Source organism: Sorex fumeus, unplaced genomic scaffold (genome assembly GCF_029834395.1).
Source record: "Sorex fumeus unplaced genomic scaffold, SorFum_2.1 ptg000128l, whole genome shotgun sequence".
Taxonomy (NCBI): domain Eukaryota; kingdom Metazoa; phylum Chordata; class Mammalia; order Eulipotyphla; family Soricidae; genus Sorex; species Sorex fumeus.
In genome coordinates, this window is record NW_026606185.1 from 9,195,955 (window position 1) to 9,772,670 (window position 576,716).

The window sequence follows — 576,716 nt, forward strand, 5'->3', positions numbered from 1 at the left end:
CCAAGACTCCTGCTTGGGGAGTAGAGAGTACTATAGAAATGTAAAATGGGATTTACACACAGGTCAAGTAAAGTGGTAAGGGCTGATCACCCAAGAGAATCTTCAATTCTCCCTTATTAACCTGTGTTGCCTTGGGGTCTTCATGTCCCTTTAATCTTGCTTCTAAATATGCTGCACAATCTTCCCGATTTCTATTTCCATTTCCATGGGCCTTAATAAGTCTACAGTTTGATGCTTAAGATCTATGTCATCCTGGAAATGTGCTGAATATTTATGAGAATATATTTATGAATGTGTTCATAAATTTTCAGAGCAAGTCTGAGGGATAATGCTATTTTAGAATCTGATTTTATCTGATAGTATCTTCATAGGAAACCTTACATGAAACAAAGAAGCCTTCAGAGCTTGAGGGAGATGCTTAATATCATAGAGGCGACAGTAAAGTAAGATTTAGCCTGAAATTCCTAAATCCATCTAAAGAAAATCACATAAGTAGTTTTAGAACTACCATTTTCTATTTATTATATTATTTATATATTTGTATACACACACATATATAGTTGTGGTGCCACACCTCATGGTACTCAGGGGACACTTGAGTGCCTTGCTTAGAGGTGGCCCCCTAGAGTTGCTCAGATTATCCTGTGGTGCAAGAGATATAGTTCTAGTGCCCTGTATGCAAATTATGAGCACTATACGTTTGTAATGTCTCCCCACCTCTTTCATTTATTTACAGGTCTGGATGGACAAAGGATCAAGTTTTAGAGCTATGGAGAATTACAGACCCTGATCTAAAAGTCACCACACTGGGCTGGGAGAGACTCAGCTATATATATATATGTCGCTCAGTTTTATTTTTCTAAACTGATTTTGATATGTTTAGATATTCACTTTTTTTGCATGTGAAGGTTACCAAGCCAAGGAATTCTCCTGCTGTTTACTTCCATATATGATCTAAAACTCCCACTTAGGGGAGGTGTCACCAAGAGACTCAAAATTGATAAATCATTTTTAAGTTCAGACAAACCTTTATCCTGATATAAATTAATAGAGAAATTTTACTTCAAGTTAGCCTCAGTCTGCCTTCCTATAAAATGTAAATAGTAAAATCTATGGCACTTATAAAATCTAGCTAAAATATGTGTTAAGCAGCTTCAAAATAATATGAATTATTAGTGTATTACTCTTACTATAAGAAACAATCTGGAAAAACAAATCCCTGAGAACTAAGATAGTTTATGTTTTCAAAATGCTTTTGTAACATGGGCAACATTCATCGGAGTTTGCGAGGCCAGGGTCAAGTGAAAGCATGGTGGGGGGGGCTGGGAAGGTTTGCTTGTCACACTAGGACTGAGGCTTGAACATTTGAGCATTTGAGACTTGGACCTTCAAATGACACTTTAAAATTTTTATTTTAGGTACCGGAGCTTAAAAACTGTTATTACTAGGGTCTTATACATAAGATATTTCAGCACCAAATGCTCCACCCAAGTGTCTGCTCTTCTTCACATTGTCCCAGAGCCCCTCTCCTCTTTCCCTTCCCTGGGGTAAGTTTCTTACTCAGGACCAGTTTTCCTGTTCTTCATGTCTATTGCTTTTTGCTTTGGGGCATTTTTTATTTCCCCACAATGATTCTAAATATTTTTTTGTATGAGAGGGATTATTCTGTGTCTGCCCTTCTAAGTTCACCCAACATAATACTTCCCAGGTCCGTTCACATAGCAGCAACTTTTATGATTTCTTTTATTTACCTTATAGTCAAATAGCATTCCATTTTGTCTACATGTCATAGTTTTTTATCCAGTCATCTGTTCTTGGGCACTTGGATTGCTCCCAGATTTTGGCTATTGTAAAGAATGCCACAAATGAAGGTAGGTGTGCAAATGTCTTAAAATAAATTTAAGCATAATTTATTTGTAGCCTGGAATCTGTAATTTCAGTAACAATAGAGTTGATTTCAGACTGTAAAAATGTCATTTGCCAACCACTCAGCACCACTAAAATGACCTTACTTGTGACAAGCAAATATCAAATAAAAAAGAAGTAGAAATTGTTTTCAACAGAGTGTATCTGCACAGGGAGCACTCTGTCATAAATATTCTCAATGGCCATTGTAGAATGTCATCAAGTTTGAATACACAAATTTATGACTAATATGTCAGAAAATAATGAAACTGTAAGTCAAAGTCCCTCAGGTAGAATTATTGGATTTTTTGACGTCCTTACAATGAAAGCATAGTCAGTGATTGTGGTAACACAAAGGTTCACCTGAAATCCATTGTAGAATATTTTACCTCAAAGAGTTATATTTACTTCTGCCTTCTACATTTACAAATACCATTAACTGGATATATTCAAAATAAATTTTTAGAAGTCAGGCATTTGATGAATAAATTGACATGTGACCACTAGGTTTACATTCATTACTTTCCATTCATGAAAATTCAGGTTTTCAAAACCTAAAGTTGCTTTCTCTAGCATACAAATAATTCAAATTCATATTTTTTACTCACCATTATAGGGGCTGGAGCGATAACACAGTGGTAGGGCGTTTGCCTTGCACGCAGCCAACATGGCCGACCCGAGTTCAATTCCTCCGCCCCTCTCAGAGAGCCCGGCAAACCACTGAGAGTATCTCACCCCCACGGCAGAGCCTGGCAAGCTCCCCGTGACGTATTGGATATGCCAGACACAGTAACAACAAAGTCTCCAGTGGAGACGTTACTGGGCCCGCACGAGCAAATCGATGAACAACGGGAGGGAAAAAAAATAGGTAAATGCAAACTCTATCACCAAGTAGATTCAGAAGTACTGATGAAGGACAAGTGTTTCTGATATGGATACTTAGAAGGAATATTGATCTTCAAAAAACCAAAATATTTCAAAATTTAAATCTCCCTTGAATGCCTAAGCTAAAGAAGAAGGGTGAAATTTTAATCTATTGTACAAATCAGAAATGCCTCTTTCTAGGAAGCTAAATGTCCAAGGACAAAGGAGCAAATGACACAGGAATGCAGGACAATTGAAGTGAATCCTTCCATATTTGAAATAATAGCTGTTTGCTATTTAATGCAGAAATGAAAATGAAAGACCCAAAAGAATGTCTGAGCTTTTTTGTCCCTTGAGTTTAATCCAATCACCTTGCTCAAATAGATTGACTGACTTTTAGAAAATGACCAAATGGATCTCAAATTAGACTGAAAATGGGTATGACAGGAACTCCACACTTTCTAGAAAAATAGTCCCTGAAGCCTCAGGAGTCATTTATCTACCAGAATTTACTGATTTTTTTATGCAAAAGTTAGGAATGGAGTGTTTAGTCCTTGGTTAGCTTCTAGTCCTTTTAGAAATTAATGAATTAGTTAGGTTTAATTGATTCCCTTATTGAGTATCTGAAGATGAGAGAAAAGAACAGCCCACTGACATCTAAGGGTCTCACACATTTTTAAATTTTGCCAAGAAAGAAATATTAGAATATATTTTCCTAATTGCTAAAATTACTGTAATTCACAGAATAATCTGAAACAGCTGGCCATCTGTATAAGAGACAATTTCACATCATCACATAAAATATATGCATGTCAGGGTGCCTACATTTAGAATTCACATTTAGAAAAAATGATATTAATAATAGATTAATACCAAAGTGTGAACTGGAGCCTTCCTTTGCCATTTTATATCTTTAACAGCATGAAATTTTCACAACATTTTATATATAGTAAATCAGTAAAGTAGATTTCAGACTCTGTATATAAAAATATCTACTTCTGGGCTACAGAGATAATTCAATGGCCTGAAGCACATGCTTTGCATAAAGAAGTTTTGGATTCAGTACCGAACACCACATGGTCACCCGAAAATGACCAGGAGAGATGTACAACCACTAAGCCTGGATTAGATAACCTCCAGTCACACCAACTGTATCACTAAAACAGAAACAACAAGACAAATAAAAATACTTATCACTATAAAAAATGGTTAATAATTCTTCCCAATACTTTTATGTTAGGGCATAAGTAATCTAAAAATCTTGAATCAAAAAGGTTTTGAACCTGTGCTCCTGCACCTCCAAAGATCTTCAAATTCTTTCATACCTATAAGAGAGTTAAAGAGAACTTGAACAGCAATCATGGAAAGAAGCTGAGTCAATTAAACAATGAAAATTTTATTTCTGGTGTTCTGTAGCTGTTAGTTGGGTGTTTTAAAAAGGATATTTGAACAAATCATTGTACACTCAACAAAGAGTTGCTCATAATGACATCAGTCAAACGTAGTAATAAGTGCACTAGAGGGGCTAAAACAATACTACAGTGAGAAGGGCATTTGTCTTGCATGGGACCAACCAAGATTTGAATCCCAGAATTCCATATGGCCCCCCAAACACTTGGAGTGTAGATCCAGGCATAAGCCCTGAACCTTCCTGGATGTGGCCAAAAAAACAAGAAAGTAAAGAGAGAAAGGTAAAAAGAGAAAAGAAAAATTAGAGAGGGAGAGAAGAAAGGGAGGGAGAGGGAGCCAAGAAAGGGAGGAAAGGAAGGAAGAAAGGAAGGAAGGAGGGGAGGGAGGGAGGAAGGAGGAAGGAAGAACCTGCTGAGTTCCAGGATTTGTTCCTGAGTCTCTGGGATCATGGCTCTTAAGTAGCTTGATCAGGAGCCAGAAAGGCAGTTTGTGGGTGGCAACTCAGGATCTCGTTGGGATGGGGAGAAAAGCTGGCTCCACCCCCATTCCATGAGGCCCCATGTGTCTCGTCACTGAGGTCCTAAACCTGACTGTCCAATGGCCTCTGGAGGATTGCCATCCTCCAGAGGCCATTGGACATCCTCCAGAGCCACCTAAGGGGAGCAGGCGGAGGGACAGCACACTTTCATCCCTGGGGCGGCCCAGCAACAGTAACCTACTGCAGGGACTGGACGCATTTCTGCCAAAAGCCACCAGGTTCTGAGATTTGTCTCTGAGTCTCTAAGTCTTTGGGATCATGGCCATTAAGCAGCTTGATCAGGAGCCAGAGAGGCAGTTTGTGGGTGGCGACTCGGGGTCTCATTGGAATGGGGAAGAAAAGGCTGGCTCCACCCCCATCCCATGAGGCTCAAAATGTCCTGTCACTGTGGGCCCAAACCTTACTGTCCAATCGCCTCTGGAAGATGGTGGCCACCGAGCCACATAGAGGGAGCAGGCGGAGGGACAGCACCCTTTCACCCCTCGGGCCACCTGGTGACAGTAACCTACTGCAGGAACCTGACACATTTCTGCCAAAAGCCGCTGGGTTTCGAGATTTGTTTCTGAGTCTCTGGTATCATGGCCATTAAATAGCTTGAGCAGGAGCCAGAGAGGCCTTTTGTGGGCGGCAACTCGGGGTCTCATTGGGACTGGATGGAAAGGGCCGGCTCCACCCCCATCCCATGAGGCCCCACGTGTCTCATCACTGTGGACCCAAACCTGACTGTCCAGTGGCCTCTGGAGGATTATGGCCACCAAGCCACCAGGGGGAACAGGCCAAGGCACTAAACCTGTTCCCATGTGGGGTGGCCCGGCACCGGTAACCTACTGCAGGGTCCGAACGCATTTCTGCCAAAAGCTGTTAGGTTTCAAGATTTGTTTCTGAGTCTCTGGTATCATGACCCACAAATGGCCTTTCTGGCTCCTGTCCATTAAGCAGTTCAATCAGGAACCAGAGAAGCCATACCTCCAATTATATAGCTGAGCCGGAGGTGGTTTGTGGTATTTCCCACATACCTAACTTTTGGCTGTTTACTTTCTTGGTAAGCTTTGCCTCAAGTTTTTGGGGTCTGGCCAAAGGCATAGCAGAAATTTTTGGGTATCTGCATCATCTGCTGATGCACTTGCCTCACACGTACAGATTGACCTGCTGGCGGCACCACACCCCTTCAGTATTTCATAATGCAGTATTAGTTCTGTCTGGCTAGAGTGACACAGTAGAAATGCAACTGAAAATATTCCTTATAAAGATGAAAAATGAATGTGCAGATTGAGAACTATATTCCAAAGGTCTCAGAACAGACTGCAGAGGCAGGAAAGGAAGATCCAGAGCTGTCAGTAATAGTGACATAGAATTAAATTATGTCCAGAGTGAAAATATTTTCAGTGTGATCATGATTTTACTGGGATAAGAATAAGATCATGCATATGATTGCAAGTTACAGAGAATTCAAACCCAGAAGCACCAACACAATCACCTCCTCCCTTTAGAAAATATCATCCACATCCTGATTTAGGCCTGTGACTTTCTACATATTCTGTCAACTGAAGAACAAGGGACGAGGATTGTTTAATTCAAATTTCTCAGGTACAAGTCTTATTGTAGGGCTACAGTGACTGTGTTTAAATGACTCTATTAATTAGCAAAGAATTAAATTTATATTGCAAACACTAATCTACTGAAATATTCACTCCTGTCTTCTGGGACCTTTGTCCTGCAGCAACAAAATGAGGCTACATAGCCATAAATAATGCGGCATCCAACTTAATTGTAATGAGAACTAAATAGAGCCATTATTCCTTGTGATTTCCTGTCACCATTTTATGTTTATGATTTTTAGATCTGGGCTATTCTAATGTGTGTTTGCTTTGTTTTTTTTTCTGCAGTTATCAAATGACATTGGGAGAGAGGAAGGGACCACACCTGTCTGTGCTCAAGGATTACTCCTGGTTCTGTGCTCAGGGATCATTCCTTTTACAGTTTTAGATCAACTCTTGTGTGTCTTTTCTGGGATATCTATTTTGTTTTATAGATCTGTCTATACTTTTGCTAAAACCATTCTCTTTTTCTTTATAATAGCTTATAGTAAATATTGAAGTGGATCTTCTAACATTACTTTTCTATAATAGCATGTTATCTCATTTTCTTCTCCTTACAAACTATTGTCAATAACATAAAGTACTATCTGGGATTTTGATTGTGATTATACTGAAATCTGTAGATAAAATTGGCAAAATTTAATATGTTCACACTATCTAATCCTGATATATACATCTTTATATTCATGAAAATTGATTATTTTTCTTTAGATTTTTGATAGCTACTGAGTATATTTCGCCCACACAGCAAGCTAGCTGTGATGTATTCAAAATGCCAAACACAGAAACAACAAGTCTCACAATAAAGACATTACTGGGCCCGCTCAAGCAAATCAATGAACAACAGGAGGACAGTGGACAGAAGGTTTTTGATACAATGATAGTCTTCTTTGATACTTCTACTCAGTTTTGTGGTTTTCCTCATACATATATTAATGCATACTTAATAGATTTGTACATATCTCTTTTACTAGCTTACTAATGTAAATTGATTTACATATATATTATAGTTTAGGTAATATGGTTACAATTGAGTTAAAGTTCACAATTTTGGTATACAAAGTCACTGCACACAACTATCACCAAGTGCCCTCATGATCTTCCATCCAGCACTGTAATTTGGCTACTCCGATCTGATCTTCATCCTTCCCCATGTACCCCTCCACACACTGTTTATAAATAAGTCATGAAACCCATGGTAAAAAGTTTTTAATTATTTAAAACTGTCTATTTTCCTGTTTGCCCATCTATATTCCACAGATGATTGGAATCATCTGATACTTGTTCTCATCCTTCTATCATATTTTGCTTAACCTTATGCCCTTCAATTCTATCCATATTGCAACAGTTTTATTACTTTATCTTTCCTTTCAACTGAATAATTTTGTATATAAAAAATCAAACTTCTTTATCCTTTCATATATTGCTGGGTGTTTGTGTTGTTTTCCTATTCTGGCTCTTATATAAGTTGTACGATGAACGGGGGTATGCATATATATTTTCAAATGAATGTGTTTTTGGAGGAGATCCATATCAAAAAGTAAATTTCTGGGTTATATGGCAGATTTATACAAAAATTAAGGAGGAATTTGTTAGTATATGCATATATATGCATATATATATGAAAGCCCAAGTAGATATATTTTTTTCTTTAATCATTAAAGAGAACCAGAAAAACAGAACAACTTACCACAAAATCTTAGATACTACATTACAAATAGCTTCTCAAGGGCTGGGGAAATGTCTTAAAGGGATGCAGCATGTGCTTTGCATAGTGGGACCCCAGTTCTGAGCTTCAGCTGAGAAAATTTTTGCTCTTCTGACAATCCTTTATAGTTTCTTTTAATGAAATAGGAAAGGTATCATCTCCTTAGTGTCCCCATCTTTACAGGTTCCTTGGGATATATTTAGTATCATGCATTCACTACTCTGCTTACCTGATTTTCAGGTGAGGCCACTCCCACTCGGTGCTTCAGAAGAGAAGTTTGGGATGCCACAGAGCAGGTGACAGTAACCTAACAGGAAGCGCTACCACCCTTCAGTTTCAGCCCATCTCTGTCTTATTGGGAAGTGCCTGGGGAGGGAGATTAGTGCTGATTATGTGTGCACAGGAGTCTTATCAGGAGGTAACCATCAAGCTGCACCTTGGCATGCAAATTTGTCCCAAGTACCAGATCTCCAAAGCAGATCTGACCTTTGCACTTTGCTTGGCAAAATAACTTCTATTTTATAACCCTAACTTAGTTTAATTACTTCCCACAAATTGTTGCAAAGGGCCCCTACCTATCTACCTACCAGCATTTCTGTCTTTCAGATGTACTTTCTAATCTCTTTATCTAAATATAATTAGGCAATGATTATTAATATGCCTCAAGATTTTCATTCAAATATGTTTCATATATATGCATAATATTTTATAACACGTGTTATCTTTTTAAAATATTTTCTTGCTAATAATCCTAACAGGAGATACTTAAATAAACCAGAAGATTATTGGGAAGGAACCAACATAAAGTGCCCCTTCACTGACTTTCAGAATCTACCATAAAATAACAGGTGTCAATGCAGAAATTAGGGTCAGCCAAACTGCGATTGGACCATTGTTATGAATAAGAACACAAAAATAGACGAAAAGGAGAGAATTCTTTGCCACTGAACCTAAACTGAGAGAGTGTTATTAACTGGCATTTCAAGAGCTTGTTCAATAAGGACACTTAGTATAAAATCCTCGTGATGTTGCCCCTAACCTATGCCCTGATTTCATACCTGGTAGGAGCAGTGAGCCTGACAGCTAATGAATATGGATGGTGGTTTGAATATCAATTCTGCTTCCTGGGAAAGCACTTTATCAAGTGCCCATCACCAATCAGATCCTAAAAGAAATGCAGAGGGAAAATAGAGAGCTATTCTCCTGGCAGGGAGGGCATCTCCTAAAGGGCACACTAGCAGCTCCTAGACTTCTGTGGGGAAAATTTGCTGTTGATTGCCCTCAAGTTAAGGAGCCAGCTCGTGTGCACAAACAAGCCTCCAGAACTCTTGGAAGAGTATCCTCACTCATGCTCTGGCCCAGGGTCGTACCCATAAGGCACCTCTGTCCTATCCTGGAAGATTCAATGGATAACAGACAAGGTCAATGATAAAATAAATTAAAATAACCATTTTCTCTCCATTTATCTTTAAATGGGCTGGAGCGATAGCACAGCGGGTAGGGCGTCTGCCTTGCACGCAGCCAACATGGCGGACCCGAGTTCGAGTCCTCCGTCCCTCTCGGAGAGCCCGGCAAGCTACCGAGAGTATCTCGCCCGCTCGGCAGAGCCTGGCAAGCTCCCCGTGACGTATTCGATATGCCAAACACAGTAACAACGAAGTCTCCAATGGAGACGTTACTGGGCCCGCTCGAGCAAATCGATCATCAACGGGAGGGCCTATCTTTAAATGAGTGTTTTTGGATTTTCATGAATCGCTATATTGCAGCACATTTAATTTTTTGTACTTTTGAGCTGAAACTTTTTTCTACTTTGCACTCTATTAAGTATCCTTTGTTTTCATATTCTATTAGTCATCCCTTCCAGGGGGGTGTAGTGCCCAAACTGCAATCTGTTACAAATGCGATTTTTCTGGCTTTATCGCAGAACATTGGATGCCAGTAATCAGTTCCCTAATGGAACTCTGGGAGTTTCAGAGGTACTGCTAGGTGAGAACAGCAAATGCAGGGAAAAACTTTTTCACCCCTTTCCTTCAGGGTAGCTATGTTATCACAGATCTGCAGGTTCTTGCACTTGTACTGCATAAGCACAGAATCAACACCCATAAAAAATGCACTGGGAAGGTCTCCCTAGTGGTTCTCAGGTGTCATAGGGGCCACTCACAGTATGATTCTTGTCTAACTGGGCTATGGTATGTGGATATGACACTGCGTGGGGCCAGTGGTCCCAGTGACCCGCATCATAACACCTGTTGGAGAGATCGGGGCTCAGGAGAGTGGAGAGCATCTCCAGCCATGTCTGCCAAAGCTTAAGGTCATGGACTTCTGAGACTTGGAGTTCGTCAGGCATATGTTGGGCATGTGCCTTAATACCTGACTAACTTTCCATCCCAATAAGTACACTTTATAACTTGAAAATGCTCTAATGTTTCATATGCAATTACTATCTCCTTCTTTTGATCTTCAATCGGCAAACTTATTACTAGCTTTTATGTTTTATTTTCATGAATGTGGTTTTCTTATTCCATTACCCAGTTGAAAAATTTCTTCATTCATTCAACTTCTTCATTCAACAGAGAGCATATTTTACTCAAATCTGTGTTGACCAGATTCTTTGGAGCACAAAGCAAGAATATTGAAAAACATTACCAAAGTGAATTCAAATTTACTTCAATTGCTTCCATAGCTATATTAAGTATAATTTAATTTGAATGAGAAAAACATTCTACATAATTTTACTTTTGCAAAATCAGTAGAGATCGCATAAGAAAGGAAGCTATACAAATATTTTTTAATTATAATCGTCTACCCAGGTCTGGAGCGATAGCACAGTGGTAGGGCATTTGCCTTACACGCGGCTGACCTGACCAACCTGGGTTCAATTCTTTCGCCCCTCTTGGAGAGCCCGGCAAGCTACTGAGAGTATCTTGCTCTCACGTCAAAGCCTGGCAAGCTACCCGTGAAGTATTCAATATGCCAGTAACAACACAGTAACAACACAGTGACAACAAGTCTCACAATGGAGACGTTACTGGGCCCACTCAAGCAAATCAATGAACAAAGGGAGGACATTGACAGTGACCCAGGATCTGGAAACAATCTGAGTGCCCCCAAACAGACAAGTGGATAAAAGAAACAGTGGCACATCAATACAATGGAATGCTATGCAGCTGTTAGAAACAATGAAGTCATGAAATTTGTCTATAAATGGATGGACATGGAGAGTATCATGCTGAGCGAAATGAGTCAGAAGGAGAGGGACAGACATGGAATGACTCCATTCATCTGTGATATATATATACATATATTTATATAATTAATATCCAGGGAAAACAGGGGCTAGGAGTACTGGTCAATTGTTGGAATCAGCCACAAGTGTGTGGGGAGCAGAAAGTAGATAAGTTATAGAAGGAAACAGTAAGACAATAATAATAGAAATTTTCACATTGGAAAAGAATTGAGTAGTAAAAGTAGGTAAAGGGATATTCATGATAACCTTTAAGTATCTGTACTGCAAACCAAAATGCCCTAAAGGAACAGGGAGAGAGAGAGAGAGAGAGAGAGAGAGAGAGAGAGAGAGAGAGAGAGAGAAGAAAAGTCCCTGACTTAGAGGCAGGTTGGGGGCTGGGGTCCTGGGGGGCTGATCGTTGCTGGAAAATATACACTGGTGGAGGGATGGGTGTTGGAACACTGTATGACTAAAACCTAATCATGAACACTTTGTAAAGATCTATCTCATAGTGATTCAATTAAGAAAAAACTTTAAAATATTACCAAAAACAATAATTGTAAATAGAAATATTTAAATACTTTATTTCATTGTTTTGTGTTTATACCTGGCAAGATATTTATTGGTCCCCTTTCTATTTCTGGCAAATCAGAGAATTTTTCTGAAATATACAATATGTAAAGACTTGGATGACAACTCAGAATATATCTGGAAGACTGGAGAGAGTCTTAAGAGACATTCCAGGAGGGAAGCATATTTTTCTAGAAGACTGTCCTCCTGTTGTTCATTGATTTGCTCGAGCAGGCCCAGCAACATCTCCATTTTCTTTTTTTTGAGACTTGTTTTTACTGTGTTTGGCATATTGAATACGTCACGGGTAGCTTGCCAGGCTCTGCCCTGCAGGCGAGATACTCTCGGTAGCTTGCTGGGCACTCGGAGAGGGGAGGAGGAATCGAACCCGGCTAGGCCAGGTGGGCTGCGCACAAGGCAAACTATGATTAAAAAAAAAGAGAGATATAAAAAGAGAAAAGAGTATCTTCAGGATAATACAAGTGGCTGAGAGTAGTTGAAGTGTCAGTTTTGAGGCAAAAATGATGAAATAAGAGATTAAATACAGATCAGGAAAAGATTTCTATGTCATTCCTCCAAAGTGTGGTTTTCATATTAGGTTCATTCATAGAAAGTTTGTTACAATTGAGCCCTGTGGTGCTCAGGGGGTCATATGTGGTGCTGAGACTTCTAACCAATATCATCACTATGCAAGGCAAAGTTCTTTAACTCTTATACTGTCTCTCGAGTCCCTTATTTCACAAACAAATAGTATTCAGGGAAACTATTTGGACTGGAGCTTTTAATGATGCAAGGATAAACTTTTCTCTTACAAATATTTCCTTAGTCAAAGTGCCTTCAATTGCTACAATATATTTAGATGCAGTATTTAATGATTTTCATATTTTGAGCAAATGAATGGCTTTCCTGTTTTTTTTAGAGGCACAGTTTTATTTATTTATTTATTTATTTATTTTGCTTTTTGGGTCACACCTGGCGATGCACAGGGCTTACTCCTGGCTCTGCATTCAGGAATCACCCCTGGCGGTGCTCAGGGGACCATATGGAATGCAGGGAATCGAATCCGGGTTGGCCGTGTGCAAGGCAAATGCCCTACCCGCTGTGCTATCTCTCCAGCCCTGGCTTTCCTGTTTTAACACCACCAAAATCATAATTAATATAGGGTTCTGACATTAAGGCAAAAGAACAAGGCCATTCAATATAAAGTAATGTGTGATTAGTGGCTAACCTTTATATCATAATATTTATTTGTGTTTCTTACAGAGTTATCTCCTATTTTTAGGTGTAGCTGTCACCTATACAAGAGGCATTGCTGAAGATATCATGTATATCATTTGACCTCCTTTCAGCACTCAGTTCTTGTCCAGAGTGATCATTTTCAACTATCATTGTAACAGTGGTCTTTTCTACCACCTTAGTTTTTAGCCATACTCTTTTGTCCTCTGAACCAACCCTTCCTAGATAAACAGCATTGAAGTCCAATATCTTCTCTAGTATATACATTGCTACACCTGCTATGGACTGAAGCTATAGCACAGCGGGTAGGGAGTTTGCCTTGCGCACAGCCAACATGGCCGACCCGAGTTCAATTCCTCTGTCCCTCTCTGAGAGCCTGGCAAGCTACCGAGAGTATCTCGCCCGCACGGCAAAGCCTGGCAAGCTACCCATGATGTATTCGATATGCCAAACACAGTAACAAGAAGTCTCAAAATGGAGACATTACTGGGCCTGCTCAAGCAAATCAATAAACAACCGGAGGACAGTGACAGTGACACCTGCTATTATGTCTTCTGCCAGCTATTTTTTCCCAGAATGATCTTTTAACCAATTTCCTGACTCATGTTGGAAAAAAAGTCCCTACCAGAAAATGACATGTACTCTTCTAAAAAGTTCTTAAGTGAAGTGAGTCCCTTAACAAGTTTTGTATTTCTCATAGTGTTCACTGCTGGCCATGGAGTAGAACAAATGGTATTAGGAAGTGGATACAAAAATAAAAGAATCTGTGAGTTGTAGTAGGAAAGAGGTGCTTAGGGAGAGGAAGTAACAAAATTCTGTTATTGTCAATTGATATAAAGTATATGTTAAAAAGAGAAGAGATAACAGATCAAAGATATGAATGGAAGGAAATGGGCTAGGGAGACTGCTTAGGCAAAGGAGACTCTCCTGCAGATCAGAAGGGGATGAAATTTAAAAAAAAAAAGTGAAATGTATAATGAGCCTCTTACTCATCAGTGTAAAGGAGCCAGAATTTTCTGCAAATCAGACATGATCTGACATCACGCTTTTAGGTCACTTTGTCCTGTACAGAAGGAAGGTCTGAAGGAAAAGACTATCAGAAGGCCAGTCAGTAACTGTAAGGAGCTTTTGGCACTAGTCGAGATAGAAAGATAAGATATTCGACCTTTGAAATCCAGAAGTTACCTCTTCTTGACTCAGCCTTTCTAGGAAAAACAGAGTTTAAATACAAAGAGCCAACTATGAGGGCCCAGTTGGAAAGGTGAGAATGGGAATATAGAAACTATGTGAGAAGTTGAAACTATGGACAATATGGGCTCCTTTGAGTAAAACAATGTGAGATTGAGAAAAAAAATGATGCAAAGAGGCAGTGGAGACTGAGGAGAGTTCAGAACTGGCTGGTCAACCTAGAAAACTGAACTTTCCCAACATTGAACAGATATCTGGAACAGAAAAACCTACACAGAACCCTGAGCTCAGAACAGAAGGAAAACTCATGGAGTTGAAAGAAAAAAACGAGCCTGCTGAGAAGATGTAAAAGACCAAGAAAAAATCCTCTGAATAAGAGTTTGACAATATAACATGTGAATAAACAAGAGAAGAGTGCATTTAATAGGGTTGGAATACAAAAAAAAATCTGTAGAAACTGAGGGAATTTTAAAAGATAGGAACATTTATCTTGTTCTATGTTCTCATGGAAATCAGATGTGTGTAATGCAGGAATAATGGAAAAGACAGTGAGAGATTACTATTTTCTGTGACAAAAGGTTTTGGGACAGAGCATAAGTGGAGCATCAGTACAGAAGTTAGGAAGAAACTATGAGATCACTGTTAGCAAGGGCAAAAAGGCTTGAGGCATATAAGGAGCCCTCACAGTCCAGAACAAGAGCATCTTTTCCTACTTATTTATTTCCTCAGTGTAATTAAGGGCAAAAGCATAGGTATGGAGGACATGATGGAGGTTTGACAAGACACATGAAGCAATCTCTGAAATTGGACAGTAAATTGTAGAGGAAGTAAATGATCGTGGAAGCAGTGCCAGATTTACAAACAGAAACATTTTTAAGAGACGAAACAAGCACATGTGATAATATAGTGTTGGACACATTTCTAAAGACACAGAAAGCAACAGGAAAAAATCTTAAGTACAAAATGTTAGAATCTGTGGCTGTTAACATAAACTTTGGTGCATTTTAAATAAGTATACAGAGAAAAGAGGAGGAAGTATTGTAAGAACAGCAGATATTTGAGACATCAAAAGACAATATAATTGTCTATGTCTTAATAATTATGCATCCATTCTGCATTCTTTTTCAGATGTTTTGCAATAGAAAAAAACAAGTAAGGCATTATTACATTATGGCTATAACTTTTAAAGAAAATTGTAACCCAGAGGTAGCCAAGCATTTTAAAACATACTTGTCTTTTACATGAAAGAAAAGCATTCCAATTTATGCTAGCCTTTCAAGAAAAGACGCACTTGGTTAAAAGGATAATTCAATTGCCAAACAAAAATAACTTAAGATTTTCAGAATACCATTTCAACTCCTGTTACAGTTCATAATATTAAGCTTGCAAAAATGTGCTGTGCCTTTCCTCCCAAGAGTTTAGAACTTTTTCACACATAGGCTAATTTATCAGGAAATAAGGCAGGGCAGATACTTCAAGTCTGTTCTGCAGATGGTAAAGACATAATGCAAAAGGCTGGTTTATTCAGGGGCACATAACTCCACAGCAACAAGGCTTCAACTAGACATATATGTCTGCAATAATGGATTTCAAAAGAAAAACACACAAAACGAAATGGTTCCTTGGTTGGAACCAATCTTTCACTCACTCTTTATTTATTTGCTTACTTTTATATTTTTGTCAGAGATCAAACCCAGAGCCTCATAGCTGTGAGGCTAGTGCTCCGTTGCTGAGCCTATCCCAAGAACTCTTTCACCAGCTCTTTAAAATATTTATTTCTATTTTTTTCTATGAATTATTTGTATCTATCAGGTGATTTTTCTATCATGCATAATTCTCATGCATATTTCAGAATTTCCTTTAAGTGATATTGTACATCACAAAAAAAATGATTCATTGTGATATGACATATTGGAAAAAGTTAGGTCACCAATTTAAAAATCAATTATTCTCCGTTGTGTAATCTCCAGGCAGCTAGGGAAAGTACTGGCATGGCTCTCTTTCTTGCCATTCACATTCAGTGGACTCGGGCTGCTCCCCCACCCGGGGCAGCCCATGCCATGGGTGGATGAAGGAGGAAATGAAGGCCAAGTTGGTTGGTGATCAGTTGCCATTTATTCCATTCTCCCCATGTACCTGTTCCAGTCTCACTAAGCTCCCCATTCCAGTCTCACACTGCCCCTCATTCCCATCTCCTCCTCTCTTTCCCGTTCATCTCTCTGTACCCCATCTCACAGTGGTCTAAAGTTCTTTTAAACAGCACCAACAATATTTTTATTGACACACCAAGAGTACAATATTCCTTCTTTTGTTTTAATTGAATTTCCATAAATTACAAAGTTATAAAGATATTTATAATTGAGTTTCAGGTGTATATTGTGCCAAGACCATCCCTTCACTTATGCCATTACCACTCATACTTTACTTGATCACTTGATCACTTGACTTCCCGTTAATCGTTGATTTGCTCCAGCGAGCGCCAGTAACGTCTCCATTTGTCCCTGTCACGTGCTAGTGTAGCCCAATGGCGTCTGTTCGCTCTAGGAACATGAAGAGCCTCAAACCGATCGTTCATGATCTTGATGAAGAAGTCTGACCATCTGGTAGGTGGGCGGCCACGCGGTCTTTTGACATCCCATGGAATCCAGTCTGTAATGGCTCTAGTCCAGCAGTCGTCTGTAAATCTCATTACGTGACCAACCTATCTGATTTTTGACACATTGGCAAACAAGACAGCGTCCCTGATTCTTGATCGTCGATGGAGGTTGGAACTCCAGATTCTTTCTCTCATTTGAGTGAAACGTGATATTCCAAGCATAGCTCTTTCAATTGCTCTTTGGGAGACCCGAATAGCATTCTCATCCTGCTTGCGTAGGGCCCAGGTCTCTGAGGCATATGTTAATGCAGGAAGAACAGTGGAATCAAAGAGATGTGCCCAGAGCCAGAGGTTCTTCTTTCTTAGCTATTTCTTCGAAGCTCTTGAAGGCATTCCAAGCCACTCTCTTCCTCCTGCGCAGCCCGGGTGCCAGGTCATTTTTCATGTTGACTTCTCGACCAAGGTACACATAGCTGTTGCATTCGGAGATGGTCGTTCTGTTGAGAGTGAATGGGGCGTCAGGAACGAAGATGTTTCTCATAAACATTGTCTTCATAAGATTCAGCTGTAGTCCGACTTTTCCATACTCACGGTCGAAGTTGGCCAGCATTTGTGCTGCTTTGCTGATGTTTGGTATTATTAAAACAATGTCATCAGCAAAGCAGAGGTCGTGTAGTTGCCGACAATCTATCTTCATTCCCATTCCTTCCCATTCCAGTCATCGCATGAAGTTCTCGAGGGTGGCACTGAAGAGTTTCGGTGAAATGGTATCACCCTGCCGAACCCCTCTCTTGATATCAATGATTACTTCTTTGTAGAATGGTGAGATCCTGGTAGTGAATCTGTAATACAGCTCACAGAGGATCTTGATGTATTGAGCTTGAATGCCCTGATTGGCTAGGGCTTCAATGACCACTTCCGTCTCAACAGAATAAAAGACCTCTTTAAATCAATGAACGTTAGGCAGAGCCTGGCAAGCTATCTCTTGTGTATTTGATATGCCAAAACCAGTAATTACAATGGGTCTCATACTTTACATCATTCCAATATATACCCACCACCAGAGACTTGCTTCCCTCAAACAGAACCCCAAGATCCCCTTATACCCTTCCACTCATCTAAGCTCAGAGGACTTTGGCCATTTCTTCTTTTTAATTGAATCACCATGAAATGTACCATTACAAGGCTGTTCATGATCGGGTTTCAGTCATACAATGTTCCAACATCCATCCTCCACCAGAGTCCATTTCTTTCCCATGACCAATTTTCAACTTTTCTCTCGTACCATACCACACCCACTCCCAGTCTATCTCTATGGCAAGCACTTTCCTTCTCTCTCTCTCTCCTTTTGGGTATCACAGTTCACAACTCAGATACTGAGATGTTATCATGTTTGTTCCTTTACCTACTTTTAGCACACAGTTCTTTTCCAGAGTGGTAATTTTCACCGATCTTTGTCATGGTGGTTCCTTGTCATCTCAACCAACTTTAGCCCAAGCTCTGAAAGCAGGCTTCCAATGCAGACCAATCTCATTTTTGGCCATTTTTTGTTTCCTTACTATATTGTTGGTTTTTGTTTCTGTGTGTGTGTGTGTGTGTGTGTGTGTGTGTGTGTGTTTTATCTCACATATGGGAAAGGCTCCTTTTCTCTTCTCTTCTCTTTTTTTACTATGGAGGCTAAAGTTCATTTTAAACCCAGGCTGTTTTTTAATTCTTGAACCCAGCTGTAGAAAGCAAATCACGTCACAATGCTTTTTCAGCATGTCTGATTTGGGGGGGGGGGGGTAAACTCTAAATAATAGTGGTGAATCTTTTATTGAAACAATGAATCTAATCAAAGCAGATAGAATGTTAACTAGAATTCATCTGCCCCACAGGGACTGGGAGGGGTGGGGGTTGGGGTTTTATTGGGGTTCTTCATGGTAAAAAAAAAAGTATTGGTAAAGGGAAATGTGTTTGATATTTGCATGACTGAGACCTAAACCTGAAAGCTTTGTAACCTTTCCCAAGGTGATTCAATAAATAAAAAAAAAATAAATAAATAAATAAAAACAAAAAATAAATAAATAAATAAACCCAGGCTGTTTGATAGGTTCAGAATTTCCCTTGGCAAATCCAGTCATGGGCCTCCAGGTTTCCTCTTCCTATCACTACAGGTATACTTTCCCCCACAATGACCTGGCCTGCCTTTTACCAAGGGAGAAAGAGAAGGAAAAGATGCATGAAGAAAAAGGATTACCACTGAGCATAATGGAGAAGATACCTGAACATCCTTCTTTTAGGATCCAAGTTCCAAGACAGCTCATGTCAGCTATCTCACAAGCTGATCACTACAAGCCTTTATTCCCTATTCAACTTTCAGGTGACTTCATGTGACTACTGAAGACATTTGAAGTATTTGATGATGATTACATGTTATTTCTCCCGGAGTTTCCTTACAGTATGCTTTGAGTTAGAGCAACCTGATTATTTCTCCTTTCTTTGTAAGTCTCATAAGTTCTGCCTAGAAAATCCTATATAAGTTGACAATTTTTCTGATAGGAGATTTGACTGTCTGTTTACTTTTGAGAGCCATAAACTTGATTCATTTTGTGTATTAATTAACTAATGAATTAAAATGTGAGAAAAGAGGAATAAAAATAAATACCACTTGAAGTGACTGCTGTATAACCATTTGATCCAGGAGTACATAGGCCTGAGGGATTCTCCAATGAATATCTCATATGAACATTGAACATTTTGAAACCTCCTGGATATGTCTGTAAATTTTTTATCTATGTATGTGTACATTTCTCCAAAATATAAACTTTAATAAATGCCAGAAATTCAATTACAGACATTGTAGTATATATTTTATGTATGACACAATAAAGGGTGACCATGACTTTAAGGTGACTTAACTTAAAGGTGAGAAAGCTGAAGGAGAAAGTTGTCACTTCAAAGCTGTGTGCCCTCGTGCTCTTAAACAGATCCTCACTTTCAAAAGTGTCCAAGACTCCTGACTGCCATCATATGTTTGTGGGAAAATGCAATCAATAACCACTGGGAGTGTCTTCTCATACATAACTGGCTATTATCTACTATAGTAGAGTTTCCTGTGGGAATAAAATGAAACCATGTGTCCGAATCCTGGCTCGGCTGTGGGACATGGCTCATTTGTCACCTTTTGTGCTCCTGTTGCAGCCTTCCTGGACTTGAGTCCTCCCCACTGTGTACCCCAGGTCACTGAGCTTTGCACCTTCCAGTGCAATCACATTCTAACACTGGAATTCCCTTTACTTGGTTTCCATTTGATATATTTTCTCTTAATTCTCATTCATTCTCCAACTACACTCCACAGCAGTCAGGTACTAATAATATCTTACCCCTCATTGCCTGGCTCTGTGTCTGATTTGCTCACCAGAGACCCAAAGCAAGACACTGGCATTGTAATCAAGCCCGATTGCAGTGCTCTAATTTGAAACATGGTATGATAAACCTCAGAGCTCCTGAACCCTGGTATCAGTAGTACTTTTTACCTAGGTGAGGAAGTCTTATGAAGACAGAATGATTTGCAAACTAGATTGTGAGGATGAAAACATTCATGGTAGAAAGACTCTTAAGTTCCATTTATACACTATTTTCCCAAAACCTTGTAGAGACTTCACTTTCTCTAAAATCCTGGGTCATAAACCTCTACATATACATTGGTTAAAACACAAATTCTAAGGCTCATATAGAGCAACCAAACCAGAAACTTTAGCGTGAAGACCCAGAAAATCTTCATTTTTCACAACTTCCCTGTGTGATTCTGTTTGAGGGACGCATAACATTCAGGTTAAGATTTACTATATCTCTTTTTTTAAGGTTTTCTGGATCATCCCATTCCTCTTCACACTCAGGAAAATTTATTTCTACAGAAGCACCAGCCACTTTTTTTGGAAGGGAGATGAGGGATGAGTTTCAGTCATACCTAGCAATACTCAGGACTTAGGACTTCCTATAAACTATACTTTTCTACGGTCCATGATTATAAAATATTTTTATACCAAATTTGTATCCATTTATAGTTATTATTAATGTTTTGCCTCATGCACCTTCCCAATATCTCAGTGCTCACATATACATGACTTGGAGAGGGTCACAGGAAGTTTCTGGACCATTTAGCTTACTTTGGGGCCTAAGATTGTAGTGAAGAGCCAGTGGAGGGTGATTATTCCCACTGCATAATTATCTGCTCTTATTCAAATAAATTAACTTCTTTGTTCTGCTTATTTTTCAGGTGTTTTGAGTATTATGTGTTAAGGTTTGCAAAAAGGGAACTATTATCTTGTCTCTTCCTAAGTTCTACCAAGCAATTAGAGATAACTTCCCCTCTCCTTCTAGCTGCATTTCCAGGTAGGGTCAATGCATGGATCTTGAATAGCAAAATTCATAACTCATTCTATCCCTAGAGAAACTGCCATTCCCCAGCACACCTCTATCCTTGCCTCAGGGCAAGAATTGGTACCCCCCTCTTCTGTCAGAGGGCACAGTGTCCACATCATACAAAGATAAACACAAGCGCTGCTCTGTTCTCTCCAAAATGGCTGTTCACTAATGTTACAAAGGAAAGCTCCATCCTACCTCTCAAAGTGCCTTTAGCACTCTGCATGAGACCAAAGCATCACAAAAGATTCAGTATTTCAACCTGCTTTATATGCATTGTCTAGAAATAACAGACACAGTTTTATGTTCATATATTACATCAATGCTTTTACATTTCATTTTACTTCTAGACAGATTGGACACAGCTTACAATGATTTTCTCAATAAAAAGATATAATAGGGGAAAAATGGTAGGGAAAAACTTAAAAGAAAATGGATGCAGTGGAATAGCCCCACAGTTCAAGTCTTGACTTAATAGCCCCACTGCAAGACCTATGACTCTGATGGGTTAAAAATATTTGCTACAGTGGTAGGGTGTTTGCCTTGCATGAAGCCAGCCTGGCCGAGCAGGGTTCATATCCTCCACTTCTCTCGAAGAGCCTGGCAAGCTACCGAGAGTATCTTGCCCACACGCCCACACTGCAAAGACTGGCAAGCTCCCCATGAGATGATAGATAGATAGATAGATAGATAGATAGATAGATAGATAGATAGATAGATAGATAGAGATAGATAAATATATTCAGTATGTCAAACACAGTAACAATAAGTCTCAAAATAGAAACGTTACTGGGCCCGCTTGAGGAAACCGATGAACAACGGGAGGACAGTGACAGTGATTCATATTTCAACAAATATCTAAGACTCATCCTTGGTGTGAGATAGGAGACATCTATTGCAAGAGTCTAGTGTTCGTTGGAAAAAATACACGTGTTCACACTCAGATCCCAGACCTTGTCTTCTTCAAGCTCTCTGAAAAGGATAGTGAAAAATAATGCGTTAATGTTTTGTAAATATATAGTATATATTTATGACATATATTTGTATTCATTTTCTTACCTGAAAATGTTAAAAATGAGGTAATAAAATAAGTGAGTTTTCTTTTCTGTTATATTCATAATTCTTACATGATTTTTAAGCTAATTGGCTTTAGCCTAGAAATGTGTATCTTTCACAAAAAGACCCACATTTTTTTGTGTTAAATGTTAATGCATATCTACTAATATCGTTCATACTCAAAGTCTAGACAACAAATGTTTTTGGATTAAAGTGTCAGTGTGCTTTCTTGCCAGTTAGTTCCCTCTTTTCCTTTCTGTGGGATAATTCAACATAAGATTTGCAAAGGATCTATAATATCAATACAAGTAATGTGTTTTCAGCACAGGTTTGCAGAAAATAGATAAGTCATTAAGGAATTCTCTAAGGATTATTATATGCCACTTTGAATGATTGTCTTAATTTTCAATGTTTACATATATTAATTTTTGTCCTCTGAATTTAGTAGTTCTACTAAGGAGGTAGGTCTGAAATTAGAGAGTCAGAAAAACCCCCAAATGTATTTTCTATCACACTTACCTCATGTAAACAAAATGCTAATCTTTTTTAAAGTTAGTCAGATCAAGGTCTCCATGTAAAGAAACACAATGATGGAAGCTACCCCCACTTTCACACTGATTTTGCCAGAGCATATTTCTTAGTCAGAATTTCAATCTTTGTAGTTTGGGAAAGGAAACTTTTGTTTAACAAGAGATTAAATACTCCAAGTGAAACTTTTTCAAGATATAATCATTATATTTTGAGTTTGAGAGAAAGTTCAGGATTTCTGTGGTCCAGCAGTGACACCCAGTGGCTTCAAGCATTTTTTTGGCTGAAGAAAATTCTCTTTTACTCCTGTTAGAAATGGAATCATATGAAAAACTGTTACAAATCTGGTGCTGGGAAAACTCCATGAAAACCAAGTTAACAAATCCAAGAGATACAGTGGTGTGGAAAGAAATAGAAACTTTGACTTGATAGCTCACACCTTGGTTAACATCATTTGGTGATTCAGAAAAACAACTTAGTGCTAAAAAAAAAAAAGACCAATTCCACACCAATGATCACAACAAGGTCTAGAGAATACAGGTTAATCAAAATGATGGCTGTGCTTTGGGTATAGGTCAGAAAAGTTACTAATCAAATATCAGAGATAATCAAGGAAAAGAAAAGTAATAGACCAATCATGCTACCTTATTCCGTGACTTTGTAGCCAGGACACACAGGCTCTTGTCCAACCATTTCTCTCGTCATGATATCAAAACATATGTGATACTTTTGAGCAAATCTGAGGAAGCAGTTGAGGAAAAAGTAAGATCATGCTTTTGATTTTTCTTTTGATCAAAGTTATCTCATACATATGAGAAAGAAAAAAGTAATATAAAAAAGTAATGAAAATAATGAAACCAAAGACAAACTAATCACTCAAAAAGTATGGATATTAAATTGGGTTTTCTGCATACATACTCTGTTATATGGTTTCAACCCTAGAAATCTTATGCTCAGAACAGAAGTTGGGCCAAAACACTTTGGACTCTGAAAAGCCAAATTTCCTAATCCAAGTACTCAACTAAACAGAACTGACTGAGATACAAGAGAGTATAAAATAAGAACATCAGTTATACCTCAGAGCATAGCTTTCATAATGGAGAAGCATAGAAGTACAATGAGTTTAAGGATTGAAGAGTACAGAAGGCTCTCTGAGCACCAACCAGCAGTCTAATCACTCAAACAAGAATTTTAGAGACTCTATGATGAAGAGTTTAAAGAGCTCAAAGAGGGGCTGGAGCAATAGCACAGCGGGTAGTGCGTTTGCCTTGCACACAACAGACCTGAGTTCGATTCCCAGCATCCCATATGGTTCCCTGAGCACCGGCCAGAAGTAATTCCTGAGTGCAGAGCCAGGAATAACCCCTGTGCATTGCCGAGTGTGACCCAAAAAGCAAAAATAAAATAAAATAATAGATTTCAAAGAAATTATTGTTCAATAAAGCACAAGAAAATATGAGAGGAAAATGAGAAAACTGTCATCTGAAATTTAAAAAGCATGTTAGGTGAAATAAAACATTACTCAAAGGAATGTCTCAGCAGCAGAGTGATAGACACGAGAATGAATCCGTGTCTTCTAATGATAAAATGTAGAAAACCTTGATACAAAACCCAAAAGACAGAAAAATACCTGAAGAGAAAAGAACAGTATACCAGAGAATTATGGTTCAGGAGGAGCAATGTAAGAATCACAGTCATGTAGAAGGAACTGAGCTGGGACACAGGCCGGCAGCCAGGTCAGCAGTCAGCGGGACAATGGGGCAGACATTTGAGCTGTGGGGGACTATTTGCCTCTAACAGGCACTCCCACCCTAACCTGGAACTGGTCTCAAAAAGCACTCTACTTCACTTCACAGCCACACATTTCTTCACATTTCTTCTGTGACTCAACCTACCTACACATAGGAAGACATTCTAACTTAGGCTCCTAACCACACAAAAACACACAGGAAACAACCACAAACTGCCAAGGTCACAATGGTAAAGCAATGCAGAAACCCACCAAGCATAGTGAGAGAAGAAGCTAGCTCAGGTGATCCAATGAGTAATAATGAGCTATATAATCTCTCTGATAAAGAATTTAGAATGAAATCGTTAACGTTAGATAAGGAGTTCAGGAAAAAATGGAATACACCGCCAATGAAATGCAGGAACATATGAGAGCAGAAATGAGGAAAATGCAACCGAAAATACAAGCAGCAATGACAGATGTGAAAACCTGGTAGGCGAAATAAAAAACTCACATGAAGGTCTCAGCTAAAGGGTAACAATGATGAGGACAGAATCATAGAGCTCCAAGATAAGGTGCAGAGAATTTCAGAATGCATCAGAGATGGAAAAGACCCTCAAAATAAACCAGCAGATGACAAGAGAGTAGTAGAGTAGAGTAGAGACTCACTGGAGTAGTAGAGGAGCAAGAAGAAACCCTGTCAAAGCTATCATAGCTGAGAAATTCTCAGAAATGAAGAGTGCATGCACCCAAATCCAGGAGGCCCAAAGGTACCAGGTAAAAAAAATTCAAATAAAAAACCCCAAGACACATCCTAATCAGAATGATGAAAATCATAGATGGAGATAGAATATTGAAAGCAGCAAAATCAAAGAAAATAATTACTTATGAAGGAGAATCCCCAAGATTTACAGAAGATGAAACCCTTCAGGTTCAAAGGTAGTGGTGAAATATAGTGAACAAACTCAACGAAATGAACACTTTACATGAACACATAACCCAACCAGACTCTTGTTCAGATTGAAAAGAACTCGGGGACTCCATACACATAAAACCTTTGCTAACATTGCTAAAAGAAGAACTCAATGGGCTGCTTTAAGATAAGGTGAGCTTCACAAATACATCAAACACCTACATAAAGATGGCACAAATCTACATCACAATAATCTCTCTCAAAGTCAATGAGGAGAGGCAGAGTGGTCAGAAGAATTAGAAAATTAAACCCAACATTCTGTTGCCAGAAAGAAACATATCTGAACAATAAAAGTAAACATGGGCTCAAAATCAAAGACTGGAAAACAATTCTCCAAGCAAACAATTCCCTCAAAAGCTGTGGTCGCCATATTAGTATCAGACAGCACAGACTTCAGACTGAAGAAGGTTATGAGACAATGCAGGTAATTTCTTAAGAATCAAGGAATCTGTACATCAGGAAGAACTCACACTCCTAAATGTATATGCACCTAATGAGACACCAGCAAAACATTTGAAACAATTCCTAATAGATTGGAAGAAAGACATTGATAGCAACACGATAGTAATTAGAGACTTCAAAACCACTTTGTCACCTCTCCATAGACCAAACGGAATAAAGCTCAGCAAGGTAATACTTTATCTGAGGGAAGAAATGGAAGAGGGGATTAATCGATATAGTGGCACTACTCAAAAGACTATAAATGAGTTTTCATATTACTATGCAATTCCACTTCTTGGCGTCTACACCAAGGACCCAAACACACTGAATAGGAAATGTACTTGCACTTCTATGTTTTCTGCAGCAATATTCACTCTTCACAATATCCAAGATCTGGAGCCAATAAGGGAAAATTTTAGGAAAATAATAAGGAAAAAATTTAGGTAAAAATAAGATGAGAGTATTTTCTTTTTCCAACATTAAATTATACAGTAAAGGTATAGTAATTAAAACAGTTTGGTACTATAATAGAGAGAGAATCTCAGATGAATGGAACACATTTGGGAACATAACATAACAATTGAGAAATTAACACAAAGGGATAATAGCCAAGATACATAAAAGTATGAGTAACATCATTAAAAATAATTGTAATTCAAAAATAATGGAAAGTAAGAAAAGTTGAAGCCTTGCCTCCCACCCCAGGTCTGTGAACATCTTGGGCCCGCCATCAATGTGCCCACACCCTTGGACCCGGATGCCACCCTCTCCTGCCGCCTGAACCGGCATCTTGCATGCAGGCACATGCCATTCACCAATGCCTCTGCCTTGCCCTCCCTAGGTCTGTGACCCTCCCCCCACTTATAACACTGCAGGGGCGTGGCCTCCATAGCAGGGGACGTGGCCTCTGTGGTAGTGGGCATGGCCTCGACCCAAGATATTTTCCCCATTCCCAGCAATCTGGAGTCATATCTCAATCCTCATTTCCTAAGTCTGTGAGGAACATCCTAGCTATCTCAAGCATCATAGGCCAATAGGCTACTAGTCTATTCCAACTGCACCAAAACACTAGTGAATACAAAAAGCTGTACAAGCCCGAAATAAAAGATCACATCCTCTGAAATCTTCAGTAGATGCTCTACATACATTACAGAGGAACACCTGAGAGGAAGTATATATTCTAGGAAGGGGGAAAAAGGGGGGAGCAGCAACCACCATTGATTGAGCTCATCCAGGTTCCTTTCTCGCTACAAGAGGGAACAGTGATAGTGAACTGTAAAGTCATATCTGCATACAACCACAACAACATGAAGAAACAGTGCAAATCCTCACCATGAGGAAAGGACGATGAAGAGTCTAGAGGCCTCAATAGGTATTACCCACAAACATGAGCTCTCCAACAAAGAATTCAGAGATGAAATGCTGAAGATGTTCAATGTACTCAAAGAAACAGTGAAACAGACATCCAGTAAATTAAAGGAGGGCATGAAAGAAACAATGGAATGGACAGCCAAGAAAATACAGGAAAAAATGAGAACAGAAATTGGAAAGCTATGCACAGAAGTGTCACAAATAAAGGATTCGTAGATGAAATAAAAAAAACTCAGTAGGTGCCCTCAACAGTAGAATGGCAACAGCCGAAGACAGAATCAGTGAGCTTGAGAAAGAGCTTGAGGAAGCTTACAGGCAACAACATATAATGGGAAAAGACCTCAAAATAACTCTAGGGCAAATCAGAGACCTAGGGGATGATTTCAAGAGGAACAACATTAGAATCATTGGAATACCAGAAGGACAGGGAGGAAACCCCAATGAAAAAGCCGCAGTCAAAGACATCATTGCTGATAAGTTCCCAGAGCTGGAGAATGCAGGCATTCAGATTCAAGGAGCCCAAAGGGTGCCATCTAAAAGAGATCCTAATAAGTCTCCTAGATATATCATAGTTAGACTGAGGTCATGGATAGAGACACAATCCTGCAAGCAGCAAGGTCAAAAAAGGAAATCACATACAAAGGAGCACTCCTTAGATTTACAGCAGACCTATCAGAGGAAACCCTCCAAGACCGAAGACAATGGTGGGTCATAGTTAAAAAATAAATAAATAAAAAGAAAAACCTCAATGAAATGAAGACTTCAACAAGAATACTTCACCAAGAATACTTCACCCGGCTAAACTCTCACTCAAACTCAAAGGAGCAATGCACTATTTTGTGAATAAACAACATCTCAGAAACTTCATAGATTCAAAACCAAACCTAAAAGAAGGTTAAAGTGGGGGCTGGAGCAATATCACAGTGAGTAGGGTGTTTGCCTTGCACGTGGCCGACCCGGGTTCGATTCCCAGCATCCCATATGGTCCCCCAAGCACCACCAGGAGTGATTTCTAAGTGCAGAGCCAGGAGTAACCCCTGAGCATCGGCTGTGTTAACCAAAAAGCAAAAAAAAAAGAAAGCTAAAGGGCCTACTGTTAGGCAAGAAAAATCCCTACAAGCACAACAAACCCTTACAGAAAAATAGCACAAAACGCCATGACTATAGTCTCTCTTTCTCAACATCAATGGTCTAAATTCACCAATTAAGAAACACAGGGTGGCAAAATGGATTCAGAAGCTGAACTCAATATTCTGCTACTTATAAGAAACTCATCTGAATAGTCAAAGCAAACACAGACTCAAAATCAAAGGATGGAAAACAGTCCTGCAAGAAAACACGATCATGACACAATCATCCTGTTGTTCGTCAATTGCCTTGAGCAGGCACCAGTAACGTCTCCTTCGTCCTAGCCCTGAGACTCTAAAAAGTGCAACATTCAAGGCTCTTTCAGGGTTAAGAGAATGAGACCCATCATTGTTACTGGTATTTGGCATATTGGGTACACCATAGGGAGTTTGCCAGTCTCTGCGTGTGGGCAGGTTACATTTGGTGGCCTGCCAGGTTTTCAAAAGCAAGAATGAGATAGTAAAGCATTTGTGGCCACGCCCGTCCAGGAGCTGGGTTTTATAGTCTCTGGGTCTTGGCCGTTGATGGAATTACATGGCGCTGGGGGGCAGTTGGTGGGTGTGACCCCCGCCTAATGGAAGATGGAGGATCTGGGTGGAGGATGCTCAGCCCCAATCCAAGCAAGGCTAGGAGATCTCAGCCCCAGGATCCGCATGCCTTTGTTCCTCTGCCAGTACCTTCATGCATGTTGGGAATGGTCTCAGCATGGTTGTGGCTGGTTCTGGAGGTCTTTAGCTGCCGGGCCCTGGTTGAGGACAGTCAGGCATGGGGTAGAAGACTCTGCTTTGTTCTCTTCCGGGAGCTTGGTGTGATAATCTCTGGATCCTGGCCATTGTTGGGTTTACATGGCAGTTGGTGGGTGTAACTGTCTAGCTACTGGAAGGTCCAGTCCCAAACATGCAGGCTTGGACATCTCAGCCCCGGGTCCCGCACACCTGGGTTCCTCTGCCAGTTCCTTTATGCGTGAGGCTCATCCAAGCGTGTGGAGAGTGGTCTCAGCATGACTTTGGCTGGGTCCCAGAAGTCTTCAGCTGTCGGGTCCTGGTAAGTCTCAGTGGGGCAGTTTTCCATGTTGAGATCTCAGATTTTAACAGTTAAATAATCTCTGGTCATGATATACCTCCCACTGTGGCTGAACTTCACATCCGAAATCGAAGAGATAATTTCAGAGAAAAACAACCTGTTGCTTGGATCTTCCGGCTTTTCAAAAACTTGGAGAGTAGCTTTGAGGACTGATCTTTCCAGTCAAGTACTGCCAGAGTGTTTGGACCAGGACAGGCTGGACAACTGCAGTGATGCATAAGTGGGGGTGTGTGAAATGAGAGCCCCCAACTCCCAACCGTGGGAGCAAGAAAAAAACTCCCTCATAAAAGCTGGGGTGGCCCTCTAGTATCCTGACAACATAGATTTTAGGTTGAAAAAGATCAGAATGGATGGCAAGGGCCATTTTTTTTATTAATCAAGGGCTATGTACAGCAGGAAGAAATCATATTCCTAAACGTATAAGCACCCAATGAGGGACCAGCTAAATACTTACATCAGCTGCTAACAGACTTTAAGGAGGACATTGTTAGCAACACAATAGTAGTTGGAGACTTCAACTTTGCCTTATCACCTCTGGAGAGATCAAGAAGATTAAAACTCAGCAAGGAAATAATGACTTTGCAGGAGAAACTAGAAGAGAGAGGGCTAATGGATCTACACAGGAATTTACACCCCACCTTCCAAAATGAATACACATTCTATTCCAGTGCACATGGAACATTTTCCAGAATAGACCACGTGCTGAGCCACAAAACATACCTCAACAGAATCAGGAAGATAGACATAGTATCAACTCTCTTTTCAGGCCACAATTCACTGAAGAGAGAAGTTAATGAAGCACAACTGCAGAAAACCAAATCAAACACCTGGAAATTAAACATCTCAATGTTGAACAACAAGTAGATCATGAGGCAAATCAAGAGAGAAATCAAAAGATACCTGGAAACAAATGAGAACAAAGAAATGAGCTACCTGAACCTGTGGGAAGCAGCTAAACCATGTTAAGGGGAAAATTTATAGTGCTCCAAGTATTTCTCCGGAATGAAGAAAGGGCCACATAAATAACTTGACTTCACAGCTCAAGATTTTAGAAAAGGACCGATAAAAGGAACCCAAACCAGGCAGAAGGAAAGAGATAAAAAAAAAAACTTAGAGCAGAAATTAATGACATGGAGATGCATGCTGAAAGTAGAATATAGACCGAACATAATTGTCACCCAATGACTTTTTTGCAAACAACAGCACCCAAAAGAAGAGAGAGAACAAAAGGGAGTGCCCTGCCACAGAGGCAGGGTGGGATGGGGAGATGGGGGGTGGGAGGGATACTGGGATTGGTGAGGGTGGAGAATGGGCACTGGTGGAGGGATAGGTACTTGATCATTGTATAACTGAAACCCAAGCACAAAAATTTGTAACTCTACAACTGTACCTCATGGTGTTTCACTAATAAAAAAAAGGAAATTAATGACATTAAAAGAAATTCAATGACGATTATAACAATCCAAAAGATCAATGCAACCAAAAGCTGGTACTTCAAGAAAACAAGCAAGATTGATAAACCACTAGCAAGACTCACAAAGAAAGAGAGAGAAAGAAACCTTATAAACCAAATCAAAAATGAAAAGGGGACATCACAACAAAAACCAAAGAGATTCAAAAGATGATCAGAGACTACTTTGAAAAACTGTATGCCACGAAACAAGAGAACTTAGAAATGGATTAATTCCTGGATTCCTATAGCATCTCCCAAGGCTGAATCAAGAAGATCTGGAATACCTGAATAGACCTATTAACAGCAAGGAAATTGAAACTGAAATCAAAAGTCTTCCCAAAAACAAAAGCCCAGGTTCAGATGGATTCACTAGAGAATTTTTCCAAACATTTAAAGAGGAACTATTATCAGTTCTTATAAAACTTTTCCAGGAAATTAAAGAAACAGAAACTCGCCTAAACAAATTCTATGAGGCTCGTATCTCCCTAATACTAAAAGGAAACAAAGATACCACAAGAAAAGAAACCTAAGGGTCAATATCCATGATGAACACAGATGCTAAAATTCTCAACAAAATACTAGCAAATAGAATTCAACAACTCATCAAAACGATCATACACAATGACCAAGTGGGATTCATCGCAGGGATGCAAGAATAATTTAATATTCGGAAATCAATCAACATAAACCTTCATGTCAACAAAAGAAAATATAAAACCCATATGATCATATCTATAGATGCAGAGAAAGCATTTGACAAGATCCAGCACCCGTTTATAATGAAAACTTCTGCCCAAATGGGAACTAAAGGGACTTTCTTCAATATAGTCAAAGCCATCTACCACAAGCCTATGGCAAGCATCATTCTTGATGGGGAAAAACTAAGAGCCTTCCCTCTAAGATCAGTGATGAGAGAAGGATGTCACTCTCACCACTTCTGTTCAATATAGTACTGGAAGTACTTGCAATAGCGATTAGTCAAGAAAAACTATTAAGGGCATTCAGATATAAAAGAAAGAAATCAAGCTCTCACTATTGCAGATGATATGATTCTATATTTAGAGAACCATAAAGCCTCTACTAAGACACTCCTAGAAACAATAGATTTGTATAGTAAAGTTGCAGGCTATAAAAACAATATCCAAAAGTCCATGGCTTTCCTATACGCAAATAATGAGAGAGAAGAAAGTGACATGAAAAAAGCAATTCTGTTCAAAATCATGCCTCAGAAAATCAGGTACCTCAGAATCAGTTTAACTAATGAGATAAAGGACATGTCCAAAGAAAACTATAAAACGCTACTTCATGAAATAAAAGAGTAGATGAGGAAATGGAAAGATAGCCCCTGCTCATGGATTGGGAGAAATAACAGTGTCAAAATGCCAATATTCCTGAAAGCATTGTACAGATTCAACGTGATCCCTATAAGGATACCCATGAAATTATTCAAAGATATGATCGTCTGTACTTTCAATGCACGTACGCTAGCATCAGATGCATCCATCGAGGACCTGATGGTACAAGCGTGAATGATCAAGTACGACATCATTGGTCTGACCGAGACAAGAAGACACGAATCTCACCATGCCGTTTTCGACACTGGAGAAGAATTGTTCCTCGGAACATGCGATAAAAGAGGTGTTGGAGGCGTCGGTGTCCTTGTCAACACAAACTTGGCCAAGAGCATTGATTCATTCGAATGCCTAACAACCCGAATCGGACGTTTACATTTGAATAGATGTGGCTCACTGCCTGCAGTTTCTATCTTTGTTGTCTACGCACCAACATCTCATTATGATGAAAGAGAAATCGAGAAGTTCTACATGGAGCTAGAGAAGTTCTATAAAGAAGACCACACCTTCTACAAGATCATTGTGGGTGATTTTAATGCCAAGATAGGACCGAGAAGATCAGCTGAAGAACTTCACATCGGAACCCATGGCCTAGAATGGAACGAACAGGGTGAGAGACTGTCTGAGTTCATCATGTCGACCAAGACCATTCATGGTAACTCACAGTTCCAGAAGGCAGAATCTAAACGATGGACATGGGAGTCTCCCGGTGGACGATTCCACAACGAAATAGACCACATCATATTCAATCGACGGTTTTGCCTGACTGATGTTGCTGTTGTCCCAAAATTTCGAACGGGATCGGACCACCGTCTCCTTCGTGCAAAATTCTACTTCACAGAGCGGGGAGAAAGGGCTGCAAAGTTCAAAAAGAGAACTCCCAGAACGACCACCAACTGGGAACTCTTTGGTACTATTGCGGCAACATGGGAAGATGCCATTGTTGACAACATTGACGAGGAATAGATCGACTGGTTCAGCACCTCCATGAATGTGCGAGGAACGCCAAGAGAGAGATAGCCACAAAAAGTCGCCTATCTTCGAAAACTCTTGAGCTAATTCGCCAGCGTGGTTTGGCGCATGCCTCAGGCAACCGCAAGCTAACGTCCGAGCTCGCAAAGCAGTGCAGAGATGCGATCAAGGAAGACCTCAAAGAGAGAAGAGCAGAAGTACTGGTAGATGCGGCAGAAGCCGGGAAAAGTATTCGTAACGCCCGCCTGTCCTTCGCCAACTATAAGACCAAGATGACTGCCCTCCGACGTCCTGATGGATCCATCAAATCCTCCAGAACGGCAATGGAGAAGATTATCCATGACTTCTACTCAAATCTCTTCGATAGCCATGTCCACTTGCCGACATACCAAATTCCACAGGATGGGTATGTCGTTCCCAACGTTCTCCCTTCCGAAATCCGACATGCCATTTCGTCAGTAAAGAAGCAAACAGCACCCGGCCCAGACAAGGTCAGACCTGAACACCTGAAGAACCTGCCGTCAGTACTCATCAATACACTGGCTCGGCTCTTCACTTGCTACCTGTCTGAATGCAAGGTTCCATCTCAATGGAAAACCAGCAGGACCGTACTACTGTTCAAGAAGGGAGACATCCATGACATTGGCAACTATAGCCCGATCTGCCTATTGTCTGTCATCTACAAGTTGTTCACTCGAGTCATCCTGAATAGGATTGGCAGAACACTAGATGAAGGACAACCATGTGAGCAAGCAGGGTTCCGCAAAGGATTCAGCACCATCGACCATATCCACACGATAACCAAGCTCATTGAGGTTTCTCGGGAGTTCAAGATGCCGCTCTGCTTAACGTTCATTGATTTAAAGAAGGCCTTTGATTCTGTTGAGACGGAAGCGGTCATTGAAGCCCTAGCCAATCAGGGCATTCAAGCCCAATACATCAGGATCCTCCGTGAGCTGTATTGCGGATTCACTACCAGTATCTCACCATTCTACAAAGACGTGATCGTTGATGTCAAGAGAGGGGTGCGGCAGGGTGATACCATTTCACCAAAACTCTTCAGTGCCACCCTCGAGAACATCATGCGAAGATTGGAATGGGAAGGAATGGGAGTGAAGATAGATGGTCGGCAACTACACCACCTCCGCTTTGCTGATGACATTGTTTTAATAACACCAAACATCAGCCAAGCGGCACAAACGCTGGCCGACTTTGACCGTGAGTGTGGAAAGGTAGGACTACAGCTGAATCTTACGAAGACAATGTTTATGAGAAACAGCCTTGTTCCTGACGCCCTATTCGCTCTCAATGGAACGACCATCTCCGAATGCAACAGCTATGTGTACCTAGGTCGAGAGGTCAACATGGCAAATGACCTGGCACCCGAGCTGCGCAGGAGGAAGAGAGCGGCTTGGAACGCCTTCAAGAACGTCGAAGAAATAGCTAAGAGGACGAAGAACCTCCGGCTCCGGGCACATCTCTTTGATTCCACTGTTCTTCCTGCATTAACATATGCCTCAGAGACCTGGGCCCTACGCAAACAAGATGAGAACGCCATTCAGGTCTCCCAAAGAAGAATAGAAAGAGCTATGCTTGGAATATCACGTTTCACTCAAATGAGAGAACGAATCCGGAGTTCTGACATCCGTCGACGATCAAGGATCAGGGACGCTGTCTCATTTGCCAAGGTGTCGAAAATCAGATGGGCTGGTCACGTAATGAGATTTAAAGACGACCGTTGGACTAGAGCTGTTACTGATTGGATTCCACGGGATGTCAAGAGACCGCGTGGCCGCCCACCTACCAGATGGTCAGACTTCTTTGTCAAGATCATGAACAATCGGTTTGAGGCCCTCCATGTTCCCGGAGCGAAGAGATGCCATTGGGCTACACTAGCACGCGACAGGGACAAATGGAGACGTTACTGGCGCCCACTCGAGCAAATCGACGACTAACGGGAAGTTAAGTGATTAAGTGATGAATCAAATACTCCTGAATTTCATTTGGAATAATAAGCCCACACGAATAGTTAAAGCAATCCTTAGGGAAAAGAAGATCTGAGGCATCACCTTCCCCAACTTCAAACTCTACTACAAAGCAGTAGTAATTAAAACAGCATGATACTGGAACAAAAGCAGAACCTTAGACCAATGGAACAGGGTTGAATAACCTGACACACACCCTCAATTATATGATCATCTAATCTTTGATAAAGTTTAAATGTGAAGTGGAGCAAGGAAACCCTCTTTAACAAATGGTGCTGGCAAATATGTATAACTACATCTAAAAAATGGGCACAGATCTCTGTCTAACACCATTTACAAAAATCAGATCAAAATGGATTAAAGAACTCAACATCAGAGTCCATAAAATACATTGAAGACAAGGTTGGCAAAACCCTTCACAACATTGAAGCTAAAGGTATCTTCAAAGATGATGCACCACTGGCCAAGCAAGTGGAAAAAGAAATAAACAAATCAGACTATCTTAAACTAAGAAGCTTCTGCATCTCAAAATAAAGTGACCAATCTACAAAGACAGTCCACAGAACAGGAAAGGATTTTATCCAATACTCTTTGGATACGGGATTGATATCAAGGATATACAAGGCACTGGTTGAATATAAAAAAAACTATGCACGCAGAAGTTTGTGTGTTTGCGGGCTCTCTGGACGGCTCTATTTCACCACCCACGTTTGGTGCCCTAGAGCCGAACTATCAACATATCAATACTAGCTATTTTTGTATGGACACAGTAAGAGATAACATTGAGACTTGTAGGGCAGCTCTCCTGGGAACATCTTGCCACAGACTTAGACTACAGTTCTCAGGCCAGATTAATCATTCCTAGCCCTAGCAGGGTCTGAATCTAGTTATTACTTTTTGGATCATGACAGCATTTGTCCATGACCAAGCTCTTATAGTTAAGGATTATGGCGCTTCGGCCAGGCCCATCTCCATACCAGGGTAGCACATAGCTTATGGCTTTCCCTGGTTCCATCCAGTCCCTCATCAGGAACCTGCTTTTAGGGGCGCTAGGAAGTAAAGGCAGCTGAGGCTTACATGAGAGAACAGATGCCCAGGAGGAAAATATCCTTGAGAGTCACATTGCAAAAGCATGTCTTCTTGCGTCCATACAAAAAGGATATTGCTCTGAATAAACAATGCAAAGGACTTAGGGAGAAGAGAAAAACAATATTTACAAGTCAACAGAGCACAAATAAAGAAGCTACAAATAAACACAGAGGAATGGGAACACTGTGATGGGAGCAATCCAATAAAGCTAAACTACCTGAGGCTATGCAGGAAGGAAAGAACAGTATTATCCTACAGTTGAACTCTACCCCCTGGCGCCGTGTAATCCCATCAGCGGCCAAGACTCAGAGACTATAAAATCCAGATCCCGGACGAGAACAGTGCAGTCTCTGCCCCCGCGCCTGGGTGTTCCTTCCCGGAGTCCCCTGGAGGGGAGCGGGTTGAGCTTTCCTCCCTGCCCCGACCAGGGCTACGGCAGCCGAAGACCTCCAGGACCAGCCACCACCATGCTGAGACCACTCTCTGCACACATGAAGGTACTGGCAGAGGGACAAAGCCACGCGGGTTCCGGGGCCGAGACCTCCAAGCCTACTCGAATTGGAGTCGAGCATCTTCCACCCAGATCCTCCAAATTCCAGTAGGCGGGGGTCACACCCACCACCTGGCCCCCTGGCGCCGTGTAATCCCATCAGCGGCCAAGACTCAGAGACTATAAAATCCAGATCCTGGAACCGCGCGGCCGCATTCGCGGCCGCGCGACATCTTAACAGAACTTTTTTATGACATCTTATTGTCTTATTCCTACTTTGGACAAACTTGCAGGCTATCGAATGTAGCCTGCCCACAGGGCAGAGTCTGGCAAACTCCCCGTGGCGTACCAAATATGCCAAATACCAGTAACAATGATGGGTCTCATTCTCCTAAATAGCCTTGAATATAATCTCAGGGCTAGGATGAAAGAGACGTTACTGGGGCCTGCTCGAGGCAATCGACGAATAACAGGATGATGAAATGAAAAAAAAAATGAATGAACTCTACAAAAAGAAGACATCCAAATCTATCAGAAAATGGGGCAATGAAATGAACAGAAACTTTCTCAAAGAAGATATCTGAGTGGCCAAAAGGCATATGACTCTTCATCACTATCATCAGAGAGATGCAGATCAAAACAACACCACAAAGACTGACCCACATCGAAAAGAACAAAAGCAACCAGTGTTGCTGTGAATGTGGGGAGAAAGGGACTCTCCTTCACTCCTGGTGGGAATGCTGACTTGTTCAGCCCTTTTGAAAAACAGTATGGACTATTCTCAAAAAATTAAAAATTGAGCTCCCATTTGACTAGCAATACCACTTCTGGGAATTTATCCTGGAGAGGTATAAAAGTATAGTAAAAAATGACATCTGCACTTGTATGTTCATTGAAGCACTGTTTACAGTAGCCAAAATCTGGAAAAAAAATTGGCGTGTTCAAGAGCAGATGACTGGTTAAAGAAACTCTGGTATATCTACACAATGGAATACTGTGCAGCTGTTAGAAAAGATGAAGTCATGAAATTTACATATAAGTGGATCAACATGGAAAGTATCATGTTAAGTGAAATGAGTCAGAAAGAGAGGGACAGACATAGAAAGATTGCACTCATCTGGGGAATATAAAGTAACAGAATGGGAGACTAACACTCAAGAATAATATAGACAAGGACCAGGAGGTTTACTCCACAGCTTGGAAGCCAGCCTCACGTGCTAGGGGAAAATGCAGCTCAAATAGAGAAGGGAACACCAAGTACAGGGTGTTTGGAGGAACCATGGGATTTGGATATGTGTTCTGAATGTAGACTATAAATCGAATACAAAGGCCACTCAATACCTCTATTGCAAACTACAACACCCAAAAGGAAAGAGAGAACAAAAGGGAATGCCTTGCCACAGAGGCAGGGTGGGGAGGGGTGGATGGGGTGGGGGTAGTAGGAGATACACTGGCATCATTGGTGGTGAAGAATGGGCACTGGTGGAGGGATGGGTACTCAATCATTGTATGACTGAAACACAAGTACAAAAGCTTGTAAGTATGTAACTGTACTTCACGGTGATTCACTAATAAAAAAGAAAGGAAGAAGGAAAGAAAGAAGGAAGGAAAGAAAGGAAGGAAGGAAGGAAGGAAGGAAGGAAGGAAGGAAGGAAGAAAGGAAGGAAGGAATTAAAAAAAACAAAGAAGGGTAACTACCTCTAGCTCTGAAGGGGGAAAAGTTGGAAGGGATTGTTTCAGTTTCCACCTGGCAGACAAAGAACCAATATTTGGTTAAAAATAGACAACAATGAATTAAAATATCACTGTAAAAAAAAGTTGAAAATCTTTCAGCATGAGCACTTACGTATACACCATCTACAATAAACAATTTTCTATACTTTATTATTTACCTGGGCTGGAACAATAGCACAGCGAGTAAAGTGTTTGCCTTGCACGCGGCCGAAATGGCTGACCCAGGTTTGATATCTCCATCTCTCTCGGAGAGCCAGGCAAGCTACCAAGAGTGTCTCGCCCGCACAGCAAAGCCTGACAAGCTCTCTGTGAAGTATTCAATATGCCAAAAACAGTAACAACAAGTTTCACAATTTGTTGTGAGACGTTACTGGTGCCCACTCAAGTGAATCGATAAACAACAGGAGGACAGAGCTACAGTGCTACTTATCTAGTCATCTACTCTTTCTCTGACCATTTATCAATCCATCTTACTATTTTGCATGCAGTTAAAGTTGTAGAGTGATATCAACACCTTATCAGATGGGTATTGGGTGATTATCCTTTCCCATTCTGTAAACTGTCTTTGTATTCTGGTGACTGTATCTTTTTTTTAATTAATTTATTTATTTTGAATACTCATCCCTCCACCAGTGACCATTTCCCACCACCACGGATCCCAGTATCCCTCCCACCCCCCACTCCACCCCCCCCCAACTCACCCTGCCTCTGTGGCAGGGCATTCCCTTTTGTTCTCTCTCTCCTATTGGGTGTTGTGGTTTGTAAAAGAGTTAAGCCTGATTTTCAGGGAGAAACGTTGGATAATTTACTTTCCATTGATCACTTTGTATATAAGGAGTTGTTGCGCGGCTGCTTACGGATGATTTACTTTCCATGGTTCCCACATGCCCGAGCTATGCTTGTAGAGGCTCATGGTCACCAGGGTTCCATCTGGAGAAGGCAGGATGCGGCACCTACCCCATCTGGGACTTCCCGGTGATCTCGGCTCTGTTTGGGACCTGGTGCATTTTCCAGGAGCTGTGGAGCCACCCAGCGGCCTTTCTTCTCTGTTGCTGTGTGCCGTAAAGATGGCGCTGGGGGGCGGGTTGTGGGCGTGATTTCCGGAATCAGAGGTTACCTGGGAGCTGGGGCAGTCCCGGCAGTATGGAGTAAAAGTCCTGGTTCCCGCATGCCCGAGCTACGCTTGTAGAGGCTCATGGTTCCATCTGGAGAAGGCGGGATATGGCACCTACCCCATCTGTGACTTCCCAGTGATCTCAGCTCTGTTTGGGACCTGGAGCATTATCTGGGAGCTGTGGAGCCACCCAGCAGCCTTTCTTCTCTGTTGCTGTGTGTCGTGACTGTCTCTTTTGAGGTGCAGAAGCTTCTCAGTTTAAAGTAGTCCCGTTTGTTTATCTCTGTTTCCATTTGCTTGGCCAATGGTGTGTCACCGTTAAAGATATCTTGAGCTTCAAAGTCGTGGAGGGTTTTGCTGTTATTGTCTTCAATGTACCCAATGGATTCTGGTCTGATGTTGGGGTCTTTAATCCATTTTGATCTGACTTTTGTACATGGTGTTATGTAGAGGTCTGAGCCCATTTTTGCTACATGTAGCTGTCCAGTTTTACCAGCATCATTTTTTTCTTATATTTATTTATTGAATCACTGTGGGAAAATTTTCAAAGATTTCAGGTTTAAGTCTCGGTCATACAATGATCAAACACCTTTTCCTTCACCAGTAATCATTTTCACCACCAAGAACTCCAATATACCCCTTCTGACCCCTCCCAATGCCTGTGAGGCAGATGATTTCTACTTAATTTTTCTCTACATTGATTACATTCATTATTTTGACAAAAGATGCACCATTATTGTTTAGAATTTCCCTCCCAACAATCAGAATTGCTGAAAAGACATTGTGAAATACTTTGTTTTCTATAGCTGGTTATGAGAATCATATAATGATTTTGGATTTCTGCAAAGAGCCAGATAATTACGAGATTGGTTTCTGTGTGTCTCGTGTTATGGCTGTGCTGGAGAGCTGCTTGTGGGGGGCAACTCATGACCTCAGTAGGGCATAAAGGACAAGCCAGTACCGCCCCCCTTCCCATGAGACTGCAGTTGCCCCATCACCACCGGCTCATACCTGGCTTTCCTTAAGCTCTGAGGCAGCGGCCACCTTGCTGCCAGTGGGGAAAAAGGCAGAAGGGAGCAATACCCTTTCCCTCCCGAGGAGGCATGGTGCTGTAGTGTAATGCATGGTCAATTTACTTTTCTGCCACAAGTTGTCAGGCTCTGGATTAAGTCCTTTTGCCTTTGGAGCCATGGCCATGCAAGAGAGCTGCTCGTGGGGGGCAACTCGTGACCTCAGTAGGCGTGAAGGACGAATCGGTACTGCCCCCATTCCCATGAGACTGCAGTTGCCCTGTCTCCAACGACTCATACCTGGCTTTCCAATAAGCTCTGAGGTGGCGGCCACCCTTCTGCCAGGGTGCGGGGGAAGGCATAAGGGAGCAACACCCTTTACCCCGGGAAGGCATGGTGCTATAGTTTAATGCATGGTCCATTCACTTTTCTGCCACAAGATGTCTGGCTCTTCACCAAATAAAGGTTGTTTGGAGGATCCTCTCAGGAGGGGAGGAGGGGAGATGCATGTTGAAAGTAGACTATGGACTGAACATGTTTGCCACTCAGTGCCTCTTTTGCAGACCACAACACCCAAAAGGAGAGAGAGAACAAAAGGGAATGTTCTGCCACAGAGGCAGGGGGGGATGGGGGGATAGGGGGATGGGGTGGGGGGATATTATCCATGGTGGTGGAAAATGGGCACTGGTGGAGGGATGGGTATTTGATCATTGTATAATTGAAACCGAAGCACACAAAAATTGTAAATCTACAACTGTACCTCATGGTGTTTCACTAATAAAAAAAGAGATGTCTGGCTCTGGATTAAGTCCTTTTGCCCCTGGAGCCATGGCCATGGCAGAGAACCACTTGTGGGGGGCAACTTGTGACCTCGGGAGGGCGTGAAGAATGAGCCAGTACCTCCCCCTTCCCATGAGACTGCAGTTGCCCCGTCTCTGCCAACTCATATCTGTCTTTCCTATAAGCTCTGAGGTGGCAGCCACCTTGTATGTGGTCCAGATGCATTTGTGCCAAAAGCCGTTGGGTTTCAAGATTTGTTTCTGAGTCTCTGGGATCATGGCCGTTAATCAGCTTAATCAGGAGCCAGAGAGGTTATTTGTAGGGGGCAACTCAGGGTCTCGTTGGGATGGGAAGAAAAATGCTGGTTCCACCTCCATCTGGTGAGGCCCTGTGTCTCGTCACTGCAGGCCCAAACCTGACTGTCCAGTGGCCTCTGGAGGATGGCAGTCATCGTGCCGCCAGGAAGAACAGGCCAAGGCACGAAACCTATTCCCACCTGGAGTGGCCCAGTGACAGTAACCTACTGCAGGAACAGGTCTCATTTCTGCCAAAAGCCTTTGGGTTCCGAGATTTGTTTCTGAGTCTTTGGAATCATGGCCATTAAGCACTTTTATCAGGAACCAGAGAGGCCATGCCTCCAATTATATAGCTGAGCCAGAGGTGGTTTGTGGGTGTGTCTCCCACATACCTAACTTTTGGCTGTTTACTTTCTTGGTAAACTTTGCCCCAAGCTTTTAGGGTCTTGCCAAAGTCACAGCAGCAATTTTGGGGTATCTGGAAGTCTGAAGGGGCAATCAGGCTGCTGATGCACTCACCTCACAGGTACAGATTGACCTGCTGGCGGCACCATACCCCCACCAGCACCATTTGTTAAAGAGGATTTCCTTACTTTACTTCACATTTCTTGCTACCTTGTCAAATATTAGATGATCATATATTTTAGAGTGTGTGTCAAAATATTCAATCCTGTTCCATTGGTCTATGGCTTTGCATTTGTTCCAGTACAGTTTCTACGAAGCAAATATCACACTGATACCAAAAGCAAACAGAGATAACACAAAGAAAGAGAACTACAGGCCGATATCTCTGATGAACACAGATGCAAAGATCCTCAACAAACTACTAGCAAATAGAATCCAACTACTCATCAAAAAGATCATACACCATGACCAAGTAGGATTCATCCCAGGGATGCAAGGATGGTTTAACATTCGGAAATCAATCAACATAATCCATCATATCAACAAAAGAAAAGATAAAAAGCATATGATCATATCAATAGATGCGGAGAAAGCATTTGACAAGATCCAGCACCCCTTTATGATGAAAACCCTAGCCAAAATGGGTATAGAGGGGACTTTCCTCAACATAGTTAAAGCCATCTACCACAAGCCTACAGCAAGCATCATCCTCAATGGGGAAAAACTGAGAGCCTTCCCTCTAAGATCAGGGACAAGACAAGGATGCCTACTCTCTCCACTGCTGTTCAATATAGTACTGGATGTACTTGCAATAGCAGTTAGACAAGAAAAAGATATTAAGGGCATTCAGATAGGAAAGGAAGAAATCAAGCTCTCACTATTCGCAGATGATATGATACTATACTTAGAGAACCCAATAACCTCCACCAAAAAACTCCTAGAAACAATAGACTTGTATAGTAAAGTTGCAGGCTATAAAATCAATACCCAAAAGTCCATGGCTTTCCTATACGCAAACAGTGAGAGAGAGGAAAACTACATGAAAAAATCAATCCCGTTCACAATTGTGCCCCAGAAAATAAAGTACCTAGGAATCAGCTTAACTAAGGAAGTAAAGGACCTGTACAAAGAAAACTACAAAACGCTACTTCAGGAAATAAAAGAGGACATGAGGAAATGGAAAGATATCCCCTGCTCATGGGTCAGGAGACTTAACATTGTCCAAATGGCAATACTACTGAAAGCATTGTATAAATTCAATGCAATACCTATAAGGATACCCATGACATTCTTCAAAGAAATGGAGAAAACACTCCTGAAATTTATATGGAACAATAAGCCCCCACAAATAGCTAAAGTAATTCTTGGGAAAAAGAAAATGGGAGGAATCAACCTCCCTAACTTCAAACTTTACTACAAAGCGGTAATAATCAAAACAGCATGGTACTGGAACAAAGGCAGAACTGCAGACCAATGGAACAGAGTGGAATTCACTGACATCTCCCCTCAATCATATGATCATCTAATCTTTGACAAAGGTGCAAGAAATGTGAAATGGAGTAAGGAAAGCCTCTTTAACAAATTATGCTGGCATCACTGGACGGCTACATGCAAAAAAAAATGGGCTCAAAACTCTGCCTAACACCATTTACAAAGGTAAGATCAAAATGGATTAAAGACCTCAACATCAGACCAGAAACCATAAGGTACATTGAAGACAAAGTTGGCAAAACCCTCCATGACATTGAGGCTAATGGTATTTTCAAAGTTGCCACGCCACTGGCCTAGCAAGTGAAAACAGAGATAGATAAATGGGACTATCTTAAACTAAGAAACTTCTGCACCTCCAAAGAAACAGTGACCAAAATACAAAGACAGTCTACAGAATGGGAAAGAATATTCGCCGAATACACATCTGACAAGGGGTTGATATCAAGGATATACAAAATACTGGTTGAACTCCACAAGAAGAAAACATCCAACCCCATCAAAAAATGGGGCAATGAAATGAACAGAAACTTTCTCAAAGAAGAAATCCGAATGGCAAAAAAGCACATGAGAAAATGCTCTACATCATTAATCATCAGGGAGATGCAGATCAAAACAACAATGAGATACCATCTCACACCACAGAGACTGGTCCACATTCAAAAGAACAAAAGCAACCATTGCTGGCGCGGATGTGGCGAGAAAGGGACACTCCTTCACTGTTGGTGGGAATGCCGACTGGTTCAGCCCTTTTGGAAAACAGTATGGACGTTTCTCAAAAAATTAGAAATTGAGCTCCCATTTGACCCAGCGATACCACTCCTGGGAATATATCCCAGAGAGGCAAAAATGTGTAGTCGAAGTGACATCTGCACTTGTTTGTTCATTGCAGCACTCTTTACAGTAGCCAGAAACTGGAAGAAACCTGAGTGCCCAAGAACAGATGACTGGTTAAAGAAACTTTGGTACATCTACACAATGGAGTACTATGTAGCTGTTAGAAAAGATGAAGTCGTGAAATTTACATACAAGTGGTACAATATGGAAAGTATCATGCTAAGCGAAATGAGTCAGAAAGAGAGGGATAGACATAGAAAGATTGCATTCATCTGGGGGATATAAAATAACAAAACATGAGATTAATACCCAAGAATAGCTGAGATCAACACCAGGAGGATTACTGCATAGCTTAGAGGCCAGCCGGGCATTCTAGAGGAAAGGGCAGCTCAGATAGAGATAATAATAATAAGGCCCTCCCGTTGATCGTCGATTTGCTCGAGCGGGCCCAGTAAGGTCTCCATTGGAGACTTTGTTGTTACTGTGTCTGGCATATCGAATACTCTCGGTAGCTTGCCGGGCTCTCCGAAAGGAGCACCAAATGGAGGATGTTTGGAGGACCCTCCCACGAGGGGAGATGCTGGTTGAAAGTAGACTGGACTGAACATGTTTGCCACTCAATGCCTCTTTTGCTGATCACAACACCCAAAAGGAGAGAACAAAAAGGAATGCCCTGCCACAGTGGCAGGGGGGGATGGAGAGAATGGGGGGGGGGGGATATTATCCATGGTGGTGGAAAATGGGCACTGGTGGAGGGATGGGTATTTGATCATGGTGTGACCGAAATCCAAGCACAAAAATTTGTATACCTACAACTGTACCACATGGTGTTTCACTAATGAAAAATAAATTCAAAAAAATTCAACCCTGTTCCATTGGTCTATGGCTCTGCCTTTGTTCCAGTACAATGTTTAATTATCACCTGTTTTGATTATTACCGCTTTGTAACAGAGGTTGAGTTTGGGTAAGGTGATGCCTCCCATCTTCTTTTCCCTAATAATAGCTTTAGCTATTCATAGATGTTTGTTGTTACCTATGAAATTGAGGACTGTTTGATCCATTTCTTTGAAGAATTTCATAGGTATCCTTATAGAGATCGCATTGAATTTGTATAATGCTTTCAGTAGTATAGGCATTTTGAAAATGTTAATTCTCCCAATCCATGAGCAGGGGATATCTCTCCATTTCCTCGTATCCTCTTTTATTTCGTGTAGTAGTGTTTTATAGTTTTCTTTGTACAGGTCCGTTATCTCCTTAGATAAGCTGATTCCAAAGTATTAGATTTTCTGAGGCATAATTGGAAACAAGATTGCTTTTTTCATGTCGCTTTCTTCTCTCTCAGTAATTGTGAATAAGAAAGTCATGGACTTTTGGTTATTGATTTTATAGCCTGCCACTTTATTGTATCAAGGATTTACAAGTCACTGGTTGAACTCCACAAGAAGAAAACATTCAACCCCATCAGAAAATGGGGTGATGAAATGAACAGAATCTTTCTGAAAGAAGAAATCAGAATGGCTAAATAGCACATGAAAAAATGCTCTTCATCACTAATCATCAGGGAGATGCAGATCAAAACAACAATGAGATATCATCTCACACCAGAGACTGGCCCACATCCAAAAGAACAAAAGCAACCGGTGTTGGCGCAGAGGTGGCGAGAAAGGGACCCTCCTTCACTTCTGGTGGGAATGCCGACTGGTTCAGCCCTTGGGAAAACAGTATGGACGATTCTCAAAAAATTAGAAATTGAGCTCCCATTTGATCAGCAATACCACTCCTGGAAATGTATACCAGAGAGGCAAAAAAAGTACAGTCAAAATGACATCTGCACTTGTGTGTTCATTGCTGCACTGTTCACAATAGCTAGAATCTGGAAAATACCCGAGTGCCCGAGAACACATGACTGGTTATAGAAACTTTGGTACATCTACACAATGGAATACTATGCAGTTGTTAGAGAAGGTGAAGTCATGACATTTACATACAAGTGGTTCTACATGGAGATATGCTAAGTGAAATGAGTCAGAAAGGGAGGGACAGGCATAGAAATATTGCACTCATTTCTGGAATATAAAGTTACAGAATGGGAGTCTAACACCCAAAAGTAGTAGAGATAAGTGACAGAAGGATCACTCCACAGCTTAAAAGCAGGCCTCACATGCTTGGAGAAAGGGCAGCTCAGATAGAGAAGGGACCACCAAGTAAATGGTGCCAGGAGGACCTGCTCGGGATGGGAGATGCAGCACAATATCCTCCATATCTAATCATGCAAGGTGCATCATTTCATCATTTCTTATAGCAGATTAGCTTTCTATTGTGAGGATGTATGTATGTATGTACATAATATATTCTTTGTCCAGTAATATTTTCTTGGACATTTTAGTTGTTTCCAGATTTAGATTACTGTAATGAAAGTAGGAGTGAAAATACTTTTTCTCAATAGAATTTTTGGGCTTGCTTTTGGGGAAGAAATCAAGAGCAGAATGTCTGGGTTGAATGGAAGGTCAAGGACTAGTTTTTTGAGAGTGTTTATACTGTTTACCAAAGAGATTTCACCATTTGATATTCCCACCAACAGTTCACGAAGGTTCCCTTTTCCCTGCATCCACACCACGTGCACCTAAGATGTGCTGTATCAATAGAGTGAAGAACAGATCTATGACCACAACCTAGAAAGCCTGTTTTTTTTGCGTTGTCTTCTTTCTAATATTAATTTTTTATTTAGGCACCAAGATTTACTCAGTTACTTATCGTTGAGTTTTAGGGTTCCAGCACCAATCCCACTATCATTGTTAACATCCTTCCACCAGTGACCTCAGGTTTCCTCCCTCCCCACCTCAATCCTCCAGCCTGCCTCATCGACAAGGACATGCTCTGCTCATATTGTTATTGATGGCATTTTAGATATATAGTTATATCACTTCTCTACACCCCCGATGTAACCCAAGGCCCTTGTTCCTTGGCCTCCTTACTTCCCATCTACCTCTTCTTACTCCCCACTTGATAATTTTTCTTCTCTGTCTTCCCCACTGTACTCTGGTCACCTCTCACACCAGCAGAGTATTTTAGGGATACGTAATATTTATTTATAATATAGATAATAGAATTCACAATGGGGTTGGAGTGATAGCATAGCGGTAGGTTGTTTGCCTGGTGCACAGCTGTAGCTGTCCCGGCCGACCAGGTTCAATTACTCCGCCCCTCTCGGAGAGCCCGGCAAGCTACCGAGAGTATCTTGCCTGCACAGCAAATCCTGGCAAGCTACCCATGATATATTCAATAAGCCAAACACAGTAACAACAAGTCTCACAATGGAGACGTTACTGGGCTGGTTCGAGCAAATTGATGAATAACAGGAGGACCATGATCATGAATTCACAATACTGTTAATTGTCATTTTCAGCATGTTTTTTATGGAAGACCATTTCTCATGTTCTTTGTTCCCAGTGTCGTTTGGTGTTCACTACTCTACCATTATGCTTCTTTATATCTTGCATATGAGGTAGATCATTTACTAGGGCTTATTTGACCTTTGCCACCACATCTCCTAATGGTAAAATGTATTTCTTTAATATTGTGTCTCTCCATAGCAACTCTTTCTCAAATCACACAAACTTGTCAACATCTTTTTATCCTAAAGTGGGAAATGTCTATTTGGGATCATATCTGTCTCTCCAGTTTCTGTTTTACATTCATTATCTAACTGGATAATTTCCTGGAAAGTCACCTTTACAAAGAAAGTGGTTACTTCTGTTTGCTCACACCCCAGCCTTGCTGTCTGACTGCTTCAGTCCCATGAAAACCCTATAACCCTTTCAAGGGTCATCAAGGGTCCTAATGCTCTATACAGTCTCTGACCTTTGAACCTCTAGTCATACTGGACAATGGCTACTGCCCGTCTCTGAAACAGATGAAGTTTTTACAGTTTATCCATTCTTGGTCCTTTTTCCTCTTTCCTTTTCCAAAGTTCACCGGTGTGAACTTTGATTTTACCCCTAAATTTCATGTTGTGAATCCATCAGGTTTGGTTGACCTTAACAAATTACTAAAATTCTCAGCTTCACTTCTGAACTAGGAAATGTAATGGAACAATCATAAAATTTTAAGTTTAAAAGTAAGTTAAATGCATAGCAAAGGGCATGTATTAAAATAAGCTAATATTCTATTCAGCCATTTTATTTTTACTTACATGTCCACAGTTCTAACATGTGATCCTTCAGTGAATGTCTGTGGGTGCACATAGAATCAATATTTGGCACCATGACCAATTTCTGATATGATTGGAAGGGTAGCAAAATGTAGAGTACAGAATACCACCTGACAAGTCAAATTTCTCACCAGGCAAACTACTTTCTGCCTGCCTTTCTGGCTCCTGATCAAGATCCTTAACAGCCATGATCCCAGAGACTCAGTAACAAATCTCAGAACCCAGCAGGTTTTGGTAGAAATGCATCCAGATTTAATTGTTAAAATTTCAGAATTTCAAAATTGTGCGGCCTCTACTGCAGCCACGTGACATCATATGTTGTTCTTAACCAGGAATAGAAACAAATTGTCTACTCTTGACTTTCAGCAGATCTGAGTGTTGGAGTAAAATCCCAAATAATAATGGTGAGTCTAGTGTCGAAATATTGAATGTAATCAAAGTAGAGAGAGAGTAATGTGGAATACTGCCCTACAGGTAGGGGGAGGGTATGAGATGGGGCTATACTGGGGTTTTGGGAAGTGGAGAATGGGCACTGGTGAAGGTACGGGTGTTTCATTATATGACCGAGACTTTAATCCCAAAGCTTTGTAGCTGCTCTCCTGGTGATTCAATAAATAAAATTATAAAAAATGAAGAAAATAAAAAGTAAGGTGGAGTACATGCCCAATTCAATAAGCTAATCAGTGGCTGAATAAATAGCAGTATTCCTACATAAAATAAAAGAATGATCTTGGCCAATAGACGTATGGCAGGGTGGGGGGCTGGGGTCTGTTGGAGCTACTGGGTTCATTGGTAGTGGAGACTGGGCACTGGTGGGGGGATGGGTAATTGATCATTGTATAATTTAAACCCAAACATAAAAGTTTGTTAGTCTAAACTGTACCTGATGGTGTCTCACTAATTTAAAAAAATGATCTTGGCCAGTTCAGGGCACCATGTGGCATGCTAGAGGTTGAACCCGGGTCCTCTGCATGCAAGACAAGTACCTTAACTGCTCTACTATCTCTTTGGCCCTTCACTTGATAATTTTTAAGTTGTTTTCATTGACACAGAGTATATACCTCTGGTTTTAAACTAGTGTGTTATGTTGACATTTGGTTCTAGCTCAGAATACTTTCTTCGAGCTAAGACAGTACCACATTTTCAGATTATGACTACAGATTGTTCTTACAAGCTAATTCTACAGATAAGTGACTCATTACAAGATCCAGATTTCTTGTTTATCAGATTTTAACTCTTGATGTTATCAAATGCTTTGAAACAAAAAAAAGTGTTTTATTTCCAAGGAATGTTAATACCGTTCTTTGAAGGAAATGTTGGCAATCTAAAAATACTTTTAATTTTGGGGGCTGGAGCGATAGCACAGCGGGTAGGGCATTTGCCTTGCATGTAGCTGACCCAGGTTTGATTCCCAGCATCCCATATGGTCTCCTGAGTACTGTCAGGAGTAATTCCTAAGAGCAGAGCCAGGAGTAACTTATGTGCATTGCCAGGTGTGACCTAAAAAGCAAAATAAATAAGTAAAATAAAAATACTTTCATTTTTTATTGTTGTATTGAAAGTACTGGCACCGTGCTCATTATGGTACCAATCATGTTTTCCCTTTCAGTAATAAACTTTAGAAAAATATATATGTTGAAGATTACGTGAAATAGGTAAGGACTACATATGTAAGTTTTCCCACAAACACTTTATTTAGACACTGGTTTACTAAGTTGTTCATGATGATTTGTTAGAGGCACTCAATATTCCAACACCAATCCCATCCCACCACTTCTGTCACCTTCCCTCATCATTATCTCCAAATTTCCCAGCCACCCCTGGGCCTGCTATTGTGCCTCTCTAGCAAGCCCACAACAATTTATTTAATATTGCTTGTTAACAAGAGTAGCTAATTTATTGGTAATTGGTAAGTGATCAAAAAATATTCCTTAGAAAAAGAACTAATGGAAATTGATTCTCACCACGAAGACATTAAGTGTTTGTATGACGGATTACTAAAATATTGTTACAAGCCTTCTGTGTTAATGTTTTTTAAATTTTATGTTTTTATATTTAATGTTCTAATTATATCTGGCACACAGGGATTACTTCTGGCTCTATGCTCAGAAATATCTCATAGTAAGGCTCAGTGGACTATACACAGTGCCAGATATTAAGCTAAGTCAAATAAAGCAATTGCTTTAGTTTCTATTCTATCTCTCCAACTCCTCAATGAGTTTTTTAGGAAACCAGATTGAGAAAATTGAGGTAGAATTCAGTGTTGTTTCTTTAAATGCTAAAATTTATGTACATTTTTAAGGAATTCGTTTAGTGATTGATTTTTCTCTTAGTACAAGAAATAGACATGGAGGAGTCAAAATAATTTCCAATAGGTCTTTTAGTAGATCTCATTGAAGAAATGGGAAAAAGGTGACAGAATCTTGAAACCATACCCTTACTTTCTTGTGTTTGGTCCCCAATGGTGCTCAGACTACCATGAAGTACCAGAGATTTAACCCAGGGTCTCTACATGCCAAACAAGTACTCTGACCATTCAAACTATTTCCCCAGGCATTCTTCAAAGTGTGTAATGTTTTCATGTGTAGCATTTAAGACTTTTATCAATTTTGAGTTAACCAATGTGCATGATAAGAGATAGTCATCCAATTTCAATCTTGTGTATGTAATATCCTTTTTTCCTTGTGCCATTTTTAAAAAAGGTTTCTTTCTCTATTTTATGCTTTCAGCTCCTTTGTAATAAATTGAAAGTAAATTCGAGGGTGTATATCTGCTCCCTCAATTTTATTATATCCATTTAAGAAAGCACTTTTATTTCAATACCACTTTTTTATTATGAGTTCTATATGGAATATTCAAGTCAGGGAATGTAATACATTGTATCTCATTTTCTTCAGAATTGCTTTGGATACCAAGGGATGGAGATTTCATATAAACATTAGTAGAATTTATTCCCTGTTCTTGAAAAATGCCATTGGAACTTTGATATAAATTGCATTTATTTGTTAAATTCTTTGATGAGGACCATCATTTTTGAAATATTGATTCTTCCAATCAATGTTTGTGATATATTTTTTATTTCCTTGTGTGTTCATCAATAACTTTAAGTATCTATTTTTAGTTTATTATGTGTAACTTTTTCACATTCTTAGTTGACTTGAGTCCTAGTTACTTTAATTATTTTATCTTACTATTATTGTAGTTTAGACAACATGCTTCCATGTACATTAATAATTATGGTTTAGATTACTTACTTGTATGTGGTATTTAGAATAATCGAATGAGGGGAGGCAGTGTTTTATAGGGAATGTGCTCTCATCAATCTTGTCACAGAGTACAAGGAGGAGAAGTAAGGAAAGAGTGGAGGGAAAGGGGAGAAGAAACAGATGAGATGCAGCAGGGGGCAAGTCAGTGGCGTCTGGTACAAAGTTAGGATTAGCAAACGATAAAGCCGAATATCCAAACCACAGAGCCAACAACACTGAAATCAAAGACCTAAATTTTAAAAAACAAATTGGGAAAAGTGCCTGTCAAGAGAGAAGATTGGGGGTTGATATGGGTATAAGAGGGAACCTGGGAACGTAGGTGGAGGAAAACTGACATTGGTGGTGGGATCAAGTACTTCAACGTCTAAAACCCAAGTATAAATGGTTTTCCAAATCAGAGTGCTCTAATTTTAAAAAATGGGAAAAATTAAAAATATAGGAAGACGGCCAAAAAAGAGCCATTTTCCAAAGAAAAAAATTCAAAGAGAAAAAAATTTCTCTTTGGAAAAAAAATTTCCAAAGAGAAAGTGCAGGGTTCGATTCACACATTGGGTGCCTTAGACTATGGAGTGCTCCCTGCGCTGGCTTGTCTGACACCAGCACCTATTCTCTGACAGAGGTCAAGGTGGAGCCACTTAAAGAAACTGGGCCCATGTGTCTACATAATACACAAACACACATTCGTTTGGACAGATTTTATTTCTTTGCCTGGCACTTCCTTACAGCTAGCCTTGTTCTTTTTAGAGATAACTATCATGAATGCAGGTACTCATTTGCTATTTGCCTGAATGTTAGAAAATTACCATATGACTGTTTAAAAATGCTCTTTCACTTTTTTATTTATTTATTATTATTTGGGGGGAATCACCATGATGTACTGTCACATACTTACAAACTTTCATGTTTGCATTTCAATCATACAATGATCGGGTACCCATCCCTCCACCAGTGCTCATTCTCCACAACCAATGATCCCAGTATCCCTCCCAACCCCCTCCTGCCCCATCCCCCTCACCCCACCTCGTCTCTGTTGAGGGGAATTCCTTTGTGTTCTCTCTCTCCTTTTGGGTGTTGTGGTTTGCAGTAGAGGTATTGAGTGGCCATTGTGTTGGGCCTCTAGTCTGTTTTCAGCAGCTCCTATCCCGATCAGGTCCTCCCAGGACCCTTTACTTGGTGTTCCCTTCTCTATATGAGATGCCTTTTCCCCCAGCATGTGAGGCCAGCTTCCAAGTGGTAGGGCAAACCTCCTGGTCCTTATCTCTTACTATTCTTGGGTGTTAGTCTCCTCTTCTGTTACTTTATATTACACAGATGATTGCAATCTTTCCAGGTCTGTGCCTCTCTTTATGACTCATTTCACTTAACATGATACTTTCCATGTTGATCACTTACATGCAAATTTCATGACTTCATCTTTTCTAACAGCTACATAGTATTCCATTGTGTAGATGTACCAAAGTTTCTTTAACCAGTCATCTGTTTTAGGGCACTCCATTTTTTCCCAGATTTTGGCTATCGTAAACAGTGCAGCAATGAACATACACGTGCAGATTTCATTTCTACTATAACTTTTTGTTTCACTTTAAACCCAAGTCCTTGTCAGATGGGTGGGTAAAGACATAGTGTGCATGTGTGTTTGTGTGTGTGCACGCACATGCACACTTGTGCACACATGCCACACAGCTATAAGAAAAGGTGAAACCTTGCAGCAACATGAATGAAATTAAAAGGTGGCATACTAAATGAATTAATTCAGAAGACAAACAGATGATCTCATTAATGTGTGGTATGTAAAAGAGCTAAGTATGAGAACAATCTCCAACGAAAACAAGTGCTTAGACTGACAGTAGAACTGAAATCACCAATGGGAGGAAGTAGGCTAAAAGTGTAGAGATTCAAGAGACTGTAATAAAAATAATTTGCATTTGGTGGTTAGTGTGGTATAGTGAAATATTCCACCCTGAGACAGAATTGTCAGTGTAAATATGGTATGCAACATACCTAGAAGAGGAAGAAATCAGAAAATTTTGTATTTCATAGTAAAATGTTCCCTTGTACAGACACTGCACACCTTACCAACTACCACATGTTGTTATTCCCGTAAGCTAACTTTTCTATATGGATGCAAGAAATTTAGCATGTCAACATCAATCACTTCCTTTTTCCATTTTTGATCACTTCCCATCCTTGATTATGTTTCTTTTGCAAATAGAGTTCACAAAATCCAGACATATAGTATGTTTTCGCCAACAAAAGTAATGAGCAACAAATACTGGACACTAAATGGTGAAATCAATAAAGCCTAAAACGAATTTGAGCCAGGTGAAATGACCAATAACAGATAGATAACCTCCACCTTTATTACACATCTAAGACATGTACATTAGAAACGTCTCACGTTTATACCATTCTTATGGCACAAGTCAGTGGGCCTGAAAGTCAGGTTATCTGGATTCATCAGTTTAGGTCAAACTTACTTGGGTGTAGCCAGATGGCAAAATTGGGTAAGGGAAGAGATAAATAAAACATAAATGAAGGGCACTGGATAATAGCTCTCACTAAGCGAAGAGGGAACAGCAAGTGAAGAGAGAGGGGAGAGCTGCTGGGGTTGGGAACCCCTGTTTCTGGGGCTGTTGTCACCCACAGAATAAACCACATGAGCTGTTATATTAATTATGAAACATAGAAAACATCTGGGAGTCTGTGTGCTCATCTTCACATATTCCACAGAACTTAGAAGTTAGACAGTATTGTAACACCATGATGGTTTACAGTTGTCATTGCAGCCCAGGGAAGCAGCTGAGACTGATTAGATCAGAGGGCACTTTGACTCCTAGAAATCATCATCCCCAACACTTCCTCCTGCTTTCAACTTCACTTTACTTCTTATTAACTCTATTTCTGTTCCTGGATAACATAGAAATTTGCATATAAATAGCACTACTTTTTTAAAGTATGTCCACACTCTGATTCTCTGTTTTTTTGACTTTAGGATACATCCTATCAGGGTCTGGAGCTACTCCTGTCTCAGTGCTCAGCAGGGACTCCTAGCAAAATTCATGGAACCTCATGTATTATCTCTCCAGCCCCTTTAGTGTCTAGTCTAGCTTTAACAAACAGTTTTTCTTATTAGAAAGAATGCTGTAATGTGTTGCTCCACTATAGGGCCAATAAATCAAGAGACAGTGTAGGACAGAGAAAGAACTTCATCGTCAATGGTCTGGAGATTGCAAGATGGCAGATATATCCTCAAAGTAAACATATTGCATAAATTGTCATAAGTAGTTTTCTGAAAGACAGAGACAGAGAATCACAATGTCAATGCTGATTTTTATTTTTACTTTTAGGGGGTGGGGGTTATTTTTGAGCCACACTCATGGGGCTCGGGGTTCATTCCCAAGTGCTATGTTTAAGGGTCACTTCTGGTCATACTGTCTCTCCCCAATCTTGTTTAGTTCATTTTAATAATCTGTTTTCTGTAAATTATTTATCTGATTCACTTTTGAATTCTTTCTGAAATAAAATCTGAACAACTGTTTTCAGGCTAAAAGCTCTCTTACTTAAAAAATATGCACTGTCTTGAACATCAATAATACCACAATTGCAAAAGTCCATTCATTTCCTCTCCACAATATATTGAGACAGATGATAAGTAGAGAAGGACTTTCATAAATAATGGATGGACAGGCTGGAATTATACTACATCAGGTTTTAATTTCCCAGCACCTTATATGGTTTGCCCAAACGCCATGCCTGGTCTTCCCCTCCCAGGTTGTACCCTCCACACACATCATGTACTCATAGGGGGCATGGCCTCTGTAGAAGCGGGCATGGCCTCTGTGGAAGTGGGCATGGTCTCTGCAGAAGTGGGCATGCCCTAATATTGGGCCACAGGTAAATTACTCATACACAGCAACCTCGTGTAACATCTCAGTCTCCATACCACCACACCAACATGAAGAAACAACGCAAATCCCCACCACGAGGAGAGGATGATGAAAAGAGCCCAGAAGCCTCATTAGGTGTTACTCACTTAAGGGAGCTCTCTGTGAAAGAATTCAGATATAAACTAATGAAGATGTTCAATGAACTCAATGAAACAGTTAGACAGATATCCAGTAAATTAAAGGAGGATATAAAAGAAACAATCAAGGAAATACAGGAAGAAATGAGAGCAAAAATTGGAAAGCTACGTACAGAAATGTCACAAGTAAATGATTTGGTAGATAAAATAAAAATCTCAGTTGTGCCCTCAGTAGTAGAATAGCTACAGCTGAAGGCAGAATCAGTGAGCTGGAAGATCAGCTGCAGGAAACCTACAGGAAACAACGAACAATGTATAGAGACCTCAAAATAGATCTAGAGCGAATCAGAGTTGTAGGGGATGATTCCAAAAGGAACAACATTAGAATTATTGGTGTACCAGAAGATCAGGGAAACAGTCCCAATGAAAAAGCCACGGTAAAACAAATCATTTCTGAAAAGTTCCCAGAGCTGGACAATGAGCTTGTAATCTCCCAGAGCCATTGAGATTCAAGAAGCCCGAAGGGTGCCAACTAAAAGAGACCCTAACGAAAGCAATCCAAGACATATCATAGTTAGAATGATGGATGCTTCAAATAGAGACACAATACTGTAAGCAGCAAGCTCAAAGAAGGAAATCACATACAAAGGAGCACCCCTTATATTCACAGCAGACCTATCAGATGAAACCCTTCAACCCCAAAGGCAATGGTGGGATATAGTGTAAAAACTCACTGAAATGAATTCTTCACCAAGAATACATTATTTGGCTAAACTCTCATTCAAACTGGAAGGAATGGTACACTATTTTCTGAAAAAACAACAGCTCAGGAACTTCACAGACTCAAAACCAAACCTAAAAGAAGGGCTAAAGGGGCTAATGTAAGAGAAGAAAAACCCCTACAAGCACAACAAATTCTTACAGAAAGATGACACAAATCAAGGGAGAAATAAAAAGATACTGGAAACAATAAGAATGAAGACATGAGTTACCAAAACCTATGGGACTCAGCTAAATCCGTGTTAAGGGGAAAATTTTGCAAGTATTTCTCAGGAAAGAAGAAAGGGCCCACATGCACAACTTGATTTCAAAGCTCAAGATCCTAGAAAAGGAACCCAAACCAGGCAGAAGGAAAGAGATCATAAAACTTAGAGCAGAACTTCAGGAAAAAAAGAGAACATGAGGAAATGGAAAAATATCCCCTGTTCATGGATCGGGAGAATTAACATTGTCAAAATGGCAATACTTCCCAAAGCACTGTACAAATTCAATGCAATCCCTATTACGATTCCCATGACATTCTTCAAAGAAATGGAGCAAACACTCCTGAAATTTATATGGAACAATAAGCCACCACGAATAGCTAAAGCAATTCTGGGAAAAAAGAAAATGGGAGGAATCAACCTCACTAACTTCAAACTCTACTACAAAGCAGTAATAATTAAAACAGCATGGTACTAGAACAAAGGCAGAGCTGCAGACCAATGGAACAGGGTCGAATATACTGACATCTCCCCCTATGCATACGATCATCTAATCTTCGATAAGGGGGCAAGAAATATGAAGTGGAGCAAGGAAAGCCTCTTTAACAAATTGTGCTGACAAAAATGGAGAGCTACATGTAAAAAAATAGGCTCAGATCTGTCCCTAACATCAAGTAAAAAAGTAAGATCAAAATGGATTAAAGACCTCAACATAAGACCAGAATCCATAAGGTACATTGAAGACAAAGTTGGCAAAACTTTCTATTACATTGAAGCTAACGGTATCTTCAAAGATGTCATGCCACTGGCCAAGCAAGTGAAAACAGAGATAGACAAATGGGACTATCTTAAAGTAAGAAGCTTCTGCACCTCAGAAGAAATAGTGACCAAAACACAAAGACAGTCTACAGAATGGGAAAGGATATCTGCCAAATACAAGGGTTTGATATCAAGGATATACAAAATACTGGTTGAACTCCACAAGAAGAAAACATCCAACCCCATCAAAAAATGGGGCAACGAAAGTTTCTTTGAACTTTCTCAAAAAAGAAATCCAAATGGCTAAAAGGCACATGAGAAAATGCTCTACATCATTAATCATCAGGGAGAAGCAGATCAAAACAACAATGAGATATCATTTCATACCACAGAGACTGGCCCACATCCAAAAGACCAAAAGCAACTCGTGTTGGCACGGATGTGTCGAGAGAGGGACTCTCCTTCACTGCTGGTGGGAATGCCGACTGGTTCAGCCCTTTTGGAAAACAGGATGGACGATCCTCAAAAAATTAGAAATTGAGCTCCCATTTGACCCAGAAATACCACTCCTAGGAATATATCCTAGAGAGGCAAAAAAGTATAGTCGAAGTGACATCTGCACTTGTTTGTTCATTGCAGCACTGTTTACAATAGCCTGAATCTGAAAAAAACCTGAGTGCCCGAGAACAGATGACTGGTTATAGAAACTTTGGTACTTCTACACAATGGAGTACTATGCAGCTGTTAGATAAGATGAAGTCATGAATTTCATATACAAATGGGACTACATGGAAAGTATCATGCTAAGCGAAATGAGTCAGAAAGAAAGGGACAAACATAGAAAGATTGCATTCATCTGGGGAACATAAAGTAACAAAATAGGAGACTAACACACAAGAATAGTCAAGATAAGTACCAGGAGGATTACTCCATGGCTTTGATGCCAGCCACACACGCTAGGAGAAAAGGCAGCTCAAATAGAGAAGGGAGCACCAAATAAAGGGTGTTGGGAGGTTCCTCTCAGGATGGGAGATGCGTGATGAGAGTAGACTGTAGACCGAACATGATTGCCACTCAATGTCTCTTTTGCAAACCACAGCACTCAAAAGGAGATAACAAAAGAGAATGCCCTGCCACAGAGGTAGGGTGGGATGGGGGGGATGAGGGTGGGAGGGATAGTGGGATTGGTGGTGGTGGAGAATGGGCACTGGTGGAGGAATGGGTATTTGATCATTGTATAACTGAAACCCAAGCACAGAAATTTGTAAGTGTACAACTGTACCTCATGGTGTTTCACTAATAAAAATTTAAGGGAAAAAAACACCTATAAAAAGAAAAAAAAGCAGAAATTGACGACATGGAAATCCAAAAAACAATCCAAAAGATCAATGAAACCAAGAGCTGGTTCTTCGAGAAAATAAACAAGATAGATTAACCACTAGCAAGACTCACAAAGAAAGAGAGAAAACACTAGTAAACTGGATCAGAAATGAGAAGGGGGATATCACAACAGAAATCAAAGAAATTCAAAAGAACATCAGAAACTACTTTGAAGGTCTGTATGCCACAAAAAAGAGAACCTAAAATAAATGGATAAATTCCTGGATTCCTATAATCTCCCAAGGCTGAATCAAGAAGATATAGAGTACCTGAATAGTTCTATTAACATCAAGGAAATTGAAAATGAAATCAAAAGTCGTCCCAAAAACAAAAGCCCAGGTCCATATGGATTCACTAGAGAATTTTTCCAAACGTTTAAAGAGGAACTATTGCCAGTTCTTGTCAAGCTTTCCCAGGAAATTGAAGAAACAAAAACTCTCCCAAACAGTTTCTATGAAGCTCATATCTCTATAATACCAAAAGGAAACAAAGACACCACAAAAGAAGAAAACTACAAACCTTGATGAACATGGATGGGAAGATTCTCAACAAAATACTGGCAAATAGAATTCCACAACTCATCAAAAAGATCATACACCATGACCAAGTGGGATTCATCCTGGGGATTCAAGGATGGTTTAACATTTGGAAATCAATCAACATAATCCATCATATCAACAAAAGAAAAGATAAAAACCATATGATCATATCAATAGATGCAGAGAAAGCATTTGACAAGATCCAGCACCATTTATGATTAAAATCCTCGCCAAAATGGATAAAGAAGGGACTTTCCTCAATATACGTAAAGCCATTTACCACAAACCTATGGCAAGCATCATCCTTAGTGGGAAAAAACTAAGAGCTTTCCCTCTAAGATCAGGGATGAGACAATGAGGCCCACTCTCTCCACTGCTGTTCAATCTAGTACTGGAAGTACTTGCAATAGAGGTTAGGCAAGAAAAAGATATTAAAGACACTCAGGTAGGAAATGAAGAAATCAAGCTCTCACTATTCGCAGATGTTAATGATACTATACTTAGAGAACCCTAAATCCTCTACCAAGAATCTACTAGAAACAATGGACTTGTATAGTAAAGTTGCAGACTATAAAATCAATATCCAAAAGTCCATGCCTTTCCTATACTCAAATAATGAGAGAGAAGAAAGTGACATGGAAAAAAACAATCTCATTCACAATTGTGCCCCAGAAAATCAAGTACCTAGGAATCAGCTTAACTAAGGACGTAAAAGACCTTAGTTAAAAGAAAAACTTAAAGGAAACGTAAAAGAAAACTACAAAACGCTACTTCAGGAAATAAAAGAGTACATGAGCAAATGGAAAGATATACCCTGCTCAAGGATTGGGAGAATTAACATTGTCAAAATGGCAATACTCCCCAAAGCATTGTACAAATTCAATGCGATCCCTATATGACATTCTCAAAGAAATGGAGCAAACATTCCTGAAATTCGTATGGAACAATAAGCCACCACGAATAGCTAAAGCAATTCTTGGGGAGAAAAAATGGGAGGAATCAACCTCCCAAACCTCAAACTCTACTACAAAGCAGTAATAATTAAAACAGCATGGTCCTGGAACAAAGGCAGAGCCGCAGACCAATGGAACAGAGTTAAATATACTGACATCTTCCCCCCAAATATATGATCATCTAATCTTTGATAAGGGAGCAAAAAAAAGTGAAGTGGAGCAAGGAAATCCTCTTTAACAAATTGTGCTGGCAAAACTGGACAGCTACATGCAAATAAATGGGCTTAGATCTCTACCTAAAACCATGTTTAAAAGTAAGATCAGGGGCTGGAGAGATAGCACAGTGGGTAGGGCATTTGCCTTGCATACAGCCGACCCAGGTTTGATTCCCAGCATCGCATATGATCCCCTCAGCACTGCCAGGAGTGATTCCTGAGTGCAGAGCCAGGAGTAACCCCTGTGATTGCCGGGTGTGATCCAGAAAGCAAAAAAAAAAAAAATGTAAGATCAAAATGGATTCAAGACCTCAACATCAGACCAGAATCTATAAGGTACATTGAAGACAAGGTTGGCAAACCCCTCCACAACATTGAAGCAAACGGTATCTTCAAAGATGGCACACCACTGGCCAAGCAAGTAAAAACGGAGATAGACAAATAGACTATCTTAAACTAAAAAGCTTCTGCACCTCAAAAGAAACAGTGACCAAAATACAAAGACAGTCTACGGAATGGGAAAGGATATTTACCCAATATCCCACCTGACAAGGGGTTTATATCAATGATATACAAAGCACTGGTTGAACTCCACAAGAAAACATCCAACCCCATTCAAAAATGGGGTGATGAAATGAACAGAAACTTTCTCAAAGAAGAAATCCCTGTGGCAAAAAGGCACATGAGAAAATTCTCTACCTCACTAATCATCAGGGAGTTGCAGATCAAAGCAACAATGAGATATCATCTCACACTACAGAGACTGACCCACATCCAAAAGAACAAAAGCAACCGGTGTTGGTCGAAAGGGACCCTTCTTCACTGCTGGTGGGAATGCCGAATGGTTCAGCCCTTTTGGAAAACAGTATGGAAGGTTCTCAAAAATAGAAATTGAGCTCCCATTTGACCCATCAATCAATACCACTCCTGGGAATATATCATGAAGAAGCAAAAAAAAGTAGAGTCGAAATGACATTTGCACTTCTATGTTCATTGCTGCACTGTTCACAATAGCCAAAATTTAGAAAAATCCCGCGTGCCCGAGAACAGATGACTGGTTGAAGAAACTTTGGTATATCTATACAATGGAATACTATGCAGCTATTAGAAAAGATGAAGTCATGAAATTTGCATACAAGTGTTTCTACATGGAAAGTATCATGCTAAGTGAAATGGGCCAGAAAGAGAAGGACAGACATAGAAAGACTGCACTCATCTGGGGAACATAAAGTAACATAATGGGAGTCAAACACCCAAGAATAGTTGAGATAAGTATCAAGAGGTCTGCTCCACGGCTTGGAAACAAGCAGCACATGCTGGTGGGAAAGGCAACTCAGATATAGAAGGGAATACCAAGTAAAGGATGTCTGGAGGACTCACTCAGGATGAGAGATGAGTGCTGAAAGTAGACTATAGACCGAACACGATGGCCACTCAATACCTCTATTGCAAACTACAAGACCGTGAAGGAAAGAGTGAGCAAAAGAAAATGCCCTGCCACAGAGGCGGGGTGGGGTTGGTAGGGTGTGGGGATAGAGGGGTACTAGGATCATTGGTGGTAGAGAATGGGTACTGGTGGAGAGATGGGTACTCGATCATTGTATAACTGAAACCCAAGCACGAAAGTTTGTAAGTCTACAACTGTACCTCATGGTGATTCACTAAAAAAAAAAAAATAATTAATTATTTTTTAAAAAGAAATATTTCTGGTTAAGGGTTGGCCTTTCCTTTTGCTTTTGTTGTTGATTTGGTTCAGTTTGGTTTGGTGTCTGGGGAACACATCCAGCAATGCTTAGGGATTACTTCTGGCTCTGCACTCAGAGGTCAGGGATCACACCTGAAAGACTTGAAAGACCAAGTAGAGTGCCAGGGATAGAACCCAGGTCTGCCATGGGCAAGAATAGTGCCTTACCTACCAGACTCTCTCTCCACCCCCAAAGGTTGACCTTTGTGTTCCTCCTTGCAGAAAGTATTTCATTGGTGAGTGTGTGTGTGTGTGCGTGTGTGTGTGCACACGCGCGCGTTTGTGTGTTTATTTGGGGGCCACACATGGCTGTGCTCGGGGTTTATTCCCTCCTTTTTTGTTCTGGAAAGGTCAAAATTTTATTTTCTTTAAGAGCTCACAGGATCTGAACCCTGACTACAGTTCTTTGGTGCTTCTTAAGTCTATTATACATTTCTGACTTCCAAAACTTAAAATAGTAAAGAGAAATAAACAAAAAACATAAATCATATTATTTAAACCACCGGATGTATGATCAGATTAAAATTTGACTAAAACAAATATCAAAAGAGAAGGATTTTCAACTTATTACTCAAGCAACAAAAATACTCTTGAAATTTGACTTTCAATTCTAGATTGCAGTGCATATTTGAGTTCTTGTTTCAATTGGAGAATGAGGATAATGGTATAGTTATTTTTAGAAGGAAGTTTGTATACATAAAAAAGATAATATTCTACTTCTGATATCTACACCTGGTTGAAAATCTAATCCTCATCTAATCCTACTTGAATTTAATGAGGATGTTAAAGCTCTGCGCATACTGCATAGACTCAAAATTGATATTTTGATATGAAAATATGCCTGACATCGTAGTTGCTCTTTTAAAAGATGAAGCTGATTGTAAAGTCTAGATTTTATACCAGACCAATATCTTTAAGAAAAAATTCATATATAAGTCCAATAAATACCTCATTACAATAAAAACAAAATTAATGATAGAAATTGTACTTCTTCTTGGAATAACTTGGAGATTGCATCTTCCTAAGAATTCATTTATTTACATTATTTATCTCATAGTGCTCTTAATATATTTTATTTTTACCTTTTTGGGTTTTGTCATCACACCTGAAAATGCTCAAGGCTTACTCGTGGCTCTGCTCTCAGGGATCACTGTTGTCAGTGCTTGGAGACCCATATAGGTTGCTGGAGATCAGACCCTGGTTAAGCTCTTGCAAGGCAAGTGCCCTACTGCTGTACTGTATTTCCAACTCAAAAAATCATTTTTGTTGTTATCTAAGTAAGTTTTGCTCCTTTTATCTTTGGTCTATATTTCTTCTGTGTTTGTTGTTTTTTTAATTTTTATTTTTTTAGTTGAGTCACCATGAGATACATAGTTACAAAACTGTTCATGATCAGGCTTCCTATCTGGAGTGATCATTTCCAACTATTTTTGTCAAAATGGTTCTTCTCGACCCCAATTGCTTTCTCCTCCGGCACTTGAGGCAGGCTTCCAACCATAGATCAGGGCTTATTTCTAGCTCTGCTCTTAGGAAATCATTTCTGAAGGTGTTTGAGGGAGTCCATTTGGTGCCTGAATACAGAACTCAGGTTGGTCAAGTGAAAGACCGTTTCCCTACCTCCTAGACCATTTCCCAGCCCTGTATAGGCTTATTCTTTACCTTCTCTGCCAGAGGAGCTTGGTACTTTTCATTTTGAATCTAGCTCTTAATCCCTTTGGGGTTGATTTAGTGCATTAAACGTGTTTTTAAAGACAAAGACACCACAATAAATTTTAAAAAATTAAAGGAAAAATGCTTTGTTACTTTAAATGCTAAAGATAAGCTTTTTCCCTTTTGTGATTTGCAGGTATCACAAGTCTATGTATCTGAATAAGGATGAGAGGAGTAAAGAAGCAGCTAATCACAGCTAGTCATTCTCTGTGTGTGTTTCCCTGTCCCTCTGTTCCTGCACTCTCTCTCTCGCTCTCTCTCTCTTTCACTCACTTTCTCTCTGATCTTGCTTTCACACAGCAATCCTTAATTCTGATTCTAAATGTAAAATTTTCTTTCCTACATATGGCAGTGCATTTTTTGTCAACAATCATATTATCAAATAAGTTTAATTGCATGTTTTACAGTTCAGTTACTGCTTAACTAAAACTAGAAAACTATTCACTATTTATTGCTCATCTACCAATCTACCAATTATTAACATGCCATATGATACTCGAGAATGGACACCCACCAACGCTCCCCATGCAAATTCCACTTCCCAGAGACATACTTTTCTTCAAGAAGTTTCTTGCTGAAGATGCTAGTGGACTTCCCTTTACCTCATCTGGAGGCCCTCTAAGCTGGACAAGTGCTTCCCTGGAAAAGCTTCACTTCCTTCTTGTATTGCAGGAGTCGGCCCTTCAGAAACCCCACAGGCTGTAGACTGCCATGGCGACCACTAGATGGCGGAGTTTCTCTCCACTCAGTCAGCTTTCTAAGTCCTGAGCAGTGACTCCCAAGCAACTGCTCAATTTCCCAGGGTTCTCCACAGTCCCCCGCATCTCCGTGGAGGCCCTGATGAAACGCACTGTCTTATACAGAGCTCTGCTCTAGGCAGAGCAGTACCTGCCAGCTCCCTGCGAGCTAACAACACACAGTCTCAGCAGGACCCAGCGGTGGCGTTGCTGAGCCCTGCAACTTCCCCCAAGTGGAAGCACAGGAAATGATTAACCCTCCCATAAGGAAACCCTCCAAACCTGTCATATTATTGTCCCCAGTTGGCAGAGGAGGAACTTCCAGCAAGGGCTGCGGCCCTGGCCTGCTACATAGAATGCATTGTCAAGGGCCCCCTGTGAGAATGCAGGTAAGTGTCAGCAGCCCCGCCCAGCCCCTTCTGCGGGTGGGACTCTGCCAGGAAAGCAGCTAAACCCAGGAGCAGCAAGTGTGGGGGCAGTGTGGTGTGCGTGTGCCTCAGCTGCTGTTGCAGATCCCACTCCAGAAGACTCCTGCCCACCTGTCGCGGTGGTGCCTTTTTTTCTGCGCCTTTCACACCAGGATTCTTCATTCCTCAGGGGAAAAATCCCCTATGCAGCTTAGCCCGCAATGGCTGGAATGCACTGAACTGCCAACCCTGTATCTTCACAGCATCCCTGACCCTCCTCAACCCACGTCCACCTATTCTGCCCCCCACCCCCGGCAATGTATTCTGGGACACCTGTGGGACGGCCTGTGCTGCATAACTAGTGGGACTGGCCAGGCCCTGGCCCCTGTGTTCCTCTTCACCCACGGAGGAACTGCTTCACACTCCTATCACCAAGCCTGTCACCACTGATCAGAATATGACACTGGCATTTTGGCACTAGACATAGTTCTTCCACCCCCCAAGAGAAGGCTGTACTTTCATGATCTGAAATCATTCACTAGAATTACCTCTTAGCTAACAATCACCTAATTATAAAAATAGCCCCATTCTTCCCCTGGTGGTGTGCTAATGAAGTAGCCCTGGCTGTCTCTGGTTAGTGTGCCCTGTTGGATTAGCTTACAAATGACTGACCACACCTGAGAGTCGATTTTCACTCTACCCACCACCTTCATTCAGGTTCATTCCTGGAACTGGTTTTGGCATCTCCTGTCTGTTATGTTTCAATTTCCCACCTCTGCAACCCCATGCTCAGAGAAGGCCACTAATCAGGCCACTGACCAGAACAAAGAGTCTCAGGAAGTCAAATAAGTAGAAAAAGCAAAAAGTAGGTGGGTTTTATAAGAGAAGTAACTATAAATGCATGCCATTCTAATGATTTATGCTTTACAGCACCTTGTGGAATGATCCCTTTATCACTGTCATCGGGAGATGATGGGAAAGTGTGAGGAGGACCTCGTGTCAAATAGCCTGTCCTGTGGCTTACCATTGGTGACTGTTGGTAGTGGTAGTTGTGGTGTTATGGAGGTGATGATAATCATGGTGTGGATAAGATAGTCAGTCATAAATGTTACTCTTTAAATTATTTCACCTTCACAAAATCTCAGTTTTTGAACTGCTCCCTCACCCACAAATAAGTGTCCTAGAGAAATACCTTTCAGTCTTTTTATACTTATGGACTGATGAAAATGGGAGAAATATTTCACAGACCACAAGGCAGAGATAAAACCATTGTTTATAATTATTTTATGTCTTTTGGTTTGATTGCTTGTGTGGCAGGCACACCCCTACCAGTGCTCTGGGCTTATTCCAGCTCCATACTCAAGACTCTCTTTTTACTTAGAGGACCATGCAGTGTTGGGAATCAAATTGGTGGTCTGACCTACACAAGCTGAGCACCTTAATGACTGTACTAACTGGAACTGTTGCATTTGCGTTGGTTTGATTAGGGGGACACACCTGGCTTAGAAGCTCAGGGGTCACTCCTGAGTGATCAAGGGACCTTATGCAATGCCAGGAATGAAACGAGTTAACAGCATGCAAGGCAGTACCTTAATGCCTATTCTCTCTCTCTCTCTCTCTCTCTCTCTCTCTCTCTCTCTCTCTCTCTCTCTCTCTTTCTCACTCTCTCTTTCTCTCTCTTTCTCTCTCTCCTCCACTCCCTCTCCCCCGCCCTCTCTCTCTGGCCTTATTTGCTTTTATATCTAATATTATAAAATTGCCCAAAGTAGGAATGAGATACTTTGGACAAACTGGCAGGCTACCGAATGTAACCTGCCCACTCGGCAGAGTCTGGCAAACTCCCCGTGGCGTACCCAATATGCCAAATACCAGTAACAATGATGGGTCTCATTCTCCTAAAGAGCCTTGAATATAGCCCTTTCTTAAAAATCTCAGGGCTAGGATGAAGGAGACGTTACTGGGGCCTGCTCGAGGCAATCGACGAATAACAGGATGGTCGTGATTCGTGATTATAAAATTAATTTTTTATCCATGCAATACCTAATGTGTTAAGCAGCAACAATTTTTCATGGAGTTGCATAATAACACTGATCCTCAACTCAGTGATTGAAAAAAGATTTCTTTATGTAGAAACTTGTGAATTCTGTCAGGATCCCAATCAGATGTGGAGAGGGACAGAATTATAGAAGCTGTCATTGCTTGGAAAAAAGATGTTATGGGTAGAAGATGTTATAACTAGTTACATCTGGTATTGCAGTTAGTGAAGCATGATCTTGGGGTGTAGGTCTCTAATCATGTTATCATGATAGATCATGAAGACTTAGATGCTTCTCAAGTGCCCAGCAGATATGTACCACTTGACATTTTGCCCATGACAGGTGTGTTATAGATGAGTCAGCAGGATTTCAAAAGCTCCATTAACAGCCTTGAAGATTAGAGATTCACTGAAGTCAGATATGGAGTTAAGAAGAGTTTTCTGTGCTGTAATCTGTTAAGCAGGCCTGAGCTTTGCCATTTCTGGGTATACCCATCAGTCTCTCCAGTAACCCAAGTTCCCAGATGAGTGAGAAAATACAGCTGAAACAAGGACAGTCACAGCATCACTTTCACACTTTTGTCCTTGTTTGATCTACAAAACCTTATTTCTTCTGGAAAAACAGACAAGAGTAGGTGTTCGTATTTTCAGCAAGCCATTTTTTCAAATTTCTTGTGTTTATTATCAGTTTTATTAAATCACCATGAGATACACACTAGCAAAATTCAACAACCCAACCATGAGATGAAAATAAGGTGCATATTTGGCAGAAGAAACCTTGTCCCACAAAGTGCAGCCTTACTCTCAGACAGACATGTTAGTTGTCTGGAGTTCACAGTTAATGCTGTAAATCCCCAGAAAGTTATAATCAGAGATGAGTGGTTCCTGCAGAGTAAAGGCAGGGAATATTGCGATATGACAGGGGAGATTGGGCAAACTCTTGCTGACAGAGGAATGAAGCAAGGGTGACACCTCAGAACATTCAGGGCCTTGGGACAGTATCAAAATCCAGGTCCCCCTCTACACCTGACCTGAATTAGAATACAAATGAGGTTTCTATTTAATCTGAGGCCAGTTTTAGCAGAAGTCCTGTAGTGCACACTCAGCATGCTGCCGAAAAAAGCCAGGCAGTTCTTTGCTGTCCACCATCAACCCTCCTGGGATTGCTCTTAAATATCCTGCCACAGCATAGAAGATCAGGTGCCCACAGCCACCACTGTGCTTTGCTATAGAGTGGACAGGAGTGAACATAACATTTAAGTCTGTCAGTAACTCCCTAGCTGGGAGAGCAGGGCTGTAAGCAAAGGTCACTGCCTTTGTTGATCTCTCTTCTTTCTCGACTCTTTCCCTCACTCTCCACCATTCTCTCGTGAGAATGAACAGATTCAACAAGTCAGATATAGGGGCTGAAGAGATAGCATAGCAGATAAGGTGTTTGCTTTGCACGTGGTCAACCTGGGTTTGATTCCCAGCATCCCGTATTGTCCCCCAAGCACCGCCAGGAGTAATTTCTGAGTGTAGAGCCAGGAGTAACCCATTTGCATTGCCGGGCATAACCCAAAAAGCAAAATTTTTTAAAAAAAGAAAAGCAAATTTAAAAAGTCAGATATAATTTGAATATATAAGGGCTGGAGCGATAGCACAGCGGTAGGGCATTTGCCTTACAAGCGGCCAACATGGTTGACCTGAGTTCGATTCCTCCACCCCTCTCGGAGAGCCCGGCAAGCTACCGAGAGTATTCGATATGCCAGACACAGTAACAACAAAGTCTCCAATGGAGACGTTACTGGGCCCGCTCGAGCAAATCGACGATCAACGGGAGGGCCTTTACCTTTACCTTTACCTATAATTTGAACAGACAAAAAAAGAGCTAGAAAAGGAAAAATAAAAACAAAGAAGACAAAAGTCTCTTAACCTATAAAAGATCTAAAGTTATACAATCAGAAAATAGTTCAACCCATCAAAAATAGTAATGGTGGCACCCAATGACGTTCAGTGCCAGGAAATAGGTGCCTTACACCAGTTAGAGCTATGGTCAGGGCTAATTCCCTCAGAGGCATCCAAGTGATAGAATAGTGTTTCTATTCTTTGTTATATATATATGTATATATATATAACAGTCATATTTTATATATAACATGTTATATATAATATTCATTTAAACTTTGAATTTCTCTCTTTTTTATATTCCTATATTTTATACTACTTTCAAATTCAACTAATTATCAAAAAGTAGCATTTTTAAAAGTTAATATCAAGATTTTAAACTTCTTGGCACTGGCTTTGGATTTATGACAATAATTCTGATACAATAATTAAAGGTGTCTCAAAAAAAGGAAATGTGTATGCATTTGCTTTCCCCAACTTTTATATGGTGTGGTGTACATATTATAAAACTTATAACTTGCATGTGCCACACTATGAGTTCAGCTTGATACATTCTACATTCTAAGAAGTTAATGGTGTGTGTGTGTGTGTGTGTGTTCACAAAAGTATTGAACCCAAGGAGTCATTAAGTAATGTCATGTCTTATTACAGCAAAAATGAGTTTATTCCTGAGCTCAAGAATTCTTGAAATTTCATTAAAAATACAAATACAAAACTCCAGATGCTTATGAAGTTATATTTATTGAACAGCTCTGAGAAGGTAATTTTAGCATAAGAGAGATAGTGCAAAAGGCTAACATGCTTGCTTTGCACCCGGGTGACTGAATTCTATCTCTGTACCTTATGATGGTCCTTAAGCACCAACACTAGTGACTCATGAGCAAAGAAGAAGGAAGAGTCAGAAGAGGAGGAGGAAGAGGAAAAGGAGGAATCCTTCAATATTCTATGTCCTGGTATCAAACTGGTCCCATGCTGGTTCTACACTGATTTCCATGCCTACATATAAGACCCTTGAACTTCATGCTGGTATCTCTCTGGTTCTCTCTCTCTCTCTCTCTCTCTCTCTCTCTCTCTCTCTCTCTTTCTCTCTCTCTCACACACACACAAACACACACACACACACACACACACACACACACTGATTTATACTATACTCTATGTGGGGGCTGCACAAAGTGGTATGGAGACACATGTCCCAGTGCACTCTGTGTCTTTCCCTCTGCACAAGCCTAGGTGAGGTGGCAAGGAGAGGCATCCTTCAGTGCAGGGAAAATCAATTAGGTAGGAAAGAAATAAAGATCAGCCAAAATCAAAAGAAATAAGTCAAATTATCACTATCTGCAGATACTATAAAAATATTCTTAGAGACACAGCAGTGAAGAAAAGCAACCTTTCATGCAAAGTGAGCAATAGAAAGTAAATGATCTAGCGTCTGTCCCTGGAAGGCAGGTTTGAATGGTGGTGAGAAAATTTGAGCAAAATATAATGCCCACCTGAATTGCATCTGGACTGTGCATTAAACTAAGGCGCTATGCTTCCCTGGGAGGGGAAAGGTGTTTGTCTCTCCGCCTTTCTCCACTGGTGGCAGTGGCATGGTGGCCACCATCTTTTAGAGCCTAATGGACAGCCAGGTATGAGAGTGCATTGACAAGGCACGTGGTGCCTCATGGGATGGGGGGTGGAACCGGCCCTGCTCCCCACCCTGACAAGGCCCCATGTTGCCACCCACAAATGCCTCCTCCGGCTCCTGAATGACCATGATCCCAGAAGCACACAAACCAATCTCAGAACCCAGTGACTTTGGGTAGTAATCGCTCTAGAATTATTACTAAAATATCAGAAATCCAAAATTACGTGGCCACAATAGCGGCTGCGTGACATCATATGCTCTTCATAATCAGCAATAGAAAACAAATTATCTAATAATATCTTTTTTGGCAGGTCTGAATGTTAGGGAAAATTCCAAATAATAATGTTGGGTCTTTTGTCATAATATTAAATGTGATCAATGTAGAAAGAGAGAGTAAAGTGGAAATCTGCCACTCAGGCAAATAGAGGGGTGGGAGGGGGTTATAGTGGGGTTCTTGGTGGTGCAAAATGTGCACTGGTGAAGGCATGGGTGTTTGATCATTGTATGACCGACCGGGACTTAAACTGAAAGGGTTTGTGACTGTTCTCATGGTGATTCAATAAATAAAAATTTAAAAAATAATAATATTCTTAGAAACTCCTAGATATGCTCAATGGAATACTATGCAGCTGAAAAGAAAGATGAAACATGCAATTTATTGCAGCATTGTTGAAACTGGAAGATACTATGTTGAGTGAAGTAAGCCAAAAGAAGAAAGACAAATACAGGATGATATCACTTATCTTTGAAAAATAGAACACTCGATGAGGAAATGGATTGTAGTTAAATCCTAGATGACTCGACCAAGTGTTTAGAGAGGAGATGGAAAGAAAGGTGAAAAAAATCAAAGAGGGGAAGAAGAAAATGAGACAGGCTGGGTGAACACTCATTAGAGCTTCAGTTACACCAGTAATTTGTATGAGGGGCTATTGCCATATATCCAAAACATAGATTCAACAGAACTAAAAACATGAGACCTAAGCAGCAACCTTTGGAACTTTGTAATGTGCCTGTCAAGTTGACAGGCAGGGGAGGTGAGGAGGTTGGGATGGGAGAGAATCTGGGAAAGGTGGTGGAAGAAACCGACACTGGTGAATGGATTGGTGTTGAATTATGGTCTGCCTAAAACTTCACTATCAGAAAGCTTATAAATTATGACTCTTTAATAAAATTTCTTAACAAGAAAACCTTTTCCATTACAAAATAAATAGTAATGAGCATATGAGTGTAAATCTGCAAAAGGTTAAAATTCAAGAAACATAAAGTAATCTAAAACTTAATGATAACAAATCACATAAAAAAATGTAAGAATAAATAGAAACTTGTCCAAAGAGTTTATACAGATGGCAGATAAGTTTACTAAAAAAGTTTTATATCACTTATCATCAGTAAAATGCTTATCATAACAATTATTTACACTAGAAGAATACCCTGTGTTGACTTAGATAAGGGGGAAAGGGAACCTTATCCACTACTGGTGGGAATGTCAACAGGTTCAAGATTTTTGAAAAGCAATATGAACACTTCTCAACAAACTAGAAATTGAGCTTTCATATGACCCAGTAATTTCACTTCTTGGTCCCTGTCCCAAGTTCTTTAAATTTAAATTCAGGAAATACACTTTAGAGCGTATAAAAGCTGAAGCTATACTATAACAGATAGAGTGCTTGCCTTGCATGTGGCCAATCTAAGTTTGAACCTTGGCACTCCATAATGACCTATCAAACCCACAAGCAATGATCCTTGAGCACAGAGTCAGGAAAAAGCCCTGAATATCTATCTATCTATGGGTGTGGCCCCAAAACAACAACAATAACAATGAAAGCTGTTTATACTCATATGATCATTGCAGCACTGCTCGGAATAGACAAAATCTGAAAACAACCCAAGTGTCCAGGATCAAGTGATTAATAAAGAAACTGTGATATGTATACACAATGGAATAGTACTCGATCAAAGAAAAGATGAAATCATGCAGCATTTTGCTGCTACATAGATGGACTCAAAGTGTGTAATACTGAGTGAAGTTAGTCATAAAGAGACTATGACTAATACAAATACTGCACTGTAGCTCTGTCCTTCCATTGTTCATCGATTTGCTTGAGCATAACATCTCCATTCTGAGACTTGTTATTACTGTTTTTGACATATGGAATATGCCACAGGGAGTTTACCAGGTTCTGCAACCTGTTCTGCAGGCAGGATACTCTCAGTAGCTTGCCGGGCTCTCTGAGAGGGACAGAGGAATTGAACCCGGGTCGGCCACATGCAAGGCAAATGCCCTACCCGCTGTGCTTTCACTCTAGCCCATAAAGAGAGGTACAGATACAAAATGATCTCTTTCTCATATGTAGGCTATAAAGAAACATGGTAAGGAACAATAAATGACCAAAGGTAATAAAAACTTTCTTGTCTTCTGCAGGAAGCTTACCACAGTGGAGAGATGGGGGCAGTGGGGAGTAGGTAGAGATGGGAATGCAGAGGGGAGACACAGTACAATGGTGAAGGCAAGCAGACACTCGGGTGTAGGGTGTAGTATTGGAATGTTTATTCAGGAAATCCTACAATTAACAGTATCGTAAATCACAGTTTCTTTCATAAAACAATATTTAAAATTAAAGAAGGAAAAATTGAATATTTCATTGAAAAAAGGAATAGGTGTGCAGATAGACACTGTTAAGATACTTAAGAGGTTCAAGATAACTTTATTTATATTATACATCACTTTTCTGTGCAGAAGTAAGCAGTGATATCTATAATACAATTAAATATCGGGAGAAAGCTTTGAGCTTCGTAAATATTTGCATCAAGCTTCTCAAGTATTTGCCATTTCTAGAAGGAAATATAAAATAGTTTTTTTTCCTATTTATCAATTTTTAAAGGGGAGTTTAAAACAAGGCCAATGAAGTGATGAGGACCTAGGAATTTCAACTCAGCAAATTTTCCAGCTGAGCTCTGGGGTTTCTGTCATTGTAGAAGCTTAGATGAATAGAACAGTGGCTTAGAACCACTGCTTTCCAAGGTTATGCTCACAAGTTCAATATAAATAAAATGTTAATTCATTATAATGTATGTATAAAATCCCATAAGAAGGTAGGAGTAAACAAACCATCAATTAATGTACCCTTTCTTAATGTAATACAGAACAACTATTAGATCCATGAGTGAGTGTCATGCTCAGTGCTAAGTGCTTAGAAGTTTTTCATGCATTTAATTTACTTTTAATAGTTTTTGTTGAAAAAATAGAGAGATAAGGGTAGAGAAAGAGAAAAAGACATATTTAGAAGAAAATACAGGACTCTGAATAAGAGAGGGGAAAGCCTGTCTTACCTTTTAAAGAAGTTCCTTCATTGCTTCTTGCAAGACTGATTTCAAGACTGAACGTCCTAAGATTTTCCCTATTTCTGAAGCTCTGTGTCACTCGTTCAAATCTGAATGATAAAGTAGCTAGATAGAGCATCTTGGTGATGTTTATCTCATTGAGTCTTTGCACTATTTCCTTTAATTCTCTTCTGGCTTAAAAAGTCTCATTTGATTAAGCAACTGTGCATCTTATGGGCTTTCTTTTGTATACAAGTTTATTTTTTATCTTGCTGATTTTAATATTATGCTTTTGTCTTTGGGTTTTGTCCATTTGAGTTCTATGAGTCCTGGAGTTTTCATATTTGAGTCTATTTTCTCTGGTCCTGGAGTTTTCATATTTGAGTCTATTTTCTCTGGTACCCTTCGCATATTTTGGATTTCAATACCTATGTTCCTCAACTCTGGGAAATTCTAATCTATGATTTCTTTAACTATTGTTTCTTCATCCAAATTGCCTTTCAGTTATTCGGGGACTCTGAGGATAAGCTTCAAACATTCTCCAATGGTGTCAAAAAGGTCATTGAGGATTTGTTTACTAAGCTTATTTATGCTGGTTAAGCCTTTTGTGTTTTATAGTCTCACTCATCAAACTTGGTGGGCTTTCTATTCCATTGTGTTTGCTGTGTGTCTGCTGTGCTAGGTGAATCCTTGTAGTTAGCCATGTGCCATCAACCACCACAACTCTGAGGAAATAAACTGGGAATTTCTCTTTTTCTCTCCTTCCTGTCTTCATCCAGTGACAGTAAGTGTAACTGTGAGCAGTGTGAAATTTGATGAGGCACTATTGTGTGACTGCAGTTGTGTATGCACTCACACACCTCCCAAGATACGGGTCCAGCCCCATTGAAACAGTGAAGATTTGGCATGGAGGCTGCAGGGGACTTGCTGGAAGGGACAGTAATTCTCCCCCAGTTCCAACAGGCCTTGGAGTTGTCAGCCCAGAGATGGACCCACCAGGAGGAGTGAATCAGAGAGCAGAGTTCCAGGAGATGTGGAGCTGGGTCTGTGGAAATTCCCCTATTTATTTTTAATGCTCATATCTCTGTGGAGAAATTGAGGTCCAAATAAATATACTTTTCAATTTTATGAATCTTATACATTTTGGAAAATTTATAAACTAAACTTGGGCTGGAGCGATAGCAAAGTAGGTAGAGTGCCTTGCACATGGCTGATCTGGGTTAGATTTCTCTGTCCCCTTAGAGAATCCGTCAAGCTACCGAGAGTATCCCGCCTGCATAGCAGAGCCTGCAATCTCCCTGTGGCATATTTGATATGCCAAAAATAGTAACAACAAGTCTCACAATGAAGACAATACTGGTGCCCGCTGGGCTGGAGCGATAGCACAGCGGGTAGGACATTTGCCTTGCATGCGGCCAACATGGCCAACCCAAGTTCAATTCCTCTGCCCCTCTCAGAGAGCCTGGCAAGCTACTGAGAGTATTCTGCCTGCAGGGCAAAGCCTGACAAGCTCCCCATGACGTATTTGATATGCCAAAAACAGTAACAATTGTCACAATGGAGACGTTACTGGGCCCACTCGAGAACATCGATGAACAATGGGAGGACAGTGACAGTGACAGTGACTGGTGCCCGCTAGAGCAAATAGATGAACAAAAGGACGACAGTGCGACAGTGCTACAGTGCTATAAACTAAGTTTAAATTCTGTTAGGAAATCCTGGGGAGATGCCACTAATTGGCAACATCAAAATAAACAATAGTAAACTGATAGGACTATAGGTGTCTAATAAAGGCTATCTTTGTAAAACTTCTCCAACTTGAGGAACTTGTCCTGCAGGTAACTTGTAGAAGACTTCCAAGTTGATAGTTTCAGGCTGTTACAGGAAACAGTTATTTAATATAGTAGAGGTAGAACAAAATCTAAACTAAGATTTTCTGTATGCTGTCACTTGGAGAAACTGTCCACCCAGTAAGCTGTGTAATGCTTCTTAATATACTCAGCTTTTACAGTACCATATAAAAAATCACTGCTAAATTTTACTTTCAGGTACCCGAGTCCAGAACTGTTAAAGATACAGAAAGCACAGCTGTGTAATATAAGGACACTGCTTAGGAGTCTAAGGACATCGCTTTTAAGTAGCAGGGAAGTATGTTTAGCAAATAGGTCTTATCTCACCAATGTCACACCGAGAAGCATGAGCACCCCGATGGCTAGAGGTGCAGGAAATGGGTGACATCAGAATCTGATTTTTAAAAAATGATCAGGCCTGTCTATAAGAGCAGTGGGAGCAAGAGCATCATCCCTGATACACACTTGTAGCACAAAGATAACTACACTAGAAAATTTGATTCAAATGAAGTTGCAGAACGATGACTGAGGAGATAGACAATCATGTGATACTGTGACCATCAGGTCATCTAAGTTCAGGATCTATCTTTAGGCTTCAAATGAAAATTTGTGTATATGTAAATCCAAGCTGACTTAAGGGAAATGATTCCCGTTAACCAAATTTACAAGAGCCAGATGTAGAAAAAAAATAATAGGTTCTTAAATGATAATGAGAAGTATCAATAGCCAAACAAAAAAATATATGTTGGGGCTAGAGGCATAATACAGAGAGTAGGGCACTGACTTACATGGAGCCAACCCAGATTTAATTCCCAGCCTGAACACTGCCAGGAGTAATCCCTGAGTGCAGAACCAGGATTAACCCCTATGCATTGCTGGGTTATGGCCCAAAAACCAGAAAAAGAAAAATAGAAAAGATGTTAGTCAAACCCAATAGGAAATGGCTTTGCTTTTGTTGGGAAAGCTACATAGAAACAAATAATAACCAGGAAAATGAAATCTGAAGCAGTGCATCAGCCTAAAGGCAAAACCCCTAAATTGCTGCATCCTAAGAGCATCATTTCTCCTAGAGATCCTGAGCCTGTCTACACAGAACTACACAAAGCCAGGGAAGTTTCACCAGTCTTAACTTGGCAGCCTTCTCTAGATGGTCTGAAGTGTACATGTGCTCCTCTAGCAATGTTGTGTGTGCAGGTGCTAATGGGTTCCAATTCTAGTATATTCAGATATGGCAACTCTCTAGGGAAATGTATAGAGACTCAAAACTTCTCCATTCTGTGTTAATTTTTGTTTTGTTTTGAGCTGTACCTTTGATGATTGGTGACTTTATTTGCTGAACTAGAAAGTACTTATGTATTCCTTAAAGTAGCATTACACTATAAACTACTGATAATTCCTTAGTCTGACATTGTGTGACCTCAGGCAAGACAACACACCTTTTTTGGACAAAAGCTGTAGAATATATAACATTTTAGTAAGAAGAAAGTGCCAGGGATAGAATCCAATGTCATATATTCAAGTCTTTACCTCTTCATCCCTAATCCCAATAATGATTTCTTTTTCTTTTGAGGTCATACCCAGCAATTCACAGGGGTTACTCCTATCTCTACACTCAGGAATCACTCTAGCGGTGCTTAGGGGACCATATGGAATGCTGGGAATCAAACCCGAGTTGGCCCCATGCAAGGCAAATGCCCTACCCACTGTGCTATCGCTCCAACCCCAAGAATGATTTCTTGAGCTTATTTCCAACCTGAAGTGAATTTTTCAGGGGAAAAAATAAGCCTAAAACTGGACCGTTCATACACTATAAATCCAATATTGAAATCATGACAAATATTCTTTTAAGGGAAATTACTGTGTTTTTCTATCAGACTCCCCTTACTCACACACCAGAAAATAAAGTTATACAACACAGTGTTTCTTGGCAACTTAAAGTCTACAAAATTGGTCAGGATGTGACTTAGTGGAAAAGTACATGCTTTGCATTCATGAGACCAGGGTTCAATTCTCAACACCACATACACAAAATTTTTTGCCACTTCATAGGCAATATATTCATTAATATTTATCTTCTCCTTATAAAAGAAGGGCATAAAGGACATCCTCAGAAACTTGAAGGAATGTTAAGGAGCACTTAAACTTAAAAGGTTTACATGACATGTCATAATTTTTCAATCTTGACCATTACAAGGTCTGTGCGCAGCCAGGTTAATTAGTGGGAGGAAAGAGCAGTGCTCTGGAAATCAAATTATGCTGGGGATGAATCCCAAGGCCTTTACCTGTGTTCTACCACTGAAGCACACTCTCATTAGTCCTATTTGCCTTTTCACAATTTAAGAATGATTGCAGCAAACTTCTTTACATACATGCTGCTTTAAATCAATATCAGTGCTGTGTACAGAAAGTAATACTCAACACAGAACAACAGAATATACAGCTTAGCATATACTGCATGTGAGAGCCAGGCTGAGGCCGCTCTAGAGAAAGAATAATTCATGGAATGAGGAATTACTGCACAAGACCCTCTGTAGCTGGGAGGACAAGAATGCCAAGGAAAAACCTGACACCAGGGATCCCATACTCTCTTCCTCATGGATTGAAACTCAACTCCAGCCTTTACGGCACACACACTGTTCTACACTTCCTTATTTGGAAGGTGTTATCATAGCTCAGACCTGATACCTAAGCAGCCCTGCCCCTCGACAGACTGTATCCTGTGTCATGGGAACATCAGATCCAGAAAAGAACACTTGGACTGTGTGTGCTCAGTATTCCACAAGGCTTCACATCTGATGAAGGTCCAGGGTAAACATTTACTATTCAAGGAATCTTTAACAGGAAGTGCCACTTAGCTCTGTAACTGAATCGAGGAGTGTGGATGTGGATTTTCTTGTCTTTTTCTTCTTAAAAGCACTGTAAAGAAATTAGTGAATTAATAACTACTTCTATTCAATAAAATCTATTCAACTTTTCTCTTGGAAATGGGCCTAAATTTCAAATGAATTTTTTTTAAAAATGGAGTTTGCTTACTATATCTTAGGTCACTGAGGTCAGAGATCATATGCCCTGCTATCTTCTCCAGTTCTCTTCCACCAAAAAGTGAAGATAATAATTTTCACTTTTTTTCCCATTCATGATTGCCTGTATAAAAAAATACTAAGCTACATAGTGTGTAATATAGCATCCTCCAGAAATATACATTTCCTTTACACTACATTTGGAAAGAATATGTCGCCAGACTACCTCTTTCTAATAAATAATATCTTCTTAAGTAACAAGAGTGATTGGTGATTGCACAGATAAAATAGTGCGGTCTGAGATGGGAGGATCATAATGCCAATCTGTGTAGACCATAGCAAGAAAGAGCGGAAGTGAGTTGTTATTTGTATAAAACTTTCTCCTTTTTATCTTTAGTTTTCAAAGTAAAATTTTGCTTATTCTTTTGGTTTTTAGTATCTTCAAAAGTACTTTACTCACTTCATAAGAATAATAAGTCTACATTTAACATTATTAATAGGTTCTCAGAAATTGCAACTTTAACCCAAATTATAAAGAAACAAAGTCTTCAAGTTTACTCAGAAATGTTTTGATGAGAAAAAAAGAATCCTGGATTATGTTAGGGAAAGCTTTATAACAAATTGATAATTTTCTTTGTTTCATATAAAGGAAATCAGAGAATTCTGGTATGCTAATCAAGTCTTTTTTACTTTATTTCTCAAATTATGTTGTCATCTAGTCTTTGAACAGATTGGCAAGCTATATAAAGAAATTCACAATATTGGCAGTTTGGTACTCTATAGCCCAAAGACCTATTTTTTCACTAGTCTTTTTTTTTTTGGTAGATGGGAACTGACCTGCAGGAACTGACCCAGGGGAACTTCGGTGAATGATAGCCACCTTCCTTGAGTTTTGCCATATGGCATCGTTTTAAGATTAATGGCTAAAGAAAATTATTAAGTTATGTATTCTGTTTTATTATCTGAATGTTTACAACTGCAATCAGATTTCTAATTTGTAGCAGTACCCTATATAAATAATTGAATAAATGAACTTCCAAACAATGAAAGGATAGATGAATGAATTGATTGTACCCATTTCCTTCTTGATCAAAAAACTTGGAAATGTCTCTAGAATATATTCAGTACCTTAGTTTCATCACTGAATACAAAGGTTGAATCTTAGTTCACATTTTGAGTATTTTTAAATTAACTGTCTAATTTTTTAAAAATACAACTTCATACTACATATTTCAAAAAGTATGGTAAATTTTAAATTAAAAACTACAGCTCTTTCTTGTTCTGTGTTATATTCTGTTCCACAACTGAATAATCATCTAGAGCAGAGGGACCAGGTCTTCCAAATTGCAGCAGTGGAGGAACTTTGTTTGCTTTCACCAACTTCTCTAGATGAGACCATGTAGTTAAGTGAATTTTTCACATTTCTTCAGTACTGGAGATAAATGAAACAATAAAAGAAGGGAGGAAGTAAAAGTTGACAACCTTACTGAAGGAAATGCAAAATAGATAGACACTTTCAATCTAATGAGAGTTAACATTTTGACACCATCTAAATAAACAGAAACTTTAGATATCTCTTTTTCTTGTGAAACAGAAAAAAGGAGTATGGGGGGTCAGATAACCTTCCCTCCCCAAAGTATCCACTTGACTTCTCTGGTTGGAGTCCTCCCCCTGCTCCAGAGTGCTCTTCCCCCTTGAGAGCCCTCTTATCCTGTGATTTCACAAAACATCCTTACCAGCTTGAAGATTACTGAATGCACTGGACCATCTGAACCAGTCAGATGGCAGGGCACCTGAAAACAAAAGGCTTTGTAGATGAACAGTTGGCACCATCTGCGAAATACTCCCCAGCTGTAGTCCGCATTCTCTCTCCTCTCTATAGAAAGAAAGGAGAAAGTGAGGACTCAGATGGTTATCAAGCAATGGAGCAGTATCTTTCTCAGCAAATTGGAAAACAATGTCTCCAGAGTCAGAGATCAGGATATAGCAGCATCACAAAACCTTTCACAATCGCTGTGGGACATCATTAAAATATTTCTTATTCATCTAGTTTATTCAGGATCGTTAACAGCTTACTTTTTTCCCTGCAGTCAGGAAAATTGGTGTTTAGCATTGCACCATTATATGCCATCTGGTTTTATGATGACAGCTGATTAAAAACTCTGACATTGAGCATTGATTGCTCTTCAGTGAAAGAAGAGACACTCACTGCTGCTTTGGCTATTTTGTCAGAATTTGAGAAAATATTTACATTTTATCTGGTCCACTGGTTAATGACTTTTCTTTTGAACAGATCCTTTCTGAATTCATATGTTTTGTTGCAGTCAGAGAGCAGTGGAGAGAGGGGTAGAGGACTGGTAATTAATTTTTCAAGAAATGATAAAGATAAAATGCCTGAGAATCACATCCCCTTGAGATGCAAATGCTGAGCTATCTAGAGATAAAATAACACTCCACTCAGGTGCAGACACTGAGGCACCAGTCAGAGATAGGTGTACCCCTCAGGTTAGTCACGAGGATGTGATAAGAATATGACAATAACAGCAAGAATCCAAAGCTTTCCTCTTTGACAATGCCCTAGCAACAGACTCTTACCTTGGCAGGGGTGGTTGTTACAAGTCTCAAAATAAAATAACTTTGAAAAGGAATGTGAGGCTCATTCTCCACTCTGGAAATTCACCCAGATCTCAACTTAAGATGTGTATGATTTACCTTTTTCCCTCTAGAGAAGTTTATATTGTCTCTTGCAGATGTTTCTGTGTGTGTGTGTGTGTGTGTGTGTGTGTGTGTGTGTGTATGTATGTATGTAAATTCCTCTTTTAAAAAACACTGTTTTCCTTCACTGTTTTGTCACCTGAAATTCCTTTCTGAGAGTAAAGTTGACATTCCTGGAAACTCTGGGCAGAGGTTAAAATTCACCTTCCTTCTCTCCAAAAAGCAGTTCCTAGCTTCAGCCTGAGTCCTCTGTGCTCCAGACCTTGATTGGTCAGGGTCATTTTCTGTGCAGAGACCAAATGAACTTCAGGTCAGCTTGACAGCTGTGTCATGAGACTAGAGAGATGCAAGTGTCCCTTGTACCCTATAGGTACTCTTAGGCGATTTTTCCAGCCCTGACCAAGCAACAGCAGAATACAAAAAAAAAGAATTTTATTGTATTAGAATTTTATTGGAATGGGACTGTTGTAGGCAGAGAGCTAAGAGTCCCTGATAATGTATATTAAGAAAAACATTGCCTGGAACCTAAACCAGCCCCAAAGTGTGAAGGCCCTTGGGGAAAATGGTCCATCTCAGGAGCCTGGAAAACCAATTAGATGAAGAATTTCAGGCCCACAGCATAGCTGGACCCTTTGGAGGAGGTCTCCATTGCTAAAACAAAAGTCATACAAATGTCACAAGAAAACTATCAGTCGCTCCAAGCTCACACTTTTAGTCACCACCCCAGAAAAGGACTTTGTGTGTATGGGGGTGGGGATGGCGTTAAGGGGAGGGTCATGGTCATGGTCCTCCCTTTGTTCATCAATTTGCTCTAGTGGGCCCAGTAACATTTCCATCATGAGACTAATTGTTACTGTGTTTGGCATACCGAATACATCACGGGTAGCTTGCCAGGCTCTGCCGTGGGGGCGAGATACTCTTGGTAGCTTGTTGACCTCTCCGAGAGGGGCGGAGGAATCGAACTTGGGTCGGCCATGTTGACCACTGGTAAGGCAAACGCCCTACTGCTGTGCTATTGCTCCAGCCCAAGGGGAGGGAAGTTTGGGAAAACTATATAAAACTATATAAAAACTATATAAGTTAACTTGGTCTTGCCAAAGACTCTTGCCTTTATGGTCACTGCCTAAAACCTGGATTTTCTTATTCTGAAGTAAAAATATGCAAATGTCCTTATTCTGGGAAAATAGTTCACGCAACCCTGCTGAGGATATGTTCTTGCACTTCTTTTCACCATGGAGAAACACGTTTGTCTCTCTTTATCTTCTTCTCCCTTTGTTTTCTGAGAAACCTTGTACTTCACTATTGTTTGCTCCTGAAATTCTTTCCTGTGAGGGAAATTGTTGGACCTCTAAAGCCTGGATAAGAATTCAGGACTGATGTCCATTCCCATTCCACAGCTACCCAAGAAATCATCCCTCACCAGGCAGAGTAAGTAGAACACAGGTGTGGTTTGATGACCACCCTCAATGACTGGTGAGACATCAGATCTGCACAAGGATGGTAAGGTGGTCAGAGCACACACTCACCTGTTGTAGATTTCCTGGGGACTTCCCAGAGTGACGAAGAGGGAAGTGGTAGACACCTTTCTGGAGGCTGTCTGCTCTTCCCCTCCCACTTTCCATCAGTCACTGAGGAACCCTACTCCTTGTGGGAGTCATGTTCCAACAAAACTACTGACAACCAAACTACTTAAATTGAACAGATTATTCACCAGCAAGGGCAGACAATAGCTTCAAAGAGAGGGAGTAGGGAATGTGGTTTTATGCACAATAGAGATAGAGTGATATTAGGGCTTACACATATGTTAGGAGTTTTTCAGAGGAAGAAGAGTGAGCAGACACAGTGGAACATATAAAGACCTTACATCACATCTACAGAAAAATGGCAGAAGCACTTCATTGGGGACTGGGGGTCGGGTTTAGTGTGGCAATGAAGGTAAAGGAGACTAGAGTTGAAATAAGCCCTATGGTGCTGCCTCTACTAGCCTGTACTGGCTGGCCAGGGGTCTGCAATTCTGATTAATGCTAAGATGTTCTTGAAATTCAGCTTTGGTCCAGTCAGTGTCAAGTGCAATGGTAACAGGCTGTCACACCCTCCAAATTTAAGTCTCCGTCAATCTGTTTTAGTTTCCCCTAACCCCACAGAATCCCTCTACATTTTCAGGGTGAATAAGAAGAGAATTTGCAAAAACAGTGTTAACACTGTTTCAACACACCATATTCAGAGAACTGCCAAATAATTAAAATTAAATAAAACAGACACAACGACTTAGGATATAATTGTACTATCAAACATGGAAGACATTTTCCCAGTGATATAGCTGTTGGCAGCTTCTGTTTTTCTTCCCCCTACCCCCACTCCCCTCGTTCTGGGGTAAAGGAGAATTAAAGCAAACTATCCTAAAGACTGCAGTCGGGGGTGTGTGACAGTCACTCCCAGGGAGAAGACACCTTGTTACATTATTTTTGACTGACTGGGCAAAGACAGAACCCTAGGAATACTTGGTACTGATAAAAGGCCTGGATCCCTTGCCCAACAGCACTGGCCAGCGGACACCACAGCTGAGTCTTTTTTGGTCTTCACTCATCTCCTTTACCCCCATGACTTTTCCCATTATTCTCTACGCATGACATATATATTTAAATGTGAATATATATGTATATATATTCGCTAAGTTGTGCATGCTCAACATTGTCCCTATGAATATACATAAATTTCTGATGTCACACTATCTCTACATGGCGTAAAACCTCACCACTACCTCCATTATTAGAAGAAGCGAGTTCTCCAGCCTATGTTGGTAGGCTGGTGGGCATCCTTCCCAAGATATGTGTTTTCAAAAATATTACCCCCTGATAGTTCAGGGGCAAAGCTTTTGCTCTCCAAGTGAACCAATGAACAGAAACAGTTTGAATTTCTGTTGTTTGGCTTTTGGTTTTCATTTTGGGCTCCACCAAACAGTGCTCAGGGCTTACTCAGGGATCACTTTGGGCATGACTGGGGGGAATTGGGTATAGGCAGTGCTAGGAATCAAACCGGGGGCAGCAGCATACAAGGCAAGCATGTTGCCTGCTGTCTTTTCTCTCAGGCCTCACAGATCGGAGATTTTATCCTCAGCACTCCATGCACTGTCAGGCATGGTCTCTGTGTCCTCCAGCACCACCAGAATTGAATAGCTACACATTGATTAGCCTAACTGAGTATCTCAGGAAGTGGCCCCAAGGTCTATTTCTGAGCACTGTTTGGAAGCCCCTTCTCAAAAATATTTTGTATTTAAAAATCCCTGAATTAGTTTTGATAGTTTTCTGCTAACTCATAAACTAATAAGTGATTTATTAACCATAAGCAAAGAAGAAAGGATAATTTTTTTTCATATATAAACCAAGTTCAATTAAAAAAAATACAGTGATCCCCAACCTAAATTCACACTTTATGGACACATTGTGAAATGGATTTTTATTAATGGGTATATATTTGACTCACTGTTTAGTTTGCAAAGGTAATGTAATAATAAGTATAAAGATTGCAGTGGAACTCTTGCCTCTCTTCCATCATCTAACCCAAGACTTATAAAATATAACTCCAATCAATATCACTTATATTTCACTTGTACTTTGTTCATTAGTCAGTTTATAACACACGCTTACCTGTTAGAATTTACTTTATCTAACCTTAGTGAATTAATCCACTATTTTTTTTTCTTTCTTGCCTTTGTTAATTATTTTCCACAGTAAGAGAAAATCATGCTCTCTCCTCCAGTAGAATTTGTTACATAACCCTTCTCAAATGGACAGCCTAGTTTTTGATCCTTCCAGACTAACCTTAGGAGGCATTATTTCTTCAGTCAAGTCACTGTAGCTTTACCCTGCCTTCCTCCATTCAACTCAGTCATTTCTCCAATCTCTCAGCTCTAAAGAACAATCACACTGGGATAGTACTATAAACTTGGCTTGCTCTCAGGGGCTATTTTTACCTTTTGTTCTCATTAACTTGACAAACTGCTGACAAACAGGAATAGTTTCTACTTTCTTTTTAGTTCTCTTTCCATTGAAATATGGTCTATGCAGGTTGCTGAATCATGAAAGCCACAATCTGCAAGCTCAAGTTAAATGATAATCCTTTATTCTAGAACACTATTTACCAACCAGTTCAGTATCAGCTGCACATGCGTGAAGCATGCTTTCCATTCCATCTCACCCAGGTCATTTATAGAGATGTTAAAGAATACTGAGTTAATGCCCAACCACTGAGGAGCACCTGTTCTATGTCCCTAGATAACACTGATACCTTGATAGTACACACCTGTGGCATTGGAATGCTTACAATGCAGTTTTCCCCTAGCAACCCAATATGTGGATCCAGTAATAGTTGCTTATTCAGGTGTTTTGTAAGTGAAACACAAGCAAAATGGTAATATAGGCCAATATTAAATAAAATGTTAAATAATTTGCATTTAAAAAGGTTAGTAAAAATCATTAAAGTGCCTTCCATCTAAGAGAAAATGAGATAACTGTTCATTGCATAAGTATACAGTCTTTATAGTCTATTTATTAACAAGCTCTAATGCTTATTAACAAGTCATTTGTAACATGCACATTATGATTAACCTTCAAGGACACTGGAACTGAGGTTTTACACTAACAAACTTCCCTTTTCAATTATTTTTCCTTCTTTAATATTCCACACATTGAGCATATGTTCTACCACTTGAGCCACACCCCCAGCCCTTGTACAGTGATTTAATATTCATCTTATATCTATAAATGAGGCTAAACCTTTATTTCATGAAAAGGTCTAAAGATTTTAAGTAATTGATTTTTTAAAAAAATCACTGTGATGTAGTAGTTTAAAAAATTCTAGAAATCTGTGATTCTTGCTCAAAATTATTTAATTTAGTTATAAACTAAAAAATCAAAAAAATATGACTTGAAGATCTTTTCCCCAAAAACTAATAATATTTAAAGAGGTTAAGATGACATATAACAATCAATCTCTACTCAAGATTGGATCCTAAATAGACAAAGGACAACAAAGGACAACTAGTGACTCTCAACTGAAGTCTATTGTTTAGTTAACACATTTGTCCAATATCAGTTTCCTGGTTTTCAGAATGGTATTAATGTTACATAACATACTTACAAGAACTACTTGTATTAATTTTGCAAGTTATCTGTAAGTTTAAAACTACTTGAAAGTGCTTCCAAATGCTACTTTAAATATACAAATACCTTCCTGCATTTTTAGTATCTCTTATACACCACTGTCCCTCCTCGTGGTTGTGTGTGTGTGTGTGTGTGTGTGGTGTGTGTGTGTGTGTGTGTGTGTGTGTGCGTGAGTGAGTATGAGGTATTCCCACCTATACTCTTGGCAGTTTTCAGGGATCACTCCTGGATGTGCTCTGGGGACCATATGAAGTAATGGAGACCAAATTCAGTTAGGCCACATGCAAGTGCCATGCCCACTGTACTATCACACCCCACCCCCAATTGTGTTCTTGAAGTATTCTTTATGCTTCTGTCCTTTTAAACACATGTATTTGAGAGAGCTTTGCTGATTGCTGAGCCAGCTTTGCCCAGTGGCAGGTGCTATCTGGGCAGGGAAGCTGCAATGGAGTTGTACGGAGATGAGGATGATGGAGACAGAGTGGCAGTGAGGACCACTCTTTCAATGAAGCTTTAGAAGGCAAGCAGAGAATAATAGCAGAGTCCTTAAGTAGGGTCAAGGACATGGTATCACAAGAGATAATTTAAATGAATGTCAATTCCCATATATCAGTGTGATTTCTGTTACAAGTAATCTATAAAGAGAAAATTTAGTGATAGAGGAAAAATGTTGAACATTGCAGAAGGGATATTTGGAAGGTTGGTGCCCTGCTTAATAGGATGATAGATGTATTCATAGGTACAAATATAAGGTCTACTGAGGAACATGAAAAATGCAGTTCCAATAATTTATGATTCTTATCAAAGTATGAACAAGATGGTTAGTGAAGATAGAGAAATGGAGAAATCAAAGGAGGTTTAAAAGTCTCCTGGAGGCTGACCAAAGTATTTCTTCTCCCAAATGTCAGTCTTAAGGGCTGTATTGATGGATTTGGTCCTAAATGTAAAGGGACACATTCCCTCTGGTGTGGATTTCCTGTTATTGATAAGACACATGGTTAGGGCGTTGGAGGTACGTAGCACAGGCAGGGTGAGTAAGAGAGGGGTGGAGCAGAGCTGGGTAAATTCTGTGTCTCAGAATCAACTAGAAAACCAAGTGGGTTACTCTTTTCCAGGGAAAATGGAAGGGTCCTCCTTTCATAGTGACTTTCTACACATTTCCTTCTACCCCCTAACTCCTGCCTAGCAATACACATCAGATGGCGCATCCTGCCTCAATAGGTTTCATCAGAGGGACATTAGGTAACAATCACAAGGCAGAACTTCCAGATTCCTATATGAGGGGTATGTATTTCATTGTGAAGCAGAATCTACTCCCAGAAACTGTAGAGACAACTGCCCTTTCCTCACCCCCTTGTCCCCCCGCCAAGCTGGAGAAGGCCTCAGTAAGCAGCTCTGAGCACTTGGTCTTGTGATGCATTGGCTCCAGGTTGGCGCTGTGTTTTCCTTTTAACTCAGTTATGATTCTGCACTTGGTTTCCCACCTTTTTCCTCTCACCCTGACCAGAGAGTCTTGGGGAATTAGCTCTATCATCCCTGCTCCTTAAATCAAATGCTCAGCTAATCACTTGATATCCTAACTCTGTTTTCTAAAAGATTAAAGGACTTTGCTCTTGTTCCTTTGAGAAAGCAGCGTCCAGTTCTAAGGGTGCTACAAGATGCCCCCACCCTGCTGTCTTCACACCCCTTCCAATTGCAGTCAGGGTTGGTTTGCCTTATTGCCTTATTTTCTTTTTTTTAATTAATTAATTAACTTATTGCTTTTTGGGTCACACCTGGTGATGTACAGAGGCTAGGAATGGCTCATGCACTCAGGAATTACTCCTAGTGATGCTCAGGATACTATATGGGATGCTGGCAATCGAACCCGGGTTGGCCATGTGCAAGGCAAATGCCCTACCCATTGTACTATCACTCCAGCCCGGGTTTGCCTTATTTTCAAGGAGATCAGATATCTGACTATTTTTGTGTATACTTTCCTATAATATAAGAAAAGTGCTTTTAGATTAATCTAAAAATACAATGTGCTGGCTCCACTATTTGTAAGCATGTTGGTTGGGTGTGATCATTAAGAGATTATATATAACAGGTGCCTGAGATGATTTGTAGTGAGATCGTTAAGAGATTATACAAAACAGGTGCCTGAGATGAGTTGTGGTCTCGAAGCCTAAGCAACCACTTGATTCCTAAGAGTACATTTTTGCTTTCCAACAATGAGATTTATCATCTTCATCTTGGTCACCCCAGTTACTGCACTCCAGACACATCCTTGACCTTTGTGGCGCATTTGTGTCAAACAGTGGAGAAGATGTAGAAAGAAGTTTTGTCAGTCTAGCATTTGAGCACACTGGTCAGATAACACAGACGTGGAAGTAATATGGGACCATGGACACATTAGTAACTTCTGAAAGTTGAGGCAGAGTTCCAGAGGTTAAGGACATAGAACAGAGAATTTCAGACACCCTCTCAGGCTATCTTATGAGTTAGAGTTAAAACACGTTCTAGGTGGATTTGTCTTCACAGGGGCCATCAGAGTTGCACAAGATATTTATATGGGCAGAGATTTTCTCTCTCTGGCAAAGAATCGACCTAGATAACCCCAAATTCATATATATTGTTATACTTACATTCTGAGTGGCTCTCCCATTTCTTCTTAGTATGGGTGGGAAGAGGTTTCTGCTTCTGTTCTTCCTCCAAATCAGCACATCAAGGTTGACTCTAGAGCCAAGAGTAAGGACTGCCCATGAGTTTGGTGCCACAATGATCCAAGTGTCATATTCAAATTGTACCATTTTCTCAGATTCTTAGCTATTGTGCACTAGAGCCCCTAGGAGGAACCATCTTTAAACCAAAGATAGAAAATACCTAGAGGTAGAAACAAGAGGTCTAGCTAAAGAAAAATCACTCATGCCCATCACCACCCCATCAATAAACTTTCTGTTTCCAAGTTCTCCTCATTAAAATGTTTCCTGAGTCCCATGAAAGTCCCTCGATACTGTAGAAGGGAGCTCCTTATAACTATAAGCTTTAATCTTGAAGGTTAGTTATACACTAGCACAGAGAGTACTCAGGATAGAGAGTCCTCAGCTAACTGACTGAGTATAACAGCTAGCACCCTAAGGTTGTATTTTGAAAAACAACTCGATAGGAAACTTCACAGTATCTCTGACCATGTATAAAATGGGCGAAATCACTTCTTTAATTTAATAAATATTTCTATGTTTAAATGACATTTTTAAAAAACTTATTTCAAAGTCCTATTGATTTTTGATATGTTATAAAAACCTGGCCAAGAAATAGGTTGGCACCTGAGAAGTATGGTGGAGGCAACCTGGGTTTATTCTGCATGCAGACTTGACCTGGCTCTTGTCACACATGGTCAAGCCTCTAACACAGTTCGCTAAGAGCTTTATAGAACAGATATAGGCTACATCATTTCTAGGGAAACAGGTATCTAACATAAACTATGGTTGCTAACAAATACACAGTTGGCATCATCAATTATAAATGCAATTTGTTTTAACTTCCATATAGATATCTACTAATTATTTCTGTGGCCCCACTTTTGTACCTGCTCAAGCAATCTGACTGCTCTTTCTTTCCTGTTCTTTCTTTTTGTAACTTTGTGATTTATGACCTATTCATCTTTGCCCAGATCCTAGAATGGGTCACTCAGAGATCCTGCCCCTAGTTTTATTCTTCCTCTAATTTTTCCACTGCAGCTAGACTTTAAAAATAAATGTTTATATTATCCTGTTTTCTAAAACCTTGTTCAAACTACTACTACTACTGATAATTCTTCTTGTCAAGTAAATGAGATTTTTCACTTACACAATCATGGCACATCATGTCTATGAATAAAGACAATTTTATCTTGTCACTTTCAACTGTGTAGTTTTTATTTCTTGCTATTACATTGGAATAACTATAATTTCCATGTACCATTGAACAGTGATTGCTAAAGCAAACACCCTTGCTTTATTCATAAGATAGAGGAAAAAGTGTTCATTTCTTCACAATCAGAAGAGAGGCTTCCTATTGACTTTCACATCAATGTTCTTAACCAAGTAAAGTCTGTTTCTCTCTATTCCTGACTTGTACTATTTTAAATCAGAATTAGAAGCTTTAGCTCCACCATGTGCCTTTTCTGCATTGAAGTTTGTCTTAATGTTTCATTTCTTAATGCATTAATATGGTTAATTGCAATGGTTGGTTTCAAAATATTAAATAAACTTTTGGTTCCTAAGACAAATTTGTGTTTTCATTACAATATATTTTATCTTTTATTGAATTTTGATTGCTTGTGAGTTATTTTCTGTAGGTTTCTATTATATATTTCCTTGTAATACCTTTCTATGACTTTGGTCTCAGTGCAATACTGACTTCATTCAATGACTTGGGTGATAGTTCTTTCTCTTCAGTTTTCCAGAAGAGTTTTTGTAGGATGGGTATTATTTCTTCCTTAGTTGTCATGTGAAGTTTACTGGTGAAACCATATGAGCCTGGAATATCTCTTTTTACTTTTTAAGTGGGGGAGGGTTTGGGCCACACTCATAGATATATGTTCAGGTGTGATTCCTTGTTCTGTGCTTAACAGTGACCACTGACAGTGCTCAAAAAGTGATTTGTATGTGTTTCTGGGAATTTGAACAGGGCATAAAGCAGAATGCCAGACAAGCAACTTAACACCTGTCCTATCTCTGACTACAATACCCAGACTTTGTTTTGGAAAGTTCTTGGCTAAAAATTCAATATTATTAACAAATATTTGAAATTTTAAGCTATTTTCTCCTGATGTCTTTGACTATATTTTATGAAACTTGTCTAAGTTGTCAATTCTATTAAGGTCAAGTTGTTGCTAATTTTTATTTTTCAATCTCAATATCTATAGAATCTGTAATGAAGTGACCATGCTCAATCTTGACATTGATCATTTATCCTTTTCTCCCTAATAGTAATACTTGTCAATTTTACTGATCTCAAATAACCTGAATTTCGTATTAGAGATTTTTCCTTATAGTTTTTCCTTTTCAGTTTTATTAGCTAAAGCTCTGATCTCTATTATTTTTCCTTGCAATGTTTGGTTTCATTTTCCCACCCTTTTTTGGTTTTTATAGTGGAAGAAACTGTTTACTGCTTGGAGACTTGGCTTTTTTCCAGACAGGCCTTCGCTATCACATCTCACAGTTAATGTTCAATAAAATTTTTCAGAAATAAATGTTTTCATTATTATTCACTTCAAAATATTTCTTAATTTCCTGTTTGACTTCTTAAGTTGATCCCTGACTTATTCTGATGCTATGAAATTTAATTTGCACATTTACTAACTTTTCACACACTGACTTCCTCATTGATCTCTAATTTTACTGTGTTCAAGGAGTGTACTTTCCAATTTGAATACTTTTATATCATTTAAGACTATCGAATGACCTAGAATGTTTCCTTATTTTGACAAATATCTAATGTCACTTGGGAAAAAAACATACATCCCACTATGTTTGGACTTCCATGTTCTCCTGGTGGTAATTGGAAGAATGATACTGCGGAGCCAGTGTATCACAGCCTGATGGTGCCTTCAGGTTTCCTGATACCCCAAAATTGCCACTGTGCTTTTGGCCAGACCCCAAACACTTGGGACCAAGTTTAACAAAAACTTTACAGGCCATATGCACAAAGCACCTCTGGTTCAGCTATACAAGCTCATTTACCAGCCTTATTTCAGAGACCAATAGATAAATCTCGAAAAAGATTAAAAGCCACAGTTAATCTCGGACCCACACATGGCTAAACAGACTTGGATGAATTGGAGGTGGAAGGGTTGGCCTGAAGGTCCTCCCAAGCAGAGCCTCCAGCAGCCACTTATTTCCACAAACCAAACTCAATGCCATACCCCTGGCCTGACTCCACTGTCTCAGGACAAACCTCACCAAGATATAATCTGCTGACAATTCTGGTATGTGAGTTTTGTGATGGAAATCTCCAGGCTTTCTCAGAGTTAGGATGGGCTACCTTTCCCTCTTCCCAATACACATGGAAGCACTGGCAGTCATCCCAACAAACCAATTCCAGCGCCACCCTGTAAGCTTTACTACCAGCCTTGCTTCAGAGACCCCTAAATAAATCTTGAAAGAGATCAAAATCTGCAGTTAAGCTCAGACCCATACATTGCTGAATAGACCAGAATAAATTGGAGGGGGTGGGTTGGCTTGTGCCCACCCAAGCAGAATCCCCAGCAGCCATTTGCTTCCACAATCCAAAATTGTCACCATACCCCAAGCCTGACTCTGTCTCAGGATCCATCCTGAGACATTATTTTGGAGTTCCATCTTCTCCTGGTTCTGATTATATCTCACCAAGATATAATCTGCTGAAAATTTTGTAATGTGGATCTTTGCTCACCAACATCCCTTGCCCAGAAACACAGAGGCAAGTCCCGGAAGATACCACAGTGCCGAAGATTTCTCTGGGCCCCATACCAAGCCAATTTCACTGGGGCATCCCAGATGGAGGAGGTACAGTCTCCCTGCCTACTCCAGATAGAATCATGGTGACCAAGAGCTTCCACAAGCAAGGCCCAGGTTCAGAACTAAATCTCCAGGCCGCATTGTGGCAGAGGACGCAGACTGTCCCTCTCAGGTCCCCACCCACCCAGAAGACTGACTGTCACACCCACAATTTGCCTCCAGACGCCATCTTAGCACACAAACAGGCCCAGAGACTCCCAATTGAATCCCAAAATGGATTAGTGCCATACAGAGATGTCTCTGGAATGCAATCATTTACAACCTAGAAATTTACAATTTATATTTACAATGTAAATTTGCATTTATATTTACAATTGCAGCTGTGTGAGCTCTCGTGATATTCAAAATGAGCAATGGAAAATAAATTATCTAGCGTCTGTCCTTGGCAGGTAGGCCTGAATGGTGGTGGGAAAATTTGAGCAAAGCATAATGCCCAAAATTAGAGAGTATTCTGGAAATTTCTGTCATAAGGGCAGGGTGAGGACTGGGATGTGTGTGTATTTGTGTGTGTGTGGTGGGGGGGACGATACTTGGGACATCAGTGGTGGAAAATGTGCACTGGTGAAGGGATGGGCGTTCCATCATTGTTTGGCTGAATCTCAAACATGGAAGCTTTGTAACTCTATCTCACAGTGATAAAAAAACAAAAAAGTAATGTGGTGTTCATGCCCAATTCAATCAGCTTAATCAATGGCTGAACAAATAGCAGTATTCCTACATTATTTAAAGAAAAAAATTTTAAAAATTTTAAGAAAAAAAGAATGATAAATCTCAAAGAAAGAAATATTTGTCTTGTGGAGTTCATGCAAAATTCAATCAGCCTAATCAGTGGCTGAATAAATAGCAGTACTCCTACATAAAAAAAAAAAAAGAAATATTTGTCTTTATCATTCCCCTCACCTAGCTTGCAAATTAAGAAAAGTCTCTATACTTTATTTGCCCTGCAAATATCTTCAGTATGGTCCACACTGTACTGTAAATATCTGAATAATTTCAATAGTTAAACATAAGAAAGAATTCCCTGACAAAATTCCAGTTAATAATAAGCCTGAAGGATGAGACTGACAGAATTCTGTGTAAAGTATGCAATCCCTAAACAGTAGAAGGGTAACATGGAGATTTACAGAAGGGCTTCAGTCTTATCATAATGTCTGGAATTGACCTTTTTTCAGGAGGTGGGGTAGGGTCATTGTGGAATCATAAAGGAGAATTATGTTGGTTGGTAACTTGAAGTGGGACCTTGTCAAATTTTCCTGAAGCACTATGACAGGAGTTAGAGAGGCTGTCAGAGGCTGCACCGCTGTCCACGAGAATTAGGAAGCATGGATGCCTTCGTCCCTGATCTAAAAATTAGGAAACAGAGATCCTTTGTGACAAAGACAGCTGGTTGTGTTCAGTGGCTATAGACATGTCCCACCAATTACCTCTTTGGCATTCGACAGGATGACAGGATTGTTAGGTTAAACTAGATTGATTCAAATGGCCTTTGGATTTTCCCCTAGGCTTTAAAAACATGGTCTCTCTCTTTATTCTCAAGTAAAGGTAAAGGTAAAGGTAAAGGCCCTCCCGTTGTTCGTCGATTTGCTCGAGCGGGCCCAGTAACGTCTCCATTGGAGACTTTGTTGTTACTGTGTTTGGCATGTCGAATACATCACGGGTAGCTTGCCAGGCTCTGCCGTGCCGGCGAGATACTCTCGGTAGCTTGCCGGGCTCTCCGAGAGGGGCGGAGGAATCGAACTAGGGTCGGCCATGTTGGCTGCGTGCAAGGCAAACGCCCTACCGCTGTGCTATCGCTCTAGCCCTATTCTCAAGTAAAGAGGTCAAATAAACAGAACAATAAGGAATAGACTAAAATGATAATTCAATGGGCGTAGGTGCATACTTTGCATGCAGGAGACCCAGATTCATCTCCTTCGCCAGTACTGCACAGTCCCCTAAGAACTGCTGAACTCCATGAACACAAAGCTGGGAATAGTCCCTGAGTAGATGGAAAATAATTATGGACCACCTCTCATAAAAGTATCCAGAATCAATCTGGAAGAAACTGTTTAGCGGTTTAGAATTTTCCCAGTTACTTTTTATATTTTTATTTTTATTTAATAACTCAATAAACTTGAGTATCTCTAACCATGTAGTCTGAGATGACAAGTATTTGCATTTGTATTTTGGTGGTGACACCAAAGTCTCACAGTCACCATAGTCATTGGCATATACAGACCCTTCATTTTACTCTTAGTCACTAAGAGCCTAGAAAGTGATTTCTCCGTTCAGGAAATGATGGTCTTCAATTACTTCTAGAACTCAAAATGTGGTCTATGGAACTCTTCTTCTAATCTCTTAATTAAAATAAAATAAAATGTGGTAATAAAAATAAATTTTATAAACTTCCAAAGAAAAATTATATTATGGAAAGAAGTAATCCACCTTTTACTCTTTTCTTAATTATAGTCTGTGCATCACACATACATATATCCAACAAATATAGGAGACATATGCATATGCATATATATACAAACATATCCACACATGAACACATAAATACACATGCATACATAAAAATTCACTGCCAATATCTAAGCTGATGCAGAGTACTCAGCACTTTATTGGCAAGTAGATAAGTCATGGTATCCCTTTTTTGAAACATACACTGACTTGCATACTTGGTAAGTTAGGTAACTTATATAAGTTAGTAACTTACTTGGTTAGTTATGTCTCAGCCAGCCACTAAACATCAAGTACTAATGTTTCTGCTTCTGTACCTTTCATCCAAAAGAAATGCAAGCTACTAATAGCTCTTGGAGTTTCCCCCAGGATATTCTCAGAGGCACAGACACCTGCATACTTGCAGCAACCTGCCCCTTGCTACAGTTTTCTGTTCCTCTTGCTCTGTTACCATGTCTAGTTCTTGGTGCTGACAGTTATCCTGCTGTTGGCACCTCATTTCAAAGTTGTATCATCGAAGAGTGTGCTTTGAATCTGATGTTTCTTGAACATGCCGGTTCCACCAGAGTCCCCAAAGGTCTGGTCCTAGTCATAGACCACACAACAGATTGCACTGTAGCACTGTCCTCACGTTGTTCATCGATTTGGTCGAGCGGGCATCAATAATGTCTCCATTGTGAGACTTGTTACAGCTTTTTGGCATATTGAATACGCCACGGGGAGCTTGCCAGGCTCTGCTGTGCAGGCAGGATACTCTTAGTAGCTTGCCAGGCTCTCCGAAAGGGATGGAGGAAACAAACCCGGGTCAGCCATGTGCAAGGAAAACGCACTACCTGCTGTGCTATAGCTCCAGCCCAACACAACAGATTACAAGGGTCAGAATTGCCATCCAACACAATTTCTTGTCCTTCTTGTTATTTTTGCTTCTACTCCAAGAATCAACTTCTTCTAGAATGTTTCTTAGTAACTTATATGCGACTTAACCCTTGTCAGCTTTGGTACATCCACATGCTCTTATTCTTGAAGGCAAACAGTTTATACAGAGCCTGGCACCCTCTAAACACATATATTTAGAAGGCAAGAATACAAAACCTAACCCCTTTTTTCATGCTGATTATGGGTCATTGGCTTACACACACACTCACACAATTACTTTGAAAATGATGTTGTAGATGCCACAGGTCACTAATGTTCAAACCCACTAATTAAAAAATTATAAAAGGAATTGTGGTCATTGAATTGGATGACTACCTTTTTTTAACTATGCTGGACAAGATTTTTTAAATGCAGGGCAAGTAGTATGAAAGGGATCAAAGAGTGAGTGCTGCTAATTTCATATTTGGTTTTTAGAATAAAGTCAGAATTGAATGAAATTGAGCAACTATAAAATTATAGTTTTATTTGCAGACTAGTGTGTTGGAACCTTCTGACTTGAAGTCAGACAAGTTCTCTAAGGCAAAATGATTTCTGAAGAGTACATACTTCAACCCAGGTGAGAAAATTTTCTTTAGTCAGAACTCTAACTCTGAGGAAACACTTGCAAGGCCAGCATTTTACCCATTGTACTATTGCTCTAGTTCCCAAAGTTTTTTTGTTTGTGTCTAAACCTTACCACATCAAATGTGCCTCCACACCCAGGGCTGCAAGATGATTAGAAACAGAATATTTGTTCTACCCTGAAGTTGTTGAATCTGAATTTGAGTCTTTATAAGTTTCCCAGGAGTGCCTAATACTTCTTTATATTAAGGAAGCCTGGCTGGACCAGCTGCCTCCGTAGAGTATCTTTAAAATGCATCTTTACTCTCACTCCCCTCTAGTTCAGGACAGCTAAGGGGACTCTGGGCTTTGTGGACACATCACCTTACTCTCCATGGAGCTGACTGCAAGGTCTGGAAGGAAAGGAAGGAGCAATGGAGAGCTAAAGTGCCCATAAAGTGGTCCCACACTCTGGTTCTGAAACAGTGTCAGACGCTGCTCCTGGATCAAATGCTGGTGGCAAGGGAGTGCAGACCCATGGTCAGGGTCTGTAATGAAAGCCGGTAAGATTTGACACAAGAATGGCCAACTTGGAGCTCAGGAACATGCAGAAAGACTCAGTCACATTTCTAGGTGCATGGGCAAATGTCCTACTCTCCTGCCACATACAGGGAGGCAGGTCAGCTCTGTCATTGCAGTGCTATGTCCAATTGTACACTAAGTGAAACCAAGATGGCAATTTGATGTTTGCCATTAGGTGGGACATTTATACCACACAAAATGGCCAAGGTCAACTAGAAATCATCCTCCCTTACTCCCTTGCTTCCTTTTATCCTCATTGAAAGGTATTTTTATCCTTTTATAAATTGATATCGTGTGATTCACAAGACTATATGCTTCAGGGAGAAAATTTCACACGTTGGCAAATATGTGTTAGCATAACATGCAAAGTGTCTTCTCCACAGTTCACGGGACTCCCTCCACCCTTCCTCTCTACTCTCTGCTCAGCCCCATTTGGAATTATTCCAAAAAGTGTGTGTGTGTGTGTGTGTGTGTGTGTGTGTGTGTGTGTGTGTGTGTGTATACATGCTCTTCATGTACTCACTTGTAGTTGGGAACTAGGGGTTTTGTATATGTCAAAGAGCATAGGTATTAGAATCATTTGTCAATATCTGCCAGAATATTCTTGGACATTCACGACACCCAAAGTAGAAAGATGTTTAATGGTATTCAGTATCTGAAAAGGTTCTCCTTTAGTCAAGGAAATTTAAAAATGTGTGAATAGTGGAAGCAGTACAGATAGATATTTCCTGGAACTTAAAATTTAGTCAATCATCATGCCACTTGAAAAGTTGCTAAGCAGACAGTTTTATTTATTTATTTATTTTTGCATATGTACACTTTGAATTACAAAGTTACAAAGATATTGGTGTTAGGTTTATATTGTTCCAACATGAATTCCTTCACCAGTACCAATGTCCCCAGCTTCCCTGCCATCCCAAAGCCAGACTCTGTGGCAGGCACTTCTTACCTCCTCCATTGTCCTAATTACTGACCTCACCCCTGCTCCAGTGCCAAGCTTCCTACTGAAGATCATCAGTTCTTCTACTCCTTGTTTCTTGTGGCCATTGGGCATTTGCTATTTGCTTGTGAGGTTCTTTAAAATCCCACATATGAGAGATCATTCTGAGCAGACAGACTCTCAGTTTTGCACAAACACTTCACAATAGTTAGAGCTCTGCAGGATACCATGCCTCTCCCTCGGATTCTTCACCCCATCGGTTCCTGGTTCTCATTCTGTCTCATAGAGCTAAACTCAGAGCTCTCTTTTACTTTCTCTTTCTATCTCTGAAGTTGTCAGTGTTGCACATAGCATTATCAAAAGTACCTGGTGTGCCTTACACTTTTGGAAAACGTCCTTACATGTGTGGATCTATGAGGATACTCAGGAAAGAAATTTGGTTTGCAAGACAGAGAAACTGGGTGCAGGCCCTAGTTACACCTCTGGATATGCTTCCTTCCCCTCTGGTGGACACACAAGACTAGCAAGTTTGGACTTCTTTCTCAAGGTCTTGAAAGCTCAGATGCCTCAACTGCACCTCATCCTAGAATTCCACTTTTTGTTTGTTTTTGGGCCACACCTGGCAGTGCTCAGGGGCCATTCCTGGCTCTGTGTTCAGGAGCTACCCCTGGCAGTGCTCAAGGGACTAAATGTGGTGCAGGCATTTGAATCTGTGTCACAGCCCAGATTAGAGAAAAACAAATTTGATGCTTCTCTTTGCTTCATTATAATAACTCTGCCCTGGACAGTGGTGCTTGTTTTCAGGTTTTGAGTTCTTGAAATTAGTGGTAGTTCAAGCTTGAAAGTCCATACTGGTCTTCATCCAAGGAAAGCAATTTGAACCTCAAATTGAACCTGGAGTAGAACCATGCCTTTTAATTTTCTTCTGAGACTACCTGTCTTTTGAAAAATTCTTCAAGAGACATCTACTCTGATTTCTGTTATGGACACTGCTTTCCTTTGGACAAACCTCCCAGTTGCTCTCCTGCTTATGCCATGTGCTGCCAGCTGGACTCTTCCTATTTCTCAGTGGAGACACCTATGATTCCTACCTAGCTCTGGGCTCTAGCTCCTCCCAGACTGCTCATCTGCTGTGCATAGGAAGAAAGGGCTCCTAGAACCTGATACTGAATCCCAGAAGTAGTGCGGTCATAGAGATTCATTCATGCAGTTCACTTTTTGTCTATAAAGACCTGTCTACCCTGTTGGACACTGTTGCTAGTTGAATGCTGCTAATTTGGATGTGAGTAAAGTGGACAAAAAATCCAATTCACTGCAATACTAGGGCATGTGCTGATAAGTCTATGAACACAGTACATACTGAATCTCATGGTTTTACATGCAGATACCCAACCATTTGGAATACATACAACCAGGTCTTATGTTTATAGAAACGTAAATGTTAGCCACATTTTGTTGATACAAATGTCTTTCAAGAATAAAACATTTAAAAACACAACAAGGAATGTATGTGTATATTTATGTGTGTGTGAGAGAGTATTCACTTGGAAGAATAAAGAATAGAGGTAGTAACCCAGCTGCGTTCTCACAGGGCCTTCCATCAAGCCTTCCCTGGGAAGGTGGGGATAAAGGAGCAAAAGGGAATCCTGCACCAGAAGATCCCAAACTAGCTGGGAACGTGCTGAACATTAAAAAAGAAAAATCTTCTTAACTAAATGTTTATTTTTATTTATTAGTTTTTATTGCATCACCGTGAGGTAGAAGCAGGCTGATGGGAGGAGTGGTGGGGAGGGGAAGTCGGAGCCTGCTGGGCATTTTAAGAGCAGGGTGCCAAAACTGCGCGGGACTCAGAGGTAGGATCTGCTTTTTGGGGGAACTTCTTAGCCTAAGATCTGAGTTCCATCCCACCCAGGGCCCCTTTAGTTCATGAGAAAACAGGGGGCCGGGTGCGAGGCTCTCGCGGGCCTCCACACTTTCTTCCAGCACGGAGTCCTAGCAGGCGCATCCCTCCAAGTCTGGTCAAACTGGATCACTTGGTGGTGCATCCATCAGTAACACGCCTTGCAAGAGCTGCTGCACCTGTCACTCTGCAATTGAGACTTGAACATGGACCCAACTTCGGTTTCTTTGAGGCGGGTTCGGAATGACATAGGTTAAGTTCCTGAAGTTGGGCCGATCAGCTTGCTGTGGCAGCAGCCGCGTCCCGGGTTTGTCCCCTTCCAGGCTGGCCCCTGAGTTCATCGCCAGGCTGGGACCCTCGGCATGCTTCCGAGGAGGGTTTAGCGCTCCCGCTTCTCGGGATCCTCCGAGTCTGGGTGGGTTGGTCTGGGACTGGGAGGGCGCTTCTCACAGAGGGCCCTGAGTGGGGTGGTCTGGGAGGGAACTTCTCACGAGCTCCTGGCTGCGCGGCTGGAGGTTGTGCGGGGCTCGCGAGCAGACCCTGGCCCTGGGCGCTCCCCGACCCGAGCTCCCGCAGCTCCTCGGGGTTGGAGGAAAGAGCCCTCGCCGGGCGTCGCCTGCTGCTGCTAGCTGGAGCCGGATCATTTGCCTGGACGTTACCCGTGTCTGCTTGGGGTTGCCCAAGAGCTCCTGGGCTGGACCGGCCCTGGAGGGCGGGACGGGGCACAGCAACTGCAGGAGGGCGGGGACGTGGCCCGGCGCGCGGGGGCGGGGCGTAGAGGGGGCGAGCGCGAGAGGCGGGGCGGGGCGAGGGCGGGTTGGGGGCGGAGCTCCGGGGGACGCCGCGGAGTCGGGCAGGCAGGGGCGGGGCTTGGAGGCGGCGCCGTGCGGCACCGCCTAGTTGAGCGGGAGGGGGCGGGACTAGGGGCGGGGAGGGGGCGGGGCTCGGGGGCGCAGCTGAGTCGGGCAGGCTGGGCAGGGTGAGGGGCGGGGCGGGAGCGGGGTGAGGGGCGGAGCTCCGGGGCGGGGAGCAGAGTCTGGCGGGGAGGAGGCGTGGCAAGGGGCGAGGTTGGGGCGGGGCTCCGGGCGGGGCGGGGGTGCGGCGCACCTTGCCGGGGCGCCCCGGCTTCGCGTCTCGCTTGCCCCTCCCGCTGGCTGCTGCCCCCGCCCTTGGGCTCGGGCCCGTTGCTGTCCCGCCCGGCCTGCGTGGGAGGCAATGGGTCAGCGCGGAAAAAGTGAATGAGGGCGGCGGCGCGGTACTCGGCTCCATGGACCCTGCGCGGGCCGCGGCGTGCAAGCCCCCCAGCGGGTAAGCGTGGCCGGACTCAGGCTCAGCTCGGCTCTGGGGGCTGGGGGTCGGGTCGGGGGGCTTGGCTCGGGCTCGGCGCTCCGGGGACTGGGCTCGAGGTTCTGGGACTCCGGGAGGCGCGGAGGCGGGGCGCGGGCTCCCCGGGGGTCCGGGCGCGTGTACTGAAGCCGTCTCCCGGGTGACCGTGCGGGGTGTTCGGTCTGGGGGTCTCGGTTGGACCGAGCTTCGCTGCTCTCGCCGCCTCCTGGCGCGTCCCCACCCGGGTCCGTCTGGGGCGGGGGCCGCCTGGGCAGCAGGAGCGGGAGCCCGGCCGGCCTGCACCTGCTCGCGGGGCAGCGACGGGCTCCGGCGAGCCGGCCGGACAGCTGACCCCTCTTTCTGCAGCTGCCCCACGGACCGGCTCCGCCCTGGCTGTCCAGGGCTGAACAAAGTCTCTAAGATGGCTTGCGACACCCCAAACAGCAAAGAGCCTAGTCGCCGCACCAATCGAAAAACCAAAACAAACCAAAAAGTATCCTGGGGTGCGGGATAGGGGTGCGGGGAGTGAGTTAACAGACAAGTGACAGGTTGGAGACTGAGGGGTGCAGAAGGAGTGGGAGAGCCCCTTCCTCAGCCCAGGGGGTTAGGGAATGCTTGCAGGACTAATAGCCCACAAGAAAAACAATTTGGGGAAACCCAATTTGGGGCAACCGGGTGTAGTAGTTATCCCCCAGAATGACACAGAGGCATGTAAAATAGAATTCTATCTGTAGCTTAGTGTTGAATAAACTTGTTTAAAGAAGACTGAATGGATTTATCAACTTTTCTCATACATAAATATATGTGAAGAAATATTAAGTCAAGAAAATTACATGCAAAGTTCATTTGTAAAATTCTTGAAAAGGATCTGAGAAGTGATAGAATGACTCCTCTGACTGGCCCTGCCAGTCAAGTCAGCAGGAAATTCAGGCTGACTCTTCTCAGTTCCTCCCTGAGCAGGAGACTCCTTCCCGCTCAGATCCCCAGGGAAGTGCAGAAAGAACCTTTGCTGGGGATGAACCAACATACCTGAAATTCCCATTCCTAATGCACTAGGTTTTGTTCCCTGCTCAGATCCACAGCATCTGATCACTGGGTCTTACCAAGAAATGTAGACTCAGTTTTAACTTCTGTTTTGCCTCAATTATCTTGTCATCTGTCCTTTGTTATAGTATTGTTAGTGTAGACACAATAAACCAATGGATTTATATTTGCAAGAATGATATGGAGTAAGAGCCTTAGTGCTTTGAGTGGGGGGTGTTTGCCTTAAATTTGGCTAACCTGGGCTTCAATCCCTGGCACCCCATTTGGTCCGGGGACACTACCAGGAGTGGTCCCTGAGTGCAGAACCAGGAATAAGCCCCAAGCACCCTCCCGGTGTGGCACAGAAACAAACAATAAAACCCAAGCAGATATGTAAGAATGATATGTCTTATAGTAAGCTTTTGTCTTTCCTCTTGAACCTGCTCTGTAGCTTGAGCAGCAGTGTTTACTGCGTGCCCTGGAGATTTTTAGCTGCTTCAGTTGATGGCTCTCAAATCAAATTTTCAGTTAACTCATATTTTCATGTGTTATCAAACAGCTGATATGTTGATTTTGTTATGACTAAAAGAGTCAGTTCTCAGACTATGTAGACAAAGCATAAATAATTTAAGTTGATTTCACATTAGGCAATAAGGTCTACAGCATGTTCTTCTTGAGGACTACTAAAGGAACAGATAAGTTCATTCATATAAATTCATAAATATGGTTGAGTAAATTCTTGGTTGTTTCTGTTGCAAATGCAAGCTTAAACTTTTAGTTGGTTTGAAATTATGTTTATTAGTGGGCTTATTCAACCAAGGACGTTGACTAATTTAACTGGGAAATTTTTCAGAATGAACTTATTTTTAGAAGGAATTTTAGAATTACAGTACTAAGCTCTTTTAGAATATAAATCACTGCAAATGATCTTCTAGTGATGTCAAAATATATTTAAGTCCATTTATAAGTTTATGAGGTTTATTCAGGTATTAATTTTAAAACACAAGGTTAAATTTTCCATTGGGTCTTTATGAGTTGAACAGAATGCCTGGTAGGGTTTTTGTTTGTTTTGTTTCCACTATGGAGAAAACACATTTCTATAGCATAGAATAGTTTCCTGTGACATAGTCAAAACAGCTTATACATTTGACCAATGACTGTATTAAGCACCTTGATTATGTAAAAATTACTAAAAGTTTGGGGATAAATTTTGTCTGAGTTTTTAGTAACTTAATCTAATTATTAGACCAAGAAAAAATTTCAGAAAGTTAACTGAAGTGGGTAACTTGAGCTGGCCTAGTCCTGTCAACACCCAACATATTATTGAGTCGAGAGTAAACATGGGCCTGCTACAATACAAGCTTCTGTTTCAACTCTCACAATCTTACAAATATTCTTGGGATATTAACAAATATGCAGCAGAGAAAAGAAAGCAGCTTCAGTTTCTAGGCTGCTTGTTTTTTTTTTTTCTCGAAAGCTTTTTTTTTTTTTTTTTTTTGGTAATACATGGCGATGCACAGGGGTCACTCCTGGCTCATGCACTCAGGAATTACTCTTGGTGATGCTCGAGGAACTTATGGGATGCTGGGAATTGAACCCGGGTGGGCCACATGCAAGGCAAACGCCCTGCCTGCTATGCTATGGCTCCAGCCCCTCGTAAGGTTTCTGAACTTTTAGGCTGATATATTTACATCTTTTAAGAGAGAATATATCATGGTTACATTAAATATCCTATTTAATTTGAATTGTATTTCTTTAAAGATGCCACTTCTGAGCTGTTCTTTGTGTTGACAGTTCACTTGAGAAAGGAAAAGTGAGGGTTGAAGAGATAGTACAGGGGTAAGGTACTATTTGTCTTGCATTCAGCCCACCCTCAGTTTTACCCGTGGTATCCTCAAGTATGGTGCCAGAAGTAGCCCCAGGGCATCAGATAGGGCCAAATCCCCAACTCCCCACCTCCCAAGAAAAGGAATGTAAAACTGGAGAGGAATGTAAAAGTGGAAAATGTAAAAGTGAAAAAAGGAATGTGAAAGTGGGCCTGCCAGCAAAAATCAGTGCTGTTTTTGTGTGCCCTTGGTCTCCTGAGCAACCCGGGCTCCACCAAGTGTGACCCAAACCTACCTCCCCGCCCTCCCCCCCCCCCCCCCCACACACACACACTGAAATAAGGATCTAGAAGTAGGCATGACTGGAAGTGGAAAGTAGACTTAGGAATTTTATCATTTGGATTTTTTAGTGAATTAGAAGATTTGGTTATTTTCCTTAAACACTAGTCAGGTGTTAATAACAGATGAGGAAACTGAAGTATGATGGAATATGAGGTCTCTGCTACCCCTGAGGCCTGACTGTATTGTCCTTGCTTTGGGGGCCTTGCCTACCTGTACTCACTGGCTTGGTACTCAGGAGTCATTCCTAGTGGTACTCAGGACAGTGTGGTATGGACATTGAACCTGGGACTCTTGTGTGCAAAGCCTCATTCTAGTTCACACAGCTGTTTCCCTAGGTCCAGTAATGTGTTGGTTATGTGTGTGTTCTTCTCCATCCTCTCGACGGTTGGTTCACCCACATTTTGTTCTGGGGTTTATGAATTTTATAGACTGGCTAATTTTAATGATGTGATTTTTCAGTGACTTTTTGGTTTTGTTTTGTTTTGGGGGCCCACCTGGTGATTCTCAGGGGAGGGGGACCATTTGGGGTGCTGGAGATGGAACCCAGGTCAGCTACATGCAAGGCGAGCATCCTGCTTACTGAACTATTGCTCTGGTCCCTTCAGTTACATTTTAAGGTCAAATATTTGATATTTGAAAAAATATATATGCATATATATTATATATATAATAAGCACAATATCTGTACTTTTCTCTACTTAAATATTTAATATTGATTCATATATCTTGATAACATTGATAATTTGCCTATTATATCTTTTATGATAGCCGTTTATTTTAGTGAATTTTAAGTTGTACCATGTATGCTTTACTCCCTCCATTTTATGTGGTACACTGTATTGTCAGCACCTCTTGTCAGCATTCAACACCTGCACCACCAGCAACATTGTGCCATATCTTCCTGTGCACATAGTCCTCTGTTTTTCACCTGTACCTTTCTATACTAGCAGTCACCTTTTTTCCCTTGTGTGTCTTTTGTATGATTTTAGTTTTCCAGACATAATAATGGTATATATTCTAGAGTAGATTTTGCTGTGAACTCTGGTGTGACAAAATGATAATGGGTCTCTAATAGTTTCTGTATACGTTACTTCCCATTTGTGAAGGTTCCCAGTGTTTTGAGTAAGCTCCTTAGGAGAAAGTCGGGGAAAACTTCTCTACTTTTAAGGTTTTAGCAAACTTTTAGCAAATTTTTCTCAATTAAGCATTGCATTCTTTCATGGCAGGATCGTGTTTTCTAAAGGTTAATTCCTATTTGAACAAATTTCATAGCCCCAAAACTTTATATTAAAAAGTGGATGGGGAGGGGAGGAAGTTTTTGAAACAATATCTGATTTAGACATTTAGAAAGTTTTGATTAGATAGATTCCCAGACCACAGATGTGTTTCAACAGACTCTGTTGTAGAGCTGAGGTCTACCTCCACCAAAATAAGTATAACTTTTTAAGAGATTCTGATTGGTTTATGTAAATCATTGAAGTTCTTAACCCTTTTTAAATTGAAAAAAGAAAAAACCAGTACTGGAAACATGAGATCCAAACTACAACAAACCAAACTTAAAAATGTGCCTGCTCATGAGGCAGGCTGGGGCTGGGCGGGAAACTGGGTACATTAGAGGAGGGAAGTAGACACTGGCAGTGGAATTGGTGCTGGATTATTATATATATAAAACTCAATTACAAACATCTTTGTAAATCATGGTGCTTAAAAAAAGCAACAAAATAACAAATAACACATGAGGCCTTGAATTTGTTCAGTTTTGATCTAACAAAAAGCAAACAAGTAACACTGCCCCCCCCACCAAAGAAAAAAAAGGAAAAAAAAGGATACAACTGAGGCAGATAAATCAGGAGTCTTTTTTAATATTAATTTTTAATGAATCACCATGATATATAGTTTTAATGAATATAATTTTACAGATATAGATATAGTTTTAATGAATCACCATGAGATACAAAGCTTTCATGATTGAGTTTCAGTCATACAGTGATCAAAAACCCATTCCTCCACCAGTGTACATTTTCCACCACCAATGTCTCTTGTATCCCTCCCCCACCTCCACCCTATCCATCCCCTGCCTCTACGGCAGACAGTTTCCTTCTTATACTCCTTCTACTTTGGGGCATTACGGTTTGCAACACAGATACTACAAGGCCATCATGTTTGGTCCTTAGTTTACTTTAAGCACACATCTCCCATCTCAAGCAATCCCTCCATCTTTGACTTAGTGATCCCTTCTCTATCCCAGCTGCCTTCTCCTCCAGCTCATGAGGCAGACTTCCATCCATGGAGCAATATTCCTGGCCCTTGTCTCTACTGTCCTTAGATGTTATTTTATATTCCATAAATGAGTGAAGTGTTCTATGTCTGTCTCTCTCTGACTCATTTCACTTAGCATTATGCTCTCCATGTCCATCCATTTATAAGCAAATTCCATGACTTCATCTTTCCTAACAGCTGTATAGTATTCCATTGTGAAGATGTACCATAGTTTCTTCAACCAGTCATCTGTTCTCAGGCACTCGGGTTGTTTCCAGATTCTGGTTGTTGTGAACAGTGCTTCAATGAACATCAGGTGCAGATATCATTTCTACTGTGCTTTTTTGCACCCCTGGGATATATTCCCAGAAGTGGTATTGCAGGGTCATATGGAAGCTCAATTTCTAGTTGTTTGAGGAATGCCCATATTGTTTTTCAGAAGGGCTGGGCCAGTCGGCATTCCCACCAACAATGAAAGAGAGCCCCATTCTCCCCACATCCGTATCAGCACTCATTGTTTTTGCCCTTTTTGATGTGTGCCAGTCTGTGTGGTCTCAGATTAAATCAGGAGTCCTGGTTCACTATTTACCCTTTCCTTCTGATCTCTCATTCTCCTCATCTCTTCTTTGTTGTCCAAGAACACAAATGAGAAACATTATCTTTGATATACTTTCCCTCTAGATCAAATACATGTGGACATGGAAATGCTCTGCAGAGGTCTGTGATTCTAGGTTAAGCATCTTTTTGTAATCCACATGCTATAGGCTTGACTTTAATACTGTTTGAATTTCTTCTTCCACGGCAGACAGATGGGTGAGTGGGAAGTCCACAGATTGAAGAAGACCAGTGTTTTCTGTGAGATGCATAGTATGGAATACACCCTCTCCATGTGACCTCCTTCCCATGACCCCTCCTGATGGGCACTTTTCCTGTGTCCTTGCCCAGCACCAAGGATGCTTTCTGATAGGATCACAATGTTTTCTATCTTATCTGCAATTCAGGAACTGCTGCACAAGTGCCTGGTTTATCCCAGGAACTGCATTTTTTTAATCTTCTTTATTATTTAAATGTAAATAGGTGAATTTGGTGAAATGATGTCCTGGTGCAGTGTTTCCAGCCACAGAATGATCTCAGAGAGCTGTTAGAGCTTCAGGGGCCTTTGAAGATCTTTCTAACACGTACTCTCCCTCCCTCCCTCCTTCCCTCCCTCCCTCCCTCCCTCCCTCCCTCCCTCCTTCCTTACCTTCTTTCCTGCCCTCCCTCCTTCCTCTCTCCCTACTTCTTTCTTTCTTTCTTTCTTTCTTTCTTTCTTTCTTTCTTTCTTTCTTTCTTTCTTTCTTCCTTCCTTCCTTCCTTCCTTCCTCCTCTCTCTCTCTCTCTCTCTCTCTCTCTCTCTCTCTCTCTCTCTTTCTCTCTCTCTCCTTTCTTTCTTCTTTTCTTCTAAGGTAGATTTCCAATGAGGCACTAGGTGTTTTTGTTTGCTTGTTTTGTTTTGTTTCCTGAAATGGGGATAGTAGGTCAGATACATTTGGGAACCTGCATGCCTAGTGGATGAATGGTGGTGTTGCTGCAGCCTATGATGTCATCGTCCTTCCTTAACGGAGACACCTTTCTTAAACTTATGTCTATGCCAAGGGGCCTATTTTTTCCCTCAGAGTTACTTGTATTCATTGGTCTAGCTACAGGCGGTGCTACCCACAATGAACTTTGGAGGACCCTCCTTTGGTCTCAGAGAATGAGGTCTTGACATCTTTTAGCCACTTCTGATTTGTTGCTGGAAACCCTTCTATGGGATAGGTTTTTTCATATTCTTATCTCTGACCTATTAAATTCTGAGCTTCTCAGAGAGAATTTCTGCAATGAGTGTGTTAGAGTTTGAAATCATATAAGATGATTTCAAGGCTCACTTGAACTAAAAATGTATGGTTTCACATGCTCCTAGGAATCCTAAAACACGTTTAAAAATGACTTTTAAAGAAAATTGTCACTTTCTCTTGCTTTTGCCAAACTACCTGACAACAGGTAGATTGGTCATCACTAGAATTTCAGATGCCTTTGCTCAAATGCTGCCTGTCTAGCTGTGTAGCCCTGTTCTACAGAGTTGGTAGAAGTTAGACATTTTGAGACACATAAATGTACTATGATAAGCAACCAAACGTTGCAGTGACTGAAAATCAGTTTTCTTTTAATATGTAAGGTTGTATCATTAGAGCAGGGATGGTGCATATAATGTTTTTGTCTGAAGGTCATGTGAAACCATACCCCAAGTGTAGGTATAAAGTGGTCAGCTGTTTGGGAAGTGATTATGTTGTGAGAAACAATCACCATGATAAGATTTTAGTTTGTGAGGGTAGAGCTTTTGATTCTTTGACCAGAGAGGACCATGCTGGTGCTCTGATATGGGGTTTCCAGGCTCCAGAACTGTGAGAAATAATTTCTGTTGCCTTGAAACCCCCTCACTCTTCTACAGTACTGTGTTACAGAAGTCCAAGCAGACTAAGACAGGGTGCCTGTCCATGTGGACCCTGCTTCCATCTCTGATGTTGCTTTGGTGTGGCCAGTATGTGACCTCTGTAAGCTCCAGTCTGACCTGAGGCTGCAGGGGCAGACAGAATTGCAACTTGCCTTTATTGTTAGGTTTTATCCACATGAGATGTTCTTTACTTGGGTTGACTCAGCCTTTTTTGTTTTCCCCCTGTGCTAAAATATTCATAGAATGAGTCGATACAGTAGCACTCATTACATTTGTATAGTTCATTGGCAATGAGAACATTCCTTTGTGTACGTCCATTGCCACCATATTTCTCCCTTTTCATCTGTATTTTTTATCATCTCACACTGAAGTTGTGTAATCAGTGATGACCAATTCCTTAGTCCCTGACTATCAATGTTCTCCTTTCTGCCTGCTTGAACTGGCCTCCTCTGAGTTCCTCCTGTAGTTGAAATAATACAGTGCTTGTGATTGAGTCATTTATTTTTGCATATTATCCTCAATTTTTTTATGTTTGTTTTTGGTCCACACCTGGTAGTCCCCTGGCTCTGCTCTCAGGAATTACTCCTTGTGTTGTTTGGGGATTGAACCTGGGTCAGCCACATGCATGGCGAATGCCCTATTCATTGTCCTATCACTACTGGACCCAGTAGTCTCACATTTTATTTATGTCATAGTTTGTTTCATATTTTTTTATGAAACTGAATAATATTCCATTATCAGTATATCCCACATTTTACTTTTCTATTCATCTGTTGATGAATACTTTTGCTCTACCTTTGGGCTACTGTAAATAATGCTATGAACAAATATGCCCGTCTCTGCTTTTGCGACTTATGTGTGTATACCCAGAAGTGGAATGGCAGTTCTGTTTTATTTTTTGAGAAATTTTCATACTCTTTCCATAGCACTGTAGCACTATCCTCCCGTCGTTCATTGATTTGCTTGAGTGGGCCCAGTAACAACTCCATTGTGAGACTCATTGTTACTGTGTTTGGCATATCAAATATGTCACAGAGAGCTTTCCAGGCTTTGCCATGTGGGTGAGATACTCTTGGTAGCTTGCCAGGCTCTCCGAGAGGGGCGGAGGAATTGAACTCGGGTTGGCCATGTTGGCCATGTGCAAGGCAAATGCCTTACCCACTGTGCTATCACTCCAGTCCTTTCCATAGTGATTACTATTCACTTTCCATAGTGATTACTATTTTACATCCCCATCAAGAGGGCATAAGTGTTTCACTTTTTTCCCTGTTATCATTATTGGCCCAATTTTGTCACCTGCCCTTTAAAATTGTTGAAAGACAAGGAAACAGGAGCTTGGAGCATTACAGTTGCTGCTGTGGTCACATTTGTATCTCCACCAAGCCCAGGAGGGGCTTGAATGTGACAGGACACATGGGGAAGATGACACCCTTCTTCTCCTAGTTTTTTGATACAAGAACAGTGATGGTGAGTCTTTGTCCATGCTTTGTAAGGTTCTTCAATATTTTCAAGAATGAAAATATTGAGTAATAAGTATGCTCAACTCAAGTCAGAAGATAGAAAAGTTTATTGGAATGTAGAAAAAAATCATTTGAGGAGGAATTTAGTATAGGAACAAGTTAAACTTTGACTTATTTTGTGGGTTTTTTATAGGAAAAATGGTATCTTATCAAGTGGCAGGGATGTTGCAGAGGATGCAGAGGGCCTACAGAGTGTTCTAGCCTGTTTAGGTCTTTTGGATTCTCTATTTGACTATATGCCTTAGGTCTGGCCCCCATTATCTCATAGTCTCCAGTGAACCAAGGCTGTGGGGCAGAATTTGTGGTCTTGGAGTTTCTGATTTCCCTCCTTCAGGAAGAGCCCAGCATTTTGCTGGGATGTTTAAAGTATGGAATGGGGACAGAAGTTGCCATGGGGAAGCTGAAGCTTCTTCTCTCTCACCTCCAGGAGCCTAGAAGACCCAAGGTTTCTTTAGAATGGTGTGCTGACACTTCTTTGACCTTTTTCTGGAAAATGTGTCCCCAGTTTGCTCTGAGCATAACTTGCAGAAAACGTCCAGGGCTCCACCGAGTGCCTGAGTGTGGTCCTACTGACGTCTCCATGTGTATCTTGACACAGAGACCCTGTAAATGCTTCCCTTGGCCCATCCAGGAAGGTACCTTCACACAGGCCCATGAATTAGGACACAGTTTCATAGATCAGATGTGACATCTCTCTTTGGTCATCTATACCTGTCTGTTTTGCTTGTTCAGAAGGGGCAGAAGCCAAAAACTCTAGGCAGAGCTGGAACTTCTGGTCTGGGCCCTTGGAAAGATCATATCTGTTCTGTTCACTGTTCGTCTGGCAACTAGGAGAGAGTGTTTGTTTAACACAGTAAGTGCCAGTCCCAGAACCTGGATCCCAGGTGACAACAGTGAGAAAAGTACTATGTGTATCAATGCTACACTGTAAGTATTAATAATTTCAACAATCAAATACAATATTAGAAAATAGAGATTAGAGAACTTGGAAAAACGGACCTAATTTGTGTGAGTACAATTACATTTGCATGTGAATGTGTGTATATGAACATATGCTTGTGTTGATGTGATCATTTGAATGTTTTGTGTGAGTGAATATGAATGTAAGCATATGTGAACAGTCACATATGTATGTGTGTTTGCGTGTATGTGAATCTGTATATCTGTGAATATGTGCAAGTGTGTGGGGTGAGAGTGAAATTTAAGCTGACTTTCAGCACTTGGCAAGGCAGTAGATTTCCAAATCAGATTTTGGCAGTATTTTCAAACCCAATGTAGTGAGAGTTTGAATTTAAAAATGGATTGAGTGGGAGTGATAATCCAGCAAAAGTGTGTACTTGAATCCTTGTGACTACTTTTTGAAAGTTAAATATAGTTTTATTTGCTGGAGTATTATTAATTAAGAGCATAATTCATTAATGTTCAATAAACAAACCATTAGATTGGAAAGAGGCTGATTATCTGTGGTTAGTATCCAGACATTTCCCACTGAGAATTGTGCCATGCCAAGATTCCTCTTGTATGCCAGCTCTTCCATCATGCTATCTATAATTATCATGTGAACTGGGTTGAGAAAGAACTGAAAACTTTCTTCCTCCTACTCTGTGTTAATTCCCATCATATATCATGGTGGTAACAGTGTCCTTGAACTTTTATCCACCCACTGGAATGGAGAATGCTGACTTCTTATGGGGGCTCCCGTTAGAAATTCCCGCAGGGAGCCTGTAGACATAGAACAGCAGGTAGGGCATTTGTCTTGCTCATGTCCAACCAGGTTCAAACACTGGCACCCCCAGACATCCCCTGAGCACTACAGGAGTGATCCGTGAGTACAGAGTCAGGAGTAATCTCCAAGCACAGGTATGTCTTCCAAACTAAAAATAAGTAAATGAAAATGCTAGAGTTGCTCATGTCCTCTAATCCTGCTTCATACCATCTGATACGTCTTAGCACTGTGGTACTGGTTTTAATGCATTGGTCGAGTGTTGAAGCAAACCTCCAAGATATGGAATTTTGCATGAATTATAATGCATTAAGAAAAGAATGTATATTAATTTTAATTAAAAAACTTCAGTTTGGAGTATTTCCTCAGTCATCCCCACCCCCTGCTTTTTAATGTTTCATATTTGGGGAATGTTGAATATTGGATTCCAAAGTTTACTAAAAGAAGTAATAATGATTTTTATGAGTTTGACAATTTTCATGTTTTGTTGTCATCTGTGCTAGTAACGCTTTCCTGCTGACAGGACAGGGGTTTTGTTGAAAGGTTGGGCTCTCCATGGCCTCTGAAGTTGGAGGTTATAATTCTCTCCTGCACTCACAGATGAGATTTTCATGCAGTTCTGAAGTCTGGAGTCTCTTGTTCACTCTCCCCTCATCTCACCACACAGGGAAGAAGCCCAGGGCCTGTTGTCAGAGGATGTTAGCCAAGTCCCCTTTCTGCAGGTGTGTCCTGGTATGATTGTCACCACACTGACTATTCAGCAATACAGCCTGATGGCATTCTGAGCAACCTTGTGGCTCTTTTCCCATGCAGGGGAATGCAAGGTCTTATCCACTTGATTGCCATGTTTTTGTTGTTGTTGTTGTTGTTTTTGCTTTTTAGGTCACACCCAGTGATGCACAGGGGTTACTCCTGGCTCATGCACTCAGGAGTTACTCCTGGCAGTGCTCAGGGAACCATATGGGATGCTGGGAATTGAACCTGTGTCTCCACGTGCAAGGCAAACGCCCTATCCGCTGTGCTATCACTCCAGCCCCTGCCATGTTGTTTTTACTGCACTTTACTGTTTGTTTTTTAAACTTCATTTCTTGATGCTAACTCCTGAGGTAATGCATAGATGGAATTTTACTTTTTGAAAGAGACAGATGATGTTGGAAAAGAACAATCAGCTTTGTGGAACAGTTAATGGGTTTGTTAAACAGTATCATTTGCTTAAAGCAAGCTTCTTTTAAGAAGTTCTGCCTGTGTCCTGGCCTGTTAATAATAATAATAATAATAATAATAATAATAATAATAATAATAAGTGCTGCTGAAACCCTTTTCTCCTGCTAGGTAGCTTGCTGTGTCAGCTGATACAGGTGGGCATGAGTGGAGCTTAAACCTTTGTTTTCAGCATAGGTGACTTTCCCCACAGTTCTGCTATGAAGTTTTCTCATGGGAAACTTCAGTCAGACCTTGGTGGGCTCTAAGAGTTTCAGCAGTTACCAGGCTTTTACCCAAGGGTGTCTGGGAGAGGAAGCTCTAAAGGGGTCATGTGTTGTGACCTTCACAAGGATAGGCTAAACTCTAGGTGTAGACTTAGTGCTGAGTGGTGATCCTGTGTTCTTGGGTCTACGAGACAGCTATACCATAGGGCCTTGGAAGGTGGACACTCGGATTTCAGGCAAACAAACATATTTCAGCATATTTTCTTCTTTTAAGTAAGATTTGTGTTTATTCACTCTCAAATTACTGTATCCCTTTTTATGTTCTACCAAGCCTGTGTGGAGTCCTTCCTGTGACTTAAACCTTGGAAATGGCACATGGTTTCGTCTCTGTTTTGACTGATGATCTGTGGAAAATCCTGTTCTTTAAATTAAGTATCTGATTGACAACCCCAGAGCAAAATAATTTTTGGAACTTTTTTTTAATCCTTACTTCATATTTTCTGAGTTTAAAACTATATAATATTGTTATGTCAGAGTTCAGACCTTAATTGGTGAGTTCAGGAAGAAATGGATGACTTGATTTAAAATGGGCTGACCTTAGCAATCCACTGATGTATGCAGTAGGGCTTATATATATCACAAGCATTCTTTAATAGCATTTCTACTTTGGATAATATTTTATGATACTATATTCATTGATATTATGGTATTTTTCCATAATATCAATTATTTATTATATACATAGAAATTTATTTATACATATAAAGTTTACATTACCAGGAAACAAAGGTTATTCACCAGGTTTCACCTAGATTGTTTTTGATTTTGTCTAATTGAAGTAACTACCACCACTTGCTTAGCACCAGGTTGATCCTGGGAGGCTGGAGGGCTTTTAGGAAGAATGTCAATGATTTGTAATCATTTGCTTCCTTCCTTCCATAGCGGCTCTAAATCTGGCTTGTGTCCAACATACTGTGTCTCACAAAGAGCATGTGAAATATCTGAGCTCCTTGTTGAACAGTCAGCTGTTTGTCCCCTATATTCTATGCGTCTCTCAGAAGACTACTCACAGGAAAAGAATAGCATAGAATGATAGCCTTAAAATGTATGGGAATATTGATGGTAGGAAGTGTACACTGGTGAGAGACTGTAGCACTATCCCCCCGTTGTTCATTGATTTGCTTGAGCGGGCCCAGTAACGTCTCCATTGTGACACTTGTTACTGTGTTTGGCATATCGAATACATCACGGGGAGCTTGCCAGGCTTTGCCGTGTGGGCGAGATATTCTCTGTAGCTTGCTGGGCTCTCTGAGAGAGGTGGAGGAATCATGGAGGAATCAAACCTGGCTCGGCCAGGCCAGTCCATGCAAGGCAAATGCCCTACCGCTGTGCTATCGCTCCAGCCCTGGTGAGAGACAGGTGTCGGAACATTGTATGACTGAAACCCAATCATGAACAATGTTGTAACTGTGTGTCTCGTGGTATTCAGAAAAACAAACAGACACTGTCCTCCCGTTGTTCATCAGTTTGCTCGAGCGGGCCCAGTAACATCTCCATTGTGAGACTTGTTGTTACTGTGTTTGGCATATTGAATACGTCATGGGTAGCTTGCCAGGTTTTGCTGTGCGGGTGAGATATTCTCGGTAGCTTGCTGGGCTCTCCAAGAGGGGCGGAGGAATCGAACCCAATTGAATCATGGTGATTCAATTAAAAAAAAAGGAATATTCAGAGATTAGATAAGATACTGAGAAATCAATGGCTCTGTTAGATTAAGTGTAGGACTGGTTTACTGATCCAAACACAACAGCTCGTTGGCATTTACCCAAATATGATCATGATGGCTCAGCGGATCGTGGGTAATTTGCTTCCACTGTTGTTTCTCTGTGGATCACACAGTCAATCTTTTTTTTTTTAATTAAAAAAATTTTTTAATTGAATCACTGTGAGATAGAGCATTACGTAATTGTTCATCATTGCATTTTCTCAAAGACTGGTCAATGGTCGGTCAATGGTGTGGGAGATGGAGGGAAGTTAAGATAGAGGAGGATCCACTATAGCAATACTAGTTGGAAATGATCACTCTGGACAGGAACTGAGTGTTGAAAGCAGGTAAAGGGATCTAATAAACACAATCTTAGAGCTCCATCATACCCCACTTGCAGCATACTAACTGACTGGCAATAAGTGCTCAGTGTTTGTTGTTTTGATGACTTTCTGTTAAGTGACTCAGGTTTTGGCCAAAGAAAAAAATGGCATTGCCTCATTGTCTCTGCTGCTCTATCAGCCCGGAATCCAAGCCCACTCCCCAACTCCCCTTCCTTACTACTGCCACAAAAAAACTATGTTTATTCTGTGAATTTTGTAATGAGACTAGGAAAAATACGAGTTTATGACTTCATTTTAATTTCGTATATTCTAATTGGTGAAGTACTGTTTCTGTTTTGTTTTTTTCTTTGCACTGATTGGAAACAGTATCTTATTTCTAAATTTGTAATCCCCTCAGTGTGTATTATTGTCATAGATTGACATTATGTAGGGAAAAGCAAGTCAGTGATTGAGAACTCACCAAAAAAAAAATGAGTTGCTGGGACTGTGTGGTAGGGATAGGGGTCTGTGTTAAGATATATACTTTGATACCTATGTTTTGTGTCCCAGTTGTTGCTTCATTACAGAGAATGAAAATGTACTCCATGTGTTCCTACATGTTGAAGGTGTTATTATCATCAGAATCATGATTTGTAGAAGAAAGTGATCTTCTTTTAGAAAAATTCAATTCTTTGTATCTTTATTTCTATTTATTTCCTTAAATCCGATTTTAAAAATAATTTTATTTTTATAAAGTTGTTCACTGTTATTCCATTCAATATTCCAACATCAGTTCCACCAGCATTACACCTTCTCATCACCATTATTTCCAATTTTCCAACCACAACCTGCTCCAACAGCAGACCATAAATACTTTATTTTGCATTGCTTGTTATGAATAGTATACTAAAAATGATCAGAAAAAGATTTACTTAAAAGAAAGTGTGTGAAGATTACTGTATCTCACCCTAGAGCATTAAACTTTTGTGTAAGAGATTACTTACACCTTGTTACAGGTGAGACCTTATCTGCTAATATTTTCTTAATTGAAAATGGCTGCCTTCTACTTTATATCCCATCCAGTGTGGTATGCTGCTCCTGATATATCAGTGATGTAGAGTACAAGATGTCATGCACTGTCAGAATTCTAAAATTTTAAATGGAATGAACAGCTAGAGTTAAATTTTTAACTGAATGGTGATTTAAGGTCCAGATGCATCTCTGCAGCTTATTGATCTCTTTCGAGATTTGTTTATGAGTCTCTGGATCATGGCAAGGTATTGAGCTTATATAGCACCAGAGACAGTTTGTGGGCATGATGTCAGGCTCCCAGAAGAACAGGAGGATGGGGCAGGTTACCCATCCCTTGATCACAAAACCTGCATACCTAGATTTTTCAACAAATTCATTCATTTCAGTAGAGTTTGGCCATTAGCATGGAAGAGATTTGGTTATGGAGGTTTTTGGCCCAGGGGCTTTGTTTGGGTGGGTGATGGGTTCACCCCACTCTCCCCGGGGTGCCCCGGATGACAGTGTAGTGGGGGGTCTAGAGACATCTCTTAATCTTCTTACTTTTGTATCATGAATTTTGAATAAGTAAAATTTCCAAGCAGAAGTTCCTTTGTAGGAACTGTGGCAGCATTGCTACTTTATCTGACTCTACATTTGTTATAGGGTGAGGTTGGGTCAAGATCCTAGCTAAATGTCTAAAGAGAATTCAAGACACTTCCTTGCACAGGCTAGGAATTCAGAGAAGAAATCAATGAAGCTAAGATATCTGAAAGACAGCTAGAACCAATCTGTCTCCTGATTGAGACACCTAAGAGGCTACCTATGAAACCAATTAGAAAAAACTGTCTTTGAGCTAGGGTTGAAAATTGAACACAGTAATTTTTGGTGGAGAGACGGGGGTTCCCGAGGAGCATAAGTTCTCAAAATTTGTGAGCCCATGGTTGTGTCAGGAGATAACAGCAACCCAACAGGCCACTGGGCTGAAGGGGAGACTGAGGATCTCACCTTTAGAGGTCTGCATTGATGTAGAAATGCAGCCTGGAATCTGGATCTTATTTTGGAGGACTAGGAGATGGGCAGAGGTGTTTGAGAAGATACCAAGTGTATCCTTGGCTTATATGGAAGCTGGAGAAGAAGAGAGTCTGGGAACTAGCAGGCATGAACATGTCAGTGACCAACCTTAGAGCCCTCACTTCTGCAGCATGAAGGGAATGGAATGACTGGGCAGAGCAGGACTAGGGGAGTCTCAGGTGTTTAGACTGGGAATCAATTAACCTGGAGAGAGATAGAGATCATTAAAAATAGGAAAAGGGGAGATGGGTGAGGGAATCAGGGGGTTAGGAGAGAGTTCACATATTCACTTATATATTAGTGTTAGTTACCAGATGTTGAAGAGAGACATAGAAGACAGTCACACCACACTCTTTTCCAGATGCTTAATCTAGTGGAAGAGAGGTGGACTTGCTGCATAATAAATGTACATTTCATACTCATCTATTTCTGGCTCAAAGGACCAAAGGAATATCCTGTGAGAAGGCCTGGTGGGGCTCCATTTGTTATGTTCATGAGGTGACTTTTAAAAATTCTCAGGAAATCACAGATAGAGCAGGATGTTATAGAGCCAACAATGTGATTAGCACATGGAACATTTAGTGCCATCTCTGTCCTCCTGGGGGAAGAAGGACCACAGCTCTTATCCTAAGCAGTGACCAAGGATTTAGTGGATTTTGGCTCATAACTCAGTCTTCATGAAGACTGGGTGTACCAAGCATCAGGGTGTGGAGCATGTGGAGATCTGGGGGGAAGAGACTTTAGCAGAGGACATGAAAGTTCTGCTTCTTTTCCCCAATCCCTTGCCTTTTCCACTGTGCTGTTTCTGAGTTTATTTTGTGTATAATAAACTGGTCATTTGATTTATAAAATGTTTTATTGAGTCTGTGAGTCACTTTAGCAAATTAATTATACCCAAGTAGGGTATCTCAGGAACTTCTGATTTGTAGCTATTTATTTGGTCTGACATATAGGTAATAACTAGATATTTGATTGCTGTCTGAAGGAGGGCGAGGGCAGTCTCATGGGATGTAGCTTGAATGGTGGGGTCTTGGATTGTCTTGGAGTAGTTAATGTAAGAACTGAGTTGATGGGACAGCCAGCTAGTGTCTTGAGCACTGTTCGTTGGTATGGGGAGGTCCCCCCATATTGTAATCGAGTGCAGAACCATTTCAGGCACTTAAGGGCAAGGAAGGTCATCAGGGAAGGAGTGAATGGATTCTTTGTCAGAGAGGTGGGAGGAAGAGGGCTCCAAGGTTAGTTCCGGAAACAACTTCTTGAGGACTCCACAGGTACCAGGCTCTGCTTAGAGTATGTGGATGCAACACCCCATTTCATCCTGTGGCAGCCCAGGAAGTGGTTGATGTGCTTCCTCCCATTTTCAGACAAGGACTGTGGGACAGAGGTTTTTTAGCATGGCCAGAATCCGCAGGGTGACAGGATTTAACACCTCTCTAAGCTCAGCCATCACTTGGTCTGGTACAACTCTTTAATCCCTATCATGTACTCATCAAATATTTGCACCCTGAAGAGAGTTGGTGTCCAAGTCTGGAAGCAAGAGGTGGTGGGTAGGAGAGAGCAGTGGGAGGGGAGCTCAGCTTTCAGGGCATGTGGGCTCTGAAGGGGGAAGGATCGGCATGCTAGGGGAGCTCAGGGTTCCTGGGGCGTCATTTCCAATGCTTCCCAGAAGGGCCTTTATCCATGCTACCCCAGACACAGTGAGACTATGCTCAGGTGGGATTTGGGCCCAGACCTATTGAGAATATTTCTTTCCATCTTGTCCCGTCTGGTAAGGTGAGGACTCTGCCCAGGCAGGGCAGCTTCACTGCTTTGGTGACAGAAAGTTTGATGTTAGAATCAAAGGTAAATATTAACACTTGTCATAAGAAAGGCAGTAAACTGGGTTTGGGGGTCAAAGATTCTTGGCCCATGCATGGAGAATGCCTGGAGCTGGCATTACTATAAATGTGTAGATTTGGGAGTTCGAGTATTTCCAGGTGAGATCCTGAGCTATACCAGGAGTAGCCACTGAACCCTGCTAGGTGCACCACTTCCAAAGCAAAACAAGGTAAAGCAAAATCAGAAAATTTTATAGCTGTTGGATATTGTTCAGGCATCCAAGGGCTGGTCATGGAGGTATCACTGTGGTCACATGACACTCGCATGGAAGTACCTGTGGACTTTCTGCTTTCTGTGCATTATACCCTTTATTCTATTACTGGATCTTCAGTTCAGTGACCTCAGTGTCACCACTTAGAGAATGAGTTTGCTGACTCCCAGAGAAGTGAACCAACTTGGTCAGGTTCCAGAACGCGTGTCCGCAAACAGGAGGCATGCCGTAACTCCTCCCTGTACAGCATTTCTTTCTCTTTTTGTGAGGTAGGAATTTCAGCTTTTCCTCAAGGATTACTCCTTACAGAGTTCAGGGAACCACGTGCAGTGCCTGGGAATGGGCTGGAGTTGGCGCCATGCAAGGCAAGTGCCTTGTCCCTGATACTGTCTCTTTGGCCTCTGTGCGCTATTTCAGTGATTACAATGTTGTGTCATTTTTTTTTTTTACCAGAACTGCTGGTCTCCCTCTGTCTCCCTCTGCATTCTTGTCATACTCCCATCTTCAGGGCCAAGACCACTATGCAGGGTCTTAGAAAACTCAGCTGGGTCTTAGAGAGCCTGTGCCAGGTTCTGATCAGGCTTCGTGATGGGCTTTCTTGCTGGGCATTATCAGTCACGCAGCCACAGCAAAACTCTGACTCAGACAGGAAAAACAGGAGGGGATCATCAGTGTCTGGAATTCAACAGTCTCCAAACACTTTCTATTTAGTTTTTTTTTTTTTTAATGCCACAGTTACATTGAAGCAAAGCATTTGCATCAGTTCTTTGGAAATAATGCTTCTTACCAGGCAGCAGAGAGCGGATTAAGCTAGGTGGTATTTACTGGGCTTCTCAGCAAATGTCTCCATGTCTTCTGAACCCTTAGGCTCTGAGGGGTCTGTGTGTGTGTGTGTGTGTGTGTGTGTGTGTGTGTGTGTGGTGGTGGTGGTGATGGTGGTGGTCGGAGTGGGGGCGGGGGGATCTTTGCTTAGATTTGGTGAGAGTGTGCCCTGCAGCCTATCTGTCCGAGCCTCAGACCATGTCAGGAAGAAATTTCCGAGTCAAGGCTTGGTTGCTTAGAGCACGTAGTCCAGGCTGAATTACCTTGTTTCATAAGCATATGTTTCCTGAAGAGATTCCGGGTCAGAGTCAGGGTAGGGATCCAGATAAAAAGGCCAAGACTTTATTGCTGACTGCACACCATTTTGTGGATTTGTCAGTCCCAGAGGAAAGGTGTTCTTTTCTTTCCAACTCAAACCAGACGTCTCCAAGCTTACCTGCAGTTTGAAGTGTTTGAGTGACAGCCTTCCTGTTTAGAGGTGCTTCGTCCACAGTGGCCACCTTGGTCGTTGATCTTATGGGTGAGTTAAGCTGAGATGCAGTTTATGTAGTGATAGGGTCTCTTGTTCTAGACTTCATACTTATATGCACCACTTTTCAGCTTTCAGAGTACCTCACCTGCATATTCTCCTACAGGGCAGACATTTCTTTCTGTACTCTCCTAACAGCCTTTAATGGAAGAATGAGTCAGTGAGCAAGGGACAGAGAGATAGCAGAGGGGTGAAGGTATTGGCCTTGCAGGAAGCTAACCATGGTTTCATCTTCAGCTCAAGATATGGTGCCCTGAGTACTGCTGAGAGTGATCCCTGAGTGTAAGCACAGGAGTATTCCCTAAGCTCAGCCACTGTGTCTCAAACACTCCTGCCCCTCTCCCCTGCCCCCCAAACAATGAAGCTGTCTTGCTTCTGTGGCTGTCTTCCATATCTGGCTAAGACTTCATGATGGTGGAAACTGTCCCTGCAGGATACACAATTTTCCCTGTGAATATGACTTTAGAAAACATTGCCTGACCTTGTGACTAGGTGACTAGGTGACTAGGTTGAGGAATATGAGAGTAGCTTTCTGTTCATTTAAAGTATTATACAAATATTTGTGCCTCTTGTGACCTGGCCTTAGAATCATCTACTGTCACTTAAGTTGTATTAAGAGGCCAGAGGAAAAAAGAGCAAGTTTCCTCCAAAGGGAGTTTTAAAAATGTGTGATGATATTTTGAAATAACTCCAGGGCAGTCTGGGCTTGATTGCCTTTTTGCAGAGAGCTTTGGTGGAATCACTAGTGAAGGAAAATTAGAAGTACCTGGTATAAATCTTTTGATGGGCCGCCTTATTCATCGACCTAGGTAACATAGCAGTTTTCTTTCTACAAGTATATATTGTTTATAGAAAGTTTCTGGGACTGGAGCAGTAGTACAGGAGGTGAGGAGTTTGCTTGCATGTGACTAACCCAGGTTCGATCTCCTGCACCCCATATGATCCCCCAAGCCTGCCAGGAGTTCTCCTTGAGTGCAAAGCCATGAGTAAGTCCTGAGGACCACTGGGTGTACCCCCCACCCCACCCAAAAAAAGAGAATAATTCTCAAAATGATAAATCTTTTAGCATATCATTTAAAAAAATCTGTTACTGAAAGGCACATTATATCTCAGTTTGGGGCATTTCTAGCTTTATAATCTGGTTTAATTCCTGCCAGTGACTTCCTCCACAAGCTGCTATGTTTGTGCTGTAAATGCTGTGGCAACTCTGCCTGGGAAATCAGTCTGTGGAAATGAACTCCAGTGCGCCTGGTTCTGTTCTGTATCACTCACCTGGTTGTGCATCAGTAGTCTCTGAGCGGCTAACTCTGGGTGAGGCTCAGCAGAGTGGGTTGAAGCTTCTCCACATGATTGAGATGCAATATTTAGTCTAATGATTATCCATTTATTCATCCATTTAATTGTTCCAACCCCCAGCCAGTAAGTCCTTAACTGAATTATGTGCATAAGAAATTGCTCCTCCTCTCAAAGAGGACATCCTGGGGATTGTGGTTTACCTGAGAGAACCAACTGGGAGAGTTCTGCTTGAAGTATCTCCCCTTCAGAGCCTTCCATTCACTTCACTGGTTTTAACCAAGTTACTTTGCTTTTGTTTTTGTTTTCTGGAGTGGGGATGGGGGTTTGGGGCCATACCTGGCAGTGATCAGAAACACTATTTATTCCTGGCTCTGTGCTCAGCAGTGGTCCCTGGCAGTGCACAGGGAACCGTCTGAGCTGCTGTGGATTTGAACCAGGATTAGGACTGCAGGTGCCTTATTTCCTGTACTCTTTACCCCAACCAGGGTACTTGGAAAAGGGCAGTTAAGTCCAGAAGGAAGCCCACAGTAAGGCTGTACTGGCACTGGGAAATGTCCAAAGCTTTACAGACACCTTCCATCAAACTCAAAGCTCTGTGGAATACTTCCAATCGACCATTGAATTGATTTTCTCAAGAAGGACAAAAATACATGAAATGTTTAACTTATGTGAAATAGAAGTAAAACAGAAAGTAAAGTTGAGCTTAGTTTTTTTTTTTTATTTTTGATTGTTCTCATACAATAAAATGACTTACAACTTTTGAGTCCACCTGGGCACATTCTTTCTGTTTGGGAAGCCTGGGTTTGATTTCTGGCTCTTCAAGACAGAGTAGGCCCCAAACACAACAGGCATGGCTCCAAAAAAAATACCATACTATACCGTACTATCCTCCCGTTGTTCATCGATTTGTTTGAGTGGGCCCAGTAACGTCTCCATCGTGAGACTTGTTACTGTGTTTGGCATATCGAATACGTCATGGGTAGCTTGCCAGGCTCTGCTATGTGGGCGAGAGATACTCTTGGTAGCTTGCCGGGCTCTCCAAGAGGGGCGGAGGAATCGAACTCGGGTCGGCCATGTTGGCTGTGTGCAAGGCAAATGCCCTACCCACTGTGCTATCACTCCAAAACAAAAATAAAAGCAAAAATAAATAAATACACTTTCAAGCATCTCAGAACACATGTGGACTTTGTGTGTGTGTGTGTGTGTGTGTGTGTGTGTGTGTCTGTGTCTGTGTCTGTGTCTGTGTTAAGTTTTTGTCCAGTTTCCCTGTGTATTATGGATGCTGAAATATTAGGGGTTTCATTTTATTCAAGAAGGACCACTTAATTATTTATTTCCCTTATGATTAAAATATAAATCAACATAATCATCATTAACAAAAATTCCTCTGTGCAGGCCTTTGGGGTATGGGTAATTCATCCCTGACCTGCCAGTCCACACTAGTGATGTGGGAAAGATCTCCAAGTAAGACAAAGATGTTAGAGATCATGTGCAAAGGACTTCAGAACACCAGAGAAGGAGTTCTCACCTCACATGTGGGTGGATAAAGATAAGGCGGCCCTTTTTTTTTTCTTTTTTCTTTTTTTTTTGTTAATGAAATGCTTTCCCTGAAAATGGTTCTGCTGAGGTAGGTCATAAGTATCATACTCTTTCGATGATCCAGGGGAGAGGAGTAGGGAGTTAGGACTGGAAATACAGCACTAGAATTACCTCATGAAAATATATTCTTAAAGTTTTATTTCATGGAGACTATAAAAAAAAAGTGACCATAAAGGAGCATGAAAAGACAGGGAAAGCTGCAGATTTGACAGTTAGCATTAAGCACGCCAGAAGTTGAGATTCAGGGCTCCTACAGATCCCTGGCATGGGAGGCAGCTCTCAAGCACATCATCTCTGTGGATGCAGGACACAGTTGGTGCTGGGAATGGAAGCAGAGGCCGGCGGGAGGCCCTGGAGTAGCAGTCACTGGCTTCTCCCTACTGGGAGCTGTGTTTCTTTGTAAGATGGACTTCTGAGCCCTTTAAAGAGGCTCTTGGTCACTGACGGGGAATGGACTGGCTATGATTATGTGTACAACCAGGTTGTTCTCCAAGTTATTTCTTTGGTGCATTTAATTGGGTAGTATTGTAATCACAAAACCTCAATCAAAAAATCACTGTCAGTGTCACTGTCCTCCCCTTGTTCATCAATTTGCTCGAGCGGGCCCAGTAACGTCTCCATTTTGAGACTTGTTGTTACTGTGTTTGGCATATTGAATACATCACAGGGAGCTTGCCAGACTTTGCTGTGCAGGCGAGATACTTTTGGTAGCTTGTTGTGCTCTCCTAGAGGGGCGGAGGAATCGATCCCGGCTTGACCCGGCTGGCAGCGCACAAGGCAAATGCCCTACCACTGTGCTATTGCTCCAGCCCAATCAGAAAATAAATAATAAAAATAAAAATATGCTCTCAGGCAAACGATCAAAGAAAATAAATTGTTAACTTTGATACTGTGAGACTATTCATGCCTCATATACTGGACACAGACCATGTACATGGAGAGTGCTAGATCAACAGTGATACAGAGTTATGCATATATGATTTAACCAGAAAGAAGAAATATGAGAAAATGTTTACCCTTTATTTAGACAAAGTTAATCTAAAATAGCTTTCCTGTGGGGTGGGCACATCAGGTAATGACCAGGGATTACTTTTGATAGTGTTCGGGGTGCCAAATGGGATGCTGGGCATCAAACCAGGGTCGATTACTTGCAAAGCAAATGCCCTACCCACTGTCCAGTGTCTCTAGTCTCTGAAAAAAAGTAACTTCTAAGGCAGGTTGTTGTAGACAAAGAGTGCTGGTTTTTATGCTGAGAACAACACACTCTCAGCAGTATTGAATAACTGCTCTTGGAGCCAGAGGTGCTGTTGGTGCTCAGGTACGAATGATCTCAGTCACAGTATCTTGAAGATTGCATTCTTTTCCGGTAATTCCATCTTTTGTCCTGTGCTGAGAAATTGTGCTGAATTTTGTAGTTACTTCTTATGGGATATTTGCGTGCAGTAAATGACATGGTTAAAGGGTATGGGATGATGAGTTCTGATGTAAATGCACACTCTTGAAACCACCATTGGAACCAATATGTGGCTCTTCTCTCTCACTGCCCAAAGTGTCCCTGTGCATGACATTCCAAGCTCTTCCTGTTCCTGGGCAGCCAAGGGTTTTCCTGACTCTATAGCATAGTTGGAAATGTCTTCTGTCCTTCTATAAATGCCATAGACCACAACTTTTTTATTTTTAAATCTAGTTCTCATATATAAAGAGTTTGGTATTTGTTTATATCATTTATGGTGCTTTTTGACAGCAGTGTTCCATTTATCTATTCTCAACATTTGGGTTGTTTCTAAGCTTTGACTATTACAGATAAAAGCCAGTGCAAATATTCATTTGTAGTCCTTATTTAGATACATTTTCTCATTCTTTTTGCCAAATCCCAAGAGTAGGATAATAGAGTCGTAGCAGGTAATGTTGAGCATTTTAAAAACTGTCCAGCTGTTTTCTGAGTGACAGAGTTACTTTACCTTCCACCAATAAAGGAGGAGGTTCTTAATGGCTGGGTTGCTCTCTCATTTTCACTATTCTGATGTGTATGAAACTTACCAAACTGTAAATGTAAATTGTTTTACTGAGATCATCCCTTATGTTTATCAGCTTGCCTCATCAGCCAAATAATTTCCTTGACATAGCGGAAATTGCATCATTTCAGCCAAGGACAGTGATCTTTGCTGAGGGGTAGCTGGCGTTCCCTGGTGTCTGGGCCTCCTTACTCCAGAGAGCGAGGTTTGAGTAAACCACAGCATACTTTGGCTTTGATTGAATTGATGCAATATTTAAAAAATTGAGATATAAAAATATAATATGTTTATTAAAATATCATTAAAATGCAATGGAGAAAGAGCCTAATCAGCTGAGTGCTTGCTTTGTGTGGGGGAGGCTTGGCCCATTCCCCAGCACCACACGCTTGTCTCCCAAGCACCTCCATCAGCAAGCCCTGAGCACTGAGCCAGGAGTTGCTCCCAGACACTTCTGGGTGTGACCCTAAAGCAAAACCAATATATAATGTACATAATATTGCATTAGATTGGAATCAACATGATTCACACTTGTCGATATTGTGAAATACTTAGTATGATAAGTGTTGTTAACTTCTCTAAGTACACAAACATTTTTTTTTCCTGTGATAAGTTTAGTCTCTTAGCAACCTTTAAAATACACAATACAGTAGTAATTTTAGTCACCATGCAGTCCATAACATATCTACGGTTAATAACTTTATAACCCTGAATTTGTACTTTTTGGTTTCCTGTGACCATTTTGCTTTATTATAGTATTCTCATTTTTTTTTAAATAGTACTCACCCTAAATAAAGGGCCAGAGCAGTGCAGGGGATGCTGGAGCTGCCCCTAAGAGGGAGGGCTTTTGGAGTGGGCATGTGTCTCCTGCAGCATTCGATGAGCTGCTGTCACTGCATCAGCCCTACTTGGGGAACTAGCACTGGTAACCTGTGGCGACCTGGGAAAGGGGTCGAGCGACAAGGATGGGGCCCTGAGCCCTGCAGACTGCTGATGCAGGGCACAGACAGTGGAGGGTTTTAGACATGCACCAGAAACAAAATCAATGAACTGTGATCATTGGTAAATATAGAAAACAACGAGGGAGGGTAGAGGAGGAAAACTGTGATATCTAGAGGTCATGGCTTAGTAGATGATGAAGGACAGCTGGCAAATCCCTTTTAATTTTTCTCATACTCAGAGTCCTGTGGAGAGGACAGAAAAGCTCCTACAGGCCGTAGCATGAGTGCTGCTGAGCACAGTACAGTGATTTGTAATCTGGCCAGATTTGCAGCCAGATCCTGTGGCCTCAGCAGGCCACAGGCAGGATCTGGCCTGGAGCTGTCCATCAGCTCAGAGGCAGATTGTCTCCTCTGTGCTCAGCAGCCCAGCCAGGCTTGTGGGAGCCCCAGGGCCATGGATAGGGCTTGGGTGGGAACTACTGTGACCCTGTGGTGTGTCCATCACTCTCCCACCACCCAGGGGGTATCAGTGCCCATGGTACCCTGAGGACCATGGCCGGGAGGCTGGCCGCAGGAAACAGAGCATATCCACATTCCAGGTCAGCCCACATCAGTGATGGGCATGTCTGGTCTTAGTTATCCCAGAGTCATGGTTTACCTGATGGTTCATGTCTAGTATTTTCCTCTTTGCCTTTCAGGACAGGGACCCAAGATCAGTCTGTAAAACTCAAAGGACCATTTCTCCACATTAAAATGTGACATGTGAGGACCACAGCCTTGGGAGCAATTGGCCAGAAAAATATATGTGCTGGGTGGAAGGAAGGTGGAAGGTGTAGGTAGCAGAAGAACAAGGGCAAGGACTGAGAGGGCAGGATCCCAGTGAGACTAACTGCAGCGTGACAAGTTTCCTCAGAGTGGGGACAGAGAGGAGGGGACAGGAAGTGAATGTGAGGTGATAGTATTCGTGTAGTAGCTCACAAAGTTAGCGAATGGTGAACTTGTTCATTATTTGGGACAGTATAATAAATAAATAAATAATCAAATTAAAGTGTTTTCTGGGTCATTCACTGCTCTCCGTTGCTCACCCAAATGGGACCATCCTTAGTGACTGGTGTTCACTAGAGGGGAGCTGCTTTTGGTGCTAACTTGCTTCACAGACTGCCCTTGTAACTCCACCATTATTCCAGGTGAGCTCAAGGACTCTGGCTTCTAGGGATTGTCTCATATGTGAAGGAGGGGATGAGGACCTGGCCACACCCAGCAGTGCTTACTGGCTGTTTTTGGCTCTGTGGTCATGAGTGTTCTCTGACGTTGCTCAGGAGACCTATGTCTGGGGATCACGGGGGCGGGGGAGTGGGGGGCTACTGCATGCAAGTCAAGTACCTTCACACCTACTACTCTCACCCCAGCTCTTTTACATATATTTTTTCTTTTCAAAAAGAATTCATTTTTATACACACTGGCAGAGAGAATTTTCCCTGAACATTCATCTTGAAGACCGTACTTGATATCAACTTACCTGCACTTTGGAATTTCTGTTTTTTATTTTTTTATTTTATTTTTTTAAGAAATAAGTAAAGACAGAGAATACATCTGTGCTACCAACCACCAGCAAACAAAAAATTCCATCATGCCCAGGACACCCTAATAATATTCCTTTATAGTCTTCCTGGCAACTGCTGGCTGTTCTTCATCACTAACCTGTCTTTCATAAATACTCTGTAAATGTAATAACACAGGCTGTATCCTGTCAGCATTTCATTCTTATACTTCAGCTCTTGAAATATCAGTGGTTCCTGCATGCTGATTACTGAGTACTATTCTGTTATATGGGTCCACACATTTCACGACATCTGGGTTGCTCTTACTACTTCATTCTATGTATTGGGCTATAGAAAAAAATTTCTGTACCAGAGTTTGTGAGAAAATATGTTTTCATTTCTTTAGGATACATTTCAGCAGAGGGATTGTTAGGTCAAGTGGTAAATGCATGCTTAACTTTATGAGTAATTGTCGACTTTATAAGCATTCTTTTCTATACCATTTTGCATTCTTCAGTAAGATGTGAGAGCGCCAATAGCTTTGTCTTACTAGTTTTTTTTTGTCATTTTCAAGATTTTTAAAAAAACATTCTTGCGTGTATGCAGCGGTATCATATCATGGCTTTCATTTGCATTTTGCAAAGGCAGATGATGTCAAATATTTTTCATGTTGATTTGATCTCCCTGTACTTTCTTTGATGAAATCTTTATTTTATTATTATTTTTGTGGCGGCTTTAAATAGGAATATTTGTTTTCTTAAGCTGAATATTTGAGGTGTATTATATTACATAGTGGGAACTCCTGAATTACCTATGTGATTTGCAAATATTTTTCTCCCAGTTTGTAGTTTGCTTTCCTATTGCCTTAGCAGTGTTTTTGAAGAGAAGTTTTTTTTTTTTTAAATCGTGAGGCAATTCTTGCATCTTATGCTTTAGAGATGTTTCATGTTCTATGTCTAAGAACTCTTGCCTAATCACAAAACAAAGTTTTCTCCTTAGTTTTTCTATTGTAATTGTGTAGTTACTTGTACATTTGGATTTCTACATACTTTATTTTGAGTCATTTTTTATGTAAGGTAAAAAATTTAGGTCAAAATTGTCTTGTGTCCCTACTTCTGGTTGATGTATTTGTTTTTCTGATATTGAGCATCCAGTTGCTGCAACACTCTTTGTTGAAATACTATCATTTTCCATTTCATCAGGAGTCAGTTGGTCCTATACATGTGTGGCTATGCCAAAAATAGTAACAACAAGTCTCATAATTTGATGTGAGACGTTACTGGTACCCAGTTGGGCAAATCGATGAACAACGAGAGTACAGTGCTACAGTTACTTGAGTTATATTTGTTCCTTTACTAATACTATATTATTTCCAATAGTATAGCTGGATAATTATTCTTAAAATAGTGTGATTTATTTATCTTTACTTTTCAAAATACTTTTATTCTTTTGTGTGTGTGTTTTTCTCTCCATAAAAAAATTGGAATCAATGTGTCTTTATTCTTTATCCTCCCATTTGGTTTTTGGGCTATACTTGGCAGTGCTCAGGGTTACTTCTGTCCCTGTGTTCAATCCTAAGAGGCCAGATATGGTGCCAGGGATTGAATTCAGCGTGGCTGCAAACAAGGCAAGTGCCTTACCCTCAGTACTATTTCTCTGACCTCAGCTAGTTTATATATGTAAAAAATATTATGCTGTAAATTTTATAGAATTTTTTAAAAAAATTGTAGATCAAGTTGAATATTCCATCCCATGACCAGAATGCATCTAGATTGCTTAAGTCTTTATAATGTTATAAGTCTTTATATATGTTATAAGGATTTTATTCCTTTCTACATAGAGATCCATGATCTCTAAATTTATACTTGGAGTTTTTATGGTAGTTTCTAACTACCGTAGTTTTTTTTTTTTTAAAGTCCCATGGTTTCATTGTATATATAGATATAATTTCATTGTTTATATATATCTATATATACGTTGTATATATATACAATAGATATATACAACGTATATATAGATATATATATAGATATAATTTTTTTAAAGTCCCATGATTTCATTGTATATATAGATATAATTGATTTGTTGACTTTTTCCATGTAACCTTGATAAACTCACTTATTAACTTTGTGAAATTTTTAATATTGTTTTGAAGATTCTTTGAAATTATGTGTATATGTCTAAAAAACTGCCAGAATTTCATCCTTTCTTTCCACCATTTATTTCGTTTTGTCTTGCTGCACAGGGTAGACTTGCAGTTGGACTTTGAATATTGGAGAGCATCTTGCTTTGCTCCTGTTTGTTGGGTGGAAGTGTCACTGTTCATCCAGTAGAAAGGAAGTTTTCTCCTGGCCTGGTTTGCTGAGAACTGCTGATGTTCGATTATATAAGATGCTTCTTTGTCTGATTCACGTGATATAGTCTTTTGTTTTTCCTTCAATAGATTTCATGTAAGTTGCTAAATTTATGGCAGATTTCTGTGCTTAACATTCCCCTTACTTATATTTTTATGTAGTTTTTGTGGTGATAATTTTTAGCATTCTTTATATTAGTAATTGATGTCCTCTTTTTATTATCTTATTATAGGTTATTAACTTTTGACCTTTAAAAAGAGCCAATTTTACATGTGTCTGGGTTTTTTTTTTCTGTTACTTTTATTTGGGTCTTTCTCATCCTGTCAATTTTGCTTTTATAAAAAATTTATATTCAAGTACTTGAGACTCTTATTTATCTTATGAACTGTTTAGAGGTATAATCTATAATTTCTTTATTTTTCTTTTTGGGTGATGCATAGGGGTTACTCCTGGCTCATGCATTCAGGAATTACTCGTGGCGCTGCTTGGGGGACCATATGGGATGCTGGGAATTGAACCCAGGTTGGCTGCGTGCGAGGCAAACTCCTTACCCGCTGTGCTATTGCTCCAGCCCCATAATCTATAATTTCTAAGTGCTTTTTTTAAAAAAAGTGTTTTAAAGTAGGGGTAGAGCAATAGTGTGGGGGTTAAAGTGCTTGCCTTGTACAATGCCACTGACCCCAGTTTAATCCCCATTACCAGATATGGTCTGCTGGAGATTGTAGTCATTGCCAGAGATCACTCCTGAACACAGAATCAGGAATAATCATTTGGTTCTGCTGAGTATGGCTCAAAATTTAAAAAAGAAAAAGATATTTTTAAAAGATGATCTCAGAAAAAGAGTCTGTTGTAGTGACCCTAATTTTATCCCTTGCACCATATAGTATCCCCTGATCTTGCAAAAAATGATCCCAGAGCATAGAGGTAGGAGTAAGCCCTGAGCACCACCCTGAGTAGCCCAACATAAACAAACAAAATAAAAACATTAAAAAGTATTTACTGTTATCTTCCTGTTGTTGATTTCTAGTCTAATTCAAGTATGCTTAGAGATCATGCTTTATATGTCTTCAATTCTATTTATATTTGGTAAGCTTTGTCTCATGACTCAGGAGATGTTCTGTCGTAGTGAATGTTCTGTATGCCTAGAAAACAACATGATTTATGCTACAGTTGGGTGAAGTTCTGGAAATGTCACCTAGATCTGTTTGGTTGATAGTGTTGTTATGTTGTTCCATAGCCTCACCGAGTTTTTTTTTTGCTTATTAGTTATATCAGTTAATAAGTGATGAGTGTTTTTTCACAGTTTAGTTGTGGATTTGTCCATTTTTCTGATTTTTTTGTTTCATAAATTTCAAAGCTTAGCTGTTTGATATAGTAAAATTTAGGGTTATTATAACTTTTTGGTGAATTTACCCTCTTACTATCGTGTGTGTCCCACTTTATACTTGGTAAGTTTCTTTGGCTTTTCTGAGTATACTATGTATTTGAATAGTTTGTCTTTTGATTGAAGTGTTTAGGTAATTTGTGTCAAATCATTTTTGTACTGTTTGTATTTGGGGCTACATCTGGCTATGCTCCAGGCTAACTCCTGGCTCTGTGCTTCAGGGATCACTCTTGGCCATGCTCAGTTGGCAGGATGCAAGGCAATACCCTACCCACTGCTCTATCTCTCTGGCCCCTATCAAATCACTAGATTACATTAAATCATTTATAAGAACAACTGATCTACAGCTTTAAGTCAAACATTTAATTACTGAATTTTTCTTTGTTGCCTGGTTTCTGTTTCTCCTTTTCTATCTTTCAAGTTTTTTAAAACTTGTATCACATTTAAATTTTCTATTGCTTTTTTTCTTTCTTTGGCTTTTTGGGTCACAGCTGGATTACTCCTGGTAGTGCTCGGGGGACCATATGGGATGCTGGGGATTGGACCTGGGTTGGCCACGTGCAAGGCAAATGCCCTACCCATTGTGCTATAGCTCCAGCCCCTCTATTACTTTTAATTTTTTCTTTTACCTGTTTTATGGATTTCCTAGCCATTAAAGTATGTAAATCCCTCACAGTATCTTCAGAATCAGTATTTTGTCATTTTATGTGGACTATAACTGTTTAATTCTATCTTATCTATTGTTTGACTTTCCACTGTTTCACTTTTTTATGGTCAATCAGTTTGAAAATATTACCTCAGTCTTTGTGTGTCTGTGACACATGACTTTTATCTTAGCGTATTACTTATACTGTTTTATTATTAGTTATTGCCTTTTCTCTCTTGTTATGCCTAACTTATAAGTCATACTCCTGTATAAGTAAGAAAAACACATAAATTACTCTCTACAGTTAAAATATTTTCTGGGATCTTAGAGTAATTGCCCTTGTGGACAGCAGAGCCTGGCAAGCTCCCCATGACGTATTCGATATGCCAGACAGTAACAACAAAGTCTCCAATGGAGACGTTACTGGGCCCGCTCAAGCAAATCGACGATCAACGGGAGGGCCTTTACCTTTACCTTTACCTTTACTGTATTATCATACTTAGGCATATGTTGGATATGTTGTGAATTCCATTACAGAACAACATAGTAAAATGAGTAACTCAATAAAGAGACTCAAACACATTATTTTTTAACTGAATATAAAAGTTATGCTTGTACTATACCATGGCCTAGAACTTAGTGCTATAGGCATTTATGTCTGAAGACAATAAGCAATGTGCATGCCTCTATTAAAATGAACACTGAGATGCAAAGTGAGCCCCTGCTGTTGGGGAAATGTTTCTGATGGACTTGTCTGATGCAATTGCCACAGACTATCAATTTGTGAAAACACAATATCTATGAAGTATAGCAAAATGAAGCAAAGTGGAATGAGGCATACTTCTAGATACCTGTCATGGCTATGTGTCACAACTATATTTTAAAGAAGTAAATAAAAGAATAGCCTATATGTATAGAGTTTATTATTATCATTATGCGGCTCTGTTCCAGATTTCTATCTCATAACTTTCATTAGTTATGTGAAACTGATTTGAGGTTTTGTTGTTGTTGGCAGTTCTATTGGCAGTGAATTCACTGCACAGCCTTCTTTTCAGAATGTTTTCTTCATTTCATTTAATCTTCACATGTAAAGAATATATTTGTCATAGACATTGAGATTTTTGTTACTTTTCCTTCAGTGCTTTAAAAATACTTTTTCTATTTTTTTCTGCCTATTGTTTTTAGTTATCCAAATTGTATTCATACAAGAAATGTGGTTTTCACTATTCAATATGAAAGATTTTTCTTTATCTTCAGTTTTAAGTAGTTTTATCATGATCTCTGATGGTGAGTTTCTTTGTATTTGTTCTGTAGGGATTTACTGAACTTACTGAATCTGTAGAATTGTATCTTTTTCCAAATTTGTGGATTATTTTGACTATCATTTATTGAAATACATTTTTTGGGAGTACGGGGTCTATACTTGGCTGACCTCAGGGCTTACTCCTTACTCTGCACTCAGGAATCACTTTTCATAAGCTCAGGGGACCAGATTGTATGGATTCAACTGGGACAAGCCACGTGCAAAGCAAGTGCTTTAACTTCTGTTCTACCTCTCTGGCCGCAAATTCGTACCTTTCCTTTATCACAGTCTCTCTGTCCTAGGACTCTACTAATCTGCTGTTGTCCCAATCATTTCTGAGCACATTATTCAGATTGCATAATTTCTGTTGTCATGTATTAAATTCATCAAGCCTGGTACATAAAATAAATTTGATGTATTTAGCATCAGATATATTTTTAAGATGTAAATTTTTATATCTTCAAATTTAAATCTCTCATTTGCTTGGACTTTAGCCTGCTCTTTCTTTCCTGAGACTTTCTTTGTTTCTATTCATTCCATTCATGCATTTGCTCTTACTTCTAGAAGTGCATTTATAAATGTCAAAGTTTTGTCAGATTTTTCCAATGTACTTAATATTTTATTGTAACATTTGTTATATGTTGTCATATGAATTTTCTGAATCTTCATATAATGAATATATTTAAATTGTTTTCTAAACAATCTCAATATTATATTGTGATCTCCTTTTTAAATTTTATTCTCTTGATAATTATGATAACTTCATTATTTGTTTTACTCCATTTGGTTCATTCTTAAATGTCTTCAGCCACAGCTTTCTGTGGCTAATGATTTAATGTGAATTCTGTTTACAAAACTGCAGAATGGTTCAGGTCTTTCAATATTTGTGCTGCACATGGCATTCTCGACATGCTGGCAGGTTGAGTTCAGTTCTCAGTCTTGGGTGTGCTCTTAAGGATTAGAGCCTCAAGTCTGCAGTTTGGGGATGTGATCAACAACTTTATGGGGTTTCCGGATCTCCTTCTTCTCTATAATCTTACCACAGCTGTCTGCTTCCTGACGCTTCCACTTTGGTCCTTTAGACAGAAATCTGGGACATTATGTACTTAGTTTTGCTGTTGACTTCCTGTGGCTGCCCACTTCTGTGGTAAAGCAGCCAAAGAAGAGAAGGGGGAAAAAGTTGGTTTTCCTCTGCCCTCTTGAGACCACAAGCTCTGCTGAAGAGAGAAAAGACGTTCCCTTTCTCAGAGTTTTGGACTCCTGAGCTGCTTCTAGAATTTCTACAGCAGGACTGACTGGGGCCATTGGCTTACAAGAACAGGTATTAGCATACAGGAGAATTCCACCATTCTTTAGGTGCTAGCTTTCTTCTCTCCTTTGGGAACCAACTCAAGTGTTTCTGCTAGAGCATACTCTACTTGCCTTTGCCCTCTGATTGGTTTAGGCTGCTTAGTTTTTAAGACAAATTTACCACCACTTCGGTGAGATCTTATCTCATCCCTAGTTTGCTGAGTGCAGTTTATTTTCCAGAGTATGCAAAGAGCTTCTCAAAGCATTCTATCTGGGCTTTCCAGCTACCCAGAGGGTATTGGCAGTGTGCAGCTTCCAGGCATGGAAAAGGAAATGAGCCATTTTCTCTTTTCTTTTAGAATGCATATGTTCCTACTCCAGACAATAGACCAATGCTACAAAGAAGTAAACTCACAAAGCTAGGCAAAGACAAATAAAGACAAAAAACCAGCCAGGCAAAGCCAAGCAAAGACAAAAAACTTAAAAGCATATTACTGAGGGAGAGAAGCCACCAGGGAAGGGTGACACATGATAAGATTCCAAGGCTGTGACATTTTGGAAAAAGCAGTACTGTGGAAAAGTAAAAAGATCAGTTTTGTGTGTGTGTGTGTGTGTGTGTGTGTGTGTGTTGTTTATTTATTTATTTTTTAAATTTTTATTAGTGAAATTACCAAGAGGTACAGTTGTAGACTTACAAATTTTTGTGCTTGGTTTTCAGGAGAATACAAAATTCAGTAGGTCAATACAGGAGATTTTCAAGGCAGTGAAATTACTGTGTGTGATGTTATAATGGTAGGTGCATGTCCTACATCTCTCAGCTCATAGAAGTGCAACTGAACCTTAAGCAGTTTTCTGTGGCTGTTGAGGGGGGTTGGGCGGGGAGGAAGAGTAAATCCTAAGATAGAGAATGATTTCTTTTTGATAATGATGCTCCGTTAGTGGGAGCAAATTACAACTCCAATGTGGGATTTTGTTAGTGGGGGAACAGTAACGTGTTGAAGTCAAGAGAAGATGGAATCTGTAGTTTCTGCTTCATTTTGTTGTGATTCTAAAACTGCTAAACCAAGTCTGCTGAAAAACAGAGCAACATATGAGCCAAAATATTTAATGTTGAAATAATTGCAGTACCTGGAACAATATGATTGACCATTTTAGGTGATTTATTCGAACACAAAGAAGAAACAAAATGATGAAAAAAAAAAAGCGTAATTCACTTATGGCAGTACACCCAGTAATTCTAACATATTTCCTGTCCTTTCCCATGCTCTGGTGTGACTGTGAATTAGCTCCTTCTACACACTTCCTCAGCTATCTCCCTTGCTAGAATACTCTGGGTTTTGATAAAAAAAATTTTTGTGGCTGTTAAAACCTCCTGATTTAATTGACGCCTTGGCCTGTTATCATGACTTACATAGGCTTGACAAGGAACCTCTCAGTAAGTCATTTTTATGTTTTAGAATCTAAGCCATGCAGTCCCGGGCCTCTGGGTGCCGGGTACACAGGGTGGGGCATGCTGGTAACTTGAGAATGACAGCAGCTGTACCATTCCTTCCCAGCCCGTGTGTGGGAGGACAGCACTTCCCTGTCAGGCACGGGCAGGAGGAGGCCACGGCGTCCTCGGAGTATATGGAGAGCATCCCACCAAGCTGTTGACACAGGCTTCCAAAGCCAGTGTGCTAACTTAGACTGTGGCCAGATCTTTTTATGATCCCTGTATTGGTACATGGCCGCGTATATGGACTCTCCCTTCTATGTAAGAAAACTAGTTTCATTCTTGTTTCACCGTGTTCTTTTTATTTGTTTTAGTTTTGGTCTTCACTTATTGTTGTTGTTGCTTTTGAGAGGAGTCTCACCATATGAAGTGTCCGATCTATAGTGCCCCGGCCAGTGTCCAGAACCACAGACCCTACTGTCCTGACCAGTGTCCGGAACCAGAGACCCTAGTATCCTGACCAGTGTCTGGAACCACAGACCCTAGTGTCCTGGCCAGTGTCCGCAACCACAGACTCATCTAAATATAACTCCGTTGTCTCCCATGTGGCAGAAGGGAGGAAACTTGTGTGTCCATAAAAGGGTATGCTCTTTCCACCCATGGTTTGTCTTTCCTCTGCGCCCACTCACTTGGGCAAGGCTCCCAAGTCATTTGATCTTTGGATCAGATTGATCTTGTTGGGTATGTGTGGGTGTGTGTGTGGGTGTGTGTGTCTGTAAATGTGAAGGGTCTAAATTTATTTATCATTTGATATGGATATTTAAATTCTTGTATTTGAGGTGCTGGCACTCTGAACCAATCCCAGTTGTAGTGCTGAGGCAATTGTCCTTAGGGAATTCCTGGGAACTCTCACTGGCATCTCATGGAGGCTCTGAGGCAAAGGCCCTAAATATGGCAGAATTCACCTGCCCTGTTATGTGGGCAAAAGTGTCCTCTCCCTCTGTCCCGGGCCCTGAGCAAGGCTTTGCTGCAGTGCTCTGAGAGTCGAGTAGAGACAGAGGGTCTGTGTACCCAACCTCCATTCTTTCTTGGTCCTTTTTTTTTTAAATTGAATTACCATGAGATACAGTTACAAAACTTTCATGTTTGAGTTTCAGACATACAATGGTCAAACACCCATCCCTCCACCACTGCCAGTGCACATTTTCCATCACCAGTGTCCCCATATTCCATCCTGCCCCCCTTCTAATTCCTCCCTTGCCTCTATGGCAGACAATTGCTCTCTTACTCTCTTTCTCTACTTATGGGTATTATGGTTTGCAATACAGATTACAGATAAGGAGAGGCCATCATGTTTGGTCCTTAGTCTACTTTTAGTACACATCTCCCATCCCAAGCTATCCCTCCAACCATCATTGACTTAGTGGTTTCTTCTCTCTCCCAGCTTCCTTCTCCCTCAGCTCATAAAACAGGCAAACTTTCTTGGTTCTTATGTATCTTCTCTGTGCATGGTGCACGCAGAGGAAGTCATCATTTCAGCTTCTCATGGCTGCCCCAGATAGGGGGCTGTGGTTACTTCTATTTTAGAGGACAGAAGTGCAGAAAGAGCATTTTTCATGTATCTGTTAAACAACCTGCCACCTTGGGGAGGTTATTTTGTTTTATTTTCATTTTTGACATTATGTACATGTGGTTCATGGAGATGAATCAGTTAAAATATGATAGAATTATAGGGACCATGAACATATAAAGTAGAAGAGAACAATTTGTGATTCTACTTGGGGAGGGTGGGGGGAACTTCTTTTCATCATACTTTTCAAATTAAATATGTGGCCATAATTCTCATCTGTTAAAGTATAAAGCATTTGTAATGCTTTAAAGTATTTCTTACACCCAAAAGGAAGGAGAGAGCAAAAGGGAATGCCCTGCCACAGAGGCGGGATGGGGTGGAAGGTACGGGGTGAGAGTGGCGGAAGGGATGCTGGGACTATTAGTGGTGGAAAATGGGCACTGGTGGAGGAATGGGTACTCAATCACTGTATGACTGAAATGCAAGCATGAAAGTTTGTAAGTCTGTAACTGTACCTCACGGTTATTCTCTGTAGCACTATAGCACTGTCTTCCTGTTGTTCATCAGTTGGCTTGAGTGGGCACCAGTAATGTCTCCTTAGTGAGACTTGTTGCTGGTTTTGGCATATCGAATATGCCCCAGGGAGCTTGCCAGGCTCTCCTGTGTGGGCGGGATACTCTCAGTAGCTTGCCAGGCTCTCCGAGAAGGATGGAGGAATCGAACCTAGGTTGGCCGTGTGCAAGGCAAATACTGTGCTATCGCTCCAGCCCATGGTGCTTCACTAATTAAAAAAATTTTTTAAGTATTGTTTTTTTGCTTTTTGGGTCACACCTGGCAATGCACAGGGTTTACTCCTGGCTCTGCACTCAGGAATTACTCTTGGCAGTGCTCTGAGGACCATATGGGATGCTAGGAATCAAACCCGGGTTGGCTGCGTGCAAGGTGCCCTACCCACTGTGCTGTCGCTCCAGCCTCTACTTTTAAGTATTTTACATGAAGTTCCTTGTTCGTATTTTGTATTCTGTAAATAATTAATTACATATACACTCCAGATTTTTTTTAATGAGATCTATATTTGCAGTACAAGGGTAGGAAAAAGGAAGAAAAGAAATCAGATTCTGGAAGATAGGAAGAGGACAAAGGGCCAGAGCCTGGCAAAGGACATCAGCTAGGGACAGAGAAAATGATTCCAGGCCTGACCCAACTGGAATGATCAGGAAAGACCAGGCTTGGGCCTTTCGGGTCAGTATCCTGACAGGTCAGACCAAACATGAATGTCTTTCCTCCTTCATAATTGGCTCTTTTTAGTGATGCCAGATTTGTAGGGATGTTACATGATTGCTAGAAAGATTTCCCATATATATATATATATATATATATATATATATATATATATACTCTCATTCAGCTCCCCCTTTATTAAACTTGTTTTTTAAAATTTGTTTTTTAGGCAACACTTGCTAGTGCTTAGGGCCTACTTTTGACTTTGCTCAGGAGCTATTTCACTCCTTCCTGTGCCAGGGAGCCATTTGGGGTGCTGGGAACTGAACCTGGGCAGGTCATGTACAAGGCAAGAGCCCTGCATGCTACACTGTTGTTCCCACCCCCTTATTGAAATAAACATTTGCATGTGCTTTGGTCTTGTCTCTTCTCTTCATATATTCTTGTTTGTGCATACACGTACATGCATCCACACATGCATGAACATGAGCATGCACATACATGTTCCTCTCTGAGCAGGAGGCTGTACGTATTCCTGAGTTTGCCTCCAAGCCTCCCAGTCCTTGCTTGCCTCCTGGCTTTTTCACACTTTAGTTGGGGAATCCCATCCTTAGCATTGTTGATCAGGCTGCCGTTACCTGAGTATAGTTTCTTTTTGGTTTGATCTCCTTTATATAGCCAGCCTTCTAGTCATACCGGCCACCTCCTTTTAAATCTTAAATCTATACTTTGTTTTAAAAATAAAGAAAATCAAGGAACTGAAGGGAAGAGCATCTTTTTAAGGAGACTCAAAATCTGAAACCAAATGTGAAAGATTCCATAACACAGGAGAAGGTGCAAATAAGTGGAGAGAATTAAGAAGGAATGGTGAGGCCAGGTAGAAAGCTCAGAAGGCTTAAATGCCTACCTAGAATGATTAAGGCCCTAAATTCCACCCTTGGAAACTGTAGGTCCCATTTCAGCAACACTTGGATAGCCTTCAGGCTTGGATAGCCTGAGTCCTCCTGCATAACCATCACCACCACCTCACACAGGGAAGAAGAAACAATCTTAGGAAAATCACACTTAATGAGCATTGGGTTGAGTGGCCACAGGGAGGCTCACTGAGAAGAGAGTGCGAGGCTTACAAATAGGGGGTTCAGTAACAGTGAGAAATATAAATACCTGTACAAAGATTTATGAAGTGTTGGTGTTCCAAGGCCACTGAAGTGTTCAAGTATTTATGTAAGTATTCTGGAAATTATATTTAACTATTAGAATATGCAGTCAAGTCAACATTTAATTAAGGAAGATAAGTTTGTCTCTTCGGAGAAAGCTTAGATAAATGAAACTAGACTTTATGAGTCAGCTTAACCCAGATCCTACAAGTATGCAATTTATGTGACCACCCCATCATTTGGGATGCATTTTCTGCCTCTGGAGAAAATGGTTCTTACTTTTCAGGAAATAATGATTATTATAATTTATTATTGTTATTATTTTATGTGTGGTTCCAGAGATAAGACCCAGGGCCTTATACATGCGAGGCACATGTTCTAATACTCAGCCCCATCCCATGCACAGAGGGGAAGTTTTAAACAGCACTGTCTGTTTTGTTGCTAGCAGGACTTTATGATATGAAGGAAGGTAAATCCAACACCATCACTTGGCATTGTTTGAAGAAGACCATTATTCCAAGCATTTGTATATAGTTTGACTTTTATTTCTGTCTGTTGACTTATTTTTGTCTTTTTTTTTCTGGTTTGGGGGCTACATCTAACAGTGCTCAAGGCTTATGCCTGACTCTGTGCTCAGGGATCTCTCCTGGTGACGGTTGGGATCTGTGGTGCTAAGATTCGAACCAGGATCTGCCATGAGCAAGGCAAGCACTCCTGTATAATCTATCTGGTCCCTAGCTTGACCTTGATTCCTTAGAAAGAATGACGCTTAGAATGGTCTTTGATGCTGTGTTTCACGGTTTAGCATTCAAATCCAAAGAGAGACAGCAACAGCTTCTAGACTTAGGTGTGCCAGGAGTCCTCACATGGACCCCTGCACCATGGCTCAGGAGTGCTCACACAAACCCCTGCTTCACGGCCCAGGGGTGCTCACATGGACCCCTGTTCCACGGCCCAGGAGTGCTCACATGAACCCCTGTTCCACGGCCCCTAGCTGCCTGGCTGGGTCTTCAGTTTAGACATATATATGCTACCAAAGTGTAAGTTTTGGAGGATTTGGAGGACGGGTATAGCCACTTCTAATCGTATTCATCCAGCAACTTGTCAGGCGTTACTTGCTTGAGCATTCAGGTATTTGGCAGAGTCTCACTGAAGTGTGGGATCTAGAACAGACTCCCACCCCTTTCTCGTCTGTGTTCTGTTCTAGGCTCTCAGTAACCATAGTCTTCCTTTCAGAACTCCAGAGTTAAATATTTTTTCCTTAAATAGCAAAATATAAGATTTGTCATTTTATGAGATTTTTAGTTCTGACTTTTCTGGAATAAGAATAGTAGAGCAGTTGAGGACATATTTGGCCTTCTTGGGGTTAGACATACTGCATATGACCGATGACATCCAGAGAAGCTCTGAAACCCAAGCACCAGAATCTCCTCATTTGGAAAAATTCTAGAGCAATAGAAAGTTAGAACACTATAAGAACACAGAGTAGAAACCATTTCTGGGGTTAATAATTAGATTTAATTGCTAGTAACTCAATTCCATGAGGTAGTTCCAATGTTGCATGTCTTTAAGCATTTCAATGAATTTTATATTCTGTTGATAGAGGGTCAGTATATGTGCACTGAAAGTACAGACCGTCATTTTAGTCCTTCTTCACTTTGGCAGCCTAGTTTGGCCTTGAGATTTTATCAGCCTCTCCTTCCTCATCCTTCTTAATGATGCTGTATTGGTGGCTCTTTCAGGGTCAGGGAAATGAGACCCATTGTATTTACTGTTTTTAACATATCAAATACGCCACAGATAGCTTGCCAGGCTCTTCCATGCGGGTAGGATACTCTCATTAGCTTGCCAAGTACTCTGAGAGGGATAGAGGCTTTTAGGGCGGCCTCTAATCGCCCTTGCAGGTGTTACCATGGTGCAAACCATATTTGAACTCCATCAAATATGTTGTAGTAATCTTGGAAAATGGGTATTAAATGTCTTATGTGTCTTATGAAGTGTGTGATGACTGAAGTGGTCATTGAAGCCCTAGCCGAACAGGGTGTTCAAACTCAATACATCAGGATCCTCCATGAGCTGTATTACGGATTCACTACCAGGATCTCACCATTCTATAAGGAAGTGATCATCCATGTCAAGAGAGGGGTTCAGCAGGGTGATACCATTTCACCGAAACTCTTCAGTGCCATCCTTGAGAACATCATGCAACGACTAGAATGGGAAGGAATGGGATGAAGATAGATGGTCAGCAACTACACCACGTCCTCTTCGCTGATGACATCGTTCTAATAACACCAAATATTAGCCAAGCTGCATAAATGCTGGCTGACTTCAACCTTGAGTGTGGAAAGGTCGGACTCCAGCTGAATCTCACGAAGTCAATGTTTATGAGAAACAGACTCATTCCTGATGTTCCATTCACTCTCGATGGAATAACCATCTCCGAATGCAACAGTTATGTGTACCTAGGTCAAGAAGTCAACATGACGAATGACCTGGCACCTGAGTTGCACAGGAGGAAGAGAGTGGCTTGGAACACCTTCAAGAGCGTCAAAGAAATAGCTAAGAGGACAAAGAAACTCCGACTCTGGGCACATCTCTTCGATTCCACTGTTCTTCCTGCATTAACATACGCCTCAGAGACCTGGGCCCTATGAAAACAGGATGAGAATGCTAATCGGGTCTCCCAAAGAGGAATCAAAAGAGATATGCTTGGAGTTGCATGCTTCACTCAAGTGAGAGAAAGAATTTGGAGTTCCTACCTCCATCAACGATTGAGAATCAGGGACACTGTCTCGTTTGCCAAGGCATCAAAAATCAGATATGCTGGACACGTAGTGTGATTTGGAGATGACTGCTGAACTAGAGCGATTAATGACTGGATTCCATGGGTCATCAAAAGATTGCGTGACTACCCACCTACAAGATGGTGTGACTTCTTTGTCAAGACCCTGAATGATCGGTTTGAGACTCTTCTTGTTCACAGAGTGAGTATATGCCATTTATCTACACTAGCATGTGACAGGGATGAATGGAGATGTTACAGGAGCCTGCTTGAGCAAATTGATGAATAACGAGATGTCAAGTGATCAAGTGATCAAGTTGATAGAGGGTCATGCTTCAAACTTACTGTTGATGTTCTAAGTTTCCGGTTCTTTATAGCCAACTGAAAACAGAAAATGAGTTTGGGGCTGGGTTGTGGCCCAGTGGGAGAGTGTGTGTAGGTGAGTCGTGCAGTCCTCTCAGTGATGCAGTCATCCTTCCCTCCTGGGTTATGCCTCAGTCATTGCAGCAAATCTTGACTCATTTTATCCACTTTGTTTTTCTTAAACATTTCACTTAGCTTTCAGGAAAACATTCCTTCTTTTATGTCTATTATCATCTGTAACATTTTATTGAAATAACAAGACTGAAGCAGAGGTGGTGGCAAAGTTGGTTAAGGATTACTCAAGGGAAGTTTCTACTTCACAGGAAGAACTGAGGGGAGTTTTGGAGTTCCAGGAGCCAGATCCTGTGCCCGGAGTCTTTGGATTTTACCCTATAGATTGGGACTCAGCCTACTCTTCTGTGAAAGAGCAATCATTTTCAGCATTTTGGGGGCCAGGAACCCCTACTGACTCCTCTATTCAGTAGTTATTTGAAGAAAGTATCTTGGGCTCTGTGTGAGTGAACAGATGTGACTGAATGTGAAGAACAGATTGTTCTTCCTCCTTGGTTCTTTTCCTTAGTAGGAGCCACCACACTGGAAACACTCCTGACTGATTGCTCCATTCTCAGGAGCATGCTGCTGGGGGCTTATGGGCCCACCTGTCAGCTGGAAAGGGGCCTACAGGGCCAGGAGTCAAATTTAGCACCCCCATCTTTTGCTTCTTTTGTGCTTTATTTTAATTTCATGAAGTATTTTACCTCTATGTTTTGTTTTGTTTTGTAATTTATTTATTTATTTTTATAAAGTTCGTAATTTATTAGCACTGTAGCACTGTCCTCTCATTGTTTATCGGTTTGCTCGAGCGGGCACCAGTAATGTCTCCATTGTGAGACTTGTTGTTACTGTTTTTGGCATATCAAATATGCCACGGGGAGCTTGCCATGCTCTGTTGTGCGGGTGGGTATTCTCTGTAGCTTGCCAGGCTCTCCAAGAGGGTTAGAGGAATCGAACCCAGATCAGCCATGTGAAAGGCAAACACCCTACCCGCTGTGCTTTATCACTCCAGCCCCATTCAGTATTCCAACACCAATCTCACCACCAGTGCACCTTCCCACTACCGTTATTCAGAATTGTCCCAACATGCTTTATCACCAAGACTATACTCGCGGCTTCTTCACTTGCTTCCCCTCACCTAAACACTTGCACAATTTTAAACATCTCATTTTTTGCTGACTGTTCAGAGTGCACTAGAGTTTGCTGGTCTCCGAAATGGATGGGGTCCCCACTTTCCCTGTGCAGTTGAATCAGCTATCAACTCGCTGTGTATGACTTCTTCCTATTCATCCTAATAATGGCATGTTGTTTTTTAATAGCTGACTTTATTTGTTACAGAAATGAGGTTGAGGTTGATGAACTATTTTCGACCTGTAATGAAGAAATATTCTTCTCTCTTCCTGCCTCTGGCTTCTTCATTGTTGGCTTACAACATGGTTCTCAGGTTGTGCTCACGCTCAGCCAGGAAGCTTTGAAATATTCAGGAATCAGAGCCGGCTGGCATCTGCATTGATCGGGGGGCTGTTTTCTACATTGAAGAGGGGAGCCAGAACACTGACCTATGACGTGAACTTGAAACAGATATGACTCTCATTCCAGATGGATTCCTAGGGCCAACCTTGCGTGGGCACGAAGGTGTGACTAGAATTGAGTACTACCCCAGAGAGCGCCTGTCCCCGGCTGTGAGCTATGGAGTTCCTGTGATACTGCTAAGAAAAAAGTAAATTTAGAAATACTTTTTGTAATATTTTACTACCGTTTCTTAAAACTTCTGCATACCTGGGAATGTCTTCTAATTTCGTGTTTTGAATTTAAATACAACAAAATGCATTGTATTCATATAGTAACCATTGCTGATAGATCAGTGTTGCAGAGAAAGCCTTTTGGTCGCTCATATCTTTATCTCTAGTTGCTGTGTTTGTTCATTCCCCTTGGTAGTGTATATTTTCTAGAAGTGAACTTTATTTGCACGAATAGGGTATGAAAAACTGTTCTTAAATATATACCACATGTTATTTCTCTAAGGAATATTGTTATCTTGATGTGCATTATCTATATTTCTCCCACAGAGAGTCTTATCTCAAAATGAGTCAAACGCAAGCCATGCAGCCATTTCTTCTTAAGTATCCTCGGTATCTAGTGACCCATTTCCCCATTTGATGCTTGAGAACAGTGTTTGACATACAGGGGAACCGTAACAAATGAGCTAGTTAATGAGCATAGTTTGCAAATTCAGAGTGTGACCAAGAATTTACACTCTGAGGAAATCTTGTTTTGAAGTCTTTATAGTATATAACTATTGTGCATGCCACCCCAGCCACTGCTGGCTGTCAGCTGGGAAATACTTGGGCTGCATGAATTATCATTCTAAAGCAAATGTTTTTTTTTACGCTTCTTTTTAAGGAAGTTCATTTTGGGGGCCAGGGAGAGAGCTCAAAAGATTTATGTATGTATCTACATACATGTATGTACATCTACATACATACGTATCTACATACATGGGGCACCAGGTCTGATCTACAGTATTCCATGCCTCTCCAGCATCACTGACTGTGTGAGTGCTGGGGAGAATTTCCACCCAGTCACCCCTCCTACCAGAGCAAAGTACACTTGAAAAGGTGAATTTCCTTGCTCCAGATAAGCCTCAGGTGTTGAGAGAAACTGCTCTCAATGGTTATTTTCCAAAGTGTTTCTAATCCAAAATAGGTGTGTTTCAACCCTGGCATGTCTCAGAAGATGTCATAGACTTTGGATATAAACATGCATGGTCGGTTTTCACTAAGTCTTGTCCATTCCCCTGGGGGATGCCATGAAGGAGAAGTGGCATCTGGACACCAGTGGGTGCAAGCTGGCACGCCTGGCCTGTGCCCGTATCTTCCAAGACAGCCACATGTCTTCAGACACACCGGAATGCTTGCAGGCTCTGAATGTTTACTCCAGGTGTGCGTGCGTATACACACATCTTTGGCTGCACTGGATGGATGGTAGAATCTTCACGACTTCACTTGTCTTAGGTAGTCTTGAAAGCCCCTGGATCCCTCCAGACCACATATCTTTCCTCCATTTCTGTTGCCAGTGGTGTGTGACATGCCTTAGGAACCTGTTGATATAAGGATGGTATGATATGTCCCCTTTGGATGCTTAGAGACATCACTCTATGGACTGGATGTTAGCTATACTGAGCATCTAGCTGGTACGCCACATGGTAGGGAGCTAGGGAGGCTGCATCTGTAATTGCCCCTGATCAAGCTCCCACCCCCAAGACCCATCATCTGTCATTGCTTGTTTCCTTGGGGTTGCACAACCTGTGAAAGGATTAGCACAGAAATGCATAATGAATCATGGAAGCCCAGATGTGCTGCCTGGGATGGGGAGATATGGCAAGCCTAGGGCTGTTCCTCCCTTCTGTCATCCAGAGTCTGGGGCACACGAGTGTCCTCCTCTGTGTGTATTCAAGAACTGACCAGGTTGCCTTTTGTCTCTTTGCCCCACCAGGCCCCAACAACTTCCTCTTGCTCTCCATGCTACTGTACTCTGGATCTTGGGACTGAAGTCAGTTTCATCGTCAGAGCTGGTGGCAGCCACCTACCTCCATCTGCACAATGTGCAGAGTGTATTCCATGGACATTTCTTGAAATATTTTGTTTCTGTCTTTAACTCATCCACACCTCAATGAGTGTTACCCTCTTGACATGCACATTGTTCATTTTACTTCATGGGTAAGGATTTTGATGTTGTGGTTAGATTTTATCAGTGAGGTAGGGTACCTGCCTTTTATCACGTTCTCATACCTTTGGTCTGGCAAGGAAGTACTCCACTGTGTGATCACATTCAGTGTTGATTTAAACAGCCTCTTAAGAATGGAGGGTTGAGTTATTTCTGTTCTTTTGGGATGAACAGAGCCCAGGGGAATGGACCTGTATATGTATGTGTGTGGGGGGGTGGGGGGTGCAGTGTGGTGGTGGTCGTGGGGCAGGTGGCAGTCCTTCCCGTCCTTGTGTTTGATCAGGAATTTTCAGAGAATGTGGGAAGCTGTGATTTAGTCCCGGAAAGCTCCTCAATCTCAGACCTGAATGAACTCTTGGCTCCACCCTGAGCTGTTGATGTTAGCTTTTGATAAGTATTTAATCTTACTCTCAGTTTTATCCTTAATAAAAATGGGTTAATAGCACCTCCCATGTGAGTTGTCATCAAAATTCCATAAGCTGTGAGGTCAAATGCTCACAATGAGCACTTCACACTTTATGTTCCAGAAATATTAGTTACCTGCTCCCTTTTATTAAGATATGGTAATATTTTGGTGTGGATCTGATATTTATGTTGGAAATCTTTAATGTTTGGTAGTTTCAAAAAAGGTGTTCAGTGACATGGGCATTGTGTCACCTTCAGTAATATAATCCAACAGAACCAGTCTGGCGGGTTCTCTCCTGGCCCTGCCAGTCAGCACTTGGATTTATAGGCAGGAGCTGGAATTCTTAGGAGGTGCCTGGCGTCCTTCTGCCCTCTCGGGTACTGGAATTTCTACTAACACCCCCCAAAATCCTCCAAACCTCAGTTTTGCTCTTAAAACTTATGCTCAGGTAGTGGGGCGTCAGCTGTGCTGTGACATTTAGTCTAATTTACTTACCAAAGGAAGACATGTTCTTTCTGCTATAACCAACAACAAATTTCCTGGATTCCTCCTACCCCCCGCCACCCGTCATTGGTTTTTCTCTCCTAATTGTCTAAACTTCAAAATACTTGGCAGACAGGCATGATTCCTGTCCCTGGAACTAGTTTGAGAACCTGTTTCAGTCTGAGCTTCTGGGTGTCCCTCAAGGCTAGAGCTGGAGAGCTGCAACAGTGAGGAACTCGCTTGGGATTTGGGTGCTCAGTGGGGTCAGTCTTTTCTGCCTCTTGCTGTGGCCCAGATGGCAGAGTGACCAGAGGACCTGGCACAGCATGTGCGATGCCTGGATGACAGCATGGGTTCTAGGTCACAAGTCAGTCCCACTAGGAGAACAAGGAGCAAAAGCGGTGACCCTGTGCTCCTGAACACACTCTGAAGTCCCCGTGGGACTCTGCCCCTGTGTCACATGCTTCTGTGACCGCCATCCTCTCTGCTTCTCTGCACCATCCTGCCTTCCTCAACTTCGTCCTGTCTCTCGTTGGCTACTCTAATTGCCTTGGTCAGGCTCAGGCCTTTCTCATTTCTACCAAGTACTGCTGGTAGGCTTTGCACACTCTCATCTGCCCTTCTGCCCTCTGTCTGCTTAAGGACATTACTGGGCATGACATGCTGCCCAGAGAGAGGCAGCATCTGACTCGAGTCAGTGCAGTGCCCCCGGCCTGGAAACCCCCAGGGTCCTGGTGGGCACACCTGTCTATACAGTATCTCCCTTTCTCCTTTAGCTTAAGCCCCAGGTTGAGGTAGTTGGCACTTTCCAGCAACCTGACACCATATCACCAGCAGTGTGAGTGAATATGCTCTTATCATGATTGCTTTGTGCCTCCATGCTACTGTGTGACGGTAGGGCTTATCCTCATACCACTGGGGGTGTCAGGTCTCCTGGCTGGACTCTCCTTTCATTCTCCCCATGCAGGGTCCCTCAAACCCCTTCAATGCCATTGTGACTGAGCTTTATCCTCATCATCTCACACTCGGCCCTTTTCATTGTTCCCTGAGCCACCATAACTAGTCCTTGTTCCTGTCACTCTGATGACTGTCTCCCCATAACTCACCTTCCAGGCCTCTGAGGACTCACATTCTGTTTTTTTGTTTTGAGCCTTTCTGTTCTTCTCAGGCCCTTCTGAGGAGCCTTTTCTTCTATGTACACCTGCATTGCTCTGCTCGAGGTGGCACCTCTGGAGGAGGCTCGTGGCCAGGCGGTACCTCTCATAGGTGACCTACCCACCCTCCCACCAACCCTGCAGCCTGTACCTTTGCTTCCTGATGAGTCTTTCTCTGAGCCTCTCTGCCCTAGTCCTGTGCCATAGCCTATACCTCTGCCCTAACTATCTTTTGCTGTGCTTTTCTAGGATGTCTTCAAACAGACACTGCTCAGAAACCACACCTGCACACGTCTCAGTCCTGCTGACACACTCACCCATTGCATGAGGGGGGCTCTAAGTCATCATGTGCATCCACTGTAAATGTTTCATGTGTGAGAATTTAGCACTTAAGATATGTTGTTTGCTGTTCTGTCCCAGTGGAGAAATAGAAGGTAAAGGCTTAGTAATAACTGAGATGGAATACAGAGTACAGAGACTATTTTGGATGAGCTGCCAGGAAATTGTCTTTGAAGAGGCCTCATTGTACATAAAACATGTGAAAGGGCATGAGCCCTGCTTGTATGCAGTGGCACATGACAGTGTCCTGGGCTGAGCTGGGTTGGGGGGTGTGTAGAGGTGGGGGGGCAATGCTGAGAGCTCTGGGGAGAATGGTGGCAGGAGAGGGTGGGAGCTGGGCCTTAGGGACATGGATGCCATTTTCCCCCCATGAATTATTGACATTTATGGGATGCCATGAAAAGATCAAAAGTCAGGGTTTGCACTCACCCTCCACATTCCTCCAGGATAGTCACAACTAAACGCAAACAGAGTCTTGCTCCTGCCCCATTGCCTCACCCAGAGCCTTCCATCAGTGTCTTATCTCTTTTGATTAAGACAGGTCAATCACGTCTAGAAGGTCCTGTCACCCTACCCCACTGCCACATGCATACTCAGCCCCAGACTGGCTTCTTTCGGAACCATAGTTCCCAGTTGGGAGTACCCTTTCCTCTTGCTTCCCGATTCCTTCTGCTCGATGAGCCTCTGTCTTGCTCGGTGATATGTGGTTCCCTCAGCACCTCTCAGGCCCAGTATCTTCTCCGGAACCCAACTCAGCCTGTAAGCTGATGCTTGGTACATGCCGTGATCACAGCACCAGGCTTTGTCTTCTAGGGATCCCCCATTCCCACTAGGCGTATCCAGATCTTATCCCAGAGACTGATCCACAGAAGATAAATTTTTCTTGAATAATTGAATAAAAATACAATGCACTTTTTTACTTCTCATTTTTTTTTGTTTCTTAATTTCTGTAAGTGGGCTAGATAGATAGGTCCATTCTCATTTTCAATGCAAATTATAGCTATTGAATAAATCTATAAAGTTGTGAAAGAACTATTTCATAGTTTGTCTTAAATGTCTAAAGCAAACATTTAAGACAAATATGTGGGTTTAACTGCTATGGAATTTGAATTTAGCAGTCTCAGTTTATTTAGGATAGGTAAAGGTAAAGGCCCTCCCGTTGTTCATCGATTTGCTCGAGCAGGCCCAGTAACGTCTAGTAAGTTAGAACTTCTTGTTCATTAAGTTTGTTAAGAGTAGGGATTAAATTGCCACCTTAGTGGGCTCATGTTCATGAATATGTATACATGATCATATTTATGCGAGGATATATACACACATTCTTCTACACTTCAGTCCTCTTTAATCTTGTCTATCAACCATACAGTATAATTCAGTATGTTAAAAAAAAAAGGAGGTAAAATGATTAAAGGGAACTTTAACTCTGCTTTGATCCAATGTGAAAAATCCCTTATCTATGCAAAGAAATGATTGCTCACCTTGAACAATAACTTTTAGGAAAGCAGGAGGTCAGTTAAAATATTTCTGAGTTAAACAATGTAGTAAAATATTAATACTGCTTCTTGTGAGAACTGTTACCAGGTTAGTGGTTGTGACTTTGTTAATAAGCTTACATATTCTTGCTAATAAATGGTGGTGCAATAACCCTGCCTCCATACGGTGCTTCAGGGGCAAAGAACACTCTGGAAGATGATGGTTAGAATGCCCAGGGAGATAAGTTGGGCTGCTCAAAGTTAGGAATGAGACTGAGTCTGAGGTTTCTCTGGGCTTGATTGCTTGCTCCTCAGGGTTCATTTCCATGGGATTCTGATTGGGGAGAGACTTCAGAGATCTCTCTGGGGTCTCCTGGCAGCAACTCAGCCATGAGGCCTATTGTTCAATGCAGGAGCCTGACAGTATGGCTCTGCTCAGCCCCACTGCACCAGAGATTCCTGGGCCACCATGATGGTGTTCAGGAGCCTCGCAGGTTGCATTCTGTAGTGCTCCAGGGACCACGTGTTGCTGGGGATGGAGCCAGGGTCTTCTGGATGCAGGGTCTCTGCCTCAATCCCTATACTGCTTAGTGCTGAGATTTCAACTTTTTACTGAGAAACAGAACCAGTTTTGGTCATTTTTTTTCCCCATTGCATACTAAGATTAGATGCTGCCTGCAAGGTGACCCAAAGAGTGGGTTTTTGTGACACACAAAGGCTTATTTGCAATACTGAGTTTACTTTCAAAAGTCCTCGGAAAATGACGACTCCAATGTGGCTCCTGAAGGGAGCTTTCATGGGCAGGTCTGTTGTGTCCCAGCTTCCGGCAATAGTTTCTTCAACTATAGGTAGACGACAAATGGTAGTTCGTTCTTGCTCATATGTCGTGTCCAGGTCCCATACTGGGAGGGAGTTCTTGCCTAGAGTCTGGGAATGCACCCATTTCTGTGAAGGGGAGGCTCTACAGCTGTCACTTGCAGTGTTCTTGGAATACCAGGGTCTCACATAAGTCACCCCACCATCCAGAGCCTCCTCATAAGTCTCTTTAATGCAGGTGTGTCTTAGCAAGCAATGAAAGTATCTGGTGGGTTTGGGCAATGGTCATGGGCTGGTTCAGGGCAGTGGTCATTTAACACTGCCCATCCTTATGAGCTGGTGACTCTCCTGCTCTGCAGGAAATTGGAGGACTAGAATCTAGCAGGCTGGTCTCAGTGGCTATGGAAGAGAGAGGTCACCTCCTGTGTGCCCTGAAAATAGGCAAGGTTGGCATGATTGGCACCATGAAATGTGGCTAGATATGTGCATTTAATGTCTGACCAGCAGAATTTCATGAGTCAAGAATATCATCAGTGCCCTGATCACTGGTCATAGCAGGGTGGAACCTAGTGAGGGTTTTCCTTTCCACCCTGACTTGTGGATCCTCCTTTGTCCTGCCCAGTAGGAAGTGGCCTCAGCAGGAGGCATCATTTTTAGAATGTGCTCATTCTTCTTTGATCTTTTCTGTGAAAAAACCTGTATCTGGAAAAACTTGTGACTGTGCCCCTCCAGCCTCCCTCCATGTGTCCCGCACACCAGGCAAGCCCTGCGTGATGTGGTCTGTGATTATTGAGTCCCTCACTAACCACCTGTTAGAGGAGATGCAGAATGGGCCAAGCATGTCTGCCATATACTTCCTGGAGCAAGGTGTGTGCTTCTCACACAGGGATGTGCACCACCTCTCTGCCCACACTGTCTAGGCCCATTTAGGGCTTCTCAGTCAGCCCTTATAAAGCTACAGGAGGAAGCTAGGAATCTTACTTTTTTAATTACATTTATTCTTAGTCAAAGAAATCTGGCATATTTTAAATAGCAGGATCAGAAATAGAATAAAATATTGAGCTTCAAGTGGATGCCAATTAAGTTTCTTAATGGTTTTTTAAAAAAATAGATGTGACTATTTGCTCCGCACTCCTGGTAGCAGGAAGCTGGAATTCCCTTTTTTTGCATCTTTAAATGTTTAGCTAGCAGTTTGAACTCTTTACAAAGTACTTTTTAATCATGTGGAAGTAGGAATACTTGAAAGTGAAGCAAATTATAGGAAGTGATCTCTTAAATACAGTTAGAAATTTAAATATTACCCAAAGTCATAAAAACCATGAACCGATCACAGGTTCTTAGCAGTGTGCTCAAGTCTGAAAGTGATGATGAGAACATGTAAAACAGTGAGTTAGGCCTCAAAGGATGGGGGTTTTCATCTTTGATTATCCCCTTTGAGAGGCCAGTGTGGTTTATGAAAGGAAGAGAATCTCTCTGTTTTAGCTGACAGATTTAAAAGAACTTGGCAGGGCCTTTCTAGAGAATTCTAGGTAGTCTGCAGTCATAGATCTGTTTAGAGGATGGTGGAGAGAAGAGGCAGAGATGTTTTTCTTCCTGGATTACTTCAAAGAAGATGAAAAAGGTAAGTAGAAGGATAAGATGAGGTGCAGGGCTGAAGGTGGATACTTGCAGGATTTTGTTTAATACAGTTTTGATTTGGTCTAATTAAAGTTTCAGATTAGATGTTGAAGACACTTGTTTTTAACTCCATTTATTAGAAAGTAGCAGAGTATTCTCTATGTGATTCATTTTGCATATGTTTCCAAATTTAACACAAATAGCAATTATACAATTTAAATATCTGTATTTAAATTTTTTATTCCCCTGACCCTGAAAGAGCCTCCAATATGTTGGGAAAGACAAGTAAGGGGAGGCTGCTAAAATCTCAGGGCTAGAATGAATGGAAACATTACTGGGGCCCGCTCAAGTAAATAATGAACAATGGGATGACAGTGATACGGTGATACAGTGATTGATTGAGATTCTTTGGCTTACAGTACTGTTAATAGTGGTTTTTCATGGACTTAATTCTAATAACATTCCTATCATCAGTGTAGCCACTTCTTCAGTGTCCCATAATCTATTAAGCTACTTTTTAATATAAAAAGGAGAGGGAAAATCTGAACTGACAAAATTGATATCCAGTAATCACTGAAAACTCAAAGGAGCAGATAGAATTTATTCATAGTGTGCTTTTGTGTAATAAAATGTCTTGGGGCTGATGTGATAGCACAGTAGGTAGGGCATTTGCCTTGCATGCAAACAACCTGGGTTCGATTTCCAGCATCCTGTATGGTACCCTGAGCACTGCCAGGAGTAATTCCTGAGTGCATGAGCCAGGAGTAATTCCTTTGCATCGCTGGGTGTGACCCAAAAAGCAAAATAAAATGTTTTATGCAAAATAATAGGAAAGATGAATGTGGGAATTAGGTAGATAATATTAAAAATAGGAATTTTTTAAAAATATACTTGCTCTTTAGTTTTAATTTTGAAGCACAAAGTGTTTAACATACGAGATAAATTAGTACCAGCAATGAAAAAATAAATAACGGAAGTAGTTAAATTTAAACAAATGAGCATAAATACATGGGCTGGATCGATAGCACAGTGGTAGGGCATTTGCCTTGCACACAGCCAACATGGCCGACCCAAGTTTGATTCCTCCACCCCTCTCAGAGAGCCCGACAAGCTACCAAGAGTATCTCGCCCGCACGGCAGAGCCTGGCAAGCTCCCGGTGACGTATTCGATATGCCAAACACAGTAACAACAAGGTCTCCAATGGAGACGTTACTGGACCCGCTCGAGCAAATCGATGAACAACGGGAGGACAGTGACAGTGAGCATAAATACATAAAGTTAGGAACACAGCCACCCAGAATAAAGACTTTATTTTGGTAATTTTGTTTGTTTGGTTGTTTGTTTATTTGGGGGCCAGTCCTGGTGGCACTCAGTGATTACTCCTTGCTCTGCTCTCAGGGAAGCATATGGGGTACTTGGATGTACTTGGTCATGTTCACGGCAGTGCCTTATGTATGGTACTATTTCTCCAGCACCTATTCTTGTAATTTTTAAACCAAGTTTTCCATCTTTGTTGGAAAATGCTTTAGGACCAAACAGAATGGCAAATAAATTTTGAGCCTTACCTACTTCTGTTATTGTTAATAGTGATATTGCAGTGTAGCACCGTCCTCCCATTTTTCATCAATTTGCTTGAGTAGGCACAGTAACGTCTCCATTGTGAGACTTGTTACTATTTTTGGCATATCAAATATGCCAGGGAGAGCTTGTCAGACTCTGCCATGCGGGTGGGATATTCTAGGTAGTTTGCTGGGCTCTCTGAGAGAGACAGAGGAATTGAACCCGGGTTGGCCGCATGCAAGGCAAATACCCTACCCATTGTGCTATTGTGGTATTACTGTTAAAATTCTTAAGTGTTTTGAAATATGGTAGAATACAGAAGAGTAAAATATATTGAAATATTACTATTAGGCTATTAAATTTGAAATGAGAAGAAGGGTGAAACAAAATATGGATTTTGTCTATATCTGTGTCTGTGTGTAGGGATATATGCATTTGTATGACATGCCTATGTCTATGTCTGTGTCTATATATGTCTACGGATGCACCTACATTTACTTATGTATGATCAACTGTGAAAGTTTGTTGGAGTATGGTATATTAATTATACATTCTAAAATGTTATGCCAAGGATTACGAACAGTTTACAAAGGCAAAAACAATAAAACATTACAATAGAGCAATCTGAGGGCAATCCCCTTAACCTAATGCTCCAGATATAACCCTACCATTTATGAGCAATTTATTTTCCACAAGGGTGCAAAGTCCTTTTGATGAGGAAAAATAGTCTCATCAACAAATGGTGCTGGAACAACTGTATGTCTGTATATAGAAGAGCTAAGTTAAACCCTTTACTCACGCCATATACAAAATTAACTCTATGAAAACCCCCATGCACAAAAAACTTAGGCACAAATGTTCATGGCAGCATTATCCACTAGGACTAGAAGCAGAAACAGCAATAGTTTCCATCAAATGTTGCCTAGATAAATTCAGCTATTTTTATAAAATGGGATGTTATTGTTAATAAAAATAAACCCAGTCTAACATATGCTGCACCACTAATGTACCTTAAAAACATTTCAGTGACTAAAGGAAATCAGGCCTGAAAGTCCACAAATGTAGGGTATCTCTAGGATGAACTATTCAGGATAGACAAACTGTAGGGACAAAAAGTATATAAGTGGTTACTCAGTGGGGTTGGAGTGACAGTGTAGTGGGTAGGACATTTTCCTTCTCAGTGGCCAATTTGGGTTTGATCCCTGGCACCCCCTATTGTCCATCGAACCCTCCTGGCTCTCCTGAGCACAGAGCCAGCTGTAAGCCCTGAGCACAGCCAGGTGTGACACCCCCCCCCCCCCAAACAAAAAGCAACAATTAAAAAGTGTTTACTCAGGTCTGAGGGGGTTGAAGGAAAAAGAAGAATGACTTCATGGGAATGAGGTTATGAATATTTTAAAATTTAGTATGATGTCGATTTCACTGTTCTGTGAATATACTTAAAAGACATTAAACTAGATGATGTAAATAATGGTCAGCCTTTTTTTAGAAGATGATGCAAGAGTGATATACTTTTGGTAGAAGCTGCACTTTGAACTTTGATCTGCTCTAAAGCTAGTTAGTAAGACATACATGGTTCAGCATTGTTTTGTGACACTGAGCATCAGTAACAAGTGCAGCACCCACTCAGCCTCAACGTCACTAGGGCAAGCAAATAATTGTCTATATTGAGAGTCTTGTTATGGGTCATGGCCCCAAAAGTGACATATAATTCAGCTCATGAACAACCACTTTAATGATTTGTGATTTCTCTATCAGTAAATGTTTGGTTGTCTACCTACTTTTTTTTTTTACCCAATGTGAAGTAAAAAGAAAAAAGCCTTTGGGTAAAAAACGAGTTGTGAGTGTAAAAAATTTTTATATATATGTACTGTAGAATCTTTTTTTTTCTTTATATTAGTGAAACACCATGAAGTACAGTTGTAGATTTACAATTTTTTGTGCTTGGGTTTCGATTATACAATGATCAAATACCCATCCCTCCATCACTGCCCACTTTCTACCACCATGGATAATATCCCTCCCACCCCCATCCCCCCACATCCCACCCTGCCTCTGTGGCAGGGCATTCCCTTTTGTTCTCTCTCTCCTTTTGGGTGTTGTGGTCTGCAAAAGAGGCATTGAGTGGCAAACATGTTCAGCCCATAGTCTACTTTCAACATGCATCTCCCCTCCTGGGAGGATCCTCCAAACACCCTTTATTTGGTGCTCCCTTCTCTATCTGAGCTGCCCTTTCCCCTAGAATGCCCGGCTGGCCTCTAAGCTATGGAGTAATCCTCCTGGTGCTGATCTCAGCTATTCTTGGGTATTAATCTTATATTTTCTTACTTTATATCCCCCAGATGAATGCAGTCTTTCTATGTCTATCCCTCTCTTTCTGACTCATTTCGCTTAGCATGATACTTTCCATATTGTACCACTTGTATGTAAATTTTATGACTTCATCTTTTCTAACAGCTACATAGTACTCCATTTTTGTAGATGTACCAAAGTTTCTTTAACCAGTCATCTGTTCTTGGGCATTCAGCTTTCTTCCAGTTTCTGGCTATTGTAAAGAGTGCTGCAATGAACAAACAAGTGCAGATGTCACTTCGACTATACACTTTTGCCTCTCTGGGATATATTTCCAGGAGTGCTATTGCTGGGTCAAATGGGAGCTCAATTTCTAATTTTTTGAGAATCATCCATACTGTTTTCCAGAAGGGCTGAACCTGTCAGCATTCCCACCAACAGTGAAGGAGTGTCCCTTTCTTGCCACATCCGCGCCAGCATTGGTTGCTTTTGTTCTTTTGAATGTGGGCCAGTCTCTGAGGTGTGAGATGGTATCTCATTGTGGTTTTGATCTGCATCTCCCTGATGATTAATGATGTAGAGCATTTTCTCATGTGCTTTTTTGCCATTCAGATTTCTTCTTTGAGAAAGTTTCTGTTCATTTCATTGCCCCATTGTTTGATGGGGTTGGATGTTTTCTTCTTGTGGAGTTTAACCAGTACTTTGTATATCCTTGATATCAACCCCTTGTCAGATGTGTATTCGGTGAATATCCTTTCCCATTCTGTAGACTGTCTTTGTATTTTGGTCAGTACTGTAGAATCTTGTTCACTCTGAGAACAATGTTCAATAAATTATATGACATATGCAACATTTTATTATAAAATACACTTTGTATTAGTTGATTCTATCCAACTTTAGTATGTGCTCTGTGTGTGTTGAAAGTAGGCTCAACAAAGTGATGAGTTCAATAGGTGTATTAAACGCATTTTATCTTTGAGTATTTTCATCTTACATGAAATTTACTAAAAACGTGTATCATTGTAAGAAATATCTGTATAATTTCAGAAAATTTTATTCCAATAAACAAATTTTTTAAAAGTCAATGTTGATCAAAACAAAAATATATGGGAGGGGTCAAGTTTAAAGGAGATTTAATAGAGGTCGAATGAAAGAACATCAGTAGAGCACTAGTCTTGCATGCCGACACCCAGATTTAATCCTCTGCATCCCAATGGTCCTCCAAACCTTCCAGCAGTGCAGAGCCAGGACAAAGTCTTGAGGACTGCTAGGAATGTCACAAAATAAAACAAAAAAAAAAAAGAAAAAAAGAGCAAGATTTAATAATGGGACTGGAGAGCTAGTACAGCTGGTAAGGCACAGGGTCTTACTAGGAGTAAGGGCACAGCCATCAGGAGTGATCCCTGAGCACAGTCAGGAGTAAGTCCTGAACTCCAGAGGCTGTGCTTCTCACAAAAAGATTTTATACTGAAATTCAATAGAGAGACATTGACTCTACCCTTAATAGAATAGCAATAAAAGATGATTTGGTATGACTGAGAAAATTGGAGTCTGTATTAGAAGTTAGACATTTTCTGAGTGTGATGAAGATCATGAGGTACTATGGGAGAATATCCATGTTTGTGTAAGCACATGCACAGAGGCAGGATGTGAAATCTTGGAGTCCAGTGCTCATTGAGCTCATCTTTCAGCATATTAATAGGTTAGTTTTGTCTTCCACACTGTGCTTAGGGAACCCAGGGGCCTCTACCAGCAATTGTGGCCACCCTGGCTGGTGGCTCAATGCTCAGACTCTGAATTCAGTGCTCCATGGCTGTGTGGTGCCAGGGACTTCCAGAACAGCTAACAGTGCCAGACTACTCCATGGCTACTCCCCAGCGGTCCTGATACTGGGAGGGTTAGGATGTTCCAACCAGATGGAATGTGAACTCGCTGCATGAATGGCAGGGGCCCCAAATTGCTGAAATATTCCCTCAGCTCCAATATATTTGTAAGTCTAAGATGCCAGCTTCTATTCTTTATCTATCCCTTTCTTCTGACTGACTTCACTTAGCACAGTATCCTTTAGTTCCAGCCATGTTGTTGCAGATTCCATGGTTTTGTTGTTTTGTAGAGCTGCATAGTATTTGATTGTGTATATATACCACAGCTTTTTTTCATGTGGGATGTAAAGATACACAGAAAGATAACAGCACAGGTCCAAAGGCACCTAACGGGAGAGCCAATCCATCCAGTTGAGTCGGGGATGTTTGGGGCATTGTGATCCTGAAGGAGAGGAGGAGAACTCACTGGTAATGGGTGTGGTGTTGGAATAAGGTATACAAGAAGCCATTGTGATTTATTTATTTATTTATTTATTTATTTATTTATTTTTGTTTATGGGCCACACCTGGAAGTGCTCCGGGATTACTCCTGGCTCTGAACTCCTGGAAGGCTCATGAGAGCATTTGGGGTGCTGCGGTATCAAATCTGGATCAGCTGTTTGCAAGTCAATTACTCTTCTTGCTGTACTATCACGCTGGCCCCAAGAAATCATTGTTAATAGCATTGTAAACTACAGAATTTCAACAGTAATAAAAACAAATTGTCAGTTTTCAGAATTAAAATTTTGTTTGTGTCTAGTCAGAGAGTGGATCTTATTGATGGTCTGATGTGTGCGGGGTACTAAGGTACGGTATCTAGTAAAGACAGTACGGTTTTGTTCTGTACGTCCTATGGGAAATTTTTAGAAATTTCAGAGTAATACAGACATTCAATCCTAACCTTAAGGAGATTAGCCCATCAAAATTGTAATCTGGATGATTAGAATTTATAAGTAAATCCTTAGTATGTCCTCAACTGTGATATTCCTGTGGTAGTTTCGCTTTCGTCCTTCAGTGAAACTCATTCAAGAACTGGCCATGCTCAGCAGTTTTGAGTTGGCATGACAGCATGAAACTGGTGTCCTCTCCATATGGTTAAGCAGAATTCTCTCCTTAGCACTTTCCTGAAAAACCTAGATGTTAGCTTTTGACCTTTGTCCCTGGGTTATTATGTGCTGATAAGCTGTCCCATGAATTTTGCTCTTTGAGTTTCCGGAGTAAAGTATCACGTAGCATCAGTCAGCAGGAAGCCGGCATGCTCTGAGGGTTCTTCGTGCTTCCACGCCTTCCTGTAAGACCCTTCCTAAGTCCTAACTTGTAGGTGTGCCTTAATTCTCTGTCGCCCAGCTGACCTCGTCCCAGCACTGCTCAAGATTTCATTACACACTTAAAGTTTAAAATCTATAATCTTTAATCAGATTATAATTATTTTTGTTGTTGCTGTGCTTTCAGAAGTGGTTTATTCGTACTTCCCTTAATGTCACATAATACGTAAACAATGTAAGTGTTAGGGGTGTTAACATTTTATTATTTTTTAATTTGATCACCGTGAGTTACAAAGTTGTTCAGAATTGAATTTCAGTCAAGATTGTATTTATTTTTAAATTAGTTGTAGTGCTCTGTGAAAATTGTCTAATCACGAGTAGAACCCAAAATTGGTCCATTATTTTTAAGTCATTTAAAATATGACATACAGTTACTTACTATCTGATTCTTTGTTTTTGGGACCTGTCGCAGCAGTGCTCAAGGGCCCATGAGGAGTTCTACCACATGAGCCTCTTCTGAATCTTTTTATTTTAAGGTCGGTTCTCTGATGCAGTGCCATCATCCTTTCTTTTTTTGAGTATGGGGAGAATAATAGTGTCAGTTTACAGCTGCATCTAGTACAGGAGAAACCAGCCATGTAGGTCCAGCGATGGGGGCTTCAGTGAAGGGAGACCCAGCACAAGGGGCTCCCAGTTCAAGAGCCGAGCAGCAGGGTTCCCAGGCAGGGAACGAGTGGGGGCTGGCACAGCTTCCTGCACCTCCCAGTGAAGGCTCTGGGCGTGTCTGCAAAAAGACCTGCCGCCTTGTTCCTGTTTGTATGACAGGCTAGCCATATGGATCCACCATTCAAGTCCAAGAGCTTCTTTGTAACTTATTTTATTAATACATGAACTAGAAGTTTCAGTTTCTTTAAGAACAAAAACATCATACTTCTGAGTAATAAATCCCTCCAAATGTTCACATTTCTCCTACTCTGATGTCTATAGTTCCCTTGCTAATATCTCATTGAGATTTTTTTAAATATTTAATGTTTTAATTTAAGGCACCACTAGTTGTTCATAGGAGAATTGTTTGTAGTAGAGCTTCATCTAGTATCCAACACTAGTCCCCCCACTAGTGCCACCTTTCCTCCATTAAAGTCCTCAGGGTTCCCCCACCTCTTTTCCTGGTTCCATAATAGGTACATTTCTAACTTTGGTTGTTGTAATTTGGTTTCCTGCTTACAGTGGTTTTGGGTCTGTGGTTCAGATATATACATATAGCACACCTCTACATCACCAATGTGCCCGAAGGCCTTCACCCCTGCACCTGTGATCTCCTGTCATCCTTCTCTTACTTCCTTTCTGGGTTTTGTTCCTTTCCTGCTCTTCTGTAATACGGATTCAAGGATCTCCTAGGTACCTCTACTTTGATACCTTGTATTTCCTTGTCCTGTTATGCCACAGATAAGTGAGATTATTTGGTATTTGTCCTTCTTTTGACTTAATTCAGTTAACGTATCCTCCAGTTCTATCCAAGTTGCAGCGGATTGCATTATTTTATCATTCTTTGCAGCTGCATGATAGTCAGCTCCATATACTGCACCTTCCTCAAACACTCATCTGTTGTAGGTAGATTTCATAACTACAAAAAACAATGAGGATCATATGTCCATTTTGTGTGTCTTGGAAATTGATACAAAGTAGTGTAGTTGATGAGTCACTTCTATTTTCACTTTTCTGAGAAATCTCTATACTGTTTTCCATAGGGGTTGAATCAGACAAGATTGCAATCAGCAGTGAATGAGAATCTTCTTTTTACCACATTTCTGCCAACACAGCTTATTTCTATTTCATATGTGTATACACACACACACATATATATACACACACAATTCTCTAGCTAGTGTATATTTTTAAATACTTAAAAAATCCACTTTCTCAAATTTGTGTAGGATATTTTATAATTTATTTATGAAAATAGCAATTCTTTTATTGTCAAGCTTAATTTTTTTCACTTACATAAATAAATTACATAATAGTAACTCAGGCAAGTGGCAGTGATAAATTTATAAGAAAAAGAACTGCCTTACTTTGGTAATAGAAAAGGCTGCTGGGGAGAAAGTTTCTCTGAGCATATCCCTGTCACCTTGCCCCCACCCTTCCTCTGCTGTGCAGAGCAGAGTGTGCCCTGACTGGCTTCTGGAACCTGGTGGAAGGAGGACCTACTCGGTGTTTGATTCGACTTTATAGTATTTGGTGGTTTTAGCTGACATATAACACTGTGTAAACTCTTGATATCCAGCCTGATGACTTTGTACGTGTGTGTGTGTGTGTGTGTGTGTGTGATGATCACAGCAAGTCTCAGTAACATCTATCCCCTCATGTAGGTATAGTTTGTTTCCCTTTTGTGTTAATATCTTCTCTCTTGGTAGCAGAGCTGCATTTCTCTTATGGATTTGATGCTCACCTTTAGGCTTGTCATCTTTCTGTAACTGGCAATTGTCTGCTTTCCATAACTACCAAGTCATTTGCAGAGGGAATGGGTCTCAAGTTGATAGCTGGTGGCTGGGCACTATGATCTGAGAATGCTGTGGTTAATCTTTGATGAATGGAAGAGCTGAAGGAGAATGAGTGGAGCAAATTCTACATCTTTTGATGGCTGGCAGGTGTCAGGAGCCAAGGGAGTTATAAAGGAGTATTTATGCTATCTGTCTTATGAAAGAAGTTTTGTTATTCTGGGGGGAAAATGTGTGTGTGTGGGCACACCCAGGGATGCTTAGGGTTCACACCCATCTGCACTCAAAAATTAGTCCTGGTGGTGTTCGGGGACCTGAGTGGATGCTAGGGATGGAACCTAGATTGGTCACGTGCAGATAAGTGCCCTCCCAACTGGACTAGCACTCTGTCCCCTAGGAAAAATATATTGAGAGAGTGATATTAATTTTTTTGAAATGGGATCTCTGGGTCCATAGCACAGCAGGTAGGGGGTAGGGGGTGCTTGTCTTACATATGGCCAACCTGAGTTTAATCCCTGACACCATATAGGGTCCCCCAATCTGCACCAGGAGTGATTGCTGAGCACAGAGTCAGTCCTGAGTACCACAGGGTGTGGCCAAAACACACACACACACACACACACACACACACACACATACACACATATGGACCTTAGATGATACCATATTGAATGATTTTAGAAAATTTTGTTTTCGGATTTCTTACCCCATCGTTTTAAGCATGATTCCTCTTTGTGAGGAATGGATTTGTATTGAGCTCTCCAGGTTGTGTCTTCCCAGGAGGATATATGAGATTATCTCTAGCAAAGCCTCAGGCGGAAGAGTGACCATAGATTTCCCTGGTTGTTCTCATTCCATTCCTTTTCCTGTCAGCTCTGACCTTATGAGAGGGGCACATCCGCTGTGGCCAGGTCTCCCTTTGGGCATGTGCGTCTGCCACACAGTCCGAGGGACCCATCCTGGGTCACATGTCAGAGAGTATTACCCTATGTTATTTTTCTTTATCTGGATCTGCCACCTGCCAAGATTAGAGATAAGAGATAAGCAAATTGGTTTGAAAATTCCATCCTTTAAATATATTGGACTAGTATGACTGGGATAAAAAGATGTTATCTATTTTGGAGGACATACATAGGGTGAATTTTTTTTTGTTTGTTTTATTAGTGAAACACCATGAGGTACAGTTGTAGACTTACAAGTTGTTGTGCTTGGGTTTCAGTTATACAGTGATGGAGTACCCATCCCGCCACCAGTGTCCATTCTCCACCCCCACCAATCCCAGTATCCCTCCCACCCCCCATCCCCCATCCCACCCTGCCTCTGTGGCAGGGCATTGCATTTTGTTCTATCTCTCCTTTTGAGTGTTGTGGTCTGCAGAAGAGACATTTGGTGACAATCATGTTCCGTCCATAGACTACTTTCAGCAGGCATCTCCTATCCTGGGCAGATCTTCCCAGCACCCTTTATTTGGTGCTCCCTTCTCTATCTGAGCTGCCTTTACCCCTAGAGTGTGTGACTGGCCTCTAAGCCATGGAATTTATCACATTTGTTCTTGGGTGTTAGTCTCTTATTTTGTTACTTTATGTTATATAGGGTGATTTTTAATCAAATTGGTTTATTTTGGTCTCTTGGTAATGGTTAGCCCATTGGAATATTGCTGCAGTCACCTCAAAAAAAAAGTAAGATTTTTTTTATTCAAGAAGATAAAGATTATAAAATTGCTTTTAATTAAAATTTTAATTTATACTTATACTACTGGGCTGGAGCAATAGTATAGAGGACAGGTCATAGAGTTTATATTCAGAAATATTTTTAGATAGTGGATAAAGGAGTAATTATTGGTATGTGTTTAGTGAGCATGTTTTGAGTAATAAGAAAATAATCTTTGGGGCTGGAGTGATAGCACAGCGGGTAGGGAGTTTGCCTTGCACGCGGCTGACCCGGGTTCGATTCCCAGCATCCCATGTGGTCCCCCGAGCACCGCCAGGAGTAATTCCCGAGTGAAGAGCCAGGAGTAACCCCTGTGCATTGCCAGGTGTGACCCCCCAAAAAGCAAAAAAAAGCAAAAAAAAATCTTCAAAGAATTTTGTTCATTTGGCATGAAGAGCAATTATCACATGTGTCTTATGTATGTCCAAATGTGCACTTCGAGGTCCTGTGACAGCTGGCAGGCAAGAGCAGCTGAGGGTCTGTTCCCCATGGTCCTTGCAGTCTTGCTGGTTTTAGAACAAACAGAGCAGGGATAGGTTCCTACCTTCTGTATCCAGGAGTTGTTTTCTGCATAAATCCTGGCTCCTATTTCTTATTAGAAAATCAGGGGATAGAGAAATATTGCTTGATAACAACATTTGTAAAAATGTCACACTTACATAAGCAGATGTGAACAGCAGAAGCATGTTGACTTTCCTTTACCCTTGTGTGCAAATTAAACTTTCATTTGAGGGGAATCCTCTCAGTGTTTAGGAGGACTGGAGGGTGCAACTGGCTCTGCTCAGCCTGGTGCTCCATGGACCTGGCTGTGCTAGGGAGTGTGAGTGCGAGACCATTGGTTTTGAGGGCCTCCTATGATACTCGGAGGAATGAATCTTGGGGCCTCGACATGCCCTTGGAGCACTTTGTTTGTTTTGTTTTTTTTTATTTTTTTTTATCATTTTTTTTATTAGTGAAACACCATGAAGTACACTTATAGACTTATAAATTTTTGTGCTTGGGTTTCAGTTATACAATGATCAAGTACCCATCCCTCCACCAGTGCCCATCCTCCCCCACCACGGGTCCTAGCATCCCTCCCACCCCCCATCCTCCCCCCCCACCCCCCCGTCCTACCCTGCCGCTGTGGCAGGGCATTCCTCCCTGTTCTCTCTCTCTTCTTTTGGGTACTGTGTTTTGCCAGAGAGGCATTGAGTGGCAGTCATGTTTGGTCTATAGACCACTTTTAGCATGTCTCTCCCACCCTGGGAGGGTCTTCACAACACCCTTTATTTGGTGCTCTCTTCTCTATCTGAGCTTCCTTCTCACCTAGCACATGTGGCTGGCCTTCAAGTCATGGAGCAAAATTCCTGGTACTAATCTGAGCCCTTCCTGGGTGTTAGTCTCCCGTTTTGTTGCTTTATGTTCCCCAGATGAATGCAATCTTTCTGTGTCTATCCCGCTCTTTCTGACTCATTTCGCTTAACATGATACTTTCCATGTAGTACCACTTGTATGTAAATTTCATAACTTCATCTTTTCTAACAGCTACATAGTACTCCATTGTGTAAATGTACCAAAGCTTCTTTAACCAGTCATCTGTTCTCGGGCACTCAGGTTTTTTCCAGATTTTGGCTATTGTAAAGAGTGCTGCAATGAACAAACAATTGCAGATGTCACTTCGACTATACATTTTTGCCTCTCTGGGATATATTCCCAGGAGTGCTATAGCTGGGTCAAATGGGAGATCGAATTCTAATTTTTTGAGAATCGTCCATACTGTTTCCTTGGAGCACTTTGAATCGTCTCCCTAGTACATAATTAAACTCTTCCCTTTGCTTCATGGATGCAATTCTGTGGAAAAACCTTGAAAAGAAGTCCAAAATACAAAACACTTTTTGGTCTTATTTCAGTGGTAACTTATTTTAGTGGTAACTGTGCCTTTGAATAGTTTCAGTGGGGTCAGCTATGGAAATAAAGAAACGTGGGTTGTTATTTACTGGAGGAGTTGAAAATCATCAGAGATCCATCTTGCATAGGCTGGGAAAGACACCTACCAGAATGCCTTCATTTTCCAAAGTCATCCTAAAGCCACCCTGTCAAATTGATGCTTCAGAGACCTTGGCCCATCCGTGGGGCTACTCGGTGCAACAGTTTGCTTTTATGCAATTTTATCAAATTAAAAACAACTCCCCCCCCAATAAAAAACTCAGGGGTTCAGATGTATGGTTTCATGGCCGAGCATCTGCCTATAGGCTTGAGCTGCAAGCTTGATCTGTCCCCAGCTCATGTGCTTATTGGGGCCCTGGGGATACTGGGGTTTGTAAACCTGCTCACTGCAACAAAAGCGTGAGATTTCTTGCACGATGCAGCCAAGCATGGGCAACTTCTGGTCACTGCAACAACAAAGGGATAAGAAGGAGTAAAAAATAAAACAAGTAAAAGTCATCTGGTGATATTAACAAGAATTTTCCACGTTCTACTATCTCTCCCATTAAACCAACTTGTTCTTTCAGAGTTCTTACAATTTTCAACTGCCACTTAGGTGGAAGCAACCTAAGTTCCCCTTAAGGATGGGGTGGGTCAGTGAAATGTCTGCACAGTCAGTGGAAAATGCCTCAGTGTTAAAAAGGGGTAGCAGTGGCATGGATGGTCTTCGAGGACATTCTGCTGAGGTTTCCATCATATGCTGTATACTTATAGGAGTCAAACCAGACAAAAGAAGACTGGAAGATGCCAGGCTTATGAAGAGGGAAAAGGGCAAGTTAGAGTTTGTATAAATGCAAAAATTCTGGGGGGCCTGGGAAATAGTCCAGTGGGTAGGATGTAGTCCTGCATGTCGTTTTGATTGCTGGCACCACCCCATAAGGTCCTGTGAACACAACCAGAAGTGAGCACTGAGTCAGGAGTAAGCTCTGAGCACCACCAGGTATGGCCCAAAACCAAAAAAAAAAAAAAAGAAAGAAAGGAAGAAAAAAGAAAGAAAGAAAGAAAGAAAGAAAGAAAGAAAGAAAGAAAGTGTCCTAGGGGCCAGAGAGTATAATACAGTGGTTGAGAGCTTGCCTTGCACATGGTAGTCCTGCAGCCTGGCAGCTGCCTGAGCCCCACCTGGAATAATTCCTGAGCACATTGCCAAGACTAAGCCCTGAACACCACTGGTTGCAGGAAAAAGGAAAGGAAAGAAAAATTATGGAGCTTGATAACCTTGGCTTATCCTTATTAGGGATCAGTGAGGCTGACCAGTCAATCCTTAGACTTACCCTTTGTTGTTGGTGATAACCCTCTCCCCCCCCCCCGCCCCCAAGAAAAGGAAGCCAGTGTGGTCGTACTGGTAGGAGTTCTGGAACCCAGCTTCTGGGGCCCACCGGGACCTCGCTGCCTTCTTGGCAGAAGCCTTGCTGCTGTCTGTGTCTTAGACCTGACCCTCTGGCTCCAAGGCCAGCACCATGGCTGAGGCCAGCAGTATCCCTTCCTGGTGAGATTTTTCTCTTGCACAGTGACTCATCCAGTCTACACTGGGTGTGCTATTCAGGTCTCCATTCTGCTGTTGGGTAAGTCACAGTAGGAGGACTAAGTAAGGTGACCACTTGAGTGGGGCATCCTCTGTGTCCAGGCACATGGCATGCTTGGCACTTTCCATGCAGGCTGCAGGGTTTGAAAGCCTCCATGATCCCCTAATCCCCTTCTCCTCTGCCGGTCACCTGTTTTGGCCATGCACCTGAAATTTTAGCAATTCATGGTGTCATTTCTTTCTTCTGTCACATAAAAATAGCAATTAAAGTGCAAGTGCAGCTGAACCATCTGTGTAAATCATCCCGTGTCCCCAGTAAACTTTGAAAGAAGTTCATAAGTCAGAAAGACGTTCTGTTCATAAGCAAGGGAAACCGTCATCTAGTCCAGACTCTCCTAGGATCAGCAAACCGGCCATTTCCGTCATAAAAACTGGAATGTTCTGCCAGAGCTTAATGACTTTCGTTAGGGTGATTCCGAAGTGTATGGTCATGACCCTGCACCACACCTTGTGCCAGACCGGGCTGTCTATGCTCCCCTGTCCCCAGGTCTGAGCTGACAGCTAGCTGCTGTCAGACCAGGGTTACCCCTGAGACTGTGGGGAGTGTTATGTGAGTGAGGCAGTGGAATCAGGGTCCAGGTGGGGCCAGAGAGGAGAATCAGGATGTTGGCAGTTATGTGTCCCTGTGTCCTGCTGACAATGGCATTTGCAGCATCTCCCTTACTTCTCCCTGAAGAGGCAGGCTGGCTGGCTGCTGGGGCCAGTAGAGGCTGCCCTGTGCTGTGACTGCCCCTGGCCTGAGGGACTCCTGTGTTCTTTCCTAGCTCCAAGTGCAGCAACATGCGTGTGCTTCGTTCCTTTTGTTTCAGGTGGAAAGTTTAGATGATCAACTTGCTATTCATTAACAAAATTGACTCACTTCTTTCAGTCTCAATGGAGTGAAAGAATGTGTGCCATATTTTCTAAGTGCTAGTAGATATTTTCAGTAATTTCTTCTTAAAGATACATGGACTTACCACACAGTTCAATTGAAAATTACGTATTTGGTTGATGTATCACTCATACTTAATTTCCTTACAGATTTTGTGATTAGTGTATTCTGCACACAGGATCTGACTCACCTAATTTGTTTTTATAATGTAATAATGCACTCAGATTACTAGCATTTGAACTCAGATTACTAGCATTTGAGTATGTGTATAATGCTCTGTGATTTACACATGATTTTTTTTTAAATCAAGCGCTTTTTTTTTCTTTTTTCGGCTTTTGGGCAACACCATAAAGTGCTCAGGAATTGCTTTTGGCACTTTGCTTAGGTATCACTCCTGGTTGTACTCAAGGGATCGAACCTGGTCGCCATGTGCAAGGCCTACTGTTTGTTGTACTGTCTCTCCAGACCCCATGTACTTTTTAAAATTCCATAATACTTAAATGCTTCTCAAACTGTCCATAATAAAATAATAATGTAAGTGTCTTCAGTTCTAGGTTGATAAATTAGGAAATGATCTATGTCACATGTCCACTAAGTAAATGCCTGCAGTGTGTTCCTCATCCATGTTAACTGAAGATGGGATATGGAAGCTTTCATAGCTGTCATTGCCTTCCTCCTGTGGATGTTTTTCATTTACCTGGCAGCTATTTATTTAGCTCATTTTCAGGAGGTTGCTAGTACCTGGCAGTTATAGGGTTTGCTGCGAAGCAGAAGCTTGCCCTTTAGGGGAGGGATCAGATAAATACAGATAGCCTCAGGACTGTGAAGAGAGTGGTTATGCCCAAGCACTGGAATTATAATTTGGAGACTGCAGAAATCATTGTTGAGTTTGGTTGGAGTGGGGTTAAAGGAAGACAGGTAGGAGGTCCTCAGCATTGGTGAGGAGAGGCAAAGAGAGGGGGCTATTCCCTTTGGAAGGGCCCAGGGTATCAAAGTGGGCCCAGAGGTGAAAACCAGGCTTCCCAGGTGTGGCTTGTGAAGTTGCCCTTCTGATAAATCTCCCCTTTTGAGGAGGAGGAGGATGTGTGGCAAAGAAGAGAACATCATCCTTCCAGTGAGCTGGGTGATCCAAGCTACGGATGGAAATAGGGAAGAACCGTCCTGTCCTGGGCTTCCTTCTCAGTGTGGGGGCTGCATTCCCTCAGGGTATACATTTTGCAGCAAGCTCTAGACAGGTGAGTGTGTGAAGGAGACACAGTGGCCCTCTGAGTAAGAGCTTGGCAGTATCTTGGACTGTGTGGGGCAAGGAAGGGAGACCTGAGAGGGAGAGGGTTTAGTGAGGCCGACAGACGGGGCCAGGGCCTGGGCCTGCAGGTGACTCTCAGCCCCAGGCACTCAAGAAGGCAGCATCGAAACTGGTTAACAGTGAGTGGAATTGCCGCAGTGTCCAGCCCTTTCCCAAGTTCCCACTGCAGCATGACACAGAGGGAGGTGGTGCGGCCTGTTTCTAAGCCATGACCTGTAAGTGGACAGTGAGGGTCACTGCCTGTGTCTCAGTGGTGGTGGCCAGTGTGTGACGGCACAGGAGAGATGTAGGGAATTTTCAGCTCATGGAACACACAGAGTTTCCTGATACCTGATGTGTGTGGCTTTTCTTTTCAGTGTTTGCTCTTGCATAGGCATATTGCTTAAGATACTCAGTATCTTAACGTTTCTTTCCAGTGCATGGCCCTGAGTGCTAGGGCACCCTATGAGAAAAGCATTTGCACAAATACTTTGGTTGTTCCCTTGCTTGTCCTTTTTCTACTTTTAGTTCAGAAGTGTTCACCAAAAGTGTGAGAGCGGAATCCATTCTCCATCTTGACAATTTCTGTCATTTTCGTAATATTTTCTACATGGCTTCATATGACCTTTGAGTCCTTTCTTTCACTCAGGAAAATGCTCCAGAGATCCACCCAAGTTGTTGCGCTTTTTTTTTCTTTTAGATTATGGACAGGTTTAACCATTTACCAGAATCCTTGTACAAGTTTTATTTTGCAAACACATAAAGAACTATATAGTGGCTTATCGTAATTGTTTGATAGGGAGTGCCCCAGGCCCTATCTTGGAGGTTCACCCGATAGCAGTGCCAGGCTCAGGGACCTCTGGGGTCATAGTGGCTGTGCTTATGGGGACCAGGTGGTACCTGAGATCAAACACATGCCTCCCAGGCAGGCCTCCCCAGCAGGAACCAGCACAAGGGGGCCACACGCACGCAGGGCCTTACTCGGGACTCACATACATGGCCTTCAAGATGGGGCCTCACATCCTTGGGGTCTCCTTTGTGGGGTCTCCTGGGGATTCACACTCAGCTTCCACACATACTAGCCACATGCCCTTCCCCATTTCCTACGTCTTACGTTGGCTTATTTTTAATTCTGAGAATAATAATGAAGTTACATAAAGTTCATATACTATAGAAAATTAATCCCATTATCTCACTCTTATTGAACCTATTATTTACTCCCATTTGTCTCATATGTGCTTCTTAAACAGTTTCATGAAGTACACCTTCTCCATTTTACACTGTAACCATATGTTCTTAGCATTGTTACCTTTATCTGTTTTTCCTTCCTATTGGGTCAAAAGCCCTATGGAGTCCAGTTTATGGCAGATGGAGCCACACTTACAAACTTCTTTCCTGTCCTTATACATTTTGCAGAAGAGTTTCGTTTTGCTCTGTTGAATCGTTGTAGAATTGGCATTATTAATTAAAGTAGTGCCACGAACATGAATGGGGCTTTCTTTCACTTAGACGTGCTTCCATTCTTTATGTTCTGAATATGATTTGAAGGAAACCCAGTTTGGTGTGACATGGGGGGCATGTTCCTGGCCTCAGCACGCCCCATATTGGCTGTGAAGTCATGAGGGAGAAATGATTCCCCTTCAGCTGAAGGGAACAGGCTCCTTCCTGCCTTGGCTGAGAAGATGGGAGAGATGGGGGTGGCTGGATCCCCTTCAGATTCCTCAGACTTTTCTTTTTTCAGAGGAGGGTGAGCCTTCCCGTGCAGGGAAAATGATGGCAATGGAGGCTCCAGGGCTGTGGAGAAAGAAGGCGTTGTGAAGGCCTGTCTGGATCTCCAGTAGCACCAGCTCTCAGGCCTAGAGTGCCTAGATGGGGGCCTGAGCACAGCCATCTCTCCTGGGTACTTCTCCAAGGCCGTTCCATCCCAGGGAGAGATCTGAGAGCAAAGCTACCAGCACTGCTTACTTCTGAGAGAAAAAATAAATGATTTGGATACATGAGAATTGGACATGATATTATTTAGCTTAAATTTGAATATCGATGCCATGATTCTGTTTAGGATTCCAGGAGGAGGGAGGTGTTGTCACCTGTTTTGGCCCGCTGGAACTCCAGGCACACATGTGAGGGGCTTGAATCCAGGCTGCAAGGAAGTGTTAGGCCCGTTCCCTCACTACAGGAGAGAGGCTCTAGCTTCACCCAGCAGCATCCAGAACTGGCTTTCTTCCATGCTCTGTCCTTTCTGAGTCTGTGCCTGTTTGTACTTCAGTCTTTGGGGTGAGGCCCAGGGCAGTGTGTTGTCATCTGGGCCAACGGAGGACTTGGCCTGGCCCCCTTCTGACTCTGGAGCATCTGGGCGACTTTCCGAGTAGCATGGAGCCATTTCTTCTGTTTCCGGAACTTCCCTGCGTCATATTGCCAGGGCTGCAGGGCTGCCTCTGTGCTAGCCCTGAGGTGCGGCTGAGCGACTCCCCAGGAAGGTGCAGATGGCCTCTTCTGACAGGCTCCCTGAAGGGATGTACGTTTCAGAGTCTGGCAGGAATCAGGAGCAGTGTTGGGTGTGGGGTGAGAATGCAGAACGTGTGCAGGGTGCAGGGACATGAAGAGTACAAGGATACAGGGTACAGGGCAGAGATACTCCTGTCACAGGGTCACAAGATGGCTTGCTCCCTTTTGGTGGGTGGGCTGCTCTGAGAGCAGATGGCGTGGCTGACAGTTCTGGACAAATATGCGTGACCTGGTAACCAGTGTCAGCAAAATACACTTAGGTCCTGGAAGGTTTCTAGTTATATTCAAATCCTGTAGTAACCTTAAGATCATTAAATTAAACAGCAGCAAGTAACCTAAGGAACACCCTCCAGCCCACAACACTCATCATTTTAATTGCAGGGAATTGGGGTCACAGTTCACTTTCAGGCTGGTCTTTTATGACAGGCTCATTATGCTGTGGACAGGGGGTGAGTTCACCTCGCTTGCTGCAGGACTCAGTGTCCGTGAGTCTTGGGCATTTCAGGGTACACTTTGTGGGAACCTGAGGAATGAGGACAAGGAGGCTCCAGTGTGCTTGACTGTCTCACTAACACCATGTGGAATGAGGAAATCTTTGCATTGTGGGGCTGTTTCAGTTACTTAACCTCTTCCTTTCTCTCCTCCTCTCAGAGTCTCAGGAACCCAAACTTTCATAAAGATTTTCTAATTTCACCCAGTTATTTTAATGCATATCACACCTTTAAACAGGAACTTAACTTATTTTCTTGCTTACTAGAGAAGGAGCCTCAATTACGAGTAGGAGTGTTCAGCTGGGAAGCGCCATGCTTCCTGTTAGAGAGTTCCGCAGCCGGACACTCCCGCTGTCAACAGTACATGGTTGTCATGAGCTCCAGATGCCACCAGGAAGCCACTTTCTTCTTAGTAGGGTGGTGACTCAGGGGTGTATGTGTTCATTTATTACCCTGTGAGTTTAGACAAGAAAGTGTCTTGAATGATGTTGTTGTTCCAAAAATTGTTATTTGACTGCAATAAATTGACCAATAATGGTTAGTAGAATGATTTGTAAAAGTTTCTATGCAGTCTTCTTGCCTTTTTACTTATGATTTTATTTTTTTATTTTATTCTATACATATATATGTAATATATATTTTTTCACCATGAGATACACAGTTACAGAGCTGTTAATTGTGAGTTTCAAAGAAGTGTAGGCGAAAGGGACACGAGCTTTCAGTGGCTGAGAACCATTTCCCTGCAGGTCCCTGGAAAAAAATGAAGGATCTGGGGAACAGAGAAACAGGGTCCCAGGTTGGTTGGTAGACAGCTTGCTTATCTCTCTTCACAGCATATTTCCTTCTCTTCCCTTTTACCCTAGCCTCATTATATCTCTCCCCGTAAAACATCGTCATTTCTCTTCTTTTCCATCATAGTTTGATCTCTGCCCCCTTTCCTTGGTCTTATTCATTCTCTCCTCTTTCAGTGTCATTCTTTCCTCCTTTACCCTCCTTACTGCATAGTTATATAGAAATCATGAAGGGCGGGTTACACATGGGTGGGGTTGAACATTGTCATAACAACAAACAGATGCGAAGCCTCTCCTCCAGGGGAAGTTCTAGGGAATTTACTCATGGACAAAATCTCATCTGAGGGTTCAGCACTCCAGATTACTAGGAGATGCGCTCAAGGGTGGGATCCCATCTAGGTTGTATTGCTTTCTCCTTCCCTCAGCTAGTAATCCGTTTAACCAATCTTAGTAAAATTACTTCTAATATTTCTATCCCTCCACCAGTGTACACTTCCCAGCCCCAATTTCCCAACTTTCCCTCCTGCCGCCCACTCCACCCACTTTCTCTCCACAACCAGCCTGCCTCTATGGTAGGCACTTCTCTCTCTCTCTCTCTCTCTCTCTCTCTCTCTCTCTCTCTCTCTCTCTCTCTCTCTCTCTCCCTCTCTCTCTCTCTTTTTCTCTCTCTCACTCTCTCAAGTCCCTCCCTCCCTCCCTCCCCCCCCCTTTGGGCATTATGGTTTCTTCTTGCCTTTTTGAGTAGAATTGCATGTTGAAGGCTTACTGGAACCCTGAGAACATTACATTTAATACCAGGTTCAGTCACCCACAGTTACCCCAGATGAACTGTGCCTGAAAATTGTTACCAGGAGAAAGTTAATGTACATTCCTTGTTTATTTCTTTATCTACCATATACCCTGTCATGTGCTTGTTAAGGGGCTTTAAAAGTCTGGATAAACCAGTCCTGCCACTCGACTCTATGCCTGGAGGGGATGAACAGTGTCATGAGTGTGAGTCCAGGGCGGGGCTGGCTGCTGTCTTTTTGAGAGACAGCAGTTTTGGAAAATGTTTTTTCTTAAATAAGGAGTGGTGGTATATAATTCAAAGTAATGGTAAACATTCAGTACTTTATAATATAAATTATATGTATATAAATTCCTTGTTGAGGGCTGCAGGTCCTGGTACTCTGGCTCATGGTTAAACAAAGCAAATTTTTTCAGTGTGTTGTGGTAGTTATTTCAGTAACAGTAAGTCAAACGTAAACCAGGAATGTTCTGGTTTGTGTTTCTCAGGAAACTTCACACTTTTCCTGATTGGTGTGAGTTTTCTTTTATGAACTGGATAGTATGTGAACAGTTTGAGACTGCTCCCTGATTTTTCTATACTGTTTACAGGGTCATGGCTACAGACTCGATACCCGTTTAAATTTTATTTATAAGTGTGAAGATTTTGTTCATCACTTTGTGAAGTCTAAATAGGGCATGGCATAATATAACCTTTAGGTCAGGTCTTATTTCATATCACCTAAAATCTAAAAATAATTTTAATATTTAAATAGGTTTTTAAAAATCAAAAGATGAATATTTTATGACAGATGAAAAGTATATGATATTTAACATTCACTGTCCATAAATAAAATGTTATAGGACTCACATGTACTCATTTCCATATTACTCTGTGGACTGAATGGCTCACAAAGCTTAAAGCATCTACGGCCTGGGTATTTGGGGAATGTTTGCTGATCACTCGTCTGGACAGTCAGTGAGGTGAGGCAGTGCGCCTGCCCATGCCCTCATGAGAACATCTTGGTTGTTTTCCAGTAACAAAGAGGTGTGAGTGCAGAATAGTCGGGATGAGCTCAGAAGGCTTTCTACCCTAGGGGAGCCACAGGGCAAAGACAGTAATAAAATAAGTAAGAAGTGCTAAATACTGAGCCTTTTCCCATTTATTTTAGAAGTGATCCAGAGGATCCCATAGTGTCCAGAGGAATAGTGCATGAGATAAAGCCCTTGCATTGCACACAGCTGACTCAGGTTTGATTCCTGACACCATACCTCCAGGAGCAATGCTGAGCAGAAAGCAGGAATAAGTCCTGAGCACTGCCAGGGGTGCTTTCCCCACCCCACCCCCGCAACAGTTTTTTCATCAGCTGGGGTCATTTTAAAAGGAGAATATCACTAACATTTCTAAAAATTGACCTGTGGAGGTTTCAGGACACCCAACATAAAGGGGAACCCCCCGCCCCCTCGTTGGATAGGAGGGAGCAGGCCAAAGGTCCAACTCCCCTCTTGGGAGCTGATTGCAGGGTGAGGCAGATGTGCCAGGAGTCAGGGGTGACCTCTTCATGGAGGAAAGGACAGGTATGGAGGGGATGGCAAACAAAGCGGCACGAACTGAGAGTGCTGTGCTAGAGGAAGTCTTCTAATTTTCACTCTCTTAGCCCGTTTTCACCTGAGAAATGCAGCATGGGGCAGAAAAAAATCTAAGAGCCTTAGATTCACTACACATTCAATGATGAATTCAATGCTCTTCATCATTATTCATTCCGAAACCTTTCACTCTAAATTTTTTACAGCCCCACATTCATATACCTGCATATACCCCATATATACACTGCATATACCTCATATATACACTACATATACCTCATTCTATATGCAGTTTCAATCTATAGTTTGAGCAGTTAGGGACTAGAATCTGCTGGCCATCGGGTGGCACGGAAAGCTGTGCAGACACCCAAGGGAGCCTGGTCGCCAGCCCAGAGAGACTGGCTGATGCATATGCTCAAGGGCAGCATCTTGACTGAGCTCAAGGACTCAGCATTTCACTCTTAAGCCACACTGGACCCAATGGTGTCACGTGGGAGCAGGCACCACCCTTCTATCTGCCACCTGACAGATGGCCTGGGCAAAGGAGCAGGGCCTTATCTGCCTCAGGGCTCCAAAGTGTTCCAGAACTGCTCATGCCCTATGCTTGTGACAATAGGAAGAAAAAGAGGATTTCCCCCAAGCCTTAGAAGAGTCCTCAGAAGCTGACCTGCTCATCAGAGCATCTGTGCGGGAGCTGGGTCTGCGCCAAGGCTGTCTGCCCTGGGATACTGTTTTGAAATTCTCAAAAAGGTCTTTACTTTATGTGGACAATGACAGATCTACCCTGTGCTCTTAGCTGGGCTTTCCTGGTAAGTTGCATTTGCTGAGGACACTTAGAGAAACTCAGTTAATGGCAGGATTTCCCTGTCACTGCACTTGACCTGGGAGGGAACCTATCAGAGGGACCAAAGAATTGTCTAGCTGTTCTGCTCCAGAGAAAAGCACCTCATAATCCCATAAAGCCAGGTTTGGAGGTCTGCATGCTTTGAAATAGCAAGAGTTGGGCTTTTCACCCAGGAAGCCCAGGAGGGTACTTGGAGGGCTGAGCTGTGGTCGAGAGAGATGCTTAAAAGCTGCTGGTCATCACTGCAGAAACTCTGCCCTCAGGAGGATGTTGAACAGCAGCTGGGCAGGGAATGACCTGAAACTGCTCCTGTGCCCCTGCCACTGGCCAGTTTTTCTTGGGGTTAGATCCCATTCTCCTGCTTCTTCCCCTCTGATACAGTGCAGGGGTACAAGGCCCCCGGCATGAGAGACCAACAAAGCCTTCTGTGACATCACCCCCCCCCCCCCCGCTTACTTTTCTGTTTCAAATAAAATATGAACCCTGAGGTCTCAAGAACTAAAACCCTTTGTGGAGCCTGGTCATCACCTGAACACCATGTAACTATCGCTGTTTCCTTGCCCTCATCTCACATTCTCTGATATTCCTCTGTGCTTTATGACTGTCCCCATGCTCTATTTTCATACATCTCCCATTTCCCTTGCTACCATATGAAGAATGCTCCTTGACGCCCAGTTCTCGAGTGTCCTAGATTAGAGGAAATCAAATAATGATTCCATCTCTTTTGTAATGCCATGTAAAACCCTAAGGCTAGTGAAATGTTGTACAAAAAAATGGTATATACTTCAATGCTGTCACTTTCAATTTATCAGTTATATCATTTTTGGTAAAGAGAATTGTGGGGCCAGAGTGATAACACAGCGGGTAGGGCATTTGCCTTGCACATGGCTGACCCGGGTTCAATGCCCAGCATCTCATATGGTCCCCTGAGCACCGCTGGGAGTAATTCCTGCATGCAGAGCCAGGAGTGATCCCTGAGCATCACTGGGTGTGACCCAAAAGGCAAAAAAAAAAAAAAAGACTTAATTGTACTCAAGAAAGTGGATTTGGCAAAGCCTAAAATTAAATTAATCTGATACAGAATAACGGAATTTCTTTTTCATAACTGTTATAATTTGCCTTTGTAGTGGTAAAAAGGTAAAGGTAAAGGCCCTCCTGTTGATCGTTGATTTGCTCGAGCGGGCCCAGTAACGTCTCCATTGGAGACTTTGTTGTTACTGTGTCTGGCATATCGAATACTCTCGGTAGCTTGCTGGGTTCTCCGAGAGGGGCGGAGGAATCGAACTCGGGTCGGCCATGTTGGCCGCGTGTAAGGCTAACGCCTTACCCGCTGGTGACACACAAAGAAAATACTGTCTGCACAAAATCAATATCAGATATAGAGGACATTGCTTTCTTTGTGATTTTTGTCTGTCTCATTAGTAGATTAAAACGAACTTTAAAATGTTCTAACTGTGGAGAGTCACTAACGGATTCTTGGCAATCACCTGATTGTTAAATTGAAGGGATGTTGATGGTGGAGACTGAGAGTGGCACCGACCCTCTGCTCTGTGGCTCCAGGAAGGATGCTCTGCTGCCTCTGTCAAAGCACTGCTAGTTGCCTGGCACTAAGTGGAGGGTTTTGCTTCTTAGTTTCTGTTTTGCTATGGAAGAAGCAAAGGGCAAGCCCCGAGGGGCCTACTGGATGGGCATTCCCAGCTGCACACCTATACAGTGGAGCCCCCAAACCCGTGCACACAGGGCAGTGAGTTGCTCCACAGCCCTGGGGTGCCGAGACTTCAAGAGGGAGATCATGTCTCTGCTTCCTGCCGAGATTCTGTGCACATGGGTTTGGTGTCTGGCCACACTGACTTGGAGGACAGACAGGTGACAGGTGGGCCTGGAAAGTGAGCTCCTGCCGCCTTCCCGGCACCCGGCCTGTTGGGAGCTGTGTGCCAGCTGCCTGGCCCCTTTCTTTTGGATTCCATGCCCCTCACCTGGGAGGGGGCATCCCTGTCCCTCCTGAGAATGGGAATAATCGGAAAAGCAAAGTAGCACATGGTCGCAAGCTCCCTGGGGAGCAATCCCCTTGTCCTTGAGCTGCCCCGAGTTGAGTCCTCACAGAGCGGCAGGTGGAGGAATTCCAGCTGATTCCTATGCAAGAGGGCAGAGTCCTCACTTCCTGCGGAACTGCTTTCACCAGCCGTGATGTCAAGGTGCCCTATGTTCAGCCTCTCTCTGTACCCCCCCAGACACCACTCCTGTCCTGCAGCCTTAGCCGAGGGAGCTCCTTGCCCTTCCTTTGCCACTCAGGAGATCTCTTCTGCACCAACTAGCAGCACCCAGTGGCACCCTCATTTCTCCAAATGTGTTTCCATTGAGGAGGCCACTTGTAAACTGGATTTTCTTTTCTCTGAGCTCACATTGCTCCCTGGAGGCCTCTTGGCTCTGCTTCTTCGGATGTGTGGCTGCAGAAGGCCAGAGGCACTGCATGTGCTCTTGAGGACGAGCTGGATGGGTTTCAGCAGAGCTTACACAAGAGGGAGACACTCGTAATTGCTTGCAGGGCTGTGTGGTTCCACTGAGGGCGGCATCAGTTTCTGCTGAGGTCTTGTTTGTTAGAGATGGTTGATTTTGTGGTATTTAGGTGATGAGGAGCTTTTGATTGTTGTTCAGTGAAAGCAAAGCATGTTGATTTTGAGGTGAGTCAGTGAGAAACTTTTCTTTTACTTAGAAAGGCTCTTTAAACCCTGACTCTGCCCAACTAGGATCTGCTCCCAGGTGGGTGATCTGGCAGACACAGGGTGTTGTGGGCAGAGACAGAGTCATCACAGATTCCTCTGGAAGTATTTGACTTCCAGAAATTCCAGACTTATAAGAACTGTTCTGACACCGACTGCATTATCATCGGGTTGTTTGATGTAGGAAAGGGGCCAAAGCCAGGGGCCAATATTAGTAACCTTGGGGGAGGCAGGGCTGGAGGGTTGACTGCTGCCATCAAAGGCCTCAGGGAAAGGAGAGCCACCCCCTTCCCTAACTTTCTCTCTCTTCTCTTTTTCTCTTCCCACTATCCTTGCTTTTTCCATCTTTTCTTTCTTTTCTCTTTCATTCCTTCCCTTTACCCCAGCAGGGGTAACTACGGCCCAGCCAGGTATGGGTTGGGTGGGTGGGCCAGCCTTTGGCAGTGTGAGACTCTCCCTGCCCCTTGAGGCCAGCAGCCCTCCTGAGTCTCTGTCCTGCTCTGCATCTCCATGTGCCCTCGTAGGTGTGAGGGAAGGAGACCTGTGGGTGGTAGGTGGTGGCGGCAAGTCTGCGGGTGAAGGTCGGGAAGGCGCGGGCACAATCGGGTGCTGCCCAGCTCAAGTTTCCCCAGTCCAGGGCTCTGCTTGGAGGCCCAGACTCTATTTTAAGAAACAGTTCACAGGGAGGTTATCAAGTGTCATATTTTAAAAGAGAATTAAAGGCACCTAGCATGGAGCCGCAGCCAGGAAAGCAGGCCGATGGGCAGCCTGTGTTCTCCTGGAGATGTTCCTTGCTGCTATTGGATGAGGGTATCTTTAATTGTAGATTGCAGTCAATAAATAAAGTTTCATGTACATATATTTCAGAGAGGAAGCAGCTCCATTTAAACTAAAGCAGGAAATATGCCATGAAGTGATTTTTATCTGAGGTAGTGAATTAATCCTTTAATGATTTGTATCGGGATCATGCACTAGTTTGCAGGCGCTCCCCGACTCTGATGACATTGTGAAAATTCAGTCCCAGAAACTGGACATTCCCCCAGTAGCAGCAGGTTGAGCTGTCAGGTGGATGGCCCTTTCTCAGAACTGCATTAGGAGTCTGGCCTAGCTGAAGGGGAGCCAGCTTCATGTTCTGAGAAACTCAGAACTCTATTCTTTCCAATCAATTTCTGGCGCTGTTGAAAGCTGGCTGGTCAGATTTCAAGGCTTTTCAGTTATTCACAAAAGTAAATAGAAATAGAATGGGCTTATCAGCAGGCGCCGGGAGCCTTTCAGTGGGTGCTGCCCCATCTAGCTGAGGTCTCCAGAGTGTTTTCTGTGGAGTCCCTCTCAGTCTCCGCCTCTGAACTCGATATAGTGCTGCTCCTTTTTTCCCACCAAAGGAAAGAGACATTATGCACCTTGTTGAGAGCAAACCACTGTGTTGGTCTTTTCCTCAGTTTGGCATCTCACTTCTATGTATTGATTTTTCTAGTCCATGCTATTTATTTCTCTTAGTAAGTAGGGAGGAAAACTGGCAGATTTGCATAGGTCTCTGGAGCTAAAATCAATGCTGATTTAGGTAGCATGTCTTCTAATGCTGATGTAAATCGAGGAATTTTTTTTCTGTCACTGCAAATAATTAGATGTCTCCTATACTCAAATGTGACTAAGCCATAAATAATTTTAATGATTTTTTGTAAGTTTTCATTCCGATGTATTGAAGAACTTAATTGCTGTCTGTATTTAGTATCTTTTACACCTCTGGTGGAATAGACTATTTGCCACCACTGCAGTGATATTTTATGTAATTTATCTCTGCTTATTACCATAATGATCATTTAAGACCTTAATTGTGGAATTCACGTGCAGATTTACTGGCAGTTTTCAGAAATGGCCCAGGGAGCAATTTCATAAACATTTAGGAGAAAGTCATAAAAATGCCTGCCTGTGATTTCCTTCTGGAAGTGAAAACAGGATGGCCCCAGGTAGCCTTGGAACATAAAAAGGCCTCCTGCTGGGCTGCTCTTCATCCTCCTCCTCCCAGCACCAGACCTGGGCCCTCCCCAACACAGCATCTTCCAGAGAAAGAGAAAGAGAATAAAGCAGACATGTAAACTGGCTCTTTCATTTCTATTTCTACCCCTCTCTCCTTTTTGGGAGGACCTTTTAAGGGCAGTGATGTGACGATAGGGGTCTCTGTGCTGCGCTGGACTTGGTGGTTATTGTCATGCCCCTGCCTATTGTCACATCCCTGTTCACCTTCCTGCCTGCCTCAGTCTCACTTCTTGGGACCCGTTAGGATGAGCCTGTAACCTGGTGGAAATGCAGACAGTAGAAAAGAGTCAGTGCCAATCCTTCAGGGATGACCTTTGTTCACTTTGACCTGGCCAGTGTGCCTGCTGGTGTACTCTGTGGAATTAACTTGGATCCAGGAACTGTATCCCACACCTTTTAGTTCAGGTGCCCTTGAAAGCTGCTTGGTCCACTGAGCCCTGTCACGTGGTTGCACAAGGCCCCCTGATGTGGGCAGTCCTAGGGGACACCCCTGAGATCCTGAGGTGGGAGACAAGCATTGGTTTTGTTCCTAAGCTTGCCCAGTTGCCCAGTTTCTTGTCTCCCAGAATTTCCCCACCCCATTCATTCCTGTCTGTAGCTATGCTGTGCTGTTTGGCACTAACCCAGCCTAGCCCAGCAGAGTATGGCTCCCCAGAATCCCTGTGGAAAACACCAGGTACAGTGGAGAGCACTGTGTCTACTTTGAGGACTCTGAACTAACTCATTTCCCTCCAGCCTTCCTTCAGTGTGCTAGACAGGGCTTCAGAGGGGTGGGTTTCCCCTGATGAGGACCATTCTTACATGAAGCCTGGCTTCCTTGGCTTGACAACATGGAGTCACAGTAGAGCAGAACGTTTTCAACACAGAGTTGATAATGGCTGCAGTTGCTGAAGGCTGGTCAAGTTCGTGCACAGAGATACAGGTTCTAGAGGAAGGAGCTCACTTAACTCTTCAGCGTCCTGTATAGTTGCCCTTTTGTGCATGAGCAGAGACAGGCTCCAGGAGCATGGAATATTGTGGGGCATGGTTTAGGCCTGGGTGGTGCCACTGAGATTTCAACCTTGGTGCTGTTGACCTCTTGCCCTCCCATTTCATCAGAGTCCCCTTCAAGGTCACCCCTGGATTCCATTCTTAAAGGGTGGACTGTAGGAAAATTAAAAAACTACAATAGAAACAAAACCGAGGAGCTTGAGAGTTCGGCAGCAAGTCAGGTGGCCCTCTGCACACCCCCAGGAGTGATTCCGTAAGTGCAGAGCCAGGAAGCCCGAAACATATCTTGGGGTATTCAAAAAAACAAAATCAAATATAAAACTATGTTTTATTATAGTTTGGATAAAATTATTACTGCCAGAGTATATGGTGCTGTTGTACAAAGTTGCTGCTTTCCACCAACCCTAAAGTACCCCAAACCCTCCACCATTGACCCTGTGCCATCTCTTGTCTGGATATTATTTCCTTCCGTTCCTTCCCCTGGGGTTTAGTAATCAGTGTTGTAACTCAAGGTCAAGGGGTTATCTTGTTTTGTCTCACTGTGTTCCACAGATAAGAGAGATCATCTGGTATTCGTCCTCTCTCTGACTCACTTTGCTCAGCGTGATACCCTCCAGCTGGGACATTCCCCTAGGAGAAAAGGGGGAACCATCTAGATGCGGACACAGCAGAGAAAGGGAGAGCAAGAAAGATGGGAGTGAGTAGACAGGGTGGAGCTTGGGAGGACTAGAACTGATTGGCATAGTCATTGACATAATGGAAGGAGGAGGAGGGGAAGAAGATGAGGAAGAGGAGGAGAAGATAAGAAGAGAAAGGAACGCTGATGAGGTAGAAGCCTTGGCAGTTAACAGAGCCACTGGTGGAGAAGGAGAGGCAGCCAAGCTCTGTGTGAAGAGCTTTGTCATGGGCTCCTGTAGCCTAGTGTCAGAAGACTGTGCCTCCAGGGTTGTGGAGGGGCCATATTGGGAGGACGAGGGAAGGACCTCATAAGATGAGGAAGCAAGAGGAGGCTGGTGCCTTTCTGGGGTTAGCAGACTCATTGATGCTGGGATGGGTTGGTGGGTTTTCTCAGTGGTTAGGAGGTTGACCTCAGCTTCAGGACTGCCATCCATAAGGTCAAGAAATCAGATGCGGCTACAGCATGAGAGACAACCATAATGGCCCACGTGGTGGGGAGGGGTGTTGTTCTAGCTGTTGGACCCATTTATCCCCAAATCTGTCTCTTGTTCGACATTCAGACAAAGAAGACATCGCACCTGTTTGTCTGCATATGTTTATCTCTTTGGAGTTTCATTTGTGACAGTGGTGTTTTGCAGAAAATGAACATGGCATGCAAGCTTGAAAACCCATGCTACTGGCTTCAAGAAAACAAAGGTTCTTTGTTGGATTTTTGTTTGTTTGTTTGCAGGGAGACAAAAATACAATTTCCTTAAGGAGAACAGTCATTCCTGGGAGTTGGGGAAATTTTCTTTATACAGATTGCATAGTGCATGGCTTTGCAAGGTTGAGTAAATGGAAGGTCTGGCTGGGTTCTTGTAGAAGCTGCTGGTGTCAAAGAAGCAGCTTCCTGTCCTGGTTCCTCATGAGAGAGGAAGTGCTGCTCTGCCATCACACACTCGGAGTATGTGAGCAGAGTAGCTTGTGGTTGAGGCATGTGCAGCCACAGATGTGTCCTCCCCGAGGAGGCCTCGGGTGGTGTCCTGATGAATAAGTCACCAGCCAGAGAACAGGCCGCCCCTCCTCAGACACTGCGCTAGGAGCAGGCCCAGCACAGCAGAGCACAGTGGCTTGGCAGAGTAGTGAGTTTTCGCTTCTGATCTGTTTTGTTTCATTTGATAAAAATGTTTAGACCTCAGGAACTAGCAGTGGCTATTCTTGAGAGCGAGTGAGCGAGCGAGAGAGAGACAGAGACAGAGACAGAACTTTTTTAAGTCCCAACAATGCAGTAAGTCCTATTTTGATCTGATACTGGGGGCAGCGGCTGCTCTGCCCACCTTCATCTGGAGTAATTGCCAGCAGCTAAGTGATCCACTCCTACGATCTCTCTTACCTTTCTGGGCTTGGTAATAGCTTTGGGATCCAGCTCTCAAATGTTCCTCATTGAATATTTACTTGATATGTGTTGTGATATCAGAGTTCCCACATATTCTGGCCCCCGAGTTTAAAGTTTGGTGTTATAAAAGCTTTTGTTATTATGTACTTTGAGATTCCTAGCAAGAAAGCAAACCTTTCATAGTTGAATTACTGAAAACATCTCCAAACCCAGTTCAAAACTGTGAAATTCTGTTGGAAGTAGGAATTCTCAGTTGACTGTACAGTGTTTTCTGCATAAATGAGCTTTTATTGGGCCTCTGGAGGAGTTGGCTTCCACTTTCTCTCCATAATGACAGGCATAAATCTGCTAGTAAGTGTAAAAGTAACTGTAAGTGTAAGTGTAAAAGCACTACAGAAAGATTTTCATTGAATCCTCTGTTAACCCAAACAGGCCTTAGCTCATATTCTCTCTATTTAGCTCTTAGACACACTGAGGCAGACATGTCTCAGTGACTTGTCCAAATAAAGCCTCATGCTGGGTTTGTGCAGCTTGACAATATCCTTACTAATTTTTAACATAATGTCATCTTTTCTGACTTGGGGATGTGTTCCTGAGATCTGTTTTAGGATGGTGTTCTGGGGCACACTTCCAAAAGATGTGTGCTTCTCTAATTCCCAGAAATTCAGAGTTTCTATGAGGAAGTCATTTCCATTTGGTTTATTGGTGCTGTGTGGTGCCAGTATCTTTGTGCATCGGTTCTCTGCCTAGTTAGAACTTAAAGATGAGATCTTGGTTTAGGAATTTCACAGTTTGTTGTTATTATTATCTTTAGTTATTTTTTGATATTCTGTTAAGTGTTTCTTATTCTATGTTTTGTTGTTAAAGCAGACACCATGGGAAAAACATTAGGGACCCATTCTTCATTTCATCTTTCTTAGCGATAACATTGCAGTAGAGCATTTACCTTGCACCTGGCTGGCCTGACTGACCCGAGTTTGACTCCGCCACCCCTCTTGGAGAGGCTGGCAAGCTACCGAGAGTATCTCGCCCGCATGGCAAAGCCTGTCAAGCTACCTGTGACATATCTGATATGCCAAACACAGTAACAGCAAGTCTCACAATGGAGATGTTACTGGGCCTGCTCAAGCAAATCTTTTTTAGAGGGTATTCTTGTGAACGTTGACTTGACTGAAAAGATACTGATACTTTAAGATATCTCTACGAAGTTACCTTAGAGATTCTCACGAAGTTACCTTAGAGATTCTCACCTGGGTTCCTATCACTCACATGGGCTTGTTCAAGTCTGTGAGGCAGATGGTGTCTTGATTCCTTTTCCCTGGAGAGAAAATTCTTAAAGCACATCAGATCCACCAGGGAGCCTCTGGTCGTGAAGAGAGCAAAATCCCAGAACACTGCCGGGGCCTGCCACGCTCAGCACCTACCTAGCTTGGGTGTGGGCACTTTTCTGACACCTCCCTGTAAATGCCGGGCCTTCTTTGCTGGGAGGGTTTCACACCTAGATTCCAACCCTAAACTGAATTCTTACTCTGTCTTAAACATGCCACTTCCTTCTGTATTTGAGCAGAGAACCTCGCTTTGGACACTTCCAGGGCTGATCCACCCTCGTCTCCATGGCCTTTGCCAGTTCACCACATCCTGGAGCAGGGCACACAGCTGGCTGGTGTGGTGTCAGCCTCACCATATACCCCCAGAATTTTGTTTTCAATTAGTGAATAAGAAGGGAATAGGTCTGAGTGAGAAGTCCAGGCCCAGGAAGACCACAGCTGGACCTGCTACCAAAGGATGCTACCAAACTCAGAGCTGCTTTCATTTAGAAACTTTTATTTAATTGAAGAAGTGTGATTTACAAAGCTAACTGATACTTGAGTTTTAGGAATACAGTATTTCAACACCAATGTCACCAACTGTGTTCCGATCCTCCCTTCAGTCCTCCCCACCACACCTCTGCCCCTCACCTGCCTTCTAGGCAGGCACATTTCAGAGGTTAGTAGCTTCAGCCTAGATGTCGTGTTTCAGTGTTGTTCTGTTCTTTGGAAATGTAGCTCCTGTGTCGCCAGCAAATCTCAGGACTCAGGCTTGTCCCTGTTGCTTCCCTTTCTCACACCCTTCCGTTCTTCCTTGATTGATTTCCTCCTCTGTCCTTATCTCTGTACGATCGAGGATATCTGGGCACCCTCCACACTTTATTACCTTTTATTTCCTCATCCAGTTATTCGATATATCACAAATAAGTGAGATCATCATGTATTGGTCTTTCTTCTTCTGGCCTACTTCACAAAACATATCTTTCGGTTCCATCCGAGTTGCAGTAAGTTGCAGGATTTCATTGATTCCATGTAGCACATCTTCATAATCCATTTACCTGTCATTGGACATCTACGTCTATTCTATTTCTTAGCTATTGTACTGTGCATATGTCCTTTTGAGTGGAAGGGTTATGTTGTTGTTGCTTTGTTCTGGGGTAAATGCCCCAAAGCGGAATGGATGGAAAAAAAAAACCCAGCTAACTTAATAGGAAAAAGTACATTCAGTCCATCAGATAAAGAGTTGATATCCAGGTAGATAAAGTGCACACAAAGATCAACTACAATAAAACCAAAAACCCTGTCATATAGAGGAAATGAACAATAAGCACAAGAAAACATGCTCAGCATCACTTATCATCAGGGAAATCCAAATCAAGATGACAATGAGATATCTTACATCAGTGAGGATGGCAAATATCAAAAATAGTGGGAACAGGAACCAGAGACGTAGTACAGTGGATAAGGCACTTGCCTTGCACACAGCTGACCCAGGTTTCATCCCCAGTAGTATCCCATATGACCCCTGAGTACCAGCAGGAATGATTCCCGAGTCATCCAGGAGTGACCCAGGAGAGCCAGGAGTAACCCCTGAGCATCACCAGGTGTGGCATCTGCAAAAACAAAACAAACAAATAATGGGAATAATCTTTGTTGGCAGGGACGTGGTGAAGGAGGGACTCTCATTACTGTTGAAAATCTTGGTGCTACCCCTGTGGAAAACAGTATGGAGAGATCTCGGGAAACTTAGAATGGAACTGCCATGTAATGCCTAGTTTCTGCCAGTGTGAGTTGTAACCCCAAAGGGGCACGAGAAACTGAATGTGGGGACTGCAAACAAATTGACACAGTGGAAGGTTTCCTAATGTGCGGTGAGCAAAATGAATCCAAAATTTAAAAAGTAGTTTATCTGAGCTATTTCTGGCAGCACATGCCCAGTGTTGCATTTCTCTCCCAAAAAGAGGTTGCACGTGGAAAAAGCTAAAGAATCCATGACTCAACCTGTTGAATAGTCAGAATCTATAAAGCAGAAACAACTCTCTCAGGTGAAGCTGTGAGGGTTAAACTTGCACAAAGTGTACCGCCATGGCTGACCATAGAGTTCACAAAAATAGATGTAGAATTTGGTATTACAGATAATTTATGTTAATTATGTCTTGGAAACTCCTATAAAGAGAGTTAATACGTTTGTTCTAGGGGTGGTGCAGGAGAGGAAGATTATTGAGAAGTACTCACTCTAATGATACTCAGCCAGGCTCTAGGAGAACAAGTCTTACTATGCTGAATGACTGAAAGCTTCCCTATGTGCTGTGAGAGCACGTGACTAGCCACATCACTCTGTACCTCTCAGGCCCGACTCCTTCCTCCACAGGCCACATCTGCTCCAAGCCACAGCCCAGACTTGTGTTTCAGAGGAGTCTGTGCCATCTGCTTTTATCAAAGGGAGACTATGCTCACTAAATTCAATCTGTTTTACCCACTAAAATGGATGCATTTGTTTTTGATACAGTAATCCTGTGCAGTTCTTCACTGGTCTTGAGCACAGACTACCCCCCTGGGCCTGCATGAGGAGGCACCCACTTTGGACTCCATCCTTTCTCACCAGCCTTGATCCTGAACTCTCCTGCTGGGCTTCCCTCATCAGCAACTGTTACATCCTCCAGGTCTCAAAGAGAAACATTTGTTCTCTAGTAAGAACTTGCTAAAATTCCCAGCAAAGCCACATTTTCCCAGGAGAGCATCTTTGAAAATATTTTTTAAATTATTTTTTAATTGAATCACAGTGAGATACATTTACAAGTTACTCATGCTTATTTTTCAGTCACATCAACAGGGACCATTTCTCATCACCAATGTCCCCAGTTTCCCTCAATCACGAGCTGATGTCGCCTAATGTGCAATCAGAGGCCATGATTTGTCTGATTATGACCAGTTGTGACTCTCTAGACTTAAACTCCAAGGAAACAGGGACCAAGATTTCCTTGTTCAACACCAGAGACAGTAACTCAATAACCACCTGGATTGTGAGTGAGTGAACAAACCCGTCCTTGCTTGGTGTTCAACTGTCAAAGAGTGAACATGTAACAATTCACATTAGGTCTTGCAGAAAATAGAAGAATACTCCTGAAGGCAGACTGTGGGCTGCAGGAAATGAGTGGGCAACATACCGAGTTCAGCACAGAGCCCATGTCTGAATGTATCAACAGAGTTCTAGTGCTTTCATCAAAGGGAGACTATGCTCACTAAATTCAATCTGTTTTACCCACTAAAATGGATGCATTTGTTTTTGATACAGTAATCCTGTGCAGTTCATCTTCTCCCACTGAAAATCTGTAGCCATTAAACCACTCTCTGACCCCCTGGCCCAGGCCCCGAAAACACTCACTTTACTTAAGAGATTTTGAGAAGAGCTGAAGGAGGTTATGTGGTGGGCCCAGGAGTGAGACCCGTCAGGCTCAGACTATGTGGTGGGGACGTTGATTCACTCACATAAGCATGTCTAGTTCCCTGCACTGCAGCTGTCTTCCTAACTGTCACTTTAGGAGACTAAGGTCTCTTCTTCGAAGTTTTCTTACAGATTGCTGGGACCAGCTAATTGGAGGTTAGATGCGCCAAAGTTGGACCAACTGGCCAGTGAGGAGCACAGGCTCTGGGCACACAGGTTCTGCACTCCTGCCCCTCAGCAGGTGCTGTCTGGGAAACCTGTGACTGTCTTGCGAGAGGAGTGTAGGTTGGCCAGGCCTGGCTTTAGCTGGGTAAGGCTGATCTGCTCTACCCCCTCCTGTTGGGTTGTCCAGTTGGAGGTGATCAAAATAGTTTGAATGAGTAGCACAGTGAGTTAAATAACAGTTATCTTTTTTTCTCAAGTTTTATTTATTTAATTACTTTAAATTATTATTAAAGAGACCATATTTTACAAGGATACTGATAGTTGCATTTTAGGCAATAATTCAACACACATCTCTCCACCAGGTTCCCTCCCCATCACGACCCCACTCCACCCCTACCTGTCAACTTGACAGGCACATTGCAAGTTTTCAGTGATTTCTGCTTAGATCTCATATTTTCAGTTCTGTTGAATTTGTATTTTAGATATATGGCTATAATGCTCACTCATATCACTGGGATAACTGAAGCCGTGATTCCTGTTAACCCATTACTTCTTATTCTCTATTTCCACCTACATTTTCTTCCTTCTCCATCTGTCTCCTACCTGAACATTGTGGTCAAGGATGATCTAAGCATCCCCCTTTTACTACTACACATTTCCTCGTCCAGTGTTGTATATTCCGCAGATAAGTGATATCATCCTTTGTTTGACTTTTTCTTCTAGCTTACTTCACTCAACATGATATCTTCAGGCAGTTCCATCAAGAGTGCAACAAATTGATTTCATTGTTCCTTGCAGCTGCATAGTATTCCATTGTATATATGTGTGTGTATACATATATATGTATATATATATCATGGGTATATATATGTATATATATAAAATGGGATATATAATACATCTCCATAATCCATCCATCTGTTACTGGACATCCAGGGTGATTTCCATTCTAAGCTATTGTACTGAGTTCAGCAATGAGTAATAGTGTGCATATGTTCTTTTGAGATTTAATGTCCTGGGGATAGATACCCAAACGTGGAGTTGCTAGGTCACATGGTAGTTCTATTCTAACTTTACTGAGAACTCTCCATATTTGAAAAGTTTTCTTTCAAAAGAGGATCCCTCCCCAAATAATTGGAACCCCCTGCAGTTTTCTAAAATAGTCACTTACCTTTGCTTTTCATTGCTTGGTCAGTGGAATTTAGTCATTTAAAATGCTCTGGATTCATTGAAGGGCGCTGCCTGTGGGTTTTTTTCTAAGTATAATTCATGGATTGAGGTCAAATATTAAGACATTTAGTCAAGTTTGAGTTACTTTTCCTGGGGGGTGATTCCCTGAAGGGCAAGCAGGATGGCTGAATGGGGGTATGCTTTGGAGTGTCGCTGCCTCACACCTGACTGAAGTGCCCTGCACTTTCATAATGTCTGAGACAGGAGGTATTCAGCGGACTTCCTGCCGCTGCTGCTGTGGAGTGAGAGGTACAGGTCTGCCCACTGGTCCTGTTCTGGGGTCCTCCAGCCTGTGGGGGCAGCGGTCATTTGGCTATCTCCAGCAGGCTCTGGGGCCAGCAGCTGTATGACCCAGGAGATGCTGGTGACTTTCCTGGTCAGGATGTGGGTCCAGGCATTGAACTGCAGTGAGCAGAGGCTGAGGTTCCTACCCTCAAGGACTGTGCCAAAGTGGATGATTTCAAAATGCCAGGGATGGTTTTCTCCGTGCATTTTCAGTTTCCTTAGTTGTGTGTGCCAGGACACGCCCAGCGCTTCAGCTGGAGAGGGCAGGGCAGGTAGATGTATCCTGTGCCCTGTGACTCATTCCGTCCCTGCTCAGGCCAGCACAGGAAAGAAACCATTATCCTGCTGCACATAGCACCCAGCGGCTCCTGCTGTCCCAGGCCCTGTGGCCAGCTGCCACACACGTTGCCATGTTGAATCAACCTGTACATGCCTTCTAAGGGGGAGCCGCTTCAGGGCCCAGGGGTGAGACCCGTCAGGCTCAGGAGACCTTCCCGCAGGAGCAGCTCTGGGGCTGTGCCCCTGCTTTCTGGGGACAGTGCACATCTAGAAGTACTTAATATGCCTATCCACTTGGGGGAATGGGGTAGGGCTGGAAACTTGCTTTAAGCATGCCAGCCCAGCCCTATAGTATCGGAACTTCCTTGGACAGTCAGAGCAAGGCTCAGGGGCAGTGAAGAGGTCTCTTCACTCTCCACTCAGGGGCAAAGTTCATCTGACTTGGGCACTCTCCTGGCCTCCTCCTGCCGTGTACTTCTTGTGTCTGGGGCCCAGCCACCCACAGACTTCTCAGGCGCTTCAGCCTTCACCTTTGTCAGTGTCACAGAACTGTCTTGTCCCCTCAGCAGAAGAGCTTCCAGTGGTGGGAACAGAGGAAGGTGAAGCCAAGAGATTGAATCGGACAGATGCCAGTATTGGAAAAAAGGCTTGCAAATACAAACCAGTAAAATCATTAGGGAAACATTTAATCCTCACTAAGTGTAACAAAGTGGTATAACAGACTTTATCCTGCTGTCTTTTTTTAAAAAAATGTTTTCTTTTTGGACCCAGACTCAGTGGTGCTGAGGGGCTGCTCTTGGATCTATGCTCAGAGTTATCCTTGGTGATGTTGTGGGACCATGTGGTGCCAATGATGGAACCTGGGTTACCCTTAATGCAAACTATGCTCGGAACCAGTTGAATTCTCTCTTCCAACTCACACCAACCTTTCCTGGGGAACAGTTCACTGCTAAGTGCATTCACATCATTGTGCAGCAAATCTCCTAAACTTTTCGCCTTCTGAAACTGAAACTCTGCCCCATTAAATAACTCCCTGTCTCCTATATCCACAGCACCTGGCACCTGCCTTTCTCTTTCCATTTCTTCTAATCTAACTGATCCTGGTGCCTCACACAGATGCAATCACATTTGCCTTTGTCTGACTTATGTACTTAGCAGAATGTCCTCAAGACATATTCCAAAAACATATCAGAGTTTTTATCAGAATGACCTTTGTAAATTTGATATTTCATGATTTGCTTTTGTCTATTTTTTAAAAATCTGGTTGTCATTGTGAGCACTTAGTCCATCCCACCTTTTGACAGTCACAAATAATGCTGCTGCAAGCATAAATATACAAATATCTTGTCAAGTTTTTTTCTTATGCTCAGATTAGGAATAACTGGTAGTTTATATTTTAACTTCTTGAAAAAAAATTTATTTTCTGTAAAATTTGCACCATATTTTATATTCCTAACAACCATGTATAGAAATTCCAATTTCTCCATCTCCTTAATAGAATTTTTTACTCTTTGGTTGCCTTTGACAATAACTATCCTTCCTACTTAAATTTAATTAACTCTAACAGCTGTAGCTTTGGGTTATAGGTTTTGTGATTTGGGGTATTAGAAGTAGAAGAGACAGACTTTAACAGTTCAAATTCTTTCACTGATTAGAAAACTAATGTTCAGAACAAAGCAATTGAAATATCCTGAGAATGGGATCTTTGATGTCTCACTAAGTGAATAGTAAATTTTCTCATGTCACAGTGTCTCAAACTCAATGCGTCTAAACCCAGCTGCTTATGGTGATCTCTTTTGACATATCTTGAGCCTCAAGTTAGAATCAGAATCTGAAAACCTCAATAATATTGCAGTTCCTCCATTTCATTCCTGTATCAAGATTTTACAAATCCACTGTTTCTAAAGGTATTTGTAAGTCTCTTCCTTAAGGCTTGAACTTTAATTTTACCTTTGTCAACAGTATTATTAGTAAGTACTTTTAAATATGAAAAACTGTGCTAAACATTGAGAAAAATTAGATTTAATATGAGACCTGTGACGTTCTCCTGATGTTAAATAATACCTGAAGGAGGAGGAGACCTAGACTGCTACAGAAAGATGATGAGGTAGGGTGTGTGAGTCCCTGTCTCTGCCGAGGCCTCTGCACCCCAGGTGAGCATGTGGGTCTCTGAAGCCGCAGGTACTTTAGTCATTTGTTATCAGTTGAAAAATTTTCATGTGTACTTAAAATATGCAAATTTCTGATGAAATAAAAACTCAAAATTATATTTTATATGCAGTTTTTATAATATGTAAGTTTATTTCATTTAATGATGATGATACAAAAATAGCACAGTGGTAGGGCATTTGCCTTGCATGAGGACGACCTGGCCGACCTGAGTTCAATTCCTCCGCCCCTATAGGAGAGCCTGGCAAGCTAACAAGAGTATCTTGCACGCACGGCAAAGTGTGGCAAGCTACCCATGATGTATTCAATATGCCAAACACAGTAACAATAAGTTTCACAATAGCCCCAGAAAATCAAGTACCTAGGAATCAGCTTAACTAAGGAAGTAAAGGACCTGTACAAAGAAAACTACAAAACGCTACTTCAGGAAATAAAAGAGGACATGAGGAAATGGAAAGATATTCCCTGCTCATGGGTCGGGAGACTTAACATTGTCAAAATGGCAATACTACCGAAAGCATTGTATAAATTCAATGCAATCCCTATAAGGATACCCATGACATTCTTCAAAGAAATGGAGCAAACACTCCTGAAATTTATATGGAACAATAAGCCCCCACGAATAGCTAAAGCAATTCTTGGGAAAAAGAAAATGAGGGGAATCAACCTCCCTAACTTCAAACTGTACTACAAAGCAGTAATAATTAAAACAGCATGGTACTGGAACAAAGGCAGAACTGCAGACCAATGGAACAGGGTTGAATACACTGACATCTCCCCTCAATCATATGATCATCTAATCTTTGATAAAGGTGCAAGTAATGTGAACTGGAGTAAGGAAAGTCTCTTTAATAAATTATGTTGGCATCATTGGACGGCTACATGCAAAAAAATAGGCTCAGAACTCTGCCTAACACCATGTACAAAAGTAAGATCAAAATGGATTAAAGACCTCAACATCAGACCAGAAACTATAAGGTACATTGAAAATAAAGTTGGCAAAACCCTCCATGATATTGAAGCTAATGGTATCTTCAAAGATGCCACGCCACTGGCCAAGCAAGTGAAAACAGAGATAGATAAATGGGACTATCTTAAACTAAGAAGCTTCTGCACCTCCAAAGAAACAGTGACCAAAATACAAAGACAGTCTACAGAATGGGAAAGGATATTCGCTGAATACACATCTGACAAGGGGTTGATATCCAGGATATACAAAATACTGGTTAAACTCCACAAGAAGAAAACATCCAACCCCATCCAAAAATGGGGCAATGAAATGAACAGAAACTTTCTCAAAGAGGAAATCCGAATGGCAAAAAAGCACATGAGAAAATGTTCTACATCATTAATCATCAGAGAGATGCAGATCAAAACCACAATGAGATACCATCTCACACCTCAGAGACTGGCCCACATTCAAAAGAACAAAAGCAACCAATGCTGGCGTGGATGTGGCGAGAAAGGAACACTCCTTCACTGTTGGTGGGAATGTCCACTGGTTCAGCCCTTCTGGACAACAGTATGGACGATTCTCAAAAAATTAGAAATTGAGCTCCCATTTGACCCAGCAATACCACTCCTGGGAATATATCCCAGAGAAGCAAAAATGTATAGTCGAAGTGACATCTGCACTTGTTTGTTCATTGCAGCACTCTTTACAATAGCCAGAAACTGGAAGAAACCTGAATGCCCAAGAACAGATGACTGGTTAAACAAACTTTGGTACATCTACACAATGGAGTACTATGTAGCTGTTAGAAAAGATGAAGTCATGAAATTTACATACAAGTGGTACAATATGGAAAGTATCATGCTAAGCGAAATGAGTCAGAAAGAGAGGGATAGACATAGAAAGATTGCATTCATCTGGGGGATATAAAGTAACAAAGTATGAGATTAATACCCAAGAATAGCTGAGATCAGCACCAGGAGGATTACTCCATAACTTAAAGGCCAGCCAGGTATCCTAGAGGAAAGGGCAGTTCAGATAGAGAAGGGAGCACCAAATAAAGGATGTTTGGAGGATCCTCCCAGGAGGGGAGATGCATGTCGAAAGTAGACTATGGACTGAACATGTTTGCCACTCAATGCCTCTTTTGCAGACCACAACACCCAAACGGAGAGAGAGAACACAGGGGATTGTCCTGCCACAGAGGCAGGGGGGGATGGGGGGATGGGGGTGGGAGGGATATTATCCATGGTGGTGGATAATGGGCACTGGTGGAGGGATGGGTATCTGATCATTGTATAATTGAAACCCAAGCACAAAAAAAATTGTAAATCTACAACTGTAAAAAAATAAATAAATAAAAAAAAATAAGTTTCACAATGGAGATGTTTCTGGGCCTGCTCGAGCAAATCGATGAACAATGGGAGGACAGTGCAGTGCTATAAAAAATTCGCAACTAAGACCATTTGCCATTTTTATTTTAAATGGAGGTCTTTATTCAAAAAGACATTGTGACCCATGGCTGTGATCCCACACTTCCATATTCACTTGACTAGTTGGTGATTACTGGGCTCTTGAGCAACAAGAACCCTACACTACCCTCCATGTACTGAAGCTTGGTGTGCTGAAGCTTTGTCAGAAGTTGTAACTTTCAGCAGTTTTTCTTTTAAATTGAATTACCATGAGATACACATTTCTTTCTGTTTATTTAGGTTAGGAGCTATACCTGTGCTGAGGGGCTGGTTCTGACTTGGTGCTCAGGGATCCTAACAGTGCTTGGGGGACTGTGCCATGCCAGAGATGGAATCTTGGCTTCTTGGATGCAAAGCGTATGCTCCAGTTCGCTGAACTGCCTCTCAAATGCCATCCTTTAAAACAATTGTTTTCAAGTACCAGTCTCATGACCCAGTGCTACTCTGCACACGTAGAAAGATTGGAAACCATGGGTCTACCACCCCTATTATTAGTATTGCCAGTCTACGGATCATTATGCAATTTTGGTACTGGTCAGCAATGAGAAAGGGCTAAAAAATGCCATTTGAAATCAAACAGCATTGAGCGAGACGTTTTTGAAGGGCTCAGATGTCTATGAATCTAATCAGAGAAATAAAGATCACTTGACATCGGTTTTAGTGCATGGGTTGTTCAAGCTTCCACCCTGTAAGAGTTTCCATTTCCCACTGAGGAATATGGATAAATTTGCAGCTAATAAGAAATATGCAGAGTAAAAGTATATCCAAACATGAGATACACAGTTACAAAGTTGTTCATGATTGGGTTTTAGTCATACAGTGTTCCAGCTCCTGTCCCTTCACCAGTGTACATTTCCTGCCACCAATGTCCCCAGTTCAGCTGTGTTTTTAAGGGAGAGGAAGTCCATGGCAGAGAGTGCCCTAAGAGAAAGGATTGTAGGTTATGCTAGATTTACCAGGGTCTGTTGGCAGCTGAGTGGGACAGTGTAGAGTTGTTTTGGGTTGCAGGTTACTACAGCCCTTTGGAGAACAGCTGTGAGTGGGCCTGGAGCCTGATGGACACACACAGATCATTTTACTGTGGTATGGTTCAGGACGTGTTCTTTAAAAAAATAAATCAATATAGCCAGAAATACACATTGTGTGAACTGGGCCTTTCAGTTGTCACTGTGCTGCGTGATGTAAATATGCACATGTGCCTTTACAGACGGCCATCAAAATACCCTGTGCCTGGAGAAGGAAAGCGGGGACAGCCCTGAGGGCCTGGGAAGCATGTCCTAAGTGTGCATCCAGGTGTGAGCAGGTGCGCTGAGCTGGGCAGGATCCAGGTTACAGGAGGAGACTGCCTTGCACGCGTATAAAGTCTGGGCGATAGCGTGGGAGGAGAGAGTGGACAGAGACCACATCACAGGCTGGTGAGGGGAAGAGAGGGAGAACGTGGTTTATGCTGGAAAGGGGCTGGGAGATAGGACTTCTGCCTCCCCATCTGTCTTGCTCCTCAGTGTTGCCTTGATGAGCCCAGGAATCACCTCTATGATGTTAAGTCAACTTTGTTGTTTCTGGAAATGAATATTGAGCTTTTACATATCTGAAAATGGCAATATTGATGCTTGTTATTTTCTGAAGAGCCGTGAGCAATCTATGGCAGCTCAGAGACTGGTCTTCTAGTCCGAGCCATCGTTGGTGGAAGTCTGCAGCGTCTCTACTTCTTTACCTGGATATTTCCTTCGCTCTGTCATTTTGTGAAGCTATGCCATGCCTGCTTCTTTTCTGTAAGGAAGCAGTACCTTAGTAGAGAATTACTGTGAGCAATAAATGAATGAATGCTGTGAAAAAAAGTGCAGATAGGGTCCAGGGAGCTGGAAAGGAGTGGCCTTGCAAGTGTTAGTCGCTGGCATTGGTCCTTTGCACCATGGTGCCACAAATACAGAATGCAAATACAAATCATGGTACAGATACATGACTTTCAACAAGGAAAAAAGAATATATTTTATGTACTAGAGAATATGACCTATATGCCACACCTACATCAAATTTTAACTACTGACATAAGTGGTGGTAGTTTGTGAACTCATTGAAAGTTCATTTGCTGTGTTTCCCCCATATTTTACTGGGTTGGGATTTTGACACCTGACAGTACTTGGGAGCTACTCCCCTCCATGGTTCGGGGAGTCCATGCACTGCCAGGGATTCCAGACCCATAGCTCCCACGTGCAAAGTGTGTGTTGCCCTTTGGGCCATCTCCCTTTTTATTGCCCCCTCCCCATTTTAAAATTACTTCTTTACTTTAAGAGAATCTTATATGGGGTTGGAGTGATAATACGGTGAGAAGGGCATGTGCCTTGAACGTGGCTGACCCAGGCTTGATCCCCGGCCCCTGTATGGTCTCCCAAGTACGACCAGAAGTAAGTCCTGATTGCAAAGCCAGGAGTAACCCTTGAGCATTGCTGGGAGTGATCCCTCAAAAGAAGCCAAAAAAAAAAAAGAACAAATATTATATATGTATGTGATAGAGAAAAATTAGAAAACACTGGGAGACAGAGCAAAAGTCTGGAGTGGTATCTGCTTTGCTTGTGAGAGCCTCAGGTTCCATACCTGGTACTTTGTGGTTCGTCACTGCTTGGTGTGACTCCTACATCCCTCCAGGAGTTGCTCTGAATACAGCTGAGAGTGGTCCATGACCAAAAAAAAACAAACAAACAAAAATGGCAGGGGTTGGTAGTATGGACTGTATACAAGTAGAAAGAAAAATAAAAGCATGAGATAAAGTGTGTAATTAAAAAATAATAAAATATTAATATTATACATTTAAATGTGTTAAAATAATATATGCAGAGTAAACTTCATTGAGGTATTTTTTCCCTTTTTCTAGGCTGTTTTTACCTATTGCTCTAAGGTATGATCCTTTTAAAAATAGAATTCCCAAAATAAATTAAGATTTTTACATTTCGTTTTGTCAAAAATCTGTATTGAGTATTTTGGCACATTATATAGCATATTTAAATCAATATAAAACTTATTTAATACTTAATTCTATTCTTTTTTTTAAGCATGTGGATGGGAGGCCATCTTAAATATTGTTTGAGGGGAGGGGCAAGGGACTCTGCCTGGTTATTTTTAGCCGGCCCAATAGGGTCGTTCAATGATAGGGGATATGTTGGTGCCCAGATTCTGAGGGACCAGGGTCCATCAGGGCCCTCCCCTCTGATGTTCACCAGATGGCACAGACTATGGTCAGGCTCAAATGAGCAAAACATGTGTCTTAACCTCTTCGGTCTAATATAGTTTCTTAAGCCCCTCTATGAGGTATATAACTTAAAAATTTTGCTTTAAAACTTATTTTTATGATTATTATTATAAAATTTTATTTACATGCTATTTTATAGTTCTATATTTTATATGCTTGTATGCCCAGTGTCACATAAAAATTTCTCAGATAGAAAAGGGTTGCAAATAGAAAAATGTTTAAGTTCTCTTTTCTAAAGTACCTTAATTGATTGAAGCTGTCACTTATTGACCTATGATTAAATTTCCATTATAAATTTTGTCGCGGCCGCGCGACATCTTATTATCTCATTCCTACTTTGGACAAACTTGCAGGCTGTCGAATGTAGCCTGCCCACAGGGCAGAGTCTGGCAAACTCCCCGTGGCCTACCAAATATGCCAAATACCAGTAACAATGATGGGTCTCATTCTCCTAAAGAGCCCTGAATATACTCTCAGGGCTAGGATGAAAGAGACGTTACTGGGGCCTGCTCGAGGCAATCGACGATTAACAGGATGATGAAATGAAATGAAATGAAAATAAATTTTGTTGTATTGAAAATTTTAAAACTTTCCATAGTGCACTCTCATGGAGTTATTTCTAGAAATGAAATTTGCATGTCTGATAATTCAGATCAGAGAATCCCCAAAAAACAGCTCAGCAGAATTTAAGGCTTTTCATATCTTTCTTATCTTTTTTCTTCTTATCTCTTTGAGAATTGTCTAGCTAGAGTACACTGGAGAAAGGGAAGTGGGCATATAAAAATAAGGATATGTGTATGTATATACATATACATATGCATATTTATATTAAAATAAAATACCTATTAGGATTAGGGTTAATGTTAGTAGCATCCCTTGAAAATTCTGGGGAGACAGGTGTTTCTAAAAGCATGTGCTCCACTGGTTCGACTCATTCTCAGGTGTTTAAAAGTCTCTTTAAGGTGAATTTGAAATTCAGAGCAAAGGAAGTTCAGAGTAAGGTGAAACATAGAAAGGAAAAGGTTGTGTGCTAAGTCACTGTTGTTGGGTCACTTCTGCATTAGCCTGTGTCTGCTGGCCTGGTGGCCAATCCAGAAACCGTCGTGTGGGCCCAGCATTTTCCCAGGGATGGATCCCGAGAGAAGGAACGGTTTTATGCCTCAGCGAGGCAGACCTTATTGAAGTTCACTAACTTAATGGTGATCTTTAACACTCTAGATGATTCAGAAAAGGCTGGTGCAAGCAAATGTTGGCATACCTACCTCACTCTGATCTGCAGAAGATTACTAATGACAGGTTTTGACTGTCTCTTGTCAGGAAAACGACCTTTTAAAAATTCTTCCTGGGATGAAGTACAGCTGGTAAAGCCTTGTATGCGGCAGAGCTGGGATGGACCTCTGGCACCCCAAATAGTCCTCAAGCCCACCAGTTGTGTGCCCTGAATACCACCACCGGGTGTGGTTCAAAAATTTTTTAAAAAATGCATTATTTGTTTTTCTTATTTGTCCATTTTATTTTATACTTATTTTGAACAGGTATGCAACTCAGAAGTCATTTCTGCAGAGATAAATGCTTGTAAGATGAATTTATGTAAAGAACTGGGGAGCTTTTTGTATTAACAAGTCATTGTATCATCCTCAGCTGGAGCTGCTACTTTAATCAGTTCTTGGTATTGTTATCTTTTAAGGAGGAAGATAAAAGCTCGAGCTCCCCCTCCTCCTGGGAAAGCAACACCCCCAAATGTGCACAGTGAACAGAAAGCTCCCCGGGACATGTCTCCGGGCCCCAGCCCCCTGCTCTCCGTGAAGGACCAGCACCAGTGCAGCATGGTGGATGTCACCGTGGTTCTGCCCAGTGGGCTGGAGAAGAGGAGCATGGTCAGTGGCAGGTAAGACCCCCATGCTGCAGGGAGCAGTCTACAGGCCATCAGACCCCAGCCCAGTAAGGACAGGGAGTGGATCTCTTGTGTCACCGGACCCAGAGGCCATGGGGCTATAAGTCTGAGGGCATGCCTAGGTCACAGCTTGATGTCTTCCTCTTGGATTGGCTTTGCGTACTGGTTCTCACAGACCTCTTGATGCTTAGGAAAAACCAGAATTGTAAGGTCCACTTAGAGGAAGCAGGTTCACAGACCCATGACAACTGCAGAAGATGAGTCCCCCAGGATGCAGTGGTCAGTGCTCACCTACACACTGACCTGGAAGGGTGTGAATGCCATCAGTAGCCAGCTCTCCAAAGGAGAGGACTCAAGTTTAGATTAAGAAATAAAATCCCATCACTGCACTGGACACTTACTGGAACCAGTATCCAGTCTTATTCCCACCTTATTCAGGTGGATCTGATGAGTGAGTAACACACCACTGGTGGTTGCCTTCTGTTCCTCTGTCACTCACAGCAGGCATGGTTGGATGGAGCAGGCCTTGCCAGGCCAGTCCCTCTATGCGTGGAAAGACTCACTGTCAGCAACATTTTGATATGAAATACAGTATTTCATATGCCACCACCATGCAGTTATATGGGCACATACTTGAGTCACAGTATATAAGTTACATTACTAATATAATTTTTTAATTTCATTTTTGATATTTAACATAAGTATGTTGTTTTATCCACTTTTTTGTTATTATTGTTACTGTGTTTGATGGATTCTATATGCCAAACACCGTTACAATAAGTCTCACAATGGAGACATTACTGGGCCCGCTCGAGCAAATCGATGAACAACGGGAGGACAGTGCAGTGCAGTGTTACTGGTAACTCAGTTTGTATTTAGCAAGACACCAGAAACAAAAAATAAATGATATAAAAGGTTTAGTTCTTTTTAAAAGTTGATGTATAAGTGACCTATAACATTGTATTAGTTACAGTTATACAAAAGAACAATTCATGTTGTATATATTGTGAAATGATCACAGCAGTCACTGTCACTGTTCTCCCGTTGTTCATCGATTTGCTCCGTGGGCCCAGTAACGTCTCCATTGTGAGACTTGTTACTGTGTTTGGCATATCAGATACATCACAGGTAGCTTGCCAGGCTTTGCTGTGCGGGTGAGATACTCTCGGTAGCCTGCTGGGTTCTCCGAGAGGGGCGGAGGAATCGAACTCGGGTCTGCAGTGCCGGCTGTCTGCAAGGCAAATGCCCTACCCGCAGTGCTATCGCTCCAGCTCACAGCAGTAATTATTGCTAATCGTCACTCTTAGGATGAGATTTTCAATAGATTTCAATAGATTTCCCTAATCCCTCTTGGATTAGGGAAATAGTTCAATCTAGGGAGTACATGCCTCACTGTGTAGGGGGCGCTGAGTTCTGGGTGGGGTAAAACTCTCAGTCCCAGGGCACTGTGGGAAGCACCACTAGGGCAATCATTATTTGTCCATTATATGCCTCTGGACTGGAGCGATAGCACAGCGGGTAGGGCGTTCGCCTTACAAGCGGCCAACATGGCCGACCCGAGTTCGATTCCTCTGCCCCTCTCGGAGAGCCTGGCAAGCTGCCGAGAGTATCCGATATGCCAGACACAGTAACAACAAAGTCTCCAATGGAGACGTTACTGGGCCCGCTCGAGCAAATCGACGATCAACGGGAGGGCCTTATATGCCTCTGGAAACTAATCTCCGTTCCTCTCACTCTCTCTCTCTCCCCCTGCCCTCTCGTCTCTCATCTCTCATCTCTCGGCTCTTTCCAGCCCTCTCTCTAACTCACTGCACAATGCTGCTCTCTCCAACATGCTCTCTCCACAGCTCTCTCCGCCTCTTCCCTCTCTCTGTCTCAACACTCTCCTACCACTCTCCCTCACTCTGCCTGTCTCTGTCTGTCTCTCTTTGTCTGTAGCCTGTCTCTGCCTGTCTCTCTCTGTCTGTAGCTCTATCCTGTATCCTGTAGCAACTCTGTCTGTAGCTCTGTCCTCTCCCATTGGCGACTCTGTGCCTTGCTTTGCCTGCAGCGCCAACTGTGCCTCTCTCTAGCTCTCTACTTTCCTCACTCCTCTCTCAACTCCCACAGTCCCCACCACACCTCCCAAGCCACGCCCCCCCTTCCCAGGAAGCAGAGACAACATGTTTTTCAAGCCTTCCTGACCACCTGCAGCCCACAAGGGCAAAATAGCACTTAAAGTGTTTTTCTCCTCTCCTTATACCTGCAACTTAATTAACATCTTAATTCTGCTTCCTAATATTGCCATTCTGCAGGGACACAGTAATAGACACAATTAGGCTTGTAGGACAACTCTCCTGGGAACATCTTGCCACAGACTCAGACTACAGTACTCAGGCCATATTAGTCATTCCTAACCCTAGCAGGGTCCGAATCTATTTATTACTTTTTGGATCATGATACAATTTGTTCGTGATCATGCTCTTAACTTATAGTTAAGCATTATGGCACTTTGACCAGGCCCATTTCGATGCCAGGGTAGCTCACTGCTTTCCCTGGGTCCATCCAATCCCTCATTGGGACACTGCTTTTGGGGATCTAGAAAGTAAGAGCAACTGAGGCTTGCTTAAGTCAAGAGAGCAGATGTCCAAGAGGTAATATTATCTGGAGGCAATTAACTCCCAAGTTTCAAACTTATCTTTTTAACTGTCTTCCTGTGTCCATACAAAAAGTAATTACTCTGAAGTCACTAACCGTGCAAAGGACATTAAAGAGAAGAAAAAGACCATATTTACAAGTAGGCAGAGTCTGATCAGGAGGCAAAGGTAATTGACAGGTTGGAGTAGCAATCAACAAACCCAAGCTCCCTGTGGCCAGGAAAGAAGGGCAAACCCATGTTATCCTACAGAAATCACTTTATGTGGATCTATGAATTTGATTTCAGTGTTTATTTTTATTACCCATACAAGTGAGATCATACAATATTTGTCTTTGGCTTATTTCACTTAATATAATGCCTATAATATGATAACCATCTCTATTGGCAAAATTCCCCTCTTAAAACTGTGATCCCCTTGGATCACTTTACCTTTACGATCATCCAATGACAGTCATGTTATTTTCCCTCTCATATTTTCTCTACCGTAAACACTACTGTAATCAACATGAGGGCACACGTATCTTTTGGAGTTGGTTGTGTTTTTGTTTTCTTTACATAAATAACCAGAAGTGGATTTCTGGATCATACCATAGTAGTATTTTTAATATTGTGAGGTTCTTCCATACTTTTCTATTATAATTTCAACAATATATACCTCTCCTTGTTGTCAACTAGGGTTTCATTTTTTCCATAACTTCTCCCATACTTATTTCTTGCTGTTTTGATAAAAGCCCTTATAATGCGTGCGAATGACACTTTATTGGGGTTTGGATATGCACTTCCCTCATGATTATTGAGGCTGAACACTTTTCATGTATGTATGGGATAGTTGTATGCTATTTTTTAGAAAAATATTCATATCTGCCTGTTGAGGGAAGGGGATATATTTGCCTTCCAAGCAAAGAGCCTGAGGGCCACAAGAGTTACCCTAGTGGCATTGAGGTGGCCATAAGGTACTGGGACTGAGCTTGAGCCATGACATGTGAAAAACAGGTGCTCCTTTGAGTTGTCTGCTTGGCCATGCCCGATTTTTAATTAGATAAAATGTTTCTCTCGTAAAAAGTCATTTCCTCTGTAGGCAGTCTGCTTCAAGATTTGTACCATAAAGGTGTCCTCAGTGATGTGATACCACTGGCAAAGGCAACAAAATAAAATAATAAAGAAATGGGACTGTATAAAATTTAAGAACTTCTGCATGGCAATAGAAACACAGGCTAAAACTAAAAGATAGCTGAATTGGGGAAATATTTGCAGTTAGTGCATCAGATAAATCTTTGTTATCCAGGATGTATAAAGTACTCACAAAGATCGACAACAAAACAAAAACCAAAAAATGGGGAGAGGAAATGAATAGACACTTCTAAGAGGTGTCTAAGAGGAAGAATGGTAAACGGCCACTAGGCACATGCAAAAATGCTCAGCATCACTTATCATCAGAGAAATCCAAATCAAGATGACAGTGAGATACCATCTGACACCAGTGAGAAAAGAACATATCAGAAATTATAGGAACAATATGTGTTGGCAGGATGTGGTGAAAAAGTAACCCTCATCCACTGCTGGTAGAAATGTTTTCTGGTACAATCCCAGTAGGAAACAGTATGGAAAGTTCTCAGTAAACTTAGAATTAAACTGCCATCTGACCCAACAGTTCCACTTTGAGTTATCTATCTATCCCTAGGACATAAAAACGCTCTCCCAAAAGGACAAATGCACATCATTATTCATTGATGCATTCAGTACAATAGCTAAGATATGGAATCAACCTAGGTGTCCAAAGAAATATTAATGGATTATGAAAATATGGTATATAAACAAAATGGAATACTATGCAGCTGCAAGGAATGATAAAATCATGAAGTTTGCTGTAACATGGTTGGAACTGGAAGATGAGTGAATTCACTGTCACTGTCCTCCCATTGTTCATTGATTTTCTTGAGCAGACCCAGTAACATTGTGAGACTTGTTACTGTGTTTAGCATGAGTACATTATGAATAACTTGCCAGGCTTTGCCGTGTGGGTGAGATATTCTCGGTAGCTTGCCAGGCTTTCCTAGAGGGGCGAAGGAATCAAACTTGGATTGACTGTGTCGGCCACATGCAAGGAAAATGCCTTACCTGCTGTGCTATGAAATAAGCCTGAAAAAGAAAGACACAAAATGATCCCACTTACCTGTGGTATATAGAATACTAGATGAGAAAGTATTTTGTTGCAAAGCGGAGGGTTGTGCCTAGATCACCCTTGACTCCAGCATTAAGGGAGATCATCATAGAGAAGGAAAGGAATCAAGTTGGGGTCAGGGGAGAAAACAAGAAGTAATGGGTTAACAGAGGTCAAGGCTTCAGTTGTACTAGTGATATGGGTGAATGATATAGCCATATATCCAAAACACAGACTCAACCACACTGTAGACATGAGATCTAAGCTGCAACCACTGAAATTTTTTAGTGTGCCTATCGAGTTGACAGGCAGAGATGAACAGGGATCAGAGATGGCAATGGAATATGGGAACATTGGTGGAGGGAACACTGGTGGTGGGATTGGTGTTGAAATATTATTCACCTGAAGCTTATCACAGGTCTTTAAATAAAAGCAATTTGAAAAAGTCATTTGCCTCAAGTATTTAAAATAATGAATAGTAGTGGAACTCATCCAGGTACACTGAAAAGAGCTGTATAACATTTAACATCAAAATGCCAGTATTCAAATTCTAACTGAAATTACATTCTTTGTTGCCATTTAAATTTTATAATGAAAATTATGGGTGGGGATTTAATTGACTGATGTTCATAGAGTTTGAAAAAAATTATGGGAAATGTGGACAAATCAGATGTCTTCATTCTCATATGACCAGTGAATTCCCTTTCTTTTTTTAAAAGCCTCCTTTTCATTTATAAACATAAAAGTCCCTGTCCTCACAAGGATTAAAAAAATTGGTGTTCAGGACCATTCCTCGCAAAATAATTCGACCATAGTTTTAGAGTTGATGTCCCCAGGGCTGCCACTTAGTTACTTGAAGGTTATTGATTGGTGTGCAAATAGAGAATGTCTTTGAAGAGACAAGGCCCTTAACCAAAAATTAATTTATTCATTTTAATGAAATAAAATTATTTCATTAAGCCTTATCATTAAATTTATTTTTGTTTAAAAAAACAGGATTTTCTTTGTAATATTGGGGAGTGAACATAGCCTCGTACATCCTAGGCATGAGCTCAACCACTGAACCTCCCCTGACCTTCAGCTATTTTTTATGGGTACAGAAATAATCTTCAAGTGGTCCATATATCCAAAGAGTCCACAACTGAAAAAGACAAGCATTTCCTTTGCAGAATATGTAATTCAAAATCCTGCAATTTTGCTTTTTGTGCTGTGAGACCCTTTACAGTAGACTACAAACACAGGTGTTTGTAAAATAGTGCAGATAGAGTTTATGTTCCACATTTTGGAGCGAGCTCACCAACTTCAAAACAAAAAAGAGTTCACTTTGTTTATGTGAATTCACATTTCTCAAGCCTATTCTGTCCTTTAGTCATTCTGCACTCAAGGTGTTGACTTTCTCTCATGGAAGGCAGCGAGGTAGGGCAGCAGCTTCTAGGACCTTGACACTCCCCTATTGAACCCAGGACCCCAGGGTCTGTACGATTCAACTTCTCCAGTGCTAAGTGAGAACTGAAGTTGGGAAAACCAGTTTGAATGCAGCCAGAATAAAGGTCATCATACAGTCACTTAGAGAAGGGAGGGAGGAACAACAATTAGTTAGAGAAGGGAGGGAGAGACAACACTCAGCGGAGGAAGGGAGGAACCGAGAGGCCCCTTTAACACCTGACCCACATCTGCTTATCCTGCCCTACCATCAGCATCCCTGCTGAAGGGAATGGTAAGCACCATCATTTGAAGGTCATATTTGACCATGGTCATTTCACACGTGCTATCCATGTGGATTTGGACAAATAACATATTTCCACCTTAATAAATTATTTTTCACTGTGCAACAAAAAGAGAAAATTTTCAGTCACAATCTATATGACTAACGTATTGCTCTGGGCTCATATGATGCCTCTTAGGAAGTAAATTTACTAAGTTTCCTCTTAAATTTTCTTGACTCCTGGCCTATGCTCACAACTACTTTCAGCTCTCATTATCCATGAAGCCTCAGCTCCAAGTGTGGCCCCACTGAGGCTTAGACTTTCACATATGACTCTGGGGATTACAATTCCACCCATAACAGTGTTCATGCAGGTGACTCCTCTGATGTTTAGGGTTGTATGCGGTGTTTCCGCTACCTGATGCTCTATTCCCTTACTCCTTATCCAACATCCTGGGAGTATACAACTACCATGATTCTGTTGCTTAAAAGATCTGGGAAGAGTTATTTCCTGATGTCTCAAAGATGAAAAAGAATTCTGGAGGTTGCTGAGAGCAGGATGATATTAAGTTACATGGGCCAAGTTGCCCTGTTCTAATCTGGGCAGAAATTTCTTAGATCCTACAAGAAATGGAAGTTTTCCCCCAGCTAATATGATTTTGATTATTTTGGTTGCTCTTTTAGTAAGTTGACTTATAAGTGATGAATGTTAAGATACTGCAACTACACATTCATGTGTAGGGAATTAAATTGCATTCATGTGTAAGAAATTAATAATTTTATATGTAAGGAATTATTTTTTTTTCTTCAGCAGCACAACCAATTTGTTCATTCTTTCCCTGCTGCCCAAGCTAGACAGACAGAGAAGTATAGACATTTCTAACAATTCTGTTTTATTTGCTTTTTCCTCAGCCAAGCAATGATGGATCTACTGGTTGAACTTTGCCTGCAGAATCACCTGAATCCATCCCACCATGCCCTTGAGATCCGGTCCTCAGATACCCAACAACCTTTGAGTTTTAAGCCAAATACTTTAGTTGGGACTCTGGACGTGCACACCATATTTCTAAGAGAAAAAGTTCCTGAAGAGAAAGTGAAGACTGCTCCATCTAGAGTACCCGAGGTCAGTCGAGTTGGACTCTTCCATCCTCTCTGGATTTCCACAGCTACCTGTAGCCAAGGTGCTAATGTGATGCGGAGAGGCTGCTGGACTCTTACACCCGAGTAACTCAGGAGACAGTTAAGGATCAGGTTTCTGCATCTACTAAGCAAAATTAGATTCTACACTGAGTTGATACTAGGAGATAAAAGTTTTCAGAACTGAATTATGTTAATTTTTATACTATCACTCTGTTGTGTTATAATAAATTTATCTAGAGCAGAGCTATTCTGTTCAAAGTTTTGTGTAGAGGTGACAATGGACAGGGATTCTGCAGTTGAGGCTGATAGCCACTGGCCACGTACAATTGTTGAGCATGTGAGATACAGCTACTATGATTGAAAAATGAAACTTTAGATTGCAACCACTTTTTGTTTAAATTACTCTATGTAATCAGTGGCCCCCCTATTGAACTAGGCTCAAGGTACCGGTTCAGTGCTTGAGATCATTCTATCCCAGGAAACAGAATATGTGAACATCTTCCCAAAGAGACAAAAAATGTGGGGAGAAGATATATTTGGGGGGGATTAATGTTAGAAACTCACTGAAGTTGGAGAATATCTTATCATTTCCAGTTTTATTTCATATACTTATTGATGAGTTAAAATTCTAGCTGCTTTTTATGCTTGTAAACAAAACTTGACTATGGATCTTTTTACTCAAAGTAAACAAATACAAACACAGTACTCCTGTTGTTCATCGATTTGCTCGAGCGGGCCCAGTAACGTCTCCACTTTGAGACTTGTTGTTGCTGTGTTTGGCATATCGAATACATCATGGGTAGTTTTGCAGGCTTTGCCACGCAGGCAAGATATTCTCAGTAGCTTGCCGGGCTGGAATTGAACCTGGGTCGGCCGGACTGGCTGTGCGCAAGGCAAACGCCCTACCACTGTGCTATCGCTCCAAAAGCAGCGCTATTTTATTCCTTCAATTCTTTGGGATATCTTCTAAACTTTTATGTTTTTAAAGATGATCATATGTTCAAGAATACATTTCTGTGGATATCTAGTTTTGGGTTTTTAGTTGATAATTGGTGTCATGTATCATCTTTCTCCTAATTTTCTATTGTAAAATCGATGTTCCAGAGAGACCAAAGTTCTTACATGCTATAGATTCCCTTATTTTTCTGACTCTCCACAGAACCCCAAGGTGTGTGGGAGAGTTCAGTGGTAATACCTGACCCTGAGTGAGAAGAATAGAAAGATCCTCGGACCGTATATTTATCCCTCAGATGTATATTTCCTAAACTCAGGAACTTAGACTGCACAGTCTGCCTCAGTGGATCTTTCTTCCACTAATGTTTACTGTATCCTTTCTCCAAGATCTTAGAATAATATGGCCCATCAGAGAAGGCCTTACAAAATCTGAAAGCATGACACCTACGTTGGCAATGTAGGTATTGTTGATGTGGTTTTTTATCTACATTTATTTAAAGTAAGCCCTAGACAAATTCATTGTTTTCCTTTCTGATTATTATATCTGTTACTGCTTATCATATTTATATATCTATTTTCTAGCTTAGCATCCCCATATATTAACTATACATGTGCATATATATATATTTTTTAAAGATAATATATATTTATGTATTTTGACCTCTTAAAAATTTGATGTGTACTTCACAGATGTAGTTTGTAAACTGACCTTTTCAAAATATTTCCAAACTATTATCCTTTAGAAAAAAAATGTTTAAGTGTCCTATGGCCAATTCTAGTTGAAATCCTTGAAAACTAGTGTTTGTATTGAATTTTAAATGGCAATCCCTGTTTGAGGTCATTTCCCCTATACTGATAACAACATATTCTTTAGCAAAAGTTATTATATGGTAAAGTTATTATTCTATGTACTTATAATTTACCACGATCAAAACATACATTTATACAGGTTTAGGTGACGCAGCCTGTGATACCACTTGAGCTCAATTTATTGGGGTTATTCTCTACGGGGTCTGATGCTGACTAAAACATAATTAGTCAGTATGTATTCAGTGTCATTTACAAAATCTCACTGACAAAAGTAAAGCTACATAAAATCTTCCCATACACGAATCAAGTCTGAAAAAGGTAATTGAGCACATTTCTCTCTGAAATTGAATTTTTAAAAAAAAAATTTGTTTCTGAAACACCATGAGGTACAGTTGTAAACTTACAGATTTTTGTGCTTGGGTTTCAATTATACAATGATCGAGTACCCATCCCTCCACCAGTGCCCATTATCCACACCAATGATCCCCCCTCCCTTTGCCCTCCCACATCCCACTCCACCTCTGTGGCAGGGCATTCCCTTTTGCTCTCTCTTTCCTTTAGGGTGTTGTGGTTTGCAATAGAGGTATTCAGCGGCCATCGTGTTCAATCTGTAGTCTACTTTCAGCACGCATCTTGCATCCCTAGAAAATCCTCCCAACACCCTTTACTTGGTGTTCCATTCTCTATCTGAGTTGCCTTTTCCCCAAGCATGTGTGGCTGGCCTCCAAGCCATGGAGCGAACCTCCTGGTACTTATCTCAATTATTAGGTGTTAGTCTCCTATTCTGTTACTTTATATTCCACAGATTAATTCAATCTTTCTATGTCTGTCCCTCTCTTTCTGACTCATTTCACTTAGCATACTTTCCATGTAGAACCACTTGTATCCAAATTTCATGATTTCATCTTTTCTAAGCTCTGTATAGTATTCCATTGTGTAGATGTACCAAAGTTTCTTTAACCAATCATCTGTTCTCGGGCACTCAGGTTTTTTCCAGATTCTGGCTATTGTAAACAGTGCTGCAGTGAACAAACAAGTGCAGATGTCACTTCAACTATACTTTTTATTGCATCTCTGGGATATAATCTCAGGAGATGTATTGCTGGGTCAAATGGGAGCTCAATTTATAATTTTTTTAGAAGTGTTCATCCTGTTTTCCAGAAAGGCTGAACCAGTCTGCATTCCCACCAGCAGTGTAGGAGGGTCCGTTTCTCCCCACATCCACACCAACATCGGTTGCTTTTGTTCTTGGATGTGTGCCAGTCTCTGTGGTGTGAGGTGGTATCTCATAATTGTTTTGATCTGCATCTCCCTGATGATTAGCGATGAAAAGCATTTTTTATGTGCCTTTTTGCCATTTGGATTTCTTCCTTAAGAAAGTTTCTGTTCATTTCATCACCCCATTTTCTGATGGGGTTGAATGTTTTCTTCTTGCAGAGTTCAACCAGTGCCTTATATATCCTTGATATCAACCCTTTGCCTTCTGGGTGTTGGGTGAATATTGTTTCCCATTCTGCAGATTGTATTTTGATCACTGTATCTTTTGCGGAGTAGAAGCTTCTTAGTTTAAGATAGTCCCATTTATCTCTGTTTTCACTTGGTTGGTCAGTGGAGTGATGTCTTTGAAGATACTATTAGCCTCAATATTGTGGAGGGTTTTGCTGACCTTCTGTTCAGTGTACCTTATGTATTCTGGCATGATATTGAGATCTTCAACATTCAATCCATTTCTGTCTGACTTTTGTGAATGGTATTAGGTCAAGGTCTAAGCTCATTTTTTTGCATGTGGTTGTCCTGTAATGCCAGCACCATTTGTTAAAGAGTCTTTCATAGCTCCACTTCACATTTCTTGCTCCCTTATCAAAGATTAGATGTTCATACATTTGGGTTTGTGTGTAAGGACATTCCACCCTGTTTAATTGGTCTGCGGCTCTGTCTTTGTTCCAGTACCATGCTGTTTTAATTATTACCGCTTTGTAGTAGAATTTGAGGTTGGGGAGGGTAATGCCTCCCCACGTCTTTTTCCCAAGAATTGCCTTAGCTATTCACGGGTGTTTGTTGTTCCATATAAATTTCAGGAGTTCTTGATCCATTTCTTTGAAGAATTTTGTAGGTATCCTTATAGGGATCACATTGAATCTGTATAATGTTTTAGGGAGTATTGCCATTTTGACAATGCTATTTCTTCCTTTCCATGAGCAGGGGATCTGTTTCCATTTCCTCGTGTCCCCTTTTATTTCATGGAGTGGCATTTTGTAGTTTTCGTTGTGGAGTACCTCTTTAGTTAGGCTGACTCTGAGATACTTGATTTTCTGGGGCATGAATGTGAACGGGATTGTTTTTTTTTTATGTCACTTTCCTCTGTCTCATAATTTGCGTATAGGAAGGCAATGGATTGTTGGATATTAATTTTATAGTCTGTGACTTTACTGTACATGTCTATTGTTGCTTGGAGTTTCTTGGTAGAAGATTTAGAATTCTCTAGATATAGTATCATATCATCTGCGAATAGTTAGAGCTTGATTTTTTTCCTTTCCTATCTGGATGCCCTTAATATCTTTTTCTTGCCTAACCACTATTGTCAGTACTTCCAGTACTAAATTGAACAGAAGTGGTAAGAGTGGGCATCCTTGATCTGTGAGTGGGCATTCCCTGATCTTAGAGAGAAGGCCCTTAGATTTTCCCCATTAAGGATATAGCTTGCTGTAGGTTTGTTGTAAATGGCTTTGACTATCTTGAGGAAGGTTCCTTCTAAACCCTTTTGTTGAGAGTTTTCATCATAAATGGGTGTTGGATCTTGTCAAATACTTTCTCTGCATCTATTGATATGATCATATGGTTTTATCTTTACTTTTGTTGATCTGATGGACTATGTTGATTGATTTCCGAATGTTAAACCATTCCTGCATCCCCAGGATGAATCCCACTTGGTCGTGGTGTATGATCTTTTTGATGAGTTGTTGGATTCTATTTGCTCATATTTTGTGGGCAATCTTCACATTCGTGTTCATCAGGGATATCGGCCTGTAGTTTTCTTCTCTTGTGGTGTCTTTGTTTGCTTTTGGTATTAGGGAGATATGTACCTCATAGAAACTGGGAAATTTCCTGTTTTTTCAATTTCCCGTAAAAGCTTGAGGAGAACTGCCAACAGGTCATCTTTAAATGTTTGGAAGAATTCACTAGTGAATCCATCTGGGCTTTTGTTTGGAGGAATACTTTTGATTTACAGTTCAATTTCCTTGATATGAATGGGTTTATTCAGGCATTCCAAGTCTTCTTGGTTCAGTTTTGGGAGATTATAGGCATCCAGGAATTTATCCATTTCTTCTAGGTTCTCTTGTTTCTTGGCATACAGACTCTCAAAGTAGTCTCTGATGATATTTTGAATTTCATTGGTTTCTGTTATGATGTCCCCTTTTTCATTTTTTATTGGGTTTATTAGGGTTCTCTCTCTCTCTTTCTTTGTGTTTTACTGGTGGTTTATCAATCCTGTTTATTTTCTCAAAGAACCAGCCCTTTTGGATTGTTTTTTGGGTTTCCATGTCATTAATTTCTGCTCTAAGTTTTATTATTTCTTTCCTTTGGCTGGATTTTTGTTCCTTTTGTTGGCCTTATTCTAAGCTCTTGAGCTGTGAAGTCGAGTTATCCATGTAGGCTCTTTCTTCCTTCTTTTGGGGGAATGTGTCAAGCTATCAATTTTTCTCTAAACACAGCTTTAGCTGCATCCCATAGGTTCTGGTAGATTGTGTCTTATTTTTTATAAATTTATTTATTTTTTTATCATTTTTTTTATTAGTGAAACGCCATGAAGTACACTTATAGACTTATAAATTTTTGTGCTTGGGTTTTAGTTATACAATGATCAAGTACCCATCCCTCCACCAGTGCCCATCCTCCCCCACCATGGGTCCTAGCATCCCTTCCACCCCCCATCCCCCCCCTGTCCCACCCTGCCACTGTGGCAGGGCATTCCCCCTTGTTCTCTCTCTCTTCTTTTGGGTACTGTGTTTTGCCAGAGAGGCATTGAGTGGCAATCATGTTTGGTCTATAGACTACTTTTAGCATGTCTCTCCCACCCTGGGAAGGTCTTCACAACACCCTTTATTTGGTGCTCTCTTCTCTATCTGAGCTTCCTTCTCACCTAGCACATGTGGCTGGCCTTCAAGTCATGGAGCAAAATTCCTGGTACTAATCTGAGCCATTCCTGGGTGTTAGTCTCCTGTTTTGTTGCTTTATGTTCCCCAGATGAATGCAATCTTTCTGTGTCTATCCCGCTCTTTCTGACTCATTTCGCTTAACATGATACTTTCCATGTAGTACCACTTGTATGTAAATTTCATAACTTCATCTTTTCTAACAGCTACATAGTACTCCATTGTGTAAATGTACCAAAGTTTCTTTAACCAGTCATCTGTTCTCGGGCACTCAGGTTTTTTCCAGATTCTGGCTATTGTAAAGAGTGCTGCAATGAACAAACAATTGCAGATGTCACTTCGACTATACCTTTTTGCCTCTCTGGGATATATTACCAGGAGTGCTATAGCTGGGTCAAATGGGAGATCAAATTCTAATTTTTTGAGAATCGTCCATACTGTTTTCCAAAAGGGTTGGACCAGCCTGCATTCCCACCAGCAGTGAAGGAGGGTCCCTTTCTCGCCACATCCGCGCCAGCACCTGTTGCTTTTGTTCTTGTGGATGTGGGCCAGTCTCTGTGGTGTGAAATGATATCTCATTGTTGTTTTGATCTGCATCTCTCTGATGATTAGTGATGTAGAGCATTTTCTCATGTGCCTTTTTGCCATTCGGATTTCTTCTTTGCGAAAGTTTCTGTTCATTTCCTCGCCCCATTTTTTGATGGGGCTGGGTGATTTCTTCTTGTGTAGTTTAACCAGTACCTTGTATATCCTTGATATCAACCCCTTGTCGCATGTGTATTTGGTGAATATTCTTTCCCATTCTGTAGGCTGTCTTTGTATTTTGGTCACTGTTTCTTTTGAGGTGCAGAAGCTTCTTAGTTGAAGATAGTCCCATTTGTCTATCTCTGTTTTCACTTGCTCAGCCAGTGGCGTGACATCTTTGAAGATACCACTAACTTCAATATCGTGGAGAGTTTTGCCAACTTTGTCTTCAATAAACATTATGGATTCCGGTCTAATGTTGAGGTCATAAATCCATTTCGATCTTACTTTTGTGCATGGCGTTAGGCAGAGATCTGAGCCCACTTTTTTGCATGTAGCCGTTCAGTTTTGCCAGCACAATTTATTAAAGAGGCTTTCCCTGATCCATTTCACTTTTCTTGCCCCCTTATCGAAGATTAGATGATTATATGTTTGGGAGGAGATGTCAGTATATTCAACTCTGTTCTATTGGTCTGCAACTCTGCCTTTGTTCCAGTACCATGCTGTTTTGATTATTACTGCTTTGTAGTAGAGCTAGAAGTTAGGTAGGTTGATTCCTCCCATTTTCTTTTTCCCAAGAATTGCTTTAGCTATTCGTGGGGGCTTATTTTTCCATATAAATTTCAGGAGTGTTTGCTCCATTTCTTTGAAGAATGTCATGGGTATCCTAATAGGGATTGCATTGAATTTGTACAGTGCCTTGGGAAGTATTGCCATTTTGACAATGTTGATTCTTCCCATCCATGAACAGGGGATATTTTTCCATTTCCTCGTGTCCTCTTTTATTTCCCGAAGTAGCGTTTTGCAGTTTTCTTTGTACAGATCCTTTACTTCCTATTCTCATTTGTTTCCAGGTATCTTTTGATTTCGTCCTTGACTTCCTTCCTGACCCACTCATTGTTCAACATTGAGTTGTTTAATTTCCAGGTGTTTGATTTGGTTCTCCATGTCTCTGTGTGATTAGCTTTTATCTTCAGCACATTGTGGTCTAAAAAGTTTGTTGATACTATTTCTATCTTCCTTATTAATTTGAGGTATTTTTGTGACCTAGTACATAGTCTGTTTTGGAAAATGTTCCATGTGCACTGGAAAAGAATGTGTATTCTTTCTTTTGGAGGTGTAAAGCTCTGTATAGGTCTATTAGCTCTTTTATATAGGGCTTGTACAGCTTTTTGCATACACTGGTCTTTTAATGGAGTTAGTGTAGGCCAGTGGATTGTTGTATTGTATTTGAGGTGGCTGTAACGTTTTGCACAGAATTAGGTGATATAGGTTGGGATATTAGTTTAGAGTGCTGGGAATGGGGAAAATAATGGCCACACAGAAGGCCACGCCCGCTTTTAGAGGCCACGCCTCCTAGTTTGGAGACCACACCCCCAGCCTGTCCAGATGCTTGTACCCGGGTCCAAGGGCTTGTGCAGAAGAAAGGTGGGAGCTAGGTGGGCAGGCACATGTGGTTGAACTCTGGGGTGCCCTCAGAGATCTGCCCAGGTGGCAGGAGATTGGGGCTGCTGGGTGGGGCGGGACAGGCAGTACACAGATAGTCCCACCTGTGCACCTCTCTGGAATTTTCTACATCCCAGCCTTTGGCATGTAATATTTTGTTTAATGAAGTCTCACCCATGGAAAAAGCCACTTTTCCACTTTCTATAATCTAGACTGTATTGTTTTTTCTCTCATTCTTTACTCTTTTTTTAATCTTCTCTTTTGGACGCACAACTCGTGGTACTCAAGGCTTGCTTCTTGCTCCGTGCTCAGGAATCACTTCTGGTGCTGCCCAGGGTACCAAATGAACTGTTGGAAACTGAACACAAGTCTGATGCATATGATTCAAGTATCATTTCTTCAGTCTCACTCCTTTTAATAAAATGTCTTTCCTTAAAAGTAGGACTGAAGGGATGGTTCACTTGGTAAGGTATTTGCCATATATACCACATACACACCTGAGTGACCCCTGACTGTAGAGCCAGGAGAAGGCCAGGAGCATAGCTTGGTGTCCTTCAAAAACAAACAAGCAAAAAAGAAAACAAGTAGGAGTGTGTTGGAAAAGATACTAACCAAACTTTTTAATGTCTGGCATGTTCTTCCAGAAATCTGTGTGTTTGGTAGTGAATTACCTGCGAACTCAAAAAGCTGTGGTGCGTGTGAGCCCTGAAGTCCCACTCCAGAACATTCTCCCAGCTATCTGTGCGAAGTGTGACGTCAGCCCGGAAAACGTGGTCCTCCTCAGAGACAACATCGACGGGGAGGAGCTGGAGCTCTCCAAGTCCTTGAATGAGCTTGGCATCAAGGAGCTCTATGCCTGGGACAACCAGCGAGGTAAAAGGTGCCCAGAAGGCTCTGCAGACTACCCCAACTCAGGTTTAGTGGCTGGAGCCACCCACCTAGATTTTAAAATCATTGAATTTTTGTCCAAACCGGAATTGAAATGGGTAGAAAAAAAATTGTTTTTGTTTCCCTAGTCTGTAATGACTTCCCTTTATCCCCAGTGTCAGTTCTGAACATGCCCTTCTACTCTGACCTCTGTTAAGATAAATCAAAGATGGGGAAAAGAGAAGACAGTTGGCCTGAGGGCTAAGAGGACCTCAGAGAGACCTCAGAGAAGCCCTAGACTCAGCTTCTCCCTGTCAGTTGTCTATAACTGCTTCCAAGTCCCAGACAAGCTAAACCAGTGACAGAATGTTTGGGCTGTTTTCTAAAACTTACAAAATTATAGTGCATCCATTCTAAAGAATATAAATATTTGTATATTGTGGATGTAAGAGTCTTATAACTCATCATGTGACTCCAGTGTTACCACAAGATAACAGAACACCTTGTGATGCCAGTGTTGGTGCCTCTGACTGACATGCTGTTCTGTGGAGTCTGCTGATTATTTCCTAGGGCTCTCTATTGAAACAGTTGTCATCTCCCAAAATGTTAATGCTTTTTGCCCCTATAATTATTCAGATGTACTTAAGAAAACTTTCTGTTGTAGTGAACCTCACTTAATTTGTTTCTTTTTTTATTTAGTTCACAAATAGGTTTGATTTTCTGAATATTTACATGTTCTACATTCCTTGCTATATGAGTCATGGGTTCAATATCTGGAACCATAAAAATATGTACAAATAAGAATATGTATGCATATTTAATCTATTCATAGTTTCAAACATTTATTTTCTTACTAAGAAATTTATTGTGAGCTGATTTTTCCCTTCCCTAACCCAGACAATGGAGATTCTAGTCCTCAGTATTTCTTTTACATTCAAGAAAGGATTTTAGTTCAACCAAGTATAATATAGATTATTCATTTCTCAAAAAAAAATCTTTTAGTGGCTGTCAAAAAAACCCAGTTTAGCAAGTAAGGCTCTTGCCTGGCATGTGGTCAGCCCTGGTTTAATAGCCACATATGGTCCTCTGAATACCACAAGGAGTGATCCTTGAGTGAAGGGCCAGGAATAAGCCTGGAGCACCATTGGATGTAGCCCCAAAACAAACCAGAGAAAGAGAGGCAGAGAGAGAGACAGGGACAGAGAGACAGAGAGAGACAGGGACAGAGACAGAGAAACTCTGACCTTGAGAGCAATGCATCTTGCGCATTTATTATACTCTTAGATAGACCAAACCTTTCTCAGCATCTAGTCCATACGTCTGAATGGATTGAGTATGCGTGTACAATTCTATTATGTTTGTTTAGATTTAGTTACTGTGACTCTTGAAAATCAGGTTTTCTATGAGCAAGACAAAAAAGAGAAGATTTCCCCCATTTAAGTATATGGAGGGAAATTGTTTCTATAAACATGTATTTTGTTAATATGCCAACCACCATATAGGTAGTTAAAAATTAGATAATAGAACCTGTTTCTTGGGAAAAATCTTATCGATAGCCCTCCCCAAATCAGGAATGGGCTTAGACACCCTTGGCCAGTCATTTCGAACATGGACTTTGATTTCAGGGAAACCTCCCTGCATCTGAAGCATACTTTTTTGATCCTCAATGCAGAGCAGGTCACATGGGTAGATCCACTCTGCACCTTTAGGTGTGTCCTATACTTCCGCTTTCAAGGGTAGTATGTGCCCGAGTCCTCATGTCATCTTCTTCTCTGCCTCTCTTTTCTTCCTCTAGTAATCTCTTCCTTGGTGCTCCTCTGAGAGATAGAGAACATATTTCCCCAGAGATAGAGGAGTACCAACCCTTGTGTTCATTGTTTCTACCCTCTGGGCCACATATACTGTCACTCTCCAAATATCCCATACTATGGTACTATATATTTGCGACTAAAAGAGTCTGTTGAGTATATCTGTCCAATGTTTCTTCTTTGCCCCATTTGGTTTACTTCCCCTCCCAAGCCAGCAGCTACCGGGAAAACAGGTGGGAGCTGCTAGAGGAGATGTTCCCAGGCAGAGACAGCCCCCCACCCCTCATTCCCCAATCCACCCCCACTATCATCCTAGCAGAATTCCCGACAACAGCAGCTTGAAAGGGCTTGAGGCATTGCTGCCACCTGCTCCCATGGTGATGCCTCAGTCTGATGGTTGCAAGGCTTGGAGTAGCCTAGGCCAATAGTGCAGGCCTGCATTTGACTGCTCTGCCAGGCATGGCCAGACTTGGGAAAGGCCCATGGAGGGATGAGGCTTGCCTGCATATTTGAAAGTTCCTCCTCATTTTATCATCACCTGCGTTTTCCAGTTCTCCTGACCAAAACAAAGTCGGAGCCATCTTTGAGCCATCGAGGTACCCTGAGCAAGTATTCTTCCTGCTGTGTGTCTTTGTGCATGGCTCTGGGCTGGGGTGATTGCCAGATGTTTTGCAAAGGGACTGAGGGAAGGGAAGCTTGGTATTCACCACCTTTGGGGGCATTGTGTGGGATTAAAATAAGCTTACAGTTTGATTTCTTGACACTTTGGCTAAAAGAAGCATCCCATGTGTAAGAATTTTCTTGTATGGTTCTAACTGGTAAGGAATGAAGGTTTATGAACCAGAATTTCATAGCAGGACAGAAGTGCTCCACACACAAGACAGTTTTCTTTCCTTCTGCTTACCTGTGTTGGATTTCCTTGGCTTGCCTCTAGAATCCTGCCTGCCTGCTACAGAATTTAGAGATGATAAAATTTTGCTTTGTCTGTCATTGAAAAATATGTAAATTATTAATTCAGATTTTATATTTCTTCTGATACCTATTTGTTATAAGTGTATGTGTATAAACAAGCTCTAAATCTTTTCTAAAATATCCCACTGAGTATTTGTATTTCATACAATTTTTGTTCCCATTTTAAACATTATTTAGCATTAGATTTTATTTCTGAAATAGGGTTTGGTGGAAGAGCTCTCAGCATCTGTTCGGACTCTGGCTAGGGTGTTTGCTCTGGGCCTCCCTTCCAGATGAAAATCAGCATTTTTCTCTAATCCTTCAGCATCTCCGAGAGCATGCCAGCTATTCCCCAAAGAAAAACTCCTCCATTCTGGCTCTATCAGTCCTGGGAGATTTGATTTTTGATGTGAACAGGCTTAAGTCAGAGGAGATGGAGAGTCACTCAGCCGTTTATCCCAGCCCGTACTTCTTGTGGTTTCGAAATGGGAACACCCACCTAGAAACTCATGCCATAGGAGCAGCCATGGCCAATACTCAGAAGTGCCAGTTTGATCTTCCTCTCATGTCTCTTCCTTGGAGATCTTGTTTGGCTCCCTGAACAGGACTCATGCTCTTTTCTTTTCTAGAAAAGTGAATATTTAGAATCAACCAAACTTCAAGGGTTCCCTTATGTCATTTTGTCCCATGGCACCCCCAATTCTTTTCTCATTTTCCAAACTGTTTTTGATGGTTTAAAAATGCCACGTGCTTTTTCATGGGTTTGACGTAACTTCATGTAAACTTTTATACATCTAAGCTTTCATTTATTTGAGTAAGTAGAAACAAATATCTGGGATCAAATGTGAGATCCATCTGGACCATGGGTCCCAGGGTTTCTGTGCCTTTTCCAGGGCCACTTGTGCGAGATGGTTTGTCACCTGTCCAGCTAAGTCAAGATGAGGAAGGTTGTAACGGACATAGGCATGTAAAGAAACTGAGCGCGCAAGCCCCTTCTTCAACACTCTGCCAAGTCCCAGCGTCCTTCCAAGGACAGTGCCCAGGGACAGCAGAGCCTCTCCCCTGCAGACCAGCGTCTGCTTCAGGAGCAGCTCAGCACGAGCACCCTGCTAGTGAGTTGAGGCCACACAGGAGCTGCACCTACAAACCTGGGTAGGCAGCTTCAGTCCTGTGGACCTAGTGGCCACCAGAGTTGCTGTCCGACTGGGGAGGAAACTGGGATTCTGAGGGTTCCCTGGCCCAAGCGATTGTTCCTGTGCCTGGCATGACAGCTTGAGTACTAGCAACATGTTCTCTCACCTGTTAGTTGTTCGTGTGTGGTGCTAGGACCACATTATGTATGCCACACATTTATGCCACACCAGTCCAGAAAACATACTGGTAAGAAATGTGTATTTCTGTGTTGTTGCTTACCTATCTTTACTCTCTTATAGAATTTGTCTTACCCATGACAACTGTGCTTGTTAATGTGCAATCATGGGCCTGCATGTCACAACAGAGCTGCGCAGTAGCTCAGGTGTGCTGTCTAGTTTGCTGACCAGCTTGAATGGAGCTGCCTTTGAGTGAGAGCCTTGGTCCTCTTGACTAAAATTTGACTTTTGCCACTTACGGAATGAGTTTTTCTTTGTTGGATAGGATTGGTGTTGATATAAATGTTACTAATACACTTACTTTCATGTTTGTGTCTAGACTTTGAAATTTTGACTTGTAGATAAGGTAATTGATATTTTCCTCATTAGGGGCTTATGTTTTGATGGCAGAGTATGGAATTATGTGGTCCAGATGTTTCCACTGGTGCCTGTCTCTTCAGCAGGTGACAGTAAAGTGGAGAAATTAATTTTTGGTCCTTAACTGTCCTTCCTTTTACCATATTTGTGTCATTCAAAGAGAAGAATCAAGTGGGCTAATGATAGAGGTCCGGAGTGATGTTTGAAGTGCCAGTAAATCCCTGAACCAGAGCAGCTAGTTGGTACTTATGGCAGCATGGTAGGTGCCAGACCCAATCATCTCATTCACCCTAAGTGCCAGTGAGGAAACTGAGACTGGCAGCAGCGAGAGAGGTGGCTCAAATATGCCCGTGCTCCATGCTCTTCAGCCCTGCTTTTCTGTCTTTAGACTTAAATACGCCCAGAAGAGTGTGGGTCCACCATGCTCTCCGGGTAGGGCTCTGCAGTGTGCTCAGGCTCCCATTTCTCATTGTTCCAAGTTGCTGATGCTGTTACCCTATTTCTGTGGGAACCAGGTCTTATCAGCTCTGTCATCTGCATCCTAACAACTGAACTGTTGCCTTCCATCTGAAACACACGAATTCCCATTCTAGCTCTGACATCCTGATGAAGAAAATGCCAAAGATTTAGAATTCAAAATTTTTTTCAGGAGGCCGGAGTGATAGCACAGCGGGTAGGGCGTTTGCCTTGCATGCGACCGACCTGGGTTCGATCCCCGGCATCCCATATGGTCCCCCAAGCACCGCCAGGAGTAATTCCTGAGTGCAGAGCCAGGAGTGACCCCTGAGCTTTGCTGGGTGTGACCCAAAAAGCAAAAAAATAAATAAAGAAATTTTTTTTCAGACAGAACAGAGTGCAGTAAGATAGGAAGTGTGCTGACTGAGACCAGGAAGGAGAATAAGGAAATAGGGAACTAGGAAGGAAGGCCTGTAGCAGTTATTTTTATGAGCCATCAGGTCAGTTGTGGCCACATTTTTGAAATAAGTAGAGTCTCAAGATGTTGATATATTTCACTTAGAATACATGTTTTTCCTCACTCATCATTCTTTAAGAAATAATTTGTTGAGATAGCAGTATAAAGAGTGTGAATATTTATGTTTTAGGGTATAATGTTACCAGCCCATACCAGTTACACTCAGCTTTCTTAAAGCAGGTGTTTTGCTCAATGTCTTAGTCCTTGGAGCTGTGAAATCTGCTTCTAATCAAAGTCCACACCAGCCGGGAGCATTGGGAATGCCATTGAAATGGTTTGTGGGTTGGGAACATGCTTGGTACCATAACAAAAGATAAAAGAGAAAACTATCCCAGTCTTAATTTTATTTTGATAGTGCTACAGAATAATAATAGGTGACATTAAAATTAAATTTACCTGGCTCTTTTTTATGCAGCAAAATGATATGTACTACTCATTTTATTTTCTTCTTGAATAGCACTGCCATAGAATTTTAATGTATTTGCTTTTTTATGCTTATGTATGGTATAGTCGTACCCCTCAAAAATATGACCATAATTAATAGCATTAGTAATTTCAGTTGGATGAAAGGAGGTTCAGAATGCTTTGAAGGATAATGGTTAATAGCTGTACTTCCTTAAAAGAACTAAAGACTAAAGGATTCATTCATTGAGTAATTTAACAAAATATTTCATCACTTCCTTTATTATGCATAAAAATAACATACTTTTTTTTCCAGAAACTTTTAGAAAATCATCACTTGGCAATGATGAGACAGAGAAAGAGAAGAAAAAATTTCTGGGATTTTTCAAAGTTAATAAAAGAAGCAGTAGTAAGGTAATGGGTTAAACATGATTATAATTTTGCATCACATAGAAAAATATATCCTACTCCTTTTGTTTGGGGGCCACACCTGGAAGAATTTATGGGCTACTTCTTGCTGAGGGCTCATTCCCAGCAGTACTTGGAAAACTGCGTGGTGAGGGGCATCAAACCTTGAACCGCGTATGCCAAGCATGCTCTTAGCTTAGTGGGGTTCCATTCCCAAAATAGGTTTCTTGAGTTATTTGTATGCAGCTTATCTTCAACTTTGATGTATATTTAGAAAGGTTAATTCCTTAAGAAGAGGCACCTTGTCAGTATGTACTTAAGTTATTGATTCTTGCTGTCACATTTTATTCCTAAAGTGACACTGTTTTATTTGGTAGTAGGATATAGATTGTCACATCTGTGGTCAGATAAGTTCCCTACTGTTGGTGCCTGCATGGCACCTAGTCTGAGGCTCAGTAAAACACCCTCTCACTGCATGAGTGAGTCAACACATTGCCCAGGTATATTGATTTAAAAACAGTCATACCTAAGAAGTGTTTGTGCTGGTAAGCAGGTATGCCTACTAGAAAAGTTTGGATGTTCTCAGTCTTCCTAATATTATCTGGGGATATGCTGCTTGATAAGTTAAAGTTTTTATTTGACTAGTTTATAAGCATTATAGTCATACTTTTAGTTCCATGTTGTGTAATAGTTTAGTCATAGTAGAGAGCATACCAAACGAAAGATATACATGCTTTGTAGTAAGATGGAAATGTGCTGGATGTGGTTGTGGGCTTTCCAGACATTCTGTTGCTAAACATTTATTGAGTATGAGTTTAAGAGATTTGGGGTCAGGAGTCTGGATGCTACGGTAACAGACTCTATGATCCATTGTACTCTGAATTTGACTGAATGATTTTCCAGCCAAATTGTGCTTAATGTTTTAATATTCTTTCTCCCTGAATTTAAGGTTGGAAAACTTCAAATATTCATGGATTGATTTTTCAAAGCTGTTTTTATCACGTTGATCCCTATGCTTCTTAATATTGCATTTTGCAAAGCTAAAGAAATGCTTTGGGGAAAATGAAGGATGAAACCTTGTTTTCATAAATTGTGGATTTAAAAATTGGACTTTTAAAATCATTGAATACTTTGGGTCTGTTTTTAAAACAGTGAACATTTTTGGCCTGCTTTGATAATGCTAAGTTAGGATGATGGCCATTATTTCTTGAAGATTCTACTTCCTTAAAGTGCATCCAGGTTGGAGGGGTTTTCCCTTTCCTCGACAGTTGCTAAGGGTAACTGGTTTGTTTGAGTTGGTTTTTACCAGGGGATAATGTAGTGTGCTTGTGTTCCAGGCAGAGCCTCTGGGACTCTCAGGAGCCATTAGCGATGAGGATCCCTCCAGGTCCATCAGCGGAGGCCTGAATGTGAGTATTGACCCAGGGCATCTGCTCCAGGGCTGGAACTCAGCTCTGCACAGCCTCTGTGCAGAGAAAAAGAAAACTCTAGGTTATCTCCCATGTCTTGTTGCTTTGCTTTCTGGTCCAGATACACAGAACTGAAACAAAAATTAATACTTTAAATTTTGGAAAATGTGTTGTTTTTTAGTTTCCAATTCCCACTGCCCCATTGAACCTGGTCAGAGAACTCTTGATGAGATAACTGAATTGTTGCTGTAGAGTTTCTCGCTAATATTCTCAGGAGCACAGGATGCTTCTCATTTCTGCATCTGCCACTTCCTTAACTCTGTAAATGCACCTGAAAATAATTTTTAAAAACTACCTCCCTCACATACTTATGAGTTGCATGTAAAAAATTTCTTCGTAGTTTTAGACACTTGAAAGACTATGTGATAGCTTCTTGTAAATATTGACATTTAAAATAATTCTAATCTAACCTAACAACTTCCCATCACTTTTCCTAATTGTTTAGGTAAATTTCCTATAACAATAGGAAGCTTTGCATTTTTTCTTGTATCATATTTCTATGCTAATTTCCACATAAAATGCTATTCTCAATATATATTTTATGCTTTAAAGTCTTTTATAAAGACTTAAGTATAAGTGTGATATGAACCAAACTGTTTATTTAAGTTAGATTTCTGAGTTTCATATAATCATTAAGCTAAAAAAAAAAACATTCCTTTTATAACTAAAAAATTAAAAATTTTATTACCACTGATAATAAAAATTAAATTTTTCTTTCTAAGATATTTTTAACAAAGTAAAAGGTATTTTTTATCCTGTACATTTGTTAATGAGCATAATTTATTAATAAAACATTATTTCATTTTTTAATTGCTATTTATACCAACTTATAATCCAAGGAGATATTTTCTATTAAAAAATGAAGATGGAAGATAGGAAATGTCTGCTTTCAATTCTTTAAATTTCTTCTGGTTAGTCACATGAATTATTAAAAATTATTTTTAATGATCCTTATCTATACCTAATTAGGTCCTCTTTGAAATCAGTAGATAAAATTTCAAAGCTATTTGACATAGAGAAAGTCACATTGGACTTACTGAATTCTTGGAAGAAATAGCAAAAACTTCCTCATCAAGATTTATCAAATATTAATTATACTCATTACTCATAGGAACCTTTATATGATATGTGAAGATATCTTTCCTAAAACAACAAATGTAACAAAATCATAGAGAACTCAAATAAGGTAGTATATAATAAAATTCGTTAAATTATAGGATATAAGCATATAAAGAGTTATAATTTTCTGTTATATAGCTCCTAAAATTTTATAAATTGTTTCTAGATAATTACAGTTGTTTCAAATGATGAAGTTGATAGCATATTTTTGTTTTATTATTTGTGAAGTTTTTGCGAGTCTCAATTTACAGCTTAACAGCTGCTCATTCCACAAATTATATGACTTAAAGATTTCACAAAAAACATAACATTGGATTATTTTCAGGTGTACAGTATGTAATATTATAATGTACATATGTATTATAAAATGAGTGCCACAATAAGTGTAGTTAACATCCTTCCAGAAAAGAATTCAATAATTGTATGTGGTGATGGGTGTCACAGGCATTTTCTAAACCTAGTACTAGGTAAAATACCTAGCATACCAGGTATTGTAACTCTCTCAACAGCAGTGAATGATAATGTAACTTTTTAGACATCCATGCTAATTTGTGTGAACTTTTTTTCACTAGTGCACTCTAGATTACTAGGAGATCGCTAAAGGATGGGATTCTGTCCAGGATGTTTTGCTTTCTCCTTTCCTCGGCTAGTAATCCATTTAAACAATAATAGTAAATTTACTTCCTATAATATTTCTTTATAATATTTCTAGCAATGTCATTTTGTAGTAAAACAGTAAGAGATATATTAATCTTAAAAGTTGCCTCTTCCTGGGGACATCTCAATATATATTCCAGGCCACAGTTCTCAGGCCAGATTAGTCTTTCTTAACCCCAGCAGGGTCCTTATTTAGTTACTTCTTTTTGGGTCATGACAGAGTTTGTTCCATTACCATGCTATTATACTTATGCCTCTTAGCTTGTCTCCTTTCAATGCCAGGGTAGCTTACAGCTTGCCCTGGGTCCATCCAGTCCCTTTGTTGGGACCCTGATTTTGGAGTGCTAGGAACTAAGGGTGACTGAGGCTTAAGTCAAGTAAATGTGGATGCCCAGGAGTAAATATTATTTTGGAGTCAATTAACTCCCATGTTACAAAGCATAGCATGAACTGTCTTCCTATGTCTATACTAAAAAGACATTGCTAATCCATGTAAAGGACATAAAGGAAAGAACAAAGCAATATAGGATTATTAGTGCTTGATGGAATTGGGTGTGTCTCAGAGGCACTGTTGTGGGAGTGGCTCAATAAACCTAAGCTCCCTGTGTGTGTGTGGGCGGGGGGGGAGGGGAGAAACAAGGACAATCCAGTGTTATCCAAGAGTGGAATATTATTCAGCCATAAGAAAAGAGAAAGTCATGCAGTTTGCTTGCTACATGGAGGGACCTGGAGAGTATCACGCTGAGTGAAGTTCGTCAGAGGGAAAGAGACTGGAGACCAATACAGAAGGTTCTGTCTCATATAAGGAAACATAGAGTATAAGGAAACGTAATAAGAGAATAGTGAATGTCCAAAGACAGTGGAAACAAAGGACATGGGAACATACCAGCCATGGGGGCTGGTGTCAGTACAGGGGGGGGCATTGACGATAGTGGGGGTAGAGTGAAGCAGGAGCAGGAAATGATGCTAAGGGCAGACAGCATTAGTGTGAATCTCTACTGGCAAAAATATAACAAACCACAGTGCAAGCACATATAGTTATAAAAGTGCCCCTTGTAGGGGCAGACTGGGGGGGGAGAGGCAAAGGAGGGCATGGGGGGAAATTGGTGAGGGGAAGTAGGCACTGATGAAGGGATTAATTTGCGGATCAATGTGTGCCTGAAACCCAATCATGAATAATTTTGTAATTTCATGGTGACTAGTATAAAAAAGAAAAAAAAGTATAGTTTTCATATGAGGAAAAAGGCAAATTAGTTATGCAAATGTAAAAACCATTGAAACCATGCAAGATCCAAGAAAATAAGAATAAATCTATTTATAAATAGAGCATTTATAAATGGACTTAAAATCAGAAGTTAAACCCATAAATTTTACTTCAAGGGATTAAGAAGCTTTCTTTGATGAGAGAAAGAGAAAAAGAGAAGAGAAAAGACAAAGGATATTATAAAGAAAGAGAGAAATCTGAGAGAGAGTCTTTCAGAAGCAGAAATTTAAAAGTCAATCTGATCTAAATAGATATGACTAAAAAACTCAGACACACAAAAACACACAGAGTGTAAAAATAAATGAGGAGCTGTTCAAATATAAGTAGAACGAGATTTATGAAAAATGTGAATTAGAGTTACAATGAACTTACCATAATCATCCATTATGTGGACGAATTTCCAAACCCTTGTCAGTATTCTCTGCTGAGGGTCAGGGAGGTGAACCAGCAGTGAGGGATGGAGGCAGGTGCCAGAGTGAGTTCAGACTCCAGTGCTGCATGATCTCAACTCTGCTGAGCACTGTCAGGGCCAGCTCTGGTTGGTCTCCAGCACCACACAGTCCTCGGAGTGCCACATCCTCAAGACCGAGTGTTGAGCTGCCCAGTCTGGGGGGCCTGGACCTGCCGGGGTGTCTGTGCTTGGTTCCCCTAAACACTGCTTGGAAGCCCCTCCCCCCATACATATGCATATATTAGCCAAATGATCTGTTTTCATTCTTTGACTCAGATATTATGTGTTTAGAAATTTATTCGTAAGATTCTGTACCAGAAAATCGAGATGATTCCTATTCAAATTTGTTTATTGCTACATCGGTTATAACAGCAAGAGGTGAACACAGCTCAAATGGTCATCATCAGTCAACTGGGCGTAAGAACTTACTGGAATACCAGGAAGCTGTGGAGAAGGAGCTGTATGAATTCACATGCAGAGTGTTTTTCAGCATACATATTGAAATTATTTTTTAATTGATGATGATGTGTGCTAAAAATTGAAGTCAATCAACAGAGCCACAATATGGTGCACTAAGAGGTGTCCTAAAAGTAAAATTGGCTGGGTTGGAGATCAGGGGGCTGGATAGCACTTAATAAGCTGGTGGTGCTGCTGCTTCTCAGTGCTGGCCTGTGTCAGGTTTTCTGACTTGTTACTGTAAATTTTAAGTCTTTTGTGATTTTTAAAATCCTTCTTCCAATTTTTTGGTGGGGGATTTTTGAGTCATACCTTGCTATGATCAGGTGTTACTTCTGACTGCTCTCAGGAACTACTCCTAGTGATGCTCAGGGGACCATATGGGTTGCCAGGGATTGAACTGTATATGCTATTGCTTTGGCCCCTCACTGTTCCATTAACTTAAAAAAAGGTGATCTGGGCCCATTTTCCATTTGCCCTGTTGATGCAATTACAAAGATAGTGAGTCCTCACTGAATAATGTCAGTAGCTTCCTAGACAATTTTAAACAGAATAAGCAGACTTGTTGACATAAGAGTTACATTGCTGTGACATATTAGCACAGCGGGTAGGGCGTTCGCCTTACAAGCGGCCAACATGGCCGACCCGAGTTCGATTCCTCCGCCCCTCTCGGAGAGCCCGGCAAGCTACCGAGAGTATTCGATATGCCAGACACAGTAACAACAAAGTCTCCAATGGAGACGTTACTGGGCCCGCTCGAGCAAATCGACGATCAACGGGAGGGCCTTTACCTTTACCTATTACTGGTCACAGTAATGCCACCAAACACTTCCAGTATTAGAGTATCATTTGTGTTCATTCATTGATTTCACACCCTTCCCATTGCTATCCAGAGTCTGAGACAGGTCCTCAGGAAGGCACCTGCCTGTCACAGACACATCCCAGGCTCACTGCCCTGGGCCATGCTCACTGCCACTCAGCTGGTCTGCAGTCTGGGGATAGGAGCGGAAACCCAGGCCTCTGGGTAAGTCCCACGGAGGTACATTCCAGTATTATGCAGATAATGCCCCAGGGGAGGAATTGATACTTTATCCTCCCCTGTTTTATCTTTAGAAAAGGTATTCTCACTTGAGTGCCTTGTTGTATTCTGTCACCAATGTCTCCACATGGATGGACAGGACCACTCCCCTCTCTGAAGCGCTGCCCTTTCTCAATCCCTAGTTATGCCTCTAAATGCAGGTGTCATTGTCCCCACGGAGGTACCCTGGTGCTGAGAGGGGCATTTGCAGGACCGGGGTCCACCACTAAAATAGCTTGTATACAAGAGTGTATTAAAAATTAGTTTTTAAAAGAAAATTGTGAGCTGTTATCTCTGAATCAATACCCAGATTGGAGGGCTCAGTTAAGAATCTATGGGGGAAGGAGAATGATGAGAAAGGGAAGTAGTGGGTGAGCAGGGCTTTTGGGTATGCTGTGGTGTGTGGAAAGGGTGCGGCCATCCAGCCCAAGAGACTCAGCAACACTGAAGGCATGAGCCGAAACCGCAGTCACTGGACTTGGAAACGTGCCTGTTGAAGTGGCAGGAGGAAGCGGGCAGGGGAAACGGGGTCATTGGTGGTGGGGTAGGGGGTGGAATGCTGGTGTCTGAGGATCGGCTATCAATAATTTTGTACATCACGGGTCTTTACTTTGAGAAAAATCTCGATTTGAGAGGATTGTAAAATAATTTGGAAATGTTCCTTCCAAGTGTGTGAAGAGCCTATTTTGCCACAAGGGGTCAGTATTTTCTCAGGCATTTGGAAGCCTCTGGCAACTTAGCTGGGAAAATCTAAACTTTGCTGTTTTTCAAACTGCAAGTATTAAAAAAAAAATACAGGCATTCCAAGAACTTATCCATATGTTTATTATGCATGACTAACTTTTGTTACGAATCACATTTGAGGTACTATGTTGAAAGTTTAACTTATAAAGCATTTTCTATTAAAAATTGTAAAGAGCATTTGTGAAATTTTCAAAGTGGAAAGGGGGATCCATACAGAATTTTTGACACTTTGAGTATCCTTTTAAGTCTTAGTATGCATAATTTCATTTTACCTAACATCAGCACATCAGCTCTGATAGACAGAGAGCTCTGTTTTTTATTTGTTTTTGTTGTTGTTGTTGTTTTCATGTAACTTCAGGTAATTTACAGTTTGTCTCCAAATAATGTAGCTTCTTATTTTTTTTTTGGAGTCTCCCAAGCCGTGCTTGTGGGGGTTGGGCCTGTGGTACCAGGAGTGGAACTGGGCTCCTCTGTATAGGGCGTGTGCTGCTGGCCCCTGAGGTGGCTTCCAGGCCCTCTTACTAATCAGTTGAATATTGTGATCTTCACATGTGTGATCTTCCAGGAGAAGGGAGACACATAGCTTTCTGTTGACTTGTATTTGGGTTGACTTGAACACATTCAACTCCAGGAAGTCAGGAGTGTCTCATCTTTATATACATACATACATATATATGTATATGAAGATATATACAGATATATACATATATACAGTTATATACATCTTCATTATACATCTTTATTTACAGTGGTTATATATCCATCTTTATATCCAGCTTTATATACAGTGGGTATAGAATCAACCCCCGGGGTTCCCTGGACACTTAGGGGCAGGCGAGGGCAGCAGACACAAGGGGGAGCTCTTAGAGACCTGCTGTAAAGTTCAGGCCCTGCCTCTTCTACACCTATCCTTTCTCTGGTCTTGGGGTAAGAGTTCCAAGGAGTTAAGAGTTCAACTTGTTCCTAATATCATTTTTTTATAATTTGTGAAATATTCTTTATGTATGAAACATGAAAAGGTGGTGGGAAATCAAAAGGTAAAGCCCCACTGTTGGCATCACATCTTTCCTGAATGGGTGTGCTACTGAATACACCTGACAGTTCTCAGGGCCACCAGCCAATTTCCTTGTACATAAAATATTAAGTGGCAGGGAAAGGAAAATAGACCCAAAACATAATTTATAAAAACTAACCTAAGGTTAGTCTTGCACGCCTGCAAGTTCGTCCGTTGAACAAGTTCCATATCAAATCACTTCGCAAAACCGGAGCCTTTTGGAAGAGAAATTGTGTGTTTTATTGGTTAGTGAGGGGAGAGCAAAATGGCTCACAGGCTCACAGATTCCTTTGAGAGGTTCAGTCCCCAGCACTCTCGCCACCAAGAGTCACGCCTGAGCCACTAAGGTGGCAAAGATTAATAGAACTTCATTGAGTTTCTGAACCCGCCTCCCTATAGCATGAGATTCTGAGCATGGAAATAAAACATAATTAGATCCCGGAAGAAGTGACAACCCTTAGTCCTCAAAGTGAAAAGAAGAAACCCTTTAACTGAAAAACATATAATATTTATAGGGATGAAAAGTGGAAAGTATCCTTTTAAAGAGTGATTGCCTTTCCTTACATTTTCTCAAGATAGGTGGGTCTGTTTTCCCTAACAACTGCATTTATTTTGTGACTGTCTCAGAATCTTGGAAACTGGCATTCAGGCCTCCTGGAAACCCCTTTCCCTCCACTGGCTGAGGTGCTTTTGGGGTTCACCTGGTTGCTGAGCTTAGGCTTCCAGGGCATGGAATCTGTCCTGTGCTCCAGCTCAGAGTGACAGCTGTCTCTCTGATGGCTGACTCGCTCCCTGCAAGCTCTCCTCCATCCTTCCCTCCCTCCTCCATCCTTCCCTCCCCGTCCCCTCCCTCCCTCTTGTATCCCTCCCTTCTTCCTCTTATCCTCCCTTCCATCCCTCCCCTCCCTCCTCTATCCCTCCTTCCCTCCTCCTCCCCTTCCTCCTCTCCTCCTCCCATACCTTCCTTTCCTTCCTTCTCCTCTCCCTCCTTCTTCCATTCCTCCTTCCCTCCTCTTATCCTCCCTCTCCTCTTCTTCCCTTCCCTCCCCTTCTCCTCCCCTCCCTCCCGCCACCTCCCCTCCATCCTAGGGCATCCTTCGTGTCTTAGACACACTATTTTCATGCCTCCTTCCACAGTAAAGCCTGGTTTTCTTGTGTGATAGATTTAAACTGAATGTGTCCTTTAGTTGGCCACAGAGTTCTGGTGCCACCAGGCCTTCGCACCTGTCTTATCTGCATGCCTCCACTGTCCTTTGTCCAACTGCTCCCCAAACCAGCTTTGTGGCCATCAGCTGACCTGCTGGACTGTCAAAAATAGCTTCTGTTGGAATGGGCTTTGCTGGGCCTCTCTCTGCCTCTTGCCTCCACCCCCCTGGGCCAGGCCAGCGGTGGGGGGTGGGAGGTGGGGGTACGGATGCCAGCCTCCCGCTTCCTCAGGCCTCACTCCTCAGGATTTGCCTCTCGGGTTCTATGCCTCAGACGTGGTCACACTCCTGTCACAGACCCCCGCATCAGGTGACAAGTGTCAGAAGGGGCTCTTAGAGGAAATAGATTTGTCCAGCTGGAGATTGAGGGGCCAGTCAGCCTGGGCAAGGTGGCCTCAGCAGAGTGGCCGCACTGACTGGGGGGACTCTTGACAGTTCCTGCACCTGCCCAGAAACTTTACCTCACAGAGTAGAGGCACCCAGCACTGGGCCCTGCACATGGACCCTGCTCATCTCGGCCCTCAGGCTGAACTTTGCTTTCATCTTGAGATCAGGATGCTGCCCAGGTTTGGGTGGCTTGGGCTGTCACAGCCCAGATGATAGCCTATGGGCTATAATTAGGCCATGTGAGTGACGCTGTTGAACCCCAGACTCCAATAAAGCCTAATGCTTCACTGTGGCATTTCCTGCCAGGAAGCTCTAGTGAACCTGATGCCGCCTTTTGGGGGACACGGAAACCCACTTTCAGGAAGGGCATCTCAAGCATTTGGCACTAAGCTTCAGGAAGATAATCTGATAGACTTGGGCAGTAACTATTGATTGGCTGTTTTGAGTTTTTTTAAAAAAAAACAAGAAAAAATCAAAAGGTAAGAAAGAAAATCCTGTGTTTCCTTAGCTTGAAAAATATTCCTCTGAATATAAATTATTTATGTATTATTTATGTTATATCTTTGTCAGAATTATTTTGCTTGAGCTATATGAATGAATATTTGGTAATATTTCTGAAGTATGTTTGATGACTTTTAGCATGTTTTCTGCCTTCTGTTTTTCTTGGATGAACATCTAACTTTGTAACAATAATTTTAAGTAAATAATAAATGCAGATTATTATGAGGCTTATTACTTGAAAAAATAAAGAGATTTACAGAACAATATGACTTTCAGTTGCAATTAAATTTCTGCACTGTTCATGCCTTGGTCTGATGTGAATCCTGTGTGAGTTATGAACACTTCCAAAGTAGATGTTAGCAATTTCGTACTGAGGACATGAGCTCTCCTTAGAATAAATCATTAAAATTTGATCTAGAACAGCTTATAAATAATAAATATATATGTTAACACATATATATGAAATAATTTATATATGAAGTATTTCTAAATAAAGTCACAGTTTGGTTTTCATTCATTTGATGTTTGTTGCATTTATAGGGAAGGGGATGAGCTTTTGATTATCAACTCAGACTAGCTATCTTAATTTTTTTAAATATTGTGCATTTTATGACTCCAGCATTAGTTTTTTCAAGTCCTCTCTTGCCATTCATTTTCTCTGATTTGACTGTGTCACATTTTTTAGAGAATATTGTCTGCTTTCAACAACCATCACTGTCCAATTTTGTTGAAACTGTGAACACAAATGGTAGCCAAAAGGGAAAATAACATCATGCCCTCTAGGGGAAAATGACATATTATTATTATCTTTGCTGTTTTTGGTTGTCCCTGCAACTGGAATCAAGAGGAGCCTCAGATACTGAATGTATTGAATGTTTGCATGCCATGTCCAGCAATACTGCCAAACTGACTCCTGATTAAATTTGTAATACTTTCATTCTTCATTGAAGAAGATATTTAGTGCTTTTAAAGTTAGATTATACGCAAAAAAATAGTGATATAATTAATGCTGAAGTGTGTGTCACTATTTTTATGCAAGGAGTATTATTGAATTCCTCATTGTAAGAGAGAAGAAATTCAAGATGAGAGTTTTGTAAGTTAGTTGCTGTTACCTCCTGGACTTATTCTCCTTGGCCTGATGGGGAGACCCAGCCAGCACTCCAGTTTCCAGCTAGACACTATCCTGGCTCAGCCCTGCTCTGTTAGGGACACTGCTGTCCAGTGTGTGTGTGTCTGCATGTGGTGGGCTCCTCCATGCCCGGTATGTGCACAGTGGGACATGGAGGCAGGGGAGCTCACTAATGCTTGTTTAAGTAACATACTTAGAGTGATATCAAAGGGACAGAGGAAATGGACTTTTCTGGTCAGCGGGCAATGCCCAACACTAGTCCTCAAGTGAGACAGAGTGCCTGGAGTTGCTGTGTGTGTCTGCTTCTTGTCTTCACTTCATTTCTTGTTGATCAGAGACATTCTAAAGGAAAGGTTGGAGTTCAGATGAATTTACTGTTTGCTGTCATTTTGCTCATTTACTTTGTAAGAGAATGAAGTCATATAACCACAAAATCTTCAGCAAGTTTAACTACACATTATGTGCATTAGTTTTAATTTATATTGCTAAAATAATACATTAATAATTATATTTTAGGTGGGGCTGGTTGGGTACATTCTTCTGTGCTTCAGGATTACTCTTGGTTTGGTGCTCAGGGATCAATCCTGGTGGTGCTCAGGGAAACATATGGTGCCTGGGATAGAACCCGGATGGCCACATGCAAGACAAGCCCCTGATCCCCTGTACTATGTCTCTGGCCCTCATTAATAATTATAAAAGGTAAAGTTAGGGACAGATTTTCAGTGAATAAATTTAATATTAATGGATAACAATTGATGAAGTAAAATGATTCATGAAATGTACAAGCAACTTGGGGTGAATTATGTTTAAATTTTTTTAGAATAAGTACTGCACCGCACTGTCCTCCCATTGTTCATCGATTTGCTCCAGCGGGCACCAGTAACATCTCCATTGTGAGACTTGTTACTGTTTTTGGCATATAGAATATGGCACTGGGAGCTTGCCAGGCTTTGCCGTGCGGGCTAGATACTCTTGGTAGCTTGCTCAGCTCACCAAGAGAGGCGGAGGAATCGAACCCGGGTCAGCCACGTGCAAGGCAGATGCCCTACTCACTGTGCTATTGCTCCAGTCCAGAACAAGTATAGATATTAAAATAACGAGAACTATAGTATAGTTACCAAAAATGTTTATCACTGGGTCAAAGTAATAGTACAGCAGGTGTGTGTGTGGGGGGGGGGGCATTTGCCTTGTATGTCTGACCCATGTTGAGTCCCCTGCACCCAACGGTGTTCCCCGAACAAAGTTTATCCCTGTTTATATCCCTACATATCGTTTATATTATTTTGCTATTGTATATTACTAATGTCTTGTAATCACCCACAATAGTTGATTGCAATAAAGCAGAATCAGCAGTAATATTATTAGTAAAAGGCAAATAGCAACGCTTGAAAGCCTAACTCACCTTCTGTTCAGTATTAATAGGGTGCCAGTACAGTTACTGATGTCTGTGGGGTGACTCTCTGGGGAAGTTTGACGAGAACTTGATAGTCTCCTGTGGGAATCAGGACCCTCCAAAGAGGACAGGATGGAAAACTGCATGAAAAACTCTTAATAATGCTTAATATTAAAGTCAAACTTAAGAATGCAGACAGGTAGTAGCTCCTTAGAGGGCCATTCATGGTTTTCAGCCATCCATAAGCATGAAAATAGGATAAGGTCTCTTCTGGGTCCTTTGAGAGTTTATGTGCATCGTTACTGTGAAACAGTAAGAAAGACCATGCTGGAAGAAGCACAGGAAACAGAAATGTACTGAAACCTTGATAGCTGTGACCCAAGAAGAAAATCAGATGACAAGGATGAGGAAAAAATGCATGATGCATAACCACTTTTGCTTTTGGGATCCTGTTCTCCTTTTTCATTGCTTCATCAACTGAGGAAATGTGGACCAGCTGCAGGAAGCACCAGCACTTTGGAAAGACTCATGGGGCTAGCACTCATGGACGGAATGGAGCTCCTAGGGAAGTATTAATCAGTACTCTGTGCTCTGATGAATGTGCTATAGGGGGAGATATTCTATAGAGGGAGACAGACACTGCACTTAGGTGGTAGATGTCAGTGTAGCTTAAGTGGCGGCTTCCTGCCACTCTGACAGGCTGGGGAAAGTCAGCCTTGAAGCCAGTACATCTGCCCATGCCAGGGCGGGGGTCTCAGTGCTGTGTAGCTGCAGGTGCAAGGATTTTCCCAATAAGGCAAAATTATGAATTTCTGCTGACCAATAATTGACATGATTGCTTCTTCCTAAATTCTTTCTCACATTCCTTAAGTCAGCAATTCCAGGGATTTCTGGTTGTTGGCTTGTCTTGTGCCCTAATAGCCCCTTCTTGCCTTTGCGTGTTCGTCCATTTCAAGCATTCTCCCCAAAACTACTTTAATACTTAACATAGAGCTGTAGAGTGTGCATACTATACAACATGAAAATGATGCCTTTTGAATGAGTGCATTTTGCCCTGTGGTCGTGTTGACCTAACTATTAATCTCGAGACCGTCATTAAAGCACTTGCACACCTCTGGTGAGCAGGTGGTGAGGTTGCCTGGGCTGACCGCTGGGGCTTTCCCCTTTCAGCTTGGACAGAAGGGAGCCAGGCCTGCTCCCCTTCTCTGATTTTGAAGAATTAATTCAGAGTCTATGTTAAGAATTAACCCAGGAATTCTCCCCACATTTTTTTAAAGCAGTGTTGACTGCTTTTCATTTTATTTTGGTATGTTTAGTGTAATGAAAGGGCTGGTTGGGCATTTTTGCAGCCCAGCTTTTTTCTTTAAAGGTTTAACCTGACCTTTTGCTCTTGCAGTTTCATGAGCATACAATGCCAATGCCACACAGCCTCCATAAAACAAGGCAAAACATGGGGCTGGAGCAGTAGTATAGCGGGGAGGCTGCTTGCTTTCCATGTGGCCAACCCATGTTCATTCTCTGGAATTTCATAATTCCTGAGTGCAGAACCAGGAGTAATCCCTGAATGCCTCCAGGCGTGGCCCTCAAACAATAATAATAATAATAATAATAATAATAATAATAATAATAATAATGGGACCTTATGTTTTCTCTTCTCTGCTCGGCCAACATCAACTTCTGAAAAAGGGTAGACACTTCCTCAAAGAGGGGTCAGTTTGTTCTCCCTGGGTATTTTATTTCTCATCAGTGGTGTCTGGAGAGGGCCACATGTGTCCCAGGGCACAGGAATTCATGCCCATAGGCCACACAGAGGAAGCCCTTTTGGGTCGCAGGTAACACAAAACTGACTGGGAGAGCAGCGAACAAGCGAAATTTCAAGAGGTTTTCCTGTCACCAAGGCTGCAGGACACGAAGGTTCATGAATAACTTCAGTTGACTATTTGGCTTATGTGCAGCAGTTGGGTAAGACTTTAACAGCTATTGTGAGAATGAGCTCCAATGTTGCAGGTGACTGAAAGATTTGTACTGTTTACATGAGCATGGGGATCATTAGAACCTCTAGCTCTGTGACTCAGAGTAGGGGGAGTGACTGTTATTCCAGAGGATGGAACTCTTCCCTATCAAGAAGCTGACCAAGTTTTTGCTGTGTACGCAGGTGCTCATATCTAAGAGGCAATTGGATATTCCCATCTGGAAGTCTGTGCAATCTTTTAACAGTTCAGAAGCCCTTGAGCCCAGAAGAGATTGTGTCCTTGAGTAGTGGAGCTTGTCTCTCTCCAATCTTGAGTGGACACACAGGTAGCCTTTGTATATCAGCATGAACATACCCCAAGTGGAGAGTGCGATATTGAACAATGCCCAGGTTTTTGCATAAGATGAAAAGTTGCATGTCAAAATCCATCAAGGCTCAAAAATATTAAGAATTAAACTTCCATGTAATCCTTCAATTCCACTTATTGACATCTGCTCAAGGGCCTAAAAACAGCAAGGGAATAATAAATAACCAAAGACCACAGAACATGACTGTCCCCCTATTCAAAGTATATTGCCTTTGAATCTTTGTTGCTGCCTCCCTGTGAATCTCCAAACCCCACATCTGAGAGAGATCATTCTGTATCTGTCTTTTTCATCCTGACTGACTTCACTCAGATGGTATCCCCAACTTATATTCATGCTGCTGCAAAATTGCATGATTTTGTTCTTTCTTAGAACTCCATAGTATTCCATTGTGTATTCATGCCACAATTTCTCTCTCCATTCATCTGTAGTCAGGCTTTGGGTCATTTCCCTATCTGGCTGTTGGAGTAAGTGCAATGGACATAAGTTTGTATATATCCTTTCACGTTATTGTGCATATGCTGGGCATAGATCCCAAGAAGTTCTATTGCTGGATCATAAGGGAGTTCTATTCCTATACTTTGAAGAACTCTTAATATTGCTTCCCATAGAGGTTAAATTAGACAACATTCCCACCAATAGTAGATGAGAATTCTTTTCTCACCATAGCACTGCCAATGCTGGCTTTCCAGATTTTTGGATAAGTGCTGTTCTCACAGTTATGAGATGGTATCTTATTGTTTTGTTCTGCATCATCGAATTATAAATGACCATGAGCACTTTTTCATATGCCTATTGGCCATCTGTATATCTTCTTTGGGGAAGTGTGTTCTCATCTCACCCCATTTATGAATGGGGTCTTGAACATCTTGTTGTTTAGGGAATACTGCATAGATCGTGTATATCAGTCCTTTGTCAAAAGTATTGGACACAGATATTTTCTCCCAATAGGGTGATGTTTTCTCTTTCAATAGGGTGGCTTTTTATTAGAACTTGAGTTTCTGGAGGAAGCCTGTTGATTTGATGCAATCCCATTTGCTTATTTTTATTTTTGTTGTTTTGCCCCTGTCCTCCACATGTTTTTGTTCCTTTGGCCCGCAGACTGGATGACCTTTCTGACAGGCTAGTTGTGTTACCTTAGGGCTCAACTGATGCCAGCATTCAACTTCTAGGTACAGAGACATTGTTTTCTTTGCCAAGACACTTGCAGAATGTACACTGGAATTGTACATTGGTGAAGGGTTGGGTATTTGCACGTTGTAGGACTGAAACCCAATCACAAAGAATTTTGTAACGGTGTATCTCACAGTGATTCAACTTAAAAAAAGAAAATAGATTATGCAAACAGATCGTGACTTATTTATGCAATTTAAAATTTTTAAAAGATATATGTGTACATATTATTTTTAATATTAGAAAATAAATATAATAGTATGCTAGTGTTACTGAAGTATATACAAGTTTACTTACATCTAAGAACATAAGCACACACATATTTTATATATGCATGTCTTTATATCAAATATACTTAAATGAAGTGTATATAAGGATATATAAAATGGAATATTAGTTAATAAAAAATCACTGATATCATCTCCAGCTGATATGACTGCATGTCATTTGTAATATTCCCTTTAATAATACCTATGCTTAGTTTCCTCCAATAGTTATTTGCTTATCTAGTAAAATATTTCTTTTTAAAAAGACTCCCCCAGATACTCTTGCCCCTGCATCCTCTCCAATCTGGCACTTATTCCTAGTTCTCTTGAATAACAGCCATTTTTGGATAATAAGTTTTTAATGTTAAACATCTACAATATGCTCTCTATGTTTGTCTCCAATAAATAGTGACAATTGATAGATGTGTTTGCAGAGAGGGGAGAGGGGTCATGTGAGTGTTGTTTTGCAGACTTAGTCTTCTGAGTCCAAGAGAGAAGATTAAACACCAGTGCTTTTTCCTAGTAAGTCCTCCTACTTTCCTTGAAGATAAATTTTGGTAGGAGAGAAATCTAGTCAGTTATTGCCCTCTATTAAGTCACATTCTTACCTGGGAGTTCTTCCTAGTTTGACATGAATATTAGAAATAATCAGTTTTCTTTCAAAAAGATTCACTTTCATTTTAGCCTTTGTGTTCATTACAGAGAGGTGTCTTCCAGCCTCTCCTGCTAGCTACCCAGAACAAACTGATAGCATGGTTTCTCATTTCCTTTCCACATCTAATCTATGTTCTTAATAAATTATGTATGTAAGCCACTTAATATGAGAAGCATAATTTGGATAAATTCATTAATCTAACCTGTAAACACATAGGAAATCTGATTCTGATGAGCTATAATAAACAATATTTAAAATCAATTTTCAAAACCTGTTGCTATATGGATTCTAGAAAAAAATTGAACACAGATTTGAAACTTGATTTCTTTGTGCTCAGACACTGTGTTCGGTTGAAGTGGCCTCAACAGATCTTACCAGACCACAGCTGGTGAGTGCATCTAGACACTCACTGTGTGTGTCATTACATGCAATGCAGAGTGAGGGGCTTTTCTTACATTTCTTTTCTGTCTGATTCTTCCCTCGCCAGTTCCTTGGTCCTTTCTGCTGACCACTGTTTACTCTGGCTTACTTTCTGCAGCTGGTCCCTCCATCGTGCTCCTTTGCTTTCACCCTCCATGTCCCCTGTCAAGTTCTGATGGCTCGATCATGCCCACTGGCCCACGGTCCTGCATGAGCTTCATCTTGCGTGCCCTGCAGAGCTAGCAGAGTCCCTGGGGCCATGACACTGTCCATTAGCATCATGTCTTGCCTGTGGGCACCTGACCCTTACTACACTTCTTTAAATGTGTAATAAGGGTTAACAAATTTTCAGAAATTTCTGGTTTTCTAAAATTGTCATTATTTTAACATTTCCTATTACTAATAATGAATTTTTTCATTCCAAAGCTTCCAGTAACTGCCAGCAAGTCTTTAAAATGGTTCTGCTACAAAGGGAACAGGTCCAAAAAAATGTTCTCCTGGACTAGATAGATAGTTTGCCTTGCACGTGGCTGACACTGGTTCAATTGACACCCCATATGGGCCTCAAAATCTAGTCAGGAATGATCCCTGAGTGCAGAGCCTGTAGTGATCCCTGAATACAGCCAGATGTGACCCAAAACTAAAAAATGAAACAAAAGGAAATCAGCTGCAGTGTCTTCACTGACTTGCCAAGTAAAAATCGAATAGTACCAGCTGGGGAATCTGTTTGCTCATTTGAAAAGAAGGTCCTGCCAGTAGAGAAATGATCCAAATTGTGGTGCCAAAACCCATCAGAAAGCGTCTGTGCCACAAGTGGGTTTTTCCTTTTAATTAAAAAAGAAAATGTTTGTATTGAATCACTGTGAATTAGAAAGTTACAGTGTTACCCATCATCCAGTTTCAGGTACACAGTGCTCCAACACTAATTCCTTCCTTAGAGTCCACTTACCTACATCAGTGTCACAGTTCGCTCCTGTCCTTCAACCTGCCTTTATGGCAGAAAATGTTTCTTTCTCCCTTTTCGGCACTGTAGTTTATAGTACTGTTACTGATGAGGTTTCGTGTATATCACCTTACCTGCTTTCAGCAGCCAGTTCTTGTCCAGAGTGACCACTTCCGTCACTGTGTTAGGGTCCCTTCCCTGACCTGTCACCCCCTTCCTGCACAGCGACATGCTAAGAGTCTTCTCTCCTGCTCGTGGTTTCTATTGCTCTGGGCATTGGGCATTCTCCTATATTTCTCTATATTCCGCATATGAGTGAGATCCCTCCACTTCCATCCCTCTCCTTCTGACTCTTCACTCAGCAGCATGCTCTCCAGATTCATCCAGGATCAGTAAATGCATGATTTCATCTTTTCTTATGGCCAAGTGCTATTCCACAGTATGTGTAACATAGCTTCTTTGTCCAGTCATCTGTCTTTGGCACTTGGGTTGTTTTCAGACTTGGGCTATTGTGACTAGTGCTGCAGTGAGCAGAGACATGCGGATGGCTTTTCTGCATTGTGCTGGTGGGCCCGCCCTCTAGTTCTATTCCCAGATGTGGAATTTCTGGAAAACTCAATTCCCATTTATTTTTTTCTGGATCCTCAATGAATGAAGACCAATGCTTTTGGATGAAACATTTCTACAAAGAACTTTTCTCCTAAGAAATGCCAGACTCATGTCTTCCCATCGAGGAGCTTGGCCATAAACCACGTCATTTGCCACTGAACACACATAATAGAAACTATATTGATAAATCCGAGATCATTTGTTGCACTAGGGCTCAGCTCCTGTGAGGATGGTATGCACCTGCCACTTTGTGTGAGTGGTTTCAGGGTTGTGGTTGGTGTACCAGAGACTGCGCTGCCCACACCAAAGAAAGGCGGGTCCAGGGGAGGCATGGTGTCAGGGTGGGAGCCTTGGGCGGTGTTGGGACTGTGCTTCTCCTGCCCCAAATGAGAGTGGAAACTGGGAACAGAGCGTCATATTCTCTCCTTTCCCACCAAACTGTGCCAGAAGCTGCTGTGCTTGGCAGATGCCTGAGTGTGGCCAGATAGCAATGCTCTTTGCCCTCTGTCTTATAGCATGGGACCCCTGTACTGAATATATGTCAGAAACTGCATAGGAAGGGACCTTGCACCTTACATGAATGACTCTTCCCTGTTGCTCAATTTTTGAAAAGGAGAATTTCAAAAGAAAAGTCTGGGCTGAAGAGATGGAATAGTCTTTGGGAGGATTAAAAATGTCTAAAATGATTAAACTGTGGTTCATACTAGAGTTTCTTTCATAGTCAGTCCTTCTCGTAACAGTCAGTGGGAGCTGGAAAGATAGCACGAGACTTACCTAGCCCTGCGTCACTCCCCAGAACCAGATTTGGTCCCCTGAATACTTCCGGGAGTGATCCCTGAGCTCAGCACCAGGAATCAGCCCTGAAATCAACAGGTCCCCCTCCTCCACCCAAAGAAGGAAAATCTGCAAGCCTTTCAGAAGGGGGCAGCGTAGTGCCAGGAGAGGAGACTGCTATGCCACTGCAGAGCTAACTACATTGGCATTCTTTAAATTGTGTAGGTGCGATGCACAGTTTCAAAGTTGTTCATTATCGGATTTCAGCCGTACAGTGTTGAAACACACCAGTCCCTTCACCAGTGCACATTTCCCACCCCCAGTGACTCCAGTCGACCCACACACACACTCTACGGCAGGCACTTCTCTCTACTTCTCTCTCTCTCTCTCTCTCTCTCTCTCTCTCTTTCTTTCTCGCTCGCTCTTGCTCTCGCTCTTGCTCTCTGTCTGTCTGTCTCCCCACCTCCCCCACCCCTTTGGGGCTTTATGGTTTGCAATACAGGTACTGAAAGGTTATCATGTATATCCCTTTACCTACTTTCAGCACTCAGTTCTTGTCCAGAGTCATCATTTCTAAATTTCTGTTATGTTCTTACTGATCTCTTCTCTATCCTAAGTTCCCTGCCGCCCCCGACCCCACTGCAACCCCCCCCCCCCCCCAACACACACACATTTGTGACAAGCTTCCAACCATTGATCAGTCCTCTGGACCCTGTTTTATCCTGGCCCTGAATATTAGTCTCATACTTTTTTTTCTAATATCTCACAAAGGTTATATACATGATAACATTTCAGTATCTGTATTGCAAACAATAAAGCCCCAAAGGGGTAGGGGGTGGAGAGACAGAGAGAGTGAGCAAGAATGCAGCCATTCTATATTGGTGTTCTGACTCATTTCACTCAGCATGATATCCCCTCACCTGGGACTGAGCCAGGCTGAGGAGTGAGAAGCCCAGTCCTTCAGTTTGTACCTGGGTTTTCCTCACCATTAAAACTAAAATCACACTCTGATAATTTAGAAATACCTATGTTATAGGATTGTAGATTGCTGTTTCACTATAGTACCTCATGATTAAAAAAATTTTCTATCTGAATTTCTCTCTAATTATGTTTAAAATTCAGATAGATTTGGTTACACAATAATTGCTCTCACAAAATTGTCCTTTTTTGCCAGGGATGTGCAGTTTTGGTAAATATACGCAAAATGACAATTTACCCTTGCTGATTTTGAGGGGAAGGGTATAATTTATCTTAAGTGAGAAGATTTTAAGTGGAGCATTCACCCACTGGGCCATCGAAGCATTTCCTGTGTCACTCTCTGTAGTGACCTGGTTCCCTCCATTGGCTGTGTCAGTGTGCCCTTGTAAAGTTCCTTGCTAGACATGTGTAGAGAACATAGACAAAAGAAACAAAATATGGACATTAGAATTCATCGCTTCTCAAGGTAGACTGAGGCACAGAGGAAATGGGGGAGGGGCCAAAGGGCACAAAATCTTAATTTTAAAGTGAATATTTCCTGTGGACGTAATATACAACATAGAGCCTATAAGTAATAGTGTTGTGTATTTGAAATTCGCCTAACTTGCATGGGTAGAGTACACATTGCTTGTGTGGGATCCTGGGTTTAATAATTCCTGTCTCCATAGGAAAAAGTAAGAGAGAAGAGAGTGAATGTGTCTGTGGGTGTGAGACACAGGGGCGGCTCACTCTCATCTTTCAGGCCTGCAGCCATCAGTCCTGGCACCTCCCCACATGGTGGGTGTGATCCTGGCATTTGATATCCCTGGTATCACAATGTAAGGTTCGATTTCCAGCAACCACCACAACCAAGAATGTTGAGCACCACAACTAAAAGTGTGTGAACCCTGGCAAGTACAACTGTGTGATCACTACAACCAGAAGCCTGACTCCCAGTTATCAGAATGAACAAAAGGAAAGTAAGGGAGACAAACTTGACATAAAATGAAATGATTTTATTTTATAGTTATTTCATTGAAATAACTTTTGTTTATGTAACTTGTTACTTTAGGATTGTAATTCCACATTCCTTCCAAATGCCTATTGGGTCAGGGAATGAGAGCATAGCAGGGAAGTCACTTGCCTGGCAGGTTCAATTCTTAGCCCCACAATTTATTCCCTTGAGTCCCTCCTGGAACTGCTCATTTGGTGCTGATCTTGGATCCTGTACTTTTATTAGAGGGAGAAATGTGCAGTCTGGAGTACCTGTGCACAGTTGTGATGGACACACACCACTGAGCCTCCATCCAGGAGTGTGGCTGCCCGAGGCTGTCACAGCCTCCATCCTGGCCCCTACAGTGCTTGCATGGCAAGAACCAAGACCCTCCAGCAAGGACCTGACAGGACTGCAAAGTTCTTTTCCCAGACAGAGCCAACCATTGCACAGATGGTGCCAGGAGGCTCAAGGCTCCTTGGTGGCCTGGGGGTCCTCATCAGAGTTGTTCTGGATGTTAATTGAATGTGTGCAGATACTTCTGTCCCACCCAGTAGCACAGAACCTTAGGCTACAGTAATAATCAGATACACTGAACAGAGGACTGGCAGAGACAATGAGGGCATGACAGACAGAAACCTGCAATTTTATTATTTTTCATTTAAAATTGCTAATTTATGGCAAAATCAACTATTGTACATTGGTATCACTTTGAGCTGATACTGAGGTCCTACACTATGAGTTTATTTAGTCTCATACTTATATTTACAGATGTGTGTGATAGGTTCAAATTATTATTTGATACTGCATGTAATAAATGTATTAGTAGGATCTCACTGGTGCTGAAGATACTGAGTCTCCACTCCTGCCCATCCTCCAACTGACAGCAGCCCAGTCTGAGGTCAAAAGAGGCTTGGGAATTAAAGCTCATACCTGCTTTATTCCACTTTTCCTCTCTGTTATCCTTTTTCATTTTCCTTAATGATTTTTCAGATTGTGCTTGTAGGAGAAAAACTCCTAAGAAAATCTGATGACTGTGATAATCATTGGTGTCAACCTTTGGAGGAAGGCAAATAAAGAGTTTGGTTTTTCTTTCTTTTTAATGTTGAACTTTTGTTGACCAGTCTGGATGGTAACAGGAAACCAAATCTTTCCTTCAGGTGAACCCTTGATTGTCCCTCAGAATGTTGGCAAATGACAGCAGGACAGGCCGGGAACCAGGATGCTGTGTGTGAGCAGGTTGGCTTGGCTCCAGGATTACATTTTAAACTCTGGGCTTTACTTTTTTTAAATGTTGATATGACTCATTTTAAAGAATGGCCAATACCTAATGATGCTTGCCAGTAAACTTATTTTGAGGTTTGTTTTCCATATTCAGTGCTCAAATTTCAGGAATGGTAAAGAAGGAGGATAGGAGTTTAACTACAAATATACTCTGAGCTTCAGATTGCTCAGCTGCCCATGGGTTGAAGATTAGGAAACAGCTGTGTGACAGCATAAGAGGGACAATGGATTCCGTCTCAGAGGTCCTGAAATCAGCCTCCCTCTGACTGTGTGGGGTGAGATGGTAGTAATTTATGTCTGTGGGTTAAATAAATCAAATTTTAGCTAAAAATAACCTGCGTGTCAGTTTTCAGTTATGTTTCAAACCTGTATGAATGATGAGAACATGCTGTCCAGAATAGCAGAGTGCAGACAGGAGGGGACTGGGATCGGGTGCCTTCTGTCCTCCTGGGTGCTCTCAGGCTGTGACCCAGTGGTATTCACTCTCCCCTGGTATTTCTCAAAGAAGAAGGAAGCCACATGCACTGGACACTGCTAATATGGCAGGGATGTGGCATTTGAAGTTACTCGTATTGCTTCCCGTGTTCTAGATGAGGGTTTTCCTTACATACGATGCATGAAAGGTGAGCTCTGGATCAGGAAAAGCTCAGTTCACTCCCTTACCTGCAGTTGACAAAGTGCCGTTGTAAAGATATGGTATAACAGCATTAATGAATGAAATCAGTATCATACGAGGAGCTAATATGGTGTCCCACAAAGTATTTTTCAGGGTGTGTTCTCCCCGGAATAAGCAATGTTCAGGGCATCTAAAGGACAAAGGTGGAGTCAGACAGGTGTTGAGTGATCAGCACACAGAGTTTTCATGAAGATGGAGGACAAGCTGAATCGGAAGCTCACGGTCTAGACAGGGTGGAGTAAAGAGAAGCAATTTGTTTTAGGATTGTGAAACGCGTGTCATGAAGATGATTGTAGATGCCAGATGGGGTGGAACTTACTTCACATATAGCAGTAGCAGCTCAGGTATATGGAGATAGTTCTGCGTAATACTTTATATACTTTAACAACCTTCATAACACATATTTGACAACAATACCCCCCCCCCTTTGAATTTGGGGTATTTGAACAGAGTGCTTATGACCTAGAATTCCTACTACTGAGATTTTCTTCCACTATAATGTGATAAGTACCTTGAGAAATAGATCAGGGCTATTTATGTGGGTCCAGATTACTGGAACTTATTTGCCAGTTTGCCTCCTTTAGTCCATTGCATCTGAAAATCATCTGGACTACATGTTTTTGGGTAGATATGGCAGCTGAAAAGGTAGGTGTAAGGCAAAGAAAAATGTGGAACCAAATTGCTTCACATAAATTTATTTGCTTAGTAACCAATCTGATATCTAGAGAACTCAAGGATTGAAAGTTAACATTATTTTTTATCATGAGAACCTGAGTTGGCATTAGTAGATTTTCTGTTGCCTGTCTATCCTTCCATTGTTCTTTAAAGGTACTCGCATTTTATGGATAGGCAGTGGATATCTGTTCTATGATGTTCTGCTAGCACAGCATAAGGAAGCAGAATGTGGCATGACAGTAACCTCTGGAGACTGACTTTTCCTGACTTCAGTATCTAAATACAAGAAAATATGTGTCCCTGGAATCTTCTTGAGAATCAATTAACAGTATTACTAGCAGGATGGGATAGAATTTGAGTCACAGCAGAGATACTACTAGGCTGCTGCTGAATCCTATGAGTTTTCTAATCCATGATGGCTGCTTCCTCTCTGCCAACAATTATTTAAAGATCATCCACATCGAGTGATTCATTTATTTCCCATGAGAATTTTGTGATGTGTAGGTGCTATTCCTAACCTCAGGTTTACAGGATATAAACTTAGGAAGAGCTTTTGCCCAAGTTTGTGGTGGCTTTAAAAGGCGGGCATGAAACCCTTGTCTCTGTTTTACGTGGGGCTAGTCTTTCCACGCACTGGCTTGATCTCAGCATGGGGCACTGTGGCATTGTACTAGGGGGAACACCAGGCAGTTCTGGGGAGAAAGTGCTCTCAGAATGCATGCATCCCTTGGTGTTAAATTGAAATTCTATGCTATTTCTCTCAAGGCTCTGACCTTAAACCATTCTATTAAGCAAGCTTAAGGAAAAGATTAAAAAATAAATGTAGGGGATGGGGGATAGTACAGTGAGAATGGTGTTTACCTTGCACACTTTTTCCCCCCTTTTTTATAATTTTATTTATTGAATCACCATGCGAGCAGTTACAAAACTTTCGGATTTAAGTCTCTGTCATACAATGAAACACCCGTCCCTTCACCAGTGCCCATTTTCCACCACCAAAAACCCAAGTATAACCCCCATCCCACACCTTCCCCCAACCTGTGGAGCAGATGATTTCCACATTACTCTCTCTCTACTTTGATTACATTCAATATTTTGACATCAGATCCACCATTATTATTTGGGATTTTACCCCAATACTCAGATCTACCGAAAAGGCAACAGTAGACAATTTGTTTTCTATTGCTGGTTATGAATAACATATGATGTCGCATGGCCGCTGTAGTGGCCTTGCGATTTTGGAATTCCAAAATTTTAACAATTAAATCTGGAGGGATTTCTGCCAAAACCTGCTGGGTTCTGAGATTTGACATTGAGTCTCTTGGATCATGGCCGTTAGCCATTAAGCAGCTTGATCAGGAGCCAGAGACTGTTCGTAGGCAGCGACTTGGGATTACTTTGCGGCGGGGAGGAAAGGGCCAGCTCCACCCCCATCCCGTGAGGGCCCGTGTGTCTCATCACTGTGGGCCCAATCCTGACTGTCCAATGACCTCTGGAGGATGGCGGCCACTGAGCCAACAGGGGGGAGCAGGTGGAGGGACAGCACCCTTTTCCCTCTGGGGTGGCCCAGCGCTGGTAACCTCCTGCAGGGACCAGATGCATTTTTGCCAAAAGCCACTGAGTTCTGAGATTTGTTTCTGAGTCTCTTGGATCATGGCTGTTAAGCAGCTTGATCAGGAGCCAGAGTGGCTCTTCATGGGCAGGGTCTTGTTTGGGTGGGGAGGAAAGTGCCTGTTGCACCCCCATCCCATGAGGCCCCACGTGTCTCATCACTGCAGGCCCAAACCTGACCGTCCAATTGCCTCTGGAGGATCGTGGCCACCGATCCACTGAGGAAACAGGCCAAGGCATGAAACCTATTCCCACCTGGGGTGGCCCAGTGCTGGTAACTTACTAAAGGGACCGGACGCATTTCTGCCAAAAGCCTTGGGTTCCAAAATTTGTTTCTGAGTCTCTTGGATCATGGCTGTTAAGCAGCTTGATCAGGAGCCAGAGAGGTCATTCGTGGGCAGTGACTCGGGGTCTCGTTGGGGCATGGAGCCAATTCCACCCCCATTCTGTGAGGCCCCACGTGTCTCATCACTGTGGGTCCAAACCTGACCATCCAGTGGCCTCTGGAAGATGGTGGCCACTGTGCTGCTAAGGGGGAGCAGGCAGAGGGGCAACAACCTTGCCCACCTTGGGTGGTCTGGTGCTGGTAACTCATTGCGGGGACTGGACGCATCTCTTCCAAAAGCTGCTGGGTTTTGTCTCTGAGTCTGTGTGATCATGGCTGTTAAGCAGTTCGATCCGGAAACAGAGAGGCCTTACCTCCAATTATATAGCTGAGCTCTAGGTGGTTTGTAGGTGTGTCTCCCACATACCTAACTTTTGGCTATTTACTTTCTTGGTAAACTTTACCCAAGGTTCTGGGGTCTGGCCAAAAGCACAGCAGCAATTTTGGGGTATCTGGAAGTCTGAATACGCCATCAGGCTGCTGATGCACTCGCTTCACAGGTACAAATTCACCTGCTGGCGGCACCATACCCCCTGCCTTGCACACTTTCAATGTGGGTTGATCCCAGGAACCACATCTGAACTCTTGAATACTACCAGAAGTGGTCCCTGAGCCCAGAACTAGAAGTGATCTATGAGCACAATTAGGAGAAAGTAAGGAAAGGGAGGGTAGAGGAGAGAAGAGAAGGGAAGGACAAAATGTTTTTCAGTCTGCCACCAAGAATCATGTTCTAGAAATTGTTACTTAGGGGGCCAAGAGATAATACCGTGATTAGGGTGCATGCAAAGCATGTGCTTTGTACACATGTAATTCTCAGCACCACATGGTTTCTGGACATCATCTAATACAGCCCTGGAGGCCCCAAAGCACCTCCCAGGTGGGATGCATATCCCTGGAATGGCAGGCTCAAAGGTAAAGGTAAAGGCCCTCCCGCTGATCGTTGATTTGCTCGAGCGGGCCCAGTAACGTCTCCATTGGAGACTTTGTTGTTACTGTGTCTGGCATATCGAATACTCTCCGTAGCTTGCCGGGCTCTCCGAGAGGGGCGGAGGAATCGAACTCGGGTCGGCCATGTTGGCCGCTTGTAAGGCGAACGCCCTACAGCTGTGCTATCGCTCCAGCCCACCACCCCTACAAAAGGAAGGCAATAAAGACATTGGGTTTCATGAATTTTCATTTCATTAGGTGTTTGAGATGAAACACTACATTTAATAGTCACACATAACATTGTCACAGGTATGTCTTTCCTTCATAATTTTTGAAAGGGGCATAAGAAATGAGAGCCCTTTGCTGGCTGAAGGTGACATTCATCTTAAGATGTAATAGTTGATCTTGTCTATGAGAAAGGTGGTACTTCTTGGTCCTCTTTTCAGTATGCCAGAATATTGTGATGGTAAAGCTCTAAAGAAACCAGTTCATACCTACCAGCTGGTTAAGAATATTGATTGATTTTAGTTGATAACTATTCTTAGAACCTTAAAATGTCTGCTGTTTCCTTTGTGATTAAGAAAATAGCCCTGGGCCAGAGAGATTGTAAAGTACTTGTTGACCTACAGCAGCTGACCCAGTGTCGATTGTTGGTGCCCCAAGCTATCCCTCAGCACTGCAGGAGTGAGCTCATAACACCGCCAGATGTGGCCCCCAAAACATGCAAGAGAGCAAGAAAGCAAGAAGGAAGAGAAGAAAGCAAGCAAACATTCTGCAATAGGGATTTAGACTCTTCAGCCGCAGAGAGTGTCTCCTGTTGATGGATTCTGCTTCTTTTTCCCCCACAGGGCTATTTAACAATGCCGAACACTCCCTCCTCGAAATCACGTTCCATCACGCCGGGGCCTTCCCTGTCCCTGAGCAACATCTCGGGGGTGTCCTTGAAGTCGGACATGAAGAAGCGCCGGGCACCGCCCCCTCCCTCTCAGCCTGCTGCAGCGCCACATGCGCAGGACAGGGCACCAGAAAAGGTAGGGGACAGAGCTTCTCCGGACCAGAGCACCTCTTAAATGAACTGAGTTCTGTGTGAACACTGAACTTGACTGTAGTGATGGGAGCATTTAGGGTGAAATAATGAAACTTTATTTGGAAGTCAGTGAGATGCCAGTTAGCTTAGATATCAAAGAGGAACCCATTGCTTGCTGACTGACATAGACTTGATTTTTAGCATTGAAATTGTAAGGTCTGGGGGCTGGAGCAATAGCACAGCGGGTAGGGTGTTTGCCTTGCATGTGGCCAACCCGGGTTCGATTCCCAGCATCCCATATGGTCCCCTGAGCACCGCCAGGGATAATTCCTGAGTGCAGAGCCAGGAGTAACCCCTGTGCATCGTCGGGTGTGACCCAAAAAGCAAAAAAAAAAAAATTGTAAGCTCCACCTTGATTTTCTTAATGAGAAAAATGCACAATTAAGAGAGCTTCAAAAAAACTAATCTGTAAAGAGTAGGAATGACCTATAATAGAGGTTTCCCCAAATAGTTTTGATACACACACACCTGAGAAGGATTTAAATATTGGGTTGATTCCTTGTGATATGAGTTTATTTGCTGAGGCTTGGTACTTAAGAAGCCTCCTTTCTTTCATGTTTACCTTTAACACAAATGAATACCAAAGGATGGAATGACTGTAAAGAACCTTTTTATTTAGCTGTTGGTTTTTCATTCCTGATTCCTCATCTATTTGTTCAGACCTTGGAACATACATTTGAAATAAGTAGGCCTCACTTTCTGGGTGTTGGACATTCTTTTATGATGACTCATCTTTTGCTATATTGGAATAGAATGCTATATAACATGAATTTTTGACTTCTGCATTGTCCCTGTTTGGGTGGAGCGTGGCAGAATCACACCTGAGGCCAGTACAGGGTCCTTAACTCTTCTAGAAAACAGGTTCTCTCAAGCAGTTGAGCTGAACAGGGCTTGCTCCATATGTTTGCCAAGAGATTGTTTTTACCTATGGCATAAAGATTGGGAAGCATTATTCTTTGTTGTACTGAGATCTTTCCCAGTTACTTGCATCCCAGCTTCCTGGGGAGATGTTACCTGGAACTTGAGTGTTTATCTCCAACACATTTAATAGGCCCATTTGTTCTCTGCTAGGAGCTAACTTTCCTGATTATCTGTATTAATTTTCCTCTAGACCTGAGGTTCAGTCCTTTCTGTCCTTTAATAAACTGGCTTTTCTTTAAATTAAGCTGGACACCCACTGGGTCTGTGCCTTCCACTGGGAGGTTTGGCTCCTGGATTGTGGCTCCAAGTTGCTTTGACGGACCCTGTGACTATGGTGAAATCACTCTGCAGTTTTTGTTGTTATTGTCTGTCTGTGTGTCAGACCATCAGGTTTTCATTAGCCCTTTAGGGATGTTCGTTATCTGTCAGCCTCAGCCTCACCCTGGTCATATCCACGTAGCTTTCCACTCAGAGCTTTAAAATTCCTCCTGAAAACTGTGCAGTGCAATAATGCGGTAGTCTCAGAGAAAAACATTTTGAATTTTGTGTTTCTTAAACATTTCTTTGTGCTGTACATTTATTTTTATTTTAAAGCATTTTAACTGCTTTGATGGGAAAAAATAAACATGATACAATGATGATCCACTGTTTTGTCATAGGTTTCCATGGTTGAACCATAGACTAACTGCTTCCAAAAATTATCTATAGAGAAGAATTTTATTTTAATTGGATTTAGATTTTGAATTTTATCATAGCACATATCATATTTATAGTGTTCAGCACTTCTTCAGCCACCCCTGGGGTCACTTTTTGCTTTTGCCCAGGAGGGATGTTTTTTCAGCAATTAGGATGGTGAGTTCCAGTATCAGTGTTATTCTATGAGGAATCTATTTTATTGACTGAAGATACTAAACTGCATCAGCATGTCCAAAATCCTGAAATGTACTTTTTTGGTTTTAATATGTGTGTCCACACTGGATAAAGTCTACTTAAGAGGAAACAGGTATAAGAAAGTAGAGAATTGGGAATTGGGAATAAAAGATAAATAGGCTGCTATAACCATTAGGATGAACAGTTCTGAGTCAGTAAAAGCATTTTGCTGAAATCTGTTTCATTTGGCACTGAAATAGTAGCAAAGTTTGCTTGCAGAAACCATCTCATTTTCTAAACATATGAGTAGCAAACGGATTGGATTTAAGCATTTACTATGAACAATTTTTTAATGAAAAGTATTTTGTTATTTACTGATTTCTGGGAAAGAAACTTAAAAATGTATTGTCGTCACAGAGGAAAAACGTCAGTTCCCTCTTCTTGAATTTCCTTCCATGCAAAGATAAGATGTTTGCAAAGCTTTATTTATATGCAGTTGTTACTAACACCAGGGTTCTGAATGAAAAGGAAAGGTTTTCTTTCAAGGACATGAGTTGTTTGTAAGAAAATGAGACTGTTTGGGCTCTCAGAATTTCCACCTTGCCTTGGCTTTGTTGTTATTCTAAGGCTGAGGATGTGCACACTTGGTGTGCCACTCACTAGGAGGCACCCTTTTCTGGTTGTAAGTTCTCTTGAGCTGCTGTTGCGCTCTGCACACCTGCTGGCCAGGGCTCACACACATTCTTTGTTGTGCTCCCACAGTCTGGGTCTGCATCCTCTGGCTGTTCCCTCTGAGTTGTGGAATGGGTGGGGTGACCACGGCAGCCTTGCTCAGCACGTGTGTGGCTCTAGGGATCAAACTCATAGGTTATGGCTTCACATTTACAAGGCAGAGCCATCAAACCCTGGCTGGTTCTATCTTGGAACCCTAGTTTTCATATTTTAAAAGACATTCCTATTAACTAGTATTAAAAATTCTGTCTTTTCTCACTGAACTCTTAGATATGGAATAGTTAGTCATGCATTCATTTTGTCTGTAACTTGTAAAAATCTGCGATCTTTGTATCAGTATTTGTGACATGATTAAATACTCATAATTGGATTATTAGTACATTTTGTTTTCAAGATAACTTTAGGGACTGGGGTGATAGAATAGTGGATAAGGCCCTTGCTTTGCGTGAAGCTGGTGCCGGTTTGATTCCTGGCATTCCATATAGTCCCCAAGCACTGCCAGGAGTGATTCCTGGGTACAGAACCAGGACTACTCCATGAGCATTATCTCATGTGACCCAAAATTTAAAAAAAATAAAGAAACTTAATAGAGTAATTGCCTAACATATGTGATATTCAGGATCACAAATTTTTAGCTTTCAAAGAGATTTTTTTGCTGAAAGCCTATATAGCAAAGAAATTGATAAGATGAGCAAAGTGATGTCTTTCAGAGAGATATAAACCTCTGTCTCTTTTTTGAGTGTAGTTATAACTGTGTGGGTCATGCAGAGAGTAATTGTATTATATAATTTATTTTTCAAAATTTATATTTTGAAACATTACAAAGTTATTCATGGTTGGAATTTTGACATGCAGTTTCTATCATCAACCCTGCCTATAGTGCCCCCCACCAGTGTTCCCAGGTTCCCTCCCCTACTCCACCCCATCCCCAGCCTGCCAGCTTGACAGTCACCTTTTAAATTTGGTTATTAAAGTTTGGGTCTCATGATTTCTGTGTTGTTGACTCTGGATATGATATAATGTTAAGACATAGCACTGCACTGTACTGTCCTCCCGTTGTTCATCAATTTACTCAAGCGGGCCCAGTAACATCTCCATTGTGAGACTTGTTGTTACTGTGTTTGGCATATCCAATATGTCATGGGTAGCTTGCCACGCTTTGCCACGCAGGCGAGATACTCTCAGTAGCTTGCCGGGCTCTCCAAGAGGGGCGGAGGAATTAAACTAGACTTGGCTGGGCTGGCCGCATGCAAGGCAAACGCCCTTCCGCTGTGCTATGTACCTAAGAAAATTCAGTTGAGTTCGTATTTTTCAAACTTGAACACCTGAAAGAATCCACTCAAGATGCTTGTTGAAGCACTCATATTTACTCTATTCCTGTTGTTTGTTTGCTGCCATCAAGAGCGGGCTCTGAGGATCTGCCTTTCAGTGGGTTTGCCCGTGACACGGCTGCTGCTCTGGTGAATCCCACTCAGAACTGTTGCCCTCCTCTGCCCACTCAGAGTTCTGTTTAATCAAACACGAGGGGAGCACTGAGTGAAAATATTTTTTACATATTTGGACAAATTCTTTAAGAGGAACATTAGCTGAAATAGTTTAATCTATGCTCTAGAGAAAATTGCAGTTTACAGTGGAATTGACTATAGTCTAAAGTTATATGTTAACTAAGTAAATAGCTCCCACTCCTTCCTCTGAGGAGCCACCATTGCCCATGTGAGGAGAAAGGACATGATCTGTTCTGGAAGGGTTTCTTCCTCTGACTCAGCATGGGTCCACACTCAGATTGTGTCTAGGGGATGTTGACAAGTGCCCAGGCTGGCTTCCCTCTGCTTCATGCTCTGCAAAATAGAGGCACCCAAGAAGCGTTTTCAGGTGCATGATGTCGATCTGGCTGGAGAGTGACTCTTCCAGGGTCCAGAATCCTGCTCATCCTTCCCTACGAGTTCACTCTCACCACGCTGCTTCTGCTGCTTCCATAGAAACAGCAGTATAGAACAGAGATAAGGCCCAGTCCCACCATGAGGAACAAAGGCATCTGTGTGCCTGAGGCAAGGATGCTGGCAGTGAAGAAGCAGGGCCTGTGCCCTGATCAGTGTCTTGTATGAATCAAATGGAAGATGATATTTAAATAGTACTGTTATCCAGACCCAAACACATGTATATTTTATGAATGCCCACACCTTGTCCTGCCCTTCCCTCTCTGGGGCATTTCACCTGCTCTGCCACAGCTGAGAGCATTCTGCCCACTTGCTCACACCTGCAGACAGGGCAGCCTTGTTGGAGGGGAATGTGAAGGAGGCATCAGCTGGCCCTGTCTGTCTCTCAGAAGCTAAAACCTTAAATGGGAACTCCTACATTGGCGCAACATTTGCTGGTTTAGGGCAGCTGATTTTATGTTTTAATCTGTCAAGTGATTAAAAATAAGTGACTTATGAAAGTTTGTTAGACAATGACTGTGTGCTCTGATTTTAGCTATTATTACCAACAAGCAGACTAAACAATTGGTCATTAATTTATCCAGTCGACATATACCTGCTGTTAGGCTGATAAGAAGTACAGACTCATTTTATTGTAAGCAAAAGTAACTTAAAAAATATTTATTATTTGACTTTCTTTTGTCCTGTATTATTTGAATAATAGCACTCATTATGTTCAATATGATAAAATTCCAACATGAAAAACACATTTCTATGTTTTTTCAAGTTTATTGCATTGGGGCTGAAATGATTAGTACTGTTGGCCATTAAAATAAAAGATTATGGAGCTTTATGTTCTGGTCAATTGTTAGTATAACCTAAAATGGATTTTTTCTATAAAAAATGTTTTGTGTATTAAAAGTTACTTGTTGAATGTTGCTATGCACAAGACCCTGAACTTGAACTTGATATAATGAATTGATAGTAAATATTCTAATATCAGTGCCAAGTACCAGCATTTCATGCTGCATGAATAATCTGGTATAATCTGTGCACATTGAAAATTTAGAGGGAAGTGTGCCTTGAACTTCCATTTTCTGGGTCCTCATGAGAATCAGATCATTAAACTATCACATATAATCATGAAACTCCACCAGCAGGGCCCCAAAGGTATATTTCTTTAAGGGAGCAAAAGAGGTGGTAGGTTTGGGCTGAAATTTTGACCTTGCCACTGAATACACAAACTCAGATTTGTCTTCTGATAATGGGTCTGAATTTCAATATCACTTGAAGACAGAATAGAGAGATTTATTAATTAATTATTAAAGGCCCTCCCGTTGATCGTCGATTTGCTCGAGCGGGCCCAGTAACGTCTCCATTGGAGACTTTGTTGTTACTGTGTCTGGCATATCGAATACTCTCGGTAGCTTGCCAGGCTCTCCAAGAGGGGCGGAGGAATCGAACTCGGGTCGGCCATGTTGGCCGCTTGTAAGGCGAATGCCCTACCAGCTGTGCTACTTATGGAAATGTTGCAAACTTCAAAGCTCTCTTTCTTCTCTGTTTTTCCTCATGCCTCTTCTCATATTCATTGCTTTTCTGCGACTCAGGTCTAATTTTCTGTAACCCACGCCTTTCTGCCCTGCTATTTGATATCGTGTTAAGTACTTTTAGTCACTTTGCTATTTCAAAGCCACTTAAACAGATTTCTTCACAATAATTTCGATATCACATTTTCTTGTTTATAAAATATCTTACATATCAGCTCTGTGATATAACCATCACAAGCATCCTGGCAAGTTTGCTAACAGAGATATCCCCATTTTGTTAAGAAAACAGTTGCAGACCAAGTCTTGTGACCTGTCAGGACCTATATCTTGGGACCACAGGCATCAGCCTCAGCTCTGACTCCTCTAGGCCTACTAGGTCTGCATGAGTGATGTCTCCTCTTCCTAATAGAGATCAAGACCATTGCTTTTTAACCTGAAAATCGAGAACAGTGAAAATAAGCACAGGACACACTACTTGCCTGACTGAATTTGAAAGATGGTGATACAAATCCATCAGGAAAGGGGGTTGTTCACCCTCTTATGTTATGTCACCAGGAGGGATTAATCTGTTCTAGTGCTTGAATGCAGCTAAACTTTCATACTCAGCCTCACTGCCAGGGTTCTTTCACCAGGACCTGACCTTCACTGTTAAATTGAACAACACCTGCAATGTTCTGAAATGCTATGGGAGTGCTGTCTCCTTTTCCTGATGTAATGCCCGTCCCTCTTAGGAAGATCAGGATCAGTCAGTTGTATTTCTGTGTTGTGGTTTTTATTTTTCTATTTTTTAATATCGCTGGAGCGATAGCAGGGCTGGAGCGATAGCACAGCTGTAGGGCGTTCGCCTTACAAGCGGCCAACATGGCCGACCCAAGTTCGATTCCTCCGCCCCTCTCAGAGAGCCTGGCAAGCTACCGAGAGTATTCGATATGCCAGACACAGTAACAACAAAGTCTCCAATGGAGACGTTACTGGGCCCGCTCGAGCAAATCGACGATCAACGGGAGGGCCTTTATTTTATTTTTATTATTTATTTATTTATTTGGGCTGGAGTGAGGGCACAGTGGGTAGGGCGTTTGCCTTGCACGTGGCCGACCTGGGTTTGATTCCTCTGTCCCTCTCAGAGAGCCCAGCAAGCTACCTAGAGTATCCTGCCCGCACAGATGACAAGTTCCCCATGGTGTATTTGATATACGAAAAACAGGAACAAGTCTCACAATGGAAACGTTACTGGTGCCCGCTCAAGCAAATCAGTGAACAACGGGAGGACAGTGCTACAGTGCTACAGTGATATTTATTTATTTATTTTTAATTTTTTTTAATGAAACACCATGAATTACAGACCTACATACTTTTGTGATTACATTTCAGTCATTGTATTTTTTTTTTAAAGATTCTAGCTGTACCATGTATCTTTCCCCCTAAAATGACGAGTAGATCTGGATTACTTCTCTTGCCCCTTGCACTTCCTCCAGCCTACCCATCCTTTTCCTTTTCCTTACAGAGATAGGGAGGTTTCCTGTCCAGTGTCATGCCCTGGGTAACCTTTTGTCCTTGTCGCTGTTGCTGGGCTTGTAAATATTTCTTTCTTTGGAAAGTTCCAAAATCTCACTTGACTAGAAGTCAGTATAGTACACACTCCACTCACAGTGCCCCAAATTGACTTCTTTGATCAAAGCAACAAGTGACATCTACCTTGGGGGGGAGGTAGGGGAGGTGACTTAACCTCCTCTCATCTTCCCCTTGAGCACAGTATAGAATCTCATTGTTCTGCTCTCTTAGTTTTTCTTGAGATAACAGAATGTTTGTCCATAGGCTGCAGTTTGTCTCATCAGGGGTTTTCACTGTCTCTTGTGTGTGACCTGTCTTTTCATGGGCTGATACTGTGACCAGGTATATATTTTATGCAATTTCTGACTTTCCAGTTTGCTGTCCTAGTGGCCACGCCTGTTTCTCATCTCTTCTCAGGGTATACTAAGCTTAGGTTGGTAGCACTATGTGGAGGTACCACTGGAAGACATGGTTGAGGTTCTCATGCCCACCTCTGGCTTCCTATATGATTGAATCTTCCTCTTGGGGACAGATTCCCCATAGCCAAGCCTAGTACCTGTAGGTAGTGGGCCCTCAATCAGAGTTTTAAAAAAACAATCCGGTCTCAATGATGACATATCTAGAAGACTAAGGAGAGACTCCGTGCCTTATTCACAACAGGTCCAGATAGTCCGGATAAGTGATTCATTTTGTGTCTGGGTGGAGGACTCTGGTGACATATACCAGGAGTATTTGCTTCTCTTTACCCTGTGACTTACTAAACCAGCTGGGAACTCAAGTCAGTGGAGGGCAAATAGATACAAGATCTATCAGGACCCAAAGATAGATCTCAAGATCTCATCTGCTGTGTGACTGCTCGTGGAAATGACATTCAATATGTATGGAACAGAGAGGAGTGTTTAGGTTGAGTTCAGGCCTAAATTCATTCTCCCTCCTCCCCGCTTCCAGGTGAGCAATGTGCAAGAGACTCAGCAAAGGCCGTTTCTACCAGGGTTTTTTTCTGATCTCTATCATATGCCACATTCAGGATTTGTCCACAAATTTCCAGTGCAAAAAATGAGGTACTGATTCAGTGATCACATCTGAGATGAAGGCATCGATATTCTTTGGTGGATCTGGCAGTACCCTTAGACTGGATTATCAGATATGTGATTAAAGACAGTAACATTAGAATTATTTGATGCTGATGAATCTGGAGCTGGAGACTGTTTCTTAATACCATTTTTTATGAGGGGAATATCTAAAAGACGTCTAGATGAACATCCTGGGGATTAGAAAGTCTAGAAGTTACCGCCCCTTTAAGAAAAGCCAATCATAAATTATGAAACTTTAGCTGGGAAAAGTAAAGGCTTTCTGGACCTTATATATTTCTATAAGATATGGGGGTCCTTGGCTCCATTGCAGTGATGGGTGGGCTTCACAAAAGTTCAGTAGCTTACCCAAGGTTATAGAAGTGAGTAAAATTGAAGAGCAAAGCTAAAACACTGTTTTGTAAAAGCCTACATGAAATTCTAGTCATCTGAATTTTTATTTAGCATTATCACTACCTACCACCTAAGTTAAGAAAATGCAGCCCAGACTGTAGTGGTCCTCTCTCCTAAAGAATTCTCAGCAGAGTCAGCATTAAAGATTACTGCCATTTAAGATTACCAGGTGGAAAGGAATTTTGATGATGGTGCACCCTTTATTGATGGAAACCAGTTTGTTAGGGTGGTAGAGCAAAGCACTGCAGACTGGGAAGCACAAACAACAGAAATAGAGTTTCCTACCATGCTGGAATATGGAAGTCCAAGATAAAGATGTTCACAGGCTCGATTCCCCTGTGTACTCTTCCACTGGGTTGCAGATGCCTCAGAGCCCCTCAAACTGCCTGCTGTGGGACTGCTTCCCTGCAGTTCCTTCCTCTCACTGAGGAAGCCACTACTCTAGAACCAGGGTCCACCAAAAGGGGCCACTTTAACCTAATCACATCTTGCACCTAGTATCTAAATATATAGTATTCTGGTGGAGTAAAGATTATGGCTTTAGTCTGTGAATTGACAAAGGAAAGTGTTTAGTTTTGTGCAAAGCAGTTTTTTTGGCCATAGAAATTTAAGGAAGACTATATACTTTGATATTATTAAAGCACTAAATATTTGACTGAAATTGTTTTTGTTCCTGAAATTCTAGTGTATCTGTATCATTATATATGGGTCCATGAAAAGGGTCTGTGATCATATCCATGGGTTTCTCCTGCTTATGACATTGTTTTTTTATTATTCTACCTGAGTACCCATCCTAGGGGAACTGTCAGTCTTGATTGGAGTCATAGACTGGATTGAATGGATATAACTCTTCAAAATTTTCTCAGAGTAAATACAAACATTGGATAAAGTGTTAGTAGAAGAAAATGATTACTCTTACATGATAGTAATACTGTATTATGACATTTGGAAGGTGAAAACTGTAGTGCAGAATGATGAAGCAGAGAAGTACTCTCACCAGCCAAGTCTCTCCAAGCTGCTGGGCTGAGAAGGGACTTCATTCAGTTCAGCTAACTGATTCCAAAGTCAATATAAAAACAGACAAGGCCCCAACAAGGGTTCAATATTTTCTGTGCTTCAGAATATTTCTCTACTCTTTTAAGAACTTACATGTGGGGTTTCATTTCATATAATGTTTACAAGAACCCCAAGAGGTGGATTCTATGCTTTTCTCTATTGTACCACCTGGACACCCAGAAGTGGGGCCCTAGGGCTGCAGCAGTTATCAGGGACCATGGTGCTTGGGTACTGATTGTGTTGTAAGGGAAGCATTGAACCCTGGCTGGAGGTGTGCTAGATGGGAAAGCTGCTGGTTCAGGTGTCTGGGCTCCGGACCCTGCAGGAGGGGGGTGGGACACTGGCAGCATTTGCCGGAATAGTGTCACCTCTGCCTCGAAAACTCATGTCAAGGCAGGTCACCAAACAGAACTCTTGAGGTGGGAAAGCTCATGTGCTCAGGCTGCACAGGAATCCATATGAGCCCCTGGAGAATTCAACTCAAAGATCCGAAAAAATTCTAAAAATCTTGAAGATTTTACAAATCTTCACAGATTCTATTTTTTGCTTTGTTTTTGAGCCTCTTCGGGCATGGTTCAATTACTACTGCTGCTATGCCCCGTACTTGAGAGACACTCCTGATGGTGCTTGGGGGACCATGAGGTACCAGGGGTAGAACTCAGGAACTCCCTCCTGCTGAGCCTGTACTCCAGTTCTTAGATCCATCTTTCTAGTTCATCATTTATAGTGGTTTTCTTTTTAAGTCAAACAAGTTTGTTTGGGAAATAAGGGGTGATTACCTTTTGTTGTTGCTGCACCAGGGATCAAACCCAGGGCCTCACACATGTGAGCCATATGCTCTACAGTCAACTAAATCCTGAGTCCATACCAACTGATTCTTTTTTCTTGGGGTGGCAAACACCACCAAGTGGAATTGGGCTCACTCCCATTTACTTGGGACACCATGATGGGAAATCAGTGCTGAGCACTGATCCAGGGCTCCTACATGTCCACATGCACAGTAAAAGATCCCTTTGAGCATGTCCCAGTAGATTTCAGAGTACCTTTAAAGATTTAAAAATCTTGTTTTGGGGTTTTCTTTTCCTTGTTCTGGTTTTGGATTGGGAGCCATACCTAGTGGTACTCAGGGCTTACTCCTGGATCTACTCTCAGGAATCTACTTCTGGTAGGCTCTAGGGACAATATGAGGTACCAGGAATAGAGCCTGGGTCAACCATGTGCAAGGCAAAGCACCCTGGTCATTACTATCTGTCCATCTCCTAACAATCTTGTATGTTTTCATTCTCCATTTATATACAGTATTTACTCCCTTGGTTTCTCAACAAAACAGTTTCTTAGTGCTCCAGGATCATGGAGCTCCTTCTCCAGGGCCCTTTTGCTTGCCTGGGAAGTAACTGCAGTTGAAACATCTGGCAGAAGCAGAATTTCCTTACCTCCATATGTGCCTTGTCAAGAAAATTAAGCTACACTGGCAAATTAGTGACAAAAATGCTAGACTATTTTTCATATAATGCTATTATCTAGGTGGAATGCTGTTCTAGAGATCAGAAAAAGCTATGTCTTCTTCCTTACCAGTGCCAAAGATATAAAAGCTTGATGAGTCTGAAGCCCCAATAAAACTCATATTGAAAGAAATGAAGTGCCAAGCCATTGCTGCAGGTTTGGTTAGATACCCTGTAAAGATATTGACCAGCATAACTCAGATGTGGATATTTATTCTTTAGATGACTTCTGTGTTACTAAAAATCTACTTCTCTGCCTATCCAGAACAAAGAATAAAACAAGTAAGAATTAATCAAGTTATTTGAACCTAGCTAAACAGTCTACATTTTAAAAACAAATTGACTGGTGGTAGGATTGATGATGGAACACTGTATGTCAAAAACCTAACTTTACAATTCATGGTACTTGAATAAAATAAATTTTTGAAAAAAAATTGAGTTATTGGATCTCCAACTTTTTTTGCATATGAAATATATCTGCCCATTTAGTAAAGAAATGAAAATAGTAAAAAACTAAATAGTGGATTCTCACTATTTTTTGTAATGAAGAACGAAGTGTCAGTTTTATTTACATCCTAAAATATGGAAAAGCCAACACAAAATGTCCCATGCTCAAGACAATCTTTTAAATTTTTTTTTACATTTTGGAGGAAGTGGAAGTGCTGAGGGGACCCCTCTGGGGCTGTGGTGTGTCTCCTTCCCTGCACTCGGGAAGCTGAGGACAGGACCGCATTGTATTCATAGGAAGTCCAGTTCCTTTGCTAACAAAACCCTCCCCTTAGCCTGTGAAAACAGCCAGTGCTGCCAGGGAACTTCCTTGGGTATAGATAACAGGGCGTCAATAATGAGAGTTCACAGGGAAAGGAAATGGGCTATTTTAGTTGTTTCTCATCTACTTTTTGTTATGGATTGTTTCCTCCCTGACTTGTTCCAGTTAAAGAAGCAAGTGTTTGAAGAAGATTAGATTCTTGTATATTTTTAGATGTTATTCGAGTGTGACATTTTGTAGAGTTCTCTTTGATAAGATCAAAATGAAACCAGGACCACACTAGTTTTCCACACAATGACATTTTAGGGACAGAAAAGAAGCGAAAAGCTGGACTTTTGACTGTAGAGTCACCTTGTTAAAACAGTATTGCTTAAATATGTTGTTCATCTTCATGTTTGTCACTTTGCTTTTGCTTATCAGTGCTGCATATGACCAGTATGTTTATCATTCTGATCATCATCATTATTTATAGCATTTATGTTAATAGAATTGATGCCTGGGGATGACTCCCACAGGTTACTTATATGAGGTGGGGAGGAAGAAGTTGGAACCTCGAGAAGTGAGTCTGCTGCTTCCCTTGCCACCTGACAAAACTGGAAGTACAGACCTGATCTGCCCATTTCCAGGAGGCCATCATCAAATTCTTTCTGGGTTCCACCTCTCCTGCCTGGTGTGGGAAGTGACCCCTGCCACTCTATTATCAGGGAGCTGTGGAACCAGGGCTGGAGCAAGAAAGGAAAATCAGTCCTAAATCTTACTCAGTGTTTCCAGATCCACCACTTTCCCTCAGAGAAACGAATTGCAGGAGATAAGAATGAAGTAAAGCAGGTTTACTTCATTCTTGAGTAATACTTCTCTCTTGAGTGTAAAAGTTAATCTATACATCTCAGGCATATGCAAGGTCATTTCCCCATGAAACATAAGAAGGTACACATCTCAGGCAGAGATGTAGGCAAGAGTGGCCAAAGGGTAAGAAAGCACACATCTCTGAGAGCTGCAGGCAAGAGCATCCATAAGGTAAGAAGGTACACATCTCAGGGAGATGCAGCAAGAGCGGCCATAAGGTAAAAGGACCCATCTCAGGGAGATGCAGGCAAGAGTATCCAGAGGGTGAGAAAGCACACATCTCAGGGAGATGCAGGCAAGAGCGGCCATAGGGTAAGAAAGGACCCATCTTAGAGTGAGGCAGGCAGATATGCCTTTTTTTGCCCCTCTGTGCTAAGTTTACATACATTGTCCACAAACTTTACCCCTTTCAAAATCCTTTGCTAGAGTGGTTGCCAACAGCAGTGAGCCTGCAGCTGTTGAGTTTTCTTTTGATATTCTGTCACTGTCCTCCATTTTTCATTCATTTGCTCCAGCGGGCCCAGTAACGTCTCCATTGTGACAATTGTTACTGTGTTTGGCATATCAAATACGTCATGGGTAGCTTGCCAGGCTTTGCCGTGGGGGCGAGATACTCTCGGTAGCTTGCTGGGCTCTCTGAGAGAGGTTAAGGAATCGAACTTGGGTCTGCCATGTTGGATGCTTGCAAGGCAAATGCCCTACCCTCACTCCAGCCCTTTGATATTCTAAACATGACCTTTGTTCCAGCAGTGGAGCCCTCCACTAGACCTGGAATTCTCACCAAGCTCAGGGCCTAGAATTGTTCATCAGGTTGGTTTTCCAGGCTTCTGAGATAGATCTTTGTCCTAAAGGCCTTCACACTTTGATGCTGGTGTAAGTTCCAGGCAATGCTTTTTTCTCAGTATATATTATCAGCACTTCACCCCCTGCTTGAGACAATAATTATATATATTTTCCATCCGTTACACTTTGTGTCTTTATATTCAAGTATTTTTGTGGTTCTGACCTTGGTAATCAATAATCAGGTGAGTTTTAGAACACAAATCAGAACTTTAAATCTGTACTGCAAAAGATCCTAATTCCTCTCTGGGTGATTTTATTCTGCATCAGTAACCTGAAGCACCATGCAGATATACATGCAGGAAGCCCATCTTGTTTAGAACCTCTCTTCCCAACTTTTCTTGGCTGCTTTAGATTTCTGTGGGTAATTGAAAACCTTGGTCTTTAAACATGCACATTTTTACATCTCTAAAGCGTTAGATTTACACATCAACCCAGAGTTTTAAGTCTCATAGCATTTACACGTGGAAATGAAAGCATAGAGTGAAAGAGAAAATCACAAAATGGGACAAATGTTTGGAAACTATATCTCTTATGAGAACTTAATATCATAATAAAGTAGAACAACAGAAAATTAGCAGCTCTAATAAAATTGGCAAAAATATAGCCATTTCTCTAAAGGAAATCTGCAAAGGGGCAGTAAGCATATGAAAAGATGCTTCCATCACTAATTGCTAGGAAATTGCAATCAAACCTGTTAGGATTACTGCCATCAAACAACATAAAATAAATCAAAGAAAACAAAGTGACAGATGTTGTCAAGGAAATAGAAAAATTAGCAACAGTATGTATTGTTAGTGGAAACAATCTGAAATGTTGTAGTCACTATATATGAAAAACAGTATTTTGAGGAACTTTTTGATAGTTCCCCAAATAGTTAAAAATTCCAGGGGCTGGAACAATAGCATAGCAGGTAGGGCGTTTGCCTTGCACTGGCCGACCCAAGTTCGATTCCCAGCATCCCATATGGTCCCCTGAGCACCGCCAGGAGTAATTCCTGAGTGCAAAGCCAGGAGTAACCCTTGTGCATTGCCAGTTGTGACACCCCCCCAAAAACAAATTCCAGGTGATTCAAGAAAATAACTTCTATTTATATGTTCAAAGGATGAAAAAAGAATAATATCAAAGAGATATTATTGGAGGTTTCATTCACAACAGCCAGAAGATTTAAGCAACCAAGTGTCCCGTAGTTCACAAATCAATCACAAATCATCCTGTTATTCGTCAATTGCCTCGAGCAGGCCCCAGTAACGTCTCCTTCATCCTAGCCCTGAGATTATATTCAAGGCTCTTTAGGAGAATGAGACCCATCATTGTTACTGGTATTTGGCATATTGGGTACGCCACGGGGAGTTTGCCAGACTCTGCCGTGTGGGCAGGCTACATTCGGTAGCCTGCCAGTTTGTCAAAGTAGGAATGAGATGTCATAATAAGATGTCATAATAAGATAATAAGGCATTCGCGGCCGCGCGGTTCCGGGAGCTGGTTTTTATAGTGTCTGAGTCTTGGCCGCTGATGGGATTACACGGCGCCAGGGGGCCAGTTGGTGGATGTGACCCCTGCCTACTGGAATTTGGAGGATCTGGGTGGAGGATGCTTGACTCCAATCCGAGTAGGCTTGGAGATCTCGGCCCCGGAACCCACGTGGCTTTGTCCCTCTGCGGGTACCTTCAGGTGTGTGGAGAGTGATCTCAGCATGGTGGTGGCTGGTCCTGGAGGTCTTCGGCTGCTGGGGGCCCTGGTCCCCATAGTTAAATAAAAATAAATAAATAAACATAGTTAAATAAAATTGAGTATATATGAACAATGGACAATTGTTCAGCCTTGAAAAGGAAATTTTTTTTTACTGTTTTTTTATTGAATCACCATGAGATGCAGTTATAAAGTGTTCATGTTTGAGTTTCAGTCATACAATTATCAAACACACATCCATCCACCAGTGTACATATTCCACCACCAATGTCCCCAGTATCCCTCCCCCTTCTTCTGTGGCAGACAGTTTCCCTTTTACTCTTTCTCTGCTTTGGGGCATTATGGTTTGCAATATAGATAATGAGAGGCCATCATGTTTGGTCCTTTATCTACTTTCAGCACACATCTCCCATCCTGAGTGATCCCTCCAACCATCATTGACTCAGTGATTCCTTCTCTATCCCAATTACTTGCTCTCCCAGCTCATGAGGCAGACGTCCAACCAGAGAACAATCTTCCTGGCCCTTGTCTCTACTGTCCTTGGGTGTTAGTCTTGTAATATGTTATTTTATATGGAAGGAAATTATAGCACATGCTGCGTCATTGGGGAACTTCAGAATAGTAAGTGAAGTTAGCTAGTTATAGAAAGACAAATTTAGCATAATTCATTTGTGTGTGGTACAGAGTTGTAATAGTTAAGTTGTAGAGCAAAAAAGTTAGACTGCTGGATGGCAGGAACTGGATAGAGAGGAATTTTTTGTGTGAGAGAGTTGTTTAATTGGGAAGAGTTCGTTTTTGCAAGATGAGAAGCTATCTGGAGAGTGAATGTTCAATGACTTGAATCTGTTTAACACTATAGAACTACTTAAAAGTGACTAAGAATATGGGGGCCTGAGTGATAGTACAGTGGATAGGGTGTTTGCCTTGCATGTGGCTGACCTGCGTGCGATCACCGGCATCTGATATTGTCTCCAAAGCACCATCAGGAGTAATTCCTGAGTGCAGAGCGAGGAGTAACCCCTGAGCATTGCTGGCTGTGACCCAAAAAGCAAAATATAAATCAATAAATGCTTGAGTATCGCTCCAGCCCAAATAAATAAATAAATATGATAAAGAATAAATATTAGTTTATGCATTTTCACCATAATTAAAATATCATTCTTAAATATATAGATAAAATAACTAAACCTAACCAATTTTAACATTTTCTTTCAAAAACTTAATTCTGAAGTAAAATCATGTTTTTGAACATGGTAAATATACTTTTACTCAGTTTTACTTGTAGAATTTTTTTTAATATAGGAGTACTGCTATTTTTTCAGCCATTAATTAAGCTGTGCACGAACTCCATGTTACTATATTTTTGTTTATTGAATCATCGTGAGATACAGTTACAAAGCTTTCATGTTCAAGATTCAGCCGTATAATCATCAAAACCAATCCTTCCACCAGTGCACACTTTCCACCATCAATGTCTACAGTATATCCCCCTCCCCTCCCATCGCAGTCCTCACCCTGCCTCCATGGCAGACATTTTCCCCAATACTCTATCTCTGCTTTTGGGCATTATGTTTTATTTGAATTTTCTCACCACCATTCAAGCCTGCCTGTCAGGGGAAGATGCTAGATTATTTATTGTCCCTTGCTCATTTTGAATATCATGGGTGCTGTGGCTGTGCACTTCTGAAATCCTAGATTGTAAATGGTTGGGTTCCAGAGACATTTCTATAGGGCACTAATCCATTTTGGGATTCAATTGTGCATCTCTGGATTAGGGCTATTAGTGCGCTAAGATGGCACTTGGAGGTACATTGTGAGCATGACAACCAGGCCAGCAAGCTGGCGGGAAGCTGGGGAGCGACAACCTGATGCATCTGCCACCATGTGGCATGGAGATTTTGTCCTGAGACCACATACCTGGGCCTTACTTGTGGAAGCTCTTAGTTGCTGGGATTCCATCTGGAGTAGGCGGGGAGAGTACACCTGCTCCATCTGGTATGCTCTGGTGAAATTGGCTCAGTGTGAGACCCAGAGAGATCTCCTGCTTTGTGGTGTCTTCTAGGACTCACTGCTGTGTCTCTGGGTTTTGTTATCTTTTGAGATTTACTTATGGGTCTCTGAAGCAAGGCAAGTAATAGAGTTTACAGGGTGCTGCTGGAGTTGGTTCATGGGGGTGACTGCCAGTGCTTCCATGTGTACTGGAAAGTGGGGGGAAGTAGTCCACCCTAACTCCATGAGATCCTGGATATTTCAGTCACAAAGCCTGCATACCCAAATTTTCAGCAGATTATATCTTTTTTTGGTGAGGTCTGTCCTGAGACCATGGAGTCAGGCCGGGGGTATGGCTGTGGTTTTGAATTGTGGAAGCAAATAGCTTCTGGGGGCTCTGCTTGAGCAGGCACAGGCCAACCTGCCCCCCTATAATTTACCCCAATCTGTTCATCCATGCGCGGATCTGAGATTAACTGTGGCTTTTGATGTCTTTCAAGATTTATCTATGGGTCTCTGAAATAAGGCCAATAAATGAGCGTGTATAGCTGAGCCAGAGGTGGTTTGTGGGCATAGCTTCCACATACCTAACTTTTTGCAGTTTAATTTCCTGGTAAACTTGGTCTCAAGTTGTTGAGGTCTAGCCAAAGGCACAGTGGAAATTTTGGGGTGTCAGGAAGCCTGAAGGCATCATCAGGTTGCTGATACACTCACCCCGTAGGTACAGGTTGACCTGTTGGTAGCTCTATACCCCTCTGTAGAATATTTTTGCATAAAATATTTTTAGTGTCCCCGTGGACTGAAGAATTAGTGTGAGTTAAGGTGTATGCCTTGCACATGACCAACTCTGGTTCAATCTCAAACATCACAAATGGTCCCCTGAACATTGCCAGAAGTGATCCCTGAGCCAGGGACAGGTGTAAACCCTGGGCACCACATATTATCCAAGCCACTCTCATTGAAAATCAAGAATAAAAATCTCCCAAATTTTAGTAATCCTAAAAAAATAAAATCACTGAAGCATGAAACAATTTTTATGGTGAAATAACTTACTTCTGGATCCTTCATTTTCCCTCTCCAAGTATTTTCTTTCTCCTGTGTGTTGCATCATTGACACCCTGTTGTGTACTTGGACCTTACAGGCTGGAGTCACACTGGACTTGGGTGACATCTTTTTTCACGCTGTATTTACTGTGTTTTTCCCTCCTAAGGAGGGAACTTTGACCCTACGTTAAAGTCACAAAAAGTGGACTTCAGCAATATATCTGAAGGAAAACATGTGACATGTGGTATGTGTTTTACTGAGTCAATTAAAAAGAGAGTTCTTGTATTTAAATTGAGGATGGTGATTTAGTACAGAAGTTCTCACACTCCTTATTTGGATCACCATGGGAGCTTCTGAAATTCCTAGAATCTTTTTATTTGAAGGGATAGTCGCTTTGAAGGGTTAATGTGTTAAGAGGATTTATAATGGCAATTACAAAATTAGCAGGAAATTTAAATATTTAAAGCCTACTAGAATATATATCTTAATCTTTAGTGGGACTCTCTTATCATGGTAGTACTTTGGTAAACATCTAAATCCTAACTTCTTAAGCTGTAGGTCACAACCTTATATGTGTTCACATAAGTAATATGGGCGTTGCGAAAAGATTGGCAACAGTAAATAATTTCTGAATGCATAACACAACCGAAATTTAATTCAAAATTAAATGGCTAATGAATCTGTGGAATTTCTGGCAGTGTTCACCAGTGTTACATTTTTTGGGCAGAAAGAGCTCATGAGTGAGAAAAGTTTAAGAAACCCTGATCTCAGTAATTCCTCTCAGCATTCTCCCTCTTTATATGTGGGAACAGATGTTTTCTATATATTTTTAACAGACAACTGGCCTATACTTGGAAGATGACTTTGATTTTTTTTTGCCTTTTCTCTTCTTGGTTTTTCGTGTGTGTGTGTATGTGTGTGTGTGTGTGTGTGTGTGTGTGTGTGTGTGTGTGTGTGTTTATTTGTTTTGGGGCCACTCTGGCATTTCTTAGAGGCTACTTCTGGTACTGTGCTCCTTTTATTTTTTTATTTAAATTGAATCACTGTGAGATATGTAGTTATAAAACTGTTCATGATCAGGTTTCAGGCACACAATATTTCAACACCCATCCTTCCACCAGTGCGCATTTCCCACCATGAGAGTTCTGGGATTATTATTGATGTTGTTGGGGAGGAGAGCCCTAAGGTAATGGGGATCAAACCTCAAACCAGAGTCTTCTGCGTGCAAAGCATGCACTCCAGTCTGCTGAGCTCAAGTGTTTAATGTTTAAGGAAACTTTGCTTCCTTCTTCCCCAGTGTCCATATTAAAACATTGAGGGGCAGAGGTGCAGTTTCTAATTTTTAGAGTTGGATGTTTATAGATGAAGGCACAGCTTACACTTTCCTTTTTGTATAATTAAGGAGCTGATGGAGTTGCCTGTGCAAGGTAGCAAATGAGTTATCGCTTCTTTGAAAACACCTTGTTCTTTGAGTTCTTGGATTGCAGCTTTAACACAAGTTGGTTATGAAACTAATATTTCCATTAGCATGGGGCTGCTTCTCTGTAGAAGGCACTAGAATTTGTTACCATAGAAATCATTAAGATTAGCAGACCCTACAGTGACATAGCTGGAATACTGTAGTAACTTCAGAGAAGTTATAAAATTATCTGAGACAATCTTATTTTCTTGACATTATTCCTATAACTTTGATAGATACATTGTACAGTTTTGGTTTGAGTTAAGCTATGTCACTTGTTAGGTTTTCTCATGTGATGACTTCCCCACTCACATCGACTGCAAGTGTCATGGGCTTCTTGTTTTTTTGCTTATTTGTTTGTTTTTTTACCAATGCCTTTTTGTGACCAAGTGTAGACTGCCAGAGCATGTGTCACCTGTGGTCATATGCTTATTACTCTGTCAACCTTGAAGATGTGGTACTGGTCTTGGTTGAAATCAGAGGCCTCGTAAACCTATACAATCCAGGGACATTATTTCACCTTCAAGGGCCCTGGATTAAGATAAGTATTTAGTATGTATTGTCGCGCCCCAGAGGGGAGCAGGTGAGAGCCCTCCCTACCCCCACGGGACCCAGCCCCAGTAGCCGACTTCCACTATCCATCTGCCACCACACTCCAGGCCACTTCACATGCTCAGGCCAAGCCTCACATATTAAGTGAACATATTCCTGTACACATCATAAAACACTCCCTGCCCAATTTTCCATAATTACCACACCATACTTGATGGGGTTCAGACAGTAGGCAACAAATCATAGAGGAAAAAATATATATACACACATATATATATATATTATATATACATATATATCTCGGAGAGCCCAGCAAGTTACCAAGAGTATACCACCCACACAGCAGAGCCTGGCAAGCTACCTGTGGTGTATTCAATATGCCAAAAACAGTAACAATGACGAGTCTCATTCCCCTGACCCTGAAAGAGCCTCCTATATTATTGGGGAAGATGAGTAAGGAGAGGCTGGTAAAATCTCAGGGCTGGGATGAATGGAGACATTACTGGTGCCCACTCAAGTAAATCAATGAATAACGGGATGACAGTGATACAGTGACACAGTGATATTTTATATAGCCTCAAGAAAGTAATCTATGAACTCCTGTCTTTGAGGCTGAAAACTTAAGAACCAGAATTCAGGATAACAAAATCTTCTGAAAAGTAAGTAGGATATCAGAAATGAGACAGAGGGCCTTATCCTCCAGATAACTGTGAACAAAGCAAATTCTCGGCCAAGGAGTACCTATTGCAAAGGCTCTAAGTAAGGACATACTTGCGTTCTGATACTGAGAATGCTTGGTAAAAGAATACTTACAGACTAGTTTCCTCTTTAATTTCTTGTCATATATTAAATAAAATACAAAAAAATAAACAGAACTATCCTATTTAACTTTATTAATATTATTGTTTTAATTAATTTATCATTTTGGGGGAAATGGGCAAACCCTGCAGTACTCAGAGCTTACTTCTGCTCTGCTCTCAAGATCATTCTTTTCATGGCAGTGCTTAGGCAACTGTATGTCATGCCAGTGATCAGACCCAGGTCAACTGCATGCAAGGCAAATTCCCTACCTATTGTACTATCACTTAGTCCATTGATATTATTATTTTTACATCTTTAATAAAAATGATTTTCATAAATTTATTTCTGTAGCAGGAAAATTACATTGAAATCTCATTCTCTCGTGATTTTTTGGGCTTTCTATGTGTCTTTGATGCTAACTCAGTGCTAAAGACTCTTCTTTTTGAGAGAAAACAAATCATGCCCTGTTCCATACCACTCGGGGTTGCTTCCTTTCTTTCCTTCAAGTAGAAAAATTCAGTAGCAAAACAAGATCTAGCCTTGCCATGTCTCTTTTTGGGGTTCTCATAAGCTTCTGGATTCTCTTGGCTTTTTCATAAATAACAGGCAGAAATGTTCAATAAATTGATATTATAGAAACTATATTAACAAAGCCAGATTAATTCCTTTGATAATTTAAGATTTTCTCGTAAGTGTTAGATCTTTTTCTGAGAATTTTTTTTTATGTTAAGTACCCACTTCATTGCACTTTTTGTTGTTCTGAGGGACAGTTGTATTGAGATGGGTGCCCACAGACATTTGTGGAGCTGCCATGTGGGTCTTGCAGCTGTGTGACAGGCCATGCTCCTTAGGCATGACTCTCTGGTAAGTGGATTCTGGATGTGGCATTGTCGTGTATATAGTGGGACTTCCAGTTGATTTCTTATGGAGGAAAGATAAAAATCGTCTATGTGGAGTAAGACTCTAGACTTTGGAACTTTCACAACAGTTTAGAGTGTTGGTTGCATTCTTAAAACATCTAATGGTCAGTTTTTCAAAAAATCATATGGAGTAACTTCAAAGATGTGTATATTTAACCAGGTCATTTCTTATATCGTGCGTGGCTTTCAGCTGAAGAGGACAGTTATTGGACTGTATAGATTTAGGTCATTTGGAAGTCAGTCATAGACCAGGATTATTTTTAGACAATGCACATAAAGTAGGCAGTCATATTATATGAAGAGAAACACACTGGATTCCATCCAAGTTTCTTTGAAAATTCTAATAAAGTTGAAAAATGATTGAATACTGAAAACAGCAAAAACATTTTTGTTGGGAAGAGAAATTGCTTCAAATGATTTTGAAAAGGACTAAAGTTTTGTAAAAGATTCAGCCAACCACAGAAAATGTAGTTTTCTCCCCCAAATCTATTGTTTGGGTAGTTGTAACAAAATAAATACAATATTGGACTGGAGCGATAGCACAGCGGGTAGGGAGTTTGCCTTGCATGCAGCCAACCCGGGTTCGATTCCCAGCATCCCATATGGTCCCCTGAGAACTGCCAGGAGTTATTCCTGAGTGCAAATCCAGGAGTAACCCCTGTGCATTCCCAGGTATGACCCCCCCAAAAAAGGGAAAAAAAGAAATACAATATTCTTTTTGTTTTTCTGGTTTGTGCATTTTATGTTTGCACAGGAATAAAATGTTAAGGGACAAATTTAATCATTGTGATCAAAGAATTGGATGATGGTAAAATCTTCAAGTCACTAAAAGAGCCTCTAAACAAAAATGTTTTGTGAAAAAGAATAGAACATGATAATTGAATGTAGATGAGACAAAATTAAGAGTGATTTCTTAATGGAAATGTTTTACACAGTAGCAATGGTAGTTTAGAAGCATTTGCTTTTTATTAGTTTCTTACTAGTCAGTATTAAAGCCTGATTGTCTTCATTATGTGCATGGTTCATCTGTTATTTCCTTCACATATTCTGAGTATTGGCCTGCAATTCTATCAACTCACAGTTTAAAGAATATTGCCAGATCCTAGGAATAAAATCGACAAACTTTACAATGAAGCATAAGCATCCCAATAAGCTGTCATCTGCAGTGGAATCTTAGTCTGTGAGTGAGAAGAAGTGGATTTCCTGCTGGAGAAAGGCTACTAAGCAGATAGAATGAATTTTACACTCAGGACCTGTGCCTGAGAATCTTTATAGTTTTCCGGAAGAAAAAATGCTAGAATCAGTGAACATTAATGATTTCTTTTCACTCAAGTGCCTTTTATATTTTGACTGGGGGCCATGATATTGTTTGTGTAGCATGGTAGCACCGTAGCACTGTCCTGTTGTTAATCGATTTGCTTGAGTGGCCCCAGTAACATCTCCATTGTGAGACATGTTGTTACTATGTTTGGCATTTCCAATACTTTGTAGGTTGCTTGCCAGTCTTTGCCGTGGGGGCAAGATGCTCTCGGTAGCGGAGAAATTGAACCCGCATCCAGCTAGGTCGGCCGCTTGCAAGGCAAACGCCCTACTTACTGTGCTATTGTCTATGTAACATCCAAAATTGCTGTACAAAATAGAAGAGGATTGAGGCAGCTGCATCCATTGAGGATCTGTGTCAGGACAGACCTGAGTTGTCTCTGTGCTGTTGGCAGTTACGTGAGCACTGTGCAGCTTGCTCTTAGCAATGGTCTCCTGACGGAGGCTGTACGGTAGCACAGAGGGTCCCAGAGGCATAAAGTGCCCACATAGAAACAACGCCAGGCACATTTAGCTCTCAGTAAACTCTGGTGTCAGGAAAACAGCCTGTAGATAGTCCTTGAAAGTCTCCCTGTGAGTTGAGGCAGGCGCCTCTCCAAAAAACCAGCATAGAGGGAGAATGCTTCAGGAGGACTGCTCGCTTATGACTTGAGTATCTTCAATACAATTTCATACATAATTTTTCAGTTACATTTTAGGATTTTTTTAGTTACATATCATAGAAATTCTCCATAGCTCCTTCAACTATATTAGGGATAAAGAAGTGTGAGTGTGTGTGTGTGTGTGTGTGTGTGTGTGTGTGTGTGTGTGTGTGTGAAATCTAGCGCACATTAAGTTTTACAGTGGAATTGATTTGAAGGGAGCGGGAGTTCCTGTGTGCTCCCCATACCTCAAGAGACACATACTATAGAACTTTCACCATTATCAACATTATCAATAGCATTATCAACAGGGTGCTTTTGGTCGAACTAATTTGGAGGACCACCTGGTGGAATTCAATGTGCATTCACAACTCTGTGCTTAGCAGTGGCTCTTGGAAGTACACAGTGTAAGGATTGAACCAGCACTGGCTGCTTGCAAGGAACACCTTACCCCATACTATTGTTCCCGACCGTATAATCAATAACTTTATATTGATATAATCATCCAAGTGCACAGTTCCATTAAAGTTCATTCTTGGTGTGCATTCTGTGAGTTTAGACAAAGATTTGCAGTTTTGCATTGCCTCCAAAACCTCTGCTTCCTCTTCCTACTTCTGACGGTGACTGACCTTTTTATTGCCTTTATAGTTTTGTCTTTTCTAGAATATCAGATAAGTGGACTCATATAGAAGATAGACCCTTCAGCTGCTTAGAATAAATATCAAGGAATGTAATTGATAAATTATTTGGTAAGAGTTAGCTTAGGTTCTGTGGTGAGGTTTCTTTTGTTATTTTTTTATTTTACTGAGGAACTGAGATTTATAGTTTTAGTTTTATAGTTTCATACATATATTGTTCCTACATCACACCGTCCACTAGTATCCCTGCTTCCTTCCACCAGTGTCTCCATGACCCCTCCTTGCTACCCTTCTGTGCCCCCCACTCCACCCAGGGAAACTGGATTTTGTAAACAAACTATCTGACTCTGTTGCTTGAGAAAGCAACAGGGTTTTCTCAAATGATAGCTGCCATTGGTTGTTTGCTGATGGAGACTGAACATGGATATAGTTTATCTGTTTCACTATCATGAAGTAGAGTAGAAACCCAATTACCGTGTTAATTTTACATCCTATATCTTGTTGAATCACTTACTTATATTAGATTATTTTGTATAATATGATTTTCTTTGAGTAAATAATTACATATATACATATACTAGTATATGTATATTAGTTTAATTCTACCTTGGTGCTCCTTTTATTTTTCTTAAATCACTGCATTGAATATTATTTTTATTCTAGCTTTTGTTTTTTCTTAATTGTATCATATCAGATTGAAGATGGTTAGTTCTTAAATTGCTAAGTTTGCATCCTAAGTGGATAGTGGTTTTGTTGAAGTTTCTTTTTGCATATACTCATGTGAATACATAATTGTTCTATCAGATTAATTTCATGTACAGATATTTCACATTGCTATGATTAGACCCACTTTGTCTTGATTTATAGAGAGAATTTATAAATAGGGATGGTTTTGACATTTATATTGAGTTGAACTTATATATAAATTCAAAATCAATGGGTGTAAGTTTGCATATAGTTTTTTCCAGGAGAACATAATATGCAGGAAACTCTTTTCTTCACCTGAGAATACTGTCAGAAATTACAGTACTTACTATAACCAGTCATCTTCATAGTTTTTCATGAATACATGAGGTTGCCAGACAAAAGTGTCTTCTTTTTTTTTTTGGTGTGTAATTTATATGGATAATTATGTTTAATCTTTACCATACCTCATGATATAAGCATTTTACATACATTTATTTGCAACATAAACTCAATGATGCATTCATAGAATCAGGGTGACTCATAGGAAAGAATTAATGAGATTATGTAGAAAATATAACTGTCTGCTAATTCAGTAACAATTTAATAACTAAAGCAAATGACAGGGGTGTGAAGTTAGAAAAGCAGGTACCAAAATATCAATATAGAAATGTTCTTCTCACATTTTATGTTGAAACATGAACTGACAGGGTCTTCTAGAATAGTCGTGAGAGAGAAACTGGTAGTTTGCATGTAGGTTGAAGGTATAGGAGGTGGGGTAGGCAGATTCGCTAAAGGGAACTACAGAGAAATGTGTTAGGGACGTTACAGGATGGTTATAAAGTTACTAAGAGTTGGGCCACAGCCCACAATTTGATGAATTCCCAATAGATGCTAATGACTTGGAAGCTTCTACTTTCCAAGTAGCAGTTGGAAGTTATTTTCCATGTGCAGAAACAAATTTTGATCATGTTGATATTATCAAGCTATTTAAACTACTTCAGCAATTGGCAGCAAAAACAGAATGCTTAAATTTACTAAAATTACTTAAGACAAGGCCAATAACAGTTACAACAAAGAAAATGATAAAAGAAAGAAAGGTTCCATTCTACACGAAAAAACTTTCATTATTCCAATGGTTGATATTACTGTAAATACAAATTTCAAAAATTTCTGTTGGTCAACAAACCATAGAGTGAGTCTGTAAATGAGACACCTAGTGTTAGTGTTATCCTCACAGTTGTCAGTAGCTCAGTTGTCTACTTCATATATCATCTGCTTCTCGTCCTTGTGAAAGTGTCTGAAAAGACCTTCATATAAATGCCAATATTGGACTTTCTCTAGTTCTGGGATCATGATGTTTCAGTGTAGATTCTTCAAATCTTTCAGTGAAACATGCTGCCAAAGGTCTCTTGACTGTATATTTGGGATTGAGGAGTATTTGGAGTTTAAAAACTTTGGTGAATCCTCAACTATATTGAAAAATAATTTTTAAAGCTGGGCCATCCCTTTCTTAAGATACATACCTCACCTGTGAAGACTTGAAAAAGAGGATTAGGATGTTTACCTATCAGGGAAGACCTTAGAGATTAGCAATAGAATTTAAATCTTCTCAGTGATGGAAGCTGGAACAATGGCACAGCGGGCAGGATGTTTGCCTTGCACTCTGCTGACCTGGGTTCAATCCCTGTATCCCATATGGTCCCCTGAGCACCGCCAGGGGTAATTCCTGAGTACAGGAGTAACCCCTGTGCATTGCTGGGTGTGATAAAAAATAAATAAAAGCAAATCTTCTCAGTGGTAAAGCACACAAAGTGTAAGAACAATTCATATTCTTGAAGGAAGGGAAGTGGGTTGCAAAGCATCAGAAGGTCCTATGGCAGTGGGTGATCACATTGAGGGTCTTCTAGGATAAAATTTTAATAATTTGATTCTTGGTAAATAAAGACATAAATTGGGTTTTAATCAAAGTCAGTTCTTTGTCAAAGATCAAATCTTCTTTTGTTTGATTACATTTTCCCATTTCCTGAAAATTTTCTAAAAGTAAAGCATAAGAATTTGTTGAAACTGTAGTTTCAACAAATTGCAAAGGCTATAAAATGATTAGAACTTAAAACACTAATATATAATACTTTATAATAGTAAGCAAAATTAATCAAAACATATTAGTCTTTGGAGGTTTCATATGACTTTATGTAACAGTGCCTTTCCTCATGAAGTCTTAAATACCAAATATGCCAATTCATATAAATTCCTTTTTCCATAAGAGGAGAAAGTAATCATTCCTTAGTTCTCTTAAGATGCCTTTCTCATGCTCGCTTCAGCAGCACATATACTAAAATTGGAACGATACAGAGATTAGCATGGCCCCTGTGCAAGGATGACACACAAATTCATGAAGGGTTCCATATTTTTTTGTAAGTCTACAACTGTACCTCATGGTGTTTCACTAATGAAAGTTAAAAAAAAAGAAAAAAAATTAGACAAGTAGGCCAAAATAAATTATAAAAAAAAGATGCCTTTCTCATGTGAAGTTTTTATTTATTTATATTATTAGAGTTTTATTTCTAAGAAGTTTGTCTTACTGGACTAAAGATTTAAAACACAAATTAGAAGAAAGCAATACTCAGCCATTTTTCAAATTTAAAAAACTTCAAAACTACAAGTAAAATGTATTTCACAGATAAAATCTGTAATTAGGATCCTAGTTACAGGATCTAATAAGTTCTTTCCTCCTCCTTTGAGGGAAGAGGTTTGGGCCACACTCCTATGTATTCAGGAGTACTCAGTGCTTACTCCTGGTGGTGCCCAGGCGACTGTATGTGGTGTTCAGGATTAAACTTGGTTGGGCCTTACACAAAAACAGGTGCCCTCTCTGCTGAATTATCTCTGCACTCATCCCCCTACTATTTAAAATCCATGCTTTTGAATTTACCACATTTTGGAAATTAAGGGGAATTCTCAGTAGCCACTAAATCTTAGACGATTTGGAATGGGGAGGGGTAGTTAGTGTAAAGACCATAATCTTTAACACCTGGTCATTGATCTCAAGAAAATCATAGTGCCTTGATATTTTTTAGTGTTAAGACCACTCCTGGCTCTGTGCTCAGGAGTCACTCCTGACAGGACCTGGGAGACCATAAGAGTTGCCAAGGATTGAACTCATAAAGGCAAGTTCTTTACCCATGCTATACTCTCTCTCCAAGCCTAGCCATACTATTCTTACATTAATTTTTTTTAACCTCTTACCCCATTTTAAGTTTTCAATAAGAAATTTTGATTGAGAGCTCTCTACATTTTTCCCATAGTTTCAATCATCAAATCAGGAATCTTCCAATTTAATTGTAATTCAGCAGAGTAATTAACAAGCACTTTTCTTACCTACAAAGACCAAAAACTTATTTATTTTGCAAGACAAGATAAAAGGAAAACTAAAATGACTTACATTTGCTACTTTTATTTTTACTTTCCTTATTAATAAAAGACAGTGTAGATCCAACAGAACATAATGCTAAGAGGTAAACATATAAAACTTTTCATATCTTCAGATTTATAGACAAACCTGAAAATTATAGCACCTAACATAAAATATGGATGAAGCATGACACATTAACATCAAGTCAAAAATAAAAGTTTTAATGAAAAAGTGGAGTAGAGAAACAGAGGTCAATATGAGAAGTGCGGTAGAGAGAGAGGAAAGAGAGGAAGGGACAGTCTGATAGTCTATTTAGGTGCTCATTTCTTCAAAGATCTCTAGCTTATTGAAGTCGAAGTTGATTTCAAAATTATTTTCTTTTAATTAGTATATGAGGCTTATGTTTTTAGGCTTAAAACTACTAATTATAAAATCTCTCCCATTATTTAGGCTAATTTACATTTTTTATAGGATTCTCTCTGGGGCTAGCAAAGTTTTGTGTTCTCTTTAATAACCTTCTATCAGAGTTTAGGTCTTCTAACTAAATTTGATTCATATTTTTCTATATAATTTATCGTGGTACCTTTGGGATGCCCTACAGTCATATTTATTAAGTTTCCCATACAGAAAATTTTGTTAAAAAAAAAACTATTTTCCTGCTGCTTCTGTTCCCTACACTCCAAGCCTAATGGTGAAGAGAACCTCACCTTAGTGAGAACAAGTTACAAGAACTTTCTCCCTTTAGTGGAGACTCTTGAAATTTGATGGTAATCACACTTAGCAAAGAAATTCTTTCCCCTTTACTTAGTATGCCCCTCCAGAACCCTTAGGAACTCACGCTTAATGAAATACCTTCCCTGATGCTGTGACCCAATCCTTCCTCCTGCTCAGGAGAAAAATTCATCATAATGAAAGATTCTTCTTAAAAATATATTTGCCATTTGTTGTGGAATCCATCATTTGAAAGCTTTCATCTGAACTTCATGCTGAACCAAAACATTATGAAAGCTCTTTCCCTAAAATAAAACAGAGAAGCCCATACACCCTCAACCTGGACTGTGGGGACACCTCACAGTGGAAAGAATTCTTTTCAAGAACTCCACTTCTTCATCTTAAATAAAATGGGTCACTGGGCTGGAGTGACTTGAACAGGTAGGAAAGTTGCCATAATTTCCTTACATGTGGCCAAACCATGTTTGATCCCTGGCACCACATATGGTCCTACAAGCCCACCAGGAGTTACCCTCAAGAGCAATATCCAGGAGCAGTTCCTGAGCAAAATAGTCGCTATCTGAAATTATCCCTCTAAGACATGTTCTATGGGAAGTGGGGAAGAATTTGCCTATTTTGAGGAGGGGAAGAATTTGTTGATTTTGAGGCACTGTTTTCATGAAAACAGCGACTAGCATGGAGTAGGCATTTAGTAAAATTTTTTGAGTAATTGGACAGTTAAACCCTGTAGCTCTGTGGACTGTGATCCAGACCCAAGAAAATGTAGACAAGACGAAAGGAAAGGCACTTGAAATGATTCAGCAATCTGAAGGGAGATTAAAGTAGCAGAGGTGCTATGAGCTCGCATAGTGGTGGGCTCAAGGAAGTGAGCAAGAAGGAAGGCTTAGTGGTTTCTCTGACATATCCAATGCCAGAGGACAGCAGGAAAGGCATGATTGTGTAGACCAGTAGCTATGACTATTGACTTGGGACACACTGTGTCTCAGGTGTCTTCAGGAAGCATGTGTGAGAAAAATCAGTCAGTGGTTTACTCAGTAGAGAGGGTGGCCACAGACAATTCGAGAATTGTCCAACCTGAAGTAGCAGTTAGAAATGCAGGATGAGAGAAAAAAACAACTAAAGGAAAAGGAGGGACACTGAACATCAGCATGCATTCATATGGAATCAGGAAAGGAAAAAAGAATCTGCAGGAAACTGCACAGCTCCAGAAGAGAAGTTGTAGAGAGAGTGGTCACAGGAGCGTTTTCACTTTCATCCTGAGGACAGACCTGATCTGGGTTTTGGTTGAGGGCAAAATTGCCAAGAGAAATTCACACCAACGATGCCCGCAGCAGTGGAGGAGGGAAGGGGCTGTGGTGGTGCTGATCCTGTAGCCTGGCTCCAGCAGAAGACCCGCTCTCTCAGCCCTGGGCTCTTTGGCACAAGTGCAGGTGCTATTGAATACTCATTACTGTTCCTTAAAGCGATGTTCTGTGGTTTTCTCTCCTGTCTAAACATCGGCTAACCTATTACCATCTGTGCCACCTGTGGATGGTGGCGGGCAACTGTGTCCTGTTCATCTACCCCACATCCCTGTGTGCTGCTAAACAGCTGGCAGGAGGAATGCTGAGGGGCATGTTTGGGCTTGGCAATGCTAGTGATTGGCAACTTTTTAAAATCTACACTGGTATCACCCTGTAAAAGGATTTTTCTATCATTGTAGCACTGTAGCACTGTCCTCCCATTGTTCATCAATTTGGTCGAGCAGGTCCAGTAACGTCTCCATTGTGAGACATGTTACTGTGTTTGGCATATCCAATACGTCACGGGTAGCTACCCAGGCTTTGCCATGAGGGCAAGATACTCTCAATAGCTTGCAGGGCTCTCCAAGAGGGGCAGAGGAATCGAAATCAGGTTGGCTGTGTTGGCCACATGCAAGGCAAACCCCCTACCTGCTGTGCAATTGCTCCAACCCCTTTCTATCATTACTTTAAAAAAATTAAAGATTGCTGTTTTTTACAGGTAGCACATATTTCTAGCTGATACAGTTTTAGCAGAAACAAAAATTATCATTTTACAAGTGATGAAAGTGAAGTGATATAAGATTCTCTGGTAAACATTGGAATGTGAAGGGGAAATCAGACTTGAGAAGTCCATGTTAAAATCTCTATTTAAAAAGAAAAATAAATAAATAACTATTCTGCTTTAGGGCGATATGTTCTAAATGAAGTAAAAAGAAAGTGCTTAAGCAGCAGCTTCTGTTTCTTCTCCTAACTTTCCATGAAGCGTGTGCAGTGTTTTTCTTTCTGGAGCTACCAAAGATGGTGATGACAGAAATGACTGTTCCTGGCATCGCGCCTGCTCACACCTGTGAAAAGGGCTTTAATTTTAGCAGATGGAATATAAACAACCCAGGAGTGTTGAGTTGACCTGAGGCATCAAGAGTTTGGAGTCTTTTTAGTCTTTCTTATTAACCTAATAATAAAACAAAACTTCAAAACTTTTGACACATACTGGAATTCTGTAGCTTGCAATGTATCTAACATGACCTAATTAATTAATATGATCTGTATAAACTCAAAAAGAAACAGCAGTGGCTCTATCTCTCCCGCTGCCTGCTTTCAGTAGTCTAGAGCCGCTTCCCCCACTCCAGGGAGGTTGATGGCGATGGGCAGGCGAAGGAAGAAACGAAGGCCAGGCTGGTTGGTCTTAGTTGCAGTTTATTCCAATCCTTTCTCCATCCACTCCTGTCTCTCTCCTCTGCTTCCCCCTCTGTTTCTTCCTCCCCCATGCTACTTCATTCTCCTCCTCAACCCCCCTTCATTCCCCTTTTGGTTCTGGAATCTGGATCTGGATTCCTTTCTCCTTCTCCTCTGGAGTCTGAATCCCGATCCCCCTTTCTCCTTCTCTTTCTGGAGTCTGGAACCTGATCCCCCAGCCTACTTTTACATTCTAGTTATATCCTCCAGCATGAGTGGTTGGGGTAACAATTACACATAGGTGTGGTCACAATCAATAGGAGTAGAGTTCTTTCCCTCGGGGAAAGCTGCTTCTAGGACAGATAGATACTCTCTCAGCAGGATGACCCACCTTAGAATGGAATCCCCTGGGTGTGTTTCTCCTCTCCTTGTCCAACAAACATATAAGCATACATAATATAAATCATTTTGTTCGGATACAGTAAGAAATACTTAAGTTTATAGGATTGCTCTCCTAGGGCCATCTCGAACTCAGACTACAGTGCTCAGGCCAGATAGTCTTTCCTATCCCTAGCAGGCTCCTAGTCTCGTCGTTACTTTTGGATCATGACAGCATTTGTCTATGATCAAACTCTTATAGTTAAGAATTGTGGCACTTTGACCTGGCCCATTTCGATGCCAGGGTAGCTCACAGCTTCCCATGGGTCCATTCAGTCCCTAGTCAGGACCCTGCTTTTGAGGTGCTAGGAACTAAGGGCTACTGATGCTTAAGTCAAGAAAGCAGATGCCAGGGCATGAATAATATTCAAAGCCAATTAAATCGTAAGTTACAAAAGCATAATATTTATTACCTGTCTTCCTGTATCTATACAAAAAGGACATTGCATTAAAGTAAACTTTTCAAAAGACATAAGGAGAGGAGAAAGACAATATTTCACTCATTCATATAAAATCATGGATTTCTGAGGAATCTGACCTTACAAGTTAACAGAGTCTGATTAGGGGTTAACTGGTTGGGGAGGAGAGCATAGGGAAGAGTTTATAGATAAACACAATGGAATTGAAGTGCCTCAGGAGCACTGTAATAAACTTGAGTACCTTGTGGCAAGGGAGGAAGGACAAACCAGTGTCATCCTATAATGATCTATTACAAACATTTTTATTTGTGATGGAATTGAGCAGCCAGCAAAGTGTTAAGTGTGTCCCTAAGTCTTCTTCTAAGAGTTGGATGTGAAGCCTCATTCACCTTCTGCAAATCTTGTCTCTATTTTTGAAATTTTAAATGGCATTGATGAAAATTTGTGAATCTTGCTACAGGAACTTACAGTTGTATTTTAATATGGAAAATTACACTGAAAAACTACACTTCTATTAAAAAATTATCATGACTATGCTTTATATCCATTTACTCTTCCTAATTCATTCTTCATTCAGAGACTGATATTCAACACACAGCACGCTATGCATTCAGACCCCACATCTACTGACTGTGAAGTTCTGCCTGTAGTCAGGTCTCTTGGTGGTTCTGAAAGGTAGGAAGGAGTTTCAGAGAAAGACCCTCCTTTTCCTTCTTTTGACACTATTACATCAGTACTTGCTCTGCAACTTCTTCCTGCCTTCACCAAAATTCCATATTTAATTTATACTTTTAAAAATTATTATTATTTTACTTGGGCTGGAGTGATAACACAGTGGTAGGGCATTTGCCTTGCATGCGGCTGACCCGACCAACCCGGGTTCAATTCCTCCGCCCCTCTTGGAGAGCCCAACAAGATACCAAGAGTATCTTGCCCGCACAGCAAAGCCTGACAAGCTACCTGTGACGTATCCAATATGCCAAACACAGTAACAACAAGTCTCAAAATGAAGATGTTACTGGGCCTGCTCGAGCAAATCAATGAACAACAGGAGGATAGTGACAGTGACAGTATTTTACTTAGGCACCATAATATACAAAATTATTGATAGCTGAGTTTTAGGCATATAGTATTCTAGCTCCAATCCCACCACCAGTGTCAACTTTCCTCCATCAATGTCCCTATGTTCCCTCCCCACCTCTGCCTGCCACCTTGATTGACATAATGATGGTTGTGGTTTGGATTTTTATTTTTCATTGTTGTTGAGTCTGTGATTTGGATTTATAGTTACACATTCCCAACATAAAATTACCTGTATGCCTAAGTTTTCTGACCCCTGTCCCATGTAACTTTTCTTTCTCATCTTCCTTCACCCACTCCATTTTCGTTCTGTCCTTCTCTTATCCTGTTGGATCAAGGGTTATTTGGTCATTCTTCCTTCACTACTTTTCATTCCTCCTTCACTACTTTTCATTTCCTCATTCAGTTATTCTACATACGACAGGTAAGTGAGATTATCCTGTGTTTGTCCTTCTGGCTTACTTCACTAAATACCTTCCAATTCCATCCATGTTGCAGTTAATTGCATTATTTCATCATTCCAGTAACTGCATAGTATTCCATTATGTTATATACCACATTTTCATAATCCATTCATCTGTCATTGGACACCCTGGTTGATTCCATTATCTTAGCTTTTGTACCAAGTGCTATAATAAATAATGATGTGCACATATTTTTGCTTTACTTTTTAAAAAATGTATTTCATCAAAACACCATAATTTACAAAGTTAGCGTATGTTTTTCTGAATGAATGTTGTGTGTCCTGGGGATAGATATCCAGTTATCATACAAAAGAGTATCAGGTTAAGTTGGATTAAAACTTAAATAGATTTTAAATTTGTTGTCTTTCTTTTCATGAAGCATGACTTGATAATAAAACATATATTAAATATCTAAAGATGTATCTTTTTAAAACATCTTATTTTTTAAATTATATAAGCAGTTTAGAGGGAAATACTTTTTGGATGTATTGCCAATTTTTATGCCCTCTTAAACTTCCACTTACTATTTCTAGGAAACTTTGCGTTCATTGTTTAAGTGGTAATGAGAACCGACAACTTCAGTGAGACGAGCTGTTAGGAATCAGTAGGGTTGAGCAGGAATCTTCCTATGGAACTGTGGCGTGATCCCATGTAGCTTAATTTTTGGACTCTTAGACAATGAGGTTTTTCAGCACGCCAGAATTTCCTTTGGCTTGGTGGTTCAGTTAATAAAGGAAATACAAGCATAATACCAGGTGTTCAAATTCCATTCTGCGTGTAATATTGTTTGTATACGTGTGTGTGTGATAGTAGTCTAGGTACCTGCAGATTTATAAAATAATTTGTATTGTAAGATAACTTAATTATCTAACAGAACTATAGAACATCTAGGAAATTAAATCTCTGTTGGTATAAGTGAAAATAGTAAAGAAATAACCTATCATTCTTTGAAGCAATAGCAATTTTAGAAGTTTGGAATTAAGAAGCTCTTTCTTAAAGAGGGACAGACATAGAAGGACTGCAATCATTTGAGGAGTATAAAACAACATAACATGAGGCTGACACCTAAGGATAGTAGATACACGGGCCAGGAAGATTGCTCCATTGCTGGAAGCCTGCCTCATGAGTGAAGGGGAGAAGGCAGCTGGAATAGAGAAGGGATCACTGAGAAAATACTGGCTGGAGGAACTTGTCAAGATGGGAGATATATGCTGAAAGTAGATAAAGGACCAAACATGATAACCTCTCAGTATCTACACTGCAAAACATAATGCCCAAAGGTAAAGAGAGAGTATGGAGAATATTGTCTGCTATGGAGGCAGGAGGAGGTATACCAGGGATATTGGTCATGGGGAATGTGCACTGGTGGAGGGATGGGTGTTTGATCATTGTGTGATTGTAACCCAAACATGAAAGCTTGTAACTATCTCATGGTGATTCAATAAAATTTAAAAATAAAAAGAAGAAGCTCTTTCTTAGTGAGACCAAAGATTATATGAAAAAACATTCAGTATGGTCACATTGGTCTCAAACTTTTCCAGCCTGTCCACTGTAGAATGGGTTAAACAGGCTTGGGGAGCTGGGGTTTGGGGAGAGAGAGGGCTGTGGGAGTGAGCACCACTGTACTGAACTGCCTTTTCTCGCATGCCCTGCACCTCCACTAAGAGCCACTGTGTAGCCTCCTACAGTAGCTGCCTGGCAGCTGACACCACTGCCCACTGCTTCTGTTGCCAAGAATATAGACTGTAGGGCTGGAGAGATTATAATATCTCTGGAGAAAGCACTTGCCTTGCATGGACTGAACCCAGGTTTGATCCCAGGACAGCATATCATTCTCCCAGCTCTGAGCAAAAGTGATCCCCTGAGCACAAAGCCAGGAATAAACCCCTGAGCTTCAGTGGTTTTGACGTCTCCCAAACAACAACAGCAAAGGAATGTAGATTTTTTAAGTAATTATACACAATTTGCACATGTGGTAGACCTGTGTTCAATCCCTGGCACCCCATATGGTTTCCTCAGCCCACCAGAAGTGATCCCGGAGCACAGAGTAACCTCTGAGCATCTCTGGGTGTGTCCAGAAAAAACCCAAACAAAATAAATAACACTTGGCAGACATCTGCCTGTTTATCAGGTGTCAGACATTTCTTTTGACTGAAGGCACGATGTTATTCATCAGATGTATGGAGCAAATTCATTTTACCTGACTGAAACTCTGTCCCTGGTACTTAGTAACTGCCCACTGCCCTCTCCATTAGGAGAACTCACCAGGCCTGTGTTTATGAATGGCCATTGCACATGCATCCCAGAAGTGGACGTGCAGTCCTGGAAATCTCAGGGGCATGATTGGTTCCCTGTGCATAGTCTCCTCTGGCGCATCCAAGTCAGATCTTACAACATGACCTTTCAGTTATTTTTTTATTACTCCTGGTGATGTTGAGGGATTGCTTCTGGCTCTGTGCTCAGGAACCACTCCTGTATGGTGCTGGGAGTGGGGCATTACTGTTGCCAGAAATTAAAGCTGAGATGACCTCATGCAATAGTACCTTAATCCCAGTACTTTTTCTCTGGCATTGACCTCATTTTTGAGAGAAGAATACTTTTCTGTGGCATGTATTTAGCTCATTTTATTTAGCAGTTCATTTCACCATGAACATTAAGATGCTTTTTACGTCCTTGCTGTTTTTGAGTAGTGCAAATACTACTTGAAGATCCTGATTTCAGTGCATATAAAAATCACATGGTAACTTGGTTCGGATAAAAATGACTAAGTGGAAAAAGATTAATGTGTGAGTGTTCTCCTTGTAGCATTATTTGAAAATCTTAGGAGTTGGAAACACAAAATTTCCAAATTGTAAAGATGTTACATTGGCATTGGTGCAGGGGTGGAGTTTTCCTGTCAGCATAGAGGAGCAGCGTGGTGCAGAGTTCAGAGTGTGCTCTCGTTGTCCTGACTATATGTGTGTGGAGAAAGCAGGAAGGATGCAGAGGTGTATATTAAGCCTAAGGAAGGTTACCTCCTGAAAGTAGTGCTGAGTTTCACTCGGTGCTTTGTATGTTCCCATGTAGGAGACCTTGGCTGTGCTCAGGGTTTACTCCTGGCTCTGTGCTGAAGCATTACTCTTTGCAGGGCTCAGGGGCTTTGTGGGTGCTGGGGATTGAATCTGGGCCATCCGCATGCGGAGCAAGTGCCCTACCCACTGTCCTCTCTCTCCAACCCAGGATACCTTATATGTAAAATACCTGCATCAGAGCATCCCCCCTTTCACACATTGCATCCCCTCAATCAGTTCTTCTCTACACCGTATATAAATGAGATCATCTTGCTTTTATAGGGAGAAAAAGGGCAGAGAACGATGGAAATTCAGGAGGGGAAAGGAGACAGGAAGTAACAAAGGCCAGGAGTGGAGGGGATCTAAGTCCAGCAGTGGTGTAAAGAGTGATGTTGCTGAATACCCAAACCAAAAAATCAACACTGAGAGAAATAGATCCAAACTCCAGAAACCCAGGTTAAAATGTGCCTGTCAAAGTGGCAGGTGGGAGGTGGAGTGGATGGGAGGGAACCTAGGAACTCCGCTAGAGGGAAGAAGACACTGATGGCAGGATTGGTGCTAGAATATAGCATACCTATAACCAAAATATAAATCACATTGTAAATCTTGGTGCTTTAACAAAAAAGTAATTTTAAATGCCTTCATCATTCTTTAAAAAATAATTTAAATTATTGCGATTTACAAAGTTATTGATAGTTGGGTTTTAATCACACAATATTCCAACACCAGTGCCAGAACAATTGCCAACTCTCCTCAGTGTTCCCCTGCTCCCCTACCACACACACACACACACACACACACACACACACACACGCCACCTTGACAGCCATGTATCAAAGTTTGGTGGCTGTAGTTTAGATCTCCTGTTTTCAGTGATGTTGAGCCTGTGCTTTGTATCTATAGCTATACTACTCCTTTACACCACTGATGCACTTGGAATCCTCTTAACCCTTTTCCCTGTTGCTTCCTGATAATCTCTTCTTCACCCCTCAATTTCTTTCTTTCTCTGCCCTTCTCACTATATTCTGGGGTCCAGCAAGGCTTCATGCCTTTCAAACATTGTATTCCCTCATCCACTTCTTTGTGCCACATATAAATAAGATTGTCATGTGTTTGTCCTCCTGGCTTACTTAATTTAGCATGGTATCCTGCAGTTCCATCCATGTTGCAGCAGATTTCATGATTTCCTCTTTTCCTACCCTTACCCCCTGTATAGTATCCCATTGTACATATGTACCACATCTTCATGATCCACTCATCTACCATTGGACACCTAGGTTGATTCCATATCTTAGCTATTACACTAAATACTGCAATGAATAATGTATGCATATGTCCTTTTGAAAGAATTTTTAAAAAATTGTTTTTATTAAAGAGTCGTTACTGTGTCTGGCATATCGAATACGTCACGGGGAGCTTGCCAGGCTCTGCCGTGTGGGCGAGATACTCTCGGTAGCTTGCCGGGCTCTCCGAGAGGGGCGGAGGAATCGAACTCGGGTGGGCCACGTTGGCTGCGTGTAAGGCAAACGCCCTACCGCTGTGCTATCGCTCCAGCCCGTGATTTGCAGTTACTGATAGCTTTGTTTTAAGTATAAAATAAAAGTAAGTAAAGTAAAGGCCCTCCCGTTGATCGTCGATTTGCTCGAGCGGGCCCAGTAACGTCTCCATTGGAGACTTTGGTGTTACTGTGTCTGGCATATCGAATACTCTCGGTAGCTTGCCGGGCTCTCCGGGAGGGGCGGAGGAATCGAACTCGGGTCGGCCATGTTGGCCGCGTGTAAGGCAAACGCCCTACCCACTGTGCTATCGCTCTGTATAAAATAATTCAACAGCAATCCCTCAACCCTCCCCCAGTAACAACTTCCCTCCACCCGCGTTCCCTCCCAGCCCAATCCCTACTCCACCCTTGCCTGTCAACTGGACAGGCACATTGTAGACTTTCAGTAGTTGCTGCTTAGATCTATGTTTTGGGTACGTGGCTATACTCCTCACTCATATCACTGGGATAAATGCCTCTTAACCCATTACTTCTTCCTCCCTTGACTTTTCCTTCTTTCTCTGTCTCCTCTCTAAACACTAGAATCAAGGATGATCAAAGATCAAATACACTGCAATATATTTCCTCATCCAGTAGTCTATATTCCACAGATAAGTGAGATCATCCTGTATTTGTCTTTCTTATTGTGACTTATTTCACCCACCATATCTTCCAGTTCCAACCATGTTGCAGTAAATGATATGATTTCCTTGTAACTGCATAGTATTCCATTGTTTATATATGTGAGCGATAGCACAGTGGGTAGGGTGTTCGCCTTACAAGCGGCCAACATGGCCGACCCGAGTTCGATTCCTCCGCCCCTCTTGGAGAGCCCGGCAAGCTACCGAGAGTATTCGATATGCCAGACACAGTAACAACAAAGTCTCCAATGGAGACGTTACTGGGCCCGCTCGAGCAAATCGACGATCAACGGGAGGGCCTTTACCTTTACCTTTACCTTTACCTTTATATATGTCACATCTTCATAATCTATTCATCTGTCATTGGACATCTAGGTTGATTTCATAGCTTAGCTATTATACTGAGTGCAGCAATGAATAATGGTGTGCATATGACCTTTTGAGAGAGTGTTTTTTGTCCTGGGGATAGATGCCTAAAAGTGGAATTGCTGGGTTATACGGAAGTTCAATTCTAAGTTTACTGAGAACCCTCCATACTGTTTTTCACAGGGATTATACCAGACAACATTCCTACAAGTTGTAGATGAGAGTTCCTTTTTCACCACATCGCCACCAATACATATGGTTCTGATTATTTTTTATTTTGATATGTGTCATTCTCAGTGGTGTGAGATGGTATCTCAGTGTCATTGTGATTTAGATTTCTCTGATGATGGTGATGCTGAGAATTTTTTCATGATGCTGAGAATTTTTTCATGTGCCTTTTGGTCATCCACCTGTCTTCCTCTGAGAAGTGTCTGTTCATTTCCTCTCCCATTTGTTGATAGGATTTTTAAATTTCTTTATGTTGATAATATTTTTTCCCTGAATAAATGTTGGTTTTTGTTTTGGTTTTGGTCTTGTGGGTAGGTGCCCAAAAGTAAAATTTCTTGGTGATATAGCAAGTCAATTTTAAGCTTATTGAGAACTCTTCATATTGTTTTCCACAGAGGTTGAACCAGACAACATTCATACCAGCAGTGAATGAGAGTTACTTTATACCCACATCCCACCAATACAGAATGTGCCCAGTATTTTGACATATGTCATTCTCTGGTGTAAGATATCTCATTGTCATCTTGATTTGGATTTCCATAATGATGAATGATACAGTGTAATTTTTCCCGTGCTTACTGCCTGCCTACCTTCTTCTAAGAAGTTCATTTCTTCTCCTCATATTTTACAGGGTTTTTGGATTTTTTTATTGATCGTTGTCAGTGCTTTATTCTGAATATCAACCTTTTGCATCATTCTTTTTTGATCCCAAAAACATTTATTTATTCATACAGTGCAAAAGTTCTAGAATAGGTGGACATTCGGAGACTAATAAAACATGTTTCTTAACATAGAGAACTTAGCTTGTTGTAGAGTCATCAGTACATTATAGGAAAGAGTGAAACAGAACTGTCTGTGGGGCAGGCTACTGAGAGTCTGATCAAAATGCATTTTGTGCATCAGTGTGAGTCAGTGGACTGTCACTGGAGCATTTTGGGGCCCTTCCTAGAGAAAGTAGCTTTAAAGAATAAAGAGAACTTCAACAAGGACAGAAACACTGGAAAGGCAAAGACATTATAGACTGGGTGGAAAAACAATACAGTTTTGGGAAAGACAAGAAAGCATTACCTCGCTGTAGCCCCACTTTGAATGGAGAGAAGGAAGGGAGAGAGGGAGGGAGGACAAGCAAGGACAGTTGGGTGGCAGAATGAATGGTTTGGTGAATGGTTTCTTGGAAACAAGAAACACTTCAAAAATTTTTTTAATATGCTCACTATGTTATAATATACTAAGTGGGACATGTAAACACAATGGTTGTCTGTCTCTTTGGATCATAGGATTTGATATCACCATTCAAAACTGGAAAACTTTTCTGAGATAAGGAAACTGGCTATTAGGAAAATAATCTAAGATTCTTACTTGAAGTCAACTCAACTTCAGTCCCAATCCTGCCCACTTATTAACTGCATAATCTTTGGAAATTATCTTCTACCAGGTTCATTGTATGCCTTTATAGAACAGAGATAGTAAAGTAATTTTTTCAGACTTTTGAAGTAGTCATATGAGTTATAGTTGTCACCTCTAGTAAATGTTTAGTACATCTTTGTTGCTTCCAATTATTTCTTTAAATTTGTAAATATATCTACTGAAACATGTTGTTTAAACACTTTAAACTTAAAATATCTCAGAAAATGTGTTTTTGTCCATTAACAGTAGTCTTCAAAAAAATGGTAATCTTCATTGAAAGTCTCAATGTAGCCAGACATTGCTATTTTAGTTTATTAATCATATATGTGATATAATATAATATATGAAATTGCTTTGTCTTGAACAAATGTTTCTTCAGTGACTATGATTTTCTCTGGTAGAACTATTGGTGGCAAACCAGGGCCACCTTCGCAAAGCCTCTAGGAGTTTGAAGCTTTCCAAATCTTGTAAAGAACTTACTTTAGTGGGTGAAACTGCATTTTAAAATTGGATAAACCAGATACACATCATTCCTTCCCTGTCTAGTGACCTCCAAATTTATTTCAGCACTGAGAAAATTTTAGAACTTATGATTATTATACTCACTGGGAATTTGTTCTAAATAACCAGCATGAATTCACAGAAGAACCATGTCCTTAAAGAAGGTCAAATATAGTATTGGACAAGGTTTCTAGCCTATAAGATCATTTTTGTATTATAGAATTATCTTTATTATTTGTCTATGAGCAATTGAAATTGGGAAATTTAAGTGTTTTTGAATCCATAATATTGCCTGTTATAGTATGGAATTAACAATTACCAATTAATTGAAGTAATAAATTAATGAGTGAATTTAAATCTCATGTTCTAAAAGGGCTGGAGCGATAGCACAGCGGTAGGACGTTTGCCTTGCAAGCCGCCTGCCTGACCAAGCCAGGTTCGATTCCTCTGCCCCTCTAGGAGAGCCCTACAAGCTACCGAGAGTATTTCACTCACACGGCAAAGCCTGGCAAGCTACCTGTGGTGTATTCGATATGCCAAACACAGTAGCAAAAAGTCTCACAATAGAGACGTTACTGGGCCTGCTTGAGCAAATCAATGAACAACGGGAGGACAGTACTACTATGTTCTAAAAAGAGATTGAGGAGTGTTGACTAGAAATTAAAACAAACTTAGACTCGATAGCATTTGAACAATCATGATTAATGAGTATACTCTTAGCCCTGAAATCAGTCCAAAAGCACTGTGTATTAATGCTGTCAGTATTAACATCAACACTCAATGGAGAGCAGAGCCCAGGTTAAGATAGTGCATGTGCCTAGAATATCAGTCATCACACCATTTCACTGGAGTGTGCCTCATCGGCACACAGTTGAGAAGGTGGCAACGATGAAGGTGCACAGATGACAAAGGACAAGTGTATGCATGCAAAACTGTTAAGACTTCTAAGCTTGCCTACCACCAATGGTCAAAATTTGCCTTCAGAGCTCCTGCTGAGAGGAAAGTAGAGCTGAAAGATTGACTCCAGATCACAGACAGCTTCAGTGCATGGAAAATAAAAAGAAAATCCATGTACTAATGAGTGATTTACCCACTTGGACTCTCTGAAAGAGCAGCTTCCATACCCGGCAGGAAACTGAACATGGAATCAAATACTACAAGTCTGTGTATTTGCAGGTTCCTTAGTGAACTACACAATTTTCTGGTCTACAGAGCCTCCTGTTAGCCAAAGAAATATTCTTAGTCTGAGCAGATAGCCAAGAATTACTATAACATAAAGATCCAGCAAGAGAGGAAAAAAAGGAAAAATATAATGCAATAAATAACACCTCTTAAAGATATATGTGTCTCTTTAAATAAATATATATGGATGTATCTGGACCATAATGACAGTATAGCAGGTAGGGTGCTTGCCTTGTATGTGACTGACCCAAGCTTAAGTCCCTGCATCCCATATGGTTCCCCAAGCACCAACAGGAGTAATTTCTTTTTTTTTTTTAACATGTTTCTTTTATTTTTTTTATTTATTTTTTTTTTTATTAGTGAAACACCATGAGGTACAGTTGTAGATTTACAATTTTTTGTGCTTGGGTTTGATTATACAATGATCAGATACCCATCCCTCCACCAGTGCCCATTTTCCACCACCATGGATAATATCCCCCCCACCCCCATCCCCCCATCCCCCCCTGCCTCTGTGGCAGGGCAATCCCCTGTGTTCTCTCTCTCCTTTTGGGTGTTGTGGTCTGCAAAAGAGGCATTGAGTGGCAAACATGTTCAGTCCATAGTCCACTTTCGACATGCATCTCCCCTCCTGGGAGGGTCCTCCAAACATCCTTTATTTGGTGTTCCCTTCTCTGTCTGAGCTGCCCTTTCCTCTAGAATGCCCGACTGGCCACTAAGCTATGGAGTAATCCTCCTGGTGCTGATCTCAGCTATTCTTGGGTATTAATCTCATATTTTGTTACTTTATATCCCCCAGATGAATGCAATCTTTCTATGTCTATCCCTCTCTTTCTGACTCATTTCGCTTAGCATGATACTTTCCATGTTGTACCACTTGTATGTAAATTTCATGACTTCATCTTTTCTAACAGCTACATAGTACTCCATTGTGTAGATGTACCAAAGTTTCTTTAACCAGTCATCTGTTCTTGGGCATTCAGGTTTCTTCCAGTTTCTGGCTATTGTAAAGAGTGCTGCAATGAACAAACAAGTGCAGATGTCACTTCGACTATACATTTTTGCCTCTCTGGGATATATTCCCAGGAGTGGTATCGCTGGGTCAAATGGGAGCTCAATTTCTAATTTTTTGAGAAACGTCCATACTGTTTTCCAGAAGGGCTGAACCAGTCGACATTCCCACCAACAGTGAAGGAGTGTCCCTTTCTCGCCACATCCGCGCCAGCATCGGTTGCTTTTGTTCTTTTGAATGTGGGCCAGTCTCTGAGGTGTGAGATGGTATCTCATTGTGGTTTTGATCTGCATCTCCCTGATGATTAATGATGTAGAGCATTTTCTCATGTGCTTTTTTGCCATTCGGATTTCTTCTTTGAGAAAGTTTCCCAAGAGGAGTAATTTCTAAGTCAGAGCCTGGAGTAACCCTGAGCATCCCAGGTGTGGCCCAGAAACAAGGAAGGAAGGAAGGAAGGAAGGAAGGAAGGAAGGAAGGGAGGGAGGGAGGGAGGGAGGGAGGGAGGGAGGGAGGGAGGGAGGGAGGGAGGGAGGGAGGGAGGGAGGGAGGGAGGGAGGGAGGGAATAAATAAATATGAATATATATATATCTATGTTTATGGCCCCAGAAATAAAAAAGACATTATCTCCAGTAAACAAACATGGTATCAGAGGGAGTTGGAGAGATAGTACAGGATAAAAACCACCTCACACTTATCTGTGCTTCACAGATGTCTCTGGGCTCACAGATTGATTTACAGAAGAAAAAGAGGCGAGCACCTGCTCCTCCTTCACCACAGCCTCCACCTCTGACCCCTGTCATCCCAACCCGCATGGAGGACAAGGAGGAGAAGAGGAGGAGCGCCACAGGTGAGTGGGCACGTACCGTGCATGGGATGTTGCTGGCATGAGATGTGTGCACTGCTACTAACTCCTGCAGTGGCTGCCACTGAGGGCAGTTAACCCTAACAATATTCACGCTGAAGAAAAAGCTGGACATGAAACACCTGTGAGTTCCCTCTGGACCTCGGGCACAAGGTCTAAGTCTGCTGTGGGCATGTGGAAAGAAGGAGTTGAGGAAGGGAAGAGAGGTGAATGTGGAGAGCCTGAGAATGGTTGTGTGACTTGTCTCTGAATGCAAGATATATTCTTGAATGCTGTTTTGCATGACATCTGACATTTAAAAAAACATGTGGATCCTAGAACTTATCATTAGTTTTGATAAAATTCAGTAATGTTTAGATCCCCTTATATAAAATTCATCTCCATTTATATACCTTCTAGGTATGTTACAAAGGCAACTGTTCTTAAGGAAAAATATAACTCAAAGCAAAGAAGGTGGATTCTCAGTAATCATGAGAGATCTGCTTCATATTATGGCCCATCTGCTTGTGTTAGAGGTGAAGTCAAGAGAAGTGACAAATGCCACTGATTTTTGTTTTAAAACCAGTGTTTGTTCTTTCACTTAAATAATAACAGAAAGGGCTCTGGGTGTGTAGGGCTCCTGTGCCCGACACCCTCTGGTTTCAGAGTGCAGTAGTGTTCACACCAGAGCATCACACTCACTCCTGCTGCAATAGTACACTTAGCACCCCCCTGTCTTTCCTTTAATTCAGTGCCTAAAACATCTAAAGGAAAGAAATTCCCAGAATAAAAAGTGCATTTTCAAAAGTGGAAACATTAATATGAACTACTGGCTCTTTGTCAGCTTTTTTTTTTGGCTCTAGTTAATACCTCACTTTTTAATGCCTTAGCATTTCACAGCATGGGATTTGGTTATCCTAATAGATAATATCCTATATCTCATATCAGTTCATCTTTTTTTCCAAAATTAAGTGTTACTGATTTTTAAATATATGATGAGTACCTCACTATGATAAACCTAATTTTCTTCTTTTTCATCATGAGACTATTCTGATTTCCAAACTGTTTTCCCACTCTATTTCTAGTTTCCCTGGTTAAAATTCTAAAAAACTTACACTTTAAGTGATAATGTCATCCCAACCTCTAGACCCCTATTACATTTTCATTTAGAAATAAACTCCTGATTCAGCCACAAAGGACAGAGATGTCACGTCCAGTGAGCTTTGGGAATCAGGCCAGGCCTGCAGTTGGCCTGCTGGCCAAGGGTATCGGAAAATGAAGGTGGTGTTTTAAAATTGGGAACACCAGTGGAGGGAAGTTGACACTGTTGGCGGGATTAATGTTGAAATATTATATACCTAAAACTAAACTATCAATCACTTTATAAATGACAATTCTTTAAATAAAAATATAAATATAAAAATTTAAAACTATAGGGACTTTTTTTTACTCAAGAACTTGTTACAAGGAGAAGGTATTTGTATAATAATCCATACCATCAAAATATCCCCCTAATCCATAGACTTTGGCCTGTGAGGGTTGAAAATAAGGACAAAAGTCACCGAAAACAACTGAGTGTTTTCTAAGTTGGAAGAGCGTGGAAGGAAATCGTTGGCCGTCTTAAGTTAGTTGCCCTTCTCCATGAAAACCCTCAGAATTAAAGCTACGCTGTCAGCAGCACCAGCAGAACTTTAACCAAAGGCTTGTCTTTACTAAGTTAAAAGCTAAATCATTTTTAAATATAATTCATATCCATAATACAATATGTAGGACTGGAACCATACCACAGCGGGTAGGGCATTTGCCTTGCACTCAGCTGACCCGGGTTCAATTCCTACGCCCTTCTCGGAGAGCCTGACAAGCTACCCGAGACTGTCCCGCCTGCAAGACAAAACCTGACAAGCTACCTGTGATGTATTTGATATGCCAAAAACAGTAACAGCAGGTATCACAATGGAGACATTACTGGTGCCCGCTCGAGAAAATTGATGAACAACAGGAGGACAGTGCTGCAGTGCAATACAATATGATATGCATCTTTTCCATTCATAAATTTAGCAATAAAAAGAAAGTTTTATTAGCTTACTTTATTAAAATAAAATAAACCTATTTTTATTAAAATAAAAAGTTTACTTTATGAAAATAATATAATAGCTGTTTGGATTGGGACCTTGGCCCAAATTTCTTGATAAAAATAGAGCTTCAGTAGCAAGCTTGGTCCCTGTGCCTGCACGTTGAGGTTGCCTCCGCGGGTAATGACATTTTCCTGGAGGGAGCAAATGGCTGGTTCTAAAAAAGAAATAAATAGTTATATTTCTTGGCATATTCAAAGCCATAGGGCTTTGTTCTATTCAAAGCCATAGTGTATATTCAGGGCGTTTGCCTTGCAAGCAGCCAACATGGCCGACCCGAGTTCGATTCCTCCGCCCCTCTCGGAGAGCCCGGCAAGCTACCGAGAGTATCTCGCCCGCACGGCAGAGCCTGGCAAGCTCCCCGTGACGTATTCGATATGCCAGACACAGTAACAACAAAGTCTCCAATGGAGATGTTACTGGGCCCACTCGAGCAAATCGATGATCAATGGGAGGGCCTTTACCTTTACCTTTTAGTTTTCAGAAAATTCTGAAAATATGTATATGGTATATTCAAAACCATAGAGCTTTGGTATATTCAAAGCCATAGGGTACATTCAAAGCCATAGGGCTTTGAATTTACTAATTTTCAGAAAATTCTAAACTTTAAAAGTTGAAGAAAGTATTTTAAGAAAATATATTAGGGCACATTTCGTTTTGAATTGAATATCACACCCACATACCACCTTGGCATATGTATTGCCTTTTACCTTATGAGGTTCTCTTATCTCTCTCTCTGTTTTTCTAAGTAACTCTCCTTGACTCCAAAAAGAATATTTAGCACGACTTATGACACCAGTAATTCAAATATCTATTATAACATTAATATCTATTACAAAATTTTATTTATTAAAAAATCCATTTTATATAAAAATATAAACCTTAAATGCTTAAAATAATCAAAGAGGATTTCAGTGGTGGTTTGAGAGGCAAAACTTACCAGCAGATACCATTTCTCACCTTTCTCCAACTCAGGATGCTCCTTAAATCATTTTGAAAGTAATTACTCCTCAAACTTGAAGAGGTTGGTAATGTAAATGAATGACCTGAAAGAGTATGTTATATTAATGGTATTAGTGATTATTTTTCTAAAATAGAAATGGAATAGGGACTAGACATAAGAAAACTACATGATGGGGCTGAAGCAATTATACAATGGGTAGGGCATTTGCCTTGCATGTGACCAACCCAGCTTTGCTTCCCAAATCCCCATTGGTCCCCAAGCCTGCCAGGACTGATCCTGAACAAAGAGCCAAGAATAAGCCCTAAGTGCTTCTTGTGTGAACCCAAACAAACAAAGACCCACGTGAATAAACTTTAAACAATCTGTGAAAAACAGTTATCATGAATAAAAAAAATTCAGAGTTGTGTATGGGGCTTTTAAAAACAGTTTTAAGCCTCTTATTTAATATATAAACTTACAATATTTGCAAGGACCAGAGAGCTGGCTCAGCATGCTGAGTACATACATTGCATGTAGATGACCAGGTTCTCTCCCAGTACCATGAGATCTCCTAGGCACAGAGTTGAGACAGCCCCTAACCCCATCCCTGTCCCCCATTACTGTATCTGCTAGAAACAAGTTACAACCAGAGAGTGTTTCCAAATAGACCGAAGTCTAGGGCACTCATTATGTAAAACATTGAAGTATGAGCATAGCTGACTGTGATTCTGTGGAATTGGATTTTGTGCCAGATAATAGTTGAATTTGGTGCCATTGGATTAGATTTGGTGCCATTTGTGGCTGTATCTGGTACATGGTATGACTGGATTTGCTGTGGACTATGGTTGGACTTTGTGCTGAGCATGACTGGACAGTGCCAGGTGCGGCTGCATTTGGTGCCAGGTATGGCTGTGTTTGGTGTCAACTGCAGCTGCATCTGATGCCTGAGAGGATTTGGCAGGGGGTGGGTGCTGGAGTTGAGCCCCTGATGGAGGGCAGTGTCTCTGGATGCAACCTTCTGAAGTAAACCCCATTGATTTTATGTAGGTGTTGGACGACTGGTACCGCAAAAGCCTCCCAGAGGCACTTCTCGGAGACCTCCCCAATTAGTGCTCCCCCCACCCCCACCCTACCCCCCTCCTGACATAGACCTGGCTGATCCGCTGGGTATTCCTGGGGAAGGAGCTGTTGACGAGGCCTCTGATCTGAGACTTACACGTACGTGCCTCCTATTTTTTTCCCTCTAGGTGTTGTCCTTAGAGTCTCCAGTCTCTGTTTCCAGACCTGCTGTTCTTGCCTTGGGTGTTTTTTTATCTTTTTCTTTTTTTGTTTTTTCTTTTGGGGGGAGGTTGTCTTTCCTCTCCAGACTTTTATTCTAAATGCTCAATGCAGTGTGTCCAGCTGACAGTGAATGCTCTCTAGAGGCCATGCAGGTACTCAAAGGATACTTAAACCCATGCTTTGTTCAGATGTAGACAGAATTTTATCTAGTGGGTGTGGGCAGTCGTTGTGGAGCTAGTGTTCCTCCAATTAAACTCAGGCTCAGAATTTGTGCAAACAGCAGAGAAAACCAATCCTGAATTGCTTTGGTTGACAGATACCACTTTGTCGAGCTATGAAGTTCAGAGGAATGTGGTCAAGAGTGAGGTGTGGATTTAGAACCTGTGAAGCATCAGAACTGCTGTCCTATGGGAAAGGAACAGAGGGGCCTCAGGAGGAAGCAGCTGCAGCCAGCGCTAAATACTCACTTTTACTATATTTCTGGCTGCACCCTAACTGAAAGCAGATTGTCTTTCAGTGATAGGTGACCACTCTGCTTATTATTCAGGTGATAGCATCTATGCATTGACCTGAGATCCTCTAACCACCTTAGCTACAAAGATACTTTGTGAGAATTCAAGAACAGTCCAGGATGGCATTTTCCTGCCAGAGAACAGTAGTGCCCACATGTGTGCAGCATCTGGTCTGCCTTTTGACCTTCCACCAAGTGATGCTTGCTTTTTTAAAAAAATGACTTTCTTGGAAATGTCAACTGACTCACCATCAGCTTCTAGGAAAAGAAGAGAATTGTTGAATTGCCCACTTCTCTGTGAAAAGAATCTTGATTCACCTTCTCTTTCTTCATAACTATTTTTAATCCTAAAATTATTTTAACCACCTTGGCATTGGATATGATTCCAAATGCAAATTACTAATAAGGAATTCAAAAATGAGATTACTCACACAGGTGGCAGCTGATGTTTAGAAAACTTGGAGTAGTTTTTTTTTTTTTATTGAATCACCATGAACTAAAATGATATTTATGATATTCTTTTAGGTGTATATTATTTCAACACCAGATTCTATTTCCCCCTACCAGTGTCCCCAGATTACCTCGCACCCCTGTGACCTGCTTCTTTGCCAGGCACTTTCCCCTCCCCATTGTCCTAGTGTTCTCTTCCCTAACTTATCCCTCACTCCTACCCTAGTGCCAAGCTTCCTACTGAAGGTCTTCCTACTGAATTGGTCATTCTCCTACTCTTCATTTCTGTTACCATTAGACATGTGATATTCCCCTAGAGGAAAATATAGGCAGCTGTCCATGACATTGAAGCAAGAGGCATCTTTAAGGATGAAGGTACTGACCAAGCAAGTAGACAAACAGTGAGATTACATTAAATAAGAAGCTTCTGTACCTCAAGGGAAAAGATGACCAGAATAAAAAGACAGCCCAGAGCCTGGAGAAATTAATTGCCCACCACTCATCTGACAAAGGATTAGTACCTAAAATGCATAAAGCTCTGGTAGAACTCTATGGGAAAACAATATCTGACTCTATCAAAACTTGGAGCAGTTTCATCTCTGGAGAGACTCGGTCTGAAGCCCCCATTCCAAAGGCTCTGAACTTCCTTCCAGGGGTCTCTCTTGGGGTGCTCTCCTCACTTACGAATTCTTGCAGGATTAAGGGGGGGCGGTACATAGGTGGGGCTTTATCATCTGCACCTCATTACCCCAACCTAATACAAACCTGAAGATCAGCCTCCTCCTAGGCCTTCTGCTGATAAATATGCAGGGGAAACGACAGTCCCCAGGTAAGGGGCTGCTCAGAGACTCATGTCAGGCTTTCTCCTGGTGCCTGTAATTCTGTGCAAATGTTTCTCATCCCTGCCTTCAGCAAGGAAGAGGTCAGAGGAGACCACTGAGGCAGCACCAATGCAGAGAGACTCATTGTCCTTGCCTGTGACTGCATCTGCCCTCGCTCCATGATTTCTTTCCCTGTGCTCATTTCCCCCAATCCATGCCTCAGTCACCATCCCTGCTTCTCTTCCTTGCTATTTCCCTCATATACTTTTACAGAAATGCTAGTGAAGAGTAAAGTAGAAATAAAATAGAATCAAGCCCTCAGAGGTGTCAGGGGTCCCCAGGACCTCACCCAGACCTGGTCCATCTGCAGTCCCTCTCCCTTCTGCCGCCAGGCCCTTCCTCTGGCTGTGTGAGCACCAGAGGCTAATGTTACCATTGCCCAACTTTTATTCCACTAAATCAGTAGACCCAGTTGGACTGTGCTTTAAGCAGTAAAAGCTGGGATAGTTTACTCATCTAGGCAACAGGCAACTTGGCTTCAGTGATTTGACTGTATCACTGTATCACTGTCATCCTGCTGTTCATCAGTTTCCTCAAGCAGGCACCAGTAACGTCTCCATTCGTCCTAGCCCTGAGATTTTAGCAGGTGCCACATTGGAGGCTCTTTCAGGGTCAGACACATCTTTGTTACTGGGTTTTGGCATATCGAATATGCCATGGGGAGCTTGCCAGACTCTGCCATGCGGACAGGATATTCTCGGTAGCCTGCAGGGTTCTCCAAGAGCAAGAACCAAACAATAAGAAGTTGTGCGGCCACAAATGCGTCTGTGTGCTTCCTGGAGCTTGGTTTTATAGTCTCTGGGTCTTGGCCGTTGATGGGATTACACAGCGCTGGGGGCAGTTGGTGGGTGTAGCACCTAGCTACTGGAAGATGGGGGATCTGGGTGAAGGAGGCCTAGTCCCAATCTGAGCAGCCTTGGAGATCTCAGCCCCAGGTCCTGCATACCTGGGTTCCTCTGCCAGTTCCTACATGCATGAGGCTCATCCGAGCATGTGGAAAGTGGTCTTATGCATGGCTATGGCTGGTTCCGGATGTCTTCAGCTGCCAGGACTCTGCTCGGGTCAGGGAGGGAAACTCAACTGGCCCCCTCCAAGTGGCCCTGGTAAGGACAGCCAGACATGGGGGCAGGAGACTCTGCATTGTTCTCTTCCAGGAGCTTTATTTTTATAGTGTTTAGTTTTTAGGGTTTTTTTAGTTTTATAACGCCAAGCTCTTATAAAGCAACATAATGCCTACCTATTTCTATCACAAAAAAAAAATAGTGGAAAGGAATAACTTCACCCTCAGGTTTGCTTGATAGAAAATGGCTTCCTGTGTCCAGATTTTTCTCAACTAGGTTTATTAATGGCACAGAAAGCACTGTTCTGAGTTACTTCTACTGTCCTGTTTAATCTCTTCCTATAGAAGATGGTTTTCAGATGGAAAACTTCACGTATTCCTTTTAAACCATCCATTTCCTTTTTGAAAACCTCATTTCAATGCCTATTTCTCTTCTGCAAAGTATTCTGGCTTAGATGAAATATTCTCTGGATGGAATATTTCCCATGATGGAACAGGAATTAAGAGTTTTTTAAAATCCTTGTTCTCTCTCTGTTCATAGAACTAAAAGTGAATACTTATAACCAGTGTAGATGCCCATTCTTGACACTTTGGCCAATTGACAAGATGGGGGAAAGCTATTAATTCTGCACTTTGAGCTGAGGTTCCCCCAGTGAAGCTCTGCCTTCCAATGCCCTTGTCAGACTAGTGACAGCATGTACAACATTGAGTTCCTTTATAGACTCGGCTGCTTACCTATAGCCAATAAACCAAATTTTATCTAAATTACCCAAAGTGGGTACCTTTTAAACCAAGATTAGAATACATTTGTTCAACCATCTCTGTAGAATTAGAATCTGATTCTTACAAAAAAACAAGTTACAGAAACATGGTTTTCTCTCCACCTTCATTTCATTTCAAAATTTTGCCAGATGGGTTAACAAACCTGACTTGTTCTTTTGCATAAACACAGCAAGATTAGAGAACTCTCCATTTGGGGTACCCTGTTATTTACTGAGAAGTCCTGGGGGTTGGTTAAAGACAGGAGACACACCAATAACGCCATTAATTTTATCTGGCATGTCAGAGTTACCCATACCTAGCCATAAGATGTCTCATGATGAACTGGATGGCCTTGAGCCTTCAGATTGAACTGGATGTGGCCTTGGGCCTCATTTTCCATAGAGGTGTCCTGGCAGAAAGGAGTTCATCCCATCCCTTCTTCAGGGCTGGGAGAGATCCTTGGTTTCCTGTTTTTTTCTTGATACTGAGAGTAGGTTCAGGATGAGTTAGTCATTACAGATTTCCAAATTCCATTTTATCCATAGCAATGATAATTTCCAGTCTTTCCTTGAGCTGGCTTGCCTCTAGGGTCACCCTGAGGTTTGTAGGGCACTTGAAACAGTACCTGTTAAATACCTCCTCCTGTCATCTAGACCAGTTCCTTGACTGTTTCCCTGGAAGAGGGATTTGGGGATTCCATAAATAATTTTCCAGTCTGCATGAGAGGTAGACCCTATTACACAGAGGAAAGAGTTTTATCTGGTTTTATGCAGTGGGTTAGGTCTTTGAACATTTAAGGAAATTTAATTCTTTATTGTCTTATTTTTAAATTTGTCACATCATTTTGTAATCTAGGCCTTCACTCACCTGAATCTAAGGGAACCTATTTAGGTGCAGGAGTTGTGATATGAATATCTGCCTGCTCTTGGCATAGGGATCTAACCTATACCACCAGTGCAATTATGGTATTTTGAAATTCCTGAATGAGAAACCTCAAAGGCCATTTCATACTTGCATCCAGATTCTGTTGAGCTCCTCTTGAGTACAGTGTTAGACCTATGTTTCGTATACAAGAAATAGTATGTTCGTGCTGCAGTTCTAGTCTGGGTATACTTGAGGACCAAGTGATTAACTGGATGTCTTACATGGACAGTTCCTGGCCCAACCCATAGCTACGTATAATAAAGTCTGTTGTTAGGGAGAAACTCGGCTGAAGAATTCAGGTCATAGTCCAGGGCCTAACTCTTGAATAGGAGCAGCTTGAGTTCACACTGTGGTACCTTTGATCCCAAGCCATTACTTCACTGATCACCCTACACTTTTCACTCACCATGCTAGAAAGTCCTCAGGTATACATCTGGTTTTTAATATTCATTTTAATTTGTGCAACAACGTGTAGATTGCACTTAGAATGTTAAAAAGGGGGGAAATCACTTTAAAAGAAAGCCTATAACCTTCATAAGATTAAAAAATGATTAATAATGGAAATTTTTACTGCATGAAGATACACTAAGGAATAAAATCAATATTCTATAAAATCACCCCCTTGCTCAGTTTGCTCCCACTTGGGAACTTTTGTTCTAGAACTTTCTGTTCTTTCTATCTCACCTTGATTTCTAGGTTATTGGATGACTTTACTGTATGTCCCTCAGAGCTTCAAACATTCCTTGTAGCCTTCTGCCAAACATTTTGGGTGAGAATTAAAATCAGTGTTAGGATTAGTTTTGTATATTTGTTTGCTTGGGGGCAACACCTTACAATGCTCAGGGGTTATTCCTGGCTGTGTACTCAGAAATTACATTTGTTAGTGATGGGGCAACATTTGGGATGCCAGGGATAAAACACAGGTCAGCTGCATGCAAGGCAAGTGCCCAACCTACTAATAGTATCTCTCTAGCCCATGTTAGGGTTAGTGTTAGGATTAACATTAATGTTAGGGATATATTTGTAGTTACTATTAGGGTGATGGTTAGGATTTAAATTAAGGTTAACATAATAGGGTGTTAGGGTAGTATTAAGATTAGGCTGAATTATAGGATTAATGTTAGGTCTGAAAGGGTATTTGCCTTGCTAGCCGCTGGCCTGGCCAAGCCGGGTTTGATTCCTCCACCCCTCTCAGAGAGCCCAGCAAGCTACCAAGAGTATTTTGCGCACAGCGCAAAGCCTGGCAAGCTACCCATGATGTATTCGGTATGCCAAACACAGTAACAACAAGTCTCGCAATGGAGATGTTACTGGGCCCACTCAAGCAAATCGATGAACAACAAGAGGACAGTGCTACAGAGCTACAGTTAGAGTTAGGGTTAAGATTAGATTTAGGGCTAAGGTTTGGTTTGGCTTAAGCAAGTTAGGGTAGGGACTGGGTTAATATTAGGATTAAGGTAGGGTTAGAGTTGGGCACTTGTCTAGTTTTTAACTCAGTATCTAACATAGCATATGTTCAGTGCCCCCATCTTTGCTTTTTCTGCCTTATAGATTTTCTGGTTTCACCTGTCAGAATAGTCTCAGTGGTATGATGGGTAACTCCACTCTGTCCCCCAGTGCTTACCAAGGTCCAAGCTTCCCTCTGTATCTAAGTTTTTCTGATGAACAGGGACTGGATTTAGAAACTCACATCTATATAAACCAAACTTGATACCAATACTGGTATATCATACTGACCTTAGTACTGGAAGATCCCACAACTCCATCATGGGCACTTTTCATGATAAGGAGACATGTGAAAAGGAGACATCGATATGGCAGGGAATGTGAGGTTCTTCAACAGGCAGCAATGAGGACTGAGTCCTGTAGCCACACTAGAGGGTGTTGGAGGCAGGGCTTTCTCCTGGAGAGCCAACAGCCTGATGAAAAAATGTGCATGCAACTTGTGAGGTATATTGAGTCAGAGACAGCCAATTAAGCTTTGCCTTGATTCTAGACCCACTGGGACTTGGAGATAGACAACAAGTGCTTATTGTTTAAGTTGAGATCATTTGATCTGTAGCAATGTATAAATAATAAAAGTTGCAAGTCTTGAATATCTTTTTGAAAGGGACCTCCCAAATTGTACTGAAGGGGTTTAAGGACCATTCTCAGCAATTCTGAGATTATTTCATGCTCAGATTTGGTCATGTGGTGCTGTTCTGGCTCAGTAATACTGGCAGCCTCTGAGGCTCTGAAACTAGACCTCAGGGTGTTACAGGGATCTTGTGGTGCAAGGGATCAAACTCAGTTCTTTGTACATGCTTATCATACACCCCTGCCCCCTAAGCTGTCTTCCAGATCCTCATTCAATGTCCTATCAAACATTTTGGATAATCCACCAACCAGAACTGAATAGCTTTAGGTGGTTTATTCTAAGAACTCAGAATGAGGTTAACATTCCCCAAGATGAATAGAAGTGTTCAGCCAGAGTTCTGTAAATGGAGAAATACTGTGAATGAAGGCTGTGAAGAGCCAGTATTGTCTGCCACAGTTGGGTTACAACCTTCAGTTCTGTTTCAATCTGAATAATATAAGACAGGTTCTAAGTAAGTACGGAGAAGATTGTGAACCAGTGACGAAGACTGAGTGGAGTATTCCAACACAGAATGAAATCACCTCTGAAAGATATAAATTATCAAGGAACCATCATCCAAAAGGGCAATTTTGATGCAGTTCTGATTTCTCCAGCCTTGACCTTCGACACACATTTCTCACTCCTTGCAAACCAGAGAAACTACTAGGGATGAACATAATGTTATAATATAGTCTTTGTGCCCAGAGACTAAAGGCTCTAGTTTCTTGATAACCTTGATAAAGGTTTTCATATCTAAAAGGACAAATAGAATAGGGTTGGTGAGGTGGGTTGTTCAACTCTGTCAATCTTTAATACCCTGTGTTTCACTTACAATTACTTCCTATTATATAAATATGATAAAATTCTGTTTCTTGAAGGTTCCTACAATAGACAAAAGGGGAACATTTTTTTATGATCTCTTCTGAGATTTGTGAGTCTCTGAATCATGGCCATTAATGAGTTTATATGGTGCCAGAGGCAGATTGTGAGCATGACTGCCAGGCTCTTGGAGAAACAGGGAGAAGGGGGAAGGTTGCCCATTCATGACTCTGTGAGAGCCTGGAGATTTTGGTCACAAAACCCACATGCCTAAGTTTTTCAGTAGACTCATTCATGGATTAGGCTCTTCCTGAGCCTGTGGAGATCAACCGTGAGCATGGGGGTGATTGGGTTCTGGAGGTTTGGGGCTGCCAGGGTTCTATTGGGGAGCAGGGTGGGCTCACTCACAAATGAGGGCTTTTAAAAGTCAGTTTGTGAAACTGTGTTTGTCCAAAGAAGGTTTTTCCTCTCCTCTCTCACTTGGCCCAGAATGTGATGCCTCTTCCCCATCCCTTGCTTTCACTTTCTTCCTGGCATCACCTATATCTAGATCCTGAATTCATTAATATGTAACTGCCAGGGGGAAGAAGAATGATTAAACTGCTAACCTGTGAAACTTTATTGTACAGAGTTCATTATAAATAGATATTTGGTTTGCATTTAGACTTTTCCATGTTAATTGTAATAATAATGGGATACTGCTTTCTTGTGCATGTTATGTGATATATTTTTGTTTTTTAATTAATAAGCTTCCATAATAACCTTTGGGTGCTACTCACTGTGATGCTTTGTGTGCACTGTCTAAACCAGTATACTTACTGCATATGGATTTTCCCTCTGACTTTCTGTTCAGCTTGCTTTCCACTAGGACCTCCTTTCTTTGAGTTGTCACTAACCACATTATTTAAGTAATCCTGTTAGATGCTTTGATGCTTTATTTATATGCTTTATTTCTTTGTAACATTTGCAGTACTTGTTATGATAAATCAATCAATAAATTATCAAATATTCCAATAAGAAGACCCTGAGGATTTAAAGAGCATTTCATAAAAAGCTCAGATCACAATCCTCAATTTTCTTATGGATTTTTTAATTGTTCAATGATTTATTTTAATACTAATAAAACTATTAAATATCATTATTAAAATAAAACAAACAACAAACACCTCCCGTTGTTCATCAGTTAGCTTGAGCGGGCCCAGTAACGTCTCCATTTTGAGACTTGTTACTGTGTTTGGCATATTGAATACATCAAGGGTAGCTTGCCAGGCTTTGCTGTATGGGTGAGATACTCTCAGTAGCTTGCTGGGTTCTCTGAGAGGGCTGGAGGAATCGAACCTGGCTCAGCCAAGCAGACTGCGCACAAGGCAAACATCCTACTGCTGTGCTATCGCTCCAGCCCCATAATAATAAAAAATAAATTTGAGCATATCCATCTTTTTCTTTTAGTATACATTAATAGAGTAATTGGCAAAGGATTTTAAAGGCATAGAAACAAATAAGCCATTGTCTCCTCTTCCAAAAGATATATACAGCTAAAGCAGAACACTCATGTTATTTCTAGTTGATTGGTTTGTATTTGTAACAAATGTCCTACTTCTAGGCACTCTAAAGGAATTCTAAATAGAAAAATAAAATAAGATAAATTAACTGTTTTAGTTGACAAAACAGCTTATTTAACATAAAATCAATTGAAATAGAGAAAAATTCATATTATAGGCATTGTCACTCATCAAAACTGAGACTTTAGAAACAGTTTGGGCTCAGCCTCAGGGTTTCACTGACTGATGGCTACAACCCAGCCCTCACATTCATGACTCGATGCTCATGAAAAACCATCTTGGGAACACATGTGAGTTTGTTGAGCAGAAAACTACAGCTGGAGAAATAGGAGAGGAAGTTTGCTGGTGCCCCTGATTGGTGTCAATATTTTATATATGTTGTTTGCTGGTGCCCCTGAAATTGGCATCAATATTTTATAGTTGTCAGGTGACAGCTTTCTGAGCTATCACCTGACAACTTTTTCAGCTTTTTGAGCTCAAAGTTTAAGTTCAAGTGAAACGTTGTGCCTGTTTCAAAGAAAAGTACCAAAGTTCCTTTTAAGGCATTTAACTGAGATACTTCTCTGGGGGTCTGATTCATCAGAGAAACAGTCCATAAAGCCCAAGGCTGTGAGGCCTGCAGAGCAAGTGCAGGGTTGCCCTTTGCAACCTCTGCTCTCAGCCTTGTGCAGCCCTTGTTCAACCCCGTTCCTTACGGTGGAATGAGGGACAGTCTTAGAGCAGTTCCTGCTACCGTGGGAAAGGGGAGAGTAGGGTCCACGGGAAGTGCATGGGGATATGGCTTCTCACAGGAGAAAGGAGTCTGTGGTGGTGCAATACTTTGACGGACACACAGACCACAGGAACTGGATCAAATCCTCCCAATATGCACTAAATATGGACGTTAGGAAATAGAACCATTATATGACTATGAATAGCACTAAAAAACAAACTATGGGCTTATTTCATCTTGTTAATTATTTCCTAGAACTTGGAAACTTTAGAAGGTGCTGAGCCCCTGGTTTCAAAAAAATTAAAAATTGTAGTCACAGGGTTGTCTACAAATGTATACTCTTTATATCAGCTCATGAAAGCAAATTGTTAAAATTTCAGGAATTGTACAAGACATTTAGTGAACTAAATTATATTTTAATCAAATTAGTGTAAACTAATATCATGTAAAATAAATTATACTTTATTTTCATAAGTTACCCACCAAGTGCTGATCTATATATCACAGTGGGTATCTTAACTTGCAACATATAGTAAGGTTAGGCATAAATAATATTTTTGCATTGGTAGTTATGATAATTTTAGATATTTAAATTCATAAAATGGAAGATTGAGCAATTTTAATTTCAAGAATGGTTCAAGATTTGTATTAAATGCCATTTGATTTTTCTTTTCATAAAAAATTAGTAAGAGGGCTGGAGCCAAAGCCATAGTACAGGTATTTGCCTTAGGATTCATCTCTGGCAACTGATATAGTCCACCAAGCCTGCCAGGAGCAATCCCTGAGCACAGAGCGAGGAGTAAGCCCTGACTGAACACTGCTAGGTATAGCCCCCAAACAAAAAAATAAGTAAATAAATAGTTACTGAGGAGTATAAGTCAAAAATTCATGACTAACATTAAATCATTGGTATAATTATTATAAGATGATATGAATTCAAGTTCAACTCTTTATTTTAATCCCTTTTTTCTGAAACCCTTTGGGGTTTAAGCTACTACCATGTAAATAAATATCCTTTAGAAACAATACAGCTCAACATGCATTTGGATAGCACAGCGGGTAGGGCATTTGCCTTGCACTCAGCCAACATGGCCGACCCGAGTTCGATTCCTCTGCCTCTCTCGGAGAGCCCAGCAAGCTACCGAGAGTATCTTTCCCGCAAGACAAAGCCTGGCAAGCAACCCGTGATGTATTTGATATGCCAAACACAGTAGCAATTGTCACAATGGAGACGTTACTGGGCCCACTTGAGCAAATCGATGAACAATGGGAGGACAGTGACAGTGATCTTTTTCCAACTCAGAAATCCATCAGTATTTTCTGAGTTTATGTATGGGGTCTGCCCAGTATCAGCATTGAGAGGGTTAGGCAGATTGACCTCCAATTGAGAGCATTCTGAAATATTATCTATTTCTCCCTGGAGCTTTGCAAATAAGTGAGACTTTTTCCCCCAAGAGGAAAGAAAGTTTTTGCCTATCCTTGAGTTGCTGTCTACTTACAAAGACTTTAATAGTTGATATCAAATAAAGATAAGTTTTATCTGACCCCCTAAAACAGGCAATAAGGATGAGGATGATGTGCTCTCATCCAGAGTTCTGTCTCATCCAGAGACAGAACTGCATATGCTGGATCAATAGCATCTAAATACTGTAGGCATAGACTAAGGTATAAAGGAAATGGAAGAAACTGAATTTTCTGTAGGATTTGTCAGGTAGCTCACTATGCAGTGTTAAATCCCAAGGTCTAGAAGGAAAATGCTAATGGTGAAATTTTGTTTTCCTAGTTTGTGTTCATATTTTCCATTTATTTTCCCACAGTTTATTGCTGTGCATCATTCCCTACACATACCAAGCGCTTCTGATGGACGTAGCCTTCCTGGAACTCCATGCCTCTGACCTTCCCTGCCTCTGCTGTCCTTTGGTTCTCCTGTTGTTCTTTCATCTGTCAGCACGGGCTCATGTGCTTACTTTTGAGTTTACATATAAATACACAAGCAGGATGTTTGTCTCGCCTAGGTTCTTGCTTCATTGTGGTCATCCAAGACTTTCATACATAAAGTCTGAGAAGGGAATATGAAACTCTCTGAAGATCTCCTTTCACTGATAAATGGATATGTTTCTGTTCTGTTGCAAAAAATCTTCTCCATTTTTTATTTAAAGTAGATTGTGTCTGTAAATTGACCAATGTGGTCAATCTTGTAAAATTAAATACCTTAACACATGAGCCATCTGGTGGAATTCAAAACTCCTGAGGTATAGCAATTCACTCAGGTTCATTCAGGGTAACATTGGAGGCAGCTTTTGTGTTTTTCAGGTTTCTATTGTCTTCATTTAGATCAGTGGTTTTCTATTGCTTGTCCTTAGCCTCATGCCAGCCTTGTATCCCCTAATCCCGCCACATCCCTGAGGCCATAAGTAGTCACCACTGGTATGGCCCCCATAAAGAAAGGTTGACTCTCATGATAGTGATAGATGGTTCACAGTGTATAGACAGAAAATAAGAAGTGTTTCATTTAATATCTTCATTGTGGATTCATTTATTCACCCATTTCTTACTCACTGAATGTTAAGTTTTGCTTGATACTAGACATTGTGTTAACTTTGAGGGATCTTAGACAACCACCTGGCCTCTGCCCTTAAATGTTATTTACCTGTGTCTTCCTTCAAGCACATGAAAGAAGTAGCAGTGCTTCTCTTAACAAGTGCTTATTTGGAGGTTTGGACCAGTAGTAAAGATGCTCGGGGGTATTCCAGACCTGTCTAGATGTGTCTGTTCTTCTTAGAATGTGAAGTATTACCCAAAGCTTATCTGGCCATTGAGAGCTGGTCATGCCAGTAACCCTAAAAGAGAGGAGGTGCTAATAATTTTATTTTGATTCAGGATTAGGTGATGAGGCAGGGGGAAGATTTGCTTTGATTAATTTTTATCATTGTACATAAATGCATTTGACATGAAGCTTGTCATGTTTCTCTTTAAAATATTTTGTTAATGTTGCTGCTCAAAGTAACCAAAAAGTATCAGTAACATTTTTTTGCTTTATATGATAATTGTCTATCTAGTTGGTGGCAATGGATATGATAATCCTTACTTAAAGTAAAGTACTTAGGTAAAGTAAAATAAGTATTATCAGACTTGCACTGATATTAATTACAGAAATATAAGTTATACTTTAGAAAGAGGGGTATATAGCCATTCTACTTCCATGTTTGGTGAATAAGGAAAACAGAAGGTTGTAGAAATTATTCACCAGGAAATATATAAGGAGATAAAAAGTACCTTTATTTGCATTAAAATAAAGAACACTTGTCCGATAAGAAGCAGTCATTTGACCTCAAATCATTAAGTGGGGAAAGTCTAAATAGGTGGAGGCAATGTTTACCTAAATGTTGGGGACTCGTCAGGATTTATGACCTAGGCAGTTAAAATGGTAGAAAATTGCATATAATTAGAGCAATGAGTATTTATATAAGAAGTAGGAATTATATAGAAGAAAACTGGTTGTAGAAAATTTCAAGACAAAATGTTAGGAAAAGAATGGGGCAAGGTGGTATTATTGTTCATTAAATTATGGGTTAGAAAGATACAAAATATAATGCAAAAATATATTACACACCATTGAGAAATTGAGGAAATTGATTTAGGGAAAGTAAATTTAATATAGCTGGACCAATTCACATGATGAATAGTATTTGACCATGAAACTCTTGATTTACCTCCTCCTAGTGGACTATTTTTGGCAAGTAATCTCAGTGATCTTTGTCACCAAGATGGCCTGACACATGACAGTGTATAATCAGGACAATGCAGTGAACACATTTTATAGATATGCTAATTTCATGGCACTGTACTGACTGGCATTAGAGACTACACATTTGACAGATTTATTTGGTAAAATACATTTTTCCCCAAAGCATTTACCCTTCAGAAATGTTTTCATTTTGTTTCATTTGCATAATAACATAATTCTGTTTGCTCACAAGTTTCATAACTCATGTAATCTGATTCAAAACATGTCCATATGCAAAACATTTTCATATGCAAAACAGACTTTCTAGCATCAGGATAGGATTATATCGAACAAGTATTACAAGAGTACTTAAGAGCTTGTCAAACAAGAATTGAAGGTGTCTTGAATCAGCGCAACCAATTATAAGATCTTCAGGAATTAAGCCACTCAGAGTGCTTTTTATCGTCTGTGTGTATGTGTATGTGTGTGTTACAATTTCACTGCTTCATCATTTGTACCAAAGGAATGTGGAACAAGAAAATCTCAAAATAGTTTCACTTCTTATTAGTCACCATGATAAAGTAACAACAAGCAAAATGCAAACTGCTTTGGTGAATGGAAGATTCACATCTGAATGTAATGAGGCTCAAGTTAATCAGAAGTTTGAGACTATATACTTTATTCATAGAATATCAAAAACCTTCTTCATTGAAAGTTACAAGATTGTTTTTATCACTTTATTTACCCTTAACTGCTTTCTACAACCTTTTTCTTCTTAAGAAAATAATAGGTTAGTGTCTATGAATGAAGATGTGTAAAAGAAAGTAGAATCTGCCTATTTTCTTTAGTAAAGAAAAAAAAAGAACCAAGAAAGTTGACAGCAATTGAGATTTAAATTGGCTACATTATTTTCAGGGTAATAAACTGTGACCTATTTTTCAGGTAGAAAAATAAGAGGGAAAACAAGTGTCATCTATATTAGAATATAATAACCAATCTATGTTGGTTTCTTCTTTAGCATCTAAGGAGCAAGGCAAAAGAGAAAATGTCTAATGTTTTGTATGAATAACATGCAGCTTCTTAAATGGTACAAGCTCTATACCAGAGACTGAAAATGGATGGCAAATGGCCATATCTGGCCCACAGACATGTCCTCCTTATATATAATTTTACAATATGTATAATATATAATATAATATATATTAATAATATAATATAATCACTGTACTCCCATGGTTCCTCAATTTGCTCGAGCGGGTTCAGTAACATTGTGAGACTTGTTACTGTGTTTGGCATATTGAATACACCACAGGGAGCTTTCCAGGCTTTGCTGTGCGGGCAAGATATTCTTGGTAGCTTTCCAGGCTCTCCAAGAGGGGCTGAGGAATTGAACTTGGGTCGACCATGTTGGCTGTGTGCAAGGCAAATGCCCTACCTGCTGTGCTATCGCTTCAGTCCATATAATATCCAGAAATATTATGTCATCACGGTCACGGTCCTCCTGTTGTTCATCGATTTGCTCGAGCGGGCCCAGTAATGTCTCCATCATGAGACTTGTTGTTACTGTGTTTGGCATATCGAATACGTCACGGGGAGCTTGCCAGGCTCTGCCGTGCGGGCGAGATACTCTCGGTAGCTTGCTGGGCTCTCTGAGAGGGGCGGAGGAATCGAACTCGGGTCGGCCATGTTGGCTGCGTGCAAGGCAAACGCCGTACCGCTGTGCTATCGCTCCAGCCCATTATGTCATATTTCTATTAAAGTTCCATCTCAGAGTGGGTAAGAGCCTTTCGTATTGATTTAGTTTGCTTTCAAGGCATCTCCCAGAAGGATCCTGCAGTCTTGAAGGCAGGATCTCCAGGCACTGCCCACCAACATGTGGCCAATAGCTTGAGAATACCATGTTCTTGGGTTCCCTGCTCCAGAATGAGAATAACGGGAAAGTGATCCTTTCTTACAGTCGGGCTAAGTGTACAGAAGAAGAAAAGAGAAAATACAAATGCTTGCTGTTTGGAGGAAAATGAGAAAGTTTGGCAAGAAAGGAGTATAACTCAGCACTTTTACTATTATTGTTTTATGCATAATCCAGGTAGCCTCAGATTGATTTCACTCTCGCTCTCTCACTCTTGCTCTCGCTCTCACTCTGTGTGTCTGTCTCTCTCTGTCCTGTTTCTCTCTATCTACCTCTGTCTCTCTCTGTCTCTCTGTCTCTCTCTCTGTCTCTCTGTCTCTCTCTCTCTCTCTCTCTCTCTCTCTCTCTCTCTCTCTCTCTCATATCCTTCTCTTGCCATTTCTCTAGGTAGACAAGCGACAAGCCCCAAAGCTGCACTTACAGTAATGCAACTGACAGCAAGGCAGGGAATATTCTAGAAGCAGGGTTTGTCCTATTGAATGTGCAAACCCCCTTTTTTTAACACATCACATACACTGTTTCTTGACTGAGATATGAGTGCTCATATGCTAAGAGCTAAGGTACTCAAACTTGAATTTTCAATTCTGGAACAAATATACATTTTGAAATCCTTGAACTTCACTGTATATGAAGGCTGAGTTCATTAAGTATAATAGATTTAAATTGATATGTTCAATCTCCAGAAGTAGAATTAGATCTCCATTAATGTTGCAAGTTGAAGTATATGAAAAAATTGATTAGAATCGGTAACTTTTTTTAAATTGAATCACTGTGAGATAGTTACAAAGCTTTCATGATTGAGTTTCAGTCATACAATGATCGAACACCCATCCTTCCATCAGTGTACATTTTCTACCACCAATGACACCAATGTCCCTAGTATCCCTCCCAACACTCCCACCCTACCCCACCCCTGCCTTTATGACAGGCACTTTCCTTTTAACTCTCTCTGCTTTGAGGCATTATGGTTTGCAGTACAGACACTGAGAGAGCATCATGTTTGGTTCTTTGTCAACTTTTGGCACTCATTTCCCATCCCGAGAGATCCCTCCAACCATCACTGACTTGGTGGTCCTTATCCATCCCAGCTACCTTTTCCATCAGCTCGTGAATCAGGCTTCCAAAAGTTGAGCAGTCTTCCTGGCCCTCGTATTGTCTCTACTGTCCTTGCGTGTTAGTCTCATACAATATTATTTTATATTCCACCAATGAATGCAGTTATTCTATGCCTGTCACTCTCTTTCTGACTCATTTCACTAAGAATGGTAAGGTAAAAAAGGTAAAGGCCCCCCCGTTGTTCATCGATTTGCTCGAGCGGGCCCAGTAACATCTCCATTGGAGATTTTGTTGTTACTGTGTTTGGCATATCGAATACATCACGGGTGGCTTGCCAGGCTCTGCCGTGTGGGCGAGATACTCTCAGTAGCTTGCCGGGCTCTTCGAGATGGGCGGAGGAATCGAACTCGGGTCCGCCATGTTGGCTGTGTGCAAGGCAAACGCCCTACTGCTGTGCTATCGCTCCAGCCCATGATGTCCATTTTAGAATTGTTCACTGTATCACTGTCATCCCATTGTTCTTCCATTTACTCAAGCAGCTCCGGTAACATCTCAATTCATCCCAGCCCTGAGATTTTAGCAGCCTTTCCTTTCTCATCTTTCCCAACGTATTGGAGTCTCTTTCAGGGTCAGGGGTATGAGACCTGTTATTTTTTACTGTTTTTGACATATTGAATATGCCACGGTTAGCTTGCCCAGCATGCGGAGTAGAATTATTAGCTTTTTAAAAATATTTTCTTTCACATCTTTATTGACACACAGTTGGCCTACAGCATATGTGTAAAGAAAGTCCAGTTTTTTATAAGATGGGGGACTAATTTACCCATAAAATCAAGACAGTAACCATATGTGTATTTTCCAGAATCTCCTGGTATCCATTTGTAATTGTTTCTAAATTGTATCTATTGAATATATAGATACAGATTATATTATATTCACAAATAAGGCATTATACATGTAACCATAGATTAATCTTTACCAGTACTATAAGTTTAATGGGAAACGCTAGTAAAATACTATTCTTTTTATTTTTTGTAGAAATACTTCTTTTGAGTATTATAAAGGTTTTAGATGTTAGCCAATCTAAACCATCACCCTTGTTACTCGTTATGATTATCACCAAAGCTTAGCTTTCTTCCTTTATTATGTAACTGACTTTTTTTTTTCACTTGATTTGCTAATATGCTTGGCCCTCTCTCTTCTGGTAATCAGTACTTTGTTCCTATATTCTAAAAATTTGTTGTTATTTTAATTTGTTTATTTATCTATCACATATAAGTGAAATCATATGGTGTTTGTTTTTTTCTCCATCTGTGAAGTAACACTTGGCATAACATCTTTTAGTTCAAAAAATAGAATTTTTAGTAACTGAAATAAATTCTAAATGAATTGAGAAGCTTCAATATAAGTAATTGAAGCGGAGTTGAAAACATAGACCATCCAGTGTGAATATTGATGTCTTTAATACTAAAGGAGTATGTTGGCCTGAGGGGAGGAGTAGCTTCATTAGTCCTAGCAGAGTATAAGCACCTTATTCATGAGATGTAAATGCATACATGCAGTGTTCGTACAAGCCCTTGAGATACTTCTCTGTTCAGGTGTTCAAGAGGAAACAGAAGATCGTGCCCTAATTTTCTCCTCCTTAAAAGGTCCAAGGGACTGAATCCGTCACTAATAGCTGAGAGTCAGCCAGTCCCCTTCCCTGCTGGGCCCAGCCTCAGAATGATTCTGTGCCTCCGTGAGGCTAGCCAGCAGGACTGGGATTGCAGGAGCAGTAAGCACCCCAACCTCACCTTTCCCTGTTTTTCACTGGAAAGGAATAGGGAACAAAAGTCATCAGAGGCCTTTTTGACTCCAAAGGGTCCTAGTAATCCCATTTGTGGACAATGAGAGTGGAGACAAAGTAAGTATCAAAACATTAAATCTATGCCGATGTAAACTGTTCTTGACACAAATATAGTTGCTTTGGTGACCTGTTTATAGACTCGAGCCCCCACTTTTTACAGAGGAAAAAAGTTAAAAAACAAAAAGATGTAACCAGATATAATACATTGAAAAACAGATGGATATAGTTATACACTTCAATATAAGGAATCAAGTGAGTTGGCTAAAACCCCCCACCGGTGTAGGGTGAGAGGCGGTAGAACCTCTGTTCTCTATTACTGATGTGCCTTTGATAGATATTGAAGTGTATAATTATATTTTTAATTTTTTAGTGAATCACCATGAGGTAAAGTTACAGACTTACAAACTTTCATGATTACATTTTAGTCATACAATGATCGAGTACCCATCCTTCCTACAGTGCCCACTCTCCACCACCAATGTTCCATGTTCCCACTATATTTTCTGCCATGCTCCCATTTCCCCCCACCCCCACCTCTGTGGTAGGTACATTCTCTCTTACTCTCTCTCTTCTTTTGGGTGTTATGGTTTGCAATATTGGTACTAAGTGACCATCATGTTCAGTCCATAGTCTACTTTCAGTACACATCTCCCACTCTGAGCAACCCCTCTAACCATCATTTTCTTGGTGGACCCTTCTCTAACTCAGCTGCCTTTCCCCCCAGCATGTGAGGCCGTCCATCTGCTTGTCAATATATTTATATCTATTTACATCACTATGCTTTCTTTTGTTTGGGGGCCACAGCCGATGGTGCTCAGGGCCTACTGGCTCTGTCCTTGAGGATCACTCCTGGTGGGAGTTGAGAGACCATAAGGATGCTGATAACCTGAACAAACACAGGTTCTCCACATGCAAAGCAAGTACCCTACTCACTATATTATTGCTCTGCCTCCTATATATTTTTTATAAAATGTCTTTTCTAAAGTATACCTTTCAGTAATATTAAATACATACATATATATATCATTGTGAAACAGATCTTCAGGAATTTATCATGAAAACTTGAAACTTTATTCCTATGAATAACTTTTTCCATAGCACCCCCTCATTCCCTGACAATCATCTTTTATTCGTGTTGTCTTTATTAATTGGACTGATATAGGAATCTTATTTAAGTGGAATAATGTAAGATTTGTTCTTTTTATGAATGGCTTATTTCAATCAGAAAAATGGCTTCCATGTTCATCTATGTTATAATTTGTCATAATTTCTTTTCAAGACTGATATTCCATTGTATGTCTATACCATGTTTTTAAACTCCATCCCCATGTCGGCATTTGGGTTGAGCACTGTGAATAGTGCTGAGTAGATCTGGAGGTACAGATTTCTCTTTGATAATCTGCTTTCAGGCTTTTGGATGAGAAAAATTTAGAAACAAAATTTCTGATGTACCATTTAGGTGCTCTTGCCTACAAAAAATATTCAAACTGATTTAATCCACAAGGAAATATAGAATATCCTTCAAAGTTAGATGTTAATGAGCCTTTAATTCTATCTTGGTCTATGTGATTTTTAAAAATCAAATCACCATGAGATACACAGTTACAAAGAACTGTTCATGATTGGGTTTCAGTCAGTATTCCATCACCCATCCCTCCACCAGAGCATATTTCCCACCACCAGTGTCCCCCACTTTCCCCCATGCCACCATCCTCCCTCCAGCCTGCCTCTATGGCAAGCACTTTTATTCTTTCTCTCTCTCTCTCCTTTTGGGCATTATAGTTGGCAATACTGATACTTAAGTGATTAAGTGACTTATACTAGAGGTTATCCTATTTGTTCTTTTACCTCATTCAGCACACTTTTCTAATCCAGAGTGATCATTTTCAACTATCATTGTCATAGTGATCCCTTCTCTATCCCAGCTGCCTTCTCCTCTTGAGACAGGCTTGTGGAGTTTTGAACCAATCTCTGTGACTGAAAGAGTGCCATGTATCCATTGACTGATGTCAAATGCACAGACCATTCTCTAGAAAGAATTGCCACATTTGACCAAATGTCCAGCATCCATCTCTTCAGTAATTGCATACTAAGGAAACTAGTTGCTCCTATTTCTAGTTGGTGGTGGTGGTAGGTTGAGGGGAGGGGGCTTATGACCACAGACTAGGCTCCAGCATAGAAATCACTCCACCTCTCTGCTTGCTTCCTCATTCTGATGAGAAAGATGGTTTTGTAGTTACATTTGCAGGTACATGTAATGCATTTATTACAATGGTTGAATCTTGACAAATATTAATTTAGCAATTATAAAAGTATCTTATACTTAAAAAGTACATTGTATTCAAAAGAACTGATATGGCAATGCCAATTTTCCTTGTGAAAGAAACTCTCCCTTCTGGAGACAGATAATTTTCTGTGATAGTCCCACCCACATTCATCCAGCTCTTAAAAATTACCTCTGGTCCCTATGGGTTTCAAAGTTTGAGTCCCTTTTCTAGTTCAACTGATAAGATCTAGTAGCTTAGTGACTTTTATTTTTGAATCATAAGAATGTTATTATTCTGTTTTAAAATAGCCCTTCAATAAATATTTTATTTTCCTTTATATGCTGACAGAATATTATACAGGGTTTTAACTGTATTCCTAATTTTTCTTAAGATATCTGTCTCCATACAATATGTGTTGCCTTTGAAGAGATTTTTTAATTTTTATTTTTTCCCCAAAAAATCAAACCTGCTGAAAAGTCATCATAAAATAATTTGTTTTCTGTTGCTGGTTATGAAGACAATACGGTGTTGTGTGGCTACAGTAGCGGCCGCGTCATTTTGGATTTCTGATATTTTACTAATTAAGTCTGGAGGGATTTCTGCCGAAAGCCAAATAATTCTGAGGTTGGTTTATGTGCCTCTGGGTCCATGGCCGTGCTGGAGAGCTACTTATGGGGGGCGGGGGGGGAGCAACTCGTGGTCTCAGCAGGGCAAGAAGGATGTGCCAGTTCCACCCCCCCATCCCATGAGGCCGCAGTTGTTCCATCACCACCGGCTCATACCTGGCTGTCCAATAAGCTCTGAGGCAGCGGCCACCATGCTGCTGGAGTGGGGGGGGAGGGAGAGACAGACACCGTTTCCCTTCAAGGGGGGGGGGGGTGCACAGTGCCGTATTTTACTGCATAGTCCATTTACATTTTTGCCAGAAGTTGCTGGGTTCCGGATTAGGTCTGTGTGCCTCTGGGGCCATGGCCGTGCCAGAGAGTGAAGATATTGTTTAAATGTGCCTTTTCATAGCTGTGAAAATGAAGTGCTTGCCGTTGTCTTTTTTTCTAAAGTTGGGTGTCCTTGTACCTTGTCCTTAGATGACTCATCACTTATAGCCTGCACAAGTTCCAGTTGAAAGGGAACACAATTGGGGTTACTTCTCTGTGTCTCAGAACTCTCACTAATATTCAGTGCTTTCCAGGAGGTGAAGCCTGTGCCAAGGCATCTCCAGGACAGCTGAGCTAGGACACTCATGGGCCTCCTCATGTTCACACCTCCAACAGACAGAAGTTCAGTGCAACCTTGAAAGAAAGTGGGGAGCACTTGACTGACAAGGGAGAGATCATGTTCTCCATGTTCTAATGTGGCAAATGAAACATGGACGTGCATTGGCCTTAGCACCATCTGGAATCATTTGTGTTGTGTGGCTGCTCTTACCCATGCAGTTTCATTGAGCTCCTTGGAAAGGCTGATCCTCAGCTAGTCCAGCAGAGAGGGAAATTGTGTTACTTCAAAGAATCTCTCCAAGTCTCAGCAGGCAGCTGTGGGTCCTGAACATGAAGGCTCTGGGCTAAACCGCTATCCTGAGGTAACTCTGTGCTCAGAGTTTCAGCCAGGACTAGGGTGCACATGACATCAGAAAGGTAATATTCCTTCAACTAGTGCTCTTGTAGTTACTGTTTGCCAGTTCTAATGGGCACCCAGGCTTGTGAGCATTTAGAAAGACAAACCGATTGTGTCACTACAGGCATTTATACTGAGTACAGTGTCCTAGAGATATTCAGGGTTGCACACTGGGAAAACTTATTTTACAGATTCAAAGTAAATAAAAAACTAGACCATGACTAAATAAATACTTTTCAGAACAATTTAAAAACATGATAAATGTAACTAACATATATATACATGTACACATAGAACTAGTTATCTCCTTTATTATTTAGGACTTAATGGACTATGTGTCCTCAGATGTATCATATAAATGTATTTGAGCATAATGTAAGACAAGTTCAACAGTGCAGTCACATGTTTTAATCAATAATCTGTGCCAGGTACTGGCAGAGCAGAGTTGCATACATGGATAAAAACCCAGTAAAGTGCATGCTATGAAAAGTCTGTTAGCACTAATTTTATAATGATAAGAATTCAGCCCTTACGCTTTACGTCTTTAAGATGATAGACCTGAAATATATACCAAAGATGATATTTTATAGTGGAGATAATGTCTCCTCAGAAAACTAGAGAACAAATGAGGAAGATACAGGCTCAAGGGAAGGCATACTGTGAAGTCAGAAACACAGGCTCTGCTAATAGTCCAAGCATAAGCTCCCTGGAAGAATCTTTGCCATGGTGCTTCTCTTCCAAATGGTGTCTAGGAAAGTTTTCAGACACAAACTCTATCTTCTTTCAATGCTTCCTCATCTTCAGCTCACTCTGTTTCAAGGACTTCATCCCACCACATGTCTGGATTCTAGAACTGAAGATATGCTGTGTCTTAGGGAAATTTTTCTTCAATTCCTAAAATTTCCATGTAATCAAAGTGGTGCTTCAGTTTGCTAGTTTGGGATAGAGTGTGCCTGTTGATTATGTCTGCTATAAACCAAGGTCAAGATAATAATAAGCTCGTCATAGTAGGTATCTGTATGCTGAACCTCTTGTCTTCTAGGAAGTATCCTGAGTCTTTATGACATTGGGTTTTCATAATTATTCCTTCTTGAAGGACACAGTTTACCCTCATATGCATCTGAGAGTCAAATGTTGTAAGGACTAACTTGCTTGAGGTAACCATGGAATCAACACCATAGTTGTTTAAATTGATTTTTAAAAAAAGGTGTGAGTAAAAATAGTTTGTGGAATGAATTAAGTAAGACTGACTACATAAACACAGTTGGACAATATTAGTTGATTTTCTTCACATTCTTGAGAATTTTAATATATCACATTACATGTGGGATGGGAAGCTGAGTTAGGCTGCCTTCCCTTTCGGAAAGGAGGATACAAACTGCCCACGAGACAGCCTCCATAGTGATCCCCTAGGCAGATGTTGACGACCAAGGAAAACTGGGCACCTTCTCTGAGATTATTTTGGAAACTGGTGGGTTCTGTGAGGTGAGTATCTTCTGACCATTAAAGCCAAGTTATTTTGGGCTACCATAATTGTGAGTTAGACAGGTGGTTTGTGCATGAAACCTTTAATTTACTGGCTCTGTAGTATGTTAACTTTGGATAAGGCTAAAAACATTTTTATACATGTTTCCTAAAATGACCAGTTCTGGTATAGAACTTATCATTGTTAGTAGTGGGTGCGCATTTCCAAGGCAGACTGGGCCTAGAGAGGAGGAATGGGGAGGAAGTTTTGGTATTAACTCTCACTAATCATATGCTGAACGTTCCCTTCTGTAATTGAGCAGCTTGTAGGTTGTGTGTCCCTGTGTTTAAAGGCTTAATATGTAAAGTTAGTTATTAGTCACTTAGTTTTTATTATTTGGATGGCGTCTTAGTGCTTTTTTATTATTAAAAAAATTACAGGAATCAATAACTTTGAAATAATGACCTATTTACATGCCTTTTAATATTAAAAATATGTTTTCTACATGAGCCAGGAACGTTTTTATATACCTTCCTGACAGTTTGTGCTATCCATTCTGCCTCAAATTCAGGCAATTTATACATATAAGAAGGCAAAAGTAACCAAAAATTATTAGCACAGAGGTTAGAGGAGAATCACTTTCCTTCTCTCATTGAACAGGACCATTACTTCCTACACAGTTGTCTAAAACTTCTTTCACTATATGACACTTCTGACTCTAAATGCTGTCTCGTCACCATCCCCTTGTTCTTGCTGCAGTCTTAGATAGCTGTGGGTGAGACAGGTGGTCTGTGCATGAAGCCTTTCCATTGCCTTTATTCTCTCCCTCATGGCTCACTATCAGCCTCTAATGCATCTTTTTTTCCCAACCAACGGGTTTGGGTTTTTTGAGTTTCTGCATTACCTCCTCTTTCAGAACTTCTAAAAAAAAATCTGACACCGTTTCCACTATGGAAAATAATCTCCCCCTGTTATGCTGGATAAAATGTTCTGTGGACTGAGAGGCTTCTCATTCTTTGTTGACTCACAAGAAATCAAAGAGACCTAGCAAATGCTGAGATGGAACATGGCTCCTGACAGCATAGGAAAGACAAAAATGTCACAGTGTTTTGAGAACAGGGCCTAAAAGTGGCTTTTTTAAAACTAATCTGACCATTAACACCAATGACATTTCAGGGGAAGCTGAAGTCTGTGGAACAGCAATAAGTGGGTCTCAGAGGATGGCGGGTAGAGAGCCCAGCAGGCAGCACACACCAACAGCAGCTGTGGGGTGTAGAAGCATGGGCTGGAAGAGCTTTTCCATCTACAGTGTCGTGGAACACATGAAGTGTGATAGTTCTTGGGACACACCCCCGATCACTGAGTTCAGAATTCCTCAAGAAGAATCAGCTGAATAGTTTATTGACAAGGAATTGTGTGGTGATCAAGTGGAGGAACCATCAGTCCCTGAGGACTTAGGATGCCTCCAGTCAGCCAGCCAGCTAGCTGGGCTCTAGGGTGACTCCCAAGAAGTCAAGCTGCATTGCTGAACACGGGATGCACCGCCGTGGTCCTCTTCACTTGTATCAAATCCACATTGTGCCCTCTCAGCTCTTTATCTCATAAAGAATCCTGCATATTGGTGAGACTCTCTATTAGTGGCACAGTGGTAATGCAGCAGGTACCCTGCAGCCAGACACTAAAAATAGAATCAACATAAGAATCAAGAGGAGGGTCTTTCTGAGGAATCCAAGGAAAGTCTTAAAAGAGAAAAAGGAAAATTCTTTTTGTCTTCTAAGTACCTAGTGATATGTTTCATTTCACAAGAGCAGTTAGGATTTTCTAAGTATTCGTTGGCCTGCACGTTTTAGAATAACCAAAGGAAGTGATGGAAATTGTCCTGATATTATACCTGATTAGCCCAGAGAAATTGACTTCAAGAAGCTTGGCCTGGAAACCAGGGAACTGCCATTGATGGGCAGGACCATGGGCATGTGCTTGGGGCTGCCATTGCCCTGGAAGTGGGTAAAGGGAAGTGACTCATGGTTCAGGGCAGTTGCACAGTCCGCCCACACCTGTCACTCTGGTCACTGCCTGTTCTTGTGACATCAGCTCTGAGGCACGAAAGGTGATGTTTAAATTCCTGGGTTGTGGCAAGAGTACTTGTCATCATTTTTCAACTGGTTTTTGTGGCCCACAGCTCTTCATGGTACATGAAGATAAGGCAGGGACAAAGCATATGGAATGGTTTTACTGGATGTTGTGCACATTAAGACCAGTAAGATTGTGGTCTAATGCCTTTTGTATAATCACATAAAATATAAATTTTGTTTGTAGTTTAAATCACATTGATTTTTCAGAGGGGGTTGAAGACATCTGTATATAGTTTTTTCAAATCCAGAAAAATTCTAGAAAAAGAAACATTTTTAAAAATAATTTGAAATACTAAATAATTCTATATTTTCTATTCTTACATATGTGAATATTGTGTGATTATATACTATTTTAAAAATACACATTTAAAATTAAAAGTTAAGTGCCTATAAATTAGATATACTATTTATAAGATAGTGGCTTTAGAGATAGTATAATGGGCAGGGCATTTGCCTTGCATGTGGCTGAACTGGGTTTGATCCCAAGCTCTGTATGGTTCCCTGAGCCCCATGAGGAGTGATCCCTTGCTGCAGTGCCAAAAGTAGATTATGAGCACAGCCAGCTTTGGCTACAAAATAAAAGTGATTTCTAAGACGAAAGACCTCACATTCCTCAACTTTACACTGTATAGTATATGAAATAAGCTGATATACTGCCAATAGAATAGACTTGAGAGTACAGAAATAGGTCCTCAAGTATATGGACAATTGAGCTATAATAAGGAATCTAGAGCACAATAGTAAACCTATTTACAAAAAGTAAACCTCTCAACAAAATAGTGTTTGGAAAACTGATGTCATATGTAAAAGAATGAGGTTGGACCCCCCCACTTCACACTATGCACCAAAAATAACTCAAAATGACCTAAGGGTCTGTTAAACCCAAATCCATAAACATGACAGAATTCTCCTTGTTAATTGATTTCACAGGTCTCTTCAATGATTAAACTATCAGCTAGACAATAAAAAAGCAAAGATAAACAAGTGGGACTATATCAAACCAAGAGGTTGCTTTACTAAGAAATAATAGCCAAAGCCATAATATTCTACTAAATAAGACCAATTGCACAAATATATTTAAGAAAGTGGTAATATTCAGCATCTACAAAGGACACAAAAACTTGACCAAAAGAAATTTTAAAAAATTAGGAACTGAACTCACTTCGCCAAAAATAGTTGTACAAATGTCCAATAGGCATATGGAAAAAATTTCCATCACCAGAAGTTCCAGGAGCTAGCACTTCATTGTTAATAAACAGGATCTATATTAAAAAGTCCAGAAACATGTTCTTGCAGGATAGGGAGAAAAATGAAACTTCATTCAAAGGACTTGCTTGCTCTTGCAAATAATAGTGTTGTGATATCACAAAATATTAAAAATAGAATGTTATCTTGCAATTCCACTCTTTGATATATGATCCAAGAACACAAAAACACAAGTCCAAAAAGATAATAATATCTATGTTCCTTGCAGCTCTGGGAAGCAATCCAAATGTCCAGCAGGAGATGGATGTATAAATAAATAGGGATATATATATATATGTATATGTATATGTACATACGCACACAATGGAATACTATTCAGGCATGAGAAAAGATGAGATATTGCATTTTGTTACAACATGAATGGGATGAGAGGGTCTCGTGTTAAGAAGAAAAACAAATACTTGATAGTCTCACTCATTTGTGGCATACAAATAGTAAAGGGAAGAAGCAGTGTCCAACAAAAATATCCCTAAGACTCTGACCACAGAACTGAGGTTACCAAGGAGTAGGGGTGTACAGAAAGAGTTCTGTAAGTAGAAATGTGACTGGTAACAGTGTACCTCTAAATCTCATAAACATTGTGCTCTTTTAAAATATTGTTACCTCAATGAAACAAAAAGAATGTATTGTTTTCCCTGAAGTGGTTAAAATTAAGCACCAGGAGAATATAGATATTTGATAAAAAAAAAAAGGTTTAAGAAGTGAGATTAAAAAGTCTTAACAAAGACTGATTTAAATTCTGCATTTAATTCTTGCACCAAAGCAAAGGGAGGGATTTTAGATCTAGGAAACATCTCAGGACTGTAGTGTGCTTACCTTGAACACAGCCATCCCAGGTTCGAGCCCTAACAACCCAGACAGTCCCCAAGCACCAAGAATCTTCAGCACTGATCCCAGAGCATAGAGCTGGGAGTAATTCATGAGCGTTTCCAAGTGTGATTAGAAAATAAAATGTACAGTAAATTTTAAGTGAATACTTAAAAAAAGTATTATGACTGAGGATATCTCCAAAACAATTCTTTATAGTAGGCAAAATTCACCTTATTGGATCATTTCTATATCAACTTTCACTCTGAAGTGAAATGACTGAATGTCATGTGACATAAAATAATTAAAGGTAGACCATATTCTTTATTCTTTGCAGTTGTAACCATAAAGGGATAGAGCTTGAAAGAAACAAATAAATAATAAATAGGGAAATAGACAGTAATTGTCATGGATTGCTTATCTCAAATGATTCACCTTCTCTTCATGCCAGACCTGAATGTCAGTTAATTGGAGATTGAGTCTCTTGGCAAGTTGGAAACTTCCTGGAATATTAAAATGTCTAAGGTGATGATTAAATACAACGCATGCTTTCAAACACTAGACAATCAGGAAGTAAGGTTTTTGTTTTGATGACGAAAACCAAAGCAGCAAACTGCCTGCTCCCTATGTTCCTTCCTGCTCCCTTCCGAGGTTAGTGTCAGAGATATATTTCAGAAAGTACTGAACACATTTTCCTCAAAAATGGTTTAGAATATATTAAAATCTCTTGACAAATGAAGCCAAGTTTTCTTCCCAAGAACATGAAAAAAGTTTTTTTTCATTTCAGCTAAACTTAAGCATAGATAATCTTAGTAAGATTCATTTAACATTTTCCTGGTCAGTGAATCTCAATGTGATTTTTAACTAACACATGATCCTTTGTGATTTTGAACGAATTTGCCCCTTTTATTGACCTGTAAGTAGATGTTTCACCAACATACAACCAAAGGAATTGAATTCATTTGTTGGCTAATTCTTCTTTCATGATTTGGCAAAGTAGAAATAGTATACACACTGCAGGGGACATTGGAATCGGGGGTAGGCAATTAACATTTAGACATTTCATTAAATTTTTTATCCACATGTTCATACTAGCATGTGCATTTTCATCTAAGATGCAGAATGCCAGAAATCAGGGTGACTGGCAATACAATCTTGAGGAAGAATCATTTTTTAATATTAAAGAATACATTTCATAGTGTACTACATAGTTTCAGGTGTGCCTTGTTGTAAATTACCTACTATATATAATGCATTACATTCACTACCAAACTTTTGATTGTTTTTCACCATAAAGGTAATTCCTTTTACTCAGTTAAACCAATTTGTTTATTTTAGTTCATTTGTTCCTCCATAAACCATATACTGAGTAAAATTTTAAAATATTTCCCTTGTTCTCCCGTCACTCACTCTATTCCTATTACTGCACATGGCAGGATTTAATCTTTCGAAAATAACAATACTATTCCATTGTAAATATATACTATGTTTGTTTACCCATTTATCTGTCCATAAATAATTACGTTGTTTCCAACTTATTTTGAGGGCCACTCCTGGTGGTGCTCAAGGGTTATTTCTGGCAATATGCTCAGGGATTACTTCTGGTGCTGCTCAGGGCACCATATGTGGTGTCAGGGAGTAAACCCAGGTTGCCACAGGAAATGGAAGCCCTGTTCTGGCCGTACTGTTTAATAAAAATTAGAGTGCACGGACTTCTCTGAATTAGTGTTTTCATATTCTTCAGATAAGTATTCAGGAAAAGAATAACTATATTGTATAACATTTCAAATTTTCATATTTTTCATGAATCTCCTTTATTTCTTTCAAAGAGCACAGTCTCGCCAATGGTGTTCAAAGGGTTCCTTCTCTCCTCATTCCCTGAGAACTTGTGTGAGCTTCTCTTTTGGATAATGGTCATCCACACAGGTTTCAGTTCAATAGTTCATTGTTTTGATTTGCATTTCCCTAATAAGAAATCGTGAACATCCTGTCATTGATCTATTGGCAGTCTATATGTATTTTTGGAGAAATTCCTGGTCATATTCTTTGGCCATTTTTTATCAGGTTGTTTGTTTTTGTTGTTGTTCCATCTTAGGGTTTTTGAAATCTTGAAATACCTCTTCCCAATGTAAAGTTATAAATATCTTCTTGCATTCAGTAACAATGCATTTTTGTTTTTATTTGACTGTGCAGAAACTTTTTTAAATGTCATCACATTTGCTTTTGTTTCTCTCTCTGTTGCAGTCAAATTCCTAAAGATAATGCAAAGGCTTATAGTCAAGATCTATTGCTAAATTCTCTTTTAGGTGTTTTACAATTTCAGGCCTTACATTCAAGTCTTGAATCCATTTCTGAATTAAATTTTCTGTATGATATGAGATAGTATTCTGGTTTTCTTCTTTAGCATGTGGTTCTCCAATTTTCCCAGAATCATTGATTGAAGAGACTTTCCTTTCTCTGTTGTATATTGTTGGTTGGGATTTACATTTGGGCTCGATTTTTTTTTACTGCTTGGGTTTTTTAAAAATTCCAAATAAATTTCATGATTTTGTAGAATTTCTATTTTTTGTTATGACTGTCATTTTGACTTGGGGATTGCTTTAAATCTTCAGATAAAGTGACCATTATAACAATTATTTTTTCCTAGTTCATTAGCACAGATTGTCTTTATATTTCATCGTGTCTTCTATTTCTTTTAAAAGTGCCTTATTATTGAGTTTCTCAGTCTCACGTCATCAGTTAAATGTGTTCCTAAGCATTTCTTTTTAATGAGATTGTAAATGAGATTTTATGAGATGTAATTTTTTTAATTTTCTCTTTTTAGTTCATTATTTTATATATAGAAAATAAAAAGATTTTATATTATTTTAATTTGTAGTGTAGCCTGCAAATTACTGTATCCTTGTTTACTGTTTATTGTTTCTCATGGCTTTTTATAGGAACCTTTAGAATTTTCTATGTATATGATAGTATTGTGTGCAAATAGTACTGATTTAATTTCTTTTTTTGTGATTTATACTCCTAATAACTCTGGCTAGATTTCGGTACTATATTGAACAATAATAGTAGTATACGTGGACATCTCTGTCTTCTTGATTTTAAATGTTAACATATTTCTAGTGGCACTTTACTCTTTTGTTTAATATTAACCTTTCTAAAATATGTATGCAACAATCTCTATTTTTTGTTTCAGTGTATTTTCTCAGTATAGAAAAAGTAATTTAACACAACCCTATTATGTTGAGAAGGAACTAAAAATTAAAATTTAAGTGTAGTTTTACATATAGAGACTTGATCAATTAAACAAAACTCTCTCAAGGTGCCGGAGAGATATTACAGTGTAGGGTGCTTGCCTTACATGAGACTAACCCAGGTTTGATCCCAAAGCAACCTATATGGTCACCTGAACACTGTTAAGAGCATTTGTGAGTGCAGAACCAGGAGTAACCTCTGAGTATCCCTGGGTGTGTCCCAAAAAACAAAAGAAAACCAAATCAGCCAACAAACAAAAAAACTCTGAAGCATAAAGTAAACTCAAGGATAAGATGTTACTGGAGGGCTGGAGCAATAGCACAGCGGGTAGAGCTTTTGCCTTGCACGCGGCCCATCCTTGTTCGATTCTCAGCATCCCATATGGTCCCCTGAGCACCGACAGGGATGATTCCTGAGTGCAGAGCCAGGAGTAACCCCTGTGCATCGCCAGGTGTGACCCAAGTAGGAAAAAAAAGATCTTACTGGAAATTCGAATGGGAATAAGTTTAAAGAAAAGAGGATACAGTTTTGAATAATTTATAATTTTTTCAACTTATTTGTGCCAAGCGGCACAAATGCTGGCCAACTTCAACCATGAGTATGGAAAGGTCAGACTGCAGCTGAATCTTACGAAGACAATGTTTATGAGAAACAGCCTTGTTCCTGACGCCTCATTCGCTCTCAACGGAACCACCATCTCTGAATGCAACAGCTATGTATGTGTACCTAGGTCGAGAAGTCAACGTGACAAATGACCTGGCACCCAAGCTGCGCAGGAGGAAGAGAGCGGCTTGGAACGCCTTCAAGAGCGTCGAAGAAATAGCTAAGAGGACGAAGAACCTCCGGCTCCGGGCACATCTCTTTGATTCCACGGTTCTTCCTGCATTAATATATGCCTCAGAGACCTGAGCCCTACGCAAACAGGATGAGAACACTATTCGGGTCTCCCAAAGAGGAATTGAAAGAGCTATGCTTGGAATATCACATTTCACTCAAATGAGAGAAAGAATCTGGAGTTCGACCTCCATCGACGATCAAGAATCAAGGACGCTGTCTCATTTGCCAAGGTGTCAAATATCAGATGGGCTGGTCACATAATGAGATTTAGAGATGACCGCTGGACTAGAGCTGTTACCAACTGGATTCCACGGGATGCCAAAAGACCGCGTGGTCACCCACCTACCAGATGGTCAGACTTCTTCATCAAGATTATGAATGATCGGTTTGAGACTCTTCATGTTCCTAGAGTGAACAGACGCCATTGGGCTACACTAGTACGCGACAGGGACAAATGGAGACATTACTGAAGCCTGCTTGAGCAAATCGACGATTAACGGGAAGTCAAGTGATCAAGTTATCAACTTTTTTATTTTTTTTATTAGTGAACCACCATGAGGTACAGTTGTAGACTTAAAAACTTTCATGCTTGGGTTTCAGTTATACAATGATCGAGTACGCATCCCTCCAGTAGTGCCATTCTCCACCACCAGTGATCCCAGTTGCCCTCTCCCACCCCCACTCCATCCCCCACCCTGCCCTGCCTCTGTGGCAGGGTGTTCCCTTTTACTCTCTCTTTCATTTAGGGTGTTGTGGTTTGCAATAGAGGTTTTGAGTGGCCATCGTATTCTGTCTATAGTCTACTTTCAGCACACATTTCACATCCCGAGCGAATCTTCCAAACATCCTTTACTTGGTATTTCCTTCTGTATCTGAGCTGCCTCCCCCCACCGCCACATGTGCTTCTGGCTTCCAAGCTGTGAAGGAGACCTCTTGGTACTTGTCTCAACTATTCTTGGGTGTTCATCGCCCATTCTATTACTCTATATTCCACAGATGAGTGCAGTCTGTCCCTCTCTCTTTCTTTTTTGCTTTTTGGGTCACACCCGGCTATGCTCAGTGGTTACTCCTGGCTTTACACTCAGGAATTACTCCTGGCGGTGCTCAGGGGACCATATAGGGTGCTGAGAATCGAACCTGGGTTGGCCACATGCAAGGTAAATGCCCTACCCGCTGGGTGCTTGCTCCAGCCCTTGTCCCTCTCTTTCTGGCTTATTTCACTTAGCATGATACTTTCCATGTAGAAACATTTGTATGTAAATTTAATGAATTAATCTTTTTCTAACAGCTGCATAGTATTCCATTATGTAGATGTACCAAAGTTTCTTTAACCAGTCATCTGTTCTCAGGCACTCGGGTTTTTTCCAAATTTTGGCTATTGTGAACAGTGCAGCAATGAACATACAAGTGCAGATGTCATTTCGACTGTACTTTTTTTGCCTCTCCGGGATATATTCCCAAAAGTGGTATTGCTGGGTCAAAGGAGAGCTCAATTTCTAATTTTTTGAGAATCGTCCATACTGTTTTCCAAAAGAACTGAAGCAGTCGGCATTCCTACTAGCAGTGAAGGAGGTTCCCTTTCTTGCCACATCCGTGCCAACACTGGTTGCTTTTGTTCTTTTGGATGTGGTCCAGTCTCTGGTGATATCAATGAGATGATATCTCATTGCTGTTTTGATCTGCATATCCCTAATGATTAGTGATGTAGAACATTTTCTCATGTGCCTTTTCACCATTCGGATTTCTTCTTTGAGAAAGTTTCTGTTCACTTCGTCACCCCATTTTTTGATGGGGTTGGATGTTTTCTTCTTGTGGAGTTCAACCAGTGCTTTGTATATCCTTGATATCAACCCCTTATTAGATGGGTATTGGGTGAATATCCTTTTCCATTCTGTAGACTGTCTTTGTATTTTTGTCACTATTTCTTTGGAAAGGCAGAAGCTTCTTAGTTTAAGATGGCCCCATTTGTTTATCTCTGTTTTCGCTTGCTTGGCCAGTGGCAGGTCATGTTTGAAGATACTGTTTGCTTCAGTGTCGTGGAGGGTTTTGTCAACCTTGTCTTCAATGTACCTTATGGATTCTGTCCTGATGTTGAGGTCTTTAATCCATTTTGATCTTACTTTTGTATGTGGTGTTCGGTAGAGATCTGTGCCATTTTTTTTGCATGTAGCTGTCTAGTTTTGCCATCACAATTTCTTAAAGAGGCTTTTTTTGCTCCAGTTCACATTTCTTGCTCACTTATCAAAGATTAGCTGATCATATGTTTGGGTGGGAAGAGGGAGAGTCCGTATATTCACCCCTGTCCATTGATCTGCAGCTCTGCTTTTCTTCCAGTACCATGCTGTTTTAATTATTACTGATTTGTAGTAGAGTTTGAAGTTGGGGATGTTGATTCCTCCCTTTTCTTTTTCCCAAGAATTGCTTTAACTATTTGTGGGGGTTATTGTTCCATATGAGTTTCAGGAGTGTTTTCTCCATTTCTTTGAAGAATGTCATGGGTATCCTTATAGAGATCACATTGAATTTGTACAATGCTTTGGGGAGTATTGCCATTTTGGCAATGTTAATTCTCCCAATCCATGAGCAAGGAATTTGTTTCCATTTCCTCGTGTCCTCTTTTTTTTCCTGAAGTAACATTTTGTAGTTTTCTTTGTAACGATCTTTTACATCCTTAGTTTAGCTGATTCCTAGGTTCTTGATTTTCTGAGGCCCAATTGTGAATGGGATTTTTTTCATGTCACTTTCTTATTTATCATTATTTGCATATAGGAAAGCCATGGACTTTGAGTATTGATTTTATAGCCTGAAACTTTACTACTAGTGTATTGTTTCTAAGAGTTTCTTGGTAGAGATTTTAGGGTTCTCTAAGTATAGTATCATATCATCTGCAATAGTGAGAGCTTGATTTCTTCCTTTTCTACCTAAATGCCCTTAATATCTTTTTCTCGCCTAACCGCTATCACAAGTACTTCCAGTACTATATTGAACAGCAGTGTTGAGAGTGAGCATCCTTGTCTCATCCCTGATCTTAGAGGGAAGGCTCTTAGTTTTTCCCCACTGAGGATGATGCTTGCCATAGGCTTATGGTAGGTGGCTTTAACTATATTGAGGAAAGTCCCTTCTGTCCCCATCTTGGCTAGAGTTTTCATGATAAACGGGTGCTGGATCTTGTCAAATGCTTTCTCTACATCTATTGATATGATCATATGGATTTTATCTTTTCTTTTGTTGATATGATGGATTATGTTGATTTATTTCCAAATGTTAAACCATCCTTGCATCCCCAGGATGAATCCCACTTGGTCGAGATATATGATCTTTTTGATGAGTTGTTGAATTCTATTTGCTAGTGTTTTGTTGAGAATCTTCGCATCTGTGTTCATCAAGGATATCGGCCTGTAGTTTTCTTTTCTTGTGGTGTTTTTGTTTCATTTTGGTATTAGGGAGATATGAGCCTCATAGATACTGTTTAGGAGAGTTTCTGTTTCTTCAATTTCCTGGAAAAGCTTGACAGGAACTGGCAATAGTTCCTCTTTAAATGTTTGAAAAATTCACTACTGAATCCATCTGGACCTGGGTTTTTGTTTTTGGGAAGACTTTTGATTACAGTTTTCATTTCCTTGATAGGTCTATTCAGGTGTTCCAGATCTTCTTGATTCAACTTTGGGAGTTTATAGGAATGCAGGAATTTATTCATTTCTTCTAGTTTCTCTTGTTTTGTGGCATACAGACTTTCAAAGTAGTCTCTGATAATCTTTTGAATTTCTTTGGTTTCCATTGTGATGTCCTCCTTTTCATTTCTGCTTCGGTTTATTAGAGTTCTCTCTCTCTCTCTCTCTCTCTCTCTCTCTCTCTCTCTCTCTCTCTCGTGAGTTTTACTAGTGATTTATCTATCTTGTTTATTATCTCGAAGAACCAGCTCTGGGTTTCATTGATGTTTCGATTGTTTTTCTGTTTCCATGTCGTTGATTTCTGCTCTAAGTTTTATTATCTTTTTTCTTCTGCCTGATTTGGGCTCCTTTTGTTGCTCCTTTTCTAAGATCTTGAGCTGTGAAGTCAAGTTGTTTCTCTGACTTTCTTCCTTCCTGATAAATGCTTATAGAGCTATAAATTTTCCCCTTAACATGGCTTTAGCTGCATCCCACAAGTTCTGGTAGCTAATGTCTTCATTCTTAGTTCTTTCCAGGTATCTTTTGATTTCTCCCTTGATTTCTTTCCTTACCCACTTATTGTTCAACGTTGAGTTGTTTAATTTCCAGGTGTTTGATTTGGTTTTCTGCCTCTGTGCATGATTAACTTCTATCTTCAGCACATCATGGTCTGAAAAGATAGTTGATACAATGTCTATCTTTCTGATTCTGTTGAGGTATGCTTTGTGGCCCAGCACATGGTCCATTCTGGAAAATGTTTCATGTGCACTGAAAAAGAATGTGTATTCTTTTTGGTGGGGATATAAAGTCCTATATAGATCTATAGCTCTCTTCTTTTTATTCCTTCAGAGCCATTATTTCCTTACTGAGTTTTAATCTTCTTGATCTATTCAGAGGTGATAAGGCAGTGTTGAAGTCTCCAAATACTATTGTGTTGCTCGCAATGTCCTTCTTAAGGTCTGTTAGCCGTTGTTGTAGGTATTTGTCTGGTCCCTCATTGGGTGAGTATACATTTAGGAGTTAATTTCTTCCTGCTGTACCTTGGTTAATAAAAAAAGACTTTCACTGTCCCTTCTAATCTTTTTCAACCTGAAATCTATGTTGTCCTATATTAGTAAGGCCACCCCAGCTTTTTTAAGGGTGTTGTTTGCTTGCAGGGTTGTTTTCCATCCTTTAACTTTGAGTCTGTGTTTGTTCTGACTGTTCAGATGTGTTTCTTGTAGGCAGTAGAGTGTTGGGTTCTGTCTCTGAATCCATTTTGCCTCTTTGTGTCTCTTAATTGGTGAATTTAGACCATTGCTATTGAGTGAGTTTATTGTTATGGGGTTTTGTGTCATCTTTCTGTAAGGGTTTATTGTGCTTGAAGAAATTTGTCTTGCCTTATAGTAGCCCCTTTAGCCCTTCTTTAGGTTTGGGGTTTTTTTTTTACATTTTTTTAATTAAATTTATTTTTTAAATTGAATTAAATTTAAATTTAATTTAATTTGATTTTTTTTGACAGTGACAGTGACAATTTATTTATTTGCTTTTTGGATCACACCAGGCATTGCACGAGGTTATTTCTGGCTCATGCACTCAGGAATTACTCCTGGCTGTGCTCAGGGGACCTATATGGGATGCTGGGGATCAAACCCGGGTCGACCACGCGCAAGACAAATGCCCTACCCTCTGTGCCATCACTCCAGCTCCTAACAAATTTTTAAACCCAGAGTTACTCGAGTCTGTGAAGTTTCTGAGCTGTTGTTTATCCACAAAATGTTATACTATTCGATCGAGTTTGAGTTAGAGTTTAGCCCGATAAAGTATTGGTGAAGCGTTTATTTCAGTGAGTTTTTTCACAGTATCTCACCATTGCCTTCGGGCTTGTTGGATTTCCTCTTATTGATCTGCTCAAATCTAAGGGGTGCTCCTTTGTATGTGATTTCCTTTTGATCTTGCTGCTTGCAGTATTGTGTCTCTATCCTTGGCTTCCCTCATTGTAACTGTGATATGTCTTGGAGTGTTTTCGTAAGGATTTCTTTTAATTTGTACCCTTCGGGATCCTTGAATCTGGATGCCTACATTCTCCAGCTCTGCGAACTTTTCAGCAATAATTTTTTAAACAGTGGCTGTATCATTAGGATTGCTTCCCTGCCTTCTGGTGCTCCAATGATTCTAATGTTTTTCCTCTTGAAATCATACCTTAGGACTCTGATTTGCTCTAAAGCTATTTTGAGGTCTCTTTCCTTTTTTTGTTGTTGACTGTAGGCTTCCTACAGCTCATCTTCCACTCCACTTATTCTGTCTTTGGCTGTAGCTATTCTACTGTTGAGGGCACAACGTGAGTTTTTTATTTCATCTACCGAATCCTTTATTCGTGACACCTCTGGGTGTAGCTTTCCTATTTCTGCTCTCATTTCTTCCTATATTCTCTTGATTGTCCTGTCCATAGTTTCTTTCATGTCTTCTTTTAATTTACTGAATATCTGTCCCACCGTTTCTTTGAGTTCATTGAACACTTCATTACTTCATCCCTGAATACTTTATTGGAGAGCTCACATTTGTGAGTAACACCTATTGAGGCTTCTGAACTCTTCATCATCCTCTCCTTGTGGTGGGGATTTGCGCTGTTTCTTCATGTTGTGGTGATGATAAGGAGACTGAGATGTGACACCAGAATGCTGGTATGGGTAGTATAACTGCGTCCACGTGAGCATTCACCAGCCCCCAAATAGGCCACGTCAATTCTGCAGAGGCCACGCCCACTTCTGCAGAGGTCACGCCCTCTACGGGTACCTGGTGTTGGGGGGATACAGACCTGGGAATGGGAGAAAACCATGTGCGGCATTGGGGATGAACAGGATGGTGCTTGGGGAGGGTTAGTGGCCCAGGGTCTGAAAGGACACGTGGGGCATGGGTGCAGGGGAGGTGTTGTCCCGGGTTCGATTATTCACTGACCTGGGAGTGGTAGAAAACCAGTCGTGGCATTGGGGATGAACAGCAAGGTGCTTGGTGAGTCCACTTATTTTTTAATTGAATCACAGTGATATACTCAGTTACAAAGTTGTTCCTGATTGGGTTTCAGTCATATGGTGTTCTAATACCCATCCTTTCATCAGTGTACATTTCCCACCACCAGTGATCCTAGTTTTCTTTCTCTCCCACCCCTCCCATTACCTGTCATCGCCTGCCACTATGGCAGGCACTTTTATCCTTTTTCCATCTCTCTCTCTCTCTGTCTCTCTCTCCCCCACACACTGTCTCTTTCTCTCTATTTCCTTCTCTCTGTCTCATCTCTCCTTCCTTTTGAGTCTTACAGTTTGAAATATAGATAATGAAAGTTATCAGATACATCCTTTTACCTGTGCCCTTCACCCCATGCACAAGCTTCCAACCATTGACCTGTCTATTCCCTGTTTATCCTCATTTTGGATATTAGTCTCAAACACACACACACACACACACACACACACACACACACACGTACACACACACATATACATATACATATACATATACATATACATATATATCACAAATGAATGTAGTCGTTCTATACCTGACCCTCTCCTTCTGATTCATTTCACTTGACATGATACTCTCCATGTCAATCCATTTATAAGCACATTTTATGATTTCATTCACTAACAGCTGAATAGTATTCCACTGTGTAGATGTATCATAGTTTCTTTATCTTGTCACCATTACTCAGGCACTTAAGTTGTTTCAGATTCTGGCTATTGTGAAGAGTGCTGCACTGAACATCGAAACACAGATGAAGTTTCTGCTTTATGTTTTTGGGCACCCAGGGTATATTCCCAGAAGTGGTATTTCCGGCTCAAATGGGAGCTCAATTTCTAGTTTTTTGAGAAATGTCCATATTGTTTCCAAAAAGTCTGGACCAATTGGCATTCCCACAACAATGAATGAGGGCCCCTTTCTCCCCACATCCGTGCCAGCACTGGTTGTTCTTGTTCTTTTCAACATGTGCCAGTGGCGTAAGATAACATCTTGTTGTTGTTTTGATCTGCATCTCCCTCATGATTAGTGATGTAGACCATTTTTATGTGCCTTTTTATGGTTTATATTTCTTCTCTGAGGAAACTTTTGTTCATCAATCTTCTCAATTTTTGATGGATTGGATAATTTTTTCTTGTAAAGTTCTACCTTTGCCTTATATAACTTGATAATAAATCCTTATTTATTGGGTTTATGAGGTGGCTCACTGTCACTGTCACTGTCCTTCCCTTGTTCATCGATTTGCTCGAGTGGGCACCAGTAACATTGTGAGACTTGTTACTGTGTTTGGCATATCGAATACATCACAGGTAGCTTGCCAGGCTTTGCCGTGTGAGCAAGGTACTCTTGGTAGCTTGCCAGGCTCTCCAAGAGGGGCAGAGGAATTGAACTCGGATTGGCCGGTTGACAGCATCAGGTGGGTGTTGGGTAAATAATATTTCCCATTGTGTATGCTGGCTTTGTACCCTTGGAGGTGCAGAAGCTTCTCAGTTTTGACCGTAGAGTCTGTCTCAGAATATTCAACTCTCTTCTCTAGATCTGAGGGTCTGTCTTTATTCTGATACCATGCTGTTTTAATTACTGCTTCTTTGTGGTACATTTTAAAGTTGGGGAAAATTATGCCTTCGATCTTCTTTGCCCAAAACATTGCTTTAGGTATTCAGGGACTGTTTAATTGCTCCATATGAATTTTAGGAGTGTTTGATCTATTTCTTTGAAAAATAACTGGCTATCCTTATAGGGAATTCATTGAATTTTTACAGTGCTTTGGGAATTATTGCCATTTTAATGATATTAGTCTTCCCAGTCCATGTTAGTATTTGTGTATCCACTTCTTCCCAGCCTCTTTTATTACTTGAAGTTGTGGATTGCAGTTTTCTTTATATTGACCTTTCACTTATTTATTTTTGCTGATTCCAATGTACTTGATTTTCTGAGGCATAATTGGGAAATTGATTATTTTTAATGTCTTTTCTTCTCTTTTATACTTTACATAGGAATACTTTAGACTTTTGCATATTAATTTTGTAGCTTGCCATTTTACATATCTTCTTTTCCTAGGAGCTTTTATGTAGATTCATTAGGATTTTCTAAATATTGTATTATGTCATCCTCAAATATTGAGTTTGACTTCTTCCTTTCCATTAAGCATGCCCTTGATATCTTTTTCTTGCCTAATTGATATGACTAGTACTTTCAGTACTATGTTGAATTTAAGTGGCAACTACAGGCACCTTTGCCTTATTTATGATCTAAGAGGATGACTTTTAGATTTTCCCCATTAAGTATAATGTTTGTTATGGATGGCTTTGACTATACTGAGTAAAGTTCCTTTCATTCCAATTTTGTTGAGAGTTATTATCATGAATGAATGTTGGATTTTGTTGAATTCTTTCTTGTTGAATTTTATTTTTATTTTTTATTAATTCACAGTCAGGTACAATAACAAATTTCATGTTTGAACTTTGATCATGTGGTCGTCAAACACCCATCCCTTCAGCAGTGCATGTTTTCTACCACCAAAATCCCCAGTATCCCCCCCACATTCCACACTACCCCCTGCCTGTGAGGCAGACAATTTGCAAGATATTCTTTCTCTAGTTACCTTTGATATTTCCAGAGCAGTCCTACTACTCTTCATACCTGCCCAAGATACAATGCTAGACAATATGTTTTGTATTGCTTGTCATGGATGTAATATAATGTCATGCAGCCACTCTAGGAATTCTAAGATTTTAATAATTAGGGTCTGAAGAAATCACTGCCACAAGTTGCTTGGTTCTGAGACTCATTTGTGTGTCTCTGGATTGTAGCTGTGTGGGAGCTTAAGTAAACAGTGGGTGGATGTGGCGTCATTTCAACGTCTCATCAGGGCGGGAGGAAGGAGAAGTGCTCACTCCTCCCCTGTCCCGTGAGACTTGGGATTTGCCATCACTGCAACTCGTACCTGGAGCTTCTTGCTGGCTTCTAGAAAATGGCGGCCACCAGGGCTCCTAAAGGGAGGGTTCCTAAAGGACAACACCTGCCCCTGTTTGGAGTAGCCCAGCGGAGAAGGCCTATTGTAAAGTCCTGGGCCATCTCTGCCACAAGTTGCTCGGGTCCAAGATTTGTTTGTGTGTCTCCCTGTCCAGGTATTTTAAATTGTCTTGGTACATACTTACAAAGTTATGGGAATCCAGGAATTTATCCATTTTTCCTATGTTCTCTTATTTTGCAGCATAAAGATTCTCAAAATAATCTCATGATTCTTTGAATTTCTGTGGTGTCTGTTGTGATGTTCCTGCTTTCTGATTTGGTTTATGAGGGTTATCTCTCTTATCTTTCTTTTTGAGTCTTGCTAGCAGTTTATCTTATTCATTTGTTTTTTCAAAGAACAAGTTCTTGGTTTTATTGATATTTTGCATTTTTTTTGGATTCTAGTTAATTCATTTCTGCTCCTTGTTTTATTGTTTTCTTCCTTATTTCTGCTTCCCATCTCCCCCAGTTTGTGAAGTTGTGCAGTAAGATTATTTATGTGGGCACTAACACCATGTTTGCTGTATCCCTGACATAGGGATAAGTAGTGTCCTCATTTTCATTTGTTTCCATGAATCTTTTAATTTCCTCTTTGACTTCCTTTCTGATCCACTGGTAATCATTCAGTAACTAGATGTTTAATTTCTGTTTGTGATTAACTTCTATTTTAAATGAATCTAGGTTTGAGAATGGTTGATATGACTTAAATGCTCTTGAATTTGTGGAGATATCTTTTGTGCCCCCAACATGTGGTCTGTCTTGGAAAACACCCCATGTGCATTGACAAAGAATGCATATTAGCTGCCATATATATCTAGATATATAGATATAGATACACCACCCCACATGCCCCTTATTCCACTTCTTCCTTCAAAGCAAGTATATCCTTACTGAGCTTTATCCTTACTGAGTTGATCTATCAAAATGTAATAGAGAGGTGTTGAAGTCTTCAGGTACTATTGTTTTGCTATCAATGTCTTTCTTCAAATCAATTAGCAGTTTTTAGGAGTATTTTTCTTATTCTTCATTAGCTACATATATATTTAGGAATGTGAGTTCTTCCCAATGTGCATATCTCTTATTAAAAAGGACCTTTTCTGAAAATCTCTGCCATAAAGGAAGGGGGTGGGGGTGGTGGGAGGGATACTGGGGACATTGGTGGTGGGAAATGTACACTGGTGGAGGAATAGATATTTGATCATTGAATGACTGAAACTCCATCGTGAAAGCATTGTAACTGTATCTCACAGTAATTCAATTAAAATAATGAACTTTTCTGTCTCTTATTACCTTTTCAGCCTTAAATTTTTGTTGTCTAATACTAGTATGATCACTCTGGCCTTTTTGAGGGATTTTGTTGTTGTTTTACAGTTTTTTAGTTGTTGTTGTTGTTGTTGTTGTTGTTTTGCTTGACGAATTGTCTTCCAACCTTTGACTTTGTTTTGGAGAACACCCCATGAGTGTTTGAGTATGTGTTTGCTATGACTGTTCAGATGTGTTTCTTGCAGGCAGCAGAATGTTGGGTTCAGTTTTCTAATCCATCTTGCCACTCTGTTTCTTTTAATTGATGTATTTATATCATTAACAGATTATTGTAGTGGAGTTTTGTGCAATATTTCTGCAAGAGTGTGGCATCTTTGAGGGACTCATCTTAAAGTAACACCATTAATTCTTCCTTCAAAGATGGGTTTTGCATCTGTGAAGTTCCTGAGTTATTTACCTGTGAAGGTGATGTATTACTCCATCAAATCTGAATGAGTGGGTGAAGTGTTCTTGGTGAGACATTCATCTCATTCAGTTTTTTAACTGTATCTCACCACTGTCTTCAGGCCCATAGGGTTATATTTGGTAAATCTGCTGTGAATCTTAAATATGCTCCTTCATATGTAATTTTCTTCTCTGATCTTGCTGCTTTAAGTATTTTATCTCTGTGGTTCTCATCATTCTGATTAAGATATATCAATACATTTTTATTTGTATCTCTTTTTAGTTGGTATCCTTTGGGTTTTATGTTCAGTTTTTGAGGGGGCAGTGGTCTTAGGTTAGAATTTTTTTCTTTACTAGAGCATTTTCTTCTCAAACCACAATAGTTTTTGATAGTTTTATTTTTTGTTTTCTTTTTTAATACTTACTTTTTTTTAAAATTTTTATTAAAGAGCTATGATTTACAGATTTGCTTACTTTTATTATTAATCTAAATTTTTTTAAAAAAGAGCTATGCTTTACAAAGTTCCTGATAGTTGCATTTTAGGCATACAATAATTCAGCATCAATCCTTCCACCAGTGTCATCTTCCCTCCACCAGTGTTCCCAGATTCCCTCCCACCCTGACCCCTACTCCACCCCCAACTGTAAACTTGACAGGCTCATTGCAAAGTTTCAGTGATTGTTGCTCATATCTTACATTTTCAGTTCTGTTGAATATGTTTTGGCTATATGACTATACCCCTCACTCATATCATGTGTATAAATGAAGCCTACTAACCCATTGTTTCTTGTTCTCTTCTTCCCCCTTTTGATTTCTTTCTTCTTTTGTCTATCCTCGCTCTAAATACTGGGGTCAAGGATGATCTAAGCATGCCCCTTTTACTACAGTACATTTCCTCATCCAATGTTTTATATTCCACAGATAAGTGAGATCATCCTGTGTTTGTCTTTCTTCTTCTGATTGACTTCACTCAACATATCTTTCAGTTCCAACCAAATTGCAACAAATTACTTGATTTCATCATTCCTTACATCTGCATTGTATTCCATTATTTCTGTATACCATATCTTCATGATCCATTCTTATGTTGTTGGACATTTAAGTTGATTTCATATTTTAGCAATTGTACTGAGTGAAACAGTGATTAATGGTGTACATATGTCCTTTTGAGAGAATTTTTTCATGTTCTGAGGATAGATGCCAAAAAATGAATCACTGGGATCATATATGGCAGTTCAATTCTAAGTTTGAAAGTTTTCATTTAGATATAATGGCATTTATTACCATGGAATTATGTAATTATGTAATTATGTGAGAACTCATGGCTGCTTCTCCCGGAAGGGAGCATAAAATGAGGTCCCCATAACCATGCCATTGGACTCTGCGCCAGGCTGTTTTCACTCGGGGCGCCCCAGAGGGGATCAGGTGAGACCCCTCCCTGCCCCAAGGGACACAGACCCTGCAGTCAGCCTCCATTACCCAACCACCACCACACTCCAGGCTGCTTTCCACATGCTTGGGAGGGAATCTGGGAACACTGGTGGAGGGAAGATGACACTGGTGGAGGGAAGATGATACACATGGTGTATTCAATATTCCAAAAATAGCATGAGTGAAGTCCCACGGAACCCAAGTCATGCAGAATTTTGTGGCCTTGGACTCTGGGCTCAACGGGACCCGGGAGCAGAAATACTCTGCCTGCTTCCCCCAGTCTCCAGCAACCCAGGGCTCACACCAAAAGCCATCCCCTGTCAGTGCCAGATAATCTCATCAGCCACCCTCCAGAATTCATGGCTGCTTCCCCTGGAAGGGAGCATAAGATGAGGCTCCCATAATCATGCCAACAGACTCTGCACCAGGCTGTTTTCACTCGGGACACCCCAGAGCAGGTGGCGGGTAAGAGCCCTTCCCATCCCAAAGGGACCCAGCCCCTGCAGCTGACTTTCACTACCCAACTGCCGTCATGCTCTAGGCCACTTTCCACACACCCCATCCAAGCCTCACATATGAGTGAACATATTCCTGGACCATACAACACATCATAAGACACCTCTTACCCATTTTCCAGAATTACTACACCATATTTGATGGGGTTCAGACAGTAGGCAACAAGTCATAGAGGGAAATATATATATGCCTCCCAGAGAGCCTGGCAAGCTACCGAGAGTATCTCGCCCACACTGCAGAACCCCATGCTGTATTCAATATTCCAAAAATAGTAACAATAACAGGTCTCATTCCCCTGACCCTGAAAGATCCTTTAGTATGGCAGCATTGGGAAAGACGAGTAAGGAGAGGCTGCTAAAATCTCAGGGCTGGGACGAATGGAGACTTTACTGGTGCCTGCTTGAGTAAATTGATGAACAATGGGATGACAATGAAACAGTGATACAGTGATGTAATTATGTAAAACTGTGTTAAAATTTAATTTTGACCATGAAGGATGATAAAAATGTCATCATTCTTTACCTAGACCCTGTGATTATCTATTTAAATACCAATTTAATCATGAATTTATATGAGACTTTTCTTAAAAATAAATTGTGTGCAAAATTTCCACTCATTAGTTTAAAAAAATGTTTTGTTATATAAAGAAGAGTAAACTTGAATTTATATTAATTCAAGCATAATGATGTAGAATTCTAGGGTCATCAGAAAATTGCAGGAAGGATAAAAACAGTATGTAGTCTTTTGAAGATTACAAATTAGTAAGCATTGTTGAAAGAATGTTTGTGTGCTGTGTCCCAACCTACTGGAGATTGCTCAGAGGTCTGGATCATATGCTTTGCATATAAGAACCCCTGTGTTAAATATATTCACCCCCTACACCTCTTGTAGTTGCCCCCACCAACACACAGAGAAATGTTTCTGTGCTATTTTTTGACTTAGGAAATTAAATGATGAAATGTAGAGTTGAAAGATATTTTAGTATTTGCTTGTTTGAGGGCCATATACTGCAATGCTGAGGGGGTTTGAACCCCAGTTTCCTATATATTGTCAGCTTTCTTGAGCTATCTGTGAGGTGAAAAAAGTGGAGGTCAAGACGCATGCATTTGGTAGCTGAGAACTGCCTCCCAAGTCTCCCCAGCAGAGAGACAAAGAGTTGGGGGACCACGAATAGATGATCAAAATGACCCATTTTAGTGCAGAGTTGTTAGCATACTTAAAGAACACTTAAAGGGGTTTGGGGTACTTGAATGTGCTTAGGTGTGGTTGATCATTACAGAGGAAAATCATTGAGATGGAGACACTTGCCTTGGGGGGATTAACTCAAGGAGATGCTCTGTCTCCCAGGGACATCTATTGCTTATATATAATGCTTTTCTCTTTCCCTTTAGTTGTACATATTAAACAGTTAAGTTTACTTCTTATTAATACTTGCAGCTATTTCGATAAACACAGTAAGACATATAGATTATAAAAGTCAGTTGTCTCGGCTCCTAGGGCAAGGATGTTGACTTCTACCGTAAATCCCAGGCTAGATCCTCAGACTGATTAAGCTTGTCCTTCCCCATGGGGGTCCTTTCTCTTCAATCATAACAGCTTGCATCAAGACAATGCATTTATGCTTTTTAGGCTGTCCCATTTTGGTGCCAGGTTAGCTTTGCCACTCGCTCCAGGTCCATCCCAGTCCCACAGTGGGACCTCCTTTTTGTTGTGTTAGGAACTACAGCAACTGAAGTAATTATAACAAATTACCAGAAGTGGTACATTTCAGAGTCAATCAACTCCCAAATATTAGGAATACAGCATTAACGGTCTTTCTGTGTGTAAGCAAAGGACATTGCTCTAAAATATGAAAAGGCTATAAGGGGAAATAGAAAAGCAAGGAATTCACTTCAAATACAAAGTCCAGAGTTACCAGAATTTTTGGCTTATAAGTAACCAAGACTCTCTTGGGGAATTGTGACAATGAGCACAAAGGAAAGGTTAAAGATAAACTCTGGGGATTAGGGGTGCTTGCAAGAGCACTGTAAGCTTCTGGTGGAAGGGGGAAGGGGTAATTCACTGATGAAGCCTAAAAAACTTAGGGTTAATATCCAACAAACTTTAGTAAATCTTATGAGAACTTACTTGCGTTCTTTACGGAAGTGGGAAAAGATTGTTCAGAATAAACATGGACTGCAATTAGAGCTTTGAATTCCATCTTTCTGCTGCCCTTAATTTTAGAAAGAGGTTCCAATTTCAGGACATTACGGTGAGAATAAGAAATTGTATCCACAGTGTGACCTAGAAAACAGGACCTGGTCCCCAGTCTTATGATAGCCCAGGCAACTCCAGTACACTCGGGCTGGGGACTGGGGGTTTAGAAAGGCATCCATTTAAAATGATAAAGGAAAAATCTTCAGTGCCGTTTCTCTTAATTAAATTGTCAACATATGTTCTACCTCTTGGGGTTCTGATAGGAACTGGTGGGTTGAAGGGATGAAGACAGGATTAGTGAGGTGGGGAACCTGATTCTGGCAGATAGCAATGTTGGCTACTGACAAATTGCAAGAAACCTCCTCACAAAGTAAACTCACCCCAATGGGAGCCACGCAGGAACTTTCACTCAGGTCTTCAAACTGCAAACTTCAGAGCTGCAAATTTCCCTGAAGTGTTTCTGACAGGTCCTGGCACAAGTCTGGCATATCGAATACTCTCGGTAGCTTGCCGGGCTCTCCAAGAGGGACGGAGGAATCGAACTCGGGTCGGCCATGTTGGCCGCTTGTAAGGCAAACGCCCTACCCGCTGTGCTATCGCTCCAGACTGCAACATGCTTTTGCACTGAAAACAGAGTTTTGCACTCACTTGTTCAGTGATAGTGACACAAGAAAGAGATCTGGACTTGCCATCTGGACTGTCCATGACGGCCACGCACTGTGGCAGCAGAGAGGGGCCAGCATGGGGTGGCTTAGGGAAGGAGACACCGGGCAGGGCAGAGCCCCAAGTGACCATTCTAGGTCTGACAGCTACTCGGGAAGCCATGGGCAGAAGAAAAATATTGGTGGTATGAAACCACAGGCAGATTCCTCCTCCCTCCTTGCCCTCTAATTAGGAGGCCTGCAGCAGGCAAAGGGAAGAAGGCTGGAAGAGAGATGACTTCAAACGCATTCACTGCTGTTAGCTATACTGCCCTGTGCATTTGGTCTTTCCTAAAATTCTGCCTTCGTATTCTGTTCTGTACTTTGAGTCCTTTTGTGAAATTTTCTTTTCAGTTGTTTATTTTATTGTTCTGGTTCTGAAATAAGCCAACACCTGAAGGAATTTTCTCCTTGGTGCTTTTTTAGTTCTGTTAATTCTATGTTGCTAGTCTGCTGTCCAGCTGAAATCCGGGGACTGTATAATTATGATGTCATTTCACCATTGGTGCATGATTATGGGGAATTTTCCCTAAGTATGTCTGTTGCCTTTATTCATTTTAGGCATCCAACGACTGCCTATTGAAGGAATGATGTTTAAAGAAAGTACTGTGAAACTACAATATAACACAGACATATTTTCATATACTATAATAAATTGATTTAGGATCACATGCCTTGAGGTTCTGAAATTATATATCTATTTCTACATTGTTTCAAATTCTGGCATACTACTAAGCCAGAACCATAGCTATTGTTCCTCCTAAAATCAGCAAAAATATATATATTTTTTTCTCCTCCATGTATGGAGTTGTCTGTGACCTTAAGAGAACCTAGTAGCTCAGTAAGGAAAAAACTGAATTTTTTTTCTTCTTACACTCATTCTGCATCAGAGAAGCAGTACAGATGTACTGCAGAGATGGTTTTAGTGCTCCCATTGTTAATATTTGTGTATAATGGAAATGTAGCTTTTAGCATTGGCAGAATTTTTTATATATAATCATTCTCTGCAGAAAAAAAAATAAAAACCTTCTAGTGCTCGATCAGAGATAATCTCAATCAAAATACTTTCATTCTTATTTTTTCATTTTTTTTCTTGAAAATTTCTTTTTGTAATAACACCATTTAAACCAAAGCAGTCTTTGACATATAAAAATGAAGTTACAGCCAAATATTGGCCAATTATGTCATTCATACTGTAATCAAATGTTCTTCTCTAGAATGTGTCAGAATTGTCCAGTTTTCTCTAACTTTATTTGGTTTTGAACCCTTATTTTAATTTTGTACAAAGAACTCAGTTTTACATAACTCAGATTAAAACAGGGGTCAGACTAGAAATCACTACAGCTGTCATATCATTAGTCTGAATTTTAAAATGTTTGCTCATAGTTTTATAAGGATGAAAATTCAGAAAGTTGGTTCACAGAAGACAGATTTTGGAGGGAGGATATTTTGAGATATTTGAGGATATTTGGTTGGGTGGCATTGGATCTGCAGCCTCTGCTGACCTGTCCTTGTGTTTTGCCCAGTGAGCCTGCCCCTGCAGCCTGAGGGTCACTGCAGCACAGATGGGGTCTCGTCGGTACCAGCAGAGGCTGAGGAAACCGTGTCGGTTGGCAGCTGCTTCGCATCAGAAGACACGACAGAGGACTCGGGGGTCGTGAGCTCCCTGTCAGACGTCATCTCTCTCGACTCACAGCATGACAGCACCAAGTCCAAGGACAAGTGGGCCACAGACCAAGAGGACTGCAGTGACCAGGATCTGGCTGCAACTCCAGACCCGGGCCCCCAGAGGAGCCCCTCCTGGGAAAGGAGCAGCTCAGGAAACAAGCATTCCAGGTGAGTCATGGCACAGCCAGGAGGAAGAGGAAGGGAGGGGCCTCTGGACATGGGGAACGAATGAATAGTGAGAGTGAGCAAGTGTGTGCCCTGCATGCAGGAGGGCTGGGTGCCATCTTCAAAACCACATGGTCTCCTTAGCATTGAACAGGGGGTAACTCTTGAGCATCACTGTGGCTCCTAAACCAAAAAATAAGAGTCCCCTGCTGTTGGGTAACCTGGAGAGTTGTCACCCTCCCTAGTTTGGGGGTTTGCTTTACACAGTCTTGTCTTCATGTTGTGTCCATGCATGCGAGTATTTATAAAAAATAGCTCATATTTTCATGTTTTCCCTCTTCAGATAAATAACACCATTTTTTTAGTATACTTTCTCACTTGACCTAGTCTTACTATTTATCCACCATGATGTGTGTTGTCTGTTCATTGATTGATCTTCCATTTTGTCAGTGGACACATGAGTTCTAGCTCTTTGTTGTTGCAAACAAGAAGAGTTGTACGTATGCATGGGATTTTCTCCAAAAGAAAGTATTGGACCTTCATACAGATTCATCCTCAACCATATGGAATGTTGATGAGCTGGTCTTCAGAGTGACGAGGTGCTGGTAGTTTGATACACAGTCCCTTCTGCTGTGGATTTTGTTTCACGCCCCTTCTTTCCCTCTTTGGTTGGTGGGTCACAGAGCAGTCTCCAGTGTTCAAGGGCTGCATACGTTTAACTCTCACATGTGTCAGGTAAGTCACCTACTTTCATTGAAGTGCCCATACAGTTTGGTTAAAGTATTCCCCAGGTGTCATTGCAGTGATCACCAGGGTGCCACTTCCTAGCCACGGTGCTCACAGATCCTGTAGTGGTGGTCACTGGGGGTAATTTTAGTTGTGGTTCTTGCATACTCCTGGCTACAGTGCGATAAATAAACAATTGCTTGTGGCTCTGGAGGTCATAGACTCAAACAGCAGAGCAAAGAGATCACAGTTGTCTAGACAGTGGTGCCAGGGATTGAACTCTTGGTAATGTGCTCACAGGGGTGGGGCTCTACGCCAGGGTTTTTCAGTGATTTTGCATCTGTGGACTCTGCAACTTTATATGGTTTTCACCTGTGGCCCTTTTGGAATATTCGGAGAGGGGATAGATTGGAGCCTTGTTACTCCTAACTGAAGCTGCTCCTCTCAGCCACTGGGCTCTCCTGAGCTCCTCTCTGCCTTCAGTTTGCCCCAGTATTTCAGATGAGTAGACATCTGACTGCTTTGGGCAGCATATGGGTGTCAAGTATCATTTTATTTTGTTTTTGTTTACAGTTATTGACTAGTAAGCATGAATATCTTTCTTTCTTTCTCTCTCTCTTGTTTTCTTTCGTTCATTTTTTTCATGAGACCCAAAGGTTACTAACTATATAGATAAGATACCTATCAAGATGACCTGCTGGGGCTAGGGGTGAGGCAGGAGAGGGAACCTGGACACTAGTGGAGGGGAGTTGACACTGGTGACAGGACTGGTGATGGAACATTGGAGGTCAAAATCCCAACTATGGATAACTTTGTAACACACAGTGCTTTCGATCACAATCACGACCATCCTGTTATTCGTCGATTGCCTCGAGCAGGCCCCAGTAACGTCTCCTTCGTCCTAGCCCTGAGATTTTTTAAAAAGTGCCAAATTCAAGGCTCTTTCAGAGTTAGGAGAATGAGACCCATCATTGTTACTGGTATTTGGCATATTAGGTACGCCACAGGGAGTTTGCCAGACGCTGCAGTGTGGGCAGGTTACATTCGGTAGCCTGCCAGTTTGTCCAAAGTAGGAATGAGATAATAAGATGTCGCTTCTGGGAGCTGGGTTTTATAGTCTCTGAGTCTTGGCCATCGATGGGATTACACGGTGCCAGGGGGCCAGTTGGTGGGTCACCTACTGGAATTCCACCTACTGGAATTCGGAGGATCTGGGTGGAGGATGCTCAGCCCCGATCAGGTAGGCTTGGAGATCTCAGCCCCGGGACCCGCGTGCCTTTGTTCCTCTGCCGGTACCTTCATGTGTGCAGAGAGTGGTCTCAGCATGGTGGTGGCTGGTTCTGGAGGTCTTCGGCTGCTGGAGCCCTGGTCGGGGCGGGGAGGAAAACTCAACCCGCTCCCCTCCAAGGGGCCCCAGTGAGAACAGCCCAGTGCGGGGGCAGGAGACACACACAGTGCTTTAATAAAATAAAATTGGAGGGTTGGGAACTACATTGAGAAAACAGAAGGGGATAAGGCAAAATCTTTCTTTTTTTGCTTTTGAGCCATGCCCAGCTGTGCTCAGAGCTTGCTCCCAGTTCTGCACTCAAGGGTACTCCTAGCAGGACTCAGGGCGCCACATGCATTGGCAGGAATTGAGTCAAGGTTAAGAAGCAAGGGAGCTTCTTACCTGCTGTCCTATCTCTCCAGATCCATCTTTGGAATCATCATAAATGTTCATCAGAATTTGGTGTGGGGTTTCCCTTGGAGTGTGATGTCAAGAAGGTCTATGTTTTTCCGCACTGTTTTTCTGTGGTTCTATGCTAGTCTTTTCTACGTATGTATGTATGTATGTATGTATGTATGTATGTATGTATGTATGTTTCTGCTTCCAACTCCCTTTTCCAGATTACTGGTTTCCAGTTCCCTTTTCCAAACATGCATACAGTACGTATAAACACTAATAGAAATGAATCAGACAACAAAAATATATTATTCATAAGCTAAGAACCAAAATGAGCGAATGATTTTTTCATGTTTTATTCTAACCTTGTCCACCTGTACATTCAAACCTTAATTTGGTTAGTATAATTGTGTAAATATTCTTATTTTAACCTACCAGCTTGTTACAGCATTTCCCAATGTTGTTATAAAAACTCTAATAATTTTAACACTAAGAATAATTGTAGGGGACAGGTTTCCAGAGATAAGCAGATAAGATGCTTGCCTTGCATGCGACTGACCTAGGTTAAATCTCAAATGGTCTCCTGAGTGCTGCCATCAGTGATCTCCTAGTGCAGAGCCAGGAGTAAGCCCTAAGCTCTGCTGGGTGTGGCCAAAAAAGACAAAACCAAACCAAAACAAACAAACAAGAAAAAAACATAAAATAGTTCTAGGTGGCTAGAGAGATGCTACAGTGTGGAAGATTCTTAAACTGGAATGTGCCTGGCCCCGGTTCTATTACCAGCACCAACTTTCAGGAGTGATCCCTAAGCTCAGAGCCAGGAGTGGGGGCAGAAAAAAAAATAATAATTCTAGGGTCAGTTCATACTTCAGTGAAAGGGAATCAGAAAGTAGTATTCATTTCATTTCCCCCTCATTTGACTGAGATTGATTAATTTCACTGTGATTCGAGTGTTTGCATCCATGAGAAAAAAAGAAGAGCAATCATAAGATTTCCTTCCTAGCACATTTAACAGCAAGAAAAGCTTTCTACAGTAATCTCCAACTCTGCTTTAGTTTGCATGGAAGTTGTGCATATTGAATTCTTCATCTGAAAATAATCTTCCAAAAGAACCCTCTGTGTCCCCTTCCTGCTTCTGGGGATAATACTTTGTTTTTCTGCTCTCAAGGCCTCATGTAAATCAGTTTCTCCATATGTGTGGATCAGAGTCTGTGGCTAGTTAGGGTAATCAAAGATTCTTTGGAACTTGGTTCTTTAGCCAAAGGGCAGCTGGCATGCTCTGCTCCCCACCCGCAAGGAGTCCCAGGAATCAAGAGTCGCCTGGTGGAGAAGACACCAGGTGGGACCCCACCACCCCGGGAAGCTGCTTAGCCTTCCAGAGTCCACCTGACCCTGTCCAGCTTTGCATTTCACTTGTGCTTGCACAGATCAGAGCTCCAAAGCCTTAGGGTGTGGCAGGCCCAGGAGCCCCAGGGCACAGGGCCACGTACCGCACCGCACCATCAGCTGCATCTCTAGGAAATAGAGCCCTGTGAGTCTGTGGCAAGCGTCCTTTCTCCCCAGCCCTTTTGTTAGTGCCTCTGAGGTCCTCAGTCCTGGATGTTGAACACTTATTTGTGGCAGGATTTCTAATGATTCTGTGCTCTAGACTCTTTTGGAAATAACCTGAAGTTGATTTTTTAAGTAGAAGTTATCTCCAAAGGCACAAATACTCAGAGACTTCCTCAGTTTGTCATATGCCAGTTTGCAAATACTTGATTTTCAGTATATTTTCGAGTCCCTATAGGCTGGGCCTATAGTGGAGGCTTATAAACCTTAGAGTACACGTGTTCTCTACAGAGAGAACCTCAGCCTTCATCTACCTGTGACACTGAGAGCTAACAGACCCAAAGTTACTGAGTTTTGAAGAGGAGCCAAAAAACTAGATTTTTATGTGAAACCTCTGCAGTTTAAAGATTAGCAGCCTGTTCGGATTTTTCAAGCCAGACACAATACACCTCTGCATGGCCTGGTTCCAGGTTATGTGACACTGAATGAATGTGCTTTGGTCCTGCTTCCTCTTCTCTTGTGGATATATGTGCATTGCTCAGATATTTCCTGTGCTATGATTCTTGAAAAATCTTTCTTTAAAAATACATTGAGAAGTTATGCTTGCCACCTGTTAATAGAATGTTTTTCTCAGTGAAATGTGCAAGTCTCCTACAGATTCTGTCGCAGAGAAACCTGTAACCCCCAGGATGGCCTCTCCTTTCAGTGCTCTCGCTAAGTGATACATGGCATTGCTGGAGGTGCTGTTTTGTGTCACACTAATCTCATGCATTCACACACACCTCCCTGGTTTAGACAGAGAACACACCCTCTCTTGATCATAGTGCTCCCCAGTGGGTGCTCCATGGTCCTGCCCATGGCATAGGGTGGTAATAACCCTAGCACAAAGGTTGTGAAGGCAGGAGGGACATTATGACATTAAATTGGGGCGTAGGGCTGACAAGTACAGGTTGACCAGATATCAGGTCTGCAAAACACAGGCAATCCATGGCAGGCCACGTGGATCTGTGACCAGAGTAGCCAGGGGTCCAGTTCAATAAGATGAGGACCCATGCTCAAAAGTTAACAAGCCAAAATGAAACAAGTACAGAATGAGAAGAGCCCAGCACGACTTACAGAGGTTGCACTTCACCTTGGCCACCTGCACATAGACCTGAATCTGGACACAACCTGGAGCTTACAGTGTGTTCAGAAAACATTAGGAATAATTGAGAGGTTAATGAGGAGCAGGGTTTTCTAACATTCTGTATTCCCATGGAGAATGAATGGAATGAAAAATAACCTGGTGTACTTCATTCAGCCAACCTGTAGAAGACCAATATTGTTTAGAAGCAACTTGAATGGATGCTACCATTGGTAACCTTCTTCATTCCCCGGATTACACCTCTGTGTGATTCTGATACCTCCTGCAGCTAATCCCAAGAAGCTCTTTGTGTTCCCAGAGGAGTGTTTTCCTGCTTGAGAAGCAGCCAGGATCCAGAGCTTGACCTTAACAGCCCTCTCTAGCCTCCTTGAATACCAGCCAGAGCTTTGAGGTTCAGGCACAGAAGAAATTACTCCTTTCCTGTGACTGGAAGACTGTATCTCTCTAAACAGGAGTGGATTCTGAACAGATGTGATGCCAGCCTCGGGGGGCCAGCCTCGGGGGCTCAGATAAGCTCAGTTTGCAAACTCTTCATTATGGAGCAAGTTAGATAAGAATTGGTCATGGTATTCAACTTTGTTCCCATGACTCTGTACTATTGTGAACCATATAAGACCTTTGTGTAAAATTTGCAAGCCTAAAAAGTTTCATCCTAGTTTGGTTGGAGCTTTTCTCCTTTTTACACTTGAAGTTGTTAAAAACTATATAGCCTCTTTAGGAACTAATGATTCCTAAGGTTCTATTTTGACAAATTGGAGAGAATGCTCTTTCCTCAAGAACTCCTGTCACCTGTCTCATGAGAAACTGTCAGCAGTCCCCAGCTGATGGTGTTCTTCTGTCATAAGTTATAAATGTATGATAGGTTCTTCATCACCATAGCCAAGGGCCTATTTTCGGTGCCAGGGGTTGTGCTGAGAGACCATGTTTGCTGCCATAGTTACTGCTCCATCAGAGGCAGCTTTGGCTGGCCTCCATTGAATGCCCGTGGAGCCAAGGTCTTAAATGGGAGAATCTCAGAGTAAATATTGGTCTTGTAAAGCAGTCAGTGTGAGTGATTGACAATTATTGTAATACATTGTATGCTATGATCTGAAAATGATGTTTTCTGTCAAGTCATTTGGTTGGGTGCAATTATAATTTTTCATTGTGAAATGTTTAATGCCCTCAACTCAAACTTGGCACAGTAAGTAGAACATCAAATTCCTAGATTCGTCCTCTAAACTCATTACAACCAGCAAATAAGTTTCTTAAGAAATAATTCAGGAACTGGGAATGTGGCTTAATAGAGTACTTGTCTTGCATATGTAAGGTCCTGGTTCAGTCCTGAAAAGGAAAGGGAAGGGGAGGGGAGGGGAAGGGAGGAGAAAGAGACAGGGATGGAGATGAAATAATTCAGCCCATGATTATGTGTACAACAGAAATGCCTACATAGTGAAGATCCCTCATTCTGGAAATGCTTTAAGTTAATCTCCACATGCATAGTTCTGCCCTTAATGGCACTTTTAACAGTATCTGCTTGAAGAGCTCCTCATAAATGTAATTTTTTCTTTTATATACGACCCAGCCATGTTCCTTATAATTAAAGAAATAAAAGCCCACTGTAAAAAAAAAAATTCTTAGCCATACTTGCGTTAGGTCACATGTGCACTTTGCTAGTGATACATGCCCTTGGGCAGAGATTTGATATCTTCTTTCAGCTTCATTGTCACTATAAATGAGATACACCTTTACTGCCTTTAAATAGTGCAGGTGATTACCAGACTTCCAAAAAATGATAAAATGATAGCTACTGATGGTGATGGTGGTGTTATTGTCTGATATAAAGGTAGAAATTTTATTTGTAGAGGCATTTCTGTATCTGGTTCTTTATCAACTTCTTCTTTAATGATCTTTGTTGTGTGTGTGTGTGTGTGTGTGTGTGAGAGAGAGAGAGAGAGAGAGAGAGAGAGAGAGAGAGAGAGAGAGAGAGAGAACTGATGCCTCCTATTATTTAGTGGAGAGTTATGGTAAAAGTAGCTTTATTTCTAAACCCCGAATCAAGGTTATTGTGTATATTAACCCTATGGAAATGTGAGGAATAGATGAGAGATATTTAGGAAGTGAGTTTTAGCCTCTATATTTTTATTGGGACCACTCTGAGATTATATAAAAAGCCTCAAAAAATCACATGCATTGCTTCTACAGAGGTAGAGGAGGCCTCCCCATGTCAACAAACATCTTCTTTCCCCTCTGCCTGGTAAACTCTATGGTTCTGTCTCATTTCCCAGTTGTCAGTAAGAGGGATGTGATGGCTAGAGATGTCAGCCTGTGTCCCTGCCTGCAGAAGTATGAGGATGATGACACAGTCAGAGTAGCCTCTTGGGGGTGGAGGGAGTCTGATGGCAGAGGTCAGGGTAGACTTTCTGGGTAGGGATCTGATGGCACAGGTCAAGGAGGGGGGCTGTTGGCACTGGTCAGGGTAGACTCTCTGGGTAGTGGAGGGGCACTGATGAACAGTCAAGGTAGACTCTCTGGGGAGGCGACTGATGGCAAAGTCAGGGTAGACTCTTGGGAGTGGAGGGAGTGTGATGGCAGAGGTCAGGGTAGACTCTGTGGATGGGGGGCTGGGGGGCTGATGGCACACTTAGAGTAGACTCTCTTGGGAGGGACTAATAGCTCAGTCAGGGTAGACTTTCTGAATGGGGGGCTGATGGCACAGGTCAGAGTAGACACTGGGGAAGGGTTGGACTCTACCCTTTCCACAGGGCACACTAACTTTTTAGAGTCTGGGAATTTTGTGACCAAAATTTGTCTGTTTTGGAGCATTTGAAACATTTTATACAATCTAGAACCTTAAATTTAGTGTTCAGGAATACTATGACCACAGGAGCATTTAGAAACATTTAACACTTTCTGGACATATGGAATTTTGTAGGCTCATTGACAAAGATGAATTTAGAAAACATTTGATGCAGCCTTATTTGCAGTATTCCAGAAACGGGAGCCACTAAGTGCTTATTAACTTAAGTACCGATAAGAAGTTTTGGATGTAACAGAGAACTTTCCACTACCATCAGGAAAATGTGCCTGCCGTTTGCAACATGGATAGAATTTGAAGGCTTTAGATCAAAATGAAATAATCTGGATAGAGAGAGATACATGCTGTATGGTATCACACATGTGGAATAAAAACGAAAGAAAATGTCTAACTCATAGAAAAGGGTAGAAGAAAATTTGTGGCTAGTTGCCAGGGACTGAGGGATACGGACTAGAGAGAGCTTAAAACATGCCAAATAAAATTTAAAAAAACTGGAGATCTTGAATAACTTGTTTTTCACGATTTTCAATAGCCACTAGACATCTTTAGCTACCAAGAAATTGCAAGCAGTTGGGCCAAATTGACAAGTGTTATAAGTGCAGCATATGCACTGAATTTGGTACCAGAAAAAGTTTCATATTAATTACTGTCACTGTCGTTGTCCTCCCATTGTTCATCAATTTGCTCGAACGGGCCCAGTAATGTCTCCATTGTGAGACTTGTTACTGTGTTTGTCATATCGAATACATCACGGGGAACTTGCCAGGCTTTGCCATGTGGGCGGGATACTCTCAGTAGCTTGCCTGGCTCTCCAAGAGGGGAGGAGGAATTGAACCCGGGTCGATTGAGTTGGCCACATGCAAGGCAAAAGCCCTACTGCTGTGCTATAATTCCAGCCCATATTAATTACCCATGAAATTAATAATTTGGATTAACTATTAGGTTAAATAAAGCATACTAGATAAGGTTTAATAAAATGAAAGTTCCCAATTAGAATTAATCTCACCTTTTTAAAATGCAATTGTAATTTTTTAAAAGACATACATGACTCCTATGTATTAATACCTTTCTATTAATAGGACAATGTTATTCTGGAATTCATATGCTTTGTAAAAAAAGAAGGAACATTTGTCAAAGAAACAAGAACTGTTATGGACTATATTTTCCCATTTGCATTTTATTTTTCAAATATTTTTGTTATTTTGGGTGCTTTATTTTAATGCTCCAACCCTTTGTTTTACAAAAAAATAGCATTATTTTTTAATTTATGCACCACGCTTGACAAGGTTGTTTATAGCTGAGTTTTATATAATGTTCCACTACCAGTCACATGACCAGTGACTTCACCAATGTCCCCAGCTTTTCTCCCTGCCTCCTTGACAGGCACATATTTAAGTTTTGTTGTAGTTTTGACGAGTTCTTTGTCCATCAATTTTTTTGGAATCTGAGTTTGTTTGCTTGTCACTAGAAAAGTGAGCTAGTACATCAAATGGACATTTTTTTCCTTTAGACATTTTTCTTTGCATAATTCAGTCATTGGGTGAATTTCTTAGAGAAACTCTTCCAGCCAATTTCAAGAAAAGAATGACTACTTTGTCTGACTGGTTGAGAATTTGCCCAGTTTCTTTCTCATAGCACTGTAACTGTAGCCTGTCCTCTCGTTGTTCATCGATTTGCTCAAGTGGGCACCAGTAGCACCTCCATTGTGAGACTTGTTGTTACTGTTTTTGGCATATTGAATATGCCACGGGGAGCTTGCCAGGCTCTGAAAAGCACACGGCATGATTATCTGGACACTTCCCCGACTTATCAGTTTGTGGTTTTCTGAAGCTGGCAGTGAGTTTCGGGTATGAGACAGGAGCCTGCCATGGTCTCAGCAGAGGAGGGACCACAAGCTCCCAGGGTCCCTTGGTACAGATTCAAGGTCACAAATGCACAGTCACACTCCATGTCAGACAATGCCGCTGGTAGTGTTGGTTCAGCATTAAATGATATCTATTATTTCTTTTTTTTCTGACTGATGTCAGTATGAACTGCCAATAAGAATCCTAAACGAAGACTCAGGTCCATGTTGGGAGTATGTGTGTGTGTGGGGGGGGGGGGCGGGGGGGCGGGAGCATCCATGCACATTTACTTTAAACTCAGAAGAGTCTGGGGCCTCCTTAAGTTTCTCAACTGAGCACTCAGGAGCTGCCTGCAGACCCAGCCACGGCTCACACAATGGTGCTGCTGCCACTGTTCCTCACATTGTTTTAAGCCAGGTACTATCCCAAACACCAGTGTTTCAAAAGCCCTTCATAAAACCATTTTTTAAAAGAATAATTGATGAGTGACCCTTTGAGGAGAGGTAGATGGAGTGGTTAGAAAGGAAAAGTCATTTTCATTCAGTCTCTTCCTCTGGAAATTTTATATTGGAAAGCAAAACAGATGATTTCCATTGACTTTGTTTTTCGTTGGACAGTGTGTTCTGGAGGAAGGCAGGGTCCCGAGCATCTAGAGAGGGAAGAGCTGCCCATCTGGGTAGGCTACAGCATCACCTCCTCCATGACCATCTTAGTGATGCACAGACTTGATGCCTGAGAAGGAGCCTCAGCCAAGGAGCTAGGCTGCTGGTAACTGGACCCTCCCTCCCTCTAGACTGGTGGCTCCTGTCACCTGTCTGCTCTCTCTCTCCCTGGCCCGGAATCAGTTCACTGGGTTCCATAGAGTGGTACAGCCAAGCCAGGAAAGGGAGCATGTTTGCAGAGCTTAGATCTCTATTTCAATTTCTGAGGCCAACTTTCAAAGTTAAGGAAGTCAGAGGAACCAGGACGAGCAGTGTACAAGGTAATTGGATGGTTTCTTCACTTTGTCAGGAAGACCTGCCTGCAGAGGGCCAGAACGCCTTGGAAGTGCTGGCGTCTGTCTTTGGATGCTTAGTAGCGGTGACTCCAGCCCAGCCTGACAGGAAAAGAGGGCCATCATTCCATCAGGCTTCATACCATGCTGCCTTTATGAATATCAGACTAGTAGTTACACACTAGGCTCACTTGGTGCTTGGTACCAAAATTAAAAAAGTAAATAAAATACGGTAGTATGCATGTCAGTTGCTTTTCCCAAAATACGTAGAGGACTGAGGGAATCTTTTCTTTGTTTGCTTGTTTGACCTTGGAGGGCCACACCCAGCAGTGCTCAGGGAATACTCCTAACTCTATGCTTAAGAAGCACTCCTGGGGGCCTCAGGAGACCATGTGGGATGCCGGGGATCAAACCCAGACCAGCTGCGTGCAGAGCAAGTACTCTCTCCAGTCCCCTGAAGGGTTCTTTTTTTTTTTTTTTAATCTATTTATTTATTGAATCACCGCGGGAAAAGTTACAAAGCTTTCAGGTTAAGGTCTCGGTCATGCAAATATCAAACACATTTCCCTTTGCCAATACTCATTTTTCACCACAAAGAACCCCAATAAACCCCCACCCCCCAACCCTCTCAATATCTGTGAGGCAGATGAATTTTAGTTAACACTCTGTCTACTTTGACTAGATTCATTGTTTCAATAAAAGATGCACCATTATTATTTAGAGCTTACACCCCCAAATCAGACATGCTGAAAAAGCATTGTGAAATGATTTGCTTTCTACAGCTGGGTTCAAGAATTAAATGATGTCGCGCGGCCACGCAGGTTTGGATTTCTGCTATTTTACTTATTAACCCTGGAAGTATTTCTGCTGAGAGTCAGATGATTAAGAGATTGGTTTCTGTGCTCTGGAGCCATGGCTGTGCTGGAGAGCTGCTCGTGAGGGGGGGCAACTGGTGACCTTGGTAGGGCATGAAGGACGAGCCGGGAACGCCCCCCTTCCAATGAGGTTTTAGTCGCCCCATCACGACCAGCTCATACCTGGCTTTCCACAAAGCTCCCAAGCGGCTGCCATCTTTCTTTCCAGAGGGAAGAAGGCAGAAGGGACCAACACCCTTTCCCCTTTGGGCAGACATGGTCGTGTGGATTAACGCATAGTCCATTCACTTTTCTGCTGCAAGCTGCTGGGCTCTGCATTAAGTCCTTCTGGAGCTATGGCTGTGCCGGAGAGCCGCTCGTGGGGGGCAACTGGTGACTTCGGTAGGGCATAAAGGACGAGCCGGGAACGCCCCCCTTCCCATGAGGTTTTAGTTACCCCATCACGACCAGCTCACACTTGGCTTTCCACAAAGCTCCCAAGCGGCTGCCATCTTTCTTTCCAGAGGGAAGAAGGCAGAAGGGACCAACACCCTTTCCCCTTTGGGCAGACATGGTCGTGTGGATTAACGCATAGTCCATTCACTTTTCTGCTGCAAGCTGCTGGGCTCTGCATTAAGTCCTTGTGCATCTTTTTCATAACATGCTGACTTAAGCATTGTGCTTCTGGAGCCATGGCCGTGCAGGAGAGCCGCTCGTGGTGGGGGGAGGGGGGGCAATTGGTGACCTCGGTAGGGTGTGAAGGACAAGCTGGGAATGCCCCCCTTCCCATGAGATTTTAGTCGCCCCATCACGACCAGCTCATACCTGGCTTTCTACAAAGCTCCCAAGTGGTTGCCATCTTTCTTTCCAGAGGGAAGAAGGCGGAAGGGTTCTTTTTAAAGTTACCCTAAAAAGTTATTTTCTCACTCAAGCTGATTTATATGAAAATAATTCTCTTTTTAAAAGTATAAAATATTCCCCTTAAATGTTCCAGTTGCCACAATCATACTAGTGGTTTTCTATATTTCTGTGTCACACTGGTTCGTAAAGAGGCATGTTGTTTTTCACATCCTCATGATCAACCTATTTTCATTTTTAAGTCTCATCTTTTTAATAACATGCTGACTTAAGCATTGGTCTGTATTTCTACACAGTACTCATGCTCATATTCACTCATTTAAGTGCCCATTGAAATTGACATGCAGTGATTTAGGCAACTCTGGATTGCCAATATTTCAGAAATGTTTTCATTAAAACACCGAAACAGTGCTGTTTTTGTTTTTATCCCTCTACAGGATTATTTCCTTAGGGTAAATTGTCAGAGAAGAGCATAGTGAACCAATTTTATTATAAAGTTAAAAGTGCATTTAATTTCTTGGTGTGCGTTTCCATGTTGATTTGCAGTTAAAACAAGTATGTCAGATTACTTGCATTTTCATGAGTTTGGGGTGACTTATTTTTTAGATTAGCACTGTAGCACTGACCTCCCATTGTTCATCGATTTGCTTGAGCAGGCACCAGTAACGTCTCCTTGTCAGACTTCTTCTTACTGTTTGTGGCATATCAAATTCACCACGGGGAGCTTGCCAGGCTCTGCCATGTGGGCAGGATACTCTCAATAGAGTTCCAGGCTCTCCGAGAGGGACAGAGGAATCGAACCCAGGTTGGCCATGTGCAAGGCAAACACCCTACCCACTGTGCTATCGCTCCAGCACTTTTCTAGATTAACATTTATAAAATTATAGCATCAATGGAGCATTTTATTCCAATTTAGTTTTTTTTTCCATTTTTTATAATTTTATTTATTGAATCACCATGAGAGCAGTTACAAAGCTTTTGGGTCTAAGTCTCAGTCATACAATGAAACACCCGTACCTTCACCAGTGCCCATTCTCCACCACCAAAAATCCCAGTATACCCTTATCCCACACCCTCCCCCTGCCTGTGGGGCAGATGATCTCCACATTACTCTCTCTCTACTTTGATCACATTCACTACTTCGACACCAGACCCACCATTATTTAAGATTTTACCCCAACACTTAGATCTGCTGAAAAGGCAACAATAGACAATTTGTGTTCTATTGCTTGTTATGACTAACATATGATGTCGTGTGGCTGCAGTAGGGCCATGTGGTTTTGAAATTCTGAAATTTTAACACTTAAATCTGGAGGGATTTCTGCCAAAAGCCACTGGGTTTAGAGATCTGCTCCTGAGTCTCTGGGATCATGGCCGTTGAGCAGCTTGATGAGGAGCCAAAGAGGCCATTTGTGGGCGATGACTTGGGGTCTCATTGGGGTGGGGAAGACAGGCCCGGCTCCACCTCCTCCCCCATCCCGTGAGACCCAACAAGTTTCGTTACTGCGGGCCCAAGCCTGACTGTCCAATGGCCTCTGGAGGATGACAGCCACAAAGTCGCCAAGAGGGAGCAGGCGGAGGGACAGCACCCATTCCCCCCTGGGGTGGTCTGGTGACAGTAACCTACTGCGGGGTCCGGACACATTTCTGACAAAAGCCGCTGGGTTTCGAGATTTGTTTCTGAGTCTCTGGGATCAAGGCCACTGAGCAGCTTGATGAGGAGCCAGAGAGGCCGTTTGTGGGCGATGACTTGGGGTCTCGTTAAGGTGGGGAGGACAGGCCCGGCTCCACCTCCCCCCCTCATCCCGTGAGACCCAACAAGTTTCGTTACTGCGGGCCCAAGCCTGACTGTCCAATGGCCTCTGGAGGATGACAGCCACCAAGTCGCCAAGAGGGAGCAGGCGGAGGGACAGCACCCATTCCCCCCTGGGGTGGCCTGGTGACAGTAACCTACTGCAGGGTCCGGACACATTTCTGACAAAAGCTGCTGAATTTCGAGATTTGTTTCTGAGTCTCTGGGATCAAGGCCGCTGAGCAGCTTGATGAGGAGCCAGAGAGGCCGTTTGCGGGCAATGACTTGGGGTCTCGTTAGGGTGGGGAGGACAGGCCCGGCTCTACCTCCCCCCCCCATCCCGTGAGACCCAACAAGTTTTGTCACTGCGGGCCCAAGCCTGAGTGTCCAATGGCCTCTAGAGGATGACAGCCACCAAGTCGCCAAGAGGGAGCAGGCGGAGGGACAACACCCTTTCCTCCCTGGGGTGGCCCAGCAACAGTAACGTACTGTGGAGTCCAGATGCATTTCTGCCAAACGCCACTGGGTTTTGAGATTTGTTTCTGAGTCTCTGGGATCATGGTTGTTAAGCAGCTTGATCAGGAGCCAGAGAGGCCATTCGTGGGCGATGACTTGGAGTCTCGTTGGGGTGGGGAGGACAAGCCCGGCTCCACCCTCATCCCGTGAGACCCTGTGTGTCTCGTCACTGGGGGCCCAAATGTGACTATCCAGTGGCCTCAGACGGATGGCGGCCACTGGGCCGCCAGGGGGAATAGGCCAAGGCACAAAACCTGTTCCCACCTGGGTTGGCCCAGCACCGGTAGCCTACTGCAGAGACCAGACGCATTTTTACCTAAAGCCACTGGGTTCTGAGATTCGTTTCTGAGTCTTTGGGATCATGTCCATTAAGCAGTTCAATCAGGAACCAAAGAGGCCTTGCCTCCAATTATATAGCTGAGCCGGAGGTGGTTTGTGGGTGTGTTTCCCACATACCTAACTTTTGGCCGTTTACTTTCTTGGTAAACTTTGCCCCCAGTTTTTGGGGTCTGGCCAAAGGCACAGCAGCAATTTTCGGGTATCTGGAAGTCTGAAGGCGCCATGAGGCTGCTGATGCACTCACCTCACAGGCACAGATTGACCTGCTGGCGGCACCATACGCCCCTCCAATTTAGTTTTTGAATCTACCTAATAGTCTTTACTAATACTGTAATGTAATCTTGTATACTTTGTTATAAGGCAAATAATCTGAAATTAAAGGGCAAGGGCATATATATAATTCTATTCAAGCTAGCTTCAAGCATCTTAACATGACAACAAGAAAAGTAACGTTTTATATTGAAGATACTATTTCATAGGACTGGAGCGATAGCACAGTGAGTAGGGTGTTTGCCTTGCACATAGCCGACCCGGGTTCAATTCCTCCATCCCTCTCGGAGAGCCCGGCAAGCTACCAAGAGTATCCCGCCAGCACAGCAAAACCTGGCAAGCTGCTCATGGCATATTCAATATGCCAAAAACAATAACAAGTCTCACAATGGAGACGTTACTGGTGCCCACTCAAGCAAATTGATGAACAACGGGAGGACACTGCTACAGTGCTACTGTTTCATATAAAATCTGCCCCTTTTCCTCTGTCATATACTTAGCTTAATGGGTTTTTTGTTTGTTTGTTTGTTTGTTTTTATTGAATCACCGTGAGAACAGTTACAAAGCTTTCAGGTTTAAGTCTCAGTCATACATTGATCAAACACACCTATCCCTTCACCAGTGCACATTTTCTACCATCAAGAACCCCTGTATATCCCTCCTCCCACACCTTCCCCTGCCGTTGTGGCAGATGATTTCCACTTTATTCTCTCTCTACTTTTATTACATTCAATTTTTTGACAGAAGACCTACCATTATTATTTGGAACTTCCCCCCAATATTCAGACCTGCCGAAAAGGCATCATTAGATAATTCGTTTTCTATTGCTAATATTAAAGAGCATATGATGTGGTGCAGCTGCAATAGTGGCCACGCAATTTTGGATTTCTGATATTTTAGTAATTAAGTCCAGAGGGATTTCTGACAGAAGTCGCTGGGTTCCGGGATTGCTTTGTGTGCTACTGGGATAATGGCCATTTTGGTGCCGGAGGAGCCGTTTTTGGAAGACAACTCAGGGTTTAGTCAGGATGGGTAAAAATGTCAGTTCCACCACCCATCCCATGAATTCTCCAGGCCCCAAACCAAGCCGATATCACTGGGGTGCCCCAGATGGAGCAGATGCAGTCTCCCTTCCTTCTCATTACTGTTTTTGCAGTTAAAACAAGTGTGTCAGATTCTCATTACTGCAGGTTCGTGCCGCTCAGTCCAATAGGCTCTGAGAGATGGCGGTCACCATGCCATCAAGGGGAACAAGGCAGAAGGGAAAACACCCCCCCACCGGGGTGGCACGCAGCCGTAGCTTAATTCACAGTCCAGAAGCATAAGCCATAGTGAGATACTGTTACAAAACTTTACTGTTTGATATTCTGCTATACAATGATCGATCACCCGTCCCTCCACCAGTGCAAACTTTCCACCACCAATATCCCCATTATCCCCTTCATTTCCATCTCAGTCCTTACCATGCCTCTACAGCAAACAATTGCTCAGATACTCTCTCCATAGTTTTGGGCATTGTATTTTGCTTGGATATTCCCACCACGATTCAAACCTGCCTTCTAGGGGCAGACGCTAGATCATCTATTTTCCATTGCTTACTTTGTATATCAGAAAAGGTCATGTGACCATGTAAGTGGCCGTGCAGTTTGGAGGAATAGTCCTGGTGCCCACATAACCAGAGCCATGCTTGTAGAAGCTCATGGTCACCAGGATTCCACCTGGAGAAGGTGGGGAGTCTGTACCTGCTCCATCTGGGGCACCCTGGTGATATCGGCTTGGTTTGAGGCCTGGAGAATTCTTCGGTGTTGTGGTGCCCCACGGGTTTCTTCACTGCTGAATCTAGCTTAATGTTTTTGAAAATTATTTAAGCTATCGCATTCAGTGAAAGAAACAAAAATACTTAGTAAAATGTATTCTCATAATTAAAGTTCAAGGCAAAAATTAGGAAAGACTGTTTTGTGACTCCATTCCTAATTAACTGATGTGCTGCATGGTCTGGAGTGATAGCACAATGGTAGAGCATTTGCCTTGCCGATGTGGCTGACCTGAGTTTGATTTCTCCGCCCCTCTCAGAGAGCCTGGCAAGCTACTGAGAGTATCTCGCCCACATGGCAAAGCCTGGCAAGCTCCCCATGACGTATTCAATATGCCAAACACAGTAACAACAAGTCTCACAATGGAGACGTTACTGGGCCTGCTCAAGCAGATTGATGAACTGTGGTACATCAACTGTGGGGGGACTGTGGTACAGTGCTTGCAAGTCCATCTCTAGCCAACCCCCTTTGTCTGGCTTGTCAAAGAACATTAGCTGAGACAAATCTAGGAGTCACTTCCTGGTTCTCCAAAAGACAGTCACCAACTAAGACTCATTTGTTAAAAAACAAGCTTTGCTGCTTAAGTTATGATTGTGCAAAGTATATTTCATACATCATAATGTGGGATTGATTAGCAGTAATGGAAATTGGTCCTCAATTTTAATGATCAATAGAGAAAGCTCTCAGCTTTTACTACAAATAGATTACAGCATGCCAATCACAGCAAGAAACAGCCCTTTCAAAGACAGTTTTCAAATTGCTTTAGCGTATGGATGGTATTCTCCCAGTGATGCAAAGAAGGCCAAATCCAGCTGTCCTATGCAGGCAGGCTGACATCTTACTGACCCCATGTGATTGATCTTCTAATTGGTCTCTGCAAATCAGGTGTAGACCATCCTCAGAGACTTTAAAATAGTCATCAGAATTTGCGGCCTTTGCTGCCTCAGGCAGGTCCTTTGTCTCTGTCTTAGTCTCCACATAATATATATATATATATATATATATATATATATATATATATATTTTCACACCCCACATTCACACGTGAGCTTGTTCTACAGTCACATTCCACACAGATACACATCACACTTATGCACATATTCTACACTCCCACAATACACATACCACAGATAAGCACACGCTCATACCATATGCACATGCTTCACATACCATGTTCCCTACTGCACATGTGCCGCAATGCATACATGTACACACAGGACACTCATCATCATACTCTACCCATCCACATACCATAATATCACATACAAGATGCATACGGCACATGTCATACACTCCACATACTATGTGCACCACATAATTCACACACCTTATGCCTGCCATTCACTCACATATAAACATAAACTTCATACTTAATGAACCCACATATGCGTCACAGTAGCCCAAAGGACAACAGTGACCCAGTGACAGTGGAACTGCATGAATTTAAATACAATTTTTACTTTCTTGAATATTTTTAAATAGTTTCAATAAGTAAAGAAAAAAGGAAATTAAAATTCTTCCTGTCTTCTAGAAGTGAAAAAGTGACTGTAGCCTCAAATGATGATGGGGATCAGTTTTTCGTTGAACAGTTCCAGAAGACTATGGCAGATCTTGATGAGGACCTGGAAGGTGAGAAGTGGGAAAAAGCCTCCCTGCACACTGACATTAGCTGCTTAGTGGTATACTTGGGGGTCATGTATCCCTACCATGCTCTGCATCACCCAGAGGATGGTGTGCAGAAGAGACTATAATTAAGTGTGGAGCAAGCTGGATTAAAGAGCAAATGTAAATCCATATAGGGTTTCTGGAGTGACATTTTGGCAGCCTGTTCTGAGCAGTCCATGCAAATCAGTGGGCCTGTGTCCCTCTGCTCTTCCTGGCTTGCTACACCTTATAGGGCCAGTTTTCAGATAGTTGCCTCAGATTTGGTCAGCTCCCCAATCAACTAGAGCGAGGCAAACTTCAAGCCCCCAAGCCCCTCCCTATTCTATGTTGAGGTAGTGTTTTCAGGATTTCGATTTAGACATCTGTGTTTTGAGTGGAGGTGATTGACAGGAGGTTGACCCCAAGAGCCTCAGCTTAGAGACACCATGGACCCGCGTGTAGTCTACCAGTAAGTATTATAACTTAGAGTTAAATGTGCCCTGGTTGTGTATAAATTACAGACTGAAATAGTACTCTAAATTATATATAAATTTCAGAAAATAACTTTCCATTACCCAGGGAAATCAAAGTCAGGGCACAATTAGATTGTGTTGAGCAGAGACCTTTTACAAGAGTTGCCAACCTGTTACCTGTGTTTGCACCTTTTGCAGAAAAATTGCAAGAGTGTTATGAAACAGACAGCAGTTCTCTGACCAACTCTATAAACGAGGTACCTAGCTACAGTGCCCAAGAGGGCAGAATGCCCAACAGTGACGCAGATGCCATCCCAGTCACGTTCATCGGGGAAGTTCTCGATGACCCTGTGGAATCAGGGGTGCTCTCCAATAGCAACAACAATGCTGGTTCCTCTGACACAGGTAGCACGTCCAGGAGAGCTCCCCAGTCTCCAGACCGGACAGAGCAAAATCAGCAACTGCAAGCTGGTAGGAAGAAGGCAGAAGTGAAGGACTCAACTGCTTCTGCCCACCACTTGGGAAAGGAGATCAGGCTGCCCTTATCCAGCACCTGTAAAGATGTGAAGCCATCTAAAGTGGAGCACAAGGCGACTGCAGCATCTGTGCTCCACACACACAGCCTGAAGACAAAGGAGCAAGACCGAGAATCAGACAATGGGAAGCAGCAGGGCCTGGAGAGGGGGACTTCACGTTCTTCTGTACAGGAAAAGGATGGTGGCAATGAGAACAGAGCCTCAGCGCCACCAGCATGGTATCAACAGAACCAAAGCCCAGGGAGATGTTATGGGCTTAAATGTGGTCTCACAACTTATAAAATTGTCCCTCCAAAGTCAGATATGAAGTGCTATGATAGAGGAGTATCCCTTACCACAGGCGCCATCAAGATTGATGAATTGGGAAACCTGGTGAGTCCCCATGCCAATAGGGGCAGAGCCATGGCCACAAAATCTCCAACTCTGGAAGAAGAACTGCAGCCCATTGGGAAAGTCAAAGAATTCTGGAGGTCGAACTCTGTGGAAAAGCACTCGGGTAGGTGCACAGAGAGCTGGGCCAAGAGAAGCCCAGTGACCACCCCAAACATGGCAGAGAGCAACCCCAGAGCAGACCCCATCTCTCCTGACCCCAGAGTGAAGGTGCCTGAGCAGCATCAGCCTGGCCAGCAGGAAAATGGGAAACCCATGAAGGATAATGGAAGCCAGCCACCTGTGAGAGCCTCTGGCCATGGGAGAGCCCCAGCAGCTAATGTCACTGAATTCCCCTTCCCCAAGCCTCAGAGAAGAACATCCAGTCAGTATGTAGCCTCTGCTATTGCCAAGCGAATAGGACCATCCAAAGCCCCCACTCAGGTGGTAAGGAAGCATGATGATGTCCAGAAGACCCATGAAGAAGGAGTGCCTGAGCTTATGGGGCAGCCCCCCAAATTCAATAACAGTCCAACCCCCAGAGCACGGCCAGAGACACTCGTGCATGCACATAAAGATGATGCAAGATCCCCCCACAACCACCTCCCCAGCACCAATGGGGAAGAGCTGATGTTTGGAATGCATCACAGAGAGCAACCTAAGAATTCACTTGGAAAGCTGTCTACTCAAGACAATCCGTCCGGTACCCAGAGAAGAGCCTTTGTCCAGCCAGGCACCTATTTCCAGAATGACAATGTTTCTGTGGGACAGAGCAGTGGAAAGCCCCATGCAAGTCCCCATCAGGTTTCCTCAGAGTCTGATCTCAAGCACTTGCCAGGTAGTCAGAATCCCCCGCCGCCTCCCTCAGAGGACCAGACTCTTGGCAGGGTCCTAATGAACAAATCCAGGCAGGTCCCAGTCTCCAGTGAGCCTCCTTGGTCTCCAGCCGCATCTAACATCAATGGCCTCGCCAGGCAGGAGACCCTCCAACAGGAGAAAAAAACTAACATGTCATGCATAGATGTACAAGAAACTGATGACACTTTGACATCAGACATCTTTGGGCCAAAGAAAAAATTCAAACCTGTTGTCCAGAGGCCAGTCCCCAAAGATACTTCACTGCACAGCGCCCTGATGGAAGCCATCCACTCAGGAGGAGGGAAAGACAGGCTTCGCAAGGTGAACCCCTATTGCCGAGCTTCCCCTCCTCCTCCTCCTCCTCCTCCTCCTCCTCCTCCTCCTCCTCCTCCTCCTCCCTCTCCTCCCTCTCCTCCTCCTCCCTCTCCTCCTCCTCCTCCCTCTCCTCCTCCTCCTCCTCCTCCTCCTCCTCCTTCCTCTCCTCCTCCTCCTCCTCCTCCCTCTCCTCCTCCTCCTCCTACTTCCGTGGGTTGAGGGGTGGCAGAGACCGAGATTCTAGGATAGCATTTCACATCTCTGCAGGTTTCATTAGAACACAGGCCCTGTCTCACTACCTTTGGGGTATTTGAGTCGCACCACTAAAGAACAGCCACTGATGTTTCAGTGCTTGTCATGCTGACCTGGGGAAAGAGGTCACCACAGAGAGTCCACCGAGACTTGGGAAGTGGTGAGCACAACAGCTTCTGGACACTCAGCATACGGCTAACGGAGTCTCTCCTAACCGCTCGCGCCAGGGCAGGACTGGAAGCACTTGGTTACTCTTGCAAATGAGCAACAGGCACACTGAGGTCAAGAGAGTGTGGCTGAGGGTCATCCACCAGGTTTCTCACCCATTTCTGACTCCAGAAAGGGAGACAGAGAAACAGGAGTCTTAGGAGGCCAGCGTCTGCCAGAGAGAGACCATTATCAGTGTTACTCTGTACACATGAGGCTTGATTTCATAAATTATGGCCTTAACAGAAGCTTTAGTCTTCCCTAAAATATGGCCATATAGTTGAACTGATAAGTTCCAGGATTGTTTGTGTACTACCTGATGGTATCTCTCCATCTTCTGAATAACATGTCTGGGCACTTAATATTTTAGACCGCAGAGCACACCTCAGAGGGAAAGCCAAAGAAACCATCGTACACGGAGTCGGAGAGTGAGCATTCAGCGCTGATGGCAGCCATCCGAGGCCACGGGGGCACCTGCAGCCTGCGTAAGGTAAGAGGTTGGGCGGGTGAGCACCCCCACTCCCCTATCCCCTGAGCCAGTGCTGCAAATTCAGGCAACTCCCCACCTTGAAGTGGATGATAAGCCTACGTAGGAGCTGTCCAGAGAGAAATGAGCACCCCAGCTACTCTGCCCCCTGCTGGTGCACCTAGCATGGAGCGTGGGCCGGGCCCAGGCAACCTCCCATGCTTCAAAGCTCGGAGGAAGAAGTGAGCGCTCTGCCCGCCCTCTGGAATGCTTGCGCCTCTCAGGAGCCAGTGTGACTCAGACCATGGCAGCACTCTGACTCCTACTTCCACACGCCAAGCCGAGAGAAGAGACTGTGCTCCCCCTGGGGCGTGGCACACACCCCATATAGCCTGTATCGGAATGGCACACACTCTCGGGGCCTGCGCTCATGCCAAGTCGAGGGGTGTCATCAACTTCAGTCAAGCAAACCACTCCATGGTCTCCCTAAAGTGGAGACTGTCTGGGTACCAAGTTCTGGGGGTACATAGTCACTTCATTGTCTCTGCCAGGTGTCGTCTACTGCCTCTGAGGAGCTCCAGAGCTTCCGTGATGCCTCCCTGTCCACAGCAGGGGCAGAATCTCCTAGACGGGAAGACCTTGGTGTCCACCACCAACTCCCTCCACGACCTCCACTCCTTCCAGCCCCCCAGGCACCCTTAGGCCCCCTCAACAACACCGCAGATGCCAGGCAGGCCTTGCTGGATGCCATCCGCTCAGGCACGGGAGCTGCAAGACTGAGAAAGGTGATGATGGGACAATGTGTAGGTCTGGGTGTGGGAACACAGGAAGACTGAGGGCGAGGGTGGCTGAGCAGTGTGCTGTGTCCTAGTGACCCTAGGAAGCTGCCCTTCCATCTGGGTCAGATATCAGCATATCCTCTGCCCCAACATATACCCCTACAAGCTCCTAAAGACACAGGGAAGGACTCCCCACACCCCAGCCGCTAGGCTCCCCCCTTGCCCACATGCTGATGCCGGGCCCGACTGGACAGAGTCTGAGCCTGAGGTTGGTCCTAAAGGTTGGTCCTAAAGGTAGTGTCATACCCAGAGACATGGAACTATCAGCGTGCTTTTTCTCTATGCTTCTCTATACATTTGCCACAAAGTGTTTACAAATGATTGCTTTGGCTGGTCCTTGGGCAGAGCACTTACTTTCTAGGCCTCTACTTTCTGCTTCCATCCATTTTTCTACTGTGTGCTGAAACCCTTCCTGGCCTGTGAAGATGGTATATTTTTGGTTCCAGCTGGAGTCCCTCATGACAAGGACACGGACTGTGTGACTCATAGGATATCGCCCAAGTGCCAGGGACCCTAGCAGACACAGAGCTACTCCTTTCCTGCCTCTCTCTCATGGGCTGGGGCATCATGCTAGTAATAATTAGGCTACTGATAGGTATTATTTTCTGAGAGATAGTTCTCTGATCCTGAACTTAGCTTTCACACGTACCTGAGGAAGTCAGGATTAAGGGCTGGAGAGTGAGTGCAGGGTAAGGTGCCTGCTTTGCATGCAGCTGACCCAGATTCAGTTCCTGCCACCCAATGTGGTCCCTCAAGCCCCATGAGGAGTGATTCCTAGCACAGAGCCAAGAGTAAGCCCTGAGCAGTGCCAAGTGTGGCCCATAAACAAGCCAGAAGGAAAGGCAGTGTTAAAATGATCCTAACTTTAGGAACCAAGTGAAAGACTTAGAATCCCTCATCTTTGTGGACGTGCCAGCATAGTGTAGACACCGCCAGGTAGGCTCTGAGCACCCAGAAGGGAGCAGCTCCCTCAGAGCATCAGGTGAGGCACAGGGCCAGACCACCATCTCTGCTACTCCATCTGGAGCTGTGCACCGGGAGCAGAGACCTGGGGACTCAGAACTAGCTCCGTTCCCCAGGTGATGGCCAGGTCTCGGGGCAGTCAGTGACCAAGGTCACAAAGCTGCTTGCTTCCTGGGATGCCACAGACATCTTCATGGGTCACATTCTGTGCTTGGGACAGAGCTGCTGAAAAGGACAATTTGTCAGGTTTTCTTTTCTTCCCTTCATTTGTGTCAACTGTATGTATTGATTAACCTACATGCTTATATGTATCATTTATGTGGCAGGAGGCCCCCAAGCATTGCTCAGGGCTTTCAGGTTACTCCTGGGGGTTCCTGGTCTGACAGTGAGAGATGGGTGACGTGATAATCAAACCCAGCAGTGTTGGGCGCTGCAGTGATCACCCCACACAAACCAGTTGGTGCTTGTATTTCTTAAAATAAGGGGGAAATGACTAAATTGAGAAGAATAACTAGATAAGGTCATAAAGGTCAGATAGCGTGACCAGCTGACTGCCTGTGAGCTTGTCTCTGGAAGGGTCCCCAACTCAGTGTCTTCTATTGGCCCTGAGGGCTTGGCTGCTCCCCAGTATGCTGCTCAGTTTCTAAAGCAATATTCTAACTGCTGTCTACATCTTGGGTCATATAGGATTCAAAGCTTTGAATCTACAGATATGTAGTCATCAAGTATTTACCAACAGATTTTACATCAAAATATGAGAAAACTAGCTATCATTTGAGCTTTCGGTCCATTTTTAATAACTGTAAATGGAATTTTAAAAGGCTAATTGTAGGGGCTGGAGTGATAGCACAGTGGGTAGGGCATTTGCCTTGCACGTGGCGACCCGAGTTTGATTCCCAGCATCCCATATGGTCCCCTGAGCACTGCCAGGAGTAATTCCTGAGTGCAAAGCCAGGAGTAACCCCTGTGCATTGCTGGGTTTGACCCAAAAAGCAAAAATAAAATAAAATGAAAATAAATAAATAAATAAATAAAAGGCCAGTTGTAGACCACACTCTGTATTCTCTTTTTTAAATACTTTTTTTTACATGAAAGATGTCTTAAATATCAAGGCACCATGATTTACCTTGCTCTCCACAAGGTAAATCAAGGCACCATCATTTACCTTGAGTTTCAGGCATCCCGTGCTCCAACACCATCCCACTAGTGTCAGCTCCTCCTCACCAGTTTCCCCTGGGGCCCTCTCACCAGCCTATATGCCTCCTTGACAGGCACATTTTTCCATGTTATTATATTATTGATCACTACCTATTTATCCAGGGCATATACATTTCATTTTTTTTTCTTTTTAATTACTGAAAACTGTGAGATACAAAGTTACAAAGCTATTCGTGATTGGGTTTCAGTCATACAATCATACAGTGTTCCAATACCCATTATTCCATCAGTGTACATTTCCCACCATGAATGATGAATGTCCCAGTTTTCAGATACTTTTTCCTTCTCTCTCTCTCTCTCTCTCTCTCTCCTCTCTCTCTCTCTCTCTCTTCCCCTATCCTCCCATCCTTCATTTTCCTTTTAGGCACTATGGTTTGCAATACTGTGACTGAAAGAGTAGCATGCACATCATTTACTTCCTTTTATCTCTCAACTTTTGTCCAAAGTGATCATTTCCAGTGATCATTGGCAGGCATAGTGGTCCCTTCTCTGACCTAACTACACTTGTCTACAACTTGTGGTAAGCTTTCTACCATGGATCAGCCTTCCTGGCCCTCATTTCTAACTGTATTTTGGTATTATTCTCATACTACTCTAACAGTCTGCAAATCAGTGTGAACAGTCTATGTTTGTCTGTCTTCCACTGACTCATTTCACTTAGCATGAAACTTTCCTTGTACAACTTTGTATAAGCAAATTTCATGACTTAACTTTTCCTAATGTCTGCACAGTATTCCATTCTGTAGATGTGCCATAGTTTCTTCCTCCAGTCACTTGTTCTCAGATACTTGGGTTGTTTCCACATTCTGGCTATTGTCAATAGTGCTGCAAAGAACATAGGAGTACAGATGGTTTTCCTGCTGTGTGTTTGGACCCTGGGATATGTTTCCAGGAGCAGCAGTATTACTGTATCTAATGGAAGCTCAATTTCTTTTTGAGGAATAACCATATTGTTTTCCTAAAAGGCGGGAGCAGTCATCATTCCCACCAACAAAGAATGAGAGTCCATTTCTACCCACATATGTACAAATACTGATTGTTCTTGTACTTTTTGATGTGTGCCAGTCTCTGTGGTATGAGATGAAATTTCATTGTTGCATTGAATAGCATTTCCCTGATGATGAGTGATGTAGAGCATTTTTCTTTTTTTTTCTTTTTTTTATTGGATTACTGTGAGATACAGTTACAAACTTTCATGATTACATTTTAGTCATACAATGATTAAGCACCCATCCCTCCAGCAATGCACGTTTTCCACCACCATTGTTCCCAGAGTCCCTCCCACTACCACCACCCCATACTACCCCCTGCCTCTGTGGCAGGTACATTTTTTCTTGCTCTCTCTAATTTGGGGTGCTATGATTTGCAATACAGATACTAAGTCTTAGTCTACTTTCAGTTCACATCTCCCATCCTGAGTGATCCCTCCAACCTTCCTTTACTTAGTGGTCCCTTCTCCATCCCAACTGCCTACTCCCCCAGCTCATGAGGTAGGCTTCCAACCATGGAACAAAATTCCTGGCCCTGTCTCTACTGTCCTTGGGTGTCAGTCTCATATTATGATATTTTATATTCCACAAATGAGTGCAGTCCTTCTATGTCTATCCCTCTCTTTCTGATTCATTTTATTTAGCATGATACTCTCCACGTCCATTCACTTCAATGCAAATTTCAGGATTTCATCTCTTCTAACAGCTGCATAGCGTTCCATTGTGTAAATGTACCAAAGTTTCTTTAACCAGTCATCTGTTCTCAGGCACTCAGATTTTTTCCAGATTCTGGCTATTGTGAACAATGCTGCATAAACATACAAGTGCAGATGTCATTTCTACTATGGTTTTCTGTATCTCCAGGATATATTCCCACTTGTGATATTGCTGGGTCAGATGGGAGCTCAATTTCTAGTTTTTGGAGAAATGTCCATATTGTTTTCCAAAAAGGCTGGATTAGTCGGCATTCCCACCAACCGTGAATAAGAGTTCCTTTCTCCCAGCATCCTCACCAGCACTGGTTGTTCTTGTTCTTTTTGATGTGTCCCAGTTTCTGTGGTGTAAGATGTTATCTCATTGTTGCTTTGATTTGCATCTCCCTGATGATTAGGAATGTAGAACACTTTTCATGTGCCTTTTGGCCATTTGTATTTATTCTCTGAGGAATTTGATGTTTGTCTTTTCTTCCCATTATTTGTAAAGGCTTCCAGTGTCTTTTATATATCCAGTGTCCCTTGTATATATCCAGTGTCTATATCCAGTGTCCCTTGTAAAGGCTTCCAGTGTCTCCTATATATCTAATATTTGTCACATCCATCTCTTCCTACTCCCCACTTTAGTTTCTTTCCTTTCCTGTCAATCTCATTTCTATGATCTAGGTCAAGGACAATCTGAGCATTCCCCTCTTTTATACCTATTCATTTCCGCCATCTTAATGTCTGGTTTAGGAAACTTTGTGCAATAGAGATTGCACACTCAGCCTTAGAGCAGCTATGAGGAGTCCTGACTCAGAGATTTGTTGGTGCCAACAGAGCCTGACCCAACACAAAAAATTCAAACTTGAATTTTTTATCTCTCTCAGAGTACAGACCACTGCCATCCAGATTAGAGAGAAAGAGAGAGAGAGAGAGAGAGAGAGAGAGAGAGAGAGAGAGAGAGAGAGAAAAGTATGAAAGAAAGAAAGAAAGAAAGAAAGAAAGAAAGAAAGAAAGAAAGAACAGAAGAAAGAAAGAACAGAAGAAAGAAAGAACAGAAGAAGAGGGGGGACAAGTAAGCATCATGTCTTTGCATTGTCTGAGAGGACAAAGGAAGCTGCGCTTAAGAAAATGGAGAGAAGTTGGCAGCTGTAGGAAGGAGAGGTCCCTGCATAGCAGAGCCAGTTGTGGCCATGAACAGGGCTGGGACTGTGTGTCAGGAAGACAGTGAGTCCTTCACAAACCTGCAACAAAGGGCCTCTGGGTGTCATTTTAGCTGGTGTCAGTTTAATTTTTATCATCTCAACCTTTGTTCAGCTTCATATGGCATTCAGAAGTCCATATTTGACTGTTGAGTGTGTCTATGTGATTTGCCTTTGCTGTCTTGAATGGCACAGATGGTAAATACCCACCTGGCCTGTCCCCAGGTAGCAGGCCGTGCTGGGGAGTTTAGGTGGCATACTTATTCCATGCTCTGCGTCCTGGCACCCAGGGTGAGTATGGTGTGGAGAGCCTGGTCTCTTGCTCTTCATCACTCTAACCTTGGCATATTCTGAGGAGGCCGGAGGGCTCATTCACAGGGCAGTAGCCAGTGAGCCTGGCATGTTCCTTCTACCTTCGCAGTGCACATGGTATCACTTAGAGCACTGCAGTCCCGATTCACAGGAGGCCAAGGCTGGATGTCCACCTGCCTTAGCATCTGTATTCAGTCTCTTAGGGATATCTGAGTGTGGCTATCCAGGAGACAGCCCCTGGCACCGCTCCTCACTGCATACATGTAGAGCCCGGGGCCTCTCACTTCACTGAGCCCCACATCCTCCTCTGGGTTTTCTGGTTAAATTGCATGAATCTGTTCTTGTGTATGTGTGTGTGTGTGTGTGTGTGTGTGTGTGTGTGTGTGTGTGTTGTTTTAGTTTTTGTTTTTTTTCATCTGATTGGATGTTGTGTTTGGTTTTACTTGGGGGCTTACCTGGCAGTGTGAAGGCTACTCCCAGCTCAGGGCTCAGGGATCATTACCAGCCATGCGTAGGGGACTATTTGGTTCCAGGCATGGAACCTGAACCTCCTGTAGGCAAAGATGTGGTCTAGCCTTTTGATCCATCTTCTCAACCTCTGTTTACTTTAAAGGCACGATTTCCAAGGTCCAGGAATGTCCACTGAATACCCTCTTAATACATGTTTATATTAAAGACATTCCCACGTTCAGCACGCCTTCTGCATCACTTCCTGAGAATCCACCAGGTCCAGGCCTATAATAGATGCTCAGCACAGATGAAGGAAATGGTGTCTGTGCCTCTCAGGGCTCTTGATCAGGAATGGGATGGTGTTTATCTCAGGAAATTTTTACAAGGAGGAGATGACAAAAATGTGTGAAGCCTTTTCCTGATGTAGGATACCTCAGTGTCAACTCAAAGGCTACCTGCTCCACTCCACAGGTGGATAGGGAGGCACACATGTCTAACTCATGTGGAAGTGGACTCCAGTCAGCCAGCATGCCAGGTGCCTGGGCATTGTCTGAGCCGCACAGCTCCCATCTCTGTGGGACTCTCCCAGATGTGGCGTCCCAAGGCAGGAGTCTATGTGGCACTGACCACACAGGAGCAATGACACTTGAACATGACAGGAAAAATGACATCTGCCACTATCCCCATAGTCCTATCCTGCACAGAATTAAAGCGGCACCAGCCTTCTTCTAACTCTGGAATTGCGGGTTAGAGAAATACCAGTTTCTGTGACTGGGGAGTAGGAAGGAAAACGCATCACTTCTGGGTCTGGGCTACTTATTGTACAGACCTTGTGTGTGTGTGACTAAACTGGAATTTCTCAGATATTTCTGCTTTTGCTGACTATTGGTCTCTGACCACACTTCCCTTTACAAACATGTCAGCGGACCACAGGGAATATCTCATGAGAGGCCCCCTCTCCAGGGGCATCCCGTGAACCACCAGTCTCCCCTATTCCCAGAAAGCTCTTTCCAGTCTTATCAGCTAGCCACCACTTCTCTTTGTTTCCCCGGATTAAATCAGGTCGTCAGTTTCTAGGGCAAATCAGCTTTCCTTTGTGATGCCATTCACAGTGTATATTTTTGTACAGTAGATGTTACTCAGTGTGAGTCTTACTTCACTGCCACAGCCTCAGCCCACCACATATCCTCAGCTCCAACACCCAGATGCTTAGGCTGTGAGGACGGCTCAGTACCTATTTGCTAGAAGAGAGAGAAAACTGCAGTGTTTCTCCAGAGTCCACATTAAGCTAGAGCAAAACACCTTCTTTCCTATGGAGAATCAGATTACTCTATTGAACTCCTCCAACCCTCAGTCACCGCTGCATTCTGCCCTTGACAGCCAGCGTCAGCTTTTCTGGCTCCCTGTCGACTTTGGTGCCCTTGAAGGACAGACTTATGTTCAGGCTGGGATATGGAACTTGAAATCGAGAACCCCATGGCTCCCTGAAAATTCTCTCCCTCTTCCCAACACTTGTCTCTCTCGCCTATTCACTTTACCTTTCTTCCATGTAAACATCAGTAATATTGTAGGTAAAAAGCAAAATGAAACTGAACTTTTTTTTAACTTAATTTTTTTTTTTTTTTTTGCTTTTTTGGATTACACCCAGCAATACTGGATTACACCCAGCAATACTGAGGGGTTGCTCCTGACTCTGCACTTAGAAATTAGTCCTGGCAGTGTTTGGAGAACCATATAGGATGCTGGGGATTGAACCCAGGTCAGCAGCTTGCAAGGCAAAAAACCCTACCCACTGTGCTATTGCTCTAGCCCCATGAAACTGAACTTTTACTTTGTGTGTTGGCTTAAAATTGCAAACCTTGCGACTTGGTTGATTTTCTTCTTATCCAAGCAAATACATTCCATTCTAGAACTTATTTATCTTGCAGCTGGAAGTTTATACCTTTTGACCCATTTACTCCTGGTCCTCTACCTCCCCCTCCACTCCTAGTAACTACAAATCTGAATACTTTTCTATGATTTTAAATAATTTTTATGATGGAAGCAGTAATCATGTGCATCAAAACTAATACCAATAAATACTAATCCTTTTATACCCATGTAGCTGTAATATTAAAGACTAATACTTTTTAATTTTCTACACATAAGTGAAATCATGCATTATTTGCATTTCTTTTAATTTTTCTTATTTAACATCCCCTGAGTTCATCTATGCTGTCACAACTAGATTTAACTTGTTTTTTTCTTGTTTTTAAATTTTTTAAATTTTAGGCACCATTACGTATAATCAATTAGCTCGAGTGGGCCCAGTAACGTCTCCATTTTGAGACTTGTTGTTACTATGTTTGGCATATTGAATACGTCATGGGTAGCTTGCCAGGCTTTGCCTAATATTTTAATGGCATGGTTTCATTAAATATTCTAGCACCACACTCTTCACCCGAGTGTCTCTTTCCTCCATTATTATCCCAGTGTACCCCCACCCCAACCTACTATAGCTTGCATCCCCCACGTAGTAACTTTAGTTCTGTGGACTAGCTCTCAGGTTCTGTCACCTTGGGAAATTTGTTATTTCCCTACTGTATTTCTTTATATCCCATAAATGAGAGTGTTATTATCTAACCTTATCCTTTTGACTAACTTCACTCACCATGACACTGTCCAAATCCATCCACATAGGAGCAAATTGTGTGAATTTGTCTAAAGAACATATACTATTCCATTGTGTATACATACTATGATTTATTATACTGTCATATGTTTTTTGACCCTTGGATCATTTCCAGATTTTGGCTATTGTTAAGTGTCTTTTCTGAATAGAGATTTTGTTCTTTGGGGTAGATGCCAAGAAAGGAAATTGGTAGATGCCAAGAAAGGAAGGTCAATTCTTAGTTTTTTCCAAAAGTATCATAATATTTTCCCAAAAGGTTGAACCAGTTGACATTCCCACTAGTCCACTTTCCCACAAATCCATGCCAAGACTTATCTTTGTCATTTGTGATGTGAGCCATTCTTGTTGTTGTTTTTTCTCATTGCTGTTTTAATTTGCATTTCTTATTGTTGTTTTATCTCAAAGTTGTCTTAATTTACATTTATCTGATGACAAGTGATGGAGAGCATTTTTTCATTTGTGAGTTGGCCATCAATATTTCTTCTTTGAGAAAGTTTCTACTCATCACTTCTTCACATTTTTATTAGGTTTTTATTTTTTGCTAAGGTTTAGACGTGCTTCATAATAGCTGGTGTGTTTACCCTTTGTCAGATGGCGAACAAATATTTTTTCCTAGTGTATAAGATGTCTTCTTATTCTGATCATTTTTTTGTGGGGTGGGGGAGCGCGGTAGAAGCTTCTTAATTTGATGTAGGCTCTTTGCTGGATGCCATTGGATTCAGAAAATGCCTCTAAATTCAGTGTCATGAAGAGCTGTGCCTAAATTTTCCTCAACATAATTTATGAATTCCAGCCTGATAATAGGTCTTCAGTGAATTTTGAGTTCACTTTTGTTCATGGTGTTAGATAGTGGTCTTAGTTTGTTTTTTTACCTGTGAACGACCAGTTTTCACAACACCATTTGTTGTAGTATTACTTTTTTCTCCACTTCATATTACTTGCTCCCTAACTGAAGACTACCTGTCCATATATCTGAGGATGTGTCTGTCTCTAGACTCTTAATTCTGTTCCATTGTCCTGAGTGTCTGTATTCATTACAGTACCATACTGTCTTGATTACCATAACTTTACAATATAATTTTGAAAAGTCTTTTTTTTACCTAGGGTTGGCTAGGATTGGTTATTCAGGGAGAGGTGTTATTACTCCATGTAAATTTCAACAGCATTTGTTCATTGTCTTTTAAAATATCATGGGAGTGTTTATAGGGATAGAATTGAATTTGTAAAGTGCTTTGGGTAGTATTATGATTTTGACAATTTTCTGGGGATATGTTCCATATCCTTATATCTTATTTTTCACTTTCTATTTTATTTGTATAAAGTTGTTCACAATAATTTATTACATTTAATATTCCAACACCAATCCCATCACCATTACACCTTCCCACCACCATATTTCAAGTGTTACCACCCAACCCTCAAAGCCTGCCCCCAAAGCAGGGCCTACATAATTTATTTTGTGTTGCTTGTTATGAATATTCTGCGAAAGGTAATCCAAAAAACTTTCCCTAGAATTAAGTGTGCATTTCACACTGGCGCAGACTCTGTGCCGGGCTGTTTTCACTCAGGGTGCCCCAGAGTGGGGCGGGTGAGAGCCCTCCCTGCCCCAAGGGACCCAGCACCAGCAGCCGACCTCCACTACCCAACCACCGCCACACTCCAGGCCTCTTTCTGCTCCAAGACACATTTTAAGACACTTCAGACCCATTTCCCATAATTACCACACCATATTTGATGAGGTTCTGATAGTAGGCAACAGGGCAACAGATCATAGAGAGAAATATATAAATATATGCCTCTTGGAGAGCCCTGCAAGCTACCAAGAGTATCCTGCCCACATGGGCAAAGCCTGGCAAGCTCCCCGTGGCATATTTGATATGCCAAAACCATTAACAACAACAGGTCTCATTCGTCTGATCCTGAAAGAGTCTCCAATTACTGGGAAAAGACAAGTAAGGAGAAGCTGCTAAAATCTCAGGGCAGGGAGGAATAGAGACGTTATTGGTGCCTGCTTGAGTAAATCGATGAACAATGGGGTGACAGTGATACCGTGATTTTACAATGGAGTCATAATTTTAAATACAGTTATATAGTTGAGTTAATTTAATTTTTTTTAACTGAATGAGGACTTTGGAGTCTGGAGGCATCTCTGCGGCCTGTTGCTCTCTGTTGATCTCTTCCAAGAGATTTATTTCTGAGTCTCTGGATCATGACTGTTAATTAGCTTATGTCGTGCCAGAGACAGTTCCTGGGCGTGACCCTCATACTACCTGGAAGCACAGGGAAAGGGGGAGGGGACACCCATTCCTGACTCCATGTGAACCTGGAGATTTCAATCACAAATCCCATATACCTGGGTGTTTCAACAGATTTACTCATGAATAAGGCTTGGCAGAGTCTGTGGAAATCAGTTGTGAGTACGGCAGTGATTGGGTTCTGGAGGTTTTTAGCTGCCAGGGCTAGTTGGGCCAGGTGGGGGGACCCCACCGGATTGCCCCGGATAAAACAGCTTGGCTTAGGGTCTGGAGGCATCTCTGCAGCATGTTGCTTATGTTGCTCTTTCCTGAGAAATTTATTTCTGAGTCCCTTATATCTTTATTCAAAGGTGGCATATAGTCTTTTATATAAGTATTACACTTTTGTTAGATTTATTCCCATACTTAATTTTTGAGGTGCAATTGTGAAATTTTTAAAAATATTTCTTCTATTTCACTGTTTACATATAAAAAGTCATATATTCAGTGTATTGATTTTGTAGCCTACAAATTTATAGGTTGATCCTTTCTAGGACCCTTTTTTAGAGTATTCAAGTTTTTGAAATATAGTATCTTTTATCTGCAAATAGTCATAGTTTGACTCTATTCCAGTATGAATACCTGTAATATTACCATCATGCATAATTGCTATGACAAGGAATTCTAACATTATATTATATACTATGGCAAGCTACCAAGAGTATCTCAACTACACGCCAAAGCCTAACAAGCTCCCTGTGACGTATTCAATATACCAAACACAGTAACAACAAGTCTCACGACGGAGACATTACTGGGCCCATTTGAGCAAACCAATGAACAACAGGAGGACAGTGCTACAGTGCTACTATATTGAATTAAATAGTGGGTTAATGAGTGTGATAAACCTTATATTGTGTCTGATCTTAGAAGGAAGAATTTCAGGTCTTTCATTTTCATTTTATGATGAGTATGATGAGTATGATGTTAGCTGTGGATATGTGATAAATGAATTTAACTATATTGAGAAAAATTCCTTCTACCCCTTCTTTTTAACTAAGTTTTTATTGAGTCACTATGACATGTACAGTTACAGAGTTGTCCTTGATAGGTTTTCAGTTATATAATTTTCCAACATCCTCCCTTCACAGTGTACATTCCTTGCCTATATCCTGCCCTGCCCATCCTGTCTCCATGGCAGACTCTTCTCTCTTCTCTCCTTCCATTTCTCCCCCTCTGCTTTTGGGTCTTATGGTTTAAAGTGTAGAAACTGAGAGATTATTATGTATATCCCCTTTACCTACTTTCAACACTCAATTTTTGTCCAGAGTTATCATTACTAAGTATTGTTGTCATACTGGTCCCTTCTCTATCCTAACCACCCTTTTCCCCACACACATTGTGACAAGCTTCTAACCATTGGCCAGCCATTCTGGCCCCCATTTTTCCTTGCCTTGGATATTAGTCTAATATTTTTTATATCCCACAAATGAGTGAAGTCATTCTATATCTGTCCTCTTTCACTCAACATGATAATCTCCATGTTCATCCATTTATAAGCAAATTTCATGACTTCATTTTTCCTAATAGCTACATAGTATTCCATTGTGTAAATATACCATAGCTTCTTTATCCAGTCATCTGTTCTTGGGCACTCAGGTTGTTTTCAGATTCTGGCTATTGTGAATATTACTGCAATGAACACAGAAGTGCAGCTGATGTTTCTGATATGTGTTTTGGGGCCCCTAGATATATTCCCAGGAGCAGTATTGATGGGTCATATTGAAGTCAACTTCTAGTTTTTTTGAGGAATGCCAATATTGTTTCCAAAAAGACTGGACCAACCAACATTCCTACCAGCAGTAAATGAGAGTTCTTTTCCACCTGCATACATGCCAACATATGCAGATAGAAAAGGTGGTTGTTTTTGTTCTTTTGATGTGTGCCAGACTCTGTGGTATGAGATATCTCACTGTTTTGATTTTCATTTCCCTGATGATAAATAATGTAGAAAATTTTTTATATGCTTTTTGGCCATTTCTATTTCTTCTTTAAAAGGAAGTTGCTGTTCATCTCTTCTTCCAATTATTTTATGGGGTTGATTTTTTTTCTTGTAATTTACCTGTGCCTTATATATCTTGAATATTAATCCCTAATCAGATGTGTGTTAGAAAAATATTTTTTCCCATTTCATGTGCTTTCTTTGTATCCTGGCCATCATTTCCTTTGAGGTGCATAAGCTTTGTAGCTTAATGTCATGCCATTTGTTTATCCTTGCTTTGACTTGCTTGGTCAGTGGTGTTTCATCCTAGAAGATCCCTTTAGCTTCAGTGTCATAGAGAGTTCTACATACTCTTTCCTCTATGTACCTTATGTATTCAGGTCTGATATTGAGGTCCTTAATTCATTTTTATTTGGCTTTTGTGCATGCTATTAGAAAGAGGTCTGAGTTTATTTTGTCTGCATGTAGCTGACCAGTATTCCCAATACTTGATTGAGGGGTGTGATATTTTTAATGTATTGTTGGATTTTTCAAATATTTTGTTGTGGTTTGGTGCATCTATATTCATTAAGGTTTATGTCTGTTGTTTTCTTCTTCAGTGGTGTCTGTCTGCTTTTGGTATCAGGGTAATATTTTCCTCATGGAAATAGGGAGGGTTAAAATAAGAATCCAAAAATTTATCCATTTCTTTTAAATTCTCCAATTTCATGATTTTTTAAAGATTTTTTTTAAAGATTTTTCCTAGCAACCAGATGATCCTTTGAATCAGTGGCATCTGTTGTGACAGCTCCCTTCATTTCTGTTCTATCCAGTAGTGATAGAGCATTGTCAGTCTCCTGCTATCAAGTTGCTATCAGTTTCTTTATTCATGTCTCTTAATAGTTGTTTTAAATGTTTTGATGAACCATCATTAAGCACATGAGGTACATTATGTGATGGACTACCATTAAGAGTGTGAGTTCTTCTTGATATATGTATCCCTTGATCATTAAGAAGTGACCATTACTGCCCCTTACAACCTTTTTTAATTTGAATTTTATGTTCTGTGATATAAGTATAGGCACCCTGGTATTTTTAAAGTTACTACTTGACTATTAGACTGTTCTCCAGCCTTTGATAGAGCATTTTTTAACATGTGAGGCTCACAGTTCCATCTCCAGGATGAAGAAAGCAAAAAAATAAGATAAGAAATAAAAAATAAAGCAAAAAGTGGTTTAATAAACTTCTTATTTCTACCCTTAAGAGTTGATAATGACATATAATATTTCTACCTTTAAGAGTTGATAATGACATATAATATCATCTGATTTGCCTGATCATATATCTAACCACCTACATGCCTTTCCCATATATTTTGTTTCTCATGAATCTGAAAGAATATTACAAACATCCCTGTTATCCAGTTACCTTAATCCTAAATAGATTAGTATGGATATAATTATAATTTGTTATTTATAGTTACCTTCAAGATAAAATATATGTACAGTGAAATGTGCATATCCCTGTAAGTACCATTTGAAGAGTTCAAAATACATATTTACACCCCCCACCCCCACTGAGTTGGATCTTTGGACAAACATTGGGGGTTTGTCTTCATATGCATGTAGAGGCTGCTGCATGGAGATATGTGGTAAGGGAGGCATGTCTTCTGTGTGGCTCACAGCAGGGCTGCATGTACCAAGATCTCAGGGTAGATTTAGAGGAGAGTTCAGGTGGAGAGGGCAAGTCACAAGGCTACACTGGCCCAAACACAGACACACTAGTTCAGACATGACCTACATGGCTGACTGTACAGAGGAGGAGAAATCAAACAAAACTTTAAAAATCTATCTAATTCCCACGTGTTTTAAATCCAGACTGAGGGATAAGAACTTAAATAAGGAATCAAAGTTAAGGTTCAGGTACTGGATTTCCTATCCCATCAAATTATGGAAGCTCTCTATAAAATGAAAGGAGCATTCATTTTCAAGTTCTTGAGCATCAGGAAACGATAATAAGGGTCCTTCAAGATAATAAGCAAACAAGGTATGTCCTATTGATCGTGATGGCCCAGACCATAGTACAGTAGAATAAACCCAACAGAATACCTGAGCTGAGGAGCAGAGTGCTGAGTCTGCGGTGAGTAAGGCAGATGCAGTTTACAGAATAGTCCCAGAGAGGACATGGCAGCGAGAATTGAGAACCCAGAAACCTTCAGAGGCCCCCTGGTATAATCAGTGGTCAGCCAGTCAGCATCTGCATTGAAACTAGGAGGAACTGTATGATGGCATTAGCTAGAGCAGCATTTGGAGCTCACACAAATACCTGTTTTTACCAGTCTAATCAGAAAACTATACAACTTCTGAGCTTTGCACAGAATACTCAAAGGGCCTCAGTTGTGGGCAATAATTGGATTCAGTTAAGATGAAACATACTGCACAGCAAATCAGGAGAAACTGCTTCTGCATTACTGAATTCAAAAACAAATTTCAGGTATATTTGTAGCAATACATCAATATCAAGCAGCAAACAAATTGAAATTGACAATGTCTGTATTAATTTCAAGACTAACTGGTAAGTAGAGAAGCAAAAAAAAGAAGAAACTTTATAAGCTAAAAATTAGTTCATCATAACTTTCCCAAAACATCTGCTACTGCAAAACAATGATTTTCATAGTATCATAAACTATATCTCAATAAAGAAATGAATAAATAAAAATGTAAACAGTAAATAAAAATAATGTCTCTAAAATGGATGACACAGATATTAGAATTGACAGTTAATAAAACAGATAGAATATTACTATATTTAATAATTTCAAGCAATATCAAGTGTATTTTGTGTCAGTAGTATTATAGATCAATAACAAAATGATTTCTAGAAAGCTCCAAAACTTTGGAAACTGAATAGCAGTTTTATATTGCCCATGGGCAAAAGCAAAAAGTCAAAAGAACAATTTGAAAGTACATTGAACCAAATTTAATATTTAAAGGTAAAATAAAATCTTTGAAAATTGCACTATTTGGGGGAATTCTGTAGAACCACCTTGTAATATTAGAGAAAAAAGAACTCAGATTAGTGACTACTTCCTTTCACCTTGAGAAACTAGAAAAAGAAGTGCAAACAAAGCTGGAACAATAGTGCATCAAGTAAGGTGCTTGCCTTGCATGCTGCTGACATGAGTTTGATCCCCATCTTCCCATATGGTTCCCTGTGCCTTCCGAGCAGAGCCAAGAGTAAGCCCTGACCACTGCCAGGTGTCACCTGAAAAAGAAAAAGTGCAGACATTAAACCTCAAGTAAGCTTAAGAAAACACAGGCAAGAGCAGAACTCATTAAAAGAATAGAAAAAAAATTAAGAAAATGGAAGCCACACACTACAACTACATATTTACCATTTACAACACATATAAAGAATACCCAATATAATAAATAAAATAATAATGCAGTTATCAGATATTCATCAAGAATATCTTCAGATATACCTTAGGAACATGAAAAGATGCTTCACTCTTTGTTCATTATAGATAAGTAAATTTTAAAAAATGAAACAATACATGTTTGAAACATCAATATATCTGCCTAAATGGGAAAAGTAAAGTTTTTAAATGGCAGTATGGAGAATTGCCAAGATGTGGAAAAACTAAAACTTTAAACCTATGATTCTGTAAGTCTAGTCATTCTACTACTAGATGTTAACCCCCCAAAAAATTAAAGCATACACATATATAAAACTTGCATCACATACAGTATTCGAAACAGTTTGTAATTGTTTCAAACTAGAAACAATGAAATTCTAAATTTCACCCACTAAAGATTGATTTGAATGAATGAATCCATACAGTGAATTACTACTCAGAAATCAAAAGAATATTGGTGTGTGTAACAACACATGAATCTCAAAATAATTACATTAAGTAAAAGAAACTAGACCAAAATATAGTGCATAATGTATTCTTCCATTTCTATAAAATACTATCACTGTAGCACTGTCCTCCCGTTGTTCATAGATTTTGCTCGAGCGGGCACCAGTAACATCTCCATTGTGAGACTTGTTGTTACTGTTTTTGGCATATCAAAAATGTCACAGGGAGCTTTCCAGGCTCTACTGTGCAGGCAGGATATTCTCAGTAGCTTGCCAGTCTCTCCGAGAGGGATGGGGGAATCGAACCCAGGTCGGCCATGTGCAAGGCAAACACCCTACCCACTGTGCCATTGCTCCAGCCCTATAAAATACTAGAAGACACAAATGAATTGTATTGATAAAATATTAGTGTTTTTCTAGATGTAGAGATGAGGAAGAGATAAAAAGAGAAATGGGGATACTCCTTGTAGTATCCCCGTTTGGAGTGAAGGATGTTCATTACATTGATGGTCACAGTGATTCCTTGGATATAAACATATACATAATATATCAACTGTAATCCTTTAAATATATGTATCTTTATCCTATCAAATAATTTGTTAAAATATCAACTTCAAATGTGATTTTTAAATACTTCACCTTCAATACCTCACCTTCATCTAGATACACCATCCATCCATAAAGTCACTTATCCACTCTCGTCATCTCTCTACCTCACTCCCTACCCTGGGGCATGATGGTCAAGGTTAACCATACTGCCAGATTTGTTGAAGAGCATCCCTATATTCTGTAGATTTTCAAGGATCAGAAACATGGGATAAATATGTCATTAGTATCATGTTAGTTGCATTTTTAAAATAGTAATTCTGGTGTTTTTCTTCAGTCTGTGGGCATATTTTCTCTGACTTCTATTTTCTTGACTTGAATATTCTGTAGTGAATTTATCTTGTTTGTTTCTTTGGGGACCATACATGGCAGTGCTCAGGGCTTGTTCATGACTCTGTGCTCAGAGACCACTCTTGTAGGAGCTCAGGGGACCATATGGGAGCCAGGAATTGAACCCATTTTAGCCACATGCATGGCAAGTGCCCTACTCACTGTGCTATTACTCTGGCCCCGTCTTAACATTTTTTTATCAGATGAACAACATGAACCATTGCTTTAATGTTATAGAGGTTTCTTGCCTCTAATAGTGCCTCACGTTTGAAGAAAACATATTAACCTGTTGATGCCAAGAGTGCAATTGTGTTAATTAAACCACATTCAAGTGTGATCCACTGGTGGTTCATGTTGGCATGTACATGTCAAACTTATTTGAAAGTATTATATGTTCACATACATGTTCATATACATTTCCCACCTTCCCTCTGCTTCTCTGAGCAGTGCTTGATGTTGTTCTCCCCACCAATGTTACTTCCTCTCTGCCATCTAAGTCAACGTGCTCCAGACCCTCTCTTGTCACCACCCACAGTTTCTAGACGCCTTTTCTCTATCCAAATCTGTATAGGGAAACACTTGACTTCTCTTCTTCCAAATATGTTTTGTCCCTGCCTAATCCTCTCACCACCTCCTGGTTACTGATGACCCCAAATTCTTTATCCATATCTGTTCTGTGCATCCCTTCTGTCTTGGAATCCCTCCTGGGAATTCAGTGTGTACTCAACAGGCTTAAACTCAGTTGGCTTCCAATGAAGTCCTTCAGTGTCAACCCCATCCCTGAACCAGGCCTCATTACTATCCTGTTCTTAAAGGCCTCATTACTATCCTGTTCTTAAAGGTGGTTGAAATATAGGGGAAGCTGATGGAGCTGGAGCACTGGAAACTGGTATGTTAGACAAGTAGAGAGACAGGTCAGAAGCTGTTTGCTCAGACGGCTCAGTGGAAATTGCTACTTACTTATATGATCTTGAGTATGGTATACTGGATTCTCATCTTCATATTGGAGGTGATAACTACAGTAATGATAATGGCAATAATGCAGTACACATTTGATTGAGCTGAAGTTGTAATGCAATAAATCATGCAATACCTTGCTTCCTCTTCAAGCCTGAGTTCCACCTTGAATGTGTTTTGTTTTTATGTCTTTGCTTGTCTTTATGTTCTTTTGCTTGCTTTTTCAACTCTAGAGAAGCCTGTGTTCTCTCTTTAACACGTGCTTTCTCTCTCTCTCTCTCTCCCCTCACATCGTTCTAAGTCTCAAAAAATCTATCTTTCTTCACATACATACATACAAGGAGAGAGAGATAATGCTTGCAATTGTATGATTTTGGCACATATTATGTTTAAAAAACATTCATGTTTTTAAAAAAATCTGTGAATAATTATGTCTAATCACAAATCTGCTCAGTTTAGAGTATGTTGAACTCAGTGAAACTAGAGTAGTAAATCCAGTGTTATTTTCAAGTCTTCCTCATTAATTAATTTATTCTTTTATTAAGGAATAATTCACTTGCTCTTTAAAATGCTGTTTAAAGTTTGCCATTAGAGGCACTGATATATCTCCTTCCAAATTCTGCAAATCAAATATTTTGCAGTTGAGCTTTCACAGGAGGATGAAAGGCTAAACTGTGTGTTGAAGTTTGTGCTTTCTCATCAAATAAATAAGGAACCTGGGTATTTTCATTCATTCACTCATTACATAAACATTCAGCACATGGTGAGTTCGTACCCAGAGAAAGAGTGGAGAGTTCAACGTGTTCCCTTTCGCAAGGAACTCCCACTGCAACCCTAAGAGAAACACAGATGTTGGACACCAATACAGGCTTGGGTTGCCAACAACATAAGGCAGCAGTGATTGGATTGGCTACTTGACATGAGCAGAAGATACTTTCATGGGGAGAGTATGATTACCTATTACTGAAGAAAGAATAGTGTTTTTCCAAAATTAAAGGGATAACCACCCCCCAAAAAAGAACCATCTCCAGAGACAGGACCAGAGGAAGGAAAACTACTGGAAGTTCAGATGGTATCTGGCAGCCCTGGGATAGCTGCAAATGTAACACAGTCCATCAGATCCGTCATCTCTCTCCTGAATGTTGTGGCATGGCACTGAAATCTGTAAGACATACTTGTGCTTCTGTGTGTTCCTTTTTGACCTCTAAGGATTATGGGTGTCAGTGCATGTGAAAAATTGGTGTGTTGGAAAGTAATAATGCAAGGATGGATAAGCCCATAGCTCCTTAGCATTCAAATACACATGTGCTTGCTTATATCACATCCTGAGTAACTGAGACTGTCTTCATGCAGGTGCCTTTGCTCGTGTGATTCAGACCGAAGATCAGATGTGGCAGAAACCCACCATCACCGCTCAAGAATACTATATTCAAGAGTCATAAAAATTTTGTGTGCTCTCTTGTCTATAGGCCAAAACTTGAGGTGTTGATTATCAGTCCTATATATTGCAAAGGTGGAGAAGTCTATGTTTCTCCGCTACACAGTTTGTGTGCCAAGTAAATGCATTTTGCCTCTGAATATTTTAAGTTGCCAATAACCAATTCTTGTTGGCAGGTTAACGGTATATAAATGCTGGTACCCAACACTACCAAATAATTATATTAATGGGCAATGTGGAAAAAGTCATGCCTTATATCAGTTTGGAACCTTTAAGACTTTGACCACATTTGAATGATTAAAACCATCTAGTTATTTAAAATCTTAAATTCTAGGGGAAATACATCAATCAATGGAAATAATCAGACTATCATCATGCTGCATGGTACTATATGTATATATGTATACATATATATATATATCTTGATAGTAAGAAAAAAGTGGAGGCATCTTCAAAGGTGATTTTGTTGAGTGAAACTATTGGATTGTTTATTCCTCAAAAATGTGGTATTAAAGCTTCACAGAGGGTCACTGATCATAATCTGATCGACTATATTTTTTAAATCAACTGTGTTCATCCAAATAAAAATCACATGACATATGGGCAGAGGCATGTTTATTAAGTCTCTAAATACCGTGATGATTGGTATCAGAATGACAGTGGAATCCATGTCACTGCCCTCCAAACTCTACAGCTCTTCCCAGCGGCTGTGAAGTAGAGCAGATTTCTCCAAGGAAAGCCACGTATTGAGCCCTTGACTTCCCTAGGAGCCTTGACAGTCGTGCCTGGCCAGAGGGGGATGGGGAGTAAGGCAGGGCAGGAGTCTGTGTCACCAAGATTGGATCAACTTGTGCTAATATTTCACAACTGGGTTTCATTCTTTATGCTTTTGCCCAACAGATGCTTTTGCCCACAAAGTTCCCTGTGTCCTATGGCAGATCTCTCATAATATTCAGCCACTAGTATTTATAATAATGTTTAAAGAATAATTTATCACATCTAGATCTAAAACATTTTGTTATACTGAAATAAGAGCTCTTTAGGAGATTAATAGGAATCAAGAGGAATTCATGAAATCAAGTTTCAATCTTAAGGAAACAACAAACTTGGTGAGATCACTTGACTGTTTCAAAAACTATTTCTGATCAAATAGAATGGAAACTTGGCTCCTTGTTGTCTGATTAAAGGCATTACCTTTCTCAGTATGGCAGGAGCATCTAGCCAAGCATCTTGCTCCAAGTCTCACTGTATCTACTGTTTGTCTTTCGTGCCACAAATAAAGGAAAATGAAATGGTCGCCTCTGTGTGAGTTTTATTGCTTCTTACCACTATTTATTCAGATAGTCTATCCCCAAGGCAGAAAGGAGAGATTCATTTTATTCAGTCGGTCAATATTTATGACCATGTGAGATCTGTGGGCACATGCTACCACGCGAAAAGCATATGATCACTGAATCCTTCCCTGTCCATATTAGAGTGGAGGAGATAGGATGTAATGACATAGGTGAGAAAGATGTTGAATGCATGTAGATACTGGGAAGTTGATAATATCTTCAGAAAAGGGAATTAAGAATAGATAGCTTGCGTCTTGATGCAGAGACTTCTCTTTATTTCTGTTAGGAATTCAAGAAATAAGAAATATTTCCTGCAGGAAATGAGAAAGCGAACTGAGTGTATAACTGATGAAGGTAGAGCAAGCACAGTTGCCCTGAAGCAGGGTTTGCTGAGTATTGGAGCAACTGGAAGGAGGTACTGCAGAAGAACAGATAACAGTGCAAAGATGTGCTTTCCCTGAGTGCTGTCCCCACTTTAACATGCCACTTGGTGCCCTCATTTCTCAAAGTAGCCCTATTCCATATCCAGACCTTGAGACATGTAAAGGACTGCATGCATTCCAAAACTTAGAACTCGTGCGCTCCTTTCTTCCTTGTGCATTTTCTCTGCCAAAAAAGCACAGTGTTCCCCTTGCACTTCCCACCACTCTAATTGGAAAATCCAAGGCACTGTTCTTAACACAGTCCTCTGTGGTCAAGTCCTTGTCACTCCCCAGCAAGCTCACCTCTGCCAGTCAGCTCTACTCTTCCCACATGCATCATTCCTCAGCTCAAACTAACACCTGCAACTCCAGCCAGGTACTTAGGGTATAGGAAGTGGGACTTCCCCCCCCCCCCCCATGAGGGCACACACCCTCTGCTCATCATAAGAAACTCACTTCCTTGGTGCTCTAGTCACAAAGATTAGCTCCCTCCCCTCTGAATTGCACCTTGTCACTTCCTGCTGCTATAAGGTATTTAGACCCACTCTATTTCTTTGGCCTCTCTTTTAAGTGTTTAAGAACCTTAAATTCCTAACAGTTTCAGCTTTCCCCTTTTGTCTCCATCACTCAGAATACTACAGCAAAAAGGCCACAGTCAAGGGCCTAAACCATATATATTTATTTCACACAGTTCTCAAGGATGGAAATTCCAAAAAGGGACTAGGAGACCCTGGTGGTGATGAGGACATGCTCCATTTTTTGCAGACTCCCAGGGCTTGTGCGATGGAGAGAAAAACAACCCTCTCCTTTTTCTTTCAAAGGGACTCAGTGCCAGCATAGGAGGTCCATCACAACCTAATATCTGATACCCTAACTCCCTCCAAAGTTCTTTACCTCCAATTCCCCACTTGCCTCCAACACCATACTATTATGGCATTAAAACTTCAACATACTAATTTGGGGAAGCAAAGAAAACAATTAAGAGCAGTTTTTAGCTGCAACTTAGGACTAAATGCAGAGTTAATGTGAAACAAACCTTCTTGAACCGTGATCCTCTGGGTGATGTGTCTGGCTCAGTAGAGGGGGCAGTGGAGAGCTAGACTTGTCCAAGTTTGAATCAGACTCTCATGGTTTGGCCCTGGAACAGATTTCTTGATTTGGAGGTTATAGCAGGCAAAGGTATGTTTGGTAATTGTAGCTGTTACTAAAAGGGGGACGGAGAGAGAGAGAGAGACAGAGAGAGAGAATAAAAATCCTGCCACCCAACCATCTTCTTCCCATGTTCAGACTCAATGGCTTCCCTTATTCCTTCATATCTCACCCACAGGGAAGGGGAGACAGAGCCTTATACCTAGCTCTTGACGTTGGTTGTACAGTATCTCTGTCTTGAAAAAAATGAGCTGTTTCAGTCCAGTGCACTGGAATTTCAGGACTGTTATCAAATTAGCATTTCACCCTCAGAGACAAGAGAGGGCAGGAGAGGAGAAGGGGGGCCGGAGTCAGAGAAGGGAAAGAATCCCAGGAACCTCCAGAAGTTATAGGCACGTGGCAAGTCTCCTTGGGTATGAGAAATGCAAGGGCATTCTGCCCCAGATTATTTCCATTCTGCCCCAGATTATTTCCACTTCCCAGGATTGGGATCGCTGCATACACTAAGTATTTCTCTGGAAATGTAAACGGAATCTATTTCAAGCTGAAGGATCAATAAGCAATTAAATGGTACCAGCTCATGTTTAACCATGATTTTCCAGTTTGACTCAAGTTGTATAAGTATAGCTTGCCAGAGCTGACCCACAACACTTTCTGCACCCTGTGAACCAGCATTTGTTCTATTATTTAACTCTGAGCCCTTCAGTCTGGACTGTATGGTGGGTCTGGCTTTGATAGACCCAACCAGAAAGGCAAAGTACTGAGTCTAAAACAAAGTCATGATTTCTTTCACCAAAACCAACTTATGAGTGACTATTAATGCCACTCAGCTTCACTATCCGCCCTCCTTCATTCCCTCCGAACAGTAAGTCACTTATACTTTTTGCAGCACACCATATAGGCTGGTTCCATGTTAGGCCTAAGAAATCTATACATCATCTGAACCTTTTATCTCCTGTGAGAAAACCATTCGTGATTACCTTCCCTGGTACCTCTGTTGTTGTGGTCTCTATACACTGGAACCCACCAATATCTGGGAAAGTATTTCCAAGATATATGGGGTCTACAAAACCAGAACATAGCATTGATGTTACAGTTGTTGAACTGGACCAACCCCAATATGAATATGACAACTTCTCACTGAGCCCAGCCAGCTCAGGACAGGGCAGGCTACCTACGGAGGGGTGGTAAACTGATGGCACTAGACCTGGGGAGGAGGAGAGAGAAAATAGAGTGTCAGAGTTCAGGTGAGAAGATATCAATATCCAGGGTCCAGTAGATATAGAATGATGCCAAAATGAACCTCCAGGAAAACTTTCTGAACTCTGGTTCTAGTCCTGGAGTCCAGGTGGGATACTTGGGTGCAGGAAGAACATGTAATCCAGATGGGTCCCTGGAATTGAGGAAGGCCCTAGAGCCAAGCAGAGCCCTGGAGATGAGATGGTGTCCTAGGGTGGTGAGGTAACCATGTTCTCATGGTGCAGCCTGGGTGTAGTGCTCTGAGCCCAGGATCATTGTACCCCACTGTTTAGAGTGATGGTATCTCTGCAATAAGAATTAACAATCATCTCTCTGTTGGACATCTATATTAAAGCACTTTAGTTACAAAGAGGTTCACCTTTTGGGGGGGCTGGTGGTCAAAGGAACACCTTCCAAGTGGTATTCAGGATGCCTGGGAGCCCCTCTCAATGACTCTCGCTAACCTGTCTGACAGTTCAGTGATTGGGTCCAAGAATGTGGCAGTTCTTTGACCCTACAGTAATAAAAATCCCCCAAGTCATCCTCGCCACGATCAGGGGCCTCTGGGGCACAGTAGAGTACTTGGTGGCCTCCATGTCTGCAGTTAGTGTAGCTCAGAGGACCATGTAATGCCATGATCATATTTTGGTCAGGTGCATGCAAGGCAATCACCTTAACTATTTATTTATTTACTTATCTAATTTACACCCAATGGGCTCAAGGATTACTCCTATACTCAGGGATCTATATGCAAAGATGTCTCTGGCAATGCCTGGGGAAGCATATGTGGTGCCAGGGATTGAACAGGCATTGGCTAAACGCGAGGTTAGTACCCTAACCACTGTACTATCTCTCCAGCTTCCAAAGACTATCATTAAAGTAGTTTGCAGCACAATATGAGTAGTTATCAGGTACTCCTATTGTTTCAAGTGGAACCCAAGATCTTATTATACCATTGTACCAGATTCTGCAGATTTGCTCTTCTACTCAGGGTCCAGGTAAAACCTGCATTCTTAGATCTAGAATCCTCAACCAGTGGACCTCAGTCTGTACTGCTCAGTGAAATGAGTCATGGGAATAAAGTTCCAGAAGGATCTGGTAAACTATGTGAGTGCCTAAGGATAAAACATCAGCTATAGGAGAACAAGAGCTTTCCCAAGAGACAATCAGAGAGGCTGGAGGTTTTGTGAATGGAGTGGCCATAGAAGAAACTGGAATGATCTTTTACAGGTCAACAGTCAGTGAAGTGCAGTGGGCCAAGTCTAGGCTAGAGAGAAAGGAGAGATATGAGTGGGGGAGGCCATGGTTGAATCAGGGTTGAATTTGTCCAAGCATTCCTCGTTGTCATAATTTTGACTATTTCCCAATTTTGACTGGTAATTTCCACCCTCTAACTTGACTTCCACCATCCCAGCAAACCCAGGGAATCCACAATGGCTGGCTATAAGTACTAGTCTCTGTTTTCTACAGATTCCTGCCTGAGCTGGGCATCACTGAACCCATCCTAATGGCTTTTTCAACTTCATACTGAATTATGTGGGCTAGAGCAATAGCACAGCGGTAGGGCATTTGCCTTGCACATGGCCGACCTGGCCGAGTCAGGTTTGATTCCTCTGCCCCTCTTGAAGAGCCCGGCAAGCTACTGAGAGTATCTTGCCTGCACGGCAAAGCCTGGCAAGCTACCCATGATGTATTTGATATGCCAAACACAGTAACAACGAGTCTCACAATGGAGACATTACTGGACCCACTTGAGCAAATCAAAGAACAGCGGGAAGACACTGACAGTGACGATGAATGAATTTCACTTGATCACTTGACTTCCCATTAATCGTCGATTTGCTCGAGCAGGCGCCAGTAACGTCTCCATTTGTCCCTGTTGCATGCTAGTGTTCATTCTAGGAACACAAACAGACTCAAACAGATCGTTCATGATCTTGATGAAGAGGTCTGACCATCTGGTAGGTGGGCGGCCACGCGGTCATTTGTCATCCTGTGGAATCCAGTCGGTAACGGCTCTAGTCCAGTGGTCATCTCTAAATCTCATTACGTGACCAGCCCACCTGATTTTTGACACCTTGGCAAACGAGACAGCGTCCCTGATTCTTGATCATTGACAGAGGTCAAAATCTGGATTCTTTTCTCATTTGAGTGAAACGTGATAATCCAGCTCTTTCAATTCCTCTTTGGGAGACCCGAATAGCATTCTCATTCTGTTTCCTTAGGGCCAAGGTCTCTGAGGTATATGTTAATGCAGGAAGAACAGTGGAATCAAAGAGATGTGCCTGGAGCCGGAGGTTCTTCGTCCTCTTAGCTATTTCTTGGATGCTTTTGAAGGCATTCCAAGGCCCTCTCTTCCTCCTGCACAGCTCAGGTGCCAGATCCAGATCATTTGTCATGTTGACTTCTCGACCTAGGTACACATAACTGTTGCATTCGGAGATGGTCATTCCGTTGGGAGCGAATGGAGCATCAGGAATGAGGCTGTTTCTCATAAATGTTGTCTTTGTAAGAGTCAGCTTTAGTCCGACCTTTCCACACTCATGTCGGCCAGCATCTGTGCTGCTTGGCTAATGTTTGGTGTTATAGTTGCCAACCATCTATCTTCACTCCCACTCCTTCCCATTCCATTCATCGCATGATGTTCTCGAGGGTGGCACTGAAGAGTTGTAGGTGACAGACAATAGACAGATTGGGCAATAGTTGCCAATGTCGTGGATGTCTCCCTTCTTGTACAGTCCTGCTGGTTCTCCATTGGGACAGAACCTTGCATTCAGACAGGTAGCGTGTGAAGAGCCGAACTAGCATATTGATGAGTACTGACGGCAGGTGCTTCAGGTGTTCAGGTCTGACCTTGTCTGGCCCGGGTGCTGTTCGTTTCTTTACTGATGAAATGGCATGTCAGTTTTTGGAAGGGAGAACATTGGGAACGACATATCCATCCTGTGGAATTTGGTATTTGGGCAGATGGACATGGCTATCGAAGAGATTGAGTAGAAGTCATGGATAATCTTCTCCACTCACCTTCTGGAAGATGTGATAGATCCATCAGGACGTCGGAGGGCAGTCATCTTGGTCTTGTAGTTGGCAAAGGACAGGAGGGCATTACGAATACTTTTCCCGGCTTCTGCCGTATCTACCAACACTTCTGCTCTTCTTTCTTTGAGGTCTCCCTTGATCGCATCTCTGCACCGCTTTGCGAGCTCAGACATTCACTTGCGGTTGCCTAAGGCATGCGCCAAACCACGTTGGCGAATAAGCTCAAGAATTTTCAAAGACAGGCGTTTTTTGGTGGCTATCTCTCTCTTTGCATTCCTTACACAATCATGGAGGTGCTGAACCAGTCGATCGTATTCCTCGTCAATGTTGTCAACAATGGCATCTTCCCATGTTGCTGCAATAGTGCCAAAGAGCTCCCAGTTGGTGGTCGTTCTGGGAGTTCTCTTCTTAAACTTTGCAGCCCTTTCTCCCCACTCTGTGAAGTAGAATTTTGCACGAAGGAGACAGAGGTCTGATCCCGTTTGGAATTTTGGGACAATAGCGACTTCAGTCAGGCAAAACTGTCAATTGAATATGATGTGATCTATTTTGTTGTGGAACTGTCCACTGAGAGACTCCCATGTCCAACGTTTAGATTTGGCCTTCTGGAACCTTGAGTTACCATGGATGGTCTTGGTCAACATGATGAACTCAGACAGTCTCTCACCCTGTTCGTTCCATTCTAGGCCATGGGTCCCGATGTGAAGTTCTTTGGCTGATCTTCTCGGTCCTATCTTGGCATTAAAATCACCCACAATGATCTTGTAGATGGTGTGGTCTTCTTTATAGAACTTCTCTAGCTCCATGTAGAACTTCTCAATTTCTCCTTCATCATAATTGGATATTGGTGCATAGACGATGAAGATAGAAAGTGCCGGCAGTGAGCCACATCTATTCAAATGTAAACGTCCGATTCGGGTTGTTAGGCATTTGAATGAATCAATGCTCTTGGCCAAGTTTGTGTTGACAAGGACACTGACGCCTCCAACACCTCTTTTATCACATGTTCCAAGGAACATGTGATCACATTCTTCTCCAGTGTCGAAAACGGCGTGATGAGATTGATGCCTTCTTGTCTCAGTCAGACCAATGATGTTGTACTTGATCTATCGCGCTTGTACCATCAGGTTCTCTATGGATGCATCTGATGCTAGTGTATGTGCATTGAAAGTACAGGCGATCATTTTTGTCTTCCTTTGTTGTGGCAGCCTAGTTCGGCCTTGAGATTTCATCGGCCTCTCCTTTCTTATCCTTCTCAATGCTGCCATATTGGTGACACCTTCAGGGTCAGGGGAATGAGACCCATTGTAGTTACTGGTTTTGGCATATCAAATACACAATGGATAGCTTGCAAGGCTCTGTCGTGCGGGCGGAATACTCTCGGTAGCTCGCCAGGCTCTCCTAGAGGGATAGAGGCTTTTGGGGCGGCCTCTAATCGCCCTTGTAGGTGTTACCATGGTTCAAACCATATTTGTACCCTATCAAATATGGTACCGCAATTATGTGCTGAATTATGTGCTAAATTTTGGAGCTCAACAGTGCCATGCCAAGCAGATTATTCATAGTTTTTATTTTTGTTTGTTTGTTCAGTCACACCTGACGATGCACTGAGGTTACTCCTGGCTCTGCACTCAAGAATTACTCCTGTTGGTGCTTGAGGACCATATGGGATGCCGGGGATTAAACAGGGGTTGGCTGCATGCAAGGCAAATGCCCTACCCACTGTACTATCGCTCCAGCCCCACCAAGCAGATTCTTGTCCTTTCATTTTTTTTTTAGAAGCTCCATGACATGTAACTGCGACATTGACCTGTCCATCTAAACTTTGCTCTAGATTCCAATTCAGTTCACAAAAAGAATACTGGGAAAGATGTGTTACAGAGTGGTTTTACTCTTCTAGGGTAAGAATGGCTCTATACGATGGGGCTGGAGTGATAGCACAATGGGTAGTGCATTTGCCTTCCACGTGGCCAACCCGGGCCCAATTCCCAGCATCCCATATGGTCACCTAACACCGCCAAGAGTAATTCTTTTATATCTTTTATATATCTATATATATAACATATATATAACATATATTAAATTTTTATTAGTGAAACACCATGAGGTACAGTTGTAGACTTACAAGTTTTTGTGCTTGGGTTTTAGTTATACAATGATCAAGTACCCATCCCTCCACCAGTGCCCATTCTTCACCACCAATGATCCCAGTATCTCTCCCACCCAGCCCCATCCCCCCATCCCACCCCACTTCTGTGGCAGGGTATTCCCTTTTCTTCTCTCTCTTCCAGGAGTAATTCTTGAGTGCAAAGCCAGGAGTAACCCCTGAGCAACGCTGGTGTGACCAAAAAAAAAAAAAAGACTCTATAGACTCTATATGAATATTGGTTCTCACACATTTTTCCAAAACCACAAGCCACTAAGTTTCCTCGCCCAGAACATTATCGAAAGTTCAGGAAAAGGTCAAGAGAGATAGCTCAAAGGACATGAGCATATGCATTGCTTGCAGTTTCGTTTCTGGCACTGGATAATCCTTAGAATACTATTCAGAGCAATCCATAAGCACTGGTGGTATGGTCAAAACTGAAAAAACAGTAACAAAAAGTGCAGTGAGGACACAGCTTGACCACAAAAGATGATAACTATGCCCACTTAGCTACAAACTGACATGTAGGAAAGTCTCAGTACAGGCTAAGTAATAAAGTGCTGATAAAATTCAGTAATAGCAAGAAAATGAACATTTTTGGTTCATGCCAGTTGGCTCACAGGTGAAATATGAGTCCTAGTCTTGGCTATGCAAGAAATGTAAGTGTTACAGGGGCCAAATCTCTCTCCCCCATGAGCTACAGTTTCTTCATACAAAGTAGAAAATCTCAAATAAGATGTCTCTGAAGATCTAGCATTCTCATTTTTTTCTTATGTAAAAATCTCCGTTGTTGAATCAACCAGAGTCCCAAAACAAAGGGCCGTTCAGATAGATGATTTCAGGAACATTTTCTAAAAAGGCTGAACCAGTCGTAATTCCCACCAGCAATAAATGAGTCTTTTTCTCTCTGCATTCATGCCAGAACTGGTTCTTGCTCTTTTTGATGTGTGCCAGTCTCTGTGGCATGTGATATATTTTATTGTTTTGATTTGCATCTCCCTGATTATTTAATGATTCAAAGCATTTTATTCATGTGCCTTGGGGAACAATTTTTTTCCTTTGAGAAAGTTGCTGTTCATCTTTTGTCCCCATTTTTGATATGGTTGGATGTTATTTTCTTGTACAGTTCCATAGTGCCTTATATATCTTGAATATTAATCCCTTCTTGAATGAGATTTGGGTAAATAATTTTCCCATTCCGTGGGCTTCCTTTATATCCTGGTAGTCATTTCCTTTGAGGTGCAGAAGCTTCTTAGTTTAATGTAGTGCCATTTGTTGATCTTTGCTTTGACTTGCTTGGTCAGTGGTGTTTCATCCTCAAAGATGCCTTTATCCTTAATGTCATGGAGAGTTGTCTACATTTTATTCTTATGTGACAATGTAGGAGGTATGATATTGATTTCTTTTAAATATTTCAAACTAAGATTTTAATATAGTTTTTATTTATTTAAATTAACTACCATTAATACTAATAACGATGTTTCAGGAATACAATGTCATTGTACCACACCCACCAGCAGAGTATTAGCATCCCTCTACGACTATCTCTAAGACACCTCTCACTTTTTTTAAATTTTATTTTATTTTTATAATGTTATTTTTTTTCATTTATGCCTCTTGGAGAGCCCAACAAGCTACCAAGAGCATCCCGCCCACATGGACAGAGACTGGCAAGATCCCCGGCATATTTGATATGCCAAATACAGTAACAACAATAGGTCTCATTCCCCTGACCCTGAAAGTGCCTCCAATCGTTGGGGAAAGATGGGCAAGAAGAGGCTGCTAAAATCTCTTCTTTGGGCTCCTTTTGCTGGTTATTTTTTAGTTTCTTAAGTTGTCTACTCAAGTAATTTATGTGGGACCTTTCTTCATTCCTGATGGATACTTTCATAGCAATGAACTTTCTTCTTAACACCCTTGATGTATCACCCAAGTTATGATATTTAGTGTCCTCATTGTCATGAATATTATTCAGTCTTAGTGTACAATCCTTTTGAAGACTTATCAGATTCTATTTCTTAGTATTTTGTTGAGGATCTTTGCATCTGTGTTATACAAGAATATCAGCTTCTATTTCTCTTTCTTGGTGGTGTCTGTCTGATTTTGGTATCAGGATGATATTTGCTACATATTTGGGAGAGTTTTCTTTTCTTCATTTTCCTGGAAGAGTCTGAAAATAATTGGTAGCAGGTCCTCTTTAAAGGTGTAAAAAAATTTACTAATGAATCCTCAGGATCTGGGCTTTTGTTCTGGAAGTCTTCATTACCAGTTAAATTTTCTTAGTAGTGATAAGTCTGTTCACTATTAGGTATCCCAAATCATCTTGGTTCTGTCTTGGGAAGTTAGAGCTACATTTTCCCCCAGCATGTGAGGCTGGTTTCCAAGACGTGGAGCAATCCTTCTGGTCCTTAACTCTACAATCCTTGGGCGTTAGTCTCCCATTCTGTTACTTTATATTCCACAAGTGAGTGCAGTCCTTCTATGCCTGTCCCTCTCTTTCTGACTCATTTCACTTATCATGATACTCTCCATGTTGATCCACTTACATGCAAATTTCATGAACTTAATCTTTTTTTAAAATTTATTTATAGAATCACTGTGGGAAAAGTTACAAAGCTTTCAGGTTTAAGTCTCGGTCATGCAATCATCAAACACATTTTCACATCTGTGTTCATCAGGGATATCAGCCATAATCTTCATTTTTTGTGGTCTCTGTTGGTGTTTTGTACTAGGGAGATGTGTGCCTCCTAGAAACTGTTTGAGAGACTTTCTGTTTCTTCAATTTTCTGGTAAAGCTTGAGAAGAACTGGCAATAGGTCCTCTTTAAATGTTTTGAAGAATTTGCTGGTGAATCCATCTGGATCTAGGCTTTTGTTGTTGGGAAGACTTTTGATTACAGTTTCAATTACTTTGATAGGAATAGGTCTATTCAGGTATTTTAAGTCTTCTTGGTTGAACCTTGGGGATTATAGGAGTCAAGGAATTTATCCATTTCTTCTAGGTTCTCATGTTCCATGGCATACAAATTTTTAAAGTAGTCTCTGATAATTTTTTGAATTTCTTTGGTTTTGAGTCTATGAAGTTCCTGAGCTGTTGTTTATCCATGAAATAGTGTATTGTTCCTTTGAGTTTGAGGGGAGTCTAGCCGGGAAAAAGTATTCTTGGTCAGGCACTCATTTCATTGAGTTTTTTCACTATATCCCACCATTGTCTTTGGGCTTGGAAAGTTTCCTCTGATCAGTCTACTGTAAATCTAAGGGGTGCTCCTTTGTATGTGATTTCCTTCTTTCACCTTGTTGCTTGTAGTATTGTGTCTCTATCCATGGCATCCATCATTCTGATTATGATATGTCTTGGAGTCTTTTTATTAGAGTCTCTTTTAGCTTGCACCCTTTGGCCTCCTTCGATTTGGATACCTGCATTCTCCAGCTCTGGGAACTTTTCAATGATATCTTTAACATTTTTTCATTGGGGTTGTCACCCTGTACTTCTGGTACTCCAATGATTTAGGTATCTTATTTGCCCTAGAACTATGTTGAGGTATTTTTCCAGTGTTTATTGTTGCCTGTAAGCTTTCTGTAGCTCATCTTCAAGCTCACTGATTTTGTCTTTGGCTGTAGCCATTCTACTATTCAGGGCACCCACTGAGTTTCTTATTTAATCTACAGAATTCTTAATTGGTGACACTTCTGTTTGAAGCTTTCTTATTTCTGCTCTCATTTCTTCCTGTATTTTCTTGGCTGTCCATTCCACTGTTTCTTTCATGTCCTCCTTTAATTTACTGAATGCTTGTTCCACTGTTTCTTTGAGTTCATTAAACATCTTCAATATTTCACCTCTGAATTCTTTATCGGAGTCATCATATTTGTGGGTAACTCCTGTTGAGGCTCCTGGACTCTTTTCTTCATGCTCTCCTCATAGTGGGTATTTGTTTCTTCATGTTGTTGTTGTAGTATGGAGGTGGGACCTTAAAGTTCACTATCAGTATTCCCCTCTCACTGCAAGAAAGGATCATAGATCAGCTTAGTCAATGGTGGTCGCCTTTTTCCCCTTCTAGAATACCACCTTCCTCTCAGTTGCTCCTCTGTAACTTATATGAGGCCTCTAGTGAACCTTCGGACAATGTGTTCTTTTATATTGGGCTTGTACAGCCTCTTGTATTCACTGGTATTTTGGTGAAATTGGAATAGGCTGGTGGGCTATTGGTGTTTGAGATAGCCAGGATGTTCTCCACAGAATTAGGTAATGGAGATTGAGATGTGAGTCCAGAGTGCTGGGAGAGAGGACAATAACTGCTACCCCCGGAGGCCATGCCCCCTGCCACAGAGGCCACACCTCCTGTAGCTGAGGCCATGGCCCCTTCCTCTCTGTAGGTCCTGAGGGATGCTGGGAGAGATCTGTCCAGGTGGCGGACTGGGTTGCATGTGCCCACCGGGGGTTCACACATCTGGGAGAGAGAGCAGGCTGGTGGAGGCGCTGGCAGGGCAGCACTAGGAAGAGGAGGTGGTTCTGGGGATGCTGCGAGAATTTGGGTCCGGGTGGCGGGCTGGGGCACAGGCGCTGACAGGGGGCCATAAATCTTTTTAAAGTTCCTCCTTGACTTCCTCTCTGATCCATTGGTTGCTTCATCTCTTCCACTGGTTGCTCAAATAACTAGCTATTTAATTTCCAGGTGTTTGAATTATTTTTACATTTCTGTTGTGATCAACTTCTACTTTCAATGCATCATGGTCTGAGAAGATAGTTGCTATAATTTCTATTTTCTTGATTTTTTAGAGATATGTTTTGTGTCCCAGTATGTTTTCTATCTTGAGGAATGTCTCATGTGTATTGGAGAAGAATATGTATTCTATATATATGCTAGTCGCTTCTCTTCCAATTCTCTTAAATAAAATATTTCCTTGATGAGCTATAGTCTCTTTGATCTATCAACAGGTGACAGAGTGGTGCTGAAATCTCCAACTACTATTTTGTTGTTATCAATTTCTTTCTTCAAGTCTGTTAGTATTACTTTTAATTATTTTTATGTTCCCACATTAAGTTTGTGTACATTTAGAATTATGAGTTCTTCCTTATGTACAGATCCCGTGGTCATTAATAAATCACATTTGCTGTCTTTCAAAATCATTTTAGCCTGAAGTTTTTGTCATCTAATATTAATATGGTCACTCTGGTTCCTTTGATGGTTTTTTGCTTGAAGAATTATCTTTCAACCTTTGAATTTAAATTGGTATTTGCTCTGACTGTTCAAATGTGTTGCTTGCAGGCAGCAGAGTGTTTGGCTCAATTTTTTAATCCATCCGGCCACTTTATGTATCTTAACTGGTGCATTTATCCCAATGACATTGAGAGAGATTATTTTTATGGGATTTTTACCATCTTTCTGAAGGAGTTTGATGTTTTTGTGGGGCTTGTCTTATCTTAAAGTTGTCCATTTAGTTCTTCTTGTAACAATGGTTTTGAGTCTGTGAAGTATCTGAGTTGTTTATCTGTGAAGTTCTGTACTGTTCCTTCAAATCGAATTGGAATCTGACTGGGTAAAGTATTCATAGTGAAGTATTTGTTTCATAGAGTTTCTAACTGTATCCCACCACTGTCTTCAGACCTGGAGGTTTTTTTCTGATAAGTCTTCTGTAAATCTTAAGAATTGTTTGTAAGTAATTTCTTTGTAAGACCTTTGTAAGTAATTTTCTTCTTTGATCTTACTGCTTTCTGTATTCTGTCTCCATCTATGGATAACATCATTCTGATTAATATGTCTTGGATTATTTTTATTTGAATTTCTTTCAGTTGGTGCTTGTGGGCCTCGGGGGTCTGGGTGCACACACTCTTCAGTTATGACTTTGCTGCTTCAATTTACCCTAATGTTTCCTTGTCATTTGTTTGCTTATTTTGAGGCTCTTCCCCTTTTTTTTCTGCTGTTGTCTGGAGATTCTCTGTAGCTCATCTTGGAGATCACTGATTCTGTTACTCTGCAGCTGAGGCCTTCCAGTGAGTTTTCCATTTCACCTACCAAATTTTACATTGAGAGAGATTATGTCATTTCTATTTGTATTTTCCTTATTTCTGCTCTCAGATCTTCTTGTGTGTTGGTGGTATGATCCATTATTTCTTTGAGCTTTTTATGTATCCTCAACAATTCCTCTCTAAGTTCCTTGCCATAGTGGTTATGTAACTCATTATTACTGGTTGATACTTTTGGTCTCGCATATCCACTCACTAAGCCTCGTGGATTTCTGTGTAGCTTTATATTGTGACCTTTGGAGATTTTTTTCTTGTGTGTTTTAGGTGCCCACAGTTAAAATGTCTTTGTATGTTTATAGTGGGTTTTTATGAAGAGGTGAAGAAATGCAGAGCTGAGGAGCATAGTGGAATGCTCTTAGTAGGCTGGGTTCTAGGTTCTTAACCTGGAGGCAAAATGGTGATTGATCCTCAGTAAAATGCAGTGTTCCTGCTACATGAGCTTCCTCAGTTTCCTGGGACCAAAGCTGGGATTTTTCATTTTGAAAACTTTTTGTCATTGCAGCTTTTTGAGACAGAAACTCTCAGAAACCATTCTATATCATTACAAAAGATTCTTCAAAGGCACTTTATAAAAGGAAACATAATTGAATCATATAATAATTAGATTATATTAATTAAATGATGTTAATTTAATGCTTGTCAATTTATTTCTACCTTCAGGACATGTGAAAAAAAAGATTTCAGATTTCCAGTTATTTCTGCTGTGGCTTGTTCAGTAGCTAAGATGCCAAGAGCCTCCCAATCTTCCATGTGTTCAAAGTTATTTTAAGGAGTGCCAGAGGCCACAGCAGTTCCGTAATGTGCAATTGTAGAAACTGAAGGCAGCTGGAAGCTGAAAAGTGTCCTATGTGTTTATTCACGTCCAGGAACAAAACCATTCTATCTGCTTATATTTGAAACACTGGTTCAGATTATTAATACAAACCTGGGCTAAGAATATTTGTAGCCTAGATTTATGCTTGCTGCTCCACCATTCCATGTCAAATTAATCTCCAGGTGGCATCACTGGGACTACTTAGAATGAGAGGCAGAGCCCTTTTCTTTTGACTAGATCCCTGCAACCTCCAGACCCAACCTGTGTTATATACATGATCCCACACATAAGCTCCTAAAGAACCAGGACACATTCTACTCAGCAAATTACATGCTTTTCACAATTATACTTTCTGTCATTTGGTGAATTTAAGTAGATAAGGAAAAGAGCTAGATCCCCAGCCTGATTAGGAGATCTTCTAATCACAATCAAACTCCAAAGGATCTTCTAGGGGATCTAACTCAAAGACCTTTAGCACAGCAAGAACACTAGAAAACCAACAGCAAAAATGTGTATAGGCCCACTGAGCTTGCTCATCTTCTACATGAATTTCCCATTAGTTTTCTAGTTCAGAGAGTGGAAACAATAACAAGGAAGGCATAAACAACACCCATCATCTTAGTAAATCCTCAGACAGTGACTTTAGTGACACCCTTGTGAGGATGTTTAATGAGCTCAAAAAACAATGGCACAGGCAGTCAGAAAAGCCACTAAAAGCAGAAATGAAGAGAAAGGTAGATGATATGAAAATTCAATAGAAGCTCTGAACAGCACATTGAGATTAACAGCGTGTTATCAAGGATTTCCAAGTTGAGATGGAGCACTAGAAAACAACAGAATGTTGAAAATAGTCTGAACATCATACCAGAGAGCTATAGTATGATTACAAGAGAAACAGTACAGAATTTCTGAAGAACAGGAGGGAAAATATAATAAGGAACAATAGTCAATGAAATCAGGCCGGAGCAATAGCACAGCTGGTAGGGCATTTGCCTTGCAAACAGCTGACCTGACCCAGGTTTGATTCCTCCGTCCCTCTCAGAGAGCCCGGCAAGCTACCAAGAGTATCCCACCTGCACAGCAGCGTCTGGCAAGCTCCCTGTGCCGTATTCGATATGCCAAAAACAGTAACAAGTCTCACAATGGAGACGTTACTGGTGTCTGCTCGAGCAAATCGATGAACAATGGGACAACAATGCTACAGTGCTACAGTCAAAGAAATAATTGATAAGAATTTCCCAGAATTGAAAAATAAAGGCACCAAGACTCAAAAGGCCAAAGGGTTCCATTGAAAGTAGACTCAACTAGAAATACTCCAAATTGCATTGTACACAAAATGCCAAAATTCATAGAAACAAAATTGATAACAGCAAGATCAAAAATTAACTTACATAGAAAGGAAAGCTTATAAAATTCGCATTAGACACATCAATGAGTTTCTATGAGCTAAAAGAGAGCAGAGGAGCATAATACAAAACTCAACAAATGGACATGCCACTAAAAGTACTCTATTCAACTAAACCATAATTCAGATTTGAAGCAAATATTCAATGCTTAGAAAAAGGCAACTCTAGGGAATTAGAAGGTTTGAAATCAATTTTACAAGAAGCTTTAAAGGAGCTTCTTTAAATGACAGGACAAAACTTCCCAGAATGGATCATTGAGTATAATATTCTCTTACTGTGCTTATAGCTGCCCCTTACTAAATTAAGAAAGTTGTGTCTACTCCTAGCTTGATAGAGAATTTTATGCATTTTCAATAATGAATTAACATTTATGTTGATTATTCTATTTGATTAGGTTTTTACATCTACAGATATTTTCATTGCAATACTTTATTATTATAAATACTCAAGCAATATAATATGACATTTTTAATGTGAACCTAATATTTTCTTTCTCAGGATAAGACCTTTTGTACTTTATAGGCCTATTCAGATTTTCTTGCATAAATTTTCTTAATTCTCTTCAATTTTGCTAAAATTGACATTTGTAGTGACGCAGGAACAGTGAGGGCTGCTCTCTGCTCATCCACAGTTCACAGGTCCTTAAGTATTACCAAGAATGAAAATACTGAGTAACAGAGATGTGAACTAAGCCCTGTTGCTTGACTGAGATTATCCTGTCTTTCCTGACCCTCAGACTCTGCTCCCAGACTGTTTCCTAGAGAAGCAGATAAAGAGCTTTTCTGGTACGGAGCCAGCAAGTTAAATCATGGCCAAGTCATTGGCAACTTAAGAGTATGAGACATTATCATTTTTAGCTTTCCTAGTTTTGAGGTAAAGAATCAACATTTTCTTCCTAGAAAAAGAGCCTATAGAAGGCAGCTATGTAGAGTTTCCTGTAATTAAAAGCTCTGGGGAATGCCTTCCTGCTGCAATTGAAAGATGGAGGGTATGAATCTGCCTGACGATGAACCCCTGGGAGGGAGCAGGGCACAGGTGGAGAGGAAAGAAGTGGTGATAACAGGGGTAAAGCACCCCCCATAAGGATGAGGACTAATAGCAACCACTTGAGAAAGGAGAGCTACTGTTGGTGGCTCTTCCTATTCCCAGTTAAAAAAAAAAAGCACTATGAGTGAGGCCCTGAGGGATGTCTCAAGAGCTTCCTTGCTATCTCAGCAGGAGGGGAGCCTCTCATGACCCCAAGTAGGGAGAGGCCAGCAAACTCAGCTCTTGGCTCTAGACAGACAATGCAGGCTGCTGGCTGTCTCCTTCTCTATAAGATGGGAACTCCGAGACACAGTTGCCAGAATAACCTTCCATAGGGGATTTCTCACCAATTTCTCATAGGCTGGCAAATAAGTAGCAAAACTAACACTTCTCTGTTCCTGCCACTTATCACCATCCAAAGGGCACTTAGGCCTGAGGAAAACTGTCCTTCTTGAGAGTCAAGATTGGATGTTTGCAAGTTTTCATGAATGTACACTAAAGGAGTGATTCTGGACGTGGAATCATCTGTATTCCAGAGTTGATTTCCCATCTGTGGAAATAAGGAGATTCCTGAGCATCTCCAGGATCCCTATTCACTATCCAGTTAGGGGGAAAGGTGCATCCCCACTTTTTCGCATGTGTTCAAATCTTGCAGTAAGAGTTCAAACAGACTTGTTGGATTTTGCTGTTCCTTACCAATGAGGTCTGTATTCTGCATAAGTGCCCTGTATAACAAGGCCAGACCAGCACTGAGGAAGCCAGCAATAAAAATGTCATTGTGCTTCCCACAAATGGTAAGCCTAGCCAGTAAAGAAGGACCACTGAGCTTAAGCCTAGGTGTCAAACTCTGCCAAGGGGCCTGAAATAACCTGCTCTGGATGGACAAAGGAATTCTGGCTGCCAAAACTATCAGCACTGGGTCCTGAGCTGATACAAGCAGGCACTGGCCCCTAAATAGAAGGGATAGTCTGTAGGTAGATGGTGAAGTTTCAATCATATTCTGTTGTCTAATGCTCTGAACAAAAGGATATGTGAATTACCTCAGGGAGAAAGAAGAAGATTAGGGTGACTGAATAAGAATGATCTAAAGCTGTAAGTTGGAGGTTGGATTTCTATCTCACTCACCACTATGGCAGCAGCTGCACATCACATGCAATCTGGCTGGCCCTGTGGCTCTGCTGCCTTCACACCTCATACTTCATTGCCTGTGGCAGAAGAATCCATAAGGGCAAGTGAAGGCTGCATTGCCACAGGGCCCAGGATACTGACCTTTGGGCCATCTCTCACGGAAACAAGATCTTTAAGGGTCAGTCCTATGGAAAATGCCATAGGATCATGCAGAGAGAAGAATCGAGTAAAAGAATAGAGTACTTATGGGTAACTGGAAGATGTCGATCTGGGATGCACTCTGGAGGGCTGAATGTGAATCTCAAAGCAGAGGCGAGGCCTTCCTGGGCTGCTGACACTGCAGTTAGGGCTCATGCTCTTCTCAGGCTACTGAGACAGAAGGAAGAGCAGAGGCAACCTTTTTCGGTTGCCAGAAAAGACCCAGACAGTCCATACTGCGACAATCCACTCTCAAGGGAAAATGGGGATCACAGAGAAGGAAAACCAGACAGGCCTTTCACTCACTTTAAGAACAGCCATGCGGTGCTTGTCACCTTTCAACTGGTGGGTGGGTGCCTGTTTTTTCAGATAGAGCTATAGGACAAGGTGATCAAAAACGAAAAACAGGTAACAGAGACCTCGAGTCTAGCAATACTTACTGGTCTTCTGCTGCAAACGTTATCCCGGACGAGCCCCCAAATTATGCAAGCGAGGTGATGGTGACCTCTGTTCATCCACAGCTCCCAGGTTCTTCAATACTTTCAAGAATGAAAATATTGAGTAATAAAGATGTTCAGCCGAAGAGTTGGAAAGTAAAAAAGTTTTTAGTATAGAACTAAGTTTACTATGACTCTTCCTGTGGTAGTTTTTACAGGAAATTTGGGTCTTTGTGTTACAAACTGAAGGGATGCTAAAGACAAGTGTTTTTCTGTAGACCCTTTTAAATAAAAACTGGGCTCTGCATTTTTATCAATTGACAAGTGTTACTGAGGATGCAAGAACCTCACTGATCCTTGTCTGGTCCTTTGCCTCAAGGTCTTCCAAAGCTACAGCACTCTAGGTGAGGCTGACATGCATTGTGATAATGTCCAGGCCCAGCTCAGACCCCAGGGACACGGGATAGAGAACAAAGGTCAGTGATGGAGACATCCAATCTAATGACTCTGGCAATTTTAGGGATACTTTGCCAGAGCACAAGGTTGCATACCATTGTGCAACTTTTAATATTTCCTTGCTAGGAAATGGGGTGAAGTCCCCTTCTGCAGACTTTAAGGAATTAAAGGTCCTTCACTGCAGAAGTTACAGCAGATAATGGAAAGTTACACTGGCAATGTAAGCCAGAAGGGGTTAAAATACCCATGGGAGAAATTAAAGAAAACTTAAGAAAAAGAATGCCAAAACCCATTTGTTTTTGATTATCCTCTCCATAGGTTGTTGCTAAGCAAAAGTATGATAAGTTAGATGTAAATCCCTAAATATTCCCCTTTTAGGGTATTTAGGGAAGATCATGGCAGTTTCACAGACTTAAGTAACCTGAGGAACTGCACTAAAGCTTCTCACCCCTCTACCCTCTAGCAGGAGTCCAGGGGGCTAATTGTCTATCTGGTAATGAGTCAGATACTGAAGAAAAAAAATTGTGCCATTATAAAACTCAGTCCCTGCCAGAAAGAGTTGCTCTTACCTTACACCATAGAGCCTGGCACACATCAATAAGAATAAGAACAACCAGTGCTGGTATGGATGCAGGAAGAAAAGGATTATCATTCATTGTTAATGGAAATGTCAATTGGTCCAGTCTTTTTGGAAAACAATATAGGCATTCCTCAAAAAACTAGAAATTGGGCTTCCATATGACCCAGCAATACCACTTCTGGGAATATACCCCGGAGTGCAAAAACACACAGGAAGAAACACCATCTGCACTTGTATGTTCATTGCAGCACTATCCACAATAGCCCAAATCTGGAAACAAGTCAACTGCCCGAGAGCAGACGACTGGTTAAGAAACTATGGCACATCTACACGATGGAATATTATACAGATGTTAGGACAAAATGAAGTTATGAAATTCTCTTATAAATGGATGGACGAAGAGAGTATTGTGCTTAGTGAAATAAGTGAAAAGAAAAACATAAAGTGACTGCCATCATTTGTGGAACACGATGAAAAAAACATCACTTCACTTAATCACTTAACTTCCCGTTAGTCGTCGATTTGCTCGAGCGGGCGCCGTGAGTGTGGAAAAAAACATAGTATGAGACTAATATCTAAAGATAATAAAAACAAGTGTCAGGATGAACGATCCATGTTTGTTAGCCTGCCTCAAGGGCGTAGGGAAAGGGCAGTTGGGACATAGAAGGGACCATCATGACAATGATGGTTGGAAGGGATCTCTCTGGATGGAAGATGTGCAGTTGAAAGTGAGTAATAGACAAAACATGATGGCCTCTCAGTATCTGATCTGCAGACCATAATGCCCAAAGGTACAGAGAGAGAGAGAGAGAGAGAGAGAGAAGAAAAGTGCTGCCATAGATAAAGATGTGGGGAGGGGAATGGCAGGAGCGATATAGGGGATATTAATGTGGGAAATGTACACTGGTGGAGGTATGGGTGTTGTAACATTGTATGAACAAAACTCAGTAACAAAATATTTGTAACTATATCTCATGGGGATTAAAAAATTGTTTAAAGAATGAATAATTGGATAAAAATGTGGAAAATAACTGTAGTAAAATTTCTCAGACTATATTTTCATTAGTCTGCACAGAACATGAAAATATGTGCTATTATTAAGTTTACTTCATGTCAGAATGAATCAGAAACACTTCCAAACAGTTTCTATGAAAAAAAATACCACCTTGATACAAGAAATGTGAAGTTGAACAAGGAAAGCCTCTTCAACAAGTGGTGCTGGGAAAACTGGACAACTACCTGCAAAAAAAAAAAAAAAGAACTCTGACCTCTGTCTAATTCCAGGCACGAAAGTCAGGTCAAAGTGGATTAAAGACCCCAGTATCAGATCTGAATCCATAAGGTATGGGGAGGAAAATAAAAGCAGAACTCTCCATGGCATTAAAGCTAAAAGCATCTTTAAGGATGAAACACTACTGACCGAGCAAGTGGAAACAAACATAAACAAACATGACTACATTAAACTAAGAAGCTTCTGCATCTCAAAAGAAACAGTGACCAAACTACAGAGAGACTTCATGAAATAGGAGAGAATATTTACCCATTATCTATCTGATAAGGGATTAATATCCAGGATATACAAGACACTAGTAGAATTGTACAAGAAAAAAACCTCTATCCACATCAAAAAATGGGGAGAAGAAATGAACAGATGCATCCTCAAAAAAGAAATACAAGTCTCTGAAAGGCACACGAAAAATTGCTTTACATGATTAATCATCAGGGAGATGCCAATCAAAACAACAATGAGATGTTATCTTACACCACAGAGACTGGCACACATCAAAAAGAATAAGAACAACCAGTGCTGGTGTGGTTGTGGGGATAAAGGAACTCTCTTTCATTGTTGGTGGGAATGCTGACTTGTTCAGACTTTTTGCAAAACAATATGGGTGGCAATCCTTAAAAAACTAGAAATTGAGCTTCCAAATGACTGAGCAATACCACTTCTGGGAATATATCCTGAGAGTGCAAAAAAGCACAGTAGAAATGACATTTGCACTAGTATGTTCTTTGCAACACTTTTTACAATAGCCAGAATCTGAAAACAACCTGAGTGCCTGAGAACAGATGACTAGCTAAAAAAAACTTTGGTATATCTACACAATGGAATGCTATGCAGCTGTTAGGAAAGATGAAATCATGAAATTTGCTAATATGTGGATGGTCCTGGAGAGTATCATGCTAAGTGAAATGAGTCAGAAAAAGAGGGACAGACATTGAATGACTGCAATCATTTGTGGAACATAAAATATTATAATTTGAGACTAACTCCCAAGGACAGTAGAGACAGGGCCAGGAATATTGCTCCAGGGTTGGATGCATGCCTTATGAGCTGGGGAAAAGGCAGTTGGGATAGAGAAGTGTCATTAAGTCAGTGATGGTTAGAGAGATCGCTTGGGATTGAATATGTGTGCTACAAGTAGATAAAGGTCCAAACATGATGGCCTCTCATTATCTGTATTGCAAACCATAAGTAGAGAGAGAGAGAGAGAGTAAGAGGCAAACTGTCTTCCACAGGGGCAGGGGCGAGGAGTGAGGTGGAGGGGGCAGGGATACTGGGGACTCTGGTGGTGGAAAATGTACACTGGTGGAGGAGTGGGTGTTCAATCATTGTTTGACTGAAACTCAAACATCAAAGCTTTGTAAGGCAGTTCACAATGATTGAGTTAAAAAAAAAGTTTACTTCATGTCAGCTTTGACACCAGCTATCAAACCTAATTTTGACCTTAACAGAACTTTCCCTACAAGTGTAAAATTCTTGCTGTTTCATGGTAATTTATGTGTTTTAAACCATTTTATATCTGTGTTTTCCTGGAAATTGCAATTCTAAGTATGAATTTTTTGTAGAATGTTCAGGTTAATTCACAATGTGAAGCAAACTTTTTGACAAGTGTAATATGCGTTTTGTAATATTTTCAATTTTGAGCATCCTAAAGCCTTTATTAAACATGGATAGAACTGATTTTTTTTACTGTTTTTTATTGAATTACCATAAGATAGAGTTACAAAGCTTTCATGTTTGAGATTTAGCAATACAATGATTGAACACCCATCCCTCGACCAGTGCAAATTTTCTACTACCAATGTTCCCATTATTCCCTCCACCCCATCCTAGTCCTCACCCTGCCTCTATGGCAGACAATTTCCCCGATACTCTCTCTCTACTTTCGGGCATTATATTTTGCTGGAATTTTTCCACCACAATTCAAGCCTGTCTACCAGGGGCAGACGCTAGATCATTTATTTTCCATTGCTCATTTTGCATATCATGAGAGGTCGCAGCAATGCACTTCTGGAATTCTAATATTGTAAATGGTTGGGCTCCAGAGACATCTCTGTAGGGAGCTAATCTATTTTGGGATTCAATTGGAAGTTTCTGGACCCTGGCTGTTGGTGCACCAAGATGGTGCCCGGAGGCGGGTTGTGGGTGTGACATTTGGTCTCAAGAGTGGACGGGAAGCTGGAGTGGGACTTTCCGACTCCATTGATGCCATGCATCTTGGAGATTTAGTCCTGGTGTCTGCATATCTGCGCCTTGCTTGTGCAAGCTCTTGGTCACCGGGATTCCATCTGGAGTAGATGGAAAGACTGCACCTACTCTATCTGGGGTGCCCCTGTGGAATCAGATCAGGGTAGTGCCCAGAGAAATCTCCAGTGCAGCAGTACCTTCCGGAACTCTCTGCTGTCTCTTATAGAATTGATTTAATGGTTTCATTCAGTGAGGTCTGCAGTAGAAAGTCTTCATTTGCTGCACAGTAAAATTGCATCATGCTGAATGAGACAATGATTAGTAACTTAATTCCAAATTTCTTGGGAGATCAAGCTATATTAAGTTCAGTGAGATAAGGAAGTTAAATTTGTAAGATGTGACTATAAAGAGTATAGATGTGTATTTTAAGTCAGAATAATATTGGATGGAGAGATCATTACTTGGAAAAAGAAAGGAGCCCTGTTAAGGTATAGCTCATTCTGAAACAGAATGACGAAAAGTTACAGGACAGAATGAATGTAAAAGAATGTCTGAAGGTTTGAGGCTGTGTTTTAAGGAAAGGAACTGTGTGGACAGACTGGATTGTTCTAAGGAGATTTTTAATTATACCTGCCAAATTGTTCTAATATGTTTTTCAAAAGATCTGTAGAAAAAGATGTCTGGACAGATGGTCCAGACTCATGTTGGATAACTGGACACTTAAAAAGTTAAAGGAAATCAAGGTTTTCAAAATGGGACTTAATGAATTGAACATAATATTATTAAACTCTATGTTATACCTGGGTTCACAGGAGTAGGTTGACTCATTCTCTGTTAGAGCCTTGTCACAGCTTGGTGTGAATGGAAATGATTTTATCCTGGAAAGACAAACCTAACTAGAAACTTCATTAAGTTTCACAGCTGTGGGAGTGCTGAGGATAACTTGGTAAGGTCCTTTCCAATTAGGTGACAGTTGCTCTGAAGGGGATCCAGCCTTCAATGTTTTCAGTAAGACCCAATTATCAGGCTGAATTATCTCGAGAGGTATTTGTTTATTTGAGTGAGGCAAAATAACATTCCCATATTCCTGAATTGCCTGCTGCACTTGTCTCAGATTCACAACATACTTGGCTAGTTTTAAATTTGAATCCAAAAAGATATTTGTGGGTGAAAAGGGCTGCCATATAGCAATGCATAACTGATATTCCCCTGAAGGCCTACATGGTTTCCAGTAGTTTTAGAATTTCTACCCCATGCTTAACTAGATAATTTTAGCTGTAAAAAATCCTTGTTCTCTCCAAATGAGTGTATGTTCATACAGAGCTAAGAAAAGCAGTTTTAGAACCAGATTAGATGGTAACTTGGAAGTCTTATTAGCAGATTCAAGAAAGAGCATACCTGCCTTTTCAACTGATGTTTTTTCTGATTAAGCTCTGGCTTCTACTATCCTGGCCAGATTAGTGGCAGCCTGTGTGTCTCTGAGCCTCTTCATGAACTAGGCCGCTATGATCAGTAAACCTGGTTTCATCTGTATGACACACAGTGGATGCCTTCTTAAATCAAGCTGACCACCAAACCATTATTTACTCAATCACCTTTGTAGAACTAGAGTCTGATTTCTACAAAAAGTAAGTTACAGAAACATTTTCTCTCTACCTTTGCTTTAAATTTTCCAGATGGCTTAATAAACCTGGTTTGTTCTTTTGCATAAACACAGCAAGATTGGCAAACTCTCTATTTGGGATACTCCTGGAGATTGACTAAAATTGGTCCTGGAGCAGGTGTAACATATTAACAAAGACATTGCTATTTCATGTCACTTCAGGGTTACCCAGGGTCAACCAATGTGAAGATCCAAAGACCAGGTTTGCACGAAGAGCTGGAGGTCACCTCAGCCTTCTCATCTTCTATAGAAGTGTGCTGTCAAGGAGCCCATTCCATCACTCTCCAGGGATGGGAGAGATTCTGGTCTCCAGGACTTTTCTTGATGCTGAAAGCAAGGTGAAGATCAATGCAGATCTGGAGGTCATTTCTGTTCCGTAGCAGAGATGATTTCCTGTTCTTCCTTGAACTGGCCTGTGTCTAGGATCCCCTGAATTTTTGTAGGGTACATCGAACAGTACCTATTACTACTGGCCCTGCTCCCATCATTAAACCTCATCCCCTTTTGACTCTTTTCCTGGAAGAGGGTCTTGGGTTCCCACATCTGACTTTTGGTATTTCCTGTCTGTATTAAGGACAGATCCTAATACAAAGAGGAAAGACTTACTTTTGGCTTTGCAGTCAGGAATCACTCCTTGTGGGCTTGAAGAACCATATGGGGTGCCAGGAATCAAACCTGGATTTGGTCGTGTGCAAGGCAAATACTGTACCCACTGTACTACCGCTCCAGCCCTCACTGCTTTTAAAACGTACAGTGCAATGTTACTATCTTCTCTCTTAAGTTGTATTCTTTCTTTTATCTGCTAAGTAATGTTATTCCTTTAAGAAACCAGTCTTGCACCTCATGTGTTTCCGGAGGGCTTATGAATACCTCACACTATTCATCTTTATGCCCACCGATAGGAGAACTCTGGTCAGGATGCAGCGAGTTTCCTGGTGATCCATCAATCATATTCAATCTTAGAAAGGAATTGGACACTTTTTTTTGTAAAAGGCCGCATGGGAAATATTTCAGACTTTGTGTATTCTGTGATCTCTGCACTGATGACTCAACATTTCCCTTGTTCCCAGAAAGTCAAAATATTTGTAAAACTGTGAACATGGTTGTATTTGAGTAAAACTTTATTTGCAAGAGCAGACAACAGGCTAGGCTGTAATTTGCAAAACTTTGGTTTAGGGAACTTATTTTCAAACTGTGTTTTGAGGAAGTCCCCTAAGTTGGGGAAAGAGGAAGAGGTGATCTCTTCCCAGTGCACGACACTTCAACTCTTGGGAATCAGAGCCACCTACCTTTTGTTCCACTGTTTTTATGTTGACATCTCATTTAATATTTATATAAAATATATTATTCAGTTTACAATCATTAAAATATAATGACTTACAGTAATAAATTATGTGAGTTATTAGTGATTTTATTTCAGCTTTGTGAGGGAAGAATATTTGGAATCTCCACTGGTCAGGCACTGTGATGGTTCACGTACAACAGCTCACAGGTCCCATAGAAAATCAGTTATACAAGAATTATACACTTCATTTAGTTAACATACTTATTTCCACTATCAACTTAATCGCAACTTTTATTATTCTTTATATTTTATAATTTTAAGAGGTGACATTAGTTTACAAGCACATAACTATTTATCCTTTAGGAGACAATACTACTACTTTCCCACTAACACAAAATAAAGTGCTAATTTTTCTCCACTAAAGTCTATTGAACCCTTTCCTTCCATGCCACCCTCTCTTGGGTAACCTCAGTCTTTCATCAGTGTCTAAGGTTTGTTTTTATTGGACACTGTCTATACCTTTGCTTTACCACATAAAATAAAATGTCTAATGCAACCACCTTAATTTAAAAGTGGTTAAACTAAAACCATTAGAGTTTTGCATTAATGAATAATATGGAAAAGCTGATTTTCTAGTATTTGAAAGCAGAGTAAAGATTATTAATATGTGTTTATTAATATTAATCATTAAAGAAAAATATAATGAGAAAAAATTTATAGGATACAGATGGAGAAAATTATTTGCATTTTTGTTTGTTTTGGAGCACCTGGCTATGCTCAACACTCACTCCTGATAGTGCTTGGGGAATCAAACCTGGTTTACTGCATGCAAAACAAACATAACACCCACTGTACTATCAAAGAGATATTATTATTCATATTTTTAAAGTTGTTTTTATGTGGAATACATTTGGTGCTCCACATTAATGAGTCAGCACTGCTGATGGGTCTAGAATATGGTTTGGACCCTATGGAAAGCAATACAGTCATGTCTTAAAAAATTGAAAAGTAAATTTCCATGTGATCTAGCTATTCCACTTCAGAGAGATTTCAAAGTACAGATCAAAACAAGCATTTATATTTCCATGTTCATTGCAACATTATTTATAATACCCAAAGGGTGAAATCAAATGAAATATTCATGGACAGATGAAAGAACAAACAAAATGTGATAAATACATGCTGTCACTGTCACTGTCCTGTCCTCCTGTTGTTCATTGATTTTTGCTCAAGTGGACCCAGTAACGTCTCCATTTTGAGGCTTGTTGTTACTGTGTTTGGCATATTGAATACATTATGGGTAGTTTGCCAGGCTTTGCTGCGCTGGCGAAATACTCTCGGTAGCTTGCCGGGCTCTCGGAGAGGAGCAGAGGAACTGAACCTAGCTCGGCCATGTTGGCTGCGCGCAAGGCAAACACCCTACCGCTGTGCTATGGCTACAGCCCATATAAATAAAAAACACTTTATTCAGTCAATCTAAAAAAAATTCTAACACATGCCACCACATGAAACAACCTTAATATATAGTTCTAACTGAAATAAGTCACAACTACTCTATGGTTGCACTTATATGAGTTACCTATTGTAATCAAAATCATGGATACAGAGAGCAGACTGGTGGATTCCCAGGACTGGAAGTATAGAGTTAGTGTTTCGTGGGCAAAAAGTTTCAATTTGGGAAGAGAAAAAAATTATAGAGATGAGTGGTATAGGTAACAAGATAAACCTACTTGATGCTGTTAAACTATATATTTAAAAATGACCAAAGTGATAAACATATGTACATTTTATCACAATTGAAAAAATATAAAACATTTTCATGAAATAGTTAAACAAAAATTTTAATTTCAATTAAGTTAACAAATAGGGAAATATTTTTTCTCCTCCATTTTAAGATCTGAGATCCCTTCTATGATCCCATTCTGAGAGCTTTTCTGTTCAGTCTTTAATTGGCCTGGTTGGAGTATGAACAAAAAAGGAATTGCGTTACCTTAGAATGGAAAAGCTGGAGATGTTAGGAAATATGATGAGAAATGTGTGTTTTCAAAAGTCCAGCGGTGCTCTATCTTTCCCGCCGCCTGTGTTCAGTGGTCTCATGTCGCTTCCCCCGGAGGGTTGACGGTGAGGTAGGCAAAGGAACGAACACGGGCCAGGCTGGTCAGTATCAATTGTAGTTTATTCCAATCTTCACTCCCCTTCTGCTTCTCTCTTTCAAGCCTGAGCCCCTCTCACCTCTGACTCTGCCCTCTGGAGCCCGAGCTCAAGCCCGAGCTTACAGTCTTAGTTTATATAGCAATGATGTAGGTTAATGACACAAAGGTGGGTTGAAATTAACAAATCAACAAAGAGAGGTAAGATCACTCCTCCAGGAGATTAACTCAAGGATAAAATCTCATCTAAAGAGATTACTCCAGATTACTAGGAGATCCGCTCAAGGTGGGATCCCAACGAGCATGTTTTTTCCTCAGCTAGTAATCTACTTAAACAGTCGTAGTAAATCTACTTCCAATATTTCTAGCAATGTCATTCTGTATGAGCACAGTAAGAGATATAAACGTACAGTTTGGTTCTTCCTAAGGACATCTCACTATATATTCCGCAGTTCTCAGGCCAGGTTAGTCTTCCTAGTCCCAGCAGGATCCTAGTCTTGTCATTACTTACTTTTGGATCATGACAGCATTTGTCTATAATCATGCCCTCAACTTATAATTGAGTATTGTGGTGCTCTGGCCTGGCCCGTTTCAATGGCAGGGTAGTTCACAGCTTGTCCTGGGTCCATTCAGTCCCCCGTTGGGACCCTGCTTTTGGGGTGCTAGGAACTAACGGCTGAGTCAAGAAAGCAGATGCACAGGAGTAAATATTATTTGGAATCAATCAACTCCCAAGTTACAAAGCATAGTATTAACTGTCTTCCCGTGTCCATACAGAAAGAACAATGCTTTAAGGTCACTGTCACTGTCACTGTCCTCCCGTTATTCATCGATTTGCTTGAGCGGGCCCAGTAACGTCTCCATTGGAGACTTTGTTGTTACTGTGTTTGGCATATCGAATACATCACGGGTAGCTTGCCAGGCTCTGCCATGCGGGCTAGATACTCTCAGTAGCTTGCCGGGCTCTTCGAGAGGGGCGGAGGAGGAATCGAACTCGGGTCGGCCATGTTGGCTGCGTGCAAGGCAAAAGCCCTACCGCTGTGCTATCGCTCTGCTTTAAGGTAATCTATGCAAAAGACATAATTTACAATACAAGTTTAGTGTGCTTAGAAGGATCTGATCTTACAAGCTAACAGAATCTGATTAGGGAGCAAAGGTTAACTGGCTGGGGAGGAGAGCACAAAGAAGAGTTTACAGATAAACAGAAGAATGGGAGTGACTAGGGAGCACTGTGATGGCTGTAACCTGATAAACCTAAACTTCCTGTGGCAAGGGAGAAAAGACAAACCAATGTTATTTTACAGAGAGAAACCTGCAGTTTCTGACTGTGATAAGGATTCTTCTGACAGTACCCATGTACTGCACACAAAAGTAAGAAAAGTAAGTATAGTTCTAAAGACAGTCCAGTAAGTCAGTGCCAGAAAGTCAAGCTGGGTTCTGATTTGTGCCCAGCTGGTTTTCAGAATCACTCTGCGCCAGTAACTTTTGTATGTCTTCCTCTTACTCCTTTTCCTTACCCCCTGACATTTGAACTGGAATGTCAATAGCAAGGTACTGAGATCTTATAGCAGCTGTGATAAATTGCCAGACCAAATGACTTACAATAGAAAAGAGCTGCAGAGATTGAAAACTATCCAGAAATCAGCAATGTTGGCATTTTGCAGTATTTATCAGCTCCCAATCTCTCCCCTAACTTAACCTCAGGTCTCTTTTCCCCTCACCTACCTACCCTAGCTTTTCTCTTAAGTCTCCAGTCCTTCTTATATTACCTGGCATCAAGAGATCATACGGCAAGAGTCATCTACTTCTACGCTTGACTCCTGAACTTAGATAACTCCATTCATCCTAAAAAAACTTCACTTCTACATATCTTTCTGAAACAAAATGATCCTTTGCCATCTCAGTCCATGCTGTGTGGACCCCTTTTTGACTCCTTGCAATTGTTCTGGTTCACTGAAGACCTTAAAGAAACATTTCTTGAGTAAATGAATGATTGGAGGGACAAATGATGAGGCAGGCAAGTGTACTGGGTTATTTTCAGAATTTTTGTGCCTTTCTGACAGAAAATCTGTTTGGGCCATTTACTGCCTAACCCCCTTCTCTGTGTTTCATATAGAATTCATGTTTGTGGTATCTTTACAAAAATACTGAATAGTACTCTTGGTGACAGATTAGCTTTATGAATCTGTCAAAGACAGCTTTGCTCTCTTTTAAGGTGCTTCATGTTTGGAAAATTTGCTTGATTTAAAAGTTGTGATATGTTGAAAGGACTAGGTCTGACAATTTCTGAAATGCATAATAGACTGAGAAAGATTCAGGTGACATTGAATACATATAGAAAAAATCACAAACTCCAAGTCATTTTAGTTCACAGATGGCAAGAAAAAGATTAAAACAAAATTGTGGACAGTGTAGCTGGCACAAGAAATAGACTCAACAGCCTGTCTTCTTGGCAAAGTTTATTATTCTCATTCAAAAATAAGAACAATCAAAATTTTTAAAATATGACTGTGAGTACAAAGAGTTTTGCTCCACAAAATATTCTGGTTAATCTTTTGTACGAGAACTTCATTGACACTTCCATCTTGACTAGAGTATAACAACCTGCTGTAAGATTCTCCTGCGGCACCAGGAGGATTTCTCCATGGCTTGGAAGCTTGCCTCACATGCTGGGGGAAAATGCAGCTCAGATAGAGAAAGATCCACCAAGTAAAGGGTGAATGGAGAGCCCTCTCAGGATGGAAGATGCGGGCTGAAAAATGATGGCCACTTAATAGCTCTATTGCAAACCACAACACCCATAAGGAGAGAGAGAGAGAGAAAAAGCAAATACCCTACCACAGAGGCAAGGTGGGGTGTGGGGGATGAGGTGGGGGTGGTGGTAGGGATACTGGAATGTTGGTGGTGGAGAATGGGCACTGGTCGAAGGATGGGTACTTGATCATTGTATGATGGAAACATAACCATGAAAGTTTGTAAGTCTGTAACTGTTCTTCACAGTGACTCATTAAAAAAATTAATCACTTGATCACTTGATGTCCCGTTATTCATTGATTCGCTCGAGCGGGCACCAGGAATATCTCCACTCATCCCTGTTGAGTGCTAATGTAGTCCAATGGGATCTGCTCATTCTAGGAACACGAAGCACCTCAATCGATTGTTCAGGGTCTTGAAGAAGAAGTCTGACCATCTCATAGGTGGGTGGCCATGTGATCTTTTGATGTCCTGTGGAATCCAGTTGGTAATACTGTAGTCCAGTAGTCATCTCCAAATCTCATTACATGTCCAGCCCATCTGATTTTCGACACTTGGCAAATGAGACAGCATCCCTGATTCTTGACCGTCGACAAAGGTTGGAACTTCGTATTCTTTCTCTCATTTGAGTGAAGCATGATACTCCAAGCATAGCTCTTTCGATTCCTCTTTGGGAGACCCAAATAGTGTTCTCATCATGTTTGCATAGGGCCCAGGTCTCTGAGATGTATGTTAATGCAGGAAGAAGAGTGGAATTGAAGAGATGTGCCCGGAGCCAGAGGTTCTTTGTCCTCTTAGATATTTCTTCGATGTTCTTGAAGGCGTTCCAAGCTGCTCTTTTTCTCCTACGCAACTCAGGTGCAAGGTCATTAGTAATGTTGACTTCTCAATCTAGGTACACATAACTGTTGCATTCAGAGATGTTCGTTCCATTGAGAGTGAATGGAACGTCAGGAATGAGACCATATCTCATAAACATAGTCTTTGTTAGATTCAGCTGTAGTCCAAACCTTCCACACTCACGGTAGAAGTCGGCTAGCATTTGTGCCTCTTGGCTGATGTTTGGTGTTATAAGAACTATGTCATCAGAGAAATGGAGGTGGTGTAGTTGCCGACCATCTATCTTCATTCCCATTCCTTCCCATTCCAGTTGTTGCACGACGTTCTTGCGGGTGGCACTGAAGAGTTTCAGTGAAATGGGATCACCCTGCCGAACCCTTCTCTTGACATCAATGATCACCTCCCTGTAGAATGGTGAGATCCTGGTAGTGAATCCACAATACAGCTCATGGAGGATCCTGATGTATTGACTTTGAACGCCCTGTTTTGCTAGGGCCTCGATGACTGCTTCAATCTCAACAGAATCAAAGGCTTTCTTTAAATCAATGAACATTAGGCAGAGCGGCATCTTGAGCTCCCGAGAAACCTCAATGAACTTGGTTATCGTGTGGATATGGTCGATGGTGCTAAATCCTTTTTGGAACCCGGCTTGCTAGCATGGTTGTTCTTCATCTAGTGTTCTACTAATCCTATTCAGGATGACTCAAGTGAACAGCTTATAGACGACAGACAACAGGCAGATCGGGTGATAGTTGCCAATGTCGTGGATGTCTCCCTTCTTGTACAGTGGAACAGTCCTGCTGGTTTTCCATTGGAACGGAACCTTGCATTCAGACAGATAGTGTGTGAAGAGCCAAGTCAGTGTATTGATAAGTACTGACGGCAGGTTCTTCAGGTGTTTGGGTCTGACCTTGTCTGGGCCAGGTGCTGTTCGATTTTTTACCGACAAAATGGCATGTCGGATTTCAGAAGGGAGAACTTTGGGAATGACATATCCATCCTGTGGAATTTGATATGTGAGCAAGTGGACATGGCTATCAAAGAGATCCGAGTAGAAGTCATAGATAATCTTCTCCATTGCCCTTCTGGAAGATGTGATAGACTCATCAGGATGTCAGAGGGCAGTCATCTTGGTCTTGTAGTTGGCAAAGGATAGGCGGGCGTTGAGAATGCTTTTCCCACATTCTGCTGCATCTGCCAGCAGTGCTGCTCTTCTCCCTTTGAGGTCTTCCTTTAGTGCTTCTCTACACTGCTTTGCGAGCTCGTATGTTCGCTTGTGGTTGCCTGAGGCTTGTGCCAAGCCACTTTGGCGAATGAGCTTGAGAGTTTTCGAAGACAGTCATCTTTTTGTGGCTATCTCTCTCTATCCAATACCCAGCCATGAACGCCCTCTAGACACTTAGGCCTGGACTCACGCGGGGATGAAGCCCCAGAGAGCCAGGGAAGTGAAACTCTGTGACCTCGGACTCCAGGCTCAACAGACCCAGGAGCAGAGATCCTCTGCCTGCTCCCAGTAGCCCGTCGGATTGCCATTACCTACACTACCTCCACTACCCAGCTGTGGACGCCCTCCAAGATGCTTTCCAGACTGCACGGTCACGCAACATATCACAAAACACTTAATACAAGATTACCGCACCATATTTGAATGTGTTGAAATATGGTTTGAAGCATGGGAACACCTGTAAGGGTGATTAGAGGCTGTCCTAAAAGCCTCTATCCCTCTCAGAGAGCCTGGCAAGCTACTGAGAGTGTTCTGCCCACGTGGCAGAGCCTCACAAGCTACCCGTAGTGTATTCAATATGCCAAAACCAGTAAATACAATGGGTCCCATTCTCCTCACCCTGAAAGAGCCACCAATATGGCAGTGTTGAGAAAGTTTAGGAAGGAGAGGCTCATAAAATCTCAGTGCTGACCTAGGCTGCCAAAACAAAGAAGGACAAAAATGACTGTCTGCACTTTCAATGCAGGTACACTGGCATCGGATGAATCCACTGAGGACTTGATGGTGCAAGCATGAAAGATCAAGTATGACATCATTGGTCTGACTGAGACAAGAAGGTGTCAATCACATCATGCCGTTTTTGACACTGGTAAGAACTGTCCATTGGAAAATGAGACAAAAGAGGTGTTGGTGTCCATAAGGTACATTGAAGACAAAGTTGGCAAAACCCTCCATGACATTGAGGCTAATGGTACTTTCAAAGATGCCACACCACTGGCCAAGCAAGTAAAAACAGAGAGAGATAAATGGGACTATCTTAAACTAAGAAGCTTCTGCACCTCCAAAGAAACAGTGACCAAAATACAAAGACAGTCTACAGAATGGGAAAGGATATTCACCGAATACACATCTGACAAGGGGTTGATAACAAGGATATACAAAATACTGGTTGAACTCCACAAGAAGAAAACATTCAACCCCATCTAAAAATGGGGCAATGAAATGAACAGAAACTTTCTCAAAGAAGAAATCCGAATGGCAAAAAAGCACATGAGAAAATGCTCTACATCATTAGTCATCAGGGAGATGCAGATCAAAACCACAATGAGATACCATCTCACACCTCAGAGACTGGCCCACATTCAAAAGAACAAAAGCAACCGATGCTGGCGTGGATGTGGCGAGAAAGGGACACTCCTTCACTGTTGGTGGGAATGTCGACTAGTTCAGCCATTTTGGAAAACAGTATGGACAACTCTCAAAAAATTAGAAATTGAGCTCCCATTTGACCCAGCGATACCACTCCTGGGAATATACCCCAGAGAGGCAAAAATGTGTAGTCGAAGTGACATCTGCACTTGTTTGTTCATTGCAGCACTCTTTACAATAGCCAGAAACTGGAAGAAACCTGAGTGCCCAAGAACAGATGACTGGTTAAAGAAACTCTGGTACATCTACACAATGGAGTACTATGTAGCTCTTAGAAAAGATGAAGTCATGAAATTTACATACAAGTGGTACAATATGGAAAGTATCATGCTAAGCGAAATGAGTCAGAAAGAGAGGGATAGACATAGAAAAATTGCATTCATCTGGGGGATATAAAGCAACAAAATATGAGATCAATACCTAAGAATAGCTGAGATCAGCACCAGGAGGATTACTCCATAACTTAGAGGCCAGCCGGATATTCTAGGGGAAAGGGCAGTTCAGATAGAGAAGGGAACACCAAATGAAAGGTATTTGGAGGATCCTCCCAGGAGGGGAAATGCATGTTGAAAGTAGACTATGGACTGAACATGATTGACACTCAATGCCTCTTTTGCAGACCACAACACCCAAAAGGAAAGAGAGAACAAAGGGGAATGCCCTGCCACAGAGGCAGGGTGGGAGGGGGTGTGGGGGGAAATGGGCACTGGTGGAGGGATGGGTATTTGATCATTGTATGACCGAAACTCAGGCACAAGGATTTGTAAATCTACAACTGTACCTCATGGTGCTTCACTAATTAAAAAAAAAAAAAGAGGTGTCGGTGTCCTCTTCAACATGAACTTGGCCAAAAACATTGATTCATTCGAATGCCTAACAACCCGAATCGGACAATTACACTTGAATAGATGTGGCTCACTGCTGGCAGTTTCTATCTTTGTTGTCTACGCACCAATACCCAATATGATGAAGGAGAAATTGAGAAGTTCTACATGGAGCTGGAGAAGTTCTATAAAGAAGACCACACCTTCTACAAGATCATTGTGGGTGATTTTAATGCCAAGATAGGACCAAGAAGATCAGCCGAAGAACTCCACATTGGGACCCATGGCCTAAAATGGAATGAACAGGGTGAGAGAGTGTCTGAGTTCATCATGTCGACCAAGACCATCCATGGTAACTCACAATTCCAGATGGCCAAATCTAAACGTTGGACATGGCAGTCTCCTGGTGGACAGTTCCACAACAAAATTGACCACATTATATTCAATCGACGGTTTTGTCTGACCGATGTCGCTGTTGTCCCAAAATTCCAAATGGGATCAGACCACCATCTCCTTCATGCAAAATTCTACTTCACAAAGTGGGGAGAAAGGGCCGCAAAGTTTAAGAAGAGAACTCCCAGAATGACCACCAACTGTGAGCACTTTGGCACTATTGCAGCAACATGGGAAGATGCCATTGTTGACAACATTGACGAGGAATACGATTGACTGGTTCAGCACCTCCATGATTGTGTGAGGAACGCCGAGAGAGAGATTAAAAAAAATAACAAAATAAAAATTAAAAAATAAATAAATAAAAGTTTTTAAAAAAGAAAAGATACTCCTGCAACAGGTTATGATACTCTGGACACATGGAAGTGACAATTGGGTTATTTCTACTGATTTTTGTCCACTTTAATTTTCTTGTATATAATCCTCAAATTATAAATTATTATGGAATAATTTTCATATTTAACATATACCATATCTCTTACTGTAATCATTTGATTTATTCTGAGTGTGTTGAGGGGATATATTGTAGTAAGGAGAATGAAGAAAAGCACAGGAATTCTAAATTCATTAACTCCAACCGTGGTTTGGACAATGCCTACCTGAAACTATATTTGATGTTTTATAGATAGTTAATAAAATTGAGCAAAAGAATGAATACATCACACTAATAGAAGCTAGATTATACTGTGGAGAAATGACATTTAAATATGAATAGGGATAAAGGAAAGATCCTACTGTGATGATCTACTGAGATTGGAGAGCCTTTCTCTGTTCTTAAGAAGAAAAGATATAGAAGTATTGAGCACTTGAATAAATAAGTGAATCCCATCTATACTAAGAGACTCAGGGTTCCTTGGAGAAATGCTGGGTTTTAAGGAAGTAGGTATGAGCAAAGCAGTGAGTATGGAATAATGAGTAGTGGTCTTACAAAACAGTGAAGCAGCTCTCTCCAATAAGGGAGGGGATTTGTCCCCAAGACACAGGGCCTGTTTGAAGGGTCACTCACTGGTTATACTCTAGTCCCTGAATTGAACATCAAAACAGTCAGCTACTAAACTAATTATAAATTATTTGGAAAACAGGACTTCCAATAAATCTATGCCAGCAACAAATCTATTGATTGAATAATCAATTAATGTGGAATGAAGATGAGTTCTTTATCAATGTTAAGGTCCAAAAATATACAGAGATTCATAATATAAATATAATCACAAAGACACCACAGAGCATGTTAAAAGAACAAAGTTCCTATTAAAAAAGGGAGATTGAGTGGGAACTCTGAGTATTGTGTTCTTCAAAAATGTCAGTTATGCAAAACAAGGGAAGACTGGACACATTCCAAGTTAAACATATCAGAAAGTTGAAAAGAAAATGCAATACCTGGTTCCAGACTGCTGGCAAGAAATATACTGAAGAGCTATTACTTGGTTAAGCAACAAAAATGAAATACAAAGGGTATATTTAAATGGTGCATAAATTTAAATACACTGAGGTTAAGCCTGGCAAGCTACCTGTGATGTATTTAATATGGCAAATATAGTAACAACAAGTCTCATGATGGAGACATTACTGGGTCCGCTTGAGCAAATCATGAACAACGGGAGGACAGTGCAGTACAGTGAAGAAGTTGATATTTTACTGTAGCTGTGGAAGGGAATTTCTCTCCCAGACGATACAGCTATGGAACTTAAGACTGAATATATACCACTTACTTTCAAATGCTTCCTCAAAAAGAAAACCATAAAGCAAATAAGAAAGTACATGAGGTGAGTCTGTGTGAAGCTATGCTTGTGTTCTTTGTATTGTCTTCACTCCAATTTGTGATGATTTGGGAAACCTTGAAGGAACAATGCTAGGGAGAAAAAAAATTGGTTCTATAAAATTTCATTTTTGTTGCCTAAGCAGACAAACAAGTTAAGCAAAACAGCTCACCTGGCAGAAGTTGCTTAATAAACAGTCTGGCATTATACTGGCACTGAGACATCAATAGCTAAAAAAAAACCTCACTCTATACTTCATTCAGGTATATACTTTTTCATGGGGACCTCACAATGCAAAATAGTTTTATCTTTGAAAATTTCATCTTGGAGTAGAAGTTTCCAAATCCTGAAATCCTATAGAAACAGAAGTTTTCCACAGGTCCATTAGAGTAATCTCATGAAGCTATGTGTCCAAGTCCTCAGGTGGCAAACAGAAAGTTGTCTTTCTCTCTCAATAAAGCCACCAATCTCATCCAAGGCCCCACCCATCTTACTTTGCTCACTTCAATCACTCCAAATACCATCACACTGGATCCTGTCTTGTTTAGACCACAGTCAGTTCAGTTTCCTTTCTCCCTTTAGAGACATTGAGCACTTATTTCACTGCCAGAGTTGGGGTCTTGCACAAGCCTTTGCCCTCAGGGTTTCCAGAAATTTTTCAGGGCCCAGAAAACCTAGGAAATAAGCCACAGTGGCTCCATTAGTGCATTCTCTTCTTGTTTCTCTTCATGGTGTAAGCACTGATACTTCCCATTTCACGAAGAAGTTCAGGGATATGCCCAAACTCACACAGGAGAATTTTTGCCAAATAACAGCATTCACACTAAAAATGGTCATTTTTTAGGGTCAAGATTGAGGGAACCTGAATTTTCAAAGAAAACCCTTGTATTGTCTTAATTTTGTTACAGTTCTTATTTTCATAACTTTAAAATTATTTCCAACTAAAAATTATTACATAGCTTAAAGAATAAAACACAAGCCTCACATGTCAAGGTACTACTGGATTTGATCAATTGTCACCACATGGTCCCTCAAGCACCACGGGACCCAAGAACTTTGGAGCTTGCCTCAGGTCTCCCTGAGTTCCCCCTTTTAAAATTATTTAAAATTCTCACCATGCAATGGCTGAGTGCCCATCTACCATGTGCATGGGAGATCAAGGGTCCACTCCGGGGAAACAGGGGAACCGAATGAGGAGTTGAACACAGACCCAAGAAGGCCTCCTGCTCTAGAATTGGTTTTTTTGTTTTGAAGGAAGCTTTAAATTTGGACCTCAGGCACCCTAGTTCCCAGAGAAGAAAGTACTCCCCCTCTTAGGGTGTCTTCCATCTTCTTTCTTAAGATAAGAAGATGAAAGTCCTGGAAGTGGTGTGTGAGGCATCAGAGAAGGCTGGGTGGATCCTGGGGCTCCTACAAAGAGCAGAGCCTCAGCACAGAGGAATGTGACAATAGAAATGGAGAAGGCCATGACCTCCTGCCCACCCACTGAGGTGTCATCGACTCAGCCAAAGCCCTGGGGAGAGATACGTCTCCTGAAAGTTGCAGAAAGGAGACCAGGACCATGACACACTCTAGGCACTGCTTTCAGAAAGGACTTGCGAGAAAAATGAGGGGGCAGCCAGCTCCTGGCATTTTTAGTTCTTTTAAATATTTCCATATAAGTTGTATTCAAATCCTCCTTGATGGGGGATTATGGTTTGCTTCTACTAATAAAAGTTAGTTTTTATTGAATTCTCTGCCACAGCCTGAGCTGGACTGAAAGTGATATTTTCCAAGTTGACAGGAAGCTCAGTTCATTGAAGTAACAGCCAAGTTCAGGAGAGCTCACTAGAGATTATTCTAGGTTAAACCCCATACTTTATACCACTGGTCCCATCATTTCCCAAGGTAGGAGACTAGGAGAAGCGCTGGATCACATTCATCTCTGTGGGGCATGGAGTGACACAACCAGAGAAGTTCTTTAACTGAAGAAAACTCTAGTCTGCCACTGGAGCAACTTGTTTGGAAGAGAGATGTCTAAGGACAGAATGATGGAGAGATGGAGGCTGATGACACCAGTGGGAAGGAAGGGATATTCCAGCTATCATTTGATTTCATCTTAGGTTTAATTCTAGTAGAACAGATCTCTGCAGTAGGAATTAAACTTGAAATTTATGTCGGTTGGAAGTCTACAGAAGGGAGACTGCTTCCCCAAATAGATCTCACCAAGTTTTATTTCCACCTTGAGATTTGTCACCCTGGTGTGCAGCCAGAATCTCCACCTAGATAATGTGCTTTTTGCATGCTTATGATGAGGACACAGTGTCAAGTAATCTGTCACAATACTAATTGGTACTTTAGGGAACCAAGTCCACTTTGCTTGTGCTAAGTGTTTTGTACTAAACTCTACACTATTATTGCCAGTGGTGGTCTCAGTCCTCATCAGAAGAAGAGCAGGGTTCCCTAGGTGATTTCTGTGAATTGGGAAGGAAAGAGGGAGCAATTTGGAGAAGAAAATGCTGCTTTCTTCTCTACTCACCTCAGTTACTGGGAAAGTTCCTGGAAAATTTAACACTGATCAAAGTTTCTGGTAATCTCTTCCACTGCACAGATGCCCAAGCCCTGCAGCCCCAGTAGGTAGCTGCCAATATATACCTGGAGTCTCTTTGATCTGCATGTATGGGAGATGATCCTTGCCATGTGCTTTCTCAGGGAATCATGGACTTAGGCCAGAGCAAAGTATTGCTCTTTCCAGGCAAAGAAAGTCAGTCCTATATTTTATCCAGGCTTCTCAACAAAGGGAATTTTAGGAAAAGAAAAATAAAGCATTAAAGCAAGTTTATTTGGGGAAATAAAAGAGGGAAGGGGGTTGGTAAATTTAGATATGATTCAAGAGAAAACACTTGTGCTGAGAAAGCATCCTCAGGAAACTGGAAACTCTCCTCGGCTAAGGTGCCCACATGAGCACCTACGTCAGTGGGGACATTTGAAGTTTTAGAAGTGCACTGAAAGTAAAATTCTAACCCAGGATCTGCACCAATGTGGGTCCCTCAACTGGCCACAGTTATTTTCCCCCTTCATAAGTGCTTTGGACTCATATCTCAACCTCCATTTCCTAATTCTTATGAGGACAGACTGGCTACTCCAAACACATTAGGCCAATAATCCACTTAATAATCCACTAGCATATTGCTATCAAAAATATTCCCAAAACTCACCAAAATAACAGTGAACAAAAGAATCTGAATAAGCCTAATATAAAAGAACACATCTCCCAAAGCTGCACTGGAGGCCTCACATAAGTCACAGAGGATCACCAAACAGAAAGTTAGTATTCTACAAGGGGAAAAGGCCAACTAACTTTGAATAAGTCCATCCAGATTCCTTACTCACACAAAAGGGGGACACTGATAGTGAACTGGAGGAAATCACCTCCATACTACTACAGTGGGTGCTCTCAACAGTAGAATGATAACAGCCGAAGACAGAATCAGTGAGTTTGAAGATGAGCTTCAGAAAGCTAAAGGCAACAACATACAATGGAAATAGACCTTAAAATAGTTCAAGGGCGAGTAGGAGACCTAGGAGATGAATCCAAGAGGAACAACATAAGAATCATCAGAGTACCAGAAGTCAGGGAGGCAACCCCAGTGAAATAGTAACAGTTAAAGATATCATTGTTGAGAAGTTGCCAGAACTGAAGAGTGCAGGCATCCAGATCCAAGAAGCCTGAAGGATATGAGCTAAAACAGATCCTAATAAAAAGGCTCCAAGACATGTCATAATCAGAAAGATGAATATCACAGATAAAAGGCATAATACTGCAAGCAGAAAGGTCAAAGAATAAAATTACATACAAAAGAGCATCCCTTAGACTTACAGCAGACTTATCGAAGGAAACCACTTGAGCCCAAAGACAGTGGTGGGATATAGTGAAAAAACTCAATGAAATGAACACCTCACCAAGAATACTTTATCCAGCTAAACTTTCACTCAAACTCGAAGGAGCAATACACTATTTCATGGATAAACAACAGCTCAGGAACTTCATAGACTCAAACCAACCTTTATAAAAGGGCTGGTTAAAGAAACTTTGGTACATCTACACAATGGAATACTATGCAGCTGCTAGGAGAGATGAAGTCATGAATTATAAATGAATAGACATGGAGAGTATCATACTAAGTGAAATGAGTCAGAAAGAGAGGGACAGACATAGAAAGACTGCATTCATTTGTGGAATATAAAATAACATAACATGAGGCTCATACCTAAGGACAGTAGATACATGGGCCAGGAATATTACTCCATAGCTGGAAGCCTACCTCATGAGTGGAGGTGAAAAAGCAGCTGGAATAGTGAGGAGATCACTAAGAAAATGATGGCCTGAGGAACCAGTCGGGATGTAACATGTGTGCTGAAAGTAGATAGTTCACCAAACATGATAACCTCTCAGTATCTGTATTGCAAATCATAATGCCCAAAAGTAGAGAGTATGGGGAGTATTGTCTGCCATGGAGAGAGGGGGAGGGTTGGAAAGGGGGGTATACCGGGGATATTGGTGGTGGGGAATGTGCACTGGTGGAGGGATGGGTATTTGATCATTGTGTGACTGGAACCCAAACATGAAAGCTTGTAACTATCTCATGGTGATTCAATAAAAGAAATAAATACAAAAACTTTTTTAAAAATTTTAAAAGAAGAAGGAATGAATGGGCTACTGTAAGACAAGACCAAACGCCACAAGCACAACAAAACACTACAGAAATATGGCACAAAGCCCCATGACAATAATCTCTCTCAATGTCAATGGTCTAAATGCACCAGTTAAGAGAAACAGAATAGCAAAATGGATTAAAATACTGAACCCAACATTCGGATGCCTACAAGAAATGCATCTGAACAGCAGAGCAAACACAAACTCAAAACCAAAGTATGGAAAACAATCCTTGAAATAAACAACTCCCTCAAAAAAAGCTGGGATAGCCATGCTAATATCCAACAACATAGATTTCAGGCTGAAAAAGATTAGAAGGGACAGCGAAGGCCATTTTTTAATAATCAAGAACTATGTGCATGAGGAAGAAATCACACTGCTAGACATATACACACCCTATGAGCAGACAGCAAAATGCTTTAAAAAATAACAGCTAATAGGCTTCAAGGAGGACATTGGTAGCAACACAATAGTAGCTAGAGACTTCAACACCACTTTATCACCTCTTGATAGATACAATAAAAACTCAGCAAGGAGGGCTGGAGCAATAACACAGCGGGTAGGGCTTTTGCCTTGCTTATAGCCGACCCGGGTTTGATTCCCAGCATCCCATATGGTCCCCTGAACACTGCCAGGGGTGATTCCTGAGTGCAGAACCAGGAGTAACCCCTGTACATCTCTAGATGTGACCCAAAAAGCAAAAAAAAAAAATACTCAGCAAAGAAGTACTGTCTCTGAAGGAGGAAATGGAAGAGAGAAGGCTAATAGATGAATACAGGGATTTTCATCCCCCAAAATAGAATAAACATTCCTTTACAGTGCATATGGAATATTTTCCAAGATAGATTATATGCTGGGCCACAAAATATACCTCAATAGAATCAAAAAAGGTAGAACTTGCAACAACTATATTTTCAAATGATGATGCACTGAAGATAGAAGTTAACCACACACAGAAATGGAGAATCAAATCAAACACCTGGAAATTAGACAGTTTAATGTTAAATAACTAGTGGGTTAAAGAGGAAATTAAAGAGGACATCAAAATATTCCTGGAAACAAATGAAAATTAAGAATAAAGACACGGGGCTGGAGCGATAGCACAGTGGGTAGGGCGTTTGCCTTGCACGCAGCCAACATGGCCGACACAGGTTCGATTCCCAGCATCCCATATGGTCCCCTGAGCACCGCCAGGAGTGATTCCTGAGTGCATGAGCCAGGAGTAACCCCTGAGCATCGCCGGGTGTGACCCAAAAATCAAAAAAAAATTAAAAAAAAAAGAATAAAGACACAAACTAGCAAAACTGGTGGGACAAAGATAAAGTAGTGTTAAGGGGAAAACTTATATCTCTAGAAGCGTTCATCAGGAAGGAAGAAAAGGCCCACATAAATAACTTCACTTCACAGCTTAAAATCTTAGAAAATGACCAACAAAAGAAACCCAAACCAGGCAGGATGAAAGAAATATTAAAACTTAGAGCGGAAATAAATGAGCTGGATTCCCATCAATCCAAAAGATCAATGAAACCAAGAACTGGTTCTTTGGAAAAACTAAACAATATTGATAACTAGCAAGTCTCACAAAGAGAGAGAGAACCCTAATAAACTAAATCAGAGATGGAAAGGGAGACATGACAACAGAAACCAAAAAAATTCAAAGATCATCAGAGATTACTTTGAAAGTCTGTATGGCACAAAACAAGAGAACCTAGGATAAATGGATAAATTTGTGGCTTCTATAACCTTCCAAGGCAGAGCCAAGAAGATTTTTTTGAAACCAAAATAGATTCGTTTATTAGATTAAATTTATTTGAATTTGTGTCTATTTTGCAAATAAAATGCAAAAAGAATCAGATTGGTTCATTTATCTGTTGTGCATTAACATGAATTCTATTCATTAACTAATTTATTTCATTTATTTCATTCAACAAATTAATTCATGCAATAGAATTAATCATTAAGCTTAGTATATTTTAGAGGCAGCTTTTATTTATTTTATTACCATATTTTGTTGTTCACAATAATTGACTATATTCAATATTTCAAAACCAATTCCACCACGATTTCACCTTCCAACTACCATTATTTTGAAGTGTCCCACCACCACCCAAGCCTGTCCCACAGGCAAATGCAAGATAATTTAGTTTGTATTGCTTGTTATAAATAATATAAGATGTCTGTAAGGGTCTATATCACAGTGATTCAATAAAAATACAAAAAAAAAAAGTATGCGATGTTGTGCAGCCATTGAAAGCAAGTCTTGTGCTCATGGGATTCTAAAATCTAATATAATTGGGCTCGGCAGCCATCTCTGCAGTGAGCTTCTTGAAAACCAAGAAGATTTGGAATACCTGAATAAACATCTTACTATTGAGGAATTTGAAACACTAATCAAAAGTCTTCCCAAAAACGAAAGCCCAGTTCCAGAATGATTCACTAATAAATTGTTCCAAAGATTTAAAGAGGACCAATTCCCAGTCCTTTTCAAGATTTTCCAGGAAATTGAAGAAACAGAAACACCCCAATTTCTATGAGGCACATATCACCCTAATACCAGAAGCAGATAGAGACACCCCAAAAAAAAAGAAAAAGAAAATTACAGGCCAATATCACTAATGAACACAGACGAAAAGATTCTCAACAAAATCCTAGCAAACAGAATTCAATGACTCATCAAAAATATTATACACCATGACCAAGTAAGATTCATCTCAGGGATGCAAGGATGGTTTAACATTCACAAGTGAATCATCATAATCCATCACATCAATAGAAGAAAGAATAAAAACCATATGATCATATCAATAGATGCAGAGAAAGCACTTGACAAAATCCAGCATCCATTTATGATGAAAACTCATCAAAATGGGCATTGGTGGAAATTTCCTCAATATAGTCAAAGCCATCTACCACAAAGTCACGACAAGCATTGTTCTCAATGGGGAAAACTTAAAAGGCTTCCCTCTAAGATCAGAGGCAAGGCAAAGTTGTCCACTCTCACCACTTCTAGTCAATATAGCATTGGAAGTACTTTCCATAGCAGTAAGGCAAGAAAAACAATATTAAGGGCATCCAGATAGGAAAGGCAGAAGTTAAGCTCTCACTATTTGCAGATGACATGATACTATGTTTAGAGAACCCTAAAGTCTCTACCAAGAAGCCCCTAGAAACAATAGATTGTATAGTAAAGTCTCAGGTTATAAAATCAATACCTAAAAGTCCATGGTTTTCCTATATGCAAATAATGAGAGAGAAGAAAGTGATATGAAAAAATCAATCCTATTCACAATCATGCCTCAGAAAATCAAGTACCTCAAAATCATCTTAACTAAGGAGATAAAGGGCCTGTATAAAGAAAACTACAAAACGTTACTTCAAGAAATAGAAGAGGACATGAGGAAAGGGAAACAAATCCCCTGCTCATGGATTGGGAGAATTAACTTTATCAAAATGGCAATACTCCCCAAAGCATTATATAGACTCAATGCAGTCCTTATAAGAATTCCTGTGACATTCTTCAAAGAAATTGATCAAACACTCCCGAAATTCATATTGATCCCGCAATTCATATTAATAGCTAAAGCAATCCTTGGGGGGAAAGTGATGGGAGTCATCTACTTCCCCAACTTCAAACTGTACTACAAAGTGGCAATAATTAAAACAACATGGTTTTGGAATAAAGACAGATCCGCAGACCAATGGAATAAGGTTGAATATCCTTACATACACCCTCAAATATACGATCATCTAATCTTTGATAAGGAAGCAAAAATTATAAAGTGGAACAAGAAAAGCCTCTTTAACAAATGGTGCTTGCAAAACTGGACAGCTACATGCAAAACAAACAAACAAACAAAAAAACATTCTCAGACCTCTACTTAAAACCATGCACAAAACTCAGATCAAAATGAATTAAAGATCTAAACATCAGACCAGAATCCATAAGGTACATTGAATAAAAGGTTAGCAAAACCCTCCAAGGATCTCAAAGCTAAAGGTATCTTCAAAGATGAAATGTCACTGATCAAGCAAGTAGAAGTAAAGATAAACACATGAGACTATCTTAAAGAAGCTTCTGTACTTAAAAGAAACAGTGTCCAGGATACAAAGACAGCCTATGGAATCAGAAAGGATATTCAACCAATATCCTTTTGATAAGGATTTAATATCAAGGATATACAAGACACTGGTTGAACTCTGAAGAAAAAAACATCCTATCCCATAAGAAAATGGAGTAATGAAATGAACAGAAACCTTGTCAAAGAAGAAATTCAAATGGCCAAAAGGCACATGAAAAAATGCTCTTCATCACTAATCATCAGGGAGATGCAGATCAAAACAATGAGATATCATCTCACATCACAGAGACTGGCACATAGCCAAAGGAACAAAAGCAACTACTGTTGATGTGGGAAGAAAGGGAATCTCCTGCACAGTTGGTGGGAATGCCTACCAGTCCAGCCTTTCTTGGAAAACAATATGGACGTTTCTCAAAAAACTAGAAATTGAGCTCCCATTTGCCCAGCAATACCACTTCTGGGAATATATCAGTGGGGCTCAAAATCACACAACAGAAACACCACCTGCACCCTTATTTTCATTGCAGCACTATTCACCATAGCCAGTGTTGGAGTACACGGAGCTTAGGTTTATCAGATTGTAACCATCACAGTGCTCCCGAGTCATTTCTATTACTTTGTCTGTAACCACTTCTATGCTCTCTTCCCCAACCAATTTGTAAGGTCTCATCCTGCTTAGACACTGAGACTGTACTGTAAGTTAATGTTGCCTTTCTCCTCTCCTTATGTCTTTTGAGCAGTTTACTTTAATGCAATGTCCTTTTGTATGGATACAGGAAGACAATTAATTAATATGCTTGGTAATTTAGGAATTGATTGGCTTTGAATATTATTCACTCCTGGGCATCTGCCTTCTCAATTTAAGTAAGCCTCAGTTGCCCTCACTTCCTAGCACCCCAAGGGCAGGGTCCTGACGTGGGACTGGATGGAACCAGGGCAAGCCGGTAAGTTATGTGCTACCCTGGCATCGCGATGGGCCAGGCCAAGGTGCCACGATTCTTAACTATAAGTTAAGAGGTTGATCATAGGCAAATGATGTCATGATCCAATAGTAACGACGAGACTAGGGCCCTGCTGCTAGGAATAGGAAAGATATCTGGCCTGAGCACTGCAGTCTGAGATCGAGATGGCCCTAGGAGAGCAATTCTATAAGCTCAAAGTATTTCTTACTGTGTCCATATGAAATGATTAATATTATGTATGCTTATATGTTGGTTGGACAAGGAGAGGAGAAACACGTCCTAGAAGCAGTTTTCCTGTGTGTCCTGACTAGCTTGGATGAGACTGCTTTCTCCCCTTCAAACTGTCTTCAGTAAATGATTTCAGTATATTGAGACAGTTTCCCCTTTCTCTCAGAACCCTGGCTGGTCTTAGATATGCAGATCTCAGGTGGTAGCCAGGCTGGTCTTTGGGATGCAAATCAAGGTGCTTGCAGCTTGTGAAAGTGCTTGTGAAAGGTTTCAGTTTGGCTTTGTATCTTCTTTCCAGAGGCCAGTATTAAGGAAACAATGTGGATGTAAGGAAACAATGTATGGTTTGCCGCCCCAATGTTCTTTCTGTAACTCCTTTTGATGACATCACTATATTGCGCCCTTTAGAGGTACTATGATCTATATAAGGGAGATTTCAGGGCTCTCTGGGGGGACACGTGCATCAGAGAACCTGGGAAGATGGGGCTGAGGACAGAAGCTGAGAGAACAAAGGCGCACGTGCTCGAGGATTCCTGAGGCCTCCATGACATACATCTCTTCCATGTAATAAACGGCTACTAAGACCAACCAGCTTGGCCTCGTTTCCTTCCTTCGCCTGACCATCGCCATCGACCTCCCTGGAGTGGGGAAACGGCCTGACCGCTGGCCCTTTTATTTTTTGTGTGTTTATACAGCCAGAATTTGGAAACAACCTGAGTGCCCAAGAACAGATGAATGGATGAAGAAACTATGCACATCTACACAATGGAATACTAATGGAATACTATGCAGCTGTCAGGAAAGATAAAGTCATGAAATTTTCCTATAAATGGATGCACATGGAGAGTATCATGCTGAGTGAAATGAGTCAGAAGGAAAGGGACAGATATAGAATGATTGCATTCATTTGTGATATATATGTGTGTGTATATATCCACACACATTTAGATACATATATATATGTATATAGTGAAAGACTAATATCCATGGCCAGGTAATATAGGAATTAGGAGTGTGGGGGGAGGTCTTTGGGTAGGTAAGACAGAAATGAAACCAGTATGACAAAAATAGCTGGAAATGATCATGCTGGACAAGATATGGGGGTTAAAAGTAGGTAAAGGGACTTTCTTGATAACCTTTCAGTATCAATATTACAAAACACAATGCCCCAAAGGAGAAAGTGAGAGTCAGAGTGAGCAAGCAAGTGAAAGAGAGAGAAAGAGAGACAGAGAGAAAGAAAGAAGAAAAGCACCTGCTATAGAGGCAGGCAGAGGTTGGTGGGTGGGAGGTGATGGGAGCAAACCTGGGGACACTGGTGCTGGGAAATGTAACTGGTGGAGGGAAGTGTGTTGGAATACTGTATGACTGAAATCCAATCATGAACAACGGTAAGGGTCTATCTCACAGTGATTCAATAAAAAATATTTAAAAAGAAAGAAAAAAAAGAGAAAACAGCCTTCTCCAGAATGGAGAGAGGCCAGCATAGCATTTGGGGAAAGTTTAATATGGATAGGATATTTTCCATAATTGTCTTTGCCCCTAGTTCAAGCATTGCATTTCTGATTGCCCATTCTTGAGTTCCTGCCACAGTCATTGTTGATGCATTGCTGGAACCTCTTTTCTCAGGGCCCTCTGTGCTTGGACCTGTAATTCTGTATCTCAATGGTATTCCTGTTCCTCAGGTGGGGTTTTTTTTGTGTCAAAGACCTCCATGTCACAGTTAGGTTTCAGAAACTGATGTTCCCAACGTGGGAGATCCCCTGAGTAAAACAAAAGATAAAATCATTCAGTTTGCTACAATATGAATGGAACTAAGAAGTATCATGTTAATCAAAATAAGTAAGAAAGAGAAGGACAAATGCCAGAATCATCTGTGGTATATAAAAAGACAAACAATGGAATAGGCAATATTGAATAATGGCAAACCCTAATCTTGCATCACCATGCATTGGCAGTAGGGATGAAAAGAGTAAAAAACATGGAATTGAAGTATCATAAGAACATTGATGGAGGGTACTAGGCGATGGAGCATGTAGTAACTTAGCATATCAATATCACTGACATTAATGGTAGTGTTACCTGAACTATAATAAAATTAAATTTTAATTTAAAAACAAATAAACCAAAGAGCTGTAACACTAAAGTTATCTGGTTATCAGCATGTAATTCTTTTTTTTGTAGAACTGCTATTTATTCAGCTACTGATGAGCTGATTGAATTGTGCATGAACTCCACCTTAATTTTTTTCTTTTTGTATTTATTTATTGAATCACTGTGGGAAAAGTTACTAAGCTTTCAGGTTTAAGTCTCGGTCATACAATGATCAAACTCCTTTCCCTTCACCAGTACTCATTTTTCACCACCAAGAACCCCAATATACTCCCCCTCCCACCCCTCCAAATGCCTGTGAGGCAGATGATTTCTACTTAACTCTTCTCTACATTGATTACATTCATTACTTCGACAAAAGATGCACCATTATTGTTTAGAATTTCCCCCCAAACAATCAGAATTGCTGAAAAGGCATTGTGAAATATTTTGTTTTCTATAGCTGGTTATGAAAATCATATAATGTCACGCGGCCACCATTTTGGATTTCTGCAAAGAGCCAGATAATTATGAGATTGGTTTCTGTGTGTCTGGTGTTATGGCTGTGCCAGAGCCACTGGTAGGGGGTAACTCGTGGCCTCGGTAGGGGGTGAAGGACGAGCCGGGACCGCCCCCCTTCCCATGAGACTGCAGTTGCCCAGTCACTGCCAGCTCATATCTGGCTTTCCAATATGCTCTGAGGTGGCAGCCACCTTGCTGCCGGGGGGGGGGGGGGGGGGGGGGGAAGGCGGAAGGGAGCAACACCCTTTCTCTCCTGGGGAGGCATGGCGCTGTAGTTTAACGTATGGTCCATTCACTTTTCTGCTGCAAGCTTCCGGGCTCTGGGTTAAGTCCTTTTGCTTCTGGAGCCATGGCCATGCCAGAGAGCCACTTGTGAGGGGCAACTCGTGACCTTGGTAGGGCATGAAGGACGAGCCAGTACCGCCCCCCTTTCCATGAGACTGCAGTTTCCCCGTCACCGCCGGCTCATATCTGGCTTTCCAATAAGCTCTGGGCTGGCAGCCACCTTGTATGCAATCCAGATGCATTTCTGCCAAAAGCCGCTGGATTTCAAGATTTGTTTCTGAGTCTCCGGTATCATGGCTATTAATCAGCTTGGTCAGAAGCCAGAGAGGCCATTTGTAGGCGGCGACTCGGGGTCTCGTTGGGATGGGGAGAAAGAGTCAGTTCCACCCCCATGTGGTGAGGCCCCCTGTGTCTTGTCACTGCTGGCCCAAACCTGACTGTCCACTGGCCTCTGGAGAATGGTGGTCACCAGACCGCCAGGGATAACAGTCCAAGGCACGAAACCTATTCCCACCTGGAGTGGCCCAGCGCCAGTAACCTACTGCAGGAAGAGGACGCATTTCTGCCAAAAGCCTTTGGGTTCTGAGATTCGTTTCTGAGATTCTGGGATCATGGCCATTAAGCAGTTCGATCAGGAACCAGAGAAGCCATATCTCCAATTATATAGCTGAGCCGGAGGTGGTTTGTGGGTGTGTCTCCCACATACCTAACTTTTGGCCATTTACTTTCTTGGTTAATTTTGCCCCAAGTTTTTGGGGTCTGGCCAAAAGCACAGCAGCAATTTTGGGGTATCTGAAAGTCTGAGGTTGCCATCAGACTGCTGATGCACTCACCTCACAGGTACAGATTGACCTACTGGTGGCACCATACCCCCACAGCATGTAATTCTTATACATCATCCACAGAAGCCCACAATTAGATGGATCTGCTGTAACGTATGACCCTCATGTACAATGCTCACACTTTTCCTTGCTGAGAAATGGTTTTCTTCCCTCAATTCTCTGGCTCATAGATGTTTTAATTTGCCACAGCTTTCCATCCAACTTTTTGTTGTATCTTCCTTCAGAGTCTATCAGAGAACTGGGTGAGCTTTGGGAACTGAAATCCCCAGACAGTTGCGTTGGGATTCAAAATAAGTGTGCATGTTAAAGAGTTAGAGATCTATGTGAACCAAAGCACTGTATGGACAGTTGGAACAACATTTATCACAACATACTAAAAGCATTTAAATGTGCTATTTAAAATTGAATTTCCTCCTATCCTTACAGACCAGAGATAAGTCAGATGACTAATATACAAGCTCTGCATTCAGGAGGCCTGTCTTCAATCGCCTGCATCTTATGAACAGCTTGGAACCTGGGGTAGTTCCGGAGTCCCAAGTACTGTTGGCACAGATCCCTTAATAATCATTACCACATATAGTCCAAGAATGGGCTGGAGTGATAGCACAGCCGGTAAGGCATTTGCCTTGCACGCAGCTGACCCTGCTGACCCAAGATCAATTCCTCCACCCCTCTCTGAGAACCTGGCAAACTACCGAGAGTATTCCGCCCGCGCGGCAAGCTACCTGTGATGTGCCAAACATAACAACAAGTCTCACAATGGAGACGTTACTGGGCCCGCTTGAGCAAATCAGTGAACAACAGGAGGACAGTGCAGTACAGTGCAGTGCATAGTCCAAGAGCAGCAGAAAATTTCTATCTTCTCAGAAGACTGTGTTCTGGGGGGTTGGCTTCTCCTTTATCCCCAATATTCTCATATTTGAGAAAACAGTGGTGTTTTCTCAAATGTCCACCATTTGGTTGTCTGGTGGTAGGAACATGGAAATAACTTACTTCATTAAAATTATGTTACTATTCTGTGATAAATATTTCTGTTTAATGTGAACGAACTAAAAATACATCTTCTATATACACAAAAAGTATATATTTTCCATATACACTATATATATATTTATGTATATATAGACATGTGTACATGACAGATGGCTATATGTATACATATAAATAAACTATGACGGCATATATTAAGAATAAGCATAAAATTTTAGGTAAAGTAATCCTATTATAATAGTAAAAAGTAATTACTATATTGATCTTTGTTGAATAACTTATTTACATTAGATTATTTTATGCATTTTTATGTTAGTCTTTGAGAAAAGAATTGTTTATGAATAGTGGTAATTTTAATTCTACCTTGGTGCCTTTCAAAAAATATTGCATTAAATACTTTATAGTAGCTGATTTTTTATATTTTTTATTGCTTTTTATCAGATTAAAGATGATAGGCTCTTTTTAAATTACTAAGTCTGAGTCCCAGGTGAATATTGGCTTTGTTGAAAGCTCTTTGGCATATAATCATGTGAACATATAATTGTTCTTCCAGGGAAAATTAATGTGGGTATTGCTATGATTAAAGTCACTTCGTCTTGATTTATATAGAGTGGTATTTGACAATTAAGTTCAAAAAGTAACGTGATATAATTTTCTGTCTTAGCATTGTTGTAGTAATTTTTAAACTTATTATTTATATTTTATATTAGTGTCAAAAACAAGTTTTAATGACACAAGAGACAGTACAGTGGGTAAAGTACTTCCTTACATGCTGCAAACCTAGGTTCAATCCTAGGGCACCTCATATGGTCCCTGGAGCCTCACCAAGAGTGATCAGAGCCAGGAGTAATCCCTGAGCAGCAGCTTGGTATGACTCAAAACCCAAAACAATATATAAAATGAGTTCTTAAAATGTCAGAAAAAAAGAGAAATTAAATAGAGGATAGAAAAAAAACTGTGTTCTTTTTACTGAATAAAGTATATATTCTACCTGTAAATTGAATTTTCTTGGTACCTTAGAGTTTCTGGCTCATGTTTCTGTCAACATGTTGGGAGTTCCTCTTTTGACTTTTCAGATTTAAGTGTAAATAAAACCCAGAAATGGGTGCGCCTCCATAAGTCCAGCTACAATCAGATCTTCCTGCTGAACATTTCCATCTGAATAACTGAGACTCTCTCAGTAATAGTGTCAGCCCTTCCCTCCCTCTTGGAATCCAGGCCACAGGCCTGAGTGATCAAGGCCTCTGTTTCCCTGGACTTCTTTGTCTGACAGAGACCTGGAAAGCCTGACTCCTCTGCTTGGCCTCCTTACGGGATCCACAGGCCTGTGGCATCAAGTCGGAGCAGCGGCAAAGAATCTCCTTCTTCCTGGAAGTACACACACACACACACACACACACACACACACACACACACACACGCATTTGGCTTAAATAAACAAATAAACCTGATGGGAAATAGAGCATTTGATTTTTGCCTGTGATATCTTTGTCCTATCCCTGGACCAGAATTTTGACCCACTTTTGTCTTTGGGCATTACCCTCCTTTCCCACTTTTCACCTTAAGACTATATATAGGATGGTCTTATCTCAGGTTCAGAATTTATCTAAAAATAATGTCTCAAAGATGCCAATAGCATACTCATCCAATTGCCAATGCTAATCAGCACAAACCTTTGGGTACTGCCTGAGGTCTATGCACTATGCGACCTTGAAAAGGTGCTATCATCATGATTCAAGATTCATAAAAAGCAACTCATGGAGGTCAGAGGAAAGGCCCAGGAAGCTCAGCCAACAAGGATGCTTGAGAAGTGTGGAATCTGATCCTAGATCATGTGTCTAAAGATCTGCATCCTTTCCCAAGTGAGCTACAATGACCATCAGAATTCCCTACAGAGGTGAATATTGCCACAAAAAAATCTTTGCTCATGCTTCTTCTTCCTGTGAGGATAAGAAATTATTATAAAATAAAATTAAAATTCAACTGTCACTGTACCCCCATTGTTCATCGATTTGCTCGAACGGGCCTAGTGGCATTGTGAGATTTATTACTGTGTTTGGCTTATCGAATACATCATGGGTACCTTTCCAGGCTTTGCCGTTCGGGTGACTACTGAGCCATATCCCTAAGGTCAGATTTTCTCCTATAATTGCATAACAAAACTTATAGGAAAACTGTCAGGGAAACCTAGTCCCATCAGGAATTGATGGATACAAGAGATCCAAATATGCTGTCACCTGCTCAGGTGCTACACGTGCAAGTGTCTGGTGCTGGAATCAAGCCCACTTGTCTCCATCAGAGAGTCACCAATCACCATGGGGCGGGCTGCTGGCTCTTGTGTCCTAACCTATGGCAACCACATATGTACCAGGGAGTTTATTTTATTTGACTGCAACACACATTCATTATAGGTACATGCACAGAACTTTTTTATAAGTGCTGCCTTAGAGAGTCTCATGTACTTCTCTCCTGGAAGGGAGCATAACATGGCACTCACCATGACTATGCCAACGGACCCCATGCCAAGCTGTTTCATCCGGGGCTTTCTGGAGAGGGGCGGGTGAGACCTCTCCTCATCCCAAGGGACCCAGCCCCAGCAGCCGAAAACCTCCAGAACTCAAGCCACACTCACAGTCCCTCTCCACATGCTCCAGCAGAGCCTCACCCACGAATGAACCTATTCCTGGACTGCTCAGCTGTGACACTCATTCCACACACCACCAATATTCCAGAAGTACCACATCACATTTGATGGGGTTCAAAGTAGGAGACAACAAATCTTAGAGGGAAATATATGTATTACATGCATGTAAATATACATATATGTATATGCACACAAGACTTAACCTTTAACAACATGTTAGTGAACTTATAGAAGGGCTGAATGGCCCCTGGGAGAAATACAACAATCTTCACACTCTTTCCTCTAAGAAAACTTTTTTGTAGCATTTTCATCAGTTTTTCGTTTTGGGGGGGTGCTTTTAATACATTTTTATTTTCATAAAGTAGTTCACAATGGTTCATTACAGATAATATTCAAACACCCACCCCACCATCAATTATCTTCCCATCACAATAAGAGTGATATGTGTGAAGTTTGTTGTATTTCATTCTGGAGCCATTTAAGCCCATATATGAGAGAATACAAGCAAGTATGTTAAGATCAAACAAATGTGAGCTACTTTAGGTACATCATTGGGCTAAAGTATAAGAGGTCATGTGGTCGCAAATGTGGCTGCACAATCCAGAAAATACTGTGTTGCTCTCTCCCGGGAGCTTTATTTTATAGTCTCTGGATCTTGACCATTGATGAGATTCCATGGTGTCGGGGGCAGTTTGTGGGTGTGACTGCCAAGGTACTGGAAAACTGGGGAGCTGGGTGGAGGAGGCTCAGTCTTGACCTGGGCAGGCTTGGAGATCTCAGCCATGGGTCCCGCATACCTGGGTTCTACTGCCAGTTCCTTCATGGGTGAGGCTTATCCGAGCATGTGGAGAGTGGCCTTGAGCATGATGGTGGTTGGGTTCTGGAGGTTTTCGGCTGCTGGGGTTCTGCTTGGCGTAGGGAGGGAAACTCAACCTACCCGCCTCTGAGGTGCCCCAGTGAAGACAGCCTGGTGCAGAGTCTGGAGATTCTGCCATTTTCATTGGTTTTTCATAAGAAACAATACAAAGTATATTATTTTGGTTCTGCTTGAGGCAGGGCTTGGGTTTGGGATGGAAAAATCTGAAATATGGTGGTAGAAGGGTGTAATAGTGGTGGTATTGGTGTTTGAATATTAAATGTAATCAAATATTATTAACTACTTTGTAAAATAAAAAATTAAAATTAAAAAGTAAGTGCTGCCTTACCATTGTACCATTGTACCGTTGTGATAGAAATGAACTTAGCAGTACCCTCTAGCCCAATACTCAGTCTTTTACTGCTGATGTTGTAGAAATTGGATGTTTATTCTTATCTGTCCCATGAACACCAAATCCCTCTGAGCATCACTTAAGTATCAGTAGGCAGCTTAACCTTAACCACAGCACTAAGGATCATGGAGGTGAGCACAAAGATTCAAGTAGCTCTTCCCCAGAATGGAGCCTTTCTCCAGTTACCAATGGTCCCTGACCATCCTACCTCAGGTAAGGATGTTCTGTCTTTGATCATCTTCCAGAGTTCACACTTGTACTCTTGTTTTATTCTTTCCTCACCAGTGCCCTATACATTTCCTCTCCACTTAAGCAACAATTGCTGGAACTTGGCAACACAATGTACTAGCAGAATTGCCCAAATATCAGTCTTGCACAATTATTTATTTCTGTTATCTGTGCAAGAAAAGTGATAAAGCTCTCACTCTTTGGAAATAAAGACAGTTCCCTGCCAATGTACAGTGTGTATGGAGCAGAGGTAGCTAGAGATGGCCAAGAATCCAAGCTCCTACAGCCATAGTGAGCCTAGGAAAAGGAATTTGGGGAAAGTGGGAGATAATTTCTTCAGAGTTTCCTTCATGTCCAAGGATCTAATCTCAAGATTCACTTAAACTTAATAATACTTCGAGTCATATGTTCTCACCAAGCACCTTAAATTTCCAGTGCCCATAGCAAGTGAGGAGCAGTACTTAAACATGACTTTCTGTGGGAGTCTGCCATGCCACTTCCCTGGGGCACCAGAGTTTCTTTTAAACAGGAAAAATTAAGTCATCAGTCTGATTTCCAGTTTGTAAATAGCAATAATAATGCCTTTTTAAAAAGTTGAATCACCATGAGATAGAGTTAGAATGTGTTCATGGTCAGATTTCAGTCATGCATACTACCAAGAAAAAAATGATGTGTTGCCAAGCAAGCTTGGTGGTAACTAAAACATGAAGGTACTTATCACAAAAGGCTCCTCAAACACTACACAAGTTTCACAACTTGGAGCAGGTGCCAGCCTTAGTTCTACCAGTGCCTGTGTCTGAAACAGTTGTCAGTGCCAGAATCCATTGCCAGATCTCAGTTTCAACAATGGGCTCTCTAACATGCCTGTGACTTTATTGCTTAATACAGTACCTTCTAAATAGCAAAAGTTTGTGTTTTGAATTGTCAAAATACAAACTATAAGAAACAATTAAGGTAAGGTATTGGCCAGGCAGAGCTTCATTCAGCTGGCATCTTCTTTGATGGGTTTGACTGTGGATGTTGGGAGGGCTTAGTTCGACTGTTTACGTAACACAAAAAGAGACAAGCAACAGTAGTGGCTTCAAAGCTTGTTGTGTAATATCTTTGATCAGGTGATGATGCTCAGAGAATTCACTGCCTGGAATGACTGGATGATTTCATATGTTGAAAGTGATAGGAAGGAAGGAAGGAAGGAAGGAAGGAAGGAAGGAAGGAAGGAAGGAAGGAAGGAAGGAAGGGAGGGAGGGAGGGTCCACATACTATCAGTGGTAAGTCATACAGTTCCCATTATGTACATGAAATACACAAAGAACAACAGCAAGACATTACATGCAGAAATAAAAAAAAAACTAACAACCTCTGAAATGAAACTAAAACTTCTGTCTTATGGGTGATACTCACATTTTGTGGCTATCTTTCTGTGTTTCTCTCTTTGTAGTGTTAGTATTAGCTTTCCAGGACTTTTTATTTTTATCATCTTTTCAATTAATTAACTCATTAAAACTTTCCTGTTCATATTAGCTTTCCTTTCACTGAATTTTTTTAATTGTTACATAAATGCTCATTGCTTTGGCGTATTTCGTTAATCACTTTGTGTTATCTTCTCGAGTTCAATGGTTATCTGACCTTCACCTTTCATCCTGTCTGACAGGAAGGCTTTCCTGTGCCTAATTGTCCTGGCCTGAAGGCCACACCTTCACATTTGTAGAGGAGTGCTTCCTGGAGACTTCATGTGGACACTACTTTATTCCTCCTTTAATCCAGAGATTGACTCTTCAGATTCAAAAGTGAAGAGATTTTATTTGTTTTACCAAGAGCCAAAATAATAAGTATAACAATAAAAACAAATCACTGGTTATTTCGTTTGTTTTCCCAAAAACCAAAATAATAATAATAACAATATTAAATCACTTTTGTTTTCACAACAAATTTGTTAATTTGACCACTAATTTGCACTTATTTCTACTATGTTTAAAAAAACTTCTCCCAAATACTCAAATGTGAGCATTTGTAGAAGAGAATGTATATAATGTAGAATCATTAGATGAAGGGAGATCAGATGGTCCTGAAGGCCAGAGAAGGAGCTGAAAAGTAAGGACTCCAGGTTCTGTAAGATCCATGTCCCTGCTTTGGGTCACTGTGACTGTCCTCCCGTTGTTCATCGATTTGCTCGAGTGGGCCCAGTAACGTCTCCATTGTGAGACTTGTTGTTACTGTGTTTGGCATATTGAATACATCACGGGTAGCTTGCCAGGCTTTGCCTTGTGGGCGAGATACTCTCGGTAGCTTGCCGGGCTCTCGGGCTCTCCGAGAGGGGTGGAGGAATCGAACTCGGGTCGGCCATGTTGGCTGCATGCAAGGCAAATGCCCTACCTGCTGTGCTATCTCTCCAGCCCGTTCCTGCTTAGTCTGAAGAATTTGTTCTGTCCTCCTCCTGGGAGTAGAATGCGAGCACAAATGCACACCAGACCATCCACCCTCACCCTCTCAGGCTTCATAGTGTTAGCAGAAGTATTTCACTCCTCTACTTTATTAACTTGCTATGTGAGGATGAGGAATTTGTCATGTTTATTGCTATATTCCTGATACCCAATATCAAATAGGCATTTATAATTTACTTTGAAAGTTAATGTATGACACCCAAAACCTTTCCTTTCTGGTAGCTTAACAGAATCTACATGAACCACTAATTTAGTGTGTCATATTGCACAAGATCTTGCATAACTAGAGGAAGAGCTGGGTCTTAAAAGCTTGGGATAGTGCTGACACACGCTTCTCCCACATCTTTTTACTGGATATGTCATTGTGAACCAAAGGTCTCCAGACTCCTAAGCAGGCTCCAATTGTACCATGAAAGGAGACAAGGAAGGGGCCAAAAAGACTGAGCTTCATTTTCAACATATCCACTGAACCTTCCCAAAGGAGCCTGTTAAGAAAAAAGAGCTAGAGAGGGGCTATCATTAATGTTGAAGTTTTTAATCAAAATTCCTCACACAATGGAATCACTGGGTTTAGTCATTACCTGCTTCCCAGCAGACCCCCTTGAAGACCAAAAATTGGGACCTCCATAGTCCAAATATTCTCCACCCTTGCATGAGTCAGCCTGCATAGCTGCCAAACACGTAGACACACTATCGACTCTGAATATAAAATAATAACCAAGAATTTATGCCTTTGCTATTTTGAAGACTGAAAATGCTTTGAAGGCTTCTCTCTGTTAAGAGGGAGCAGAGATCCCAGAAATAGTTACTACTCTGGATATGTGCTATCCATACAAAATTAAGGAGGAACAGCCAAAGTGTCCTGAAATAGGCAGGCCTGGGAATGGTGAGAATCATCATTTTCTTCATACATAAGAGTTCTCTGGTAGGATGTAATCAAGTCAAAGGGCCCTTATATGTCTTTATTTCTCCTGGATCTTTATAACTGAGTCTGAGAACAGTCTCTCCCTAGGTATCTACAAGTTATTTCCCCTAGCCTTCCCTGGAATTCTCCTGCTCATCACAGAATACTCTCATAGAGACATAAAAAGCTACCACTAACTCTCCCAACAGCACATACAGAAAAATAAGTTTAGAAGTACTCGGTGTAAACAGGTGATTTTAAGCTTCAACTTTCATTCCCCCACACCCTTGTCAGTTCCCTGTGACCAAATCCTACAGCAGATACAAACAGAGTCAAATTCAGAGTGGTTTAGTAAAATATTTTCTTTAACATTAGTAGTTTCATTAAGAATTAAGAGACCTTGGGGCCATGAGGTAATAAAGAAGTTAGGGTGCATGTCTGGTATGCACCCAGCTCAGGATCAATACCTTGGAAACATATGGTCCCCAGTGGGTTGCCAGTGCAGCTCTAGAGGCCCCTGTAGGTGATCTGAATAACCTTCAGCATTACTGGCCCTGAACAGTATCATCCTCAGACCCTTCCATTGAATTATAGGTCTAGTTGGCTGAGAAGCTATGCTGTGATCCCTAGACTTCTGAGCACCACTTGGGAGCAACCCCCAATAAAATTATATTAGACATCTATCATTTAAGAGCTCTTCTTTTCTACTGTTTTCTGTCCAACTTCACTTTCCAAGAGTAGGCTTCTGAGGGATGGCTAAACTGTCCCTCAGACACTGTCCCTGAAATTGGACATATGACCCCTAGCAGATTCCTGGTTCTGACGACCCCAAACTGAGACCTCCCTGTGGGCTTGACTTCATTCAGGGTCAGGACAGCTTGTGACGTGCCACAGCTGCTGGCAGTGGCTAACATGTCCCTGCAGAGAGTCATATTTCATTTTTGTGGTCATGGAAAACAGCTGGTCTGAAATATTCAGGGGCGGGCAACTGGAGAAACTATATTCAATTACACAGGAGCAGTAGTGCCTTCAAACACCTAATTCTTAAGATATGTGCAATGAGCATTCCAAGGAGTGGGATGCTTCCCACTGCAGGAAGGACTAGCAATCCCGTTAAGCAGGGCAACATACTCAGGGCAGAGTTTTAAATCATGAGGACATTGCTATAAAGAATGTTGCTTTTTGTTAATGATGTTGCTTTTTGTTTTGTCTTTTTTTAATATAAATATTGAAGTCTTGAGGAGTTGCTTTTTTGTTTTTGATATGTCTTAATTAAAAGGTTACCTTTTCTTGTGTAACAGTGGTTTTCAATCATATCAGCCACAGGTCCATGGACCTGTGTGGGTTCACTGGTATAAAAGAGATGAAAGCCAAAGTTTTGTGTTTGGTTCGAAGACAAAAACTACAACAACTCTATGACAACTTTCTGCTAGCTGTCAGGAATAGGCACTATTTCTGGAAAGAAAGACAAATTCCTCCCAGTCTTTTTTTCCTTTTTTTTTTCCTTTTTTTTAAATTGAAACACCGTGAGAGCAGTTACAAAGTTTTCGGTTTAAGTCTCAGTCATACAATGATGAAACACCCAACCCTTCACCAATGCACATTTTCCACCACCAAAACCCCAGTATCCCCCCCATCCCGCACCTTTCCCCTACATGTATGGCATATGATTTCCATGTTACTCTCTCTCTATTTTGATTAAATTCAATAGTTCGACACCAAACCCACCATTATTATTTGGAATTTTATCCCAACACTCAGATCTGCCGAAAAGGCAACATTAGACAATTTGTTTTCTATTGCTGATTATGAATTGCATATGATGATGTGCAGCCACTCTCACAGTTGCGTCTCGCGGCCACAAATTCGGAATTCTGAAGTTTTAGTAATTAAATATGGAGGGATTTCTGCTAAAAACCACTTGGCTCTGAGCTTGGTTTCTGAGTCTCTGGGATCATGACCTATAAGCAGCTTCATCAGCAGCCAGAGGGCTCGTTTGTGGGCGGCAACTTGGGGTCTCGTAGGGACGGGGCTGGGGGTGGGGGGAAAGGGCTGGCTTTACCCCCATCCCCTGAAGCCCTGTGTTCCTCATTACTGCGGACCCCTCCCTGGCTGTACCTAGGCCTCTGGAAGATGGAAGTGGCTACCGAACCACCAGGGGAAACAGGCCAATGCTTGAAACCCGTTTCCACTTGGGGTGATCTGGCACCGGAAACTAATGTGTAGTCCAGACGCCTTTCTGCCAAAAGCTGCCGGGTTTCGAGCTCTGTTTCTAAATCTCTGGGATCATGGCTGATAAGCAGCTTGATCAGCAGCCAGAGGGCTCATTCATGACATTTGTGGGAGTTTTGTAGGGGGGCGGGGGGGAGGAAGAGTCCTCCCAGTCTTTAAACTCAATTATTTCTTTTAGTAATTTAGAAACAAATATCTGTTTATCTTCTGAAATGGGGTGTTCAAACATTTTTTTAAAATTTAAATTTATTTTATTCTTTTAGTAGTTTTTATTATTTGGAAAGTCACAACAAGCTTACTGGAGACTATTGCTGATCTGTTGCTTGGGGGTCACTCCTGGTGGTTCCTGGGCATGCACTTTAGCCCTTTTAGATACCTTCCCAATCTCTGATTATTCTTTCTTAAATAAGCAGTAAAAAGAAGACTCAGGTCAAAATAACTTTGAAGAGGAAGTTTAAATTCTAGCTCCTTAAACTATAGTTTAATCCATGAAGCTAATTACCATGGAGGTGATGAAAAACTTAGTAACAGAGGTTTTCCTTTCACGGTCACGGTCACGGTCCTCCCATTGTTCATCGATTTGCTCGAGCGGGCCCACTAACATCTCCATTGTGAGACTTGTTGTTACTGTGTTTGGCATATCGAATACATCACAGGTAGCTTGTCAGGCTCTGCCGTGCTGGCGAGATACTCTCGGTAGCTTGCTGGGCTCTCTGAGAGGGGTGGAGGAATCGAACTCGGGTCGGCCATGTTGGCTGCGTGCAAGGCAAACGCTTCACAACAACCACAAATTTATTCAAACTCAACTAAATTCAAGATATTTCTGGTAGTATTCCCCCAAGTTTCAATTCTTAAGTCATAGGGGGTTATGAGTGGAAAAAGTTTAAGAAGCTCTGGTTTAGCTCAATTCCTAAACCGAGGGGAAATTGAGGCTTCTGGAAATTCATTCATAGATGTACATATTGATTTTATAAAAATTATACTATCCTCCCAATATTAAAGGAGAAATTATAAGCTAAATTGTTGATATTGCTTACATTACTTACATTGTGGTGTTGGGAACAAATAAAAGATATAAATGAAAGTGATGAGAAATTCACAAAATAATAAACTGAAGTTTAATTCCAGCATCTCTTTTAGGCATAATTTAACTGGACCTAGTCTTCTAGGAATGAAGGAGTCCTTATCATCCTCCACAGACTTATATTCAAATAGAAATAAACCCCAATAGGTTATGATTAGAAACCTATGCACCCCAACACACAAAAATTGTTTTGATGCCAATTTTTCTTGACTTGGAATTTCCCCATATCAACTCTACAGCTTGCAGATGACTGCAGATTTCTGACGTGCAGGGAATTTCAGACCTCAGCATGGCTCTTTCTTCCTTGGACCTCTCTAAATCTTCGGAAGACATACCATTAATATAAATAGACATGTTTTTCTCTGTTTAAAGGATTTTAAACACCTGTGAGAGTACACACTGTGGCTAATTTTTTAATCAGTCATTTACACACAAGTCAAAATTAGTTTACCTAAGTTATTCCTAATACTTGGCTCCAAAGTTTCTTTTTAAAGGAAAGATTATAGTGGAAATGGGTATTTAGAGCATCAAGAGATAAAAAAAAAATAGTGACACTAGTAGAATATGAATAATGACAGGAAATTCTGGAATCTCAGAAGGAGAGAGAGAGAGAAAGAGAGGAGAGAGAGAAAGAGAAAGAGGAGAGAGGGAGGGAGTGAGAGATTATTCTGTTATGCTGTTTGTTTACCTTATACTTGGTTTTATTTAAAACATAAGAATAATAGATTTTTTAATAAAAAATCAAAAAGAAAAAAAACAATCATGGATTTTTCTAATCTGAAAAGACTAATCTGCAGGTAGTCTTTGAGGTCATTGAAAGATGTTATTGGTGAGCAAGTTATCCCCATATATTCACATAAAGGGCAGATTTGATGTACCAAATTACTCCGTGGATCATCTCAGGAAGCTGTTCTGATTCTCTACAGGTATGCTGAATATCCTAAACTAATCTGTATATTCTATTTTATTCTATTAACTATCTCTCTGTTACTTAGAAACAAGGACTAGCACTAGGGCCTACACTCTGGCATCAAAAACTATGAACTGAGGAATTGACTGCAATGGACAAAAAAAGAAGGACAGATATAGGAAAGAGAGAGAATAGAATAATGCAAATAATGCACACATCTTAGGTAATTTAGTCACCTCAAAAATCCCTGCAGACAACAACAAATGCAGCTTTTAAAAACCACAACCTTTGGGGCTTTAATTACATCCAGTGAAACATGCTAAACCATTTTCAGTATCCTTCATTATATATAATAGTAAAAAACGAGAGTCTTCAAAATCAAATTGTACCCAGACATTTTGTAATTTTTGCTTTCATCTTTCTCCAAAGTAGATTCATATTAACAATGACTACCAAAATCTGAAACCATGATACATAAGGTGAATATTGTTGAATGAAAATGGCTGCATCTATCAAAATCCATCTTTGAAGTGTGCACTGGAACTTGAACTAGATATTTTCGTCAATAAGAGGCAAGATACATAAAATCAGATCTTTTTGTCAAATCATGATAATTCTCTCTAATAATTAGGAAGGAGAGAAACAAATCTAAATTTTTCAAGTTAATGAATATGTGTGAAAGAATAAAATTACCATCAAAGTTACAGAGGCTAAGTTTAGCAAGAGAATGTAAATTGTACCCTTGATATAGCATATGGGCAGAAGTTATGAATTCAGATATGCTTAATAGTTAAAGTATGGTTTTGTGATAAGGGATATAGTTATTGGGTAGTTCGGGGTACCCCCAAGGTCCCAAGGCTTGATCATCTTAATTCTGTAGTAGAATTACCTACTTTCCAAACATTTCAACTCAAAGGCTGAAACTACTCCAGTTTTCAGTACCAGATCAGTGTCAGGCACATGAAAAGTTGAGAAAAATTAATATAGATGAAAGTCAAAAATTTGAATTTTAGATTCAGTAAGACCCCACTAAGCTGAGGGACTTGCACATGACACATGTCATGTTAAGATGTAGGTCCTTTGATTATAAAATATAAAAATATAGCAATTAGAGAATGGAGGTCAATAGCATTCTTTTTAACTCTCATTGTCCACATATTTAACCATCTATAATAACCAGAACTAACTGGCTACAGCTCACAGCAGTGGGCACTGTTCTCTTCCCATTGATACTGAATACCCATTACAACCCTGTGAGGAGGTGCATTTATTATCTGCTTTAGAGAAAGAGACAAGATATGTTGGATATAAGTGATTTACTGCAATCACAGCTATTAAAAGGCTCTGCTGAAACCTGACCAGCATGTGCACACTTAGGGTCTAGCAAACATAATGTCATTAAACTTGACAGTTGCAAATGATTTAATATTTTTGCAAAAAAAATAAATAAATACAACTAGAAGATAATTAAAGCTCCTTTAGGGGATCCCAGAGCCAACACTGGACTTCAGAAAATTTTTCAGAACAGCGAGGAGGGCATTTGCCTGGCACAAGGCCAACTTAGGTTCAATCTCTGGCATCCCATATAATCCCCTGAACCCTGCTAGGAGAGACCCATAGCGTAGAGTCAAGAATAAGCCCTGAATGCCGCCTGATGTGGCCCCAAAACAAACAAAAAAATTTTAGAACAAATTTTACTTTCCTTGAAACCTAGATCCTAGTGAGTAAGGCAAAGGAGATGAGCATTCTGGATATCAGGGAGTACTCAAGAACCTGAAGTGGAAGATCACTTTGCTTCTGAAAACCCTTGAATACAGTAACAACAAAAGTCTCCAATGGAGACGTTACTGGGCCCGCTTGAGCAAATCGATGAACAACGGGAGGACAGTGACAGTGACAGCACTAGTGACTGAGTAGCAGTGGTCTGGAGGAATGGGAACCTATTTTGTAAAAACTACTATTAGGAAGATTTTTGATAAAGGTTGGAAATTTCCAGCACGTTCAAAAGCTTTCAGGTCCTATTGTAATCTCAGGAACACAGTGATAGTCACAGAAGGACTCTGAGCTTGGATTGGGTGTTCAAAATGAAGGAATCAACTCTATGAATTTATCTAATGTTCCCAGTCTTTTGTAGGTGAGAAAATTTAGACTGATTCTCACTAAACTGGTCAAAGAGTTGTCTGGGATATTCCTTCACAATGGGGATAGAGTTTGCTTCTTCATCATCTTTATTCTTTCTACAAAATTAAAAAGATACATTGTGGGGTCAAATCCTGTTCTTCTTTTATCCCTATACTCTTTTAAAAGTCTGTAAGTTCATGCGGGAATGGCACATGCAAACGGTCCTAAATCAATACTATAGTCCTATAGAAACAGAAATTGCTTTAGAGACAAATGTATACCCTGAGTTAGTGAAATTCAGAACAATTTCCTGAAAGCCCTGCTAAAATATTCAATTTTACTCAATACTGTATTCAAACCTAAGAGCATATGGTCCTAGAACAGATGATTGGAAATACACAGATGGTAGAGGCTTTTACTGGTCAGATTCTATATAGCAGCAAAATGCTAATAAATAGTATCTATCCCTTATTACTGACAAAAACATAATACAATTTCTATCTCTTGATATGGAAGAACATCTGTTAACTTATATTCTTTATAACTTATTGTGGTTATAAACAACTAGAAAACTGGATAAAATATATGAGTTCTTAACAACAGACATAAGAAAAGAATGTTGGGCTGTTGACAAGGGAGAGACGAAGTTAATCATTTTAGGACCATGTGTTTCTGTGCAGGGAAGTAGTTGAACTGCAACACAGTGAGGCAGAGCAAAACACTACTTGACAACTGGACTGAGTAGAAGGAACAAATTTAAAAACAGTTGCCTGAGGGGCCAGAGCGATAGCACAGCTGGTAAGGCATTTGCTTTGCATGCAGCTGACTCAAGTTCGGTATCCAGCATCCCATATGGTCCCCCAAGCACCGCCAGGAGTGACTTCTGAGTGTCACTCCTGTGTCAGGAGTAACACCTGAGCATCACTGGATGTGACCAAAAAAGCAAAAAATAAAAAAATAAAAACAAAAACAAAACAAACAAACAAAAAACAGTTGCCTGAGAAAGTTACAACTGCAGGAAGGAATACAAAGGGAAAAGTGAGAGAAGTAAACAAAGTGTCTCATAATATGGAATTAAGGAGTCTCTGTACATCTTTGTCATTATCAAAATTCCAGTGTGTATAGTTTCAAGAGGCCCCATAGAATCAATTACTAGTCAACAAATTGGGTAGTTGAACTGAACATACCAAATAATTCTCAGAACTCACAGAGTACTCAGTTTCCATTACCCAGAGTACAAAATTCTTGATTAATGCATGAAATATGTACTGACTGAAAGCTTTGTAATTTCATAAAATTAGTAGCCACATGAGGTGGTAAAATAGAAAACAGAACCAGAAATAACTGAAAATTTGTGTAGCTGAAAGGAACACCAGTACTACTTTGTAAAACTTTTAGAGATGGTCAAAACTATAAAGGAAACCAGGAACAGAGTTAGAAAGAAATGGAAGGCTTAAGAAAGAATAAAATGGGGACCCTCCTTCACTGCTGGTGGGAATGTCAAATGGTTCAGCCCTTTTGGAAAACTACTGTTTTCCAAACTGGACAATTCTCAAAAATTTAGAAATTGAGGTCCCATTTGACCCAGCAATACCACTCCTGGGAATATACCCAGAGGGGCAAAAAAGTACAGTCGAAGTGGCATCTTCACTTGTTTGTTCATTGCAGCACTCTTTACAATAACCAAAATCTGGAAAAAACCTGAGAGCCCGAGAACAGATGACTGGTTAAAGAAACTTTGGTACATCTACACAATAGAGTACTATGTAGCTGTTAGAAAGGATGAAGTCATGAAATTTACATACAAGTGGTACTATGTGGAAAGTATCATGCTAAGTGAAATGAGTCAGAAAGAGAGGGACAGACATAGAAAGACTGCATTCATCTGGGGAACAGAAAGTAACAAAATAGGAGACTAACACCCAAGAATAGCTGAGATAAATAACAGGAGGTTTACTCCATGACTTGGCAAGCCGCACACTCTATAGGGGTAAAGGCAGCTCAAATAGAGAAGGGAGCACAGAATAAAGGGTGTTGGGAAGATCCGCCCAGGATGGGAGATGCATGCTGAAAGTAGACTATAGACCGAACATGATTGCCACTCAATGCCTCTTTTGCAAACCACAGCACCCAAAAGGAGAGAGAGAATAAAAGGGAGTGCCTGCCACAGAGGCAGAGTGGGATGGGGGGGTGGGGGCTGGGAGCGATACTGGGATTAGTGGTGGTACAGGGGCACTGGTGGAGGGATGGGTACTTGATCATTGTATAGCTGAAAGTGAAGCACAAAAATCTGTAAGTCTGGTGGGTAGGGGGAGCCTAGCCGGGAACCACTCCTGCCCCCCAGCCTCGACTCCGATTCCCACCTGAAGCCCAGCGGGGAGACCACCCAGCCAGCTCCGTGGGACCGCCTACCAGTTCATCAGCCTCTCCCCTCCAGGTGGGTACAGGGAGCCCAGCTGGGAACCGCTCCTGCCCCCCAGCTGCGCCACTCAGCGGGGAGACTGTCCACCACCCTTACTCCATTCCAGGATCCTGGGTGGGAGTGACCTGGAACGGGCTGGGGGCGTGGCCACCAGGAAGGGAGTGTGGCCTCCCGAAAGGGGGCGTGGTCTTCTTGGCGGATGGCCGCTTCTGCGGCCGCGGTTATATCACTCACATCGAGCACTCAGGACTCTCATCCCACAACTTGTCACCTAATACCAACCAAAAATTTCCCACCTCTTCTACTACAAGCCAACAACATCCCACTCGCTACTCCATTTCCAACAAAGACCTGTTTGAAAATAGCTGTATAAGCTCAGTACTAAATAGCACCTCCTCCAAAAGTTTCACTCAATGTCAGTTATAAAACAAAGAATAACGCCTGATTGAGAAGAAGGTCAAACTCAGAAATGTAGAAGGGTGCCTACCATCGACCAACCTTATCCAAAATCCATTCCCACCATAAAAGCAAACAGTATGATCTGTGCCGGATGGGAACTGAGGCCCATTTTTTGGCAACAAAACTGAACAGCTCCTGGCAGTCTCTCCTCATTCAACCAGGTACAGCCTGCCCCCACAGCTTGGGACTCTCTCTGGGCATGCACAGCTAGCTCGATCCCCTAGAGTAGCTGGTTTTCTCCCTTGACCTGCATGAGATGGCAACTGAAGCAACATCCCATCTCGCGGCAACAAAGGTGAATGGATCCGGGAACTCTTTCCTCACACAACCAAAATAGTAACAGTGAATGTGAAGGACTAAACCACACTGGTCACAATGGTAAAACAACGCAAAAGCCCACCAAACTTTCTTATTGAAGAGGCTAGCCCAGAAGACACCAACAGTACTGTAGTGTTAGACAACCTCTCTGACAAGGAATTCAGAAGGGAGCTACTTAGGATGCTTAGGGAACTAAAAGAAACAATGGAAAGCAATGCCAATAAAAGACAAGAGGATTTGAAGGTAGAAATGAGGAAAATGCAATTGGAAATGTTGAGCTGAAAAACCTGGTAGGTGAATTGAAAAACTCAGTGGAAGGCCTCGGCAGCAGAGTAACAGCTGCTGAGAACAGAATCAGTGAGCTCAAAGATGAAGTTCAGAGACTCACCAGAAAAGAACAGAAAATGGAAAAGAGACACACAGTTCGGGAACAGATGGCAAGAGAAGATCGTGATGAAGCCAAGAGGGGTAACATAAGAATTATTGGAGTCCCAGAGGGACAGGAAGAAAACCTTGATGAAGAAGAAACTGTCAAAGACATCATTGCTACAACATTTCCAGAGCTGAAGAAAACTTGTGACCACATTCAGGAGGCCTGAAGGATACCAGCTAGAAGAAATCCGAATAAAAATACCCGAAGACACATCCTGATTAAAATGACCAAAACTTTAGACAGAGACAAAATTCTGAAAGCAGCAAGATCGAAGAAAGAAATCTCTTACAAAGGAGCATCCTTAAAATTCACAGCTGATTTTTCTGATGAAACCCTCATGGCCCGAAAACAGTGGTGGGACATAGTGAAGAAACTCAATGAAATAAATGCCTCTCCAAAAATACTTTACCCAGAGAGACTCTCATTCATAATAGAAGGAACAACACAGTTTCACTGACAAATAACAGCTCAGGAACTTCATAGACTCAAAACCATGGTTATAAGTACAACTAAGTGGGCTACTTTAAGGCAGGACAGGCCCCTCAAATACACCTAATTTCAACAGAACAATGGGACAAAAGCCCATAACAATATCTCTCTCAATGTGAAAGGGCTAAACGCACCAATTAAAAGACATAGAGTGGCAGGATGGATTAGAAAATTGAACCCAACATTCTGCTGCCTGCAAGAAACACATCTCAATAGTCAAAGCAAACACAGATTCAGAGTCAAAGGCTGGAAAACAATCCTACAGGAAAACAGCTCCCATATAAAAGCTGGGGTAGCCATCTTAATATCAGACCACATCGATTTCAGAGTGAAGAAGGTCATAAGAGACAGTGAAGGCCATTTCTTATTGATCAAAGGATCTGTACAACAGGAAGAACTTACAATAATAAATGTATATGCACCTAATGAGAGACCAGCAAAGTACTTAAAACAACTACTCATAGATTTGGAAAAAGACATCAATAGCAACACAATACTAGTGTGAGACTTCAACACCGCTTTGTCACCTCTTGATAGATCAACCAGACTCAAGCTTAGCAAGGACATACTTCATCTGAGGGAAACAATGGAAAAAAGGCACTTAGTAGATATATATAGGACACTTCATCTTCAAAAAGCTGAATACACATTCTTCTCAAGCGTACATGGAACATTCTCCAAGATAGAACACATGCTGAGCCACAAAACATACCTCCATAAAATTAAGAAGATAGAGATTGTATCAACAATCTTCTCAGACAATCACTTCACTTATCACTTAACTTCCCGTTAGTCGTCGATTTGCTCGAGCGGGCGCCAGTAACGTCTCCATTTGTCCCTGTCGCGTGCTAGTGTAGCCCAATGGCATCTCTTCGCTCCGGGAACATGGAGGGCCTCAAACCGATCGTTCATGACCTTGACAAAGAAGTCTGACCATCTGGTAGGTGGGCGGCCACGCGGTCTCTTGACATCCCGTGGAATCCAATCAGTAACAGCTCTAGTCCAACGGTCGTCTTTAAATCTCATTACGTGACCAGCCCATCTGATTTTCGACACCTTGGCAAATGAGACAGCGTCCCTGATCCTTGATCGTCGACGGATGTCAGAACTCCGGATTCGTTCTCTCATTTGAGTGAAACGTGATATTCCAAGCATAGCTCTTTCTATTCTTCTTTGGGAGACCTGAATGGCATTCTCATCTTGTTTGCGTAGGGCCCAGGTCTCTGAGGCATATGTTAATGCAGGAAGAACAGTGGAATCAAAGAGATGTGCCCGGAGCCGGAGGTTCTTGGTCCTCTTAGCTATTTCTTCGACGTTCTTGAAGGCGTTCCAAGCTGCTCTCTTCCTCCTGCGCAGCTCGGGTGCCAGGTCATTTGTCATGTTGACCTCTCGACCTAGGTACACATAGCTGTTGCATTCGGAGATGGTCGTTCCATTGAGAGCGAATGGGGCGTCAGGAACAAGGCTGTTTCTCATAAACATTGTCTTCGTAAGATTCAGCTGTAGTCCTACCTTTCCACACTCACGGTCAAAGTCGGCCACATCCTCCAGAACGGCAATGGAGAAGATTATCCATGACTTCTACTCAAATCTCTTCGATAGCCATGTCCACTTGCCGACATACCAAATTCCACAGGATGGATATGTCGTTCCCAACGTTCTCCCTTCCGAAATCCGACACGCCATTTCGTCAGTAAAGAAGCAAACAGCACCCGGCCCAGACAAGGTCAGACCTGAACACCTGAAGAACCTGCCGTCAGTACTCATCAATACACTGGCTCAGCTCTTCACTCGCTACCTGTCTGAATGCAAGGTTCCATCTCAATGGAAAACCAGCAGGACCGTACTACTGTTCAAGAAGGGAGACATCCATGACATTGGCAACTATCGCCCGATCTGCCTATTGTCTGTCATCTACAAGTTGTTCACTCGAGTCATCCTGAATAGGATTGGCAGAACACTAGATGAAGGACAACCATGTGAGCAAGCAGGTTTCCGCAAAGGATTCAGCACCATCGACCATATCCACACAATAACCAAACTCATTGAGGTTTCTCGGGAGTTCAAGATGCCGCTCTGCTTAACGTTCATTGATTTAAAGAAGGCCTTTGATTCTGTTGAGACGGAAGCGGTCATTGAAGCCCTAGCCAATCAGGGCATTCAAGCCCAATACATCAGGATCCTCCGTGAGCTGTATTGCGGATTCACTACCAGGATCTCACCATTCTACAAAGAAGTGATCGTTGATGTCAAGAGAGGGGTGCGGCAGGGTGATACCATTTCACCAAAACTCTTCAGTGCCACCCTCGAGAACATCATGCGACGACTGGAATGGGAAGGAATGGGAGTGAAGATAGATGGTCGGCAACTACACCACCTCCGCTTTGCTGATGACATTGTTTTAATAACACCAAACATCAGCCAAGCGGCACAAATGCTGGCCGACTTTGATCTCAGACAATAATGTGCTTAAATTAGAAGTAAATGACACACAAAAACAGAAAACTAAATCAAACACCTGGAAATTAAACAGTGCGCTATTGAACAACGAGTAGCTTAGAAAAGAAATCAAAGAGGAAATCAAAAGATTCCTAGAAACAAATGAAAATGAGGACACGAGTTACCATAACTTATGGGACACAGCAAAAGCTGTGTTAAGAGGAAAGTTTATAGCTCTACAAGCATTCCTCAGCAAGGAGGAGCGAGCCCACATAAATAAATTAACCTCACAGCTTAAGAGCTTGGAGAAGGACCAACAAAAGGAGCACAACCCGAACAGGAGGAAGGAAATAATAAAACTCAGAGCAGAGATTAACGAGATGGAAACCCAAAAAACAATCCAAAAGATCAATGAAACCAAGAGCTGGTTCTTCGAGAAAATTAACAAGATCGATAAGCCTCTAACAAAACTCACAAAGAGAGGGAGAGAGAAAACCTTAATAAACCGAATCAGAAATGAAAAGGGGGTCATAACAACAGAAACTACAGAAATTCAAAAGATCCTCAGGGAGTACTTTGAGAAGCTTTATGCCACGGAACATCAAAGCCTCTAGGAAATGGATAAATTCCTAGACTCCTACAGACTCCAAGGCTGAACCAAGAAGACCTGGAATACCTGAACAGACCTATCACTACCAAGGAAATTGAAATGGTAATAAAAAGTCTCCCCAAGCACAAAAGCCCTGGCCCGGATGGATTCACTATTGAATTCTTCCAAATCTTTAAAGAAAACTTACTCCCAATGCTCTTTAAGCTTTTCCACAAAATTGAAATATCAAAAACACTTCCTAACAGTTTCTATGAAGCAAATATCAAGCTGATACCAAAAGCAGACAGAGATACCACAAAGAAAGAGAATTACGGGCCGATATCCCTGATGAACAAAGATGCAAAGATCCTCAACAAACTACTAGCAAATAGAATCCAACTACTCATCAAAAAGATCATACACCATGACCAAGTAGGATTCATCCCAGGGATGCAAGGATGGTTTAACATTCGGAAATCAATCAACATAATCCATCACATCAACAAAAGAAAAGATAAAAAACATATGATCATATCAATAGATGCAGAGAAAGGATTTGAAAAGATCCAGCACCCCTTTATGATGAAAACCCTAGCCAAAATGGATATAGAGGGGAATTTCCTCAACATAGTTAAAGCCATCTACCACAAGCCTACAGCAAGCATCATCCTCGATGGGGAAAAACTGAGAGCCTTCCCCCTAAGATCAGGGAAGGGACAAGGATTCCCACTCTCTCCACTGCTGTTCAATATAGTACTGGAAGTACTTGCAATAGCGATTAGGCAAGAAAAAGATATTAAGGGCATTCAGGTAGGAAAGGAAGAAATCAAGCTCTCACTATTCGCAGATGATATGATACTCTACTTAGAGCACCCAATAACCTCCACCAAAAACCTCCTAGAAACAATAGACTTGTTTAGTAAAGTAGCAGGCTATAAAATCAATACCCAAAAGGCCATGGCTTTCCTATACGCAAACAGTAAGAGAGAGGAAAGCTACATAAAAAAACAATCCCGTTCACAATTGTGCACCAGAAAATCAAGTACCTAGGAATCAGCTTAACTAAGGAAGTAAAGGACCTGTACAAAGAAAACTACAAAACCCTACTTCAGGAAATAAAAGAGGACATGAGAAAATGGAAAGATATCCCCTGCTCATGGGTCGGGAGACTTAACATTGTCTAAATGGCAATACTACCAAAAGCATTGTATAAACTCAATGCGATTCCTATAAGGATACCCATGACATTCTTCAAAGAAATGGAGCAAACACTCCTGAAATTTATATGGAACAATAAGCCCCCGCGAAATAGCTAAAGCAATTCTTGGGAAAAAGAAAATGGGAGGAATCAACCTACCGAACTTCAAACTTCAGTACAAAGCGGTAATAATCAAAACAGCATCATACTGGAACAAAGGCAGAACTGCAGACCAATGGAACAGAGTTGAATACACTGACATCTCCCCTCAATCATATGATCATCTAATCTTTGATAAAGGTGCAAGAAATTTGAAGTGGAGTAAGGAAAGCCTCTTTAACAAATTGTGCTGGCATCACTAGACGGCTACATGCAAAAAATGGGCTCAGAACTCTGCCTTACACCATGTACAAAAGTAAGATCAAAATGGATTAAAGACCTCAACATCAGACCAGACACCATAAGGTACATTGAAGACAAAGTTGGTAAAACCCTCCATGACATTGAGGCTAATGGTATTTTCAAAGATGCCACACCACGGCCGAGCAAGTGAAAACAGAGATACATAAATGGGACTATCTTAAACTAAGAAGCTTCTGCACCTCCAAAGAAACAGTGACCAAAATACAAAGACAGTCTACAGAATGGGAAAGGATATTCGCCGAATACACATCTGACAAGTGGTGATATCAAGGATATACAAAGTACTGGTTGAACTCCACAAGAAGAAAACATCCAACCCCATCAAAAAATGGGGCAATGAAATGAACAGAAACTTTCTCAAAGAAGAAATCCGAATGGCAAAAAAGCACATGAGAAAGTGCTCCACATCATTAATCATCAGGGAGATGCAGATCAAAACCACAATGAGATACCATCTCACATCTCAGAGACTGGCCCACATTCAAAAGAACAAAAGCAACCTATGCTGGCGCGATGTGGCGAGAAAGGGACACTCCTTCACTGTTGGTGGGAATGCCGACTAGTTCAGCCCTTTTGGAAAACAGTATGGACGTTTCTCAAAATAATTAGAAATTGAGCTCCCATTTGACCCAGTGATACCACTCCTGGGAATATATCCCAGAGAGGCAAAAATGTGTAGTCGAAGTGACATCTGCACTTGTTTGTTCATTGCAGCACTCTTTAAAATAGCCAGAAACTGGAAGAAACCTGAGTGCCCAAGAACAGATGACTGGTTCAAGAAATTTTGGTACATCTACACAATGGAGTACTATGTAGCAGTTAGAAAAAAATGAAGTCATGAAATTTACATACAAGTGGTACAATATGGAAAGTATCATGCTAAGCGAAATGAGTCAGAAAGAGAGGGATAGACATAGAAAGATTGCATTCATCTGGGGGATATAAAGTAACAAAATATGAGATTAATACCCAAGAATAGCTGAGATCAACACCAGGAGAATTACTCCATAGCTTAGAGGCCAGCCGGGTATTCTAAGGGAAAGGGCAGTTCAGATAGAGAAGGGAGCACCAAATAAAGGGTGTTTGGAGGATCCTCCCAGGAGGGGAGATGCATGTTGAAAGTAGACTATGGACTGAACATGTTTGCCACTCAATGCCTCTTTTGCCGACCACAACACCCAAAAGGAGAGAGAGAACAAAAGGAAATGCCCTGCCACAGAGGCAGGGTGGCGGGGGGGGGATATTATCCATGGTGGTGGAAAATGGGCACTGGTGGAGGGATGGGTATTTGATCATTGTATGACCGAAACCCAAGCACAAAGATTTGTAAATCTACAACTGTACCTCATGGTGCTTCACTAATTAAAAAATAAATAAATAAATAAATAAATAAAAATATATGAAATAAGTAGCACTGTAAAAAAATCTGTAAGTCTACAACTATACCTCATGGTGTTTCAGTAATAAAAATTTAAAAAAATTAAAAAAGAAAGAATAAAATGGAATATACAGGGAAAGAAATACAAAACAAGTAAATATTTTGCATTAGATTAAACAACAAAGAAATATATATTGGCCTAGCCTCCGCTGACATCTTCCTAACAGGCCACCTTCACATACCCCGAATCACTGCTTGCTCTTCCGACTTTCCAGAGGAATCCTGGGACCTTTCTTATCAGAAAGAGATGCCTTTCCCTTCGAGCTGGATCTCAGCAGCTTCCCTGATTTGACGGTCTCCACTATCTTCTAATCAGGCCTCCTCCACACCTCCTGAACCTCTAATGTCACACTTCTATAACCTCTAACACATCACACTTCACACAGCTCACACTCAAACTTCCTGCCACTAGGTGGTAGAGAAGAAAAGAATCAACACTCAGCCTAATTTCTCACAGCCTCCCAAGGTGTCTTGCTACAAAGAGTCACCCTCAGCATAGCAGGAATACAGTAAACACAGTGGGAAAGTTCCACAGAACTCGACCAAGTTCAGTGAGTGAGAATAATTACACAGAAGGTTCTGCAAGTACCAATAGCAAACTATCAAAGGATGACTTCAATAACACCACATTATGTTTAATGAGCTCCAAGAAATGATGGCATAGTGGCCTGGACCAATAACACAACTGGTAGAGCACTTTACTTGCATGTAGCCAACCCAGTTTCAATTCCCGATACCCCATATGGTACCTCAAGCTGTATATGGGCCAAGAATGATTGCTGAGCACAGGCTCAGAGTACATCCTGAGCATTTCCAGTGTTCCCCTTTCTTAGAAAGAAAGAAAGAAAGAAAGAAAGAAAGAAAGAAAGAAAGAAAGAAAGAAAGAAAGAGAGAAAGAGAAAGAGAGAGAAGGGTGGGAGGGAGGGGAGGAGGGAGGAAGGAAGGAAGGAAGGAAGGAAGGAAGGAAGGAAGGAAGGAAGGAAGGAAGGAAGGAAGGAGAAAGAAAGAAAGAAAGAAAGAAAGAAAGAAAGAAAGAAAGAAAGAAAGAAAAAGATGTAGTTAGCAAATCACAATATGATAGCAGACATGAAAATGCTACACTTAGAAGTGACAGAAATGAATATGGTTGGTAATATAAAAATGCAATAAATGGTCTAAGCAGCAGAATAATATCAGCTAAAAAATGATCAAGGAGCTCTAAGATGAAACATAAGAAACCACTAGAAAAAGTTTGAAAGGAAATAAAACACACATCAGAGCATTATGGGATTTAGTTTAAGAGGAAATATAAAGAATCATCAGAGTCCCTAAAGAGCAAAAAGGCAAATTCTACAAAGCAAGTCTAGTTAAAGAAATTATACCTAAGAATTTCCCAGAGTTAAAGAAGGGACCACTATGATGATGATAATTGGAAGTGATCACTCTAGATAAGAGCTACATGTTGAAAGTAGGTAAAAAAACAAATATGATAACTTCTCAGTACGTGTATTTCAAACTGTAATGTCCAAAAGGAAAGAGAGAAAAAAGAAAAGTGCCTCCATAGAGGCAGGCTGGGGAAGGGGCATGGCGAGAGAAATACTGGGGATATTGTGGGTGGAAAGTGTATGCTAGTGGAGAGATGGGTATTAGAACATTGTATGACTGAAAACCAACCATGAGCAGCTTTGTAACCTTACATCTCATGGTGATTCAATTTAAAAAAAAAAATTTCCAGAGTTGAGGTATGCAGATCAAGATCCAAGAGTTCAGAAGGATCACAGGAGAAATAGACCCAAATAGAAAAACTCTATGAGCTGGAAGAGAGTGTCAGGCAGAGTAAGAAAATTAAAAAAAAAAAAAAACTTAATGAAATTATTACTTCGCCAAGATTATCATTAAAATGTTAAAGAAATGCTCAGGGCTTCATGGACCGGGAAAAGCTTAAGGAAGTCGCATCCTTGGAATTAGTCTTGCAAGAATCATCAAAGGAGCTTCTTTCAAAGACAAGACAAACTTCTCGGCACTTTGTCATTGAGCTTGTCATCCACTCATGGTGCTTATGCTTCGCCTCGACAGGATTAGGAAAGGTTTGCTCATTCCTGTCTTGCTAAAGGATTTTATACTTATTCAACAATGAGTTGTCACTGTCACTGTACTCCCGTTGTTCATCAATTTGCTCGAGCGGGCCCAGTAACTTTGTTGTTACTGTGTTTGGCATTTTCAATACATCACGGGGAGCTTGCCGGGCTCTCCGAGAGGGGTGGAGGAATCGAACTCGGGTCGGCCATGTTGGCTGTGTGCAAGGCAAACGCCCTACCACTGTGCTGTCGCTCTAGCAACAATGAGTTAATATTTCATTTATAAGCTACCAAGAGTATCTCGCCTGCATGGCAAAGCCTGGCAAGCTACCTGTGATGTATTTGATATGCCAAACACAGTGACAACAAAGTCTCACAATGGAGAGGCTCGAGACAATTGATGAACAACGGGAGGACAGTGACAGTGACAGTTCTTATTACTGAAGATATTCAAGAATTATCTTAATATAATATTTTCACAGGTAAAGCCTATGTTCCTTTTTTAGGATAAAGCAGAGTTTTACATTTTTTTTATAGACTTACTCAGAATTTCTCTTAAAATTTAATTCTCCTCTCTTCATTTTTTAAGTTGTGCCCTCATAAAATTTATCATTTCGGGTCAATTTTTAAAAGTGTTAGCATAGTGGGGTTGGAGCAATAGCACAGCGAGTAGGGCTTTTGCCTTGCAAGCGGCCGACCCAGGTTCAATTCCCAGCATCCCAGTTGGTCCCCCGAGCACTGTCAGGAGTAATTCCTGAGTACATGAACCAGGAGTAACCCATGTGCAATGATGGGTGTGACCCAAAAGCAAAAAAAAAAATTGTTAGCATAGAATTATTTATACTACTAGGTTTTTAAATTATATAACTATTGAAAGGAGAAAAATTAAGAGCTTTTAGAGAAAACCATTTTCAACTTTCATTGATTTGCAATTTTGTGTAATTTCAGAAGTTTAGCTCTAATAATCGCTATATCTCTAAGTGTCACTTCCTCCACAATATTTTTAAATATATTTCTCATATGGAAGAATATTGAGAAATACAATAAGAATGAAAAATGACCAAAGTTATCAGGATTGGAGATTTTTGTCTACAGAACTGAGTTTACATAGGAGAGGAAGAGTGCTTGCCAGGGCCCATGGGATATTGGTGGAGGGGTGGAGGGAAGTGGGTACTTTGCTGATAGGTGTGGTGGTGAAATGATATGTGTGTGAGAAATATAATTACCTGTATTGAAAATCTCAGTAATTTAATAAAAGTGGTTTTAAAAAGATGGGAGGATGAAAATATTGCCTATTAAGATGTAGAAAAATAGGAGAACTGAATGCAATCGTAATTCTTAAAATTTTAAATACATTTAAAAATAGCAAGAAATGGGCTTTATTGGATGAATTAATAAAATCTGAATATGGCTACATATTAGACAGTGCTATTGTTTATATGTTAACTTCATTGATATGATAACAGAAATATGAAAATGCTAATCTTAAATTTTCAGATACACTCTGAAGTATTTTGTTTATTTTATAATTTGGGGCATGATGGTTTACAAACTGTTGTCAGTAGAGAGTTTCATATACGAACCATTCCAACACTACATTATCCACTCATATTTGTGCTTCCCTTCACCATTGTTCCAGAGATCTCCCTCAAACCCCTCCCGTGAAAAAATTCCTACCTGTCTCCTTCTGACTACCTTCACTCAGCATAACTCTCCAGATTGATGTACATGGTCTCAAATTGCATGATATTGTCTTTCTATTATAGCTTAGTAGTATTTCAGTGAGTGTAAATTTCAAGCTTTCTTTATCCACTCACGTGCTCTTGGACACTTGGATTGTTTCCAATATTGGGCAATTGTGAATAGGGCTACATTAAAACATGAGTGCAGATGTCTTTCTAAATTGAGTTTGGGGGCACTCGTGGAAGATGCCCGGAGTAGAATTTCTGGGCCATATGAAGCTCACTTGATGCTTTTTAAATAAGTGTTCATATTGTTTTTCAATACAGCAGAGCCTGGCAAGCTACCCGTGGTGTATTCTATATGACAAAAACAGTAACAATAACAGGTCTCATTCCCCTGACCCTGAAAGATACTCCAATATGCAGCATTGGGAAAGATGAGTCAGGAGAGGATGCTAAAATCTCAGGGCTGGGGTGAATGGAGATGTTACTGCGCCCTCTCAAGTAAATCAATGAACAACAGGATGACATAAATTATTTTTCAAATAGCTTAGACCAGTTAACATTCCCCAAAGCAGTGAATGAGGGTACCTCTTTTCCCACATCTACCACTGGTTATTTTCATTCTTCAGTGTGTTCCAATCTTACTGCTGTATAATCACAAAATAAATAACCGAGCAGTGGTGGCATGGTCTTTCACCCTCCACGTCTGTTTGGTGGCCTTGAGCAGTTTTCCTACCCTGGCCTGCAGCTGCCGCCAACAGAGGCATGAAGGAGGGAACAGGGTGCCAGGCTGATTGGTGATCAGTTGTGGTTTATTCCAGTCTTGTCTCCTTCTGCCTCCTTCCACTCTCACCCACTCCCGTATTTCTCCTGTTTTCCCATGCTAGTTTCTCTAGGCTCTGTCTCACATTCTTCATCTAGAGCCCAACTTCCCAGTATTCAGGGTAGTAACTACATTTAGGTCAGATAGCACAATCAACATATGTAAAGCCCTTCCTTCCAGGATAGCTCTTCTAAGACAAAGATGTCCTACTAGGAGATCCTCCATTCAAGGGCATTTTTTTTATCTAAGGACATCTCCTTTACTTAGTCCATAAACAATCATCTTAGATTTACTTACTTAATAATCTTTCTAGTCATTTTGTACAGACACAGTGAGAGATACATTAAGCTTATAGGGTGGCTCTTCTGGGGACATCTCACTATAGATCCCAGACTATAGTGCTCAGTCCAGATGAGCCCTTCCTAAGTCTATGCAGAGTGAGATTCCCTGTGCTCTGTAGCTGTCACGGGTCTCTCTCAGAGAGACCCAGCAGTTCTCTGACATCTCAGTTTTCCTTTGCTTTCAGACACGACTGTAGATACATGTGGTGGGCTAGATCCTGTATTCTGTTTCTGTCCCTGGCCCACTCAGACTGTACCCTAATGGTTATCTGTCATCCTGGTGTTCCTTATGTCTCTGGTCACGGCTATGTGTGTGCATGCAAGAACTCTGCTGTCCTGCCCTCTGTTCAAGCTTAAGAACTCCTCGACAGTTTGGCATCTGCTGGGCTTCTAGGCTGCCTAATTCAGCAGTCTCTCTGGGCCTATGAGTTCTCCCTCTTTCTATCTTCTCTCTGGCATGTGAGTACTGCCTGATTCCACAGTTTATCTGTACATTGGTAAATACATACCAAAGAAAGAGAAAGAACCTAGACATCATCTACAACCTGTAGCTACCCCATTATCTATTCTGATAATTAATGGAGTGAGACTTAAACTCACCCTCAGAATTAGTTCATTTGGTGCTCTACCTTCCACTCCCACCACATCATTTTTCAGGTCTTAAACAGTTTTCCAAATTTTTTTTGAAAACCAGGCTACTTAGTAATGAGAATTTTTGGGTGTCTAAATAAGATTTCCAGAATAGTAGTTAATAGGATTGTCTTTTAAAACTAGGGTCTTAAATCTAGAAAGAGAGTAACGGATGTTTTAAATAAGGAAGATGGTGACCAGAGGAATCCTTGTTGACAGAATAGGAGGAACTCTGCTTAAACTTATTGGTTGTGAAATGGAATGAAGAGAAATAACATAAGAAAATATAAAATGGGGGCTGGAACGATAGCACAGTGGGTAGGGCATTTGCCTGGCACACAGTCTACCCGGGTTTGAATCCCAGCATCCAATATGGTCCCCTGAGTACCGCCAGGAGTAATTCCTGAGTGCAGAGCTAGGAGTAACACCTGTGCATTGCTGGGTGTGATCCAAAAAGAAAAATATATATAAAATGAATGTTTTGATTTCGATTGCATTATTTGTTTTCATTTCACAATCTATGGACTTATCCATGTGAAAAGGAATGGATAAAAATTGTAGGACTGTCCTCCTACATTGATTTTGGGCCCAGTAACGTCTCCATTGTGAGACTTTGTTGTTACTGTGTTTTGTCATATCAAATATGCCACGGGCAGCTGTGCAGGTGAGATACTCTTGGTTGCTTGCCAGGCTCTCCGCAAGGGGCGGAGGAATCGAACCCGGCTCGGCCGGGCTGGCTGCATGCAAGGTAAACTCCCTACTGCTGTGCTATTGCTCCAGCCCTGAATAAAAATCATAGAAGAAAAACATAAAATGAATGTATAATAGGTTTAAGAACTGAATTTTCTGGAAAAAAATGTGTAGTAAAGCTGAATAAGATCTAGTGACTATTGTGGAATTCTAAAATTAAGTTTTAGTATCATTAGTATCAGCAGGAATCATGGAGAAATTAGCAGATTCTTAGAATGATGTGATCTCTCAAAATTGAGGTAAGAGTAAATAGAAAACTTACACAGGGCAACCACAGGAATTGAAACAGTAATTAAGAGTCTTTCCAAGATACCCTGATCCAAATAGGTTCATCAGTGAGTTCTATCAAAACATCAAAAATTATTTATTACCTTTACTCTTTAAACTCTTTCAATATATTAAAGAAACAGGAGTCCACCCAAATAGCTTCCATGAAACCAATGTTACATAAATACTCAAAACTGACAGAAACACTACTAGAAAAAATTTCAGGCCAATTTCCTTATTGTACATCAATGTTAATATCCTCTACAAATCAAGACCATATCAAAAAATCATATACCATAATTAAGAGGGAATTATTCCAGGGATACAATGGTGGTTCATCATACAAAAATCAATTAATATAATTCACCATATCAATAAAAGATAAATATCAATGTTTACAGAGAAAGCTTTCTGCAAGATGCAATAGCCATTCATAGTAAAATTTAAAAACCACAAGAAAGTAGGTGTGGTAGGAATATTCCTCAAGATAGTAATGGTCTTGATAACAAACCCATAGCCAGTATCATTCTTTTTTTTTCTTTTTGCTTTTTGAGTCACACCCTGCATTGTACAGCGGTTACTCCTGGCTCATGCACTGAGAAATTCTACTGGTAGTGCTTGGGGGACCATATGGGATACTGGGAATCTAACCCAGGTCAGCCGCATGCAGGGCAAACACCCTATCCACTGTGCTATTGCTCCAGCCCCACCAGTATAATTCTTAATGATGGAAAACTGAAAGCATTCCCTCTGAGATCAGGCACAATACAAAAATGTCCATTTTCTCCTTGAATTTATTTTGCCTGATTGCTGCTGTGTGAACTTCTAATGTGTTAAATGATAGAGGAATGTGACAGATTTTTGACAACTTTGTAGCTGACTATTTGCTATATTGGTTCATTCAAGTTCACACAGCAGCAATCAGGGAAAATAAATAAGAGGAATCCAAATTGTAAAAGAAGTGAAATATAATTTCTGATAACATATAGGGAACCCTAAAGATTCCACTAAAAGGCTTCTAAAAACTGCAGAGCAATATAGCAAACAGTCAGCTACAAAGTTGTCAAAAATCTGTCACATTATTTTATGAAAATAATTAACTGGGTTAGGGGGGTATGGTGCTGCCAGCAGGTCAATCTGTACCTGTGAGATGAGTACATCAGTAGCCTGATAGCGCCTTCAGACTTCCAGATACCACAAAATTGATGCTGAGCCTTTGGCTACCTCAAAAACTTGGGGCAAAGTTTACCAAGAAAGTAAAGGGCCAAAAGTTAGGTATGTAGGAGACACACCCACAAACCACCTCTGGCTCAACAATATAATTGGAGGCAAGGCTCTCTGGTTCTTGATTGAACTGCTTAAACAGCCATGACCCCAGAGACTCAGAGACAAATCTCGAAATCCAACAGCTTTTAGCAGAGATGCGTCCCCACAATGGGTTACCAGCACTGGACCACCCCACGAGGCAAAGAGTGTTGTCCCTCCACCTGCTCCCCATTGGCAGTTCAGTGGCAGCCATCCTCCAGAAGCCATTGAACATTCAGGTTTGGGCCCTCAGTGACGAGACATGCAGAGCCTCACAGAATGGGGGTGGAGACAGCTCTTTCCTCCCCGCCTCAATGAGACCCCGACTCACAACCCACAAACTGCCTCTCTCACTCCTGATCAAGCTGCTTAACAGCTATGATCCCAGAGACTCAGAAACAAATCTCAGAACCCAGCGGCTTTTGGCAGAAATGCGTCCAGTCCCTGCAGTAAGTAACTGGCGCTGGGCCACCACAGGTGGGAATAGGTTTCATGCCTTGGCCTATTCCCACTGGCAGCCCAGTGGCCACCATCCTCCAGAGGCCACTGGACAGTCAGGTTGGGCACGCAGTGACGAGATATGTGGGGCTTCACGGGATGGGAATGGAGCAGGCCCTTTCCTCCCTGTCCCAACAAGACCTCGAGTCTCCGCCCACAAACAGCGTCTTTGGCTCCTGATCAAGCTGCTTAATGGCTATGATCCCAGAGACTCAGAAACAAATCTCAAAACCCAGCAGTTTTTGGCAGAAATGTGTATGGACCACACAGTAGGTTACTGTCGCCAGGCCACCTTAAGGGGGAAAGGGTGCTGTCCCTCCGCCTGCTCCCCTTAGGCGGCTCAGTAGCCGCATCCTCCAGAGGCCACTGGACAGTCAGGTTTGGCCCCACAGTGACGAGACAAGCAGGATCTCACGGGATGGGGGTAGAGCCGGCCTTTTCCTCCCCGTCCCAACGAGACCTCGAGTCACTGCCCACAAACGGCCTCTCTGGCTCCTGATCAAGCTCCTTAACAGCCATGATCTAAGAGACTCAGGAACAAATCTCTGAACCCAGCAGGTTTTGGAAGAAATCCCTCCAGATTTAATTGTTAAAATTTCAAAATTCCGAAGGGAGCACCAAATAAAGGGTGTTGGGAGGATCCTCCCAGGAAGGGAGATGCATGCTGAAAGTAGACTATAGACCAAACATGATTGCCATTCAATGCCTCTTTTGCAAATCACAACACCCAAAAGGAGAGAGAGAACAGAGGGGAATGCGGGAATGCACTGCCACAGAGGCAGGGTGGGATGGGGGGAATGGGGGGTGTGAGGGATACTGGGATCTGTGGTGGTGGGAAATGGGCACTGGTGAAGGGATGGGTATTTGATCATTGAATAATTGAAAACCAAGCTCAAAATATGTAAGTCTACAACTGTACCTCATGGTGTCTCACTAATAAAAAATTTTTTTTTAAATTTCGGAATTTTAAAATCACGTGGCCACTACTGCAGTCGTGCAACATCATATGTTATTCATAACCAGCAATAGAAAACAAATTGTCTACTGTTGCCTTTTTGGCAGATCTGAGTGTTGGGGTAAAATCCCAAATAATAATGGTGGGTGTGGTGTCAAAATATTGAACGTAATAAAAGTAGAGAGAAAGTAATGTGGAAATCATATGCCCCACAGGTAGGGGAGGGTGTGGAGTGGGGGTATACTGGGGTTTTTGGTGGTGGAGAATAGGCACTGATGAAGGTTGGGTGTTTCTTTGTATGTCTGAGACTTAAACCCGAAAGTTTGTAACTGCTCTCATGGTGATTCAATAAATAAAATTATAAAAGATGAAAAAAAAGTAAAGTGAAGTTCATGCCCAATTAAATCAGACTAATCAGTGGCTGAATAAATAGCAGTACTCCTACATTAAAATAATAATTAACTGGAAGAGAAAGAGATCAAATAGTCTATTTAATTCAAAGTACTGTCCAAGAACCTACCAATCAAGTTAATAAAATATGTGAGACATTCATATCTTAAAAACTATAAATTACTTAAAAAGGAGATAGAAGATGACTTAGGAAATGGAAAATATTCCATATCCATATACTGGAAGAATAAAATTATCAAAATGGTCTTCCTACCTTAATTATTATATAGATTCAACACAATATCCATCCAAATTTAGATGACGTTATGGTCTGATCTCAAGATATTTGTTTAATTAAATTTTATATAAACTATTAGATACACATCTGGTTTCATTTTTTTAACATGTGGTTATCCTGTTTTTCCAGCACTATTTGTTGAAGACATTATCTTTATTCCATTTCATGTACCCAATTGACAGGAGATCTGAGGGTTTGTCACTCGTACTTGATTCTAACTCATCGTTTGTCAGAGTCTATTCTTATTATTCCAGTGCCATGCTGTATTGATCACTATAGTTTTATAGTATAGTTTCAAGTTTTTGTTGTGCTACTTCCCAAATTATTATTTTACAGTGTGTATCTGGCTATTAGGTGTCTTATGATTCTACACAAATTTTGTTATTAGTTTTTCTAAGTTCCTGAAGAATGTCATCTAAATTTGGATGGAGATTGTGTTGCATCTATATAATAATTAAGGTAGGAAGACCATGCAGAATGCTCCAAGATTTGGAACACAACAGTATTTTAGATGATATGATTCCATTGATAACGGCAGAAACAAAAATAAATAGGCCTACATAAAATTAAAGAATTACAGTCTAAAACTAAAAGACATCCAACTAAATGATAGAAATATTTGCATTCTACTATGTCAGATAAAGGGTTACTATCCAAGCTATATTAAGAACTGTTAAAGATCAACAATAACAACAATGTATCAAAAAATGGGAAGAGGAAATTAACACTTTTTAAGAAGACAGATAAATGGCTTCTAAATAAAGAATAAATAAAAATATTTATTTAAGCCCTAAGAATTACAGATGAAAATATGCACAGAAATCTAAATCAAGATGTCAATGAGGCATTATATCACTCTAGTAAAAATGGCAATATGAAAAAATTCAACAACCTTATGAACAGTTTGTATTGGGGGGTAGTGTTGTGATTTAAAAGAAACTCTCATTCACTGCTATTGAAGAATGTTGCCTGGTTCAACTCCTATGGAAACAGTATGAAGATTTCTCAGAAAATAATAAAGTGCAATGTGACCTATCAATTTCACTTCTGGTATCTACCCCAGAACACAAAAACATTCATTGAAAAAGACAAATGCACACCATTACTTTTGCAACAATTAGCAGAAGATCTAGGATATGGAATTAGCCTAGGTGACCAGTGACAGACAAATAGAAAATGAAAGTGTGACATATATACAAAATGGGATGCCATGTAACTTCAAGGAAGAAAGAAATCATGCAATTCACGGCAATATGGATGAAATTGCAGTATATCGTGATAAGCAAAGTAAGTCAGAAGAAAGACAAGTACTATATTATCTCACTTTTAAGTGGTACATAAAACAGAAAGACCAGGGGATACAAGGTATCATGGAGTTATCTGGATAACTCTGGTCCCTAGATTATAAACCTGAGAAGAAGAGGGAAGAAAAGAAACTGAGAAGTGACAGAGTAAGGAGAGGAGGCTTATGGGAAGTAGCAGAGGGAGAGGACAGGCCTCAGACTATGGCAGTGTAAAGATGTAGTATAAAACTATACCTGGACCACAGAACCAAACTACAACTTTAAAATTAGCCTGTCACTGAACATGTTTGCCACTCAAAGCCTCTTTTGCAGACCACAACACCCAAAAGGAAAGAGAGAAAACACAAGGGATTGCTCTGCCACAGAGGCAGGGTGGGATGGGAGGGATGGGGGTGGGAGGGATATTATCCATGGTGGTGGTAAATGGGCACTGGTGGAGGGATGAGTATTTGATCATTGTATAATCAAACCCCAAGCACAAAAAATTATAAATCTACAACTGTACCTCATGGTGTTTCATTAATAATAATAAAAAAAAATTAGCCTGTCATGGAAGAGGGCTGAGGGTAGGGGGAAATTGGGGACAGAAACAACATGTACTAAAGAGCCATTTACTAAAAATCAAGAGAATCAAGATAAAACCAAAATATGCTAATTTAAATTAGTAAAATTTAAAAATGAATAGAATGTGTAGTGTTGAAGAAAAGTAGATAAATTCAGCCAAAGATAAATTGCTGATGGAAATATAAATTGGAACAATCATTTTGGAAGACAATTAGTAGTGTCTACACACTGCAGTCCTAACACTCATTTACATTACTAATAATAACATTACTAAAAATTTACTAAAAGTGAAATGTAACAGTGTTTACATAACTTTGGTCATTTTAACTCGTAACTGGAAACTATGCAATGTAGAATAAAATAGAATAAAAAAGAAAATGTGAGCATTTATATGTTGAAATTCTTCACAGAATGAAAAGAATAAACACAACAGAACATGGATGAATACACAAATGTTTTGTTGGGAAAATGAAGTAATTGTGTACTTTATGACTTCATTAAAGTTTCTGTAAGGTGCAAAACTACAATATCATTGCAATGTCAGAAAAAAAGCTCATCTTTGAGTGACTAAAGGATAATAATTGTGCAGGTGTAGTAGAAGCTTTCTGAGGTGTAGACATTATTTTAAATTTTGATTTTGATGGTGAGTATTGCATAAATAACCATCAAGTAACAAGACATAATAGTTTCGTGCATTTTACCATATAAATACGTTGGTGGAATGGTTGCAAAAGTTTTTTGGAAAAATTTACTTTCTAAGCTAAAATTCTCTGTACATACAACCTAGAAATTATAGCTGATCAGAAAATATCACTTGAAAGCTTTAAAATCTTTTTTTTCTTCCCTATGAACTTTTGAAAAATGAAGAAAAGATAATCTTGGAAAAATGACAAGAGTAAATATGGGTATTCAAACCTTCTCTATGAGGTTCATTTAGTAAATATGTTAGACTTGGCAAATCATTTGCTGTCTCAGCAACTCAACTATTCCACTGTAGCCTGAAAGTGACCACAGACCATATCCAAGAAACATGCCTGACTGTGGCCTATCAACTTTTCCTTATGAAATCAGAGTGTGAAACAGCGTTGCCCAAACTTTGGAGTAAACTAAGACAGAGCCTGTGATATGGAGATAAATGAAATGAAGAAATGAAAATACTCATGATAACTGAAAAGAAAATTGCAAAATAAAATGTGTGGTAAATGCAGCCATCACTCAATACACATTGAAGCAAACAAGAAGCAATAAGACAAGAAATTCTAATTCCAGAAAAATAAAACTTTGAAGGCAAGAAAATATACTACTCTGTATCACAGAGCTCAGCTGTCATTATAATAGTGAGAGCTTCCTGTGTGGAATGTGAGGGTAGGAACAAAACACATGCAACTCAGATGCCTTTGTCCACCCATAATTTTATCAATTTCAACAGTGGAAAGATAATAAATAGCACCTAAAACCGAAGAGTCAACAAGTACAAAACATTCTTGCTATTTAGAGATGTGGATATACACATTAGAACCAGGAAAGGTATTTAAAGTTCCCTGTGGACAGAAGTCAAATTTTAGCAATAGAGAGAGTAGGACTTTTCCTGTACTTTATAAAAAGGCTTACAAAGGTACTTTATTCTTTAGCATTATACATGATAACATTCATAAAGAAACAAACTTAAAAACAAAGAAAAAATTGACTAGATATCACCAGAATATGAAATTGAACAGAAATAATGGATTGACATAGCCTCAAATTTCTTTGAAGTTTTACTTTAAAAATCCAATACCACATTGTATAATTCTCCATATTCATTTGTTTGTTTGTTTACCTTTTTTTAGGACACTCCCAACTGGACTCAGATTCAGGGAGGGCAGGTCCAGTAATACCAGCTCAGTTACTTGGACCCTGACAGTTTGGGCCTGGTGATGAGGTGCTGCTCTCTCCTGAGTGTTGGGGCACCAGCGCCACACCTAGAGTTTCATGTGGACATAGGACTTGTGCTAGGGATCCAGATGAAATCCTCAATTATGCCACACACGCACTCTCCATCTCCACCATATTTATATATTAATAGATTTGTTCTTCATACTCCAAATTTCATACACCCATAACTACAAAAATATACATTTTTTAGTTTTGATTTATATTTCTTCTCTTTATTTTATTTTGGAGGCCAAACCCAGAAAAATAATTTTTTTTCTAAAGACAAATAGCATATACATCTTTGATCTACATATAGCCTAAGTACCTAACAGCTTGACTATTCTAAATATCACAATAGGTGGAATCTGTCTATATGTGACAGGCCTCTCTCACTTAGCCTAACATACACAAGGTTCATTCATTAGGTAGAATATGTCATCCTTGTGTAGGATGTTAAAGCCTATATAATAACATACTGTATGAATAGTCATGCTCCACTTAATAACAGGGAAGCGTCTGAGAAATACATTGTTAGGCAATTTTCTTGTGTGAATACCATGAAGTGTACAATTGAGATTGAATAATGTGGATGTTTGGGGAACCAGCTTTCAGGGAGTTGAAACTTCAGCATAATTTAACTTATGAGTTACCCCCAAATTTATATGTTTATAAACTGCTCCTTACAAAAAGACATTGATAGCAAAGTCAACTATCATGCATTAGCATGTATTTTGTATGGTGTATGTATATACATATGTGTACATATATTTTGCATACTTCATTTTTGTTCTATATATTTATTCTTACACTAAACTACAAGAAAACAAAATGCTATTAAGAAAATCATAATAAAGAGGTTGGAGATATAGTTAAGGGGTTACATAGTGGATTAGAATTTCACGGGTTCACTTACATGTGGATTTCTTGTAAGCAGGCATTGTAAACTTATGCTATTAATAAATAATATAGCATTATGCATGTATTTATTCCTATTAATTTGGGGTTTTCCAAGCAGTTCTTTGGAGATATGAGAGGCATCTTCTATCTATTGTGAGTGAAGTGGGCCAGAGGAGTAGATGTTAGGTCCAGAGTGATGGGCTCATCAGAACCGTATCTGGTGATGATGGAGCATGTTATGCTGGGCTTTGTGCATACAAAGTATGTGTCTCTGACCCCTGAGCTATATATCCAAGCCTCTTTACTATGATTTTCTTAGAGAAATTTCAATGGGATAGCTTGCTACACTACATACCTAAGCTATATGTGAGGACAACAATTGTGTAAACAATTTGTACAGTATTCCACATTACACTCATTTGTTCATCTGTTGGGGACATTGGCATTTCTTCTACCTAGTTTGACGTTTACAATAAAGCTGAGCACTGTTTATGAAGCCAGTGATGGTGAGAAACAAATTAAAGCACCAACATCAACATTTCACAAATGACAAAATCATGTTACTTGTGTATGCACTGTAATTGTCTTTTTAAAAATCAACATCATCAAAGTAAAAAGGGAGGAATTATCACATTTCTGTTCAAATATTAAATAAGAAATAACAACAATATATAATTAATGTGCAAAAACTAGAACATAAAACATCTCTTTATGATAGTAATCCACATTTTAAAAAAAACACAAAGAACAATCTTTTATTTGTCCAACAATGCTACAGGTAGAACTGAAGATTGGCTAAACAGAATTTGAAGCATCATTGAAGCAATTGTTGATAAACTTCAAAACGCTGTTGAATCTGGCGAAAGCATTGTCATAGATGGAAATATGCTTCCATGGAGAGGACATCTTGGTTTTTGCCAATACATCCCAAGCAAGAAACATATAGAATAGACTTATAGAGATCATGTTTTCCTGAAGGCTATAGCTGCAATATTAATATTTATTCTTTGAAAAATGCAAACGTCACAAAGAAGGCACGTGTACGTGATGAAATGTCATGATGAAATTGATATGTGATTTGTTATTTGAGGAATTCATTGTATTTTCAGACAGCTGTCATACAAGTAACCTTTAATTAGAGAGATTTTGCAGAAAAAATATGTACTCATGGGTTGTTAAAAGTAAATAAAAATATTATTGCTAGAAGGAAAATAAAAACAAAACTGGGGTGATTGTGATTTTTTTTAACTATAGTACTATCAAATTTTTGAAATGGACTATAGAAGATAACTAGTATGCAAACTACTTCAAAGAATCATATTCATTTCAAGAAGGGGGAAGGGGGAAGCAAAAGCCTTATGCCATTTTTTATTATAAAATTGAAAAAGATATCAGATCAAATGACATTGTAATATAATTGTTTATGAAAAATCATTACATGGAACTTCCGCAACAAGAGCCAGCAGAACTAGTCGCTGCCCCTCCGCAACAGGTACCCGCCTAGAGACCCCTCCCCACCAAAACTCAGGACGCAGAAAGCCAGCCAGTGCCGGGACCCCCGCCTGGGGCACCTGCCTCCACTTCCCCAGCAAGCCCAAGCCCAGCTATTCGTTGCCTCAACAGGTCAGTGGACTAGCATCTGGACTGTTTGGGAGCGTGGCCACCATTGTAGGGCGTGGCCTCCTTAGAAGTGGGCGTGGCCTTCTCTGAGGAAGTGGCGTCTCACCCAGCAGCAGTTACAATTTCTACTCCCAGCACTCTTTTTTTTTTTATTATTTTTTAATTTTTATTAATGGAACACCATGAGATACCGTTGTAGATTTACAAAGTTTTGTGCTTGGGTTTTGATTATACAATGACCAAGTACCCATACCTCCACCAGTGTCCATTTTCCACCACCATGGATCCCAGTATCCCTCCCACACTCATCCACCCATCCCCACTCTGCCTCTGTGGCAGGGTATTCCTTTTTCTTCTCTCTCTCTCCTTTTGGGTGTTGTAGTCTGCAAAAGAGGCATTGAGTGGCAATCATGTTCAGTCCATACTCTACTTTCAACATGTATCTCCCCTCCTGAGAGGATCCTCCAAACACCCTTTATTTGGTGCTCCCTTCTCTATCTGAGCTGCCCTTTCCCCCAGAGTGCCTGGCTGGCCTCTAAGCCATGGAGTAATCCTCCTGGTACAGATCGTGGCTATTCTTGGGTATTAATCTCCTATTTTGTTACTTTATGTCCCCCAGATGAATGCAATCTTATTATGTCTATCCCTTTCTTTCTGGATAGCACAGTGGTAGGGCATTTGCCTTGCACGCAGCCAACATGGCCGACTCGAGTTCGATTCCTCTGCCCCTCTCGGAGAGCCCGGCAAGCTACCGAGAGTATCTCGCCCGCAAGGCAGGAACTGGCAAGCTCCCCGTGACGTATTCGATATGCCAAACACAGTAACAACAAAGTCTCCAATGGAGACGTTACTGGACCCGCTTGAGCAAATCGATGATCAACGGGAGGGACTTTACTTTACTTTACTTTGCCCTCTCTTTCTGACTCATGTCACTTAGCATGATACTTTCCATGATTTTACATACAAGAGGTGTATGTAAAATTCATTACTTCATCTTTTCTAAGAGCTACATAGTACTCCATTGTGTAGATGTAACAAAGTTTCTTGAACCAGTCATCTGTTCTCAGGCACTCAGGTTTTTTCCAGTTTCTGGCTATTGTAAAGAGTGCTGCAATGAACAAACAAGTGCAGATGTCACTTCGACTATACATTTTTGCCTCTCTGGGATATATTCCCAGGAGTGGTATTGCTGGGTCAAATGGGAGCTCAATTTCTAATTTTTTGAGAATCGTCCATACTGTTTTCCAGAAGGGCTGAACCAGTGGACATTCCCACCAACAGTGAAGGAGTGTCCCTTTCTCACCACATCCGAGCCAGCATCGGTTGCTTGTGTTCTTTTGGATGTGGGCCAGTCTCTGAGGTATGAGATGGTATCTCATTGTGGTTTTGATCTGCATTTCCCTGATAATTAATGATATAGAGCATTTTCTCATATGCTTTTTTGCCATTCAGATTTCTTCTTTGAGAAAGTTTCTGTTCATTTCATTGCCCCATTTTTGGATAGGGTTGGATGATTTCTTCATGTGGAGTTCAACCAGTACTTTATATATCCTTGATATCAATCCCTTGTCAGATGTGTATTCGGTGAATATCCTTTCCCATTCTGTAGACTGTCTTTGTATTTTGGTCACTGTTTCTTTGGAGGTGCAGAAGCTTCTTAGTTTAAGATAGTCCCATTTACCTATTTATCTATATATCTATTTATCTATTTATCTCTGTTTTCACTTGCTCGGCCAGTGGTGTGACATCTTTGAAGATACCATTAGCTTCAACATTATGGAGGGTTTTGCCAACTTTGTCTTCAATGTACCTTATGGTATCTGGTCTGATATTGAGGTCTTTAATCCATTTTGATTTACTTTTGTACATGATGTTAGGTAGAGTTCTGAGCCCATTTTTTGCATATAGCCGTCCAGTTTTGCCAGCACCATTTGTTAAAGAGGCTTTCCTTACTCCACATTTCTTGCACCTTTGTCAAAGATTAGATGATCATATGATTGAGGGGAGATATCAGTTCCATTGGTCTGAAACTCTGCCTTTGTTCCAGTACCATGCTGTTTTAATTATTACTGCTTTGTAGTAGAGTTTGAAGTTAGGGAAGTTGATTCCTCCCATTTTCTTTTTCCCAAAAATTGCCTTAACTATTCGTGGGGGTTTATTTTTCCATATGAATTTCAGGAGTGTTTGCTCCATTTCTTTGAAAAATGTCATGGGTATCCTTATAGGGATTGCATTGAATTTGTACAATGCTTTGGGAAGTATTGCCATTTTGACAATGTTAAGTCTCCCGACCCATGAGCAGGGGATATCTTTCCATTTCCTCATGTCCTCTTTTATTTCCTGAAGAAGCGTTTTGTAGTTTTCTTTGTATAGGTCCTTTACTTCCTTAGTTAAGCTGATTCCTCAGTACTTGATTTTCTGTGGAACAATTGTGAACGGGATTGTTTTTTTTCATGTCATTTTCTTCTCTCTCAATGTTTGCATATAGAAAAGCCGTGGACTTTTGGGTATTGATTTTATAGCCATTTACTATACAAGTCTATTGTTTCTAGGAGTTTCTAGGAGTTTCTTGGTGGAGGTTATAGGTTTCTCTAAGTATAGTATCATATCATCTGCGAATAGTGAGAGCTTGATTTCTTCCTTTCCTATCTGAATGCCCTAAATATATTTTTCTTGCCTAATTGCTATTGCAAGTACTTCCAGTACTATATTGAACAGCAGTGGAGAGAGTGGGAATCCTTGTCTCGTGCCTGGTCTTAGAGGGAAAGCTCTCAGTTTTTCCCTACATGCCTGCTGTAGGCCTGTGGTGGATGGCTTTAACTATGTTGAGGAAATTCCCCTCTATTCCCATTTTGGCTAGGGTTTTCATCATAAAAGGGTGCTAGATCTTGTCAAATGCTTTCTCTGCATCTATTGATATGTTCGTATGGTTTTTATCTTTTCTTTTGTTGATATGATGGATTATGTTGATTGATTTCCGAACATTAAACCATCCTTGCATCCCTGGAATTAATCCTACTTGGTCATAGTGTATGATCTTTTTGATGAGTAGTTGGATTCTATTTGCTAATAGTTTGTTGAGTATCTTTGCATCTTTGTTCATCAGGGATATCGGCCCATAATTCTCTTTCTTTGTGGTATCTCTGTCTGCTTTTGGTAAGTAAGTAAGTAAGTAAAGGCCCTCCCGTTGATCATCAATTTGCTCAAGCGGGCCCAGTAATGTCTCCATTGGAGACTTTGTTGTTACTGTGTCTGGCATATCGAATACTCTCGGTAGCTTGCCGGGCTCTCCGAGAGGGGTGGAGAAATCGAACTCGGGTCGGCCATGTTGGCTGCGTGCAAGGCAGACGCCCTACCCGCTGTGCTATCGCTCCAGCCCATCAGGGTAATATGTGCTTCATAGAAACTCTTTGGAAGTGTTTTTGCGATTTCAATTTCGTGGAAAAGCTTAAAGAGGATTGGGAGTAAGTCCTCTTTAAAGATTTGGAAGAATTCACTAGTGTATCCATCTGGGCCAAGAATTTTGTGCTTGGGGAGACTTTTTATTACCATTTCAATTTCCTTGGTGGTGATAGGTCTGTTCAGGTATTCCAGGTCTTCTTGGTTCAGCCTTGGAGTCTGTAGGAGTCTAGGAATTTATCCATTTCCTAGAGGTTTTGATGTTCCGTGGCATAAAGCTTCTCAAAGTACTCCCTGAGGATCCTTTGAATTTCTGTAGTTTTTGTTGTAATGACCCCCTTTTCATTTCTGATTCGGTTTATTAAGGTTTTCTCTCTCCCTTTCTTTGTGAGTTTTGCTAGAGGCTTATTGATCTTGTTAATTTTCTCGAAGAACCAGCTCTTGGTTTCATTGATCTTTTGGATTGTTTTTTGGGTTTCCATCTCATTAATCTCTTCTCTGAGTTTTATTATTTCCTTCCTCCTGTTTGGGTTGTGCTCCTTATGTTGGTCCTTCTCCAAGCTCTTAAGCTGTGAGGTTAGGTTACTTATGTGGACTCGCTCCTCCTTCCTGAGGAATGCTTGTAGAGCTATAAACGTTCCTCTTAACACAGCTTTTGCTGTGTCCCATAAGTTTTGGTAACTCGTGTCCTCATTTTCATTTGTTTCTAGGAATCTTTTGATTTCCCTTTTGATTTCCTTTCTAAGCCACTCGTTGTGCAGTAGTGCACTGTTTAATTTCCAGTTGTTTGTTTTAGTTTTCTGTTTTTGTGTGTGATTTACTTCTAATTTCAGCACATTATGGTCTGAGAAGATTGTTGATACAATCTCTATCTTCTTAATTTTATGGAGATATGTTTTGTGGCTCAGCATGTGCTCTATCTTGGAAAATGTTCCATGTACACTTGAGAAGAATGTATATTCAGCTTTTTGAGGATGAAATGTCCTGTATATATCTACTAAATCCCTTTCTTCCATTGTTTCCCTAAGATGAAGTATGTCCTTGCTAATCTTGAGTCTGGTTGATTTATCAAGAGGTGATAAAGCAGTGTTGAAGTCTCCCACTAGTATTGTGTTGCTATTGATGGTTGCTATTGATGTCTTTCTCCAAATCTATGAGTAGTTGTTTTAAGTACTTTTCTGGTCCCTCGTTAGGTACATATACATTTAGTATTGTAAGTTCTTCCTGTTGTACAGAACCTTTTATCAGTAAGAAATTGCCTTCACTGTCTCTTATGACCTTCTTCACTCTGAAATCGATGTCGTCTGATATTATGATGGCTACCCCAGCTTTTTTATGGGAGCTGTTTTCCTGTAGGATTGTTTTTCAGCCTTTGACTCTGAGTCTGTGTTTGCTTTGACTGTTGAGATGTGTTTCTTGCAGGCAGCAGAATGTTGGGTTCAATTTTCTAATCCATCCTGCCACTCTGTGTCTTTTAATTGGTAAGTTTAGCCCATTGACATTGAGAGAGATTATTGTTATGGGGTTTTGTCCCATTGTTCTGTTGAAATTTGGTGTATTTGAGGGGCCTTTCTTGCAACTCTTGACATTCATCCTAGTCTTTGTCACCTAATTCTGTGGAAAAATTCCTGGCCACCTCAACTACAACACAACAATAATCCACTGGCCTACTCTGATTCTAACAAAAGATCAGTACACAAGAAGCTGCACAAAGCACAATATTAAAGAGCACTTCCTTCAAAGCTTCACTAGACACCTGTCATAAGCCAAAGAATAATACCTGAGAGGAAGGTCAAACCCTAGAAAGAGAGAAGATTGACCACCATCGACCGACCTTATCCAGAATCCTTTTCTGCGATAAGAGGGAACAGTGCTAGTGAATTCCAGGGTTTGGCCACTAGACATCTAAAGTAAACATGAAGAAACAGCACAAATCTCCACTACAAGGAGAGGACAACAAAAAGAGTCCTGAATCCTCTACCAGGATTATCCAGAAATATGCTCTCTCTGATAAAGAATTCTGAGATGAAATGCAGACGATGGTCAAGGAAATATTAAAGAAATCAATGAAGGAAATAACCAGAAAAGTGAGGAAGAAATGAAAAAACAGTAGAATGGATAGTCAAGAAAATGCATGAAGAAATGTGAGCAGAAATAAAAAATCTACAAAAAGAAGTATCACAAATAAAGAATTCAGTAAAGGTAAAGGTAAAGGTAAAGGCCCTCCCGTTGATCGTCGATTTGCTCGAGCGGGCCCAGTAACGTCTCCATTGGAGACTTTGTTGTTACTGTGTCTGGCATCTCGAATACTCTCGGTAGCTTGCCGGGCTCTCCGAGAGGGGCGGAGGAATCGAACTCGGGTCGGCCATGTTGGCCGAGAGAAAGAATTCAGTAGACGAAATTAAAAATTCAGTAGGTGCCCTCAGCAGTAGGATGAATACAGCTGAAGACAGGATCAGTGAGCCTGAAGATGAGCAACATATATTTCATAGGAAACAACAAACAATGGGAGAAGACCTCAAAATAGCTCTAAGGAGAATCAGAGACCTAGGGGATGACAACAAGGGAACAACATTAGTATTATCATAGTACCAGAAGGACAGGGAGGCAACCCCATTGAAAAAACCACAGTCAAAGATTATAATTGCTGAAAAGTTCTTAGAGTTAAAGAATGCAGACATCCAGATCCCAGGAGCCAGAAGGGTGCCAGCTAAAAGGGACCCTAATAAAAACACTTCAAGGAATATCATAGTCAGAATGATGGATGCTGTGGATAGAGACACAATACTGCAAGCAGCAAGGTCGAAGAAGGAAATCACATACAAAGGAGCACCCCTTATATTTACAGCAGACCTATCAGACAAAACCCTCCAAGCCAAAAGACAATGGTGGGATATAGTGAAAAAGCTCAATGAACTGAACGCCTCACCAAGAATACTTTATCCAGCTAACCTCTCACTCAAACTCGATGGAACGATACACCATTTTGTAGATAAACAACAGCTCAGGAATTTCATAGACTCAAAACCAAGTCTAAAAGAAGGATTAAAGGTGTTCCTCTAAGATAAGAAGGAAAACACTTATAAACAATATCTACCCTCATAAAAAGATGGCACAAACCGCATGACAATAATTTCTTTCAATGTCAATGGTCTAAATGCACAATCAAGAAACAAAGAGACAAAATGGATCCAGAAACTGAAATCAGCATTCTGCTGTATACAGGAAACTCATCTGAACAATCAGAGCAAACACAGACTCAATGTCAAAGGATGGGAAACAATCCTGCAAGCAAACAGCTCCCTCAAAAAAGCTGGGGTGGCCATACTAGAATCCGACAACATAAATTTCAGGTTGAAAAAATTAGAATGGACAGTGAAGGCCATTTTCTTTTTATCAAGGGATACGTACAACAGGAAGAAATCACACTCTTAAACGTATACGCACCTAATGAGGGAACAGCTAAATACTTAAAACAACTGCTAACAGATTTTAAGGAGGACATTGCTAGCAACACAGTAGTAATTGAAGAATTCAACATCGCCTTATCACCTCTGGATAGATCAACAGAAAAAACTCAACAAGGAAACATTGGCTTTGAAGGAAGAAATAAAAGCCAGAGGGCTAATAGACCTATACAGAGCTTTACACCCCAAAAAGAAAAAATAAACATTCCTTTCAGTGCACACGGAACTTTCTCCAAAATAGCCCACTTGCTAGGCCACAAAACATACCTCAATAGAATCAGGAAGATAGAAGTAGTATCAACAATCTTTTCAGACCATGACGCCCTGAAGGTAGAAGCGAATCACACAAAGACATCGAGAAACAAATCAAACATCTAGAAATTAAACAACTCAATGATGAACAATGAGTGGGTCAGGAAGGAAGTCAAAGACAAAATCAAAAGATACCTAGAAACAAATGAAAATGAAGACATGAGCGACCAGAACCTATGGGATGTAGTTAAAGCCATGCTAAGAGGAAAATTAATATCATTGCAAGCATTCCTAAGGAAAGATGAAAGGGCCTACATAGATAACCTAACCACACAGCCCAAGATCTTAGAAAAATACCAACAAAAGGAACCCAATCTCGGTCGAGGAAAGAAATAATAAAACTTAGAGCAGAAATTAATGACATGGAAACTCAAAAAACAATCCGAAAGGTCAACAAAACCAAGAGCTGGGTCTTTGAGAAAATATATAAGATTGATAAACCATTAGCGAGACTCACAAAGAAAGAGAGAGGAAAAAATTCTAATAAACCGAATCAGAAATGAAAAAGGGGACATCACAAAAGAAACCAATATAATTCAAAAAATCATCAGAGACTACTTTGAGAGTCTGTATGCCACGAAACAAGAGAACCTAGATCAGTTGGTCACTTGACTTCCCGTTAATCATTGATTTGTTCGAGTGGGTACCAGTAACGTCTTCATTTGTCCCTGTCATGTGCTAGTGAAGCCCAATGGCATCTGTTCATTCTAGGAACACGAAGACTCTCAAACCGATCATTCAGGATCTTGACAAAGAAGTCTGACCATCTCATAGGTGGGCGGCCACATGGTCTTTTGACATCCCATGTAATCCAGTCGGTAATGGCTCTAGTCCAGCGGTTGTCTCCAAATCTCATTGCGTGTCCAGCCAATCTGATTTTTGAAGCCTTGTCAAATGAGACAGCGTCCTTGATTCTTGATTGTCGATGGAGGTCGGAACTCCGGATTCTTTCTCTCATTTGAGTAAAATGTAACACTCCAAGCATAGCTCTTTCAATTCCTCTTTGGGAGACCCAAACAGCGTTCTCATCCTGTTTGTGGAGGGCCCAGGTCTCTGAGGCCTGGATAAGAAGCCTGGCTTTCTGTGCCCAGGACTCTGAGGCGTATGTTAATGCAGGAAGAACAGTGAAATCAAAGAGATGTGCCCAGAGCCAGAGGTTCTTTGTCCTCTTAGCTATTTCTTCAACGCTCTTGAAGATGTTCCAAGCTGCTCTCTTCCTCCTGCACAACTCAAATGCCAGGTCATTCATCATGTTGACTTCTCAACCTAGGTACACATATCTGTTGCACTCGGAGATGGTCGATCCGTTGAGAGCGAATGGAGTGTCAGGAACAAGGCTGTTTCTCATAAAAATTGTCTTCGTGAGATTCAGCTGGAATCCAACGTTTCCACACTCACAGTCGAAGTCAGCCAGAATTTGTGCTGCTTGGCCAATGTTTGTTATTAGAACGATGTCATCAGCAAAGCGGAGGTGGTGTAGTTGCCAACCATCTATCTTCACTCCCATTCCTTCCCATTCCAGTTGTCGCATGATATTCTCGCGGGTGGCACTGAAGAGTTTCGGTGAAATGGTATCACCCTGCTGAACCCCTCTCTTGATATCGATGATCACTTCTTTGTAGAATGGTGAGATCCTGGTAGTGAATCTGTAATACAGCTCATGGAGGATCCTGATGTATTGAGTTTGAATGCCCTGATTCGCTAGGGTTTCAACGACCGCTTCCATCTCAACAGAATCAAAGGCCTTCTTTAAATCAATGAACATTAGACATAGCAGCATCTTGAACTCCCCTCCCAAGAAATCTCAATGAGCTTGGTTATCATGGGGATATGGTCGATGGTGCTGAATCCTTTTTGGAACCCAGCTTGCTCGCATGGTTGTCCTTCATCTAGCGTTCTGCCAATTCTATTCAGAATGACTCGAGTGAACAGCTTGTAAATGACAGACAATAGGCAGATTGGGTGATAGTTCCAATGTAGTGGATGTCTCCTTTCTTGTACAGTAGTACAGTCTTGCTGGTTTTCCATTGGGACGGAACCTTGCATTCAGACAGGTAGTGTGTGAAGAGCAGAGCCAGCATATTGATGAGTAGTGACAGTAGGTTCTTCAGATCTAACCTTGTTCAGATCTAACCTTGTTCAGATCTAACCGTGTCTGGCCCAGGTGATGTTTGTTTCTTTACCAACGAAATGGCATGTTGGAGTTCGGAAGGGAGAACTTTGGGAACGATATATCCATCCTGCGGAATTTGGTATTTCGGAAGGTGGACGTGGCTATCGAAGAGATCTGAGTAGAAGTCATGCATAATCTTCTCCATTGCCCATTTGGAAGATGTGATAGATCCATCAGTTCGTCAGAGGGCAGTCATCTTGGTCTTGTAGTTGGTGAAGGACAGGTGGGCATTACGAATGCTTTTCCTGGCTTCTGCCACATCTACCAGCACTTCTGCTGTTCTCTCTTTGAGGTCTTCCTTGATCCCATCTCTGCACTGCTTTGCGAGCACGGATGTTCGCTTGAGGTTGCCTGAAGCATGCACCAAACCACATTGGCAAATAAGTTTGAGTTTTCAAAGACAGGCGTTTATTTTGTGGCTATCTCTTTCTAGGCATTCCTCGCACAATCATGGAGGTGCTGAACCAGTCGATCTTATTCCTCAATGTTATTCCTCGTCAATGTTGTCAATGATGGCATCTTCCCATGTTGCCGCAATAGTGCCGCAAAAGAGCTCCCAGTTGGTGGTCGTTCTGGGAGTTCTCTTCTTAAATTTTGCAGCCCTTTCTCCCTGCTCTCTGAAGTAGAATTTTCCACGAAAGAGACGGTGGCCTCCGAACCTATTTGGAATATTGGGACAACAGTGACATCAGACAGGCAAACCATCGATTGAATATGATGTGGTCTATTTCATTGTGGAACCATCCACCGGGAAACTTCCCTGTCCAACATTTAGATTTGGCCTTCTGGAACTGAGTTACCATGGATAGTCTTGGTCGATATGATGAAATCAGACAGTCTCTCACCCTGTTCGTTCCATTCTAGGCCATGTGTTCAATGTGGAGTTCTTCGGCTGATCTTCTCTGTCTTATCTTGGCATTAAAATCATCGACAATAATCTTGTAGAAGGTGTGGTTTTCTTTATAAAACTTCTCCAGCTCTATGTAGAACTTCTCAGTTTCTCCTTCATCATAATTGGATGTTGGTGCGTAGACAACAAAGATAGAAACTGCCGGCAGTGAGCCACATCTATTCAAGTGTAATCGTCCGATTTGGGTTGTTAGGCATTCGAATGTATCAATGCTCATGGCCAGGTTTGTGTTGACAAGGACACCGACACCTCCAATGCCTCTTTTGTCACATTGTTTCCAAGGAACAGTTCTTCTCCAATGTCGAAAATGGGGTGATGTGATTGATTGCTTCCTGTCTTGGTCAGGCCAATGATATCGTACTTGATTTTTCACACTTGTACCATCAGGTCCTCGATGGATGCATCTGATGCTAGCGTACGTGCATTAAAAGTACAGACAATCATTTTTGTCTTTCTTCATTTTGGCAGCCTAGTTCAGCCTTGAGATTTTATCAGACTCTCCTTGCTCATCTTTCTCAACACTTCCATATTGGTGGCGCCTTCAGGGTCAGGGGAATGAGACTCACTTTAATTACTGGTTTTGGCATATAGAATACATAACGGATAGCTTGCCAGGCTCTGCCATGCGGGCTGAATACTCTTGGTAGCTTGCCAAGCTCTCCAAGAGCCACAGAGGCTTTTGGGGCGCCTTTTAATCATCTTTGCAGGTGTTCCCATGGTTCAAACCATTTTGAACCCTATCAAATATGTTGCAGCAATTCTGGAAGATGGGTATTAAGTGTCTTATAATGTGTCTTATAAGAGAACCTAGGTAAAGGTAAAGGTAAAGGCCCTCCCGTTGATCGTCGATTTGCTCGAGTGGGCCTAGTAACGTCTCCATTGGAGACTTTGTTGTTACTGTGTCTGGCATATCGAATACTCTCGGTAGCTTGCCGGGCTCTCCGAGAGGGGCGGAGGAATCGAACTCAAGAAATGGATATTCCTGTATTCCTATAATCTCCCATGATTGAACCAGGAAGACCTGGGATACCTGAATAGACCCATTCATATCAAGGAAATTGAAACGGTAATCAAACGTCTTTCCAAAAACAAAAGCCCAGACCCAGATGGATTCACTAGTGAATTCTTCCAAACATTTAAAGAGAAACTTTTGCCAATTCTTCTCAACCTATTCCAGGAAGTTAAAAAAAAATACAGTAACTCTTCCAAAGAACTTCTATGAGGCACATATCTCCCTAATACCAAAAGCAAGCAAAGACACCACTGACAAAGAAAATTATAGGCCAATATCTCTGATGAACACGCATGCGAAGATCCTCAACAAAATATTAGCAAATAGAATCCAACAGCTCATCAAAAAGATCATAAACCAGGACTAAGTGGGATTCATCCCGGAGATGCAAGGATGATTTAACATTGGGAAATCAATAAACATAATCCATCATATCAAGAAAAGTAAAGATAAAAACCATATGATCATATCTATAGGCGCAGAGAAAGCTTTTGACAAGATTCAGCACCCGTTTCTGATGAGAACTCTCACCAAAATGGATTTTGAAGGAACATTCCTCAAGATAGTCAAAGACATCTATACAAACTCATGGCAAGCATTATCCTCAATGGGAAAAAACTAAGGGCCTTTCCTCTAAGATCAGGGACAAGACAAGGATGCACACTATCACCACTTAAGTTTAACATTGCTTGCAATAGTGATTAGGCAAGAAAAAGACATTAAAGGCATCCATATAGGAAAGAAAGAAATCAAGCTTTCACTATTCGCAGATGATATGATACTATACCTCGAGAATCCTAAATCCTCTACCAAGAAACTCCTAGAAACAATAGACTTGTACAGTAAAGTCGCAGGCTATAAAATCAATGCCCAAAAATCCATGGCCTTTCTGTACCCAAATAATGAGAGAGAGGTAAGTGACAGAAAAAAAAAATAATCCCATTCACAATTGTGCCCCAGAAAATTAAATACCTTGGAATCAGCCTAACTAAAGAGGTAAAGGACCTCTACAGTGAAAACTACAAAACACTACTCCATGAAATGAAAGAGGACACAAGGAAATGGAAACATATCCCCTGCTCATGGATAGGAAGAATTAACATTGTCAAAATGGCAATACTCTCGAAAGCATTATACAGATTCAACCCGAACCCCCTAAGGATACCCATGAAATTCTTCAAAGATATAGATCAAGAACTCCTGAAATTCATGTGAAACAACAAATGCCCGCGAATAGCTAAAGCAATTCTTGGGAAAAAGACGTGGGGAGACATTACCCTCCCCAACCTCAAACTCAACTACAAAGAGGTAATAATTAAAACAGCATGGTACTGGAACCAAGGCAGGTTCATAGACCAATGGAACAGGGTGGAATATCCGTACACACAACCTCTAATGTGGTACATCTTATCTTTTAATAAGGGAGCAAGAAATATGAAGTGAAACAAGGAAAGCCTTTTCAACCAATGGTGTTGGCATAACTGGACAATAACATGCAAAAAAAAATGAGCTTAGACCTCTACCTAACACCATGCACAAAAGTCACATCAAAATGGATTAAAGAGCTCAACATCAGGCCAAAATCCTTAAGATACATCGAAGACAAGGTCGACAAAACCCTCCAAGATATTGAGGCTAATGGTATCTTCAAAGACGACACTCCACTCACCAACCAAGTGGAAACAGAAATAAACAAATGGGACTATCTTAAATTAAGAAGCTTCTGCACCTCAAAAGATACAGTAACTAGAATACATAGACAATCTACATAATGGGAAAGACCATTTACCCAATACCCATCCAATAAGGGGTTGATATTAAGGATATACAAAGCACTGGTTGAACTCTAAAAGAAGAACACATCTAACCCCATCAAAAAATGGGGTGATGATGTTAACAGAAACTTTTCCAAAGAAGAAATCCAAATGGCTAAAAGGCACATGAGAAAATGCTCTACATCATTAAATCATCAGGGAGATGCAAATCAAAACATCAATGAGATATCATCTCACACCACAAAGACTGGCCCACATCCAAAGGAAAAAAGCAACCAGTGTTGGTGTGCATGCAGCGAGAAAGGGACCCTCATTCACTGCTGGTGGGAATACCAACTTGTTCAGCCCTTTTGGAAAACAGTATGGACAATTCTCAAAAAATTAGAAATTGAGCTCCCACTTGAACAGCAATACCACTCCTGGTAATGTATCGCAGAGAAGCAAAAAAAAAGTACAGTCGAAATGACATCTGCACTTGTATGTTCATTGCTGCATTATTCACAATAGCCAACATCTGGAAAAAAACCCGAGGGCCCAAAAACAGATGACTGGTTAAAGAAACTTTGGTACATCCACACAGTGGAGTACTATGCCGCTGTTAGAAAAGATGAAGTCATTAAATTTACATACAAGTGGTACTACATAGAAAGTATCATGCTAAATGAAATGAATCAGAAAGAAAGGGACAGACATAGAAAGATGGCATTCATCTGGGGTATATAAAGTAAAAAAAAATAAGAGACTAACACCCAAGAATAGATGAGATAAGTACCAGGAGGTTCACTCCATGGCTTGGAGGACAGCCGCACATGTCGTGGAGAAAGACAGCTCAGATAGAGAAGGGAGCACCAAATAAAGGGTGTTGGGAGGATCCTCCCAGGATGAGAGATGCATGCTGAAAGTGGACTGTAGACCGAACATGATTGCCACTCAATGCCTCTTTTGCAAACCACAGCACCCAAAAGGAGAGAGAGAACAAAAGGGAATGCCCTGCCACAGGGGTGAAGTGGGATGGTCGATGTGAGGGGGTGGGAGGTATGCTTGGGAGCATTGGAGGTGGGGAATGGGCACTGGTGGAGGGAAGGGTACTCAGTCATTGTCTAACTGAAACCCAAGCATAAAAATTTGTATGTCTACAACTGTACCTCATGGTGTTTCACTAATAAAAATTTCAAAAGAAAAAAAAGAAAAATTATTTCGTGGTACATAAAAGTTTTGTTATTGTTATCTTTCAGGTTGAACTCATATAGATGGTATATGAATCAAGGATGGGGAAATAATATCATAAATTCTAGACTTTAACCACTTCTGATCAATAATCACCCTATTAAATAATTGGCTACAAGAAAGAAAATGCCTTTTTAAAAGTTACCAGTTTTCTTGATTCATACTGTGAGTCTACAAGGACATGATGAAAATTATATAGAGTATTGTTATAAATCCCCAAACTAAAATTGTAAAGATGATATGCTGCCTTTGTGAGGGTCAACAATCATTATGTTTAAAATAGTTTTTCAGTTGTGTAAAAAAAATAAGATACAGGACTAGAGCTTTAGTACTGAGGTGACAGAAGTTGATGTTGCAAGTTCTATCCCCAGTACTTTATATGGTACCCAGAGGCCTCTCAGAAGTGAGCCCTTAGCACAGAGTCAGGAGAAAGCCCTGAGCACAGCCAGGTGTGGCCCAATATCCCTTCAAATAATTTAAATAATCATACAAAATATTTATAATTACTGAATTGAAATTACATATATCCTGCTTTTAATGTATAAATTCAATGGTGAAATTAATAATAAGTAAATTATTTTCAATGATATGGCAGTCCTATTCTATTTACTTAACCAATTTAACTATTATAATATTTGCTTGTGGGCTGGAGTGATAGCACAGCAGTAGGGCGTTTGCCTTACAAGCGGCCAACATAGCCGACCTGAGTTCGATTCCTCCGCCCCTCCCGGAGAGCCCGGCAAGCTACCAAGAGTATCTCGCCTGCTCAGTAGAGCCTGGCAAGCTACCCGTGACGTATTGGGTATGCCAAACACAGTAACAACAAGTCTCATGATAGAGACATTACTGGGCCCGCTCGAGCAAATCGATGAACAACAGGAGGACTGTGACCATGACCGTGAATATTTGCTTGTACAGTTTATCTGATGGCAACAAAATGTAAGCCAATAGTAGTATATGCCATCTTAAGTATGCACCAGCATCGTATGCCAAGGATGATAAGGTTCCTTCTCTCATTAATGTACATACTAATGAAGGATGACCTAGAATAGAGAGAGTGATATTGAGAGAGATAAGGAGGGGGAGGAGGAGAAGGAAGAAGAGGAGGAGGAGGAGAAAGAGGAGGAGGAGCAGGAGGAGGAAGAGGAGATGGAAGAGGAGGAGTTGGAGGAGAAGGAGGAGGAGGAGAGAAAAAAAAGATGAAATTTATTCTGTGTGTTTCTATACCCACAGGTAATATGGAAACTCAATTTCTAGCTTTTTGAGTGATTTATATATTGTTTTCCAAAAAGACTGGACCAGTCGGCATTCCCATGAACAATGAAGAAGACTCCTTTGCCCCTGTACCCATGTCAACATTGGTTGCTCTTCTTCTTTTGGATATGTGCTAGTGTCTGTGGTGTGAAATGATATCTCAATGTTGCTTTTATTTGCATTTCCCAGATGATTAATGATATAGAGCATTTATGTATCTTAGACATTTGTACTTCTTTGTGAAAGTTTCTATTCTTCTCCCCATTTTTTGATGGTGTTGGATATTGATTTCTTGTAAAGTTCTACCAGATATTAAACGTTTATCAGATGGGAATTAGATACATATTTTTCCCAGTCTGTGGGACTTCTTTGTATATTGGTCACTATTTCTTTTGAGGTTCAGAAACTTTTTAGTGTAGTGTAGTCCCATTTTGATATGACAAACACAGTAACAACAAATATCAAAATGGAGACATTACTGGGCCCGCTTGACCAAATCAATGAACAACGGGAGAACAGTGCTACAGTGCTACAGTAATCCCATTAGTTTATCTTTGCTTCTGCTTGCTTGGTCAGTGGTGTTTCACCTTAAGCTTCAGTGTCATGGAGGGTTCTGCCACATTTTTTCCGTGTATCTGATTGATTGAGTCTGATATCAAGGTCTTTATTTCATTTTTGATCAGACTTTTTTGTCTGGCATTAGAAACAGGTCTGAGAGTTTTTTGTTTCATGTAGCTGCTCAATTTTTCCAGTACCAAGAGGTTTTCTTGCTCCACTTTATATTTCTTGCTCCTTTATCAAAGATTATGTGGTCACTTATTGGAGGGTCAGTGTCAGGATACTCAATGCTTCCATTGATCTGCAGGTCTGTCTTTATTCTAATACTTTGCTATTAGAGATCTGCGTCATGTAATCCCATCAACAGCCAAGACCCAGAGACTATAAAACCCTGATCCCAAAAGAGAACAGCACAGAGTCTCCTGCCTCTGTGCCTGGCTGTCCTCACCTGGGCCCCTTGGAGGAGGGTGGGTTGAGTTTCCCTCCCCACCCACCCCCAGCAGAGCCCCGGCAGCTGAAGACCTCTGGTTTCAGCCACAGCCATGCTTAAGACCACTCTCCACACGTTTGGACAAGCCTCACGTATGAAGGAACCGTCAGAGGAACCCAGGTGTGCAGGACTTGGGGCATAGATCTCCAAGCCTGCTCAGATTGGGACTGGGGCCTCCTCCACACAGATCCCTCATCTTCCAATATGTAGGCGTTACACCCACCAACTGCCCCCGGTGCCATGTAATCCCATCAACAGCCAAGACCCAGAGACTATAAAACCCTGCTCCCTTATCATCTAGTTCTTACTCTGGAGACCCTGACAGGCTACCAAAAGTATAGTGCCCACAAGGCAGAGTCTGGCAAACTCCCCGTGGTGTATTCAATGTGCCAAAAACCAGTAACAATTATGGGTCTCATTCTCCTGACCCTGAAAGAGCCTCGAATGTGGCACTTTTTAAAATCTCAGGGATAGGACAAAGGAAACATTACTGGGTCCTGCTAGAGGCAATCCATGAACAACAGGGAGACATTGTGATGCTATTTTAATTATTACTGATTTGTAGTACCATTTGAAGTTAGGGAAGGTGATGCCTCCCATCTTCTTTTTCCCCATGGATTGTTTTTGCTATTAATGGGGGTATATAGTTCCATATGAATTTCAGGAGTGTTTGATCTATTTCTTTGAATCATGTCATGGGTATCTTTATTGGAACCGCATTGAATCTGTATGGTGCTTTAGGGAATATTGCCATTCTGACGATGCTAATGCTCCCAATTCATGAGTAGGGAACATATTTTTATTTTCAAGTGTCCTCTTTTATGTCTTGAAATAGTGTTTTGTAGTTTTTTTTTTTTTTTTTATAATTTATTTATTTATTGAATCACTGTGGGAAAACTTACAGAGCTTTCGGGTTTAGGTCTCAGTCATGTAGATACCGAACACATTTCCCTTTACCAATACTCATTTTTAACCCCGAACCCCAATAGACCCCCACCTCCCACCCCTCCCAATTCTTATGAGGCAGATGAGTTCTAGTTAATACTCTATCTACTTTGACTAGATAGATTATTTCGATAGAAGATGCACAATTATTGTTTAGAGTTTACGACCCACCCCCCCCCCCAATCAGACATGCTGAAACAGCGTTGTGAAATGATTTGCTTTCTAGAACTTGGTTTAAGAATAAAATGATGTCGCGCGGCCGCTATCGCGGACGCGCGGTTTTGAATTTCTGCTATTTTACTTATTGACCCTGGAAGAATTTCTATTAAAAGTTAGCTAGTTAAGAGATTGATTTCTGTGCCCTGGAGTCGTGGCCGTGCCGGAGAGCCACTCGTGGGGGGCAGCCGGCGACCTCGGTGGGGCGTGGGGGACGGCCCACAAAGCCCCCCTTCCCATGAGGTCCCCGCCGCTTCCCCGAGCCCGGCTCAAACCCGCTTTCCACAAGGCTCCCGTGCGGCCGCCATCTTTCTTTCCAGAGAGGAGCGGGCGGGCCGGTCAACGCCCTTCCCCCTCCGGGCAGGCTTGGTGGCGCGCATCAACACAAGTCCATTTGCTTTTCTGCTCCAAGCGGCTGGTTCTCTGTGCTAAGTCCTTGTGCCTCCGGGGCCGTGGCCGTGCCGGAGAGCCACTCGTGGGGGGCAGCCGGCGACCTCGGTGGGGCGTGGGGGACGGCCCACAAAGCCCCCCTTCCCATGAGGTCCCCGCCGCTTCCCCGAGCCCGGCTCAAACCCGCTTTCCACAAGGCTCCCGTGCGGCCGCCATCTTTCTTTCCAGAGAGGAGCGGGCGGGCCGGTCAACGCCCTTCCCCCTCTGGGCAGGCTTGGTGGCGCGCATCAACACAAGTCCATTTGCTTTTCTGCTCCAAGCGGCTGGTTCTCTGTGCTAAGTCCTTGTGCCTCCGGGGCCGTGGCCGTGCCGGAGAGCCACTCCTGGGGGGCAGCCGGCGACCTCGGTGGGGCGTGGGGGACGGCCCACAAAGCCCCCCTTCCCATGAGGTCCCCGCCGCTTCCCCGAGCCCGGCTCAAACCCGCTTTCCACAAGGCTCCCGTGCGGCCGCCATCTTTCTTTCCAGAGAGGAGCGGGCGGGCCGGTCAACGCCCTTCCCCCTCCGGGCAGGCTTGGTGGCGCGCATCAACACAAGTCCATTTGCTTTTCTGCTCCAAGCGGCTGGTTCTCTGTGCTAAGTCCTTGTGCCTCCGGGGCCGTGGCCGTGCCGGAGAGCCACTCGTGGGGGGCAGCCGGCGACCTCGGTGGGGCGTGGGGGACGGCCCACAAAGCCCCCCTTCCCATGAGGTCCCCGCCGCTTCCCCGAGCCCGGCTCAAACCCGCTTTCCACAAGGCTCCCGTGCGGCCGCCATCTTTCTTTCCAGAGAGGAGCGGGCGGGCCGGTCAACGCCCTTCCCCCTCCGGGCAGGCTTGGTGGCGCGCATCAACACAAGTCCATTTGCTTTTCTGCTCCAAGCGGCTGGTTCTCTGTGCTAAGTCCTTGTGCCTCCGGGGCCGTGGCCGTGCCGGAGAGCCACTCCTGGGGGGCAGCCGGCGACCTCGGTGGGGCGTGGGGGACGGCCCACAAAGCCCCCCTTCCCATGAGGTCCCCGCCGCTTCCCCGAGCCCGGCTCAAACCCGCTTTCCACAAGGCTCCCGTGCGGCCGCCATCTTTCTTTCCAGAGAGGAGCGGGCGGGCCGGTCAACGCCCTTCCCCCTCCGGGCAGGCTTGGTGGCGCGCATCAACACAAGTCCATTTGCTTTTCTGCTCCAAGCGGCTGGTTCTCTGTGCTAAGTCCTTGTGCCTCCGGGGCCGTGGCCGTGCCGGAGAGCCACTCGTGGGGGGCAGCCGGCGACCTCGGTGGGGCGTGGGGGACGGCCCACAAAGCCCCCCTTCCCATGAGGTCCCCGCCGCTTCCCCGAGCCCGGCTCAAACCCGCTTTCCACAAGGCTCCCGTGCGGCCGCCATCTTTCTTTCCAGAGAGGAGCGGGCGGGCCGGTCAACGCCCTTCCCCCTCCGGGCAGGCCTGGTGGCGCGCATCAACACAAGTCCATTTGCTTTTCTGCTCCAAGCGGCTGGTTCTCTGTGCTAAGTCCTTGTGCCTCCGGGGCCGTGGCCGTGCCGGAGAGCCGCTCCTGGGGGGCAGCCGGCGACCTCGGTGGGGCGTGGGGGACGGCCCACAAAGCCCCCCTTCCCATGAGGTCCCCGCCGCTTCCCCGAGCCCGGCTCAAACCCGCTTTCCACAAGGCTCCCGTGCGGCCGCCATCTTTCTTTCCAGAGAGGAGCGGGCGGGCCGGTCAACGCCCTTCCCCCTCCGGGCAGGCCTGGTGGCGCGCATCAACACAAGTCCATTTGCTTTTCTGCTCCAAGCGGCTGGTTCTCTGTGCTAAGTCCTTGTGCCTCCGGGGCCGTGGCCGTGCCGGAGAGCCGCTCCTGGGGGGCAGCCGGCGACCTCGGTGGGGCGTGGGGGACGGCCCACAAAGCCCCCCTTCCCATGAGGTCCCCGCCGCTTCCCCGAGCCCGGCTCAAACCCGCTTTCCACAAGGCTCCCGTGCGGCCGCCATCTTTCTTTCCAGAGAGGAGCGGGCGGGCCGGTCAACGCCCTTCCCCCTCCGGGCAGGCTTGGTGGCGCGCATCAACACAAGTCCATTTGCTTTTCTGCTCCAAGCGGCTGGTTCTCTGTGCTAAGTCCTTGTGCCTCCGGGGCCGTGGCCGTGCCGGAGAGCCGCTCCTGGGGGGCAGCCGGCGACCTCGGTGGGGCGTGGGGGACGGCCCACAAAGCCCCCCTTCCCATGAGGTCCCCGCCGCTTCCCCGAGCCCGGCTCAAACCCGCTTTCCACAAGGCTCCCGTGCGGCCGCCATCTTTCTTTCCAGAGAGTGTTTTGTAGTTTTATTTTTATAGGTTCTTAACCATTTTAGCTAAACTGATTTTAAGATACTTGATTTTCTTTTTTTTTTCTTTTTTTGTAGGAGTACTGCTATTTATTCAGCCACTGATTAGCTGATTGAATTGTGCATGAACTCTACCTTACTTTTTTTTTCTTTTTCCATTTTTTATAATTTTATTTATTGAATCACCGTGAGAGAAGTTACAAAGCTTTTGGGTCTAAGTCTCATTTATACAATGAAACACCCGTACCTTCACCAGTGCCCATTCTCCACCACCAAAAATCCCAGTATACCCCCATCCCACACCCTCCCCCTGCCTGTGGGGCAGATGATTTCTACATTACTCTCTCTCTACTTTGATCACATTCACTATTTCGACACCAGACCCACCATTATTTAAGATTTTACGCCAACACTCAGATCTGCTGAAAAGGTAACAATAGACAATTTGTGTTCTATTGCTGGTTATGAATAACATATGATGTCATGTGGCTGCAGTAGGGCCATGTGGTTTTGAAATTCTGAAATTTTAACACTTAAATCTGGAGGGATTTCTGCCAAAAGCCACTGGGTTTAGAGATCTGCTCCTGAGTCTCTGGGATCATGGACGTTGAGCAGCTTAATGAGGAGCCAAAGAGGCCATTCGTGGGCGATGACTTGGGGTCTCATTGGGGTGGGGAAGACAGGCCCGGCTCCACCCCCCCCTCCATCCCGTGAGACTCAACAAGTTTCGTCACTGCGGGCCCAAGCCTGACTGTCCAATGGCCTCTGGAGGATGACAGCCACCAAGTCGCCAAGAGGGAGCAGGTGGAGGGACAGCACCCATTCCCCCCTGAGGTGGCCTGGCGACAGTAACCTACTGCGGGGTCCGGACACATTTCTGACAAATGCTACTGGGTTTTGAGATTTGTTTCTGAGTCTCTGGGATCATGGCCATTAAGCAACTTGATGAGGAGTCAGAGAGGCCGTTTGTGGGCGATGACTTGGGGTCTCGTTGGGGTGGGTAGGACAAGTTCGGCTCCACCCTCATCCCATGAGGCCCTGTGTGTCTCGTCACTGGGGGTCCAAATGTGACTCTCCAGTGGCCTCAGACGAATGGCGGCCATGGACCGCCAGGGGGAATAGGCCAAGTCACGAAACCTGTTCCCACCTGGGTTGGCCCAGCACCAGTAGCCTACTGCAGAGACCAGACGCATTTCTACCTAAAGCCACTGGGTTCTGAGATTCGTTTCTGAGTCTCTGGGATCATGTCCATTAAGCAGATCAATCAGGAACCAAAGAGGTCTTGTCTTCAATTATATAGCTGAGCCGGAGGTGGTTTGTGGGTGTGTTTCCCACGTACCTAACTTTTGGCCATTTACTTTCTTGGTAAACTTTGCCCCAAGTTTTTGGGGTCTGGCCAAAGGCACAGCCGCAATTTTGGAGTATCTGGAAGTCTGAAGGCGCCATGAGGCTGCTGATGCACTCGCCTCACAGGTACAGATTGACCTGCTGGCGGCACCATACCCCCATACTTGATTTTCTGAGGCATGATTGTGAATAGTATTGTTTTTCTAATAGCTCTTTCTTCTCTTTCATTGTTTGTATATAAGAAATCCATGACTTCAGGCCATTGATTTTACAACCTGCCACTCTACTACACAAATTTATTGCTTCTAGGAGTATTTTCATGAAGTCTTTAGGATTCTTTAAGCATAGTATTATGTCATTCTGCAAGTATTGAGAGATTGACTCCTTCCTTTCCTATCTGAATGCCTTTGGTATTTTTTCCTTGCCTAATTGTTATGGCAAGTATCTTCAGTGCTATATTGAATAGAAGTGGAGCGTGGGAGATTTTAGAGGGAAGGGTTTTAGTTTTTCCTCACTGAGGATAATGCTTTCTGTGGGTTTGTGGTAGATGGCTTTGACTATAATGAAGAAAGTTCCTTCAACTTATTTTGTTGAGAGTTTTTTTTTTTTTTTTTTTTTGCTTTTTGGGTCACACCCGGCAATGCTCAGGGGTTACTCCTGGCTCATGCACTCAGGCATTGCTCCTGGCGGTGCTCAGGGGACCATATGGGAAGCTGGGAATCGAACCTGTGTCGGCCATGTTGGCTGCGTGCAAGGCAAATGCCCTACCCGCTGTGCTATCACTCCAGCCCCGTATTTTGTTGAGAGTTTTTATCAAGACTCATTTGGGATCTTGCCAAATGCCTTTTCTGCATCTATTGATATGATCATTTGGTTTTATCTTTTTTATTTATAAGGTGTATTATGTTGATTGACTTTCAAATGTTAAGCCATCCTTCATATACAGGATGAATCCTACTTGGTTATGGTGTATGATCTTTTTGATGAGTTGTTGGATTCTATTGCTAGTATTTTGTTGAGGATTTTTGTGTTCATCAGGGACATTGATCTTTAATTTTCTTTTTTGTGGTGTCTCCATCATCTCTAGTTATCATGGTAATATTTGCCTCATAGAAACTATTTGGGAGTGTTTTTGCTTCTTTAATTTCCTGGGAAATCGTGAAAATGATTGGCAGTATGTCCTCATTAAAGGTTTGAAAGAATTCATTACTGGATCTATCTGGGCCTGGGCTTTTGTTTTTGAAAGACTTTCAATTTCCTTGATGGTAATAGGTCTGTTCAGGTATTCCAAATCTTCTTGGTTCAGCCTCGGTAGGTTATAGGAATCCAGGAATGTATCCAATGCTTCAAGGTTCTCTTGTTTAATGTCATAAAAATTTCCAAAATAATCTCTGATGGTCCTACGGGTTTCTGTAATTTCTGTTGTGATGTCCCCCTTTGCATTACTGATTCAGTTCATTAGGTTTATCTGTCTCTGTTTCTTTGTGAGGCTTGTTATTGGTTTATCGATCTTCTTTATTTTCTCCAAGAACGAGTTCTTAGTTTGTTGATCTTTTGGACTGTTTTTTGGTATTGCAGCTCATTGATTTTTGTTCCTTTTATTGTTTCCTTCTTCTGCCTGGTTTGAGCTCCTTTTGTTGGTCATTTTCTGAGATCTTAAACTATGGGGTTAGTAATTGATGTGGGCCTTTTCTTGCTTGCAGAGCTATAAACTTTCCTCTTAACGCTGATTTTTTGTGTCCCACAAGTTCTGGTTGCTCTTGTCCTCATTGTCCTCATTCTCATTTGTTTCCAGCAATTTCCTCTTTGATTTTCTCTATAAACCACTGTCTGTTCAATTGTGAGATTTTTAATGTCCAGGTGTTTGATTTGATTCTCCATTTTTGTTCATGATTCACTTCTATTTTCAGTGCATCATGGTCTGAAAAGAAAATTGATACAATTTCTATCCTCTTTATTTTATTGAGGCATGTTTTGTGGCCCAGTATGTGGTCTATCTTGGAGAATGTCCCATTAGCACTGGAAAAATATTTCTATTCAGCTTTTGGGGGATGAAACATCATATATATATATATACACATATATGCACTAACTCTGTCTCTTCCATTTCTTTTTTGTTGCAGACTTACAAATTTTTGTGCTTGGGTTTCAATTATACAAATGATCAAATACCCATCCCTCCACCAGTGCCCATTTTGTCTCTTCCATTTCTTCCCTCAAATAAAGTATTTTCTTGCTGAGCATTAGGCTGGTTGATCCATAGAGAATAACAAAATTATGTTGAAATTTCCAACTACTATTGTGTTGCTATCAATGTCTTTCTAAGCCTATTAACTTTTGTTTTAAGTATTTTGCTGGAACCTCATTAGGTACATATACATTGAGGAGTGTAAGTTCTTCCTGATGTACAGATCCCTTGATCATTAAAAAATGACCTGCACTGTCTCTTATAACCTTCTCAAGCCTGTGCAGTCTGATACTAGTATGGCCACCAAGATTTTTAAGGGGTTATTTTCTTGGAAAATTATTTTCCAGGCTCTGACTTTGAACCTGTGTTTGTTTTAATTGTTCAGATTGTGTTTTGGAGGCAGAAAAATGTTGGATTCAATTTTCTAATCCATACTTCCACTCTGTGTCTCTTGATTGGTGCACTTTGTCCATTGAAAGAGATTATGATGGAGATTTGTGTCTTTTTTAGATAGGAGTTGGTATACTTGTAGGGATTGTGTTATCTTAAAGTAGCCCATTAGTTTTTCTTGTAACAATGTTTTTGGTTCTATGGCATTCCTGAGTTGTTCTTTATCTGTGAAGTTGTGTACTGTTCCTTCAAACCTGAATGAGAGTCTGGCTGGTTAATGTGTTCTTGGTGAGGTGTTCATTTCATTGAGTTAGGACATCTAACAGTCACATAAGACACATCTAACAGTCTCCTGCCTCCCAGGTAGGACACAAGAAATACCTAACGGTCTCTTGTATCTCAGGTAGGATACAAGACACATCTAACGGTTACCTGCCTCTAAGGTAGGAACAAGACACACTTAACAGTTACCTATCTCCCAGATAGGACAGAAGACGCACTAAACAGTCACCTGTCTCCCAGGTGGCTGCTATCCTGTTTTCTAATAGATTTAATCTCATTTGTAGGTCAGATCTTTCAGTTAATATTTATTTGATATCTGATATTTGGTATAAAAATCTTGTTTTTCTTTATGTGCTTTGAGAATTGAAATCTAAATCCTTTGTATAATATGGATAGCACCTGAATAAACCTTGGTGAGGTGAACAGTATGTGGGATACTTGATTGAAATTGGTGATTGTTTAAGACAACAGGGATCAGACATGCAATTTCTCAGTAACTGTTTTCAAGTCTTTCTGCGTTTTTAATCACACAAAGCCTCTATCTTTTGTTGGTTTGGGGGCCACACCCAGCTGTGTTCAAAACTTACTCCTGGCTCTGAAGTAAGGGATAATTCCTGACTGAGCTTGGGGGATCATTTGAGATGTATCGAACCAGAGACAGATGTGCAAGATCAGAGCTTACCCTGGAGTGTCTTCTAGCCCATCTTCTTAAACAAAAGGCATCTCTGCCTTACCTACTCTCCAATGTGAAAATTTGAGTTTTCCTTCTATTGTGAAGGGAAATTACCCCGGGTTAAGAAAAAATATGTGTTCAACAACTTCTAATTCCACAAATCCTACCTTATAACAAATTATTGCCTGAAAAGATGAATTCTCCTACATTCTAGTAGTAGAATTTTGTCTAAAATATGTACTAAGGTCTATTTATCTTTTATCTTTTATCTTTGCCATACATAAATACATTAAAAAGTCATAAGAAGAAATTTAGCAGAATGTAATTTTCTTGAGATGCTAAAATTTCAGCAATGTACCTTTTGTATTTCATATTATTGACATCATAAAAGAACTAAAATGGGATTTAATGATCAAAAGTGAGATAATTAAAACTCTTATATTTAGCTCTATTATACCGATATCAATATTTAATGAGAAATGAGACAAGCTTTGTTTTATGAGACAGAGAGCTGAGCCCTGAATATACTGAAGGTAAAATGAAGAATAAAGCCAGATAGACTAGAAAATAACAATGACTTTTTTAAAATAGGAAAAAATTTCTAAAGAAAACAGGAAATCCCTTGCAACTGAAATGAAGAGTAGGTTTAGAAGATCAGTGAAATGTTTTTCTTTTTAACATATATATGAATTGTCTTAGCTGCTATTTTCCCCCCTGTTACAGCTTACTTAGGGATCCTCCACTAGCAAGAAAGAGGCAATAAGAAGATTGTCCCTTTCCAAGACTTTGATGTTGACTTGCTATCTCTATGTCTATAGCAATGAATTTGGCAGATTATCTTTTTTAAGAAACAAGGAGATAATGGGGTATGGTGCTGCCAGCAGGTCAATCTGTACCTGTGAGGACAGTGCATCAGCAGTCTGATGGTGCCTTCAGACTTCTAGATACCTCAAAATTGCTGCTATGCCTTTGGCCAAACCCCAACAACTTGGGGCCAAGTTTGCCAAGAAAGTAAACAGCCAAAAGTTAGGTATGTGGGAGACACACCCACAAACCATCTCTGGTTCAACTATATAATTGGAGGCAAGACCTCTCTGGTTCCTGATCAAACTGCTTAACGGCCATGATCCTAGAGACTCCAAAACAAATCTCGGAACCCAGTAGCTTTTGGCAGAAATGCGTCTGGTCCCCTCAGTAGGTTACCAACACTGGGCTACCCCAGGGGGAAAAGGGTGCTGTCCCTCCACCTGCTCCCTCTTGGAGGCTTGGTGGCCGCCATCCTCCTGAGGCCATTGGACAGTCAAGTTTAGGCCCACATTGACGAGACACGTGAGGCCTCACGGGATGGGGGTGGAGCCGGCCCTTTCCTCCTCACCCCAACGAGACCCTGGGTCACCGCCCACAAATAGCCTCTCTGGCTCCTGATTAAGCTGCTTAAAAGCCATGATACCAGAGACTCAGGAACAAATCTCAGAACCCAGCAGGTTTTGGCAGAAATTGCTCCAGATTTAATTGTTAAAATTTCGGAATTCCAAAATCACACGGCCACTACTGTGGTCATGCAACATCATATGTTATTCATAATCATCAATAGAAAACAAATTATCTACAGTTCCCTTTTCGGCAGATCTGAGTGTTGGGGTAAAATCCCAAATTTTAATGGTGGGTCTGGTGTTGAAATACTGAATGTGATTAAGATAGAGAGAGAGAGAGTAATGTGGAAATCATTTGCCCCACAGGTAGGGGGAGGGTATGGGATGGGGGTATACTAGGGTTTTTGGTGGTGGAAAATGGGCACTGGTGAAGGGATGGGTGTTTCATCATTGCATGACCGAGACTTAAACCAAAAAGCTTTATAACTGCTCTCAGGGTAATTCAATAAATAAATTTATAAAAAGGGGGGAAAAAAGTAAGGTGGAGTTCATGCCCAATTCAATAATTCAATTAACCTAATCAATGGCTGAATAAATAGCAATACTCCTACATTAAAATAAAATAAAAAACACGAAAATAATCCTTGTGAAGATGCCATGAAAGCCCAGCAAAATATCCAAGCACTAAGCTCCTAGATGCACATCCAGCCAGTGCTCTGGGCTTGGTTACTATGTCCTATTCTCACCACTGTCAACTACCACCAAGATTAAGGTTTCAGATTGTGGGAAACTCAGCACAGATATTTCTGGAGAAGAGATGTGAACTTATTAATTGCTCAGGGGACCTGGAGGCCATGCCCAACAATACTTGCTAACTAACCCTGAAGTCAAGCAAACACTCATGTTTGCAGTGCTTTGAGCTTTCTCCCCAGCCCTAGGAATAGGTGATTTCTAAAAATTTGGAAAAAATTCAAATTGTCTTTGGCAATTTGAATAAACAGTATTAAACACTACTGAAGTAGTTGTTCTGACTTAAACATTATGGAACATGATTGACCACTACTGACTACCCATAGACTCAATTTTCTCAACTATAAAATTAGTAATAATAGCACTAATTGGTGGTGGGAAATGGGCACTGGTGAAGGGATGGGTGCTTCATCATTTCATAACTGAGACTTAAACCAAAAAGCTTTATAACTGCTCTCACGGTAATTCAATAAATAAATTTATTAAAAAAGGGGGGGAAGCCCACTTAAACATGATAACTGCTATAAGGCACAATTATGTGTAAGTGCTTGTACATGGTAGACCTACCCAAATGTAAAACCTTAGCAATTATTTTCTGTGATCATTATTACTGATATTCACTTCCTGAGGGCGTGTTTGTTGGGTGAGACAAGAGTGCTGCCCTCAGGGGCTACTAGCATAGAGATTCAGTGACATAATTGATGTGAACCTAGAGTGCATAAACTAGAACATCCTGAAAACCGGGTATTGGGAAAGCTTGTTGAGTACTTTGGGTGTGGACAATGTAAGGCATATTCCCACTGAGGGCCTTTATTTATTCTTTTTTTTCCCTAGGTGGGTGTGGAATTTTTAAAAATTTTTTTAAAATTTTTATTAGTGTGAAAAACTTAATCTTTTATAAAAATCTTGTTTTAGGAACTGTCATTTACAATACTTGATGTAGGGTTTAATGCATTAAAACATTCCAGCAACACATAGTATTCCACTGTATAGATATACCATAGTTTCTTTAATCAGTCGTCTGTTCTCAGGCAATCGGGTGGTTTCCAGATTCTGGCTATTGTGCTATGATGAAAATGCAGACATGGAAGTGCAGACAGCATTTCTGCTGTGTGTTTCTGGGTCCCCAGGTCTGTACTGTGTAGTTCTTAGGAAAATCACTTCACTTAATCACTTAACTTCCCGTTAGTCATCGATTTGCTCGAGCAGGCGCCAGTAACGTCTCCATTTGTCCCTGTCGCGTGCTAGTGTAGCCCAATGGCATCTGTTCGCTCTGGGAACATGAAGGGCCTCAAACCGATCGTTCATGATCTTGACGAAGAAGTCTGACCATCTGGTAAGTGGGCGGCCACTCGGTCTTTTGACATCCCGTGGAATCCAATCAGTAACAGCTCTAGTCCAACAGTCGTCTTTAAATCTCATTACGTGACCAGCCCATCTGATTTTCGACACCTTGGCAAATGAGACAGCGTCCCTGATCCTTGATCGTCGATGGATGTCAGAACTCTGGATTCGTTCTCTCATTTGAGTGAAACGTGATATTCCAAGCATAGCTCTTTCTATTCTTCTTTGGGAGACCTGATTAGCGTTCTCATCTTGTTTGCGTAGGGCCCAGGTCTCTGAGGCATATGTTAATGCAGGAAGAACAGTGGAATCAAAGAGATGTGCCCGGAACCGGAGGTTCTTCATCCTCTTAGCTATTTCTTCGATGTTCTTGAAGGCGTTCCAAGCCGCTCTCTTCCTCCTGCGCAGCTCGGGTGCCAGGTCATTTGTCATGTTGACCTCTCGACCTAGGTACACATAGCTGTTGCATTCGGAGATGGTCGTTCCGTTGACAGCAAATGGGGCGTCAGGAACGAGGCTGTTTCTCATAAACATTGTCTTCGTAAGATTCAGCTGTAGTCCTACCTTTCCACACTCACGGTCAAAGTCGGCCAGCATTTGTGCCGCTTGGCTGATGTTTGGTGTTATTAAAACAATGTCATCAGCAAAGCGGAGGTGGTGTAGTTGCCGACCATCTATCTTCACTCCCATTCCTTCCCATTCCAGTCGTCGCATGATGTTCTCGAGGGTGGCACTGAAGAGTTTCGGTGAAATGGTATCACCCTGCCGAACCCCTCTCTTGACATCAACGATCACTTCTTTGTAGAATGGTGAGATCCTGGTAGTGAATCCGCAATAGAGCTCACGGAGGATCCTGATGTATTGAGCTTGAATGCCCTGATTGGCTAGGGCTTCAATGACCGCTTCTGTCTCAACAGAATCAAAAGCCTTCTTTAAATCAATGAACATTAGACATAGCAGCATCTTGAACTCCCCTCCCAAGAAATCTCAATGAGCTTGGTTATCGTGTGGATATGGTCAATGGTGCTGAATCCTTTGCGGAACCCTGCTTGTTCACATGGTTGTCCTTCATCTAGTGTTCTGCCAATCCTATTTAGGATGACTCGAGTGAACAACTTGTAGATGACAGACAATAGGCAGAACGGGCGATAGTTGCCAATGTCATAGATGTCTCCTTTCTTGTACAGTAGTACTGTCCTGCTGATTTTCCATTGGGACGGAACCTTGCATTCAGACAGGTAGCGAGTGAAGAGCCGAGCCAGTGTATTGATGAGTACTGACGGCAGGTTCTTCAGGTGTTCAGGTCTGACCTTGTCTGGGCCGGGTGCTGTTTGTTTCTTTACCAACGAAATGGCGTGTCGGATTTTGGAAGGGAGAACGTTGGGAACGACATATCCATCCTGTGGAATTTGGTATGTCGGCAAGTGGACATGGCTATCGAAGAGATTTGAGTAGAAGTCATGGATAATCTTCTCCATTGCCGTTCTGGAGGATGTGATGGATCCATCAGGATGTCGGAGGGCAGTCATCTTGGTCTTACAGTTGGCGAAGGACAGGCGGGCGTTATGAATACTTTTCCCGGCTTCTGCCGCATCTACCAGTACTTCTGCTCTTCTCTCTTTGAGGTCTTCCTTGATCGCATCTCTGCACTGCTTTGCGAGCTCGGACGTTAGCTTGTGGTTGCCTGAGGCATGCGCCAAACCACGCTGGCGAATTAGCTCAAGAGTTTTCGAAGATAGGCGATTTTTTGTGGCCTCTATTCCTCTTGGAAAGACTGGCAAGCTACCGAGAGTATTCCGCCCGCACGGAAGAGCCTGGCAAGCTATCCGCTGTGTATTCAATATGCCAAAACCAGTAACTACAACTGGTCTCATTCACCTGACCCTGAAGACTTCACCGACATGGCAGCACTGAGAAGGATGAGAAAGGAGAGGCCAACAAAACCTCAAGGCCGACCTAGGCTGCCACAACGAAGTAAGACAAAAATGATTGTCTGTACTTTCAATGCACATACGCTAGCATCAGATGCATCCATCGAGGACCTGATGGTACAAGCGTGAATGATCAAGTACGACATCATTGGTCTGACCGAGACAACAAGGCACGAATCTCACCATGCCGTTTTCGACATTGGAGAAGAATTGTTCCTCGGAACATGCAATAAAAGAGGTGTTGGAGGCGTCGGTGTCCTTGTCAACACAAACTTGGCCAAGAGCATTGATTCATTCGAATGCCTAACAACCCGAATCGGACGTTTACATTTGAATAGATGTGGCTCACTGCCTGCAGTTTCTATCTTCATTGTCTACGCACCAACATCTCATTATGATGAAAGAGAAATCGAGAAGTTCTACATGGAGCTGGAGAAGTTCTATAAAGAAGACCACACCTTCTACAAGATCATTGTGGGTGATTTTAATGTGAAGATAGGACCGAGAAGATCAGCTGAAGAACTTCACATCGGGACCCATGGCCTAGAATGGAACGAACAGGATGAGAGACTGTCTGAGTTCATCATGTCGACCAAGACCATTCATGGTAACTCACAGTTCCAGAAGGCAGAATCTAAACGATGGACATGGGAGTCTCCCGATGGACGATTCCACAACGAAATAGACCACATCATATTCAATCGACAGTTTTGCCTGACTGATGTCGCTGTTGTCCCAAAATTTTGAACGGGATCGGACCACCATCTCCTTCGTGCAAAATTCTACTTCACAGAGCGGGGAGAAAGGGCTGCAAAGTTCAAAAAGAGAACTCCCAGAATGACCACCAACTGGGAACTCTTTGGTACTATTGTGGCAACATGGGAAGATGCCATTGTTGACAACATTGACGAGGAATACGATCGACTGGTTCAGCACCTCCATGAATATGCGAGGAACGCCGAGAGAGATAGCCACAAAAAATCGCCTTAGGAAAATGAAATCATGAAATTCACTTATAAATGGATGGACATGGAGAGTATTATGCTGAGCGAAATGAGTCAGGAGAGGGAGAGACATAAAATTATTGGATTCATATACATATAAAGAAGAATATAAAAAACATAAAATGACACTAATACCCAAGAACAGTAGAAACACAGCCCATGAGGATTGGTCCACGGTTGGAAGCCTGCCTCTCAAGTGCTAGGGGTGAGGCAGTTGGGATAGAATAGGGACCACTATGACAATGATAGTTTTAAATGATCACTATGGATAAAAACTGAATGCTGAAAATTGGTAAAGGGACAAACATGATAACCTCTCAGTACCTATATTGCAAACCATAATGTCCACAGAGAGAGATAGAATGAGAGGAGGAGGAGGAGGAGGAGGAGGAGGAAGAAGAGGAGGAGGAGGAGGAGGAAGAGGAGGAGGAGAAGAAGAAGGAGGAGAAGAAGAAGGAGGAGGAGGAGAAGGAAGAGAAGGAGAAAGAGGAGGAGGAAGAGGAAGAGGAGGAGGAGGAGAAGGAAGAGAAGGAGAAAGAGGAGGAGGAGGAGGAAGAGGAGGAGGAGGAGAAGGAGGAGGAGGAGAAGAAGGAGGAGGAGGAGGAGAAGGAGGAGGATGAAAGTGCCTACCATAGAGACTGGTTAGGGGGAGGGAAACAGGGGACATTGGCCGTGGGAAATTTACACTGGTGGAGGGATGGGTGTTGGCACACTGTGTGACTGAAACTGGACCATGAACAACTTTGTAACTCTGTACACTATGGTGACAAAATTAAATAAATAAATAAATAAATAAAGCATGCTAGCATCATAGCCCACACCAGAGTGTCTGCTTCCTTCCACCATGGTCCCACTGTACTCTCCCCCATCCTATATTCACATCTGCCCTAAGCTTCTCACTAAAGAGCAGTTCTCAGTTTCTGTTACCTTTGGACATTTTTTATTTCCTTCCCATTTTCTTTGTATCCCTCATTTTGAAAGATTATTTTATAGTAGTCCCTTTTCTCATATTATTTTACTCAGCATGATACTCTCCAAATCCATCTACATAGCAGCAAATTGCATGACTACAGCTTGTCTTAAAAGCAAGTAGTTTTCCACTATATGTATGTACCACAGCAGTTTCTTTATCCAGTCATCTGTTCTTGAACATGGGGGTGTTTCCATTTTTTGTTATTGTGGATAATACTACAATGAACATAGGAGTGCAAAGATTTTTTTCTGCGTAATGATTTTGGGCTCTTGGAATAGATACCAAGAAGTGGAATTTCTTGGTCATATGGAAACTCAGTTCTTAGTTTTTTGATAAATATCTATATTGTTTTCCAGAAAGGGTGGTTCAGTTGATATTCCCACCAACAGTGAATGTGGATGCTTTTGACCCTACATCCATACCAACATTTGTTGTTTTACTTTGTTTTGATATATACCAGTCTCAGTGGAAAGAGATGATAACTCATTGTTGTTTTTATTTTCATTTCCCTAATAACATGATGCTGAGTATTTTATACACCTTTTAGCCATCTTTATGTCTTCTTTGAGAAATTTTCTGTTTATCTCATTGCTATTTTAATAAGTTTGTTTGTTTCTTGTAAAGTTCTCCCAGTGCTTTGTATAATCTTGGATATTAACCTTTTATCCAATGAGTAATTTCCTCACAGTCTGTTAGGTGTCTTTTATTTTCAGTCACTGTGCCTTCTGCATTGTAGAGGCTTCTTGGTTTTACATCATCCTATTTGTTTATCTTTGATTACACTACCTTGGCCAAATTGTAATTGAATAATTGAAGATACCTCCAACTCAATGTCATGAAGTGCTCTATGTTTTCCTCAATATAATTTATGGATTTGTGTCTGACACCAATGCTTTTAATCCATTTTTGACTTGACTTTTATGCATTGTGTTAAGAAGAGATCAGAATTTGGTTGGCTTCTTGTTTTGTTGTTGTTATTTATTGTTTTTGGCATGTGACCTACCATATTTCCCACCACCATTTGCTGAAGAGACTTTATTTGCTCTACTTCATACTTTTTCTTCTTTAAAGATTTACTGTCCAAATACCTAGGACCAGCTTCTGGATTCTCAATTCAATTCCTTTAGTCTGAGGTATATCCCTGTTCTAATACTATGCTGTTTTGATGTCTATAAATTTAGAGTATAGTTTGAAGTTGGAGAGTGAACCCTACCATATCCTTTTACTGTGATTATCTTGCTATTACTGGGGTTTATTTCTTTAGATACATTCCAACAGCACTTGATCTATGTCTTTATAAAATGACATGGGTATTTTTAGGGACTTTATGAAATGCGTATGATATTTGGAGTAACACAAAATTAGTCACTCCTACTGTTAATAGAAAGAGAACTGGGCCAAGGGTTAAAAACAACAGTGCAGGAGGCAAAAATCTTCAAAAGAAACTTAGAGGAAATAAAGAAAATAAAGACAAGATGGCACAGCTCTTGGAATACACTATTTTTTCAGTCAAGAAAATTTCTTTAAGTTATTGGAAGAGATGCTAATAATATATGCTTTTCCATAGAATGGTAATTCACCAAATGATAAAAAACATAACTTTTCTCATTAGTAATAATAACAACTAATAAGCACTAAATCTGGCTGGTCTGGCAAAATTCAGGCATCATCATCTCCAATTTTTCAGTAGGTATATTGTCATTTCCTCCACTGTACTGATGACAAACTGTAGCTTCATAAATCACTTGGCTAAGGAAACACAAGGGGCGGAGATGCCAGGATCTCCTGCTTATACTTCTAGGATGTGAAATTCAAAAGTACATACACACATGCCAAGGGGCTAGAAAAGACCTGATACCACTACTTTGTCGAATATCCCAAGCCTAGGTCTACAGAAGGGACACGGCAAAGCCTGACAAGCTCCTCGTGAAATGTTTGACGTGCCAAAAACAGTAACAAGACTCACAATTTGTTGTGAGACATTACTGGTGCCTGCTTGAGCAAATCAATGAACAACGGGAGGACAGTGCTACGGTGCTACAGTGCAATGTTATGTCAAAGTAAGACTCATGACCTCAAAATGAACTTTATATTTACTAGTTTCTGACTCATTTAGGGGCAAATTGAAGCAAATAAAATATACTTGCCTATTTTTCCTAACATCACATTTTCCAATGATTCAGTTCAATTCCCATGATACCATGTCTTTGATACTGTCCCCCAGTGGAACATGGGCCGTCAAAATCAAGCCAAAAACCAATGGAGAAACTAGCTTTCTAATCAAAAAGGCAGAGAAATCTAAATATTGGAAGAACATCTTTTCTTGGATCCAGACTCAATTATTCATTAGATGTGCTGCTGTGAATGTCACTTTCTAAGTTTCTAAAATTTCTAAAAGAAAGTGATGGTAAGTGTTTTACTAAAATATGTAATGGTTTTATAATATCCCATGGTTTACAAAGAACACTTTAACATTTGTGACTCGATCCTCAAATTAGCACCACCATGTATTTTGGTTAATTATTATAATTAGAGTATTATAGAGGCAGAATCTAAAAGTCAAAGAAATTATTAATTTTTAAAATTCTCACAACAAATAAGTGGCATTGCTAAGTATAGAAAAACATCTCTATTCTGGGCACTTCTCCTATAAAGGGCAAAAACATGAAAAAAATCTTATGTTATAAAGCAAAAATAAGTGCTATACTAATGTATATAATATAATATATAATATTATATATTATAATATAAAAAAAAAAGGTAAAGGCCCTCCCGTTGATCGTCGATTTGCTCGAGCGGGCCCAGTAATGTCTCCGTTGGAGACTTTGTTGTTACTGTGTTTGGCATATCGAATACTCTCGGTAGCTTGCCGGGCTCTCCGAGAGGGGCGGAGGAATCGAACTCGGGTCGGCCATGTTGGCCGCGTGTAAGGCGAACGCCCTACCTGCTGTGCTATCGCTCCAGCCCCATATATAATATATTAACTTGTTTAAATAAACTTATTCTTTTAGAAACAGTCAGTTTTATACAGCTTTGCTCATGAATACATAATAAACAAATGCTCAGGATACCTGGGCATTTTCAATAACGCTAAGTCAAGGAAAAATGAAGCAAAAATTTTCAATCACACATACTCAAAATATAAATCTAAATGGGCTTCCAAGCATGCAGAGAGGATAACTTTAAAGTACATTCCAAAAATATTGAAGTATTAATTGCATATGAATTATTTGCATACTTGAAAATCCTTTGAAGATAAATATTATTTGTCTTTCTAGGAACTAATGTGATAACTTGTGATAAATCAGAGTCATTTAATAAGCACCTTCTTTAAAAGGACAAACAGAATGGTTTGTGTGTATGTTGTATTTAGAGTAACTAGATGAGGAAATATAATGGTCTAGGGGAGAAGAGTAGGTATAGATCACCCTTGGCCCCAGAGTATAAGGAGGAAAAGGAAAGAAAAAAACAGTGAAGGGGAAGGAGGGAAAAGATACATGAGAAGCAATGGGAGTTGGAGTCAAAAGGACCCAGGTATATTGGTGATATTAAGTAACAATGGAGCTAAATATCAAACCTACATAGTCAACAACACTGAGGTCATGAGACTCAAATTTTAATAACCAATTTTAAAAGGTGCCTGTCAAAATGGCAGACAGGGGTTATGGTGGAGGTGTGGGGTGGGAGTGGGGGAACTTGACACTGGTGGTTGGGACTATGATGGGCTAGAGCAATAGCACAGCGGTAGGGCATTTGCCTTGCACGCAGCCAACATGGCCGACCCAAGTTCGATTCCTCTGCTCCTCTCAGAGAGCCGGCAAGCTACCGAGAGTATCTCGCCTGCACAGCAGAGCCTGGCAAGCTACCTGTGACGTATTCAATATGCCAAACACAGTAACAACAAGTCTCAAAATGGAGACGCTACCGGGCCCGCAGGAGCAAATCAATGAATAATGGGAGGACCGTGACCATGACCAGGGTGAGAAATTGATGATCGTGAAAATGTCATGAGGTCTCCAGAGATCTATATTCAGCCAAGTTGTTTCTTCAATACTTTATCTCTCACACTAATGAGAACAGTGTAGATGAATTCTGCTCTTGAGAAAACACAGTAATTATTGCTTCAGTCATACTAGAATTGTTTATGTAATTATATTAACTTGTTTAAATAAACTTATTCTTTTAGAAACAGTCAGTTTTATACAGCTTTGCTAACCATTGATGGTAGTGCCATGATCAAAATTAATATTCATTTTTAAATAGTTTCTCTGTAGTAAAGTACATCTGAAATATAATTATCATTTTTAATATTTTCAATGTATAATTCTATGGCATGAGATGCATTCACATTATTTTATACCGTCACCAACATCTTTCTTCCCACCATTTTTTTAATTTTTCGACCAAAAACTTTATGCCCGTCAAACTAGTGGTTTTGAATGATTAATCTGTAAGTAGTGCTGGAGCGATAGCACAGGGGGTAGGGTGTTTGCCTTGCATGCGTCCAATCCGGGTTCGATTTCTTTGTCCCTCTCAGAAAGCCCAGCAAGCTACCAAGAGTATCCTGCCCACCCACATGGCAGAGCCTGGCAAGCTCCCTGTGACATATTCAATATGCCAAAAACAGTAACAAGTCTCACAATGGAGACGTTACTGGTGCCTGCTCAAGCAAATAGAACAGCAGGAGCACAGTGCTACAGTGCTACAGTATATAGAAAGGCTGAAAAGCACCTGTCTACCCCCTTGGTTATAACTGCCTGTCTGTAAACTGGTATTCTGAACGGGTATTAAGCTACAAGGTGGAAAGATTGAAGAAGGTTGAATTATACAATATATTTTACAATACATTATATTGTACATACAATAATTATACAATTATAATCTCTCCCATAGTCCCTGGAAATAACTTCAGTGAATTGAAGTCAACACAACCTCCTGAATGACGACCAACAGAGATAGAATGATGATCAACAGAGACAGAGATTATACTTTTTTTTAGTAACTGACTTCAGAACTATGACAAACATCTCTATGAAACAGAAATGAGACAGAAGTAGAAGGGAATGCATGCAATTTATTGGTTGGGTGATCTGTGAGCCTATACATAGGGATGAAAGATTAAACAGTACCTATAGCATAACAGAAATGTCCTCTAATGGAGACAGAGAACATAGTCAGGTTCAACTTCAGAAATCACAAATTTGCTACCTGGTATATGCTACCCACAGTATGACAATGCTTTTTCTGAAGAAAAAAGTCAATTGATAAAAATAATAATAGTTTTTATTTCTTTCCCTCAGTATTGTCCAAATTATTGCTGTGATTATCAGAGGTTATTACACTTGTCTGTGATGCTTGCATGTTTTTAGCTATGGTGCTGGCCACTTATGAGCTGGTTGTCAGATTTTTGAACTTGCACACTTGGCAGTAGTGCTCAGTGGGTTTCCATGCCTTAAATTACAATGCTTGCTCACATACTCACCAAGGAGAAAACTGAAATTGAAATACATGAGTTATGGTTGTAGTGCTTGCCAGAGTGGCAGGGGAGGGCTTTGTCACTGCAGTTCCCACACATGTGCTTTCCAGGACTCACACTTCCTGACTGTGGTGTTCATGCATCTTTCATAGATGTGTTGTTAGTTGTGGTTGTATCCCTTGTTGTGTGGTGTACTATTCCTGGCTGCAGTGAAGTTGGAAATTGCTTGTAATACTGGGAATTATGGACAGCATAGCTGCCACATGTGATCAGGAGAGCTGGTAAGATTATATTAAGTTCGTAGGCTACACTGGGGATTTGAACCAATGACATATGCTTGCATGGCAGACACGCTAATGCATCATGCTATAATTAAAAAAATTCAAAGTATCTAGGATAGCCACAAACACTTTTATATTTTTCTTTATTGATAAAAATTATTTTTAGAGTAACTTTAAATTCTCAAAAAAACCTGACAGACTATATTGGGAGTTTTTCCTATATCACCTGTCTCTCAAATATGTATAGTTCTCCGCATAATCAATGTCTTTCAACAGTAGGCCCTGGGGAAAGAAAGAAAAGAGAAAGAAAGAAAGAAAGAAAGAAAGAAAGAAAGAAGGAAGGAAGGAAGGAGAAAGAAAGAAAGAAAGAAAGAAAGAAAGAAAGAAAGAAAGAAAGAAAGAAAGAAAGAAGAAGGAAGTAAGAAAGAAGGAAGGAAGAAAGAAAGACAGAGAGAGAGAGAAAGAAAGAAAGAAAGAAAGAAAGAAAGAAAGAAAGAAAGAAAGAAAGAAAGAAAGGAACACTTAAATTGGTGCTGTTTTGCTCTTCGACCCCCAAGCTGTGCTGATCTTCTCCCAAACTCAGCTGTGCTGATCTTCTCCCAAACCCAGGTCAGTTCATTTGTTGGTACTCAAACCCGGGACTTGGATTTCTCCCTGCAAGCCCCCCAGGCGTCCTCTAGGACAAGCTGTGCTGGTCTTCTCCCCTACCCAGTCTTTACTCCCTCCACACACACCAGCTACCCGTGGGGGCGTGGCCTTTTCAGGAGTGGGCGTGGCCTCTGTAGAAGTGGGCGTGGCCTATTTATCAGCAGGCCGATGCTCACACGACCGCAGGTAGTTTACCCATACCAAGGAACATAGTCCCCAAACCTACACACCAACATGAAGAAACAACGCAAATCCCCACCACATGGGGAGGACAACGAAAAGAATCCAGAAGACTCTGTCAATACTGCTCACCTAAGGGACCTCTCTGACAAAGAATTCAGATAAGTCATGAAGATGTTCAATCAACTCAATGAAACAGTCAGACAGATATCCAGTAACATGACAGAAACAAATCGACATATTACGGGGAGAAATGAGAGCAGAAATGTCACAAATAAAAGATTTTGTAGATGAAATAAAAAACTCAGTCTCTGCCCTCAATAGTAGAATGACCTCAGCTGAAGAGAGAATCAGTGAGCTGGAAGATCAGCTGCACCAAGCCAACAAGCAACAACAAACAGTGGCAAGGGAACTCAAAATAGCTCTACAGAACACAGGGGATTGCCCTGCCACAGAGGCGGGGGGGGGGGGGGATGGGGGGATGGGGGTGGGAGGGATATTATCCATGGTGGTGGAAAATGGGCACTGGTGGAGGGGTGGGTATCTGATCATTGTATAATCGAAACCCAAGCACAAAAAATTGTAAATCTACAACTGTACCTCATGGTGTTTCACTAATAAAAAAAAAATAGCTGTACAGAGAATCAGAGGCCTAGAAGATGATTCCAAGAGGAACAACATTAGAATCATTGGACTACCAGAAGCTCAGGGAAACAATACCAATGAAAAAAACATGGTTAAACAAATCATTGCAGAAAAGTTCCCAGAGCTCCACAATGCAGCCATTCAGGTTCAAGGAGCCGAAAGGGTGCCAGCTAAAAGAGACCCTAACAAAAACACTCCAAGACACATCATAGTTAGAATGATCGATGCTGGCAATAGAGATACAATACTGCAAGCAGCAAGGTCAAAGAAGGAAATCACATACAAAGGAGCACCCCTTAGATTCACAACAGACCTATCAGAGGAAACCCTCCAAGTTTGAAGGCAATGACAGGGTATAGTGAAAAAACTCACTGAAATGAATGCTTCACCAAGAATACTCTATCCAGCTAAACTCTCACTCAAAATCGAAGGAACGGTACACTATTTTCTAGATAAACAGCAGCTCAGGAACTTCATAGACTCAAAACCAAACCTAAAAGAAGGGCTAAAGGGGCTACTATAAGACAAGACAATCTCTACAAGCAAAACAGACCCTTACAGAAAGATGACATAAAACCCCATAACAATAATCTGTCTCAACGTCAATGGTCTAAATTCACTAATTAAGAGACACAGAGTGTCAAAATGGATTCAGAGACAGAACCCAACATTCTGCTGTCTATAAGAAACTCGTCTCAACAGTCAGAGTAAACACAGACTCAAAGTGAACGGATGGAAAACAATCCTGCAAGCAAACAGCTCCCTCAAAAAAGCTGGGGTGGCCATACTAGTATCCGACAACATTAATTTCACCTTGAAAAAGATTAGAAGGAACAGCGAAGGCTATTTTCTCTTCATCAAGGGATACATAAAACAGGAAGAAATCACACTCTTAAATGTATATGCACCTAATGAGGGAACAGCTAAATATTTAAAACAACTGCTAACAGATTTTAAGGAGGATATTGCTAGCAACACAATAGTAGCTGGAGATTTCAACATCACCTTATCACCTCTGGATAGATCAACGAGAACAAAACTCAGCTTGGAAACATTGGCTTTGAAAGAAGAAGTAGAAGAGAAAGGGTTTATAGGCCTGTACAGGGCTTTACACCCCCAAAAGAAAGAATACACATTCTTCTCCATTGCGCACGAAACATTTTCCAAAATAGACCATGTCCTAGGCCAAAAAACATACCTCAATAGAATCAGGAAGATAGAAATAATATCAACAATCTTTTCAGACCATGATGCAGTGAGAATAGAAGTGAATCACACACAGACACGTAGAACAAAATCAAAAACCTGGAAATTAAACAACTCAATGCTGAACAACAAGTGGGTCAGGAAGGAAGTCAAGGACAAAATCAAAAGATACTTGGAAACAAATGAGAATGAAGACATGGCTACCAGAACTTGTGGGATACAGCTAAATCCGTATTAAGGGGAAAATTTTTAGCTCTGCAAGCATATCTCAGTAAGGAAGAAAGGATGCACATAAACAACTTGACTTCACAGCTCAAGATCTTAGAAAAGGATCAACAGAAAGAGCCTAAATCAGGCAGAAGGAAAGAGATCATAAAACTTAGCGCAGAAATCAAGGACATGGAAAACAAAGAAACAATCCGAAAGATCAATGAAACCAAGAGCTGCTTCTTCGAGAAAATAAATAAGATAGATAAACCACTAGCAACACTCACAAAGAAACAGAGAGAGAGAGAGAACCCTAATAAATCGAATCAGAAATAAGATTTGGGATATCACAACAGAAACCAAAGAAATTCAAAAGATCATCAGAGACTACTTTGAAAGTCTGTATGCCATGAAACAAGAGAACACAGAAGAAATGGATAAATTCCTGGATTCCTAAGCTGAATCAAGAAGATATAGAGTCGGCCATCTTTGAAGCCTTAAGCATAAGAGAAAGAACACATGGAGGGTGCGGGATCCCGGAGGGAAAAAAAAAGAAAAAACAGGTTCCAAAAAGAGCCGAGTTCACCCGCAAGTTCCAGATGGAGTAGGTGCCGCATCCCGCCTCCCCCAGATGGAACCCCGGTGACCAGAAGCCTCTACAAACACAGCTCGAGTATGCGGGAATGAGGACTTTTTCTCAAAACCGCGCGGCAGCTTACGCGGCCGCGCGACATCTCTCTATATACAAAGTGATCAATGAGAAGTAAACCACCCAATCTTTCTCCCTGAAAGTCAGAGTTAAGTTTGGAGCACGGCCACAGCCCCAGAAACACAAGGACTTAATGCAGAACCCAGCATCTTAGAGCAGAAAAGTGAAAGGACTATGCGTTAATCCAGGCCATCAAGTCTGCCCAGAGGGGAAAGGGTGTTGCCCCATTCGCCCTCTCTTCTCTGGAAAGAAGGATGGCGGCCGCATGGGAGCCTTGTGGACAGCAGGTATGAGCCGGGGGTGTGGGGGCGACTGAAACCTCATGGGAAGGGGGGCGTTCCGGTCCGTCCTTCACGCCCTACCAAGGTCACCAGTTGCCCCCCACGAGCGGCTCTCCAGCACGGCCACAGCCCCAGAAGCACAAGGGCTTAATGCAGAACCCAGCAGCTTGGAGCAGAAAAGTGAAAGGACTATGCGTTAATCCAGGCAATCATTTCTGCCCAGAGGGGAAAGGGTGTTGCTCCCTTCCGCCCTCCTCCCTCTGGAAAGAAAGATGGCGGCCACATGGGAGCCTTGTGGACAGCAGGTATGAGCCGGGGGAGTGGGGGCGACTAAAACCTCATGGGTCGGGGGGCGTTCCGGTCCGTCCTTCACGCCCTACCGAGGTCACAAGTCGCCCCCCGCGAGCGGCTCTCCAGCACGGCCATGGCCCCAGAAGCACAAGGACTTAATGCAGAACCCAGCAGCTTGGAGCAGAAAAGTGAACGGACTATGCGTTGATCCAGCCCATCAAGTCTGCCGGAGGGGAAAGGGTGTTGCCCCATTCGCCCTCTCCTCTCTGGAAAGAAGGATGGCGGCCACATGGGAGCCTTGTGGACAGCAGGTATGAGCCGGGAGTGTGGGGGCGACTAAAACCTCATGGGAAGGGGGGCGTTTCGCTCCGCCCTTCACGCCCTACCGAGGCCACCGGTTGCCCCCCACGAGCGGCTCTCCAGCACGGCCACGACTCCAGAACACAGAAACCAATTTCTTAACTATCTGACTTTCAGTAGAAATACTTCCAGGGTCAATAGGTAAAATAGCAGAAATCCAAAACCAACATTTAATTCTTGAACCCAGCTGTAGAAAGCAAATCACTTCACAATGCTTTTTCAGCATGTCTGATTTGGGGGGGGGGGTAAACTCTAAATAATAGTGGTGAATCTTTTATTGAAACAATCTAATCAAAGCGGATAGAGTGTTAACTAGAATTCATCTGCCTCACAGGGACGGGGAGGGGTGGGGGGTGGGGTTTTATTGGGGTTCTTCATGGGAAAAAATAAGTATTGGTAAAGGGAAATGTGTTTGATATTTGCATGACTGAGACATAAACCTGAAAGCTTTGTAACCTTTCCCACAGTGATTCAATAAATAAATAAATAAATAAATAAATAAAAAGAAGATATAGAGTCCTGAATAAACCTATTAACATCAAGGAAATTGAAACTGTAATCAAAAGTTTCCCAAAAACAAAAGCCCAGGTCCAGATGGATTCAATAGCGAATTTTTCCAAACATTTAAAGAGGACCTATTGCCAGTTCTTCTCAAGCGTTTCCAGGAAATTGAAAAACCATAAACTCTCCCAAACAGTTTCTATGAAGCCCATATCTCTCTATTTCCAAAAGGAAACAAAGACAACACAAGAAAAGAAAACTACAGGCCGATATCCCTGATGAACACGGATGCGAAGATTCTCAACAAAATACTACCAAATAGAATTCAACAACTCATCAAAAAGATTATATACCATGACCAAGTGGGATTCATCCCAGGAATGCAAGGATGGTTTAACATTCGGAAATAAATCAACATAATCCATCATGTCAACAAAAGAAAAGATAAAATCATATGATCATATCAATAGATGCAGAGAAAGCGTTTGACAAGATCCAGCCCCGTTTATGATGAAAACACTTGTCAAAATGCGGATAGAGGGGACTTTCCTCAATATAGTTAAAGTCATCTACCACAAGCCTACAGCAAGCATCATCCTCAGTGGGGAAAAACTGAGAGCCTTCCCCCTAAGATCAGGGATGAGACAAGGATGCCCATTCTCTCCACTACTGTTCAATATAGTACTAGAAATACTTGCAATAGCAATTAGGCAAGAAAAAGATTATTAAGGGCATCCAGGTAGGAAAGGAAGAAATCAGGCTCTCACTATTTGCAGATGATATGATACTATACTTAGAGAACCCTAAAGCCTCTACTAAGAAACTCCTAGAAACAATAGACTTGTATAGTAAAGTGCCCAAATCAATACCCAAAAATCCATGGCTTTCGTTTACACAAATAGGGAAAGAGAAGAAAGTGACATGAAGAAAACAATCCCGTTCACAATTGTGCCCCAGAAAATCAAGTACCTAGGAATCAGCTTATCTAAGGAAGTAAAGGACCTGTACAAAGAAAACTACAAAACGCTACTTCAGGAAATAACAATGGACATGTGGAAATGGGAAAATATCCCCTATTCATGGATCAGGAGAAATATCATTGTCAAAATGGCAATACTTCCCAAAGCACTGTACAAATTCAATGCGATCCCTATTATGATAACCATGAAATTCTTCAAAGAATTGGAGCAAACACTCCTGAGATTCATATGGAACAATAAGCCCCCACGAATAGCTAAAGCAATTCTTGGGAAAAAGAAAATGGGAGGAAGCAACCTCCCCAAATTCAAACACTTCTACATAGCACTAATAATTAAAACAGCATGGTACTGGAACAAAGGCAGAGCTGCAGACCAATGGAACAGGGTTGAATATACTGACATCTCCCTCCAAGCATATGATCATCTAATCTTCGATAGGGGGCAAGAAAAGTGAAGTGGAGCAGGGAAAGCCTCTTTTACAAATTGTGCTGGCAAAATAGGATGGCTATAGGCAAAAAAGTGGGTTCAGATCTCTGCCTAATGCCATGGACAAAAGTAAGATCAAAATGGATTAAAGACCTCAACATCAGACCAGAATCCATAAAGTTCATTGAAGACAAAGTTGGAAAAACCCACCATGATATTGAAGCTAACAGTATCTTCAAAGATGTCACGCCACTGGCCAAGCAAATGAAAACAGAGATAGACAAATGGGACTATCTTAAACTAAGAAGCTTCTGCACCTCAAAAGAAACAGTGACCAAAATACAAAGACAGTCTACTGAATTGGAAAGGATATTCGCTGAATACACATCTGACAAGGGGCTGATATCAAGGATATACAAGGTACTGGTTGAACTCCACAAGAAGAAAACACCCAACCCCATCAAAAAATGGAGCGAGGAAATGACCAAAAACTTTCTCAAAGAAGAAATCCGAGTGGCTAAAAGGCACATGAGAAAATGCTCTACATCATTGCTCATCAGGGAAATGCAGATCAAAGCAACAATGAGATATCATTTCACACCGCAGAGACTGGCCCACATCCAAAAGAACAAAAGCAATTGGTGCTGGCATGAATGTGGCGAGAAAGGGACCCTTCTTCACTGCTGGTGGGAATTCCGACTGGTTCCACCCTCTTGGAAAAGAATATGGACGATTCTCAAAAAACTAGAAATTTAACTCCCATTTGATCCAGCAATACCACTTTTCGGAATATATCCCAGAGAGGCAAAAAAGTATAGTCAAAATGACATCTGCACTTGTTTGTTCATTGCAGCACTCTTTACAATAGCCAGAATCTGGAAAAAACCTGAGTGCCCAAGAACAGATGACTGGTTAAAGAAACTTTGGTACATTTACACAATGGACTACTATGTAGCTGTTAGAAAAAATAAAGTCATGAAATTTACATACAAGTGGTACTACATGGAAAGTATCATGTTAAGTGAAATGAGTCAGAAAGAGAGGGATATACATTGAAAGATTGCATTCATATGGGGAACATAAAGTAACAAAATAGGAGACTAACACCCAAGAGTGACCGAGATTAGTACCAGGAATTTTGCTCCATGGCTTGGAGGCCAGTCACACGTGCTAGGGGAAAAGGAAGCTCAAATAGAGAAGGAAGCACCAAATAAAGGGTGTTGGGAGAATACTCTCAGGATGGGAGAAGCATGCTGAAAGTAGATTATAGACCAAACATGATTGCCACTCAATGCCTCTTTTGCAAACCACAACACCCAAAAGGAGAAAGAGAGAACAAAAAGGAATGTCTTGCACAGAGGCAGGGTGGGATGGGGGATGCGGGGTGGGAGGGATACTGGGACCTGTGGCGGTGGAAAATGGACACTGGTGGAGGGATGGGTACTTGATCATTTTATAACTGAACCCCAAGCACAAAAAATTTGTAGGTCTACAACTGTACCTCATGGTATTTCACTAATAAAAATTTTTTTTAAAAAAAGAAAAAAAAACACTACCACACACATACACACACAAAAAAAATGGTGCTGTTTGCGACTGGATATTCGAACAAAAATAAATTAACCTACACCTTTCCCTCATGTCACATTAAATCAACTTTATCATTTATATACACCTAATCACTAAATTGCAAAACTTCCAGAAGAATACATAGAAAAAAATTACTGTGACTTTGTTTTAGTTAATGATGACTTTTTTTGTGTTTCAAAGCAGAAGATCAAACTATAAAGAGACGGCCCAGCTTCATGTCTGATGGCAGAGAGATGCTGTCAGCTGAGTTATTCCGAGTAGGCTGCCACCCAGATCTCTGGAGCCTTCCATGAAGAGGCTGACCGAGCCCCTCCCTTTTCTTCGGGCGCAGAGCTCTACAACTCATATCCGGCTTCAACCGATGCCAGAGGAACAGCCCAGCTTCACAGCAGATTCTGGAGACTCCAGCAGCTGTTGTTCTTAGTAGACCCGGCTCTCACCAAACTCAGATCTCTACAGGCTAGTGAGATGGGGGCGGACCGAGTCCCCCTGGTGCCTAAGGTCCAGCGCTCCGCCCGTCTGCTTCCAACTCCAGGCTCAGGACTAACTTCAGGGAGCAGCTAGAGAGACACAAGCCCTGCCCCATCTCCAAAGTTCCTGAAGCATGCAGCCACACAGCGCCTCCAATTTCAGAGTCACAGCCCAGTAGAAGCGTATGAAATCAGTTGGGAAAACTGAGTAGAAGCCCATTAAGCTCAGTAAGTGAAAAGAATAACACAGAGGGTTAACTCACACCTCAGGCCATGACTTTAGCAATACCACTACAAGATATATATTGTAATAGGCAACATTCATTAAGTTACTTTGTATTTACTCTAAGAGCAAATACAAAGGGGGTAGGTGGGAAACTGGGGACATTGGTGGAGGGAGGTAAGGGCACACTGGTTGTGGTGATACCACAAGAGCAGAATGGTAGTGGTAGAATGCCAGGTGAATTTAATCAGTCACTTCAAATCTCGTCCATGAACAGTAGCCAATCAGAATAAATAATGGGATGGCTGTGCAGTGGGAAATGGTGGTAAATACCAGTAGACCCCAGTCTCATATATCTCTCTCTCCTGTCTCTCTCACTCTCTCTCTCCACCTCCTCCTCCTCTTCTTCCTTCTCCTCCTTCTTCTCTTCTTCCTCCTCCTCCTCTTTCCTTTCCTCTCCTATCTTATCCTGGACCTGTAGGATCAGGTAGTGCTGAAGGTCTGGGAAGGGCTCAGCCACCCTGGTAGTAACAAGGAACTGAGCCCAGGAGTGTCAGCCACATTCATGTACCCATGGCTGGGGACTAGGAGAGCTTCGACAGGACAACAGGAGCTGCCTGGCAACCGTTGAAAGGCCCATTGACAGGTGCAGGGCATAGAAATGTCACCCCGTGCCTTGGAGACTGAGGAGCATGTACACAGGATAAAGAGTGGCACAGGGACAGGCCCTGGCTGTCATTCATGGGAGGGGAGCGGATTGCATGGGAGGTCGTTCACAGGATGGGCAGCTTCAGGGACATGACCAGTGATGTTCACGGGTGAGGAAGAGGCTGGGATATCTGAGGAGGGATCCAGACTTATCTACTCTAACTGTACAATAAACTAACTTTAAATCTTCTGAGTTTTGTATGCAAATATTTCATACAATTCTCAAGAACCCACCAGCACAGGAAAATCCACCTTCTCGCTGACAGTGTGATGGGTTTGGGATATTAAATATCTGAGGCAGTTGTTCACTTACAAAATGAACAACTTTGTAAGTCACGGTGTTTAAATAAAGTTTCATTCAAGGTAAAAAAAATGTATCAAACTGTAAATTAAAAAATTTAACAAGATGAACTTCATCCATATTTCATGATTTGTTCTTTAAAGAGAACTAAGGGGACAGAACTATAGTGTAGCAGACTGGGTTCTCACCTTGCCTACAGGGGAGCCAGGCTCCATCCCTGGCATCCCAGACACCCCTCAAGCCCTGAAAACAGAACTAGTAGAAGCCCGGGGCACCATCAGCTGTGCCCCCCAAATAAAAGCAAGATAATGAAAGAAAAGAAAGCTAAGAAATTAAAATACAAGTCAAATGGTAAAGGTAAGGTAAAGGCCCTCCCGTTGATCGTCGATTTGCTCCAGCGGGCCCAGTAACGTCTCCATTGGAGACTTTGTTGTTACTGTGTCTGGCATATCGAATACTCTTGGTAGCTTGCCGGGCTCTCCGAGAGGGGCGGAGGAATCGAACTCTGGTCGGCCATGTTGGCTGCGTGTAAGGGGAACGCCCTACCCGCTGTGCTGCACGCAGCCAATATGGCCGACAAGTCAAATAGTAGGGAAGTATTTGAAAAGCATATGCCTGACAAATGATTTGTATCTCACAGATATATTAGAATGAATAGTACCATTAGTTGTCAGAAGAGTATAAATTAAAACTTTAATAAGAAGAACATGCCTAGAGTGGCTATAATCTAAATAATGAGAATATTACACTTTGATGATATAGCACAATTATAAATGCTTTTAGAATGTAAAATGAGGTAAAACTCTATAAAAATTATAGAAGTTTTATAAATCTAAGTATATATTTATCATAACTCAACAATCCCACTCTTAGGTTTTCACAAAAGAGAAATAAAAATATATCCAAACAAGTACATGTTATGTTTATAACACTATTACTTATGAGTCAAAATATTGGAATATCCTAAGAGATATCAATGAATTAACTATACAATAAATTTTATCTTTTAATACTATTGTAAATTTTATCTCTACTATTATAAAGATAAAATTAATAGCAATACCATTATAATTACTATATAATATTAGAATAGTATTAAAAAAGAAACAGACCATTGATATATGCAACCACGTGCATAAGTACAAAAAGATTCTGTTAAATGAAAGAAATTTAAAACAGAAGACTATATATTGTAAGATTACTTCTATTTAAATTTCTAGGAAATGAAAGGCATTTTAAAAAATAGTGTATCTGTAGGCATAGTTTGGTGGCATAAGATACCAACGTTGCAAGCATTGGTCACAAACCCAAATAGTGTCTCTTATGTACTGAGTGTGATTCTGGCACTGCTCTGTCGTTTGATCTGACAGTTCTGCTGTTTGTTATCACTGGCATCACATGCAATTTCTGGTTGCCCAGCACTCAGGTATGAGTAAGTAACATCAAAAGGGGTACAAGACTCAGTAAGTCCTGCAACTAAAAAGATGTAAAAGCCTCACGACCAGGAAGTACAACTGCTGCAGCAGATCTGACTACTACAGTAATAATTTCAGCAGTAAGCAGTAGTCCTCAACAGCCACTGCAGCCACAATACATCTCCTCCAGTGTTCTGAGAGCATACGCGTCATTCTGTCCCCCTTAGCTATTTCTATAATCTGACTAGATATGCACTTAGTAAGCATGGGTTTGTGGGAACAAACAATCTGATCACATGTGTATAAGGGATTCTGGGACTAACAAGTCATATGTTTAGATGAGGGGACAATTGGAGGTCTCAATTTTGTGGGTCCTCCTTCCTTGCTTCCTTACTGGAGAGTTCTTGAGCATCTTGGCTATGTCCCCAATGCCCACCATGAGCACAACTATAACACATGTTATAGTTCACCCTCCAATTCTTGTCCATAGCAACCGACTATAGGAATAGAAACCTTAGTGAGACACACATTCAAGTATGCAAACACCACAACCTAAGGTGTGACCCTTTCAGGAATCACTGTGAAAAACGAGCTTCACAGAGAGTTGTGCATAAGACCCCCCCCCTTCTTCACACCATCAATAGCAATATTAAAGAGAAGGGCTGAGTGTTAGGAAATTTAAAAAATGGGAGAGTACTAAGGGATCAAACCCAATGCCTCATACCTACAAAGATTGTGCTCTATCACTAAACTGCGTTCCTGGACTAGACAGAGAAACATTGATAACAGGAATGACAACAGCAGTTGCCCAAGTCTAAGAGTCTAGGAACTCTTTGTATTAACTATGAGGAGACATGAAGTACTGCAGATAGTAGTCATTTGTTTGTAAAGGTAGCTGCAGGTTTTTGACCATGGACAAAATGTGTTAACTTAAAATGAGTAATGCGAATTATATCGCAGTAAGTTGGGAAAATAGAGCTAAAAATTACTTGTGTATATAATAAAATTCTTATAAATAAAAATTTTAAATCTTATAATACAATTTTTAATAAATAAAAATAATAAAATTATTATATAACTGTCACAAGAGAATTAGTAAGGTGGATGATATTCACTTAGTACTCACTTAGAACTCAAATTAGAGAGTTTTAAATTGTATTTTATGAAAGAACAACAAGAGACGATAGGGTAGATTTTGTGGCTAAAATATATGCCTTAGAATTTTCATTCCAAGAGCAAGGCAATCACTGTGACTTTTCTAGATTTGTAGAAAAACATGCTCTTTTAGACATTTCGCTCTGAGTTTTAACCAGGGCAAATAAAAATAAAACCTCTCCCACTCACATGGCTTTGAAATGGCAGAACATCAAGAATATCTTTAGAGAGAATATCTTCAGGCCAACACATTAAAAAAAATAAAAGGATTACCACAAAGCAATAGCTTACTGCAGAAAACTTCTAATCAGCAATAATGAAGCATTATTTTAAAGGGACAATGGAAAATCATTGCCAATTTCAAAATTTGGACATGGCCATATTTCAAAATAAGAATGCAAAAAAAAATCCATTTCAGATTTTCAAAGACGGAGTTTATAAACTAAGTTGACTAAAAGAACAAAGAATGTACTTTATTTCAGAAGGAAAGGAAAGCCAGCGGAAATGACCAGAACAGGGAAACATTAGTGAGCACAAAAATATTTCAGGCTGTTTAACTATTAATTGGGGGAAAAAAACACTTTTCTGTGTTCAACATATAAGCTTCCATGACAAATAAGGTAGGAGACTCCCCATTTTAGAGAATGAGGGAAAATCAAACAAAATAATACAAGTTCTCGGAAGAATGTAGACAGTGGTTCCAAGAAAATGCCTCAAGGAATCGGATGTCTTGGATGTGGAGGCCCTGAATTTGATTCCTGGTGTCTCCCAAAATTTTTAAGTGAGTCCAACAACTAAACTGTCCAGCTCTCACAGTCAGGCCAAGCCAACTGTCACAGAAAGTGGCCCCTGAGATTCTCCAATCCGCCTCCTGCCTCCACCATATGTATATGAATATGTATATGAATATATATCACAAAATGAAACCACACAATACAAATTCAGTCGGTGAAAAATAATATTATGGAGCTATTTGGACTGTATGGAATGATGCTGCATCTCTGGTCATAGGTAACTCCATCTGGGTGATGGGGTCTCTGTGAGACAAATCCCCACTCACTCCAGGAAAAGCTTACACTGAAGCAGTTCTTTTTCATTTGTTTGGAGGCCACAACCAGTGGTGCTCAGGGGTTACTCCTGGCTCTGCACTCTCTCTGTCCCCTGAAGCAGTTCTTAAAACATCCCCTAAACTAATCTTTAGACACTAAACATAAAGTCGGATGATGAAATTCATGTTCAGTCCTTCTGAAGTTTGAAGTTACGTACTGATGCTGCATAAAAATACAAGTGTGATTACCTTTAACCTATATAATCTACTTTCTGTAGTACCTAGCAGATCCCATTTTAAAAAATTACTTTATATTTAAATTAATTTTGTGTAGTAAGAATGCATTACTACAGGTTATAAAATAGGACATATAAAATATAAATTTTATATATTTGTATTGATTTTGATACTTGATATTTATTTTCACAGTTCTTAATTTTATATCTATTTATTTATTTACCTCCATTGTGAGGGCTGGAGCGATAGCACAGTGGGTAGAGAGTTTGCCTTGCACGCGGCCAACCCGCCCGACCCGAGTTCGATTCCTCTGCCCCTCTTGGAGAGCCCGGCAAGTTACCGAGAGTATCTCACCCGCACGGCAAAGCCTGGCAACATACCCGTGATGTATTCGATATGCCAAACACAGTAACAACAAATCTCACAATGGAGACGTTACTGGGCCCACTCAAGCAAAATTGATGAACAACGAGAGTACAGTGCTACAGTGCTCCAGGTTACTTACTTGCAGGTGAAACTTGTTGTTACTGTGTTTGGCATATCAAATACGACACAGGTAGCTTGCCAGGCTTTGCCAATATCTTGCCATGCAGGCGAGATACTCTCAGTAGCTTGCCGGGCTCTCCAAGAAGGGTGGAGGAATAGAACCCGGGTCGGCCACATGCAAGGCAAATGCCCTACCTGCTGTGCTATTGCTCCGATATTACTGGTCCCGCTCAAGCAAATCAACGAACAATGGGAAGACATGCTACATGCTACATGCTTATTTACTAATCATATAGCACATACATCAGAGGGGATATAACATAAAAATGTAAGCTTAACTAATCATCACCAAATGAGTATGATTGAACAATCAAGACCCGGTTCTAGAAATAGAATGTTATCAGCATCCAGGAAATCATATTTGGCTTCTCTATCTTCCAAAGTTTTGTAAACCCTTGCATTTATTATTATATTTAATGCTGTCTATTTTTAAACTTTGAAAAAAATCTCTGTATACAGTCTAATACCACATTTTCTTCTATGCACGACTTTTCCCTCTTAATGTTTAAGGCTCTCCCATATTTCTTTATTTTACTTTAATTTTAACATAATACTTTATTATACATAATATTTGATGTAGACTTATGCAAAATACATAGTACTATACACATAGTATTATACACATAGTACTATACACATAGTATTATCACATCAAATATTATCTTTCAGTGGAGAATCATAGATATTTTTGGTAAATGCAAGAATGCATTACTACAGGATACATAATAGAAGTAGAATTTCTGGTCACCAGGGACACATGTTCAGTTATCTGAACTGATTTGAGAACAGGAAGATTAATAGAGGATTAGGGATTCTGACCTGGCTGGGATACCCCCAACACCATTGCCATACTTAGCCTGATGGCCCCCCAACACCAGAATGTAGATTGGGAAGATTCAGAGCAAACTGAGCTCATTCCTGGTGCTCTGGGAGCCCGGAGGAGCCAAGGAGCATCAACCTCTGCCCCAGAATTCAAGCATCAAGTGAAACTGGATGAGCATCCCCTGGCTTCCTAAGCTCTACTGGGAGCTTTCCCCAGACCAAATAGAACCTAATTTTTAATATTAGCACCCACCAGTAGTGCCTAAAATAATTTCTCTGGGCTCTCAATAAGACTGATTGTGCCAAGGTTTTAAATTGAGCCTTTTCAGTGTACACATTGCATGATATTAATTTTCATTTCTCTCATGACTGATAGGGTGATTTTTTTGTCATATATGTATTGGTTTTCAAATATTCATTCTTGGAATACCACATAAATTTTCTTGCCCACTTTTCTCTTTTTTCTTATTTATGTGAGTTCTTTGTGCAGTCACTGGATACAGACCTCATTCACAGTAGGCCTATGTTTTATAAATATCTTTCTCCACTGTGTTGTTTTCATATCTTTTAACTGAGGGGATGTTGACTCAAGAATCTGGAACACATTCCTGTCACCCACAGAACAGCCCCTCCCCCAGGGTTCACTCCCAGGCACAGCAAATGTAGGCTTTGGAGCAGCTCTCAAAAAAAATTGCATGTATGTACTTAAGTATGTATAAATAATTAATGTATACATATATGTATTGGATATATGTAGGTATATATAATTTTTTTAGTAAATTGGGTCATTTTTCAAAACATTTGTTTGTATTTTACTCTTTTTCTTAAAGAATAGGAAACATCTATACTTGCTTTTTTTATTCTTGCTTTTAAAATTAACAGGTCGTTTTAAAATTTACTCCAAATCAGTGCTAGGGCTCTCCTACCTCCTTTTACTTTTTTTTAAAGTGACCTATATTGAAGTGGCAACTTTTTAAAAGGCTTCCCCATATCCTGATAACATTTTTTAAAATTTATTTATTTATTTTTAACAGCTGCCTATTTCTCTGTATCACTACAGATTATTCAACACCCTTCTGATGCATAATCTAAGTTGTTTTAAATATTTTTAAAATTGCAATGTTTCTTGAATAGTCATTCATGTGGATCTTTGTCACTGTCACTGTCACTGTCACTGTCCGCCCGTTGTTCATTGATTTGCTTGAGCAGGCCCAGTAACATCTCCATTGTGAGACTTGTTGTTACTGCTTTGGCATATTGAATACGTCACGGGGAGCTTGTCAGGTTTTGCTGTGCGGGCGAGATACTCTGGGTAGCTTGCCAGGCTCTATGTGTTTAGATTTTTTAAGAGATTGCCAAATTGACCTCCAAATCAATTATACCTACAGTTATACCTAATACATTCTCATAGGCAAAGTAAGAGTCTATTTTCCACAGCTTCACCTAAGAATGATATACTGTCATATTTTTAGTGTTGTCATTCTTACAAATGAAAGGATGAGAATAATGCATGTATTGTTTTGCTTTGCAATTCTCTTACTAATAATAAGATGAAACATATTATATATTTATCAGAAAGAACTCACGTGTGAAAACACTTCAGCTGCTATTTTTATATTGGGTAAGTTCCTTTCAAATTTCTTTTTCTCTTATTTTTAAGTTATACTTCCTTCTCTTACATGAATTCTCCTACTTAATCTTTCTATCTCCAATGCGTACAAGTTTGGTAAACTTCCCAAAGAAATTATAAGTTTCATCTAAGTTTTTAGTTTTCTTTAATTTGAAATCTGTGAAATAGTTATTGGCATTTAAAGATTATTATTCTGTCTGTGTTCTCTTTTCTGTGGTCATTTTATATTATATATATTTGTTTGTCTTTCCTTTTTATTAGGCTAAATAATATTTTGTCTATTTTGTTTTTTTAATAAAAGTTTTAATATATTCATCAATTTAGTTATTCTATTCTCTATAATTATATCTTTTAATATGTTTTTGCCTTTATTTTTTGTTCTCTCATTTATTATTATTATTTATATAATATGTGGAGTTGGAAATCTAATTAATATTCATTATTTTTTAAATGTGCTTAAAAATTTCTCTTTGACACCTGTCTTAATTTTATCTTCTAGGTTTAAATATAGAGTGGCTCATTATCACTAGTTGCAAACATATTCAGTTTCTGTTTGTATACATCTTTCACCCAACAGATGCTAAATAGGAGTTGTATTTTGTTTGTTTGTGAAGCTTTAATAATCCATGTAAATTTCAATTGCTATATCCATATCATTGGTCTATGTCATTAAAACTGTTCTGAATAATTCAAAGGACTGTTAAATCTGTACATGAATATGTAAAGTGTTTTGGCTAGGATTGTCATTTTGATACTATATTGACTATCCAGTCCATGAAAGGGAATGAGGTTCCATTTCAAAGTGTCTTCTAATATTTCTCTTAACAGTGATATTTAGTTTCTTTAACTTTCTGAAAGAGCCTGTAGAGGTTTGGAAGAACACACTAGTAAACATATCCTAACCAAGGCTTTTGTTTCCAGGGATATTTTCTATTACCGATGTTATTTCCTTGATAGTGTTCTATTTCCTTCTGATCTAACCTTAAAAGGTTGTAGGAATCCAACATTTGCCCATTTCTTCTAGATTCTCTAGTTTCATGGCATAAAGATTTCTTTTTTAATTTTTTATTAGTGAATCACCGTGAGGTACAGTTTCAGACTTACAAACTTTCTTGCTTGCATTTCAGTCATACAATGGTCGAGTACCCATCCTTCCACCAGTGCCCATTCTCCACCACCAATGGTCCCAGACTCCTACCATCCCCACCTCGTCCCCTCCACTCCATCCCACCTCTATGTCAGGGCATTCCCTTTGCATGGCATAGAGATTTTCCTTTTATTTTTTCTTTGGTTTTAAAATTGAATCTCAGTAAGATACACAGTTGCAAAGTTTTTCATGACTGGTTTTAGTTCACACCAGCTCTGGGAACATTTCAGCCATGAGTCTTCGACTGTTAATTCCTCATTGGGATTGCCTCCCTCTCCTCCGGGACTATGATGATTCTTATGTTTTCCATCTTGGATTCATCCCACAGTTCTTTTGTCTGCTCTTAAGTTATTTTGAGGTCTTTTTTCATTTTCTTCTGTTGTCTGGAGGGTTTCTGCATCACAACTTCAAGCTCATTGATTCTGTCTTTAGCTGCCGTTACTCTACTGTTGAGGACATCCACTGAGGTTTTCATTTCATCTATCAAATCTATTCATGGCATTTCTGCTTGTAGTTTTCTCATTTCTGTCTCATATCCTTCTGCATTCATTGGCATAAATGGATGTTCATTCCATTGTTTCTTTGAACTAATTAAACACCATCACCATTTCATCTCTGAATTCTTTATCAGTGATTATGTAGGTGGGTATTCTCTGTTGAGACTTCAGGGCTCTTATCTTCATAGGAGATAGGCGTCGGGTTATGTGATTTTCCCAGGTGCCTGTGGTAGTTTAGATGTGATTTTTTCCAGTACACAATCAGCATCCCCTACTCACTCCCAGGGACTACTCTCTTGGAACTACATGGGTGGTGGTCTCTTTTCCTGTCAAGGATATTCCCTCCCAATTTAGTTCCTGTGTGGATCCTCTTGCACTGATTGAGGGAATGCTCTCTTTGGCCTGAACTTATTGCTACTTTTTTATTAGGGTTGTATTGTTTCTTGACCTCGCCACTACATTTTTGGTTAAGGAGGAGAATGTTGATTGGACTAGGGGCTAATGGACTATGTACCTAATGTGGTTGGTGTAGCCAGGATGCCCTGGTGAGAGTTCAGTATAAAAGGCCAAGTTGTGGATCTTATGGGATATGGTGTGGGAGATTAACTCGTGGCCAAACTAGTGGCCATCCACTTGGAAAACCATGCCTACCAATGGTGTGACTGTGGGAGGAATGAAACATTAGAGGCATTCAGTATTGGTCATAGTAGCACTGTAGCACTGTCCTCCAGTTGTTCATCAATTTGCTCGAGCAGGCACCAGTAACATCTCCATTGTGAGACTTGTTACTGTTTTTGGCATATTGAATATGCCACGGGGATCTTTCCAGGCTCTGCCATGCAGGCAGGATACTCTTCGTAGCTTGCCAGGCTCTCTGAGAGGGACAGAGGAATGGAACCCGGGTCGGCAGTGTGCAAGGCAAATGCCCTACCCGTTCAAAACCCTGGTTCAGGCTTTCTCACTAGCAGCCAACATCTTCCTGACTTTCAGGCCTTTCACACAGAGTGAGGGTGGCAGTGCTCTTAGCCTCTCAGAAAACCATGCCCACCACTGGTCTGACCTGCAGGAAGAGTCAAGGATTAACAGGGTTCCATGTTGGTCACAGTGTGAAAGTGTGTGTGTGTGTGTGTGTGTGTGTGTGTGTTTGAGAGAGAGAGAGACAGAGAGAGAGAGAGAGAGAGAGAGAGAGAGAGAAACCACTACAGGCTTCTCAGGAGCAGTAAAAATTTTCCTGCAGAGTCAGAACTTTTATGCAGTGAAGGCGCCTGTGCTCCTGCCACTTGGCATGAATGTTTTCAAAGTAATTCATGATGACCCTTTGCATTTTTGTCATATCTGTTGTGACTTCTCCCATTTCTGATTCAGTTAACTAGGATTTTCTCTCTTTCCATTTAAGTCTTGCTAATGGTTCTATTTGTTCTTTTACAAAAGTTTCTCTTGGCTTTGTTGGTTTTTCTGTTATTTTTTCTTTATTTAGCATCCATTTCATTGATTTCTGCTTTAATTTTGTTTTATTATTTCCTTTCTTCTCCTTGCTTTGGGTTTCTTTTGATAGTCTTTTTCTAACTGCCTAAGCTTAACTGTTAGGTTATTCATGTGGGCCTTTCCTTGTTTTCTAATGAACACTTGCATTGCTATGAACTTTCCTCTTAACACTGTTTTAAATGTCCTCTATGTGTTCTGTTAGCTCCTAACTTCATTCTAATTTATTTCCAGAAATATTTTTGTTCACTCTTATTTTCTCTTTGATGCATTAGTTCTGTAGTGAGTTGTTTAATTTCCAAGAGTTTTCTCATCTCTGCTTTTGATTTACTGCCTTTTTTAATGTATTATAGTCTGAGAATAGAATTGATACAATTTCTATATTCTTGGTTTTATGGAGCCATGTTTTCTATTTTGAAGAATGCCCTATATGCAGGATATGTGTTAGAATATCATGTGATGGAAATCCCAATCATGAGCAGTTTTATAACTGTGTATCTCACTGAAATTTAACAAGAAAAATAAAAAGGCCTTTTTAATACCACTTTCAAGGTTTGTTTCAAAGAAATGAAGCTCCTAAACTGTTGCTTGTCCATGAAGTTTTGTATCCTTCCTCCAAATATAAATCATTATCTAGCTGGATAGAGTATTCTTGGTGAGGGGTTCATTTCATTGAGTTTTTTAAACTACATTCCACCATTCTCTTCTGGTCTGTAGTCCAATTGCTAGTTTTGCTATGGAAAGAATGTTATAGAAGACTCTTTATATTTAAGTTCTTCTTTGATCTTACTGTTTTCTATATCATATCTTTGGCTTTTGTCACTTGATCACTTCACTAGATTTCCCGTTACTCATCAATTTGCTCGAATGGGCATCAGTAATGTCTCCATTCATCCCTGTGGCGTGCTAGTGTAGCCCAATGGCATCTGTTCATTCTAGGAACACAAAGAACCTCAAACTGATCGTTCAGGGTCTTGACAAAGAAGTCTGACCATCTTGTAGTGGGTGGGCACACAGTCTTTTGACATCCCGTGGAATCCAGTCAGTAACGGCTCTAGTCCAGCGGTCATCTCCAAATCTCATTACATGACCAGCCCATCTGATATTTGATGCCTTGGCAAACTAGACAGCTTCAGTGATTCTTAACCATTGACAGAGGTCAGAACTCCGGATACTTTCTCTCATTTGAGTGAAACGTGATACTTTTTGATTCCTCTTTGGGAGACCATAATAGCATTCTCATTCTGTTTTCATAAGGCCCAGGTCCCTGAGGTGTATGTTAACGCAGGAAGAACAGTGGAATCGAAGAGATGTGCCCGGAGCCAGAAGTTCTTCGTCCTCTTAGCTATTTCTTCAATGCTCTTGAAGGTGTTCCACTCCACTCTCTTCCTCCTGCACAACTCAGGTGCCAGGTCATTCGTCAGGTTGATTTCTCAACCTATGTACACATAACTGTTGCATTTGGAGATGGTCGTTCTGGTAAGAGCAAATGGAACGTCAGGAACAAGATGTTTCTCATAAATATTGTCTTCATGAGATTCAGCTGGAGTCCGAATTTCCACACTCATGGTCGAAGTTGGCCAGCATTTGTGCCGTTTGGCTAATGTTCAGTATTATTAGAACAATGTCATCAGCAAAGCGGAAGTGGTGTAGTTGTGAACCGTCTATCTTCACTCCCATTCCTTCCCATTCCAGTCGTCGCATGATATTCTCACAGGTGGCACTGAAGAGTTTCGGTGAAATGGTATCACCCTGCTGAACCCGTCTCTTGATATCGATGATCACTTCTTTGTAGAATGGTGAGATCCTGGTAGTGAATCTGTAATACAGCTCATGGAGGATACTGATGTATTGAGTTTGAATGCCCTGATTGGCTAGGGTTTCAACGATCACTTCCATCTCAACAGAATCAAAGGCCTTCTTTAAATCAATGAACATTAAACAGAGCAGCATCTTGAACTCCCAAGAAACCTCAATGAGCTTGGTTATCATGGGGATACAGTCGATGGTGCTGAATCCTTTTTGGAACCCAGCTTGCTCGCATGGTTGTCCTTCATCTAGTGTTCTGCCAATCCTATTCAGAATGACTTGAGTGAACAGCTTGTAGATGACAGACAATAGGCAGATCAGACGAGAGTTGCCAATGTCGTGAATGTCTCCCTTCTTGTACAGTAGTACAGTCCTGCTGGTTTTCCATTGGGACGAAACCTTGCATTCAGACAGGCAGCGTGTGAAAAGCTGAGCCAGTGTATTGATGAGTACTGCTGGCAGGTTCTTCAGGTGTTCAGGTCTGACCTTGTCTGGGCCAGGTGCTGTTCATTTCTTTACCGATAAAATGGCCTGTCGAATTTCGGAAGGGAGAACATTGGGAAAGACATAACCTTCCTGTGGAATTTGGTATGTGGGAAGGTGGACATGGCTATCAAAGAGATCTGAGTAGAAGTCATGGATAATCTTCTCCATTGGCCTTCTGGAAGATGTGATAGATCCATCAGGAAGTCGGAGAGCAGTCATCTTGGTCTTGTAGTTGGCGAAGGACAGGCGTGCGTTATGAATGCTTTTCCCAGTTTCTGCCGCATCTACCAGCACTGCTGCTCTTCTCTCTTTGAGGTCTTCCTTATCGCATCTCTGCACTGCTCTGTGAGCTCAGACATTCGCTTGCAGTTGCCTGAGGCATGCGCCAAGCCACGTTGGTGAATAAGCTCAAGAGTTTTCCAAGACAGGCTTTTTTTTTGTGGCTATCTCACTCCTGGCGTTCCTCGCACAATCATGGAGGTGCTGAACCAGTCAATCGTATTCCTCATCAATGTTGTCAACAATGGCATCTTCCCATATTGCAGCAATAGTGCCAAAGAGCTCCCTGTTGGTGGTCATCCTGGGAGTTCTCTTCTTAAACTTTGAAGCCCTTTCTACCTGCTCTGTGAAGTAGAATTTTGCACGAAGGAGACAGTGGTCAGATCCCATTTGGAATTTTGGGACAACAGCAACATCAGTCAGGCAAATCAGTCAATTGAATATGATGTGGCCAATTTTGTTTTGGAACCATCCACTGGGAGACTCCCATTTCCAAAGTTTAGATTCGGACTTCTGGAACTGTGAGTTACCATGGATGGTCTTGGTCGACATGATGAACTCAGACAGTCTGTTACCCTGTCGTTCCATTCTAGGCCCTGGGTCCTGATGTGGAGTTCTTTGGCTGATCTTCTCAGTCCTATCTTGGCATTAAAATCACCTACAATGATCTTGTAGAAGATGTGGTCTTCTTTATAGAACTTCTCCAGCTCCATGTAGAAGTTCTACATCTCTCCTTCATCATAATTGGATATTGGTGTGTAGACAATGAAGATAGAAAGTGCTGGCAGTGAGCCACATCTATTCAAGTGTAATCGTACAATTAGGGTTGTTAGGCATTCGAATGAATCAATGCTCATGGCCAAGTTAGTGTTGACAAGGACACCGACACCTCCAACACCTCTTTTGTCGCATGTTCCGAGGAACAGTTCTCCAGTATCGAAAACAGCGTGATATGATTGATTCCTTCTCGTCTTAGTCAGACCAATAATGTCGTACTTGATCTTTCGCGCTTTTACCATCAGGTACTCAATGGATGCATCTGATGCCAGCGTACGTGCATTGAAAGTACAGACAATCATTTTTGTCTTTCTTCATTTTGGCAGCCTAGTTAGGCCTTGAGATTTTATCAGCCTCTCCTTCCACATCCTTCTCAACACTGCCGTATTGGTGACTCCTTCAGGGTCAGGGGAATGAGACCCATTGTATTCACTTGTTTTGGCAATCAAATATGCATTGGATAGCTTGCCAGGATCTACCAGGCTTTTGGATACAGGCTTTTGTGGTGATCTCTAATCGCCCTTGTTGGTGTTCCCATGGTTCAAACCATATTTGAATCCTATCATATATGGTGCTGCAATCCTGGAAGATGGGTATTAAGTGTCATGATGTGTCGCTTGGCTGCTTTGCTTGGCTTTTGTCATTCTAATTATAATGTATCTTTGAGCACTTTATTTGGTTCTGTTTTGACTGAGACCCTCCAGTTGAATCTGGATACATGTGTCCCTCAATCCTGGTAATTCTCATGATTTTGTTGATTAGCTCTCCTTCAGTCTCATCTTCTTGTTTCAGGGACATTGATGATTATTATATTCTTATATTCCCCCCTTGAACCCATCCCATAATTCACTGGTGTACTTTTTATTTATTTTCAACTTTTTTCTTACATTCTTTTGCTTTCTATGAGATTCTTGCAACTTTTCTGTGAGCACCCCATCTATTGCTCAGTTGTTGTGTTTGTTTTCCTTTGAGTTTGCCCTTTATTTTTTTTATTCCTTTATTATTGTTGCTGTGATTTGTGTATGGTTTACATGCTTGATCAAGTGTCACACTTGTTCCTGTGCAATACATGTGGTGTTGCACAGGAATGTAGGACTGTTAACTGTTAGGCATCATGACAGCAGTGTTCAAATTCCCACTCAGCCCTGCGGGATGTGTCAGGGTCAAATTTGCATGCTGCACACATGAAAGCAGGTACTCTACCACTGAGCCATTACCAGAAAAGCCCTGATTCAGTTCTCAATCATGGCATTTTACTTTTCCCTTTTCACATTCACTGGGCTTGTATTTTTCTCTCTTGCCCTACATTTTCAACCTTATTGATTCAGACTCCCATTAAAATGTATTAGATATCTGTGGCTTGAGAGATGGTTGAAACAACTATAGTGTGCACCTTCTGTGGTATGCAGTCATTCGGGCACCAGCCCCAGGATAAGCTCCTTAGCACAGAGCCAAGCTGGGACTAACCCCCAGTAGAGTTGGGCCTGGCCCCCAAATGCCAAAGCAGTAACTGTTTACTACCTGACATTTTGCCACAGTTCCCCTTGATTGTTATCACTTATATTTTGCTTGATTGATGGCTTCATGAGGACACCTCCTAACTTTTGCCTTCCCTGATTCTTGAAAGTTTCAGCTTATTCTACAGTTTTATTACTTGAGTGATAACATACTTGAATAACAAATTTGTTTTAAATTTCTCTTCCTTAACTTCTTAGATATGTTGCTTCGCTATTACTTTGTTTTCAGATTTGGGAGGAGGACTAAAGGATGTATCCCAGAGTTGTCAGTTTGGAATCACAATTTTCACAAGTATTTGTTGGGAATTTTCAGTATACATCTTTTATTTCTAGAAATTTTTAAGAATTTTGGTTTTAAACCTCAATTCTTCACTAGCATTTTGTTTTCCTGTTGACATATATGAGATACATCTTAGCAGTCATTGATTTCAGTGACATTCCTTCTGACTCGTTTTTCTATTACTTCTTTTGGGGAAGGAGAAGATTTTAAATCACACATGACAGTTTTCATGACTATATTTGGATCAGTTTTATGCTCAGAAATGACCCCTGTGATGGATCAAGATTTGTGCTGTGTCACGTATTTGAACCACACTTGGCCACAGGTAAGGCAAGTACTACACCTCTCCTCTACTGTCTCAACAGTCCAAGTACTTTGTATTATCTTTGTTTTTGTCTTAATTCATCTATACCTGAATCTATTCCTCCTAGGGAAGCTTAATAGTGCTTATTAGTGATAATATTAAATATATAATTATATTTTTCTATTCTCTTAAAACTTACAGACTATTTGGTTCTATTTTCTATTTATGTCCTAGTTTTTAATTTTGTAGTCCAAAATGGATTTTCTTTCAGGCGAGATACTCTCAGTAGCTTGCCGGGTTCTCCGAGAGGGGCAGAGGAATCGAACTTGGGTCGGCCATGTTGGCTGCGTGCAAGGCAAACGCCCTACCACTGTGCTATCACTCCAGCCCATCATGTGGGTATTAAGTCCTTATCTGAGGGATTGATTACTAAAATGTTGTTACAAGTTAAGCTTCTGTGTTAATATTTTGTTAATCGAAATTGGTTGGCTTCTACATTACATCTCATCTAACCTGGTGTACTACTACTGGATTGTCAGTGTTGTAGAGTTTGGAGATGTTTCATGGCTACAAGTTCCAGAAAATCCGTAGTTTTGAACTTGGCACTGAGTCCAGATGGAGTTAAGTTTTTACTGCTGAATTTAAATGGTAGCCCAGGTGGTTCTTGGGCATGATGGGCTGGGCTGGAAGTACAGGGAAGTTGGGGGTGGTAGCCCATCCCGATTCAAAGAAGGTACGGAGCTTTCAGTCACAGAGATGCATGTACCTGGGGTTTCAGAGGGGGTCAATTCACTGGGAGGCTCAGTAGTCCTGAGGTGATGAAGTCAGGCCAGAGACATTGTTGCAGCTTTGGGGTTGGCAGCGTGAGGCTTCGGGTGTTTGTTTTTTAGGAGGGCGCTGACCCCATTCCCCTCCAATTGTGCTCCAGGTGTCTCAGGTAGGTACAGGTTTCCTAGGAGTTTTCACAGTTAGTTAATCTCTTTCGAAATTTATTTATGAGTCTCTGGTACCAGACCAGTAAAGATGAGCTTATGGTGGTGAAGGTGGTTTGTTCAAGAGAACTTTTTATATCTTGAAAAAAAATCATAAATGATATCTCCACGTTTTTAAGAAAGAGAGTATGAAGTGTATATGTGTTATTTGTCTTTATAGTTTATATGTATTATTTTTTGGAAATATGTGTGATGAGACTAAGTTTAAGACAATCACCTTTGCCTTGGTTTCTCCCGATAATCCAGCTGGAACATTATCTAAATATTCATTGTAAAAAATTGCAGACTAGGATTTGGAGAGATAGTGCAGCTGGTAGGGTGCTTGCCTTCATGCAACCAAATCAGATTCAATCTCTGACACCCTGCATGGTTCCCAGAAGCCCACAGGAATGATCCCTGAGTGCAAAATCAGGAGTAAGCCCTGAACACTGCCAGGTGTGGCCCCCCTCAGAAAAGATTTCAGGCTGACATCCCTTCCTCTCTGAGTGCTCTAGATAAGAGGACTCACTAATAGTCCCCTTTCTATGATAGTGAGATAATAAGGCATTCCTACTGATACCACAAGTAACAACTAATAATCTCCTGAGCAGAAAAATCACCATCTTTTAAAGGGCTGGTGTAAACTATACTTCCTCCTATATTTCTGCTCTCTTATTAGACAGTCTCCTCAGTCTCAAAAAAAAAATTGTGAGCAGGGTAAAATCCATAATTTCATTTCATCTATCCCTGTGACTATTTGAAGAATCTCCTCATTGAGAAGTTCACCGTTGGAACTTGAAATAAGTGATTGGGCCAGAGAAACAGTACAGTGCCTGCTTTGCAGGCAATATCCAGAAACCTGTATGGTGCCCCACACACTCCAGGAGTGATCCCTGAGCATAAAGCAAGATGTAAGCCTCAAAGTATGGTTCAAAAGAAAAAATAAATGTCCTTAAGTAGACTGACACATGAATTTACCACTTCAAGCTATAACAACATTATGTCAATAAATAAGTTAGCATCCAGTAAGTCTTACAGTAACAGTGCTATTCCCACAACAGATTCCAAGGTGCAACCAGAAGGGGCCCAAGTGTTCTTTCTGCCTAATATCTCAGACCAAACTCATTATTACTTTACAAAACATTGCTGAAATTGGATGATTTTGTGCAAATATTTTTATAATTTGGTGAAAGACCAGATTTCCTCAACTCTATTTATTCATCCTTTTCTATAGTTTGCAGTGTCAATTTGCTATTTGTAACTGTGGATCAACAGAATATTCTTTTTGAAAGTTAGGATTCACTTAACCAAATCCCTAGAGAAGAATAAAAACACTTTAAATAAATCGTGTTCAGCTGTCTTTCTTTTACATTTTATTTCACATCTGGGCCATTAAAGATCCATTTGCTGCATTTTAAAAGCCAGTGCAGAGACAGAATTCATGGGATGATGAATATTCATCCTGGGTCTCTAAGCCAGTAGGGATATTGTTCCCAAGTATCTCAAAGCCAAGAACATAGATCTGATTTGATTTTCTAAGTTAGGAAAATATTCTGCTATTCTGCTGCTCGGGAATTCTCTCTCTCTCTTTCTCTCTCTCTCTCTCTCTCACTTGTTCACTCACTCTTCCTCTCTTGCTCTCTCTCTTGCTCACTTGCTCTCTCACTCTCATTCTCCTTTCTCTCTTCTCTGTGTATAATATATAATGTAATATACTGTATTTTTTCATCCTCTCATTTTCTCATCCTCTACATATTTAAACATGTATCATTTTAAATATCAGCTTAATTGTATGACAGTTGTATAAAGTATGATTTTATAAGAATTATAAAGCACTATAGATGGAGACATTACCTTTTGAATAAAAATTCCCTATAAGGTTTTTCACAATCAAAACAAAACTGTAAAGAAATGAAACTTAGAATGGACAAATTACTTTATATCAATATTCCTATGATCTCAGGATTGAATTGACAGCAATATTTCTGACTCGAGGCAGACTTGGGGATCAAAAGTATAAAATAGTATTTATGTTAAATAACTTTCCTTAATTTTGGAAAATAGAATATAAAAGTAAATATGGATCTACAAAGTGAATGTTCAGCAACACTAATGACTTTTAAATATTTTTTTAAAATCTGTTATTTTATAAAATTTCTTTTTATTATAACACTGTAATTTAAAAAGTTGTTCACGATACAATTGTTTCAGGCATTTGATGTTTCAATACCAGTATCACCACTAGTGTGATCTTCCTTTCCTTGACCAATATCTTCAGTTTCCCTCCCCCTCCCCAAGCCTACCCCATAAGCAAGTATAAATAAATTTGTTTCCAACCAGCTTAGTAAATCCTCAGATAATGCCATTGTGAAATATAACAATGATCACAAATTGACTTTTTTATCTTTTGATAAGCCCATTTGCCCTCTTGTTGTAACAAGCAATATGAAGCAAAAAAACTGTCATTTTTTTTACCACATTAAAAAACTGCTTAGTACTACCACCAACCATAGAGGAAATAGGTCCTTTAACACACAGCTAATGCAAGATTTCAAGTCTCAGGACACTATTGTGAGAAGTTGTAATGTATATCAAACAAGCTTGCTATATTTTGTAAGCTTAGAATAAGTAATTTATTTCTCTTAACTTTAAAAATAACCATGTATATAAGCTAAGTTTAGACAATAGGCTATTCATTACAAACTGCTTATAATAACCTAAGTCAATATTCATCGCTTTCTTTTCTTTTGATTTTTGAGGCACGAATAGCAAAGTTCAGGGTTTACCTCTGGTTCTGTGATCAGGTATCACTCCAAGAGATGCTAGGAATCAACTGGTAGAAATGATCAGGAATCAAGTTGCTGAGTGCAAGGCAAGAGTCTTAACCCCTCTGCTGTTTCTTCTGAATCCCCTGAGCAGTTAAGTAAATAGAAAGTGAGGGAAGATTGGTTTCCATGCTTTGTGCTTCTCCTTTGGAGAGAGGGATCACATGTGAGAGTATTTGTGGGGTGTCACTACTAAAGGTATTCAGAGGAGGATGTGGTGCCCTGAATTAAACCTGGGGATGGGATTAACTCTTGCAAAGTGAATTCCATCTCTCACATCCTCTCCCTGATCTGTTTTGTATGTTTATTCTTATTTGCTTTGCACACTGCCACCTCTGTTCCTCCAAGACCCAGAAGGTCCTGCCTCTGTCTCTGCACCAAAACTGAATACCTTTCCTTAGAGATTCCTACTTGCAACCTAGCAAACAACACTCAAGTAAATGTCACTAATGTATGCCCATTATTTCAGATGAGGTGATATCTGTCCTGGTAACAGGAAATTAACTGGTAGTGCCTTACCCTTCAGTCTGCCCTTGTTCATGGACCATCACACACCTGCGAATAAACCTCCTCTAAATTTATATATGTCATATTAAATTGACTGGATCCAACCATTTTTTACCCAAAAGAGCAGCAAATAATAAGTTCCAAATAGACATAAAATTCTTCATCTTTCCTTTTCCCTTAAACTCTTTTGTAGGCTGTCACTTGATTTGATTTACAAATATTCACTATGCAGTAGATATTCATTTCGGTGGTAAGTCCTCAGATCTTGACACAGGACAGAAGTGAAAGATGAACAAACACCAGGTCAGAGTCACAGGAAACAGTTCAAAGAATCACTTAAAATGTGTACACTGGGGCCGCACACCTTCCTGGGCCCCTTCCTGTTCATCCCCAACATTGCGCCCAGTTTTCTCCTTCTCCCAAGTAAATGAATATTTGAACCCGGGACTCCGCCTCCCCCGCTCACATGTCCCAGACATCCTCTTGGACCCTGGGCTGCCCACATTCCCTGAACCCCTTCCTGTGATCCCCAACTCTGCGCCCGGTCTGCTTCCTATCTCAGGTCAGTGAATATCCGAACCTGATACTCCACCTCCCCTGCGCACATGCACCAGGCATCCTCTGGGACCCTGGACCACCCACCTTCCCTGAGCCCCTTTGTGTTCTCCCCAATGCTACACCCGGTTTTCTCCCTCTCCCAGGTCTGTACCCCACCACACACCAGGTAACCTTAGGGTGCATGGCCTCTGCAAAAGTGGGCATGGCCTATTTGAAGCCGGTAGATTCTCACACAGCCACAGGTAAATTACCCATACCCAGCAATCTCACATGTTAGTCTCCATATCACCACACCAACATGAAGAAATAGCACATATCCTCACCACAAGGAGAGGACAATAAAAAGAGTCCAGAAGCCTTAATAGATGTTGCTCACATAAGGAAGCTCTCTGATAAAGAATTCAGATATGAAGTAATGAAGATGTTCAATGAACTCAAAAAAACAGTGAGACAAATATCCAGTAAATTAAAGGAGGACATGAAAGAAACAATCGAGAAAATACAGGAAGAAATGAGAGCAGAAATTGGAATGCTACACACAGAAATGTCATGAATAAAGGATTCGGTAGACGAAATAAAAAATTCAGTGTGTGCCCTCAACAATAGAATGGCTACAGCTGAAGACAGAATCAGTGAGCTAGAAGATGAGCTACAGGAAGCCTACAGGCAACAACAAACAATGGCAAGAGACCTCAAAATAGTTCTAGAGTGAATCAGAGACCTAGGGGATGATTACAAGAGGAACAACATTAGAATCATTGGAGTATCAGAAGGTCAGGAAAACAGTCCAATGAAAAAGCCACGGTTAAATAAATCATTGCTGAAAATTTCCCAGAACTGGATAATGAGGGCATCCAGATTCAAGGAGCCCAGAGGGTGCCAGCTAAAAAAGACCCTAATAAAAACACCCCAAGACATATTATAGTTAGAACGATGGATGCCACGGATAGAGACACAATACTGCAAGCAGCAAGGTCAAAGAAGGAAATTACATATAAAGGAGCACCCCTTAGATTCACAGCAGACCTATCAGAGGAAACCCTCCAAGCCCGGAGGCAATAGTGGGATGTAGTGAAAAAACTAACTGAAATGAAAGCTTCACCAAGAATACTTTATCTGGCTAAACTCTCACTCAAACTCGAAGAAGCAGTATACTATTTTCTGGATTAAAAAACAGCTCAGGAACTTCATAGACTCAAACCCAAACCTAAAAGAAGGGCTTAGGGGCTAATGTAAGACAAGACAAATTTCTTCAAGCAAAACAAACCCTTATAGAAAGATGACACAAAACCCCATAACAATAATCTCACTCAATGGCAATGGTCTAAATTCACCAATTAAGAGACACAGAGAGGCAAAATGGATTCCGAGACAGAACCCAACATTCTGCTGCCTACAAGGAACACGTATGAACAGTCAGAACAAACAGACTCAAAGTCAAAGGATGGAAAACAAGCCCCCCAAAAAAGCTAGAGTGGCTGTACTAGTGTCGGAAAACATAGATTTCAGGTTGGAAAAGATTAGAGGGAACACTGAAGGCCATTTTTTATTAATCAAGGGTTATGTACAGCAGGAAGAAATCACACTCCTAAACATATAGGCACTCAATGAGGGACCAGCCAAATAGCTACAACAACTGCTAACAGACCTTAATAAGGACACTGTGAGCAACATAATAGTAGTTGGAGACTTCAAACTTCTTTATCACCTCTGGATAGATCAAGAAGATTAAAACTCAGCAAGGAAATAATGACTCAGAAGGAAGAAATAGAGGAGAGAGGGCTAATAGATCTAAACAGGACTTTATATCCCCCCTCCAAAAAAGAATACACATTCTTTTCTAGATCACATGGAACGTTTTCCAGAATAGACCATGTGCTGGGCCACAAAGCATACCTCAACAGAATCAGGAAGATAGACATTGTATCAACTATCTTCTCAGACAACGGAGTCACTGAAGATAGAAGTTAATCATGTATAGATGCAGAAAACCAAATCAAACACCTGGAAATTAAACAACCCAATGTTGAACAACGAGTGGGTGAAGAAAGAAATCAAAAGATATCTGGAAACAAATGAGAATGAAGACATGAGCTACCAGAACCTATTAGACACAGCTAAAGCTGTGTTAGGGGAAAATATATAGCTCTGTAAGCATAAAACTTGACTTCATAGTTCAAGATCTTAGAAAAGGACCAAAAAAAGTAGTCCAAAAGGAGGCAGAAGGAAAGAGATAATAAAACTTAGAGCAGAAATCAACGACATGGAAAACCAAAAAACAACCCAAAATATCAATGAAACCAAGAGCTGGTTCTTCAAGAAAAGAAGATAAACCAGGGTATTATCTTGGGTATTAATCTCCTATTTATCCAGAAGATAAACCACTAGCAAGACTCCCTTGCTAGAAAATGAGAGAGAACCCTAATAAACTGAAACAGAAATGAGAATGGAGATATCACAACAGAAACTAAAAAATTCAGAAGATCATCAGAGACTACTTTGAAAATCTGTATGCCACAAAACAAGAGAACCTAGAAGAAATGGATAAATTCCTGGATTACTATAATCTCCGAAGGCTGAATCAAAAAGATCTAGAATACCTAAATAGTTCTATTAATATCAAGTAAATGGAAACTGTAAACAAAAGTCTTCTCAAAAACAAAAGCCCAGGTCCAGATGGATTCACTAGCTAACTCTTCCAAACATTTAAAGAGGACCTATTGCCAGTTCTTCTCAAGCTTTTCCAGGAAATTGAAGAAACAGAAACTCTCCCAAACAGTTTCTATGAAGCTCGTATTTCTCTAATACCAAAAGGAAACAAAGACAACACAAGAAAACTACAGCCCGATATCCCTGATGAACACGGATGCAAAGATTCTCAATAAAATACTAGCAAATAGAACTCAACAATTCATCAAAAAGATCATACACTACGACCAAGTGGGATTCATCCTGGGATGCAAGGATGGTTTGACATTCAGAAATCAACATAATCCATCATATCAACAAAAAAAGATTAAATCATATCATATCATAATAAACGGGTGCTGGATCTTATCAATAGATGCAGAGAAAGCATTTGACAAGATCCAGCACCCATTTATGATGAAAATCCTCACCAAAATGGGTATGGAGGGGACTTTCCTCAATATAGTTAAAGCCATCTACCACAAGCCTACAGCAAGCATCATCCTCAGTGGGGAAGAACTAAGAGCGTTCCCTCTAAGATCAGGGATGAGACAAGGATGCCCACTCTTTCCACTGCTGTTCAATATAGTACTGGAAATAGTTGCAATAGCGGTTAGGCAAGAAAAAGATATTAAGGACATTCAGGTAGGAAAGGATGAAATAAAGCTCCCACTATCACAGATGATATGATACTATACTTAGAGAACCCTAAAACCTCTACCAAGAAACTCTTAGAAACAATAGACTTGTAGTAAAATTGCAGGCCATAAAGTCAATACCCAAAAGTCCATTGCTTTCCCACATGCAAATAATGATAAATAAGAAAGTGATATAAAAGAATCCCATTCACAATCATGCCTCAAAAAATCAAGTACCTAGTAATTAGCTTAGCTAATGACAAAAAAGACCTGTACAAAAAGAACTACAAGATGCTACTTCAGGAAATAAAAGAGGACATGAGGAAATGGAAAGATATCCCTCCTGATGGATCGGGAGAATTAACATTGTCAAAATGGCAATCCTCCCCAAATCATTGTACAAATTCAATGTGGTCCCTATAGGGATCCCCATGACATTCTTCAAAGAAATGGAGCAAACACTCCTGAAATTCATATGGAACAATATGCCACAAGAATAGCTAAAGCACTGTTAGAAAAGATGATGTCATGAAATTTACATACAAGTGGTACTACATGGAAAGTATCATGCTAAGCGAAATGAGTCAGAAAGAGAGGGACAGACATAGAAAGATTGCATTCATCTGGGGGACATAAAGTAACAAAATAGGAGATTAATACCCAAGAATAACCGAGATCAGTACCAGGAGGATTACTCCATGGTTTAGAGGCCAGCCGGGCATTCTAGGGGAAAGGGCAGCTCAGATAGAGAAGGGAGCACCAAATAAAGGGTGTTTGGAGGATTCTCCCAGGATGGGAGATGCATGTTGAAAGTACACTATGGACCGAACATGATTGCCACTCAATGCCTCTTTTGCAGACCACAATACCCAAAAGGAGAGAGAAAACAAAAGGGAATGCCCTACCACAGAGGCAGGGTGGGATGGGGGGGATGGGGGTGGGAGGGATACTGGGATCCATGGTGGTAGAAAATGGGCACTGGTGGAGGAATGGGTACTTGATCATTGTATAATCGAAACCCTAGCACAAAAATTTGTAAGTCTACAACTGTCCCTCATGGTGTTTCACTAATAAAAATATATGTATAAAAAAAGAATAGCTAAAGCAATTCTTGGGAAAAAGAAAATGGGAGGAATCAATCTCCCCAATGTCAAACTCTTCTACAAAGCAGTAATAATTAAAACAGCATGGTACTGGAACAAAAGCAGAGCCGCAGACCAATGGAACAGGGTTGAATATACTGACATCCTCCCCCCAATATATGATCATCTAATCTTTGATAAGGGGCAAGAACTGTAAAGTGGAGCAAGGAAAGCCTCTTTAAGAAATTGTGCAGGCAAAACTGGACAGCTACAGGCAAAAAAAATGGCTCAGATCTCTACCTAACACAAAGTACAAAAGTTATATCAAAATGGATTAAAGACCTCAACATCAGACCGGAATTCAGTAGGTACATTGAAGACAAGTTTGGCAAAACCCTCCAAGACATTGAAGCCAACAATGTCTTCAAAGATGACATGCCACTGGCCAACCAAGTGATAAACAGAGTTAAACAAATGGGACCATCTTAAACTAAGAAGCTTCTGCACCTCAAAAGAAACAGTGACCAAAATGCAAAGACAATCTACAGAATGGGAAATTATTTTCACCCAATACCCATCCACTAATGGGTTGATATCAAGGATATACAAAGTGCTGGTTGAACTCCACAAGAAGAAAACATCCAACCCCATCAAAAACATGGGGCAATGAAATGACCAGAAACTTTCTCAAAGAAGAAATCTGAATGGCAAAAAGGCACATTAGAAAATGCTCTACATCACTAATCATCAGGGAGATGCAGATCAAAACATCAATGAGATATCATCTCACACCAGAGACTGGCCCACATCCAAAAGAACAAAAGTAACATGTGTTGGCGCAGATGTGGCAAGAAAGGGACTGCTGGTGGGAATGCCAACTGGTTTAGCGCTTTTGGAAAACAGTATGGATGATTCTCAAAAAATTAGAAACTGAGCTTCCATTTGATGCAAAAATACCACTCCTGGGAATATATCCCGGAAAGGCAAAAAAAAAAGTACAGTCTAAATGACATCTGCACTTGTATGTTCATTGCTGCACTGTTCTCAATAGCCAAAATTTGGAAAAAACCCGAGTGCCCGAGAACAGATGAATGGTGAAAGAAACTTTGGTACATCTACACAATGGAATATTAAGCAGCTGTTAGAAAAGATTAAGTCATTAAATTTACATGCAAATGGTTCTACATGGAAAGTATCATGCTAAGTGAAATTAGCCAGAAAGAGAGAACAGACACAGAAAGATTGCACTCATCTGGGGAATATAAAGTAACAGAATGGGAGTAGAACACCCAAGAATAGTTGAGATAAGTACCAGAAGGTCTGCTCCAAGGTGTGGAAGCCAGCAGCACATGCTGGGGGGAAAGGCAGCTCAGATAGAGAAGGGAACACCAAGTAAAGGATGTTTGGAGGACTCACTCGGGATGCGAGATGCGTGCTGGAAGTAGACTATAGAACGAACACGATGGCTACTCAATACTTCTATTGCAACGTACAACACCCTAAAGGAAAGAGAGAGCAAAATGGAATGCCCTGCCACAGAGTTGCGGCGGGGTGGGCGGATGGGGTGGGGGGGTGGGAGTGCTACTGGTATCGTTGGTGTGGAGAATGGGCACTGGTGGAGGGATGGGTACATGATCATTGTATAACAGAAAAACCAAGCATGAAAGTTTGTAAGTCTACAACTGTACCTCATGGTGTTTCACAAATAAATAAATAAATAAATAGATTTTTTTTAAATGTGGACAGAGAACTGAACTTGATATGTGTGCTAAGGCATGATGAAGAGATGTCAAATCTGGGAGCAGCTTGTGCTAGACCATAATCAAGTAGCAACTAAGGAATAATAGAGAAGATGCTGCCAAAAAGGTGTTTAGACTTGATAACTTTGTTAGCATAAAGAAAAAATGCAAAGGACAGCCAGATTTGATCCCTGATATTCCATATGTTCCCTGAGCACACTAGGACTGACCCCTGAGTACTGTAAAATGTAGTCTAATAACAAAAACAGAAAAATAAATACAAAGGAAACATGTAGCATATTATTTTTATACAAAGTTAACGAAAAAGCAAGAACTCCTGTAGAAAAAGCTTGTAGAAACACAGAATCAGACTCATAAAATGTGAGACTGAAGGCAATGAAATGAGAGGAAAAAGGAAAAAAACAGTACTCAGAAATATTCAGAGCCAAAGAGATAGTAGAGACATGAAGCATTTTCCTTGCATGGAGCTGATCAGGGTTTGATCCCTAGCACCACATACAGTTCCCAAGCACTGCCGAAAGTGAGCTCTGAGTACAGAGTCAGAAGTAAACCCTGTAAATAGTCAGGTGTGACCCTCAACCAAACAGAAATCAATAAAAATATAAAAGAAAAAATCTATGGGAGTTTTTGATCATTTGAAAATTATATTTGAAGGAAAGGAAAAAATATCCAAGTTGAATTCTGATAGTGCCGCTCATAGAAACTGGAAATAGAGGTTGCTGGATGTCCAGCACACTAGTGAGGCAGTTTTCTGGGTGCTCCTGCTCCTCCTGATTCCACTCTTGTTTATCCCTAAGGGTCTTCCCAAAGTTGCCAACTTTGATCCTAGAAAGAATGGGAATTTCAGAGACTTCCTTTTCTTTTACCTCTAAACTAAGCCTAAAAAAAGTGATTTTTCAGTCCTTGTACAAATGCAAATCATCTCCGGATATTCTTTAAACACAAGTGACAAAGTTTTCTCCATACCCATCCACTTAGAAATTTTAGATAGGCACGCAAATGCTTTCAAAGGTCATGTCAACCCACAGTTAAGAGAGAGGACCACTTCTCTAAATCAAACACTCAAAACTGATACTCAGGATTATCTTTCCTTTGCCTATAGATTTCCCATGCATTCCTCTGGTGATTCAAGAGAACTTCTGAATTGACACATCCTTTGGCCCTACTCCTACTGTGGAGATGTGATGTTCTTGGTGCTGGTGAAGCAGCTTTGGAGTTGTCAATAAAATGTGAAGGGGATCCACAGAAGGGGATCTCAGTTAAGGAGGAAGCTACAACACTCTCAAATGACTCACCAAAAAGTTTTCTATGAGTCTTATGCTGTTCATGAAGGTCAAAACTGAAGAAACTTTGTACATATTTCTGAACCACATGGACACTAAAGTTATGCCAGTCCAACTAAAGTAGTCATCAATCTGTACCTGATCAGCCACAATCTGCACTTGATCTGTGTGGTGAGGAAAGAAAGTTGCTTTCTGTGAGACTTATCCTACTTTTTAAAAAGACTGAAAGCCTTTTAAGCAGCCCCAAATTCTCATATCTCTAATGAATGTGACAACTCAGAGTGAAGAACCCCAACATCTTTTGACTTCAACAAAGCAGATAGCGCTGTCTTCAACAGAGCTGACAGCTCTGTCCACAATAGAACTAGTAACCAACAACCAAACTGATAACCCTATCTCCTCTTCTCTCCAGGCTAGGGACTATCCCTACAACTCATGCATTGAATCACATTTCTGCCCCTGCATTATGGAAGGAATTAGTGGAAACTCGGGGCAATCTTCTCCCCAGCTTCCTGTTCCAGTCCCTATGGAGCATATCCTCCTCCTTTTCCATAAACTCAGTATTCTAAAACATGTGGAATATTCATAAATTATTTTGTGATTTGCTCCCAATTTCCTATCACCTTAATTTTCAGAGAGTTGGGGTTCTCAGACTGTGGTGAGGTTATGCTCTAGGTAGGGAAAGAGATGTCTAGTATTGATCTGACACTTTTCTAGGTTTATTTTCTATTTCTCACAGAGAGGAATTTCTGGGGAAGATTAAATAGCGATGAAGTAAAATAGCTTTATTTAGGAAAATAAATGGGTTATTTGGACGAGAACTCCAAGGGAATTGAGTGGTGGGTTAGTAAAAGTATTTGCCCATAGTGAGACATCTGGTAAAAAAAAAGACCTTTATTAAATAAACACTGGTTAAATAAATGGACAAAGTGGAGACCATTCCAGAAAATAAAAGAAACAGAGGTCTGTCCAGCAGATTTTTAGCAAGTCTTTTATTGTAGGAGTCCCCAGGCAAGTTGAGCAGGAAGTTTAAAATATATTTTCCTTTCACAGACTGTAAACTATTCTGGAGAAGTGAGTGACAACAGGATGTAGAGAATATCTTGGGCATATCCCACTGATGGCTAAAATCAGATTTTTGCAGCATGTCAGCATCTCATGGGAACCAAGTTAGGCATTTTCTTACAAGCTCTATTCTAGATTACTTCATTTTCTGGCAAACTCTGAGCACTGGAAAACCCTTTGAGGGGAAAAGGGTGGTGGTTCATCTTTCGTAACTGTTTGCAGTCCAGGAAGAGGTGAAGTGGAATACATGTGATCCAGCACTTTTCTGTCTAAGATTCCACGTTGAAGGAGAGTCCATGATAGAAAAGAAGTTCCATTTAGTCCACGGGTGACATGAGGACAGTGGGCTGGGCAAGGTGGGAGAGATCCGATTTTTATGGCGTTGTTATTACTTGGAATTTCATTGTTTCTAAATGAGATGAGGTTAACTTTGTATTTAACGAAGGTAGCATGACCAAATACAAGATCAAGGATGTTTGTCCTGACAACAAGGACAAACACAAGAATAGTCAGCAAAAAGAATAGTCACTCGAAATTGGCAAACCAATTTGTCCACGACTTTTCTCTCTGTTCCCTTGGTTGAATAGTGTGGTTTTCAGCTTCTGTGGTCTTTCAGACAGTGTTTACTGTCCGAATTGTTAATTACAGTCAACTGAAAATATTACCTCAAGACGTTACAGAAATTTATAGGATTTATATTTTTAATGATTAAAAGAACCATTTTGATAATCAAAAATCTTATTTTTATGAAGACATATTACAAAAACACAATAGGCTCAGAACCAAATAAATCAGAGCAAGATTGCTTCTCTTAGGGAATATTTCATCATAATTTTTATAGCACTTAGGCCAATCTGCTTTCATTTGACTAACTCCAGAAAGCACATCTAGATTTTTGAAGAGAGGTGAGAAACATAGTAGTTTTTCTTGTCTTTTACTAATTGTATTTTTTTTAGTCACTGGGCTCTTCAGCATTTTAGCCAGAACAGCATAGAAACCTAGACCAGGCCCACGGAGGTACACTGTGGACATACAAGGCCGTTAAACATTGTCAAACACTTAGGTCAAATGAGAGCCTAAGAAATATGACAAATAGGTTTTTCTGAGCTATACTATTTACTGTAGGAACCACCTTTAACTTTTGTGTTCTGGTGGATAGAGAAGGTCTCCCGCCCCCGTGCTAATGAATTCTTGAGAAGCAATAAAACCAACAGCACTAAGGCTGCAAAGTCCCAACTTGTGGACACAGGATCTAAGACCAGATAAGAACTTTAGCTGGTGCCAGCACAGTCTGGACCCCGCTTTAAGAGAAGCTCCAGCAGAACAAAGGCCAGGGAAGGGATAAACCTTGTAAACCAATGAACTTTACCTGAGTAGAAAGCCCCAAGTGGGGCAGTTTGGGAGAAACCCCATAAAAGCCAACTTGAACAAAGGAAGCAGGTGCATATGCTGACCAAGTCCATGTGTTGGTAAAAATCGCATGTGGTGCCTGAGCACATGTGGCACCCCCATCCCTCCTCATGAGATATGCTAATGCTGTGTTGTGTACTGGACTCTCTCGGCCACTGAAAAAGCCCACATTCTCTCTTGAGTGTGTTTCTCTGTTTCTCTCTGTGTGTGTCTGTTTTTCTCTCTCTGTTTCTCTCTCTCTATCTCTCTCTGTTTCTCCTTTACTCACCTGAATCCTCAAATCCCCAAGAAATTGGTTGGTAGGGAATAACTCCCATGCTGCACAAAACAAGTGTACCTCAGGTGTAGTTTAACAGCTGTTTAGTGTGACTGGTGGGACATGAGGTTCGTGCCTTGCAGGAACTCATCACAGACTTTATCAGTCTGAGACTTCCTAGCTAGTGCTGGGACAGCAGGCATGGAACAGGAGAAACCAGTAAATCCCCTTCTCAAGGATGGCATCTCTTCTGTCCATTTCATATAAGTCATCTGGGTCACTGGGATTTGTATAGGTTAACACTCTCTATCAAACATGAAGACTTTTCATTTGTTGAGATTAATCTGAATTTTAAAGTAGTACTGTTTACCTGTGTGTTTATGCAAACAAGTTATTTTTCAAAATCTTAAAAAAGTATTTTTGATCCCATCCAAGTACCACTGATTTCAATATTATTTGGAGTTGGTATCACAAAATAATGATGAATAAGATATTAATTCAGCTTGAAAAGAGAGTGAGGTGATCAGATGGAGAAAGATAGTACAAGAAAACAATAATCCAGTAGCTGTTCAAAACACCTATTGTCCAGGCAGGTCTACTAGCTCTAAGACTGTCTCTAAGGCTAGCTCTAAGACTGTCTGCTGTCACAGTGACTGTACGTGGCAGAGCAGAGAGGAGAGAGCCCAGGGGGAGAGATGTGGGCAGAATGTGCATGGCAGCATGGGTATAGGGAGCATGTCTGCCCACTCTCCCCATATTAGTTTATATAGACTTTGTCCAAACTGCCCCCTTCCCCTCTTGATCCATTGCTAAGGTGGTTGTCAGGGAAGTTTCGCACAGTTGATATCTTGCTATTCTACACAGGCCTTTGTTCCACTGACTCTCACTGACCCATCTATACTTGACTGGAATTGGGCATCTCAATGTTTTTCCAGGCTCTTGAGATGGATCACTTGTATAAAAGGCCTGCATGCCTTTTGATTGGTTCATGCTTCAAACATCAGTTTCCCCAACACACTGATGTTACCAGGATCCCCCTATCTCCCTACCTATAACAATACTTACAGTTCCCAGGATACTTGCTAAATGCTACCCTCTTCCTACTGCTAGAGGTGAGTGATGAGTTACAGATTGGAAGGAATTAAACAGAGAGCTCATTTTTCATCTGCTGAAGCTCCCATAATCTTGCAGGTGAACTGCATAGGGAGACTATGACTCAGAAAAGGCTCCAAGAGCCTGAAACTTCGCAGGCACTGTGGGCCTGTGAGCCTCATCAAGGATCAGCAGGAAGCACCTGGAAGCCCTTGATTATGCAGTATGGGGACTGGTCCTTCCCACTCAATGTGAAGTTACTTCTGTCCAGGTTTCCTAGATTCACTTTATTCTTGAAGAAAGAAATTTCATGATAGTCCAAATAATGAAACAAAATAATTTTATTGAGTCTATATGAGAGAGAGAGAAGAGAAAAGCATGTAAAGGAAAGGAAAGGAATTATATACCCCAAGTTAGTATGTGGATGACCCCTAAACAGAGAGCGCCTTATTGATTTTACCAAACTTGATTTTCCAAGCTTCCCTGGCTTGGTGCTTTTGTTGCAAATAAGAATCTGTTGCCGAATAGTAGTGGTGAGAGCAAGCAACCCTGTCCTGTCCCCGATCTTAGAGAGAAGACCTTTAGTTTCTCTCCATTGAGAATGATGCTTGCCGTGGGCTTGTGGTAGATGGCTTTAACTATATTGAGAAAAGTTCCTTCAATGCCTATTTTGCTGAGAGTTTTCATCATAAACTGGTGCTGGGTCTTGTCAAATGCTTTCTCTGCATCTATTAATATGATCATATGGTTTTAATCCTTTCTTTTATTGATATGATGGATTATGTTGATTGGCTTGCAAATGTTAAATCCTTGCATACTTGGGATGAATCCTACTTGGTCATGGTGTATGATCTTTTTGATGAGTCATTGGATTCTTTTTGCTAGGGTTTTTTTGAGAATCTTTTCATCTGTATTCATCAAGGACAATCGGCCTGTGATTCTCTTTCTTTGTGGTATCTCTGTCTGCCTTTGGTATCAGGGTGATATTTGCTTCAAAGAAACTGTTTGAAGTGTGTCCGATTCTTCAATTTCCCAGAAAAGCTTAAAAGGGATTGGGAGTAAGTCCCATTTAAAGATTTGGAAGAATTCACTAGTGAATCTATCTGGGACAGGACTTTCGTGTTTGGGGAGACTTTTTATTACTGTTTAATTTCCTTGATGGTGATAGGTCAGTTCAGGTACTTCAGGTCTCCTTGGTTTAGCCTCGAGAGGCTATAGAAATCCAGGAATTTTTCCATTTCCTCAAGATTTTCTTGTTTCATGGCATAAAGATTCTCAAAGTAATCTCTGAGGATCCTTTGAATTTCTGTAGCTTCTTTTGTGATGTCCCCCTTTTTGTTTATGATCTGGTTTATTAGAGTTTTCTCTCTTCCCTTCTTTGTGAGTCTTGCTAGAGGATTATCGATCTTGTTTATTTTCTCAAGAACCAGTTCTTGTTTTCATTGATCTTTTGGATTGTTTTTTGGGCTTCCAACTTGTTAATTTCTGCTCTAAGTTCCCCTTGCCTGGAGTGGGCTCCTTTTGTTATGAAATTTGCTTATAATTGGATGGTAAATGGAGAATATCATGCTAAGTGAAATGAGTCAGAAAGAGAGGGACAGACATAGAATGACTGCACTCATAGTGGAATACAAAATAACATAATATGAGATTGACTCCCAAAGACAGTAGACATAAGGGCCAGGAATGCTGCTCCATAGTTGGAAGACTATCTGATGAGCTGGGAGAGAAGGCAGCTGGAATAGAGAAGGGATCACTAAGCCAGTGATGGTTGTAGGAATCGTTTGGGATGGGAGACTTGTGCTGAAAGTAGATAAAGGACCAAACATGATAGCCTCTCAGTATCTATATTGCAAACCATAATGCCCAAAAGTAGAGAGAGAGTATGGGGGAAATTGTCTGCTATAGAGGCAGGAAGAGGGTTATAAAGGGGGTGATATACTGGGGACATTGGTGGTGGAGAATGTGTACTGGTAGAGGGATGGGCATTTTATCATTGTATGACTGAAACTCAAATATGAAAGTTTTGTAACTGTATCTCAATTGGATTCAATAAAAAAATCTGTTGCTAAGGGGCAGAAAGATACTGAGATATTGCAGCAGGAATCAGACCTTTATTCTGGAATAATTAGTTTCAAAATGGGTCCAGACATTGGAGTCGGGCAGGTATTCAGTCCTGGTGGCAGAAATTCCTTTCCTGATCATCTGACTTCCCAGCGTCATTTCCAAGGAACTTCCCTGCTTAACTATGCATTTCATTTCCACACCCTGCCAGAAAAAAATGTTTGGATTTTCCACTCCAGGCCCTTCTCTGTTAGTTCTTCTTGGTCCGATCCCAGACATATCTAACTCCCACCCTGACATTTCTCTAAAATGAACAAAATGGATTATTTTGTTTTTCAGACTCCAAATTTCTATGGTATATGTTGGGGCTGGACTGAGCTGTCAGGATGAGCCCATGTAAACTGCTCTGCACAAGCGCAGGAACATAGGGACCCATGAAACCATGGGCGAGGTTTCTCGTGTGTCCTGACTGGTTTGGATGAGGCTGAACATCTTTTTCTTTTGGCTGCCTAAGTAAATAATTTTATAAATTTAGGTATACTGAAATGTCAGTCGTCCGATCTCACAGATCCCTGAAGGTTATCCTGTTGTCAGTGTGCAGATCCAAGGTTACTTAGCCTGTTTGTTGTCAGTATGCTGATCCTAGGTACTTTGTTTTCAGTATGCAGAAAAGCTTTCAGTTTTGCATGTTCTTCCTGTAACTCTTTTGTTGATGACCTCACTGTATTAAACTGTAGGATGGTAATAAAAGGAGATTTTGGGCCTCTCTACCTTTGTCACAGGTCTGAGAGAACCTGGGCCCTCCATGACATAAATTTCTTTCGCGTTCCTTGTCTCAGTGCCTCTGACTGAACGAATATTCACACAACAGGTATAACTTCATCTGATCCTTTCAAGTTTTCTCCCTATAGAAGTGCTTTAAGAATCAGTAAGTGCCTCCTCCAGATGGAACCCTGGTGACCATGAGCCTCTACAAGCATAGCTTGAGTATGCAGGAACCAGAACTTGGACTTGGACTCCAAACTGCCGGGACCGCCTCAGCTCCCAGGTAACCTCTGATTCCGGAAGTCACACCCACAACCTGCCCCCCAGCACCATCTTTACAGCACACAGCCGCAGAGAAGAAAGACCGCTGGGCGGCTCCACAACTCCCAGAGAATACACCAGGTCCCAAAAAGAGCCGAGATCACCGGGAAGTCCCAGATGGGGTAGGTGCCGCATCCCACCTCCTCCAGATGGAACCCCGGTGACCATGAGCCTCTACAAGCATAGCTCGAGTATGTGGGAACCCAGACCTTTAATCCAAACTGCGTGGCCACTTATGTGGCCGCACAACATCTCCCTATATACAAAGTGATCAATGGAAAGTAAATCATCCAACGTTTCTCCCTGAAAATCAGGCTTAACTCATACAAACCACAATACCCAACAGGACAGAGAGAACAAAAGGGAATGCTCTGCCACAGAGGCAGCGTGGGATGGGGGGGTGGGGGTGGGAGGGATACTAAGACCCGTGGTGGTGGGAAATGGTCACTGGTGGAGGGATGGGTATTCAAAATAAATAAATTAATTAATTAAAAAAAAGAATCAGTAAGAATTTACATATGACCAACTTTGTAATGACCAAATTATTTTATGTAAACGAACACTTTGTAAATGTTGCCTCTCTTAGGAAAATATTTTTCTGAAATATCAGCATCAATAGGTACTGATTTATTCAGAAAATCTTTTCTGTTGTATCCCTACAGCTGTAAGTTCCTATTGGAATCATCTCATTCCAAGTCCATGAAAACTGTGCTGCTGAGCTGATCCACTGTCTGCATCTGTCATGGGTACCATCCACAGGTACCATTTTGAGAAAACCTATGGTTAGCTTTACACTCTGGTACTGAGGAAAGGTCATTCATTGGAGGCTAAAACCAAATGACACTGAATTTTATCTCAATTTCTGTTACCAACAGAGCTTGAAAAAAAAACTCTAATGGTTCAGAAATTGTTCCCAACAGAATTATCTGAGAGGATTTTTTGAGGATTACATCACTAAATGACCAAACAAAGACACAGTGTTGGCTACCACCCACATAACTCCATGTTTTCATAATGATGTACTGAGATTTAGACACGCCTCTTTTGCAAGTGGTAGAAGAATACTGGAGTGGAAATGAATATCTGGACTTCAAAACTAGTTCTACAGAGAAACTTTAAAGCAGGAAATTTAACTTCATGTTTTGCTCTTCACAGTGTAAATAATAGCTGAGATGGTTTAGGCTTGTAACACATGTTACCTT

The 576,716-nt window shown here is 41.2% G+C and overlaps 1 protein-coding gene and 1 non-coding gene across 2 annotated transcripts; both read left to right on the forward strand.

The window, feature by feature from the left end:
* Positions 1-102,077: 102,077 nt before the first annotated feature.
* On the forward strand, positions 102,078-399,598 carry COBL (cordon-bleu WH2 repeat protein). The gene is made up of 15 exons (XM_056138339.1): positions 102,078-102,279; positions 203,374-203,574; positions 210,997-211,207; positions 219,977-220,205; positions 226,377-226,474; positions 227,806-227,877; positions 254,910-255,092; positions 300,783-300,921; positions 305,038-305,208; positions 354,984-355,293; positions 373,981-374,078; positions 374,765-376,650; positions 377,474-377,593; positions 378,121-378,354; positions 398,234-399,598. Exons 1-15 carry the CDS (start codon positions 102,239-102,241, stop codon positions 398,249-398,251), a joined length of 4,011 nt encoding a protein of 1,336 aa, XP_055994314.1. The 5' UTR covers positions 102,078-102,238; the 3' UTR covers positions 398,252-399,598.
* LOC130045551 (U6 spliceosomal RNA) lies at positions 283,235-283,338 on the forward strand. Its single transcript, XR_008795547.1, has one exon. It is a non-coding gene; the product is annotated as a U6 spliceosomal RNA (small nuclear RNA).
* Positions 399,599-576,716: the final 177,118 nt, after the last annotated feature.

Excerpts from the sequence above, each read along its gene's own strand:
- COBL (XM_056138339.1), top strand. The coding sequence starts at position 102,239 with ATGGACCCTGCGCGGGCCGCGGCGTGCAAGCCCCCCAGCGG. Across the intron at positions 102,280-203,373 it reads GCGTGCAAGCCCCCCAGCGG|GAGGAAGATAAAAGCTCGAG; the intron begins GTAAGCGTGGCC and ends TTATCTTTTAAG. Across the intron at positions 203,575-210,996 it reads AGGAGCATGGTCAGTGGCAG|CCAAGCAATGATGGATCTAC; the intron begins GTAAGACCCCCA and ends CTTTTTCCTCAG.